The sequence below is a fragment of the Furipterus horrens genome, unplaced genomic scaffold, assembly GCF_987537825.1.
Source record: "Furipterus horrens unplaced genomic scaffold, mFurHor1.1.pri manual_scaffold_3, whole genome shotgun sequence".
NCBI classification, from domain to species: Eukaryota; Metazoa; Chordata; class Mammalia; order Chiroptera; family Furipteridae; genus Furipterus; species Furipterus horrens.
This window is the reverse complement of record NW_028327173.1, coordinates 41867640-42382425: the sequence shown is the minus strand read 5'-3', so window position 1 is coordinate 42382425 and position 514786 is coordinate 41867640. Positions and strand designations below refer to the sequence as shown.

Genomic DNA, 514786 nt, shown 5'->3' with positions numbered 1-514786 from the left:
CGCAGGCCGACGCTCAATCCACTGAGCCAAACCAGCCAGGGTTGTATGGAGTAATAATAGGTGATATGCACTATCTGGGCTAATTCATGTATCCTCAACAATCAGACAAGGTAGGTAATATTGTACTTTCAATCTTTATTTTACAAATAAGGAAACTGATGCATAAGAGGTATTTAAATTCATATAATGGGTAAATTACATATTTCAGAAAATTTCTTTCCAGATGTGAAGAGGAGAATCCTCTAGGGACGATTAGAAAAAATTTTTGAGTGCTATTGAAGTATAATTGATATGTAAAATGTTACATACATTTAATATATACATATTGATGAGTTTGGACATGTGAATATATCCATGACATCATCACCACAGTCAAGGTTCTAATCATACCCATCACCTCCAAAAATTTCCTTCTAGTTTTTTTTTTTTTTTTTTGTGTGTGTGTGTGTGTGTGTGTGTGTGTGTTTTGGTAAGAACTGATTTTTAAAGATAATCATTGTGAAATAAAATATAGCATGTACAATTCTTCAGACATTATTTTTTCTATATTTTCCCTTGTTTGTTGGACTTCCATGCAGTTCAATTCTTCAGGTAAGATTCTTTATGTTCAACACTGTAAAGCAAGGCATCATGTCTAGATGAATGAAATTAATCGTCACCTGCTAGAGAATCTGCTGGCTGAAGGTTAATGACTACAATAAATGATTCAACAGATGATTCAGAGACGTTGAATGTATTAAGCTTTTGACACTTTTTACTTGAAGATGAGTTTGTACTGTTATTTCAAATACAATTTTCTTATAAATGTCAGATGATTTTTCTGAAGAATAATTAAGCTGGCTATTTGGATTAAATAACTGGCTTACTCTTGCAGTGTATTATTTTTTATGTTTGAAGTTCTTTTAAGGTTATAGTTTCCCCATATTCTCATTCTCATTCTCATTTTCTCTCTCTCTCTCTCTCTTTCTCTCTCTCTCAGAGAGTGAGACTAGCAACAATAAAAAATTACCCATTGCCCTTAAATACTTCAGCATATATATAAGAATAAGAATATTCGCTTACATAACCACATATAATTATCAGACTTGGGAAATTTAACATTGATACAATAGTATTATTTAATACAGGATTCAAAAATCAAGGAATCTAAGGGGACTAAATTGGTAATGGATAAAAATACAATAAAGATTAAATTTAAAAAATAAATCAAGAAATCAAAGATTATGCATTATGGTTATTGTCATATAGCTTCAGTCTCCTCTAATCTAGGTCAGTTTCTCAGCCTCTGTGTGTGTGTGTGTGTGTGTATTTGATGACAGCACCATTTTTTAAAAATATATTTTATTGATTATGCTATTACAGTTGTCCCAATATTTTCCTATTCATCCCCCTCTGCCCAGTACCTCCCTTCCCTCCAGCAACCCCACACCCCTTAGTTCATGTCTATGGGTCATGTGTGTAAGTTCTCTGACTTTTCCATTACCTATATTATTCCTAACATCCCCCTATTTTGTACCTGTCAATTATGCTTCTTAATCCCTGCATCATTTCCCCCTCCCCCCTTCCCTCTCCCAGCTGATAACGTCCCAAATGATCCCCATACCTATGATTCTGTTCTTATTCTGGTTGTTTGCTTAGTTTGTTTTTGTTTTTATTTTTTAGATTCAGTTATTGATAGTTGTGAGTTTGTTGTCATTTGATCTTCTTTTTCTTAAAGAAGTCCCTTTAACATTTCATATAATAATGGCTTGGTGATGATGAACTCCTTTAGTTTTACCTTGTCTGGGAAGCACATCATCTGCCCTTCCATTCCAAATGACAGCTTTGCTGGATAGGATAATCTTAGTTGTAGGTCCTTGCTTTTTAACATTTTGAATATTTCTTGCCAGCAAAGTTTCTTTTCAGAAATCAGCTGATAGCCTTATAGGAACCCCTTTGAAGGTAACTCTCTTCTTTTCTCTTGCTGCTTTTAAGATTCTCTCTTTATCTTGAACCTTTGGCATTTTAATTATGATATGTCTTGGTGTGGTCCTCTTTGGATCTAGATTGTTTGGGACTCTCTGTGCTTCCTGAACTTGTATGTCTATTTCCTTCACCAAATTAAGGAAGTTTTCTTTTATTATTTTTTCAAATAAGTTTTCAATTTCTTGGTCTTCCTCTTCTCTTTATAGCACCCCTAAGATTCAGATGTTGTTATGTTTAAAATTGTCCCAGAGGTTCCTAAGCCTGTCCTCATTTTTTTTCAATGCTTGTTTCCTCGTTCTCTACTGGTCGACTGTTTATTTCTTCCTTATGTTCTGAATCATTGATTTGAACCCCAGATTTCTTCCCTTCCCTATTAGTTTCATGTGGATTTTCCTTCATTTCACTTAGCATACCCTTCACTTTTCCCTTATGCATTTGCCATACTCAAACATGCCTATCAAGTCTGTGAGCATCATTATCACCAGTGTGTTGAACTCTTCCTCTGTTAGGTTGGCTATCTCCTCATCATTTAGTTCTCCCACTGGAACCTTGATCTACTTTTGGGCCATACTTCTCTGTCTCCTCAACTTGATAGCCTCCTGTGTTTGCCTCTGTGTCTTAGATAGAGCTGTCGCACCTGTTACATTGTAAGGAGCGGAGACTTAGGTATTTGTCAGTGTAGGACGACCCATTTCACCACTTTGTGGTGCTGTCTGGATGAGTATTACTTCTTTATATCTTTGTTTTTTGGACTTCCATGCAGTTCAATAATCTGGTAGTTCTGGTTGTTTTTAGTTTTGAGGTTGATATAATTCTTCTTACAGTTGTGGAAGGAGACAAAGCATGTCTACCTGTGCCTCCATCTTGGCTAGAAGCCCAAAAGCACCATTTTTGAATAGTTTAGTCCAGGAAAATATGTCAGATTGTTTCTTTGTGATCATTTTTAGTTTAATCATTTTTAGCAGAGATTATATTGTGAACTCAATACATCACAGTGGCAGGAATATGATACTAGATTGGTCAACTATGGGATATCTTAAATTTTATTATTTTGTTAGAATGGGTGTCCACCAGATTTTCCCATTGTAAAGATTTTTTCTCTTTGTAATTACTAAGTTAATTTGAGACTGTGTGAATATATGATTCCTCCAAAAGTTTGTCACCCAGTGCTTTTACCATTCATTGTTAATTATTGCCTGAATTAATTATTACTGTGGTGGTCATAAAGTGGTGGATTTTTATTTCCATTATTCATTTTATATCTATTAGTTGGCATTATTCTGTTTTAAAATGATGTTTCTCTTCTTATCTCCACACCAATCTTAACATTTTTAACAATAAATATGAACTCAAATTTATTTTTATTCAATGTGATATAATCTATTTTTGTTCTATTCATTTTAATCATTAAACTCTCCCAAATTCATCCAGTGAGAACCCCTTCAAGTTGGCTCTTGTATTCTTTCTGCATACCACTACAATTGTTTAAAGCACTTCCACATTTCCTGGCACAAGATTTTCCAGGTTCACTTTGTACTTTCATGTCCTTATCCTGGAGTCAGTCATTTCTCCAAGAAGCCCTTGTTCCATTTTGTGGGGAGTGGTGTTTATTAAGGCTGAATTTCTTTGACTAAAGCCGGTTCCATTTTATAATTACAATTTCATATTTCGGACATTAGATTTTAGTCCTTGTTAAAGTAAAGACCTCCCAGTAAAAATGAATATATTGAGCATAATGGTCACATTCTAGGGTGAAAGTAATTATCAGCCCATTTATTTTACAAGGGATTGGAGGCTAAGAGAATGAGGACACTGGAGATGTGAGTGGGAGGGGCAACAGAGAAGTAGGAGGGGCCCATGGATAAGAAAAGAAAGATAACATTAACTTCTCCTATTCCAGGCACCATCATATACATACTTGATTTATAATGATCTTCACAACAAGCTTTATGTTGCACATGAGGAAGTAACTTGTTCAAAGTTGCAATGTGTATGGCAGATAGGCAGACCCAAAAAACCTTTTTTTGTTTGACCTAAAAAGCCTCGTCTGTGCTTTTTACTACACCATGCCATTCCCTAAGCATTGGGCTGAGAAGACAAGATACACCCACTTCAAGCTTTGAGAAGGGCAAATTATGGCCATGCTGCCTTCCCTGTTTCACCTGAACTTGTTTGTTGTGACTTGCACACACAGCCACCCTCACAAACATTGGCCTTTAGTTGAGAATAAGGTTCAAATGTTTCTCTCTATTGCTCAGGAAATCTGTGTGAAACAATTCTATTTTATTTGCTTTCAGTGTTTATTCGAAAAGAACAGATAAGCATCTCAAATTGAATGCTGTCTCAGTTGGATTACTCATTACAAGCACTGCCTGTTGCCAGAAGTTAGTGCTAGTGGTGAGAAGGCTTGTTGTCGGCTTGTAAGAGATAACCGAAGCAAGCTGCCTAAAAAACAGTGTTGGGTACAAAGCCCAGAAGAACATGTTTTTCTCTCCTTCTTATTATTACCTTGATCAAGTTCCTGAACTCTCTTGGTTCTCAGTTTTCTCATTGTAAATGGGGAGAATAATAGCTTGCCTGCCTGAAGAAAGAGGCAGAATATCTAGGACAACATCAACAACCATGTATTAAGTAACTTCTATAGACAGAACATTTCCTTTGACACTGGAAATGTGGAGAAATGTAAGTCAGAGTCTCCGCCCTTATTAGGCTTACCAACTAATTAGGGATGCTGAACTTGTTTATAAAAAAGGCAAGTAAATAACAGACATATTCATAACCCACCGTGTGAGTGTCAAAGATGAGAGAAAGAACTCGTCATCAAGAACATTATAAGTTGCCCAATTAAAAATAATAATAAAATACAACTTTCTCTTTTTTCATACCAATGTTCTAAAAGAAGAAAGTAAGAAAAAAGAAATGGCAAAATAAAGGAAAAAAGAAATGAATGAAAAGGGAAGGGAGGAAGAAAAGGAAAAATACACACGAGGACCAATAACAGTAATTACATAGGTAAGTGTAATTGAAATGGCTACATACACACAATATTTAACACCAAAGAAGGTAGTAATGCAGAAATTGAGGAAGAAGAAAAGGTATTAGACATATAGAAAACATACAGCAATAGAGAAGTCTTATCAGCAGTTACATTAAATGTAAATGAAATTAAAACTCCAATTAATGACAAAATAATTTAAAAAACATGATCCAACCATATATCATCTATAAGACACTCAGTTTAGATCCAAAGACAAACTAGGTTGAAAAATTAAAGGACATTCAAAGATATTCCATGCAATGAGAAAATATTTGGGCTGGCTATATTAACATCATACAAAATAGGCTGTAAGAAAAAAAAATTGCTACAACAGATAAAGATATTACATAATGATGAAGAGAACAATCTATCAAGAAGCTATATCAATTATATGCATATAAACAGAGCTCCCAAACATATGAAGCAGCCCTGACTGGTATGGCTCAGTGGGTTGGGTATCATCCCACAAAGCAAAAGGTTGCTGGTTCGATTCCTCATCAGGGCACATGCCCATGTTGTGGGTCAGGTCCCCAGATGGGGGTCTAAGAGAGGCAACTGATCAATGTTTCTTTCCTACATTGATGTTTCTCTCCCTCTTTCTCCCTCCCTTCCCCTGTCTCTAAAAATAAATAAATAAAATCATTTTTAAAATATGAAGCAAAAAACTGACAATTAAAGGGAAAAGTAGTTCAAGAATAATAGTAGGACATTATATACACCATTTTAATAATGGATAGAACAACCAGACAGAAGATTAACAAAGAAGAGATGACTGGAACAACTTTTCTCCAAGAGAATCTGAGAGACGTGTATAGAACACTGCAACAACAGTAGTAAACACATTCTTCTTAAGTGCACATGGACCATTCTCCAGAAATGACCACATTGTAGGTCACAAAATAAGTCTCAATACATTTTAAAAGACTGAAACCATATGAAGTATTTTCTCTGAACACAATGAAATAAAATTAGAAATCACTGTAAAATTCCTAGAAGAAAACATAGGTGAAAAGCTCCTGACATTGGGTTAGCAATGATCTCTTGCATGTGATACCAAAAGCACAAGCAACAAAAGCAAAATAACACAAGTAATCAAACTAAAAACTTCTGCATAGCAAAGGAAACAGTCATCAGAATGAAAAGACAAACTACAGAAAAAGAAAACATATTTTAAACCATAGAACTGATAAGGAATTAATATCCAAAATATACAAGGAACTCCTATGCAAAACAAACAACAGCAACAAAAACTTGGTTAAAAAATGGAAAAGTAACTTGAATTGACATCTCTCCAAGGAAGACATGCAACTGGCCAACATTCAAGTGGTACATGAAAGGAGGCTGAACATCACTAGTCAGCAGGGAAATGCAAATCAAAACGACAATGAAATACTACTCACATCTGTTAAAATGGCTCTTTCATTTTAAAAAGAAGAACAAGTGTTGGTGAAGATGTAGAGAAATTGGAACAACCTTTGTACACTGTTGGTACATGTAAAATGCAAAATGGTGCAGCCTCTATGGAAAACAATATGAGTTTCCTCAGAGAAATTAAATTTAAATTATCATATGATTTAGCAGTCCCATTTTGAGGTATATACCCAAAAGAATTGAAATCAGGCTTTCAATGAGATATATGCACCCCCATGCTCACTGCAACTTAATTGACAATAGCTAACATGTAGAAGCAACCTAAAGGTCAATCAACAGATGACTGGTAAAGAAAATGGATAAAGAAATTATGTATATAAAATATCATTCAGCCTTAAAAAAGAAGGAAATGCTCCTGCCATATGTAAGTTCTAGAGATCTGCAGTACTACCTTCATTTCATTGTGCTCATCAACAAATAAATGGATAAACAAAACGTGGTATATGCATACAATAGGATATTATTCAGTCTTAAAAAGGAATGAAGTACTGACTCTTGCTGCAACATGGGTGAAGCTGGAAAGCAATATGCTAAGTGAAAGAAGCCAGATACAAAAGACCACATATTATATGTTTGCATTCATATATGTTCAGATGGGCATGGTGATAAAAAGCAGATTAGTGTCTTTAAGGTACTCTGGGAAGAGGAGAATGACTAGTGACTGCTAATGGCAATTTCTTCGTGGGATAATGAAGGTATTCTGGAATTAGATAGCATTAATGGTTGCAAAACACGGCGAATGAGTTAAACACCACTGAATAGTACACTTTAAAATGATGCCAAGGTGAATTTTATGTTCCGTGAATTTTACCCCAACTTTTAAAATACATCAGGGGAAGCCTTTTAAAAAAAATTATTTATTTGTTTATTTATTTATTTAGTTATTTTTAGAGAGAGGGGAAAGGAGAAAGAGAGGGAGAGAAACACCACTGTGTGGTGGCCTCTCAGTTGTTCCCCCAACTGGGGACCTGACATGCATCCTAGTCATGTGTCCTGACTGGAATCGAACCAGCAACACCTGGCTCACAGGCCGACGCTCAATCCACTGAGCCACAGCAGCCAGGGCTTAGGGGAAGCCTTTAATGATTCTTTTTTTATACCCAACCTTTTCCTAGGCATTTTCCACTCGTTTCTCATTGATCTGTGGATAGTCATCCACAAAGAAACTATGGCTTAATTGAAGAGAATGTGCAAAATGGAATTAAAACTTTTACAATTTGCACCTAAAATGTAGAATTTTGCCTCTGTGAAGCATTTCCTTAACTCTCCTAAGGCAGGAAAAAATGGCTACATTTTACGTGATGCTTCTGATATTTACCCATTTTACGCTTTGGTTTTTAGTTTTACATTTGTTTTCTTTCACAATGTGACACGTTTGTTGTCTTTCTCTCTTACTAGTTTATGAGTGCCTGCAGATCAGGACTTGTCCTTTGTATTTATATTTCTTCATTCAGTACATAGTACATGCTCAATAAAGGTTTTCACTGGCCCCTGGAATTACATATTTAGTTCCTGTAAGTGTATTACATTAATGGCTCCTAAAATAGCCCTGTCTGTTTTACTTGCCTGTGCAACACTCAGCATCCATTTCCCAGAAATGGTCACATCTGGGACACATGAACAGTTTTAAGTTCCATCTGAAACACAAAACCCATAAGCATATGTCAAATATAATCATGTTGATCATGCCAAAAAATTATAAAGGATAAAACTTCATTATTACACTTTTGGTCTGTGCTATTTTACTTCATTTACTAAGATTTATAGCAACAGAATGATTTACACATGTTGAAAATCAAAACAGGATGAAAATGGCAAAAACACACACAAAAAAGAAAAATATTTTACTTTTATGAGTTTTTTTAATGAGTTCTCCCCTATGCTGCGGTTATTTTAGATAAGAGCTGTCTGTTTGATTATGGGCACAACTTATCCATAACGGATCTAAGGAAACTCTTCTCTTCTGTAAAATCATGTGTCAAAAAGGAAAAAAGAACAAAGTCTCTACCAGTAAAGACAGTCTGAGGAAGAGAGTCTCCCCTGACCACGGTAACATGTAGAATGCTTTATAAGAGAAGCATGTGGAATGGCCTGATTTTGATGGTTTCTAGGAACAACAAAGGAATTTGCTGGATGCCCACAAACCTTGAACTGTGCCTGTGGGCACAATTCACAATAATATATTTTGTGGGCACTAGTTACTCTCTCTATTGTTTAAGTCATTCATAAAGTTGATCCTTTTTTTGTGAAAAGAAGGCCAAATAATTCACTTCTGATGGCATGTATTTGGAAATTGTAAATCATTCCAAAAATGCTTAGGCAGGTGAGAACACTAGTCATTCCATTGATGATGTTACGCCCACTTACCTCCCTGCTACACCCAGGACCTAAAATGGCACAAGGGAAAAGCTCTTTGCTGCACCATTTCTCTATGAATTTTATTAAAACCTAGAACAATATTTTACATCTTCATAAATGCAAGAATTTTGTTGTTTTTCAGGCTAAATGAGTTGATTAATCCTGATGCTTCCTCTTTCTTCTGTTCATATTCCGTACTAGGGAAAGAGGGTCATCTGACGGAAAGAATTTGATCCCGTGTCCCAGATTGTTGTGAAGTCTGCTCTCCCCTATCCTGTCTCATACTCCTTTCTTCAGATTTATTGGCTTTTATTGAATAGCTACTGCAAAGAGTGCTTGGCTCTGTGGTTGGCCTGCAGTGAGGGGCTCAAAAATGGGACTCTATTCCCTGCCTTTTCCATCTTGTTATAAATAGTCGTTGTATCACTCAGGGCCCTGGTCAGAAACAGACTACATGCTCACACTGGATTCTAATGAGAATTTAATGAAGGGACTATTTACAAGAATATGAATAAGGTTGAGGAAACCAAAAAATGATCCTGAGGCACCTAGGGATAGTGACATCAAGAGGCCTTTACTCCTGTATGCCCAAAGGGGCAAGGGGAGGCAGCAGTCTTGGAGCTTGGTGAGAGCTGTAGTCATAAAAGGGACAGCTCCCCTTAACCTTTGGCACTGAGGCAGTGGAGAGAGGTTATTTCTTGTTGGCTGAACTGAGCAGGCTATTAGGAATTTCAGAATCAGAATTTAAGGCCCATTAGCTAAGGGTGCACGATTTTATGGCTTGCATTTCTCAGGAACCTTACCTTACTATTTGACCTGACTCCTTTTTCCCAGATTTCTTTACATTTTAATATTTTCTTCCATGTCTTTTTGGAAGAGGTAAAGGATAAACAAATGAATAGTGAGTAGCTAGGTAACTTTGGGCCTGTGCTTAGTCAGCCTTTTCCCTAATAGAAAGTCATGACTGTCACTGTATGTATATAGGGACTACCAATGCCTCACCTCCACCCTCAAACGTACATGTCCATGACCTTGCTTTATAGTTGGTTTTACCACCTCAACAAAGTGCCCCTAGAGGCTGCTACCAATCTATTAGCATTGGCATGGGAGTTAAATGTAGTTGCTATGCTTGGTATAATATGACCAGTAAATTAACTGGTGTACTGCCGGAGATTGTGCCTTCCATGTGTAACAGCAGACATCCTGAGAGCCTTTTACTCAAGCTCCCTGTATGTGATGAACATCATTATAGTGTGACTGTTTCCCATACTCCAAGTACTTTAGTAAAAGCAAATAAGCAATATGTAAATGCACTTCTTCTCCAAATAATTAATTTTCCTTCTCCAGACTGAAATATGTGGCATTATTCCAAGGACATCTCAATGGTTATTTTTTGTAAAGTGCTGTGCTATTTGTTTTTATTATCCTAGATAAAGGCCTCTGTGGCCTTATTAGTAGAGTTAGCTCCCTAAAGCTGTCAGGTCACAATTCCATTATCTAACATCCTGAAGCAGTTCTACAACGTCATTTAGGAGAGAGTGGAATTCACTTAAGCAATTCGGTACTTGGATTCCATTCAGACTGTTTAGTGAAAGTTCCCGGATTATTATCAAGAAGCCATGCCCATAGGTTATAATGGCATGGGATGGTATAACAATCAAAATATTGACAGTAGAAGTTTCTTAGAGTTCTGCACTTGTAGATTATAATTTTTTCACATATATTATTGTATAAGCCCAAAATAAAGCTTTAACAAGTTTCCTTTCATACATATCTATGTGTATGCAAATATATAATGAAGAAAAGAGATTGATTCTGTGGAGAACTATTCAAACTCTGTGAATACATTATTAATATGTTTTTTAATTGTTCACCTTCTATTGTCATTTGAAATTTATGTATGTTGGCTTGTGAGCTTTGATAATGAGGAATGCCTATTTCTTTACTCAGGCTAATGGCCTGAGCACTTTTTCTTTCTCCCCCAAGTCAAGTTTATGAGACTTCAATATTGACATGATGAGGTTACTTCTCCTTCAGAAACATTCTATTATTTGATATGTTTGAGAATTAAAATTAAGAACATGTTAAGGATTCTGATCCCTTTCAATAGTATCCTTGATGTTGCTCTTTTCCATGTTCTTTCCATACTTCCAATGGCCAAAGATGAACAATGAACACTTTGATGATGTTTTGACATTTAAAAAATTGCTTTCTGTATATTATTTCATTATATTTCCATATTATCCTGTAGATCTCATGATTCATGTTTTACCAATGAAGATATGAAGTTTGGCATTCAGCAGTAGACAAACTCTGGGAGGTTTTGTCAGCTGATCCAATGGTGCTTGAGTCATTGATGTTCATCATTCATTAATAATTCAAAAATTTTATCACCCATTTCTGTGTGTTCATCATAATGCCAGACATTGTAAGGAAGACATAGATATACAGAACATCTCAGAACATGTTTTCTATGTTCCAGGAGTAACTTAAAGGCAGCGAGTGACTAAGCCTTTCCTAGTGCTGTTTTCTTTGCCTAGAAGATTCTTCCTAACTTTTCTGAACTATTCCTCATTTCATTAAACTCCATGAAGGGAGAATCAGTATTGTCACTACTGAATTCCCCTCTCTAGCATAGTGGTTTTGTACATGGTGACTGGTCTATCTGTATTCGTTGCATGAATGCTTGAACTTGGCATTATCTTGTTGTCTCTTGCTTCCCCTGTGGTAATTACACTTCCTTGGTGTCCTGCTGCAATCACAATTCACACATCTCTTGCTCTTGGAGTCCTTATGACCATTTTGTCTTCTGACTTCGAAATAAACTTCTAAATAGCAGGTGCTGCAGGTGGTCTTACTCTGTGACAACTTGTATTGAAACTCTGCCTGGGTCCACTGTCAGTTCAAAAGAGGAAGAGCTGATCAGAGACAACTGGGAACTAAAATAAAGCCTGATAGAATGTACCAGTTTAATAAAAAATTAACCAGGTTTTTACTTTTTTGCTAGAAATAATAGAATCATAAATTATATCTTGTTCCTAAGTCCAGATTTTTCAGCCTCATTGTTGACATTCAGCATATAATATCTATGACAAAGTTAACATAAAATTATTGCTTCCAAAGTGAATAAAACATAAATTTAAAATATTTAATAGGAAATATTGTAACTCCATTAAAATACTCTGATGTTACCTAAATATAAGAAATAATATGTAAATATTTAACCCTATGCAATTTTGTCATCATCATCATAATCTTCTATTCAAACATCTTTACATTTCTGGCATGAACATAGGGCCTGGCAGACAGTGTGTATTCAGCAAATGTTTCTGAAATGAATGAATACATATACTATGACTGATAATTGACAAGAACTTTATGGTATACAAAGTGAACATTTTTCCAGCCATTATTCTATTAGAACCTCATAACAACACAGTGAGTTGGGCAAAGGAACGATTACTAACTCTATCTTAAAAATGAAAAAAAAAGAAAAGAAAAAAAGAGCAACCCAGAGAGATTAACTGTTTTGTACAAGTTCACACATAACTTGTGTGATAGAGTTCCCATTCAAACCCAAGTCTTGTGACTCCCAGTCTTGATGTTATTCTGCCTTGACTTTCAAACTTAAATTTATATATAGACTAAGGACTGAGAATCCTTAGCATGTTAAGTGACGCTCATATATTTTCAAATATCAGAATGAAATTGTTCTAATGTTTTTAAAATAGAGGATCATTAACCTAAATAAACATAGACATCATTAAAACAAATTCAGGACCTGAAAATAAATGAACACATTGTCTTAGGACTAAAATGAGATGAAATTGCAGGGTGTGTGGGATATAAATAACCATGCCATTAGTGAACTGTCAGCATCTCTTAGTCTGAAGGAGCGAATAATTATCACAAGAGGAAAGGGAAAATAAACCATAATTAAGCCATGGTGGTAATAGTGTTCCTCTAGGGATAATTATTTGTCTTTATTGCATTCTAACAGTACTACTGTATAGAGGATATAGAAGCTTCTATTTTTATTTTTATAGTTAAATTTGATCCATGAATTTTTAAACCTATGCTTTTAATGAACAAATTATTTTCTTAATCTGCTTTAAACTTACTAAACCTTTAGCTTTTACATCAGACACTATAAACATTTTTAAACAACCACAGACTCATTATTCAACAAAAAAACAACAGACCATTGTTAATCCATTTGGCCCAACAATCAATAAGCATCTAATAACTCTGCAGTAATTAGAGCTGTGTAGAGAAACAGAACCACCTCAGGAGCTACATGTTACTGGAATCCTCTAGCTGAGGCTGGTAGTCGTGCCAAAGAGAAAATTCTGGTATCAATTTGCAGGATGGGCTTCATTATCTCTTTGTTAATTTGTAAAAAAATTATAGCTGTCCTAATTTCAGGGAAAAAAAAGGTTCAATTTGCTTACAATAAAAGTACAGGTATAATAAAATAAACAATCCTAGCATTCACTAAGTGCAACCAATCAGTGAAAGGGAAATATTTTATCAAGAATTCACAGCTGAGGAAAATACAATTGAGTATAAAATGTAGTCCCGAGCTTCTTAGAAACTGAAGAAAAGAGAGGAAGCATTATTCTTAATATTTTGTACAGCCTGGAGTTCTGTGAGACATTGGATAGATGCCTGGTCCTAGAAAAGACTTTGACTGAAATAAATAATACATATGAGAGTATAGGTCACAACAGAAGTGTCTAAGTGTCCCTCTTATGAATTCATTTTATAGGCATGGCCTTGGAGACATCCCAAAACTAGAACGATAAGACTGTGAACCAAGTGTAAAGCTTCCTGGAGATCACTCCCAACAGAGGAAAGCTTATGTAGGAGGTGGGGTGGGAGAGCTGAGAAGCTGGAAACGCTCCCACTTCACATGCCCTACGCTTCTATGTCAAGGAGGATGCCCCTCCTCTCCCTATTTAAAACTCTTCAGTGGCAAACCATTACATTCATGACAAAATTTGAAATCCTTACCATGGCTTCAGGGCCCTTTTTTATCCAGCCTCTGCCCATCTGCATCCCACATATCCCCTGGAGTACTCTGCTCCTGCCATGATGGACCTCCTCCAGTTCTTCAAAAGCTTTGAACTCTTTACTTGGTGCTTCTTCTGATGCTGCTTCTTCTACCTGAAATGCTGTCTCCCGTCCCTTCACCTGGCTAATTCTTATTCATTCAATAGATTTTGGCTTACGTATTCTTGCTGCAGAGAAGACCACCCTGACCTCCATCTCACATCATTTGTATTAAGTCACACCTGTAATCATTTACATAGAATACCACACTTTTCTTCATGGCACTTATAACAAGCTATTTGTACTCTTATTTACTTAAAGTCTTCTTATGCTATATATGTGAGTTAGTATGAGACATACATGGATTTTCTGGTATTGAGCACTGAGAGGGCCTAGAAGCTCATCTAGCACCCAGATCTTGGTTTCTAATACCTTCTCCCATAAAGGAACCAAGTTTCCTTGGTGAATGAATAATTCTAAAACTGAGGCAGGAAATACATATGATGAGCCTGAAGCATCTTGCAGTGATGGAAAACAAAGAAATGCTTTTAAACATGGTTATATGTGGAGAGGACACAATATGTCAAACTGAAATAGGTCCCAGTAGTCAAAACTGGAACAGTTTGAGAAACAAAATAAATAATGATAGCACTGGATTATAACCTAAAGAATAAAATAAATATCTACGAGTCCATACTGATATAAATAATTAAGTAAATTAGTAGGTAATTAGAAGGGAAGGGACAAATGTTTCCAAACAGAAGAATTACAAATAATAAATAATAAATATAGCTGCTCTCTGCTCCAGGAAGTAGAGCTTATTTCCTCTCCCCTTGAGTGTGGGTGAGACTTAGTCACTCACTTCTAAGTAGTAGAATGTGAAAACATAAAAACTAGTAACTTTACAGTAAAGAAATCTGACATAAACTACCTTAACTAAATGATTAAGGTTAATATCACCAGTGATAAATGGTGTTTATATTCCAGCATGTGTTCTTGACATGATGCGATGAGAAGGGCATTTGACCTTTATATTATTCATCCCCCAAATCCATAACTCCGGCCTATTCTGAGAAAACACCAGGCAATTCCAGATTGAGGGTATCCTACAAAACACCTGACCAGTAACCTTCAAGAGTGTCAAGGACATAAAAAACAAAGGGGGACAGATGACAGCTAATGGCAGGCGGTGAGGGGGTGGAGGGATTGAGCAAAAAGGAAAAAGGGCTCACGGATGGGACAACAGTGTGGTGATTGCTGAGGGGAGGGGTGTATCAGGGAACTAAATGGTAATGAAAAAAGTACAGTAAAGATTAAAGTTTAATAGCCCTGGCTGGTGTAGCTCAGTGGATTGAGCGTCGGCCTGCAAGCCAAGTGTCGCTGGTTCAATTCCCAGTCAGGGCACATGACTAGGTTGCACGTCAGGTCCCCAGTTGGGGGCGCAAGTGAGAGGCCACCACACAGAGATGTTTCTCTCCCTCTCTTTCTCCTATCCCCTCTCTCTAAAAATAAATAAACAAACAAATAAATAAATTATTTTAAAAAAAGGATTAAAGTTTAAAATAAAACAAAAACGAATTCTGAGAAGTTGTCACAGATAGAAGGAGACTAAGGCGACATGACAACTAAATGCAACATCCTGAATGGAACCCTGGAACAAAACCATTCGTGGAAAAACCTGGCGAAGTCTACTAAAGTCTGTAGTTTGGTTAACAGTACTGTACCAATGTTAATTGCTTAGAGACGAGAACATGCTAAGGCTGTGGAAGGTAACATTAGAGGAAAACAAGAGGAAGTGCATGTGGACATTCTCCATACTGTTCCCAACTGTTCTGTAAATTCTGTAAAACTGCGATTATTTCAAAATGAGAAGTTAAAAATATTTTCTCCCCCTAAACTACACCTCCATTAGCAGGGATCGTCTCTGTAGTGATCACTACTGCATGTCCAATTCTAACAGGAACATAAGCTGGACAAGACTTTGGGCTCTAGAGCCTGGCTGCACGTTTGGTTCCTGGCCCTGCCACTTAGGAAATATGTTACTAGCAAGTTTCTTAAGCGCCATATGTCTCAGTTTTCTCATCCACAAAAAGGAATATAAGGTGTCTGTGACACAGTTTAATATATGTAAAACACACACAGTGCAAGCTTAGTTACTATCCATAGAATTCCCATTTAATATATCGCTGTCGAATGAGAGAATGAATGACACAAGGTTTTTTGCTAAATGTGAATTATGATTCAATTAAAGTCCGAAAAAGAGTGTTTGGCGGAGAGGTTCAGGGTACAGAGTAGCATGAACGGAATGGGTGCTCCCTAAGGCACAGTGAACGGATTGGCACAAGGAGAGCAAAGTATACGGCTGAATTCTGGGGAGGAAGCAGGGCAGTACTGATATGAAGTATGTCTAAGACCATGCATTCTGATTAGCGGTGAAGGTGACGAAGAAGAGCGCTCACCTTCTCCAGGGTCATTTGCTCTCAGGTGGGTTTTCCATTCTCCCCTCCCCTGCTCTGTATTTGCAGTGGCTGACCCCTGCAGGCTGCTTTTCTCAGCCCCCCAACTTCAGCTGGTTTCCAGCCGAATGTGGCTAATGGGAGATGAGAGGGTGGGAGGAGGGAGGAGCCAGAGTTTTTCATCCCTTTCTTCTCTGGCGTGGGCAGTGACTCCAGCAGCAGCTCCATCTCTCCGTGAACATTCCCGCCAGGCTCTTCATTTTTGCCCAGGGGCCAGTACCACCACCTCCTCCTCTGTCCCTCTAGCCTAGGGTCTTTGTGGCCTCCTTCTGTAATTATTCTCTGGGTTGCCTCACTGTCCTCTATTTGACTCTCCATTCCTCCATTGCCTGTGTAACTTCTTCCCGACTTTGAAATGCCCGTTAAGGATGCCCAGTTGGCCTCTATTTCCTGGTTAGATTCTGACACAGACAAAAGGCATGGTAAGGTTCCTTGTTTTCCAGACTGACTAAAACTCTGGGGACAGGTTTTCCAGTGCTACCGTAGGCAGAGACTCTGGTTGTCTTCCTATTTATTATACAGCCGTGTGCTGTGAACACTCCTGGGCTTCGGGGTACTGTACTGGGGAATTTAGAAGGCGCTGGTGAGAGCCTGTTTAGGATTACTCACTACCGCCCCCTTTGGGAAAGATCTGAAAAGTCTGATGGGAGAAGGACGTTTTGGAATCACAGTGATACAATAGCCAGTCCCAGTGACGAATCCACTAGGGGTTATCTGGGCTAAAAAGCACCCCCTCCTCATAAGTATGCCAGAGTATTAGAGCCAGAGCAGTGGTATCAAACCATTCCAGCCCTTTAGATATTCCGGCTTACTCATCCTGGGACTTCATACAAAAAACATGTATTGTCACCAGCATTTTGTCTCCAACATTCATTTAGACCACTTCTCCCCTGAGTCTTTGCTCTCTGTCTTCTTCATTTGGGCTCCATACCTCACAGCCTTTGTGAATAACAACTACCTTGTCCGGCTATCCTACCTTTGACCTTGGTAACTCTTCCAGAACATCATTTCGGCATTTGTCTTCCAGCTTCTCCCACAGTGATGGACTCTACTTTCATACCCCCACTTAAGACCTCATCATGGCCGTTCTTTTACTTGATTTTACCCTTCAGAATAGGAAACCAAAATGAAAGGCAGGGTGGGAGAGTTGGCGATGAGATTGGCAGCACAGTCAGGCTAGTTTAAAGAAAGAGGGGTATAGGCAAAAAGTTAGCTAGCATGCTGTTAGATGTAATTAGAACCTAGACTCTGAGAGAGGAAGAGGTGATAATGTATGGATGTATGGGAACTCCAACAGGGTCCTTTTAAATGGGATAGTAATACTAATAAAGTTTCATTATAAAGACACTTTCACTTACAGAGTACCTAATTCATTCCCTTTAACCTTAATCAGATGGTTACATAAACATCCTTGTCTACCTGAAGGACAGCACCATGACAAGTATGTTTTCTCTAGTGAGGGGGCTTTTGCTTTTCCATAATTTCCACCAGCTTTTCCCCTCAATTCTTTGATCTGAGCAGTTGATATTTTCTCATTCTTATAGAAAGGACTTGAAAAAGCAGTTTTATGACAAATCTATTTCATCCTTTCTACCATATTCAGTCCCCTAAGTAATTCCTACACAGAAATTCTAGATAATCTACTGAAAGTAGTTTATGCCTATCAAGTATTGATCACCGCACTTAAAATGTGTACTCCATTTTAAAATCCTACCATTAGCTAATGACTCCAACCAAGCAGTAGTCTCATGCTGCATTCATGTAAGATACAATCCTATACACCTTCTTGACCTCTCTTGTAAAAATAATCCTGGCAATGGTCATGTCTCCAGAGGTGATTCTTTGATGAAGAATAACAAACATGTTTGTCATCACGGATTGATACAAAGAGGTTATTTGCTCAGCTTAAATAGCAGACTACTTTTAGCTAAAAATCAAGAAGAAAATGTATCTAACGTGTGATACTGTGGAGAGTATGCATTTTGCATACATGCAAGTTTAGTTTGAGTCCTGGCTTCACTATTTACTGGCCCCATGACGATTGCTAATTTACCTAACTTCTTTGTGCTTCAGTTTATTCATCTATAAAAATGAGGATAATAATCTGTCTATTACAGTGTTTTCTAAAGACTAAATAAGAAATGAAATCGGATCTGGCATGTTTGCATTTAGCAACTTGTCATTGTTGGTGATGGTGTTAAGTGTATTTCCTGAAGGGTATTCTCTCTCCTTGTTCCACAGAGCTCCATCCCTGACACAGCAGGAGGTTGTAGCCATAGTTGGATTGCAATGGTTCTTAATGCCACCTGCACTTTAGAATTAATTACTCGGGGAGGTTTTCAAACATACTGATGTCAGCCCACATCCCAGAACAGAACCTCTGGAGACAGAACCCAAGCTCGCCGGGTAATTCTAATACACAGCTGGGAGTGAGAATCACTGGGTTAGAGGAGCCATGGATCTGAGTTGGATGGTATGATGGTTCTAGTGCTATTTTAATATGACCCAAAAGTCTTTGATAGTATTTATCCAATGTAAGCTACTATTTATTATTAACTATTATTATTGGTACATGGAATGTCATTCTTGAAAATGAGAATTGTGATTAAAGTGTAGTACGAGAAATTACGTTTTAACACAGTTAATTTTTTATACAAATGCAAAAAGGTGAGGAGAGTAAAGTAATAAGGAAAGGTTTAAAAGGGTAACACATCGTTATCTCATTCTACATCTACACTCATAAAAGTTTTTTTAACCACTTCCTTACCAACTCAATCACCATTTTAACGAAGTCAACATTGTATTTCTTTCCTGTAGATTTTATAAGCTCCCAGAAGTTTCCTGGTGAGTCCCTGTACTAAAAAGAGCAGGTGATATCAAGGCCAAATACATGTTCCTGATATAAATAACAGGAAGTCTATGAAGTATTTGTTGTGAGAAGAGCAGGATAGAAGCATATGGTTGAATACATATAAGTACAATATGTTCTCCAGCACTATGCAACACCTGTGTAGAACAGCTAAGCCATATGTTTTGTAATTTATACTTTAAAAATTACTATGTAGATGTTAAAAAGGAAAATGCACATTTGCACAAAAAAATAAGCACATGTTTGCTATTAACATAATTCAACTGTATGGTTTCTTTGAATCCTTCTTAATTGTAACAAGTTTTTATCTTCTAGTGCATGCCAAAACTTCTTTTAAAACCATTACAGTCTACTAAAACAAAAATCTTAGAAGCATATCGTCAAAAGGATGATATTAAATTTTCTATATGAGAGTGGAATTTAAATCTGCTCCACTTTAATGCAACACATGAAATTTAGTATTAGTAACTTCATGTGTCACAAAATGGCTAATGATAAATACATTTTCTTTCAGTATTTGCTTGGTATCAAGGAAAGAGGTTTTACTCTTCTGTAGCCCAAGTCTCAACAATATGGTAAGGTTGTCCGTGTTGTGTGTGTGTGTGTGTGGTTTAGGGTTAGAGTGTGCACTGGGAGGGAAGGTGAGAGTGGGGTGTCCTCAGGTCGCCGTGTGAGATGAGGGAGTTTTCCATCTGGCATGTATAACATAGAGGAGGAAGACTTCGAAGTTAGAATAAATGGAAATGCTCAATTAAAAATAATCACAAGGAAATGAAGGATTGTACTATTAGTTAGAATTTGACACTGAGTATCCCAATGGCTTGATCACTAAGGTGTTTCTAAAACTCCAAGTTAATTTAACTGAAAGGACAATTTAAAGACATTTTATAATGTATTTCTAAGTAGAGATCTTCTTAGAGCCTATTTTTAAAGTCTTGTTGAGACATGGATAATTAGTAACATTCATTTGTAAGACAATATTTAATATAGTAAAGTTATGATATAGTAACTTGTTATAGTGAACAGAATTTTGTTTCTATAATTAGGCAAAACAACCATATTTCATTTAGTTGTCATTAATTTGCTGAATAAACCTCCTATTCACAGACAACATGAAAGAGACATTCATACAACTCAGATCAAAACGTTACAAACTCTTGGTTAGTTAGGATACAAATAAAATGAATGCAGTAAAATGCTCGGTACAAAAACTTCTCAGATGGGTCAAGTCTTGGAGGTACAGTACTTCACAACTTCTCTCTCAGGGAGATTCACAGTGCCTATTAAGACTATCCTAAGATATTCTACAGTAATGAAGACTCTTTAACTCAAGTGTTACCCAAACTTAATGGACTATTGCTCTTATTTCCCCAAGTAAAACCTATTATTATTCTGGAAAACTCTTTGGGCTTTCTATACAACAGTTCTTCCTTCCTTTCCCTTTCTAACAGGAGCATGATGTCATTAGGAGCAATGTGCCCAGGCCCAGGGCACCATGTGTTCCCCAAGCCAGTCTTGACAATCCCACGTAGCAGGCTGCAATGCAGAATCTGGCCAATGAGACCTCAGAAGCAGTCTGCTCGGAGGCTCTTCCTTGATTAAAAAAACAAGCAAGCAAACAAACAAACAAACAAAAAAAGGATGGCACAGAGAGAAGGTGCTCTTATGCTTTGGAAGCTGTTACCTGAAAAATAAGATGCCTCTACAGGGGCCAGCATCTTGTAATCAGGAAGTAACAAACCTGAGGTCAAAAGCCAGCTGGCTGAAGCCAGGGGAATAGAAGGATAAAAAGGACTTGGGTCTCTGACAGAATTCTTGAATCCGGAAGTCAACTTGATGATTGCTTGTCTCTGTGTTTCTTAATAAGGAAATAAATATCATAGAAGCCACTGTCAAATGGGTATTATCACTTGCAGCTAAACACCATCCCAACTCATATTCTCTTAGAAAACTCTGGAACAGAATAAAAGTGCTCTTCTAACTCTTGTGAGATTAAGTGCTCAACACGTGCTAGTGGAAAAAGCATGATGGGTTATTCAGGGATGGGACCTAGGGTATTAATTTAGTTACAAGTCTTACTCCAAGAAAGACTGAGCATGCTGCTGTGATCATGGCAAACTTAGCCTCATATGGGTCAATGTGGCCCATATATCAGCTATAAGTTATACCAATAAGGATGGCAAAGATTATGCTAAGGGAAGAAACAACCTTTAAAACCTCAGTTTTTTCCACAATAAAGGTTTATGTCTCAATGTACATGTCTGCTGTGGGCTGGTTGGGGGCTCCGCTCTGAGTCTTCACTCGGGAACCTCGGCTGAGGGAGAATCCCCATCTGGGATGCTGCTGGTTGTGCAGGAGAAAAGAAAGCTCTGGGGATTCTCACACTGACGATCAAAGACTTGGTCCAGGAATAACACCCATCATTTCTCACAGCTCATTAAACAGAACTGGTCACAAGAGCCCACTCAACCACAAGGGACCCAGGAACAGAAAGCACTTGGAGAAAACCCTCAATGGCTAACTTACATCAGTGTAATTGGCATAGCAATAGAAATTTCTAGTCAGAAAGTACGCTTGAGTCCCTTGGATTCTCTCTGGGAGGTCTGTCTGGGCAAAAGTCCTGCCCAGGGGGCTGAGGGATTACAGAGAACTGGATTTGGCCCTGGGGGAGAGCTGGTAAGCACTAGGTAAGTATCAGGGTTCCATTCAATCAGCCTAAAATTCAAGGTAGGATTCGGGCCCTCAGAGGGAAACTGAAAGACAAAACACATACCTCCAGCTGCTATTTGCCAAGTGAAGGTAAAGAAGCCCTCCATACAGTTTAATTTGAGGTAGGGCTTTCTGGGGTCTGGTGGGATGGGAGAGATGATTTATAAGTCAGAGTAGCAGGAAAGAGAATTGAACCAACCCATGGCTGGAGAAGAGCCAAGGTTCTACCCAGGGAGACAGTTTCAAAAGTCAAATTTGAAGGGAGTAGTGAGCTCATAAATAAGAGAATAAGTAAACAAAGCCTGAGCTCAGGAGGATTATAGGTAGCATGAAATGTAACGCAAGGCATGGACTTTGACAAATGGCTTAGGAATAATGCAGTGAACCATGTGAGAAGACTCAACATTTCTCTTTATGCCTAGCATAAGGATAATTGTGCAATTTCAAGATGTCATGCCAGATTGGACAAATATGTTTGTGTTTTGGGGGAGAAGCCTGTGATTTGGTCAGGTTTCAGGCACCTAAAGGCTAACGACAGGAGGAGGAATTCCAGACGCACTGGCTGGGGAAGAGTTGGGGCTGGTTTGAACTGGGTGTATACGGCCTGGCTTACCTCAGGGATGGAGCTTCAGTCGAAAGCCTTCAGTACCTGCAGTTTAGCAATGCTGAGAAAGGCAGGCCTAGATGTGTTTCGGCTTTCATTACTTCCAGATGAGTCTTTCCAGACAGACCTATGTTACTGGCATCCCCAGGCCTCTTGTAGAATCTATCAGCTGAGTGCAGGTATGTTAGCCTTCCATCTGGCTTATTATCATATTGGGCACCTAACACGAGATTTCTGTGGTTGTTAATTCTCTTTCTATGTATGCCCCCCTCTCCTCACACAGATGCTGGCCTCTTCATGCATCAACAGGAACTGTTGCAGCGCACTTGAAAGAGTTAAGAGCCCAATAATGGTTGGTTGTCATTGATGGAACACAGAAGTTTTACCTACAGACACTGGATATGAAGTTGTCCAACTTGACTAGAAGCAACGCTCCTAGAAATTCTGTAATGTAAAAATGGACTGGCTGAGAAGAAAAACTGATATTTGTCGCACCTCTCTTTCACATCAGGCACTGTGCTAGGCACTTTGAAATATCATCCCATTTGTTTCTCACATCAGCCGTGAGGCAGATTTTCTTTTGTCCCCTTTATAGATAAGGAGCAGATACTCATAGGTTAACTAACTTGTCTGGATTCATGCACTGTGTCCATTAGTAGACAGGGAAGCTGTGATCTGAAGGCAGGGACCAGGGACTCCATGGCTGGAGGCTTTCTCACCTTGCTATGCTCAGTGCTTGCAGAGAGAAATAACACACTACTCTGATGAACCAATGAGCATCAGAAGGAGCCTCCCAGATACTTATGCATCTGCTAAAGAGGAGAACCATGAAGTAGAGAGCAATTAGCAAATTAATGAATCATCCTCTGTTACACAAATTAGCTAATTGAATTTATTTAGGCAGAAGCAGCAAAGTGATCCTGCCTCCATGTTCTAGCTACTGATTGTGGGACAATTAACTTAAACCCTTGGAGCCATGGTTTTTGTATTTGTAAAATGGGATCACTACCTTTGTCAGGTCAACCTCATTCATTTATTATGAGGAGCAGCTGAGATAATGTATTTACAATCATTATGGAAACTGTAAAGAAATATTCAAATGGGAGTCATTATTATTGACTTTGTCTAATACCAGAGATTAATAAATAAAACATTTTTCTGTTTCATATGTATTAAAATTATACAGCAAGGAGTCAGGCTCACCCCAGATTTTAATAAGAAAATACTTCTAATCAAGACTTCAGGCTTAAGTTAAGCAAATAAAAATTAAGTCTTTAGAAGCATTTATTCTAATATGTAATTTTAAATGATTTTTTTGTGAAGGTGGAAATTAACCATAAGATAAAAAAATGTGAGCTATTAGCTGTCGTCTTTGTTTTTATTTAAGTTACTTTTGTTTTACAAATTTTAGGTAATTGTCGAATGTTCAGAAGGACTGGGAGGAACATCCTTTCTAAAAATGTACTTTTTCTTTTTAAGTTCTCCCTCTAGAAATTGGAAAAGAAAAAAAGCTTTTACATTCAGGGCTCCCTCCTATTCCTGTCAATAGCAGTTAAGTGCAGTTACAGAGACATGAGACAGCACAAAGATTCTTCTGTAATTCATCAGAAGGCCTGTCTTAAATGTAATTACATTACACAGCTCCGCTCAGTCATTAGTTTCTTGTTTAGCGACAATGTCCTTCATTTTAAATCCTTTGATGGTAATTATCTGTAACTATGCCCTTGAATTCTGAAAGCACATGCACGGCAGCCCTAGTGAACAGTGGGTATTTCTGGACTATGAAGCAACTGGTTTCTCATAAGAGATCATGCAGGAAACGTTTTGTAACAACACTGAAAATTCACAGGCTTCTGAGCTTGTGTGGTTACGCATTTGTGTGTGTGTGTGCGCACATGTGCACAATAAATAGAAAACCTAAAAATAAGTCATACTGTTATAAGGCATAACTTTTTAAACTTGTAATGACCATGTCACATTTTAAAGTTTTATATGTTGCTTAAATTAAGGCACATTAATTCCTACCATAGACTGACCTGGACATGAGATATTTTGGAGATATTTTAGTTCTACCAGTCTTCTTTGTGTGTAAAAATGTCTTGTGTTTGTGTATTTATCTGAGCACCCATTCAGGCCAGGAACCGTTTAGGTGCAGAGAACACAGGCCCTGTGAGGGTCAGTGCTAGTGGCAAAGGGTAAATAAGTCCACCCGAGGAACATGCTTATCTTCAGGCCTGTCAGAGACGGGACCACATTAACATCAAGACCTTAATGTTCCAACTGGTTACCCTCACCTGCTGATTTGGTACCTTCTCTCAAAGCTAGGACTTCCCAGGACTGTCCTACAACATTTTTTACTGCTCCCCTTGGAACTTTCACTCCTTTGTCTGTCCATCCTCAATGAAACTGGCAACAACATACACTGCGCTGCATGTAAAGACCAACCCAAGTCTGGGTGTCCCACAAGAGGGGGTCCCCCCCAGATGCCTCATTTGGAGTCCGGCACACTCTGGCTTTGGGTCCTGTGGTCTACAGCGACTCTGCAACATGTCACACCACTCTGTCATCCTTGTCTTTTCTCCCCCACTGCGCTCCCCCAGCTTTTGTTCTCAGTCTCTTTTGAAAATCACATTTATGCTCTTCACATATGGGAAGTATTTTTGACCAAAACTAAAAACCCTAATGTGTTCCTTGGCAAAGTGATTGGCTGAGCAAGCCTGGCTTCAACTTGAAAGGAAAGCTTTCAGTAGGCAACTAAGCAAAACGAAAACCCCACAAACCACTCTGGCCACACTAATCCTTATTCATAAAAGCTAAATTTACTTACGCTTTACACGTGTGCCTTAAATAAAGCACCCTTCCCAGTGCAAGAAGGTGAGTTTTGGAGTCATTAAAATTTTTATTATTGAGCTACACATGGTTATAGAAATCCATAGAGATGTTTACATTTTCCTAAAACACTGGTTTTATAGTAGGAACCAGAATTATTTTTTTTTAGGGATTAACCCTCTAGCCAGGTGGCACAAAGAAGACACTGTAGAAACAACATCTGGGGAGTGACTATTATCTGCAAGGCACTGTGCTAGGGGCTTTGCATTCTTTCCCTGAATCCTTACCACCAACCCCAGGAGGCAGGTAGCAAGATCACCCCCACTGACAGAGGGGGAGACTGAGGGCCAGAGGTTTAGTGTCTTGCCCGAAGTCTTTCAGCCCTTCTTCCAGGCTGCTCCTCACCACTGAGAGGCCAGCAGATTTCTAGGGTGCCCATGTTCCTTGTCTTATCTGTGTGTGTTTTCCTTCTTCGGTAAAACAGTGGGAACCCTAAGTTATGTTTGTTTGGATATGAGTTGCCTGAGAGAATGACCAGCACCCAGGGTTGTAACTAAAGAGTGGTTGGTGGGGCACAATTCCTCTCCAGCTGATACAAGGCGGCAACCCCCAAAGCTCTGAACCCAGGCAGATCTGTCTCTATTATCACCTGAGAGATTCCAGGTTAGTTGTTTACCTTCTCTGAGCCTCAACTTTCTTAACTGGATTGGGAGGTTAATGGTACCTACCTCTCAGTGCTGTCGTAAGGGCTGGAGAAAAAGAACATACTGGAAAGACTTGGGCAATGGTTGGTAATAATTCGCTGTCATTCCTCTGTGTTCTTAACCATGCACAGCTACTGCATTCACCACTGCTTTGCATGAGCAGGCCCAGGCCTGCCCTAGGTTCTGAGTCAGTGCACATCAACTTCAGCAGCGTAAGCCTGTCTGACCATCCTGACATTTTACCTAGATCTTGCTGTACTTTGCTTCTCCTCTGAGGTGCTGAATCCAGTTCACGATCCTTCTGATCCCCAGTCCATGCTCTGACTGGCACCTGCATGAATGAACTGGGCTTCCTCCTATGGCTGGATTGAATACACACACCCACCTTCATCCTAGACCACACCCAACCCAAGAGCTTTGTATCCTTTCAATAGTGGCAAATGCATCATAGAGCTGCCCTTTGCAACTGGGCATGATCGTTCCATCCTGTCCATCCTATTCAGTTATTATTCTGAGCATCTTGAGATGTCAGGCCCTGCAAAAAGATAAGCATGGTCCACAAAACTGAGCTAAGTGCTTTATAGGAATTATCTCACTTAATCCTTATTATGACCCTGTGAAGTAGGCACTGTTAATGCTTTCATTTTCAAAATAAGGAAATGGAGGCTTAGGAGGATGAAGGATTTTTCTATGAGCCATATAGCCAGTAAGAGGTAAAGTTAGGTCTAGAAAGCCAAACCAGCGCTCACAGCCATTATGCCATATTGCTTTTCATCCCACCTGTCAACCTTCACTGCTCCTTCCTGACTGCTTGCTGTGCCCCATGGCAGCAGCTGCCCTCTCTTATTGCAGCACCTCTCTCGATGTGCTGCCATCCATTTGCTTGCTTCCATCTCTCATTAGACTGGGAGCTCCCTGTTTTATTTGTCCCCGTACCCCAGTGCTCACCTCAATACCTGGCACAGAATCAGCACTTTTGTTGACTGAGTTGTACTGGTTTTATTTCTTTTCTACTTGCTGACTTGTGTTGCTGATGTCCCATATATCCTCTACCCCAAATTATCTGAGCTATGGCAGCTTTAAAATTGACATTAGCATTTACTCTTGGGTTTGAAATGATGTATACCTATATATGCACATATGCGTATGTCTGTGTGTGTTATGGTATTAGCTAAGGCAACTGTGCTTCTACATCAAATGCTTTTAACCATCCTGTTTCTTTAGTTTCCTTTAATCTGGAAACTGTCCATAGCCTTTCTTTGTCTTTATGGCACAGACATTGCTGAAGAACATAGTTCATTAAACAAATAGAAAGCTGCCCATTTTGGGTTTGTCTGATGTTTCCTTATGATTAGATTCAGGCTACGCACTCCCAGCCAGCATGATGCTGTGTCCCACTCAGGCCATCACATCTGGAGGCACATGATGTCCATCTGCCCAGCTGAAGTTAATTTTGATCACCCAATCAAGATGTTGTCCTGTTTCTTCCCTGTATAGTTAACATTCTTTTTCCTCTTGTAGCTAATAAACAATCTGTGAGGAGACATTTTAAGAACATGCATACATCCTGTTACTCATCAAAATTCCCTCCTGGATCCATTGACGGACGATTCCTGCCTGTACCTATCTTCAACATGATGATTGCAAGATGACGATTTTGCAACTCAATGCAATATCTGATTCTAGACTGGGTCCTGTACAGGAAGGAAAAAAAATGCCAGAAAGGACATTACTGAATTACTAACAAAACTGGAATATGAATGGCAGATTAAATAAAAAGTGAAATCTACTGAACTTTACTATCAAATGACTCATAAAAAATGTGTGTATATACACACATGTATGCATACATATGTATATGTACACACACGTGTGTGTGTGTGTGTAGAGAGGGAACATACAAATAATAAAACAAATGAGGTAAATGTTAAAATGTAAATGTTAGGTAATTAGGTATCCCTTGTGTAATTCCTACCTTTGCAACTTTTCTGTAAGTTTGAAATTATTCCCCAAAAAAGTTAACAGCAACTTTTAGCCACCTATGGAATAAACATTAGATGTTCCACTTAAAGCAATGTAAGTCTTTCATCTAATGGCTGACATTGAATCAATTAACAAGCACCCATTTCCTCTGGACTGGATGGTCCCTGTGACGGTGCCCATGGAAACTGCCGACTACATAATGGAAGTATTCTGAAATGGAAGCCTCTACTTCTGGTTGCACATGTCCTGGTTTTCTTTATTAAAAGACAATACAGAATGATAAAATGATACCTAAAGGGTCTGAATATAAGATGGAATGCAGAGGTCTCTGAGGCAATGCCACAGAACCTTCTGCCACTGGCACTGGCAAGCTCTGTTCAGTCCTCTTTCATGATTGCTGCATACTCCTTCTGGTGTTCAACCAGCTTCAGGAATACTTGATATTTCTTGTCATAATATCTGTGGGAGACAAATGAATATGTTACTGACCTCAGACAAACTGTTATGTAGCTTCCCCTTACATTTAGAATGTGACTATATCTGTTATGGTTTTGCAAACACTCCCCATTTTTTCAATGCTTACAGCTTCCTGAGCCATGAATATTATTATCTCTATTATCTCTAACCTACATGAAGTGTTCAGAGAAGGAAAACTCTGACTCCAAAAAACCTCCGCTGCCTTGCGGCATACCTCTTCAGGGGAAAGGCTAAGGGAGTAAACCCCGACAGAAAATCCGGAGCCGGAGTCCCTAAGGCGGTTCGACGTTGTAGTCAACACCGGCAACTCCTGCAGCGCACCTGAAGCCAAGCTGTATTGACTCCGTCTTTCCCTTGGATCCTTCAGCTGCGAAGAGAGGGGGGGTCTGCTGCATGGGCAACAGCAGACCCTCCATATCACCCTGCCCAGGCTCTGTAGCTTCAGCTCCACTGGAGAGGACACTCCAGCGTCATCGTAAGATGTCGATTCAACACGGGAGGAGACAGATACCGTGTCACTCCCGAGTCGGACTGCACAGCCATTCTCGGCGGTGCAGATAGACTCTTAAGAAGCTACACCATCATCTCTCGAGACGGACGGCTGCTGACGACGACGACATGAAGTGTTATCTTTATTTAACAGGTAAAGACATTTGCTCAGAAAGGCATATCTAAAGTAGTATAAATAAAAATTGGCAGGGGTAGGATTCAAACTCAGGTCTATTTGACTTCACAGCCTCCTCTGTAATGTATAGGACCTTCCATATACCTAGCTTTTATATTTTATATATGACTAGCCCCAGGTTTGAGAACTGGTTTAAAACCACAGCCTTACCAGGGATGAGATTAAACATTTTAATCACCCTTTGCAGATTCCACACCTCCATTTCCTTTGCAGACTGCTTTATGTGGGGATAAAACCCATGAAAACATGACTAATGCCTTTCCTGTAACAGCTGCACCCTATCTTCCAGGCGTCCCATAATAGACTTTGCCCTCCCTGTACTCTTCAGCTGATTCTTCAGGGGAAACCTCTCAGAACTTGGTGTTGGGCATGAGTTAGGTGGTCTTACTCCTGCTTGGGAGGAACTGACTTGAGGTGAGGGGTTGATGAAGCGAGGGTAGCAGGTCCTGGTAGATTCTGGGGTGCTCTGAAAGAAAGTCTTCCTGAAGGAACTTCGGTGCAAACTTATGCACTGGGGGAGAGGGACTGTAAGAACAGCTCTGAAACCTCTGCTTGAAAACATGCGGAACAGATTAACAGGAGTCCCCTCCCCCCAAGCATTTCTGCCTTAAGCTGTGATATGGTCAAACTCAGCTTTAAGAAGTGGATCACAGCTTGCTCTATTACTAGTTGTGTGACCTTAGATATGCTACTTAATCTGTTCGTGCCTAAATTTCTCCATTTGTGAGAGTAATTGTAGGATCTATCTGAAGAGCTGTAGTGTGAATTCAATGCGGTAATCTATGAAAAGTACTTAGAATGCTGCCTGGTTCACAGTAAGTGATATCAGTGCTAGTTATGGCAACTACTTTTTAAAAAGTTAATATTCTGATTATTAATCTAGCTATATGTAGATTCTACTAAAACCCACTCTGTGAGCTTCCAAATTTATTAATTATAGAATGATTTTGGGAATAGCAATTTTCTCCTTTGAATGATACGCTGTGACAACTGAACGCTAAGCCATTCTTTCACTCTATGAGATGGACGTCCTAACTTGGGAATCTTGAAACTGCTAGAAGGGAGCTTGGCTGAGGAACCCTTCTCATATACTTGAAGACTTTCAATTTTAATACAACTTTGCAGCAACTTTGTACAGTGGAAAAAACATCAGCTCTGCAGGCAGAGAAATCTGGATGACTTTGGGCAACTTTTTAATATTGTCTGAGCCTCAGTTTCCCTGATGTAAGAGGGTGATAACAGTTTTGAACAAGAGAATGAATATGATACACTCCATGAGTTGTCAAGTGCTAGCAAATGTGAACTAACGTTCTCACATACTTGTGGAACCCTAGGGTGCCAAGAGATGGGCATTTTTTCTTTTCCACACAGAGGAAGCTGAGGTCCAAACCACTTTTTTTCCCCTGTGCTTTTTATTCTTCGTTTTTTAAATTTTGGTAAAATACACAGAGCATGAAATTTGCCACCTTAACCATTTTTAAGTGTACAGTTTAGTGGCATTAAGAACATTCACATTATTTATTGTGCAACAATCACCATTATCCATCCACAGAACTCTTTCATCTTCAAAACTGAAACTCTATATCCATTAAACAGCAGCTCCCCATTTCCCGCTCTCCCCAGCCCCTGGCAACCACATTCTACTTTCTGTCTCTATAATTTTGACTACTCTAATTATCTCATATAAGTGGAATCACACAGTATTTGTCTTTTTGTGACCGGCTTATTTCATTTAAAATAATGGCCTCTTTTTACTTATTTACTGATTTACTTACTTATTTATATTGTTTTCCTATTACAGCTGTTTCACTTTTTCCCCCATTGCTTCCCCTGACCCCATACACCCCCTCTCCCACAGCCAATCCCCGCACAGCTGTCCATGTCCATGGGTCATTTATACTAGTTCCTTGACTAGACCTTCCCCTTCTTACTGCTCCTTCTCCCCACCCCACCCCGTAACTGTTAGTCTGTTCCTTGTTTACATGCCTCTGGTTCAGTTTTGCTTGTTTGTGTTGTACATTAGTTTCCTGTATTTGTCTTTCGTTGCCTGGCTTGTTTCACTATGTGTAATTCCTCAAGGTTCATCCATGTTGTAGCATACATCAGACTATCCTTCCTTTTTTAGAATGAATGCCATACTTTGTTTATCCATTCATCCATTGAGGGATACTTGGTTTGCTTTTCTATTCTGGCTACTGTGAACGATGCTGCTATGAACATGGCTATACAAGTATGTCTTTGAACCCCTGCTTTCAGCTCTTCTGGGTACATACCCAGAAGTTGAATTTCTGGACTACATTTTTATTTTTCCCCTTTTTATTGAATTTATTGGGGTGACACTAGTTAATAAAATTATCCAGGTTTCAGGTGCACAATTCTACACACATCATCTGTACACTGTACCATGTGTTCACCATCTCAAGTCAAGTAGTAATTCTATTTTTATTTTTTGAGGAGCACCATACTATTTACTACAATGGCTGCACCATTTTCATTTCTACCAACATTTGTGCAGTTCCAGTTTCCCCAGATCCTTGTCAACAGTTGGTATATATACATATATTTTGATAGTTCCCATAATAATGGGTGTGAGGTGATATCTCATTATAGTTTTGATTTGCATTTCCATGACTAGAGATATTGAGCATCTTTTCATATATTCATAGGCCATTTGCATTTCTTGGAAATCGTAAATATGTCTATTGCAGTCCTTTACCCATTTTTAATTTGGGTTGTTTGTTTTGTTGTTGAGTTTTAAAAGTTCTCTACATATTCTGGATATTAATCCCTTATCAGATATATGATATACAAATATTTTCTCTCATCATGGGAATGCTTTTTTATTCTGTTGATAATGACTTTTTATGAACAAAATTTCTAGGGCACTTTTAATAAACTGTTCTAAGGTCACAGATTTGGGGTCCTTTTAAAAGGTGTATTGAACCATAGTCAATAGATTATGCTTTCTGGGATCCTGACTTTTAAAATCAAATGAGTCTCCTCTCTTCCAAATTCTCCCCACACCCAGTCAGTTGATTTTATGTGGTACAGACCTAAGTTCATGTCCCGTGCAGATAATAATGTGGTTCCAGTCACGGGGGAGATGTGAGAGTCACTCACAGGAAAACGGGCTCACTTTCTACTTGCAAATCTTCAGGCAGCCTGCAGATGGTGCTAGAGCACTGTGTGAGCCTCCTCCACAAAGGTGGTTTCCCAGCGGACAGCAAGAAGCTAAGGATTCTTTGCAAAACTAGCACATGGATTCATTGCAAGAACTTAAAAACAGACTTCCGTCAAAAGTCTTGAGAGGGTCAGTGAAGTGACAAGGAAGAATACTCTGCTTGTAATGTCAACAAAGAGGGATGCGGCTAGCCCATTGCTCCCCCTATAGCGGAACTCTGATCTTCACTGTTTCTGAGTTCCTTAGGTCCTCTCCGCCCGGTATTGAGAGAGGGGTTTATATTTGGAGGGTTAACAGCCCAACTTCATCTGGAGACCTTCTTTAAGAAAATAAAAATAAACCAGATTACTTGGTCTGTGGATACTTCCAACTGTGTTAAATACTGGCTGTGCTTTGGCAGAGTCAGCACCTTTGCCTGTCCATGACACAAGGTGAAATCTGTTCTGATGTCTCAACCTCAAATACTGTCCAAAAATTCTAAAAGGCCCTTGCACAACTGTATCTTCATCTTTAAACTGACTACCTATGACTTATTACATCTTTTTCATCTCTCACCTGGATTTCTGATCTCTCTGCTTCTACCCTTGCGTCCTTCAATTCATCCTCTAAGAGGGATCTTTCTAAAATCCGCATCTGACCAGGTCCCACCACTGTTGAAAATTCAGTATCTCCATTCTGACTGCAGGATGAAGTCTGAGGTCTTCATCATGGCCTCAAATCCCCTATGAGGTGGGCCCACCTACTCCCTCACATCCAATTTTACATCCCACCATTCCCGCTCTCATACTTTGCATTTCATGATTATGAGCTGTTTATGGTTACCTGACGTACTGTGCTGTGCTCACCTTTATAACTCTGGCATGTTCCTTCTACCTGTCTTGTCCTGTCTGGCAATTTCTTTTAAGCATTTAAAGTCAGCTAGACTTAACTTCCTCTCACCTTCACAGGGTCACATTCCTTAATTCCTTGGACTACTGTGTAGAATTAATCCCTTTGTTCTGAAATGATCTTTGTGCATAAATAAAATTGTGTCTTATTCTTCTCCAAATCTAAGGCTAATAAGCAGGATGCCTTGGATATAGTAGGAGCTCAATTAATTAGTGGTTTGTGAGTGACTTGGGGTTAAAATGCCGATCAAGGTCATGAAGTAGCCCTCAATGCCACGTGATGTAGAGGGTAAAAGAATGGACACATGCTACTGTGTCCTTTGATGAAAGACACAAAAGGTTCACGTTTTAGAACAGAAGAGGCCAAATATGCTGCTAATGACCTAGGCAAAAGAACATTGGTCTGAGCGTTCAGAAATCTGTATTTGACTCGCAGGTGTGGCCCTAACCAACTTTGTGATCAAAGGCAACTGAAAGTGCTTTACCTCACTGGGACTTAGTTTTATCAACTATTAAATGAAAGGACTGGATTAGCTGACCTCTAAGGTTTATTCCAGCTCTTAGAACTGCATGTGTTTATAAGCTTTCATTCTTTAGCATTGTGAGTATAAAAAATATAAACTTACCTTTTATCCTCAAGTCTGGGAAACACAATTTTCCCAACTTTGCTCATTCTTGCCATTGCCTCCTGTAAAAAACAACAAAAATAACAACACAGAGTTGAAAGCTAAAACAAAAGTGAGGCTTGTTCCAGTCATGAGATCCTAATTAGAATTCATTTCCCCTTGAGATATTCAGTTAGTCCATTTTTTTCAACTTATTTTCTCAGGTTATGGGAATAAAACCCCAATACTCACTGGAAGTTACATCTATGAGCACAAAGACTGTGCTTAATAAATGATTGTGCCTCCAGGGCACAAACAGCCCAGAAGGTGAAGGTTTTGTGATCAATCGTAAGGAATGATGGGAGAGAATTATTTCCCCTTCTCATTGCCTGGGCACCTGTGCTTAAGAAGGCAACATAATCAGCCACTGAGCACAGTGTCTACTTAACCCGAGAAAACAATAACTGAATGGAACCTACTTTGCATCTGTACTATAGGATAAAGTATTTAGGACTTTTCATTTTACCTTTGTTTTTTTTTTTTTTCCCCAGAAGTCTTTGAAATTGTGAGTACAGATATGGGACCTCTGGGTAAGTCTAGTTGACTTAAGCTCTGGAATGTGACTTTAGGACATCCTTGTCTTTACAGCGGAGCCATCAGGCAGGCATACAGTAAGTTGCAGCATCTGGTGGACATGGTCTGGCGTCTGCAGCATTAAGAGCCACCATAGATTGTGTTGGTGCCATTATGTTAGATTTCCTTGGGCAGTCTCCCAATGCTGTTAAAGCTATGGAAAATTTAGGGAGAATGGAATGAACACACACTTCGGAGTCTAGCAGACTCAACTAAGGAGATTGCAAGTAATCACATGACAAAGGTCCTCAGAACAAGCCCTGTCTTAGGAACAGCTACTGAAGTCTTACTGTTAAGAATGTAGTCATTCTGAGGTCACATATGCACAACTTTTTTTTTTTCATATATTTATTAATTACTCACTATGTACTAGACACTGTGCTAGGGACACAGACTTGCATAAGACATATTGTCTTGGAGAAACTTACACGTCAGCAGGGGGCTGAGGGTTGTAAAAAGCTGACTACCACACAGAATGTGAGGGACCCTGGGCATCTTCAAAACATATCCAAGTGGCCCCTGCCCATCCTTGCCACCTTACTGTGATTTTTACACACACACTCCCATATTTATTATTTATCATTAATTCCCTTCTGACATGACATGTATTTACTGATTCATGTGTTCCTTATCTGTCTTCTCCAGTCCTTGCCCTAAACAGAATATAAGCTACATGAGGCCAGGGGCTTTTCTATCTGCTTCTTAATCTCAGCACCTAGAATATTCATAAAGCATATTGAGCCCTTTCCATGGGCCAAGCACAGCACTCAACATGCATATACAGAATACAGAGATGGGTCCTTTCATCAAGAAGCTCACCATAGACTAGAAAAGACATAGACCATGATCAAAAGAGAGTGTGATAAACCTATGCTGAAAGCAGATAAACTTCTTTTTAATAGATATTCAAGAATTAGGAAATGTGAAAGCTTTTCATCTGCTAATCACTTACACATATTTCCACTCGAGCAAGGATGCTCTACCAACTCTTCCCCAAGGATGGCAAGAACATTCTGAACTAGTTATGTGCCCTCAACAGATTTAAGTGTTGAGTCAGGGAATCAGGGATGCTCAGAGTAGCAAGCACATGGACGGCAGAAAAGAAATGGAAGCCCTGAGTAAGGAGGAGATTTTTTAAATTATTAAGAAATTATTGAAAACAAAATCATGGAGAAAGGATAAAACTAAAAAAGGGTCATCTGGGGCCATTTGGTGAAGGGGCAAACATGTCTTAGTAAGGCCACTGGCATTCTACTTACCAAGGATATTTTAAGGGCTCTGCTCACCCCAACATGTGTCAGAACATTGTCCTTCATAGACTAAATCCTGACATCCTGAAAGTAAAGCCTGTGTCTTGCTAAAATGCCTCAGCGTTGCCCATGGCCAACGTCTCCCATTTATGCTCCTAGCTTGCCCTTGCTTCTTCCTTTAGAGTCCTGCTCTGCTGTGATCTTGGGAGGATCTCCCCTCTTCTCCCTTCCCTGACTCTTGAAAATGCCCTCAGGTAATATTCCTCTTGGTCAAGCTTGTGTCTCAGGCTTGAGACAGCATTCCAGGACTGCTCTCATGGTGGGACCCACAAGACTTGTATTATAGAATATGCTCTGTAAACGTCACTTCCTGTTCCACTGTAACTGATGTGTGGACAAAAGGCAGACCTGGGAGTCTTTATTCCTTTCTTCACATCATCTCTGCTTGTTTTGGGGAGACACCAGCAATAGAGATGTCAAAGGTTTAAAAAGAGGTGATTTTGTTCAGTTTTAAGCATTGAACTTAAGTCAGGTATGGATTTCATGGAGAAGATTTTTTTCTGACTCATCCCGCTGCCTGCCTCCCTCCTAGATTGAGGTTTTTGCTCCCACAGCAATGTGTGCTTCCAGCCATCAGAGCATTTATGACATGGCACATGTTGGTTAGCACATCAGTCTCCCCAACTAGACTGTGAGCTCCTATGCGACAGGAACTATTATAAGTATTTTCACTGCCAAACTCAGCATCTGGAATAGTGTACACATTTGGGGAATGTACGTGATGAATGAACTTAAGGATCATACATGTGACAGCACGCTCAAATGGAAGTTTTGGCTCAGATCTAAGAATGACAGATATAAGATACCAAAGTGAACGGGAAAGAGACCACCCTGGAGAATTTGGAAAAGGAGTGGTTGAGGACCCATGAATCAACTCTTAAACCTTTCATCTACATGGAAGGTCAGTAAAAGAGCTGGATTTTTAGGAGAGTGCTGTTGCTTTATTGCACATCGGCCTCCTTCTAGGGGAGGGCTAAGAGGAGTCTCCCCCCTCACAAGTCAAGAGAGCAGGGCTCCCCTGAGACCAACAGGGAACTCGGTGTATCCCTAATGTGGGACACAGAGGACTGAGTGTGACTGCTGTCTGGAAGAGAAGGGCTAGTTGGTGCTTTGGTGCAGAAGCGAAGGGCTGGCTGCACTGGGATCACCCAGCACTGCCAGAGCCTGTCAGACTCCCAACGGCATGACTGTTTCCCACAGATCCTACTCTGCCTCACATGTGAGAGAGCTGTCATGGGTTGTCTTGAATACTGTCCAATACGGACACCTAGTGAGGCAGAGAGAGTTTGCACAAAGAAGCTTGAAAGAACCTCCTGGATTCCAAATTAATTCAGAGGAGGGTAAACAATCTACTAGAATAGAGAGGCATTACCAAGGAGAAGATTTTGGTTTCCAGAAGTGGAGGTCCTCCCAGGAAATCTAAGAGAGCATGCAGCCCATTTATGACAATGCTGGTTGAAGAAGAATCTTTCTACACTCCCGACCTCTCTTCCCGGACACCATTCAACCACCCCAGAGGACTAAGAAAAGCTAAGATGCTGAAGAGAAAGTGAATGAGGAGGAAAGGAGACTCTGATCACAGCCACCTCTTCCCATCCGCAGCAGACTCAGGCAAGGGAGTGAAGAGATGTCTTATCTCTACATGAACACCGAAGTGAGGATTATTATATGTTCCTTGATATTCTAATTTTTGGCTATGCCGTACAACTTAAGGAATCATGAAACTTGTATTATCTAAGTGACTTTGTACATATCTAAGAAAGTAGTGGAACCACCAGAACTTTTAACCAAGGCAGAGAAAAAATAGCTGCAAAAATGTAAAGCAGCAATGGGAGTAAAAATTACGGCTTTCTCTCAATTTTATCTCAAGAGCTGTGTTTGTTCTAAATGCAAGTTACATATGCATGCACAATAAACATTGGATCAATATATATTAAAATACTAACAGGTTCAAAAGCATGGGGATTTTTTTTTTTCTTTTTGTGTGTGTTCTCTAAATTTTTCTACAGTGGTATATATTGATTTGATAGTTGTAAGAAAAATAAAAATATACTACATTCTAAAAAAAGAAGTTAGGCTTACAGGCAGTCAAAATGACTCGTGCTCACTCTCCTCTCTCCTGGGAGGCAGGACTCATCATGGGTATTTGACACAATAAGGAGAATGCCCAGAGAATCAGTACTGTCATCAGAAATAGCACTGCTGAGTGTTCTAATTTCTCCAAATAATTAACATAAAACTGAAACCTCATGAACCCACTGGCTGCAATAAATCTGGAAATTACCACAGCATAACAATACGAATTTATTATGGAAATGCTAACACGTGCTAAATATAGTCATCCCTCCCCCCACCCAATTTATTTCTGTTCAAAAGGGTCTATTTGAAGTTGGCCTCAAATTTCATACTTTCTGTCAGCAGGCAGGAGCCGGACCATCTTAATTTGCAGCACGCTACCCTCTTTGTTTGCGAGTCTAGACAGCACAATGAATGCAGTGACTTTTCTCTTTCCTTTTTGCCCACACAATGAAAGCTTTTTAAAAACAAAATATTTTGTAAAATCGCATTTTAATCACTTCTTTTCTTTCTCTCTCTAAGGCAGAGCTATAAATAAACCATGAAAGTTCACATTTGATCCTTTCTTCTGAAAGCAAGTGAAGGGTTTATGTAGGAAAAAATAGAGGCCCTGTGCCATGGCCCTGAAAGCAGCCATTGATGGGGCCTGACCCTCCCCTGCCGGGTCAAGGCCGAGCTACCAGTCTGCACACACTGCTCACCACTTCTCTGGGAGCAGTGTTGGTGATAACCAGGCCTGTGTGGGCGCAGGAAACACCCAGTTCTCATGCAGATGGCCTGGTTTGGGAGCCACAGAAGGGCCTTAGGCTACCCTGGGGTGAGTTACCCAGGGAAATTAGGTTAAAGAAAGGAAGGGGCTCTTTGGGACTCTGTAGGTGGCAGTCACACTAACCTGAGGATTGGAGAACCTGGCAATTTCCCTCCTCCCCAGGGCAAGGGGAACAGTGGCCTGAAGACTTTAAGAAGACCATCAGGAAGTCTAGACCTAGGCACCAAAGGGCAATCACAAGCTTGGCAGTGTCCGGAGACGCGATCTGCAGGGAATGGCCAGGGCCTGACATTGTGGGAGGTATCCTGTGAGCTCCCCGAAGGTAGGAACTGGGTCACCGTAGGTCTCACGCCTGACCCGTCCTCACACTACAGGTGCTTGGGCTATGATGGCTCGGTGGCCACGTGAGAGGGTGGTGACTTTCATAACAGGGCCTGTGTAGGATCATCCAAGCCAGTGTTTCTAAAGCAGCACATGTGCACTCCATCGAGTGCTCAAGATATTGCATTAGGATTCCAGAAGAAAATATTGGAGGTGCCACTTCTATGACTTAGTCTAAGGAAACCGATTAAGCCTGACCAGCCCTTAATATGAAGGTTATCACCAGATCCATTAGTTGGTCTCCATGTCACTTTTTCACAAGTCATGTAAGATGTGTGAAGTTTCCTAAGATCTTCTCTTAGGAGCTCTATATCCCCGAGGGGACCACGGTATGGCATACACTTCTGTGTCCACAGCTGGCATGGATTTGCTGCGTGTTGTCATTTGCAAGGTCTAGGGATTCACAGGCATTATCTAATTTATTAAACTAACTTGCACAAAGTGGGCAATCAGCTGAAAAAGATTCAGTCAAGGGATTAAAGGTAATGATGATAATTCAGATTCAAGTAAATAAGAAAAGAGTGACACTTTTATTTGTTATTAGCTCTTCATATTATAAGGTAAAGACAACGAAGACCTAGTCAGGTAAGAATTGGAAAAAATCAAAATTATCAAGATTATTTTTGAGATATAAATACACAGGCACAAATACAAGCATTTAGAAATCATTAAAAGTAATTAAAAAAATCATTAAAAACATACCAAGGCATAGGCCACAGATGAACAGTGTACCTTTAGCTACTGCATAACGTTAGTGTGAAGACAGCTATGTTTCACCTGTTTTATAATGTATGTAATCTACAAGAACAGAACATGTCTACGCCTTTTCTTAAATAAGTTTCCATGTATTGAGGATGCAAGCTCAAATTTTTTTCACTGACAGGGTGTATGATCAAAGAAACATGGCATCTACAGACTTAGCAGACAAGTTCCATGACCCCTGCTATGTTACTGGCTTAACCAACACTTCCCAGGTGCTAACTCTGGGCTGCTCACTGTGCTAATTGCTTTACGTACATGAACTCTTTAATCTTCAAAATGACTTTATGACGCAGATGTCATCATTTAGCCCCATGTTATGAACCAAGGAAGTAAACAGAGTATAAGGAACTTGCCCATGGTCATTAAGCAATACGTAGTACAGGCAGAATTCAAGCCCATTTCTGACTCCAGGACTTTGCTTAGCCCTCCACACAGGCACAAGGGACCGGTACCTCACTGTCATGCAAAGCCTCATCCTTGAGTCCCCTAAGCTTAGTTTAAATCCCATCTGTGCTGTTTATTAGCTGTGTGAGCTCTTGGGTGAGAATGAGTGAGTGTGTGTACGTGTGTGAGACATGCCAGTACAGTACATTGTACCTTTTTAAAAGAGAGGCTGACACACAGATCTGCAATACATGAATCTGTCTTCTTGAGGAACTCTGACTCATTTTACTGGAACAACAAGTTCACATGCTGGTGTGTGGGTTGAGGCACATGACCCCTCCACAGAAAAACAGAAAGTATAGCAATGTGATTTTCCTCCAACAAACAGTAAGAAATGGCTAGTTGTTCTTTTGTATACTTGCTTTGTTTTTATTTTTGACCCACATCTGCTATTCTGTATAACCTCCGTGGATTGGAGACAACAATGTCAATTTAGAAGCAGGAAGGGAGGAGAGAAAGGAAAGAGTGTAAGTCTTCATCATTAATCATGATATGAAGACTCACATCTCAGTTATAATTTTAAATTCTATCTATCCACCCACCTCCCTACCTACGTACTTATGTACAGACACACATATTTTGTTTAGGGTCTTCATTACACAAGGGTGCACATTTATCAAACTTCATCAAACTATATATTTAATATCTGTATATTTCACTTTATGCATACTATATTTCAATTAAAAAATTATTTTTAAAATCCCATATGTATCAAAGTATATATGTTCGTATACTTGTATTTTATTTAATTTTCAATTATATTCCTACTAAAGAGAAATAAAAATTTAAATGCCCAGTTCCCTAATCTTGACTCTAAAATATATACCTCAAATTAGTCTTGATCATAAAGGTGGGGTGGAGGTGTGGAAGCTCTCTAATTCTGCAGGAAACGGAAATGCTAATGGAAAGATATTGAATTTCAGAAATAAAAAGGGTTAGGCTAGTGTCTAGGCTCTGCACTTACTGGATGTGTGAAGTAAGCCATAGTTTTTCCATCTATAAAATGGGAATAATAATATCTACTCACAGCATTGTGGAAAATTCCACTGTCTGACTCCCTGACTAGTGCCACCTAAGTGGTCTCCTAATGTCCACTCTGGCATTGCGACAGCAGTCAGGGCCACTCAGGGGGGTTTTCAGAAAGAGAGAAAGTAGAATGGGGTGATGAGAGTGACAGACTCTGACCGAAACAGACTCGAGTGGCACACTGGGCTTGACCACTTACTGGCTAGTTGTATTGTCATGGACAGACTATATAACTTCTTTAGGCCTGTTTCCTTTTCTGAAAATGAAGATAATAATTGTGTGCTTCTTGTAGGACTGTTGCTAGGATCCCATGAGTTATTTCAGGTAAAGCACTTAGAACAGTCCCAACCCAAAGTAACTACTCCAAAAGCTTTACATACTTATTATCCCATTAGCATGCAAGCTCCATGTGGCCAGGGGTTTTCTTTGATTCATTCACTGCACTAAGAACTGTGTCTGGTCAGAATGGGAAATCCATAAATATGTGTTGAATGAATCAATGAATGAGGTAAATTAAATTTTATCTCTCTGAGCTGTTTTACCCACAATACTTCCGACACCAAAAGTGTGGGTTTTTTTTTTCCTTCAAACCAAACTAATTCTCCAAATCTCCAGACAACAACTGGGTATTCTACGATTCAACTTAATTTTGAAACTAACTACCCAGAGTTAGCATCAGATTCCATAGGTTAAGGGCTCAGCTATCATAAGATTTTAGATATCAGTCATAATCCCAGGCCTCCCATACTTCTGACTGAGCAGCTATAAACTGGAGGTTCCCATGACCAGCCCTCCCATCTCAGATTTGGTAACTTGCTAGAATGGCTCATGGAATGCAAGAAAACAGTTGGCTTACTATTACCTATTTACTTTCAAGGACACAACTCTAGAACAGTCCAATAAAAGAGATGCATAGGGCAAGATATGGGGGTGTGGGAGGTGTGTGGAGCTTCCATGCCTTCTCTGGGGCGCACCACCCTAGGCTCTCCACACCCTGTAGTTTCAGGGTTTTCGTGGAGGTTTGAATACATAGGCATGATTGATTAAATTATTGGCCATCAATGACTGACTCAACCTCCAGTCCCTATCCCCTCCCTGGTGGTCAGAGGGTGAGGCTGAAAGTTCCAACCCTCTCTTTAACCACTAGGCCTTTCTGGCAACCCACCCCCATGCTGAAACTATCTGAGGGTCCCTGGCCAGCAGCCATCTCATCAGTATATAAAAGACACTCTCTTCCCTCTAGAGATTCCACAGGTCTTAGGAGCTATGTGCCAGGAATCAAAGACAAAAATCAAATATTTACACTTTGTTATATAAGAGTCTCTCATCCCTAGAAACTACAATGCACTTCCATTGGTTTTTGAATGAAGTTCAGATTTTGCAGGATAGCCTAGAACTTCAAGATCATGTTTGGGACATTGTCTCCAACCTCATTTCATGTCCTGTTCACTGCACTCACCATGCTAGAGACATACTGGCTGTTTTGCTGTTGCTTGACATGTCAAGATTGCTCCTGATCAGGGCCTTTCTGCTTCTCTCAGGAATGCTCCTGTCTTGGATCTTTGACTGTCTAGCTTTTTCATATGATTTAGGTCCTTTTTAATTATAATGTCTATGAGGCCACCATTGGCCACTCTTAGCCAAAACGGTCCACTTCTCCCCAATACTATCATAACATTTCACTTTCTTGTCTTTATAACCCTTCATAGCACTTAGCGCGACATGAAATTATATTGTTAGTTTAGTTCCATCCTTGTTTGTTATCTACTTCTTCCTCTGTGGCCCTCACCTCCACTTCTCCTTCCATGAGGGCAAGGTCCTTGGCTTTCTTATTTCTTGATGTAGCCCTAGCTTTTAGCAGGGTATTAGTTAAACACCAGCTCAAAGTGTAAACTCACTGAATGCCTACGGGAGGGGTACTGTGTATCTGTATCTTGCTTCATTTGATGCTCACAAACATTCCATGACAGAGGTCTTATTAGCTAAATTTACAATGAGAAAACAGAGGCTCAGAGAGGTTCAGTGACTTGCCTGAGCTAGTAAGTGGCTTAGGCAGGATTTGAAACGTGCTTTAACTCATGAATAAGACCAGGCCCGTTCCTTGAGCTCACAACCAACAGACCAATCTCTAGTTCATGACAATTTATCTTGCTCTGATGACTTTGGGGCTTTGTAAAACGCTAAAAGCTTGCTTTTTCCACTGTCAAAGACAAATTCAATTATAGTCATGACACTGTTCTTACAGAGGTAGGAAGGTGCATTCATTGACATATAAAAAATCATTCATATTAAAATTTTGAAACAAAATTACTGCCAGCTGTATGATCCTGAGTGAGACCTTTCCCCTCCCTGGGACTCGCTTTCCTTATCAGTAAAATAAGGGGTTGGATTAAATGATTTCTAAAGTCTTTGCCAGCTCTGCAATCTGTTGGTTCCATACACATGTCTTTTTTTGATTAACTCTCAGGTGACAAATGAACCTGTGACTCAATTGTTTGTTTTATTAGGGTTTTACTAGGCCCACTCTGAGAGGGAATATGCCCCCCCCCCCATGCTTCTTCAGCAAGGAACAGTTCCATTATAATTTAGTCACAGCAAACATGGCACTGGGCGTGGCAAAAATATCAAGCTTCTTGTTAAAAGCATCAGACAGATTACAGACTCCCAAACAGCAAGCCATTACCCATCTAATAATCTATTGTTGACAAAAAAGAAACGGCCTTGCTCATATGTCTGGCTGAAAAGACATAAAGTATGGCAGTGAGTTGTAACAGAAATAATAATATCAATAACTCAATAATAATAATAATGGTAGCTAACATTTATTGAGTATTTTCTATGGCCCAGCACTAAACTAAATACTTTACTTACTTTATGCCCCCAACTGAAAGATGAGGAAATCACACATCTTTGGAACCTGGACTCATTTTTTATTTCCTAGTTTGGAACCTGTACTCTTAACCATGCACTACAGAACAAAGGCTTTGGGGATGTACAGACCATTAGTCAAATCCTAGCTCTGCCATTTAACACTCTGAGACTCAATTTCTTCATTTGAAAATGCGGACTTAAACATCTATTTCATAGGCCTGTTGTATAGACTAATGCTTAAAACTAGAGTAATTATTGCTATTATTACTATTACTAATTACCCATCAATGGAAACAAACTTTATTTTCCCAGGAAGTGTACCACAAAGCTAGGACTCCCATGTGTACATCTGTGTGTGTGCGTCAGGTTGGTGGGGCGGGCGGGCGGGCGAAGGTGTTGGGTGTCAATATTCTCATGGCCATTATCACTTCCGGGCAACCATCCCTCCTTCTGCAAGCAAACACCCTACTCCTCTGAGGCTGATACCACCTAATAATAGAGGTACACTCACACCTATCTCCCCTGCTGTCACTGTCAGCCTCTTGCTTACATCCCTATGTTAAATGAGGCCAAGGCCTAGGTCACAGCTTCCCTATCCACCTGGAGTTTCTCATCATCATGGAAGATCTCAGCATCTGTTTATAAGACTCATCCAATGCTGAGTGCTATTGTTTCCAAAATGTTTCCAACTCCAGGAACTTTCATCTCCACTTTTCTTAAGTACTCACTCTCACAGCCATACACTAAAACTTATCATCCATCTTTCAATCCATATACTCCTTCTGGCTCATATTTCTTCCATAGATGGGGTAGAATGCACCACCTATTTCATAAAACACACTGATCAACAAGAAACACCATTAATACTCTATTGGTGGCTAAAATTCAATGGTATCTCTAATTGACAAAAACCATTTAGCCAAGATACGCTTTATAAGGGAGATACTTTGTTTAAGATGTGGCAAACCAATGGGAGAAAGGGCAACATACTGAAAACTCTGAGTCTGAACATCTTGGATATTTACACCACCTGCTTCCACGTAAATTCCATACTGACAAGGTTCTTTGGCCAATAGATCTGGAACTATAATTGGCAGCATAGGATCAAAGTGTGATGGTATTAACATAGTGCACAATGATAGAGCTGCAAGAGATGCTGGGTAGTCACTAGGGTCAGTTTTGTGTGTGTGTGTTTAGGCTGGTAAATAACCAAATTATATAAGACACAGGGCATCCATCCATCCCACCGTCCATACTCCTTAACTCTCCCTGTTTTGGATTTCCAACTCTCTTAGGCCAGAGCCATATTAGAGGAAGGAGGTGGATACCTTGATCTTGCATTTAGGGCTGGTCTTAGATTGACTCACAGAACAGAAGTCCTTCTGGCTAAGCCAGAATTTATTTCCAACCAACTTCAGGAGGGAAAAGACAAGCAAAGAGGTTGAATCTGAAGCCAATAGTTGAGGAGGCCAAGGAGAGCACCAAAGCACCAAAACAAGAGAAGGGCTATAAGGTGACTGCAAAGCCAGCAGGTAGAAAGGAAGCAGAGGCCAGAAAGAGAGAAGGAAAGGCATGGAATGCAAGTGCAGGATAGATCACTGTGTTGTCTTTTTAAATTGATTTATAATCTTTTCTATATTCTCAAAGCCGCATGGTGTCCCTCTGTCTTAGTCCCTAGCACACAGTAAGATAAATGTGTCATTTCTATGTCTCCCCAACTAGACTATGAGACCAAGGATATAGAGGCCATTGATTGTTATTAGTGTTTCCAGCAATTAATATAATGTGACTCTTCAATACATGCTGAGAGAATGAAAGAATGAATGAGTAGATGGATGGATGGATGGGTACATGAATGAATGAATCAGCGTTGTGATATCTATATAAAACAAGGTTGGGATCTCCCTCAGATGTACATTTTGGTATTTCCTAATTGTCGGGGCAACATATTCTTCATTTCAAGTGTCACACAGTCAAGATCATGAACTCTGGACTACCTAGACTGAAACTTTGGCTCTTCTAACTGAATAGCTTGAGCTATTTGTAGCTTTGGGCTAATCCCATTTTGTTTCAGTTTACTCACCTGTAAAATAGAAATCATAGAAATAATTACTCAGAGTTCTTGAGAAAAATGCCTGCAAACCATCAAATTAGTGCCTGGCACAAGTAATAGCTTCAAAAAATTAGTTATTTTTATTCTTATAATTATTATATCCAATTCCACCCCAGTACTATACTGGATCTTGTACTGTTTTCTTGAGTGCTACTATTTAAAGATAGCACTTCCTAATCTTGTGCTACATGTGGCATGCTGCCTGGGCAGGGGAGTGATAAGGAGCATGGAATGAAGGAACCATTCAATGCTGAATGCCAGCTGATGCCTCTGTTTAACAAGGGGAAGGAAGATGAACAATGAGCAGAATGGGGGCTGCAGGGAATAAACATGGTAGGAGGTTCTAGGTTTAGAAATGCAGAGTTTATTTCTGAGTTGGACTTCCAGGCCTTTTACATAAAACAAACGAAGAAAACAACAACTGTGTCAGCTGTGTTTATGAATATGAGCTTGCTCTGGAGTTCACAAGACATAGGGAATTCAGTCTGCTTCCCTCTGGTTACTGAATTACAGACAAGCACATGATGTACTGGAAAAGAGAACTGACCTGGAAATCAGGAGGCTCTGGTCTTTGTATTAGTTTTAGTCGGGGAGCTCTGTGACTTTCAATAAGTTGCTTCCTTTCTTTTGATTGCAGTTTCCTCTTTTCCAAAATGGGAAGTTTGAGCCAGATTATGTTAGTTTTATCATTAAAAAGAGTTAGTTATCGAACACCTACTGTGTGCCAGGCATTGAGTGAGGATCTGTGCTATATCAGTGAACCTGACAGCTTTGATCCCTGACTTCATGGAACTTAAGAGTCTACTGAGGAAATACAGTTGTTACTGGGGAGTATGAGAGGGAGGCCAAACTAGTCTGGGGGCTTAGGAAACTGTCCAAGGCAGTGGGAGATAGAGGAGCCTCTGCTAATAGGTCAGGCATTTCTTCTGTTTTAACAAATGTGAGGGAGAAAAAGTTTGTCTAGATAGGAGCAGTGGTGTGTTTAACAACTGGCTCTGCTCAGAAAACAAGAAAAAGAAAAAAAAAGAAAAAACTTGAATCATAACATTTGCCAATTTCTGTGGTGTAGAGACTTCCACTGTGGCCAGTTTCAGGCTGCTTCCATGATGTCACTGAACATGGAGCTGGAAAGAGATGCACACAGTCAGCTCTTGGGAGCAGGTATGTGCCAGCTCCAGCACACCACTGGATACAAGAGCGTTGGAAGACTTGATGGCAGGTGTCTTTCTAATGGCCTTTATTTTTCCTTTGAGGGAGCTGCTGGTTGAGAATAAATAGGAGATCATCTATCTGAATGTGAGGAAAAAGATGGCGCTGGGGAAAAACGGAGGTTTGATATCATTGCGGGAAATGAAAAATGGAACTGACATACTAGGTTTCCGTCAGGAAACAGATGGACACTCATGTTGAGTAACTGAAGTAAAACTTAACAATAGGATCATTTAAAAGAAGGTTTAGAACCATGGATGGACCTGGAGAGTATTATACTAAGTGAAATAAGCCAATCAGAGAAAGACAAATACCATATGATTTCACTTATATGAGGAATCTAATGAACAAAATAAACTAACAAACCAACACAAAAAGAAAAGGAGGTTTAGGAAAAGAGACAAGTACCTCATGACTAGCAACAGTGGGGAGCCATTATCAGCTCCTGGCCAGAAGGAGCAAGGGAGAGCATGTCCCCATCACCCGGACAGAGTGCTGTGGGGAGAGGACTACTTGCAGGAATTGTGGTCTATGGCAGGTGGATCAGCTCAGCAGTGGTACCTCAGCAAGGAGGGAGCTGGAGGAACCAATGTCTTCCTTCTCTCCTCCAGGCTCCTGCAGATGCCTCTCACTGGCCAAGCCCAGCTAGAAGCCGGAGGAAAAGGGAGGTTGTCTGGTGAAAATATGTAATGATAGAAGCCTGCCTAATGGTTGTAGTGTTTTCTTACAATGTTCAATGGCCTGTAGGCAGGCATAAGGCAGAAAGCTGGACTCGTCCTGGATTGGGGTAAGATAAGAACAATGGGAAAGAATTAAAAAATAAAAGTCATGTGCAGACGGGCCATGTGGCTAGAGGAAAGGGGTGTAAGGAGAGTAAAAGAAGTCGCACAACTTCCCTTCAAAGTGCACATTACCTCTGTTTCAGAGACGACGAAACTGAAACTCAAAGCAGTTATGAGGCTTGCCCAGGACAGCAAGGTTAGTTAGTGGTAGCGTTAGGACACGGGTTTGTGTAGCGTGAAAGCATTTTCTAGCCACTGTTCCACATGCAAGTAAAAGAGTGGTTTGATTGAACTGGGAGGAGGGGTCATCTTTTAATGTTCATTTTAGCATTATTGGAATTTTCTACTCCCAAACATAAACTCATAAAAACTCACAAATGCTGAAAAGTAAGGATGCCCATGGGTATTTTCATTATAGATGTCCCTCCCACACTGGGCAAGCTAAACAGTGGATGAGGAACATGGGAGGGGGTCTTCTGTGAAATAAAAGTGAAGTCAACTTCGTAAGCACACTCCATTCCCTACTCCACATGTGCTCTGCTCTTCCCTCTAGGCGGCACCTGGCCAGGCCACCTTCTTCCTTATGCCTAGTGGGGTGAGCAGAAGGGGGCAAGGGGGCCACGTGACTTCCCTGTGTGTCTGATAGACACATATAACCCCTGGGTATTCCCAGGGGCTTGGCTCAGGGCAAATGCTCAGTGATCATGGGCTGAGCAGGACCATGTTTTCTGTGTCAAATATTCCATGGTCTGACAGCAGGATAAAAGATTAGAAATCAGAGTTGCAAATCTGGGAACAGTGCGCAGGGAGTGTAGGAAATAGCTAGGTTGGAATTCCTGTGTTGTGGCTCTGGAGTCTAATCTCTCTTGGGCTACTGATGACATTTCCTCTTTTATAAAATTGGCCAATACCTACTGGGTAGCTGTGAGCGTGAAATGAGTCCAAGGATGCGAAGGTCCTGGCCGGTGTAAATGCTCTGCATAAGTTGATTCCTTCCACTTTCCCGTCCCTCTCTGGTCCGTCTATGATTGAAGCACTGCTTCCGTTTCCCAGAATTATCCCTTTCTTCTGACACTGTGTTCCAGTCACAGAAGATAGAAGTGGTTTTTCTACAGCTGCCCAGCCATGATTATTCCAGGGTTTTTTGGTTGTTATGTTTTGGTCACTTTTGGTCATTGGTGACCCTAGGTGACCATTCTGTGGAAACCGTGACATTTTGGATCATGGATTTCCCCCCCAGTTTTGAATAAACACTGAAAGACTTTTTTACCTTTTATTCCAACTCTCGTTTGCCATCTGGTGCCTGGTTTGGCTGCATCTGTGTTTGCTTAATGACTTTAAGCGAAGGCCGAGTTTACATATGGGAAGAAGGAGAGGGCTTTGCTGATTTCTTCCATATGTTCATTTATTCATATATATGATTTTTTGTAATCTCACCAGCATAGATCCCTTCAGACAATCCTTACACTGTTCCTTGGAGGCTGACTGCTTTGTGTGTTCAGCTGGGAGTTTCCGTGAGAAAGTTCTTGCAATGCCCATTACTTTTAGCATAGCTCAATATGGCTTTTAGATGGGTACAAAATTAAGGTTATTGAAGGTTCTTCTTTTTGAATAGAGGAGGCTCGCTTGATTTGGGTAATTTTACAGAAGAGACCTGGGTTCTGGGCCCTTCTCTCCATTTGTAAATGGTGTGAATTCAGACAAGTTCCATGTCCACTCTCATCCTCAGTTTACTCATTACAAACCAAAAGGCTGGGGTTAGGTTTGCTCTGACACCTGAGAGCCTCACAGCACCTGCTTTCTCATCTCCTCCTCTGCCTCTGATGCAGGGTTTCTGGCTCTTACAGCTTATTACACGAGGTCCCAGCATTTGTCTTCCCTCTTCTCAGCTCCTGAGCAGACACGTGCACAGGGAGAAATCCAAGAAAGGCATCCCACCTTCTCCACAATGTGTCAATGAAAGAGGATGCGACCTTCTTCTTGTTTTGTAAACGATCATCTTGATTTCTTCTCTATAGTGCACTTGGGAGTCAGTTTAGTGTGAAGGCTCGTGAGCTCTGAAGACTGAAGGACCTGGGCCTGGAACTTGCCTGTTCTCTGAGCAGCCTGTGGTCTTCAGCAGCTTTCTTAATTTTCCTAAGTCTTATCTTCCTTCTCTGTAACACAGGAGTAGTATCTGCCTTGTTGGGATGTTGAGTACATACGTAGTCATTAATTTCTAACAGTGTGTCTTGCATAAAGCAAGTGCTCTTCAATTGGTTACCTCTGTGTACAGTGGGTTCGGTGGTGAAATGGGACAGCACTGAGAATGCCTCAGAGAAAAATTAAAATACTCAAGAGACGATCACAAAATCAATTGATATCAAAGCTGGGACTAGTATTTGGGACTCGGGACTCCTAGGCTGCAGCTCTTTCTCATGAGCTTACGAGGTGCAGGGAAAAATGGAGCAGGGCTGGTCAGTAGAAGATGTTCAAGGGGCCAGGAATATGGTCGGGGTGGGGGAGAGTGAGGGGAGCACTTTTTGTGAATGTCCTCAAATCACTCTGAGGGGTTCTCTCCTTCCTTCCCTCCTTTCCTCCCACTTCCCCTCCACCTGCATCATCTGTTCCTGGGAGAATAAAACCCAAAAGAACAAAAATTCTTTGAAAGACTGTTTTTGGATATGCTCAAACAGGTGAGGCTGTGTTTGGTAGCTTGGGCAGGAAAGCTTTGCTAGTTTATTTGCATCAGGCAAATTAATCTCTGCCAGATAATCAAGAAATAATATGTGAGGTTAGAAACAAGGACAGAATAAGAAATCATCAATTATCTTGTCCGTAGCCTCATCCTAGGCCCTCGCTGCTCGGAAGGTTGAGAAGAGAAGCGTGACCACCATGGCTGCAGACGGCTGTCTCCTTAGAGCCTTCCTCTCTGTGGGAGCGCAGTCAGAATCTGAGAGATGAGGGTTCTCTCCTCCCCCAGACTGTTTCAGGGCAAGGGAGGGCCTCGGCATTCCTGAGGCTGCACTGCCTCATGTTATTTATGGTATGTGTGACACATATGTATGTATGGGTGGATGCATACATGTACGTATGTATGCACCCTGTGTGTTATGCTATGGCTCAGCGGACATTCAAAGGGTGTGCAGGCATTAACTAGGTGAAGGACAGAGCAGACACATGCAGCAGAAGAGAGAACCTCTTGGAAAAAGGGAAAGTGATGCATTTGGGGATTGGGAAGGCCAGTGTGGTTGGAGCAGGGAGAGTGAGGGCAGGAGTGGAGAGACAGAGTCGAGAGGCAGGCAGGGGGCGCAGCACTCAGACCTTACTGTCTCCTCTCCCAGAACACTGGGTTGCCAGAGGGGCCACCGCCTGGCTGCTCTGCCCCCTCCAGCATGGCAGGGGCCAGAAGCAGGGGTCTAGGGAGGACTCGGATGTTACTGGTGGACAAGGGAGGTGCACAGGCCTGAAGGGGTTCAGGAGGCTTTGGTGATGCTGGACGGGGGTGTCAGGGAGAAAGCTGCCGAAACACTAAGGGACGTTTAGATGCCGTGGCTCAGGCATGCAACCCACTTGGGTAGAGGCAGAGTGTGAACCGGTACTTGGAGCTGTTTGCCTAGAGCTTGCTTCCTTAGACCTGAAAGTGCTTATTCGGGGTCAGCGGGTAACAGGAGAGGCAGAGACTCAGCCTGGCCTCCTCCTGTTCAGAGGACAATAGCTACCAGAAAACAGTATCAAGAGAAACATGCAGAGATTCCTCACAGACCCGGCCAAAGCTTACATCAGCCAGTCACATGGGTTTGAAGCTCCATTATTCAGTAAGAAATGGATTTGTCCTTGTAACTGCTACAAGATCTGGCACTTACACCTGAGATGTGAAGGCACTTCCTTTTCCCTTTTTAAAGCAGCAGAATCTCTGACAACCTGAGAGTTTAAATGCAGCCTCTGGGCCCCCAACACAGGGGCATCTCCATTTCCTTAAGGTGGTGAGGAGGAGATGGAAGGACATGAAAATGTGTCAAGAAAGAAGCACACACTGTGCACAGACATCTTGGAGCAAGAAACTATGGCACCTGGAACCACATAAGCTTTTACATGGGGCTCCACTGAGGAATGTATGCAGGATGTGGACAGGTAATTCAAGGGGTGCTTAGCAGCTTTTCAAGTCTGGAATGGAGCTGGGGAGGCCTATTTAAATAAAAAACTGGAAGGAAATTTCCTCTACTTCCCACTCTCACTCATCCCCACCATATTCCTACTCCAGGACCAGGTCTTTCTTCCGCCCTTGTGGAAGAGATGGGAATGGAAATTAGAATCCTCCACCCATTAAGCACACATCAGTGACAACAGCTAACATTTTTGGTGCCCTATATGTCTGGCACAATAGTAAAAGTATACATGCCACCTTAATAATATTCTCAGCAACTGCAAAAGATGGACATTATCATTATTATCCCTATTTTCTAGGGGAAAAAAAGAGGTGAATAGAAATTAAGGAGCTTGCCCAAGGTCACTCAGAATTCAGGGTGGTAGATCCAGGATGCAAAGCCAGGCAGTAAAATCCATTTACTTAAACTGAGTGGTATACCGAAGGGCAGGATGGTGGGAGCTATTCACGCAAGGTGTGGGCAACGGGAGCAAAGGAACTCTCTGTAGAGAATTAAAATCTAATCATTAGACCAGCTAAAAGGTCAATCTGCTTTTTATTATCACATGCATTGGCAATATGTTGGTGGCAAAATCTCCCCTCCAGGGCAAACCTCTCCCACCACTATATCTCCCACACCTCCTAAGCCACTGACTTCACCACTCCGGAAGGTGGGATTACTATTCACATTTTACAGATCTCAAACCCCATCCAAACTCTTCCATCACACCCTGCACCACCTCCCCGTTAAGCCCTGATAGCAAGTATTGGTTATATGTGCGATTATTTTTCTATTGTCTGTTTTTTCCATTGGAACATCAACTCTATGAGGTTAGGGGCTGTGTCTACAGGTCACGGTGAAGTGCAGGACTTAGCAGGTTGATGGTGCTCACCTAATACATGTTTGGTGAATGAACAGATGAGTAAATGGTCAACCTAAAATGTTACCTCCGAGAAGTTTTCCTTGAGTGAGGAAGGGCGCAGGCTCTGCAGGGAGGAACTGTGATAATGAGCCCCCTTCTGCCCCTCAGGGCAGCCCAGTAAGTTCTCTCCCAGGTGTGAGAATATGGGTCTTCATGCAGCTGTGAGCTTTAGGGCACCCCAACCTTCCTCCTTATAGAACCACTATTCTCAGGAAGAGAAGACACCCCTCTTAGGACTGATATTTTGAGAAGTGATAGTACTGAACTTGCCTAGGGCCAGAAACTACTTACACTTTGGCACAGACTCTGGATTATCTTTAGGATGGTGCAATTCTAGATAGAGATCTAGGTGCAAAAGATCTCAGCGTGTTCCTTAGAGAGGGAAATCTGTGTTGGTTTTGGCATGATTCTAAGCTGCTAGATAGATGTATCTCTGCAAACATCTCTATGACCTGGAATGTTGTTTTTATTTTGAAATGGGAGCATGTTGGTTTACAGGTTCATTAAAACTAAGCACTAGAATTGGTATCCCCACAGCAGGCCACTTCAAACCCATTTGTTAACCAACACTGTAATCCTTAGTAAAACATTCTTGATATTGTACTGTCTCATGTCCTCCTCTTTTATCCTTCAAAATATAGTTTTGTGTTTTTTCTCTAAAAATAAAAATGATGTTTCAGGCAACCTTTCTGGGTAGTCCAACCCATGAGAGACAAGTTCCCAGGTCTCCTGAGAGGGGGGTGGCAGTGATATCAGTCTTCATGCCTGAAGCTGACATCCAGGAGAGAGGCTGCATGAAGTGGACATGGAGGGGACATACCAGCGGCACAGGTGATCTCTGTCCACAGGCAGGGATCATCTGAATGACTTAGAATTTAATATGGAGGCAGGCAGAGAGCTGGCAAAGATGAGGTCAGGTGGAGTCTCTTGACTCCCACTTCTGTCATGATAGATTTGAGAAGTTCTGTGGTGTTAGGTGAAGGGCCTTAAAGATGAAGATCCCCAGTGAATGGGTGACACCAAAAAGCTTGCTCATCTCTGTGTCTCACTAAGGAATTTCCATTGTACAAGACAGCTTAATTAAGAGAGTAGCTCTGGAAGGCAAATGTTTACACGTTTATTATACTTAACAGGAAGGGATTCGGGGATAGTCAATATACTCGAAAGCACCTTCTTCATATCAACTAGCTACAAGATGGGGAAGTCTAGGGCAGGGTCCCAAAGGGGTGGGAAGGGTGTGGAAAAGGTAAGTGTGGATAGAGGGAGCAAGAAGCAAAAAAGTACTAGGTAGCCCTTGATATCTGAAGGAATGGGAGAGAACAGATTCCAAAGAGGGTGGGCTTTGGAAGTATTTTTCTTTGCTCCCAATGATAGAGGAATTCAAGAGTTAAAGATTTTAGCTTCAGTCATAGTTGATAGGCTTAAGTGATTAATGCATGTGGAAAGCTGTTATTCCAGGAACTGGAATGCATGACCAGCAGACAAAGAAATACTAGGAAAACTGCCACAGGACTGCAACTCTTATCTGATTAACCTTTTTCCAACCCCCTTAAGTACCCTTTCCTTCTCCCTATCAAAAAGGTCAGCTTGACATGAGATGTGAAGATGGTGTTTGAGGGTACATACCTGCCGTCTTCTCAGATTGCTGGCTTCTGAATAAAGCACCTGAAAAGATTCAATCCCTGTCTTTCTTTACTTGTTGGTTCTAGTGAGCAGGCAGCATAAACACTGACTTTTCTGGTTTCACTAATAATCTCTCCTTTCTTTTCCCCTCGTCCCTCTCTTCCTACTTCAGTCTTTTCTTCCTTCCTTTCTTCTTTCTCCCCCCCTTCATATACATTTACTGAACATCTACCATACGCTGGTTCTAACAGTCACTGGTGAACAAAATCAGCATGGTTCCCACCCTTGGGAAATTTAGAGTCAGAATAGGGAAGACAGTAAACAAATATTCACAGAAACATCTATGTTGATGCATTAAACTAAGGACGGTGGAATGGGAGTACAAAGGGCTATAACATATTATGTGAGGAACACTAGCTTAGATTGAAGGCATCAGGGAATACCTCTTCCAGGGAGTGACATTTAAGCTCATGGATGAAGGAAGAGGAGAACTTAGGTCAATAAAAAGTTGGTGCGTGGGGTGGAGGGGCAGCTTTAGAGCTAAGGGAATAACAGAAACACTGTCATAACAATTCTAACAGTGATCACAGTAACAATAGATAAAACTTACTGAGCATTTAGTTACTATGTGCCAGTCACTATTCTAAAGACCTAAAAACTACTTATTTATTAAACCCTCACATTAATTCTGTGAATTAATTACTGTTAGTGCTCCCAGTTTTCAGATGAAAAGGAGGCACAGAGAAGTGAAGTAACTTGCCCAAGGTCACACAGTTGGAAGGTACAGAAACCCAGATAAAACTCAGGTTAATCTGGCTCCAGGAAAGAAAAACTGGTGAAGGAAATGAACAAAAGGGCACATTCAGGCCCTCAGGGGCCCTGTGTTGGGTTCTAGGACTTTTCCTAAATTCAGGGGTAGAAATTCATCGCAGGAGTTTTAGAGGGTGGAACTGGCATTTCCCCCACGCCGTTTCTGGTTCCAGTGGGAGAGCAAGCAGGCCTGGAACGTGAGGCCAGCTGGGAGAATACTGTAGCGGTCCAGGTGGGAGTAAGTTTGTATGAAATAACCAATGAAATAACTAACCAACCAGCTAAACTTCTTCAAGTCCTCCTTCCTGTCACTGCTCTTCCCCTCTGTCTCCATCGCTCTCTCTGTCCTCCCACCCTGCCCCCTGCAGCAGAAGGTGAAGGACACAGCGATAGGTCCCCAACCCCGTTCCCTTTGCCAAACCGCAGACAGACTCTGCACCCCTTCTTCTTCCCCGAGGCTCCCTTCCTGCTTCCCCAGCTGGACTGGGGACCGTCCTTCTCCAGGCCTGCGCGCTGAGAGAGAGCAGCAGCTGGTACCCAGGACAACGCCCAGCTGCTCTCTCCGCTTTTCTCCAGTGTTTCTTCGTGTCAATGCCTCTAATTAGTTAAAATAGGAAGGGGGGTGGTAAACAGAGGAGCCAAAGAGAGGCCTAATTTTAGCTGTAGCTCAAAGGACTTTCCCCTAAATACACTGGGATCTCAAAATACTTAGCTAAGCGCATATGGATGCTGCAGGGACAGGGTTTAAAAAAGCTAGAGGAACATTCAAAGGCCAGAAGGGGCAGCCCCTGCCTTCCTGTATGGCGGGATCGAAGGGGAAGGGAATGAAAACAGACTGAATCCTTCCACTGGGCCAGGCACTGTGCCAGGCATGTTGTATGTGCCAACTGACCAATTCATCCCCTTCTCACAGGCCCAGATAACCTCATTTTACAGATGAGGAAACTGAGGGTCGGTCAAGTCAAAGTTACTCTGTTCAAGATGACACAGCTGACTAGAGGGCCAGGGGTTAAACCTGGGTCTCTCTGACTTCCCCGTGTCTAGCAAGAAGAAGATGGGGTCTCAAATCCAGGATGGATGGGGCACTGGACAGACAGCTTAAGCAGAAATTCAGGGCAGAGCTTCAGAGTAAAAATGCAGAGGATGCTGGTTCTCAGAACACTTAGCAGCATGACTGTAGGAAGTGGCAAGAATCACTCAGAGCCTTGACTTTTTCCAATCCTGAAACCCACCCCCAGTTTCAAGCCCTCACAAGAAGTGCTGGAGGAAGGGCCAGGGTGTCACTAACAATTTACAGGTAGATAAATCATCTTGTGAATGCCCCCACCTCCACCCCTCACTCCAGCAACAAAGACCCCTGCTTTCTGCAATCAAAGAAGATGCAGTACTGGGCAAAGGAATCTTAACTGGCTAATCCGTGCCCCCCTACCACCCCTGCCCCCCACCCCCTCCGCCTTCTTAAGGTTATAGTGGAATCTGGGCTCCTTCAGAAAACAGGCCACCTGGTAGGATTCATCACGTCAACTTCCCTCATCTCAGTTCAAGCTTAAAAGGCCTCTTCACTGGGAAGCTCCCCCGTGAGGTTTTCCACGCACATCTGGAGACTTTCCACAATGGGCCTTTGAAGAGGCCTGAAGCGTTCCGGGAAGTCCGCCTCACTGGGCTGAAGTTTAAAGAGCAGAAGCCCACATTTATTTTTCTTTCCCGCCTTCTTTGACAAAACTCCCCCCCGGTGGTTTGTGGGCATTTGCAAAGCAGTCCTGAATTTCAGCTCATGACTTCTAGGGCTTCAGTCTTAAAGAGAAGCAACAATGAAGCAAATTCAAAGGCAGCACTGGTACCATAAAGATCTGTTTATGGGTTTGGCTCCACCACCAGACTCTGAGTGGTGCTTTAGTCATCTTTGCAGCAGAAAGAAAAAGGGCTTTGGACTCAAACGGCATTGTTCCATCACTCAGCATTGGTGACATTTTGTCAAGTCACTTAAACGTTCTGATCTTCGAAATGAGTTCCCAGTGCCTGCCTTGTACGGAGTATAAACGATACTTGAGGTGGGTGAGAAAAATCACATTGCATGTTGTCCAACAAGGACTTTACAGGGCTATGCTGTGCCCTTTGCCAGGACCATCCTCCCTCCTATAGGCCAGCAGCCTCTCATTCTTTACAACTCAGCTCAGTGATGGTTCCCTCCTCTGGCAATGTCTGACCTCCCTTCTGCATAGGTAGGTACATGTCTTCTACACTTCAACACCCCCATCCTCTAATCCAGTTCACTGCTATTTCCATTTAAAGCATATGTCTACCATGCCCTCTGCCACCTCTGTGACGACTATAGACATACGATTCTTTCAGTTTCACTCACTTTCCATACCAAGGACAATGCCTAGTATATCGGTGTGCTCAGTGAATATCAACTGATTGATTAATTTGACAAATACTTATTAAGCACCTACTCTGAGTTAAACACTATTTTAGTTACTTAAGAGATAGCAGTAAATAAAACAGATACATCTTGCTTTCACAAGTTTATATCCTTGCAAGAAACTCAGGGAATACATTAAGGAATATAGAGAGACTCCCAGTTACCACTCCAACATGTAAGGAGTTTAAAAGTCAATACTCCCATTCTTACAACAAGAAAACAGCCAACTAACGGAAAGTCACTGATCGTCTCCTGGATTTTTCGCAGAACTGAGGCTATAGGGTAAACCACCACCCTGAGACCTGGAGAGGCAACAGAATCCATACAGTCACAGCTGAGATCTCCTTATCTAGAGCAGAAGCTACTTAAGTGGTAATTTTGAAGAAGTGCTGAGGGCTTAGTGTGGACTATTATTGTTTAAGACTGAGATACCTCTGGGGCTGTAGTCTTAGCTGGGGGGCGGAGGCACTTTCATGAGTGTTACTTCCAGGAACCTTACCAGGTTCTCACTGTGAAGGGACAAGAATCATACCCTTTTGGCTCTAGTGGGTGGTGGGGAAAGGGGGGGCATTGTGAAATATGCCAGAGAGTTCTCTCTAAAAAAGGCCTGCCCTTAAGGGGAAAAGATTTTACCAGAGCCTATCCCACCCAGGGAGAGGATATCTCTCCCACTCTGGCCCCCTCTAGCCTTCCTGTTTCACCACAGAGGGAAGGAAAAAGATAAGAAACATTTGTGAAGGTCACAGCCAAGGATCCAGGCCCACTAAAAGCTAAGATTTAATCAAAAGATGATAGAGTGCTTTCCCTTCTCTACACCTTAAAACCACACTAACAGGGCTCCAATATAATAATAGTGGATGGCAGGTGAAAGAGCCATAAAAGGCAGACTCTTTCTAAGGAGGAGTTCGTAGGGAAGACCAAAGACAGGAGCAATTTAAGCCTAAAGCAAGTAGAAGAAAGCAAGAAGGAGGAGACATAAGAAGAAGAAAAAAAAAAAAGGAAATAGAAATCAATGAAATTGAACACAGGAAAACAATAGAGAAAATCTATGAAACCAAAAGTAGTTCTTTGAAAAGATCAATACAATTGATAAACCTTTAGCCAGGCTAACCAAGATAAAAAGAGAGAAGATACAGATTACTAATATCAGAAATTAGAGAGGGATCATCATTACTGATTTCATGGACATTAGTTAGATAATAAAAGAATCCTATGTGCAATTCTATGCCCACACACTTGATAACTTAGACAAAATGAATTATTTCTTCAAAAGATGCAAATTACCATAATTCACATAGGAGAAATAGATCATCTGAATAGAGCTACATCTAGTATAGAAATTGAATCAATAATTAATAACCTTCCAAAAAAACACAGCACCAGGCCCAGATGGTTTTAGTAAATTCTACAAAAAACATTTAAGAAAGATATTACACTAATTTACTATTTTCTCTAGAAAAACAAAAGTAGAAGACATCCTACCTCATTGTGAAGCTAGTACTCTCTAATACCTAAACCAGATGAAAAGGAAATCCAAAAACTAATATATCTCATGAATATCAATGAAAAATCCTCAATATTAAATTAGCAAATCAAATCAAATGAAACATACATTTAATGAAACATACATTTCATTAAAGAAGATATACAGATGTTAAATAGCATGTGGAAAAATGCTAAACATCATTTGCCATTAGGAATTGTGAATTAAAACAACAATGCCATACCATTATGCACCTATTAGAATAGACGGAATAAAAAAACTGTCAACTCCAAGTGCTGATGAGGATATGAAGCAAAAGAAACTCTCATACTGGTGGCAGTGCAAAATAGTACAGCCACTTTGAAAGAGTTTGGCAGTTTATAACGACTTAAACATAGTCTTACCATATGGCCCAACTATTGTGTTCCTAGGTGTTTAACCAACTGGTTTGAAAACATATGTCTATACAAAAACCTGCACGTAAATGTTTATTCATAATCACCAAAAACTGGAAGGAATCAACAAACTGGTACATCTATGCAATGAAACACTGATGACTACATAAAGAAATATTTACAGATATGCATATATATACAGTTATATTTGCTTGGACTGTCAGCTGGAAGGGCGTAGAAGCTATAGCAGCTCAGTAGCAATAAGCACACTTAGTGTCTAGATCTTGGTTTCTAATACTGTTCTCTAACAAAAAGAATCGGGGCTCTTGGAGGAGTGGTTGATTCGAGGACTGGGGCAGGAAATACATAAGATGAGCCTGAAACATCTTGTAATGCCAGGAAGTAAATAATTTTTAAAAAGACACACAAAATTATGGGGCTAGGTCAGAGAGATAAAGGAGTCATCTGAGGAGCTCCCAATGGCCAAAATTGCAACAAATGAGCGACAAAATTAATTATTGGATTATAACCCAAAATATAAGATAAACATCTATGAGTCCACACTGGTACAAAGAAATGATTGAATGACTAAATAAATAAATGAATAAAAAGAGATGAATCTATCATGGAGAAGAATTCCAAATTGATTTAGACATTCTGCCCTCAAGGAAGTAAAGCATAACTCTGGCTTCTTAAGAGTGGACTGTGCATATTATGGAAAGTGGGAAAACACAGAGTATTGTTAAAATGAGAAACTTAACACTACCTCAGCCAGGCGATCAAGGTCATGTCGATAATGAACCTTTGATATCCTGTGATGAGAACGGTACTTTATCTCTGTGGTCTTGCTCCCCCAGAGCTTTAACTCCAGTCTAATCATGAGACAAACATCAGAAAAGTTCCAATTGAGGAATGTTCTACAAAATCTCTAACCAGTACTCCTCAAAACTGTCAAGGTCAACGAAAATAGAGGAGCCTAAAGAGACAGGATGACTAAATATAATCTAATGTCCTGGATGGGATCCTGGAACACATGAATGACATTAAGTAAAAACTAAAGAAATCTGAATAAAATACTAACTTTAGTTAATAAGAATGCATCAATATTGGTTCACCAATGATAACAAATGTACCACACTAATGTAAGAAAATAATAAGAAAAACTGGATATGGGTTTTATGAAAACTCTGTATATCTTCCCAAATTTTCTATAAATAAAATACCATTCTAAAAATTTATTAAACAATATATGTACATGTACATATACACAAATACACATATATTATGTCAGGTGGTGATAACTACTAGGGAAAAAGAATCAAGTAAGATAAGGAGGGGGTGAAGAATGATGGAAGTGAAATAGGCAGTTGGTATAGGGTGGCCAGGAATGGCATTTCTCTGACAAAATGACATTTGAGCAGGGATCTGAAGGGAAAGAGGATGTAAACCATGTAAATATTGTATTTAGGGGAAGGGGATTCCATGCAGAGGGGACTGTACGTGTGGAAGCCCTGAGGTGGGAGTGTGCTTAGCATGTGGAAAGAGAGAGGAGAGGCCAGGGCGGATGGAGCAGCCTGGGCGAGGGGCAGAGGACTAGGAGACGAAGTCAGAAAGGGCGTGGGCACCAGGCCAGGCAGGCCTTGCTGGCCATAGTAAGGACTAAATAAGTGAATCAGTCGATGAGATGGATGGAAACTCTTCATCTTCAAATTTGTTCTAGGTACTGCAGCCTTTTTAAAAATTTAAAAGAAATACATAAGACACCATCCTCCCCTGAGCACACACAAATATTCTATCATAATAACACCACATCTCTAGCCTGCAATTGTTCCAATGAGACCTGCTAGTCCCCTAAAAGCAGTCTAAGACATGTCATCTCCTTTCTGAAACAAAATTTGAGACTGTTTCTAGACGGGCAAAGTGAAATGAAGGCTTGAGGCCAACTTTTCACATAACTTAATTAAAAAAAAAAAGACTTACACATGCCTGAAATCTTTAGATAATGGAAAGAAAAGTGGATTTTCCTCTCTTCGTTATTAAAGTAATCAACTCAAACTCTCATTTCATTTTGTACATGTAGGCATAACCCAGCGTCTGTAATTAGTTTCAAACCACCAAAGTAGAAACTGAATTAAAACCTCAACTAACTGAAGGACCTTTCTTTCTTTGACATATTTGGCTTTCTATGCCTGGAGGCAGAAGGCACCAATCCAAAAAGCAAGCTCACGACAAGGACTTGTTTCAAAAACAAAACAAAATAGCTTGCAAAGTATGCTTGGGGTGGGTCCAGTATGAGCTCCTTACCTGCCGCTTTCTCCATCTCTTTCCATTTCTACATAATGAAAGGATAATGGTGAAATCCCTCCGTCCTCAGAGGACAGCCCACCAGTCTCATCGACTGAATAGGAAGAGAGACACAAGAACATTCACCTCTTTCCGAGATGTGGACCAGTAAGGATGAAATCAACAACACTTTTTGATGAACTTCCCTTTAACCAGAAAGTCACCTGAACAAAAGCATGCTATTGAGTGAGCATGGCAGTAAAATGTGGAACTCTGAATAGTGGGGACTTGATCTCAGAATATCTTGGTTTATTTATGGGTAGTTGGTGCCACACTCAATCACTGGCCACTTCTTTGAGGACCTAACCTCTCTGAATCCCAGTTTCTTCATCTGTAAAATGATAATTATAATGCCTTCCTGCAAAGCCCTTATTAATATTAAATGAAATAATGTCTCTAAAATACCTGGAACTGTGTCTGACCTATAATAAATCATTAACATACACTGTTTTCTTCTATAAACATACTTTTACATCCCATGTTTTGCACCCAGCATGGATCTGGCAAATAGTAGCCTCTTGATAAATGTTTGTTGACTAACTGTCTGAATGAAATATCTCCAGGGAGTCTTGAATGATACTTTATGTAATGATACTTGATATAAGGCTGATAATAACCACCATTTACTGAGCACTTACAGATGGTCAGGTGTTATGACATGTGCTCGCATACATTTCACTGAGTTCTCAGAATTATCTAATAAGGTAAGCTTTCTTTTAGCTCCTCTTTGCAAACCAAGAACTGAGACTAAGCAGTTTTCCTAGGATGGCACAGCTGACAAGTGGCAGAACTAATTCTGAACCCACATCCTTCTGATTTCAGAGACCATGCCCTTAATTGCTATGGCATCCCATGCAGTATTTTAGAGCACATTTTTTAAAGGCACTTTTAACTTTGCTTATTAAGAAAGACTTAACTAGGGTGAAGAAGTCTTGCAGCTCCCCAGAATAGCCTTATCTGGTTGGATTGGCAGCTGCCAGGAACAGGTGGGATGGGTACGTTTGCCAGAGACCAGCCCTTGAGAAAGTGGCTGAACAAGCTGTCCAGTCCTGTTCTGAAGAGCTGGTAGAAATCTGGTGGGGATGCCACTTATGTGCACGGGTGGGAGGGGAGGACTGAGTGCTGAGCTGGAGTGTCACCTTGAATCAAAGAGGTAAAAGTGCCCCAAGGGTAAAAGCAAATTATTCAGAGAAGGGGAGCTGGAGGAGTGGTTCTGGAGCAGAAAGCTAGAACCAAGGGCTCAGGGAGTAGCCAATAGCCAGGAGGCCAGGGTGAGGTTCTGGAGGTTGGGGAGGGAGCAGAGGAAGGTTCCAGAAAGGCCTTGAGCAATACCAACCAGGCTGTGGCAAGGAGCCTTCTCAGTGAGAGGTCCCTGGCCCATGGTGTTGAGGTGGGAGTGTAACGGTGCATGAAAGGCCTGGGGTGAAGTAACTTTAACCCCAGAATGAACTTCTGGGTACACTTCCCTCAAAGGAAGTGTGAAAGTGACTAAGGGTACAGTCTCAGGACCAAACTGCCTGGGTTCAAAGCTTAATTTCTCTACTTACCAGTGTGGGACCCACAGCCATGTTACTTAACCTCTCTGTGCCTCAGTCTCCCCATCTACACTATGAGGATAACAATGTACATTGTATCATGGGGTTTCTACGAAGATTAAATAAGTTAATGCATAGAAAATGGCTGGAAGGGAATACAGAAAGTGCTGGCACACAAAAGTATTTACATATCATCTGTAATTGTTATTACTGCTTTCCAGAGCTAATAGGAAGACTCACTGAGATGCTGTACGACCGAGCCAGCATATTATTCTTCCATTTTCCCTCCTTCTTTATACAGCACGTTTTTAGTAGTGGAACCATGACTTGGACTTAAATCTTCAGACTCCCAGTCCTATGTTGTTCCGGCATGGCTGTCTGAACAGTGCTGGTCATGGCCCTCTGACTCCGCACATGTGTCCATTTCTCTTTGCCATGTCCTCTTCAGTCAGTCACCCCTAACTCAGGGTCCTGTGCCCCAATCCAAGGTTGCCTCACAACCTATGTATCCCACCTCTGGGTTCATATTACCTCCTCCTTCCTGTCTTTTCCAGCTCCCATCCAGCCTGACTCTGTTCACAGAATAGTTTCTTTCCTTATGGCATTCTCTGCTCAAAAGCATTCCACAGTTCCCCTTTGCCGGTGGCGGGAGGAATCAGACTGATCCGGGTGGTGTAGAGCTCTAATTTCTTGTACTCCGGCTGAGTCCATGAATAATTGATAAGAGATCAGAACAAGCAGGAACAATTTTACAGGAAGAACTTGAATTATACTGCACGGGCACGCTATAAAACCCCAACCACAAGCACCCATGTCCACAGAAGAAAGTAACAACATGAAAGCCAGGCACTGTTGAAGTAAGCATGGGAAATATTTCTAGCTTTTCCATTAATACTTGATGGCTACAACCTAAGCTTCAATGTTCTCCTTGGCATTAACACGTGTGTCATGGAATGGGTTGGCAGGGTTAAAGGCGAGGATATACACATAGGGCGAAGGCAGCAATCCTGCACACAAGTGTTATGCTACTATTATTCTATACCCCAGACCTCTCTCTGCCTTGCAAGCCCTATAGCACATGTCCCCCACTCTATGCACATTCTGATTTCCACAGTTCTCAGGGATTTGCTGGCCTGTCCCTTTGAAACATTGCCATTTCTGTCTTCTCTCTGTGGTCCCTTTCCTCACTCCATCATGTCCAAATCGGAGCTTCTCCTTTCTAAATCCTGTCCCAAGTTCAAGGCCCAGCTTACACTGAACCATCTCCAGGTAATTCTCCACACACCCTGCACCCTGGGCCATTCTCTTATCTAAATTCACAGCCACTTATGATACGTACTAAATAACTTTTAAAGTGTTGTTTCAATATTTTGGCTTTCTCTTCCAATCAGATGGTAGCCCTTCCTCAAGTAACCACTGATATGCTTTTCTTTAATGTTAATTTTCAGCACAAAACAAATGTTCCCAAAGTCCTTGGCAACATTTCCTCTGAGGGTTCCCAAATGGAGATTCCTAGGAACTCAGAGGTCAGGAGTAGTTTCTTATTTTTCAGATGAAGATAATGATGCCACCTTCATAGAACTGTTTGGTGGATTGAGATAATAGCTACAAAACTTCCCAGGAGTCTGCTGGACTGAAAATATAATCTGACAGAGAAAAAGAAGGCTGCTGGAATTGATAGGATCCTGGGAAGGGAGATGGAAGGAAAGGAAGCACCATGGGGCATTGCAAAGGATTGCTCATCAAACAGATGTGGTAAGCATCTCCTGCATATCAGGCACTGTGCTAGGCACTTCATATATATTCTATACAGGATACTGGTGAAGAGCACATGTTTTGGAGTCAGGCTATTGTAATCCTACTTCTACCTGTTACCAGCCGTATGACCTCACTTAAGTTGCTTAAAATGCCTGACTTATCTTCTTCATCATTACATTGGAGTTGGCAAATTTTTTCTGTATAGGGCCATAGAGTAAATATTTTAGGGTTTGTGAGACACACAGTTTCTGTTACAACTATTCAACATTGTGGCCACAGAGTGAGTGTATGTGAATACATGCTCATGACTGTGTTCCAATGAGGCATTATTTGCAAAAATGGGCAGTGGGCAAGACCTGGCCCACAGGGAGTAGTTTGCCAACCTCTAATATAGAACATACCTCATAGAGGCCAAAGAGGATTAAGTTCATGCTCTCAGAATAGCGCCCTGCACAGAGTAACTGCTCAACAAATGTTAGCTGCCGTTGTTATAATAAACCCATGGAACAGGTGTTAGAATGCCCTTTTAATAGGGAAGAAAACCCAAGCTCAGACATAACCAAGTAACTTCCCCAAGGTTTGACATCTTCTAACAGTAGCAGTCTGACTCAGAGCACTTGGACTTGTAGGGCTCTAAAGTCTGCTACTTATTCACTGCAATTTTTGTCAACTTTGAAGATCTTATCAGATCTAAGGCTTAATTTCACAGACCCAAAGGGAACCTCGCTCTAGTCCTCTGTCTCTAAGTGTCTTGGGACTTGACTGAAACACAGGCAATACACCGAAGGATGCAGCCGGGCCTGGGATCCAAACAGGCCTTGTAGGAAAGCTCCAAACTTTGTTACTGTTGACTGCGGATTCCCGTCCTTAGGGGACAGGTGTGGAGTCCATGCTCACGGCCCCCGTGGCGCTCACATGGTCTCAGCCTTCCCTGGCCTCGGCGCTGGTTTCCTGTGACACGGATGGGTCAGCTGCCTTTGGGGAGCCCTAATTAAGCGCACAAATGGGGCAGCCTTCCCAGATCCCACATTAGTTCTGCTTTGGAATGCCAGAACTTCTCTACCATGGAAAAATGCTTCATGCCCTGACTCTGAACAAGCCCAGCAAATTCAGATGCATTTCAGGGGGGAAGGGACATGAATTCCAAGCTGTTGTGTGAGAAAGCAAGGAAATAAAGGGCTTTTCTTGAAAAGGGGGAACAAAGGGCATCCAGAAATGTCACCGTGATGCCCTGCAAACTTGCCAGCTTGTCCCAAGTTGTTCTTTGTCTGAAGGCCTTGAAAGTGTGATTTATGTAGCGCTTCCTTGGCTCAATGGCTGGCTTGTTAAATCTGAGGTTCCAAAGCTGGTACAGCAAAGATTTCTTCCCCTGTGTCCAGTACATGGAATAAGAAGTAAAAATAATCTCCATCAAGTGGCATAGATTTCGTGCATTTCGAAACTGTCCACCTATTGACTTGTTTTCTCCTCCTCCTCCTCCTCCTCCTCCCTTTCCTCCCTGTTTTCTCTCACCCCAAAGCTCAGGTGTGCTAACCTAGGGAAAGCCATTTTATTCTTGGCTTGGCCTGGGTAGCTAATTGTCATCCTTATCACCCTTCACTGGTGGGTGGCATTTCACAGGTTAGAAAGCACTCTCCCAGTGTGCGGCTGTGCGTGCGTGTGTGTGTGTGTGTGTGTGTGTGTGTGTGTACACACTGATCTCACTTTCTCTAGCCTGATGAACCTGAAAAAGTTTATACTTTAGATTTTCTGACAAATCTAGGTTGAGGTCCCAACTTGCACTTTTCAGCTGTGTGAATTGGAACAAGTGATTTGTCTTTCTAAACATCAAATTCCTCATTTGTAAATGGAGGTGCTGATATACCTACCTACCTCCTATAACCTAATTTAAAGGTTTAATATGGTTATAATACAACCCAGCATGTTCTCTGGTGATCATTGAACATCCCTCCCTTTCTAATTCCTCACCTGCACCAGAGAGATGAGAAAGGAAATGCCTGGGGCTGTCTCACCTGGGAAAGCCCACCCAGTAGGTGCTGAGCCAGGCATCCTCCTGGTCCAGGGGCCTTTCCATTGTTCTAGAGGCAGCACTGACTAGTAGGAAAAGTCCCAGACAGGTGAGCAGCAATAACTGGAAATCCAAGGACCTGCTTCTCATGAAACAAGATTTGAGCACACAGGACTAGTTTTGATAGATGAGAAGAAATACTGAAATGGGGGAAAGATGTTGTGGGGAAGATAAAAAGCATCAAGTACAAACATGACCCCCTTCCCACCTCTCCCACATTCCAGTCCTGCTTTTGGAGAGGCTGGCACACCGTTTGTTACTGCAGCGCAGAAGTTCAGGAGGGTAGCATTAGGTATGTTGTGTTTTGAGCTAAGAATCAAGAGGCCTGGATTCTAGTCTCAGGTTTTCTCTCTATAACCTTGGGGATATCACTCGCCACTCTGGAACTAAGTGTCCCCATCTTTTAAGTGCATTAGACTAGATGATGTGTTAAAGTCTCTTCTAGTTTTGATACTTATTTTAACACAATTTTTTAATACGCTTATTGATTTTAGAGAGACAGGAGGTGGGGAGGGAGGGAGGGAGAGACACAGAGAGATAAGGACAGAGAGAAAGACAGAGAGAGAAACATCAACATTGATTGGTTGCCTCCCTATGCGCCCTGGCCAGGAAAGGAACCACCAACCTTTTGATGTGCAGGACAACATTTTAACCAACTGACCCACATGTGCCAGGGGGCTACTTAATTTTTTTTAACTTAGAGAAAGGATAGCTATAAAAACATACTCTGTAACAAGCTCGGGCACGCCCACTGAACTCGAATGGGCACCTTCGAAGCAGTGACTTTAGAAAGGCCTATCCCTGGTCCTGGGAGGCTGATTCCTCAGGCAAGTCCATCTGTGGAGACTCCACAATGGCTGACCATCTGATAATTCTTGCATTCCTACTCACACCCGAGGCACCTCACTCAAATGGGCTATGACTGACTTCATGAAGAGTGAGAGACTCAGCCACGTTCATGTGCAGTGTCTCAACAGTCATCACCAAACAGAAGGAGCACAGTGGGCTGCTGTGGTGAGAATTCTGGGGAGTACTATTTATGGCTGCATTTTGGTTTACCCTTGGCCTAGTACACAGGGTACAGTTGAAACTGGCCTCAGCTGAAAACAGTCTCTTGTTTCTCGGGGCAAAATTTCCAAACTTTTATATGCAGCCTCTCAGCTCCAGGCCTAATGCCCCTGCCTCTGCCTCCTCTGGTCTCCCAGAAAAACAGCATCACCCCTCCCTTCTCCTCTCCACATTCCCTGCCCCGCCCCCTCCTGCCTGGTCTCTGAGTCATTCCCAACAGAGCAGGGCACATAGTAACAGCAAAGCATTAGGGATATGGAGCTGGACACACCTGGGCTCAAATTCCAGATCCTCTATTTTATAGTTGTGTGACCTTGGGCCAGTCACTTAACCTCTCAAACCCTCAGTTTCATGAGCTGAAAACTGAAAATAATAGTATCTACCCAACAACACTGCCTTAAGAATTAAAATGACATACCTTCATATGTTGCTAAAGATAAATCCTGATGGACATTCTTAATTTTGTCTTTCTCTCTGCCCCACTCATTTTAGACCAATCCAGAGAAACTAGGATTCTGCCTCAGTTTCCCTTCCTGAGTTTTGATTGTGTTTCCTATTTTGTGCTCCAGAGCCACCAGAGTGGATGAGGCTGGGGCTCTGCCTGTGCTGCCATTCCTTCTGCCCAGGGCCCCTGATTGAAGGCAGGGGTCTTCCCAGGGATAGACGGGACATATGAGTATCAATAACAGTTAATTTTATTAAGCACTTCCTATAGGCCCAATTTATTATTGTTTCCTCATCATAAGAAGCCTAGATGTATGCACCATTATCAACCTAATTTTATAGATCAGGAAACTATTGGAAAGGTTAGGTCGAAGGTCAGAAGGCCAAGAGCAGTGGAGGCTGAATTTTAACCCAGTATCTTACTCCAGAGCCTTCTCTTTTAATCACCAGCCTCTATGCTTTTGAGCGTTGGGTATTCACTACATATTCATTCCTATCCTTTTTGAGAATCAGCACCATAGTGACTACCACTTACTGAATACCTAGAATTATTATATACGTTATCCCATTTGACCTTCCCAGCAATCCCAAGTAGTAGATATTTTCATACCTGTTTTACAAACAGGAGACCTGAGGTTGGCATAAGTATGTTATACAAAGTCAACTGGCTGTGAAAGGAGGAGCCAGGATTCAGATACTGTACACAATTTCTCTGTAGCTCCTTGCACACTGGACTGTGTGACAGGTGCTTCATAAATAGTACTGAGTCGTGTAACAGCTCTATGAGGTAAGTAATACTGGAATTCCCCTTTTACAGACTGGAAAACTGAGGCAGAGAGAAATAAGAAACTTGTTCCAGGCCTCACAAGTAAGAGTGACAGAGATGATTTTGAACCCACAGTTCAGCTCAAGTGTGTGGGCTCCAAGCCTTGAGCACTGTGTTGCTATAGGAGGTGAAGGGTGCCAGCTGAGGCGAGGCGGAGAGATGATGTGAAAGTAAGAGAAATTATCCTCATACAGGCAGGAGGCTCGGTGAGTCCAGAAACTACAAAAGCTTGGAAGAAGAAACTCTCCACCCCCATGGATGGGAGCAGTTCCCCAGAGTCCTGGCTCCCCCCACCCCCCGCCACCCCCCACCCCGAAGAGGTTGGCCACCCTGGAGAATTTTCCAGCATTGAGCAATGGCGTAGGTGTTTTGATTTCTTTAGACCCACTAAGATGTATCATGAGGAAATTGCCTCAGACTCTTGAGCAAGCTGTGATCCCACTATCCAGCTACAAAGTCCTCAGAAGAGACAGAAGTCAACATTTTTGAATGACCAATTACATTTAAATGTCCAAGGCAGGGGGGAAAAGCCTTTTATCAGGAAGGACAAAAATGAACATGATTGAGTCCCTACCATGTGCTGAAACGTGGGAGTTGTTAACCATCATAATAACCTTTTGAAATTGTGATTCACCCCTTTTACAGAGAAATAAAGCAAAGGTCAGAGCAAAGTGATGTCCCAAAATCTGGTGGCAAATAAAGAAGCCTGGTATGGTCCAAGGCCCATATTTATGACTTAGGTTGCATGCTCTCAGCCAGCTCCCTGCTGCCTCTCATTGGCCTGTGACTGATCCGTATGGTTTTAGAATTTTCCCATAATGAATGGTGAAATTACCAAGAGTGTCTGCCCAAACACGGAGACCATTCTGCCAACCTGGTGTGTTTTGGTTTAAAATGTTATTATTCTGAAAAACAGTTTCAGTAGAAGAAACAGTTTATAGGAAAAGTTTCCAAGAAATCTTGAAGTCATAAAGAAAGAGATTCACAGATGTGAGATACGAAAATTTAAAACCCCTGTACAAGACATCATAAGCAAAGGTAGGTGACAAGAGGCATATTATAAGAAGTCTTCAATATACATGATGGACAAAGGATTGATTTAAAGAGTATATAAAGAATTCCTCCAAATTGATGAGAAAAAAAACAACTCCATAGGAGAATGAAGAAAGGATGTTAATAGGTCATTAACAAAAAACAGAAATCAAGTGATTGTAGATTATTTTTTAAAGTTCATTCTTCTAGTAACAGGGCAAAAGCAAAAGAAGAGAACAATGAACAGTCATTTTCTGCTCAAGAAATTGGCAAAAATATTAAATGATTGACAATATCCAGTGTTGGCAAAGGCACAGAGGAGCCGTTGGCAGGAACACAAATTGAGACAGCCTTTGTGGAGTACATTTTGGCCACAGCTAATAAAATTTTAAATGCACAAATTCTTCCAGTAGAAATTCCACTTTTTTGTACCTCTCCAAGAGAAATCTTCATACTTGTATGAAAAGTATCATAGCAAGAATGATCCTTGTATCATCCTTTGTAAAATAGCTAGTTACTAGAAACTACCTAAATGTCTATCAATAGGATATTGGTTAAATAATTTTTTATATATGCAGACTCTGAAATTACTACCAATATGTAATAGACCTGGGGAAGCTCTATATTCATTAACATACCCCCAAATTTCTTGTAAGGGAAAAAAAGAGTTGCAGAACAATTTTTACTATATAATCCTATATATACATGTATATGTCTGTGATTGCGTTAAAAGGGTTACAAAGACATACAAAATGTATAATTGTGATTATCTTTGGGATCAGGAGAGGTTTGTGCCTTTTGCCTTTTACTCTGTATTCCTATATTGTTTGAGTTTTTCAGTGTAAGTGTATTCCTATCATTTTTCAATTATCTACAGAAGAGCAAGTTGGCCACAGTGACACAGCTACCTGCCTCCTGCTCTGGGTTATGGACTGTTCTCCTAGGATTGAGAAATACTGACCCAAAGCTGAGGCTCCCTCCTATGCTGATAGGAATGGAAAGCAGCTCATGGGTAAGCTGCTTTTTCCTCATTTTCTCTCTCGCATTTCCAAAGGTGCTCACACATCTGAACATATGTCCACATATATACATATTCACTCAGAATAACTACCGCGTTGGCTAGTTCATGACCCAAGGATTTTTGAATCCTGGACCAAAGCGACTCTTTTCATCTTGATAGAACTCATACACAGTCATACCCCAATCCAACTACAACAAAAATAACAAATTGTCAAGCCCCATCAACACAAGCCTTGATTTAAACCATAGGGTCCAATGGGCACACACTGGATATGAAGCTCCTTAAATAATGGCTCTGCTAGCCTAAAACATATCAGATGTTCCTTTCGCCTTAGCTCGCCCAAGACATAAACTATGTATTCAGGGGAAAGCAAAGTCAAATGACTCATGACAGAGTTTGTTTTTAGTATGAATTATTTTTTCTGGCTCCTTGCTTTTAAAGACAGATCCTTTTCAGATGGGCTGAAGCAAGCATTGCTGGGAGCTGGGCTCATAAGCCTTCCCACCTCTTCCGAAAGCCTGAAGTGGATGCCCGGGGCAGGAGAGTTTATTTCCCATTATGATCACTCCCATCATGCATTGCTTCTTTTTCCTTTCAAAACAAACCACGTGATGGCAGCCCATGGTGGCCGGGTTAGGAGGTGGAAAGAACAGCGGATTTGGTGTCTGAGAGACCTGAGCTCCAATTCCAACTTTGCTATTTACTCATTGCATGATGCTGGGGATGTTGTGTGGCTTTCTCGGAGCTGCAGTTTTCTCAAGTGTGAAATGGGAAGAATAAGCATGGTGCAGCACTGTGGGCAGGGGCTTCAACAAGGTAAGCTAGGCAAAGTGTCTGCCTCATGGGTGGCACTGGGGAAACTTACTGGACTGGACGCCTCAGGGCAGAGATGGTGTCCCAAGTACCTCAGTACCTCTACTGCTTGCTTGAGAATGGGGCAGAAAATATCTGAAGAAGGAAGGCAGCAATGTACTTAGAACTGATGATGTGCCAGGCACTGGTCTCATGGCTTGATGTGTGGATAATCTCAATCCTCACAGAGAACCTTTGAGGCAGAAACAAATGTCCCCATGTCATGGTTCAAGAAAATGAGGCAGAGAGAGATTAAGAAACCAGCAGGCCACACTGGTGGTTGGTGGAGGGGCTGGGACCTGAATGCCTATGGTACAGATGGCTCCAGAGCAGGAGGGAAAGAGGAAAAATGGACAGACCAGAGACTCCCTATATGAAATCTAAGGAAAGGCTTCATCAGGAATAGCCTACCTCTTGGATCACTTTCGAAGAACAGACACCAGGGGAAGGAGAAGAACACAGGAATGTGGTCATTCATGGCCGTGAGAGAACAAATGGCAGAAACCAGAACCCGCCTGTGAGTGTGGCTGATTAGGACAGCTTCTTAGGGTGTTCAGGGCCCAGAGACGTCATGCCTCTGGGGAAGTGAGCACTTCCGGCCACGGCTGCCGGCCACAAGAATAGGGAAATGACCAGCCGCTGCCCACACACATTCACTACCTCCTCCTCCTCCTCCTAGCAGACAGAACTAAAATGAACACGGAATTCCAGAACTGGAGGGGACCTTTGGCCCTACCTGGCACCATTTCACTGTACACACTAGAGAACTCTTACAGAATGTTATACTGCAAGTTAGTGGTAGAGCAAAGACTAGATGCAGGTCCATACTTTCCAAGCCAGCACTCTGCCTCTGGCTTCTAGAATACACTAACAGCCACTGCCCTTTCTCTGAGGTTATGACTTCTTTTTTCAACCATTCATCTATCCCATAGTTCTCATACAGCAATGTTTAGGAAAGAGGAATGTTTGCCATAGGGCTTTGGATATGTCCAGTCCCATTGATAAGGCTATCCCCAGAGCAAGACGCATACTCAGCTTGCATTCCCAATAAAACTGAATAATCAACAGGAAAGCAACCTTTTGATATGAACACACGAAGAACCACATAAAAAGTGTGACAAACTAAAAAAAAAAAAAAAAAAAATGAAAACATTAGTGGAGAGAATAAATAGGCTAAAAGGCTGAAGTAAAACTTTATAAAGACTAATACAGAGAGCACTAAAGAAAGAAAAGAGGAGAACACTGGGAGATGTGAGAAGCAATAAATTACCACGTGGCAGTAAATCGAAGCACCACATACAATAATTATTTTGCTGCAATCACTATGGGACATGCCTGTTACAATGATGAAAACAGCAAGCAAACTGTTGAAAACAAGGGCAAGAGTTAAATAAGTACAATGGTACTTCATTAATAATTTAAACAAATCTGCTAGAATAGACTATGCCAAGTTTGGCTAGTTCTCCATAAAAAGACTTTTTAGTTACAACTCCTTTTGGTTTGTCGCCAGGTTGGAAGCCTGATGGATGGAACTAGCAACCTATTTTATCAGGCTGCCACTGCCTTATCTCTTCTTCAGCCCCAAGACCCACAAGCTTTTTTCACTGCATCTCAAAGAGCAGGGGATTCCTTTTTTTAAAAGATACTGAAAACATTATAGCTGCACATGCAATGTTCCAGAGAGCCTCTAGGTGTCGCTATTGCAAAACTAACAAACCCTGAACCTCAAAAAAAAAAAAAAGAAATTAAGGAAAAAAATAACAGTACATTTAGCACAAGACACTAAAAGCAGTAACAGCTCAAAAGGCAGACACAGTTTATTACAGAAGCTACAAACAAATTAGTATCTCTAAGACAATTATTAATTTCCTTTTTAATTCAAGGTCACAATCCCAAAGAGAAGAGACATCTCAATTTTTTGGCCAGAAAAAGAAAACCTCAGTGTTGTTCTCTTTCTCTAAGACATGTATATTTAAGAACTCCGTGGAAATCCATATGATGCTAAAAGTTTGTGGTATAAAATGTTTTATAATTAAGATTGGCTTGATAGCACAAAAGAACTAGCATTAAGAGTAAAAATATAAGATAGTGAACAAAAGTTGGCTGAAAAAAGTAGTTACGTTATTTGATATTCAACCAAAGCTGTAATCTTATTAAATATATTTAAACATGGTTTTCATTTAGATTTGGCACCTTGATTAATGGGGAAGTATTAAATAATACCTGGCTGCTAAGAGTATATTTAGGAATCAGTGCCACATAAAACACACAACGTGTACAGTTCGGTTTCATTGTTATTTAAGGCTTTTCTGATCTCTTGGCTGTGAGCACACACATATTAAAAATTAAGTACACACATTCAATGTATGCTCAATCCTTTTAAAAGGATTTTTTTTTTTCAACTGAAACATGCAGTGAAAAAATGAACTCTATTCTGGCAAAAGGTAATGGATTCATCCCTTTGGGGACAGCTGTCCTGTTTATCAAAAGAAAGGAGAGAGAAGGGTCAGAAACAGAAAGAAATTCCCACGTGGTTGGCAGAGAGGGATGCCCAACTTCAGAGAGGAGCTGACATGGGTCAGAGGTCGAATGAATGGTACCTTTAACCAGGAGGTATTAGAATGGGAAGACAGTATTTTAAGTTACGGGGAAATGTGCAAGTAGCTAAATGAATGCAGCAAGATGTTGACTGATTCCCAATGCATTAAATAAACACTTTCTTTTTTTTTTTTTAATGGAGGGGCACCTGTAGTTTTCTGGGCATTATATGTGCTAATCAAGGGATGTGAACTGGGGGCAGGAGGGGTTAAGACAAGCTGGGAGACAAAAAATGTTAATGATGCAAACAGCGAAGTGCTACAGTAGAGTTCTAATCAGTGTTTCTACGGGAAGTATAACATATCTGATGTGCAGAAGCCACACAATAAATGAGCACTCTTTCTTTTCCAGTATTATGAGGTTCCCTAAAATCCTGAGGCTGGATCAAGACACCTCGGAGTGTCCAAACTCTCAGATAATATCACATTACATCTCCATACAACCGAGAAGAGGTCATGGTATTATTAGTTTTTTAATTTGATAACTAAGTTTAAATCTGGAAAAGTACAGAATATAATACCTTATACCTCAAAAGGAAAAAAAAAAGAAAAGAAATGGCTCTTTTGATACAGATATTATTCTGTCCGTTTACAGGCGACAGAACGGAGGCTCTGAGAAGTTCACCACATTATTCAAGATCATACACTTATTAAGTTACAGAGGAAGCACTGAAGCTCAAGCTTCTTTTACCTGAAAGTTCACTATGTTAACCTCTAACCCCTACAGCCCCACTCCTGTTCAGTGGCTGACTGAAGACTTGGGGCAGGAGCAATAAAGGAAATTGGGACTGAGGATGGGGGACAGAGCATGCAATCTCATTTATCTTGTTTGTCACCTACCTGCAAAAGATGGGAGCAAGAAGGGCTGAGTTCTTTTCAGATAACACTTCCCAGTGCCACTATCACCCACAACCGGGCTATTTCCCCCACTGGCCACAAGTCACTAAAATGTTACTTAAGCGGGCCCAGGTCTTCATAGCAATGCTGGGTACCATCAGGGACCACAGGGAGCAGACTGTGTTGCATTAAGAACACAACCTGGAAGGAAGGGAACTTTGACACATGCTACCACATGGATGAACCTTGAGGACATTATGCTAAGTGAAATAAGCCAGTTGCAAGAGGACAAATACTATGTGAGTCCACTTACATGAGGTACTTAGTCAAGTTCATACAGACAGAGAGTAGAATGGTGGTTGCCAGGGACTGGAGGGAGGTGGGGATGGGAAATTGTTTAATGGGTATAGAATTTCAATTTTGCAAGATGAAAAGAGTTCTGGATATTGGTTGCACAATAATGTGAATAATGCTTAATACTACTGAACTACCTTACTTAAAAATGGTACATTTTATGTTATGTGTTTTTTGCACAAGTAAAACAAATTAACAACAACGAATACAACCAGGAACACCTGGTCCAGTGGTCATTAACAACACTCTTGCCTGGCACAGTATGAAGCGTGACCTTCCAAATTTTTAGACTTGTGGAAGTGAAAGTTGTTTTGTGTTACATCCTGGCTACTAACCTGGAAAGCAGGAAGTCTGGAGGAAATCGTTTTTTAAAAATGTAAAATTCTACATCTGCACGTCTTATATGAATTCTTATTCTGGTTTGACCAGCAAAGAGTTCTCTGGCCATGAAGAAAGCACTTCCCCTTGCTGCATCCCAACTTCCTCATTTGTAAAAAGGAGGGACTGAAAGGGATGATCTCTGAAGGCCCTTTCAATTCTTAGATTTCAATTCCAGTTCTTCCATGTGCTAACACTGTCTCCTCCACTAGGTATACTGCACTTATATATACTTCTGTCGCTTATGCAGTGCCTCTCACTGCATTTTTCCTGAGAAATGAATGGAGGGAGGAAGGGTGCAGGGTAAAGTAGGCAGACAGGAAGCACAGGCTTAAGGGTGTTCTCAAAGGAGCACTGGACTGGGGATCTGAGCTTGAGTAGTTGTGAGGTCTGCCACTTGCTGGCCAGGTGAATCTGAAAGGAAGTAAGCATTTACGGGGACTTCTATGCATGAGACACTTCCACGCACATTATCTCATTACTTCATAAATTTTAGTAATTCACATACCATTTTCACAATTGTTTCCATATACAAGTACTACCTGCAGTATTTATTATGTATGTCATATTTTTATAAATTTTGAATAAACTCCTTTTTCTTTTTTTAAAAAATTGCTTTGTTCTAAGCAATAACAGCCATCAGAACCCAGGTTTGGTGCTGATTATGTTTTTTTTAAATATGTATTTAGATAAATATCTAACTATTAGAAAAGGTGTCCACATGCCAGCTAAAACTGCGAGTGCCACTGGTGGTGTGTGCATGCTATTGGGAAATGCCACATTATCCTACTTCATCTCCACATATGATTACTGGACATTTGAGTCCGTGGGATTTAGTAACTCACCCAAGTTTGAACCAACAGACTCCAAAGCAATGGGATGGTTCATATTCCTCTCACCGGTAGAATGGGTATGTTCTATAAAGTTGCATGCAGAGTATTTCCAAGATGTTAAAATTTCATGGACACTAACCCTTCCGAAATTACTTTGGAGACTGACTAGGGTTAGCAAATTTTTATTTTGCCAAGTAAGAACTTAAAGTAAAAAAAAAAAAAAAATCTCATACAAAGTAATATTTTAAAAAGCACAGGACTTTCTATACCAACAGATTAGAAAGGGTACTTGTCAGGATAACATAAATTATTTAAGAAGGAAAACATTTACAATGTTCTGCTTACTTTTCTACATTTCTCAGTCTGGGAAGAAACTCAGTCAGAGACCAGCCACTGTCCACGCTCAGCACTGGTGGACCACAGTACAGGGGTAGACAGCTTTGGAAACATGCATACGGGAGTTCAAGTCCAGGTTTTGCATTAACTACGTGTGAGGCTTTGGGGAACCTTAACCTAGGCCTCAATTTTTCATCTGGAAACTGAGGCTACTACTCACCACTGTAAAGAATAAATGCAGTAAGTGTAAAAAAGGCCTAGTGCAGTGCCTGACCTGTAGCAGGAGCTCATTAAGTGGCAGTGGGCAAGTGTGTTACACGGCTCTAAATGTTCATTCATTTGGATCTCAACTTAAAAGTTACTTCCTCTGGGAAACTTCCCTTGACCCACCAAGTTGAATAAGAAGCTCCTGCCCCTGGTACCACGGTACCTTGTGCTCTCCATCTGTTCACTCGTCACACTGTTTTGACATTGCCAGGCAATCTCTCTCTCACCCCAGTAGGCCCACAAGAACTCAGGAGGGTGGGAAATATGTCGGTCTTACTTGTTGCCTCTCTACCATCTAGCACATATATAGTTGCTGCTAAATATAGCCCTAGTGCTCTTTTAACTTGTTAAATGAACACATGAAGTAATGGGAGGGTTTACAGAAGTTTTGAAATGTGTCTTATGGTATTACTTGTATGCTTGATAGTCTTGACCGTGGTTTATAACAGCATTCCCAATGTTTGGTACTTGAAACTTTCTCCAAGTAAGATGTTGTATAAAAGGCTAATTCTTTGGTCAAGTAAATTTGGGAAAGACTATATTCTATATGTCCCTGCAACCCAGGAAATTCACAATGCATATTTACATATTAAGTCTTATGAGAAATCTTGCTATAAAGACACTTAGTTCAATTGAACATAGCAATTTCCAAATGAATTTTTTCCAGGAATACCTTTTATTATACCAACGGGTGTTCTTTCGAAGTCCTGGCCTATTGAGAACTTGGGTTCTTAGCAAAATTTCCTCTTGGTTTCTATCCTGGTTCTCCTTCCACTACTTATAATGCATAGCCAGGAATCAGGAGACATATGCATACTGAGCTGGACAAGGAGACAACACAGACAAGAGAACCTTGGAGGAAAGTGGTAGGTATACGAAAGAGCCGACCAAAAGTACCTGGACAATGACTACAAATGCCCTCATTTGTGGCATATCCCGAAGCTTTCACAGTGCTATACGCATACATCATTGCAAATGTTCTTCCTCCTTTTCCAACTTTCCCACTAGTACCACCAGCAGCACCACCTCCACTGTTAAAATCATAGCACACTGCCTGTGCCAGGGATTGTTCTAAGATGCTTCCTGTATTAATAAGCTGGTGTCATCTCCATTTTACAGAGCAGAGAGGTTATGTATAACTCCTTTTGGAAGATGGGCAGAACATTTTACAGATTTGTACTAAGAAATTTTACTGATTAAGAAACCGAAGGTCTGAGTATTTACGTGACTTGTTCAGGTGAAACAGTAAGTCTAGAGCCATGTCGGTCTGGTTTCAATGCAAGCTCTTTCTAGCATAGTGTAGTTTGTATCTGTGAGTTATTTTTATAGTTTACTAAGCACTTCCATATCCTTAATTCTATTTATATCTCCTAACAATGCTTTAGACAGATTACATAACCATTTTATAGATCTCGAAATTGAATCTCAGAAAACTACTACTAGTAATAATAATGATAACATTAATGATAACTATCTCCCACTTATGACAAATGGATTACTCAAGGCAAAAGAGCTCAGAAAGGGTAGATCTGGAGCTCAGACACAAGTATTCTGATGCCAAGTCCAGTGTTTGCTCCACCCTCAAAAGATGGGTCTGTCCAACAAGGCCATAGCATGATTAGCCCAGCTGTGGCAGGGGAGAGAGGTTTACAGCACCATCTCGGCATTTGGTTGGTGTGGTTTTTAAAGTGACTCAACATCTTCCATTAATTAGAGTTTCTGTTACTATGGTGATGGTTTATTATTGCTAGGCTGATAAGACAGCCAATTCAAGAATACTATCTTCCTCCTTTTTCCTCTCATTCTCCAGCAAAGTTCTATTTCTTTCTCTCTCCTATCACCTAATAACTGACCTTCTGCCACATGGTGTGATGGGGTGGTTCTCAAGCAAGAACTCCTGTGGGAGCTCTGGTGATAATCTTTGGAATTTTTTTCCCTTTTGCTCAGAGCTGAGGTTCTGTTGAATCAACTTGACTCAAATTTCATCTCTGACACTTATCAGCTCTCTGATCATTAGCAAGTTAATTATCTTCCCTGGCTTGTTTTTTTTTTTTTTTTCATCTGAAATAAGGGATAAGAAAGCCTAACTGGCAAGGTTGTTTGGAAATTTTGGTGCAACAAACAGGAAGATGCTAGCACAGAGCTTGCAATGTAGCAGGAACACAAATGACAGCCGTTGGAATCATTAAAATAATAGCAATAATTATTATTTACAGAGAGATGAGAACAGACATTTAGGGTTGGAAGTTAAGGTCATTTTACTTTTATTCATCAAGTATTCTAATTTTTTTTTTTTTAATTGAAAGTGTTCTTTTTCTTTATAGCTCTTAACCCAAGATATAGTTTATATTTATTTGTATTTATTTAACTGTCTCTTCTACTCAACTGTAAATGTGATAAGAATTGGGATGGTGCTTATTTTGCTCTTCATTATACATTGGTGGATATTTGTTGAATGGACAAATATTTACCAAGCAGCCATTCTGTCTCAGTCTGTATCAGGCACTAGAAATATGGAAATAACTAAAGCAAGATTGATTCTTATCCTTGAGGCATTCACATAAAGGATCTGTAAAAATTAATAAAAGTAAAGGAAATGGGGTATTCATCCCTAATTCCGAAAGGGTTTTGTATAAATCCAGTGACATAAATAGAATTAAATCTGTAACCTTCTAGCACAAAGCACTGATGTGGGGGGTGGTATGAATATCTCAATGCTCTATGCGCCGAGAAGGACTCAAACTGGGGTTGTTAAGCCCCCAACATCATCAGAAATTCCCTTTGAAACATAAAGCTGAAAAAGAAAAAGAAAAAGAAAGGGAGGGCTTTTCAGAGAGGGCTTGCTCACTGACTCTTCCCAGAACAGTCTGATCCCCTTTGCTAGTGAAGCAAGAGGTCAGATCCCCAGATGGAAAATCAATCTCCCAGAGTCGCCGGATAGAATTTCTAATTCACCGGTGCCACGACACGCAGGCTGTTTCCAGACAAGGAGAATGGGGCCCAGAGGCTTTAGCTTCCCCACCCCACTGTACACAGTCAGGCCAAGCTGACAGGCCACCCCCAGGAGCAAACAGCACCGAACAGCCATGCAGACACGGAGCCCTCAACCCTACCTTCCTCAATGGCCTGGATCTCCCATTCTAAACTATTTTGTTATTGTGTTAAGTATTAGTATTAGTTACTTTAATGTATTTTGGGTTATTTCCTTTGAGACAATCTAGACCAATGGTTCTTCTGTTTGGCTGCCATGCTGCAGGGACAGGGAGTGGCGGGAAGCAGGAGATACAGTTCGCCTTTTACCGTTTTATATATTGGCTCCCTAAATGTTCTCCTGCTTGACATTTTTTTGAAAACCAGACCTGATTCTTTCAGTTCAAAGATGAGGAATCTGAGACCCAAAGACATATATGTCTTCCCCAGGTTATGCAGTAAGTTGTTTGTTAACTGAACCAGTACTAAGAACAGGGGAGCTTATTTTTGAAAAAATGAGAGTAATTTGAAAAATAGAGTCAGAAGAAGCAGTCTGGATCCGATGTAAACAGAGAAAGTTGTTCTCAGAGATAGAGCTAATAACTAGGTGGCCTAGGGTTGGAGTTCACCTGCTGAAGACTTGCCATCCACAGTAGCACCAATGCTATAAGTGGCTGGCTCCCTGTGTGACCATCTGCAAATGGCTGCCTACCTAACCAGCTCCAGCGAGATCACAAAGTATCTCCAGTTTGGTACAGCACACATTTATTCAGCACCTACTACTGGTGAAGGATGAGGAAGACTTGAACCCTTACCTGGAAGCTCACACCCGAGAGGGGCAAGCAGACACTGAACACCTCCAGGCAGTGCTAGAGATAAGCACAGGCCACGGGAAAATAGAGGGATCAGCCTCCCAAGGAGAGCTTCCCAAAGCCACATTACAGATGGCTTTCAGTATTACCCCAAGTGAGCAGACTACAGGGTCTGAGTATCTGGGTTCCTATCTTACTAGTTATATGACCTTGTCTGCAAAGCACAACTAATATCAGAACCCCATAAGATTGTTGTGAGGATTATGTGAGAAGTTGTACACAACTTCATATGAACAGGGGCTGGTGCATACCCCAGGAGTGCCCCCTGCTGCCATTTTTAGGAGCCCCTTGAAGAGAGGGGTCCCAGATGCCCACCACACTACAGTATGTTGGACTCACTCACTATAAGGCCCACTCTTTCCTAGTAGTCTAAGCACTTGCTTGAATCCCCACTTTAGAATCATCTAAAAATTACTCCTCCAGCATCTGGAGTGGTTAGCCAGCTTACTGAGATGAAGTCAACTGCTGTCATCCAATCATTCAAAATGGTCTGGCCTGTCAGGACCCCCCTTATCAAAGATGCTGTAGGTAAAAGTGACAGGGCTACTTGGTAGGAATTTCACTCTGAGCTACTCTATCTCACACACAGGCTCCTCTAGACCAAGGGTCAGCTGACAGGGAGGGAGGAGTGGAGGGCAGAGGGGGTAGATTATGAGCTGGTGGGAGGTGTATCTGCTTGCTTTCCATATCTCAGTGGCACTGTCTCAGAAGTTCTCAAACATGATGTTATAACATGCTAGATGCAAATACGCTCTAGTGAGACAGGACAGCTTTCTAGGGGCCTTTAAAGAGTATTCCCCTTCTATATCAGGGGCTCTCCAAACTATCACAGATAAGTAATAAACTTTGGCTATTACTCCCAGGCTAAATTAATTTACAGGCGATTTTTCTTAAGCAGGAAGCAGTATTATCATCTAAGAAGCACTTAAATGTTTTTGTTTTTTTTTTAATGAGGCTATTAGCCCAAGGCATTTTTAAAAAACAATAGACACAGTCAGGGGGTGTTGGGCAAAGGATGCTCCCCAGACTCCTGATCATGTTCCTAATTGATCTGTTTATAGTTAACAATGGCCTCCACCCCCCCAATCCACTGTAGCCCTTCCACAGCCAGCTTTCCCTTTTGCTACTCCAAACCTGGACTTGAGCGGCTTGCTTTCTGCCTGCATTTATTCCTTTGCCCTCACTAGCACCTCTATCTGAAAACCCTCTTCCTGCTGCTTCTCTGCTTGTCCTAGGTTAACGTTCCCATTTCAAGCAGCGCTTCTTATACAGAACCACACGTCTCTTTCCTGCTTGTAGTTGTCACTAGAGAGTAGATTATGTAATGGCACTCCCTGGTTTCAGGTTGCTTCGTTTTTATTTATCTAGACTGACTATCAGCTCCTTGAGGTGGGGAACCTGGTCTTGCTGGACATATTTTTTTTTTAATTTGTAAAAAACAGGTCACCCTATACACCACACAATCTAGTACTTGGATGTCACCAGTAGAAAAGAATTTGAGCTTGGGGACAGAAAAACCTGCATTTCAATTCCAGCTTGAATATTAACACCCAGGGGGACTTTGAGTAAGTGCTTTTAATTTTATGAGTCTGTTTCCTCATTTGTAAAAATAGAAGCAATAAACTAACTTTCCACATAAATTATTGTAAGAATTAGGTAAGAAAGGTTGAATATTGTTTCTGTAAGGAAATCTCTACAAGAGGGCAAGAGCAATAGGAATTATTTATGTGGCCCTCCCACTACCTGCTTTGAAACAGGAAGAGAGCTTGGAAAACTGACGAACAGGTCTAAGTCTCTAATAAACAGGCTCTGAGACAAATAGACAAATTAAACTCCTAATACCACTACGGAAAAGCTATGTGACTTTGGGTGAATCAGTTCCCCTCTCTGAGCCTACATTTCCTCATGTGGGGGATCAGAATAATCAGTGAATGATCCACAGCTCTGGCTCAAGGAAGAGCTCTGGCTCAAGAAAGAGGAGTTTCTATTCCTTTTTACTAGATACTGTCTTTAACGTGCTGGCTCTGGCTTGCGGCCAAGCCTTGTCTCCTTAGAGAGGTTGTGAGCTACATGAACCTACTGGCCTCAAGGCCTAACTCAGAGCTGGGTATTCACTGAAGATGCTTAGGCCACTTTCTTGTCATCTGGGCTTCACTTAGATAAACTCAACTGCTCTCCATGATAACTAGTTACTCCTTCTCCAGTAGGCCTAGCTAATTCCAATCGGGAGAGGGGAAGGGAGGCGAATTCACAGTGAGGACTGACGTCTCTTGTAATATGTAAAATCAACCATAATGGTCAAGAGCCCAGTCAGGAGACCAGAAACTATGCTAGGTCTTTTAACAGAAGGGACTTAATACAAGAAGTTGGTTTCATATGTGACAGAAAACAAAAAACCCAAAACCAAGAAACCAAGTAGATGATGTTGAAGCAATTCAGAGATCAGCAACAGCAGAAAGCTGCTCCTCTCTTAGGGATCCAGGGACAACGTGAGGCTGTGGTGCGACCACTGCCAGGGGCTAGAGATATCTGGCTGGAGGTGAAACCAAAGAAGGGCTAAGTGGCCAGAACTGGAACCTGAGAGAGAGAAGCTGAGAGCTGGGATTACGCAGGAGATGAAGCTGCTGCTACAGTGAACAGAGAAATCCCCTGATTTCTCCCCGCTCCCTGCTCCTCCGTCTCCCACCTGTATCTCCCATTGGCCAAACCAGAGACCAGTTACAAGGGAACCTGGGAAATGCAATACATAGCCGAGGAGGGATGAATAAGCTATCAGAGAACAACCGGGCAAAAGACTGCCCAGCCATCTTTCAATAATATATGTAAAGTGCTAGAATAGCATGTGATTGATAATCAGCTAATAATGATAGTAACATTGTTATAAATTTTATAACTCTAAGAGTTTATTTTACCAGTAAGTGTGGTAAATACTTTATACATATCTCACTGAATCATCACAATAATCTATGAGGTACCTACTCTTAATAGTCATGTTTTTTACAAATGAGGAAACCAGCTTAGAAATGTGAAGGCCTCGACTTTATACACAGCTATAACATTTGAACTCAGGACTGAAACCCAGGTTAATGTGATATCAGAGTCTATGCTCTTAACTGTGGTCCTTAAGTCAAACATAAATTTCTCATAATTACTGGCAGGATATTTTGAAGACCTAGATTTCCAGGGCTGAAAGCCTAGAACACTCTGTGAGCACTGAATTTGCTCTTAAAAAAAAAAAAAAAAAGTAGAGATTAAAAAGCAAGTACCTTACCTAGTGTAGTTTATAAGGTCCATGGCATTCCCTCTTGAAGGTAACAAGGCATTTTTGCTAAGAGGATGCCAAGTTCAGTGGCCTCTGTAGGCTTGCTGTTTACTGACATTTGATATGCTTCAACATCTGTTGCCCTTCTCAATTGATGGGTGCTTCATTTTAGCACTTCCCTAATGGCAGGCTGGTAAAAAGCGTTAGTACTGAGGTCCCCTAAGACATCACAGGCCAGTGACGCAGCTTTGTCTGTAAAGCTGGCCGAGGGGAGGAATGTTCAGGGAAGAGAGGTGGCGGGACATCCATCGACCACATTGGGTGGTCTCAGCTCTACTCCAGGGACAAGCGACATCTCCGGAAAGTTATAAACCTGGGCGATCCATAACCTGAAGTTTCAATATCATGCTCTGGTTTCTTAACAAGCTGACGTCCTCTGCTTCTGTGAAAATCCACGGAACAAGTTCTATCTTAGCTTTTAAAGGACTGGTAAATTTAGAATCTGGCACCAGAATAAATGTCTCTTCGACAACCGCTATACTGTTTTGATTCCGTGAACACACTATATGACTTGACATATTTCTCAGTTTTACCTTGACCACCCAGAAGCTCAAAGTCATCCCCTTATTTATGGGTCAGAGACCCATAGGCCAAACTTGCCCCATAAATCTCTTTGGCTTGGAACTCATCAGTCCAGGATTAAAACACTTCACATTTCAATGTCCTTAGGCAGAGCATACATTCTCCAACCCAGTACAGAACCAAACCATCCGATCCTCTGCTGGTATCTTCCTACATTATATGAACTACCTGGCATCTGAAGACATATAAATTTGAGGACTCTCTCCCCCTGTTTTAAGTGGTTATTGTGTTCTCCTCTTTCTACATAGTTTCTGACTTGAGAGTTTTATTTTGCTCAGTTTTATTCTGCTTGTTCATGTACTACAAGCTCCCTCAAATCTTTTGTAGAAGCTGAATGTAAATGACAAACAACTAAATGAATTGCTTTCTTCCCTAAGCAAAACTGCCAACGTCAGTGTAAAGCAGCTGTATTCTCACTGCATCCAAGAACTGATCATTCCTGGTGAGTCACTCTGGCCTCCTCCACCTTCTCCACCTGTTAAAGGATTAGCAAGCCTGTGGGCTCAAGCCTACCATTCCCTCAAGTGGCAGAAAGAACAAACTTCTTCCTCACCAGTGAGTGAGGGGCCAGGACACAAGTGGCGTCTGCCCTATTTCTAGTGTCTAATGTAAATCTAGCTCTAGGTGCCTCTGAGGCCCTGAGCCGCAGGGATACGCAGAGATTGAGTCTGGAGCCAGACTGCCTGAGTTTACAGCCTCATTCTACCACCAAGCCATCTGTTACCTTAGGCCAGCTAATTGATGTCCGGATGCCTCTATTTCCTGCTTTATAAAGTGGGGCAATGATACCGCCTACTTCACAGGTTTGTTGTGAGAATTAAAATAATACAGTAAATGACAACAGTACTTTCTGTGTGCCAGGCATTGTGCTAAATGAACCTCCATTCATAGAATCCTGGCAGCAACTCAGTGGGGTCAGTTAATACGGATCTGAGACTCAGAGAGATGAAGGACCTTCCCCAGCAGGTTCGTTCACACAGCTACCAAGTCAAAAAGAAGCCATCGCCTTGGACTGCAGCAAGGTGACCTAGAAAGCCACTTTCTCTCACCTGTCCCATCTGGTTTCCTCCTATTCTGCCCACAGTGGACTCACCTCACTCACCAATGCTTGGCAGAGAGCCCCCCAAGTACCACACAGTTGTTATTGTTCATATCTACTGTGTTGAGGTGAAATGGAGAGAGATTTGTGTAGGACTGAGGCACATGTTCCTTCCTCTGCTTTCAGAGAAGACACAGCAAAGGTCAAGAGCAGAACTGGGGATATAAGGTCACCCCTCAAGTTCCATCTCCATCAGCTCCATGGCTAGCTAATCTTCTATGGCCCAACTCAAATGTTGCCTTCTCAGAGAAACTTCTTCAGCTCTCAAGGCAGTGGAAGACACTTTCCTTGGTGCTCCATTACCTCATTGAATAGCAATTATAATGACCGAGTAACAGCCGATGTTAAATAAACACTATGCCACACTACACGTACCAACGTGTTTACTCCTTACAACAGGCGCTGCGAGATAACATATCTATGAGGCAGATATTGTTGTCCTATTTTGCAGATGAGGGCTTGGAGGCAAACAGAAATTAAGTAACTTATACCAGGTAAGTGGCAGAGCCATGATCTGAGCCCAAGCCCACGCCCCAAGGTCATTGCCATTACACTCAGTGTTGGCTTTTTCATAACTGTGTCTGTGTCCGCCTCTACCCCACTAGACTGGAAACTCCATGAGCACTGAGATGTGTGATTCTCCTTTGTCCTGCTACCATCTAGGACTGTTCCTGTCACACAGCAGGTTCCTGAAGATGAACCTTGGCTTAAAAAATTAAACAAGGAGCCTTATCACCCACTTGAATCAAGGCCCAGACACGTCTTTCCCAGACCTAGCCAACTGTCATCTGTCAGCCTAGCTATCACAGCCCACCCAACCTCCTGCAGGTGAGGACAGCAGAAAATGCATCCTGATATCACAGGAAGGACCCAAGGAAAAGGTGCATTAATGGGGCAAAAACAAGCCAGTGGAGTGATTAATTTGGCTTCCCCTTCCATATTATGTTTATACAGGTTGATTATATAGCACTTAATTACTAATTTGCCCTACTTAAACCAAGAGTGCTTTTAATTTTTAATGAGATAAGGGAAGAAGATGCCTTTACTTAGTGAGGAGCAGCTATTTTATTTCCTTCTCTTGTTTTGCCCAGCCAATTAATAACATTTCTAAGGAAGTGCATCCCTCTCATGAATTCTTTCTCTCCATCTTCTTCCTGACCTCCCAGGTTTAAAAGGAGATGGGAACAGGCAAGAGCCACTTAGAAACAAACTGACTTTTTCTGATCTGGATGGGCTAGGAAAGGCTTTGTAAAGTTGGATCACGTGGGATTCATAAATGGTGTGGATTTTGGGAGCTGGGCTGTACCTATTCCCAGAACTCATAACTTGGTGGTTACTGACAACAGAGAACATGGCCATGGGTCTCCTAATGAGGCATTCCCCGCTATAAGGCCACATCGTTTCCTGGGTATTAATGTCAGGTAAGTGTAAGCACTGCCCTGCGGCAGTCGGGACATAAGAAGAGCATAGACTTTGGAGTCGGATCTGGACTTGATTGCTAGCTCTGCCGCTTGCTGTTAAACCATGTGCACATTACTGAAACTTTCTAAGCCTCAGTTCCCTACTTGTAAAGGCGCGGTGGATAACCTAAGTTCCAAGAATTAGATATCACCTAAACTACCTTAGAACAGTGCCCAGCTGAGAGGAAGTGCAGAAAAGGGTTCGTTTTCTCATCTTTAGCATAAATGAAGCAGGAAAGGAAAGTGGGGATAAGGGACTCTTTTGAGGACCCCAGCATGTCTGTCATCATCTGCAGAGCTGTGGAGTCTAGATCAGTGCTACTCAAAGAGCAGGCCCATAATGATATAAGGAACTTGTCCCAGAATGTGAGCAAACACACTGAGTCCCTCATTGAGACCACCTTGCTATGAATAAAATGTAATTGATTTACATTTTGATGCAAGTACCTCATCACACTGCAAATCCGTAACACAGCATTCAGAGGGGGGCCCCTGGTGCACAGCCTGGCGGGAGCACCTCCGCCTGAACGGCTGATGGACATCTGCATGTTCTCCCGAGGACCATCCCCAGCCTGCCCTGGGCTTAGCTGGGCTCACCTGTACCCCCTACACCAGTGTGCTCCCTTTCCTTCTGACTTTGAGTCCAGCCAATGAGGAGCTGGGCAAGAGCTCACAGACTGGGAGGAGAATGGGGTCAAGAACCTAGCTCTTTCCCTCCACTGTCACTGACAAGTCAGCTGACCCCTTAGTCTCCACACAGCCCTCTGCTCTGGGGCTACAGTACCTGTGCTCTCCCCTCACCTCTTCAGATCCAGCTGTTACAAACCCCAAGGCACCACATCCTCCCTAGTGACTTCTCTATGCCCTGGGCCTCAATCTTATGAACAATCACTACTAAAATCTCTACAATTTCCTACTTTGAGGGTGCCCTCTGTGGGGACCTTGGCTAACTCGGTGACATTTTACTATGCATCCTAATTCTAGTTGTCTATTTCTGATACTAGTTTTTAAAATAATGGCAATCACACGCTGCCCCAGGTGAGTCCATGTCCACATGTGATTGAGTCAAACAGTCCCTGGCTTTGAAATCCCAGCCTAGGCCTTAGATTCTGGCTTTGTCCTTTTCTACACATGGCTTTGGTGAGTCACTTGACCTTTCTTACCTCACTTGTAAAATTACTATGATAACTAAACAGGAAATTTCCTTATACACAACTTTTAACATATTATCAAATTTTTAAATGTTTAAATTTCTTTGATGTGCTTGATTAAAGATACTCCACTCAAGTTTCTGAACCCATGGTACTTTCTTATGGTTTACTGCAGAGAATCATATACTTCTAATAAGCAATTGTAATAACAATTTCCCCCTTCCGTATAGTTCTTGATCACTTATCTCAATGCTGCAAACAAAACTCTTTAATAGACTTCACTAAGACCTCTATACATTCCATGACTCTGAATCAGACTTTGTCCAATAGTATGTGGTATGTATGTATGTATGTGTGTGTGTGTGCGCGTGTGTAGTTATTTTTCATGACTCACCCCTCCCCCCCCCCCAATCACAGAAGATTCCTGACTTAACTGAAGGTCTTGTTTTCCCTGACTTATTTGGTTCCACAGTCTAATTTACTATGTTGAATATTAAGCTTTATAGCATGGATCTGCTAACCATGAGCTATCCTAGTATAAAAAAATAAAATACCCAACTTATTCATTTCCACTAAGGAATTTTTCAATGAAACATAGAGGCATAAATGTTAATTAAAATGAAGAATTAATTACTTATAAGCATATGGTTCTATGGAAAGATCTTACACATTTTTTTTTCAGACTTGCACCAGTATGAAATGTTGTCTTAAATGAAATGAACTCCAAGAGTTAGGTAAACTTTATTTTAGAAATACAATTCTGTAACCCTTCTAAGTTTCTAATGGACTCAGTTGATGTTTCGCCATTTGTATCTTTTATAACAGCCCCATTCTTAAGTCCCTGGGTAAAAACTTCACGGGGAGAGGGATATTTTGGAAAAATGCTTGTTAGCCTAAATCTTCATGTTAATAACAATACCATAAAAAGTGTGATCTAATTAAAACTCTTAATTAGTTAAAGTACTTTTTAATATCAACTTCTATAAGGTGTAAATGGGAAGATTGTGATTAAGAGCAAATACATTAAAACAATACTGGTGAGCATATTATAAAGTATTCTCCAGGCAAAAGGAATTAGAAAATTTCCGAATCAAAGAGGGCACATTTCTGATTTTTATTTTATATCTGATACTCAACCAAACAGTGCTGACAAATGTGTGAAGCTGATATTTTTTGTAAACCACCTCACCCTGTGAAGGGCAGCTGAGTTGCCACTTTGGAATCTGTGACTTTCCTAAGCAACAGGTACACATTTACTGGGATGTGGTTTGATGGGATAAAAAGAGTATGGACTTAGTACTTAGCAAGGTTATAGGACCTCCCCATTCTTCAGAGTCTTTAACTGCACGGTGGGCACTATTAGCACCCATGGGTTGCTACAAGGATTCTACAAATGATCAGGGATAGAAAGTAACCAGAAAGTAATGGGCCCTGTTCCTAGATCACACTGAAAGGAAGAGGAGAATCAAATGTTGTGTATCTTACATACTGAAATAATTTCTGAAAAAAGAATTTTAAATTTGAGCTAATGCTTTGACTTTGACATCCATGGTTCCATTTTGCAAAGTGGATTGGAACAAAGAGATTTACAACTAATTAGAACCTAAATGTGTTGCTTTTATTAATTTATTTTGGAGAGGGAACGATTCTGGAAAAGATATGAATGTTCTGCTAGTGCTGTTAACCAGGTGTGGCAATAAGTATAATGGATGTTAGGGCCCATATCACATTCCTTTTTTTTCTTTCACATTCTTAATTTAATCCTTCTTTAAAGTATTAATTACCATTCCAGGATTTTCTGTTGACTTTCTATGAAGCATTGACATATAGGACAGGATACTCTGAAAATTCAGTCAGAAATCTGAATCTATTTAATTAGGAACCAGAATCTCATGTCTCCAGAAACACATGCTTAGGCAGCAAAGGGCAAAAGTCAGCAAAACAAAGCTGATACTATCAGGACCATATGTGAAATGAATAAGATTATAAGAGGCCTGGGGATGAAAGTAAATGGAACTAAAATTCATAGCAATAGACTCCTGTATGAAAGAAGTGTGAGCCCTGAGTCTCTATAGATTACTGGTGGGAGATAAAGTGTTAATAGGTATCAAACTTGTAAAGGTCAGGCAGATTTTGGACAATTATATATCATAATGTATTTTAACATAACTTATGGTGAGTGCAAAAATTCAGCTACAGAGATGTTAGTTCTTGCATTATTCAAAACAAAAGAGGCCACCTAAATATTTAAAATGGGACTGGCGAAAAAGTCATCATTTATTCTACAGTGTAGAAAATTATGCAGCCTACAAACACAATAAATAAAAATGTTTACTGTATGTTTTGGGGTAGGAGGAAAGGCTACAAAGCTATGCATTGTATGAACACATTTTTAAAAAGTTAACAATGATTTAAAAATATGTATAAAAAGACTAAAACAATAGCAACCAGAATCGTAAATAGTGGTTATTTTAGGATAGTAAGATTAGTGTTTTCATATTTTTCTTTCAGTTTAATTTTCTTTTTTTCTCAATGAACATGAATTATTAGTTGTAGTCCACAAAAAGGAAAAAAAGAAAATTATGATTGAATGTGCCAAGAAATAGGATAGTTTCATATTTCTGAACATCCACTATATATCAGTCTTTCCAAACCTCTAGAAACCAAAGTCACGATCATCAGCTTTACTTTGTAAATGTAAAACTGGTATTTATGATGACAGGAAGCCAAAGAGAACTAAAAATCACAGAAAGTTGACTCACAAAATAAAACAGAACAGAGATGTATTGAATTATATACAAAATCATGGGCTTTTGAAGCACTTCATAGGTGTCGGATAGAACTGGCTCTAAATGAAGGAAACTTCACGAGAAAAGATAAGAAGGAGAGGCTTCAGCTAAGCCATAAGGTCTGCAAGGACTGACCCTTGAGGGTAGACCACAGTGGGCAGCGTGGCCGTTTGTCTCGTGAGAACATGTTACAGAAAGGGTGAGTAATCACCGGCCCTAAACTGGCCACTTACACATATTGGTCTGCAAGACGCAGGAGTCTGTCTGGAATGTGACAGGGGAAGTTGATGGTGGGAGCTCATGGTGTCAAGGGTTTACGAGGCAGTGACCCTCACGCTGTGGGAGGAAGAACTGTGTGATGAATTGCTTAATTCCTGGCGTTTATTTTCTTTACACTGGTACTCGCCTTAAATTGATTGCTAAATTCATTGTGATCTTTTGTCACTGTCTCCTTCGGCTGATGTTGCTTCAGATGTTTCCTCCACTGCTTTTTGCGGGGGGGGGGGGGCGATGAGGCGGGTGTCAGGATAAGCAGTACTGTTAGAATTAAAGCTTGCTTTGTATAGTCTTGGAACAAAACTGTCTCTGAAGAAAGGAAACTACAGGGAGCACATGACATCTGTGGGGCCTGAAGGAAGCAGAGTGGAAAGCCATTTCGCGTGTCCGCCTCTTTGTCATTTGGTTGCGTTTTCTCTCAAGGTCCCTTGAAACAGGCTTCGTGTTTTACATGTCCTTTGCATGTCTTAGAACCTCTCAACTGCCCATGCTTAGAAAACATAAGCATGTTGATATTTCATTAACTTAATTTTTCCAGTTTGTTAATTTTCTAGGGCCTGGAGCCCAAAGAAGTATTATGAGATGCTCCCGACTTCTAACTGTGATTACTTGGTTTCCAGGTTATTCAGAATTAGAGAAGATCATTTTAGAGTACACTGACAGCTAGGGGAGCAGTGGGTGACTTCCTAGGAATGAGGGAGTGATCAAATGGAAAGGTTACAGAGTCAAGATTGCATGGATCCCACATGCCTACCAACAGGAAGAAGCCTGTCTTCCTTAAGTCCCCTTCCACCTAATCAATGGCTGAACTTTTACCATAGAAACAGCATCTCTATGGTTGGACTCCATACAATTGGTTAAGCTGTAGATATAAAGATAGCCATGATGTGATTCTTGTCACACTATCTACTGAGACACAGTTTTAAAACTACTAAAAGGAGAACACCCTTTCTGGAGAGGGATAGTTCTTTAAGATGTTATCATTCTATTCTTTAGTGAAAAATGGATGGCTATATTAATACCCTTTGTGAGATCCTAATGTGAAAAAAAAATAGTAGGCAGGCTTCAGATGCCTAAAGGAAGGGGGTGCAGGAAAGAGCAGGGTAAGGGAGAGACTATGAGAATGAGAACATGAGCGGATAAAAGAATAGGAGGTGGATGCTTGGAATTGTCAGGAGGTTTCAACTTGTGCAACAGCAATGGACCACCTAATTGACTGATCTTTCTCACCAGAAAATCCCATTCATGGTCCCTCTCCCTGCACATGTTAAAACTTTTTCCCAGAATCTAAATATACAGATGTTTGCAATAGCTATAAATAAAACCCACAACTCTAAGTCCTTCTACTCCATTGGTGTCACCAATATAAGGTATATACTCCTAGCTGAAGTCATCAATCGATGGGTCTTGGAAATTGGGACACCCTGTCTTCCCAGGCATGTAGGCCCTTCCCTAGGTCTGCAGCCTGAAGCCTCTGGACTCTTCTTAGCCTTTCCTTCAATGTGGAGGAGATGACCCTGGCTTTGTGTACTGAAGTCTGCACACCTAGATAAGAAGTAACAGCCTCCATCCAACCACCAGAGAGAAGACAAAACATCTGGCCTGCTGGATCATTAAGCTGCTGGAAGGAATGGCTCCATTTTCTTAAAGGAAGTAGTGGCAGGCACCCTGAAGATCAAGCTAGGATCTTTGAAATTCAAAAAACAAAACAAAACAAACATACTTAAAGTTCAGGTTGGAAAATATGCATCACAGGGAAGAAGCAGTTCTCTTTCACCTCAACTTGCCAGAATGCTGAGTTGGTCCCTAGGCCTGGGGCAGACAGGTTGCCCAGGTTGGCGTGTCAGCTTTGGAGAGGGGTGAACGAAGCCAAGTCTTTATTCATTTACATTCCCAAAGCAGTTCCAAACACAATCATTAGAACAATGTTGATAATTATACCCACGGCTTACGGAGGTCATCAGAGCTTTCAAAGGCTCTTCACATCAACAGTCTTACATGACTGGCAATTCTCCTTATTCAAATATTTTTAAAAAGGTAATGAAATAAATAAAAGAAGCACCTGGAGATGCCAGGTGACACTGTCTGAGGCTATACAACAAGCACAGTGGCCAATACTACACAGATTCTCTTAGGCATGTGACAGATATCAGGTCTCTCTCTGTCCAGGCTATCTTTACTGGATTACAGTGTCTCCTAAAACTAAAAACAGTCAGAAGAGGCACATATGTCCTGGGTGGAATAGAAGACATGAGCTTGTCTTTAAAATGTTAGGAGCCTCGCAGCTGCTATTCAGGTCACCAATGCCAATATTCGGTAGACCATATATTCGATTCTGCTCCAGAAGATTAATGGAAAACCTCATAGAGTGAAGATGTTAGTGTGGAACTGTGAGTGGAGTCCCTTAGGAGTTGTAAGCTCCATTTTGACTGAGACACCAGCGAGGTGCCACAAGTCGTGGTGTGGAGTATCTGACGGCACAGCCCCGTCCTCTCACCCTATTCTCTGTCTGGGCTGCAGACTACTACTACCTGATTTGTAACCAATGATATTTCTTTTCAGAAAATAAACCTTTAAACCTTCTAGAAGTCAAAAAATATTGTTAAGGAAAAAAAAAAAGAGAGAAAAAAATCAAACAAAGTAGAGACAGAATGAAAATCAGGATAGGCTATTGAACCAGGCAGACCTTGGTTTCCATTCTGCTCTGTCCCTTATTAACTGCAGTCTTGGGAAACTTCCTTAAAACCTTTCTGAGCCTTGTTCCCTCATACTTAACACAAGATGAAAACATCTATCCTGCAGATAGGAAGACATCAAAATTAAATGAGGTGTCTTAGTCTGCTGGGGCTGCCATAACAAAATTCCATAGAATGAGTGTTTAAATAACAAAAAATTATTTCCTCATAGTTCTAGAGGCTGGAAGAAGTTCAAGATCAAGCTGCCAGCATGATCAGGTTCTGGTGAAAACCATGCTCCTGGTTTGCAGAAGGCCATGTCCCAGCTCTCTGGTGTCTCAAAAGGGTACTAACCCTATCATAAGGACCCCACTCTCAGGATACCATCTAACCCTAATTACCTCCCAAAGATGCACCTCCAAATACCATCACATTGGGGGCTAGGGCTTCAGTATAAGAATGTTGAGAAGACACAAACGTTCAGTCCATAATATGAGGTAACACATGCAGGGCCATAGCAAGCATCTACACTGCTTTGTTTTTGAAATTATAATTTGCCCCAGGGATGGCAAGGCATCTAGTTGTGAGATCACCTTCATAAGTTGATAACGTTAAAATAATAATTGACAGGTCATTGACATTTCAACAGTACATAAATACCTCCATGTAATGTTTCTGAGTACCAGAAAATTGAGGAAAAGTTGAAGATTCAACCCTACTGTCTTCGTTTAAAAACTGCAGTTAAGGTCTGCAATCCTTCATGAGTAGACTCTGTTTTGGAAGGGATATTTCACAGGCACCCATTCATGAAGCCTGGGCAGTATGTAATGTACCACACTTCCCAAAATGTGGTGCAAAGGGCACAGATAATTGAAATAGGATTTTTGCATCTAACAATGTACCCTTAGGTTCTATCACCTTTCTGGATCTCTGTTGCCCATGTATGTTGTTATATCAGGCAGATTCTATGAAAAGCACCTGGCATAGTTCTTGGTACGTAATAGGGTCACAAGAGGTTACTGGTAGAAAACCTGGCTTTTAGTTCTGATCTTGGGACCTTGGGCAAGTCTATGATGCTCAACTGAACAAATATTTCTGGAACTCTCAACTGAAACTTGGGAGCCAGACTTCTTAGTTTGGGTATCTGTTACCTGTTTCAGCTTCAGCTAAGTTTCTTTATGCCTCAAGTTCCTCCCTCAGCCATAAAGTAGGAGTAATAGAGGAACCAGTTATGGTACTAAAAGAACATTCCTGACCCAGGGAAAGAACTCACAATGTGCTACTGATTATTATCACAGGTAAACAAATGGAGCTGGGAGCAGAATGGTCACATCCACCTAGGATTTGAGACCAGGTAGTCCGACTCTAGAGTCTGTGCTTGCCACTCTACCTGGGCTGCTTCTCCACCTTTTGTAAACCTGCTGTTAATATTATTGAGTTACCACTCAAAGTCTCCATAAAACCCCACGTGTGAAATGTCTTTTGCAATTTGGTGGTAGGAGAAGCTTTGTCTCCTACAAAAAACTGGTATGTTTCCTCTTTTTGAAAATGAGAGTTATGCAACTTATCATGTGTTCTTTTTGTCTTGGCTGCCAGGAAGCTCAGAGTCAAACTTTGTGCTCAATTACCAACACCAAATTGTTTTCTTCTTCCTATATCTTTGTTCCTTATTTTCCCTTTTAATTCCTTTTTTTTTAACTAACATTTTCATTTGTGTCTTTTGTTGATAGAAGCCTCAACAGTATTTGGACAGTGGTGGGTAGAGATGAAATAAGCAAATACAAATCTAAAATGTACATGAAAAAATTAAGTTTTGAACCTTACCTGGTCCAACTGCTGAAAGAAAATGGTCACGGGGATATTTAAAAGAAATAATTTAAGAGCTGTTTTAAAGGAGGGGAAAAAAAAATCAACAGAAAAACAGAATGACCAACACTAACAGAGGCCAAGTCAAATAAAAACTGCAATAAATATGTCTGAGGCTAGAAGTGTTTGTGCTATCCCTGCCTGGAACCTATCATTTCTTAATTATATCTTGTGTGTGTTTTGCAAGATGTGAGCTGCTGTCAAGAGGAAGGGCAGTTTCAGACAGGGGAGGGGCCACAGCCTACCCCCTGCTCCTCACATACCTGTACAGAAGTGAAATCCCCTGAGGCGCAGGCACCCAGAATAGCAGCACCCACAAGAACAGACTCCACCTCTTGGGACAGGACCACAGGCATGCCTGCACAGGACAAGACCACACCTTGGTTAGCGAGCAGGCCTGAGGCCCCGTGGGGAGCCAGCAAGCAGCCCCAGCAGTAAAAACACCTGATGTGAAGGCAGCAACAGGCGCCTCCTCCCCAACCCCTGCAGTTCCTGGTCTCTTGGGATTCCCTGGGTCTCAAGGATTTCACTGCCCCTGCCTGCTGGTGCAGTAGCCAAGAGCCCCATGGGAGCCAACACCATACAGATCAACTCATGAGACCTTTTTGCCCACGTTCCCCAGGCTTCTGCTAGCTGCTGCCTGCCATTTGGTTCAATTTCAGTTTAACAGACATTTATTAAGTGTTTTGCTATGCGCAGGGAATACAGAGCTGAATCTGATTCTGTCCTGCTGTTCAGGTCTCAAAGGGGAGATGGATGAGAAAGAGATAAAGGAGGTTAATTCTGGAACTGAGATGCACTAAGAAAACGGAAGCAGTAAGAGAGGGTGTGACTAACCCCTCCAGTGCCTTCCAATTTCCCTGAGCACAAGCCAAAGCCTTTCTGGCGGCTGCCGAGGCCCTGCAGGGCTGGTGCCACCGCGACCTTCCTCATCTCTCCTGCTGCCACACTGCCCCGGCCTCCTGGCTCTTTCTTAATTCTGCTCAGGGCCCTTACCTACGCTGTTCCTCTGTCTGGGCCGGTCACTTCCTTCTGGATGTGCACACAGCAACTCTCTCTCCCTCCAGGTCTTTGCGCAAACATATCCTTCCCACTGGCTTTCCTGACCGTCCGATTTAAGGTGACGGCTTACCTGCAGCACCCCGTACCCCCTCCCCACAATGTGTTGCTGAGTATCTTGATTATGGTCTGCCTCCCCCGCTAGAACATAAGCTCCACGAGGGCAGGGACTCTGGGTGTCCACTGCTGGATTCCGGGGTTTGAGACCAGCACACGGTACTTGGTGACAGCTTAAACGATGAAAGAAGAAATTCCTAGGAGGGGAAGGGCATCGTCAGAGTAGAGATGAGGATTAAGGGTGCATTTGAAGGATAAGTGGGGGTCTGCCAGGCAGGGAGGAACTGAACACTCCACATGTCCACTCCCAGAGGCTGAGGTTCATGGTGGGTTTAAGATTAATAGCAATCGTTTAGAAGTCTTAGGATTTATATATATATGTGTGTATGTGTTTGTGTGTATAATAAATAAAACATATATAAAATATAAATGTATTTGCTAATCAGGAGATGGCAGCAAACTCCACAGAGGTAAGCTCCATGGCCAGACTTATAAAATCTTTTCCTACTCAAGACAGTAGACTTATTTTTCCCAAAGACTGGACTCTTCTTCCTACCTTTTCTGGGAAGACCTCCCTGACATAACCTCCTTTGCACTCCCACCATCTCCTACCTCGCCCTCCCACTTTGGGCCTGGGCCAGTGGCCAGCCATCCCGGACAAAGGGGGCAGGGAACAGCATTCTCAAACACACCCGGGGAGAGTGCGCAGGACTAGCAGGCCGGTGCTGCAGGGCTGGCCAGTACTTGACACCTTGCTAATAAGTAGCAGGTGTGGGGGGCGGGAGGGGGGGGGTTCGGTGTCTGGGAAAAGCTTAGACCTGGTTCCACTAGCCCTGTGTCCTTCAGCACCTCCCTTAAACTCTTTTAGCCTTGGTTTCTCCATGTGCAAAATGGGGATGATGGTAAGACTGTCCCCACAGGTTTGCTGTGACGATTACTGAGAAAGGGCACACATGGTGCTCAGCACATCTACCTATGATGAGCCCTTGAGAATGGTGGTCGCTACTGTTAGAATTAGTATTGACAGTGAGTGAAGCCCTTCTGCATGCAGAATCCAGGGATCACACAGACAGGCTGTGACTATGACCACTCCTGCGCACTGGGACTTCTGAGAACATAGTTTCTCCAAATGTCACTCACCTCGCAAGCCCCTCTTTACCCTGCCAAAAAGCCTCACTGGTTCTGAGCAGGGAGGAGCTACTTGTTGAGTTCCTCTATCAGCCTTCCAGTTGCAGTCCGAAGTGCTCCGCAGCCAGACTGCCAGGGTTTGAATTCTGCTTCCTTTGCTGACTTAGCTGTGCAATCTGAGGCAAGTTAGCTAAACTCTCTGTGCCTCAGTTTTCCCATCTGCACAATGGGGTTAAAATTCCACCTACCTCACAGGGCTGCTATGAGGATTAAAAGTGCTATTGAGAGTAAGGCACTTAAAACAGTGCCAGGCTCACAGAAAGCACTAGTTGTTAGGACTCAAAGTTTATGGTATCTCTGCAGTCTGTGGAGCCAACTCACTGCTTCTATTTGCCCCTCAGGTCAATCCCACCTCTTGTCCCCGACCCTCACCCGCAACCTGCTCTGGGTCTGGAACACCCGCCCCTGTGAACCACATCTGTGGCCCAGCTGCGCTCTGGCTGCGCTGTTGACTAAGCTCCAGCCTGGGCCCTCGCACGGAGCCCCTTGGTCTTAGGTCGGTTACCTCCCTGGCCTGGCTCCTGTAAGCCTAGAGGTGGTAAGACTGTGAGTTGCCCTAGGGTATTGCCTGGTGGCCGGGGTTTCCCTACACCCTGCCCACACCTCTGTAAACAGACCCTTTGTTTGACTTTTCTCCTGAGTGTGTCATCTGTGCCCTGCCTGCATCTGACTCCTACTAACCCCGGCTTTCTCTGAGCCGCACTGTAGGCCCCAGAGAGAGCACCGAGAGCACGTGCTCTGTTCGTAATGGCCCTGTGAGCAGGACATCACCGCTCTTCTTTACAGCCCTGCGCCACTCTCGGTGCGGGTTCACTAGCATGTTCAGGGAAGGCTTTGGAGGAAAGTTTTGATTAAAATAATAAATAAGGCAGGAAGAGGGAAATCCTTACTAAAATTGCTAGTACTGAAAAACAAAATCTAGAAGGAGGAACATTGAGTCCCAATTCAGTGGGGAAACCTACAATTACTTAGTACGAAGTATTTCTTGAAACCACAGTTAACTAAATGCCCAGGGCACAAAGAAATTCTTCCTATGTACGTGGAAGACATTCCCCAAGTCGGTGACGCCCCACTCTCCCTGCTTGTATGGAGCAGGCTGTTCCCCAAAAGCTAGAGATTTAAGTATAAAACATTAAACTGCTTTCTCCTCAAACACACCCCCTTCTTTTTGGTGTGCAGCTGCCTAAGCAAAAAAGCGAGCTAACATTTATTAAATGCCTACTTTGAGCCTGGCACAGAGCTTGGTGTGCACAAACTCATGAGTATTTACTCCTCAGTACAATCTATAGGAGGGAAATAATATTATTTCTATCTTCCAGCAGAGAAAAATGAGGCTCAGAGAGGTAAAGCAACTTGCCCAGAGTCACAGAGCTGCCCCCACTCCCCACTCCTCCCTTTCCATTACACCACACTTTCTTCAAAGTATCTTCCAAATCCCACTGGGTTTTCCACATGCATTCCTAAGAATCATGTACCAGGTCTATGGTCCCTCGAAGTTTTTCTTTGCAGGAAAACCAGAGCAATTACAATGTTTAAAGGCACCAAAAACTCTACCTCTACACTGCTCTGTATATGCCTTTTATAGGAATGAAAGCAAATGTGTTCTTTTTGTCCCAGCGCTGGGTGCAGGAGAGGAACAAGGCAGCCTTGCCTGGAATGTGAACTATTTTATCTGATGCATTAATGAGTTTAGCAGAACCCAAAGCATTTAAAGGCAGATGCACTTTGCCATCACTTGTCAGTCACAGGCTTCCTAAGGCAGAGGAATTCCATGCCAAAGAAAAGGTCCCTTTGTCTGGGACTGTAAGTGGTCCATAGTCAGAGACAAAGGGTCCAGTTTCAGTCAGAATCCAAATAACGATTAACAGCCTTTTCATTTAACGGCCTGAAGAACAGTTTCCAAAGCAGAACTTTCTGTGGAGCTGCCGCAACTCCTGATTCTGAGTCAGCCCAGGGATGTAAGGCCTGGAAGAGGACTCACTTTCATCAATGCCGGAGCTGCAGTGCCTAGTCGGGAACTGGGGTCACTCATGCTGCCCTGCTCTAGGAGGTCTGCTTCCCATTCCCTCGGGCAGTGTGTTAGCCCAGGCTGATTTTATCTTCCAGGCAGGAAGTCTTTGTGGCTATTAAAAGGCTGGAAATTGGAAAGTCACTCACAGATCAAATTTTAAGTCTGACTCTTATTTGCACCAAGCTAGCTGAGTTTTAGATAAAATGTAGTTATGGGTTTTCTGCTGGGAAAAATCACAAGGTAATCAGGGTGCCTTTTCACATCTTTCCTCTTTCTGGCTCAGAATGGCCTGCTTCCATAAGTTTCGGACACTTCAGGAAAGGCGTCACCATCATCGAATGGTTATAAACTGTGCAGAAAAGTTAAGAACCCTGGGCCTGAACATGCCTGGGTTATAAGTGTGGTCTTGCTTCTTATTGGATATTTGAGTTTGGACATTTGACTTAATTCATCTCCATGAATCTCAGTTTCCTTGTCTGTAAGATGAGGGCACTGATTTCTACCTTTTAGTGGTGTGTGAAGACTAAATGTGTACGGAGTGATTCACACCAACACACAGTGGGAATCTGGTTAATAGTTGTAACTACTATACTTAACATCCTGATATATTTGCCCTTAGATGGTGTACTTTTTTATACTGTCCTCTGGCTTGTGCCTCAGTCTACTTATCTCTAAAATGGGGATAGCAGCTTTTGTTTGATTGCACAGTATGCTGGGGTGAATTACGCCCATCACATTTGGGAAAGCTCTCATGTGCAGGAATCTGCATGGCCTAGAGGGAGATGAGACAAATGGATGCAGCAGAGTCAGAAAATGCAAACGTGACCCACTGAGCCGTCAGAAGTAAGGAATCCAGGAGATGGGGGACAGCAAAAGATCATGATAAATGGAGGGAAGTGTAGGGTGGGCTCATATCAGGCTGGAACTATGAGCAGGGAGGGCCCAGTCCTGTCCCACTTCCCTCCCCTTGCCCTGCCCTGGTGCCTGGCCACCCTGGGATGGGTTCTGGGAGGGGAAGATTAGTCCCCAGGAGACACTGGCAGAGATAGAAGCAAGAAGGGTAAGGGCACCAGGTGCAGAGAGATGGCAGTCCAGGCCAATCTCTGGAACACCAGCAAGCCTCCTACCAATGGGGCCCTGTTCTTGGGATCCAGGGGTCTGTCCTATGGATCTTGTGCTGCTTTGTCTGCTCATATGACAGAGGGATCAGTTCATCACTCTGGATTCTCTCCATGTGTATCATGATTTTTGATTCTGATGAGGGTCTCGGTGTCCTAGGGCTCAAATTCTCGTCTGTGCCCAGACCTACAGTTTCCATAGCAGCTGAGTTCTGTGTTCCTTCTTGAAGACAATTTCCTTATCACTTTCTCCAGATCACTGCCCTGCACCATCATAGGTCCAAATTAGGGAGAGGAGTCCCACTGTGTTTTCATAATATCACGTGCTTTTCTCACTTGGAGCTCTTGCTGCACTAAATTTAACATGTCTGTTAGCTATTTGCCTTCCTCAATAGACCTTGAATTCCTTGAGGGCAGAAATTATACCTTATTCATTTCTGTTTCGTCAATATTCCCTACAATGAATAGATCAGAAGAAAGCACTCAACTCTGTTGAGCAAATGCTGGAATTAGGATCTAGCCCTGCTGACCTCTCTTGTCTCATTTCTCACCATCATCCCATAGTTGGATTCTCATACAAGTCACTTTCCCCATCATGACTACAAAAACTTCAGAGTTATCTTTCCAAAAAAAAATACATTTTAACAGAGTAAACATTCGAAATAATTTGGCATACCACCTACATCCTCCTGTGCCCAACCCTGTGTAGATCATGGACACGACCCTTTGCTGCCTTCTCTGACTTACCAGTAATGTCCGCATGCATTTGCACAAAAAGGGGGTTCTTGCTCAGGCCTCCACACAGGAAAAGAGTGCTGATTGAGTGTCCTGCTGCCTCCATGGCCTCTATAATGAGGCGGGTCCCAAACTTCAAGGGAAAAAACAGAAGAAAGCATCAGAGTGATAGCCAGAGAAAGTGATAGCAAACATTTACTAAGCGTTTACCCAGTGCCAGACACTGCCTTAAGGGCTTAACACATCATCTTAGAAAGCCGAGACTGGGCGGGAGTAGGTTGTCTCTGACCCCATGGTTCATTAAGTCACAGAGTGGGGACTCCAACCTGGGCCTGCCTGACTGAAAATCCTCTTCATTACCACACCATTTGCTTTTGTCAGTTGTTACACAATATTGATAAAAACAAATGACAATATTAACACAGTTAATACATATTGAAATAGTTCATTCAAATCAATATCTGATGAGTGTTACTGTGGCCCAGATCTTCTCTCAGGTATGGAGAATGAAGCGATGGGCAACAGTGCTCTGAAAAGTAATGGTCAGCGGTTCTTGAATCAACCTTTCTTCCCGAAATAAGATGTTTGTTCTTTGAAAAAGACACCAACAAATTAAGCAGCAGAAACATCGAAAGAGGGCTCTAATTGCACAAAGAAGATGAAACTCAGATGTGGGCATGGGAAAGGGCTAAACTGACCTTGTTATCTATCACCTGAAACCAGGTAGTGGTTGCTATAATGACGCTTCCAGAACTGGAATCCATTCCCGGCCAGTCCTAACCCTCATGGGTCAAGGAGAATCTTAATGTACGAGTCTTTAGCTTCAGAGCTCGGATTTTCAAACAGCTAAAAAGCATAATTTATTTGGAAGTTCAAAAACTAGAAGTTCACAAATCATAACTTTTTGGGGGATAGGGATCAGAAACATAAAAAGATGAAGTGTGATACAGACTTAGGCGGCAGGAAGTGGGTTTTTTTAATGGAAAAATAGCCCTTAGAAAGTTTAGAGATGGGGCCATTTTGGAGGATGACTATGTCTTAGGTGTGGACATGGGAGCGAGATGCTGAAGCAGAGGAGAAGGTCAAGGGAGAGGAGGAGGCCAAGGATCTGAGAGGCCACAGGTGGTGCAGCCACCAGGAAGAAGGCGGGTTTGAGCTGGAGAGAACACATGAGCCAGAATCATGAATGAAAGTGCCACACTGTCGGCAAGTTGGTGCCCCAGTACATGGAGAAAAGAAGGTAGCTTAGCGGGCGTTTGTGCCGTATCAGAGGCTTAACCGAAGTAAAGTACGAAGATTTGAGAAGTGGTCCATATATTCCCATGACCCCCAGGGGGTGAAATGTAGGGCAAGAGAAGCCTCCCTGACAAGGCTGTCTGGAGAGCAGCGTATACTGGGCTAGAGGTGCCTCTGGGAGAGGGAGTGAGTACAAGGTGATCAGGGGACCAGGCAGCATGAAATCCTGATTGCTATGGAATAAATGATGAAAGTGAGAAGCAGTTCAGGAGCAAAAACACAGCAGTTCCATCCCAAAGGACCATGGGGTTTGTAGAAGCTATTAGTGAATTCGGTAAGAATATGGATTAGGGAAAACTTGGGCCGCTAACGATAATCCACAGCTGTGTGTTTTTTTCAAAAAAATTAAAACACGTTGTACCACATAAGGCCAGATCCTGCTTATTGATTATGGTTGATTACCCCCAGATGTCCTTTCCTGAGCTTTTTGAAAGTCATGCTCTCTCTTGAGAATATAATAAAACTATTGACTTCCCTGGAAAAAAAAGTCATATTCAAAATAATATTATAAATAATTTTAGGAGGTCTACTGATGCCCTTATGTCCACCATTGATCATTTGGTATCCACGGATTACAGGTAACCCTTGACTACTCCAGGGACATGAATCTTCAGTAGCTAATATCATGGCTTTTTAATTGAAAAAAACCTAGGATAGTATTAAGTCATTTCACCTATTTCTTGAATCAAACCTGTACCTAACCCTTCTAAGACTTAATCCTCATTTTTAAAAAGGGAACAATAATATCATATTTGTTCATTTAAAAATTCTATGTATTTTCAGAACTAACATGAAAAAATTAAAATGCAAGCTTAGGCTTCATGAAATACAATAAGCCTTACCTTGCAAGGTTGCGGCTGTAGACAGTATAGGTAGAAAAGTGTCAAGAACATGGAAAGTGTTCAGAAATGAGAGTCCTTCTGGTCATTACGGATCTGCCACGCACTTAAATGTCATCTCTAATCTATGAGAAGTTTAAAGACTGCAGATTGTTAGCCCCATTTAGGAGTTATATGATTTGCTTCAGGTGATAGAGTCGACACGGGGGGGTGGGGTGGTAACTGCCTCCCAATATATATGGAAACGCCATGCAAAATTGATATTTCTCATGTTTCTAAAACCAGGGACCTGGGCTCATGTGCTTAGCGGACCTGAGTTGAGAGTAACACAAAGCCCATGGCCTGGGAAAAGGAAAGAAAAGACCCAACAAGAGGCACTCCCTCAAGAGGGGCTGTGACAGACAGTCTGTCCCTCCCTCTTGTGGCATTGTTGGCTGGGATTTCCCGCTCGGCCTGGCCTGTCACAGGGCCTTCCCTCCACTCTATGAACGGCTCCACCCTCCTTAAAAGGCTTTGTGCTAAAATGATTTTGTGCTCACCTTTCTGGAAAAACTGTTTTCACAGAGAAATTTAAATTAAAATTAGGCTATTCCGCGGGGAATTTACAGAACCAAATGCAAATAGAGAGACTTCGAATGCAAATAGTACTTTTTAAGGGCCTATTCTGAAAAGAAAACCATAGATGAACAGGCTGTGGATAAACTCGGTGTTTGACAGGTCTTTCAATTAAGTGTGATCAAGAGAGAATTTTACTTCATGGAGGGTTTCGCACAGACCCAAGTTAACTTCATTAGAATAGCTCTTCAATTTCATTCCATCTCTACAAAATACCAATCACAGATATTACTACAGAAGGGAATTTGTTTAACTTTAACTTATCAACTGCAGACAAGTGTTAGGGTCTTATTAAGAGTCAATGAATTAAAATTTTGTTTTCAAGGTTAATGTCGTAAGAAAATATCTGTTATCAGAATGCTTAATGAAAATGCACATTTTTGCCTGAGAGATCAGTACACCCAGATGCTTTTGCAAAACAGACTGAACTCCTCACCATTCAACTGACCCCATAATAAAGTCTTATTGAAAAATTTCTGTCTTAAATTGCTTTCCCTTCTTGGTATTATAAAGGTCATGAAGACAACAGACAAAATAAATTCGACAGTTTTAATACATGTATGGCCCATTACATACAAGATTGATTTTCCAAGTGTGTGGTATGTGGGAAAATGTAGGAGGCTCTCCCCCACCCCCACCCCCCACACTGCCTGTATTGAGTTTATCCTCATTTGCACATTCTAAGACTTCTGCTGCAGTGTTGTTAGCAGGCAGGGGACCTCTGTGAGACAATCTGGCCACACTAACAATGTTTTCTAAGATGTGGCAAGTCAAAACTGTTCTTGGGAATGCCTGGAAGCTTATTTTATCCATAAAGCTTTTCCAAATAGATCAAAGAAAAGTGCAGCATGGTGAAGTGCAAAGAGCAGAAGCGTGGGAGTGAGATAGATAGAGGTTCAAATTCCAACTCTGCTATGCAGTAGCCGTTTTGACCTTGGCAAGTGGTATTCCCTCTGCCTGTAAAATGAGGACAATCTCGTCTACTGTCTTAAGCCACAGGTGGGAAAGGCACTCTGTTTGGTGCCTGGCACCGAGAGTGGGTGTGAATGAGAGGTGACAATCATTATCATCATGTAATGGTGCCCTTTGATCCATCCTGTGTGGCCTCGTTCTTCACATCTGCCTCTTAGCAAGGACTCAGAAAGATGAGCATCACACAGCTCTGATTTTCCAGGATTATTCATTTCAGTGCAAGCAATTCATTTCAACATAATAAGACTTTTCATATAGTAACATAAATGAATCAGAAAATAAAAGTTTGTTCATGCATTATCTGTTTAGTTTTATTTTAGAAATCCCAACTCTGCCCCCTACTAGTTGTATGAAACTGAGCAATTAACCTTACTGAGACTTAAATTTCTGATCTGTGGAATAGGGATTATCACACCTAACTCATAAGGTTGTTAAATAATGTGTGTAAAATATTTAGCACGGTGTCCGACACATAATATCACCAAACTATATTATTTATTATTGTCATCATTACTATAAAACAGGATCAGTAAATAATTGTTTTTACTCCTGATGCACATTTTTCTCCATTTTCATCTTACTAGTCACTCTTTTCATTCTGATGGATGTCAGGATTGTCTGTTTTTGACCAAGTTCCCATAAATAGAGCAGACTGATTGATTTCACTGAACTGGTCACATTTTTAAATCAATAAGATAGCTGCTTCAAAAAAATAAAGTCAAACTGGTCTATAAACTAAAAGGACTGTTTAATCAAGTTGGCTGATTCCATACTCCTATATAGTTGCATTAAAGACCACACATTCCTTTAGTGGTTAGGAAGTTCTGTTCTCTTATCAGATTTGCGTGATGCCTGGACACATCTGGACATAAGAAAAACACCTTTCCTGGCTGCTGGGGCTCAGTGGATTGAGCGTCGGTCTGCAAACCAAGTGCCACTGGTTTGATTCCCAGTCAGGGCACATTACTAGGTTGCACATCAGGTTCCCAGTTGGGGGCGTGTGAAAGGCAACCACACAGTGATGTTTCTCTCCCTCTCTTTCTCCTTTCCCCTCTCTCTAAAAATAAATAAATAAATAAATAAATAAATAAACAAACAAATAAAATTGTTAAAAAAAAAAAAAAAGAAAAGCACCTTTGTTGGTGCTGTGGATATGTTAAAAAACAAATGCACATCGTTTGATTATTTGAAGCCATGAAGCCATGAAAGAGGTATGGAGAAACAGAATAACTGAATAACATATATATATATATCCATACAGCATTAACAACTTTGCTTAAATAGGTATGTTTCTGAAAATGAACTTTGAGTATGAATGAAATGAACTGATTTTTCCTTTATGTTGGTCCTTATTTTCTTTCCAGAGTGTCTAAGTCTCACTGGATCGTCTATTATTTTGGGGGTCCTACCAGCTCTGAGACCCTGAAAGCCATGACCCACTACCCCAAAAAAGGCATTTTTCAACATGTACACACATATAATTTTTTGTGCATGGTTTCAGGATTTAGAAGCCTCTTGTAGCCCAGCCCACTCATGGATCACTTCTAGAGTATAAGATTACTTAGACAATCATGTTTGAGCTTTTAGAATTTTGTTTTCATTTTTGATTGACCTTTAGTTTAAGAGCTCCTAACACTTGAGATTTGAACTGTTCCCTTTTTCTGTCTCCAACTATCAAAACTTTCATTGTAGCAGCGAATTATCTAAAAACAAATACTTCTGTGGTCTAAGAAAGCTTACTATTTAAACAAACCCTATGACTAATTTTTTTTGCAAAGTGAAGAATATCACATGTTTTATATATCTGGATATTATTAATTCCACTTTTTTCTTAATGCAAACATATGTGGCATCTGCTTGCTTGCTTCTATTTAATTGAACTTAGAAGATAAATTAGATAAATGATGTGTATGATATTCAAAGACTTGAACACCTTTCAGCTTTCAGCTATTTGAGATTATTAATAAAGCAGGTGAAGACCTTCATCAAGATTTCGTTCTGGAGAGACACCCATATCTTTTTGGCAAGATCCCTTTTAATTAAGAATCTCTGTCACAAAAGCATGTAATGTATCTTGGGGAGCATGGGATTTAAAGTTTATTGATACCATAAGTCTCTTTAAAAATGGCATTAAAATTCCCACAACCACATCAAAATTACAACTAAGCTACACAACAACCATCATTCAGAACTGCCTAAAATCTAGCTGAATGGAAGTCCTACAACCAAAGATATAAAGAAGCTACCACATTGAGACTGGTAGGAGAGGCGGAGATGTGAAATAGGCTGGTCCCATACCCACATGTGGTGAATAAAAACTGAGAGGGATATCTTAGCTGTGGAGCTTCTCTCTGAGGAGTGAGGGGTCCCATCCCTACACTAAGCCCCTAAGCCCATGGCTCCAGTGCCAGAAAGAGAAATCCCCATAACCTCTGACTGTAAAAGCCAGCCAGGACTGTGGCAGAGTGAGACAGAGGGTTTCTAGAATCCCAGGAAGTTCCTCTTAAAGGACTGGCACACAAATTTACTGAGACTTACTTGCTCAAAGCTCCATCACTGGGGCAGCAGCTTGAAAGGTACTAGGGACATACAGGGAGGAACAGAACTGTTTGGCATTACGGTAAGAGCTGGGGGGCAGCTTTCTTCAAGATAGACGTGCAGGCAGAGGCCACTGTTCCTTTTCTGAGCCCTCCACCTAGAGCTGGCAGGCAGACACCATATCTGAGTCTCTATCGACCTCGCTATCACTGTTTGCCCAACCTGGTGGTGATTCCCTGAGACCCCACCCCACCCAACCTGCAGGCTCACCCAAGTGGTTTCCAGTGGCTTTTCCATATAAATGGGCTGTCTTGGCTCATGCTTCAGACTTTTCTAAAATCTCTTGAATAAGCAGCATCTGGCCCTGGTACGCCCCGTACTTCTTGTTAAGTGGCCCCAGGACCAGCACTAGCAGAAACCGGCCCTGGTTTGCAGCTTGGCCTCTCCTGGGCACCTTCAAGCCTGGTACATGTAGCAGACATCTGCAGATTGCTTTGTAGCTCATGCCAGAGGGCCCTGAGCAGAATACAGGTGGCATCTGACCTTGGCCGGCACCTCCTGGAAGGCCCCAGAGATAGCATACCTGGTAGACAGCTTCAGACCATGTTGAAGCATCACCTAATCACATCCAAAAGCAACACACTTAGGGGTGAATTCAGTGGGAACCAGAGCCCTGCTGAAGAAACTTCTGCTTCATGGGGTGGGCTCCTGCACAGATGACCCTTCATGGTGGTTACAGCCAGTTCCTGCAGCCAATATGCCTAGATGTCAGTTCCTCCCATTAACTTGCCAATAGCAGTCAAGACTCATCTACAAGAGGAGGGTGTACTCAGCTCACACAGAGGGAGAACCTTGAGTACCCAGTCTGGGTGATAGGGGAGGCTGTGCCACTGGACCCTACAGGTCACCTACTACATTAGGTCACTCTACCAAACACAGGAGACACTGAAGCTCTATTTAATACATAGAAACAAACACAGGAGGCTGCCTAAACAAGGGAACCAAGAAACATGTTCCAAATAATAGAACAGAACAAAACTCCAGAAAAAGAACTAAACAAAATGGAGACAATCTACTAGATGCAGAGTTGAAAACAATGGTTATAAGGATGCTCACTGAACTTAGAGGAAGAGTAGATGAACTTAGAGAGAACTTCAACAGCATAAAAAAAGTACAAGAAAACCAGAAAAAAGAGCCAGTCAGAAAAGAAGGATACACTAAACTGGAATGAAGAATAATTTACATGGAATCAACAGTAGAGCAGATGAAGCTGAGAATCACCACAGTGATTTGGGATATAAGGAAGTAAAAAACACCCCATCAGAACATCAAGAAAAAAATAATTTAAAAAGTGAGGATTGTGTAAGGAGCCTTTGGGACAACTTCAAGTGTATCAACACTCACGTTTTTGGGGAACCAGAAGGAGAAAAGAGAAAACAAGAAATTGAAAATGTATTTGAAAAAATAATGGTAGAAAACTTCCTTAACCTAGTGAAGAAAATAGACATGTAAGTCCAAGAAGCACAAAGACTCCCAAACAAGATGAACCCCAAAATGCTCACATTAAGACATATCGTAATTTAAATGCAAAAAGTTAAAGACAAAGAGACAATCTTAAAAACAGCAACAGCAAAGCAATTAGTTACGTACAAGGGGCCCCCATTAGGTTGTCAGCTGATTTCTCAACTGAAAATTTGTAGGCCAGAAGGGATTGACAAGCAATATTTAAGGTGATGTAAAGCAAGGACCTACAACCAAGATTACTCTACCCAGCAAAGCTATCATTTAGAATGGAAGGACAAGAAAAAGCTAAAGAAGTTCATCACCACCAAACCAGTGCTACATGAAAAATGTTAAAAGGTCTTCTTTATGAAGAAGTAGAAAAATAAAGGATCAAAAATGTGAACAGTAAAATGACAATAAATACATATCTATCACCAATTGAATCCAAAAAACAAAATAAACAAACATGCAGAAAAGAAACAGATTCATACATACAGAGAACATTTTGACAGTGGCCAGATGGGAGGGGGCTTGGAAATGGGTGAAAAAGGTGGAAGAATTAAGAAGTACACATTGGTAGTTACAAAATAATCCTGGGGATGTAAAGTACAGCACAGGGAATATAGTCAATAATAACTATGTGTGGTGTTAGATGGGTACGAGATTTATTGGAATGATTATTTAGTAAGTTATATAATGTCTAATCACTGAGGTGTACACCTGAAACTAATACAATATTATATGTCAACTGTAATTAAAATATAAAATATTTTAAATGTCTGCTTTTATATTTATAGGGAAATACAGTTGACCATTGAGCAACACAGGTTTGAACTGTACTTGTCCACTTATATGCATATTTTTTCAATAAATACTGTACAAGTATTTTCTCTTCCTTATGATTTTCTTAGAACATCTAAATATTTTTTTAAGATGGCATTAAAGTGTCTTACAGCAATGGCTTGAACTGTGGCCAGGTAGAGAATGGCAAGATCATCGAGGTCCTGAGATAGCTTCAATCCGGTGACCTGTAGAAATGAAAACAAAAACAGAAGATGATGGTCAAAAGGAGCTGCCATGGACAGAGTTAGTTCCCATGAAACACATTCAGATGTCTTTCTTGCCAAAACAAGTCATATGCAAATCCCCTTTTTGTGAGATGAATATGAAATGACTATTAAATTGTTTAATCTCCAGACCTGGGAAAAATTATCCTTTCTTCTTTAAAGAAATTCCCTGCCTTGAATTAAAAAACAAAACAAATACTACAGAAAGATTGTGTTTGATATTTCTGAGCACAGAATAAAATTTCTTTCCTCTTCTTTAAAAAATCTCTTACTACAAACATCTTTGGCTTATAGGAATCAACATGTAGCAGTGACATTCTTACAATATTTGATCTTATTTCAAGTTCTGCTACTGTCAGGATTCAGTGTAACAGCATCCAGAGGGTATTCATGGTAAAATAATGTGTCTTCTATAAATGTTATACGTACTAGGGGATAATTTAGAATCTGTGGTTTGCAAGGGAATTCCATTAAAATCAATCGAAACCACATGCTTATATGGAGTGTGTCAATCTCTAGGAGATTCCAGAACTGAACAGGATGTTGGGTTTGGATGCCTTTGAGACTCATTCATTACCCCACTTTCATGACTCCTATTCATCAAGGTGTTATCTTGAGAACTTTCTAGAGCATTAAGACAGCTGGTTTTGTCAAACCTAGTGTTGTGAAGTTCGTGGGCGTTGATACCAGAATTCACTTTAAGTTTTCACATTATAAAAATTAATTCACCTAACATACTTTTACTCAGGGCCTATAGTGTGCATGGTCCCAAGTTCAATGAGGTGGTGAATGCATCCTGTGTTATAATAGGAGAGCCAAGAGGTCTACACAGGCCCTTTCCTTCATCTATCCAGATTCCACCCACAGCTGTGATTAAGGGGCCGATATTGGCCTGTTGGCAGAACACAGATACCATTCTGTTACTCAACCAGAAACTTGGGAGCACTCTTCGCTGACTTTTCTCTCCCTTCCCATATTTAGCCAGTCTCCAAGTCTTGCATGTTTGATTCCCCATTTTTTCCCCACTATCCCCCCTTTATCCTCACTGTCTCTCACTTCCTTAACCCAGGCCACCATTATGTCCTTCCTGATTGCTAAATTAGCCCTGAGAAAATACCCCTTTCTAATGGTGCTCTTCTCTATCATGGAGCTAGTGATTATTCTTGAATACAAACTTGATCATGTGACTCCCTGTTAAAAATTCTCCCTCTTGTCCTCATTTTTAAAAAAATTAAAAAAAAAATTTTTAATCCTCACCCAAGGACATTTTTTTTTTCCATTGCTTTCAGAGAGAAAGGGAGAGATAGAAATATCAATGTGAGAGAGAAACATCAACTGGTTGCCTCCCATATGTGCCCAAGACAGGGGATCATATGTGCCTGGACTGGGGACTGAACTCACAATCTAGGTATGTGCCCTGACCGGAAATTGAACTCATAAGCTTTTGGTCATGGAATGATGCTCCAACCAACTGAGCCACACCAGCCAGGGCCTCTTTGCCTTCATTGTAAAGCAGAAATGTCTTCAGTGTGTTATGTGCTTCTTTCTGGGCTCACCCCTGCTCACTACTCCAGTGTCTGAGCTTGCCCTTCCTTACTCAGAATCCTGTACGCCAGCTATTTTGAGTACTTGTCTAAGTCTGTTAATAAGGGGATTCCTGCAGAAATTTTTTCTTGGCAAATATTTGGGCAGTTTGATGAGAAAAATGGCTTTGATTTTAACCCATAGGAGCATGGAAGGTTTGAATGAGACAAGGGACATCTCTCATGTTTACATACAGTAAGCATGCTTGAACTAGGAGCGAACATAAATAATGCTGACAGTATAGAAACTCATTTCATAATCTTCCTCAGGAAATAATTTGCCTAAGGGAACACAGAGGATGGAACCGAAACCTAGGCATTCTGACAGACTTTACTTGTGTTCCTCACCACAGTAACGCCAATGCTTAGCACTGTGCCTGGCACATAGCAGACACTAAGTTAATACTTGTTGAATACTTACTGACAATTCTATGCTCCCTTTTCCTTTTGTATACTGCTCTCTCCTAATATCCTATCCTTCCTGTCATTATATAATTATGAGGGGACAAAGTTTACTACTTCAGCTCCTCATAAATTCACAGAGGGGGAGAGTCATTTGTTCCATTCCTGAAAGAGAACACTGGCAGATCACTTATAGCTGCTCACTCCGTGCTTCCAACAACCCCAACCTCCATATTTACCATTCTTCATCAGAGGAGTGGCTTACATAACATTGGAGTAAAAGTAGGGTCCCAGTAGCGCACATGGAAATTTTGTGTGAACTAGAAAAAAGGTATCCCATTTTGGTGGATTAAATACATAAGGCATGCTATCTGGGAAAAAGAATTGCAAAAAAGAGCAGAGTAAACAGGATTTCAGCCCTGTCACATGGCCCCCTCAACCGAAATCTTGCGTGAGTAACCAGCACCATGACATGGAATGGCCCTGGGTAAACATCACTAGTCATGAATGGTCTCTCTCTTTCTTCTATACTGGCCTGAACTCAGTAGCACCTCTGCTGTTGGTCTACTGGGAAAGCTGACTGAACCATGGCTTTGAGCTCTCTTCTAGAGCCCATCCACCTCTGGCTTCCTCTCTCTGGCCCTCAATGTGACATGAATCAAGCCATGTTCATTCACATGACTGGGTATGTATCTGCTTGGCAGACCTACATATTCCTAAAGGTCAATCCTGAACCAGATTTGGATAAATTATAATGGGGGGTAGGGGAGGAGTTTAACTTATATATTAATGCATTCTCCTATTAATCTATCAGGAATCCCAGTAACCTATATAATAACATTGATAATGTAACTAGTTCTGTTATCCTTCTCAATTAGTAAGACTCCACAAAAGAGGAGTGTGATATCACCAGATTTAGTTCTCTTAATCCCCAGCAAATATTCATAAGAAGTTCTGAAAAGTATTGGTATTTGAGCAAAAAGATATCACAGACCCTTTTCTAAATTTCTAGTGCCTCCATAGCTCAGAAATCACAGAGCAGAAGACAGAAGAGCGCTTCTTTTCTTCAGAAACCAAGAATGAGATAATAATGTAAATGAGCACTAAATTTAATTCCTGAGCTTGTAAGGAGCTGTGACAAAATGGGACACATATGGGTGACACAGCATTTCTTTTTTCGATAAGTAAAACATACCTGTCCTTTAAGGGGAACAAGTTATTCCTGGAAAGAAGATGCTCAGTACAAAAGGGAGTCAGCCCGCACACTTCTCCCCCATGGCCACTTCCAACATTTCCTCACCACTAGCACCAGGACCCAGGCACTGAAATATGACTCAGCGAAAAACATTTCTCTTTATAATGCTGAGTTACTATGTCAGGAGCAAGGAGACACTATACGGCATATGCTCATTCAGTCCACTGACTCTCTCAAGTACCCAGAACCTCAGCCCTGCTTGACAAAAGTCAGCCCTGGATGGAACTGCCTAAGGAATGGCTGCCATGTGGACCACTTGGGGGGCTACAGAGGGCCCTTAGGGAGCTGTGTTGGTAGGAAGGTGGCAGCAGTGCCCTGGGAGTGCCAGGGACATGTCCTGGAGGAGGTGTAGCTTTGTAACCAGGGAGCAAGCTGGGAGAGGACAGATGTGTGTATACCCATCTGAAGGCGGAAAGGTTACATCAGTAAGAAGAAATGGGAAGGAAGCATAAGTGGAAGAAATGTGTTTACAGATGTGCATGTGCCTGTTTTGAATGTCTGGGTGAGACAGTGAAACGTATGGGGAAGCCCCTTGGACAGCTGCCATGGTAAGCACATGTACTTATTTTGGCTACAATGTAATGAGAACTGTGAGAGAAAACAATTACAATTATTATTTAGAGACGTGTGAAAGCTGTGTATGGTGGCCAAAAAGATGCAAACTGCACCTGATCATTTCAACATCTTAGATAACAATTATTAAATGCTCATGTACATATTGGGATTTCTGAGCTTAGAAGAGAAGTGTAGGTGAATGGAAAGATGATAAACTTAGGAACAAGACATCTGGCAGTTCTCCTAGCTGGCTGCATGATGGTGTGAGTTTTGTAAGCTCTCTGAGCCTTAGTTTTTTTATTTGTAAAATAAAAATAATATCTCAAGGCACCTGTGTGAAGATGACATATCATTTTCAAAATGCCTTACTTTTTCAGCAAGCCGTACTGAGTTTACAAGAGTCAGGCACCTGCAGTGCCAACTATGGGTACATAGGTGACACTTAAAAATGCTTAATTCCTTCTTCTTTCTCTTAAGTGCACAAAGGGCTTAATCCCACATATTAACTGGAAGACAGCAACAAAGCATCTCCTTCAACACACTTTGGGTACCACCAAGGTATCAATGAGGGCTGCTGAAGACCAGTGGCTATACAGGGTGGAAAAGGCAGGGCAAAGTGATATTGACCATCAACATCAGGATCAGAATGTTAAAGGTACAGACATCTAGGAGTGTGGAGAAGCAGTGTGTCCCTGATGAGTGCCCAGAATGGGAGACTGTGGGACAGATGAGACAGTGGGGGACTCACCTGTAAAAACTCCTTTCAGACCCCTCAGTCCTTATCAACCCACATATTTTCATTCACTATGTGAATAGAAAAGACAGATGGACTTCCCCCACATTTGGGCACATCTCTGAACTCTTTCCTGGGATCCTAGTTGAATGTAGATTTCCTTATATCCAGCTCCAGACTGACTGAACCTTTAGTATGGCCTGAGAAATCTGAATTTTCAGCAAGGTCCTAATGTACAATAAGTTGTGAGAACAATTGTCCTAAATATTGGCATTGTGAAATATAGGTTCAGAAGCCCTAAAATAGTTGAGATTTTAAAATGTATTAATAATTTAGTTAGCTAAGTTTTTTCCTTCTTAGTTGTTAAAGAACTGAAGTGATTATAAAAAGGGGGGAGCTTAGAAATAGATTCTCAGGGAGTCTCTAAAAATTATAAAAAACAAGGAACAGCATTCCCAGTCCTCAGATTTATCTAAGATCATCATAACTTAATGGGGTATCCATGGCTCAGAGGAATTGGTTGAAAGCTCTTCAGTACACAAAGGAACAGAAAAAATGTTATGTTTGCTCCGTCAATAATGAGGGCAGAGCTGATGGACAGAGAACGTGGAAATGATGATGATCAGAAAAAGACTTATAGACAACCTCTGGAGAGAAGACAGAGACTGGAGAACAGGACTGAGAACATCAGCAACCTGGAAGAGAAAGGGGACAGACCTCTCCGATAACATGCATAGGTTTCAGTATCAAGAATCGAGGATGACACCTGGCATTGCCTGGAACACGCCCAGATTTGAGAAATACAGATAAATGTGTTTACACAATGTGGGGGCAGAATTCTAAAGATATTCCCCCAAGATTCTCATCCCTTGGTTACTCAAACACTAATCCAGGCACTGATGTAAAGAAACTTGCAGATGCAAATAGTTATTAACTAGTTGACCTTAAAATATAGAGATTATCCTGGATTATCCTAGATTATCCAGTTGGGCTCAACATAATCACATGAGCTGTTAAAAGCACAAGAGGAAGGCAGAAAAGTCAATCAAGAGATATGGGAGAAGATGGCAGGAGAAATGAGGCAGAAATGGAAATCGGAGTGATTCAAAGCATGAGAACCACTAGATCCGCCATTGCTGGCTTTGACGGTAGAGGAAGGGGGCAAAGAGCCAAGAAGTGCAGGCAGCCTCTGGAAGGTGAGGACCCCTGCCTGAAAGTCAGTCAGGAGACAGGGACCTCGGTCCTACGACTGCACGGAGTATAATTTGGGCAACAGTTTGAATGAGTTTGGTAACAGATTATTCCCACCTCTGCTGATAAGAGCCCTTGGTTCTAGTCTTGTGAAAAGTGGAACAGAGGAACCAGCTGAGCCAGCCTGGGCTTCTGACCTACAGAACTGGGAGAAAATAAATTCAAACCTCTAAGTTTGTGGTGATTTATTGCAGCAGCAACAGACGATGAATACACACATGATAACTGACTGATGGACCAACACTGCCCCTCACAAGCTTATTCTATTGGTGAACTCTGCACCACACAACACAAGTTTACTGGCTGTTTGCAAGATGTACCAAGCTCTTCACACCTTTGTCTGCTCTGCTTCTAAGGCTCTAAATCTAAGTTATTTCAATACGTCATGCACTAGAATCCCAAAGCTGTTCTGCTCAACTGTCCTAGCTCCTACTTGCTGTCATCCAGGCCTGCCTTGGATTCGCACACCAACTTGAGTTCCATTTTTGGTCCTCTGTCCTTAGTTCTTTTCTTTTACTCCTTTTGGGCCTTCCTGGCAGATTTCTACTTGATTATGCATTCCCTTGGGAAAAACGCTGTCCATAATCCACTCCCCTTCCAATTTTATTTGTTTAGTGTATAGAGAAAAGATAGAAAGAAAGATCTTCTTCTGTAATGTAACGTAAAAAGTCAGTAAAATGAGGGGCAAGTATGGCAGATGCACTGAAAACAGAGTAAGAGTATGAAAATACAAAGATCTGGTTTTTATTTTTAAATTATTTTTCTCCCAAAGAATGTCAATGACCTCGGTTTTAAGTATGGAAATTCTAATACCACTTCTGCTCTTTTTTCCTCTGGGTAAATAAGAGACTCTCTGAGCCTCAGTTTCTCCATTCTTTTAAATAGGGGAAAAAACACTGTCTTGCAGAGTTGTTATAAAAATTGATGGTTTGTTGATGATGGCCATTCTGATGGGTGTAAAGTGGTATCTCATTGTGGTTTTTATTTGCATCTCTCTGATGGCTAGTGATGTTGAGCAATCTTTCATGTGTCTATGGACCCTCTGTATGTCCTCTTCGGAGAAGTGTTTGTTCAGGTCCTTTGCCCATTTTTTAATTGGGTTGTCTGTTTTCTTGATGTTGAGTCGTATAAGCTCTCTATATATTTTGAAGATCAGTCCCTTGTCTGAGGTATCATTGGCAAATATGTTTTCCCAACTGGTTGGTTTCCTTTTCATCTTGCTGATGTTTTCTTTTGCTGAGCAGAAACTCTTTAGTTTGATGTAGTCCCATTTGTTTATTTTTTTCCCTTATTTCTCTTGCCTTAGGAGATGTATCCATGAAAATATTGTTATGAGGGATATCTGAAATTTTCCTGCCTATGTTTTCCTCTAGGACTTTTATGGTGTCATGGCTTACATTTAAGTCTTTGATCCACCTTGAGTTTATTCTCATGTGTGGTGTAAGTTGGTGGTCTAGTTTCATTTTTTTGCACGTCCCTGTCCAGTTCTCCCAGCACCATTTGTTGAAGAGGCTCTTCTCACTCCATTTTATATTTCTTCCTCCTTTATCAAATATTAGTTGACCGTATAGTCCATGGACATGGACAATGGGGAGGGATATGATTGTGGAAAAAGGGGTGGGCTGGGTGGGGGGGAGCAATGGGGAAAAAATGGGACAACTGTAATTGGAAAACCAAAAAATAAAATTAAAAAAAAATTGATGGTGATGCATGTAAAGTATGGATGCTTGGCACAATCATGGTCCCTGAAATATGCTACCTATTATAAATCACAATGTCAGCTGCTAAATTAATTGCTTCAACAGGAAAAAGAAACCTGCAATATCAGAAAACCAGTTAAATAATAATGAAGATATTAAGCCTTGTTATTTTTCATAGGTGAAAACAACATGTAAAAATGATTAAATAGCCCTGACCGGTGTGGCTCAGCTGGCTGGGCATCATTCTGCAAAGTGAATGGCTGCTGGTTCCATTCCTGGTCAGGGCACATGCCTGGGTTGCAGGTTCAGTTCCCAGACAGAGCACAAACAAGAGGCAACCAATCGATGTTTGTCTCTCACATGAATGTTTCTCTCCCTCTCTTTCTCCATTCCTTCCCCTCTCTCTAAAAATAAACAAATGAAATCTTTAAATTAAAAACATGACTAAAAATATTAAATCATATCAAAAACACTAACAAATTTATGTCAGAGAGCCCACATGTTGCCAAGGCTTACAAATATATTACTCAAAAGCTGCTTATCAGTTCCCCCGTCAGAGGAAGCCACAAGGATACAATCTCTGGCTTCCACTGAGCTCTTGAAAATACTCATCTGAGTTGCTTACTCCATCCACATCTGACTCTGTTTAGTGATGCCCACCTCTAGCTACGATTCAGTCCTCTGGGAACTGGCTAAGATCTCGTAACGCTTCTTTCCCGACTCTCCCAGTTTTTCACATGCACACTTGCTCCATGCTTGCTTTGAAGAGCCACATGACCGGCACTCTACCTCTCCAGCAGTTGGAGCAGCATATGGCCTACGTTAGAAATCACAGCTCTTCAAAGAACCATAAAGTAACTTTCCGTTCTGGGTAGTGCTGTACTTCCAAAATGAAGCAGAGGAAACACGTTTCAACCAGTGTTGAAAGTGGTGTATCCTCATGCCTGATAAGTCTCTGAGGTGATTTAATTCTTTGAGTGGGTCTTTCAGGAAAATAATTTTTAAAAAATCAAAATGAAGAGGTCATATTAATTTGAGAATAGAAATTGGTCATATATACAAGAAGAAAAGGACTCTTTCAGAACTCCTACAGCACTAGCTATTTTTGCATGGTACACCATATTTGAGTTTCCTGTTGTGTTAATGAGGAAGTTGAGGGCCGAGGACTTAAATACAAAGACTAATCTCTACACCTGTATGACACTTGGTTCCTGTGATGGATCAAGTGATCGTTCAGCTTCTCCAGATGACTGTTTGTGCCGATGACATCCATGGCTGGTGAGTCCAGGTGCTCCTGGAATTAAGGTGGACGGCCCATGATGGGCTGCTCAGGATTCAAGGGAGACAGTTAGAATCCAGCTAGCAACCTTGTAAACACGTAAGAGCCATTAAGAAAGAGCCCTAGACACAAAAGCATTTGTTGTTGCTGTCTGTGCACTGTGTGACAGTCTCCCATTTGATTCTTTTTTTTTTTTTTAAGATTTCAATTATTTATTTTTTAGAGAGAAGGGAAGGGAGGGAGAAAGAGGGAGAGGAACATCAATGTGTGGTTGCCTCTCATGCACTCCTCAACTGGGGACCTAACCTGCAACCCAGGCATGTGCCCTGACTGGGAATTGAACCGGCAACCTTTGGTTTGCAGGCCGGTGCTCAATCCACTGAGCCACACCAGCCAGGGACTCCCATTTGATTCTGACAATGACACTGCAAGGAAGTCTATGCCTCTCCTGCTTACTGATGAGCACACTGATCTTACAGAGCTAATCTCAAAGGTCTTGCGACCAGTACATTTTCAAGCCAGGATGCAAACACAGGTCTGACTTCAAAACCTGGGTTCTCTTTAATGTTTCACAGGGGCAAAAACTATCCAACCAACCATTCAAAATAGAAATAATCTCTCTCTCTCTCTCTCTCTCTCTCTCTCTCTCTCTCTCTCTCTCTCTCTCTCTCTGTCTCTCACACACACACACACACACACACACACACACACACGACTAAAACATACAACCTTTCCTGATGATGAGAATTGAGCTTCATCTATCTGTATGTGTGACCATGCCTTGTTTCTCTTTACTTTAAAACAGCGATTTTCAACCTTTCTCATTTCACAGCACAAACTAATTAGTAAAATTCTGTGGCATGCCAAAATATATATATTATATTTTTTCTTGATATGACAGAAAAGATAGGTATAGTTTTGATTCATTCACACAGGACAGCTATTGTTGAGCTGACTTTTGTCATTTTTATTTGAAAATCTAAGGGAAAAGAGGTCAGCGGCCCTGACTAAATAGTAAGGTATTGGATGTTTTTAAAATTCTTGTGGCACATCAGTTGAAAGCTGCCGCTTTAAAAGTAAGCATTTTTGTTTTGGTTTGGTTTTAAAGGACCTAGAATCACCAGTGTTAAATATTTTGACAGTGATTGATTGCTATTAACCAAGTTTCATCTTAAATATTGTATGCACAGCCTTCACCCTCCATGCCTCATTTATTAAGTGGGAAGGAGAACTATTTACCTAGCTGGCTACTTGGTCCAGGCATTACAAAGTTGCCCTCCCCGAACCTCTGTTTAGCCTAGTTCTGTGGGTCGATACTATAACACCAAAGGGGAAATAAAACAGCTAGTCACATGGCAGGGAACTGACTGTTAGCAGAACAAAAGAAAATGGTTCTATCAAGCGTAATGGAAAGATGCCTGGGTTATGCTCTGTTCCTGCCTTTGAGGGTAGGTCCCTAAAGTGGGAGGGTTTAGAGCCAGGTCAAACTAGGAGTGGGTGACTGCTTTTGAAATCTGAGTCACTGGGGTTGGGAAGGAAACCAGAACCATTACTGAAAGGAGACAGGGTCAGAGCTTTAATCCAAGGACTAGGGCGAGGATAAAAACGGGAGAAAGAGTGACAAGGCTGAAGTTCAGAACACGGGAGCAAGGACTTGGCTGAGGAGCATGGTTCAGAAATAAGCCATGTGTGATGTCGATGTTGGGACTCCTTTTTTAAAGTCCTCAACACATTTTGCACAGTCCAGAGTTAAGAGTTAAGGCAGGTCCTGGCTGGTGTGGCTCAGCCATTTGGAGCATTGCTCTGTGGATCGAATGGTTTGATTCCCAGTCAAGGCACAAGCCCAGGCTGTGGGTTTGATCCCCGGTCATGGTGTGTATGAGAAGGCAACCTATTGAGAGACAACCGATCGATGTTTTCGCTTCACATCGATGTTTCTCTGTCTTGCTGTCTCTCTCTCCTTCTCTCTCTAAAAACAATGAAAAATACCCTTGGGTAAGGATTAAAAAAAGATTAAAAGTTAAGGCAGATTCATGGGTGTGTTCATCCTAAAAGTCAGGATTCATGTTTGTTTGTTTGTTTGTTTTTCAAGCTGTACCATTTCTTGGTCAGAGAAGGAAAACTCTGACTCCAAAAAACCTCCGCTGCCTTGCGGCATACCTCTTCAGGGGAAAGGCTAAGGGAGTAAACCCCGACAGAAAATCCGGAGCCGGAGTCCCTAAGGCGGTTTGACGTTGTAGTCAACACCGGCAACTCCTGCGGCGCACCTGAAGCCAAGCTGTATTGAGTCCGTCTTTCCCTTGGATCCTTCAGCTGCGAAGAGAGGGGGGGTCTGCTGCATGGGCAACAGCAGACCCTCCATATCACCCTGCCCAGGCTCTGTAGCTTCAACACGGGAGGAGACAGATACCGTGTCACTCCCGGGTCGGACTGCACAGCCATTCTCGGCGGTGCAGATAGACTCTTGGGAAGCTACACCATCGTCTCTCGAGACGGACGGCTGCCGACGACGACCATTTCTTGGTATTATGACCTTGGGCAGGTCACTATTCATTCCTCATTTGGCAAATAAAGATTAAAATCATTGCTTAACCATAGGCAACAGTCAGTGCCTTCTCTGACCTAGGCACTATTGAAATTTATAAAGAAGCCACAGCCCCCACCCTCAAGCTTTTTCTAATAAATTTAAAATATATGCTACATCTTATGACAGCTCTGATCTTATTTCCTTCAGTAAAAAAACTATGATTTTCATTGCCTTCAATGCAGGCTCTAATTCTGCTATTGTATTTTTGGCTGTCTTTATCATTTCCTTTTTCTTCTCATTCCATTGACTTTTCACCTGAACTCACTTTCTTCCTAATAAGTTTCTGCCCTATATCACAGAGATATGCTTTAAAAAGGTCATATTGAATATGCCAAGGAATTCTTAATGTTTTCTTTTGGTTTTAGTAGTAAATAATTTTTAACAGGCCTTTCCTTAAATGTTTGGAATGGTATTTCGTTTTCTTTGTATGCAACATGTTTTTCCTAATGGATTCACTTTATTATTGTTTTTTATTCATTCTAACTAGAGTTATACATATTCAGTATTTCCCAGCATTCAGTCCACATGATTTACTCCCAGCCCCTTTCATTGTAACTTGGATTTGGCACAACTCATTGCCAACTCTCAGGGGTAGCAGTTTTTATTCTTTGTAGATTTGTTGGCAAGAGGGGCATCACTATTGCCTTTCTAACCCTCAAACAGACAGCGGACATGAAAACTACACCCCCTCTTCTAAATTCACAGGGTTTTCCTGTCCCTGCCCCATTAGCAGTTTTACTCAGGATCCTCAGAATTTAGAGCATCACCATTTATCCCAAATCAGACTTCCTGCCCCATGGGCTTCTTGGCAGTTTTCTAATGGACTGAACTGAAGGGGAAGATAAGATTTGGGTTGTGGAAGAGTTCTGGGAAATGAAACTCACTGCTGCTTCCAAAAAACAAAACAAAACAAAAAACCCTAACCACAGCAGCAGAGTAGAGGAATGCCTGCCCTGTTTTTAGCCTTAAAGAGGCCTTGCATTTTTAAGATAGGTGGGCAGAAGGAGGAGAGGTCCAAACTCTTGCGAGGCTGGTGGTTTATTTATTCATATGCCATATATTATCAAACAAGTTACATTTAATTTTTTAGATTCTGGAAAATCTCAGATTCTCTCTGAGAATGTCAATTCTAGTTTTCCTAGCTGAATATCATCTAATTGTCAAAGTCAGCATGAGTTTATGTTTTTTTTTTTTTTTTTTTGCATCTTCACAGGTATTTTCAAGTGAAGTAAAGGAAGGCTGCATGAGGGCTTGCTGGTCAAATGCCACTTAAAAAAAAAATCAAAGTCAGATATTTACTGAGCACCTCCCTCAGCATGCAGACATATCTGTATTACAGGCTCAAACTGTATAATGATTACCTGTAGACACACACAGGTGCACTATAATTATCTTCCCTACTTTCATGTGTACTTGGGACCCATAGAGTTTCTTTTTCCCTTTGTGTTCATAATAGGTGATCAATAAGCACTCCCTGAATGAATGAACATCATCAAGGCAAACATGAAGAACTGGGAAAGTGTGACGCAGCTGAAACAGAAGGAGCATAGGGAGTGCTCCATGCTTTTCTGAGAAAACACCTTTTTTTATTACCAAGATAAAATGCTAAATGCAACCTAACATTGGCAAGACAGTGATACAAGGAGCCCAGATCGTAGGCGTTCACATGCCATTCTCTCTCCTCTCCCCCAGAACACTGCATATACCATGGTTTCCCTGCGCCCCTACGCCCTTCTCCACTGCACTCAGTGTCAATGTCACCTCCTATCTAAAGTCTTTCTGGGCTAGGACTACTGAGACCAGGTTGGGCAATCATCTTCTACACATCTAGGGAGTCTGGGACCCTGAGCGGCGCCTGGAGCTTGACCCAGTATCCTTATTGCCTGTTTATATGTTATCTGCCCTGAAATGCAGTGGTAGTCCCAAGAGCTGGAATTACGGCCAGGTACTTTTATGTCCCGCACCAAGTATAACAGGGCCTGTGTTTGTTAAAGTAATTAATTGATAAACAAAAGTGCTCACAATTATAACAGAAATGGGAGCCTCTTCTCTTAACCTGGAAATTAACATTGGTATTAAATACCTATCATATGAATAATAAGAATAGCAAATTATTCATATGTGTATTTTTTGAAAGAAGTGAATGATCTCTTTATTATTTCTATGTTGATTATCAGTTATAAATAAGTACATATTAAGCACTTAGTATGCGCCCAGGGAAAAGTGTTAGGAGCCAAAAGAAGAAATCATGTATGGTTCTTGCCCATAGGGATTATCTTGACAATTCCAGTTTCTATGTATATATTTTATCAAGCACACCCCTTCCTTCCCTCAAAACATCCTCCATGAATGTAGGAATGGTGGTACCTTATTATATCTTCAGCAGTGCTTGGCATACAGTAGGTACCAAGTAAATATTTACTGAATGAGTGCTAGAGACAGTAGACATTGTAGGTTGTGACGAAAGGATAACATGGCACTGGATGGGTCTCAAGAGTGATTACTTTCGTGTCATCCAAAATTGGATTGAGGGACAGATTTGGGGGGGCACTTTTTAGCCCAGAATTTCCTTCTTGCTATCTCATCTAGGTCACCGTTCTGTGTTGTGATGTATACTGATGGAGTGACAGCTATTCAAATGTAAGCCTAACACGAGAGCAGTTATAAAGAAAAGCATCGCTAAGAAATATCAAGTGACATATGAAATATATTTACTAAAAAAGTCCTTTTTAAAAAGTAAACATATGAGAGGGTTTTTCTATATAACTAGGCATATTTATCCATGAAAGAAATCTCCTTCGGTAAGTAAGTACCCACTCGAATGAGGCAGGCAGTCTGCAAAATACTCCACTGACTCCTTTGGAATTACATCCTGCATTTGGGCTACCTTTATTAGAATATCCTTATGATGCTAATTCTAAAGTCTTTGGATGTCAACCTTGGTTTTAAGAAACAGACAGAAGCCACTGGAAGCCATGGCACCTGTCATGCTGAGTGTTAAAACTGGGTAGACAGATGTTGGCATGGGAAGGACCCCCAGGGAAGGACTTCGGATTCATGACCATTTTACTGTACAGCTCTGCTTTGTTTTGGGGTCATTTTATGAACTGGTCATGCCTCTTAACTTCTTTAGCATTTTAAGTGTCCAATACATTTGGTTTCAGATCTTTGTCTTTAATTAAGACACTCATCTTTGTACCCTTGCAAAATGTGTTCTTCCCCTAACCTCTGTTGGCACCCGGAGCATCAGTTATCTGAAAGCACAGCTTTCTCCCTGTGGCCTGTGTCCACTTGGCCCTCTCCGGACAGTCCTCTGCTGCTTCCACAGGCCTAACAAGGAGGCCAACCTCATTATTTGTTTTGTGGACACACTGTGTGGACTGCAGACAGACACAACTCTCGCCATCTCCAATTTTCTTTTCTTTTCACCTGGACTCCCTCTTACTCAAAGAAACTGATTATGTCAACAAGGTAATGAAAATAAAGATCAGGCCTTCCTGTTGGTATCATAAAACTAAACAATCTCAATGAAATTAGTTACAAACCACAGAGTTCTGATTCTTGAAGTTCTTCAAGCCAGTCGTCCATGAAGTACGTAACCCATGTATTGCTCATAGCCTCCACTCTGAACTCCCACCTTAATTTGCCTGGCACTCCACTTCTCAACTTTTTGACCTCTTTCTGGATTCTGAATCCATGGCTTATTTTATTATTTGTGGCCTCTCTTCACCTCTTAGAACAGAAGTTTAACTCTACTTCTCTAGCTTTCACATGCTTCACCCATCCTCAAACATAATTCTTGACAGCTATACTACTCTCAGCCACCTAATCGCACTTGGCCACAGAGATCTTACGCTTTAGCTTAGGTGGTTATGAGCTCTCCCACCAAGTTTATCCTGGCCCCTCCAGGAAGGTCCAGAATCTCTGCAATGGAAGGGGCCCTAAAAGTCAATAAGAGTCCAAAATTTGTCCACCAACCTAAGTTACTAACTGTGTTTTACTTCTGCCACAGTTTCACTTGAAATCCTAATATTAGCATGGACTCTGAACAGCCCTGACCTACAGAGCCTAGGCAGATGTGAGGCTGTGACAAGCAAGACCATAGGCGGTAATATTTCCCACTTCCCAGCAGCCTGGGGATGGGAAACATAACTCTTCATGTCTGATATAAATACAAAGATTACACAGGCAGGGGCTCATGACTTCCAGCCACTCCGCGGGACAAAGAGGCAGCAGTAGCTAAATGTAAGAAATACTGCTTTTAACGCTCTGAAGGTTGGCTCAGAAACAATGAGAACTTTCAGCAGGTCATCCCGGGGAGCAGCAAGAGCCTTCTCAACAGCAGAGCATCTGCAAGGAGCCAGTGGGCTGTTGGTTTGTTTTGTTTTTGTTTCCTCTTTTCCTTTCTCTTCACTTTGCTTCTTCCAAACTTTGTAGCCCTTTGGCCTGCCTTCTCCTTTGTGCAAGGATTGGCTGTCACTTACCATGCCCTTCAGTGTCAGATCTGCTAAGGGAGACCGGTTGCCATGGAAATCTGGCCAAACATGTAAATCAACAGTGAGGAAACCCACAGGCTGAGCCTTCTTAATCAGGTCCAGGTGACTGTTCAAATATGCATATACACTCTGGCATCTGGAAGAGAAGTGGACTTTGTTTTTAGAAGGGGGGTAGGGTCGGGCAGCAAATTGTTCTGCAGAAAGAAACCATTTGTACTCCCACGTCAGATCCAGAGAGTAAGCAGAGTCCCAAAGCTTCAGCAAAGAAACCACCCGTAACCCATGGAAACCAGCATACCGTACACTGAAATCATTGTACTATCACCAAGATATCCCATGTGTTAGCGAAAAGTACAAAGGTTTGGCATCAGAAGACCAGATCCAGGAACAGCTTTTTCCTTAGTAAATGTGTAACCATGAGAAAGTTATTCAAACTTTCTGAACCACTTTCTTTGCATCTGTAAAACCAGATACATACTCCCTGTCCAACTTACCTCATACGGTTATTGTGAAGATCAAAAGAGATTATGTATGTGAACATACAGTATTTTGTAAACTGTATAATACTGTACATATGCAAAGGATTTTAAAAAATCAGTATGCCTAATTGTAATAATGATGATGAGATGATGAATGGAGACAAACATACGTTCCCAGACTCAGGACAGGAATTTGCTGAGGGAAGTGATAGCACGGAGCTAATGCAGTTAGGATCAGGAATTAGGAGACTTGATTTCTCACCTTAACCCACCAAATGGCATTGTGTTAGTTCCTTGTCCTTTTTAAGCCTCAGTTTCTTCTGACTATCTCCCTAGCTCTTTACATGTTAGGTGAGAAGGGGACAGGGGGTGGAGATGATGGGCTTGGGAGTCCCATCCTGGTTTCAGATCTTGTTCTGTCCGTCTCAGCTGGGTGGCAGGGCCAGTGATTGAACCTCCTTGAACTTCAGGTTTTCCACACATTAAAATAGTATAACAATACCTACTTCACTAGGTTAAATTTCACTGCATGTTACCAAGATTAAAGATGGTACCTTCACCTCTTAGAAAGGTGCTTCAAAAAAAAAAAAAAAAAAAAAAAAATTGGCGCTTCCTTCTCAAAGGCTTGAACTGTCAATTCTAGAAAAAAGTAAATCTATCAGGGGTGGGTATCCATGTTACTTCCCACTGGTATCCTTGAATGATAGCTTTAATGGTGGAAAAGATGGCTGCAACAATGGTAGGAAACAATGTCCAGGCAATCAGTGTCCAAGGGAGACTGGTACTTAAGACCTAGATGATAGTTATTATTTATGTTTTAAAAATGTTTTAGGAGGATGGCTCAGAGATTTCTGAGTTCCAGTTTCATGACGTTGTGAGTGTTGCCAAGGATCCCATGAAGTTCCTAGAAGTTGTCTGGGTTAGAAGCGAGTAAAGCAGTGGTTTTCAAACGCTTTTATTAAATAAAACATTTAACTGAAACTCCAAAAGAGAAAAGACAGAAGAGCAAAGCTGCTCTATGTAAGTGCATGAGTGAGTACAAGTGGGAGAATGTTGCGCATGTGGGTGACGTATGCGGAGAGGAGGCCAGGGCGGCCCGACCTACCAGGCAGTCTGTTTGCTTCTTGCTGTGATACCTCATTCCCACCTGAAAAAATCTGCCTTAGATCACATCAGGAGGACAGCAACAGAGCTAAGGAAAGGCCCACCAAAGACCCTGTCATCAACTGTAGCTCCCAGAGTGTACACCAGGCCACCCGCCACAGTCTGGTGGGGAGGACACCGCTAACACCCTTCACAGAGGGGACACGCAAAGGCACACGACTGAGTCCAAACTTGAACCCCTCTCTGTGTGATTCTGTGATTCCTGTATTCCACACTGACAAAGCCCCACATTCAAACTCCATTCTAGCATGATTCTATGACAGTGTTAGCAAAGGAAGAACCCTTCGAGGCCTCCATGGCAGACAGCGGCTGAACCATCTATCTGGATAGAATATCGTCACAGCCTGGTTCTCTATTTCCCAGCCCTGTCTGCTCCTGGTCCAATAGAAAACACAGTGACAACAAAAGCCACCAGAACATCCTTTCTAGCCAGAAGTCAAGGGTCTGCACTAGTTCTAACAACATTCCTCTTTAGAGCAGCATCACTGCACTTAGAATAAAGAGATTTTTTAAAAAGAAGTACAGGTCTATAAATGTTTTCATTCGCCTCTCAAGGAATCTCAGAGCAGAGCATTTGGTTTCAGACATCTGGGTCAATAAGAACCTATAGGCCTAATTACTATTGATTCGTCATTGTCTCATTTACTGCAGGTCTTTGCAAATAGTGAGATTCATTTAGCCTCTACATATATGGTCACTCATGAACTAATGAGATCCCTGGGGGACCAAGCATATGCTTACCCCTTTGACTCTTAACCTCCTCACAGCTGTATGTTTATTCTTTGAATGCAGCCATTCTCCTGCACATTTTTTCAATTATACTTTACCACGTGTGCTATCAGAGTATATCATTCAAAATGAAATGCACTTGGAAAACATTAAAATAACAAATGCACATCGTTATTCACATAATTTTAACCTTGCATGATGCCTTTTTTTTTTTTTTTGGTTCTTTGATTCATTTTGTATGTTTTATCAACTTCTTCTCAAATGGCTGTCTGCCCTCTTCCACCCCGGGAATCACATACTAACTGTTCCTAGTGGATCATTCTCCCTCCTTCTCATGAACTCCAGGCTCATATATCCTGTCTCAGAGGGAGAAATTCTTGCTGTTCTAGTCTCATTGCATATGATGAAGAAAATACAGTTTGCACAATCACAAAGTGAGTTCACCATGTACCGGCTGGGTGATTAGGTACATTAAACCTTTCCAAACCTAGTTTAATTGTTTGTAATCAGAACTAATATTTTTACCTTATAGGCCCTTATGAATATTAGATTCCTGAGCACTATAAAATGATAGACTATCAATAAGCAATCCCTTCTTCTTTTTCATCACAGGAAATTAATTTCCAGCTTTAAAAAAATCCAAGAGTCAGGGAAGATTTTCTTCAGACATTACTGCTTACAATGTTAAATACAGAGAGCATCCCTGGAAGCTCTCTTCTCCTCTCCGTCCACAAAAATCATTTAATTCTGTGAATTCATAGGCTGCTCAGAAGTACGGTGACCATACTTTCAAACCCAAACAATCAGAATACATGGTCTAACAAAAGATACTGCGCCCTTTCCAGGAGTAAGAGGACGTGTTGAAAAGAAGCTTCCACACGTCTCTCTCCAAGTCCTCCCTTCTTGACTGTTGTGATATGTATTCTGCCTGCTCCATTCTTTGGAAACTTGTCCCACCACGAGGAACAGATACCATCTTTGTTGCTCACTCCAATGGACCATTTCCTGCCTTTATTTTACTTGAATTCTCTTCCACATTTTGCACCACGTGACCACTTCTTACTTGTTCTCTTTCCCTTGTTTCCGGGACACTATATTATTTTGGCGTTTTTCCTTTCCCACTGGTTTTCTTCCATTGCGTGTCCCTAAATATGTGAAGTCTCTAAGAGGTCTGTCCTTATCACTCTTCTCACTCTTTATACCCCTTTCTCCTCCCATGGTTCCAGTTATCATCTAGGGCAGAGGACTCTCAAATATATGCCCTTATTTCCTGCTCATTTCTCTCTTGAGTTCCAGGTCAAATACCCAACCACCCATCAACTGCTTCCTCTGAATGTCCAAGGGGACCTCAACAAAAACAATATGACACACGTTTTCTTTTCTGGTATACTCACTTTTCTGTGTTCCTTGGGCTAATCAAAGTCAATCTCATTTGAGCCATTGCTCAAGAAATCATTCAGGGCCAGACTCAGGTGGGCATCATTCTCTCTCCCTTAGCTCTTCATTTTAATTTCTCACCAGGACCAATTTATTATCTTAAATATTTCTCTACCTAGCATGCCTTTCTCCAGCTCAATTGCTTCTACTTTATTCAGGCCATTTTCTAATGACTGGATTACAGCTTTGGCCTCCTAACTTATCTTGAAGTCTTGCCCCCTCCCACTAGGTTTTCTGCACTCCTTCCTGGGTGATTCTTCTAAAATGCAACTTTGATTGTGACACTATCTCCATCTAAGCCCTTCAGTGTCTCCTCCCCACTGTCCTACATATAAACACAAACTCCCTCACCTGACATAAGATGGTCTTCATTACCTAGCTCTCCCTGCCCTGTACAGTGTTGTATACATGTCTTCCATTCCTCCTCCCTCCTCACCATGCACCATGCTGGACCTGTATTAACCTACATTTAATTTTCATAATATGCCTCTTAATGTTGGCCTATTCTGCTCCCTCTTGCCCAGAATTCTCTTCCTTGCCTTCTTACCTGCCTCCATCAGTCATCATTGCAGACTCACCTTTGATACCACCTTTCGGACACCGTTCTTGGACCCAGACTCCTTCCACTGCCCATGCCCGCATGGCAGCCTACACTGAATTTAACTGCCTCAGCTCCCTTCCTCCCTCTCCAATCTCAGCCTTATAAGAGAAAGGAGGAGGGATCCTGAAATATACAAGCATCCCTTGGGAGTTGTATGTCAACTGCTCTCATCACCTATGTTGGGGGTTTGAGAGTACAACTGTGCTCTCTGGTTTCGTTCAGAATGAAGCAATTTTCTGCAGGAGCACTGATCACATTATTTCCCTGTTTAAGAGTTCTGCAATGGCTAACCACTGTCCCCTGGACAAAATCAGTTTCTTACAGTGGCTAATAAGGCCTCAGTTGATCCAGACCCTGCCCTCGTCTCCAGCCTCACCTTGCACACTATGACCTGTGGCCTGATATCAACTCCCCAGCCTTCTCTCTCTCTTTTTTTCAACCTCACCTGAGTATGTTTATTGATGAGAGACAGAGAAAGAAAGAGTAAGAAACATCAATATGAGAGAGAAACATCAATCAGTTGCCTCCCGTATGTTCATATGGGCCCTGACAGGGGACCAAACCCATAACCTAGGTATGTGCTCTGACTGGGAATTGAACTAGAAACTTTTTTTTTAAATGGTGCTCTGAAGAACTAAGCAATTCAGCCAAGACTCAGCCTTCTCTTCAAGGCTTTCATGTAAGTTTATCTCTTAGCCTAGAGTAGTCTTCCCTTCTGCTCTTCACATGGTAGTTCCTTTTTATCCCTCAGAAATTAACTGTCTCTCCATCATCCAGAGCATGCATGACCACCTTACCTATATGTGGTTTCCCTGATATTCTAGCACTGCACTCTGTTAGTTTCATTCATATCACACGTGGTCACTGTAGACTTATCTACTTGTTCATTTGTGATGTGCCTATGGCCTCCTCTGGACTTTAAGCTACATGAAGGCAGAGCATCACCAGTACACTTAGGATTTAGCAAGAACTTGGCACATAATACCACTCAAGAGTAAACATCAAATTCAAATGAATGAGTGGTACTTCCTCCATCATATATGATAATTGTCTCTATCTGTATCCGTTGCTAGAATCTGAACTTTTTCTTGAAAAGAGCCACATCTTATTCATCCTACCAGATACCCAACACACAGTTATTGAAATGTAATATGAATAAATATAGACCCAAGATAGAATATTATAACTGGAATTTCAGGTTCTTGAGACCTCTATATCTTATTGCAGCATTGGGCTTCCAAAGGGTGTATCTCTGAAGTGAAATGGACACAATATTCCAGGCATGCTGGTATATACCTCAGAAGGGAACAGGAAAAGGAGCAAACATGTTATGACACCCTCTACTCTATGTACTAGGCACTGCGCTGGGCTACAGGTAAGCCCTAGAGAGATAGAGAACGGAGAATTTATTTCCTAAGTCATCACTGCCCTCAGTTTTCTTGAGAGGAGCCTGATGCCCTGAACATTTTCTTAGATCTTGCATGTAAAACAGAAACCAAAGGAAGGCATTGTAATATCTAGTTTGTTTTTGTCTAAGAAACATTTCTCATCTAAGAGCCTTCAAGAATTTACTGAATGTCCTGGCATATCCTAGGGGACAAAGGTATTCATATATTCACCCTGGTTCTATGAATATCCTAGCTCAGGGATCCTGAGCAAATATTGGGTTAGCCAAAATATCTGTTACGTTTTTTCTATATGATGTCTCTGGTAGTGCTTAGTTGTCTTTAACTTCATTCAGAACAATTTTGTTAGATTGTATTGTGAAAACTGTCATACCAGCATGCACTTAAAAAAAACTTATCAAAATTGGTGAATTTTTATACAGCCATTTAAATATCAAAGATGAAAGAAGATATGCAACATTTTTAGCATATTATGCTTTATTATTTCAAAAAAGGTAAAAATGCAACTGAAACGCAAAAAAAAAAAAAAAAGATTTGTACAGTGTATGGAAAATGTGCTGTGATTGATCAAACACGTCAAAAGTGGTTCGCGAAGTTTCTTGGTACTATTGACATTTTGACCAAATAATTCTTTGCTGTGGGGCTGTCTTATGCATTGGAAGATGTTTAGCAGCACCTCAGCCTCTACCCACTAGAAGCCAATAGCAGGAGATAGCCGACATACTTAAAATATTCAAAACAATAAAGTTATTGGTGAAAATAAAAAATGTGTCTTTTATTCTATGGAAAAAAACTAAATGAACTTTTTGGCCAACCTAACGCTGCAGCTGAAGGACCAAGGCTGAAGAAGCCATCAATGCCAGGGGAGCAATCTGAGAACACAGCGGAGTGGACAGTGAGGACAGTCTTTAAAAGTGGAGTTTGGGAGCTCCCTATAATACTCATTTCCTCAGGATTAAATGAGATGATATACACACAACTATCACTAAATACAGTGCCAGGAACAATGCAAATTCTTAATAAACGTCCTTGTCCTTTCCTTGCTCCAGGAGATTTATACAGCATTTAGTGCAGGGATTTAAATGTAGCTGAGATTTGGCATACAGGGGACCAGCACATTTTAAGAAATTGATTCTCATAGGAATTATAGGAATCACAGAAACAAGAGAGGTCTGAAAACTAAATCAGATTAAGCAAAACTGATTATCCTCAAAGGAGTAACTAGAAAATCCAGAGGAAGTGGGAGAAAAGAAAGGTTAAGAGAATGTGAATTAAGAAAACTTCATGCTGAATATCTTAAGGGATCTGAAACCAAAAGAATCACAATGAGAAATGAGTAGAATGGCAGTGACCTCAGCAAAAGTAACTCAGAACAGGCTGGGCTCTGTTTACATTCCTCCTCTCCAGTAGATGGAGAGTTCACTGAGGTCAGGGGCCATATCCTCTACTCTGTCTCTCCCTCCCCACCGATGCTTTAGTTTACCCTCCACAGAGAGCCAAATCACTCCTTTTAAAAGGTAAATCTGATCATGCCTTTCCCCTGCTCAAAAACTAAAAACTTGAATAAAATCCAGTGTCCTTACCACTGTCTACAATGACCCACATGGTTTGGCCTTTGGCTTGCTTTCTGCCCTCACCTGCCTCCCGCCCTCCCCCAGCGTGGGTCAGGCTCCAACGGCCTTCCCCACGTCCAGGAGCTGCTCAAGGCCTTGGCCTTTCTGTTCCCTCAGAAGGGAGGGCTCTTCCCCATATGACAATGGTTTGGCCCCACTCTTTGTTCGGAGTTCTCTTCAAGGGTCACCTCATCACAAATGGCTTCCCCACATAAAATGTTCCCACCCACCGCCCCAATACCTCTCATTCTGTGTCTCCTTGTTACAGAAACAGGGGAGTCCAAAAATCCCCAGAGTTTGCTGCTGGGGGATGGGGAGAAGTAAGCAGCTTTTCAAATGCTTCCACATGCCTGAGGCTGGTGGCTACTGTCTTTCTTATGCAAATGGATTTAATGCATCCAAAGCCTCAGGCAGATGGGAGGAGTCTTGAACCAGGGGACAGTATGGAGAAAGCACACAGAGCCTACGTAAGGACCTGTGAATGGTCAGAACTGTTTGCAACGCCCACTGCGTCAGATGACGCAGTCAGGGATATATAAGCAGCTGCAGACATTTTAGCTGAGAGTCTCTCAAGCTCTCGTTCGGGCTCTGGCTCTCACTGGCACTCTGGCTCTCGCTCTGGCGCTCTGACTCGGACTCTCTTTGGCTCGCGCTCTCGCTCTGGCGCTCTGACTCAGACTCTCTCAGACTCTCGCTCGGGGACTCTCTCTGGCTCTCGCTCGTGCTCTCACTCTGAGACTCTCTCGCTCTCTGACTCTCTCTGGCTCGCGCTCTCGCTCTGGCGCTCTGACTCGGGCTCTCACTCTAGCTCTCAGGCTCTCTCGCTCTCTCGTGTGCTCCCTCCACGTGGCTTGGTGACAGGGCCTTCTCCATGTGGCTTGGAGAAGGGGTCTTCAGGCTGCTTTAAGAGGCTCTCGCCATGCAGTTTTGAGAAGGAGAGAAGATCCACACGGTTTGCAGGAAGAAGGCAGTTTGCAAGGAGGCTGAGAATCCAGGTGGTTCTGCATTGAGAGCTGGAGGGCACCACAGCACAGAAAGGACCTCCCCAATCAGATTGAATGATTGGCAGCTGCTGGTAAAGCTGAACTGTGTTTGGAAAGTAGGGAAACGGTTTCTCTGACTTTCCTAAAACTAGCCTGGTTTGGAAGGGGGGAGGCAAGGATATGTGTTTGTGGGTGTTTTAAAGAGCATAAGACTTAATAACAGAAATCCGCAAATAACTAAATCTATATAACTGTTAAATAAACAATTCTTTTTTCTTTTCACCAAACTCTGGTATTGAGAGTTATAATTTTGGCGGCGGGCAATCGGGCCCCTAACTAAAGAGCCTGTGGGTTTGTTTTCAACTGGAGCAGCCCAGGGGTTCTGTAACATCCTTGCACATCTCTGTATTTCTTTGAAATGCTTATCAATTCCTGGTGTTCAGAGGTGTACTCAAGCACTCTTTGTCTACACACAGACACAGGCACACACACACACACGTATATGTGCATGTCTATGTGTGTGTGTATAATTTCTGTTAAAGTGGGGCAGTTCAGTAAGCCAGGGTAAGTGGGATAGGGAAACTGAGACAGTTAAACAGCCAAGCAGTTTACATTCATCTAATAAATCATAAAATTTTATCTTCCTTAACCAAGGACACTTAAAAGAGTAAATGAGTAAATGGTATACACTTCTCCCCAACCAGAGGATAAATAGCTTAAATTACCCTACTACTCAAGGAAACCAAGAGCAGAAATCCAATTAGTGCCATTTGTGCCAACACACCCAAAGATGGATGAACTTAAGAGAATACATCTCATTTTATCACATTAGCATAAAGCTGATGAATATTCTATTGAGATCCTCCCCTAAGACCTCCCCTAAACTTCTAGGCTTTTAAAACCCTCAAGACAAAGGACCCAGGCAGCACTTTCCCTCTGCAGAGCATGCCTGCACCTTTTCCTTCCCCTCCTCTCTTTCCCTGCAGGTGCTTTAGCTTTGCCTTTCTCTCTCATAAGCTCCAAGGGCTCCCCTTTTGGCTCTGTAACTTATTCCCTGAGCCTACACAGCCCAGCTGACTCATTTCTACTATCTCTGTAACTTTGTAAATAAACTTCCTCTTATTCCTGTCTCTGAATTCTTTCTTTGCCAAACTCAAGAACCAAGGTGCAACTTTATCGGTAACAACTGGTGCCGTTTCACTGCCTACATTGCCAGTAACAAAGCAGGAACTTTTTTGGTGTTTTGTTCACTTTTGTATCATAAATTCCCTCAAGACTTTCCTCACATAGACAGAGGAATGGACTTTGACCTTGGCTCTGCTGCCAACCTGGAATCCAGTACTTGTGAAGTATGCCAACATCTTGCCACTAAACCCTGCCATCACCGGAACGTCACTTCTGAGACATTGGTGGTCAAGGTTCCCTAAGAGAATTAAAACAATAATTAATTTAGAGGAAAAGAGCTGAAGTTACAGTCAAGGCAAGGCGATCTCTGGCTAAGCAGTGAAATATCTGGCTGTTTGGCCCCACCGAGAGACTTTGCTTGCCAGTTACATGCACAGGCACATTTATCTAGTGTTTACTTAATTTATAAACCCTGGCTGGTTTGGCTCAGTGGATTGAGCGTCGGCCTGCGAGCTAAGTGTCGCTGGTTCGATCTTCCAGTCAGGGCACATCAGAGAAGGAAAACTCTGACTCCAAAAAACCTCCGCTGCCTTGCGGCATACCTCTTCAGGGGAAAGGCTAAGGGAGTAAACCCCGACAGAAAATCCGGAGCCGGAGTCCCTAAGGCGGTTTGACGTTGTAGTCAACACCGGCAACTCCTGCGGCGCACCTGAAGCCAAGCTGTATTGACTCCGTCTTTCCCTTGGATCCTTCAGCTGCGAAGAGAGGGGGGGTCTGCTGCATGGGCAACAGCAGACCCTCCATATAACCCTGCCCAGGCTCTGTAGCTTCAGCTTCACTGGAGAGGACACTCCAGCGTCATCGCAAGATGTCGATTCAACATGGGAGGAGACAGATACCGTGTCACTCCCGAGTCGGACTGCACAACCATTCTCGGCGGTGCAGATAGACTCTTAAGAAGCTACACCATCGTCTCTCGAGACGGACGGCTGCCGACGACTTAATTTATAAGCTCACAAGACATTTCTCTTCAGGGATGTCTTGTCTAAAAGGATTATGGTAAATCAAAAGTATAAAATACTAAATCTCTTTATCAACACTTGTTTCTACAATTTCAAATAAGATTTGCTGATTCTAAGCTCTAAGACAGGGGTGGCCTACATTACTGTTTTCAGAGAGCTTGAAGTCACACCCAAAGAGACACATGGTTCCTGATACCATGGGCGTCCTTCCCAAATACCCTGCTTCACTTTAATAACAATAGCTCTGCCTATTTCTTTCTAAGACCTGAAGGACAATGGGTTCCTATAGTTTTGGAATAATCATAGATGTGATAAAATAGAAAGGAGCTTTCCTTTGGGACACAATAAAAGGAAAGAGAACCAACACTTATTAAATACATACTCAATAAACGAGCTGGAGAGAAAACTTGAGAATCTTAAAATTATAGAAAGAAATAAAGCCAAGAATGTACATGGGATCACCTTGGAAAAGAGGGTAAAGAGAGAAGAGGGCCAGGAACCTAGCCCTCTAGGCCTATAGTTAGAACATGAACTTGAAAAGGAGTTTAAGAAGAAGTCAGAGACATGGAAGAAAAACTGGGAGAGAGTAACATCCCAGAAAGAAAGCCAAGAAAAGAGTGTTATAAAGGAGAACAAGAAGTGATTATTGGTGCCATATACTGCTGAGAGCTCAAGGGGGCTGGATCACAACCCAAGGTCTTACCAGAGGTTGCTGAGGACCTTAACAATAAATGTTTTAGGGGTCAAAGGTGACAGATTCAAATTTGAGTGGGCAACGGGGAGTACAAAGTGAGGACATACTGAGCAAGAATAAAGGCAATGCTTTGGTGAAACTTAGCTCCAAAGAGAAATACAAGGAGGTATAGGAAGGGATAGGAAGTCAATTAGCAAATGGGAAGAGTTGGGATTTAAATCCAGTTCTGACCCCAAGACTGAATTCTATCAAAGGCTGTTATCCTGCTGTTTCTCTGAGTTTGCATGCTAATCCATAAATCCTTTTTTCCTATATTCAGTAAAAACTATTCATATGAGGTTCATCTACAGAAGAAAGTTCTGAGAATTTTGAGTATTTCGTTGCAATGTCTAACTATCCCTTAGGTTTGTGTTGAGCTTTAAGATCTTCAGAGATTGGCATGTCCATAATTTACTGTCATCCATATAACACCTGTAAAATGAATTAAGCAGGGCAGTATTATTGTGATTTGATGGGTGAAGAAACTGAGCTCCAAGACATTTATGGCAGAACCGACTCAAAATCCCTGATCTCTAATTTCTAGTCCAGTGTTCTTGCTACTCCACCACCATTTCCATCAGCTGCTTAACTGTAGGACAATCATGGTCAAAATTTCTTCTTCTCTTGTAAGCATTAGTAACAATAGCAGAAGTAGTAGTTGTTGTTGTTGTCATACCGAAGTTTACAAAGCCTTGCCAAATATATTACCTCACTTAATTCAAAGTGAACTCTCAGTTACCCAGGGTTGGTTCTCTCATAACTACTCTCCCATGTTCCGATGAGGACATGAAGGTTCAATCACACAACGATGCATGCTGGAGCTGGATATGAATCTAGATCTCTGGGCTCCAAATCCAGACCTCTTGTCTTTGTATTAGTGGTTTATAAATGCCTTCAAGAGTTATGGCCCCTCTTCACAGAAATATATGTGTGAGTATATCACCAAGGTCTGGTGCTAGGTGTGCATGCTGCTACTAGGGTGTCTTTGCTTCTGGGCCATCTCAGTAGAAAGAGCTAGAATATAAATGCATGCATGCTCACACATGAATATACACATCTGTATTTATTTTACTTATATCCAGAAATATACATATATATATATATATATAATTATCACAAGTTTATTCTAATACCTCTGATTTTCACCTAGTACCATTAGTGTTCATTCTAACCCCTTTTACTTGTGAGAAACCTGTTGTTCATTATTCACAATATATTTATTTATTTGCTCAATGTAGTATACACATAAAGGATTTTCAGAATAGCTACATGTACATCTATGAAAAACAAATTTTTTATTTGCATTATAATATTTATATACAGTTATTGTATATGTAGTCATATAGCCAACTGTCAAAACATTCTTTACCAAAGTTATTTAGCTTAGTGCTTTTCTTTCCCAAACCCCCTTTAGTGTGATTATGGTATACATTACTAATACCAGAGGCTCATTTTTTTTACTCTTTGTATTTCATTTTACCCATGTCTACCACACACATATATCCTAGTATCTATCTATTATCTCTCTCTCTCTATCTTCTATCTACTTATTTTCCAGAGTACATGAAGCAACATTGTATTTCCTTTTTTTTTAACATTGTAATAGCTACATATTTATTTTGATAATTACTTCAGTTCTATGGTTTTCCATTTACAGTACTGATAATAATCTTTCAAGATAAATTTAAGTGGAAACGGTGAGTCGATTCAAGAGAAGATATGTAAGTAATCACATGGGTGACAGAGACATGGCAAAAATCATGGAGATGAAACAAGCATGGATGGAGACAGGAACACCGCAGTAGCTAAAGGCCTCTGTGGACCAGCTTTCTCCGCTCTGGCTGCGACTTGCATGCTGATCTCCTGTCTGTCCACTGCGGTTCTAATATCAGCATCAGAAGGTCTCAGAACCTCAGCACAGTCATAAGACTTCACTCCGGACCCAGTCCTGCTCGGCAACATCGGTCCAATTATTCAAAATGTTTAAACGGAGCAATAAATCCTTCAAAACACAGAACACAGCTAAAAAGGGCCTCATCCACCAAGGCCAACAATTCTGTGCTCTGACAAGGAAAGTGGGGAAAAAGGGCAGCAGTTTTAAATTTAGCTGCTTAAAAATAAATCTTTAAGAAAAATCAAAATCTCACTTGACAGAGGCTGTACATTTTAGGAAGCAGAGCGACAACGGACCAGTTCTGCGTGACACACGGGCATAACATAAGCCTGCAGGTGCGGGGGGCGGGGGGCAGCGCATGGCCAGGGGACTTACTTAGCAGGGACATCCTGGCCCAAGGACCTGTGCACGGATGTCCTGAGGCTCCCTTAAAACTGTGCTGCGCCGGAGTATGGTCCAGAGGGTGTGTGTCAGCTCATTTTCGCTTTTGAAATCAGAATCCACGCTGGCTACTTTAAGCTTGGCTTAGAACTGGGGTCAGGAGGAGGGGTCCACTATGGGTCATCTGGCCTTTAAGTACTGTTTTTTGTTTGTTTGAATTTCAGAAATGAAGGAGGGTACACGATGAAGACACTGATAAAGGAAAAGGATTAGAAATCTCCGATTTCGGAGAAAGGGAGAGACTCATTAGGAGAGGGTGGAGTGTCAGAGGAAGACCAGAACCGCAGGCGTTTAGAGAAAGCCCGGTGGGCCGCTGGAGACTTGTCTTTGTCCTTGCTTTTGCTTCTCAAAAAGGGGCTCTTTTTGCGCTGGGTTGCTAAATTGTTATCCCCTTTTCCCGCCAGCCCATTGCAGGTGTCTCGCTCTTCTACACAGTTTGAACCCGATGGGGTGGTCTCAGAGGTCTCGGGCTGCGGTCTGAGAGGCTGAGAAGCCGCGGACGAGGCTGCGTCCGATGATTCCAGTGGCCAGGGAGGGTCCTCTGCGGTTGACTTCGGTCGTTCTCTGGAACCTTCTTTCTTTGGTTTGATGAATTTGACTAAGGCTTTGGCTCCAATCCAGTGGTTTTTCTTCTTTGGAGCAGGATCATAGAACTTGTACTGATCCATGATTTTTCCTTCCAGCTTTTCCTTATGTCTCCGTAAGGCATTTAATTTGTCTATGTACTGCTTTTGCTCCTTATGGTACCGCTCCTTGCTCTCCATGTTCTGCTCCAGAAGCATCTGGTTCTGCTGGCTCAACAGCTGGATCTGGCTCAGGAGGAGATGATTTTCCTCCTCCAAGTTCCCCTTGAGACGGGAGAGCAGCTCACAGTGGTTGTCCAGCTTGGTTAGTGAGATGTCCATGCTCTGGTGCTGCTCCTTCAGCTCGTCGAACCGGGCCTGCCAGCGGTTCAGCTCCAGCTGCGAGTTGTTCAGCGCCGTTTTTAGCTCCTTGGTGTGGGTGTGCAGCTCCTCATACTCCCCCTTCAGCTGCTGGTGCAGGAAGCTGACCCTGTCCAGCTCTCCCTGCAGCCTCTGGTTCTCGCTTGCGGCAATGGTGTTCGTCCTCTGCTCCTGCTGCAAAGCCTCCCGCTCGGTGTTCAAGACCTTTTCCAGCTCCTCTAGCTCTGTCTTGTGCTTCAGCATGTCCTCGTGCTTGTCCCTGAGCGCCTTGTGCTCCAGCTCCAGGCTCCGGTGCAGCGTCTTCAGGCAGCTGTGCTGGCGGATGAGGGCCTTGTACTCGTCGGACTGGCGCACGTGCAGCGCGCCCAGGTGCTCGTGGTCCTGCTGCAGGGCCTCGTAGGCAGCCGCCAGCCGCTCCTGCTGCTGCTGCTGCGTGCTCTCCAGCTCGCCCTCCTTGGCCGCCTGTTGGTTCTGCAGCAGCATGTACTGCACCGTGAGCGAGGCGCTCTGGGAGGTCAGAGTGGAATTTTCCACCTGCAGCTTGGCAATCTGCATCTGCAGCGTGGTGTTGTGCTCCTGCAGGAAGGCGCTCTGTTCCTGAAGCGTCAGGATCTGACTACTGAAGGCCACGTTCTGGGTCTCCAGGTGCTGCAGCTGGTCCTTGAGCAGCTGCTTTTCGGCCTGCAGAGCCGCGTTGTCCCGTTCCAGCTCGATGGCCCGGTCCTTCACGCGGAGCAGCTCCATTGTGGCTTCCTTGTGGGTCGGCCCCCAGCTCTCCTTGCCCTGGTGACCAGTGGCCAATGTCCCCGCAGGGTGCTTCCAAGAGTTTGGCCAGTGCTTCCCCTCCTGCTGGTTCTGGTTCTGCCTGAGGGTCTCACACTCCTTCTGCAGCACCTGGAGCTCTTTCTGCTGCTGGTGGTTCAGGCTGGTTTTCTCTTCCACCTGCACTTCTAAGGACCCAATCTTTTCCTCCCTTGTGGCCAGGGTCATTTTTAACGCCGATTCATTCCTGCCCTCCAGTATCGTGTCCTTTCTGTTACTGCTGCTGGTGTCCTCCTGCAGCAGCAGCTCCTTGGGGAGCCCAACCTTCTCCAGCTCCAGGCTCAGTTTGTCCAGCTCACTGGTCAGCTGCTGGCTCCTCAGCTTCTCCAGCACCAGGTCCTCTCTCAGGGTCGTCAGCGTCCTCGTGTGCATGCTGACTTGCTTGGTGAGGTCCCTGTTGTCCTTCTCGAGCTCCTTCAGCTTGGCGGCCGCGTCCCTGCAGCGGGCCAGCTCCTTGTCCAGGGCACGGCTCTCCTTCTCGGCGGCAGCCAGCTTGGCGGTGCTGTCGTCCAGGACAGCCTCCTTGAGCTCCACCTGCTGCCACAGCCGCTTCACCTCCTTCTCCAGCAGCTTCTTGTCTTTCTCCAGCTGGGCCAGCTCCTGCTCCAGGGCCTTCCCGTCTGTCGCGGACCACTCTAGCTGCTTGTTGGCAAGCCGCTGGGTCTCTAGGTCTCGCTGCAGGGCCTGGTTTTCTGCCTCCAGCTCCCCAAGCTCTCGCTCCAGGGCCTGTGACTTCTGGCTGCTGTTCTCCAGGCTCTGCTGCAGCCGCAGGTTCTCGGCGCTCAGGCTCTGGTAGCTGAGCTCCAGGCGCTCCGACCTCTTGCTCAGGGCCTTCAGCAGCTCCACGTTCTTCCTCAGCTCCTCCTTCTCCTGCTCAAGCTCCTGGTTCTCCCTCTCGATCTGAGCCATCTTGGCACTCGTGAAGCGCATGGTTTCCACCATCCTGCGCAGCTCCAGGTTCTCCTCGTCCAGCTGCTTATTGTCCCGCTCCAGCCCCTCGAGCTGCACCAACACATTCTGCAGGGTGTCCAGGGACTTGCCCAGCCTCCGGTTCTCCAGTGTCAGGCTCTGACTCTCATGCTCCAAGGTGTCCACCTTCTCGGTGGCTGTCGTCAGGAAGGTGACCTTGGCCAGCTTCTCATTCTCCTTCTCCAGCTGGTGTAGCTCCTTCTCCAGCTCGTGTAGCTCCTTCTCCAGCTCCTCCACCTGCTCCACCTTCTCCTTCACCTGCTCCATGTCCCGGAGCAGCTGCTGCTTCTCGAACTCCAGCTTGCTCAGTTTGCCGCTGCTCTCTGTCACCGTCTGGTGGAGGACTTTGTTCTCCTTTTCAATGTCCTTTGTGCGGGCCTTGCTGCTGACCTGTGACCTCTCCCGCAGCGACCACACCGCTTGGTTGAGGTGATCCTTTTCTTGCTCAAGATCCTTGATCTGCCTGGCTCTGTCAGCCTTTAGGGTCTCCATGTCACTCTGCAGCTGTTCTTTCTCTTTGATCAGCTCCTCGCTGAGCGTCTCCAAATGCTGGGTGCTCTGCTTTTCTCTCTCCAGCTGGGTCTGCAACTTTTCAATCTCCTTGCTGAGCTGCTGGTTCTCCTTCTCCAGCTCCCCGCACTTGAGGTTGCTCTCCTCCAGGGCCAGGGACGCGTCCCGCAGCCCCTGGATAGTGCTCTGCAGGCTCTGGTTCTCCTTCTCCAGCTTTAGGATGCGGCTGGAGGCACATTCGTTCAGCTCAAACACAAGTGACTTCCTGGAGGCATCGGACAGGTCTGCGCTCTTGGACAGCTGCTCCAGCTCCCAGCTCAGGTGCGCGGACTCGTTCATGCTCTGCTTCTGTGCGATCACAAGGACCATGTTTTCTTCCAGCAACTCCTCAATCCGCTTCTTGTCTGTGTCCCTGTCCAATTCCAGGTCGTGAAGCTTTGATTTCAGCTGCAGGTTCTCTTTCTCCAGCTCATGGACTTTATCGGCCCGCGCCCGAGCTGCTGTCAGCTGTTCCTCCAGCATTGACTTGGTTTCAATTAAAATGATATTATCTTCTCTCAGCTCCTCCATGCTGGCCTTGTAGAAGTCCACATCGTGCAGCTTCTCCCGGCAGCGCCCCAGCTCCATCTCCAGCCTCTCCACGCGGTTCGCCTTCACCCGCAGCGAGTCCAGCTCATCGCGGGAGGCCCGAGCAGACCGGGCGTCGGCCACCAGCTGGATGTTCTCCTGCTTGACTCTCTGCAGCTCCAGCAGCAGCTGGTCCACCTCATGCCTGGAGTCCACGAGCTGCTCCGTCTCGTCCTCCAGCTCCTGCCTGATGCGGCCCAGCCTGGCCTTGGTGTTGGCCAGCTCCACGGCCAGGTGCTGTTTGTCCTTGCTGGAGAGGCTGCTGGTCGGGCTGGAGGTGGACTCGGCGCTGGAGGCCTTGAGGGGGCTGGGCGGCTGCTGGGCCTGCAGGTAGTCCCGCTCCTGAGTGAGGTCCACGATCAGCTCCATGCGCTCATCACGCTCCTCGATGAGCCGCCTGAGGTGGAACACCATGTTCCTCGAGAGGGCCTCCAGCTCCTCCGGGGCCATGTCCAGCACCTCCAGCCACTGCAGGTCAAACACGTTCTCCTGGTTGTGGGTCACCTCCTGGATGTGGGCCACGATCCCAGCTTGCGTCTCAATGTCCAGCTGTTTGATTCTTTCAATAAACTCCTCTTTCCTCTCGCACTGGACTGCACAGCCGAGAACCAGCAGCAGCACCTTCTTAATTTCCTCCATACTCTTCCCAGACAGAGGGTCTTTGCCAATCATCAAAACATTGGGCAAGTTCATTACGATCAGCTGCTGGAGAACTTTCTGGTAGTAGGTCTTAATGTTTCTCACCAAGATGGTCAAGTTCTGAATGCGCAGGTTCACGTCATTGTTCACGTGCTTGTGGATGCGCTGGTTTGTAGGCGTGGGGTCTATTTGTAACATGATTTGGTTCAAAAAGATGCCGTCCACTAAATCCATGTATATAGTCAGGTTGTCTCGGCTGCCGCTTGCGAATGGGCCCAGAGTTTTCACCCAGGTCACCAATGGGCTCTGCAGAAAGAGCTCCATGAGCTCCGAGACGGTAACGTCCATGCTGAGGTTGCGCCCGCCGGCTCCGCGCTCCGCGCCCCGCCGGCTCCGCGCCGCGCCGGCTCCGCGCCCGCCGGCTCCGCGCCCCGCGTCACAAAGCGGTTCTGGCAGCGAACGGCGGGCGGGGGGCTACGGCGGCTCGCGCCTGGGAGACAAAGGCGAGGCGCGAGCCCACGTTCCGAGGCTCCAGCGGCCCCGCGCCCAGCCCAGGGCTGAGGGAACATTGTAGTTCTAATAGTTACAGTTGAATAAAAAGTTGGACTCAGAAAATGCCATTTTTCTCCTATGATCCTCTTCCTGTCCCCCCATTCTTTGCACTTTGTTTCTACCTGCCCAGGATAGGTGACCAATCTCAGTTTCTGGTTTAACCTTCCTGTATTTCTTTTATCACAAATGAATATATACACATATATTTCCTTATACTGCCTTCTTTTTACATGAAAGGGAGCAGAGTGTCAACAATCCTTTGCACTCTACTTTCTTCACTTAATTATATATCCTGGAAATCACACCATATCAGTTTATTCTCAGTTTTACAGATGAAGAGACAGTCCTAAAGAGGTTGAATAACTTGCCCAAGGTTACACACCTAGTAAGGAATAAAGCTGGATTTGACTCCAAAATCCATGTTCCTTGTACTACATCAGAGTTTCTCATCCATGGCTCCCAGCATATGTAGGGGGATCTCTAGGTTTTCTTAATTCTCTTAGATTGTTTTAAAAATTAGTACCTGTATGTTCTAGATCATCTGGCCTTAGAACCAAATACTACCAAGCATTTTCGTTGCCCGTAGGATCTGAAAATCATACATCAGCCTAAAGTTAGTACCCTCGACATGGTCAGGCATAGGAAGTGGGAACAGGAAGCAGTTACCTGGCTGTGGCCTTGGCTTGCAGCTCCGGGAAGGCAGCATGGCCCTGCACCATGTGGTCTATCTGAAAAACAGGAGAGATGCGTCAGTCTTGTAGTCTCTCCAGTCTATATTTAAGCCAGAAAAGATATATTAAAATGTCTGTTTCTTTTAACTCTTTGTCCACATAAGACCTAAGAAAGTTAAAATGCTAACTTGGTGAGTGTTTCAGCTCTTACAGAAATCTAGCTTTGCTTTAACTACTACTGTTGGCCTTTTGGATTTAGAAAATAAAGGAGTTTAAAGAGAAAAGTTGCAGGAAATGAAACTCTCCAGGCTACACCAGTAGCAGCAGGTAGTCTCAGGTCCAAGAATGAGGTGTGAGGAAGGGGGTGATCCAAGCTTTAGCCTAGGACAATGTCAGACCAGGAATTCCTCACTGCGTCTTACTAAAGGAAAGGTTGAGTGAAACAGACCATGAGGAGGAAGTCTCAGTTTGTAAAAAAAGGGGGGGGGGGGAGTTGTCCCAGAATTGTCGCGAGAATCTCCCCTGACTGAAAAGTTGTATTACATAGAAAACTGGGACATAGCTCTCCAAGGACAGAAAAGTCTGAGTTCCAGGGGACCAGCTATCTTCTTCTTACTTGAAATCCAATGTCTTGGATTTTATTCCTTAATTCATTTGGCAGCTTTAAACAAAATAATATGTAATATGCATCAGGAAGAGAAATGCTTTCCCATGCTGTTACTCTGCTTGCCAGAACACACCCAACACTGTGTTTGGGTTCCTGAACTTAATCTGTGTATTTTCTCAATGTTTACATGTGTCTCTAGGACTCCAAAACAACTATTCTGACAGATTTATTTTCATTCAAACTAGGAACCAATTGGCTATTTTGGCCTCATGGAGATAGTCTCTCTGAGCATGTTTCCTAAGAGCCAGGGCTGTGTATGGAGGAAGAGAATTTGTTCCGGGGCCACATTGACTGCGTTTGCTGCCTGGCTCTGATACTACCTAGCTCTGTGACTTCGTGCAAGTCACTTAGCTTCTCTGGGCCTCAATAACCTCCTTTCAACTTCCCCAGGCTACTTTCAAAACAGAATTGTTGGAATTTAGAGAGTATCTACCATAATGCCAAAAACAGTATAAATATAATTACCTAAAATTTATTGCCTCATTTGCCATGCATTAATACTAAGCTAACATTTTTACATACATTATCTCATTTATTCTTACCATAACTCAGTGGAAAAGACACTACTGTTTACTACGAAGAGGAGAGAATTGGAAGTAAAAGAGATAAAGTCACAAGGTCACAGGGGAATAAGTGACAGATCTTTTTGTTTTTAACTGAGGTCTCTCTGTATCAAAAGTCCTTGTTCTTAACTACTATGCCAGGTATAATATAATTTGTTGAATTCTATTTGTACAGTTCTTCAGTGTTTCAAAATTATATCAAGGCAACTGGTCATTACACTGGGAAAAAAAATGCAGATTTTTAATGCTTATTTCCTACAGGTTTCAGCTGTGGGTTACCGTGATGACGCATATTCTGGACCTTAAAGAGTTTGCATCAGTAAGGCATTACTTGATTTGATGACAATTTCAATGGGAAGTACTTGAAGAGGTCAGAGAAGGGAGATTTAAATGAGCTCCCAGGAGGAGGCACAGAATCTAGCATGTGTGGTGCATGCATAAATGCAGTTAGTTTATTCAGTATTTACGGAATGGCTAATGCGTCAGCTACTGTGCCTAGCTTCCAGGAATACAGCGAAAAATAAGAAACGCAATGCATACAATGTATAGTAGCATAAAGTAAAAGATCAATAATTCGGCAATTCTAATACAGTTGGGGGAGGTGAGGCTTCAGCTGAGAGGCCAAGAACAGGCAGTTTGGAGGAGAAAAGAGTTGAGGGCGAAGCATGCCAGAAAGGAGCGGGTGATGAGTAAAGATATGAAAATGGAGAGACGTACGTGGTTACAGACAAGAAGGAGACAAGTCAAGCTCTGTGTCTGGAATATTATAAATGCTCAAAAAAATGAATGGAATATTATAAATGTAGGAGACACGAGCCATAAGGAGGCGCACCACAGGCTCACATAGTACCATGTACTTTTTGGTAGCACTTACCACACAGTGCACTTGTGTCTATTTCTGTGAGGCACAATGTGGTCACAGGTAACTGCATGTTAAATTGGACAATAAATAAAGTGCTGGAAATAGTGAATGAATGAGGAGCATAGGGACAGACAGTAGTTCTTAAAGGTCAGATAAGTGTTGAAGTGTGTATAGTATTATTGAATTAGAGGCTTGAGGAAATTATTTTGATTTGGGGAGCAAAATTTTGAAAAGTTAAGGAAAATAAGTCTGGCAGGGTGTACAGGACAGAGAGATGCATAGGTATGGAGAGCAGGAAATGCATACATGCTCAGAGGTTAACACTGGAAACAACACAAGGCACAGGTATTCCCTGTCCTTGTTCTGTTGTGGTCTTTGTCAAGTTCTTTTACAATCATTAGTTTATCTGTCAGTCTTTTACCCTGTACTCTGAGTATTATTATTTCCTAGTCCCTTGGCACCCATCACAATGCCTGACATATTGAATAAATGAATGGGATACACTTTGAAGAAAATAAAACAAAGTTAGTGATTAACTAGTTACAGAATATAAAAATAATCTGAATCAAGGATGACTTCGAACTTCTGGGTCTAAGAAAGGAAATGTGGTTATATTAATCATATCTTTTTCTTTTCTCTATTTCTAATGCTCTGCTATCTGGGGCCTTATTGACCCTGGACTGACTGCCTCTCCCAAGGCTGGTCAATTCCTAGAGAAAGTAAAGGACTCGACTCACCTGTGAGCATGCCTTTTATGCACACTAACTAACCCAGAGTCCATCTACCCACCACCTCCTCCATGGACCACTGTTTCCTGCTCTAGTCAGCCCAGGGCCAGATTCAAGAGACAACCCTGGTGCTCCCATGTGGTGCTGCATGGTGGCATGCTCCCTGCTCTTGAGAACTGGAACAGAAACTGTCCTTTTGGTGGCAACATCTGATATGCTGACCTCATCATATCTGAATAATAAAATCTACATTTCAAAACAATGGTTTAGTGGAAAGGACATGCACTTTGGAAACAGACAGGCTTAGGTTCAAATTCATGGCCTATATTTATATACTGTGCTATAGAGAAGTTACTTGGCCTCACAGAACCTCATCTCCTGTAACTAAAATAGGGATAAAAAAAATCCACTTTTCAGGGAACGTTGTGATGAGTGTATGGTATACAGGTGACTCTCAGTTCATAACACTTACTCTTAAAAAGAAAGGGGTAGGGTTACCACCAAAATAGTTGTGAGAACAGTCTCTCAATGGTGAGCTACATTTTTTTTTTTCCATTACATTTGGTGGTAAAGGCCCACCCTGACTAGCAAAGAATAAGCCAGTTTGTCAAATAACTGAGCACTCATTTCAAAAGCTTGGACATCTTATGTTTGATTCTCTAATGCACTTAGCACAGTATAGAAGAACATAGTATTCCATTAGTGGTTACTTGTTTTCCAATGAAATAACCAGTTTAACCACAATGACTGTATTTGCCAAGTGGTTGCCTTAGAAATATATAGACAGAGCTAGTCTAACTGTGATTATTTTCTTGCTGCCTGCATCGTCTCAGGTTTCAGTGCTGAGAGCAGGCAGCTGTAAGTAAGGGTAGGCAGAAAAGTCGACACACTATTTGGGTAGGTAGGAAGCTTGAGCTGGAAGGAGTCAGATCTTCTTCAGGATGTCTTTCAGGTCTAGATCAAGAGGGAAAGGCCACCTTACAGTATATAACTTGGGTTGGATTTTTGGCCCTTCCTTATAAAGCCGGCATCTGCCTTTGGAACAGAACATGGGAGAAACAGAAATGCAATACAGAATAAAACAGTGATCAAACATGGGTAGTATGAGGTGGCATCTGGCCCACAGATGTATTTTATTTGGGAAATATAATGTTTTGAAAAAATAAGCCAGTATTTTAAAATTTGGAGATTTCACTTAAAATCCAGATTTTGGTTTCTTTTGAAGATACCAGGCCACCCATATTCCCCTGTGGCAAGAGTCAGCTGGAGTTGAGTGGTGACTGATCCCTTCAGACAGGCCTGCAGCCTTCAGTTTGTAAGAGGAACCACTACTCCCCATCATAGCCTAACAACAGGCACCAGGTTTCATCCATTTATCGTCATTATTGCACTAATGTTTTACTTGTACTAGAGATCTATTTATGCTCATCTCTCTGTCAAAGGAAGGATCGTGGAATTCAAGCCCTAGAGAAGTTTAAAGAAAAACTTCTCTGTGGGAGTAAAAAAAAAAAAAAAAAAAAAAAAACCTAATGCGCCCAGTCTGTTTATTCATTTGTGCTGTCTGACTGCTTTAAGCATTTGAGGTTTGACTCTTGTACAGAAAGCACAGACAAGAAATCCTGAGATGTGAGTTCAGTTCTGATTCAGGGCATGATTGTGGACAAGAACATGTCTAATTTTCCCTCTTACACATTTAATAAATTAACACGACAACTAAACAACTGTTTGTAAAATTACACAGAGAACTACATTGCCTGAGATATTAAAACTGTTGGCAAGAAAAACACATAATAAAGGCAAACTCAAGTTTAGGGGTTTTAGGTTCTATGAACATTTTGCTAAGACAAAGCCATCTTATTGCATGATAGATTTTTCCGATTAAAATCAGTTTTATGTATTAGTCTTTGAGGCTGTATTTTGTCTTGCTTGCAGATAGAGCAATCATTAGGGTCAGAGAAATGTTCATCACTTGTCATAGCTGCCTTTTTTTTCCCATTTGTGTTTACCTGTAATGTCACATTTTTTCATCTAAGCTATTCCAAATCTTCACTTACCTAGCCTTTTTGTCTCCAAGTGAAAACATTTTGCCTGATTTTTCCTAGCCTTAAAATTCTCACGAAAATTTAAGAAAAGAAGAAAACCCAACCTAGACAATTTCTTTTACGCTGCTGGGAAGAATTGTGGGCTTCAATACTGAACATTTCCTAAGAACAACAAACATTCCTGGAAGAAAATATATAAAAAGTTTTACAACATTTTTTCCATTTATTTTATTTTATTGTTCAATTACAGTTGTCCCAATTTCCTCTCACTGTTCTCCCCTGCCCCCCAACCATAGTCAATCTGCACCCTGTTGTCCATGTCCATGGGCCCTTTATTCTTCTTTCTTGATTACACCCTTCCCCTTCTTTCCCCCGTTATCTCCCTCCTCCCTCCCCTCTGGTCCCTGTCAGTTTGTTTCTTATTTCCATGTCACTGGTTCTATTTTGCTCATTTGTTTGCTTTTGTTCATTAAGTTCTGTTTATAGGTGAGATCATATGGTATTTGTCTTTCACTGCCTGGCTTATTTCACTTAGCGTAATAGTCTCCAGTTCCATCCAACTTTAATATTAGTTTTACATAGAACAACTTCACTTACAATTGGACAAATTATGATTTAATGTGGAATTAGTTTAGTTGGTTTTAGTCACCATCAAGTTAGTTGCTTTGTGCAATTTTTAGTTTAATTAGTTCATTTATTCTTGAAACAAATGTGATATAAGGCTACCTTGTGCAAAGCATCAATCTAATAATCAGAGTACAAAGATAAATAAAAGTAATTGCCTATGAAGGGATGATGGGCATGCTAGTATCCAAATATAACCTAGAATGATAAGGTTCTTTATAGATTCAACAAATGAATTAATCAAACACCTACTCGGTTCTAGTCATAGTAATGCAAATAATGGTTGACTTCTCATAAGAAACAATGGTGCGTAAGGAAAAAAAAACTCAATCAAGAATTCTATATTGCATAAAAATATCTTTCAAGATAGAGGGTGAAATAAATTCATTTAGAAACTAAGATAATTTTTTTTTGTCGGTAGATCTGTAAGAAAAAAAGCAATTCCAAAAGAAGTCCCTCAGGCTACAGGGAAATACTAGATAGAAACTTAAATTTTCAGAAAGAAATGAAAAACAATGGAAATGGTAAATATGTAGGTAAATGCAAAGATTGTTTCTCAGAATTTCTCTGAAATGCGTATGACTGTTTCTTAAGGACTGAATTGTGTCCTCCCAAAATTTAGATGTTGAAGCCTCAGCCCCCACTGTGCCTGTATTTGGTGATGGGGACTTCATGAAGATAGGTAACATAAGACCATAAGGGTAGGGACCTAGTCTGATAGAACTAGTGTCCCTACAATGGGAAGGGACACCAACCAGATCTTTTGCTTTACATGCATGTACCTAGGAAAGGCCATGTGAGAACACAATGAGAAGGTGGCCATTTACAAGCCAGGAAGAGAGCTCTTTCTATTGTTTAAGCCACCCAGACTGTGGTATTTTGTTGTGGTAGCCCAAAAAACATAAGATGCTATTTAAACAAACAACAACCACTGCACTTTTGGGTATATAACATATATACTGTAAATACCACACACAACAACTATAGCAAAAAGGATTGGAAGGATGGTAAATGGAACTACAGAGTTGAATGTATTATATTTTACATTAAGTTTAACAATATGTGCTCTAAGTACACCGAAAAGTTTAGAATGCTTACTATTATTCCTAAAGAAATCCTTTAAAAAGAATGCAAAAAAAAGTGATATCTATAAAGCAAATAGAGAAATGCAAATAAAATCCTGAAAGTTGAAAATATTCAATTAATCCAAAGAGGACACACAGATAACCAATAAACATATGAAAAGATGCTCAATGTCACTAATAATCAGAGAAATGCAAGTTAAAAATCACAATGAGATATCACCTCACACCTGTCAGAATGACTATCAACAATAAAACAACAAACAACAAGTGTAGACAAGGATGTGGAGGAAGGGGAACCCTTTCGCATTGTTGGTGGGAATGCAGACTGGTGCAGCCACTGTACAAAGCAGTATGGAGATGCCTAAAAAAATTAATAATGGATCTATCTTTTGACCCAGTGATCCTATTTCTGGGAATATATCTGAAAGAACCCAAAACACGAATTCAAAAGCACATGCGCATCCTTATGTTCATTGCGGTGTTCTTTACAATAACCAAGATAAGGAAGCAGCCCAAGTGTCCATCAGTAGAAGAGTGGATAAAACAACTGTGAGACATTTACACAGTGGAATACTACTCAGTCATAAAAAAGAAGAAAAATTTTACCCTTTGTGACAGTATGGATGGACCTAGAGAACATTATGTTAAGGGGAAATAAGCCAGTTAGAGAAAAACAAATACCATATGATTTTACATATATGTGGAACCTAATGAACAAACTGAACTAACAAGGAAAATGGGGACAGACTCATAGATGGAGAGCAGGATGACAGCCAGTGGAAGGGGGTTGGCGAGGGGGTGAAAGGGTTGAGCAAAAAGAAAAAAGGACTCATGGACATGGACAACAGTGTGATGATTGCTGGGGGAGGGGGATATTAGGAGACTAAATGGTAATGGAAAAACTACAATAAAGATTAAAAAAAAAATTCTATTAATCCAAAAGGAGAAACAGAAAACAAAAATAACAGGAGTGACCACAGATAATAGATAGCAAAACAGAAGACCTAAATCCTTATTCATCTTTACATTAAATGTAGGTAGTTTAAACACTCCAAAAATGCAGAGATTATAAGACTATATAGAAAAGCAAGACTAACTATATGCCATGTAAAAAAGATGCACTTAACATAAACTGGGACAGAGAAGACAGTGGTTTGCCTGGGAGAGAAGGTGAAGAACCAAAGATGGATTGGTGATATATATTTTGGAGTTAGAATCAATAGGACTTTCTGATGGATTGGATGTGGGCAGAGAGGGGAAATGAAGAGTCAAGAATTAATCCTAATTTTCTGACTTTAATAAACATATAAATGATGGTGCTCTTTACTAAGATGAAGACAAATAATGGAGGATCACCTTAGCGGGTGTATCAGTTACTACAGTCAGAACACAGGGAGTAATTCTTGGCTTCTTCCTCCCCCTGACTCCCTGACATTTAATCTATCTTCTCCATTGATAGCAATGCTATCTTCAAAAACCTGGAGATCACTCTTTCCTATACACTTCACATTCACTCCATCAGGAAATCCTGTTGGCTCTACCTTCAAAATATATCCAAAGTCTGACCACTTGTTACCAGCTCTACTGCCATCATCTTTTAGCTGGATCACTGCCTATTTCTGCGTCTATCTCCCCGACTCCCACTCCAGAGGTTATTCTCATAGCAGGCAGCAGCCAGAAAGATACCTTAAAAACTTAAGTCATATCGTATCTCTCCTGTGCTCATAATTCTCCAATGGCTTCTACTTCACTCCAGAGTAAAAGCCAAAATTCATACAGTGGCCCCCATTACCTCTTTGAACTTATTCCCTACAACTCATTTTGGTTCACTCTGCTCCATTCACATGGTCTCCTTGTTATTTCTGTAATATCCCAGACAAGTAACCCCTTCAGGACTTTTTCCCTGGTTGTTCCCTTGGCCTTGTATGTTCTTCCCCCAGGTTTCCTTTCCTTCCTTGTTTGTCTGAATGTCACGTCAATGAAGTCTACCCTGACACCTTATTTAAAATTTCAGAGTGCTTACCTGAATCACAAGCGTTCCTCCTCTATTACTTTTAACAACCTAAACCATAAAATAAAGTTAATTTACATATTGCTTTATTACTTTCTTGTGTATTATCTGTCTCTTCTTGTTAGAACGTAAGCTTGACAAGGGGACAGATTTTTGGATGTGGAACAGAAGAGACTGTTTTATTCACTATCTTTTCCACACTCAGAACAGTACCTTGAACATAGTAGCAATAAATAGTAGCTGTGTAAATAAACACCACTCTAAAAAGTTTGTACTTGACTTTACAGATAGCTAGAGAGCTTCCAAGAGTGACAGGTTCATATCTCTGTTTTAGAAAGACTGCTTTAGTTGCAATCTTGAGAGAGGATACTGTGGACTAAAAGTTCAATCTATGTCCTCCCACCATAGACATCACCAAGTGGTGGTATCGGGAGGTGGGGCCTTAGGTAAGTGATTAGGTCATAGAGTGGATGGATTCCATGAATGGGAACAGTGTCCTCAGAAGGGTCGAAAGAGTCCAGAGTCCCTCCGTCAGCCAGGTGAAGATACAAGAAGATGGCCCTCTGTAAGCTGGAAGAGGGTCCTCACTAGAATCTGGTCATGTGAACACCCTGACCTAGACTTCCCTCTTCTGTAGCTCTGAGAAATAAATTTCTGTTGTATTGAAGCCACCCAATCTATGGCACCTTGTTATATAGCAGCCCCAACTGACTAAAACACAGGAGTTAGAGGGGAAAAGAATAGAAGCAAGATGGTAATTTTCTGTGCAAGGAATCCAGGTAGGTATACAGAAAATATAGTGCACACCTGGGCAGGAGGAGAGAACAGGGAGGCACTTGTTTATGTGGAGTTGGTCTTCGTATCCATGAAGTCATTCCAATGAGCTAATGTGCAATGCTGGGGACACACCCATGTCTATACATAGAGCCTGTCAATACCAATACATGTATGTTTCTCTCATAGCCTTACAAAGCCTGCCAAGTGTATTTGCTTCTAGATACTTGAAAAAAAAAAGTCACACTAACTGACAATAATTTATTTTCAAGGGGATCTACAAGAGAACTCTAAGAAACACTTAGAAATGCAGAACACAAAAGTCAGATTCAGGTTTGGAAAGATCTGGAGCTTCTGGGAGATAACTTGGGTTTGAATCCAGGCTTTCCCACTTATAACTGAAAGACCTTACTCCAGTTACTTTACTGTTCTGTTTACTATTTATTCATTTGTAAAACTGATATCATAACAACAACCATAGAGACATGCTGTGAAGATCCAATGAAATGCTGTTTCTTAATAGGGTCTAAAAGCGCTTGGCACTTAACAGATGTTCCCAGTAGGCTGCAGGGGCAGTGCTGTCTACTATTATGTGCTATAGTAAAATATAATTATCAATTCTATATCCAACTTTCCCAAAAGATAACAAGCTACTGGAGGAATCACATGATAGTTGTCTTGCCTGGCCCAGAGTGATCACGAGTGAATGAATGAATGAAGGGATGAAGTCACTCTCTCCATAACCTGTAGAGCCCTGTATACAGCGAGCTCTTCACACACAGACTGACTGCCTTTCCGAGGCCAGCCCCAGGCTGATGGGCATAGGCACCAGGGGAGAAGGCAGATAGGCACTCACAATGCACAAACCCTAAAATTGCCAGAGCACGATGAAGCAGTTTGCTACATTGTAATCCTGTGGCTCCAGTTCACAAATTTAAATTCTGGGCTCAAACAATTCAAAGGTAACCTCCACCCCAGGCGATTATCCCAGAAAGCCAATGCCACCACAGGGTTGGCTTAGAAACTTATCTTAGCCTGCCTTCCCCAACAACTGTCCCAATAAAAGTGACTTCAAGTAAGATAAAACAGGGTGCGTGTAGGGAGGGAAGGCCAAGGTCCAGTTGGAAATAAGCTCCAGCATCTGGATGCAGTGACTGCATGGGCTGCTGTTCTGTGGAAAAAGTCTGGGCTAAAAGCAATGTGTTTTACACAACTGTTCTGGAGAGAGTATTGAGAAGCACGAGACAATCCGTGATGGGTGCTTGATCGATGCAACTGACATCAATCATCCATGGGGTGCGGGTATGCGCTTTTCTAAGAAGAAACAAATATTAGAAATATTAGTGGCACAAGCTTGAAAAGAGTGAAAAATGAGTCCACATCTCAGTCAGATGAAACAGCAAGGGTTCCAGAGCCAGAAAAGATCCTATCCTATTTTTTCTTCATCCTGAAGTTAACCAGATGGACATTTTTTTAAAAGTACTAATCTAACCACATGCTTGGAATGAAGAACTTGCTTTGTGATGGAAGATCTGTATTTAATTGTAAAAATGGGACAAAATATCTATTATTCAAGTGTAGAGTTTAGATAATTTTTGTTTTTCTGAACTCTCTTGTTTTTCCTCCTTTGCTTCTCTTTACCTCTCCTTTCTCCTCTCTTCTGCTTTAGATGGTGTATTTATGACTGAGTGTTTGGAATACACTATGGACATGTATGGAATGTAACAATGAAACACACTTTCAAACAAGCCATATGAGAGATGATGTGCATATAAAACGAAACATAAAATATGTTATTTCCTCTTACAGTGTCCTGTATGACAACAATGTACTATAAAACAAGAGATCAGAATTCACAAAAGAAGAAATGAGAATAAGGAAAGGTGAACTACCAGGGAACCATGTAAAAGGCCATTGTTAGTGCATCAGTAATCTCTCCAGGCTATGCTTACTACTCTGAGTTTCAGCTCCTTGTCTGTAAAATATGGACAGTAACATTACTATCTTATAGGGGTTTTGAGAGGACTAAATGAAATAGTACATGAAAAGCTCCTGGAACAAGGTCTGGGAAATAAGCTTTCAAAATAAATATTAGACATTGTGATTATTATGAATATCATTTGAGAATTAACAAGATCATATATACAAATCCTTCTCATAGATAAACAATACACTCAGTAAGGTACAATTGTTGTTACTATTACCATCATTACTGTAATTCATATTTTATTTCTTTGATTTATAGGTAGTTTCTGTCTCTTTGCTTGGCCTCTCTGGACTGATGTTTTAGTGGACAGTTTGTTTTGTGCTTGATCCATATTTTGCCCCATTCTGCTAGCTTGTAGATTTCCTAAGATTTCACTCTCTGCAAGCCATGAGTCAATCATGCCTTATCCATGTGTTGAAGGAAACTATGTATGCAGAACTGTCCAAAGTTGAACTCCAAATGCAGCCTGATTGGTTGATGGTGCAAATCAACTAAGTAGATAAAGGCCAACAATTCCCATGACTCCAGTGAAAAATTATCCTGGACTATTATGGAGGGCTTTTTTTTTTTAATGGTGAAAAGAGTGACCAGCTCTTCTCTACAACATCATAACTTCTGGGCAAAGATCGCTTATATACATAGCAACAGAGCAAACTTTGAGCCAAATACTGAGAAAAGCATTTCCAGACAGACACAGATGTTCAATTTGCATACGAAGTCCCTGAAAATCTATTGATGGACAGCTTCATGGACAATGCATCTGGCACAAAGATTTGCTTTACTGGATCATTATCTTTGTTTAAAAAAAGAAAGCCTCTTGGTTGTGTCATCTACGAGTTCTGGGTCTGCTAAGGGTGCTTACACCATGATGTGGGGTGAAAAGGGTTATATTTCAGCAATAGGTTTTCAGTGTGTCACAGAAAGGGAACGGATATTTAGATTGAAAGTTGTATGAATACATGGCACTAGTTTAAACAGAAGAATATAAAGCTCCAGTCTCAATGTGCTTTAGGCATATAGTGATGTCTTGCTTCCCGACATTTCTAGCATTCGTTATTAAGACCAGTCAGATGTTATTTATTTTATACCCACTGAGTTTCCTTACCAGACAGTGAACTCCTTTAAACCAGGGACTGATGGGGGTCAAATTCATTTAATTCACCTCTGTAGCCTGTCACAAGAACAAGGGCAGAGAACATGTTCTTTGAAGCTAGCCATCCACCAACACTTCCATTGACTTTGAGAGAGAATTTGAGGCAGCTAAGTATAAAACAGCAATACACTAAGAAATGGAAACTAACAGTCATTTGCATCCCCATTCAGCTTTGGATCAGATCACTTTTAATTTGATTGAACATTGAGAAGAGTTGGTTGGGAAATCATACCATAAACAGATGATTTCAATATAACATAGTAAATGTGAGGTTGAGTGACTAAAGCTAAGTATTATTTTCTCTTGCCTCCCACATCTCATCTTTCTGGGGCCAGCTGATCTCCTGACCTGAATTCTCAGTTATCATTGCCACTGTCCCCATTCAAGCCCTCACGGCTTTTTGTCTGTGGACTAACCTACTAAATCTGGTCTCCCTGTCTGTAGTTACATGCTCTCAGGCCTTCTTCCTCAGTGCTGCTAGCCACAGTTTTACGGCTGAGATCTGAACATTCCTGCCCATTTTTCCAACCTTTCACTGCTTCCCCTTGGTTTTGGTCTACTAGATAAACTTCAATTCCTTAGTATGCTTTATAGGGAATTCTTATGATGTGGTCCCTCCCCAACTCTTTTATTGTAAGCCATTTTTCTAAGACAAGTTTATGCCACCACTGAAATTCTGTACTATTTGCAATTACCTTCAAATATGCCTTGTTATTATCACTCCCATGTCCTTGTTCCTATGCCAGTTCTCTTGCCTAGAAGAGAATTCCTACCCTTCTTTGCCTCTTTTGTTCTTATTTATCTTATAAGGCTCAGTACAAATGCTTTCTTCCCTGCAAAGAGTTTCTTAACCCTGCTTTGTGCCAACTCTGTGCCTTGTATCTGTGGTACAGCGCTCCTCTCACTTTTGTGGACCTTCTGTTAGGCAACTAAAGGCATTCAACAATGTTTTAGTGAGCACCTTCTAAGAAATGAGCTGGATACAAAGAGAAGCATCCCTGCCTTTAAGGAGGTCATAGATTTCTAGAAAAGACAGATTGGTAAACCTGTAAGAATAAAAGAATGTGATAAGAAGTACAGTTGTGTCTTGAAGGACAAGTAAAATTATCAAGTTGTGTCTTAAAAGGACAAGTAAAATTATCAAGGTGGTAAAAAACTCTCCAAGCAGAGACAGAAGCATATACAAAGGCACAGAGGAATAGAATAATCAAAGGCCTGGGGAAGCTCTGAGTAAGGCAGTCCAGCCTTGGTGACAAATACCTGTGTGGAACTGGAGGGGATACACTGCAAAGAAAATGGTGCACACAGAAAACTATTTGGACTATGCCCAAGGGCTATGGTGAGCCACTGAAGAATTTGGGCTGGACAGGAGCACGGTCCTTTTTACAAACTATAACATCACTCTCGCTGCCATGAGAAAAACGAATTATTGTGTGACAGAGAGATGAGAAGGTGAGTTAGTCGTCACTGCCTGGCCCAGCACTGATTCCTTGGGCAAGCATGTGCTGCACACGCTGCTCCATATGTTGGACTGTGCACTAAGAGAAAGTTAATTCTTCTGATTTAGGATTTGGCAAACCCTCCAGATATTCAGTATATGGGTAGTGTGACTCAATGAGCTAGTCATGGGTGTAAAGACATTAAAGACCATTATGAAAAAGTGTCGGCTTACCAATTTCCCAGTAACACTCTGTCCACCTTCATTCAGCCAGAACTCAGGAACCATGGCTGAGAAGTAAGGGCCCCAGACTCCTGGTACAAAAATCGGGTCTTTGCTAATCTGGAAAGAAAGGGACAAAATATGTGAAAATATTGACCTTTAGGACTAGAAGGTACTTTCTCCTTTTCCCATCTGTTGTTTCTATGACTATGGAATTCAGCTTCTTACTAAATACCTCTTGTGCTGGGGAAGTCACTCTCTCCAAAGGAAAGGCATGGCTTCATCTTTGGAAACCTTTCTGATAAATTCATTTAAATGCCAGGATAGCAAAGGAGATCATTTTGGAAAGAAACTAATGAGACATTTCCTTGCTGGTTCCCTCTCTGTGGTAAACTGATTGCAAAAATGGTTTCTACTTTCTACCCATCCATGTATCTACCCCCTTTGCAATGTGACCTTGCAGCTTCTCTGATGGATCTTGAATCTGGGCCAGCCTGGTAATTTATTTTGGCCAACAGAATGATGTAGAGGGGACACTGTGTCAGTTCTCCAGGCCTAACCCTCAAGAGGCCTGTGTGCTTCTCTACCCCTCCACTTGTTCCTCTACCTTTGCCATGAGAACATGCCCAGGCTAGCCTGCTGGGTGGAAAGTCATGCACCAGGGCTGAGTCAGCCCAGCTGTTGCAGGTAATGCTCACATAAATGAGAGAGTAAAAATAAGATCACCAAATCCTCCTAGCTGACCAGCAGGTAACAAGTCCAGATCACCAGAATCACACAGCCATTTGATAGATTTGCGAAGAAAAACACATCTTATTGAATGTCACTAAGATTTTGTGTTTATCACCTAGCATTTTTGTGGTAATAGATAACTTTCCCTTCCTTCTACCTATACTTACTAGTCACCCTACAGGATGCCTTCTCCATCTCTCGGGTGCCAGAGACACGGAAATGAATCAGAGTTCTTTCTTGTCTTCAAGAAGCTGCCTATCTACAGGGAGCTCCACAAGTAAACAGACAGACAGAATACAATGTGGTCCATGGGATGGTAGAGACAAACATAAACTGTGGGGGACACAGAGACATAAGCTTAGAGTTACAGGATTTCACTGGATAAAGTAGAACTGGCATTTCAGGTCAAGAAAAGAGCTGTAACTAAGCTATGTTGGTGAGGTGCACTGAATAGTCAAGATGCCACCACTTTTTTTGTAGCAGACCACGGAAGTCCTTTAAGGTGTTAGCAAAATATCTACAGAGATAAGCCAGGACAGACAAGGATGGACCGTGTGTTCACTCCTCTGGATTGGTACATGCTTCTCATCCATCCAGCAGGGATGGATGCTGAAGTCGTATTTATGTTTGCAGAAAGGTGTAGTTCAAGGGTGGGGGAATCCAAGGGCATTTGGCACACAAGGTCCACTCTTGATGCTGGGCAGAGAATCAGCCATTCATTTATTCTACAAACATTTATTTAGCCCTTCTTATATGCTTGGTCCTATGCCAGGTCCTGGGGATACAGAAATGAACTAAATATGCATAATTTCTGCCATCATAAAATTTATAGTCCAGCATTTTAGCACAGGGACAAATCTTTAACTATCTTGACCCCAACTATTCCAGTTTCCTTTTCACTAAACTATGAGCCCTCGAATTGAAGAATTTCCAACTCCCAAAGAGGAAGGAAGTAAGGGAAGAAAAGGAAACTACACAACACTGTCAGCTTTAAATGTTGCCAAATAAAAAGAATTTGTGAAAATGGGACATCTTATACCTCAAAGAGAAAAAATAGTCTCAGGGGAAAAGAAAAAAGGGGGTTCTACAAGAAAAGACAGGTCCACTTACATTGATATATTCACTCCTTTTCTTACTGGTTCAAAGGATGTTTCCTGAACTCCTATTGTGATCCATGCCTGTGCCAGGCGCTGGGAATAAGTGGTAAGCAAAAGAGCAAGTCCCAGCCCTCCTGGAGCCTACATTCCTGAGAGGGTGGCAGACTAGGCGAGTACCCATTCAGGTTTGGCCAGGATTCTCCTCAGTTTAGCACTGAAAGTCCTGTGCCCTGGAAAACCCTTCAGTCCTAGGCAAACCGGGACCTTTGATTGGTCACCCTGAGACAAATATTGGTCAAATCGTCACAAATATGTGTTATTATAAACTGTGATAAGGAAATTAAAGAAAATCAAAAGCTACAATAAAAGCATGTAAGTGAGGTACGTAATCATGGGGTCAGGGAAGGCTTTTAAGAGAAGGTGATATAAAACATATATAGATATTATCCAGGTGGGTATGAGGATATGTGTGTGCCTTTGTGTATGAGTGTGTGTGATATGAAGTATTCCAGCCAGGGGGAACATATAATGGGCTCCGTTTTTATTACTTTATCTTCGCCAGTGAAAATTTTATCATATGTCAACATTAGAAACTACTCCCTAAACTGCCTTGGGGTGAGTAACAGCTGCTTTAGGGTGACTAAGACAGTGCATATTCACAACCACTTAGGACCCAGGGTTTGAAAGGATATGTAGATGGACACCCACCAAAATAAAATTGTCTCTTTTTATGCTCTGGACCATCTCCCGTCCAGAACTCTCAGCCCCATTTGATAGATCAGTCTCAGAGAAGCTGACTCACTTGTCCATGGTCACACAATTAGTACCTGGCTGAGGTGGGATTTGAACCCAGACAAATGTAGGCCTCAAACCCTGCATGTCTTTTTAATTGCGTAAATAAATTGCTTAGAAAGCTCATGCATGGATCCCCCTCCAAATCTCACAATTTAAGCATGATCCTGTGTCATCTGTGGCATAACTTCATCAGAATGTTATGGTTCTGCTGCTCAGAAATGTCAGGCGGAGGCTCTGCCTGGCTCTCTCCAGGGAGAAAGTTTTGAGTTGACTCCTGTTAGAGCTCAGACATTTGAAATGACACCTGCTTCTCATCAGACATCCTGAGTAAAGCAAGGAAACAAAGACACAGCAGTGTTTCCCAGAGCACTTCCAAACACTCCCAAACCCTGTGTTCTCAGAGAATCCGGGTAATACTTTGTTTTGAGGGAGAGAGAAAGAGAAAGCACATCTGTATATTTATGTGTGCCTTAATCCTTTGCAATAAACCTAAATATTTAAAAATATTTTTGTGAAAGCTGTTTCCATGCTGATGGCTATCTTGGCCTGGAGGCTGCTCTCTTAGCCAAAAAGAGAATTCATTTTACTCTGCTGACAACAGGTGCCCTTACAGGACACTGACTTCCCAGTAATAATGGTGCTGTTGGCAACAACAGCAGCTAAGGTTGACTGGGTACTTACTAAAGGCCTTATAAGCACATTACAGGAATTAAATCACTTAACCCTCATAAAAATCCTAAGGAAAGAGACTATCATTATTCCTATTGTACAGAAGTATAAACTGAGGCAGAGGGTTAAATAACATGTCCAAAATTATAACAATACAAAGCAGAGAGGTATCACACTCTACAGGTTCTATTTGAAGCTCTGCCAAAATATGGCCATGTTTTTAGGCTACCATTTGAATCCTTCATTTGCCCTTCAAGGGCAGAAAGCAAGAGTCATTAGAACCAATATAGACTCACTCAAACTGAACAAAACTGGTCTTGAACAGAAGTAGGTTAGAGAATCTTCATCTCCAAAAGGCTTTGATAAGTCTTCCCCAATACCAATGTGAAGAACAAAGAAGAGAACATAAATGAGGCCAAGGCCTATCGTGACTCTGTTCCCAACTGCCATTCTTGCCAGAGGATCTTGCACAAGGCAATCTTGCTGGGTCTCAGTTTCCTCAATTCCAAAATGGGAGGAATGATATGAATGCTGGAGGACTTTTGTGAAGATTAAATAAGCTGTCACATATAAAGAGTGTATCATTTGTGTTAAATATCGAATGAACCTTATTTCTCCTTGAAACGAGGTCTGTGTGACGGAGTGGTCAGGTGAGGGGTTGAATGACCACATCCAACAAAACTGCAACCACGTAAGAAGGTCTCTAGATCAATCCTTGGCCCACCGAGTCAATCTTCTTTTATTTTTTTTTAAAGATTTTATTTATTTACTTTTAGAGAGAGGGGAAGGGAGGGAGAAAGTGAGGAAGATAAACATCCATATGCGGTTGCCTCGCATGCCCACAACTGGGGACCTGGCCCCCAACCCAGGCATGTGCCCTGACTGGGAGGTCAGCACTGAATCCACTGATCCACACCGGCCAGGGCTCCATAGTCTTAATAATGAAGTAGAAGAGGATATAGAAGCAAAGCTTATCGTATTTTCAGATGATATAAACTTGGAGAATTGGTTGTTTTGGACATGTTCAAATCAAGATTCAAAATGGCTTCAAAGAGACAATTAAGCAAAATACAACAAAAATATAGTTAACATTTATAGCTAAATTTTGCACTTAAAAGGTAATGGCAATATTCCTTTTCATAGTATTCTTTTTCATGGGTGTTTGTGCATGGGTATTCAATTTAGTATTGTTTAAACTGTATGCAGACATTTGATATATTCCTTAATTATGTGTAATACAAAGAAAGCTATTGAAAGTCACCATGAAACAAAATATTTGGCTGCACACTATATGTAGGCACAAAGATCAGCAACAAGGCTGTAAAAATAATAAGGCAAAATTAACAACAACAACAACAATAATAATGATAGTAATGGTGTGACATGGTCCCTTTATGTCTGACCAGGCAGACGTAAAAATTACAACAATATATGCTACGTGTTAGGTAAGGTAGGAGAGGAGTGTGGTAAGAGCCCACACTGCCTGGGAAGAGTGTACCTTTCCAGGGGCACCCACACCAGAGCTTGTCCTTGAAGGAGGAATAAGTGCCTCCTTAGAGAGTAAAGGAGGGGCACCCTAAGCAGAAAGGGCTGTATGGGCAAGACTCAGAGTCATGAAGCTGAAGAAGCATTTTGATTTTCATGAAGGCTTAGCTTAAAGTTCTGCAATTTAAATATTAAAAAAACATGTTGACATGTTGAAGGATGGATATATTTTTGCATCAATATACCCTTCTGCTTGTCAAAAAATCAACTTTTGTAAAGCTGTGGCTGGAAAAAAGCCTCAGTGAAACCACTCTCTATGTCTGTCAATAATAATATAGAAATAAGAATAATAAGATGAAATAATTAAATAGTAATTGCCATAAGTTATTGCAGGGTTATTATTGTGCCAAAGAAGCGTCTAGGCTCTTTAGAGACACAGTCATATCTACTACTCATGACAAGCCAATGAGATAGGGCCTATCATTATACTTATTCCACAAATGAGGAAATCTAAGCTGAAGGAGATCAAATAACTAGTAAATAGTAGAGAAGGAATTTCAGGATCCAAGCTCTGAACTACCAGCTTATTTCCCTCTTTAGACCTTCTTCTCCTCATCTATAAAATAAATATAATTGGACTAGAGATCTTTAACATCTCTTTTGTCTTTGAAATCCCCCAAATTCCATGAAGTTGAGTCATTCTACCCCTGCTGGTCAACCAGAACTCTCTAGCAAGCTATTTTCACACAGACTCTGCCCGCATGTGGACTGGGGCTCATGAGGTTGCATTGGGTAGTCTCTTGGAGCTTCTGTAAGTACTCACTTTACTCTACTATCTCTCTGACCTGTAGCCAAGATTACTGCAGGATTACTTGACTATGGCCATCATTGGTTGTATTTAGTGGTTACTATCCATATCTTACATTAGCTGAGTAATACTGGGTTGGCCAAAAAGACCATTTAGGCTTTTTTCCATAAAAGACACATTTTTCATTCTCACCAATAACTTTGTTCTTTGGATATTTTGTCAGCTATCTCCCATGTAGCATAACATTGATTGTTCTCAATTAATGTCTTGATTTTATCACTATCAACTTCAACTGATCTACCCAACTGTGCATGGGGCATTGTCCAGTGAGAAATCTCCAGCACGAAACTTCGCGAACCACTTTTGACACAATCAGTCACAGCACCTTCTCCATACACTGCACAAATCCTTTTCTATCTTTGCATTTCAGATGAATTTTTACCTTTCTTGAAATAATAACGCATACTGTGCCGAAAGTGTTGCGTATTTTCTTCCATCTTCAATATTAAAATGGCTACACAAAAATTCACCAATTTTGATCATTTTTTTTAAGTGCACACTGGTATGACAGCTGACAATACGATCTAATAAAACTTTTGAATGAAGTTAAAGACAACTAAGCACTACTAGAGCCATCTTATGGAAAAACTAAAGGAACTTTTGGCCAACCAAATATTTATTGAATACCCACTAAATTCAAACTACTGTTTTAAAGATGAAAAGACAGAAAGGTGGGCCTCCAAGCCATGTAAAGGACATAATCCCTGTCCTCCTAAAGTTTACAATCTAGTAGGAGCTGGGATGCAGGGTTTGGCCAGGGAGTAAATCAGGCATCAAGTGACTTGTGTATGTACATTTGCATTCAGGCTTACAATTACCCTGACAGTGTGTGAGGTCAAGCCTCCTCTGCCCATTTCCAGCTGAAGAGACAGGCGTGAGGAGGGTCAGCAAACTGCCCAGGATCACCAGGATCAGAAGTGGTAGAGCAGGGATTAGAAACATTTCTCCATGGGCTCCTGCCTCTTTTCATGTCTGTGCCCAAGCTGGCTCCACTGCGGGATGCCACTGGCTGCATTTCACCTAAGGCTATGGCACTGTCAGCTGGCCTTCCCTGCAGCGACAAAGCCCAGGCACCTGCTCACACCACTTTGGGGGATGACTGGAGTTACTGCAGAGTGACTTCAGCACCATCAACTTCTGTCCTCCCCCTCCCCATCATCCGGAGGGTGGCCTAAGCCTCTGGCTGGGGTAGGAGGCAGGCTCCAGGCGCCAGTGGTCCTGGAAGGGAACAGGAGGTTTTGTTTTGAGTGCCTCCAGCCAGGTTGGGAATTTTAGAGGGTAGCCACAAGCATGTGTGGGACCGAGTATTTCCGTGGTGGCTCATCTCTCCTTCCGAATGGACTGTGCTATCATCTTACTAGAAAAAAAACCATTTATATGCATTCCAGCCAACTCCCAACTCACTACACAATATAAAAAAGAGCACAGAAATTCCGTTTATGAATGGGGACTCTAAGCATTCACCTCTATGTTTGCACTTCTCAGCTTCAATTATAATGAGTTATTTGCCTCTTCCGTGGAACAGTGAGGAAATATGTCTTCTTATCTTAAAGACAGTGAACATGGTTTAGTAATATGAGGAGAGAACTTGGAGTCAGACAAATCTGAGTCTCAATTCTGGTTAGGTCTTTTATTAGCCTTTGATTCTCTCTGAGACTCTTCATTTATAAATGGGGATCATCTCATCTATCATCGAATTTTTGTATGAGTCCTAAGTGGTATAATGTATATAAAAATCCTAGGACATAAATGCTCTCAAGAAATGTGATACAACAGATGGTTTAATTCTATTCCTTTTTGGGACAGTGGAAAGCTCTGGAGCCCAAAGTCTTGGGTTCAGGTCCAGCCTCTACCCCTTATTAGCTCTGTATCTTTGGCAGGTCCTTCTTCTTCTTCCCTCCTGAATTTTCTCCTCACACATCTGCTGAGGGTAGCCCATCCACTTCCATGTATGTAATAACAATTTTCATGCTGTTGAGTCTCAGATTTTTATCCCAAACTCAGGGTCTTGCTCTTGAGTTCCATGTTTGACATTTGACCTGAATGTCTATAATCAGTGTGTCTAAAATAGAATTTGCCATCCTTCCTCCCAAAGCTACTCTTATTTTGGGGTTCCTGTCTCAATGAATGGTACCCTATTTACCCATCCACCAGGATACCATTCTTGACATTTTCATCTCTCTCCTCTGCCCACCATAGGTCACATGTACTGTCACCTCTACTCTTCAAATACAAGCTATTCTGTTTCTCCCCATCGCCACTCTATCAGCCCAGTCCTTTATCACCTCTTGCTTGGATTATTGCAACAGTGATTAAGCTGGTGTCACTGCCTCAGACATTGTCCTCCACCCTCCACCCTCCATCCCCATAAGTCCGGCTCAAAGACTTCAACTTCCATACCTCCAGAACAATGATCTTTCTAATATGCAAACCTAATCATATCCTTTCCCCTACTTAAATCCTGTAGAAATCCCCATGACACATGAAACTGTTCTGATCTGGCTTTTATCCGTTTCTCTGGCTTAATCACACATGTTATCATTTCCCCATCCATTGCCCCATCATTTTTCACAGCAACAAGCCCATCACAGCCTAGAAATTCCCCAAGCGTGCCATTTTCTTTCTTATCTCTCTTTCATAAACTCTCCTCTCTCCATCTAAAAGGCTTTCTTTCCCTCTCACCTTCCCTTGACGAACCCTTACATGTCAGCTCAAAATTGCCTTCTCTGGGAGGCTTTCTCTAAACCCTGACTTGTAGCCCAGTGCTGGGTTAGTGGTCCCCCTAGTATCTTCCCTTCACTCTCTTGTACTTCCAGACTGTAGGCGGTCATAACATCTGTTTTTAAGTGTTCATACTTATATCTATAAATCTACATGTAATGTGTACTGAACAGGTAGTATATATATAATATCCTTTGTAAACTGAATCACCACACAAATGCAAGGCATGGCTAAGCTTATCATTAACATAACACTGTCCCCATCATTAAGAGCAAGCTAAATATAACACATGTCCAATCACCTGTAAGTGGCAAGTGGTAAATAAAATTCAGGCTTGCCCAATATTCCTCTCCTCTATGTGGAGGCTTCTGAAAGGTTAAGAGTCCTCCAGTAAATAGTTTGCCCTTCCTAGAAACCCACTTTATTTCAGTTTGAGCACAATAAGAACACATAAAACTTGTTCGCAGAGAACTCTTGGGGCTTTGCAGTTTGAGCAGGCATGGAGGGCAGTGAGCAGGTTTGTGACCCAACCAAATACAGTCATACCTCAGTACTCGCTGGCTCCAGAACCCGTCAAACCCCGTACTCATCGCATTTTGATGAGAAAACAATGTTTCAACACTCGACCCTTGCATGGGACTCATCTTCTTGCTAGAAATTGTATGAACTGGTTTCAGCACTCGTCATGAGTTCCGGAACGAACTAATGATGAGAATCGAGGTACCATTGCAGTCCCCAAATCTGAGATAGAGGGAGGCAGCCAAATACTGCCTACAATGTCCTTAATTATTTTCAAAGTATTTTGGATTTTTTTGAACCCTTAATTTTCATTCTTCAGCATTCTCAAACCCTTATATGATCGCAGTAGAAATGTAATTCATATGTTTCTCATTCACTTATACTTAATGCACCCAAAGTTGCTTTGCAAAAGACTGAACAGCCAAGAAAACATTGAGGCCTTCTTAAAGTTTTCCCAAGTTTTCTTTCCCTGCAGACAAGAAGCCATACTTGGCCTTCTCTCCACACATAACTGGCTGGTTCCAGTGGGTTCAGACTGGTTTTCACCTTTGAAAGCTCCAAGAACTCTGTGACTCCAAAGATACAAAATCATGTCTTGCACATTTTTCACAAGCCAAACAGTCTGTGGCAGGTAAACAATTATTGGTCCCTTCTGTGGTTTCTGTAAGGGAGGAGGGCCAGGAGGGTGGGGGAGGAGGGGTAGGTGATGAGGAGGAAGGGTGCTCTGTGCAGTACCCATCAGAATAGATTCTTAGCCCTGGTGCTCTGATGTCACATAGTGAGTTGGATCCTCAGAATCAGAACCATATCTTCTCCTTCTGTTAGATCCCCTACGAGTGAGCACAGTACCAATTATTAAGTGCTTCTCAAACATGGCCAGCCAATGCTCTGTTCTGATTCTACACTAGCTCTTAGGAAAAGCAGCCCCCTCTTACAGATTTTACGGTTCAGTTAAACAGATACCTGGGGGCAGTCTCACAGCTGAAGCTTATCAGCAGCTACAGACAAGGTTGATACAGCCTTTCCCTTTGCAACAAGCACATGGCTCCTGATTACACAGTGCCTCCGTCAGACATCTGATTTTTCCCTGCTAACTCACAGACATGTTTTCTTCCTGCCCTGCTCCTGATCAGTTTCTATGTTTCCTTTGTTATGACCTTTTGCTTTGATATCACTGTCTAGCCCCAGATATCATCTCATAAATCTGACCACGTAGAATTTCTGGTTTGACTCTCAATAGTCTGTCTTAACTTGATGTGTGACCTTGGTCCTTGGTGTGTTCATCTCAAAAATAAGACAAATAAGACTTCTTTTACAGATCTGTAAAGATTAAATGTGGCACAGTCAATTATAGACCTTGGTGCAGTGCCTGGTACATTCAGTGACCTAGAAATATATAACCTGTGTTAATATCATCTCCTCCATACTGGCCAAGGCATACTGCTTCTTTATGGATTGGAATACATGAGGAGTTTAATTTTAAAAAGTGAAATCTGACACCATCTTGACTAGAATCCTAAAGCAGGACACAGAGATTGTACTGGCTCCAGGGAAGACAGCAACGTAAGCGCCAATGCTATCACTTAGATGGGCTAATTTCTCATAGGGAGATCTTTCACTGGGAATAAAGACAATTTGGGGTTTACACTGTTAAAAGCATATTGTGTAAAGTCAAAGGGAGCCTTGGGTGATGCGCATCAGGGCATCTTTTCATGGAAGTCAGAGTTTCTGTGTATATGAATCGATCATAGCCTTTAGGCAGTGCTCCCCAAACAGAACATGCTCCTGCTTTCCAGGTGTCGTAAGGAGAGTCTGGGACATGTCCACGCAAGTCTAGACCTGATGAATCCTCATGTGCAGAACTCTATCTATCTCTGGTCTAATCAAAGATGACAAGACTAAACAGACTGGACAAAGAGAATTAAAAACTACCCATAGACACTTGGGTAGCTCCTTTACTATGTAACTGGAAAGGTGTTATATACTTAGAAGTGTGTGTCAAATGTCAGCTGAGGTGCTTGGGGAGAAGAAGTTGATCCCTTACATCGCCTCTATAACAAAGAGACTGACAAGAGAATTAAAACACAGCGATAGTTGGATGGGACAAGGTCAGGAGAAGAGAGGAGAAAAAAGACGTAAAACCCAACATTCTTCAACTACCTCATGTGTTACCAGGGACAGCACATAAAAGGCATGTGCACCAGCACCCCAGCAGACAACCGGTCAGGCCCTCCTTCCTTCCTGCCATTTCTGGACTATGTGTCCAGTGTGCCAGGGAGCCACTGCAATCAGCTGAAGTGTTATGAAGCCTTCTGTCATCTCCACACGGAGCACTTTCATATACAGTCCCCTTCCAAAGATGTTGAGCCTGTGTTATGCCCAGTTTTAATGGAGAAGGGAACTGAGCTTCAGAGATTAATAAGTTCCCAGGCTTACAAACAGGGAAAAACCAGGATTTAAATTCAAATGTAACTCAAGTCCAAACCCTTCCCAAGACACACAAGACACTTTTTTTTCTGGTGGGGTGGGGTGTAAAAAGGAGAGCCAAAAACATAGGAGGCAGACATCTCCTTCTTTAACATTGATCTGGAACCAGCGTAACTCATCCTGTGCCCTGAATGGAATATATGCCTTGCAAACTCAACAGATACAGATAGCATGGGATGAGAGAGGAGAGAGAGGAGAGGGAGAGGGAGAGAGGGAGAGAGAGAGAGAGAGAGAGAGAGAGAGAGAGAGAGAGAGAAAAGAAAAAAAGAAACTGCTTATAATTGGTTTCCCTATTTAGATAAGTTCTTATAAAAGAGAAATGGCTTGTAACACAGACGTAAGGGGACTAAAAGAATAAAGGGCACTCAGAAAGAAAGCTGATCTGGCAGGGTTTGCCCTCTGCCTGGACTCTTACAAAAGACCATGCTAATACTTAAGATATGTAAACACTGCAGAATAATCAGAAACAAATGAAACGATGGCTTCAGACTAACAGTGTTCAGCTGTGGGCTATGGCTAGGAGGCAATTTTTGTTATGAATCGATCATCTGCCTGTGAAGCAGGCCTGATTTTTAACCCTTGGCTTAGGCTACCTGGCTTATGAGAATACATCTGGGTCCATCTGGACTTCCTTAGAAAAAAGAACAGGGGTTAGGGAGAAAAAAAGCAGCAATCTGTAAAATATGTGACATGATGTAGGACAAGGTTACAGTTTTGAGAGTGGTTTAAATAGTTTCTATGTTATTAGTCAGTAATGTACTTAGCTCACAATGTAACAAATGACAATTGTAATGGCTTTTATTTTTTTTGAAAAAGGAATTACAAATGAATGCAGGGGGTAAATGCAATGGAAGGCAGCTAACATTTGCCAAGCACCTACTACATGCTGATTAGTTTATTCACATTCTTATATTTAGTCTTCATAATACTTCTGCCATTTTCTTCAGTTTACAGATAAAGAAATTGAGGTTCAGAAAGTTCAAAGTCATGCTTATGGTCACACAGGTGCCACGTGGTAGAATGGAGATTTGATTTGGGTTTGTCAGGCTCCAAAGGCCATGCTCACCCTACTGTTCCTGGCTGCCTCTTGGCTACTTGGGAACCACGAAAGCCAAACAAATGCAAGGTCAGTAGAACCAGCCCTTCCCAGATGTTTACCTTTTGTTATGGGTTTACAGAGGAGTTCCACGGGTGCCTGCAAGGGTAAGGGCACTGCCTAAGGGTGCTCTTAATGAGCCAACCAAACCTGGCTTCTGGAGATTGAGTGCTTCTCTGTGTTCCTGCTGTCCCCCATCTCCCCACGCATCACGTAGCAATCAGAGACAAGATCACATGAAACTGGCCACCAGGGCCAGCCAGTCTGGCTTCCAGGATGTGTGAATTCCGACAGGGCTCTCTGTGGGTTGATGCCCTCTGTGTGTGGTGTGGGCTTATTCGCCATTGGCCCAGCTATTTGAGAATTTGGCTCTCACCTGAGGGACAGATGTCTGAGTTAGGACTAAGAGCTGTTTTCCCACTTCACTGCTCTCGTTAGGGTGGTAACTGAATACTCAGCCATGGTGGGGGGAAATACCCTGCCACACCTGCCTCTGCAGGGCACAGAGCAGCAGGGGGCTGGTGAGGCTGCTCCCTAGAAGTGGACGGTGTCATGAAGAGAGGTATGTGGGTTCAGTCAAGTCAGAATTATGACTCCATGCAACAGGATGAGACCCTGGAGAATCTTGGTTTTCTCCTCCACGAAAGACAGAGTGTTCACCTTCCATGATGTTTGGGAGGATAAGCGGCAATGTGGAGAAAGTCCTGACATATTGCCAGCACACAGTAATCAACAAGAGAGAGATGACTGCTTAACTTTCTAGACTTTTATTTTTTTAAGCCAGGAAATGTTTAATCTACACTTTCCTGAGTTCTGAGTACAGACAGATATGGTTAAGCCTGGTAAGATGTAAATAACATACATGCCAGTAGAGGGTGGGGATGGCTGGAGATACAGCAGGTTTTAGGTGGAAAAAATTTGGATCTCACTTTTCATACCAGACCAAGAGGATTGCTTGAATCACGAATTGCGTTCCCAGTGTGTTGATGGAGGAAAAAAGTGTTTATACTTGAGGCATTTTGGTTAATTGAGGCTCTGGACTCCTTTCTTAAGACTTTACATATTAGCTTCCTTCTAGAGTTGCGAGGCTACTACTGAGATCTTGCGTGCAAGCACCTGGTGTGGTTTCTGACACAGAGTAGGTGCTTAACATGGGGAGGGAGAGGAGGCCTCATGAAGTATCTGGGCCTATTGAGAATCAAGCCTCTCCAGAACAGACGCACTTCACAATTCTCTCAGTAAACATTTAATTGAGCATCTACTATGTGTCAGGCTCTGGGGAAACAAGATGAAAAAGATCCTGTCTTTGTCCTAGTTTTCAGTGTGGTTAGATTAGAAAGTCTGACAATCCAAGAATGGCAAGATACTCTGATAAGCACCTCAATAAAGGGATCAATTCTCAGTATGAAATGGCTTAAAGAAGGTGTTATGGTCTAGCTAGGATGTAGAATATACAGTAATAGGAACAAAAATCACACAAATGTTGAATTGGCATATGCTCTAAGCAAAAGACTGTTAGTGGCTTCACTTGCCCTATTTTATGCATAATTATTATAGGTCTGTACGATAGGTAGCTTTATCCCCATTTTACAGGTGAGAGAACTGAGGTTTTAAAGGGGTTATAAAACCTGCTCAAGGACAGGCAGCTACACAGCAGGAAGTGCAAAAATAAAATATCAAACCTATGAGTGGAAGGGCAGGCAGAGGTGAGATCACAAAGGTCCTTTCACGACACGCTAAGGAGTGGCAATGGGGGAAATAATACCAATTTATGCTTTGCTTGCTTTGTAGCCCTAAGTCCACAAACCCACTGCTGCCCCCTCTCAAACACATTAGGGACTACCGGAGGCTGCACTTGCACAGTGGTCCTTTCGGTCAGTTTTGATTCACAACTGAGTGCATAATGAATGTTAATCATCTGTTACGCTGCTTGAAAGTTCTTGTGCTCACAAGCTATTTAAGTGTTCCACACAGAGCCGGGCCTTCCCTGGCCTCCGGAGCCTCCGAGTGCCAGATCAGCCTTGTGGTGTATAAATACATGTGGTTTCTTCTGTTTTGCTAAGTCAACAGTTCCAGGCAGGAGAAAAGAGGCTTTGCCTCAAATACAATTCTCCATTAAGTCCTTCCCTATCTCACCCCATTCAATCCATTTATTCTTCCCAAATTCGCCCTTTGTACCACCTTTTACTCTACCTTGCTTCAAATGTTCCAAACCTGCAACTTTGGCCCTGGATTTTTAAACCAGCTGACCAGCCCAGGAAGAAAAGCCAACACATGAATGATGATCCTAGGACATCTCAAAGAGGCATGGGGCAACTGTCACTTCCCCCAGACCTGCTTCTGCCCTGATTCAATTAACACCTGGCCCAAGACCCTTGGCTCTACTGCTCATTCATGACATGCCTGGTCTTGAGGGTCTGGCATTTGAATTTTGTCTTTTAATTCCTTGCTCTCCTTGACCACTTGGCGTAGATGCACTCCACTAGCTCTCCTTGCTCTGAAAGTCTTGGTGGGGATAGCCACCCACAGTCAGACTCAAATGAGGATACCAGCCTGACACCCAACACCCTGCAAAGGGTTTTTTGCACATGGCCAAGGGCAAAGGTGCTCTTCAGTTGAGGCCAGGCCCCACATCACCTATGTTCCTCCTCCCACCAGCTTCAACGTCCCTAAAATGTCTCCATGCTACAGAGGGTTTCCAGACAGACCTCATGATCACTAATTCAACCAATCCTTGAGATACTTCCAAAAAGTAGAAAAGACTGGGTTTTTTTTTTTAGATAAAGAGATGCAGGTTCTGAAAACTGAAATGATTACTCAAGTTCATCTAGATATTAAATGTCAATATCAAAATAAAGACCCTTCTTTTTATTTCTAACTCCTGTGAGTTTTCTGTTGGTGTAATATTGAGAAAAAAATGTGTATGATTCCGAGACATCAGGAAAGCTTTCATATTTCCCCAAAGCCATCATCCTGCTGGCCTCCTATAGGATGATATATCAGAGAGAACCTTACTCGCTTAGCTTAAAGCTTTAATTCTGGTAAGAAGAGAGAGGTTGCATAGGGACTCATCCTGCAGTCAATTATATCACGGTATAGAAGTATCTGAAAATAATTTTTTCCTTCGTGGCAGTGGACAGACACTGTAGGTGATCAGTACTGGATACAGAGACCCTCCTGCATGTGCTCTAAAAGCTTCCATGAAGAGATTTGAAGTCTAAGTGGGAGAAAGACAGGAGGCATGAAGGGAAGGGCTTTTCAGGCCCAGGGAGAGGAAGCGATAACATGATCTACAGCGGGCCAAAGGAGAAAAGTGCCATGTGGGGTTTGAAAGGTCAACACAGGACACACCCTGCAGAGGATGAGCGGACTTGCTAAAGGTTTAAAAATATTACTGTAGGAGCAATGGAAAGGAAAAGAATAACATGACTCAGACTGGTAGGAGACATACTGGCCAAGGCCTTTTCCCTCTCTAGGACTAAATTTTGCCATCTGTAAATGAGAGTACTGAACTAGATTATTATTAAAATTCCTTCCGGGATGATCACAGTTACAGAATTATTTTTTTATGTTGATATACAGTTGGTAGCTAAACATTGTAAACGGGTGCCTGAAAGATTTTTAAGCTCTAATAAAGGAGAAGGAACACAGAATTTGACTTCAAGTGACTTAAGTTCAAAGCCATTGGGTTGGCCAAAAAGTTCTTTTTTTTTCCATAAGATGGTTCTAGCAGCACTTAGTTGTCTTTAACTTCATTCAAAACAATTTTGTTTCATTGTATTGTGACAGCTGTCTTATCTGCATGCATTTTTTAAAAGTTTATTAAAATTGGTCAATTTTTGTGTAGTCATTTTAATATTGAAGATGGGAGAAAATATGAAACATTTTCAGCATATTATGCTTCATTATTTCAAGAAAGGTAAAAGCGCAACTGAAACACAAACAAATATTTGTGCAGTGTGTGGAGAAGGTGCTGTGACTGATGGAATGTGTCAAAAGTAGTTTGCAAAGTTTCGTGCTAGAGATTTCTTGCTGGCCGATGCTCCATGCATGGATGGGTAGACCAGCTGAAGTTGACAGTGATCAAATCAAGAAAGTAATTGAGAACAATCAATGTTACACCACACAGGAAATAGCTAAAATACTCAAAATATCCAAATCAATAAAGTAATTGGTGAAAATGAGAAAATGTGTCTTTTACTTTATGGAAAAAACCATACATATTTTTTGGCCAACCCAATAGATCTGCTACTTACTATGTGGGTAAATCACTTACACTTTCATCTATGATACAATGATAATCATGCCTTTTAGGGTCATTATAAGGAATAAAAAACACAAAATATTTCAAATTACCTGCCACACAGTTAGTCAATTAAATGTCCCCTGGCTCCATTAATTGGACTGGGCTCAATATATTCTTTCCACTTCTATTGTGTGTGTTACATGCCAGGCCTTGGATGTGTAGAGATAAATGAGCCACAGTCACAGTTCTTGGGATCTCAAAGTCCAGTGGCAGAGACGGATATCTAATACATTTTTCTAAAATAAAGTGTTTGCAAAAACAGACATGAACAAAATGTGGTTACAGCAACACAAAGGAAGGGGAGGTTATTTTTGCCTGGGGTCACGGACAGAGTCTCAGGCCAACTTTCAGGGAAGAGGACTATTTAAGCTGGTGAACGCAGTTTATAAATGACAAGCCATTGAAGATACTATTAAGTATATCTCAATCAACAGAAGTTTAAGACAATTTGATCCCCAGATTCCATTTTGCCTATTGCAGAGTTTCTCAACTAGGGAATCTAATGAAATTCTTCCTCATGCAAATGGTCTCAGGAAATAAAACTAGGGAGAAAGTGAAAAACAGGAGAAAATGCATTAGTTCATCTGTAAATGTTTAGCTTTTCCACATTTTTTCATAAACTATTACCATCTTCTCTGCCCCAAACCTACTGGGACCTTACTAGGGAGGCACAAAGGTACCTCATCTCTCAAACCATTTCAGGGATGACATAAAATGATTTCATGTGCTCAAGAGCCCAGTGTCACTTCCCCCAAATATAAATTAGATGAAAAGTCTCCTCAAGTCATTACTGACCACCATCACTGAGCATTATAATATAAATGGTCAGGGACATTCAACTGCTACATAGGCCACACAGGAGAAAGGATTCTCTCTTCCATTGTCACAGGGAAGGTCGCTCAATGACAGAGAGGACTTTTCCCTACCAGTAAGTGAAAGAAGCTTGAAGAAAATGACTGACATGTAACATACACTTGGCACTTTTTAGGAAGAAAAAAAGAAAGGTAAGGAGAAAAGAAAAAGAAGAAAAAGAGAAGGGAAAATACATGGAGTGGAACTGAGAGATTGAAAATTCTAGATTGAGGATTTACACTATTATATGGAGTTGAGAGACAACTCCTTTACCATTCTATAGCATGAGAAGGACTGCAGTTGCTGAGTTACCCATCTCTAAAACCTAAAAATCAAAAGGGTACACGAGTCGGAGAGGCAGTGCAATGTAGGTGGTTGAGAGCATGTAGTTGGTTGAAGTGAAATATAACCAAAGGTTCTGGGGAGAGCAGTAAAATCTGCTTAGGGCAGCAGCACAGAGAAGGTGGTATGAAAATGGAGTCCCAAAGGACGCGCAGGATTTCAGCAGGCTCAGGTGGGGCTGCGGTATGAGAAAGGAGGTAAAGGGGATGTGTCTTGCCTGAAGAAACAGCACGTATAAAGGCTAAAGCTAGTTAGGAAACATCCCTTCATTCAAGAAGTGTTTGTGAGTGACTACTATATTCAGGGTACTGTTCCAAGGGACTAGGGATACAGTCAAGAAAAGACAAAACTCCTTCTTCATGGGACATGTACTCTGGTGGAGAATGGGGTGATACAAATACATGAATATTCAGATATGTAGAATGTGGGCTGTGATAACGCTATTCAGAAATTAAAGCAGAATATAGAAGTAGTGTGGTGAGGGCAAGCGTTGTTATTTTAACACTGGGTGATCTGGTCGGACCCTAATGATGAGGTTACATTAAGCAGAGACTGTAAGACAGTGTGGGAGTAAAGCGTGCAGTTAGGAATGACAGAGGCAGAGAGTTAAAACAGCACGTGCAAACTCCCCATGGCAGGATGTGACTCCTGTCCTATAGAAACAGCAAATAATTACTGCAGTTGCAGTGCTGCGAACAAGGAGAACAGCGACAGATGAGGGCAGAAAAGTAACATTGAGCAGATAAATAGGGAATAGGAGTGGAATATGGCGTCAAAAGAGTTTTTTTCTCCCTCCATTCTTTCAGTTCTTTAGAAGAGAGTGATTAGTGCATGTTGTAGTCTTAAATGATTAAGTAAAGAGATTTCTCAATGCAGAGGGGGAGGGGATATCAGACAGAGCCTGTGCCCTAGTTTATTGATGGATCTACATAGTTAATGGATGTACAGGAAGAAAACAGCTTTATCTGATTCTCTACTCCCTGTTAAATTTGTTCTTGAACTGCTCTTTGTCTTGTGATGAAATTTCAGGTGGATCCATAGTTCCTATACATACTCTGAAATAATAAAAAGTCCTTGGTCTACCTTCAAGCATTAAATGTGTCTATTCTATTGTCATATTCAAAACTCCTATCTCATCAAACTAACATTCTCTCCTTCCTACAGCTACAGGTTATTTCAGGCTTGGAAGCATACCTGGAGAAGGGGGATGTGCTACACTGTTTCTTTCTTTCTTTGGTCCACCTTCTCCCCTGCTGGCTAGCTGGCTGCTGCTTGGGCTGCCCCTCATGAGGCAGAGTAGGGTCCTGCTGAAGGTCTTCCTTGACTGACAGGGTTGTGATCTGTCTTTGATATACCCGGGGGCCGGGTGTTAGGGGTGGTGGGAAGGAGCATGTCCAAATGGACTGTCTCATAATGTGGTAATTCATTACCACAACCCCACTCTCACTGGGGACTCCCCATCAACCTACTGTAGTTTGCTTGAATCTATTCCCCACCCCCATCTCCCTTTTTAACTCTCTCTCCATTGCCCTGCTCAGGACTCCTTTTCATTCCTGGTCTTCAGGAGTAAACCCAGTTGCTCCTCCCATCAACCCTTTAGGATGGGTTCCCATTTAAGACATAGCCAGCTGAGTCCCTGGTGCTGGACCCACACACACCTTAGCCTTTACTTTAGTGGACATATAGCCTGTTCCCAACACAGCACTCACTTTTTGCTTTACTATGTCAGGTACAATAGTCAACCTCAGCCTCTTTCCTGAGTCCTTACCTTCAACTTTTTCCACCTCTGTTTTATATCCTCGGGTGGCTTTTCACGCTAGTTTTATATAATCATTTAGCAAGCCCTCCATAGGTGGTCTGGTCTCTTCCAAAAGTTCCATTAAAGGAAGACTCCCTATTGTAAGATGGAGTTACATGCACCCAGAGCAGAAAGTGTGTAGGGTGGGAGAGAAAGTGGACAGAACTGGCCAGGACTACAAAAATGGACCTTTACTTTCTAGGCAACAGGGAGTTATCAAAGGTTTTGGGGAAGAATTCCAAGTCAGAAAAAAGTAATCAATTTCTGAACCCTGGATGTTCTAATATTGGATGTTACTTAACTAATATTAAATGAAATCTCTTTTGAACTGGGAAGTACAAATAGGATTAGAACTACCGTCGGCGGCGGCGGCGGCGGCAGCCGTCCGTCTCGAGAGACGATGGTGTAGCTTCTTAAGAGTCTATCTGCACCGCCGAGAATGGCTGTGCAGTCCGACTCGGGAGTGACACGGTATCTGTCTCCTCCCGTGTTGAATCGACATCTTGCGATGACGCTGGAGTGTCCTCTCCAGTGACGCTGAAGCTACAGAGCCTGGGCAGGGTGATATGGAGGGTCTGCTATTGCCCATGCAGCAGACCCCCCCTCTCTTCGCAGCTGAAGGATCCAAGGGAAAGACGGAGTCAATACAGCTTGGCTTCAGGTGCACCGCAGGAGTTGCCGGTGTTGACTACAACGTCAAACCGCCTTAGGGACTCCAGCTCCGGATTTTCTGTCGGGGTTTACTCCCTTAGCCTTTCCCCTGAAGAGGTATGCTGCAAGGCAGCGGAGGTTTTTTGGAAACATTCTTATATAACTGCCCATTTTATAATAACTAAGTTCCCTCAGTTACTCACCAATAAAGCTGTATATATCCTTACTCAGGCTTTCAACTGTCTTTTTTGATGTGAACTTTAAGTCTGCCAACACCTCTCCACTATAATTCCGGAATTTTGAACCCTCTAGTCACACACTGAGACAATCCTTTACGATCACTTTTGTCTTACTTCCGAATAATCACTTTCAATGCCTCGTGGACAACATACACAAACTGCAAGACAGAGGCATGAGATGAATGGCCAACTTTAAGGAGAAAATGAAATAAGCAATTGTTCCATTAAGGAGAGTTTTTTTTGTTTTTTTGTTTTTCCCTGATTAAATCATCCTTAACCACCTGGTTTCAGTTCAAATAAATGTGAATCTTTAGGAACAAAGTCTAATAGCCAGTGGCAGAATGTTCTGTGACTGACTCATTCATTTATTCCTTCATATATCAAGTGACCAGCTGACTGCATGAGGTACTCAGAGGATGTAAAAATAACAATGCCATGAACTCAACTCATTTTATTAGAGATCTGGAAAGTAGCTAGATTTTTTGGTTCAATTTAAACAATAATTTGCTAAATTTCATTCATTCAATAACGACTTATTAGGTATCACATTCATTCATTCATTCATTCAATATTCAATGCCTAAGTCCCCAGCACTGTCCCAGACACCAGGAATATAATGGCCACTGCCCTCATGAAGTTTCAGTGGCAGAGCTCTGTGGTTATGGAATGGGACTGTAAAATAAAATAATTCTTAATGGTTATTCAAATGCAGGCTACTGATCATTTGCCTGTATGCTATAGAAAACCATTTCCTTAATTTCATAAAATAAATACACGAGGTCTGTCCAAAAGGTATCCAGCCATGTAATAAGAAAAAAGAGACATTTATTGAAGATACAAGATACAAGAAACATGCTACATAGAATAATGACGCCTCAGTTCCCTTCAAAGTAGGCACCTTAGGACCGCACACAGTTCTCCCAATCACCATCAGCTACCACACTGTATTTTCCTGAATCATCGATAGTCTGAAATCTCTTTCCTTACAAAGATGATTTGGGAAAAGCCAGAAGTTGCAAGGCACCAAATCTGGGCTATATGGGGGGTGAGTCACTTGGGTGATTTGATATTTTGCCAAAACACTCTGAAAGAGACATGATGCATGAGTGGGTGCATTGTTGTGATGAAGCTGCCAATCACCACTTGTCCGTAGCTGCGGCCTTCTGAGTCATCCGAATAATTTCCATAGAGGAATGTTCAAACTTAATGCAAAATTTGAGGGAGATACATTGCTCTCCTCACTCAGTCATTTTTAATGTGACAGCCACACAATACACATGTTCACTCAATGGCATCTACTGCCCCACTGACTAGTACAGTGAAGTTGTCATTGTTCACAGATGCACATTCCAGTCCACTCTCCTTGGCTTCCAGGTTACATCAATGTTGCAAAAACCATTCTCATTACATTAATAATAGCTAGACTTTTTCTGGATAGACCTTGTATATTAAAATTTTCCAGCAAATAACATGGTTGGGGAGAGATTTTAGACACATTCCCTCTAATATCAGGAACCACATGAGGTTGCTTTTTATTATCCTAACTGTTCAACATAGTACTGAAGGTCCTGACAAACACAATTAAACAAAAATTACCACCAATCACAAAGGTATAAAGAAGCAAAAAGGACAAAATTTTGCAGGTGATATGATCTTATAGATATTGCTCATACTGATCCCTCTGCTTGGACCACTCTTTTTTCTAACCAGAATATCACAGTTCACCCTTACTGCCTTACAAAAGCCTTCCCTGACCATCCAAACAACATTAGATTAGGAGTTCCTCACTCCTGGACCACAGACCAGACTGGTACCAGCCCATGGCAAGACAGCAGGAGGTGAACACCACGTGAATTAGCAAAGCTTCAATAACATTACCGCTTGAGCCCTGCCTCCTATTCCCCCCAACCCCTGCCCCATCTGTGGAAAAATTGTCTTCCATGAAGCTGGTGCCAAAAAGGTTGGGGACTGCTGCATTAGATCACGTAGTGCTATAGTTTAAGAATCAATTTAAAAGATCATGCACCGCCCTGGCTGCTGCAGCTCAGTGAATTGAATGTCTGCCTGCGAGCCATGTGTCGCTGGTTCGATTCTCAGTCAGGGCAAATAACTAGGTTGCACGTCAGGTCCCCAGTTGGGGGAGCGAGTGAGAGGCAACCACACAGTGATGTTTCTCTCCCTCTCTTTCTCCTTAAATAACTAAATAAACAAACGAATAAATAAAATTTTTAAAAAGACCTTAAAAAAAAAGATCATGCATATGGAGAGTATGTAACATGTATACATTTTACAACTTAATAAATAAAAGTGCTTACTAAACTTAGTGGATATAAGATCATTTAAAAAATTTAATTATATTTCTCTAGTATAGAAATAACCAAAAAGGAAATATAGTAGAAAACTAGATGCAATCCATAAAAACAATAAAGTCGCTGTACAGAAATTTGAGTCCTTTGCTTTAACCTATGTTCCTTTGCTAGACATGAATTAGAGTATAGAAATAAACTTAAAATTTAATTTTTATTTACTTTACAAGAGGTATTATATGTCACTTCTGTTCACAAAGGGTGTGGTAGGCTGAGTACTGGCCCCCCAAAACATACCCATTTTCAAATTGCTGCAACCTGTGAATGTTACCTTATATGGAAAAAAAAAAGTTTTGCTGAGGTGATTATTTTAGGGATCCTGAGATGGGGAGATAATCCTGGATTACCCCTTTGGAGTCCACATGCAATCATAAGTGTCCTTGTAAGAAAGATAAAGAAGGAGATTGAGCACATATGAAGAGAAGGCAATGTGACTATGGAGGCCAAAATTGAAGTGATGTGACCACAAGCCAAGGCAGGCTGGCTGCCTTCAGAAGCTGAAAGAGGAAAGGAACAGATTTTCCCCTGGACCCTCCAGAGGGAGTAAGGCCGGGCCGACATTTGATTTCAGCTTAGTGAAACTGGTTTTGGACCTTTGGTCTCAGAACTTTGACGAAATAAATGTGTACTATTTTAAGCCATCAGGTTTGTAGTGATACGTTACAGCAGTCATAGGAAACTAAAACAAAGGGTTGAAGACCTTTTATATACCCCCTCCCAACACATATACACAGATATTATGGTAACACATAAGGAGAATCTGTTACATATGACTAATGAAAAGAAGAATGAGAATATGACAAACAAAGGCTCAGTATTTCCCTTGAGTGTTAAATTTCAACTCTGAGCTTCCTGGCTTCCAGGCTCAGAACAAATATATGATTATATAGCTTTTATTCCTGGAAAGATTATACCAGGTTCCAATTAAACTTCACTTTTCCAACTATATGAATTCTAAAACAAATTCTTCAGTGGGACTTTATATGGGGTACAATGAGCTACATATGAATTCATCAGCATGATTATAGCAAATAAAGGCATGACCTTCACATAGCTATTACTTTTTTGTATTTTTATATTTTGTATTAAAAAAAAATAGATTTACAGGAAAGTTGCAAAAATAGTACAAAAAGTTCTGAATACCCTTCACCTAGATTCTCCCAATGTTTTGCGTAAGCATTCTATCCATATATACATATGTGTATACCCTCATATATACACACGTACATACATAAAACAGATATTATTTATGTGTGTTGTATGTGTATAAGTTTCTTCCTGAACCATTTGAGAGTAAGTTGCAGATATAATGTCCATTTACTCCTAAATACGTCAGCAGGCATTATATAAAAATGATATTCTCTTCTACAACCATAGTAAAATTATATCAAAAAATAAATATCAATACAATTTTACTATTTAATTGATAGACCTTATGTTAATGTCAATGATTGTCCACAAAATGTCCTTTACATTAAAAGAAAAAAAAAGATGTTTCTTTGGTCTAGGATCCAATTCAGGATCATACAGTGCCTTTAACTGCCATGTCTCTTTAGTCTCCTTTAGTCTGGAAACCTTCTTCAGTCTTTCTTCACCTTTTATGACCTTGATACTTTGTAAGAGTAGTGACAAGTTACTTTGAAAAATACTTCTCAATTTGGGTTTCTGACATTTCCTCATGATTAGACTCAGATTAGGTATTTTCGGCAGGGCTACTACAAAAATAATATTGTGTTCACATGGCTACTTCTTGGTGAGATCTCTGATAAGATCCAAAGGCAAAACATTTAATTTTTATATAAAAACATCATTGATGGTGATAACTAAAAAGTTTCTCTCCTCTAAGTCTAGTCCGCCCAAGGAATGAGTGAGACCTGCTGCTCTCTCCAGAGGTCTCTGCTCACTGGGCAGCAGCTGATTACGGAAGATGAGGTAAGACATTTAGGAAGCTTCCACTGCATCCACTCTGCAACTTTGGCATTTTAATTGCCAAAAGTGCCACTGATGTTATCTTCCAAACATGTTTCAAATATGTCCACTTCTCTCCATCTCGCCCATGCAAGACAAGCAACCATGGTTTCATTTCTCACCGAGATTCCCCATCTCCTTCTCTCAGGTACCCTACCATCCACTCTCGTCTCTCTCCAATATGTTCTCCAAACTGCATTTATTTTGATCCTTTATAAATCCAATTATGATACCCCCTGTGCTTAAAACTATTCTGTTTAGGATAAAAGACCAAATCTTTTATAAGGCTTATAAACCTAGCATGTTCTGCCTCTTTCTGCTTCTCCAGCCTTAGCTTGCGTCCCTCCTCCGTCCTGCACCTCTCCCAATCTGCCAGTTTCCCCTCCATTATCCTGCTATACTTTCTTCCTGGACCACCTTCCTCTAAGCCACCACCTCGCAGACCCTCGTTCATCTCTGTCACACTGTTCAGTTACCTCAATGTATCTCAGCTCGAACATCATTGCTTACAGAAGCCAACCACCCAAACTCTTAATAGCTTCACTTGGCTTTATGCTCTCATATAGTTCCTCTGCTTCACAGCACCTGTATACCATACACACACAAGAGTGTATAAAACATGTATGTACATTTTAAAGACAGATAATAGTATTATTCATGCATCCTTCACCAGTCAGTGTCAGCTCCCCAAAGCTCCTCTGGAAGGCATATTTTTTCTTCAATAACCAGCACCCCCTAGCCATGTAATTAACCAGTGTCTTGATATTTGTGGCAATTATTTCCTTGCTTATCTTTCTGAGTCTAGTGCCTACATATGCATTTCTAAAGTGTATTGTCTCTTCAAAATAGAATCAGAGGCATAGAAACATGGAACAGACTGACAGCTGTTGTTGGAGGGGGGGACTGGTTGAAAGAAGGTGAAGGGATCAGCCAAAGAACATGTATATGTGACCCATGGACACGGACAACACTGCGGGGACTGCCTGAGGGAGTCAGGGTGGGGAGCTAAGTGGAAGGAGACAAAGGGGGAAAAGCTGGGACAACTGTAATAGCACAAACAATAAAACATTTAAATAAATAAATAAATAGTCTCTTTTGCTTGTTTTTGAACTTTATATGAATAAAATAACTTTATTTCTTTCATATCTTGTTTCTTTCACTTAAAATTGTTTGCTTCATTTACGCTGTTCTGTGTTGCTGTGCTTCTTTCATTTTAAGTATGCAAGCCACTGTAGAAATATAATCGTCGTCGTCGTCCGCAGCCGTCCGTCTCGAGAGACGATGGTGTAGCTTCTTAAGAGTCTATCTGCACCGCCGAGAATGGCTGTGCAGTCCGACTCGGGAGTGACACGGTATCTGTCTCCTCCCGTGTTGAATCGACATCTTGCGATGTCGCTGGAGTGTCCTCTCCAGTGAAGCTGAAGCTACAGAGCCTGGGCAGGGTGATATGGAGGGTCTGCTGTTGCCCATGCAGCAGACCCCCCCTCTCTTCGCAGCTGAAGGGCCCAAGGGAAAGACGGAGTCAATACAGCTTGGCTTCAGGTGCGCCGCAGGAGTTGCCGGTGTTGACTACAACGTCAAACCGCCTTAGAGACTCCGGCTCCGGATTTTTCTGTCGGGGTTTACTCCCTTAGCCTTTCCCCTGAAGAGGTATGCCACAAGGCAGCGGAGGTTTTTTGGAGTCAGAGTTTTCCTTCTCTGATGTGCCCTGACTGGAAGATCGAACCAGCGACACTTAGCTCGCAGGCCGACGCTCAATCCACTGAGCCAAACCAGCCAGGGCTATAGAAATATAATACAGTTTAGTTATTCATTCCATTATTGATTGAAATTTGGGTTAAAATGTGGGCTATGTAAAATAATGCAATGAAAACTCTTGTACTGTCTCTGGGTACACACAGGTACACAAGTACAATAGTTTCTCCAGGTTTTTACCTAGGAATGGAATTGATGGAGAGCAAGGTATATGAGTATTAAAATTTATCAGATAATGTTTTGCTGTTTCTCAAAGTGATTGCACCACTTTATTCTCTCAGCGACAGGATACAAATGTAAAGCCCTTACCAAGGTCTGCAGTGATCTGTATTTTGTGATTGTTTGCTTAATATCCATCTCCTCCACTAGACCTTAAGGTGTCTCCTTTGGCTCCCCATTTTTACTCCAGTGCCTGACACATAGTGCTTGCTCAAAAACAATTGGCTGAATAAAAGAATGGATTCTGGATAAGAAAGTTCAAGTATTTTGGATGTGAACACAGGTCTGACTCCACAACCCATGTCTTTTCTACCACACTATATTATCCTTATCTCAAAATGGTGATGATCATTTGCATCCTACTTATTAGTTTCCAATGTAAGGGTCTAACTGAATGAGGTCACAGATGTCAATCCAACAAACACAGAGTACATATTAAGTGTCCACCAACGTTCCACTACTATGCACCTGGACCCAAAGGTCCACAGATGGGGCATATGAGAGATAACTGTCAATGGCAAATACTCTGCAAATGTATGTGGATTAAGATTACTTTGCAGGGGCAGACGGGGGTTTCAGATATCACTGCAAGGAAAAACCAGGGAGACCAATTAATGCTTTCAAGTCCATTCTGCACCTGTGTCCCAAATTATTCACAAACAAAAGAAGCCTGCTCTGAGCCCTGATCAGAACAAACACTTTAAAATGCTTTTACCCAGGTGGCATCGTCTTTCATCTGTGCCCAGGCTCGAGGAAGGGCCGGGAGGAGCTGGATTAAACACTGCACACGGGTTCTCACTGGCATCGTGGGTTCAAAAGTAAACTCTGACTTCCTATTTACACTGAAAGATCTGAGGCCTTTGTGGTTTCCTGTTGCATCCTGGTGTGTCTGTGCTTTGGTTTCTGGGTTTGTCTGCACAGGGCTGCAAATGGCATCTCTCATGGAGCCCCTTCATCTTGCTTTTCATGAGAAAGCAAGCATTCTACAACCTCTACTTGTTGGCAAAGTCTACCAGGTACTCTGTCCAAGTCCCAACTTCTCAGTGTGTCTCTACCCAGGCCTGCAAGACAGACTTCCTTTGAAAGAACGGAGATCCAAGGGACCTCCTGGTGTGCTCCAGACTGGCAGGGCGTGACTAACTGTCCAACTTGATTTACTTCATTTTATAATAATTTTACACTCATTTATTTCACTCTTACATTCATCCAGTATAAATTTAGTGTTCCTTGTTTGTACAAGGCGCTCTGAGAGGCACTGAGGAAACAGTGATGGAAAGATATATAATTGCTACTCTGAAGGAGCTTAAAGCCTTGCTCCGAAAGTCCCTGATTAGAATCACTTGGGCACATGTTAAAATTACAGATTCATTTACACTCCTCCCTAGTAAGACTTACTAAGTCAGACCCTGTGGGAGTAAGACCTGATAAGTTACAATTTTAAGGAGTTCCCCAGGTACCTTTTATGTGCATTAACTGAGAACACTGTCTTGCATCTCAGTGGAGAACATACAACCACGGTGGAGGCTAGTGACAGAATCAGGAGCCCTTCCTGTGATGAACCAGACTTTCTCCAGCTGCGGGAGGCTTCAATTTGAGTAAGTGAAGAAGATAAACCGGCTAAGGATGCAGCTGAAATGGCTCGGGGGTTTGCTCAGATATGTATCTGAGTCTTGGTCTTATCACTTACTAGCTGTGGGACTTTGGACCAATCACTCGGTTTCTTTGAGCCTCATTTTGAAAAAGAAAACAACACCTGCTCTGTCTGCCTCACTTGGTAATTCTGAGTATTGGATTCCACAAAGCATTTTACAAACTCTAAAGCACCAAGAAAGAGTTAGTCATTTTATGATCAGAAAATCTTTCATAAACAAGGAAATAAAGCCAAACCCTAAGGCTTCTCTTAAGCAGTCAGAACTACCCCCATCTCTCTCAACCATCCCAAGCTTTGCTCATGGGGCCACTTTCTCTTAAATATCATAACTGCGTATTTTGTGGTTCCTTCCAGGTTCCAGCAGCATTTTCCAAAAGCAGAGCTCCAAGCTGAACCCAGTACTGGGTAGGATAACAGGATATTCTTCAGGTACCATATTAACGTTTTCAAGGAATGGATATAAAAGACAGAGGCCCAGCCAGACCTGGCTTCCCTGCCATTGTAATCTTTCTGACCTCAGTTCCATCATCTCTTAGGTGAGAAATATACTCTCTCAGGCCATTTTAGGCTACTACTATCTAATGGTATTTAACTTTAGTTTAATCTTAATTTATTAGTATTACCCTTTATTCTAATTTAAAACACAGCTACTACATTTTTCTCTTCCTTAACCTTACCTATTTGTTGTGAGGATTAGACATATAAACAGACTGCCTTGCACAGAAACTGGCATATGGTAAGTATTTAATAAATCCAAGCTATCATTATTATTAAGTATAACATTTCTCTTGCTTATTTCTGAAATGTTGTCCCCAAAACAAATTTCTCTTCTTTACCTACAATGCAGAAACCTAAGTAGTCTTTTCCTTTTTGAATATATATATTTTTATCCAAATTTTACATCCTTGAACTTGTGATTTGGTGTTTACTATCTACTTCACTGGCAATACAAATTATTTGCTCTCTGTTAGCATATCTCTTTGGATGAACTTGATTATAAACTATATGTTGAGTACCTACTATTCACCCTGGAGACAGAGTATGAAGGAGACTTTGCTCAGTGAGCTCAGGCTTGTGGGGAAGACAGAGAAGAATCAGTGTTGCATTAGAGCTGTGCCTAAACAGCTATGAGGGTCCAAATAAGTGAATGTAGTGGGAGAAGGGAAGAAGAGACTCAGGAAACTGACACATGAACTGGAACCTTGAGGAATACACATACTAATGACATCAGAGTAACTAAGAACACAGGCTCTGGGATCCCTGTGCTTGGTTCAACCTCAGCTCCACCTTCTTTGCTCTGTCACCTTTTTATGCCTCAGTTCCCTCATCTGAACATTAGGGATCCTAACAAAATGAGAACCATCCCAGAGCTTACAGGCAATATCAAGTAAGATGGTAAACATTCCACAAGTGCGGATTATAATAATGATGATGATTCTACTGATGATGATACTCACCAGGTAGAAGGGACATGCAATCATTCCTGGCAGAGAAAACAGATTTTCAGGAAGAGTAAATATAGGCCTATACTCCTTCAATCCAAAGCATTTCAAATATCAGAAGTTCTTTGATGATTCATTTCATGATAAAAATCTTATCTAACTAATGAAACTGTTTAGGTCTATTTAACTTACTTGGTATGAATATTCCTAAGTTTTAATAAAGAAATACTAATATGTTTGATTATGAGTGCTGCTCAAGACCTTGCTGGCAGTGTTATATAATATACTGTATACAGACACCATTAACTTTCTAAATCTGGATAGTTTCTACTCTCAAACACATTTGGTTCCACAGCATTCAAATAAAGGTGAGTGAATACAACTGCTAGAATACAGGATGAAAGATAAGGGACAGCAGATAAGGCAAGAGGCGGCCAGGGCCCAGACCACATGCGTCTATGCCCAGCTAGGGTTCAGGAGATTTGCCAAGAGATTTTAATTGGGAGAGTGAAACCATCAGACTTAATATGCAGGACCATCTTCAGTGTATTGGAATAGTCATGTCCATCCATGCAAATAAATGTATTTATTATCAATCAATAAATACATAACAAGTGTTGGGTAAGATGTGGCAAAAAGGGAGCACTCATGCAGTGCTGGTGGGAATGTAGATTGGTGCAGCCACTGTGGAAAGCAGTATGGAGATACCTCAAAAAAATTAAAAATGGACCTGCCTTTTGATCCAGCAATTCCACTTCTGGAAATATATCTGAAGGAACCTGAAATAATAATTCAAAAGACTATATGCACCCATGTAGTGCTATTCACAATAGCCAAGTGCTGGAAACAGCTTAAGTACCCATCAGTAGATGAGTGGATAAAAAAGCTGTGGTACTTTTACACAATGGAATACACTTGGCTATAAAAAAGAAAAAAAAATCTTACCTTTAATAACAACTTGTAAAGACCTGGAGAGCATTATGCTAAGTGAAATAAGCCAGTCAGAGAAAGACAAGTACCATATGATTTCACTTATCTGTGTGGAATCTAATAAACAAAATAAACTAACAAACAAAATAAAAGCAGATTCATAGATAGAGAACAGACTGGAAGGTCTTGGGGTAGAGGAAACCTTCCACCCCAAGGTGAGGCTGGGTGAAAAAGGGGAATGGATTAAGCAAAAATAAATAAATAAAAAGTAATATTATTTTATATTAAAAAACATATCACAGCATTACAGTTACTTTCACCTTCTTAAGATTTAAGATTTCCATTCTTTTTAAATTAAATACATCCCAAACCTATAAAACCACAGCCAAAATGTCCATTCATTTTTCCCATTTGAACTTGTTTTTTTTCTACTGGCAGTAGGGAGCCAATGAATGTTCATTAGGAAGGGATTTCCAATCTCAATCCTTCAGCACTGAGAGCTCAAACAATGTCTTATGAGTTCTTCTGAGATCTTTGGTCTTTTAGATGTCATGTCTCCTGGTTCTTTAACACTGGTTAAGTGGAAGACTACAAACTATCCCAAACTTCTCTGATGGCTCTGGGGGACAAAATATATAAAAAGTTAATTAACATATGAACAAAGAGGCCCTTGGAACACACAAGGAGAGTGGGAGAAGTGGATGAAAAAAATAATAGAAAAGCAACAAGGCAAAAATACTGAAACCTCTGAACTAAACGTATGTAGAACAGATAAGCTTATGCACGTTGAGGCCTTTGGCACAATACCTGATCATTAGTGAGGGTCTACAACGGCTGTCTTCAGCATCTTTTTCATCTGCACTGAACCACTAGGAAAGCACAAACACTTTCATAACTGCTAGGCTGCCCTCAGCAGCCACAGTATCAGAGTCACCCACACAGCAGATGAGTGGTAAATAGGAAAAGAAAAAAAAATTAATGTGGTTTTCATTTCATGCTCTTCCAAAAGAATACAAAAACATCTTCATGAGTTGGGAAGTCAGCTGCATGTCTTCAAATTGCCTAATTCAGTGCTTGACCACAGAGCAGCAGGGAAACAGGGAAGATTAAATAAGGAGTCTCATAAATACTCTCCTCCCAGGGGATGATGGTGACAAGTGATGTTGTTTATTTTTTATTGTTATCATTAGACTGGTGGCCTCTTGAAAGGCAGTGATTTGAAAGGCTGGGAAGAAGGGAAATAAGAGCACTGTGGTCTAGTTGCAATCCAGCCCTAACTTTGCAGTTCTCAACAGGGTTTAGGAAAGATCTGCCTTGTAATCCATTCACCCCCATTCCTGCAAAACACAGGCGCACGGGGTCAGCCCTATCCCCCAGCATTGGCCTTGTAGTTCTGCTAAGAGCTGAGAGTAGAAGCTCTGAAACCCAACAGCGTAAGTCGAAAACCTATCTCTAGGACTTACTAGCTAGGTGACCTTGGGTAAGTTCTCAAGTTTTAGTCCCTGTAAAATGGGAGGATAATTCTGATAACTGCATAAGGTTATTATGAGCATTAGATAAAATAATACATTCAAGTTTCTTAGCCCACAAGCCAGCAGTAAATATTAGTCATCACTGCTATTGCTATTAATTTTATGTTTCCCCTCTACTTATGTATTTATTTATTTATTTACCATTCTCCCAGGCAAGATGCCTTTTTTTTGTTTTTTTTTTTTTTTTGTGGAAAGCTGGGCTTGAGCCAGTTGACATATGTTTGCCAGAGGCTTTTGTTTCTGACCTCCTGAGAGGCCTTGTTTCACCCGACTTTGCTGTATTCCTGGTGGGATTCCAGAAACATTGGACCAGACAGTACTGCCCAGCTTTTATAGGAATGGAATGGCTGGATCGATCACACAGGTGTGACTTTGTAAGAAATTGCTCAACTATTTTCCAGAGTGGTTGCACCATTTCACATTCCTACCAGCAGGTGAGAGTTGCAGTTCCCCACATCCTTGCCACAACTTCAGCCATTCTCGTAAGGGTGTAGTGGATCTCGGGATAGTTTTAATTTGCATTTCCCTGACGATTATGATGTTTAGCGTGTTCTCAGGGGCTTATTTTCCATTCATATCTTTTCTTTGGTGAGATGTCTATGCCAACATTTGCCCATAGTTTAAGTGAGTCTGTTGTCCCTCTGCTCTGAGCCTTTGAGATAAGCTACTTAACTGACAGGGAAGAGCAAGGATTTGGGGGTCAGTCCCTTACAGAGCTCAAATAAGTGTCTTTGTCCTGCACATGGGGTGAGACAATTTATTACTCTTTGCCTCACTCGTGAAATGGGGACAGTAATGATGCCCGCCTCACAGGAGTGTTGAGCTGATTACATGATATAAAGGACTTAGCACAGTGCAAGCATGGTAGCAACTATTACTATCACTGTCTCCTCACGATGTCTGAGGCTGGGCCAGGGACATTGAACATCCTTGATCCAGCACAGTGCTGAGCCATCCTGACTCAAATGCCGGAAAAAACATTACCCCGAGTTTCTTTAATGCATGAACTATCTCCTATTACATACTGAACAGCATCAACCCTGTTCTCACCAAATCAATGCCTAAGATGTACTGTAGTCTGTTTTTAATTTATGTGGTTGCAGGCCCAGGGTTAGACTCAATATGGAGTCTCCTGAGAAGGCTGGTTCCTAGAGAAGTGATATCAGCAGGTCCTGGTGAACAAAGGAGGAGGGTACTTCTCGCACTGTACCCCAATTCTTTCATTGGTAGGTGTAGCAGTGGTCCTACTGCACAATGTGGACTGCCTTCCCTGTCTTCCGCTCTCAGTGATCTCTACCAAGGCCACCTGCTAAAGAACCAAGACAGAGAATCTGGTTCCATCGCCCACTTTCTTCTTAGCTGTGACATCCTACTAACAGAAAGCCATCAGTTCAGGACACACGGCTGTCCTCCCTTCCTGTGATGTCCTCCCGATGGGCCTGCATGTGCCTGCATCCTATCCAGGCTGCAGAGGAAGTCAGCTGCATGGTGGGGTGGACACAGAAGAGAAAAACCAAGTGGGGATGTAAGGACAGGGCCGAGTGCCTGAAACTGAGCTGGCGGGAACTGCATCCTGGTGGGAGTGAAGAAACCATGATCCTGCAAACATATCTTCTAGGAAAACCTCCTGTCCACTGAAGACCTGAATGGGCCCCTTCTCCATATTCCTGCAACACTGCAGGCATGTGTTTCCTTTTGGTATTACTGCTCTGTATTGCCACTGTCTCCTTCTAGTCTTTCTTGGGGAAGACACTTCGCCTTATTCACCTTAGTACCCTTGGCACTTAGCCAGGCAAATACAAGAAAATGTTTCTTAATGAGAGATTGATTTAATGAATGATTAAAAAAAAAAAACACCTTAATTTTAGAATGGTTTTAGATTACAGAAGAATTGCAAAGATAGTATAGAGTTCCCGTATAGCCCACACCCAGTTTCTCCTATAATTAATATCTTACATTATGGACATATGTCATAGTTAAAGAAAGATATTGATATATTATCACTAACTATAGGCCTTACTTTATTCAGATCTCCTTAGTTTTTATCTAATGTTCTTTTTCTGTTCCAGGATCCCATCTAGAATACTACATCCCATCTAACTGTCACATCTCTTTAGATTTGGTTGTGATGATTTCCCAGACTTCCCTTGTGTTTTGATGACCCTGACAGTGTGGAAGAGTATTGGTCAGGTATTTTGTAGAATGTCCCTCAAACAGGATTTGTCTGATACTTTTCCTATGACTAGACTGTGGGTATAGGTTTTGTGGGGGAAGATAACGAACAAAAAGTACCATTCTCATCACATCATATCAATAGTACATATTATCAACATGACTTACCGCTACTGACGTTGACCTTGATCACCTGGCTAAGGTAGTGTTTGTTAGGTTTCTCCACTGTAAAATTACTGCCTCCCTTCCATAGTGCCCTCTTTGGAAGGAAGTCACTATGTGCAGCTCACATTTAAGGAGTGGGAAACTATGCTCCACCTCCTTCAGGGGGAATAGCCACATAAATTACCTGGGATTCTTCTGCATAGGGAGATTTGTCTCTTCTGTTCATGTACTTATTTATTAAATCATTTGTTTATGACTTACTTTGGGTTATGATCCAATACTACTTTATTTTGCTGCCCAAATTTTCCCAGTTCTGGCCTCTGAGAGCTCCCTCAGTGGGCTCCTGATCCTCCATCACTATTTTAGTTGAGCACTTCATTGTTTTCTGGGCTATAAGATGCTCTAGGCTCATCTTGTCTATATCCTGCTCCAGTCCTAGAATCAACCATTTCTCCAAGGAGTCCTGGTTCTTTTTGTTAGAGAACAGTATTAGAAACCAAGATGCGGGCCCCAAGTGTGCTTATAACCATGACCTGCTGGTGTATCCTTATTTCTAGGCCCTCTCAGTTGTCAGAGCCAGGAAATATGTTTACTAACCTGTATAGCTACACAAGTCTATAAATGTTTCCATATGTATCCATCTTTATCTAAATAAAGCTAAACATGAGTTCATCCTAATGTCCCTAATTCCAATCTATTACCACATGGAACATGTTAGCCTTAATGAATCACTTCTAATAATAACACCATATTAGATATATTTTGCTAGGTACAGTGCCAAGCTATTTACAAAGATCACCTCGATAAATCCCCAACTTTTTAGGTAAATATTATTGCTCACAATAGGAAGAAACTGAGGCACAAAAAATGCCATATATTATCTAAATTCACACAGTGAGTGGTGGGGCCCAATTATGAGCCTTTATCCTTGAGATTCCATGCCCACTAAGTGATAGAGAACACTCCCTACGTTCATCTAAGACTTTGCAGTAATTTCAGTTCTGAGCAATTTAAGATGCAGATGTAATTCCTGGCTCTCACCAACTATTGTTCCGTTCAAACCTTACTTCTTCAATACTTCCCCACCCCCTTCCCAGGGTTCGCTCCCTACTGACATGCTAACTGGAAGACAAGTTGCCAAGTTACAACTTGATTTGACAGCTGAAGAGAAGGGGTGCTGGTGCCGGTGTAATGGCAAGGATCAGCTATCTGACCCCATGACTTTTCAACCTCTGGCTAACCTCAGCTGTGTATTATCTTGGGTTTTGGTGACTTGGTAGTAATTAAGTCTGAACAAGCTGCTTTGCTTTCATGGAGTTAAAAAAAAGAAGAGTATTTTTTTTTCTGTTGTTAATTAAATCATCTACAAGAAAGATAAATGTGCAGCCCACACTTCCAGCTTCTAAAATATCAAAGGCCTGATTAGTAAGTGTTATGTTCAACCTCAGGCTTGTTCTCCAGATTCCTGGAAATAATGGGGACCTGGAGGTACGGAGCTTCTAAATATTTACCAATATTTGCTTACTTGAATATTCATTCATTCATTCATTCATTCATTCTGGGTGATCTAGAAAGAGGCAACCTATATAGCACAAACTGTTCCTGTGGGTTTTGTTTCAATCAGCCTATTGAATTAGAAACATCAGCAGTGAGCAGAAAGAAGAAAGAGAATTCTTCGGACCAGGTTGAAAACCACTTTTTTCAAAAGCCCACAGTCCCCTCTGTTCCCTGTGTTCTGTTGGGTGAATTTTTCCTGACAGTTGGTGGTTTTGCTTGCCAGAACCACAACAAAGGGGGTCCTTGAGTTTCCCTGGGAGTGTTTCCTCAGACCTGCACCTCTTCTAGACCTCACAAAGGTGTTATTGTTGCTGGCTCGCTGGGCGCCCAGCACCTGAGAGAGATCAAAGGTACTTTCTGATGCCAGCATGACCACAGTCTCGCCCTCACCACATAACATTAAAGCTGATGATTAATCCCCTTGGCCCAGAAGGTCCCTTCCCACTCCTAAGTACAAAGCGGGGAGGGGGTGGGGACTTTATTTCCAGCATAACAGGACCATAATAAGCTGGCATTTTATGGCCCTCATTCATTGCAACCAACTGCAGCTGCCCATCAAACTCAGTAAAGCCCAAGCAGTTGCTTGGTGTGAGCCTTTTATATCACTAGGAAAGTGTATTAAGAATCCCATCGTTTCTGAGTGTCTATCATGTACTAGGTATGTATGTACATAATTCATGTCACCCAGCAGCCCTGTGATACTGGCACCATCACCCCCAATGTAGTGGATGGAAAATCTGAGGCTCAGAGAAGTTAAGTAACTCATTGCAGCTCACAGGGCTCCTAAAGTGCATGAGCAGATGTTCAAATCCACATCTGGGGGACTCTGAAGCTCATGCTGTCTCCACTCATCTACGGCACATTAGAATCTGGCACAACAGAGTCAGGCATCGAGGAAGGTGCACTTGGGAATCAGCTGGAGCTAGATCTGACTTCTCACCTCCAGCTTATAGCTTCATGACCTTGGGAGAATTACTAGACTTTTCTTCTTTTCTTCTTAATTTTTAAAAAATATTTTAAAATTTTTTTCAGAGACGGGAAGAGAAGAAGAAGGAGAGGGAGAGAAACATAGGTATGAGAGAGAAATATCGATTGGTCGCATCTTGCATGCACCCTACTGGGGACCAGGCCCACAATCCAGACATGTGCCCTAACCAGGAATTGGAACTGGTGACCTTTTGGTTTGCAGTACGATGCCCAACCAACTGAGCCACACCAGCCAGGGCAATTGCTAGACTTGTCTATGCCTGAGTCTCCTAATGTGTAAAATGACTAATTTAGAAAGAATATTATCCAACTAAGAGACAAGGTGACTGAGAAGCGGGTATGCCACAGAGTCACTTGCATTCATGTGGACTGGGTTCTGCTCAGAAAGCTAAACTGAGTAGTGTAAAAATGCCTGAAATTCAGACTTCTCAGGAGAAGCCAGATTAGATGTGTACCCATGAAAGCGGCGGGTGACTTAGATAAGTTTAAGTCAGTGTTCAGTGAAGACAAGATAGCAAGTGTGGATGCACAAGGAAAAGGAGGGCTGGCTGTCTCTGGTGGGCACCCCCTGCTTGAGGTGGCCTTACGTGTCTATAGACCTCTCCCTGCAATGACAACCAGGCTTTACAATAGGGCTGCTGAGGGGAAAAAAGAGGCTGGGATTTTCAAATGCAGTTAAAGAAGATCCATTTAAGACTTTGCCCAGAGAAACAAATAAAAGAAAAAAAACTTTTTTTTTTTTTTGTGGGCAGAGGTCAAGGAAATCTATGTCCTTAAAGTCCAGCACAACACAAATGTCCCTTAAGAAGATGTCCCTAACCCTGGACACTGCCCTGGCACAATCAGTCTCCTTTCTCCTTAACAACATGAGAGCTAGTGATCAAGAGCTAACCCTTGTGAAGTGCTTATTTTATGTCAGTCAGATTACCTCACCCCACTTCTCACAATACTCTGAGACACGTCCTGTAACTCCACTTTCTGCAGGTGAGGAATTGGGAGGCCCACAGAGGGTAAGTGCCTTGCCCAAAAGCCTATACTTAGGAAGTGGGATCGGAAGCCAATCAGGCTGGCTCCACCATCGCTGTGAAATGGGAATCTGGTGTGAGAACACCTTGCACAGTGCCTGGCACATAACATGCTCATATCACAAGTTCATCTGAATCTGTACCTTTTGCGGCCTTGCTTTATAATACCTGGTATAATTCTAACTCATCAATGAGAGACCCTGTATCAACCTTTGTCCCCAAGGTTTAGCGAAGTCCCAGACACAAGGGTAGAGGATCAGTAAATAAATAAATGTATCAATATGTATGCAACCAAAATATTTAACAGTGCAAAAGGCTCATTGTTCTCTACTGTTATTTAACAATTTCTCATCACCCATGATCCCTTCCATAGTTCAGCGCTTCTGCCATGGACTGTACCCCACCCTAACCCTTGCTCATCTCCCTGCTCCTGCCCCATTTGCCTTCCTCCTCCTCCCCCACTCTCCCCGCTATTTCACTCATCTGGGAAAAATCCAAGGAATCGTCCATCTAAGTTTAACAGAGTAATGACTTTTAAATAAAAATATGGTAGAAATGGGTACTTATCGAAATGGAATGCTTTCAGACTCATGCATTTAAAAAAGATATAAATTTTAGTGCAGGCACTAAATTTTAACTGCAATCTTGGAGAAAGCCTTTCCACTAATTCATGGAGAAAAATTAACAAAGTGAAAATTGCTTATCAGTGTTCTTTTGAAGTCATGATATGCAGCCTAATTCTATAGATCATCAGGCTGCTCCCAGAGAGATAGATTTATATTGATTGAGAGGGAGCTCAGCGGCCAAGGAAAACAGACACCCCTCTGCAGAGAAGACTTGGCTAGCCATTAGGGAGAGATCAGTCTGGGAGCAAGGCTTTGTCATCGTGGGATCCAATTTCACCCCTCACGCCTCCTTGCTCTCTGGCCAGAGTGGTGTTAAAGGCAGATTCAACCCTTTTCACACTTTTTAAGAATTTGGCCCTCAGAAAAAAGGATCTGGCAAGTCTAGGCAAGGCTGTTGGAAGGAGAGCTGGGCTTCCAGCTAGACAAAGTACGGGAGGCAGGAAGGGAAGGCGTAGGGGGGCAGAAGGGCCAGCAGCTCAGATCTCCGCTGGGCTGCCCTCCCCGGAGTGGGGCAGCCCCCTCCTCCGGCCTGGCAGACTCACCCCCATGTGACAAGAAGATGTTCCACAGATGACAGCCAACCGTGACGTCACTGGCTGTCCCTCACAGGCGAGGCCATACCCCCTCACATCTGTTCCAATCACTCCTGTGAGAAAGCAAAAACAAAATCCTCTTAAAAAAAAAAAAAAAAAGATAGCTAAAAACAAGCATGAAACACTCTTTTTTATAGCCAAACAACATTGAGAAAGCAAGTGTTCCATATGTACTCCAGTCTCAAATAGAAAGCAAAAGAGAATACTTGCCAGCCTTGGGAAAACCAGGAAGCCTGTTTTAATAATAGTAAGAATAACAGTAAGTGAAATTAGAATAATAAAGCAGCTGCTAACAGTGTTTTTGTGGCCAATCAATACCAGGCACTGTGCTGCATATTTATATGTACAGTCTTATTTTATATCAATCTTGTCAGGTTGATATTATAAATGCCACACACATCAGCGGAGAAACAAAGGCATGTACAAAGGTTGAATGACCTGTCCAAGGTAGCACTGCTAGTAAGGAGCAGAGCTGAATGAAATCTGGTTTAATATATCACATTGCAATCTCAAAGGCAGCTACAGCATGGTTTGATGAGTGAATCTTTTTGGCATCTCTAAGTCACCTTACTGTTACTTACTGCAGAACTAGTGCGGTAAAGAGCCGGGTGATGGACAGTGAGTTTCTGTTAAAAGAATGCCAGATGGCAGAGAGTTTCCCATAAATGGTATAAATTCAGGCTTCTTCTCCATAGATTGTATTCTGTGATTCTTGCTGGGCAAGCAAAGTTACAGATGTGACAAGAAATCTAGAGAGACTGTTATGAGCCTAGAACTGTCCGTCATTTATCCAACAGGCACCTTCTCTGCACAAAAATATAAGTAGGTGTGATGTGGGAGCCAGAAACATGCAAACGTTCCTAACTACAACACAGGCAGGAGGTGACAAGTGCTCAGGGAAGGACACAGGCTGGGGCGCAGGAGAGAACAGCTCCTGCTGACCTCATCAGCTACAGGCAGTGCCACCCTGTCTCTGTCTCCAGCACTCAATGCTCTGTCCCATTTCAACACCTTTGCATTTGCTCTCCTTTTGCCTGAAATGTCATTCTTCAACCTTTCTGCTCAGCTAATTACTATTTATTTCTAACTCAAATATTACTTCCTGGGAAGGCTCCCCTGATCCTCCAGGAAAGATGGAGTCTCCTGTTCAACATTCTTATGTACCCTTGGACTTCTCTAGCACACAAGACACCAGTAATTTTAACAAGCCAGACATCCTCTGCCTCTCCTTGTACTGTAAAAGCCTCGGGAAGCCGGCACTGCCATCCCCACGTGCCTAGCAGCCCAGCTCCCACCACAGTTGCTAGCACAGAGCAGGGAGTGGAATTAAGAATGCTTGGGGATGCACAGATAAGACAGGTCCCTGTCCTGGGAGCTCACTGTCTGGAGGGACAGGGAGAGAACACTATCTGGACCATTTCAGTGTGGGGATTAGAAGAGACACAGGGGCAGCTGAGCTCATCTGTAGGGGTTCGAGGAGGTTTCCCAAGGAGGTGGGTCTATGCTGAGTTCTATAGGCAAAAGGTGGGCTTCAGCCTGTCTCCTCCAGTCACAGGTCCCCAGATACTTCATGAAGGCACTGGTTGCTCAGCAAACAGACCTTTCCAGAAAGCAGGATCTAGGGGCCACTGAAAGGCTTCTTACAATTCTGACAACTTTCTAGGTTTCTCCAATGCTTTTTCCAAATCCTACCTTCCCGAGCACAGCCATCTGTGAGCCTTTGCTACTGTTCAGAGGCCCAGCGGCAGGGGGAAGTAGGGCTCTTTCAAACTTTCCCTGTTGGTTATCAGCGTAGTCAGGTCTGGGACTGAGCCTGTAAGAGCCCTGGGCCTCCTGGCTCCCACCAGGCCCCTGCTCGCTAAGCACTGTGGGGCCGCCCCTGCAGGCTGCTGCTCTCAGACGCCAGGTCAGCCAAGGTCGGCCAGGAGATCTGAGGGCTGCAGGAAGTGGAAGCTACAGTATGTCTCCCCCAGCCCTTCCCCTGGGTCTGGTGGCTGCTCCTCCTCCATTACTTCGGCTCTGCTGACAGGGCCCCGTGACTCCCACACCTACTGGTGTCTACCACCCTTGAACTCAGGTAACACCACCTCCTCCCTCTGTGCTTCCTGCCTAGGGGTAGTAGCAGCTTCCACTCTGCTGAGCTCTGGCTTGAGTACAGGAAATGCAGCCCTTCTTAGCTCCTCCATCATCTGGGTCATCATTTCAGGATATTAAATTCCCTCTTTTTTATATACTTAGAGCAGTTTACTTTTTCTGGGTGAACTCTAAACGATGTAGTTCCCAATCGAGGGCACAAAGGCTTTGGATGGGAAGAAACCCTAGATATGAGCTCATTTTAACTAAGCTCTTTTTGCATGTTCTCTTCCTGTACATCTCATTTTATTCTTATAACCACTGAATGTGACTAGTATTCCTATCGTCCTCATTTTACAGATGAGGAAATCGAACCTTAGAAATGAGAAGTAACTTAACCAGGGTCACACAGCTCAGGAAGAAGGGCTGGTAGTTACATTCAGGCCGTCTGATTCCAAACTGCTGGTTCTTGGGTTTTTCTCCAAAATAAAAACACAATAGCCAGGTGGCTGATGTTTATTTATCTGTATATCTCAAAATATTCGTTCTGAAATCCTCAACAGAAAAGAGGTTGGCCACTGCTGGTCCACAGTGTTATATATAAATTCAAGGAATTTCTGATGATTTCCCACCTTTATTGATTCCACATATATAAGCACAACAAAGTGTATCTTTCAGGGTCATTCAATCTGAAGTGGGTTAAAAATGGGAAAAAAATAAATAAATGTGTGGGGAGCTATTTCTCTGTTTCTTCTCCAGTTAGTAAGTTCACTGTTGATATACTGAGGCTTAGAATCTTAGAACTAGTGTGTTATAATGAGGGAAAAAAGGGAGAAGTTGAAGACAGAAAAACCTTGTATAAAATGAAGAAAATAAATAATATCATATGGTTGCTCTGATATTGAGGAAACATTTAAAAATGAAAGTGATTAGGTAGCTACGCTGCCATCACCTCTAACCACCATGACCCTCACCACCCTTATCACCTTCACCATCATCATCAACATCATCTTAACTCTTATAAGAGACAGTATCTTATCTCTTCCCTTCTAGCACACATCAGATATCTAAGATAGGCTGGGTACTATGCTAAGTGCTTTAAATATTATCTCACTTAATCTTTACAACATCCATAAAACATAAATATTCTTTCTCCCCTTCAACAGATGCAGAGGCAAAGAATCAGAGTAACTTGTCCAAGGCCACACAGATGCAAGGAGCAGGATTTGACCAGGATTTGACCTTGTCTTCTCTGACTCCAAAGCCCATGTTCTTTCTATACTCCCTCACTTTACAATGTTAGAATTGTCTTACATAAAGGAAATATATTTGGAAGTATCAGTTACCATGAAACATTAGTAGGCACCATGGGCTTCCAGTTACAAAATCTGAGTTTTTGACCCAAATCTGCCACAAACTACCTGAAAATTTGAACTGTTTCCTCACATTCACAAGAGAAATGAATAGAAATGTAGGTTCTTACTCAGTCATTTTACGTACACAATATACACAGCACTTCTTCTAAAATACCAGGTACAGTGTCTCCTTCCTGGAAATAGGAGGGCAGAGAAAACGCCTCCCATGATCTTCCATTCTTGTCTCTCTGTGGAGACTTAGATAACCTTGGGCCGGTCTCATACAGCATCAGAGAGGCGCAGGTCATGTCCAATTTTCCCCTTGAGAGAGGTTCTCTACACTCTGCCTAATGTCTCCTCGATCCAACAGCAGCACAGAGCCGATGCCCGCTGTGCGACCACACAAACCTGAGAGCTGACATATCTCATTTTTCCTTTGGCCACACAGAGCTTGGAGAGGCCATCCTGAGAAAAGAGGCCCAAAACGGGGAAAGCAACAAAGGGCAGAAGGGACTTTCCCTCCGTGAATAAACATGTTTCACAACCCAGAGAGGAATCATGGCCTGCACATGTAACATCAGGAAACAATTCACAGGAGGAGATTTTGACAAGTGTAGCTCTCGGCACTGCTGGGCCCCTTTCTAGGACAGTACATGTGTCAGTCTATTCAGCATTCTGCAGGAAGTTTAAGGGGAAAAATCAGCAGCTGAAGAAACAGGCACACGCGTGCGCGCACAAATAGTGACATATTCAAATGTGTTTTCCCTGAAACTTGCACAATGCTCAGCTGATGATAGTTGCTCAATAAATTTTCGTTCAATGAGAAAACAAACAGCAGAAAAGCCAAGCTTACTGAGTCAATGAATCAATTCAGGGCCTCTTATTTAATGACTCCTACCCCTCAACATTCACAAGAACATAGTTCATTATCAAGGAATATGTTGTAAAACAAAATTAAAAGGAAAAATTAAAACTTCATAAATTGTCTTATTTACCTTATATGCTCTCTCCCTCTCTTCCATTCACTAACCATCCATCCTTCCCTCCAAACATTTATTGACTATCTACTATATTTATGTAAAAGAAAAAAGACTTTGCAAATGTTATGATTAAGAGTAGGTTATCCTATAATTTATAAAGCCACAACTGCTTTGAAAACTTAAAAGGGTTATATAGAAGAAAAACAGCCCCAAGTTCTAGCATTTGTGTTATAATTATCTCATACTTTATAGCTATAAAAAGTATTTTATAGCTTACAAAGCATCCTTAAACACTGTACCCTTCATTTAGCTTTTAGAAAAATCCTGTGATATGTGTTATTTTATTTCCAGATCACAGTAGAAGAAACTGAATTTCACAGAGGTGAAGTAACTTAGTCAAGTTTATTTAGCTACTTAGAGGCAGAGGTAAGGCTCGCTATGATTTTCAGTCTCCTAGTCTCAAATTTTCCCCCTATGTATGAAAAATAAAAGTCTGCTATAAATATGTTGGCATCTTTAAAAATAATAACCTCAGACATCTCTGAAGAAAAAAAGGAGGAGAAGGGTTTTGAACATCATCTAAGACAGTACCAGGGAATATGGCATAAATATAAAGCCTTCTACTTGAGACTCTTGAGTGGGCCATTTGGAGGAATGAAGAACTGAAAAACTCTACTGCGTGAGCTGCTTGACTAAGCTCGCAAAGAGGTTTACAGGGTCCCTGGGGAGGAGGCTCTCTGAAGATACCAGCTCTCTGTAAGCAAAGCATGCACCAATAATTGTAAATTCCTGAAAGGGTAAGAATTATATCAAAAATATTTTCTCTGCAGGGGACCAAAGACCAGTCTATACACATGACGACAATGAATTCTATCTTTTGATTAATATGGATTTATTTTATATGAAGTATCATGTATGGGATGGCATTATCATGTTGTACTTAAAAACATGGACTCATTCATCATGTGACTTTGGTTAAGTTTCTTATTTATGCTTTGGTTTCCGTTTGTATAATCTGAATAATAGTAACCTCCTCTTAGGATTGTATAAGGATCAGATGTGTTAATGCACATAAAGTGCTTAGACCAAGGCTGCTCAATAGAACATTCTGGGATGACAGAAATGTTCTGTATCTGCACGGTCCACAACAGTAGTCACCAGGCATGTGGGGCAACTGAGCACTTGAAATATGCTTGCGCAATGGAAGGACTGTATTTTCTGTTTGATTCAACTTTAATTTAATAGTCACAAGTGGCTAGTGAATACTGTATGGAGCACTTCAGGTTAGAACAGAACTAGAACTACATGAAGCTTTGTTGTTTTTATTATTTTTGTCATTATTATTGTCCTCAGATTTAGGATGGAATCTCATTTCCATGCTCTTGAGCAAATGCCTTGATCTCTACAACCTTAATTTCTACATCTGAAGATTCTGAATAACAACACCTACCTTACAAAATTGCTGTGGGGATATTAATGTGTGGGGATATTAATGTATGTGGAACATACCAGTGCTCAGTAAATGGAAGATCTTAAATCCAAGGACCTACAGAAGTGTCTGCACAAGTATAAAGCCTTCTACTTAATTCTGAATGTGTCCGGCTCATCCATGCCATGGAGCCTTTGCTTGTGCTATTCCCTCTGCTGAGAAGAATCTTTCCACCATACACTCCATCCCCAACAATCAACCTGGGGAACACAGACTGCATTTTGAAGACTCAGTCTTTCAATCAGAAGCCTTTCGTGACCATTTCCTCCTCCACTCTCCCAGGCACCCTAGCTAGGGAAAAATCTCCAGAGCTTCTTTCCTTCGTACTTCACTGCATGACACTGTACAGATTCTATCACTACCCGTAATTTTTTGTTTACATCGCTGTCTCCTTCTGCTAGACTGTGTGCAAACTGAGACCAGGGCAGGTCTTGACAATGCTCACTAATTTTTGTTGTAGTTAAGTAAATGAATGAATGGGCAGGTCTTGACAATGCTCACTAATTTTTGTTCTTGTTTAGTAAATGAATAAATGCGTTCACCATAAGACACATACTAGTAAAGCACATGATATTTTCAACATAAAGGCAGCAGGTTTAAGCATGGACAAATGCTCTGTGTCGTAAAGATGACTAACGGTGATAGCTACTGGGAGTTTTGACTGACAGCTCATGGGTAATAGAAAAATTACTGGAGCCTCACAACACAACTTATTTGGAATTGTCAGACTCTTTGGTAAAGAGTAAAGGTCCTAAGATCCTTGTGATTATTGAAAGATTGCCTTGTGCCTGACACTTTGCAAACACTATTGTATTAAATTCTTCTAACAATTTTGAGAGGCAGTTATCACCACACTATTTTACTTATAGGGAAGATAAGACCAGAGTTTTATCCCAGGTCCCTCAGATCTAGACTGGGGAAAGAAGGTGTCCCATGAAGGTCTACCTAACTCAGAATCTCACGGTGCCTACCCAACCGAATTCCTTTCTTTTCAACTCCTTGCAATAATTCTAAGCACTCACAGACAGCATAGCTGAACTCAGATCACTGTCAGGATTTATTGTTACAATGCCACAAAAGCAAGCCCAAAAGGTTCATCTCAAGCCCAACAAATGAAGGGGAGTGAAACAGCTGAAAAGATTTCTGTGATCCTAGTGTTTGACAACGCATCAACTAGGCTTTGAAAAAAATGCGGTTTAGAATTCATCCAATCTAAACCCTAAAAAAGGTTTGCCTTAAAAAAATCCTATGTGATTAAGTCTACAAAAATTTTTTATAAACCTTGACACTGTCACTGTCCCCCGCCCCCACACGCCATCCTCCCTAGAGCCAGAAATATAGTAGGGAAGGTCTTTGTCTAAATGAGCTGTGGAAGATTTTTACTAGATATTTGAACTATCATAGTTTGTGAATAATAGTTAAGAACCAGGGCTCCAGAATTGGAATGCCTGATTTTAAGTTTGGCAGATTGGCCAAATCATTTAAACCTTCCTGTGCCTCAGTTCCCTGATCTAACTGGGATGATGAGAGTGTGTGGCTCATAGGACTACTGTGAAGATTAAGTGAGTAGAACAGAGCCTAGATCACAGTTTACTCCATAAATTTTTGCCATTGTTGTTACTACTGACAACCCCCAGTCTTGGTGTTAATAGCAGGGCTTGGCATGACAGTTCAGGCACTCCCTTTCAGCATGGTGTGTGCTATGCCAGAGTTATTTGGGTTTATTTAGACTGATTGGAATATTTGTTTTCTGTCCTTGAGTATACACTGATGGCAGAATAATGCAGGACTCAGAGGAATAAGAAAGACGATGTACAAGGCAGTAATAACAATCCAGGCTAACATTTTAAGCATTACTGAGAAGAAACTATGAGCTGTATATATCTCTAAAAGCCATGATAACATATAGCACCATTCATGCTGCAATTCAACTTGGTGATGGCATTTGTCATTTCTGTGTAAAGGCCACACTTCCATAACTTGCACCTTTCAGAAGCCAACAAAAGAGCCCTGGGAGAGCCAGAGAATGAAGAACAGACCCTTGGATAACTGGGTCTTACTTCTCTGTTCCTCCCTTCTAACTCAAAAGATCAAATCTCAGAGGTAGGCTAATATGCAATAGCTGGGAAATCTGAGACTTAGGGAACACTAGCAAAATGCACAGTAAAGACAAAGCAAAAACTTGATTTCAGAAATTCCTTTCTTCCTAACCTCAACACAGCCTTCAGATTACTTGGACAATCTCATAAAAGACAATTTTTTGCTTGCAGGCACTAGATATGTAAAGTGTCAAGTTGAAATCCAATCCAAATGACTAAGCTAACTCAAAAAATTACTTTCTAAAATAAAGAAACCAAAAGTAAAAGAACTGGCCCAAGTACCACACTTATATCAGATGAAATTGATCTTTAAAGAGATCTAAAACTATGACTCTGAATCACACAGCTGCCTTCTGATGTTTTATAAACTAATTCAACAGTTATGTATCAATCCCCAAGTATAAACCAAGCACTGTGCTTGTTAGGTGCTAGAAGGCTAACGATGAAAGTGGTCCCCTTTCATTCCACAAGATCTCAGTCCAGTCAGGGCGGGAAGAGGTACAGGCAGGCACTGTTAGGACAGTGTGGAACGGCCACTGACTCAGATCTGAATAAGTCTAACGGAAGTGCAGAGCCCTGACCCCTGGTCTACCTTGGATAGTCAGGGAGGGCCTCCTGAAGGAGGTAAGGCAGGAGTTCTGTCGGTCAGCAGCGGGGAGGGGAGAGGGAGGGAAAGGCATTTCAGTAAAACAAAGGCACAGGACAGAGAAATAATCAGATGATGCAAGGTTGCCAGGCTATGTGGTATGAAGGAGGGGGAGCCTTGTCTTTGCAGAATTTGCTTGGTGGAACACTCTAGGTCTGGGGTTGGGTGGATTTATACTTGATCCCCAGCAGCAGTACAAGTGTGCTGAGCAACCTTCCATAAGCTAACTCCCCTCTTTGCACTTCACAATCTCCTCACATGTAAGGTGAGAGGAATGGCATCTGCTTCACAGGGTCATTCGTCCTGGCTAGCACTGTATATCCATTGTCCCAGGACCCACCCCCAGTTCTGAGCAAAATGAAATGGCTGGACAACCTACATGTAAGGCAAGTAGCCTTGCACCTGAGATACAGGAAGTGCTAAATAAATGTTAGTGTCCAGCTTCTCCCGTGAGATAGTAGGACTAGGTTACCTTCAGCAATCTTTTCTTGTTCCTAGACAAATGGTCTCATTTATAAAATTATCTGAAGGCTCCTTGAGCCTGGGAGATAGGAACTAGCAGCCCTGACAAGTCCTTCAATGACAAAGAGCAGACCCGTGAGATGCTTCAGGAGTATGCCAGGAGGCAACGGTACTTGCTCAGACTCTTCAGGACACAAACTAAGGGAAAAGACCTGAAATTTCAGAGACAAAGATCTCAGTCAGCAGGCTACCTCTCCTCTCTCCCCAACATTTAATGCCAAGCTCAGCACACCTCCTCCCTTGGTATGAGTTTCGGTTCCATCAAAAAGTTCCAGAGGTTTTGTTAGGGTTAGTTGAACATTGACAGATTCTTCAAAGCCTGGAATTCACTCCAAGAGCCAAAACCAGGCCAAGTTTCTATGGAACTAGGATGTCCCCAGGGGAGGGTCACAGGCCCCCACAACACCTAGACTGATTAATCTAACCTTGCCCCAAGCTTCAGACAAGAAGACAGAAAAGAAAAATAGATCCTGAAGCTAATCCTGATTTTACTCCCCCACTTCATTCCTGGGAAAGTGGGGTAGGAGTGCAAAGTGACCCCCACCACCGGGTAAGAGTGAGGCCAGAGAGCCAGAACTAAGTGATATGTAGAGCAGCTGGAGAAAGAAACAAAAACAAAAACCTGAGCAGGATAAAGCGTCCAGGGTTTCGCCTGAATGAATGACATGTGGCTGAAATAGTTTCAAGGAGAACAAAGGCTTAGGTAAATAAATAGAGTGCAAGATGAGAGCGAAAATGAATTACAGAAAATCCCAGGTGGAATACACTGGCATTTTCAAAAACTACAGTTGAAACGACATCTCTGCTTCAGCATAGATCAAGATCGAGCCGTCTCCTTCCTCTTATGCACCTGCTCTTTGACGTCCACCTCCTCGGGACAGCAGCCCAGGCCAGGCTTTGCTCTCCTTTCTCTGTGCTTGTCCCAGCTCGAAAGTGTTTTCAGACACCACCACCTAACTCCCTGCATGACCTCGGGTGAGTGAGCGGAGTTCCTTGAACCTCTGATATTTCATCTATAAAAGGAAGTGATGATTCCAAAGGAAAAGGGTAAAAATACAATCTTGTTTTGAAAGAACAGAGTTGACACATGTTAGGCCCTGAGTAGCAATCTCTCCCTCCTCCATTCAGTAGGATTCCATTCGAGAAACATTTACTGACGTTTTCAGCTCTGCATCAGGAACTGCACTCAGCACTGCAGGGGGGAATAAAACTTGAAAAGAAACATAATGACTGTTCTCAAAATGCTTACAATTTCCTGGGAGCCAAGGACACTGGTACACAGCAGACCGAGGACAGAGGACAGTTGCCACAGAAGCACAAACATGCTTCAGGCAGGAGGAAGTAATTCCTCTCTCCGGTGTGGACCCAAGGAGGCTTCTTCACTTGGGCCCTTTCTTCCTTGGCCTGATGATCAGACCTCTCCTTCCCTTTGGCCCATCTTGAAAGGCTTAGGTCTTCTCTACATCATCACCATCACAACAGCTAACACTTCCATAGAATTTACCTGTGCCAGACACTGTTCTAAGTAGTTTATGTAAATTAACTTATTTAATCCTCACAACTACTATTATGATGCCTATCTTGGGGGTGAGAAACTGAGAACCAGTAACTGATCTACGATCACACAGAGAGTGGGTGACGGCGTGGAGAAGGAACCCAGGTAGTAGGGCTCTGGAAATCATGTTTTTCCAACCATTAGATTGTGGGAAGGGTGTTATGGGTATTCTCATACATGTTTTGGGGGTATACATAGATACACAGTTTTGTTGGTCATATGCTCTATATACATATTATTTTTTACTCTTCCTTTGCTCTCCTTCAAAATTCTGTATTTTAAAGGGAATTTTTTAGTGATTTAAAAAATAACACTCTGTCCACCATCTCAAAGCACCTCTAGGGAAACCCAGGCTGTGTCCAAGTCAGTGCTGGCTCCTCGTGAGCTTTTTGCAGCGATGACTCCCTGGGCCTCCTCCACTACCGGCCAAGGCAGCAACTGGATGAGATCATATGAAGCAGCTGCCCCTTGCCAGGCCTTCCAGCTTCCATGTCACTGGGCATGGTCCCCCAAATGTGGCCAGTCCTTCTCGTCATCCTATCCTTTCCACATACTGCCATGCGCTTGCCAACCTTCAGCCTAAATTCTGGCAGGCCCGCAGGTATTCTTTCCTTCTTCATTCTGCCCTCTTTCAAAATGTGGCTGCGTGGCCTGTCTTAGCCAGTTTGGGCTGTTACAACAGACTACCATGAACTGGGTGGCTTAATCAAGAAACATTTATTTCTCACAATTCTAGAGAATGGACATCTAAGGCTGGCCATAATACCATGGCCAGATCTGGTGAGAGCCCTCTTCTTGGTTTACAGATGACTGCCTTCTTACTGCGCCTTCCAGCAGAGAAAGAAAGAGCAAGCTCACCTGTCCTTTTTTTGAAGGAGATAAATCCCATTCATGAGGGCCACCCCCTCATGACTAAATTATCTCCCAAAAGTCCCACTTCCTAATACCATCACATTGGGGGTTACAGTTTCAGCATATGAATGGGGGTAAAGTGGGCACAAACACTCAGTACATAACATGGTCCAAGGTATAGATGGAAGGAACTCAAGAGTCTCTAGTTACAGTAGAAGAGAAATTCCCTGAATTAACACTATGGAGACAGCAATAACTGATTATCAAATTTCAGCAGAAGTGGTTGGAATTCTACTTATCATATTAAGGGACGCTTATTGTTAAAACACACATACACAAATAGGTTGCCACTTTTATCACTAACATGTAGTCTGCACTATAAAATAGGATTTTGAACATAATTCCTCCTTTTCTTCATGACTTATGGTTATCAGTATAACAAGGTGGAAGCAGGAACTAACTTTATTAAGCAACGAATACAAGCCAGCATGTATATTTGCTCCTTTCTTGTGCTGATGTATTCTAAGCTCACTCCTAAAAAAAATCACTTCTCCCATGCCTGTTCAATCACTCATCTCTCTCACCCCACTCCCAAAGGGGATGATGTCATACTCACATCTACAACCCCAGGGCCTACCCCAGAGCTGCCCAGTGCTGGTACTCAACAACTTTTATTCCCCCTGAACTTTTTAATAAATGGTATCAATGAAGTATAACATGCATTAAAGGGCCACCCATTTTAAATATATACTTTAGTGAAGTCTCACAAAGTGAACACACTTAACCAGCTCCACAAATAAATCCCTCACGCCCTTTTCCAGACACCATGTTCACCAAAGAAGACCGCTATCTGGACATCTAGATCACAGGGTTTGCCTGACTTGGAATTTTTAAACCATTCAGTATGTTTTCTCTTGTACCAGCTGCTGTACTGCATGTTTATGGGATTCAATATGTTGCTTCTGTATGAGATTCTACTTTGTGAATATATCAATGAGTTATTTATTCATTCTACTTACTGATAGCACTTGGGGGTCTGTTTCTAGTTTTTGGCTATTAACAATTAATGCTATTCTGTGTATCCTTGGACATATGGTATTTTTGGTATACATTTGTGTTGGATATATATGCTTAAGATTGCTGAATCATCAAGTATGGCGATAGTACCAAACTCTTCGCCAATGTGGTGCACTAATTCCCACTTCCATTGCAATGCTTGAGCACTACAGGTGTTTCCTATCCCCACCAACACTTGGTATTATCAATCTTTTTAATTTTAGTCAACCTGGGTGGTGTGTAGAGGCATCACAGCATGGTTTTAAATGGGAATTTTCTAATGACTAATGAGGTTGAGAAGCTTTTCATATTTCATTATCCACTTGGATATCCTCTTTTCTGCAAAGCAATCCAAATAACTGTTACCATTTTTCTGTCAGCGTGGCTGTGTTTTTCTCATTAGATTGTCTTTCCCTTGGACCCTTCAGCTGCGAAGAGAGGGGGGGTCTGCTGCATGGGCAACAGCAGACCCTCCATATCACCCTGCCCAGGCTCTGTAGCTTCAGTTCCACTGGAGAGGACACTCCAGCGTCATCGCAAGATGTCGATTCAACACGGGAGGAGACAGATACCGTGTTACTCCCGAGTCGGACTGCACAGCCATTCTCGGCGGTGCAGATAGACTCTTAAGAAGCTACACCATCGTCTCTCGAGACGGACGGCTGCCGCCGCCGCCGACGATGTAGAAAGTCTTCATAGACTCTGGATACAAGTCCTTTGTTATATGTATTGCAAATAGCTTCTCCCACTTGGTGCCTTGTGCTTCCATTTTTTAAATGGCATCTTTTGATGAAAAGAAGTTTCTAACTTCAATGTAATCCAATTTATCAATTTTTCCTTTATGATACACTTATATTTGATGTCCTATTTAAGAAATATCTGCTTATCCAAAAGTCATAAAGATCTCCTATATTGTCTGTAGGAACTTTATTTTTGACATTCATATTAGACCTACAATATATTTGGAATTTATTTATTTAGGCCCCATGGCAGGGTAGGGGATGGGGGGTAATTTGATTTAATCCAAAAGGTATGCTACTTTTCTTTTACTATTTCCAAATAACACAATAGTGAAAGCTCTGCATAGCAAAATGCTCATTACTCAAATTTCAACAATGACCAATTAAGTCATGTAATGCAACAAAATCTCATTAAAAAGGAAAAAAAATAAACTGTTTGTTGTCCTGTATTTTGTTAGGATAAAATTTAAACTACAATAAGTGGAAACAAGAAAAAAAAAAAAAAGACAGCCAGACAGCCTCTAAGGAAAGAACCGATAGAGAACTTGTAAATTTGCTTTGACTTTTACTCTGGTTGAGGGAGGAACATGAAAAAATACAAACTATTAAAGCATTGAAAATCATTTTCACAATTCATGAAAGCACTAATCCAAAGTCAATTATCAGAAGTTAGATGGGAAGCCTTGGTACCCATCCCCCATTATTTTTGTTTTTATTTTTTTACCTTTTAACCCACTTCATACATTTCTCCCACCCTCCTCCCCCGACCTCTGGCAATCACCAATCTGTTCTCTGTATCTATGACCCTGGATTTTTTTTGTTATTGTTATTTTCCACATATAAGGGATACCTTACAGAATTTGTTTTTTGCTGTCTGACTCATTTCATTTAGCATAATGCCCTCAAGGTCTATGGATGTTGTTGCAAATAGCAAGATTTATTTTTTTATTGCTCAACAAGATTCTATTGTATATAAATTGTATATAAATAAATTCCAATAAATTCCATTGGAATTTATTTTTATGTATGGTATAAGGCCAGGGCCAAAAATTTTTTTCTTATATTGATATCCAATTAATGCAGGACTATTTCTTAAAAAGATAATCCTCTTCTCATAAGTGCCCATACATGTATGAGTCTGCTTCTAAACTCTTCTTCAATCTGTTTTCCTCTGGTTTATCTGTCTACCCTTGTCCCGATACCAGTATTATTATTTTACAACAAGTCTTTGTATCTGGTAGCAGTAAGTCCTTTCATTGTGTTCTTCTTTATTATTGGCCCTTCCCATACAAGTTAAAGATTTTCAATCTGATGAAATTCCTATTTCTCTTTCCTTGTCATAGCTCAAGTATGAAATCAATACCACTTTATGGGGGCAAATCTGCTGATCCACTCAAGCAAAGTGAGTTCAGACCCCTGCAATATCCCATGCATGCGTTCATCAGACATTTCCCACACAATATTATGACGACTTCCTTGCTTGTTTCTACAATTAGACGGTGAGCTCCTTGAAGACAGGGACTTTGATTTGTTTATATTTATATTTCTAGTCTCTAGCACAGTGTGTGGTGCTTAGTGAGAACATGTTACCTGTTGGTTAAAGAAAGGAGAAAAAAAATTTTTTTCACAGTCATCTATTGTTTCTTATTGTAAAAATCTTCCACATTTTACCTATAATTCTAAGTCAATAATGCTGGCTGACAGTCTGAGAATGGTCCTTGAACTTTCCCATAGTGTGTGTACTCTGTGACAAGTGTCATTTCAGATTTTAGAGGTCTTTTGTTTTGTTTTGAATATTTAACTTCAGGATTCATAGCTCTGCTTTAAATGAATGAGTTCACTGAGTATCTCCACACAAAAAATTTAATGAATGTCCAGCTTAGAAACCAAAAGCATTACTGACTGCCATGAAGTTAACAAATTAAATATCATCTTCTGCCAAACATAAGATAAAATTTATTTTAAATTTAAAGATATTTTCCTACACTTAATTTAGTAAAAGCTAGAAGAAACATAAAGATGATTCAAAATTTTAAACAGCTCTTGCCTAATCAATGGGTTTACAAAAAAAATCAAAGAAAATCTAATTTTCTGTCTTCTTTGCAAATTCCCTGTCTTCCTTTCCAGACCCACTGCCACCACCTATTTCAGGCTATCCCTTCTCCTTCACTCTTTCCTCTCCCAAATTATTGTGTATGAAATTACCTAAAGCCGAGCTTGGAATGAGCCTCTTACTTAAAACCACCTTCAGTGGCTTGCCGGTGCCTGGGGGAAGGGAAGGAAGCAGGAGCTTTTCAACATGGCGTTCAAGAACTGCTAGTCTGTCCCCACTATTTGGTCTTTATGATCCATCTTCCAGGAATCCCTTGTAGATATTGTAAGTGTTGGCCAAGCTCAAATGTTTACCATTCCCCAATCCCATTTTAGTGCCTTCACTTATGTTATTCTGTCCATCCAGAATACCCTACATTTCACTGCTTCCAGTGGAGAATAGACCTATTTTCCTGGGTTCAGTTCAAAGGCTATCCCTCCACTTCCCTGATGTTCTGGGGTTATCACTAGTCGTGACCTTGAGCAAGCTATTGGAGTTGATGAAATTATACATGTAGGCTATCCAGCACATTACTGTCATGTTAAAGTCACACAATGAATATTAGCATCTTTGTCTTCCCCTTGCCTGTTTCAGCTGAAACTTCTCCCTTTTTCAAATTCCTATAGCACTTAGTCCACAAGTTATAGCTCTGTTTCTTTATATTACTGTCTTTACCACAGTAACGAGTATAGTGCTTAGCATATTGTTTATAAACAAAACCATTAACTAATGCACATATTTTCTGGGTTAAGTGCTGGGGTCTGAAGTTACACAGATGAATATGACCAGATTCCATTGTTGACAGAAAGCTTTCAGTCTAAGTGGAGGAGACAATAATATAATCAAATTTTTAAATGTTTAAATGTTATTATCTATGTGCACATTAAGTGATAGAGATGTGCACATGGAAAGACTTACTAGGCCGCATGCACTGGGCTGGGCAATAACGTTATACCACAGTACAGAAGGCAGTGCGCACACAAGAGCCACATTATTTGGGCATATTTAATATATTTCACAAAACTGAATTGCGTGGAATTTTCTTTACAACTTTCAGCTGTGAGAGACCTGAATATAGAATAATGTTACTGATGGGAGAGACCCCCTCAGGTTTTCACAGTGGTGAGTCACAATGCTGGTGCACTTGAACTCTGTAGGCTATGTTCAGCTCAGGAACCTGTAGCAATACAAATCAAGAGCCTAACACATTCTCTATAAACAAAATGTAAGAGCCTCAGCTCTCTCTAGCTCTGAACTTTTGATTCAAAGATTCATGTTTTATTTTTTTAAGCTTTTAAATACAATCACCTATGGCTAACTCAGTTAACATGGGCTTGGGTGAAGCTTTATAACAGTAAGAGGGAGAGACCTGGAGTCTGACAGAACAAGGTTCTCCTCTCCATTCCATTGCAATAGCTGCCTGAGTCTAGGTAAGTCTCATTCTAATCTTTAAATGGCAGTGGTAAGAAAATACATGCATAAGCTTGTTGTCCGCATCAGTACTTTCTAGGAAAACACGTAGGCAATGCCTAGCTCATGATAAGAGTACCAGACAGGTACACTTAGGGCTTCTTTGACAGTCAATCCGTATAATATTTGGTCTTGTTCTCTTTCTGTTGCTTTCTGTTTTTCCCACCATTATTGTCTTTTTCCAAGAACCTTACCTTCTCATGATGTGCCTGGAATAGAACAGCTTTCAGCGAAGTTTTAGGCTTAATTAGCTCTAGGACCCACTTTTTCAGCTTTCTGGCAGTCTGAGGTGTCTATAGAATCTCCTCCAACACCGCATTTCAAATGAATCAATTTTTTCTTATCTGCATTCTTCATCGTCCAACTTTCACCTCTTTACATAACTGGGAACACAGGGTGTGAATGATCTTAGCCTTGCTCTCTAACGACACATCTTTGCTCTTGGTGATCTTTCCTGATTTGTCTATTGCTGACCTTCTGAGTCTTAGCCTTCCCTTTGTTTCTTGGCTGCGGTCTCCATTTGAATTGGTGACCGAACCAAGGTAAGCAAAATCTTTAACAATTTCAACATCTTCATTGTCTATGTTAAAGTTGTGTATTTCTTCTGTAGTCATGATTTTTGTCTTCTTGTTTACATGCATTTTTCATACATACATGCATATACACATGCATATATACAATGTACATAGAGATATGCACATGTTTATATGAGAGTTTATGAATTCTCACAGCAGGATAGAACTCCACAAGAGGAGGAACTATCTTTTTTCACCACTATATCCAACACATTATAACAATGCTGGGTATGTAACAGGAAGACACCACACAACTGTAAAATAATGGAACAAATCTTTGAATTTCTCTTGCCTACTGCAATCATTCATAATGTAAATCTGTGGAGATCATATTAACCATAACTAAACAAACATAGCACTGTTAAACATTGTTCTAAGCACTTTACAGATATTGAGATACTAGCTTGTTTATTCTTCAAAGAACTTGGTGGAGCAGGTACTATTACTGTTCTCATTTCATCAATGGGGAAACGGAGGCACAGAGTGTCAGGTAACTCCCCAATTAGAACCAAGATTTGAATCCTTTATGTGTTCTTAACTATGTATTATGTTTCCTTAAGATTGCTCATTTTCATCATCTTCAGAAGCGAAATTCTAACATCAAAGTCAAAGTACAGAGAACGATGAGGATTAGAATTACAGAGAGCTGGAGTGAGGGTGATGCTGCTGAATGATATAACTAAAGACTAGTTCAATTTTTCTATATTTCAAGAAGTTTTTCTTCTTAGTCCAGACTACACTGGCTGCATGGTGCCATGAGGAAATCCCTAGATCCCAGTATGCTGAAATCAAAAAAGTATTTCTCTTCACTGTTTAAAATAACTTACATGAATGCACAGTAAGAGAAAAGTGGAAAACCAGGAAATTAGCCAGGCCCATGGAGAGATGATAAGGAAGCAACCAGCAGTTCAGATGTGAGGCTGCGCTGAGGGGTGATAACTGGAGATGTGCATTTTCCCACCAACAGCTGCTGACGTGCGAGCCCCAAAGTAAACATTAGTGTTCAGGGATATTAAATGGACGTGAAGCACCATGTGCTAAGTTTCTGTGCCATGAAAAACAGTGGGCTTCTGGGGTCAGCCTACTCTTGTGAGCAGTGACGTCAGTGCAATACTAGACTCTGGGCCCCCAAACAAACACTTTCCCAGCAGTCTTCTACCTTTTGAACTTGGAGTGGGAAGTCTTCCTAACAGGTGGCTGGCAGTATGGGAACCTGGGGCTGGGTCATTCTGTGTTTTTGCTTCCATTCCCAAGCTCAGCGAAGGAAAACAGCAGCTCATCTTCTCAGTCATATGTAATTACATGAGAGAATAAGAAGAATCTTCTGGTCAAAAACTCCCTCTGAATAATAGATAAGTTTTTGAAGCTGATGAGTTGGTCAGAGACTTGCCTGAAATCAGGAGCTTGGGGTACAGAACTCCCATTGGGTGAAGACATTCTGCTCCATTTTCTTGGTGGCATTTGCTTCATGGTTTGAAACAAAAGCTGCACCAAAGCCCATGTGAAGTCATGGGGAGAGACATAACAGATCAGGGTTTGAGTCTTGATCCAACCCTTCCTGATCCTGTAACTTTGGGCAAATCTCTTTACCTTCCGGATATCAGTTTACTGGACCATTACAGGAGATAAAAATACCTGGGCGATGGTTTGAAAATGGCAAGTCACCACACAGATGAGATTAATATGAACTTTATCTAACAAAATTAACATCAACTTTAATATCACTGATCTCCCTACTGTCGTCTGTCGGCAGCTGTCCGTCTCGAGAGACGATGGTGTAGCTTCTTAAGAGTCTATCTGCACCGCTGAGAATGGCTGTGCAGTCCGACTCGGGAGTGACACGGTATCTGTCTCCTCCCGTGTTGAATCGACATCTTGCGATGACGCTGGAGTGAACTCTCCAGTGAAGCTGAAGCTACAGAGCCTGGGCAGGGTGATATGGAGGGTCTGCTGTTGCCCATGCAGCAGACCCCCCCTCTCTTCGCAGCTGAAGGGTCCAAGGGAAAGACGGAGTCAATACAGCTTGGCTTCAGGTGCGCCGCAGGAGTTGCCGGTGTTGACTACAACGTCAAACCACCTTAGGGACTCCGGCTCCGGATTTTCTGTCGGGGTTTACTCCCTTAGCCTTTCCCCTGAAGAGGTATGCCGCAAGGCAGCGGAGGTTTTTTGGAGTCAGAGTTTTCCTTCTCTGATGTGCCCTGACTGGAAGATCGAACCAGCGACACTTAGCTCGCAGGCCGACGCTCAATCCACTGATCTCCCTACTACACAGTCAAAAAATAGCTAGCCTGGTTTAACAAGCCTGGTTTTATTTCCCACGACTGATGGAGCCTCAGACGCCCAGGATCATTTCCTTTTCCTAATTTGGAGATGGTGCAGCATAATGGGGGCGGGGCCCCTGGCTGATGAGTTAGGACGCCCAGTTTCTAACTTCAATTCTGATTGTGATGTGCTAGAGAAAGCTGGATGACTCACTGTTTTTCTGGGCCTCAGCTTTCCCATCTGCAAGTTGAAGACTCTGGTACAGAAAATCTTGGCGCAACCTTTTAGTTCTAAAGCCTTTGATCACTCATTATCCAAACAGAAGCACAGGTACCAAACTACAGATGTTACCATTTCAGGGCAAGAGACAATTCTATATCCTGAGGTATGTGGCACAAGATTTAGAGATGAGTAGGACTGGGTAGGACAGATGGAGCTGTCTGTAGCCCCACGGCTCCAGACTCTTCCCAACTTTCTGACCACAGAGAAAAACTGGTCTCCTGGCTAAAGCCAGTCCTTCACAGTTCAGAGAAGCTCAGATCTTCAGGGAAGCCTAGGGGCCTGGGAACAGGAAACCCAAAGCTCTCCATCCCACAAGTGTCCTCTCTGGCCCTTGCCACAGCTCCTGCAGCTGCTCAGGTCTCAGACAGTGATGGTTCTCGTTAAACTAAACCTCAACTGAAAACGATAAACTCAAAATCACATTAACAAAGTCCTCCTCCCCCATGCTGATCCACATCCAGTAACTCCCGGAATTGTCCTTGCTCTATCTGCTCCGAAACTGACACTGCTTTTCTCCTTCCAAATTCCCTGGCATGACTTTATCTGCTCTTCTAATCCCCCTCCATTGCTTACAGACCGTCTGTCTCTTTGGGTCCACCTTCTCTTTCTTGTTGGATACGCTCCCTCCTGCTCCAAGATCCTGGCCCCAAGCCTGGGCCTGGCTCCTTCTCAGCACAGTTCGGGTTTGGTCTGGTTTGTCTACTTGGCAGCTGCGCATTACTTCTGCTTCTGACCCGTGTGCCTAGTGCCAACCTGTCCCACAGGCTGTCTCATCTGGGTACTAGGTTACATCTTCCACCTTGTAACTACACTCCTCGGTAGGAGCCTAGAAATCTATATTTTTAATAGGCTCCTTCACCGAAATTTAGCAATCCTTGTGTCTGAGCTTTCGAAATCCTCTCATATTTATTATCTTAATTAACTCTCTGATTTCTTGAGGACTGAACTGGGTTGCATGCTGAATGAGGAGCACACGGTAGGAAAACTGAAATAAGTGCAAAGTTTTACAGAAACACAGAGTAGGGAGTGATTCTTTTTTTCTAAGAGTGGGCCTGAGTTTGGAGAAGCATCCACAGCAGAAGTGATATTTAGAGTGAGTGCTGACGCATGAGTGGGACTGGCTGTCTAGATGGGGAGAGGAGGGGAAGCTGCCCCAAAACAAGCGAAGTGCACGAGCAGAGGCAAGGATTGTGTGTGAGGTGTTGAAAGGACAAGTTGTGCAGTGTAGCTTGACTCTTGGGAAGACTGATGGGGTGGGACTCACCCTGTACTCCTTATTCCACAGTCTTCAGTTCTACTTTCTTATCTTTTCACTGAGGACTTAATTTCACAAAATGTATTTTGACAAAGTACTAATATATTAGCAGAATCCTTACTTTGGGCTGCTTTTTAGTTTCTAAGAAAATCAACTGAATTTATAAAGGGAAATAATATCGATGGAGATGGTTTGGTTTAAAGTAGGGTTTAGCAGCATCCCTGGCCTCTACCTCCCACAGTCAGTACCATTCCCCTTTTCCCCAGACATTGCCAAATTCCCCCGAGGGGGTTGGGAGGGAGGGTAAAATCACTCCTGGTTGAGAATCACAAGTATAGAGTAGGGAAAAGTATGATTCTGGAATCAGACTCAAGTTCGAATCTTGCCATAACACTAGTTATGTAATTATAGAAAATATTATGTATCCTGCCTTTAATTTCCTCATGTACAGAATGGGAAATAACTTGTATTCCTTGGAGGATTATTATGAGAAGCAAGAGACAAAGTATGTTAAGTGTCAGGCAGAGTATTTGCCACATAGAAGGCAAGTAAGAAAGTCATAGTAGTAACAGTACCAATATGAGTAATGGTTCTAATACTTGTTTTTATTAATGATGATGTTGTTGGTATTAGGAAAAAAGCATAATTGGTGTTTAAAAGTTATAATGAGTAAATAAATCTCAGTTTACCAAAGAGCAATAACAGGGCAAGAAATGTAATTACATCAACGGACATCACTTTCTCTAGAAATTCTTTCATAATTCTTCACATCTCAATTTTGGGCACATTCTATGGTTTTCCAAAGCTTTCCATACTTGGCACATATAATTGCAAATGTTTACTTAATGTTTATTTTCTCTACTAGACTACAAACTCCCAGAAATCCAGTTCTCTTTCATACCTACCTCACACCCCATCAACTAGTAAAATGGGCCATCGATTAATGTTTATTGAAAGACTTTCCTTTTTAAATATTTGTTACTTGTTCAAATGACAGTTTAAGGATCAAATCCAGTAGAATGGATCACAGTTTAATTAAAAAGCCATTCCATAGAGCAGAGTGATTAGAAGTGCGGGCTCTGGAATCAGACAGCATGTGTTGAAATCAAGCATCTGCCCATACCATGTGGATTTGGGCAAGACGGGTTGTCTTTGTGAGCTTCACCATCTCGTTTCACAAAGGGTACAGAATAATAGTATGTATAAAGTACTGCGTCTAGATGACTGATAACAGTGAGAAAGCAAAGTACCATACTTTATAGTTCACTGGAACAAATTATGTTTTGTTTTAGAAGGGCATGGACCTGAAGCTCTTTATGTGAGACTGGCTGAACCAATTCTTCTGCAATTAAGAAAAGGAAGATGAAACAAAGAAAGACATTCAAAATCTCCATTTTGGTTTGACTCTGCAACTCAGATGAGCAATTAAAGCCAATTCAACATCTGACAAAGAATCAGTATCTGGAATCAAAGAATGATGCTAAACCTAGGCACAGTTTGCTCTTGACCAACACTTGCTAATGTGATAAGAGGACAAAGGACACTGGTTTCTAGACATCTAGGAGTGGATCATGGAGTGCTCGAAGCAAGCTGTTTTTGCTTCACGAAGAATTGGGTCAGGTGTAGGAAATAACATTCCTTCACTCATTCACTGAATATGCATGAGTGAAAGGTCTTCCATGTGCTGGGCAGGGTTGCTGGGATATAAGGATGAAATGACACAATGCTTTCTCTCAAAGAGTTTACATACTGGTAAATGAGAAGAGTTTGCACACACAAAATTGGATAATATGTACAGTAACAGGGGCAAGTGCAAGACACAATCAGAGCAAACAGGAAAAAGTACATAAGTCAGTTTGGGGGAGCCAGGGAAGGCTCCCACAGGAGATAGTACCAGATTAAAGATTTGGTAGATAGTCAGGAGTTCATCTGATAGACAAAAACAACTGAGAGGAGAGGGGCCTGAGACAGAAATCAGGTTGTTACTGCCTTTCCGGACAGCTAGGGTGCTGGAGCCAAGAACAGACCTGGAACAAAGTTTACGCTATTTTTACAAGCTAGAAAAATATCAGCAGCAGGAGCCCTGGCCAGAACCACCCCCACAAAGAACAAATGAAGCTCATCCTATCTTCTGGCTGTCTGCTGGGGAACTTACTAACCAGCACCTTAAGAACAAAATGTTCTTTTATCTTTCGTTTTCATTTCTACAAAGCCCTTCCTCTTCTTTTTCCAGAACTGGATAAAGCATGGGTTGAGTTTTACTTGCTTCTTTGATCTTGATCCTCTAGTCCCAGGCTTCTCTTGAGAATGAGAGTCCAGGAGGATTTCTCCACAGCAGAGTGCTGGCCCCTCCTACCAGTCAGAATGTGGAGGCCAAGGGGGGGCCAGGCCAGGTCAGCATTTGATGGAACCATAACTGTCGGGCTTGTTTTTGTGAGGCCTGGATGGCATCCAATTCTGACCTCCAAAACTGGAGTCTCACCCTGACATTCAATGATCTCTTAGAACGGAATTTATCTAACCATTTCTTGAGGTTGTTTCTGATCTCTAAGTATACAGCACCTTAAAGTGGTGAACACTGCATTCTGTTACAGAGAGCCTTGGAAGAACAGCTAGTGCCTACCCAGGGACAGCAGGTGGAATCCGGAAGCCTGAGGTTCTTTTCCAACTGCCTCTCCAAAGGGAAGAGAGCTCTCCTGGTACCCTTCTTCCCAGGGTAGTAATTCAGAGAACTTCCATTTACAAAGCCCCTACTTATGCCAAGCACTGTGGTTCTGGAGTTAAGAAAACCAAAGAGATACCTCAGTATTGCGTGCCTACTATGCGCCAGATGTTATGCCAGCTGCCTTATCTACTTACATCATTAGCTCTCCTAACAGCCCTGTGAGGGGGCCCCTGCTCTCTCTTATTGCAGAAGAGGAAAAAGAAGTGTGAAGAGGTATGATATCTGGCCCAAGGTACACAAGTAGGGAGAATAGGAATTTATATCCAAATATACAGACTCTGTGTTCTGAGTCTGTATCACGGCATCTGAAACTTTTATTGTTGAGCTACAAACATGCAGACCGGGACAGAACAGCCAGGATTTTCTCTCCAGAAAGAGTGGGCCTTTGTCTGCTGGGTCCACTGCTGATAATCCCCAGTGCCCAGACCAGTAACGGCCATGTTTACAGGCATTCAATATATATTTCAATGACCATGTGGTTGGACAAGTGAATAAACTTTTTAAGACTTTCAGGGCCTCTGTTCTTCTGCATATCCTGGTGGGGGCACAGGCTGACAGGAAGTGAGAGTGAATGCTCACTCCCAGGCCTCCTCTCCTTCCCAGACATGTAATCCCAAAATGGCTGTTAGGCGAAGGGGAGAGGTGGAGGCAGAGGAGGGATAAGGCTAAAACTTAGTCACAATAGTTAAGCAGGTCTTTACTGTCCCACGGTCACTGAGAATCCCTTCCCTGTTCCCTTCCCAGCCACTGCTGGCCCCTAAACTCATCCAAAATCCTTCTATCTTTCCACTTAAATAACTTACTTTTGGAAAACATAAGGGGAACTCTAACTTAAGAGCATTTGTATTTTAAAGGAAACAAAAGGCCTCACCCAAAGCCTCCAAGGGTAAAATTTCTTGCACTGATTTAGGAAAAGAACGGGGTCATTCAATGGCCTGCGCTCCTCCCAGTGCAATGCCCCCTACACTCTGGAGTGCCTGCGGGTCCCAGGTGCGCGCAGGGAGCAGTCTCCTCCCTGGAGGGCACGGTGAGTCCTGGGCAGGAGGGAGGCCTGAGCCACTAGCACGGACATCAAGCCCTGAAGCTCCCCAAGGGGGAGCCCTCTTTCTTTCAGCCTAAGGTGGTCCCAGCCCGGTGCTTGTCCCCTAGGCGGGGATGTGGGGGTGGGGAGTGGATAATTGTGGCTGTCGCCACAGGGATAAGTGAAAAGGCATGATGGAGAGAGCTTCCCTGACCGCAAACACGATGGAATGTCAGGATGACTAGGGGACAGGAACCAATCTAGATTACAAGTTCTCTCTGCCTGTCCTTAAAAACCCAAATCATGACATTCCAATCAAAAGCACACACTGCTCATACTGGAAGGGGCGAGAAACACCCTTGCCTATAATCACTATTACCTACCATTCAACCGATTCACACATAGTATTGGCTGTTCACTATTTCTCAGGCACTATGCTTGATCCTAAATACACAGAGATGAGTAAGACAGACAGACACATTCACAGACCACTGAGAACTACCCTACGCTGCAAGTCCATGGACTATGTAGAAGAGCAATACACGGCTTAATAATCTGCCACATAAAGAAACAGATTAATTTTCGCCCTACAGGGTAAGGCCATTTCACCTTAGTCTTGCCTTCACGTGACTTGATTCACTTAATAAATTGATAAAGCACCTACAGGAATCAGACACAGGGCTCTGCACGGGTGATACGAGATGAATAATATAACTCCCTGTCCTCGTCTAGTGGAAAAGATAAGCAGATAAAACAGTAATTACAACAAAATGTGATCATTTCTTCAGCAGGGGTAGGTAAAAGTGCAGAAAGAAGAACAACCTAAGGAATTCCTAAATAAATCCGAATGCTCCATGGAAGACTATGCAAAAGAGAAAGCACCTGATAGGAGCCTTTGAGTCAGAGCAGGAGTGGAGGACCAAGCAGGCTGGGGAGAGAAATGCATGTGCAAAGACACAGAGGTGTAAAGCACCGACGGAGTTTTGGGAACACAATTCTATGTGAGTATTTAAAGATTAGGATATCTTTCAAACTTCTTCTTTTTCTGACTCTGATCCATGGTGAGAAATTCCCTTTCATCATGGCCCAGTATACGCATGCACAGAGACATACAATGGAAAAAAAGTTCATAGAACACGGCTTTTTCTGTGAGATGTATTCTGTTTTCTACTCTGGTCTACTCTGTTCTGTAAATTCAGTGGTCATGATCTACTAAATTGACTTCATGAGGTCTGAACCATAATTTAAAAAAAGAAAAAAAGGCACCATTAGAAAGAAGAAAAAAAGATATGGCTATATTTGAAGTGAGAGATGTTGAGAATCTGAGCAACCCCCATCAACACCCCTCTCCAAAGTGCAGTGAGGATAAAGAAGAGAACAGAGTTATCACACTTCTCTGTAATCCTTATCTCATTTTCTGCCTTCCCATTAAATTTTGGGGAAGAGACTTGATTTTATTTTAAATCCACTGTGCCCCAGCACCATGATTGAGACACAGTAAGTTTTCAATGGGTCTTTGAAATAATGAGTACATAATACATGAATGCCAGGTGTGAGAGTTATTTAGGAGATTAAATCAAGATTACACTCAGGTAAGTGGATATAAGATATAAGTAAATATATTATGAAATAAATCCATCTGACTTGTAAGAGTTTTGGAACACTGTTAGAAAAAACAATATAGTTTAGTATACCCTCGTCATACTTGCTAGTTGGAAGTTAAAACAGCTTTCTCAAATTTTCAGTAAACCGAAGAACCATCAACATATTGGTTCGATCATTTTTTCCTATTATTATTTATGAAGAAATTAATAAAATTATAAATAAATTCTATATTTGATTAAAAGTTCTATAATTCTATCCAAATGCCTAACTGTGGAAAGGTTTTTTTATTATTATATCTTGAATCACCAGCCCTTGATCTTTACTTTATAAACAGCATTGGGGTATCTTTGGTTCTGGGGAATAATTCATGTGAGAACAGCGTTGATAGTGGACATGCAGTAGGAGGTAATTACCTAGTCCTCCTGCATGGGCATCAATAAGTGAGGCTGCCACAGCAATTCCAGCAGGAAGGCCGAGGTCTTTCGCTGCCTCTGGTGTAAGCCCATTTCCAAGAGAAGCTCCAGGAGGTAGCACTTGGTTTCCTGGGTAGAAAGGAGAAAAAACAAACACCTGTCAGTTTGAAAAATACAAAAGCAGACCTCAGGTTTTCTTAAGAGGGCCCCTCCGCAACCTCCCCTTTCCTCTGCATTTCCTCAACTTCACAAAGATAGCAACCATGCAGCCACAAACAGTCTCTTTGCTATTTTGGTGACAGGTATATGTTCTTGACTCTTATGGATCATGTTCTGGGGTGCTTTGCAAAGTAAGGTGCTCTAAGACATCTTTCAAACTGAAGAAACACTCCATTAATAGGAAATTCCAAAAGATATGAGGGTGGGCCAAAAAAAGACAAAAAAAAAACAAAAACCACAATTACCATCTGGAGAGAGGGCCCCTTGTAGTACAGGCTTTCCCCGCTAGGTGAGTGTTCTAGGAACCTATCTGTATTAGTGTACCAGCTGGCATTGTTGTGAGAGGATGCATACGGCTTCAGCAAATTTTTTTTATGACTCTTCCAAAGTCTTTGCCCATTTCATGATGGGTGATTTATGAGTGTACCTCCCCACATCATGTTGAGTGTTCAGCAGTTTTTGACCAAAACAGCCTGACCCCCGTGACCCACCCTCCTTGGTACATCAGATGATCTTGCCCTGAGAGACTATGTTGTTGTTTCCCTGATGACAAAGTCCTCAAAGGGAAACACTTCGCTGATGTGGAAGAGGTGAAACAAACAAACAAAAAGGCAGAAGCACTAAACAGCATCAAAATCAATGAATTCTAAAACTGTTTAGAACAGTGGAAAAACCATCTCAATAGGTGTATTGCATCAAATGGAGAGTACGTTGAAGGTGACTGGAGTTTAAACATGTAAGAAAAATATACAAATTTTTATAAGTAAGTTCTGGATTTTGGGGTCCTCCCTTGTATATACTCAGTGGCCTCTTAAAGACTACATTAAAATGGTCAAACTGTTTCCTCCTAACAGAGCAGCTCTGACAGCATACCAGCATACATTTTATACACACACACACAGTTCACACATCCATACACACTTCCTGATGAACATATATCCCTAAGAAAGTTGATAAAATTTACTCATATAGTTGCTTCCCATCAGAAAATAAAGAAGAAGATAACTTTGCTCTAGTAAAGAATGCCTTAAGTTTTTCTCAGTTGGAAAAGAAAGTCCAGTCTAAACTTCACAAGGTTGCTACTTACACAACCATGGAATACAATTTGAATGGCGTTCTTTGGAGTTGTGCAATGTAATGACCCTGGTATTTCAAGTGACCTTGAATTCCTGCAGTCACTCAGGCCTTCAGTTAAGAATTTATTGATTGTCTTGCTTTGCGTGGGTGCTGTGGCACTGCAGAAGGTAGTCCTTGCCCCCAGTCTAGTTAGGGAGATGAGAGCGGGTCACAGAGAACCATGTAAGTCATAACAGAATGAAGAGGTCCATCTGTTCCCAGGTGTTTAGCAGAGGATAAGCACTCCCTCTCCCTCTTCACTGCTAAGGAATTTATAATAAGTATTTTAGCAGTACAAGGAGGGGTGGGGGTAGAGTGAGATAAATCCTAAGATTCCTCTGAGCTCCAAGATTCTATGATCTTGAATGTGCGGTCAGCAATTTGCTTGGTGCTGAGATACCTACCACTTGTTAATTGTTCCCTGGAGGTCCAGGGATGGGCAGAGGTGCTTCAGGTCTTCTGGGGGTATAGTTGAGGGTGGGGGCTAGAAGGAGGGAGAGGGTGAATAGCTCACCAACCTCCTCTAATTGGAAACAAAGCACTTCCATGACACGTTTTTATCCATTTTAGGTAATAGGTTTCTTTCTATAATTGAATTTGAAAAAAGTTGAGCTAAGAAAAGAAAAACTGAAACCACTGCAATGGCTTCTAAAGGTTCATTATCCAATAATGGCAGCCACAAGGCACAAGTGGATCAAGCATTTAAAATGTGGCTGGAGCCCTGGCCACATGGCTCATTGGTTGGAATGTTGTTCCATGGACCAAAAAGTTGCCGGTTCGTTTCCTGGTCAGGGCACATGCCTACCTGATGGGTCTCATCCCCAGTTGGGATGCGTATAAGAAGCAACAGGTTGATGTTTCTCTCTCACATCGGTGCTTCTTTCTCTCACCTTTCCTCTCTCTATATAATCAATGTATCAATAAAAAAATTTTTTAATGTGGCTAGAGTAACTATGAAGCCAAATTTCTCAATTAATTTCACTTTAAATTTAAAAACTGATACTTAATTCAGTTAGTAAAATGTTTCAAGTACATTTGGAACAAGTTGGGTGTGCAAATCTACTTTTCAATGTTAATTTTAAAAATCTAAAATCCAGTATTTACAATAGAAATTTAGTGTCTGAACTGAGATATAATCAGTAGAAAATATACACCAGAGGTAAAGTACAGAAAAATAAATGTAAAAGATTTCATTAATAATTTTATAGCAGTTACATGTTGAAATGTTTTCAATTTATTAAGTTACAGAATATGTTACAATTAATTTCACCTATTTCTTTTTACCTTAATGCAACTACTAGATAAGTTTAAGTTTCATATGTCGTTCATATTATATTTCTATTGGATTTCTAAGGCTGAGATGCTGAAATGTTGGGGGGGGCACAAGGAGAACCTCTAGTCTGCTCTGGATGCCCAAGCCAGCAAAAAACCTGGAAGACAGCAGCGCCCTGAGCTGCGGACAGTCTGGCTCTGGGCGCTGTCTTACTTGTGTCACTCTGCCTCACAGTAACAGCACATACCAGACGGCATTCCCATTTGCTGATCACTTTTGTGCCAGGACTGTGCTAAGGACACATCATGCATTTTCCCACTTTGTTGTCACAATAATCCTACGTGAAGGGTACTCTTACTGTCCCCATTGCACAGATGGATGGGGAGAGTCACGCTTATCAAGGGAAAATGAATTCCCCACGGTCACACAGGCCATGGATTCCACTCTAATACCTGTGTACTTTCTTATTCAATACATTACATTTGGGTGCAGCTGTTTTTTAAAAAAAATATTTTTAAGTGAATGAAGCTACCAAGAGAAGCATTTTGGGGACAAATATTATGTGTTTAAAAAGTAGCACCATTTGCAAACCATTCCCACTACAGGCATACCTCACTTAATTGTGCTTCACTTTATTGCACTTCACAAATGTTATGTTTTTTTAAAAAATGGAGGCAAGACCCACCACTAGCAAAAAAATTATCACTCATTTTATTACAAAACTCGACGTTCCTTATTATGATACTTGATTTATGGCAGTGGTTTGGAACCAAACCTGCAATATCTCCGAGGTTGTCTGCATATTCAGATTTTTTTAAAGGGTTAATTTTCATAGGAAGGTATAAATGGGAACTCAGTTTAACCTTCATCCCTGATCTTCACAAATATAAAAGGTGTAATTTTCACTTAAAAAAATAAAATGTTCCAGACAGGAGGAGGATAAGCAAGGTGTCTTCTGGACGGTAATTTAGGAAGAAGCCTGCTGAGGCACAGGGAGAGCCCTGGGCTTGCAGTTGGGAGTTCTGGGTTCAAGTCCTATGCTGGAGGACCCCAGGTAGATTTCTCAGCAGAGGCAGCATCTTGAGCAAAGACCAAGACAGATGGGAGACTGCCAACAGGGCCAAGTAAACTGAAACATATGCTGGGGTGAGGACCAGCAGCGGTGGAGGAGACGGACAGGGCTGGAGAGGGAGGAGAGGACAGAGCTGCATTGTTGTCCAGACTGGGGTGCTGAACTTGACCAGGAAGGCCATGCTGAGCTTCTGAAGGAGCATTAAGCCAGGGAACGAGGTGACTGGATTTGCGTATTTTTAACGATCTCTCTGGCACATGGTAGCAGAGGACAGAAGGAGGTAAAGGAAAACAACTGTGAAGCTATTTCGGTAACGAAAGAGAAGAGACAAGGGCCTTCATTAAGTTATTAGCAGGTGAGATGCAGAAATAGAGGCAGATAGGGAAGATTGTGTGGAGCAAGAAAGGACAGCTCATGGTGGTTGCTTAGATATGGGGAGTGTGGCAGACAGGAAGAGGTCACTGCCTGGTCCCCCAGTAAGGATGGACTTGCTGCCCCTGCGGGCAGTGAGGTTAGCAGACAGCTTCTCAGGCCGCCCTGACGAGGTGCTGTATTTCTCAGGGCAGCCATGCCTGGTGACTTAGCAAAGTGGGGACACAAGGGTTCTGGTGGGCACCCCTTGCTCAGAGCACTCTGCTGCATCGGCCAAGGCGCTGTGGGACTGCATCGTGGTTCCGCTTCTCCCTCTGCCCAACCCTACTCACTCCCCTTCCTTTCCCTGGCGGCAACCCCTGACAGACATCTTAAGCCCCCAAAGCCGGCACAGCCTCTGCCTCCAGAGAGCCCAACCTAGGGCAGCAAGCCAGGCCTTGTCCTCAGTCCAGTGGTCTAGGAATGAAAATAAACATGCACAAGGCTTAACATCCCTCCTTTGAACTGGAACCACTGCCTTCAGGAGTAGTCTATCTGGACCCCAAGCAGGAAGAAGCTTTGTTCTCTAGAGACCAAGAGGAAACAGTCTGGCATAACACAGCAAGATGTCAATAGTGAGCCTCTGGGAGAAATCGCCCATCAGACCACACTTGAAGTTCATCTGCCAGAGATGCACTAAGGGGACTAGAAGAGCTGTCAGAGGCAAGCTTCGGTGCATCTTGACAACTCTTCCAGAAATAATCCTCTTTCCACCATAAAATTAAATTATTCACAGCATCGGTTTTCCCAGAGTTAATCAGGGTTTCACAGCCTCTGCATTTGCAGTCTCTTCTAGTCTTCGTTCAACCACTCATATGTGCATTTTAACAAACATTTCAGTAACAATAATAATAGTAATAATGGTCCCATATATTTTCACCTACCTTATGTCAAGATGTAAGTGTGGGGTATAAATGCATGAGGTAACTCTGACCTCAAAAGACTCCCAGTGTTCTGTGCGAACTGAGGCTCTTGGGCCCATGTATATAAAATGCTTTAAAGGTGGATGTGGTGTTCCCGGAGCGCTGAGAGGGGACAGTGAGGTTGGCCCCCGGGGAGTACAGGAAATCAAGATGAAGGTGACATTTGAGCCTGGTCTGGAAAGACAGGTGGCAGCTTGCTGGTTTCAGAGCTTTAATGCTCAGGGGAAATGAATGCCATTAGAGCAAAAATCAGGTTCACTGTAGAGAGCCCCAAGGGACACGGAGTGTTCGAGGCATTCAGTATGCTGGCACAAAGGACACCAGGGAGGAGTGGGGCAGTTTGGCTGGCTAACAAGAGAGGCAGCAGGGGACCTCAGGCAGGACAAGGGGGTCCAACTAAGGCAATGAGGCCCCACCAGCTGACAGCTTTGGGCGCTCGGTTTGTTTTTTAAGAAGATAAACCTGAAGTGTGGAGAAAAGCTAGAATGGGAAACAGTTTTTATCTTTAAAACCACCAAGCCAGCTGAAAAATGCAGGCTGCAAAACATTATGTAGCGTATGACTTCATTTTAAGAACAACAAAGAAGGTGGATGGACTATTTGTAAAAATACATTCCTGGGGTAGAAATTTATAGAGGGAGACTTTCTCTGGATGGAGAAACTATGCATGATTTTTTCCTTCTTGCTTTTAACTAATCCATAATTTCTAATTGTTCTACCTTGAACATACATGTGCAATTTTTTTACAAGGTGTTTCCCTCCTTAAATATGGTCAGGGTAAATAAATTAGGCACATATATTCAGCAGAATACTACATAAACATTAAAATGAATGAGGAAGAATTAAGGCATGGTTTGGGCAAGAAGTCCAAGATAAATTAAGTGAAAAGGGCAAGATGCAGAAGAGTATTCAGAGTATGAGATCCTATCTGTGAATTTTTTTAAAGGGTACAAAAATGTAAGCAAATATACTTCCAGAAAAAATATGCAGAATATCGTTACTTTGTGGATTCTTCTCTACTCTCCCATTTGTGCTTGTTCTATAACCATGACCTTGTGTTTCTTTTGTGACCAAAGAAAACTAGTTTAAGTTAAAAGAAAAATGGAGGAGAATACTATGCACCTTCTCTAAACTCTGCTCCTCAGCCTGAAGGCAGGAGAGAGGCCCCAGAATGCTTCACTTATTTTCTAGATCTGGCTGGCTTCTGTTCCTGTGAACACACTCTCACCTCCGTGTTAAAAAAGCAATTGCTCTGAGGGCTCTTGGGCTCATGTCCACTGAATTCCCATTCAGACGGCAGATTCAGTGTGAGCGGTCAAAAGCTGGAGCCTACAATTATCTGGTGGTTGCAGTCCCTCTTCACAGGCGGGGGCTACTATTACACCAAATCTTCCCCTACCAGTTTTTCAATTATCTATGACTAATGAGCACTTTGGGAACAGTTTCAGACACACACATAATCCTCTTTCCTGATGTCAGCAGCAGAAATTAATGACTGTGTGGATTGCTGGGAGACAGAAAATGCATTATAATGGTCAACAGAACTGTTATCCTCTCCAGGAAGGGGGAAGTGGGGGCGGGGTGTTGTATTAACTGGAAGGTCCAGTGTTCCTTTGTATTCCTACAAACTTGAGATGAAACCCAGGGGGAGAGAGTTGGCTCAAAGCCCATGGAAATGTCAGAGAGAGGTTTAGGCGTGGGTGGCATGTGACCCTGGTTCCTCCCTGCTTGGCACTGGAGCACCAGTCCCTGCTTATGTTTGCCACGGTCAACAGGCCAATCAGATTGGCCAGGACAGTGCTAAGTGACACCCTGCCTTGCCAGCAGAAAGGGTCTCTGAGTACCGTCACACTGAATCCACGTTCAATTTGGTTTAGAGGTAAAAGAACAAACACAAGAATGAGCAACTCTCCAACAATAGGCTGGAGCTGTTTTAAAAGCATGCTGTGGTTTACATGAGTTTGTTGTTTCACGTTATGTATACTCTGTGCCAGGGTGCTTTCAAAGATGGTTAAGAACTGGTCCAAATATGGTGGAGATCCAAAGTTATATGAAGCATGAGCCCGCACTAAATAAGACATAATACTATCGTGTGCCTATGGCTGCCAGCAGACTGGCTATTGATACTTAGTTTTTAAAAGAACTGACAGAATTAGGGACTTGACCCACACCCAGCACCTAAATTCCTCTACAGAGATCTCAGTTCACTTGGGCAGGTTTTTTAGACCCGGAATCACAACTGATACAAGACTGACTGAAAAACATTTCAGTAATTCTTGCTCCTGGATGGGAGTTACACATGTCCAGAGCTAATCACTCAATCAGAGAAATTAACAAAAAACTTACACCTGCCATGTTCTGCCACCTGTTGAAAGACATGTTCTGAAACTAAGCTGTTCATTTCCCTTTATTTGCCTCCTTAAAATAATCTCATTTTAAGTAGGAATTAAATTCTATTTTTGAATTATTGATTAAATGTAAAACTTGCTGTGATATCTTCTTCATCATTCATTTTAAAAATGTTTACTGAGCACCTGTTATGTGCCAGGCACTGTTGTAATGTTGAAAACACATTAAGGAAAAAGCTAGATAAGGTTCCTGCCCTCTCATGGCTTACTTTCAGTAGATACCATTCCCATCCAATGCCTCTTCTGACTATGATATTTTGTAAGGGCTTTTGTGATTTGGACTGTCTTTTATATATTTTTATATCCCTGGCCTTATATTCTGACCTATAAGTAGGTGTTTAATAAATAAACACTATATATATTTTAAGTCAAATTTTGAGTGAGCCTTATGCTATGTTTTTTCCCCTTTGTTTGTCTCTTCTCTCTCTCCTACTAGACGATAACAGCTCAAAGACAATTTTCTTTATCTCTGTATTCATCACTCCCCACAGCACCCAGCAGTGTCTAGAAGAGAAATTCTCAGGAATGTTCATTTAACTAAATTTATAGATTTCTTTTAAAAGGAGAAGACCATAAGACACAGATCAATTGACTTAGACAAAAAGATCTCACACACACACACACACACACACACACACACACACACTCACACACACACACGATGATGAAATATCAAGTAAAGAGACTAGATGAAGTGTAACTCGAATGCTACTGACACAAGGAATGTTTCCTAATATAATTTTGTCAGTAATACACTCTCAGCTCTCTAACTCGGGGACAATGAAATGTATCAAAGCCTATGCATGTGTGTGTGCCTAGAAAATGATTGACCAGCAGGCCCAAACCTCTCACCAGTACAGTGGATATCATCACTTAATGAAATAAAGGTTCTCAAATTCTCCTTACCTAGTCAAATCTGATTCAAGAAGTGGAAGGTGGTTAACTTATAAATCAAAAGCCCCAGGTCTTACAGCTAAGTGAATCTGAGGAAGGCAGGATGGACACCAGACTAAGGGGTTTGGACTTGTTCTAATAAACAACCAGTAACTACTGTAGGTCAGTGAGCCAAGGAGTGGCGTACACAACTTGTATTTTAGGAAGATAAGTATCATAATAGAAATAATGCCTATTTATTAAAACCTGTGAGTTTTCAGTTACTGTTTATGAATTTTTCAGATGCTATCACCTCCAATGCTAGAAACAAACCGATGAGGCTACTATGAGAATCACTATGTTACAGTTGTAGAAATAAAAGCACAGACGATTACATAATGTGTTCAAAGGCACCTTTCTGATGAGGCACAGTCAGGTTTGCGACCCAGAATCTCAGTTTCAGAAGCCTGGGATCTTCCTACGATGCCATGTAGATTAGAAACAGAAAACATTAGAGCCAGGGAGAATGATCTAAGTGCCTGTTGACTGCCATGGGTAGAGAAGGAAGGCAGCTTCATTTGTGGAAGACTCTCACAGAGGTCCATGTCCAGGGACATAAAATTCCAGCATGCGGAATCGTCTAGCTCCTTCCTTTCCTCTCCTAGGAAGGTTCCAAAAATAGATTCTGGACTTCAAAGGGCCCTTCAAGACCATCCACTTTAATGTATGCCTTCTGCAGGACAGAAAACTATACTCAGAGAGGGCGGTGGCTTCCCTGGTGTCACTCAGCTACAGCAGCAGAAGCTGGGATTGAACCCCAGGGCTCCTGACTAGAGGCAGATTCCTCCACTTTTCTGCACCCCCTGCTGTGGCACTTCCCTCCTCTACCCACCCCCAACTAGGGAAGGAACTCATCTAAACCAGGACTCTATGTCACAGGGAGAACAAGAGAGTTGGCAAATATCCAATGGATTCCAGTGGTGCAGGTGGCCAATTCTTAACTAGTCAGAGCATAAAGTGCAGTCTTTTTAGCTTGAAGTCATCCATGTTGACACCCCCAGTGAACTAATTCTCTTGATAATTGCCAATGCCCTGTTATGTTTTCACCTAGCCTAAGGTCACCTCCAAAGAGCCTTTCCTGGGTAGATCATAATTAATCACCCTTTCCTTTACAATCCTAAAGCATGTTTATTGGAATGACATCATTCTGTTCTACATAATGGCTTTTTGCCTTGTGCCTCTTCTTCTATTTTAGATTATAACCGCCTTGAGGGCAGAGCTCTCCTGGTAGATATATTTGTAGGAGGCAGGAGGTTTAGCAGAGCATCCAGGAGTTCAGGTTAGGAGGTGGGCAGGCCTGGATGGAGATCCTGGCTTTACTAATCACAGGGTTTGTTTCCTGGGGCAAGTGATTTAATTTCCCTGCTACAGTTTCCTTACTGGTTAAAAGACAGTAATAATGCTATTTTTCTCCCAAAATGGTTATGAGAATCGAGCAAGATAATACCTATAAAGCACTTTAGGATGGTGTCTGTCACATGGCAAATGTATAAGTACATTGTTATCGTTATCATGATCGTTATTCCTGTTGTATTGCATTTCACCTGGCACATAGTGGTTGCTCAGTATATTTTGGCTGAGGTTTTTTTGTTTTAATTTTAGAGAGAGAGAGCAAGTAGAGGAGAGAGAGAGAGAACATTGATTTGTTGTTCCCCTTATTTATGCATTCACTGGTTAATTCTTCTTTGTGCCCCGACCCCAGATCAAACCCACAACCTTGGCATGTCGGACGGCACTCTAACCAACTGAGCAACCTGACCAGGGCCTGATCAAGTTTATAAAGCTTGAGGAGCAATCCCTGTTGTTACCATATGTGGAGATACGTGCTTCTGGGTCATGACAGCAAACCACAGAAACTGTGAAAGTCGTTAAAATATTCAGTGATGGAATTCAGTTTTCCAGCACATGGTCATGTCTCCGTGGAAGGTCTGCAGAGTGAAATGTTTTAAAAGTGCAGAAGGTGTCTTCTTTGGAGTTATTTTAAGGACCAAATGCTTGTTTCTAAAGGAAAAGTTACAATTTTGAAAGCAACACCCTTGACCGTTAAGATGACCAATACTTCCAAGACCCAGACAGCTAGTTCTGCCCGGGAGACGGCCGCCACTGCTCGGGGAGGCAACTTTAGGAAATACGGGAAAACATCTTAGCTGTCACTGTGGTGAAGACATTACCAGGTTTAAATCAGTGGTTTTTCACTGTTTTGTTTTGTTTTCTTCACAATTCAGTTAAAAAAAAAATCACATTAAAAAAAAAGTGGGGACTGACATAAGCTTCTCAATGTTTCATTTAGTTCTGTAGATTCATTAAAAACAAACCAGAATCAAGATCATTTGGCAGCATGTTTTGTTATCACTAAAAAGACAGGAAGGAGATGATCTCAAAATGAAGGTCATTCTTTTAAATTAAATACATTTCCTTTTACAACTTTATTTTCTCATTGTATCATACACCAGTGAATACTCTGTCAGGAGCCATGTTAGTCTCTAGTCTAGACTGTCATTTGCAAACTGCTGGTTTATGAAATGATAACAACCTCCTAACAATGGGTGAATCAAAAAGCAAGCTCTCACGTGAAAAAGTCAGTCAGAGGGTCTGGTGTTAACCACATAGCGCCAAACATCTGGTGATCTGAAGACATCTGGGGCTTTTCTATCATGTAGACCAAACATGATTCAGGTAATTGACCAAATTTTTCACTTCCCAACCAGATGTCTTACTTTCATAGAAATGAAGCCAATCTTGTACTTTCATGTGCAAATAAGCTAGACATAAATTCAACCCTCGAGGGCAGAATTAATTGCTCATTTTCAATGAATAGGAAATTACATATTATTTGTTCCCCTAACTATTTTACCTTCAGAAAAGGTTTTCCACTCTTGTTTTGAAAATCATATACTTTATCTTAGAAATGTTCTCTCTTTTACAATGTTTACTCCTCTTACGTTTTGTTTGTTTGTTTGTTTTTAAGTGAGGGTTGTGCTATATAATGAGTATGGTCTTAGGCATCAGGATGAACTGGGTTCTAATTCTGGGCACACTCCTACCCCTAAGCTTTTAAGAGCCTTGGAAACAGTTACTGAAAGCCTCTGAATTCAGTTTCATTGCAGGTATCAATCATAAGCTCTTCTATAAGAGACATTGTGAAGAAGACTTGAGATGCTACAGTGTGTGTTGGTTGATTACTCTGTGCGTCTGTTACTGAGAGACAACGGAGAACCACAGTGCTTTCCTCCTCTGGGGCTCTGTCAAGAGCATTGGCAGGTGCTATAAAAGGAGGGCTGCTATACAAATCAAGCTTATGCTGGAATGACAGCCATACTATCCAACAAAGGCAATGTTTTTACTCAGGATTTTTAATAAAAGTATGAGCAACTCAAACTGTAGCTAATTTTTAAAGGAAGTATCAAGTTTGTAAAAGAAAGGACCTGTCTGAAGCCTTGCCTCTTCTACAGATTTCAAGCACACACTGGAATTTGCTCTGGTCATGTTTGTTTAAAGAATTCATGTGGTTATCAGTGACACTTCACCTTCTAGGCTGTTGCCCTGACAACCATTTATCGGACAGAATATGGAAAGCAGACAACAATGTGTCCCTTCAAGTCAGGTTTAGTAGGCAAAACTCAACAGTACAGAGAAAATATTCAAAAGGCCAGGGTCTTTGTGTTTGAGATCCTTGAAAGGGAAATAATTCGTAGATGTCAACATACATACATACACACAAACATACATAAGGGAGAGCGAAATGCATAGAGAACTCAACTAGGCAAGGAGAGGCTGCTGTGAAGAACTCACTTGCAGTTTAATAGCTGTTGTGTTTCAATAGCTGGCTACAAATAAATAGAGCTGAAAGGCAAAAGGGCTGAGTTTGCTATTGTTTATCCTAAGATGTTAAAGTCATCTCTCACCAAAGCCCAAGAACATCTCAAATATATGAAGAAATGGAATGTGGCTATGTTTTGTAAACTTTTCCCCAAGAATCAGAGCGTTTGCTCCCAAATGCCATCTGCTTCAAGTAGAAAAAAAAAAAAATGCCCAAAGTTATGGATGCCCTAGTCCAGACACCTAAGGGCACCATTCAGGTGGGGGAGGGGGACTGAGAAACAGAGGTTCAAATCTAGAACTTAATCCATAATGAGTCTGACAATATGAAGATTAAAGAGGCGAGAGCTGTAAGACTGTAAGCCTCTTTCTTAAACTTTACCACAGTACAAAAGCTTAAGAAGCAGAAAGTGCCCACTATCTAACCACAAAGACAATGACCTCATCCTGGGTGAAGGACACTGGCACTGCAGTGCCCAAGGGGGAGTGGAATTTGCCAGCCTGGCATTTAGCCAAGATGTTGGAGTAAAATCCCTGAAGCCCTTCACTACATCGCCATGGGAATTTAACAGGGGAAGATTCCATAAATGATGCTCTACCTTAACGTCATTTAGGTCTCCGTCTAAGTCATCCAGTGTATATGGAGGGTGGAAGGCTCATGTAGCTTTGGGGGAAAATGCTCCAGTGATAAGAAGATGGGAACTTCAAGGTTTATAAATGAAACAAAATCTAATTTCTCCATTTTTAAAGCCTCATTCTTTGGACACAGGACCTGGGAGACTGAACAGACCCTAGGCAAACAAAAACGGAAGGCCCAAAGCCCAGAGTGTCACCAGCCACCTCATCCCTTCACAATGGCCACAGGGACAGTTCCCAGGGGAAGCTCTAAGAGCATGGGAAGGCAACCAACACCCAACAGGCTTCAGTGCCTTTGCTGGGAGGAGAAACAGATACATTGTGCGGGATTCCTTTGGGAGCAGTTTCCAGGCCAGATTTTTTGGGATTGTACTGTCTCTGAAAGGTGATCAAAGGTAGACATCCATGAGGCCAGTCCACCAGGCCCTAGTTTCTATGATTAGAATTGACTTTTTAAATTGTGGTACATCTACACTATGGAATACTATGCAGCAGAAGGAAAGAAGAAGAAACTCCTACCATTTGTGACAACATGGTTGGAACTCCAGACTATTATGCTAAGTGAAATAAACCAGTCGGTGAAAGACTAATACCATATGATTTCACTTATAAGAGGATTCCAATGAGCAAAATAAACTAACGAGCAAAACAGAACCAGAGGGACATGGAAACAGGGAACAGACTGACAGCTTCCAGGAGAAAGGGGGGAGAAAGGGGATGGTGAAAAGAAGGGGAAGGGAGTAGTCAAAGAACATGTATGAATGACCCATGGGACAACAGTGTGGGGATGGACTTTGGGAGTGGGGGCTGGGGCAGGACGGAGGAGGACAAAGGGGGAAAATTGGGACAATTGTAATAAAATAAACAAGAATAAAACAAAAACAAAAATTGAAACCATGAAGCTATTATGAACTGTGGTTTTTCTTCAGTTTACAAAGTAATAGAACCTCATTACAGATAATTCAAACAATACAGAAAGATAGGAAAAAATAACTTCCCCTTTTTTTCCTCTCAGATATAACTACCACTGCAATAGTGGGGTGGGCAAAAATAGGTTTACAGTTTTAATACAAATAATGCAATAATAAATAAATAATAATATAGGAATAGCTCAGTGTTTTGTGTACTCACAACTTTAAACCTACTTTTGCTCACCCATGTGTTAAAAGCTATTAGAGCATATCCTTTCAAAATATCAAGATACACATGTATTTAATTTCACGTAGAAGGGATAGCCTAAGTGTGCAATTTTAGAGTCTGTCTTTCTAATTTAATGGTGTGTCATAGACATCTTTACTCATAAATGAGTACAATTAATTTGGATGTGCCACACTATTTTGCCAACCCCTTAGTATTAGACAGTTTGTTTCTCCCAAATTAAAAACAAATCCAGACTTAGCACAGAGAGACTTGCTGAGAATTATTGTAAGGGGGTAAAAGGGCTCCGCAGTAGGGGAAGGAGATTATTGCAGTAAGGACAATATTGTGACCATACGATCTGCAAGTATCTCAAGAGTTAGACAAAAAGCCCCCCCCACCCCAAGAGGAATAAACAAATCTAGAAAGAACAGAGTGTGGGGAAATGGAATGAAAGAGTGTAACTGGATAGTAGATAAGAAAATGTCTATTTTTGAGGGAGAAACATGTAATGGTTAATTTTATGTATCACTCTGACTGGGCCACAGGGTGCCCAGACAGTTGGTCAAACAATATGCTGGATATCTCTGTAAGGGTGTTTTTGGATGAGATTAACACTTAAATCAATAAAGCAAATTGTTCTCCTTAATGTGGGCGGGCCTCATCCAATCAGCTGCAGGCCTGACTAGAACAAAAAAGCTGGCACCTCTTCTGGTCCTCCATCCCCGTGAGAGAGAATCCTTCCTGACAACCTCTGAACTGGTACTGGGCCTTTTCCTGCCTCTGGACTTGAAGTGAGACATCAGCTCTTCCTGGTTCTCAAGCTTGTGAGCCTGCAGACTGCAACTATACCATCAGCTCTCCTGGGTCTCCAGCCTGCCGATTTACCTGGCAGATCTTGGAACTTGCCAGCCTCCACAATCACATGAGCCAATTCATGATAAAGTATACGCATACCCTACTGGTCTGCTTCTTTGGAGAAGTCTGACTAATAATACAGGATTCTTACGGAGGGCTGTAAGCTGCTCAGGCTGAGGGTGTGCCAAAGTTCAGGGGCCTAGATGAAGAACAAAATCTTAACCAAACTTTGGTTAAAAGCATTTTGTTCTAATTGGTCAGTAGGGACAAGCAGTTCAACTAATCATTCATAAGGCAAAGAATGGGAATTTGGAGGGTCTGCATCTGGTCTTGTTATAAGTGAACAAGAAAGGCATCCATGAGTCTTATCAAAGTCATATGGAGAAGGATGATCCTTTGCAGTAAGCCATTTCCTGGCTGTCTTGCACAAAGCATAAGGACATTTATTAATCTTCACTATTCCAGGGGCTCAGGTAGAACTCAACATTGTCATTTTTAATGATCCTTATTACGAATAATGCTGCAGAAACCATCTTAGATCGCATCCTCACCCCCATGGCAACATGGCTCACGTGAGGAGTTGAAGAACGGCACCTGTTATCCCTCACCTGAAGGGTGGAAGCTCTAAGTACAGGTATCTGCCGTATAACATGGTACTTCTGTAACACAGTTGCATTCTTATACGATATAACTGTAGAAGATATCCAAGAATTACTGGTAGAAGAAGAAACTGATGAAGAAATTATGGTGGACATGACATCTGGAATGTGCCAAGATAACTTATGGGATGGTAGCACTGATGAAAATGAAGAAGTTCAACAGTTTACTCTAAAAAGCATAAAGAAAGGCCTAGACTTAACCGAACAGTTAGAGTCATATTTCTTAAATGACTATCCTTGCACTGAAAGGAGCACAAAGTTTAAGAGAGAACTTCCAAAGTCCTTAGCACCATATAATGAAATTTATAGATCTCTCAGCTAAAAGCAAGCAATCTAACAGATTTTTTGCAAAAAGTAGAGCATAGAAATCAAGATAATGCTGAAGAAAGTTCAGAGGATGAGGATATCTCATCAAAATGAAACTCATTCAGTTAGTGGAGCTTAGCAGTGATGACAAAGAAAACATTACTTAATTCATATTAATACATAATATTTTTATGTAAATTGCTTTAATAAAGATATTTCTGTTAATTTAAAAAAAATAATAGTATGTTTTGTTTTTAATTTTTGGAACCTAACCCCCTTTTCTGTACTAGTTGTTTCATATAACACAGATCCACATAACAAGGCATTTGTTAGGAACCTAACAACAGTGTTATACGGGGGTGGGGGGGGGGGGGTACCTGCAGGTGCCTAATACCCTCCAGCCCAGTAGTTCACATCCTCAAGGAACTAGAAAAACAGGATAAAAGTATGAACACTTTATTTAGCCAGAAAAATAACACCTGAAACCACTTCCATATTCTTCCTTAGATAAATGCTCTCTCAGCCTCCTTGGAGAAAGGGTGGAAGGAGCCCAATTGTTGAATTCAGGCACACTTGAGTTCACATCCAGTCCAACATTTACCAGCTGTGAGAATCTGAGTTATGTTAAGTGCTCTATTTCACCTGTATAAGCTGTGGGGTATAGGACACAAAAGCAAGGATGTGTAGAATGAATGAGATGCCCTGGCCAGGTAGCTCAGTTGGTCAGAGAGTTGTCCCATACACCAAAAGGTTGTGAGTTCCCAGTCAGGGCACGTACCTAGGTTGCAGGTTTGATCTCTGGTCGAGATGCATACAGGAGCCAACCGATCTGTTTCTCTCTCACATCAGTGTTTCTCTCTCTCTCTCTCTCTCTCTCTCTCTCTTTCTCCCTCTCTCTCTCCACCTCCCCCCACTCCCAAAGTCAATAAGCATATCCACAGGCAAGGATTTTTTAAAAAGAATGAAAGAGGTGATGAATGTAAAAGGGCCCAACACATTTCATGGCACTTAATCAATTTTCCATCAATATTTGATTGTTCTGTTTTCTCTCCCATATAGAGAAAGTTATATGGAAGCAAATGATGGTACAAAGAAAAAAAATATGTTGTACTAAATACCAGTTGTGATCCAAGGCTGGTACAACACACTAGACTTTATGGCTCTTACCTCATTGAAACTCTTACTAATCCCATGAGGCAGGGGAGATCATCCCCATATATAAATAAAGAAACCAAAACACAGGATGGACTTACAACTTGTCTGAGTCCCACTCCAAATAAACAGCAGGATTAGATTTGCGATCTAGTTGCTCTGCTTGTAAAGACCATTTCCATTCTGTCAGCCATGGGATGGAAACACTGATTTCCCAAAACCCAGGTGTAGCTATTAGTTCTACTCTTCTCATTCTGGGACAAGGACCACCTTCCAAATGTTGTGTCAGTAAATTCCCTCAGTAAGGAACGTCATTCTCCAATAGAAGGCTGGTATTGCTTTCCCCAGGACCAAGAACTAGCAGAGGATTGAGCCGATGCTCCAGGATTCCATTGTTTTTCCACCCATGTATCCTCCAGAGAACAAGGAGCAAAGGAAGAAAAACCAGCTATGCCAGGACTAAATAATTCACAAAGTGCATTCACACAATAGCTAGCTAGCTTCTATAGCTTGAATAACCTCCTCAACTAAAGCCAAAGTGAAAAGCTTCTAGATTGTCACAATTCTTTCCCTGAGGGAAGTGGAAAGGGAAGAGAGGAAGAGGGAAACTCCATGTTTAAGTCCCTGGAAGGCAGCTAGTAGCATTTCTATTGTTCAGCCAAATAAACTGAAGCTCAGTGCTTTCCTAAGGGGTGAAGCTGGGAATTTATACCAGCAGTCCGACTCCAAATCCCACTCCAACATCTCTCCCTTCCTCTTTCATTAAAATGTTTGGTCAGAACCAAATAAAACCTCAAGAGCTAAGAAAGAAATGAAAAGAAGAAAGTATTGGCAATTAGTCTCCTAAGGCTAATTCTCCTGTTCTTATCACTTTGCTTTTCTTCATTTTTCACCAACTGTATTACACAAGTGTGACCAAAGGGGGTTCCCCAAAGAGCGGCAGGAACAGCCCCCGGGAACTTATAAGAAATGCATGGTCTCGGGCCCCCCTCTAGGCCTACTGAGGCAGAAACTTTGGGGTGGGCCCAACAATGGCCCTCCAGGTGATTTTGATAAGAATATACCAATTCCTGGCCCCCATCCCTGACTTCTGGTCAATGACTATGATGTGGGGCCCTAGAATTTTTATTTTTAAAGCTCCCTGGTGATCCTGAGGTACAAGCAGATGTGAGCACAGAATCCCCAGAAGAAAAATGTTTGCAATTAGAGTATTTAATGGCCTTATAGATATGTGAACTTGACAACTGCACCCTAGATTTAAATGATCACCTCTTCTCTGATTAGCTAATGACCTTGGGCGAGTTCCTCTACAGCCTCCTTCTCCTCATTTATAGAGTTAATAACATACTTTAGGGTTGTGAAAATTAAACAATAATGCATAGTGTTTGGTACACAGTAAGTACTAAATAAGTGGGAACTATTTTTATTAATCACTGAATACAATAAAGAAAAAATAACCCACAGAGAGAACTTCTATTCTACGAAAAGGAAGGGACTGAGTATATGGGACAGAGACCCTCAGGCTTCTGAGAACCCTTCCAATCAATCCCGTGTGTCCAGCTGTGCATGAGACTATCTCTTGCAGGAAAATGTGACATCCTCTAATTATGCTGCCTTGCCCAAAGCAGATGCAAAAGTTAGCCTGGAAGGACGTGGAAGGGGCACAGTGTGAGAGTACCAGAAACAATGTGAAGACAGAAATAGCGGTGCCAACAGAACTGTAGGCACTGCCTGGAAATCCACACTTCCAGAAAGGCAGAGCCATCTGACACCTGACACTAGGGAGAATGGTGCACAGCGAGGGCCTGCAGTCTGGCCCCAGGCTTCTGCTGGGCCTTCCCAAGGCAGGGTGGCACAGCAGGTGCAGGGAGAGGAAGAAGAAGGTGCAAAAAGAAAACTGTTGAGGGCTGCACAGGCAGACCGTGGCATCAGAGAACTGGGGCCTAATGGACAACAGAAATCGGCAGCTTATGTTAAAACCTGGATTAGGAAAAGTGCATTCTCCTCTGTCTCCATTTGAAAACAACTATTTACATTAAGGTGCAAAATAAGCAAACGTCTTCTTCCTGCTTGAAATTTGTACATCTATTTTCCTAAGATGATGATGTGGCTGTTCTGAATTCCATGTCCATGTTCAGGCTGTTATTTCCCTAATTTTTCATGTGGACTAACCTCCACTCACCCCTCAGGAAGCAACTCAGGGGTCACCTTCTCCCGGAAGGCCACGCCTGCCCCTTCCTCACCCTGAGCTGTGCTAGATTCCCTCTCAGTCTGGTCTTCACACCTGTTGTATAACTTAATTGTCAAATTTCCTTAATTCACTGTTTCCCAGAGTGTGTTTCATACTCAGGAAGCTAAAAAAGCTATTAAAAGGCATTATTTAAAAGAAGCTCTTGGTGCAAATAAGTTTGCGGAATGCCAAGCAGAACCAAGTTAAACAGGTTTCTTTACTGAAATAATTCTCTGACTTTAATATGCTGGTGTACATTGAGAATCTCTAAGAAATATAAAATATAAATCCCCAAATAAATTTGGTCTTGGAAATTTTTGTTTCCTAAAAATCCCCTCTAATATCAGAGTGCACACTGTGGGCTATATATTTTCCTGGCGTTGTTCTTTCTTCTTTACCAGACGATAATTTCCTTGTAGGCAACAGTGTCTGCTCAATATTGCATCTCTGGTATCTATCTACCCAGCACCTGCTATACGCTAAACACTTGGTTAAAGCCAACTGCATGTTAAACGGCTAACTCTTCATCACATCATTTCCATTCTGAAAGTCATCCATTGGCTATTAGCACCTGTAGGAAAACTTTGGATGTCTTTCTTACTCCCTGGCTTTGAGGCTCCTCATTTTAAAAATCTCTTATCCCATCTCTTGCCATTCCCCTTTCTGACTACATTCTGCTAAATCGTTCTTTTAACTTCCTCAGACTTGCAAAGCTCATTCCCCTCCCTAGGCCTTTTCACATGCTGTTTCTTCTGCCAGATATGCCTCTGCCTTTATGTTCATATTACTGAAACCATCTCCGTGATGAAATCTCAAGTCAAAAGTCTCCCCCACCACATTCTGGGCAGAATTTTATTTCCACATGACACATCAATAGTTGCCATTGTCTTGTTTATGTATGAACTTCTTATTACATGGAATCCCCACTTCACAATATCATATAATGTGTATTATACATATAAGCTTAACTTTCTTATTTACTGCTACCTTCAAAAGTGCTGAAACAAAGAAATGTTTAATTCATATTTGTTTGTTACTGGAAGAATTAATTGAATTGATCTATGTATCTCAGCAGGGACGAGCCCCAGCCTTCCTCCCAGAAAAGGATAAAATCCTCACCTGCCAATGACTAGTTCTATGACCAGGGCAAAGTCATTTAACTTCAAAAAGGCTTCTTGTAAAATAGAAAATAATAGACTTCACCACCATTCAATTCCAGGACTCTTTTCCTCTTGCGAAGCCGAAACTCTATACCCATTAAACAATAACTCTCCATTCTCTCCTCTCTCCAGCCGCTGGCACCCACTAGTCTAACTTCCATCTCTCTGAATATGACTACTCTAGGTACTTTATATAAGTGGAATCATATAGAACTTGCCTTCTGTGATTGGTTTATTTTACTTAACATAGTATCTTCAAGGTTCATCACATTTTAGCATGTGTCAGAATTTCCCTCCTTTTCAAGGCTGAATAATATTCCATTGTGTATATATTCCACATTTTGTTTATCCATTCATGTGTTGTTGCACACTTGACTATTGTGAATAGTGCTGCTATGAACACAAGTGTGCACACCTCTTCAAGCCCCTGCTTTCAGTTCTTTTGGGTGCATATACCCAGAAATGTAATCATATGAAAATTCTATTTTTAATTTTTTGAGGAACTATCATATTGTTTTCCACAGTGGCTGCATGATTTTTTATTCTTACCAGCACTGCACAATTTCCCTAAATCCTCACCAACACTTGCTATTTATTTTTTTTGATAGTAGTCATCTAATGGGTGTAAAATAGAAGGGGTATTTCTTTTAAAAGATGCAAACTCATATTACCAAAAATATAAGAAAAGGTCATAGCAACAAAAAGTTTTTTTAGGTTAGTAGAATGATGAATGGTAACTGATTTAACAATCCTAAGCAACCTTAATCCTAAATTATCTGTGAAGAAAGCTAAGAAGCAATACAATTTGCCCTGCAGAATCCCATAATAAAATAAAAATTATAGAAAATAAACAGAGGTTCCTTGCAGTGTTTTATATGCTTTTATATCATAATATTTATATTCTAAAGGAAGAAAAATTATGTCCAATCTTGGTAGAAGGCTTAAAAATATAATAATTTAAAATATTACACTGTTATTAAAATTATAAAGGACACAATAAAAGAAAGGAAATATGTAATAATGTTACTTTAAAATTGCAGGCAACAAACTAATATAAAGTTAAGGTTTCAACTGTGTTAAATTGGCTAGAAAATAGGCAAAGTTAACAAATGTATTAAGGCATTAAAATGGGGAGATTGTCTTCTGCTTTCATTTCCTTTCTTTAGTCACTTTTACTTTTAGACTCTTTTCAAAAATAGAAGAAATAATTAAAGAGAAAAAGACAATGCTATTGTTACCAGATAGCCTTCTCAGAAACCAACATGGACATATGTTCAAGATCACATTTCAGTGAAGGTCACTTATGAAAGGGCCTCGGTCAAAGTAGGCTGGGGAAGAGCCTTGGGGCATGGGGTTGGCAGTGAGAATGGTGAGCAGAGCATTTACGGGGTGGGGCGGGGGGATGCTTAATGAGGTGATAATGAGCCAAGGTGGTCTAAAGCTCCTTAGGCCCTTAGATATATCAAGTGTCTCTGGATAATTATCAGTTTCAGGGGCTTCTGTAGCATTTTGTGTGGTACCAGCCCAGGCAGGTTTTATCTCCACCCAGGTCTTGATTAACTGAGTGCCTCAGCAGCTCCAGATCTCAGCACCAGAAAGAAGGTTTAGAGGATCTTAATTGAAGACAGGAGAGTGGAAAGTCACATCAATGTTTGGAATGGAATTGCTCAGAAAAACTGTGTCAGGTACTGTGTTTATGCTGGGGCCACAACAGGTCATGAGATGGACATGGCCCCTGTCCTCATGGAATGTATGATCTGGCAGGGACATTAAACCCATAATTATAAGCAATCCATGAAAAATTCACAGGTAATGTGTATTATAAAAGGAAGTGCAGTAGATTTGTGGTTTGCATAGATACGAAACAAAAACTCAACTGTATACAGGATTCAGGAACCAAATGGAAGAGGTGCAGAGAAAAATTAAACAATATAAATAATGCAAGTATTTATAATTTCAGCTCTGGAGTGAGATGTAAATCAGCTCTTCCCTGCATTGGCTTCAGTTACTGTTTTCTCACCATATGAGTATCTAATTTTGCTACATAGGAGTCTATGTTCTGTGTGCACTAAACAACTTCAGGTGGTGCCTTTCATAACATGACCTATCTACCTAACAGTCCTTGGGGTGCACAGCTTACTTGGCTGTATGTAATCTGCATTTTTTCATACAACCTAGATCCTAAAATAGGCCAGTATCTCAGAGAAAGAAAAAGGAAATAACTGAATGATTGCCTGTACTGGTTTGTCAGTTTCCACTGTGGAGCCAGCTTCCTAAGGGATTTTCAAGGATAATTCTGACTGAAAAAATTTTAATAGTACATAATGACTTTAGAACCAAGTCCTCCACTTTGACTGGTTCCACCATACCCAGAGGATATATAGTTGAGATCTGATTTACTCAGGAGAGCCTCCCTATAGGTCATTGAGTCCAGAGGGATGAGCAGAACTTATCCTTGAAGAGAGGCTGGGAAAGTGTGGCCTGCAGAGAGAAGAGAATTTGTGTAGGTACTAAAGCAGATGAACATGGAGTGCGTTCAAGGAACTAAACCTGGGACACAAACAGCCTCTCAGGAGACTGTTGAATGAGTTACATGAGTTATTACAAATAAAAGTTCTTAGAACAGTTCCTGGCACATAGAGGGTGCTCAGTAATGACAGCTAAACTTATTATGTTAATGCACTTGCTGTTTCCCCAAACTTGATGAGTCACCATTTTTATTAGTTATGATTAAATGTAGCTACAAATCCACAAAATAGTGACATTAAAAAAAAAAAGATAACAATATAATCAATAAAATATACTTAAAAAAAAATTAAAAAAAAAGAAAGAAAAGAAATTTCTCTCATGTAAAGGAAGTCCATAGAAAGAAAGTCCAAGCCACAAAAGCTCACTGTGCGGCCATCCCTGGGGTGTGGCTCTTGTCTTCCTTATCTAAAATGGCTGCAAGAACTCCAGCCAACCCACCTGATGCAGGCAGGTAGGGAAGGAAACCTGAGCACCCCCCGGACCTCCACCCCCTTTAAAGTAGACTTCTCAGGAAAGCCATGGGACATTTCTGCTTATATCTCACTGGCCAAAACCCAGGTAAGCATACAAAGCTAAAAAGGAGGCTGGGAAATGTAGTCTTTAAGGAACTGTGTTAATAAAGTCTGAGCTGTGTTCATAAAAGGGACAAGATTATGTAGATTAGGTGGGCATTTAGCATTCTTTGTACTACTGGTCAGGTACCACAAGCTAGTGATGAGGTTGAAGTTGATCCTGGCCCTGCCCTGCTTCATCTAAGCTCTGGGGTTTATAACAAATCAAAGGACATTTTCAAGCACATTTTCTCAGGACCTATAAAGCTGACTCTACTTTAATTATTTTGAAAGCATATCTCCCTTAAGGAAAATGTAACTGTATGGGTCTGATTCACTCTAAATTATTGAAAAATTGATTTTTTAAAAAGGTGTTTGCTAGCCAAGACTTTCTGAACCATCTTAATGAGCTTAAAAAATAAAACCACTCTTTCTTTTGAAAAGTGGAATAATGTCTTTGCCAATAATAAGCAAAACTGAACCCCCAGATTAATGTGTTTACCTATTCCTTAGTGATGGATAACCTATCTTATATAAGTTTCAGTTACAAAAATAAAAATAAAAATAAGTCCATATTCTCATCACTACCAAGGTGAATTTTATTTTAAACATTATTTACTTCATATTAATTATGGATTATCAATAATCTGACTGCTTTTTATTGCCAAATCTTTTAAAATAATGCATGTGATAGTAACTCTTCATGGAGGCATTACTTATAGAAGCATTTTCTCCAATAACAGGGATATAGAATGAGGCTCATAAAAGTCACATCTGTGATTGAACATCCTTTTCAAATAAACATTATAGTCCTGAACAAATGCATTTTTACTCCCTGGCAAGCTTACCAGACTTCTGTTGTATTACAGAGATGCTCCATAAGAAGCTATTCGTTTAAGGCCAATGGAAAGAAAAATTATGATGGACTAGGTGGACTGTATTTGAAAAAAGGGCAGGAAGAAAGAGGATACAAGGGAGAGTGCAGAAGATAGATTGAATCTGGCCCTCATCAGTGAGATGAGTCAGAAAACCAGTAAGTCAAGTGACTCAGCACCATCCCCATGAAAAATGCGCGCACTAAAATGACTGGGGGTGGGGGCGTGGAGGAGGGTGTAATTTACTGATAAAAAGCATGAGCTTTTGAAGTCAGACAGGCCTAGATTTGAAGTCCTGTTCTTCCACTAAATAACTGCAACTTTGTGTCAGTTATCTAATCCCTATGAGCCTTGACTTCCAAATTTGTAAAAGGGAGATAATAATCATACCTGTACCTCACTGGTTGAAAAGTTCACCTGATAGTTCATGTAAAATGCTTGGCAACAGTCCCTGGAACATAATACACACTCAACAAATGATAACCTTTATCAGTACACTCTTTATTTTCCCTCTCTTTTTATAATAGACATCCTGCCTCCAAAAACCCTGCATCCTTCATCTTTTCTTTAAAAAAAATAAAAAAAATAAATTGTGAGAGGCACAAGTTGGGGTGGAGATGACTATTTGAATTCATCTCCATAGGACTTCTAATTTCATTGAAGTTGGAATAATAGTGAGGAAATTGCTTTGGACAAGGGTTTCTGCTCTTGCTGTTGATTTAAACTGTCACTATCTGCTAAAAATAAAAATGCACATTTTGAACAAAGCCAATGTTTCATCTAAGACAGGAAGGCAACATTAAGGTTGGCAACAGTTAAATGAAAATGCCACTTACTGAGCTGGCACAATAGAAATACCACAAAAAGCAAAGAACAAAAATCAAACTTGATACAGGAAAACAGACAACTTATTAAGACTAGAGTAGAGAATAAGCCTGTTTAGGCAAAGTTTGAAGTTATAATAACAAATTTCACAGAAGAATATTTTATTCTCATAGATCCTGACACTTACTTTACAGTAGTAACAATAAATTAATAACGTTTTCTCCACAATCTATATGCACATCACAGGCAGAGGTCCCAGTGTGTCTCAATCATGCTATGTTTCCATAATCTAACACAATGCCTGGCACGTGGAATGCTCAATAAATATTTGTTGAGCAACTGAGTAAATAAATACATGAAGGAGTGGTTTTCATCAGTGTTTTCCTCCATTCATGTTGAGAATTTTCCTGGATAACCATCAAATTTGGACAAAGCTGTTGAGAAGTCACTACATAAAGTAGTAGTATTTTTGATCACCCACAAATACAGACCAATGAAGGTAGCCATGTCACTGACCTTCCAGTAAGGGACTGTTTACTCCAGTGGGTCTTAAAGTGTGGCTGGGACCATCACATGGGAACTTGCTGGAACTGCCAGTGCATGAGCCCCACTCCACATCTTCTAAATCGGAAGCTCCCTTGGAGCTCGGCAATCAGTGTTTTCAGAAGCTTCTAGGTGGTTTTATACATGCTCCAGTTTGAAAACAGCTGATAGAGTTCAATCCCTTCCATTTAGAGGATGAAATGGAGGCCCCAAAATGAAATATCGGTTATTTTTCTAGAATCAACTTTTGTAATAATTAGATAATTAAAAGGTTTCCAATTAGAGAATTAAAAGGTTCTGGTCAATGGTATGTGAGTAAGAGTAATGTAGATAATTACTTGTTCATGACCTTAAAGGAAAAAAAAATATGTTCATCTTCCTCTTCTTTTTTTCCTGAAGGCTGAAATGGATCCTTTTTCAGTCATGTGGGCAAAACCCTATAAATGGCAGAAAAGTAGCTGAAAAACCTGGATCCTTGAATCTATACAGGTGTAGTACTGGCCTTGGACCAAGAAAAATAAATTCTTCTCATGTTTGAACCACTGTCATTTGAGATTTTATTACAGCAACAGCTTGTATTTGAAGTAATAAAATTCAGGAACTCTAGTCATATGTATGTTTATTCAGAAATGCGCATAAAATTATATGGTATATATTAATTCTTTCTTGTGCCAATAAGCCATTAGAATGATCCAGAAATGGCAATATTTCAATATCCAAACTAAATCTCACAGACTAGGCAGGAGTCAAATAAATTAGAACTCTCTAATCAGGTCCTATAATTATATCTCTGTGTATATAAACACTGCTTTTACACATATATACAATATATAAACTATTTCATAGATAAAGTGTATATATATAATTTCTCCTTTATATATATAATTTTCCTTTTGGGAAGTGTAATCAATATCCCTATATCCAAAAAATTGTGTGTGTTCCTGTGTGTGTGTGTGTGTGTGTGTGTGTACCAGGCTCTGTCTTTTTAATAAATGGTCATTTCTGCAGGAGTAAGACCTTGCTCAAATATAAAAACATTTGTTCATGATTCATATAATTGAGCTTGAGGTTGATGTTTCCTACCATGAAGACTACAGACTTCACTTTAGATTTGTGTCTGGCAAGCCCACAGGAGGTTATAACATCAGGCTGGTTTTTGAAATAATTCCAGGGTGACCTAAGCCATTAAAAGAAGACTCAGCTGGTGATAAAAGGATCTTGGTAAACATGATCATCAACTTGACAAACACATTCAGCTGGAGACATCTAACCCTTGGTCTGTACCCCTATAAACTGAATTTTCTGAATACTTGAGTATACCCGGGAGAGTACAGATCTTTTTCACCATCTGGTTATCAGAGAATCCCTGTTCTTCTTATTCCTGCATAGCTGGGCTAATGAAGTATGAGGAAATAAATAAATTGCATTGGCCAAGTAGTTAACATAGACCTGAACTAGTATTCACAGAATCAGGAAATACTATTCTATAAATGAGGTATTTTCCCTATCAAGTTTTACAAGATACTCTTTGTGAAATATATCCAAACACAAACACATTCCCATGGGAACATGTGTTTCTTCAAATGCACAGAGCTGAAATGAAGTGGAGCAATGCACCATTTGGAAAGTCTCTATCTTCCCAGGTCAGAAATCTGTTCAGTTCAATCTCTTGGCCTGTAGGCTTTGCAAATACAATGTCAAAAAAAAAAAAAGTCTTTCTAATGAACTGAACTGTCCATGGTTTTTGCATCATGAAAACAGAACCTAGGGGAGTCTGTGCCACCAGACTTCCAGGTTGACAGCTAAACAGTCAAGAGAATCCTAAAGCTAAACTGGTAATTCACTCTCACAAAACTTGATATTGTTGGGGTGCATGTTTATTAGAAACCTTTACTCCCACCTTGGCTGATGAGGAGAATAATTGCTGAAGAAATAGGATGAGCATTCAGGAAGAGAAGAACAACTGTGTAGGAAAAACACACAAAACACCATTTGGAGACAGAATCTAGTTTAGAGCCCCTGCTCTGTCTCAAATTAATTCAGAGATTGTCCCTAATTATTTAACTTTCCTGGGCTTCAGTTGCCTTCCTTATAAAATGACATAGACGTTCTCTATGTTCTTTCCCAAGTACTAGCATTCCAATTTTTTTTTAATTTGAGGAACTTTGTATTCTAAAGGAAAATAACGGTCAAATTGGACCTTGTTGTTTCCTGGTTTAAAATAATCGAACAGTTCCTTGATGCCTAATATAATGGTTTCTAAACATTTTCATTGTGCATGCCACCAAAAATGTCTTTAGCATGGATTTCCAACATAAATACTTATTACTTATAAGTTACTTATAAATTAAAAGTCACATTTGTGCTATTGAATTTATAAGTGTTATGTGATTATGTGTGTATCATAAAACATACAGAGAATGGAATTAAAAAATAAAGTTAAATAGAAATTCTAAATTTTCTTCCCTTAAACAACAGATTATCTTGCTTGGCATCACTTGGGACAGAAGATCCCATTTAGAGAACATGAACATACAGGGTAAAGTTTAAGCAATTCATCATCGCATAGAAAGGCCATTATTATTTGCTCCCTGCCTATTTCTCTAGCTTCACCTCTCCCTTAAACTCAACGTTCTGGCAACTTCTTCCCTGCAAACACCACATTACTCAGTACTGAATCTTTACTTATGCTATTACTTTATCAGCAATATCACTCCTTCAATTCTTCCCTGGAAAACAGCTTTCAACTATGATAGAGACTCTAAGTTGCCTACTTAGGACAAACCCTCTCCTTCTTTCTTAATAACGCAATTCTGATTTTATTGAAGGCTTCAGTGTGACCAGTGAAAAACTTATCTTTTCCAACTTCCCTTACAGATAGTGGTATTCATGTGATATGATTCTGGCCAATGAGATGTAGGCAGAAGTGACAGGGTGAGGTGTCAGAGATGACCTCCTGAAGTGAAAGCAGACTCAGCATGCACACTTTGCCTTTTGTCCTTCTTCTGCCATTAGAACATGGACTTGTCACTAAAGCCTAGAAAATAAAACCATAAGAGCAGATCCTGTGATAAGGACAAGGGTGTTATATGCAGGGAACTGAAAGATGGGCTGCAGAGATCAAGGTGGAGAACAGTGCCAGAAGAGGAGACCATGGTGGGGCTTCTGTTTTGTGGCCCAAGAGCAATGGGAAGACTTGGAAAGTTTATGCTACACAGTCACGGTATTCTCTTTTCATTACAAAAAGTTCATGCTGGCTGCAGTGTGCAGAATAAATTAAAGAAAGCAAATTTCCATTCAGTGAGATGTGCGAGGAAGGCTGCTAAATAATAGTCCAGGTAGAAGATTATAGGAACAGAGACTTGGTAGCATCTAAGGAAGAGAGAGTAAATGGATTACAGAGATATTTGGAGCATAAAACTTGGGAACTGAATAGATATGGGGGACCAAAGAGCACGAAGTGTCAGGGGCTTGCAGAACTGGTGGTGCTACTATTCACTACCATTGACAAAACAACAAATGAGCAACCCCTTCCTCTCTGCTTGCAACCCGAATGCTGAGCACCACTGCAGAAAACTACACAAAAGGGTAGACTAATAATTTCATGACAGCCACTCAACAAGGCTCTCAATATCATTCAACAATCCTCCAAGCTTGCTCTAATCTCGCTCCCTTGTTCTCTATTATCTCTTCCACTCTTCTCAAACTTTTGACTCTCCCACACTCTCAGGTGATCGTCTCACCTACTTCGCCCAGAAAACTGATGAAGCCACTTGAAGTGCGCTGTCTCAACTTCCCATTTCTGAGCATCCATGCCTCCCAGGTCTGCATCCACCTTTTTCTTCCCATTATAATAGAGGCTATATCCACACTCCTTTCTAGAAGCTATTCCCTCCTCCCTTCTCTCTCTGGCATCATCAGCCTATCACTCACTGCTGGAACCTTCTCATCGACAATCAGACGTGCTCAAGCAAACCTCTCCCATCATCAAGCAACCAACAAAACAACAGAGAACTCCACCCACTTTCAACTATTCTTCCTCCTCTAGCCACTGCCCCCATCTCTCTTTCTCTCCCTCCCAACCAGATTTCTCAAGAGTTGTCTAAACTGGCTGGCTCTGCATTCTCAGCTAGTATCATCAGTCTGCCATTTGACTGTCTTGCCTTGAGTCCTGACTACACATCTGACCTGTAGCTTCAATCCACACTAACCAGCCGTGTGACTCAGGGGGGATAACTTCTTTTGCCTCAATTTCCCCCTTCTGTAAAAGGGGGGTAAGGGATGAGATTACCACATGCCTCATAAGGTTACTGCAAAAAGATAATCCATATTCAGTACATGACACAGTGTCTGGCATCAGTAAATGCTTGGTAAATGTTAGGTGTACTAATTATTTACTCTTCAACCCTTATCTTCTGCCCTACTTATAATTAAGTGGCTTTCATTAAAGTCTCTGTCACTTTGTCAAATGGATAGTTTTCAGTCCTCACCTCAATTTCTCTCTCAGGATCCCTGGGGATTGTTCCCTCCCATTCTCGACTCTCCTGGTCTTGTTATCTCCCTGCCCCTTACTTCTTTGGTTCCTTTGCAGGCACATCCTCCTCTACCTGGCCTTTAAGTATTGCAATTCTTTCCCCCAGATCCATTTTTCTTCTTCCTCTAGAGTCTTTCACTCACATCTACAGCTTCAAATACCATCTACACCGATGACTTCCAAATCTCTGTTCCTAGCCTTATTCCTCTTCTCGGCATAGACCCCCTTCTTACTCCATGTCTTCATCTGGAAATCTCAAGGGCACAGACTTCTGATCTCAATTCATTTTTCTTCGTTTTAACTCTCGTCGGAAACATTTGTTTGTGTGTACTTTCTAATACTATTTATTTGTTCACTTAGCTAACATCATCTATTGAGTACCAACTATGTACCCCACTTTTTTCCACATGCTATCTTGTCTTATAAAATGTTTGAGGGAGCATATAACTAGTAGGCAAAGATAACATAAGGTAAGTGGGATTAAAGATTAAATAAAACCAAAGAGGGGAACAAAATGAACTCAAATGGGGCTAAACATATATTCCAATGGCTTAAAAATCCATTGTAGAACAGTCTCAAATTTGCTTTAAATCCTCAAGCAGCCAAAAGGATGGGTATCTTTCCAGTAACTCAATATGATGCCAATAAGAGAGAAAATAAAAGCAATTACTCAGAAAAACTAGGAGAAACTAAAAATAATTTGAGTACTCAGATCAGATAAGATTTTTCTCTTGGGGCCTGCATTATGAGGTCTCTGTGTGAGGTCATCCTAATTACCAGGCATTACTCAGGTATTACTTTCTCAGTGTGGCAGGTAGGAGAACCTAGGTCCTCTCAGGTTACATAACTTGCTTGATACTAGTCACACAGCTAGTAAATGGTGGAGCCAGGATGTCATCTCATGTCCCTATGGCTCCAAAACCCATTGTCTTTCCATTATCCCAAAGCACATTTTAAAAATAAATAACCCCCACCCAGTAGTTCTAAAACAGATATTTACATTAATGTCCATAACAGGATAGCATATGACATGACAAAAACTCCGTCTCTTAAATATCCCTGGGCAGCTTCAGTAATTTGAATTTAGAGATGAATGCATAGTCCTTGGCAGAAGAGAATGGGGGAGGGAAACAGAACATGAAGTATTAATAAACATCGTAAAATCATTACCTGGTCCCTTAAGTAGCCTCTGAAGTAAAGGCAATGGGGAAAAAAATTGCAGGAGGCTTTTTCCCCCTCCTAATAGACTGTACATTTCAACAGCTAAAAGGGTATAAAAATTTAACGGAATTTTTAATGTCTTTCTAGGTTTTACAATACCACAAAGAGATCATCTTCATTCTCTTTGCCACAAGAACAGACGGGTGGCAGGGGTTTGGGGGCTGTGACTCACCACCTCCTCGTGGCCATAGAGGCTGTCTGAGAAGCAAGCAAACTTCTGGGATCAATAGGGTTCACGGCAATGCAGTATCTGCCAACACAGCTTAAAGAGGCCATTAGTCAACTGGTGACCTGCCAACATGATCAGAGCAGCCTTCTGATGTGGATTCTGAGAAAGGTTAGCCTGTGATGGGAAACTGAAAAGGTCATAGTATCTCACCATCGAAACTCCACAGAATTGGGTGAAGGGCACTGCAGAGGAGCTAGGAATACAGGAGAAAGGGCCACCTTGGAAGCCAAGGTCACCACCCATCAACTGCATGCCCAAGAGAAGCTAAGCAGAAGAGGCCCAGCTACGGCAACACTAAAAGGCAACCAATGGAAATGGCTGCCTTCTAAGAACACTGACTCAAATGACTTCTGAATAGATAGCAATAATGGCATGAGTTCCAATGCCCAATCAGATCTAGAAGCAAGTCCCAAGTTAAAAACTTTCAGAAAGAGGAAAAAAAATTCAAAACTGAATTTTGGATTAGTGTCATTAAAACACATGCAGCTTTGTAGGATGTCATATTGTACGTTCATTCTACGCCCAGAATTTCTGAAGACTTCCATGCTACACAGAGGAAACAAAGTTTTAAAATATGGACAGTCTAGTTGAAGATACAACAGTAGGCAGACAAGATAGAAGGATCAAATGCTACAGGAGCTTGTACTATGTTCCAACATTCCAGACAGGGAAAGTGTTACTGAGAAAACAATTCCAAGAAAAGGAAAACACATAAAGTTTGGTTAGCAGGACTTATTCATAGTGAACTTGGGCTAGTTCTTAATGACTTGCTCTTTCACAAATATGTGCTAAATAATCAAACCAAGATATGTTGTATCATTAACATGAAGGACATAGGTCACTAGTTTTTAGAAACCAGATTTTTGGAAAACTGGGATAATGGATGACCATTTCCTATCTCTCAGCAGCAATTCAATTATATTCTCAGTGGTCCCAAGATCACACCTGAAACTGATTTTCCTAGCTGTGGATGCCCAGCTGTCCATAAATATATAAAATTGAGTTAGATGATCAAAATACTCTCAGGTTTTTCATTTTCTCTCAGCCACATTTGGTCTTATTAAAGCTAGTTCTCTGGAATGATTTCAGCATCATTTCACATCCTGTTCCTTTCAACTTTCTCAACTCCAGCCATACTGGCCTTCTTTCACCACGATCCTTGCTGCCACAGAGTCCCTGCAAATGCTGTCCCCTCTGCCTGAAATACTGTTCTCACCCTCTTCACAGAGTTAATGCATATCAACCTAGTTTAACAATCACTGCCTCAAACATTTCCCAGTTTCCCTGACAAGGTCATATCCCCTTATTATACATTCTTGAAGCCCCCTTTACCCATTCTTTGTAGCATTTATGTCAATGGCAATCTTGTGATTGATTGATTGATTGATTGATGCTCTCTCCACTAGACTGAAAACTCTATGAAGGCAGGAATCCTGCCGGCTTTGGTTCACCATTGTTCTCCATCAAGCAGCACAATGCCTAGTATCGTTAAGTTAATGAATGAGAGCAAAGAAGGGTGATAGGAGTTGAGTGTTTCCTTTCTCTTTTTCTTCAGTTATTAATATAATCATGTCTTTGATATAATTGGCCCTACTTTCTCAGTTTTCCCTCCTTTGAATATAATTATCAAAAGTCCTCTGGGTTGTTCATAGGATTTGGCATTAGGGGAGTCCAGTGCTATTTCGATTTTCACTATGATATTTTGTACAGTGTCGACCTCTCTTGTGTTGGTTAATTTAGTTACTTTTACTTGAGTCTTACCAAAAGCTAGCCACTTCATATACATCATTACTCCATCATGAGGACCATGCAAGGTAGGTATGCCTACCTGTCTAATAGATGAAAAAAATCAAGTCTCAGAGAGGTTTAGTGATTTGCCCGAGGTTATACAGCCCATTAGTGGTCAATATGAGATTTGATCTCAGATCTTTCTGACTCAAAAGCTCATGATTTCTGGTTTCCCCAAATGCTATTTAAACCTATCTTTCAAATTTGGTGGGAAAAGTTAATGTGATGGTGCATGAAAAGAAATACTTTTCTAAAGTCATGAAGTATTGTAGGAACATTAGTTATTGAGTTAATTATTACCTATGCATCCTGTACTTTTCATTCGCCTATGGATATGTGCTCTTCTGTGCATAGAGAAAGAGCTAAAGATCTTGTTATGAGACTGAAGAATTTAGGAAAACCTTTCATTCTGATCAAGGTAACCTCTCAAGAAAGTAAGACTAGAATGTGATTATAATTAAGAAGCAGAAATTTGATTAATTGGATTATATCCTGCTTCGGAAAAAGCTATGTGAACCCAAGGGTGGAGCTCAAAAAAGGCATTCCCCCAAAACAGAAGAAGTTGGTAATAATTACATGGAATTTTTCAAGGGGTATTGGCTTTGGCAGACATGACCTACCACCTAAAGAGGAACTGGAGTTCAGGAGAAAGGACAGTAATTGACGTAGTAAGAAATAACATTTTCTGAAGAATGAGTATGCGTAGGAGCTTCACCTGCTTTATTTCCCTTGATTCTCCTAATATGCCTATTCATCCCCATAATATACCAATTAAGGCTCAAAAAAGAAAAGCAAGCACCACCCCAAGAATACATATGACAGGGCTTGCATGCCTTACAGATAACAGAGCCAGACTAAACTTATGCTTGTCTGGCTCTAGTGACCAAACTCTTAACCATTAGAATAGGCAACTGGCTAACACATTACTTAATTACTTTAATTTATCTAAATCAGTTACTTAGGAGCTTGATTAATGTGTTCCTAGATCCAACTATCCCTGGCTGTTTGGGCAAAGTCCAGTTCTTGCATTTGCAAGACTGAACACTGGGCAATGGATTGGGTGAATTTACCTATGTAAGTCTTTCCCTTGGTGATACTGTTCTGGTACTCTTAGTCCTTTTCAAACAACTATTTCCAAATTGGCTAAATAACCAAAATTTGTTTTAAAATGTCTAACAGGAAAGGTGGCATAGAGTAGTGAGTCAGAAGACTAGGTTTCCGGTCTCAGCTGTGTCACTGAAATGTTGTAAGACCAAGAAAATTCAACTTACTTTCCTGGGGCTTGGCTCTTCACCTATAAAATAAAGGCATTAGAGCAAAATTTCCACGATCCCTTTCAGGTCTGGTATTAACGCACTCTTCAGCAGTAGGAAGAGACTGGCCTTACCCTTAAGGGTCTTCCAAATATCTTCCAGATGCCATACTGAAAGTTACATGAAACCTTATATCCAACAAAACCTTTGAAAGCCTTTGTCTTACATGATATGGTCATCACTACTCCCTTGCCCTTCTGGCTCTGCAGGGCTATTCCTGAAAGGGCGAGCAGCTGAAACACTACTTCTGGGCCTCTAAGGGTGATGAGAAGGGGGGGAGCACAGTCACTTCTTTCAGACCCAAAAGGCAGGGTACAGAGTATTGTAGGAGTGAAGACTATTGTCCTCCAGGTGCCAAGGCACACTTAAAAATGATAACAGCTAACATGTCTACAGGCTTCATAACCCACACTGTCCCATGTATGATATCTGATATCTCATTTCAGATTCACAACAAATTTTATGGAAGGAAGGATAAGAAATGGATACTGTATGTGATTAAGGGAAAGAAATGGTCTTGGGACATAGACATAGAGACACACACACACATCTTTATAAAATCCATAAAACTCCTAAAACTGCCCTCAATTTTATTTATAGCATTGGCAGGAGTAGTAATTGGAACTATCTCTTGAGAGCAATGGAGCCAATCTTGTTAGGCTGAGTGTTTTATCAGTGGCCCCATCTTCAAGGCAGATAGAAGTCCCATTAGAAATTAAACCCAATACCCTTCCTATCCCACCCCAGGCTCACTATACTCCAGCCACACCCAGCACTTCAGACACCCCATACTCTTCCATGCCTCTGTGCCTTTGGTTGTGCTGTTTCTTCTGCCTCAGAGGTCATCTCCCCTGTTTGGTAAACTACCACTTGTCAATTTCTGGCACATCTCAAATGGCATCTCACGAGAAGACTGCCTTGATATCACCTCTAGTTGTTAGTGACTTCCTGTTCCACTTCCCTACAGTATTTTGGACATCTCTAGACTTAATGAAAAAAGTGAGATTATTGATTTATTCATTTATCCCCACCCCCTGATGCACAGAGATGAAATTCTCAAGGGGATCAACTAGATGAATTCATTTATGTACTTAGCCTAGCACCTGGCACAGAGGAGGCACTCAGTAGTGAGCTTGGATGGATGCATGCATGATTGGATGAGTCACTGACATGAAGACATCTAGGTCATTCTCCATCAGACAAAAGTTTTATTTTAAAAGGTAAAATAAGATAGTACAGTACTCAGAGAATATGTACTTAAGTACAGGAAAGATCTTGTTCTATCACTTGGGCAGGAATGAGAAGGGTGATAAGAGGAGATGGGATAAGACCAAAGGCTCAAGGTAAAGGGCAAAAGTGAAGCCTAGTCCACAGCACCCACAGGGATGACCTCCCTCAGGACACAGAAGAGAGTAGTGTGACAGCCCCACAGAGCCTAGAAAATGTAGATTACCAATGGCCAAAGACCTCCCAATATAAATTACTAAAAAACACTCCTATAGCTTGTGATACCAATGTGCAGCAACAGTTCAACAAAGCTCTAAATGAAAAGCAAGTTTTGCATTCTAAGAAATAAATGCATGAATCCTTGTAAACATGCCCAGTTCTATTGGGCAAATTCAGAACACTGGGTATTAACAGCGCAAAAGGAATTTTATAATACCTACAACTATAAATGACATCACTGGATTCTGGCTCCCAATACTGGTCATGATAAATATTGCTGCTGAACACCCCTTAGACGTGTTTCTGTAAGGGAATTTCTTTTTCTCTCTTCCAGGTTGAAGTAACACCAATATGAACAGGGCCATCTCCTGTTCCATACTCTTGTTCCATCTACTGAAAGAGAAATCGCTTAGCTGATCCATGAGACTTGAAAATAAATCCAACATCCATGGAACCATGTTAATCACAAAGTAGCACCACAGCCTTGAAATGGAGTCAGCACAGGCTTGTCACGTGTCTCTCTTCTTAAACTACCTACACTCAGGCCAGCAGGCTCTTTGAGTTCCTGAAGTAAGTAGATCAAGTGCTGAAGGAAGTCCAGCCATGTCTCTTGTCTTTGCCCCAGCTCCTTGGCAAGCCAAGGAGTGTATTAAACTAGTGTCAAGGTCCAGCCACGTTCAGAAGAGAAACAGGATACCCCATGCCCTTTAATTGAGTCTAACCAAAGCCAGTACTCACTTTGCTTCAGGTGGTTCTATGAACTGTTCTCAACTGGCTGGACTTGAGAGTAAAGAAGCAGTGAGTACTGGCGCATCTATATCCTCAACACATACTTTACCTACAATTTTAAGCCTAGAGGACAAAAATATTTAAAATGCAGCTTCAGTTAACTAACAGGGTTTATTTTATTCTATGCAAAAGTGATAGTCCTAATCTTCCTAAAGTAAGTTTTGTTCTTGGTTTTTTTGTTCTGTTTTGTTTTTTATTTCCTGTGAAAGGAGTCTGTAGTATCTCCTCTCACAAAAATATCTCTGAGATCTTCTACAGGAATAAAGTTGGACTACAGCTATCATTTAGGTTGAAGTATGCCTTCCACAAAAGTCCCTTCTTAAGTGTCAAATATGTTATTGATAAAAGGACTACAAACACTGAATTTACAAAATGAAATCATTGTTTATAACCTAGTAGTATCATTTAATTCAAAACAATTTATGGAGAGTCTATTAGATATTACAGAAAATTAAAGCCAAAAAGGAACTTACCAAATCCTTTATCCAAACCTATATTCATTCATTCAACAAATATTTCATCAGTATCTACTATGTGCCAGATGATTGTGCCCACAGTGTCTGATGCCTAAAATGCACTCTTATGGAGGAGAGAAAACCTATTTAAAAATGTAGCCTCCCTCCCCTTAAGGAATTGTCTTCCTTCACATATACTTTATCTTCATTTCTGCCTCTCACTTAACAGTTACTAACTCCTTCTACTTGGGCTTTAACTTTCTTCATTGCCTGGCTTCCCTGACCCCAAATAATGAATGACCTATAAGCTAACACACTGAACCCTTTTATATAACAAAGCTCTTCCTGTAATGCAAATAATCACTCTATAATTCAGCCACGTTGTACACATGAGTTTTCATAAAGAGGCCTATGGCAATAAAGCACTGAAGCACTTTTCCCAGGAAGTAAAAAGGCAACCAGGGCATGCTCAAAGCGAGCCTGGATAATCAATTAGAACAGGTGGGATGTTGCTTATCTTCTTAAGGGTCCTTTCTCCCTGCTGATCTCTTCCTTCCTGTTCGCTTTTGATAGATGTTTAGGATTAGATAGGTAACCTGGGAATGAGTCACATGGAACTGAAGGTCAAAATTTATTGATACAGATCATTTTATTGGACTTTGGGTATATAATTCCCTACAAAACACTGGGTTTATGTTTTCTCCATTAATCCTGAACATTAAATCAACTTGGATAGTTTCAACTGTATTATTTTGATTCAAAAATGTTTTTTCCTTACTTCTATAATGTTCCCAAACCACACCATCTAAATACCTCATTAAAGGAAGGCATTAAGTAGTAAAAGTTTAGTTCTGAAAACTTGCATGTAGTTACTTAAAACAATGAAAAGTTTTAAGTTCTTCCCCTGTCCTTGAACTGCACCATATAAATATTGCATTTGATACTTAACTTACACTTTATAAATAATTTATTTCAAAAATATCCCTCCATAAGACCGTCAGTTGCTGAGGTGTTCAGTTTTCGGGGAAAGCATTTATTTACTGCACGAGTCCAGGAAGGCTGGTAAAGACTTGGCTAAAAGCTCCACATGGAGCGAATTATGGTAATTGTATTAATGCTCAAATCCACGACGTTCTGCTCGAATCTGCTAAAAGGTTTTGCACTATATTGCCCACATCTTGACGGGCAGTGAGTCCACTGGAAATGTTTAACACTTCATAGGGAGGCTTCCGAGATTCATTTTTCATAGTTCCAAGAATTGCAAAAGAATGTCTGGAGGGAGCTTTCAGAGGAGTTTCTGAAAGTCACAGCTTAAGAGTTAACATCCTCCTTAGTATCTTCTATTTTTGCTTCAGACTGAAACTCCCAAGTTCAAGTCACCAAAAATGAAAGTCAAAGGAAACATCACATAATTAATTTTGATGAATGGGTAACTTTTAATTCATGTATGGCAATATGCTGGTTAATGATATGTCTCCTTAGGACATCCATTAAAATACATTAACTTAACAGACAAAATCTAATAAAGTTACTCTGAAAATTTTCTGCTAGGTTAACATTATGGTCTTTTAATGAATATTTCCTGTAGGTATTGCTCTATTAGCAGAGCTAATCAGACTAATCAAACTAAAAAGCTTCTGCAGAGCAAAGAAAACTATCAACAAAATTAAAAGGTAAATATTTGCACAGTGTAAGAGTATATCCAATAAGGAGTTAATTTCCAAAATATATAAAGAACTCAAACAACTCAATAGCAAAAAAACAAACAACGACAAAAAAAAAAACCTGATTAAAAATTGTCAAAGGATCTGAAGAGACATTTTTCCAAAGAAAACATACAGATGGCCAACGAGCACATGAAGACATGTTCAATATCACTAATCATCATGGAAATGCAAATCAAAACCACAATGAGATATCACCTCATATCTTTTACAATAACAATTATTAAAAAGACAAGGGATAACAAGTGCTGGCGAGGATGTGGAGAAAAGAGAACCCTTGTGCACTGTTGGTGGGAATGCAGACTGGTGCAGCCACTGTTGAAAACAGTATGGAGGTTCCTCAAAAAATGAAAAATAGAACTACCGCAAGATCCAGCGATTACATTTCTAGGTATTAATCCAAAAGAAAGTAAAACACTAATTCAAAAAGATATTTATCCCAATGTTCACTGCAGCATTATTAACAATAGCCAAGACATGGAAACAAGTTAAGTGCCTACCAATGAATGAATGGATAAAGATGAAGCATATTTATACATGAAATACTACTCAACCATAAAAAAAAATAAAATCTTGCCATTTGTGAGAGCATAGATGAACCTGGAGGATAGGATGCTAAATGTAAGTAAGTCATACAGAGGTAGACAAATATCATATGATCTCACTTATATGTGGAATCCAAAAAAACAAAGCAGAACTAAAAGAAAAACCAAAATGAAACTCATGGATACTGAGAACAGAGTGGTGGTTGTCAGGGGGAGTGGGGAGAGGCTAAACGGGTGAAGGGGGTGGGAAGCACAGAACGCCAATGTGAAATGAGTAGGTCATGGGAATGTTGTGTGCAACCTGTTGACTATTGTTAATGGTATTGTGATACATATTTGAAGGTTGTCAGGGTAATGATTAAAATTCTCATCACAAGAAAAAAATTGTAACTTTAAAAATTTTTTATTTATTGATTGATTTGAAAGAGACAGAGACAGACAGATAGGCAGACGACAGACACTGATTTCTTGTTCCACTTATTTAGGCATTCATCAGTTGATTCTCGCATGTGCCCTGACTCGGGACCAAACCCACAACCTTGGCACATCAGGTCAATGCTCCAACCAACTGAGCCACCTGGCCAGGGCTAATCTGTACCTTTATTTTGGTAATTATTTATTTGTTCGTTTATTTATTTTTATTTTTAGAGAGAGGGGAAAGGAGAAACAGAGAGAAACATCACTGTGTGGTTGCTTCTCACTCTCACCCCCGACTGGGGACCTGACGTGCAACCTAGTCATGTGCCCTGACTGGGAATCGAACCAGCGACACCTGGTTCGCAGGCCGACGTTCAATCCACTGAGCCACTAATTTGTACCTTTTCACAGAGACTGATGATGTAGTGATCATTTCATAATGTATACAAATGTTGAATCATTACTTTGTACACTTAAAACTAGTATGATGTTGTATATCAATTATACCTCAATAAAAAAATTTTAATAATATAAAAATTAAAATAAACATGAATCCTGTGTGAAGGGAGGGAAAGCATCAAAAAGTTAAAACACAGTTAAGGACTTCTGGCCAAGATGGAGGCCTAGCCTGACACACTCCACCTCCCTCCACAACTAAGAAGGAATACAACTACCACAAAACCAGAAATAACCAGAAGTCCCAGAAAATAAATGGAAGTCCAACGTATGAAGTGGTAGAGAGGTGAGAAGCACCTGTGGAGCACCTCTGGCTGCAGACCAGAACCATCAGCTTGCTATTTCAACACCCGGGAAGACAGACCCCCATTGCTTTGGACTGTGAGGCCCAGAGGGGATGGGGATGGAGGAGGAGGCTCCCGGTCTCTCAGCAGAGAAGGAACGGCAGGAATCCATCTTCGACCCTCACCCACACAGAAAACGCCACAGCGTGGTGAGAAGGGTCGCCTGGTTGTGACAAGTGCATGGGGCTCCACCCCCTATAGCATAGGAATTGTTACAGCCCCATCCAGGAAGAAAGGTAAGCACAAAACTGTCAGGATGTCACAGATTATGATAGAGATCCCAGTGTCGAAGCTGACCAGACAGCAAATATCTAATCTAATGAAGCAGCAGATAGGAAATCTTTCTGAGGCACAGTTCAGAGCTTTGCTTATAAAAATGCTTACATGCCTAACAGCAGATCTTAAACAAGACGGGGAAGGAATGAAGACTAGTCCTGCTGAAATGAATGAAAAAACATATGAAACTAGTGGTGAGGGAAAGAAAACCAGGGATCAAATCAACAAATCGGAACATAGGGAAGGAACAAACAATCAACCATTGCAGAAAGGGGAAACAAAGAGTGAGGAAAATGGGGAGAGGCTCAGAAACCTATGGGACAGTTATAAGCGGGCCAACATCCAAAGTATAGGGTTGCCAGAAGATGAAGAAGAACCAGAAACTGAAAAATTATGTGAAAAAATAATGAAGCAGACCTTCCCTAACTTGGGGAAGGAAATAGACTTAAGGGTCCAAGAAGCACAGAGAGTTCCAAAAGAACTGGACCCAGGGAGAACCACACCAAGACACATTAGAATCAAAATGTCAAAAATTAAGGATGAAGAGAGAATCTTAAAAGCGGCAAGAGAGAAGAAGAGAATTACATACAAAGGGGTCCCAATAAGACTGTCAGCTGATTTCTCAAAAGAAGATCTGCAGGCAAGAAGGGACTGGCAAGAAATATTCAAAGGAGTGAAAAGCAAAAACGTACAACCACGATTACTCTATCCAGCGAAGCTGTCATTCAGAATAGAAGGGCAGAGAAAGTGCTTCCAGGACAAAGTAAAACTGAAGGAGTTCATCAGATCCAAACCTCTGTTATATGAAATGTTAAAAGGACTTGTTTAGGAGAAAGAGGATCAAAACTATGAACATTAAAATGAAAACTGTATCACAACAACCAACAACAGAAGCTAGGGAACCGAAAAAAAGGCAAACTAAGTAAGCAATGAGAGTGGGAAAACAATCATAGATATGGGGAACATTATGGGGGGAGGTCATCAGGGAGGGGGAAGGGGGAAAAGGGAGGGAGATGATGCAGGAATTAAGAAGCATAGTAGGAGGGGGTGGAGTAGACAGGAAGATGCTGAGAAGAACTATATGCACAACCCATGGGCATGGACTAAGGCGGGGGACAACTGGAGGGAGGGGTGTCACTGGGTGGAGGAGAACAAAGGGAAAAGAAATTAAAACAACCGTAACAGTATAATCAATAAAGTATATTTTAAAAAAAAAACACGGTTAAGTCATTACATTGTCAATAGGGTCTTGGAAACTGCAACTTTAAGCAAAATGATGTACAATGGAACTGATTTTACCCTAGGTTAATTAATATAAACTAGAGTTAAGTTCCTAGGGCATATTTCTGGTCACAAGAACATAACCAAACTTCTAAATAAAGACCCTAAACACATTAAATATTAAACACTGAAATAAATGTGAGCTATATATACAGTTAAGAAAGATTAATAAAAACAAGATGATTATTTTCTAACGCAATTAATCCAATTCAGGATCACAGGTGGCCAGAGCCTATCCCAGCAGCTTAGAGCACACAGTGGGAACCAGAGCTGGAGAGGGTACTGCTCCATCACACGGCACACTCACACACACCCTCGCTCACTCAGACTGGGACAGTTTAGACACACCAGTGCACATCACATGCACATATTTAGCAGATGGGAGGAAACAGGAGTACCGTGTAGACATCGGGAAAAATGTACAAACTCCACATAGACAGTGGCCCAGCGGAATAGATTTTTTTTTCTCATCAATGTTATAAAGAAATGACGTCATTTGAGGACCTGCTATAATCAGAAAATTGGAGTTGAAGTTGAACCCAAGTCACCGAAGATACTGCTAAAAACAGTAAACATCATTACAGCTTTAAAAGCAAAAAGCACCAATATCCTGGTAGCAGACATCTCAGTCATTTATTTATCTACTTACTAATCAGATAGCAGTTTAGCTACTAAAATGCACCATGCTTTATGCCAGGACAGAAAATATAAAGGTAAATAAATGAAAATCCCAATGTTAAGTACACAGTCTAGTGTGGAATGAAGACATGTAAACTGGTCATCAATGTGAGCTGTAATAAGCTAGGTTCAGCATACCATGGGAATACTCAGGGAGAAGCAACTAAATTGGGGGAGAATATAAATTTTAAAAATCCTTTGAACAATTAAGTAATTGATGTTAAAATTTGTGTTCCAGTAAAATATTAGCTCCTCCGAGGCCCTCCCACAGGGAAGGTTTCAACCCTGACACCATTTACCAGCTTTGTATGTGGTTAGAGAAAGTTACTAGATTATCTCTCTAGTTCTAATCTGTGAACAAGCTAACAGCATGTACTTTTGCCACTGGTTGTAAGCATTACTTGTAAATGGTATGTGAAAGCACACAGAAATGTGCTTGAAATACAGAAAGAGAAGTAAGATTACTATTTATCTGCTACCTGCTAAATGGCACACGATCAATATTATTGGGAAGTCAGTATAGCAAAATGGCTAGAGCAGGATTTGGAATCACCCAAACATAGGTTCAAATTCTGTTCCTACCATGTGCAAACTGTGTGTCCATTTATTAGGCACATTTTCACTTTCTAAATCTTAGTTTTCAGGTATTGGACGGAATAAATAAAAATAACTCCATTAAACAGTTTTGAAATCTTAAAAACATACTGGTTCAATAGTGCCATTTCTGAAGAGCGGTAAATGACTAGTTTTAATTGGTACCATTAATTATGTCTTTCATAGGTGTGACAAGATATAGAAACATTATGAGACTTGTCAAAGTGCACACACTTAGTGCTAGAACTACAACTACCCTAGCTCCTAGCTCAGTGTTTTAGATCTAATTTGCCTGCACCCCTTAATTACAGAATAAGATCTTATCCCCTGACTGTCAGTCCTGATGGTTCTTCATCAAGGCTGGAAACTCATGTGGAGCCTCCAAAACACCAGACTGGGGACTGAGGACTTAGTGACCATGCCCTAGCTATAATGACCGTGAATTGTGTTCCCCAAAACTCATATGTTCAAGTCTTAATATGCAATGTAACTGTATTTGCACTTATTCCAATCTAGCTGCAGTTGGCTTTGGGTATTAAATATTGAACTGCTGCCTAATCCCACTGCAGGCCAACTGCAGAGCTGCATCAATTCCTCAATCCCATATATTCCAAGGGGAGCAGTCTGCTTTAGTAGAAAAGTGTTAAGTCAGAGACCCAGTTCTAATACTGAGTCTTCAATTTAAGAGTAGACACAGAAGTAAATATCAGTTTTCCTATCTGGCAAATAGGAGTAGCTATACAAATAGGTTTGTGAGGGTCAAACAAAATAATGTATAAAATAAATCATCTGCTGAAGAACTTGAAAAGTAGATGATGATTAATGACCGCTGCTTTGGTTCTTCCTTTCTCCCCCTGGTCCCAAGCTCCTCCCAGCTTCTCTACCAGCTCAGATCCTGAGATGGTTTCAATGAGCCACAGAAATTCAAAAGGGGCTCTTTCTGCTGACTACCCTGGTGTTTTTCCCCCAGATTTAGTTATTAGTAGTTTAACAGTCCACAGAAACAAAGCTATGTTGTCTAAAGCACAGCAATACAGGTGCTACATGGACCTTTCATATCTATCTTTATATTCTCAAACTTTAACAGAGTTGTCATGAGGACTCCACCACAAGAAAGGTTGAACTAAAATAATCTACTGTGTGATTCAGTTATCAAGGGTGGTTCAAACTTGCGGCAGATACTACTAGCTGATTACCAACATATAAAGCTTCAAGTTTTAGCTGGTCACATGAATAGACATATGACTGCCCAGCCAATGACTACATTTCCCAGACATCTTTGAAGCCTAGGGGAGGCTTACATGATCAGAAATGATGTGGCCCATTTCCATGTTATGCTCCCTCCAAAATAATGTGAATGGATTTCTCTGGTCCTTTTTATTCTTCCACCTCATGGGCTGTGAACTGATGAGAACTAGAGTAGCTATCCTGGACCCAAAGTTGGAGGCTGCGTTGTGAGAATAGCAGAGCTGCCGTGAAGGTCACTTATCTCTATTCTATCCCATAAAAAGGAAATAAGCTTCAATCTTGTTGAATCCACTGTACTTTAAATTTTTTTTACAACATCCTGGCAAAAACACTAAACAGTACAGAAGTATTTCTATTTAATCAGGTATAATTGCTTACCTGATGACAGCTTACTGGAACTGTAAGTAGTAACTACAGGAAATAAATATCTTTCTGTGAAATGAGCATGCAATCCTTAAGCTTTAAAATGTCAGCTATTATTACATGGACCTTGTATCTGAATTCTTTTCACCAGGTAAACCCCTACTACTCACCCACACCTTTACTATCCAGTTAGTACCACAAAAAAAAAAAAAAAAAAAAAAAAAAAAAAAAAAAACTGGAAACCTGAAACCCTATAGCCTTAGTCAGAAACCACTGGCTCATGTTCCAGTAGAAACTTGTTTCTGATTACTCTCATTTTGATCTCTTCAATTATTTTTTTCTGTTCATGACCTTGTGATTCCTTGAACCTAACTCACAAAATATTTTACTTGTAATGACTGGAAATGATCCATACACCTCTCTTCACCCTTTGATTATGCTATTCCCAGCTGCTCTATACAAATATCTTCATTAGTCTAGTCCAATGTCTAAGATTCTAAGATTCTATATTTCTTTTCTTTTTAAGTTTTAGTTATTTATTTTTAGAGAGAGGGGAAGAGAGGGAGAGAAACATCAGTGTGTGGTTGCCTCTTGTGTACCCCCAACTGGGGACCTGGCCCAAAATCCAGGCACGTGCCCTGACTGGGAATCGAATCAGCGACCCCTTGGTTCGCAGGCCAGTGCTCAATCCAATGAGCCACACCAGGCAAGGTTAAGATTCTATATTTCAGTGCAGAGTTTCATAGCCTATATCTCCCCTTAATTCCTATAAGCCCCACTATAAGGGTCTATTATTCATGGCCTACCCATCTTAACTAATTTCTCTTGTTAAAACAGGACTATGTTCCTATATTTTAATTCATACTGAAAAACAAACGAACAACAACAACAAAAAAAACCAATATCCTCATATATACATAGACATAATCACTTGCCAGATTTTTCATTTTTTACCTATTTTGCTGTAATTATCTGCAACCAAGTCTTCCAAACCAATCATCTTCCAGAAACTGTCATCCCAGCCTTTCTCTGCTGAATATGTCCATTTGCACACCAGGGAGCAGAGGGACCTAAGAAAATGGGAGAGAGGTGGAACCAATAATATCAGTGAACTAGACTTCCTTTATGTTTTACCGAATACCTGCCCTGATAGCTTCAGTAGTATTAAAGAAATAGAATAAACCAAACTAGGTAATTACACATCACTGTTTAGATCAAAATGTCCGTTGACACCTGTTAATGAGTACTTTCTCACACTTTTAAAGAATCTCAGCTCTGTATTTAGATATTGATCGAAGACTGTACATAAATATCTGTATGTTTATATTTATATTTACATGACATTTGTGAGATAACTAGAAATTACAACACTGAGTAGTTGTTTGATAATATTGAGGATTATTAAATTTTAGGTATGATATTGGTAATTATAGTTCTATTTCAAAAAAGCATTCTTATCATTTAGAGATATAGTCTAGACTATTCATGCATAAAATGATATAGAATCTGGGATTTGCTTTAAAATCATAAAAGAAGGGGAAGTGAATGGGGTAGAATTAGTGACAAGTGGGTGGTTATGGGGTTGAGTGACAGATGTTCAAAATTTTCTATAATAAAAAAGCTTTTAAAAGTTCCTGGTGTATACATGTATATGGTCATCATGCCAGTCTAAAGGAGGAAGACTTGAATGCTGGAAGGCATTTTCCTCTCCAGCTTCATTTCTCATCCACTAACCTTTAGTTTTCTACTAGCCAGCAATAAACTATCATTTGTAAGTTCTCTGGAAAATATCACGTTCTTGCACATTTCTATACCTCTACCCTACTGCTATTTGGAACAGCTTCTCCACCCTGGTAACTCAAACACTCCCTTTAGACTGGCTGAGTCCCCAGTTCTGGGTAGGTACTCCCTCTCTGAGCTCCCAGGGCATGCAGCTATCCTCTGTCACAGCCCTTATCCCACTGTTTAATTAACTGTTTTTTTTTAAATTTATATTCTCCATAGTCCTACTGACTTCCAATTTGTTCTCCATGTTGTGTTCAAACTTCATAAAATAAAATCTGATGCTATCAACCCATGATTAAAGCCCTTTGGTTGTTCCTTACTATCTTCAGGGAAAGTCCAATCTTCACGGGGCTTACAAGACCCTTTGTGATATGACCATCATGGCCTCCAACTTCCTTTTGCCATTCCTAGTGCCTTGCTTGCTCCATTCTGCACTACTGAATCACTTAAAAGTTTCCTGTAATGGTACTTGATTTCGACTTCCTTGTGCACTGTGTCCTTTGCTCCATTCTGCCCTTAATGTTCTCCCCTGTTGTGCATCTTGCTCCTGGTTAGAATTCGTGACTCAGCTCACATTGTCCCTTTGCCTGAAGCCTCAGCAGAAAGCAAGCTGAGCCCAAAGTGTCTTCTCCAGGTTCCAAGATATCCCTCAACACTCATAGGAACTGCCTTTGCCCACTCACTTCTCCATCTCTCCGACTAAACCAGCAACTCCTTCACAGCAAAATCAGCCCTAATCATCTCTGTATCACTAGCACCTCGGCCACATTCAGCCATGTATCAAGCCACAGTGAATACTGATTGAATGGAAGCAGTAAAGAATGATTTGTCCACCTTGCCACAGGTAAACAGTAAACTTAGGTTGCTCATGCATTTTTAAAGAGAAACCTATCTCATACAGCCAATTAGGTGCATCTCATTCAGCCACTGACAGATTCACACACTCATTCACTAAACATTTAGTATTCAGTTACTATGACCCTTGCACTATGCTGGACCCTGGGAAAACTATGGCATGTAAAAGACCTGATCCTCTGCTCTTGTATAAACCGACAGTTTAATTAAGGAGACAGAAACTGATCAAACAATCATAACTAAAATCACATACTAACGAATAGCTAAAATGTTCTCAAGGAAGTAGAGAGAAAAATGAGAACCTTTAGCAAGAATGTCTGATAGGATCTGCTAAGAGGAAAAGGGAAAAAGAGTTTAAAGAAGGGCTCTACAGAGGAGATGACATTTTGTTAGGTCTAAATTTTGAAAGCAAACGAATTTATAATTTATCATTAATGAATTTTTTTTTTCAGATGTCACATAGATGGCAGAACACAATGAGCTAAGCTAAATGGTATGGATATATTGATGGAGTGATAGTGCCAGTAGAAACTTAATATGCGTGTGCTAAATCCTTCCCCTGATTTAAGTAAGATAAAATTTTCAGGAGGTATAGTGAAGGTAGCCATATGTGTAGCATGTTCTGAGGAGTGCACAATAGGCTAACTCCTCTGGGAAGAATGCCTAAAATTCCAGCTCCTTGGAAGTTCTGATAGCTCATGGAAAAAAGCAACATTATGGATGAAAAGGTGATGTGAAAGGATTATTCGTAAAGATCAAACCACATAGGGCAACGCTTCACTCCCCAAATGCCCCACTCATATACAGATTTCTGTGCCTCTTCTTTGACTGCTCCTTAAGTCCCTATTGACTGTTGCTCCTTTCACTCATCCTTGTCTACCCGGCAAACTTCAAATCATCCTTATGACCCAGTTGCAACAGTTTCCTTGCTACCTCCAAACTAAACTCATGGCTCTCTCCTTGGAAGTAGTATTATATTATAACTTGGAAATATTGCACTGTCATTCTTCACAGCTAAGGTAGGTTGGGTTTATGGCCCCCAGTCTATGGCTCTCCACATATCCACACCCTTTGCCACATAGTAGTGCTGAGCCCTCTCCTCCTTTCACCTCCCTGCCACTGTGGGCAAGACTTCCTTTCCTACTCTGAGATCCTGTATTCTGTCATGTGACTGGATCTGGCCAAAAACAAATGAGGCAAAGCAACTGCATGCTGGTATCGAGTCTAGGCCTCCAGAGACATTATGTGTTTCCAGTTGTTTATGGCATCAGTATGAGAAGATCCTGCCTGGGATGGCCCATTGGTCCCAGGAGAAAAATAAGAGATGAGTGGAAAAGAACAATGACTGCCAAGCCCAGCCTGGATCAGACACCCCAGGCAGCCAAAACCCAGTAAGTAAGTCCATTTGAGACCAGAAGAACCACCCAGCAGAGCACAGCCTAAGTGAGCCATCCATGATTATTGTCTTAAACTACTGAGCATCGGTTGCAGTTTGTAACGGAGCAATAGTGAAACAACTCAACACTTTAAGGCATGACTAAGTTACTCCAAGTAGATTTTTTCCCCCAATAAGAGCCAGGCCTCACAGAAAGTCACGTGTTTGGAGTGAAGATGATTGAGCCCAGGAGGCAGGAAATTTTATAGCTGCAGATGCCTCTGGCAACTCCATTTTCCATCAGGATTAATGAGACACTATTAGGGTCCTCTACATTTGGGTTTCTTTAAACCAACTCTTAGGTAATATGAATATGTAAAAGCAACAGAATTAGCAAAACTGAGAGAGTTCTGAGGCTGCAGGTTCTCCAGAGACCTCTGGAGCATAGGACATTACGCTGTCAGTGAGTAAAGCCAAGGTACCTGTAGCAGAACAAACAGTTTGCCTGCCCCACCCCACCCTGTAGCTGGAGAGGAGTGCTGCTTCCACCCAGGGAGAAGGGGCCACTTGTAGTTTGTTCACTGCCGTCCAGAATGCCCAGCAGATGACTGCTGTACCTTGCACTGCTTTCAGATTTATCAGTGCCAAAGAGACTATAAAAACTTATATGAGCATCAAAAGAATATAATCAATGAGTAGGCAAAATGAAAACAATATCTAACTTAGGGGGACTTGTTCACCAAAGAGAAGCTCACTAGAGCATCTATAACAGGCAGGTCTCCCAGATGTAGAAGTGATGAAAATATTGGAAGAGAACATCAATAATGAAAGCAATGAGAAATGAGAAGAATGCAAAAAAATTTTTTTCTTCACTAGCAACACTGATTTTAAATTTTAAACTTTAAATTTCTCAGAAGAACTAAAAAAATCACTCACACTGTTGAAAATAAAATTAATGCTCTGTAAGACCAAGTGCATGAAATAAGTTACTACCTGGGGAGCAAAGACACAAAGAGAGAAATAACAAAGGAAGAAATAAGAGGCTTGGAGGGCAGATCCAGCAGCCTAACATGAGAATAACAGGAATTCCAGAAGGAAAATAACAGATGAAGGAGTTGTTATAATTAAATGAATACAGTATTAGAATTTTTTTTTTTTTTTTAAAATCCTGGGCTGGAGCAACATTTAAGCCTGCAGATTAAAAGACTCATTAAATCCAGGAAGTGAATCCAGGAAGTACTTGAATTTCAAGCATAAACAAAAAGTAAGTTTTCAAACAAAAAGAGTAAGTTAGAAAGGCAAGAGATTTAGACTAGCTAAGGAATTTTCATCTACAACTCTGGAATGTAGAAGACAGTGGAACTATGTACAGACTATTAAGAAAAATGATCCAAGGATCCTATACCCAGACAAAATATTACTCAGCTGTCAGGGAAAAAGGAAAACATTTTCAACATGCATCAATTCAAAAAGTAAACTTCCCATAAATGTTCTCTGAGGATAGTACTTGAGAAAGAATATAACCAAAAAATAACTGATTCAGAGCAACTATCTCAACATAGGAAAAATCAAGACCAGAGGGACCAATGGTGTGAATACACATATATATACATACATACTCACATACAGATGATGATGGTGAAACAAGAATTGTAATATCAGGTTTTCTTGAAACACAACAGGCATGCTATATTAGAACAGAAGAATCTAATAAAAGCCTGGAACTAAAAATATTAAGTTAAATACACAGAACCTCAAAGTCAGAGAATGAAAAAGAGGGACACAGGAAAAGTATTTGGGGATGTATACGTATGTTTGGGCAGAATATAAGTTTAAGGTTGGTTGTGAGGACAGAGAAGGTAATTACTAACAAATATGAAAAGCTGATAACTCTCAAAATAACAAGGAACAAAAAGAGAATAAAGAAAAATTAACAAGTCAGTGAAACCAAACTAAAAGAACTGAAATAAAAATAAAAGGGAAAATGGGTAATGTAATATAATTAGAAAACAAAAATAGGATAGAAGAAATAAACTCAATTATTTCAGTTATTATAACAAGTGCAAATAAAATTATTTTCACAGTTGATTAAAAGATAACGATAATTATATAGGGGTTAAAATTAAGCTATATTTTGTTTATAATACAAATTTCTTTGAAATGTGATAAAGAAGCTTTTTTTTAAAGATTGAAAAAGAAATAAATACAAACAAAAAATTTTAAGTGACAATATAAATATCAGATAAAGTCAAACACAAAAGCAAAAATATTAGCAAGACAAAAAGGAATATTCCATAATGGCAAATGCTCAAATCCAAGAATATTATCACTAATTAGATTTTATGTAGTGAACAACATAGGGCAAAATATTAATATATTTTTAAAAGAACTCCAAAAAATAGCATTTAAAAGGAGACACATATTTAAAGATTTTATTATACTTTCAAAATTTTAAGTGGTAAACCAAAAAAGAAAAAAAAAATTGTATCAGTGTTGAGGTTTTAAAAGACTCAAATATAATCAACAAACTCAATTCTATATACTCATATAAGGTGAGAAAGAAGGGGAATGTTTTACAATGCAAGTGCAGCTTAGATTGGTAAAGTATTTTACAGAGAAATTTGAAGTTGAAAAACTTTTATTGGAAAAGAAAAACATCTGAACATAAATACCCTAAGCAATCAACTTAGGAAATTATGAAAAACATTAGTAAATTAAACTGAAAGAGATCTGTAAGAAGTAGTAAAGATAAAAGCAGATAAAGACATAAAATAACAAGATAAAATTTAGAGAGTCAATGGAGCCAAAACATGGTTCTATGAAAATGTGTTCTATGAAACAGAAAAATTTCTGGCATAATCGAGGGAGAAAAAAAGAGAGTGAAGACAAAAACATTAAAAAAAATTTTTTTTAAATCTTGAATGAAAATGACAGACACAACTACAGATAAAGCAGACATGAACAGAAAATATAAAAGATTACATGAACATTATGCTAGTGAATTTGAAAATTCAGACAGAATAAACAATTTACTAGAAAAACAGAACTTATCAAAACTGATTCAAGAAAACATAGGAAACCTTAATAGAATTATTATCATTAAAGAAATTAGGTCAGTAGTAAAAATCATCCCTCAAATAAAACTTCAAGCCCAGAGGGCTGTACTAGAAAGCTGTAACAAATGTACAAGGAAGAGAGCACTCCAAAGTACTTTTGAGTCTTGAGGAAGGGATGCTTTTCAAATTATTTATAAAGATAATATAACTATGTTACAAAAACCAAGAGAGGACAGTATACGAAACAAATATCAGAGGCTACTCTCACATTATGAATGTGGGCACAAAAATTCTAAACAAGATATGACCAAAGTTAACATAAAAATGTGGGGGAAAATACATCTTTAACAACATTCAAGCATGTTTTAATAATAGAAGATTTATGAATATGTTTTACCACAATTTTTTATTAAAGGAGAGAAAAATGATCAATTCATACTGAAGAATAAAACATATCTGATGAAGTTTAAATACTACGTCAAGATAGAAACTCTTGTTGAAGTCTTGTCAAAGTAGAAATAATAGGACTTTCTGCCTCTAACCATGATGGAATGATAGAGAATGGATTTTATACCCCTGCCTTAAACTAGAAAAGAAGAAAAATATAAACATGCAAAACTGTTCTCAGACCTTGAACAATAGGCAGTGCAGGATGGTGGGGCCTGAGAGGAGGAAACAAATGAGGTGAGTCCCAGCATCACTCTGGCTTTCTGCCCGGAAGCACATGCCAGACCACAAGGCAGAAAGAGGGATGCCAAGGAAAACACAGCAGCTTCACAAAGTTGAGGAGACCAAGATCAGAATTTAGAGAATTCAAGGTCACTGGAAGCTGTGGTGGTACAGCCTTCCAAAGGGGGGGTCACTATGCAGAAAGAGAGCCCCCAAAATCTGCCCAAGAGTCCCACTCCACTGTTGTTGAAAAATAAGCTGCAGATGTGTACACGGACATTCCATATCTGGTCAAGAGCAACTGGAAGGCTGTGAGTTGAACAGTTCTCAGAATTTGCACAGAGCTGATGATCATTGGAGTTACTAAAATTAGAGTGGAACGTCCTCGTTGATCACTCAGGACATTCAGGAGAAACCCTAAAAGATACATACCTTTCAAGTGTGGCTGAAATGTCCTTGTGTAAAGGTTATTTTAATCCTGCTCTAACAAAGTTAAAAAAGAAAAAAAGACTTTATAGGATAAAACTAAGACAAAAGCACATTAATACCTACCAGAAAAAGTAGCTCCTTAAAGGAAGACACCAAAATCCAGACAACCAACAATATAAAATTGACAGTCAACAACCAATCATAAATATATGAAAAACCAAAAGCCACTTTTTTTCTCAATTTTGTAAAAGATATCAACCCACAAAGCCAAACTCAATGAAACCAAAGCAGGATAAACACAAACAAAAAGAAGAAGAAAAAGGAAAAAAAAAAAAAAGAAAATCAGTGAAAAAAGGAAATCTTTAAAGCAGAGAAAAATTACAGAGGAATAAAATAAAGACAAAAAGTCTACAGACTTCTCAACAAAAACAGTGCAAATTAGAACAAAATGGAATGACATATTTAAAGTGCTGAAAATATTTTAAAGGAAAAGAATTAATACTCAGCAAACAGATCTTTAAACAATTAATGCAAAATACAAATTTTTCAAACAAAAACTGAGATAAGGCATTTTCAAGAAACCTCCATTGCAAGAAATGTTAAAGAAAATTCTTCACAAAGGAGAAAAATGATACTAAATGAAAATGTAAATCTATACAAAGGAATGAAGAGTATTAGAATTAGTAAATATGTGAATATTTACATAAAGGACATATTTTTTCATTAAATTTTTTTTTATTATCACTGGAATGCTGTCAGGAAGTCCAAACCTATGAGTTATTTCTTTGAGTAGAAGTTTGCTTCCTCAGTTGCCTTCTCAGTTCTAGTGGTGTATGCCTCTACTAATCCAGAAGAAGTGTCTACAAAAACTAATAAAAATTTAAACTTTCCAACTGTCTTAATTTTTTTTTTAATTTTTAAAAGTCTAATAGTTGACTTTATAAAAAAAGCCAATGTGTTGTGGGATTTATTAACATGTACAAATAAAGCAGATGACAATCATAGCACAAATCACAGAGATATGGAAGTATATTATATGTGATGGGATATAAAATTATTTAAGGTAATCTATGATAAGTTAAATAAATACATTATAAAGAGATAACATTAATAAACCAATTTTGGAGATAAAATGGAACACTAAAAACTACTTCCACAGCCTGGAAGAAGGCTGAAAAAAGGAAAAATGGTATAAAGTACATGGAACAGTAACAAAAAAAAAAAGTGAAATGGTCAATTAAAACCCAAAAATTAAATATAATTGGCCTAAAAACCTCAAAGTAAGGGCAGAAATCATTAGGCTGGATAAAAATAAAATCCAACTATATGCTGTCTACAAGGAACATATTCCAAATATAAAGGCACAGTGAGGTTAAAGAATAAAAAGATGGAAAAAGAGATGGCATGCAAATGCTAGTAATAAAAAAGTAGATGTGTGGCTATATGAATATCAGACAAAGTGGACTTTAGGAAAGAGGTATTACCAGAGATAAATAGGTGCATTACATAATGATAAAAGTATCAACTTAACAGGAAGACTTGTGGGTTAAAGAAGAAATCATAACTTGTCAGAATGGCAACTTGAACTCAACTAAAGTTAGATTTCTTTTTTGTTATTGTTTTAACACAGAACTAACAAATAAACAGTACAAAAACTGTACAGGAAATCAAGGATTCATGATGGTATAATTGGATGTGGTCACATAAGATCACCCTTGTCTTTTATATAAGGTTGCCTATATAAATTCAGTGGCCTCAGTGGCCCACACTGATTAAAGAACTGTGGGCCTGCTCCATTTTATACTATTTTAGGCAAAAGTGTGTATCATTGGGAAAGCCAGGAGGTACCAAAGGATCTACCTCCGCATCATAAGAGAATGTTATTACATTATGTTTCATTCCCTGATGCTCCACCTGGCCTTCTGGGAATGTCAGTATATCAGGCCTGGCCATGCCCTCCCGCAACAAGGACCATATCGTCCTTACTTATCATGCCATTCCCCCGCATCAAGCAGAGCACCTGTTTGGCAAATTTGGAGAGCTCAGGGCATGTTTATTGAGTAAATGAATGAGAACCTCAGAATGCCAGTTATAGAAGAAAGCTTTCAGGTTCCTATTCACTTTTTAATTGTATTATAAGGCCCATGTTCTCTGTACAGGCCCTAGAGGAGACTGAAGTTAGATTCCAGCCAAGGGCAGCAGAATACTGAGTTCCTTGCACAAACTACTCACCTCAACAGACAAAGACAACTTTTTGAAAATGTATTTTGCCTACATCACATATCTCCCATCACCTACTTCCCCAGACACAAAAACATGCCAAATCTGTAACACATCTTCCTTCTTTTTTTTTGAAAAATGCAAAACAAAGAGAGGCTTCCAGTTAAAGATGCCAGATTGACTACACATGTTGACTTCTGCTCCCTTTACGAATTCCCCAAAAATGGCAGTATAAGAATATTTCAAAAAGGCAAAAACCCACAATGCCAAAGAAAACGGGATAGAAAATGACAGCAATAGAAATTTCAAAGCCACAAAGCACAGATGGGTGAGTAGTAACTCTCTTGGTAGACTTGGAGAGACAAAACCTAAGTAACCATGGGGGTAAACTCAGAAACACAATGATTACCCTGCAGAGACCCAGAAAAGTTCAGCAAGTGGTGGTACCAGGTATTTCTGAAAGTAGAAATAAAAGTGAGGCTAAAAACAGCAGGATGGTTGAAGTCAGTGGGAAGTAATTAAACCTGCATGTGTCCTCATTATGAGAAATCAGGGTTTCACCTCTCCCACACCCCAAAGCAGGCTAAGGTTCACCTGCAGACAGAGTAGGGTACAAGGCCCAGCTAAGGGCAGGGGCATGTTGAGAAGAACAGAGAGAGAAAGAAAGGACCTGCCTGTTTTGCAAGTCAGTCGTAAAGATCTTTTCCCCAACTGAACTCCTAGGGCTCTTTGCTGCCAGGTTTATACCCTGAAAATTTGTTTTTGGGAAATCTGACCAGACAAAAAAAAAAAAAAAAAGACCTAAGGCCAGTTAGGAGGGCAGAAAGTACAGAAAGAACAGGACAGCCAGATCATTTGGGTGATAGAAGGATTAAAATTACAGAATATAAGAAAGCTCATTTTTTGATTATCAACAGTGGCAATTGCTATAATTACTGTCATCATCATCATCTTAAAAAACATATTAATTCAGAAAATATTTACTGAGAGCCCACTATCTCAGAGTTTTTCTAGGCAGGTAAGAGCCTCCAAATTCTGGGTGAAACAGGGAATGTGTCACCAAGATTCCAGTCACACTCCTGAAATCATAAAGGAACCTTACTTAGCAAGAACAAGAACTTTTGACTTTCCTGCTTTTACCCAGAGCAAGGCACACATCAAAAGCACGGGCCTGCTGACTTCCAGAGGCCTGATCATTATCACCTATTTCTCCAGCAAGATTTTATAAAAAACCCAGTTGGCACCACTGCATTCTTTATATGCATTGACACTGTGAGGCCCCCACTTTCAAGAGAAACCTTTTGTTCTCCGCTTGGAGAAAGCAGAGCCTGGAGAGTCTCAATCGAAGGAGCTAGTGAATAACAGAATAATTAGAGCTGAGAGCAGGGATAAATTACAAGATATTCCTGGCTGCAGCCTTCAGTGCATCCAGGATTATGATGGCTCTGTTTTTCCAAGCCATAAAACAGACTGAAGATACAGCTCCTGGGGAGATATGACTTGGACTGGATGGCTAATTGTATCAACCAAGAAGGTCTTATTTCTGAAGAAATACCACTGCACCAATCAGAGTAGCTTCTGTGAAAGAGCTGTCAGATTTTAGGCTTGTTACTATTGCCTCTGTACTTCATCAAGACTTGCTGACAGGTCCATGACAGACTGAAATAATGAATGCAATGACGCAACGCAGGGCAATATTAAATTGCCATTTCAGTTAGACTTGCCAATAACATGGTTCGAACGCAGCCGTGACAATATGGGGAGCATGAAAGAACTGAATAAATAATCAAGTTCACAAAGTTTTCCCAGGCTCCCAAGAGAAAGAGATCTAAGAATCAGAAAACAAAAGATCCTGAAGTTGCTGCCAGTGCATTCCAAGATCTTGGTGAAATCCTTCTACTTGAGGATTAGGAATTATGTCCTGAAAAATAAGTATGATAATTTCAGGCCATCTGAGACCAGTGGGGGAAACAAAGGAAAAGAGAATGAAGCTAGGGATAGCAGACGGGGCCCCTGTAATACACCAGGCACTACGCCTAGTACTTTTATGCAGGTTACTACAACTGTTCCCACAATTGGTAAGTGTACTATCAGTATTCCCCCATTTGCTAGAGAAGAACACTGAGGCTCAGAAAGCTTGGGTAACTCATGTGAGGTCATACCATTAGGAAGGAGCGAGGCAGAAGTTCTAACCCTGGTCTGATCAATTAAAAGCCTATACTTGTTAACTACATACTTGTTCAAGCCCATTCATAAAAATATTTTAACAAACCACTGCAAAGGCTAATTACTGCATGTGACTGAGTGTAATAAACTTCAGATATCTGTTCTCTGTGCTTATCTTGTCTGTTATCTCCTTTGTCAAATAAAGAAAAACTGAGGAGGGGGGGGAGGAACAAAACAAAAACAGATGCAGAGCTCAAAAAAACTGAGCCCTAGGGAACCAGTTAGCAGCAGCCTTAGGTTTCCTGTGAGGAAGTTCAAGAGATATATATTATAGGCCTGGACAAAGGAACAACAATGAGATGCTTCCTCAAGGTGGGAAGATTAAGATTGCTTCTGAGAGTTCAGCTGTAAAGTCAACCCATAATGAACAAGAGTAGAAATGTGCAAAATTATCATAAAAAGACAAAATGAATTTCTGGACATTCAGAGTTCCCAGTAAGCAGACTGAAGGCATTAAGATGTCTAAAGAAAGACTCTGTCAGGTAGATGGGTGGTTAGTCTGCATGGAGCAGAGGAAGAGGCAGGCAGGAAAAGCAGCAGTAGAAGCAGAGGCAAGTGTCAATGGTGAGAGGGAAGAATTTTCCAGGTGGGAAGGGCTGAAAGAGAGAGACAGCGTGGATCAAGGCACATCTCAGTTAGAGCCTCTCCATGCCAACTTCCACAGCTGAGTGTGCTCACCAAGTGAGAAAAAGAAACAGAAGAACCATTCACTCCTTCCCTCCATCACTCAGTCACTCAACAAACATTTAGTAATTTCTTATTTTGTGCCAAGCGCAGATACTCTCTCTTCCTTTGTGGAGTTTAGAGTCTAGTAGAAGGGCGAAATTCATGCAGGGCTCACTTCAATTCCTAATAAATACTGGAAGCGTTAACTATCATATAATATAGAAGCATTACAGGTGTTCCTAGTGCTTTTGGTATCAAAGACATAAAGAAAGACAATTTATACCTTGCCTTAGATTCTTCCACTAAGGGGCGAAGGGTCCCCACTGAGCATCAGTCCATTCCCTCAGTTCTCAACAGCAGACTGTACAGCTAATAGCCTTGCCCCACACACATCCCCACCTCCAGTTTGTCTCTGCCTTGGCTCTAGCTCCTTCTCCATTCTAGTAATGTAGGATTTCTACTCAATGATTTCAGGCTTATTCTGACTTCTTGGGCATGAGGCTTAAACTCAGCCTTTTGGTTCTAGCCATGTAAAAACTCACCAGTGGCATACATCAGGGTTTCACATCCTGTTGCTGGCTTCCTCGGCAATGTCTACCCCTATGTATATAAGGTTACTGAAACCAAGACCTATTTGCAATCATATAGCTATGTCCCAATATAACGTAAAAGAGACTGAAGACGTATGCATCTATCCCAGCATAACTCAGACAGGAAGGAGAACATTCTCAAACATTTCATAAATTCCATTATTAAAATATCTCTTCCATGGTCAAACCACTTTGCTCTAACCTATTAAAAAATAACATTGTATGTCAACAAGGACAGACAGTGGTGCCTATACAATTCTTTCCTCCCAACATTCTTCAGGCCTAATAGCATCCCAAACTTGCCATTTGTTAAGCCGAGCACTGGCCTGATGCAAAGTTATATAAAGTGCACATATCAGTAAGCCTGGGATCTAATGCTACAGGCAAGAAATACTTGAAAAAGGGCAAAGCTATTCTAAATCACCTAGTTGGGGGAGAGGGGCGGAAAGGAAAGGAGGAGAATAGAATTATTTTAATACATGGTCATTCACGGCTGCTCTGCCTTAAGCAGGTAATGTAAGATTCTTGGCAGAGGATGAGAAAGGGGCAGATTGAAATAGCTCCTGCCAGCTGGCCCAGTGCATTCCAATTCTGCTTGACTATTAGGCCACTTTATGATTAATATCTAGCCTCTGATGCATCCAACAAACATCAACTTAACTTGAAAATATTCTTCAATATAAATAAATTTTTAAAAACTAATCTTTTCCTGATAAGCTAGGACTAGCGTTACAAATTATCTTACTAACAACAATGATATTATGCTATAGTTTAGCACAGCACCTAGCATACTCTACATACTCAACAAATATTCTTTGCCTTTATCTTATATGTGACATTGACAACTGTAAGAGGTATTCAAAGGAATAGTGATTCCCCTCACACTAAACATCCCAAACTGCTATGCTTGATTTTGCCCAGTGATACCAACCACAGGCACTGGATAGGTATAACTTCTGAGAACATTCAGCAGATCTTATGGTTCTAGTCCTCTTACTCTACCAATCTTGGTTTGGGCTCTAGAAGTGGCACCATTGCTCTCCCATGGTGCAAAATGCAGAAGCATTGGGACAATTCTTTCCCTTACCCTGTCCTCCCTCTGGCTGGACTCACTGTGCTTCAAGTGACCGAGGGTAACATTATGACGGTGGTCATAATGATATGTGGAAGTCACCATGATGATGTTAGTGGCCTTCTCAGTTATGATGTTAGCTCCTCCTGCACCCAAAGAGCTTACTTAGCTCTCAGAGCTGAGAGTTTTAACACAGAGCAGTATCTCTCTAGCACAAAGGAAAAAAAAAGCTAGATTAAGGCTTTTCAAACAAGGCAAAGAGAAAACATTAAAAGAGAGAGTTGGTGAACCACAAGTATAGACCTGAAGTCTTCATAACTTACAAGGTATCTTCTCTCTTAAAAAGGGAAGGAAAGAAAAGGAACAGAAAATGGAAAAAGAAAAGGAGACAAATAAAAACAGTCTCAAAACTAGGTTCTCACGGGATGAACCGGCAGAGCACAGAGGACTTTCAAGGAAGTGAAACTGCTCTGCATGATACTATAATGGTGGATACATGTCATACATTTGTCCACGCCCACGGAATTCCCATTAAGAGTGACCCACAGTGTACATTATGGACTTTGGGTGACAGTGATGTGTCTGTCAGTGCAGGCTCATTCATTTCCACAAACGCACCGCTCTGATGGGGGATGTTGATCACAGGGAAGGCTATGCATGTGTGAGAGAAGGGACTACATAGGAAATCTCTGTACCTTGCCCTCAATTCTGCTATGAACCTAAAACCACTCTAAAAAATTATCTACTGAAAGCAACAACAACAGCAGCAACAAACAAACAAACTTGGTCCTCAATGTCCTGCAAAAATTAAGATCCAGAAACTAACCGGTAGAAATGGTACATCAGCCCTTCTGAAGGAAGATATAGTCAGACTTGCTATTAATGTCAAGAACATAGGAATTTTAAAAATTCTGTTGATGGTACCAATGTAGATTTTCTGGTTTTGTTATTGCATTGTAAGTAATGCAAGATGTGAACAAACAATAGGAGTCACAAAAATGGGGAGACAGAGAAACAACCCCCCATCAAAAGGAAAGGTAGAATCCCCAGAAAGAGTGCTAAATGAAATAGAGGGGAGCCAACTATCAGATATGGAATTGAAAGCATGGATTATGGAGAAGCTCAATGAGCTCAGCGGAAACTACAAAGAACTCCAGAAAAACTACAGTGAACTCCAGAAGAACTATAAGGAACTTACTGAGAATTATACCAGCATCAAAAAGGACATGGAAGCTATCAATAAGAGCCAGGAGGAAATGAAGAATACGATCTCTGAATTGAAGAACACAGTAGAAGGAATTAAAAGCAGGCTAGAGGAAGCAGAAGATCGGATCAGCGAGCTGGAGGACAATGTAGACAAAAACTCACAGACAGTGCAACAAAGTAAAAAAAAAGACTGAACAAGAGTGAAGAGGTTCTAAGACAGCTGCAGGACAACATGAAACGTAATAATATCCGTATCATAGGAATTCCAGAAGGAGAAGAAGAAGAGCAAGGGACAGAAAACCTCTTTGAAAAACTAATGACAGAAAACTTCCCTAACACGAGGAGAGAAAGAGTCATGCAAGTCCAGGAAGCACAGACGGTCCCAATGAAGATGAACCCCAACAGGCCCACCTCAAGACACATCATAATTAAAATGGCAACATTCAAAGACAAAGAGAGAATCCTAAAAGCAGCAAGAGAGAAACAACTAATAACATACAAGGGAGCTCCAATAAGGCTATCATCAGATTTCTCAGCAGAAACACTACAAGCCAGAAGGGAATGGCAAAAAATATTCCAAGCAATGAAAAACAAAGGCCTACAACCAAGAATACTCTACCCAGCAAGGCTCTCATTCAAAATGGAAGGTTAAATAAGGAGTTTCCAAGACAAAAGAAGGCTAAAAGAATACATCTCCACCAAACCAGCATTGCAAGAGATGCTAAAGGGTCTGCTTTAAGAAGATGAAGAAACAGAGAGAGACAGAGAGGAACACGAGTACAAAGGGGGAAAATGACAATGAATAAGTACTGAAAGAAAGAAGGAACTTCTACCATTTGCAACAACATGATTGGAACTAGAGAGAATTATGCTTAGCGAAATAAGCCAGGCAACAAAAGAAAATTACCTTATGCTATCACCTGTTACAGGAAACTAATGAACAACACAAACAAATGAGCAAAACTGAACCAGAGGTATGTAAACAAGGAATAAACTAACAGTAACAAAGGGGGAGATGGGAGGGAGAGAAGGGGTAAGAAGGGGAAGGGTCTAGTCAAAGAACATGTATAAATGACCCATGGACATGGACAGCTGGGTGGAGACTGAATGTGGAAGAAGGGGGGCAGGGTGCAGGGAAGCAAGAGGAGGAAAAAAGTGAGACAACTGTAATGGAAAAACAAACAAACAGAAAAATTTTTAGTGGGGGGAAAAAATAAAAATATAAAGAATAGAAATGCAAGTTCAGTGAATATTAGAAAGACAAGGATTTTCCTTCACACTGTATATTTTTCTCCCTATCTGATCCCTCCAGAATTTGGCATTCTAAAGAAGTAAGTAATGACCTAAGTTTCTTTGCATAAAACTAATAAGACCAGTTGTTAATAGAGGTTTTTTTTTTTTTTTTTTTTTTTTTTAACTAAGACTTTGAATGGAATGTCATGCCTAAAGGAGACATGCTTGGGCTTTGGTTGTTACCAAAAAGCCCTGAGCAACTGTGACTGACTTTCAAAGGTAATAAAAGTCCACGAGATAAAAGGCCTGGTACCTTGGATGGATGAGCGGTCCATAGCAATCTTTCCAGGGAAGGAATGAAGGTTGTTTTCCTGAAAGATGGCTAGAAGGGACCTTAAGGCACAATGGAAAACCAGGAGGACCTGGAAAAGACAGGTGTTTACAGGCAAGGCTGAATGCCAGGTATGTGGCTCAGCTTCTGTGCCCTGAAGGGCAGACTGAAGGTCACCCTAAATGTTCCTTGCGTAAATTCCAGCAAAGCAGAACTAAAGATCATAAGTGATCATTTGCTGCTCTTGTTGTGTTTATGCAAATGAACAGGATAAATTAAAAATGGACTTAATGCAGTCCCTTTAATGACAAGGAGGGTAATCTTAGGGAGAAAAATCATGATTCAAAGATCACAATGCCCAGTGGTAGACTATAAAGTAGTGGCAACTAACCGTCTTTAAAGTTTCTTTTCATTTAAAATTTGTTTTCATTTGAAAGTTAAACTATGTCCGTGGCATTATCAAAGATGTTTAATTTACAGGCAAGAAGAATGTCAAATGCCTTGCAACTGGATGTCTTTCCGATAAGACAGTCCTACATATTTAGAGACTTGTATGGGGGTTATGTTACATAAATTAACATGTGTTTTCTGTTTTCAAAGGGCATAAGCTTACGATCTCATTACCTGAGTGATTGTCTGTACGTATAGGCCTCACTTAATCCTGTCTGCATCGCTGCCTCCTGAGACTCAATGGTTTGGCTGAACTAAGTGGCTGGGTTGGTGAAGAACGGGGTGGTCTGTGGGCTTCACTTTAAAACTGGTTTCTCTTTTCTATCCTAATGGCTTGGACAGAAAGAGCCCAGAGGCCTGAGAGGGGGGAAACCTAAAATATTTCCCTCAGTCCAAACTAAGTATAATGGGCAAAAGGGTTTTGGACAGGTGAGATGTACCTGGCATACCTTCCTCCAAAGAAGCCCTTATTTTCCCTAATATGGGACATTGAAAAATTAATACCTGTCTTTTGTCATCTAGTGGTTACGGATTGAATGATGTCCTTTAACCCTGTTGCCCCCAGAATACAACAAGGATGCCAGCCTGTTAAACCAAGCATGCCATTGTCCAGAGACAGCCAACCAACCTGGAGTCTGCATGATCCTTCCCCTTGTGGGAAGGCCACCCTCCCCCCCACACCTCCACTCTTATTAGGGATTTCTTGACCCACGGGTAGGTAGGACGACGACCATGTCCAGCTTGAAGCAGCTAGAGGAGCTCGAGACCTTCGTCCATTGTCCTTTATAAGATTGTAAAGGGTCTTAAGTCTGAGAGGGAGGGATTGTTATTTTTTATTGTTAAAATATTTAATTAATTATTTTTAAAAAAAAGAAGAAGAAGAATATATGAAAGGGTGAGGCAGGAGAGCTTGTATGTACGACCCATGGGCATGGACTTGGAGAGGGGATTGTTGGGGAAGGGGGGTGCTGAGCGGAGGGGAGCAAAGGGGAAAAAATTGGAACTATTGTAACAATATAATCAATAAAATATACTTAAAAAAATAAAAAGAAAAGAAAAAAGAAAAAAGAAAAAAAAATAAGTAATGCAAGATGTCAACACTCAGAGAGGGTAAAGGTGCAGTTACTTCTCTGTCATTTCTTTGGAACTTCCTGTGAATATATAATTATTTCAAAAGTAAACATTTTTTAAAGTAAAAAAGAAAAACAACAGCAATTTTATGACTTATCCATTTAAGCCATTCATAGTAAGTATCATCTCTCTAGCCTCAAAAAATTATTAGCTTCTCAGAGGAATGGAGTATCCTAAGATCACCTTGCAAATATGGGGAGACTCAGCGTTTGAACCTAAATAGCTTCAGAACTCATGCCCTTAACTACTATAAACACTGGCTCTAGAAGCATACCCTCTGCATGGTGTAGGGAATTCACCCGTGAAATTTAAGGTACTTAAGGGGAACAACAGAGTAAGAGGTCACCTCTACCTGGGAATATTAAGGAATCTTCCTTAAGAGTAGTTTGAGCTATGAGTCCTGAACTATGAGTTGGAGTTCACCAGGTGGGCAGAGGTAGTCTAGGAGATATTTCAGGCAAAGTGCATGTTCCAAGGTATGATCCTGCCTATAGGTGGGAGGTGGAATAGCTGACCTCTTAAGGACTCCTCCAGTCTTGTGATTTCACCACTGCTATGAGGAAGGCATTGCTGAACATTTACAGAGTAAAGGTTTTGAATCAGACATGGCCATGCCGTCATTCACTAGCGAGTGAGTTAATCTCCCTGCACTTCACTTTCTTCATCTGTTAAGGAGAGTAATAGTAGTACTTACTTCATAAATTCAGTGAGTTAACTCACATAAAGCATGTAGCACATTGCCTGGTATACAGTACATGCCCAATAAAAATGACTATTTTTGCTCTCGTTTTCACTAGCAGCATCACCACTACCATCACAACACCATCACCATCATCTCATATCTCTCTCTGATAAAGAAAATACTGATGAAAGAGAATTACTCAAATGAAAACTTGCTTTGAGACAGCGCAAAAAACACTCCAGAGAAGACAGATGGGCTTCAGCTCTAACTGGATGGCCATAATCTGAACTAAATGAAATAATGGCAGAAGCGACCCAGCTCAGCATTGCTCAACTCAAAACAGAAAATTGAGTGAAAGGACAAATTTCAGGTTCATATCTGAAACTTGCACATCAATCCTGGGCCCAAACTGTGCACCCTTTGCAATCTTTGGGGCAAAACCACTCAGAACACTCTATCCATTCATGGAGTGACTCATTATTTCCCATACTTATTTTGCCAGCACCGAGCACAGCACTGCAGCGATACACAGGTAAGTACTGCATCTCCTTCCTTGAGTAAAGCCAACCTCTTCAATCTCAACAAAAGAACAACACTGGAGAATAACATTGCTGAGAATTTCAAATTCATGAAGACAGTTGTGCCTAATTTATGGTCTTATTTAAATAAAAGCACACAAGTTTCCTTTTTAAATTTCAATTTAATAAAATATATTGAGTGGCTCTGAAGTGCAAATTCTGTGCAAGGTGTCAGGAGCATGGAAATAAAACATGACTCCCAGTCCTCCCAGTCCACTGGAGGAGAGAAAATGACTCCATCAGTTACTGTGATGTGAGAGATAGTAAGTAGCGCTGAAGAAATAAAACTATGGAGTAACAAATAATAGACAATATGTAGTTGGACTGTCAAGTGCTAGAAAAACATTTAAGGAAAAAGTAAGGTAGGTATTAAAAATTCATAAGATGGTATATGTGACAAACATTCTAAACATAGACAAAGAGTATGAATATTTGAATCATGCCTGGGAATAGGAAATGGCCTTGTTTAATCTGAGCAAAGGCAGGTGTTGGGAGGTACTGAGAAAAATCTTGAAAGTTGGCTGGGATCATGTAAGTGACCCAGTATGTAAATCACTAAATGTGAACCAAAAGAGACTTATTCTCCTTGAGTCAAAGTAAATTCGTTTCCTAATTATTTCCCCCCTCAACTGGAATAAATTAGACCAAATTTATTATGGTATTATTTTCTAACAGAATTCCTAATATTGAAAAGTTACAATTTAGTCAATTATCTGATAGCTGCCAACCAAATGCAAAACCTTTGGCTTCCCATCCACAGAAATGTATCCAGAGGGGACAGCATGAATTTGATTGCCTAATGGAAGAATAGCTAATGAGATGGACCTGGCACTTTAATGAAGGGTTTTAAAAAGTTGTCACAATAGATATCTGACTCTGAAAAATCCTTCCAAACCAGAAGAGGAGAAAACACCAACGTCAGCCATTAAAAAAGAAATCTATGATATGCCTAAACCTTAGAGATAGCTACTTCTGCAGAATTTGTAAAGCATTCTGGGTTATAAATATAACAAAGGAGGAAGTGAATAAGTTCCCAACTGGTACTTATCTCTCAAGTAAACAAAAAGGATGTTTTAGGATGCTGTCTGGTATTAAAGAAGGGGCAACGGCTTTGGACATAGGCAGGCCTAGATTTTAATCGCAGCTTTGCCAGTTGATATGTGATTAAGTTTGGGCGATTCGCTGGTCCTCTCCATTTTCTCACATCTAAGGTGGGGGCAATGACATTGAACTTAAAACTTTGTTGTAAGAACAGATATACTGTAAAGGACCTCCTGGCACTGCAATGGACCCATGCAGATCCTCAATAAATAATACTTACTATTAGGAACACTCATGTTTCCTCAACTTAATTTGCCATATTTAAACATTCACACACAGAGGTACTTCAAACTCCCCCTGAAATCTGACCATCAGACTATGTAGAAAATATCCATATTAAATAGTCTATTCTGAAACCTCAAGATCTCTCCGTGGCTGGTGCAGAGAACATGTGGGAAGGGTATATTTTGTATCATTAAACAATTCTCTTGTCAGCCTATAAATTGGCTCAGATTCCCTCCAAGCAGTCAGAGTTAGTTCCCTTGAGTCTTATACCACTCTAGATTGAGAATGGGTCTGAAATATTTATGTCTTCCATGACATTTATGTAGAAACTCCAAACCAGAACATTTTTAAATTAAGTGTCTACCTTCATAGCAGTCCACTCATGACCCAGGCACATGTATACATAGACATCATCTCCACAGTGGGCCACATATTGACACGCATATAACACCAGTGTTGACATACTCACATATTAAGTATTTCTCTAACATTTCCCCCCAAATAGTCACTAGATTGATCACTTCAGAAGCAAACATAGGGCAGATATGTTCTCAGGCATCACATGTAATGGGTACATGAAATGCAATTATACTCTTCTCTTTACTGTTGTATTACTTTTGAAATTTTCCAAAATAAAAACTGAAAACAAATAGAGGATTGAATGATATGGAGGTCACTAATATGTTGACTTTAATGACAGTCAATGTGAATGCCTGTTTTGTGCCAGTCACAGTAGGAAATACAGATATGCTAACTACCTTCCTGAACTCAGGAGGGAGGAAGAGAGGCCAGTATTTACCCTTAACTACATAAATGCAATTGTCTTAAGTGGAAAAAGTGTGGGATATCATGAAATCAAATAATAAGAGGGGCTGAATCTACTCTGATGAGGTCTGGGACAGATTGCTTAGGAAAGTGACATCTAAGTGGAAATCAGCAGGATAAACAAGCATTGTCCAGTGATGAGGGAGGAAGGGAGAAGGCATGATCCAACCAAGAGGACAGTCACAGTGATCAAAGGAAGAAATGGAGTCAGCTCTGAGCCCAGCATTCTTGACACAGCTGATTTTTGCCTCCAACAGCCTTGGTAAGAAGAAATGGAATTAAATTGAGTAATTGAGGCAAAGTTGCACAGTCAGAATTATTCCTGAATATTAGCAACTGCGATTTTTCTTCTACATCCTCTTCAACAAATATCAGTTACATAACTTTTCGTAAGTCCCTATAAATGTATATATAGCAAGAGGTGTACACAGGAGGTAGTTCTGTTGGTAAGATTAGAAACCATGGTATCAAATACTTTTATTGGCTAAAAAAGTGAGGGTTTATGTGCCTTCCTTAGGTTTTAATAAGGCAGGGATGACCTAAAGATAAGCTTAGTACAGTATTCCCTTACTTATCGCGGGTATTAGTTCTAGACCCCCCGTGAAGTAGGAACCTTACATTTATTCTACACTCTTAAACCTATGTAACTTTAACGACATACATATACAATATTGCAAAATCCTGCGATATAGCGAAATATCTGTGATAAATAATTAAATATAATATTTTTTTAAATCCCGTGATACAATGAGGCCACAATAAGTGAACCGTGATATAGAGAGGGACTACTGTAAACTATCTCTGGGTCTTACCATGACAGGGAATGGGCCAATCTAGAGGGGTGCAGACTGTGCACTTAGCTAGTGTCTGGCCTTTAGAGAGAGCTCCACAATGGGGTGGGTGGTGTTACATTACTAGGACAAGAGTGGGTTCACCTCTGCCCCCACACCTTTCCCTTCTTGGCTTCTAACCACTGGTGGTCATGGCAGGTATCTTCACACATAACAAATTAAAACACAGGGCTTTTATTTCTTTGAAACAGAACTCTGAACCCCACTCCTCCTTCCACACCCCCAAGAGCTGTGAAGTAGAGAAGCTACCTAGGAGAAGGAATCACAGGGACTTGGGGAGAGACGGGGCGTGGAGGATGAGGGAGAACAAGGCCTCCAGAATGACATCCTGGGTTCTGGATCCCACTTCAAAGACAGAAACCAATGTCTGAAGTTCCTCATGCAGCCTCCTCCACTCTAATTAACAAGGGGTGAGGGAAATGAGAGCCTGTGGTGTGGTATCATGGATAGTTTGGACAGAATTTGTAAACACCCACCTCCTGTCCGGTTTCTCTTGACCTTTCTCCAAGGACAGTGGCCTTAGGCAGCAGTAAACAGAGATCACCCCCAGAGTGCTAATTTTAGTCCCCGTTGTAAGAGTAAAAGCCAAAGTTCTTGCTTTCCTAGATTGTGACAAGACAAGCTCATGGCTCCTCACCCCCGTCATTCAGCTCCTCTCAGTTACCAGCTACCAAGAGCAAGTGCCTGCCTGTGCAGGGAAATCCTATCCTGGTGAGACTCTCCAGACAAGGGAGGTAGGATAAAGCACTCAGGAGCTCTTCAGTCATCCAGTAACTTATTTCCTTGACAGACGTTTATTCAGCACTTGTTGCCAAACAAGCCCAGCAGTAGATCGTGGGTACGCAGAGATGAGTAAGATGGATAGGCTGCCACTCTCGGGGGCAGGAACAGAAGAGCCAGAAATTAGATGGTAAATCATGGACATAACTATAGAACGGCAACTGTGATAAATGCAATGAAGGGCACTTGAAGGGGACTTAATCTAGTCCAAGGGCTTGGGGAAAGATTCCTGGGGGAAGGAGTGTTTAAGTGAAAACCTGAAAGAAAATGAGGGGTTGTGGGAAGAGAACATAAGAAAAGCCTGGGATGAGACAGACTACAGCCTGACCGAGAGACGGTCAAGTCAGTGTGGCTAAGTCTTCAGGCGAGGGTGTGCAGAAGACGGTGGAAGACGAGGCCAGAGGAGCCGCAGGGGCCAGGCATCAAGTTCTGTAGCCCAGTCAAGCACCAGGGTCTCTGAGGGCAATGGGGAGGCAATGACAGGTTTCAAACAAGGTCTGCCAGGATCAGTTCAAATGCCGACTGTGCCCCTTGTTACCTATGTGGCGTTAGGTGAGTCATCATCACTCTGACTGTGAACCTACCTGGTAATACACTCTCCTCCCAAGGGATGCCTCAGTTAGTTAACAAATAACTCTTTATCATGCATCTACATGGTTCTGGCCACTGTATCAGATTATGGGATGCAGCAGGGAACAAGACAAGTCCTTGTACACTGGGAGCTTACTTTCTAGTGAGGGTGTCAGACACGTGCTATGGAGCAAAGAGCGTGACCAGGAGACCACCTTTGGGCAGGGTAGACAGGGAGGCCTCTGAGGAGATGACATTGGAGCTGAGGCCTGAGAAACAAGAAAGGTCCTTCATAATATGAAGAGACATGGGCAAAAGAAAGAGTGGCTGTACAGACCTCGGGGTGGCAATACGCTTGCCCACATCAGCAAGAGCTGGGCAGAGCATGAGGAGGAGGGCTCAGCTGGCCAGGGAGGCAGAACCAGACGGCATGGGGTTCCTTGGAATGGGACGTTGGTGGTACATTAGTGAGTGATATGATCTCAGATACATTTTAGGATCACTTGGGCTGCTGTGTGATGGAGGGACAGGAAGGGGGCAGAGTGGAAGGAGTGAGATCTAATGAGGGGTTTCTGGATACAGCACATAACATTTTATTGTTAGCCTTGTGTGAATTACACTCCCTCCTTGTTCTTAACTTTCCTCATCCATGAAACAGGGGCAAACCCCCAACCTCATCCTTGGCTGCTGTTGGGATTAAACACAAGGTCTCATTTGTAAGGGATGTACAACAGGGCTTGGCTGAGCTCTCAATACATCTTAGCTTTTCTCATGTTCTCATTCATTTCCCATCCATCTCTGCTTCTGGACTCCGAGCTCCTCATTTTCACCTGCCCGGCACCTCTCCCAGTGTTTATTCCAGGTACTCTTGTAAATGAGGAGTTGCAAATTGTTGCCTGCAGACCTACTGGCTCAAAGACATATTTTGTTTGGCTGATGTGGAGACTTGAAATACATAACTGTGGTATCTTAGGCTGGGCATGCCTTTCCTAGTTCCCTGGGTTGCTCTCCACCCCTGTCTTGCCTCCTACCTGCAGAAGTCCTACAGGTATACTACCCCTGCAGGCATTCAAGTTTGGAAGCCCTAATAAACACTGGGTGAACTCTTAAAACTGTAATTGCTTGAAATGTCTGTCACAAATATAAGGAACACAAAAATCCCCACTAGCCCTCCACTCTCTTCTCTAGCCCCACTGGGGCAATGGTCTGACTTTCCAACTTGTCTTCAGTCATCCACCACATAGTTACTGAATACCTTTAGGTCCTGGGAACTGGGAGAAAAAGACACAGCTTCTGCCTTAACTGAACTTATAACCCCAGTGCCCATGAACAAGGATGCTGCAGTCCTTTCAGGCACAAAGGTGCACTAATAGTAGATCAGACTAGAGAGTCTAGAGACTTTTGAACAGGTTATCTTAATCTGCTCTTATAATAGCTCTGTGAGGGTAGTTTGGACAAGTAGTTGCTGTATTTTGCAGACAAACAAATGCAGGGTCAAAGAAGCGAAGTATATTCCTCAAAGTCACATAGCTAATAATTGGTGGATCTTGAATTCCAGTCTCTTTTCATCAAAGACGGCAATACAAGCAAAAATAACATTTAACCCCACTTGCAGAATAACCTATAGTTTTCTCCTTGCAACATGCCACAGGCTCGAGAATAGTAAAGGCGACAATGATATCCCACACTGACCACCATGTGGGTAACATAATTTACACTGGATGGCAGGAAAATCATGATAAAGGGGGCTGGTGAAAAATAAGAGACTTGGGTTTCCAACAGAGTTCCCGCTGGGCCCCATGTGTCATCAGTGACACAGCTGGAAACAGAAAAAAGAAACGGGAACAGAAGATGGCCCTCTTTGCCAGGAGATTTATAAAAGCATATTTTTGGTTAAGGCAATGAGATTTTGCCATGCAGTGGCATGAAAGACAGCAGGCCTGCATGGCCCAGCAAGATGTGCCTCCAGAGGGACCCTCTCTGGTATTCCCCAGGAAGGCCTGGCACACTCAGGGAGATAATCACAGCCACCTGTCCGGATAACCTGTGTGTGCAGCAAGCCTCTTCTCTGTGCTCCAGACACTCAGAGGCCTGGAAAATACATCGTCACCCTTGAGAAATCCAGTGCCTGACCAATCCTGAGGATGGCCTTTCTCATTGTGAGCACTACTCCAGGCTCCTTGGCTAGCTACCATTTAACTTAAATAAGTAGTTCATTTTTTTTTTTTTTAATTTAGTCTTTATTGTATCTTTCTATTACCTTTTAGTCCCTTTATACACCCCACCCGCAGCAATCCCCACACAGCTGTCCAGGTCCATGAGTCCTTTTTCCTTTTTGTTTAATCCCTCCACTCCCTCACTGCCCCCCACTATCAGTCAACCTGCTCTCCATCTATGAGTCTGTCCCCATTTTCCTGTTAGTTCAGTTTGTTCATTAGATTCCACATGTGAATGAAATCATATGGTATTGGTCTTTCTCTGACTGGCTTATTTCACTTAGCATAATGTTCTCCAGATCCATCCATACTGTTGCAAAGAGTAAAATTTCCTTCTTCTTCACCGCCGAGTAATATTCCAGTGTGTAAATGCTCCACACTTGTTTTACCCACTCATCTATCAATGGACACTTGGGCTGCTTCCATATGTTGGCGGTTGTGAATAACGCTGCAATGAACACAGAGATGCCTATTTCTTTTGATTTAGTGTTTTGGGTTCCTTCGGATATATTCCCAGAAGTGGGATCACTGGGTCAAAAGAAAGGTCCATTTTTAATTTTTTGAGCTATCACCATACTGCTTTCCACAGTGGCTGCACCAGTCTGAATTCCCACCAAGAGTGCAAAAGGATTCCCTTTTCTCCACAACCTCACCACCATTTCTTGTTGATTTATTGATGATAGCCATTCTGACAGGTGTGAGATGATATCTCGTTGTGGTTTTAATTTGCATTTCTCTGATGATTAGTGACACTGAGCATCTTTTCATATGTCTATCTGTATGTCCTCTTTGGAGAAGTGTCTATTCAAGTCCTTTGCCCATTTCCTAATTGGGCTCTTTGTTTTTTGGTGTTGAATTTTCTCAGTACTTTGTAAAGTTTGGATAGTAACCCCTTTTCAGATGTATCGGCAGATATGTTCTTCCATTCTGTGGATTGTCTTTTTATTTTGCTGATGATTTCCTTTGCTGTGAAAAAAAAAATTAGTTTGATGTAGTCCCATTTGTTTATTTTTTCTTGTTTCCCTTGCCTGGGGAAATATATCCAATAAAAAATTGTTATGAGCGATGTCCGAGATTTTGCTGCCTACGTTTTCTTCTAGGATTTTTATGGTTTCAGGTCTAACATTTAAGTTTTTGATCCATTTTGAATTTATTCTTGCTTGTGGTGGACAAATACATGCAGAAAAATGAAACTAGACCACCTTCTTACACCACACACAAGTAGTTCTTAACCAAGGGGATTCTGCTCCCAGGGGAAAGCTGGCCATGTCTAGAGACATTTGTGGTTGCCCTGACAGGTTGGGTGGCAGGGGTGGGAGGAGTGTGCTACTGGCATCTAGTGTGTAGATGCCGAGGATGCTATTAATTGCTCTATAATGCACAACAGGACAGCCCCACAACAAAGAATTATCTGGTCCAAAATGTCAAGAATGCCAAGGTTTACAAACCGAGATTTAGATGTCTAAAATACATACTGATTACTTACTATATGTCTGACCTATAAATACAAAGGTGGACAAGGTAAGCCCTTTTTCTCAAGGAGTTCAGAATCTAGTGGGAAAAATAATCATGTCAAGAAACAATTGTCAGTCAGCGTGACTGGACTAAAGATGTTCTGCAGCCTAGTGGTGGGACCTGAGGTAAGAGAGCTCTGGGTTCAATTGCTGGCTTTGTCATTTACTTATTAGCTGTGTGACTGTGGTCAGGTCACTTAACCTTTCAATTTCTTCTGAAACTGTGAATGAAATTATGACACTACTTCCACTCCTACTGCAATTACTACTTTTCCTACTACTATTACAACTTTTCCTAGAGATCTACCACTACCACTACCACTACTGCTGCTGCTACTACAAGAGGCAGAGTACTAGACAGCCAGCAGGCTCAAAAGATTGGCAAGGAGGGACATGTACAGCTTCTACAACGTGCCCTTAAAGAAAGAATTGATGTTTCTCCTTCATCCATGATCCACCTGCTGCCTGGAAGGAGGCTGCAGCAGAAAGTCAGCTTGGCCTGTGGAAACACGGGCATCACATTAAGGTTGCTTCAACACAGAAGCCACCTGGGTTCCTGGAGGACCTGAAGGAAAGCATCGATCTCTGGACTATCATGTGAAAGAGACATACGTTATCTTATTTAAGCCACAGATAATACTACAACCTAATAACATAGAAGAGTAGGAGCTGACTGGGTAGGCCAGTTAAGGGCATTACTAGCCAAGGGAATAGCATATGCAAAAATATAAACAGCTGAGGAGGAATAAGGATGAAAGGATAAAGGGGCCCATGCTTTTTGATACTTTAGCAGGCAAGTGGCAGAGGGGGAGATGGGCGTGTCAGGGAGTAGCTCGATCACAGTGGGCCTTATATGCCACACTAGCGAGCTAATACTTAAATCCAGTAGGCACAAGATGCTACTGAAGGGTTTCAAATAGACAAGTAGTAGCAGATCCACACTTAAAAATATGACTAGATAGAGTATAGGCTTGGAGGGAGCCAGCAAGTACAGATTTCTAATGATAAGTTTGCTCTTCAAGCTGCAGCTCAGGACAGAAGTGCAGGACAGACAGTCAGACTGTGAAGGCAGCAGTGGAGAGCGGGTGTTTAAATCACGGGAAAGCAGGGCACTGTGTCGGATTCTGATGCGACTGAGGTATCTGACCAACTGCATTCAGGTCACCTCCAATAACAAGTGGACGAGTCCACCATCTCCTTTCCAATGTATATTGTGGGTCAGGACATACACACATGCACAAAGTCCACACACTGGAGAATTAGGGGCAGTGGGTTAAGTTTCAAAACAAAAAAAGGTTTAAAAGACACAGGACCTTATCAGAAACCATTCTCAGACCACAGCCTGTTTCTGAAGGAACCCTGATGGGGCCCAAACTCATGTTTGCATGTAGAGCCCATGAATATAACCGACACCTGCAAAAGCCATTCATGTCTTCAAACGTGATATGGGAGTAAAATGGCTCACTGCCCAGGGTCTTTGCACCAAAAAGACGGGAAACAAATCCCCCTTTAACGCCAGCCTCCAGGGTGGCTCACACAGAAATGTGTCACAGACAACCTTCAGCTCCGGCTTTCAAGGCCCCTGGAGCAACACTTAGTTTTAAATAGAAGTGGGCGGGGACACTGCTAAGGAAGATCCGCCTGTGGCTACAGTTACCACAGGGCAGAAAACGCCAAGTAATTATTTTCTCCCCAATTATGGCTAATTCTCTGAGAGATAATTCTTGGATTTTCTAAAACGGGACCAGCAAATTAGTTATTCACGTGAGTCAAGACTGAAGATCCCAGACCCAGCAGCTCCAGGACTGGGGTTATTTATGCCTTATTACTTCTTAAGGAGAGGAGGGGGCAGGAAGTGGGGTTTTAACTTACGCACCATTTAGCTAAGTGGAGAGAAAAATCTCCCTTCAGCTCTGAAACAAGATCATGCAGCTATAAAATTTATTGGACACAACTCAGGAAAGGGTGTTGGGCGAAAAGAATCAAAGAAAGAACTGTGGGCTGAGATCAGAAGGGGGTAATGAAATCGGCACCTGTTGTCACTCACTTATTACCCCCGATCGCCCAGGCAGCTTAGATTTAAACCAGACCGACCTGCAGCTCAGCCCATTTTACCTATAAACATGGGAGTCAAAAGTGTGTGTGTGTGTGCGCGTGGGCACAGGTGTGTGTGCATGCGTGTATGTGCACATCTGCTGGAAATGAACCAGGAGGGGAGACAGGAGGAGAATGAGACAATTGTGGGGTAGAGGCAACTCAGCAAACCCTAATAGCCTAGAAGAGGCAAATCCCAGATTCTCTCCTCCTTGCAATTTGAGGGTTATAGTTTCAAATCTATTTTGAGCACACCCCTGGAATGAATAGTTTTCATAAAAGGAAAGCAATAGCATCGAATGAATTGAGTTTATGGAAAAGACAGAAACTTACCCAAGGAAAAAATCAAGAGGAAAACTGTTGAACTATAAAGTAATACTCCACTTGTCTTCTAAAGATCCCTATTTTCACATGGATTTTAAATCTTAAGTTTCTAAGTTAGTAAAATATATATATATGTATATATATATGATATAAATTATTTAAATAAATACCAGAATTATTTAAATTAACTTTATCAGGGCCACCAGGGAATTTACTTTCCTAAAAGTCTACTCCCGCTCACCTGTTCAGCATGCCACATCTCTTTAATCTCTAGCATTCGGTGCAGCCATACTTTCGGCGGTGTAGTGTGTTTTCATGAAAAGAAAGAGATGTCCACTGCCTGAGCCAGTCGCATGATGGCCTGCCCTCAGCACACTTCCAGAATACCACTAGACCAGGGAAGCGCTCTCAGCCTCAGCAACAGAAAGGTGCACAGGAGGGACTTCCGGCCAAGATGGAGGCTTAGACGGACACGCTAGGTCTCCCTCTACAACTAAAGAGGAATACAACTACGTCAAAACAAAAGATAACTAGAAACTCCAGAAAATAAAGCTATACGGAAGCCCAACGTATGAAGTTATAAACCAGCGGCGCCTTTTGGGCAGGTAAGAGCGAAAGGGGGCGGTGTTGTTTGCGGGAGCACCTGGGACAGCGGCGGGGAGAACAATCCCAGCGGCAGGGAGAACAATCCCGGCTGCAGTCGAACCCCGGCAGCTCGCGACCCCAATGCTGGGGAAAGCAGCCACCACATCGCCTTGAACAGTGAGGCCCAGGGGGGCGGGAGGACGGATCCCGGTCTCCTAGCGGAATAACTGTGTGAATCCATCTTGGACCCCCGCCCCCACACAAAGCACCACAGGGCTGCGAAATAGGTTGCGGATAGCCGCCGGTCGCTGGGTCGTGACGAGTACACAGGCACCGCCCCCTACAGCCGGCCCAAGAAAACAAAACGCATCTGTCAAAATGAGGCAGACAACTATAGAAATCCCGGTGGCACAACTCACCAGGCAACAGATGAGGAATCTGACAGATGAACAAATAAGAAACCTGTCAGAGGCTCAGTTCAGGGCCATTGTTATCAGGTGGCTTACAGAATTAACAAAAGATCTGGAAAAAGATGAGAAAGAAGCGAAAAACACTCATAACGAAAGGAACAAAACCACATACGAGACAGATGGTGAGGAAAAAAAATCCAGAGTTCATTTCAACAAACCAGAATATAGAGAAGGAACGGGAAGCAACGATGAGAGGATCAGAAACCTCTGGGACAGCTATAAAAGGCCCAACATAAGAATCATTGGCTTGCCAGAGAACGAAGAAGACGAACTAGAACTTGAAAAATTGAGTGAAAATATAATAAAGAAGAACTTCCCAAACTTGGGGAAGGAAATAGACTTACAGGTCCAGGAAGCACAGAGAGTTCCAAAACAACTGGACCCAGGGAGAACCACTCCAAGACACATTATAATCAAAATGTCAAAAGTTAAAGCTAAAGAGAGAATCTTAAAAGCAGCAAGAGAGAAGAAAAGAATCATGTACAAAGGGGTCCCAATTAGACTATCAGCTGACTTCTCAAGGGAGACCCTGCAGGCAAGAAGGGACTGGCAAGAAATATTCAAAGTAATGAAAATCCAAAACCTACAACCACGAATACTCTATCCAGCGAAATTGTCATTCAGAATAGAAGGGCAGAGAAAGTGTTTCCAGAACAAAATAAAACTGAAAGAGTTCATTAGATCCAAACCGCTGTTATATGAGATGTTAAAGGGACTGGTTTAGAAAAAGGAGGATCAAAACTATGAAATCTAAAATGAAAACTGCATCACAAGAAACAACAGAAGCTAGGGAATTGAAACAAAGGCGAATTAAACAGGCAACGAGAGTGGAAAAAGAACTATAGGTACGGGGAACATATTGGGGGGAGGTCAACAGGGAGGGGGAATGGGGAGAGGGAGGGAGATGATATAGGAATTAAGGATCATGGTAGGAGGGAATGGAATAGACAGAGAGAGGTTGAGAAGAACTATATGCACAACTAATGGACATGGTCTAAAAGGGGGGGACAACTGGAAGGAGGGGAACCACAAGGTGGAGGGGAGCAGAGGGAAGGGAAATTGGGACAAATGTAATATTATAATCAATAAAACACATTAAAAAACAAACAAACAAACAAACCCAAAACCAACAACTAAACAAAAAAACCTGTCATGTACAGGAAGGCAGTACCCAATGATTAGAGACGAGTTAGCAAAGCAGATGCTACAACCTAGACCCTGCCACCTACCACTTTAATACTGTACCGGGTTTAGTGGAACCCTCTACAATGTAGTGATCCACTTTATATTACTAATTTACATTATATAATCTTAATGAAAAGAAGCTTCGGCCACTTGTTTGTACTGAACTAGGGCTAGAGTCTAACTTGTAATTTTTCTTTCTGAAAAATGAAATAAAATCACAGATACAGACAACAGAACGCTGGTTACCACAGGGGAAGCAGGGTAGGGGGAGGACAGGGCAAAAGGGCAAATATAAGATGATGGAAAGGGACTAGAATGTGGGTGGTAAACACATGATATACAAGTGTTGATTACAAAGCAGTGTATCTGAAGTTTGTGTTATTAGCCAATGTTCCCTCAATAAATTTTAAAAACTTTAAAAAAAAAAAAAAGAAAGAAAGGTGCACAGGAGCAGAGGTGGGAGTTCTTCCTTTCTTTCACTGCTACGTAAAGGCCAAGATGTTCACCAAGTTGTGGAGAACAGGCTAGATGTAAGTGTCGGGGGTCTCCACCCCACCTTTCATATTCAAAAATGTCACTAATGCTGCCCAGTTGCCCAGTCAGGACTCGCCAGTAACAAAAGGTGCCATCCTAGAGTCCAGAGTTGGGTGGGCCTCAGCACAAGTCCTACCCACATGACCCTGGGGCAAGATGTGTTACTCCCTGAGCCTCAGTTACCTCATCTGCAAAACGAGTGACAGCTTTTAGAGTTTAAATGAGAGACTCCAGGTAAAGCATTCTGTACCGTGTCCGTGCCCTGTGTCTCTAGAACTCAGTATACATTCACATTATTTTGAAAGTACTTTTTAAGCTCAAATGAGCTGGACAAACAGCAGTTAATGAATCACTCAAGCACCTTTCTGATCTCTGTGCACTAACAGACAATGCTATACACACTAGCATTTAACCATAATCTGTATTGGGAAGCAGTCCAGGGAGGCAGGTGGTAGGGCACAAGGATTCTGAAGGCAGACACATCTGGGTTTGCAGTCTAGCACTATCACTTATTAGTTAAATGACTTTGAGCAAATCATTTAATCCTTATAAGACTCCGTTTCCCTGTCCATAAGGTTGGGGGTTAAATGACAGAATCTCAAATTCTCACTAAAAGTCAGGTTTTATCAGTGTTCCTCACCATCATTTATAAAGCCCTGGGCAATTAGTAAGATGGGACACATGAAATCATAAAATAACAGAGGTAGAAATTAGCATCAAGTCAGATAATACCTCACATAGGAGCCACCATCCCCCTGTCCATACACTTGGCAAACGTCAATAATTGGTGGCACTTTCTCACTTAGCTGAGACTGGCTTCCCCGTCATCCCCAGCTGCCACTGTGCTCCACACAGCAACTTCCAGCCGGTAACTGCCATGAGAGCTCATCTATCTGCTGTTTCCAGTTTGTCCCCATCATCCCAAGTGAGAAGGCCATCAAGTTTAAGTGACTTGCCAAGGGTGCCACATCTCATAAGTGACAGTCCTGACCCCAAAACATGGACAACCTAACTCCTGAAGCTGTGTGACTTCCACCTCCTACTCTGCCTCTGGAAGTTGCCAATTTATCTTCAAGGAGATGATGAAGGCACATGCTCCTCATCTTCCGCCTCAGCGCTGCACTTAGCAAATGACTTGTAACCTAATCCGCACAAGCCCCTTTCTGTATCAGGTGAAGAAGGGAGGAAAACCAAAGTATCTCTTTCAAATGCTCTGATGGCAGGTGTGGCAATTCACAAGTATTCCTGGCCAAGCCTGATTTTTAGGAGCATGAGCAGTTTTCCCAGCCTCAGCCCAGAGAACCTGAAGTGAAACTTACGCTACAGCAACAGGAGTCACTTCAACTGAGGAGGGGAATGCAAAGTCATTGCCCATCACCTCGCCATCTCCTGGCTCACTCGCCCATGAGTAAAGCAGTAGCTATGCAGTCCATGCCACCAACAGATCAGCAGTGGCGTGAGGCCATCTGTTTCTGTCGGGCAGGCAGAATCCCAGCATGCACTGATTCCAACTGGATTTTTGTGGGGAGGAAAGCAGAGGGCCCCCAGCTGCTGTCAGCAGACAAGGAGGCGCCTTCTCCTTACCTCCGTCCTGGGCGCCCTCCATGGACCTGAGCTCCCAGCTGTCCTGTGGCTGGAGACTTTACTTGCCTGACTCAGAATACTAAATGTGCCCCCTCTCCATGGGGAGAATTAAAAACTTTTTTTTTAATTCTTATCTGTGATAGGCAGAGGAGGGTGGGGTCAAAAATCAGATTTATTCTTTTTTTGCAAGTGGTACCATCTGTTGCAAGATTTTTACTTGCCTCAATTCTACAACATGTCTGGCATCCTAAAAAGGTTTTGCAACTAATATCTGCAACAAAGTAACAATTATGATCATAATAACCAATCCTGTATAAGCATTGCCTGACCTGGCTTATTGAACTACAAGCAACTGTACCCCGTTTTTCAATGCTAATTTCACCCAAAGCAACTTGACTTGCCATTATCGTCCCCATCCCTTCATCCAACAAATATTTTTTGGAACAAACTGTGTTCTAGACACAGCTCTAGGCACTGGGGAGCAAGTAGGCACTTTATGGAGCTTAGACTATGTCTGGGAAGTCAGGCAAAAAAATAAACAATATAGTTCCAGAGAGAAGATAGTGCTGTGGGGACATAAACATGGATCATAGGGGAAGCTCACCTGAGACAGGGGTCAGAGAGAGTCTCTCTGAGGAGGTAACCTCTGAGGTGACACCTGCTAGATGAGAATTATGAATATTCTACCACTTTTTTGGTATTAAAGCATATTGTGCTGTTTTTGCTGATGTAATCCTATTTCAGACATCAGTCAGCAACTTTGTTCATCCTTCTTGACTCTTCCCAGTCTAATTCCCCCACCCCCACCCCTCCTCTGCCCCCTCACCTATCCTGGGTACCCTAGTGACAAGCCCTCCAGGCTCCCCTAGGCCGCTCAGCTCCGGCCATCTCCTGCTGGGTAAGGGGAGCAATTAGGTCCCCAGCAGGGCCATCCCTCCAGGATTAGCAGGGAGAGGAACTGGGAGCTGCTAAGACAGAGGAAATGCCCAGAGATCAGTGGTCCTAAAAGTTCAAGTAGGGTAGGGGCTGGAATGTTCAACAACACCCTCAATGGGAGAGACAGCAGGTCTACAGGCAGCCCAGACAGAGGGACTGACACCAGGAAAAGGACCACTACTAGCACCCGGAGGAAAGCTTCCTAATATGTGCCATTATTTTTGTATTTAAAATGAATTAAATTTCACTGGTTAAAAATTAAGAATTGCAAACACTCCTTAAAAATTATCTCTTGGTATTAAATAAAATAAGCACTTTAAAACTAATTCTGTAAATTTGCTCAATACCGCTATAGGAGAAGGAACCTAATGATTTTCCGAAAAATGAAAAGAGACAGAGGAAAAGAATTTCAGTCAAAAGTGATAGTACATACAAGGAGCCTGAAAAGAACTAGGCATGCTCAGGGAACCCTAACCCAGCAGATGAGGCTGCAGAACAGGGCGAGAGAGACAAGTGACATAAGGGGAAGTGGAAGAATTCGGTGGAAGCCAAAACCAGGACATGGGGGAAAGTCTACCACTAAGGTCTGCAGCGAAACACACACACAGAGACGGAAAGCCAGGTGTATATGGTTTGCCACTGGAAGAGTGGCTTATTTTCTACCTAAGGACGAAGCTCATTCCCACTCCTCCTCTACTCATGATGTCCCTCTTGCCTTCAAACAGGTCCCTGGAGTTAGGAAAGAGGAGCTATGGAGCTATGTACCAGGTGAGCAGGCTGGAGCACACACCCACACACACTTTTCCAAAGTTAAAAAAAAAAAGTACAGAAATGTGAGCAAAATCTCCAAAGCACAGGAAAACACACACACACACACACACACGCAACCTATGAAATCTATTATAACTCTGATTGTTTTGTGCCAGCATAACATAATTGTGGCATTTCAATCAAATTTAACTATCTCATCTAACTAATCCATTTTCTAGGCACTTTAGTCACATTATACCCATATAAGCTTTTACTTACCATTGATTGAGAGCCTAATATATGCTAGACACTATGCCACATGCTTTAATATGATACTGCTTTTATTCCTCACAAAAATACTCTAAGGAAAGTAATATCAATCTCATTTTATGGGCAAAGAAACTAAAAACTTAGAGATCTTAAAGTCATATAGTTGTTAAGTGAAAGAGTCTAAATTTGAATATAGATCCTGTTGGTTCTAAAATCCGTATTTTTCCTATTACAGAAGAGCCTTTCTAAATCTTTGACCCTCTTAACACTGAAATTCACAACCAATTCTGCTGATTCCTCAGTCTATAAATCCTTCACAACTGGCTTGTGTGCAGCCCTGCTGGACCACTCCAGCCCACACTGATCATGCCTTCCTTTGGCTGTTAATATCACCGAATGCTCACTACCATTCATTTATTCACTGACCATCATGTAAATGAGCACTTGCTATGCACTGGGTACTGCTCTGTGTGTGACAACACAACAGTGAGAAGACGGAGCCCTTGCCCTCAGGGAGCTTAGAAGACAGTGGAGATGCAAAACAAACAGCTGTCAAGTGCAAGGACTCTGGTCCTTAGGTGCAAGGGACAGGAAATTCAGCGGGTGCCACATGCCCAGACCAGGATGGGTCCTACATGCTATGTTGAGAGGCACAGACATTTTCCTCAAAGAATTGGGAGTCACTACAGGGATTTCACAGGCAGGAACATAATGAGACCTGCATTTTTAAGAGTATCCCCTCTGAGAAAAGTGATCTGTAAAGCAGACAGGCTGCAGGAAGGAAGACCAGTACTAGGCTATTGTGATATATCAGGTGAGCAAGAGTAAGTGCCTGGAATCCGCGGGGGGTATTATTTCTTTCCATCTGACATTTTGATCTTCACACTGTCAAAGAAAGCCAACATACTGGGTGGTGTTCAGCACGGAACTACCACGTTCTCAAGCTGGTATACAAGGAGCTGGAAAAATTAAAAATCAGACATGGTCGAACCATCTAGAATTGGCGTCTGTCAGCTGCCACATTCCTTTGCCAAACAGTTCCCAGTGATGACACCCTGGTGTTCTGAGCGGCGACAAAGGCTTTCACGTGGACCTTTGCTCAGTGTGGGACTGAGGAAAACAAACATGCCGGTAGCACCCATTAAAGGAAGCTCTGGCAGCGTGCCCTGGTGGGCGGGTTTTCTGACCTCGAAACAGATTTCCCCTCCTGTTACACAATCCCGTGGGGACAAAAATGACAGAGAAACAGACCTCTGAAAGGTCTGCATGGCACAACAAAAAGACAAATCTGGGTTCAAACACTCCTTCTTTCATAGGTTTACTGTGTGATTTTGGGTAAAATACTGAACTTCTCTGAGCTTTAATTTCACCAAATGTAAAACTGGGTAATAATAATTGCTCATCAGGGATGGGGCAAAAATTAAAGGAGAAAATATTAATGATGAGTCAAGGCTACTAATAATAGGCACTCAAACAGCTGCTTTTTCCTTCTTGATTTTCCTTTTTGTATTCACCATGTTTTTACCTAGTGCTTAACCAGACTCAGGGCCTTATTCAGAGGCAAGTTATCTTAAATTAAAGCTATTAAATACAGTAACACCAATGGAAAAACTTGCCACACCCATTGTAATAAGGCAAAACAATTGCAATCTGCTCCTTGAGCAACTAGAATCCCTTCAATCTATTAAAAATAGGAGATCTCCATCCTAATGATCATGAGAAGCACATGAAACACTGACAAAATTATATATTTTTATATTCTGTTTCATCCCAGACCCACTGAATCAGAATTCCTATGGGGTTACCCAAGATCCTTACTTAAAAAAATTTTTTTACAGAGATCTCTTCAGGAGATACTGGCCATCATGACCGACTTTCTGAGGCTAGTTTGGGATCCAATGATCCAATCTCTTTGTCTACTCAGGCAGTGATTAAGTCAGACCAACCTCACAGCAAAATTTAAAAGCCAGAACCTCATTCCATATGACAGTAACGAATTCAGAGTGGGATCCCAACATCTTCTTTGCAAATCCAGACTAATGATAAGAATTAACTTCAACCCAAATCCTTCATATTCTAATCATGGCAAAGTTAAAAAAAAAAAAAAAAGTTGTAGAGACTGGCTGCGGGGTGTGTGATACAGTCAAGTTTTGACCTCAGCCCGTAAGACTCCTCAGAGGTCAAGGCAGGCCCAAGCAGTCTGCAACGCTCCTCTGAGTCTCCAGATAGCGCCTGGCCCTTTTGTTGCCATGACCATGTATCCCAAATACATTTGTAACTTGATATGAACCATGTGTCTTCTTTTCTTGTCAGCCCAAATGAAGGTTAAGGAAGAAAAGAGAAGAAAGAAAAGAAGGGAGAAAGAAAAACAGACAGAAAGGGAGGGAGGCAGGAAGAGAGGAGACAGAAAGAAGACAGAAAATAGGCAGACATGGAGGGAAGGAGAAATATCCCTGCACTAGGGAAAAGAAGGTGTGAAATAAAAGTTAAAGCACAAAAAGAAGTACGTTTAAGAACCCAAAACTTTCAGATTCCAAACTATTAGTTTTTTAAAAGTTCAATATATTAAGTTTCAAATTTACTCAAAATTAGAAAGAATCACTTCATGAACCCTCATGTACCTATCACCCAGCTTCAGGTAATTTCAGCTCATCGCCACCCTGTTTCATCTATACCCGAGACTCCAGTTCTTTCTAAACAAATTCCAGACTTTGTGTTATTTTCCTGCAAATATTTCAGCCTGTAACTATAAAATGTGAGGTAGCTTTTGAAAATTAGTTGCTGTGTGATTACTGTAATTACAAATAATCCCTTAATATCACCAAATGTCTATTCTGTGTTCCTATTTCCCCTAATATTTTATTTTTCTCCTTCTAACAGTTGCTTTTTGAAAGAAGGTTCAAATGAGGGCCATACATCACAAGTGGTCCATATGTTTCCTAGGTCTCTCTTTATTATAGTTCTCCCTCCATCTCCCTTTTATCCTCCTTGCAATTTGTTGTGGTGGTTGAAGAAACTAGGTCACCTAACTAGATTTTTTATGCTAGAGTTTTATTCTTTGTCACAAAGAGATTTCCCTGCTCTAAGACAAGACTTGAGAAGCTTCATTAAAAAAAAAAAAAAAAAAAAAAAGTTAAATGATTTCTGGACAACAGTTTTTGAATAACAAATTTTCTGACCAGGTATATGTTAAACAAATCATAAACATGCTCTAGAGCAGCAGTCCCCAACCTTTCTGGCCCCAGGGGCCAGTTTCGTGGAAAACAACTTTTCCATGGGGGTTGGGGGGACAGGAGGTGGAACTCAGGTGATAATGTGATAATGCTGGCAAAGCTTCCCTGCTCACTTGCCCACCTCTGCCTCCAGTTCCAAACAGGACAGGGACCAGTACCAGTCTGAGGCCCAGGGGTTGGGGACCACTGCTCTAGAATAGCCGTTGGTACAAATGCCCTAGAAAAATACTTATGCCCATAGCATCTTGGTAGCCAGAAATGGAGCAGGGGTGATTTTGGGCCTCTTTGTAATTTACTGGGATCACCCACTTCTGTTAGTTTTGTTAAAGAGCAAAAAAAAAAAAAAAAAAAAAAATCCAAAGACCTTTTAGGACTTCAGAAATCTCAGAAATACAATATTTTGACCATTTCAGGGTAGATGAATCAGAAGCATACAGAGTGCAGTGCCCTTAACAGCCATCAGTGCACAAGTACTTGGCAAACCACATTTAGGGAGGTCCTGAACCCATCAAGCTTGAAAAATAATTTGACAAATTCAGTAAACTCCAAATGCCCTGTATCCAGTCAGTCCCTTCTGTTCAAGGGTGTTGGATTCAGAAAATGAATATGGTATCCTCACTCCTCTCATCACATCTCCACAAAATAATGTCAAAGACTGATATCTGAGGCAAGCCACAGTCCCTGCCCTGGAGTGTTACTGGGGAGGAGGTGGAGCCTCCTGGCACAGCGGCCCACACATGTACCCACCTACCATGAGAAAAATGACTCCAAGAAGCAGGCCTTGTCCAAAGGTCAGTCTCCTTTGATGTTATCACCTCTGTCTGCCCCACCCTCAGAAATACTCATTATCCCCACTGGATATAAGTCTGGCCACTCAAAATCAGAATCAGGAGATATTTTCTGGTGTTCCCAGCATTTGAAGTCAAGGTGCTTAGAGGGGAAAAAGCTATGCATGTAAGATATCTGTTCATTTTCATTCCTGGGGGGAGGTACAATTGTGCCTTGTGAAGGGCCCAAAGCTGTTTCTTATAATACATTTATAGTTCATAATTTCAGGAATCAATGAGGATTTAACTAGCGAACAAGCCAAGCTGCTTTCTTGTAGAGTATGGTCACAGAATTAAGACTGTCAGAAATCACAATGGGTTATGCCCCTTCAAATTAAACTTCAGAAGATTCTGTACTAATATCCTAACAAATAGAAAAATCAACTTATTAATATCTTGACATATTTATTGTGGAGGTCTTATTACTCAATCTGCACAAATGGCTTTGAAAATATGTCACGTTACTCACAGGCTGGAATTACCATGTTGAAAAAAGATCTAGTAACACGTAATTTGCATTTGTGATTTTCTAAGCCCACGTGAATAATTTATCTTTACTGATGGCAGACACTCCCAGGCAAACCTCCACCTTGTGCTTAACTCTGGACCTAACTTCATAAATTAGGAGTTCATCAAGGTTTCCTTTTCCCTACCAGGGGCCTTTCAGAACCAAGCCCTAGAGGTTGAGCTCCCTTCCCCATTTAGATGTCAGCTCTTTCAAGGCCACAAAGTCTCCCCCTTCTACAGCTTTCCAAGGGGCAACGCTGTTCTCAGCGTTCCAGGTGACACTCCTAGGGTATGAAAATATCATGCCCATGCCCCACTCTCTGCACTTCATTTAAATCAACAATGCTCCTTGCCCAGTCCTCAGGGAAGAGGTTAGTCAGGACAAGAGTTGCCAGCTTGGTTGTCTACATCTATACTGATACAATTAGTATGATAATTACCAGGTCTTTCTTTGTGTGTATTCAAGACACACAGACTTAGCCTGAGTCACAGTCAGTGGTATACTGTAAACAGTCTATTATCTGGCATGATTAGAAGACATGTATACTTAGTAACAGAATTGCTCAGTTTATAATGTCACTGCTTTTGTTCAAGCTCTTTAACAGCTTCTTAACTGGTCTTCTTTACCTCTAGCTTCACTTTCTCCAATCCACTTTTCACAATGCTGCCAGAGAGTTGTCTAAAAAGCCAATATTATTGTAAAATTTTCAACTTACAGACCTTTGATGGCTTCTTGTCACTTAATGATATTTAAAAAACAAACAAAAATACCAGAACAAAACAACATTGATGGGCACTGAGGACCTTTATAATCTCGTCTCTCTTCCTAGTCTTCTCTCCATCATTAACCCTAAAGCCTATTTTCCAGCCACAGCAAACAGCATACCATTCCCTTTATTGCAGCATGTTAGGCCCCTGTAGCGTCCATACATTTCCACATAATGTTACCTGCAATATATGGCCTGTGGGCTGAATCTAGCCCACTACCAGTTTTTGTAAATCAAGTGTGATTAGAACACAGTCGTGGCCATTCCTTTGCATATCGCCTCAGACTGCTTTTTCACTGCAATGGTTACATTCAATAGTTGTGACAGATCCCCTATAGAGGCAAAGCGAGAATATTTACTATCTGACTCCTTACATAAAATATGTGCCAATCCCTGGTCTAGGACTTTGGCCTCTCTCTCACTCAACCCCTGCCCCAGCTATTCCCTTGGGAAACTTCTATGCATCTATGCTAAATACACATACCCATCTCTTTGGAAACGAGGACATCTTACTAGTTTTAAAGAATGTTCTACAATTATATTCCATTTCCCCATCCTTCCTTAGCTTAACAAAATCTTGATTTTGTTTAGAGTTCCATGTGTCCAGCTCCAAGTGACATACTTGATGCTCCAAGCCATTGCTATTCCATCAAACTCTGCAATGGTAGAAATCTGCTATATATGCAACTGTCCACTAAGGTAGCCACTTGCCACACAGGCAAATGAGTACGTAAAATGTGGCTATTACGACTGAGAAATTTAATTAATTTTATTTAATTTTAATTGATCTAAATTCAAGTAGCATTAAAACTCAACAATAAAATGACATATAACCCAATTTAAAATGAGCAAAAGAGCTTAAGAGACATGACTCTGAAGAAATTATACAAATAGCTAATAAGCATATGAAAAGATGTTCAACATCAGTAGTCATTATGTAAATGCAAACTAAAATCACAATAAGATAGTACTTCAAATCCATGAGGATGGTTAAATCAACAAAAGGGAAATAGAAGTATTGAAAAGAATGTGGAGAAATCAGAACACTTACATTCCCAACAGGATGTATAAAATGCTACAGCTGCTTTAGGAATAATGTGGCATTTCCTCCAAGGGTTAAACAGTGACCATACAATCCAGTAATTCCACTCCTAGGAATATGTCCAAATACTGAAAGAGTAATGAAAATATATTCACCCAAAAACATGTACATGAATGTTCACAACAACATTAAAAAGTGGACTCAACCTAAATATCTATCAACAAATAAATGAAATGGATAAACAAAATGTGGTACATCCATGTGATGAACTACTATTAAGTCATACAAAGGAACTAATTTTTTAAAAGTACTGATACATGCTACAACATAAGTGAATTTTGAAAAAATGACTCTAACAGAAAGAAACCAGATACAAATAGCCACATATTGTATGATTCTATTCATATAAAAAGTCCAGAACAGACAAATCCATAGAGACAGAGAGTGTGTGAGTGTTGCCAGGTAGTAGGGGAATGGAAGGTGACTACTGAGTCTCTTTTGGAAGTGATGAAAATGTTCAGGAATTAGAGAGTGGTGATGGTTGCATAATTCAATGAATGTATTACTAACCATTAAAGTGTATATTTAAAATAGCAAATATTATGATATATGAATTATATCTCAATTACAAACTTCGAAGTAGTCATATGTGGCTACCATATTAAATTATGTACATCCACGTCAACAATGAAAATCTGTTCTCAACTTTCCCTGCCTCCCTGTGGGCCATGCAACTTTTAATTCCAGCCAATGAGACCTAACCCGAGACCAGAAGAAGGGACCCTAGGAGAGTTTTCACTCTTTTCATTAAAGAGAGAGATAGAGATTCTACTTGCTATAGTTCTTCCCCATTCTTCCAGCATTAAAAAGTGGATATATATTTTTTTAAAAAAGTGACTATTATGTCTACAGCCACGACAGCTGTCTTGCAATCATCAAGTCATTAACATCAAGGAAAAGTCTACAGAATTAAAGATATGGTGGCTTTGACACGATCAAACAACCTTTGTGCTTTTATTTTCAAGTAAAAGGAAATCGGGCACATTTGTTGAAGCTACTGTACAAGGGGTATATTGTGAAATGAATTAATAATATATGTTTAACAGTCAATACATTTCCTGACATTTGGTAAGTACCATGTGTTAGATATTATTGCCATTATAACAGTATTTCTCAACCTTTTCTCACCATCAACCCCACTACAGATGCTTTTTAGACATTCTTTTTCTTATCCCCACGCCATGAAAGAATGAGCTTTAGAAGGCCACAAACCATTGGAATAGCTAAGATTCTTTCACCTTCCAAGAACTAATTTTTTTCTCTTGTACATGTATTACTGATACATGTTTCCTCCTCACTGCAACCAATGGTTTTAAATAAGAGCTTCTGAGTATTGCCACTGCAACGAAATGATTTCCTATTAGATTCATTCTCCTTTACCACTGCAATCAATTGATTTAAATAGGAGATGTCAAGACTATATAGACCCAACCCTATTGGCCACAATAGATCCTCCTGGGAATGGACACTTGAATAAAGCTAAGATCATTATAACATACCACTCCCATGGGTATAGTTGATTCAATAAGGGATGTGGACTTGACTCATGTTAAAATAATCAAACTTCTTCCCTAGAATTTTGATTGAGAAGAGAAAGCATAGGTCATTGGTCTCTGTTGTAGAAGCTATGGTGTGTGAACCTGAGAACTCCTGTAGCCATGCAGGGGAACCTAGCCAATGAGAATGAAGGCAGCATTTATGAATAAGACACATGACAACACTAGTGATGTGGAGATGAATAAAGCATAGTCTTAGACCTAAAGAAGTCACACTCTAGAAAAGCAAGTAATTGTAATACAGGGTGAGAAGTGCTGGGAATAATCCCAGAGCTATACAGGAACGGATGCTCAGAGGAAAGGGAGCTCAGAGGAGAGGGAGCTCAGAGGAGAGGCACTTAATGCGCCAGCAGCAGCTTTCTGGGCACTAAAACTAAATCTATGTTCTATCACAGGAAATAACAATGCAACTACAGTCTACCCACAGTTAAGTCAGCGCTGCTGTGGCTGCTAATTCACACATCTTAGTAACCCAGAAAGCACAATATTAGCCAAGAATAATCATTTGAAGAGCAGTACTAACATATTTTTTAATAATATTAACGGTTGTCTTTATTTTTCTGATGGTAGTAAATATGTAATACAAAAAAAAATGTAATGAAGGAAAAAACTCAACCATTATCTCACAACACAGTTATATCAATTTTATACAAAACAAAAACAACTTTAATGACTTATATTGCTCACATTTTACTACAGCTTCAGGCAGCTCTTTTCAAGTCTATCAATAGCATGGGAATACTTTCTCTTTTGAGCCTCCCCTGAGCATTTTGATGTAGGCATTACCCTTACTCCCATGATACGATGAGGAAATAAGGGCTTAGTGAATTTAAAAGAGCTTAGAATCACTCCCTTAGCAAGAGGAGCAGACGTGATTCTGTCCTAGACTCTCTGACTCCAGAGCCCAAGCCCCACCACCACCTGACTGACCCACAAATGCCTGACCACAAAACCAATCAGAAAGAATGCCCAGATGTCCCAGTCATCTTCCATCTGCCTGTCCAGAGTCTCTTTCTAACCCTCACCACCTGCTTTCTGACCCAGGGTGCTGACCCAGTGTGGAGCACACCGACTGAAAGTCTCTCCACTCTCTGGCCTTGGTCTGGGTTTGGCCAATGAGGGACACAGATGAAAATGAGCAGTCAGGAAGAAAACATGGCCTGGCTGTGACTCTCTACCAACAGTCATACTGGAGAGTCTCTCCAGACAACAGTCTCTCCAACACCTAATACACACACCCAGCCTTGTCCTTAAGGCCCAGAGATGATGCCAACTCCACTTGGGTAGCCCAGGGGTCTTGCACTATCCCTGTGGTTTTCCCTACACTTGTCCACTTCTCAAATTACCCTGTTTGAGTTTGCCACCTGTTTCTTGCAGGACTCTGGCTGACACACTGCCACATGGAATGGACACAGGCATTCCAATGGGCACTGAATGAATGGCCGGAGGCCCTCTCCCACCTTCTCACTCTTCTCATAAGGGCAGTTTCCGGAGCAGAAGACAAAGGACAGCTATTATGATATGGAAGTGGAAGTTCAAAGTGCTTGCCATCCCATTCTTCAGTATCCTGCCTGATCTATGTACCCTGAAGGGACACAAGGTGTTTCCAGCTAACAAGAATTTGGATAAATCAGTATTTGTGGTGAAGATCTGGGGGCTTTAAAAGCCTTTTTTCTAAATTGCATAGTTATTCCAGGTCACTATTAATCAATATTTACTTTCCATCATCCACCCTCAGTCCTCTTCCTGGGCCTTCAAAAGCTGAGTTTCCTGCCCCAACAGAATAGATCCAATTAATTTCAGCACAAGGAAGGTACGAGCTATCAAACCTAACTTCCATTTTCCCTTAACTATGAAGCATAAGTGTCAAAATAATCATGCTAGGAGAAGAAAATTAAACATATTTTGATAGAGTTAACTTCTCAGAACTTCCCATTTTCCAAAGGATTTTTGTAAAGGACCAAGGAATTTCTGGAGAGAAAAACACATCAAGAAGGTGTCCTGGGAAAGCACTTACACTAACCTTGGCCCATGTCTTTATCTCAAAACTTGGAAGTAAAAATCTTTCCAAACTAAAGCACCAAAGTATAAAGGAAAGACTTTCTATATGTTTTCCCAAATAGGCTAAGTTTGCTAGATAACATTACAAATCCAAGTTTTTTGTTTTGTTTTGTTTTTAAGGTTTTATTTATTTTCAAAGAGAAGGAAAGGGAGAGAGGAAGAGAGGGAGAGAAACATCGAGGTGCAAAAGAAACAAACTCTTGCACACCCCCAACCAGGGACCTGACCCACAACTCAGGCATGTGTCTTGACCAGTTTGCAGGCTGGTGCTCAATCCACTGAGCCACATCAGCCAGGGCCCCAGTTTGTTCTTAAAAATAAAAAATAAAAACAAAAATAATTTTTAAAAGGCTGAAGAAGTGCTTGTTTGTGCTGTTTAATCATAGAAATCAATGATGGAGTTGATAACTTAGAGCTTTAAGTTATCTTTAAAGGCTGGTTTCTTCCTGATTTGCTAAATAAATATTGCTCTGCTTTGTCTCCCTGTTTTGCTTGTCCCCCTTCTCTTCTCTCCTCTAACACAAATGACCTGTGGCTTTGGCCTGCTGATCCTACCTCCCTAAAGTCACTCTGACTCCATTCCTTTCTAAGAATACCCATTGCCACTACAGAGTTCATGCCTCAGTTGGACTAGAGCAGAGTTTCTCAACTTCATCACTATTGGCATTTTGGGCTAGATAATCTTTGTTGTGGGGTCTGTCCTGTTCATTGCGGGATGTGTAGCAGCATCTCTGCACTACTCACAGGATGGCAGTAACCTGTCTCCTTCTCACAATCAAAAATGTCTCTGGACTTGACAAGTGTCCCACGAAAAAGTGCCCACAGTAAACGCAGCCTGCCCCCCACTGGCCCCTCCCACCAAGTACACTGTTCCGTGTAGGAAAATGAGCCCGGTATTGCCAAATCTAGAAAGCTCTTAGAGGTCTGGATTTTTATGCTTGCCATCTGAATGATTTATGTAAATAAACATAAAATAGCTGAAACAAACATGTCTACTTGCAAAACCTGCAAGTTGGCACTTGCTATTTATGCTCAAAGATCTCTAAGCATTTATCACAGTACCCTGAGAGTGTTTACATTCCTGTCTTCCCTATAAGTGAGACAGCATATCAAGGTCAGGTCTCTATGTCATTCATTGGTCCTTTCACTTATTTATTTTAATCCACATATTATTTCTCTTCTTTCTCACAAGTATCCAACCACTCATCCATCCAATTTACCCATAAATAGAATTAAATCCCTACAAGCGTTTTGTTAAGGATACAAAAGGAAACAGACACAGTCCCTGCCCTCAAAGTGCCCCTATTCCAGTGAAGAGAGAGACACAGGCAGACAGTTATAATACACACACTCATGAGACGATGATAAATGAGTAATGCACTCAAAGCACAGCATACAGGACAGCAAAAAAAGCACTTAAATCTCCCTGGGGGATTTGAGCTGGCTTCGGATGAGATTTGAGCTAAGGGTAGAAATCTGCCAACCTGATAAGTGAGAGAGAGGATTCCAGGCCATAGGAACAATCTGTGCAAAAGCAAGGAGGTGGGAAGAAAGGTGGCACATTTGAAAAACCAGAATCATGCATTTTTATTAAAAACAGAGAATGGAAAGGGGTGAAATTTCACAATACACCATTCTCAAATGTGCAGTGTTTAATACAGTTCCTGGCACACAGAAGATACCTAAAAAGTGTTTGTTTAATTAATCAATTCAAAATTGGGCAGGAAGGAATGCTGACCAATCATGGCTTAGCAATAGTTAAGTAGTTCCTTCAACGTGAGAGCTATGCTGGGAGAATACATAATAGGAACTGACTAAAGAACTGTTACATGAGATAATACAATAATTAAATAGTTACTTTAATAACAACATAATAACTAACATTTCCTGAGTACTTATTATGTGTCAACTAAGGGTTTCAAAGGCATTATTTCATTAAATTCACTAATGATCCTACACAGTAAGTATTATTATTTCCAATTTACAGATTAGAAATAGGCTCAGAAATGCGCTCAAGCTCGACCCCAGCAATGTTTGAATCCAAAGTCAGTCTCTTAACCATAATAGTTACATCTCTTGGAGGAAAAATCTCCGAGAGCTTCTTGCAAAGCTGGTTGGTTGTGTGTGAACCCAGAGCATCACCGTACCAAGAAATAAGTCTGCTCTCTTGGGGTGACTAAAATTTGTCTTTCCAAAATAAAAGTTATCCTCTTCAGTAAGCAGAAAACCACAAAGTGGGGACTGCCACACAGTCTGAGAGAAGCTGCCAGTGGCTCTCCATTGAAACAACAACAGATGCTCTGGAGAATACCATGCAGGCAGATCCTCCGTCCCTGAGCCAGCCCAGGCCAGGCCTGTCTGCTGGGGAGAGATGGGTGAAGGTTACCAGAAGGAGCAGATGAACCTACAGCAAGACCATCCACAAACAGGACCCAGACGCAACAGGCAACAGGAGCCCTGTCATGAACGGTCAATTTTGTTTACTTTCAGGCATGTGGACTCCTTTACATGGCCATATTTGTAAATGATATTAAAATGTCTTCAATGGAAACACCGAATGTTCACAATTTGTACTGAGCTTCTCTGTGAGTCAGAGGATGGCATGGATGAAACAAATGTATTCAAAATAAAGAAGAGTGAAAAATTTGTAAGGGAAAGATGAGTTTTCAATACTCTCTGAGTACTTAGCAAGCACCATTTTATATCTAGATGATACTGTAACTGAAAATATATAATTTTATCAATTTACTAGAAGAGGTTGGCTATAAGCAATTCAAGGTAATTCTAGTTGATTACTTCTTTCACTTCTTATGGGTTTATCTATTCATGCCACTGAATTGTTAATTTTAATTTTTTCCAATTCTATTGATAAACAGTTGACAAATATAATTATATATAAAGTGTACAACATGAGAATTTGTTATACATAGTGAAATGATTACTGAGATCACACGCATGTCATATAACCTCCTATAATACAGATGAGCAATTTATTATTTTGTACTGATGACAAGTACACATCATGCAATAACATTGCCTGCTTCAAATTGCCACTCTGCCACCTGCTTCTGAGTTATTTGGACAGATTACAAGCTTTCTCCAAGTCTCAGTTTCATCGTCTATAAAAGTGGGTGTAATAATGGCGACTTGGCTGCACTGCTTCCAAAGCTAGCCAAACGACCGAATTAAGGTTGTAATAAAGAAAGGAAAAGAAGAAGGTGCACTGAAAAACGTTTAGAAAGTAAACAAACAAGACACAGAGTTGGACCACTGAATATGCAGTTTGTGAGCAAGGCAGTCATCAAGAATGAAGCCATGTTTCAGCCTGGATCTCTGAAAAGAGATGGTCAATCACTAAGATGGACCACACAGGACAGGGGCAAGGTGCTAGGGAATCTGAATCTAGGACATGCTGGCAGGAGACAGCTGTGGAAGGCTATGTCACAATATCCAGTGGCTAGTTATATTTAGAAGAAAACTGCTGGAAATACAGATTTGGAAGTCACTGGCCCATAAATTAAATCAATAAAACTAAGCCATGTACACTGAGTTATCCCAGAAAGAATATTTCGGCAGAAGTTGCAAACCAGTGCCCCAAGGACCACATCTGGAACACAGACTTGTTTTGTTTGCTCCCCACTCCCAGAGTTTTAAAAAAGTTTCAGCCAACATATAAAAATGTTAAGATGGTGAATATTTTTTAAATCTGGATTTCTAACTTGTCTTGAGAAATCAGAAGCCTTTGTAATACCAGGCCAGCATTCCCTTGCTTGGTGACACACTCAGCTGGAGCTCATTTCAGGAAGCCGTCTTTAGACCAGGTTCATGGTCACAGTTTGCCATGGCTGCCCCATTTACACAGTGTCTGCCTGTGTGGTTATCTCAGCCCATGCCTCCCATTTGCTACCTTCTGAGATCCTTTAGGAATGTGAGTTTATGGCTCCTGTTGTACAATTCTGGCAGAATGAGAAGAGCAGAGAACTAAGTTCTGAAGCCTCTGAAAACTCACATAAAAAGATTCTACAAGAGGAATCTATGAATAAAACCCAGACAGAAGTGTCAGGAAGATGCAAGCATCCGTAGTATCATCAAAGTCAAGGGCATAAAAGAGATCATGGATTCCTCCTTAATTACTCTTTGCCTGACACCTCCCCTCCCCCACATCAGCAAGTCTTTTCAGCATCAACTTCAAAACATATCCCAAATCTAAACACTTCTCATCATCTTTAAGGCTGGGATTCAAACCAACATCATTTCTTACCTGGATTGGTACAACGGCCTCTTACCTGTTTCTACTCTTATCTCCCAAAAATCCATTCTCCAAACTGCAGCAAGAAACTGCTCATTAAAATGTAAATCATATTATGTCACTCTTCTGCCAAAACTATCCAGTGTCCTCCCATTACATTTTTAAAAAATCCAAACTCTGAAACACACAGGTCTTACAAAGCGCAGCCCCTTCTACCTCTCTTGGCCACATCAACAACTAGCTCCTTCCTTACTGTGTTTGGTCACACTGGCCTCCTTGCTGTTCTTCAAACAGATCAAGCAGACACACCTGCTTGCAGGCCCTTATACTACATACTTCTTCCTCCTTATGAGTGAATCACTCCGTCCTCAGTTCATTTCTCCCCATTGGTCCCTCCTCAGTTCACATGTCACCTCCTCAGAGAGTATGTACTAATCATCTCCACGCAGTTCCTCGTTTGACCCACTTTCTACCCCTCTCCCTGTAGCATTTTCTACAGAGCATTATCCATTCATCTGAATTATTCTGTTTTATTTGGTTATTTCTGTCTCCCCCACTATAATAAGTTCTATGCAACTGAGGTCTTTGTCTTCCTATATACGATGCCTCACACAGATAAAACTCTCATTAAGTTTTAAACAAAGAAATGAGTTGACAAAAATGCATGAATGAACATGATATTACAGGAGTTAAGGGATTAGAGAGAATAAATATTAAACACAGTGTGTCTTCACCTGGATTCTTGAAAAAGCAGAACCTGAGCAAGAGGGTTTATGTGCCAGGACCACATCAGGCAGTGCCATCTCAGGGGTTGAGAGAGGACTGATGGCAAGGTAGAAGAGAAGATGAAACTGTATTATCAAGCTGGCCCCACTAAATATAATTAATTCTCCATCCTATAGGATCATCCACAACCTCCCCACTCCAATCCCCTGAACTATATAAACTATTTCAGAACCATACAAATGGGGGTGGGGGTTAATTTCCCCCACACGTCCAAGTTATGCACATGTGGGCACAGACTGAGATCCAGAGGTGGCACTGACAGAGAAATCTCATGATACACAATGGCCAGCATGCAGCATGAAGGGAGGCACTATCAGTTTATACCTGCAGGGTGCCTCTCAGAGCCCATGCAAACCTCGATGCCCCAAGGGTAGCTGGACCAACAAATGATGCGGCTTTTCTTTACCATCCTCCTGAGAGGATCATATATGGCGCATACAAAGTGTCTGATACACTGCAATATAAGACCCCCAAACACCCACCGCTTGAACAGTGACCTTAACAATAGCAATGTCAGTGCACTAGGGAGAGCGGAAGTCATAAGATACTGGATGAAGGAGTGACTGGGAGGGAAGGAATCAGAATAGCAGGGGCAGAACAAGCAGATTCCAGGGCTGAAGCAGGAAAGAACTGAGTGACCCACTATGGTGCCAGAAAGTAAAGATGGGGACAAGTCAAAAGGGCACAGAAGCCAACTTGAAGGGCCTCCTAATGGTTAAATCTGTGATTATTTGAGCAACAAAATGATAATAATAATGATTATAACCAATAGAATAAAATAAGAACTCATAGTACCCTGAGTTATCAATAAATAATTAAAAGAATAAATAAAAGGGAGACAAAAAGGAAACCACTGATAGCAGAGTTCCAGTTAGTAAATATAGAAGGAATTAGAAACAGAAAAATACCATCTGGAAAAACCACCAAATAATGATTACAGACAAGAATTAATAACAGATGCTAAAATTAGTGGGCAAAGTCATGATAGGAAGCATGATATTTGTATGGTCTCAAAGTATCTCCCCAGAAAGTAATTACTAATTACAAAAGGGAAAACAGTAACTTTATATTGGGGAAAGTGTGGGGCACTGTCTTAACCAAGTGACATCACCAGTTGAGCTGTGATGGGCCAAACCGGCAACCCATGCCTCCTGATATGATGTGCTGGGAAAAAGCACAACATCCTTACTGTGGTTTTCCTGCCGAAAGTGCAGAACCTGAATTTAATCCTGAGGAAACATCAATCAAATTGAAGCACATGATACAAAATAACCATCCAGACATTTCATAATGTCATGGCCATAAAAGAAAAAACCGAGGAACTGTTCCAAATTACAAGAGACAAAGAAAAGAAGATATGATAACTAAAAGCATTGTGTGATCCTAGATTGATTCTGGTCCACAAAAAGAGACATTAGTAAGACGACTGGTAAAACTAAAATAACGTCTTTAGATTAGGCAACAGTATGGTTTGAATGTTAATTGCCTGACTGTGGCAATCATACAGGGATCATGTAAAATATTGGTGGGAGGGAGAAGAATAAGACATGATGAGATGAGATCCACAAAGTTCCAATAGTAACTGAAATAAGTCTAATTTTTCAGCAGGTGATAGGTACAGAGACAATTCTATATATATGAACATGGTATACTTTTTTTTAATTAGAGAAAACTTAAAAATTCAACATAAGCACAATGAATGTCATTATGTTCTTCTAGATTCTGTTGCCTAAGCCTCAAAGTCCCGTTCTCTCTTGCAAAAAAGAAAAAAAGTAAGAATTAGAAAGTTGTAAAAGACATGCTAGCACCTAAGACTTTCTCCTTCATGTAAACAGATGGTCTAGAAGACTGAAAAGGGAAGAATCACTTCTAAACTACATGGATCAATGTTCTTTAATGACCTCTCCCAATAGCACGACTATAAATCATCTCATGTACCACCTGAGGTCCCCACATGCTCCCAGAGATATAGGTCCCATTTGCTGGGTGAAAGAAGTATAGTTTTGCTGTAAGAAGTTTTATTCAAATCCCCACTCCTCCACTTACTAGTAGTGTGAGGTTGGGGAGGCAAGTGACTCAATGTCCCTTAGTGTTTCCACATCCGTAAATTAAGGAAAACTTTGGCATGGATATAAGAATGACCAGAAATATTGTACATAATGATCAAGTAACTGTGCCTGGTACATACAAATACTCACATGTGGTAGCAACATCTCTCATCACTGTTGTTGCTACCTTTGTTTCAGAGAAAATGCAGACTAAGAAACTGCTGCTTTAAGTCCCTATAATAATAAAAATGAAATGACACTGCAATAGTGCATGAAACACAACACCTCTGCATTGATGGCCACATATCTGCCACTTCTATTCTGAGTGGCGCCACACCAGTGCGTCCTCTCCTAATGCGGAAAGCTGGGTTACTGGAGTTGGCAAAAGTTCTGGGATCGCACTTGTGCTCAAATCCTGGAGTCACCTCCTAGGTCCTATGCCACCTTGAGCGAAGTACCTATCCCTCAAAGTCTCAGGGATTTCCTCTTACATATGGGAATATTCCACCCTCTTGCAGGGTTACTATTAGAACACACACTGCAGAGATGTATTATATATTGCATAAAACAGTGCCTGACACATAATAGATACCCCACAGACCTTAGTCCTCCCTTCCTCTCAGATAATACAAGAAGGAAGTTCCAGAGAAGGGACACCATAAACTAAAAAGGAAAGAAGCACTTGGTGAATGAGAAAGACAATCTACAAACTGGTTAATCCATATTCACTGTAATCCTGGTTATACCTTAAATTTCCTTCACCTCCCAGAGTTTTGATGTCCTCACCTGTAAAAAAAAAAATAGTGCCATGTCTTTCAGGGTTGTTGTGAGGGTTCACCAAGGTAGGAACATATTCTCCATAGCACTGGGGACACACTGTAGACCGAAACACACAAGCTGGAGCTAAGGGACGTTGTGTGGAAACCCTCAGCCTCCTCATGCCTTCTGCTACTTTTCTTGAGAGCCAGAATGATGGCTGAGTATTCAAGGCTCAGGGTCTGGAAGCATTTATCCCTTCAATCCTCTCCTGTCTAAACCATCCACGGCCCTGGCTCTTGGGCCCCTCACAGAGGAAATAAAAATCCACACTGTTATTTCCACGTGAAGGCCAAGCAGCAGTGTCCTGATGCTTTCTAAAATCCACACTTCTCCCAATGGTTTCTGAATTCCACATTCTAAAACCTGTGTTTCATCTTCTGAAGTGACTTAAAAAAAAAAAAAAAGTCCGTGTGTACGTTAGATTTTTTGACACATCCAAAAGGATGGATTTCAATGTCATACTCTAGGCTTTGGAGGTGAATCTGTGGACAAAAGAGGGATTAGGAATTGTGGGATGGGGAAGATGGAGATTTGAAAAAGAAATAAGGTTAAGGTTATAAGGATAAAAGTTAAATTAGGAAACAAAAGCCCAGTTAAGGCTGCCTTGGTTAAAGTTACAAATAAAACCCAACACTTCATAGATCTCCGGAGTCCGCGAACCCGAGAAAGCTCCGTGGCTGGCGGCTCTCATGAGTCTGAACAACAGGCTAATTTTCAAGCAGGAATCAAAGCGGTGGGGCGCCAGGACAAAGAGGTTAAAAGCTCAGGCATGAGCCTGGTCTCAGAGAGTTAAAAGGAATGCAGACCGCCTCCACACACACCAGCCGTTTGTTTTTCCTGCCACCTTTCCAACGGTCATGTCTGGAGTGAGGATAAACAGTTCTGGGGGAAAATAATGATGTGAAGTACAGACTTTAAGAAAATAAAACATTAAAAGAACATTTCTTAAAGAGTTATATATGTGCCTGCATATATAAACATACATACACACATACATACACACACAGAGTACATACACACACAAACACACACAGATATGCATGTGTGTAAGTCAAAGTTATCTAAACTGTATGTTTTCGGGTATAAATCACAAGGGCTAAAACAAGCTTTTGAGATGCTGTAGTTTTTTTAGCAAGATCAAAAGTTGCTAAAAAGCCATTCCATTAACAGTGCCTGAACTGAGTGCTTTCAGTGTTTATTAACAGCCTACTTTATTCTAGGTCGCTTAGAAATGTACTTGGAAAGCCCCAGATAGAAGACCTGAGAACACGAGGAGAGTGGAGGGAGAAACCCCTTTCGTGGCGGTCCCACCCAGTGCTAGGGATGACATTCAGTGCAGGCCACACGCTGTCCCACTTTACCTGCACAATGAACATAAGAAGTAAATATCAGATCCCCAGCCCACACAGCCTGCAAGTGGCAGCGCCCATTCTGCTTGCCCCAGAATCTGAGGGGAGTTTTCCCATCATGAATACATTGCCTCTCAATGAAATGCTGAAAGTCAGAAGAAATCATTCCAGTATTGCTAGGAGGACAGAGAAATGGCCCATATTCTCAGGACACAGCAAGGTAGAACACAGCTTTTCTATGATCTCCACTGTAGCGTAAAAAAGACAAGAAACCTTTTGGTCCAAAAGTTAAAGCTAGAAGATAAGCAATTTACATGTGGCAGGTGATAAATATTTAATGCCCCTTGCTACAGAGGTTCTTCAAAAATGTCTTTCAGCTCTAAAGGCCTTTCTGTTAATCCACACTTCAGGCGGTGCAGCCAAGGCTGCGAGAAAATACATTTTTAATAAGGACTATGTCAAAACAAGAGGGTCAGAATGAAGTATAAGACCCATGGGGGATATCACCCTCTTGGGAGAAAGGGGCCTAATGCGAAGAAGGGAATAAAAAGTATATAATCTCAGGAATGAGGCCCTGCAAGAGCCCTGTTGGAAAAATAATCAGAATAAATTTTTGCCTCCCTCAATGGTTGAGCTAGTCAGGTTTAGGGGAACCATATTCTAGACAAAGAAGCTCAGAATGAGAGGCATGGCTGCTTTCCCGCTGTCTGCCTATGGCACCTTGGCTGCTTCACTGGTGCACGCAGAGCTCAGCATCACACACTCAACCCCTAGGGCCCCAGCGCCACCCCTCTCTCCACCCCATCCTCAGTTTATCTCATATAGCGCCAAACCCTTGCTACCATTCTCTCGGGTTTGTTTGTTTGTTTGTTTTGTCTTGCCTTGTCTTCTGAATATGATGCTTTACCCAAGGGGCAGGTAAGAAAGAGATCAGCAATAGCAGGAAGTCGCTCCCACTGGTCAGCGGAAAGCACAAAGGGAGAAGGCACAGGTGCTGGAACCTAAGAGCCAGGGTCACCCAGCAGAAGCTGAAGAAGCAGTGGCGGGGAGAGCCCCAGAGTGAATGTGGCCACTGTCGGTGATGTTGCCCAACGTAGAAACAGGAAAGAAAAACTCTCTGGCTTCCTTCTTCCTCCTGCTCTCCCACCCCCCACCCATGTCAAAATGTCAGAAGTCAGGGGTCAACCCCCTGGAACATAACATAGAGAAGGGCAAGGGCAACAAACGGATCCAAGTGCAAGTGGGCCAAAGGCCAACACAATTGGTACAAGTTAAAAGATGTGCCCCAGAACAGTCTGTAGTGTGACACCATAACTGCTGAATATAGGCATATGCAATTGAAGCGAAATATATATGTACTATATACAATACAGAGATTAAGGTATTGAAGTGGAAATATCAAAAAAGAGCAAGAAGAGTAGAAAAATGCACAATGCATTCTCATTATTTAGTTATGCTTTATAGTCTGAGCAAATGCTGAATTCGCAAATACTGAAACACTGTTGCTAAGGGAAGCACAGGGTTAGGTTCCTGAGAGCCTCCAGTTACAACTTTATCACCTGATCAATACAAAACCTTGTTTTATGTGTGCTGATTCATTAACATTGAACTCAGGGCCAACAGCGCTTAACTCATACCTAAATGAAGCTTATCTAACAAATGCATTTTCTCCATAAGGCACAGTGCAGCCTTCTTACACTTAAGAAACTCTTTGCTTGAATGCCATTTTAAACAGTGAAATCACCAACAAAAAGCATAAAAAATGAGGAAAAATGTGGCATCCAGAGACCACAAAAGACACTTATTCACAGTAGGAGAGGGGAAAGACAAATACAAAGGGCCATCTTGCTTGACCTCCGCTGGGCATGTGCACACTGAACAACTCAGAAATTTTTCACCACTCTGCTCATGTCAGAGACTGTCTGTGGAAGTACCGTAAATATTGATTTGGGGGTTACAAATAAATTTTAACGAGTAGGTGACTTTGCAAATACAGAATCTACAGATAATTAGAATTGACTATACATCAACAAGTTCAAAGAAAAGAAAGTTTTTCCTGGATGGTAGGAGATGAAATTCTTTTTGTTTCATTATATATTTGTCCTTCTTTGTTACTTTCAACTGTTGCCTGCCTACTCTACATTAAAATTCTAATTAAATGGCAGTAGGATTCTAAATTTAAGATCCACGCCCCCCCACAAAAAAAAAAACATAAAGAAAAAAGAAAAACTAGAAGCAAAAGTATTAAGTAGTAGAATCATTAGCCTAGCAAGAGATCATCCAAAATAAAATCCCTGGGAATACAGCAGGTCACCTCCACTGTGAGGAGCAGTCCCAAATATTCCCACTCCAAATCTCTACTCCTCCTCCAGCCAAGGACCCAGGGTGGGCAAAACGGTAAAGCAGACTGTGGGGCTGGTTAAAGGCAGGGGAGGAAGAGAGCTAGCTCCTGCATAGATATCAAACCTTCCCAGGGAACAACTGAGACTGGATCCGCGGACTCACTCCTTCCCCATCCATCTCTCTCTTAAGCTCATTTGATGTTTACCTCTGAGATGATGTAAGCCTCGTTCAGTTCAATTCAGAAAATATGACTTGAACTGCTATTATTATATACAAACTACTATTCAAGGGGCCAAGAATAAAAGATGATTTTGTCATACATGTCATTTTTTACCTGTTCTGTGCGTAATCAGAGTATCTGGATCCCTAATTACACCAACTTATATTCATAAATGGCTTATATTTATAAGACACTTTATAAAATTCTTAGATACACATTATCTCCTGGCTAACTGTATGTGTTAATAATTAGTTTCCCTCTGGCACTTCATGCATACCTCTGTTATCGCATATTACATTATTTTGATTTATTTATTGGGTTATTTTCCCTCTGCTCTTTGAGCTAGCTTTTTGAGGACAGGCACTATCCTAGTAGGTCCTCCATGATCCTTGTGGAAGTACTGAATTCTGATTAAGTCCTTACAACAACACTGAAATAGGAATTCTTTAATAATTTTTACATATAGGAAAAGAGGATCAGAGAGGTGATTTGTCTCAGATCACGGTTACAAAGGAGCCCTGGTTCCAGGCACAGCATTCCTTCTATCCTCCCAGATCTGCCAACACTGAAGCATCTCCAGGATGCACATTACAAAATATGACATGAATCTAGCCAAGTTTGGAAGCACAATTGTGTAAAAAAAAAAATTTATACACACACACACACACTCACATATATATGTGTGTGTGTGTGTGTGTGTGTATTTTTTCAACCCATACATTGAGGGAAGCGGAGGAGTAAAGACTGTACCCTGGTTTTGCTTTCTATGTTTGTATTCAGAATATTTAGTAACAGTAAGGGATCCTTCTGGGTTTAAAATGAAGATTCAAATAAAACATGTCCACTGAGTTTATTTCAGATGTGCAAACCTCTAGGGACTGAAAGAAAACAAAAACAAAATACCTGATTTATGAGATTCTTCAGCTTCAAACCAGGAATAACTAAGCTGCAATATTGAAAAAGCATCAGAATAGCACAAAAGCATAGTAATTTAGCTCTCTGTTCATTCCTTATGCCATTAATGAGCAACTTTTAATCTTTAATCCTCATTCAGTAAACTGCTTTTACTGTCCCATCTGCTCCTCTTACTCCTCATGCCTTCAGGATCTTATAATTAAATTCTAATTAAAGTTTAAGGCACATAATAAAGAAAACACTTGAGGAATGTCTTTGATTCAAGAGGCCAAACTAACATTTCAGCAGTCTAAAAAAATGAATTATATTCTTTTGCTTAACAAGCACCTTTAAAATGGAATTAAAAATGGGACAGTCTAATCTTCTGTGATTTCACCAGCCACATGTTATGTAAATATGTTCATCACCGTGTGTTACACTGAAATCAGCTGAAAACATCAGGAAGCAAGCCATTCCCACATGCACGGTGTGGAGGTGAGCTCAGTGGCAGTGCACGAAGCAGAACTGTCACAAATATCTCTGTGGCACCATGACGTATTGATGTCAGCATGTACGTAGTATGACTCCTGAATACCAACAGAAGAGGGTTCCCACTCTTGTCTAATCTCTCACCACACTTGATCAAGCCTACCTTTCCTGCATCTCCCAGGTCTATCTCCACTTCAGCTACGTTAGTTCAGTCCTTCTGCATCCCTGGGAATACTGCAATGTTTCTCCGATGCCCTCCTCAGTCCTCTGCCCCAGTTCACACACCACTCTGCCTGGCTGACAGTTATCTTTCTTAAGCATTATTCTCAATGGGTTGCCCCACCCTGACTACAGGTTAAAATTTGAGTAATAATAATTATTGTTAATTAGCTAATTATATGTATTATAGAATTAATAAAAATAACTGATGCACCAGACAACTGTTCTAAGTACTTTATGCTATTATTCAAATGCTCAGAATCACCCTGTGAGGCATGTTCTATTATTATTTCAGATGAGGAAACTGAGGGGCAGTAAAATTCTGGTGTTCGCCCAAGATTACAGAGGCATGTGGCAGTGGGGTCAGTGGCCATGACATAAACTCTCAAAAACCCGAAGGCTGAGTAAAGCCCATGAGGATGTCCCGACCTTCTCTCCAAATGCCCCCTGACATATGATCTATGTTTTGGTTATGCCAACATGTTCACAACACACCATGGTCCTGCATGCTTATACCTTTGTACAGGTTGCCTTTTTTGCCAGATGGCACTCCTCATCCACTGGCAGATTCTTGCTCAGCCCTCATTTCCTATCTTGTGAGGCCTTTTCTGATTCCCTGGACAGAGCTCATCACCACCACCATCACCTCCCCCCACCCCCCACGTTGTTCATGCAGAGTCTAAAAACTACTAGATTTCAGTTATAGTGCTAATTGCGCTGCAATGTGACTGAAGAGCCTGCCTTTTATCTCAATGTCCCCTAAAGGCAAGGAACATCACAGTGTTTTAACAAATTCATGAGAAATAAAGAAATGGATGATTCTCTAAGTTTCTACATTGGACATATACAGAACATGGTCTAGTCTTATTGAAGTCAATACAGAGAAAAATGTTACCCTCTGGTATGATTTACAGAGAGAAAAGAAAGAAAAAAAAGTACCTTACTTTATACCCCCCCCCCAAAAAAAACTCATAAAACTCTTCCAGAAGCATGTAACTCACTGGTAACTCATATCTTGTGTTACTTTCTGACTGTCAAAATGCATTAGTTCCTTTCTTCCAAGATCCTACAAACTTTATGATGAGCCCCATTCAGACCACAGCAAGGGGGCAAAACACTAGACTTAGATTCAGCCACACAAGGCAGTCTGGACTGAACAGTGCTTCCTGTACCCTAGCTTTGAGTGTCGGGCCCCTAAGAGCCCAGGGCCACTACCCCTGGCTTCCCTGACCCCTGCCCTCTCTGCCAGGTGAGGTCTAAACAACTGAGTGTCTTACCTGCTATTTGATTTGCACTACAGGGTGGGGTCCACTGAGACTGAAGCCTTTTTCCTAAGACTGGGAGCTCCTGTGACCTTGCTCCCTTTGGCCAATAATCCCTGTTCCAGGGGATTTGACCCCCCACCCCCAGCCTGCCCCTATCTTGATTCCCTTCCAAGTGGACCAGCCATTCTGAACCATGGAACTGCTGCCCTCTCTAAACATTCAGTGACCCTCTTGCCTGCAGGGCCCTAAACCTTGTCTCCCACTCAATGAATAAGTACCAGGCATGATACTAGGTCCTTTATGTAGCTGTATCTCAAATACTTCAAGGCCTTCTTGCAAAAAAGCTATAATTATATTAATTAATCCAATTAACAAATCTTTATCAAATGCCCACTATGTGAGAAGTAGGACAATGAAGCTAGGTGACATGCCCAATGTCACACAGCTGATGAGAGTAGCAGAAGTGGGATGTGAAAACAGATCTTTTTCACTCTATGATATGTCCTAGCTCTTGGTCCTTTGTCTTCATCCTTAAAGAGGTGAACATGTATTATAAAGGAAAAGTCATGCACTCAGAAACCTAATATCACTATCATGGCATATAAGCATGCATGGCTAACCCAACCCTTCCCGAGACTGCAGTCTACGTTCCCATGCTCTGGCCACTCCACACTCTGTTTCCTCAACATGCAGTGAGTTTTCACACCTCCATTTATGTTCATGTCTTTTGCTGTAATGTCCTGTCTTCACCTGTCCACTGTATTCACCCCTGCAGATATAGCTCATTCACTCATCATTCTGTATTTATTAAATAACTGGTAGGTAACAGATCCTGCCCTAAATGACGAAGAAATGAGATTTAGCCCCTGCCCTTAGAGAGCTTACGGTCTAGTGACAAGTAAAGATGAGCAAATAAATCAAAACCTGGGGCAGTGTGCTCTATGGCAGGGGTAAAGACATGCTGCACGGCAGTTCAAAGGAAAGGCCTGGAGCCCAGTCTCAGGGCCTCCTCTCCCATTCCCTCCCTCGAGTTGTCCCCAATCTCACCACAATTTATTGCTACTCTCATTTCTTATTGTACTGTTCATTCTGCAGTCATAACATTTTTTCAAATTGAATTATAGTTTATTATAATTATTTATCTTCATCACTAGAATCAATCCCTTGAAGGAATTGATTTGCTTAATAGATAAATACTGAGTGACTTGCAGGACTATAATGGTTAAAAGCATGAGTTTTATCATTTAAATCCTGGGAAGTAGTTACTAGCCATGTGGCCATAACAGGTTACTTAACATACAGCCTCTCAACATTGTCCACATATCTAAGATGGAAATGGGTCAGGAACAGAGCACGGCAACAGTATTTACCGAAAGTCACTATCGGTATTGTCTTTAGCCTTGGTCTTTGACATTGCTTATTTCAATGTCAGTTCTGGAGTTGATTAATGACAATGATCATAACCAGTCTCTACTATTACAAAGCAGTATGGGATCTGTTGTTAATATCACAATGTTCACTTCTACACATAGATTAGAAATTTAAATCCAACTTGGGGTGCAAAAAGTCTCTTTATGAGCTTCATATGTTGAAGATGTTAGTTGAAATATAAATATGTATTTATTATTATGAAAGCAAAATTGCAATTAATGATGACTTTGAAAACTTCTTATGTACAAAATCAATTATTAAGAAATGGAAAATAATTAATACGATAATAGATTGATATCAAGAGAGAGAACAGTAGCTAGGTGACTTGACCAAAAATTCTATCATATTTGAGATTATAAATCCATATAACAAGTTAAATAGTATAAGCAAGGTATTATTAAAAATGAGATTAAAATCTTTATGACACTGGGCTAGCACTCATAATATAAAACAAAACTATAATAAAGAATTACTGATAATACTGGTTAGTTAGTTCCACTTACATCAAAAGCCTTCCAAAGAAAAGTTCTACTTAGGAATCCCTCATAGCTTATAAAGATGAATTAAAAGCAAAATGTCAACCTTACAATCTCATATTTCATAAGGAAAACTCAAAAACTGTGTATATGAGCATTGATGAACACTGATAAATCATCTCTGATACAAAGGCTTTAAAAATTTAGAATACATAAAATGGAAGTGTTAGAGAAAAATGAGGTTCCCAAAACATATTCCTGCTAACTTTATACTATAAAGGATAGATAATTCCTTAAATAAAACTGTGTGTCTCTGAAGGTTGTGGGACTGATATTCAGGTGATCAGATATGTCTGGGATTCATATTTATGACATAAGGTATAATAAGGAAATTACTGATGGATGGTAATCCATCTCAGGTGGATGGCAGGGGTCAAGTAATGTTGTAGAGATTTAAGGAGTAAATGGGTAACTGAATAAACAAAGGAAGTGGGTGTCAATCCTTCATACAGAAGATCTGACTACAGAAGGAGAAAAATAAGGCAGAGGCCTACCGTTCAACTTGTCAGTGTTTTTACTAAGGCAGGAAATACAGGCTAAAATATAATGGAATATATTACAACTGAACGTACTAGTCTAAAGGGTCATTGTTGTTTCTGAGTGCCAAAACTGTATGTAGACTGCTGGCTCCACCCTACCCATCCAAACGTATTTGATTCCCAAAGGCTTGGCTTTAGCTGAGCCAGTTTCCTTAACAACTTTCAGAATAAACAGAAAAGCAAAACACTGGGCTGAGACACTTCCAGGTTTGGGTCCATGGTTTTAAAGACTTTGATTTCCCTTACATAGTACCCAGATATAGTATCCATCCACTCGTAGGCTGGATAAAAAGTACGCATACACACAGATTCTGAAATTCTCAGAAATACAAGAACCCATTAAACGTTCTTTCAATCCCTACAGATATACACATGGCATGCGGAACAGAAAATGGGAAATTTTATTGCACAGAAAGCTCTAATTGGAGGTAATAATATCCCAGTGCACAATGTCAAGAGTGCCCAATAAATGCCAAGTACTCTATGCACAATATCAAATACTTACAAAGAGCTATTGCTATTCCTATTACAAGTGTTGAAATTATGTCTTGGGAATCTATGTAGGTAAGCAAGAACAAGAACTTTAGAGAGCCAGCTTTGCCACTAATTCAGCTCTGTTATTATACTTTGGGTAAGTTTCACAATTTCGCTAAACATAACCTTACTCATCTATAAAATGGGTATAATCATACCTACCTCAGAAAGTTAAAGTAAGGACTAAGAAAAAAATAAAATACTTGTATAATGTACCTAATATAATGCTTGACATTATAAGTTAATATTTAATAAATGGCAGCCATGCTGATTGATAATGTTATTTCCCAAGACTACACAACTAGTAAGTGACAGACGGAGAATTTAAACGCATATTTGACTGATTCTAAAACCAATATAAACAATACCATTTATTGAGAATTTACCACATGCCAGTATTACTATGTAATTGTTTTACATGTAATAATATAATCCATAGTCATAATAAGCCTATGAAATACATACTATTATTATCCCTACAATATAGATGAAGGAATTGAAATACAAAAACGCATCATAGATAATAGCTATCGAAAGCTTACTGGCTTCCTCACCCCCAGTTTTAGGTACTGTCAATAAGATATGATTTCTATACTACGACCACATTCATTTATCCTTCATGATAATGCACTTGCATTTCGAAACCACATACAGCACCTCAGCTATATTTTGGGAATAGAAGACATACAGTAAGGAGCACTGCTTTAAGTTCTTTAAGATGCAAGCTGTATAAACATATATAATAAAATAAAAGTAATATTATCATTACTATTTTGCAAAGACATGAACAACTTGCAACAGGAAATGTACTGTTCTAACTAACCAATCAGATTTTGGTTGAATCAAATCAGATTTCTCTCTAGGCTTTCTTTTTAATTCTACAAAATTTGTAGACATCTGCACTGCTTGAAACACACCAAAGAGCGATCCCGGAGCCACATGTAAACCAACCCTCTTGGCCAAATGCCCCCAGAAAGACATAAGTGGAAAGGTCAACATGTCCTATTTTCCCATGGCAAATGAACTTTGGAAATACTTCTTTTTTCCTTTTTATACTTTTATAGTCAAATGATCATGATCAACAAGAACTGGATAAAATTGACTGCAGCTGGAGAGAAATGCTGACGTGAGTGGCTAAAAACATCATGTGCAACTTGTAATAAAAGGGTACAGGATCACCGTGTAAGTTGAGGTCCCACTGCCTCAGCCTTCTATAGTCACATCTCATTAAGACTAGAAGCAGCAGCTGGTTTCCCCCTAAAACGAGTCCTAGAGGAATAAAATTAGAAGGGCCCCCTCCTTTTGCTCTGCTCTTGAAAACAGGGAGTCCTTGATCTGGATGGATTTTTACAGAGTTGACAGGTCAGACCTGAGTGCATGTTATTCTAAAGGTCAAAGAGTTGGCAAAAATGGATATGACTGCTGTCAAACAAGAATGAGCTCCCTTTGAAGCCTGAGGATTAGATGAGCTGATTCCAAAGTGCTCTCTCTGAATGCAGCAAAGGCAAGGGTTAAAACTAAAAGTGCTGCCCTGTGTAAGCTGATATTTCTTTTAAGTAATGCAGGGTATACTTCGCTGCCCTTGTAGGCTGGCATGGATCACCATTAAAATCTGGGTAAAAAGGAAACAATCCATCAAGTGGGGTGGTGTTAGCAGTCCCCTGCCTATGGCCTGCAATTATCCACAAAAAACCTCCCTCAGAGTCCTCCTGCTCCCAGTTTAATCTGTTCACTATTTGTCATGCCCTCTATTTATTTACACTTACCTATTTTTCCCCCATGGCTACTATTTTGTTCTGTGGATAACTTCTGGCCAAACTTGTTGCTGTGCCACCAAATACTTGAGCTGTTTCTGTGGCTGTTATCACTCGGGCAGTTTCACCGTGCTGTTATCTGAACCTTCTCTGACTTTCAGTTTAATAAATCAGACTAATATTCCACCTCATAATTCAGAAACACAACCCTGTGTCCCTCATCCCCACAGCCCCAGTAGCTGTGGAATGGAATACCAGTGGAATTAAGGGAAGTTCTTGCAGACTCAAATACCACCGAAATGCAATAATTTGTCTTTATTAACAGAAGGTCAAATACCATGTACCTCTGACAGTTGCATCAATATTTTTACAGTCCTTAGTTCTTGACTTGCAGCAATGGCCTCTTTAAAACACACACACACACACACACACACACACACACACACGAAAGACTTAAGTCTAAATCCTGACATTGTTAAATCACTTTTATATACCTTTTTGAAAACAAGGAGATTTAAGACATGAAGACATTCAAACTGGTGCCTGGTTTTCTCTGGAATTGGACCTCCCGGAAATCTGGTCCTTGGAAGCGCACATATTTTGGAGGACTCTCGAGTCCTTGTTGCTCTGCAAAACCTATGATCCATTTCTTAGAACACTCTAGTAAACAGCAAGTGACTAAATTTAACACTTATAGCTTTCCTTCAACATAGATACAATCTTATGACTTAAATGCTCAACCTACGCCTCAATAAATCTCACATCATCACCATGACGTAGGTAATAGTATCCCCATTTTACAGATGAAGGAGTTGCCAGCATCTCAGCAAGCTTACTTTCATAAAATCACATCTTTAAAGAGGCTGGACCAGGATTCCAGGTCCAATTCAAAGTCCGTGCCCTTCTACCATGTGTAACCCAAGAACTGTATGGGGGCAAGAATATTTCTGGGAAGTAAAAAGACATGAAACGCTGATTCCCCATTTGCTGCTCTGCTACCTCCCCTTTCTCTGTTATCCCTGAACTTCTGGGCTCTTTCTTCACCCTTCAGTTAGAGGAAACTGAGAGAGCAGAGCTAGATGGAGAGGATATTGTATTCTTTACATTCCTGGATCCTGAAATCCATCAGCACTGAAAAAAAATTATCAAGCTATAGACCTACCCAAAATTTTGAAATCTCTCAGGAATCTTAGCAAAACATTCACTGAGGCTAAAGCTTAGTTCCCCATATACACAAAAATCAGAAATACAGAGAAGTAAAATATCCAAAATGTATGACTCATTTTAAGAAAAGCCAAAAATCATCACTGAAAAGACATAGTAAACGCTGGTAAGAATGTGTAGAAAAGGAACACTTGTGCATTGTCGGTGGAAATGTAAATCTGGTGTAACCATTTTGGAAAACAGTATGAAGGTTCCTTCAAAAATCAAGTGTAGACCAACCATATGATCTAGCAATTCCACTTTTGAGTATAGATTCAAAGAAAATGAAAATGGAATCTCATAGAGATGCCTGCACTCCCATGTTCATTGCAGCATTACTCACCATAGCAAGATATGGAAACTAAGTGTCCGTCAGTAGATGGATGGATACAGAAGATGTGTATAGAATATATAACACAATAAAATATTCATCCACGAGAGAGAAGGAAATCTTGCCATTTGTGACAACATGGATGGACCTCAAGAGCATTATGTTAAGAGAAATACATCAGAGAAAGACAAATATTGTATGGTCTCACTTATATGTGGAATTTAGAAAGGCTGAACTCATACAAAGAGTAGAATAGTGATTGCCAAGGGCTGGGTATGGGGTAAATGGTGAGATGATGGCCAAAGGGTACAGACTTCCAGGTATAAGGTGAATAAGTTATGGGAATCCAATGTATAACATGGTGATTATAGTTAACACTACTATATTATATACTTGAAAATTGCTAAGAGAGTAAATCTTAAATGTTCTCAACAGGGGAAAAAACAGTAATTATGTGACACGATGAAGGTGTTAGCTTACAATGGTAGTAGTCATTTTGCAATATACGAAGTCTGTCCAGAAAAAGTCCAGCCATTGTTAATATAACAAGAACGATTTGCACGTCATCAATGTAACCTGGCAGCCAAGGAGAACGGACTGGAATGAGCATCAGTGAATGATGATGACTTCACTGTACTAGTCAGTGGGGGTGGTAGAAGCTGCTGAGTGAGCATGTGTACTGTGTGGCTGTCACATTCAAAACGACTGAGCAAGTAGAGGAACACATCAGCATCAAATTTTGCAATAAGCTTGAGCATGCCTCTGTGGAAACTATTCAGATGATTCAGAAGGCTGCAGCTAAGGGCAACTGGTGATTGGCAGCTTCATCATGACAATATGCCCACTCATGCATCACGTCTTGTGCAGCTTTTTTTTGTGAAACATCAAATCACTCACATGACTCAGACCCACTACAGCCCAGATTTGGTGCCCTGTGACTTCTGGCTTTTCCCAAAACTAAAATCACTTTTGAAAAGGAATAGATTTCAGACCCTTGATGAGATTCAGGAAAATATGATGGGGCAGCTGATGGTGACTGGGAGAACTGTGTCAGGTCCTAAGGTGCCTACTTTGAAGGGGACTGAGGCATCACTATCTTATGTACAATGTTTCTTGTATCTTGTATCTTCTCCAATAGATGTCTCTATTTTTCATATTGCATATCTGGATGCTTTCTAGACAGTCCTCATATACACGTGTCAAATCCCTAGAAGAAGAAGAAAGAAAAAAAAAAAAAAAAGCCAACAGAAGGGGTAAAGTTCCATAGAAAATAATTTAGTCTTGGGAAGTGGTTCTCAAATGTCAGCATAAAGGATCCTTATAAAGGATTTGTTAAGAAACAGATTATTGGGTCGCACTCCCTGAGTTTCTAATTCAGTAAGTGGGGGTGAGGCCAGAAAACTTGCATTTCTAATACATTTCCAGGTGATGTTCATGCTTCTGGCCTGGGGACTACATTTTGAGAAGCACTGGTTTGGGTTGAACAATCACTTAACAAATGAACTCTGTATTTTACAGTAATAGCCTTCTGTTGGATCCCTTTAACAATCAGTTAACAAACAAGTGTTGAGCTAATCAGTACTAATCAGAGGCAGTATACCACTGGGGTAAAAAGCCTGGATTCTACAGTCAACTGCCTGGTTTCAAATCCCAATTCTGTAGCTAGACTCTGTGATCTTGGATGAGTTCCTTGGCCTCTTTGAAGCTCAATTTCTCTTATCTGTAAACTGTGCATGGTAATTACAGAACATATAACAGGGATATAATGAGCATAGAAGGGGCTAGTATATCGCAAGTGCTCACAGTGGAGCCAGCACATGTTAAGTACCCTCTTATTAGTATAGACTACGAATGTTATTATTACCATACTTTCTTCTACCTCTAGAAATATTACTCTATGCCAATCCCTGTGTCTGGAATTTGGGATAGAGTTGTGGACAAAAATACAAGGTCCTGAACTCATGAAGTTACAGTCAAGCAAGGAAGACACAACTTAAGTAGTTGTTTCCAAAGAGGTCTCTGCTTAAATCAGCGTGTTAAAAGCAGGGAAACAAAGAGAAGAGGCTACAAAGTCATTTCAAATTGGAGATCAATCAGGCATTAAGAAGCATTTCTTAAACTGGAGTATAAACCAATGAAAAACATGATTCTGGAACAAACTATAATGGCTTTTTAAATGTAATGGTATGAAAAAAAAAGACTCCAATAAACCCTCCAAATTTCTCAGCAGTTATTATATGCCATGCACCCTGCACTAGAGACTGCAAAGGTGAATAAAATGGTGGTTTCTTCATCCAAAGGGTTTCTAAGCTAGTAGAAGAAAAACGTGTGCTGAGAAATAATTACAGTACAAGGAGAGAAGTTCTAGAAGAATCACAGGAACTATGAAGAGGAAGTATCTAACTGCTCCGAGGGGTCTGAAGCGCTTCACAATCTACCTGATGTTTAAGATGGCCCTTGAAGAATGATCAACAAGCCAGCAGGTAGAAAAGAGATCATGAATGATATTCTAGAGAGGGGGAACAGTATGTGCAAAGGCAAGAAGATATAAGAAGGCCCAGGGATTGAGGAGACTTCTGGCCAAGATGGAGGCCTAGACAGACACACTCCACCTCCCTCCACAATTAAGAAGGAATACAACTACCGCAAAACCAGAAATAACCAGAAATTCCAGAAAATAAAGCTACACAGAAGTCCAACATATGAAGTTATAAAGAAGTGGTGCTCGTCCAGACAGGTAGGAGAGACAAAGCCAGGGCAGAGAGGTCAAGCTGTGCTTGTGGCGGCAGCAGCAGCAATGGTGATGGCGGCGGGACGGCAATAAGCACGGACACCCGTATTTAAGGGGAGGCGAGAAGCACCTGGGGAGCACCCCTGGCTTCAGACCAGACCCATCAGTTTGCGATTCCAACGCCAGAAAAGGCAGACCCCCATTGCCTCAGACTGTAAGGACTGGAGGATGTGGGGACAGAGGAGGAGGCTCCCAGCCTCTCAGCAGAGAGTGAATGGCAGGAATCCATCTTGGACCCCAGCCCCCACACAAAACGCCGCAGTGTGGTGAGAAGGGTCACCGGTAGCGACGAGTGCACAGAAATCCATCCCCAATAGCGTAGGAGGTATGACAGCCCCACCCAGGAAGCAAAGGTAAATGCAAAACTGTCAGGATGGCACAGATCATGACAGAGATCCCAGTGATGCAGCTGACTAGACAGCAAATATCTAATCTAATGAAGCAGCAGATAGGAAATTTTTCTGAGGCACAGTTCAGAGCTTTGCTTATAAAAGTGCTTACAGACCTAACAGCAGATCTTAAACAAGACAGGGAAGAAATGAAGGCTAGTCCTGCTGAAATGAATGAAAACACATACAAAACTAGTGGTGAGGGAAAGAAAACCAGGGATCAAATCAGCAAATCAGAACATAGGGAAGAAACAAACAGTCAACCAGTGCAGAAAGATGAAATGAAAAGTGAGGGAAATGGGGAGAGGCTCAGAAACCTATGGGACAGCTATAAGCGGGCCAACATCCGAATCATAGAGTTGCCAGAAGGTAAAGAAGAACAACTAGAAATTGAAAAATTATGTGAAAAAAATAATGAAGCAGAACTTCCCTAACTTGGGGAAGGAAATAGACTTACAGGTCCAGAAAGCACAGAGAGTTCCAAAAAAACTGGACCCAGGGAGAACCACGGGAAGACACATTAGAATCAAAATGTCAAAAATTAAGGATGAAGAGAGAATCTTAAAAGCAGCAAGAGAGAAGAAGAGAACTACGTTCAAAGGGGTCCCAATAAGACTGTCAGCTGATTTCTCAAAAGAAAATCTGCAGGCAAGAAGAGACTGGCAAGAAATATGCAAAGAAATGAAAAGCAAAAACGTACAACCACGATTACTCTATCCAGTGAAGTCGTCATTTAGAATAGAAGGGCAGAGAAAGTGCTTCCAGGGCAAAGTAAAACTGAAGTTCATCAGATCCAAACCACTGTTATATGAAATGTTAAAGGGACTTGTTTAGGAGAAAGAGGATCAAAACTGTGAACATTAAAATGAAAACTGTATCACAACCACCAACAGAAGCTAGTGAATCGAAACAAAGACAAACTAAGTAGGCAACAAGAGTGGGAAAAGAATTATAGGTATGGGGAACATTATGGGGGGGAGGTCAGCAGGAAGAGAGAAAGGGAGGGAGATGGTACAGGAATTAAGAAGCATAGTAGGAGGGAGCGGAGTAGACAGGAAGATGTTGAGAAGAACTATATGCACAACCCATGGGCATGGACTAAGGGTGGGGGGACAGCTGGAGGGAGGGGGGCCACTGGGTGGAGGAGAGCAAAGGAAAAGGAAATTGGGACAACTGTAACAGCATAATCAATAAAGCATATTAAAAAATGAAAAAATAAAAAAGAAGGCTCAGGGATTGAGAAGCCTGATGTGCTGGAATGTTGGTGTGTGATGAAGAATGGTAGATGAAGACATCTCTTTGTCACAGTCTTTAAAAATATCACCAGTTTACCAGATAATAAAATTCACTTGAAGCCATTTGGATGATGGGCCAAGATGGTAAGGAAATAAATGCATAAAGTGATAGTCTGGGTTTTTCTAATGTAAGTCTAAAGTTGTCCTTGCATTATACCTTCCGGAAGGTCAATGATTTAATGGCAGACACTGGTATTAAGCTCCATCTCATATTAGTAACAACTAATAACCCTATTTATTGAATACTCAGCATACTGTACTACAAGTTTCATACACGTGAACTCTTTCAACCCCCCACAACAAGCCCATGAGGTACCAATGAGGAAAATGAAGTGCAGAAAAGGAAGTCACTTGTTCAAGGTCTCACAATAAATCCCAGTGCTTGCACATTACCCTGGAGGCTGTTATCACATCAGGGAAAATCCAGGATTTGAAGCTGTTCTATGGGGGACTTTTTAAGAAAAGGAATACAAAATTATGAATGCAAAATCAGGTGCAATAGGGTACATTTATAGTAAGAAAAAAGTTTAAACAAATAATTGGAGCTTTGGAGATTTAGGTCCCTTTTTTTCCTGAGATCAGAAATACCTCCATAGAAATGCTTTCTGAGTGCAACCCCTTCCCATCTGGAACATTCTATAGCTCTCAACAACTGCCAGCACATACAGGACCCATGCATATGAGGGGCCCTGAAGCTGCAAGCTTCACTGTGTTCACTTCATGGGGAAGCCCGCCTCGGCCGCTGCCTGGAAGTCTCTTAAACTTTTCCAGATTATTTCAAAAATGCCAGACCTTAGGGCCAAAGGGAGATAGACAGTTCACCTACAGGACAAAAAAGGAGGTGCAGTGTGAGAGAAACTAGTATTTTCATCCATTCTTCCTTGTTAGAAAGATGGACCACAACAAACCCAGGTTCAGATCCAACCTCTGCTTCTAAGTAGCTGTGTGATCTTGAACATGTTCCTGACCGCTCTGAGTCTCAGTTTCCTCATCTGTAAAAAAGACACACTATAAGGATCAAATAGGATAACATACAGTCTGCCCAGGAATGTCAGCTCCCTTCCCTCTGGATGTGTCTCTCCTGTGCTTTCTCCTTTTCCTTTCCCTTTACTTCACCCCAATTCTGACGGTAGGTAGGTAGGTCCCTTCTCTCTATCCCCAGCATATCAGTGCACATCATTCTCTTAAGAATTCAGCAAGCACTCCCTGGATCTAAAGATGAAAACAGACATGCTACTTTCTTCAAGATGCTCCTGTCTAGTGGAGCCTTTCTGTACCATATGAGTGAGATGCTCCCCTAGGCTGGAGCCACACTTCCTCATTCCACCACAGACCCGCAGACATGGGGCAGGTCAGACCCAAATGAAAATGCTGAGTCCACCTACTGCCTACCCAGCTCTCAGCCAATCTCACCCTGGCCCACGCCTGACCCACAAGTAGCCCTTCTCTCAACCGGCCACAGTAACGCTGGCCTACACATCCTTTGCTTGGCTGGATCAATGAAGTTTGGTTTACAGGGCACTGGGCCCACTGCTGGTGCACACCTCCAAAACAAAAAGGAATACTGGCCTTTTCAAGACAAAACAAAGGCAGACTTCAACCCAGGGATGGCTTTTCTATAAAGTAAAACAGTATGCAGACCCCTGGTCCTCCACTGAACTACATTTAAAATAGCTTTTGTGAAGGATGAACACAGTGGCCATTTTTATATGTATGTGTGCCAGCAGCAATGAATTGATTGTAATGGGAACAATGTGCACTTCTTCCCACTTCTGACAGAATAGATGACATTGTGTCATGGGCCAGGGAGGGGGTAGATGACCCAACTAAAGAAACTCAGTCTTAAGGTTTATTACATGAAATTCTGATAAAAAGCACTTCGAAGCCTCTTTCCCATCATCAAAAAACCACACTGGGCAAGATCAGAGCTTAACAGCCAACAAGAACAAAAAAAAAAAAAAAAAAATCAATTCCTGAGATCATTTTCCTGAAATAGAAAACTACATATGTTTCTCAAATTTCACATCAAGCCACTGCAGAGGCCAGACTACAGGGCTGTATTGGGCCAAAGTAAGTAAGAGAGAGAGAGAAAGAGGAGAGGAGAGGGGGATGGGCTGGGAAACGGAGTAAACAGAAGAAAATGAGCCCATTCCCACATCACCACATTTCTCTGGCACAATCTAAACTTACAAACACCCCCAGTTTCACAGAACTTGTAGTTAGGGTTGCTTATCGGGCAGCCTTTACTTTGTCAAATTAAGACACATTGCCTTGGATTAGCAAGACTCCTTTAATATAAAATGACTTCATGGCTGGCGCAGAGTTCAGTGTCTCTAGGGCCAGCCGCCAGGAACATATCCACTGCACAGCCTCCCTCCCCTCTGCATACTGACCTGCCTGACTTTTCCATAGAGACGGCAGAGCAAAATCCCAAGCAGACAGGCTGTCAGTGTTAATTAAAAGTCCAAACACTTCTTTAGAAACTATCTCCAGCTCAATATTTATACAGAACATAAGACTCTTAACAGGCAGGGCTGGAGAGGGGATGGGGGAGGTTGAAGGCGGAAATAAGTTTGAATGGCATTTGGAACTCATTAATTTTTAAAAGACAGCCTGCCACCCTATATAGACCCAGAGAGGTTCAAAATGTAACGAAACCAGGAAGATGAATGAGCTGAAGACTGTTTGGAAAGGCTGGGGAGAGTGCTCTGCTTTTGAAAAGAATAATATCTCGGCAATAATGAGAGCTGACATTTTTTATTGGTGAATGTGGTTTTGGGCACATTTTAATGACACAGGTTGACAATATTTTGTATTTAACAAAAGGAAAAGCAATCTTCTAAATGACTTGGGAACAAAGGGCTCCCTGACTGCAATTTCTTAATAACATTTAAGAATTCTCTTCAAAGGCCCTTGACAATGGTTTAGAAAGAGGAAGAAAGAAAAATGAACAAAAAAAAATAAATAAATAAGGTATGTTTTTTAAAAAGTAAATAGAAGAAGAGAAAAAAGAAGAAAAGGGTATAGCATTTCAACAGTAAATTATATGCCAAAGGGTTGAATTTTTATGTTAGACGTTAGCAATACTGTTTTAAAGGAATGAGTTTTAAGAAAGAATCCAACTGGAGACTTTGGTCAGCACAATTACAGCTGACAGACTCAAAACTAATCCTGGGAGGGGCTTAACAGATCACCTAATCCAGCCACAAATTCTACAGATGAAGAAGCTGAGCACCCAGGGCCTAAGAGTTACCTGGTTGAACCAGACACATCTTCCAAGTTTCAAATCACACCACCTCACACATCTGAACCCCAAGTCCTCCTAACCTTTACAGTATCATGGGTTCCAAGACTGATTACTGATAACTTTATTCAGATTGGCTGACACTTAAGAGGCTACCCAGAATCACACAGGCATAACATATTCAAAAAGCCCACCAAGTTCACCATGACTTCACCAACAGAGTCAACCACCCTGGATGGGAAACTGATTTGAGAGTCCACAAAGACTGAAGGAGGCCTTCTCAGGTCAGAAAGAACCTCTAAAGAGTGGATGATGTGGAGATGCCCTCCTTAAAATCTAACTCCTACTCCACCCATTAGTTTCACCCTTAGAGTGAAACCCTTCTGAGATTCAGTTATGGTACTAGAAGATGAGATTTTCCTAATTTTCTTTTAGTAGTTTTAAAATTTCAAAATATTTTCAGCAGACAATATACCATCATACTATCTGTAAATCAGGAATCGTATTCAGAGATCATTCCACTCCCTCATATTGAAAGAGCAAATGGGATTGAATTTCAGAAGTGATTCAAGGTCTCAGAGAAAATTAGTAAGTAAAGGAAAAGCTATATTGCTGCTCAGCTGGAAAATTACAGTCATACCGACTATCATCTTTCAAGCATACAAAACTCATGTCTAGATGGACACAGCAGAGATTTAAAAAATTACAGAAACTGAGCAAATTCGGGCTAGTGATTCTTAATGAAGGGTATACACCATAACCACCCGAGGGCACATATTTTTACCCACTTTGTCCCAAAGGACAAATGTGGGGGTTCTTCTTAACCTTTTCTCTCCAGATTTGCTTTACCATTGAAAAATGAAAGAAGAAACTTCATCCTTCTCCAGAGTTTGCCTCAGTGTAGCAGGTAGAGGGAGAATCCGTGATCTGATAGTTAAGCTTTAGTGCAAGGCAACAAGAGGACAGGTCAATCATGGAGTATCTGTGCCTTGATTCTGTTGCTTCTGATAGGCATGGATGAGAAACCAGGGCATTAATGACTCATTCCCCTCCTGCCCCCTGACAGGCCCAGCATATTCCATTTTCTCCTGCCCTCCCCAGTCTTTTAGTCTCTGAACACTGACGGGTCTGTGCTCTCCTGGCACCTGCTCATTTCTACACACCCACAACAGCTCTAAGACCTTTGGTGACACCTCACTCCACGATTCACTGAACCCTGACCACATCCCCACGAAGCAAAGACAAAACCCCCTAACAAGGGAGAATGGTTTTCCATCAGGTTATTTGGTTTTTGAATGGCCTGTCCTCCATGCCCCACTCACAAGCTGTTTAATGAAATGTAGATTCACCTTAAAATTTAAAAACTAAAAAAAATAAATAAATAATAATACTGAAGGGAATAATCAATGGAAGTAGAGCTTCTTGTGCGCTACTATGTAGCAAACACCAGTCAGAGATTTTGGCCATGGTACTTCATTTTCTCCATAAGGCAAACCCACAGTTTTTGCCTACCTTTAACCACAACAGGAACTTGGGATTAAGAGGAAAAGAATGACTTACCCAAATTCACTCAGGTAATAACTGGGAGAACTAAACTTTGGGCTAAAAACGGGCAATAGCCCTTATACGAATTTGAATAGTTAAATAAATGTGTAGCTAACTACTGCTAGATTAGACAGAGGATACCTCGTAGGTGCTCTATCAATACACATATACATGAGAGAAATAAGTGAATGAGTGAGTGAATGAATGATGGAAATTGTGAGCTACAGTTGTTTCAAACTATATACTACCTCCTCTATGACCTCCCCCTCTTCCTTGTCACTATCACAGAGGGATAATAGATTAGTTTCTGGGATACTGTGAATGTAATTTACTGAGAAATTTTTTTACCTGCCCAATATTAATGTTCCCTTTGTTCTTTAGCAGTAAGAGCAACCCATTTGTATTCAGGTGGCAACATAACCAGCTAAAAGCATATTCTACCCAGTTTCCACTCCAGCGAGGCAGGATCATAAACCTAAGTGCTGGCCAATGATATGCAAGCAGAAGTATTATATAAGTCCCCTAAGAACGCTGTTTAAAGACAGCTGCCTCACATACATGGTACATCCTTTTCTTTTGTACTTTCCACCTTCCTTCCTCCTGCAACATGAAATGTGGACTTGATAATAGAATCCAGCAACCATCCTCGACCATGAAGTAACCTTGAGAATGGAAATAAGGGCTGCAGATGGTGAAATAAAAAATGTCAAAACAACTAGCGTCCTTGATGGCTTCATGGGACCATCAGAGTAGCCTCAGACTCCATATATCTCGTCGTCGTCGTCGGCAGCCGTCCGTCTCGAGAGACGATGGTGTAGCTTCTTAAGAGTCTATCTGCACCGCCGAGAATGGCTGTGCAGTCCGACTTGGGAGTGACACGGTATCTGTCTCCTCCCGTGTTGAATCGACATCTTGCGATGACGCTGGAGTGTCCTCTCCAGTGAAGCTGAAGCTACAGAGCCTGGGCAGGGTGATATGGAGGGTCTGCTGTTGCCCATGCAGCAGACCCCCCTCTCTTCGCAGCTGAAGGGTCCAAGGGAAAGATGGAGTCAATACAGCTTGGCTTCAGGTGCGCCGCAGGAGTTGCCGGTGTTGACTACAACGTCAAACCGCCTTAGGGACTCCGGCTCCGGATTTTCTGTCGGGGTTTACTCCCTTAGCCTTTCCCCTGAAGAGGTATGCCGCAAGGCAGCGGAGGTTTTTTGGAGTCAGAGTTTTCCTTCTCTGATGTGCCCTGACTGGAAGATCGAACCAGCGACACTTAGCTCGCAGGCCGACGCTCAATCCACTGAGCCAAACCAGCCAGGGAATCCATATATCTAGTATTTACAAAAGAGAGTGAACCCTTATGTGATTAAGCTTCTATTATTCTGCATTTTCTATTATTTCTATTATTCATCAGTGAAGGGACAAGGAACACATTTCTTCCACAGAGAGTGAAAGTACTCTTTTTTTTCCAAAAAATAAGGGGAAGAAAATCTAGTATTTACAAGCTACTTCTCAGCACTATTAAATATACTAAAAAATAAGCAGATGTGAGAGGATAACTATATCATTCTTCCTAGAACCTAGAACTATTTTATATCATTGTTCTGAGAAGTTATCCTTCAGTACAACTATAAAACAATACAAATCAATTAACTTACACATAAATTACATTGGGGATAACTGATCCCCCCCACCCCATAGAACTCTTTGATTCTCACTAGTGGGGAATCCTTACCAAGTTTCAACCAAGGGCTGGCCAAAAAGTGTTACCTTTATGATGATCTAAATCTAATCAGCTTTAATTTCATTCAATAGATTTCTAACATTAAAATATTAAGTCTTAACACTGACAGTCTACAACTACAAGGATGAATATATATATGGGTTTTTGTTTTTTTTTTTTTTAAGGGAAAATAAGCACTGATGAGGATGTGGAGGAAATGGAACCTTCTTATATTGCTGGTGGGAATGTAAAATTACGCAGCCACTGTGGAAAAGTTTAGTGGTTCCTCAGAAAGCTAAACATAGATCTGCCATATGACCAAGCAATTCTACTCCTAGACATAGACCTAAAAGAACTAAAAGCAGAGCCGATACAAACAAATACCATTAAATCAATGTTCACTGCAGCATCATTCTCAAGAGCCAAAAGGAAGAAACCGAAGTATCTACCATGAGTCCATCGACAGAAGAATGGAAAAGTAAAATGCAGTATGTGAATACAATGGAATATTACACAGCCAGAAAAAAGGAAGGCAATACTGACACATGCAAAAACATGGATGTATCTTGAAAACATTATCGCTAAGTCAACTAAGCCAGACATCAAAGAACAAATACTATATGACTTTATTTATATGAGATATCTACAATAGGCAAATTCATATACTATATAATTCATGATAGTAGAAAGAAGATTAGAAGTTTGCAGGGGCTGGGGGAAGGGAGGAATGGGGAAGTATTAATGGTTATAGAGTTTCTGTTTGGGGTGAAAAATAAGTTTTGGATACAATGGTAATGGTTGATCAACACCATGAGTGTACTGGGTTGGCCAAAAAGTCTGTAAAATAAAAGACACATATTTTCACTAATAACTTTATTGATTTGGATATTTTGAGTATGTTGGCTATCATCTCAATTTGATCACTATCAACTTCAACTGGTCTACCCAACCGCTGATCATCATCCAGCAAGAAATCTCCAGCATGAAACTTTGCCAACCACCTTTGACACGTTCAGTCAGTCACAGTACCTTCTCCATAGACTGCACAAATCTTTTTTGGTGTTTCAGTTGTCTTTACCTTTCTTGAAATAATAAAGCATAATATGCAAAAATAGTTGTTTATTTTCTTCCATCTTCAATATTAAAATGCTACACAAAAATCCACCAATTTTGATGTATTTTTTTATAATGCACACTGATATGACACCTGTCACAATACAATGTAACGAAATTGTGTCAAATGACGTTAAAGACAACTAAGTGCTACTAGAGCCATTGTACGGGAAAAATAAATGAACTTTTTGGCCAACCCAATAATTAATGTCATTGAATTTTATATTTACAATAGTTAAAATGATAAATTTTACGCTATATATATCTATATATTTTTTACTACAATTCATAAAAATTAATAATGCAATATATCAAAACCATTAAATTCTACTTTAAAGGAGTAAATTATATAATATGTGAATTACATCTCAATAAAGCTGTTTTAAAAAAAAAATCAAGTCTTATCTCAGATACGCACCTGAGAAAGGCAATCAGGAGGCCAAGTACTGAGGAAGGGTGTGGACTACAGGCATGTCGCCAGAGGCTGGGATTAGAATGGAAGTAGGTATCTTCGTTTTCTCCCCATGCTAATAACTCAGCCCATGGAGGATCAGACTGCCACCCACTCGCTATCTCCACTCAGAGGAAGCATAGCTGGCTTTGCACTCCTTCCCCTTACTTGATTTTCCCCAAGGAGGTAAGGGGCAGTCATCTGATCATTGAGAGACTGGAATATATTAAGCCACATTTTAATGATCACTGTGTTAAAGATAACAATACTTTTAACAACATCAAGCCCACTCCTTCACATTCTATGCCCAGGTGCAACCAACATAACATGCCTTGGCTTCAGATAGGCACACCTGAACTGGGTCTGCATTCACATGGCTGACTCAGCTACTACTCTTTTGAGACCTGGTTGACATACCTGGACTTCTTTCCCCTATATATGTACACACATACCTAAACATGCTGGTTTAGCCTCACTTTGAGCTATATTATCCATCCACTATACCAAAAATCCTATATATTAGAGGTCAAAGAACATTTTCTAAAATAATGAGGTAGTTTTTTATTCTTCATTTAGCTAATATTCTTTGTATGTAGTCTCTATCAGTCAGGACCCCAATAGCTAGGAAAAGTGAGTGGTGGCACTTTAAACCCTTAACAATAGCGATATCTGCTGGGAGTTTAAATAATGAGTATTAATATTAATTGTCCTAAGTATGATAATAGCATTGTCACTACATAGAAGAATGTCATACTCTTGGGTGATTGATCATACTGCAGAATTTAATAAGGAAGTATACGATGTCTGCAACTGATTTACAAATGGTTCAGCAAAATAAACACATATATGCATGTCAGGGATAGAGAGAGCACTTGCGAGCACAAATATAACATAATGTTATAACATAATTGATTAATAAATGTGAAAGACATGGTGTTTAATATACCATACTCTCAACTTTTCTGTAGATTTAAATTTTTTTCAAAACACCTGGGGAAAATACTAAAACAACAACAAAAAATGAGATCTCATCAATATTTAAGCAAACCAATATAAGTATTAGTAATTAACATAAATAGATAATTGACATGTAATACTAATTGACATTAACTGACATAATAAGTGGTTGATGAATACAAGAAAAATTGCATTTAATAATCAAAAAATGGAAATTAAAATAAGATTCCACTTTAAAACTAAAAACTTGGAAAAATTGATACATATACTGACATAAGATAGAATATTATACATGTATCAAAAATATATTTTCAGATAATATTTATTGGTATGGAAAACAATCATATATTAACTAAAAAATAAGTTTTACAAATTTACAATTAAAAATGAAAAACAGTAGAATAAGAGTCTAAATAATTATATTTATTTTTGAAATCCTGGAGATTATATTTGGAAAATGACTACAGACCTGGATTAATAATCCCACCATAGTCTCCTGGCAGGTTAGCAAATAACCATGAGAAAAATAATAATAATAAAATAATATCCCTTATAAACCCAAAACATAGAGAACCACACAAATAAGGAAAATAACTGCTATTTTAGAAGGGAGTACAGTCTCTAAAACCAATAAATTCATCTCTTTAACACAGAAGACAGAATACTGACAACTTACACAGAATTGTATACTGTAGTGGAGGAAAGGAGAAAGGGAAAATAAATAGATGGTAAAACTGAGATTCTAGAAATTCAGTCCTGTTTTCCCATATGCCATAGAAAAGTCTCAGAAATTCTAATATGTAATTTTGAAAGAAAACTTACCAAAGTGTCTCTTGTACATAAGGAAACTGGTCATCAATTTATTTTAGTCCAAAGCAATAAAAAGAAATTATTTGAAAACAGACAAATCTCCCAAACAGAATAATTCAAAATAATGTACATAGATACTCTGTCCCCAAGTAGGTGAAGTATAACTCCCTACTACTTAAGTGTGGGTTGTGTAGAGTAACTTCTTTCCCAAGAGTAGGATATAAAAGGGGAAGAAGGGTAACTTTACAGTGTCAGCCAGGTGATAAAGGTCAACATCAACAACTTATACTAATAATAAAGACCTTTGATGTGATATAGTAAGAATGATACTCATCAGAGAAAGGCCTTCCTCTCAAAGAACATACTACCTATGTCTTATCATGAGAAAAACATCAGACAAATTCCCACAGAGGAACATGCTACAACATACATGACCAATACTCTTCAAAAGTCAAGGACACGAAAAACAAAGGAAGTTGAGAAATTGCCACAACTAAGTAGACCTGACTAAATGTATATGGTATCCTGAACAGACTCCTGAAGCAGAAAAAAGCATTAGGAAAAAACTAAAGAAATGTGAATAAAATATGGAATTTAGTTAATGATAATATGTCAATATTTGTTTATCAATGTGATAAATGTACCACACTAAATTAAGATGTTAATAACGGGATATTGGGTATTAGGTATATCGAAACTCTCTTGTACTGTCTTCATACTTTATCTGTAAATCTAGAACTGTTTTAAAATAAAAAGTCTATTTGAAATTATAATTGAATTTAAGAGGACACACTTTTAAATAATTTATAGAATGTCATCAACCCTTGATAATCTATGTGAAATTTCTCTCAGGCCCCTGTGTTAGAAACTAAATTCTCTTCTGAACAGCAGTCAGGTTCTTATCTGTTCACTCGATTCATCCTGATTTTGTTGTAATCCTTGCTTTGGCCACTAAGAAGCCTGGAAACAAACCTATTAGTAATTATGAATAACTTAAAGAGTTTCTGTGAAGCTCTTGGCATGATCTTAGTTATTCTTTTAGTATTTTCACTCCACTGTGATTTTTTTTTAATGTTATCATTGTTTTTATCTTATTTTATTACCAAGGCACTTCAAATTTCCTTAGAGTGGGACTTAATATGTTTTTGTCTGATTATACAAACTTATATTATTTAAATTTCTGACTTCCCACTTCTCATGTTACCAAAATTCTGGACAGTTTCCAGAATTTTAGAATATGGGTAATTACTAAAACATTCAACTTCAGTTCTTGAACTGCAAAATGGTAGCACCACCACTTGCTTTAACCGATGGTTTTCAGAGCAAATGGTGTTCACATTTCTTAATATTCCTATTATAAAGAAAATGCACATGATAAATGCCAATTACCATTACTATTAACAAAAATAGCAATAATTATTTTCCTTAATATAATAAAAAGAATAGAGCTAAATTACAAATTAATAATAAGCCAGGAGGTGATTTTCTCAGTAGCTCAGATAAACAAGACTGGATGACATATTTTGAAGGATGAGAATAATAACTAAAGGGAGGTGAGGGAAAAACACAGGAAGGGGAGGGGAGAAGAACAGATAAGAAGAGGAGGGGGACTTCTTACCTACTGTCACTGCCAGAAACAAGTCTGAAAGCTTTAAGACAAGGTGAAACCCAATTACTTTTCAGCTTTAACTCCACTAAAATAATAAAAAACACCCTCTAGCCTTTTTGGCACTCATTTTCCCAAAGCCTCCCAAAACAATCATAATAAGAGCCAAATAAACACCAAATCTGAATCTTTCCTTGGCCCAGAGGATGCCAAGTTCATGTTTTACTGCCCAAAGTTTTGTTGTTGTTTTATTTGGGAGCGCTTGTTCTCTTTTTGTTTTGTTTTTCTGCATTGGTACATTCAATTTTAGACCCTCCTTCATCTTCCTTATTCCTAAAGAAAGGATAATGGGAATTTTCATTAAAAGATTCATGCATTCTTTAAATATTATGTGCTAAAGCTTTTATTTACAGTATCTCTAAAACCCTCAATAACCCTGAACGGACGTCCAGATGAGGACCTGGCTGGTTTAGCTCAGTGGATTGAGCGTCGGCCTGCGAGCTAAGTGTCGCTGGTTCGATCTTCCAGTCAGGGTACATCAGAGAAGGAAAACTCTGACTCCAAAAAACCTCCGCTGCCTTGCGGCATACCTCTTCAGGGGAAAGGCTAAGGGAGTAAACCCCGACAGAAAATCCGGAGCCGGAGTCCCTAAGGCGGTTTGACGTTGTAGTCAACACCGGCAACTCCTGCGGCGCACCTGAACCCAAGCTGTATCGACTCCGTCTTTCCCTTGGACCCTTCAGCTGCGAAGAGAGGGGGGGTCTGCTGCATGGGCAACAGCAGACCCTCCATATTACCCTGCCCAGGCTCTGTAGCTTCAGCGTCATCGCAAGATGTCGATTCAACACGGGAGGAGACAGATACCATGTCACTCCCGAGTCGGACTGCACAGCCATTCTCGGCGATGCAGATGGACACTTAAGAAGCTACACCATCGTCTCTCGAGACGGACGGCTGCCGACGACGATGTGCTAAAGCTTTTATTTACAGTATCTCTAAAACCCTCAATAACCCTGAACGGACGTCCAGATGAGGACCTGAGGCTCAGGGAAGGGGCAGGGAGTAGGGAGTGAGTAATTTGCTCCAGGTTCCTGCAAACAGCACACAGCAAAGACTAAACCCAGGTCAGTCGGACTACAAGGATTTCCCTCTTTTCACTATGCCAGAAACTTAATGCAAAGACTCCTGCCAAAATTGATAGAAAAAGGGGACAAAATAAAATAACTAATTCCTTCCAAAAATTTCTCAGCACTGCATTGAAAGTTTCCCTGCTACCTTGTTCAGTCTGTACACTAAACCCATGGAGTGGGTGCTGCCGTTAACCAATTATACAATTGAGAAAGTTCAGAGGGGTTACTGGTTTCACCCTGATCACGCAGGTTGAAATTGAGAAGGGAGAAAGAATTGGAGACTGAGAAAACAGGGGCGAGAGACAGATATAAGAGATGGGTGCACCAGGGAGAGGGTAACCACCTTTGCAAGAAGAACTCAGTGTCTGGCGTCCAAGGTCTGCAGAAAACAAGGAACCCGGAGGGGAGGCCTTTGAAGGTACTCGCAAGTACGCAAGTACAGGGCACAGGGTGCAAAGAGGAGGACTTCAAATATGTACTAATAAAAATAGAATGAGTCATAGTGTCAAAGCCAATTTTAAAAAATGGCAGGGATGACTGAACAGCCAATAAATCATTTCTGCACATTAAACTTTATGCTTCCTTGGGGTTTGATATTGTCGTGAGCAGGGCTGGAAGCTCCCCAGCATGTTCTGATAGGGCAACAGAAGCTCTCCATTTTTTAAATTCACCAAATTCATTAAACCTTTTTAAATGCTTCCAATCCCTGAAAGGGACTGGAAATCCCATATTACTTTCACGTATATTCTGTTAGGCAACGTTGTCCAAAATTACATTATCATATAACCACCTGGGGCACTTATTAATCATAAAATTCCCAGGTACCCCATGGAGATTCTGATTCCATAGTCTCAAAACTGGAAGCCTTATGCTTTGAATAAATGATTCAGCTCATTCCTATAATCAGGATAGTTTAGAAAAATTGGTTTAATAAGATTCTCTGAATAAGCTTAAAAGATAGGCACTTTGATCCCAATTTATAGATAAGGAAAGTGAGATTCAAACAAGGAAATGACATATCCAAAATCACACAATTCTTGTGTATCAGAATCAAGGACAAGAAGTCACATTGTGACTGCACAGTGGGTATGCATGCTACCACATTTAAATCTACCTGAGCCAGAGCTAGCTTCAAAAAGCCTGCTCCCTGATGTCCTCATATGGCATGAGACACCAGGAAATGGAGGTTTAGACTATCCAGCACCATCAGAGAGAACCAGGGAGTCAGTCAATCCCCTGGGTTGAACAACTCTCCCCACCACCACCCCCAATAAAAAATAAGAAAACACTAAAACAGAAGGAAAGCAAGGTCTTCCTCCATCTGCAGTTCTATTTTTGAGTCTTCAAGGTTTGCAGGCCAGTGAAGTATAGCCAATACCCTCACTATTACTGAGGATTTGACTAAATCGGTCCATTTGGCTAAAAATAATGAAAACATTTCTTTCACTACTACATAAAGGTTTAAAAAAAGAAAAAACCTATAGAAAGGTTCTTCCAGAAATAACTTCAAACAATTAATTTCACACCAAGAAAGGAATGCCCAAGATGGGATTTTCACCCACACCTTGGCCTCTTCTTTAGTGATAACAGTGTAATGGTGACTAATTGTACCTTCTGGGGTCAAGTTCAGACCACTCCTCCGGAGCTTTGACATTTGCTGAAGCCATCTGTATATGCATGTGGCTCCTCACTACCCTGAGACCCTAGACTAATAATCATTTCATTGGTGGCAGGGGAGGATAACCCACATGAAAAATGACGTGATTGTGAAACATGTCCTCCTCTATCTCCTTTCTGAAAGCCCCTGCTGCTGAACTACCACGTTCTTATCAACTCTACAAGAAAAAATCCAAACCACACAAAATGAGATAGATATAAAGAGCACAGGGAAAATGGTGTTCCTATTCCCAGCCTCCCTTGAGTTTAAATAAAAAGAAAAATGGGGAAGATTTAGTCTTTTCTGAATGAGCTGACTTTAAGATGCAACACCTACCTCTGCAAATATATGTATTTATACAGGTTTATCTGTCCTCCGGGGACTGATTCTCTTTCTCACAGATTTGTTCAATACAGATTCTAAGTCATTTTCAAAATGAGAAGACCCCTCCCCAACCTGCTGCTACCCCCTTGTACATCCCCTGAAATCTGAGATCAGAATGACAACAGATGTGCATACTTTGAGATTTCATGTCAAGCCTGCAGGTATATGTGTGTGTGTGTGTGTGTGTGTGTGTATCCACATGCATACATCCACTCTTAATTACAGCACCCACAATTTCACACTCACTGAGTATTTTTTAAATTGTCTCTGTCATGTAGCACATACTTATTTATTACATTCATAATTTATATAAAAACACTGTTGAGTTCCAACATATATACCTCTACATTCTGCAATAATTCAGGTACATTAATATAAAAGGCAAAATAGGTTCATAACACACCCATCCAGCTTCCTTAAAAAACATGTGATCTCTCACGGGTGAAAAAGGTGAAGGGATTAAGAAGTACAAATTGGCAGTTATAAAAACAGCCGCAGGGATGTAAAGTACAGTATAGGGAATATAATCAACAATATTATAATAACTATGCATGGTGTCAGATGGGTATTAGACTTATCAGGATAATCACTTCATAGGTTATATAAATATCTAATCACTATGTTATACACATAAAACTAATACAATATTGTATGCCAACAGTAATTGAAAAATAAAATTCTTTGTAAAAAAGCATATCTCTTGCCTTAATTTTAGGGGCCAAAAAATATATTTTCCTTTTATTCACTATATAAAAAGTGCCTTTGGAAAAACAGTCACATTTCATGATGTACTGTCCAGGCCTCTTTCAAATGTGTCCAATTTCAATGAATGGTCTTCACCCTGGATACCACATTCTGAGCCTCACAGGGACAATGGCGCTTGGGCATGTGCAATGAAGGTGGAAGATGGATTCAAGATGTTTCAAGTATGCAAAATCGCATGCAGATGTACAAACAGTGCATCCAGTCAAAGCGAGTTAAGAAAGCAATATATATACAGATACCAAAGAATGGATGAGCACAAATAAAATCTAACTTGTAATTAACATACCGTGCTGTGACACCTGTTGCCTTCCATGATAAGAAGTCTGGGAGATCAAAGAAATGTCCCGCCTTATCCCAGCAAGTCTCTCTCAAGTTCTGCCAAATTAAATATATATTAGAATCAATTATGGGCTGTTTTCTCTACCCCGCTCCTCTTTTAACAATGTCTCAAAATTTTTAAAACAAAAGCATAACGAACAATGCCCAATAAAACCCCTGTTCAGAGGCTGAGAGAGAGGATGATGTAAAAGCAGTAGGTATCTATATAGGGAAGAAATATTGGTAATTATTGATCCTTGCAAAAATGACCATAATTTCCCTTTTTTCCCCTTTGCCAACCAGGAGGAGTAGGAAGCACACTCTGTGAAGGCATGCAATCCATCTTCCCAGTGAAGGGCCAGAGGATAATCTTCAAGGCATATAAGATTTCAAAGCTGAACAGCTGTAAGCTGGGGTGGAAAACCATGCTAAGAAATTAATGCTTAAAACAGAACGTGTCCTGCCCATGTAAAATGCTCCCCACACCAACTGGTTCCAAAAGCAATAGGAAATATGATTCTTGCCCTCAAAGAACTTCTAATCTAAGCCAAAGAGAATGGCACGTAGTCAAGTTATTACTGTAAGTTTTTAAAACATTTGTTTCTTCCACACTGACTGCTGATGTGGTCAGAGATTTTCTTGCCACTGGGCTTTTTCTTTCCTCTGTGGACCCTACCTGGAACATTCATTCCTCACCTACCGCCTTGCTCCCTTTGGTTAACCCAAGCCATCCTTCCCTCAGCTGGCCTTCCAGGATCCCTTACTCAGGTTAGGTCTGGCTGTCACATAACCCATACCACCACACAATTATGTGTGAATGTCTTTCTTTCCTGCTGGATTATTAGCTCTATGAGGTCAAGGACTTCGTCAGTTTATGCACCATGATATCCCATGACTGTCACTCTCCTCCCCCTACACAAGGCTGGACCCTCCTTAGTTGTGAGGTAGAAACTACATGACTCCATTCCCTTCATTGGACCAGGATGGACATGTGACCTGAGCCAATCAGATCTCTTCTCCCAGGAATTTAGAATCAGAATCCAAATGGAGTCATTTAACTTTTGCCTCTGAATGAAACTGGAGGTGAGATAAAGTTGGAGACTGTGAAGTGGCCATTGGCTGTGTGTACCTGGAGATGTAGAACTTCATAAAGAGGAAAAAGGGTTAAAGCAGACGAGAAGCGATGGCAGAAAAGGTTTCCTACCACACAGGCAACTGTTCGTGTCTTGGTTTCAATTATCCCCACCCCACGGGGCTGCAATGACAAGGAATATATCATAAGCTTGAGGGTATCTTTGGGACCCTAAGGGTAACAACTGAGAAGTTCAGAGAGACATAGTCCAGTATCTGCCAGATGGTGGCACACAGCAGGCACTTGATAAACCGTTGTCGACCAATCAAGCTGCTCAGTTTCACCTTCCTGTCTCTCATGTGAGTTTCAGAGTTCATGAAGGGCTTCCGCATGTGTTACGTCCTTAGAACAATACAGAAGTCCTGAATGTTATTACATCAAATTTACAGACCTACAACTGGACTTTATCAACATGTGCCCTCAAATTCTACGAGTTCTTCCTATTTCCTCCTTCCCTAACACAACTATATGAGCACAGACGTCTACACGTAGCAGAGAAACTGAGTATTACATCAAAGAGGGTTCTGATGGAAACAGTTCATTTTCTATCTTGTTGTTTGTGTAAATTCCTAAGCACTTGGATGAGAACTTATATCTAAAAATGGCTAATCTTCTCTTTGAACACCCACGCATGTTAATGTTAAACAAAACAAAACTTAAAGTTGATTAAATATGCTTTACATAGCTATGAACCAGTAGCATCTTGACAATACTAATAGGTCACAATCAAAAAAACGGTAGCCTTTGAAACTAGTATATGAGTCAAACTAGTGAAACTAATAGTATGCCTTCTGGGTAATGATAAAGATCTCTTTCCTTGTGCTTTGTGATTTCAGTGATTGGTTCTCAGGGAGAAAAAGAAAAGGGTGCCTCCTCCTAAGGGCTCCAGAAATCCAAGGCCAGTCACCAGAAATGAACCACTAAAACCACTGCAGCAACAACCAGTGCTTCAAGCCAGAGCTGAACAAGCTTCCTAAACTCACTCAGAAAACAACTGCTTCTGTTAGATCTTGCATAGAGTCATTAAAGACCTTACAGAATGAGAGCTTTCAGCCTGTGGCCACGCAGACAGCCACTGTGAACCATGGCACCCAAACAGAATACCTTAAAGAGAACTTCAAAACTCTTGCCAAAAAGACACACACTGGGGGTAGGAGGCACAAGGCAGCCAGGAGTGTCATTTCTTCTTGAGACCAAGTCAGTTTCATTTATCAAATCCAGGGATGCCAGTTCAACCTCACTACAGGATGAGAAACCAGAAACAACATCATATTAGAAGTATGAAGCATCCTTCAGGATGCATGTTGTCTAGGAGAAGAAGACAATAATAGTCCCTGCTTTCTCTACAAAAGCAGCCTGGAGGTTAGCCAGCAAATGGAAGGGAGAAAAAGTTTGCCTGGATGAGAGGGAATATCTCCAGAAGCTTGATCCTCTTACTTCAAGAGGCTGACAGACTGCCTGTGAGGATCCCATGCTGTTACGTTGTTGGGCTACCTAATTCACAAGTGCTTTGTCATCAAATGGCAGACAACTGGACAAGAGCACATTAGCCCTCATGGGTAAATTTTTAATCTAGGTCTGTGGGAAAAATCTCTCCTGTCTCTCCCCTTCCCCAGCCAGTTCGGTCCCAGCCAAGAGCCTCACTCTTACTGAATTAATTCTATCCTTGTAACCTTTGAGCCTACATCAAGACACAGTGACTTCCCTCTTATATTGCTCCATAGTTTACAATAGTGCTCCCACATGCCTCCTCGCATCTGATTCTCAGAGCAGTTCAGAGGTCTGCAGGCAATATACAGTAGTCAAATACAAAGGATATAGAACTGTGGTTTGGATAAGAACTTAGTCCAATGTTGCATGGGGCTGCCAGCTCTAAAGTGAGTGTTCCTTCCTCCCCCTATGCCACAGACATTACCACCTTGAGGCCCCCAGATCTGTCAGAGTGGAGGGTTTGGGCCTTTTGAAAGGGTCATGAAAGAAGCTTTTGCCATTCTTTACAGAAGAAACACAAACACACACACACACACACACACAGAAGAAAAATAAATTAAAAAATAAAATACCCTTCCCAGATACATTTTTTATTTATTTATTTATTTTTTATTTATTTATTTTTTTATTTCAGAGAGTTCACTTTCAATACTGGGAAAGTCACTCAACTTCTCTGTACCTGATAACAGCCTCCCTGCAAAAATGGCAGATGGGTTAGAAGAGCACAGAGCAAGTCCTCACACACACAACTTTAGCGGCGCCTCATTATACAGAGCTAAACCCAGTAGTTCTCTGTGCTGAATGGGTTAAGTCTACCCTCCAGTTACTAAGCAACTAACAAAAACGAGTCTTTTGAAGAAAAGAGGCATCAGCCATGATTTGGGGTGTGTGACTTGGCAGTAAGATTTCTGCATTCCAACAAAAATCCTTTGAGCAAGCAATCCCCCAGGCTTGAAAGCAACCAAAGGAACTCTTTCCTTTTTAAAAAAAAATCATGTATTACTCCATAAAACTACAGCATTTCTTGGGAGGAGGCACTACTCAAAGTGCACACAGCTGCAGGTCTCAGCAGAGGGTGGAGGCAGAACAGTATATCCAAGACTAAAGGCCAGGCAGCAGCCACCCCAGCCTCAGGGCAGAGGGGTGCCGCTTTCTCCCCTCCCCTCTCACTGTGTGTCCAAGGAAGCGGGAAGGTCTCCACTGGCTTCTAGACACTAAGGGACTTTGTGTGAAAAATGGAGCAGATACTGCAATGCATGTCGGGAGATGCCAGGGTCAAGGAGCACTACAAGAGAAAGCAGAGATGACCAGTTCCAAAGGGTCATCCAAGTATTTCGTTATTAATTGTAAAAAGATTCTATCTGGGATATCTGCTGTGGGCAGTGAATACAAGGGAGGGAAGAGAGTTCTCTAATTCCCCACCCAATAAATATTCCCGCCTGAACATTCCAAATACTCACCATGTTGTTTTCCAGCACAACAACCCATAAAAAAGCCAAACATTATCCTCACTTTACATTCGACTCCAAATTAGGGCACAGGCTGATGGTCCAAAGAGGAAAGATGCATCAGGAAGAAACTTAATCCTCAAATGTCATTCTTAAAAGAAAAATGATGCTGAAAACATGACGTGGGTCATAATCCCACCAACCAGCAACTTCCTGGAATTAATGAAGCAATCGTGTATTTCAAATCCCAATCCACAAAGAAAAAGATCTAACACTGAACATACTGCAAGTCAGACAGACAGATACGCTGAGAGGTATCTTTCTAAAACTTAAAACTTACCATTATGGTTCCTTTGTTGAAAATGGTTCAACAGTTCCCCATGGGCTAAAATCACATTTTATCTCCTTGGCATGGTTCTCAGGACACTTAACAACCTGGCTCCAACTTGGCCATTATTTTTAGGAATTCTGCTGGATTCATCGCCCATCACCACCCCCCTAGATCTGTCTGTCCTGCTCTCACCTAATTTTTCTCACATCCCCAAATGCATTATGCATGTTTATATTTCCATGCCTCTACTTGGATTGACTTTCCCATCTTCTCCCATGATCAAAGTTCTCTACCTCTGATTCAGATCCAGCTCAAATATCACCTTTTCAGTGAATCCCTCCATCCTTTGCTATATCCTAACTATATATTCATGTGCCTGAATCCACCTCAAAATGACAAACTCCTGGAGGGTGAAAGCCAACTGACTCACAGGGAAAAATAAAGTGCAAAAAGTTTCAAGAAGTATAAAGAAATATAGAGTCAGACCCTTTAAAGTTCAAATGGAGCTGGAAAAGGATGCGCACAAAGGAAAGCGTAATTAATTTAAGATGATGTATGACAATAATGTAATGAGCCCAATACCAAGGTTTGGTGAGTCAGCCTCATAACTTTATCACAATATTTTCAGTGTGTTCATATAGCTTCCTCTAATGACTAATCACAGACAGGGTTCAGAGGAGAGAAAGGGCTTTGGGGTCGAGTGGCTAGTGAAGGCTTCATAGGGAAGAGACTTGAGCTGTAGCCAAAAGGTCAAGTAAAATAAATATCTAAGCTACTATGGGAAATGGCACCCAAGAAACAAAACCCTGAAATGATGAGGAGGAGTTAACTGTAACTCCTCCCATTAGAGGAGGAGTTAACTGTAACTTCATAAGATTTATTTGTAAAATAAAATAATTCCACTGTATGATTTAAATTTTTAATTTTCAAGAAGTGCATTTATATATGCATCCTCCCTCCCACCACCACCTCTCCTAGAGCCCTACTGTTGCGCAGAAAGGCAAATTTATAATCCACACTGGAACTGATTTCCCAACCATAAAAATGTTATCATTTACATGAAAACTGATCACATTCGGCAAAGCTGACTTTGCCCAGGAATGTGATACCACCACATGCATGAGGAAAACAAGGCTTTGGTATGTGGGCTCTAAGAACTTTGGAGTCAGGCAGACCTGAGTTTGATTATTGTCCTCACCACTTCACAGCTGTGTCGCTTTAAGCAAATTAATTTCTTAAGGTCCAGTTTCCTCGCATGCCATTATTACTAGCATCTACCTCAAAGGGATATTGTGAGAATTAAATGAAATAATGTAGAGGGCCTGATAAGTCAATGAGTTTCACTCTAATTACTGCTACAGAGCTTCATGTTTTTCAAAGCCGTTTAACATTCATGATTTCATCTGATCTGTATAATTCCTTAAGGCAGGGAGGGCAAGAAATTATAAACCTCATCTTGCATGTTAAGAAACTAAAATCCAGAAAGGAACCACACCGACTATCCCAAGGTTACACACAGATAAGTGGAAAGACAAACTAAAATGTAGATCTCTGTGAATCAGCCCAGGCCTAGTTCAGATGTCCACCTCCCTGAAGCATAATAAAATGCAGAAGCGCCAGGAGAAAATGAGGATGTCATGGTGACCTAGGTAACCCAATTTCTTGTGGGTGGTTCTATCTATGGGAGAGAAAAAAGGAGAGAAAGAGAGAGGAAGGGAGGGAATCCTAAAATGAAGAGGAGGCTTTGGGATGTAAGGTCTTGGAACACACAGGAAAAAAGAAGAAGAGTTGGAGAAGTAGAAAGCTGAGGAGGTCTCTCTTAATAGCGCAGTCTTCTGGATCCCTTCACACCGTTCTCACTGTTTGTCTGTCTCCTGCTTGAGGTCCTTTCTTTAGTCACCCTTTAAATGCGGATGCCACCAGAGTTCTTGCCTTACCCACTCTTCTCACTGTTCACATGCTGGGCAATCTCAATTACTCCCATGACTCCAACCAGCTACAAGTTGAATAAGATGCCAAATCTCAAACTCTCGTTCACACTCTACTCTGATACATGTCTCCTGGATGTCTCACCACATGTCTAACTCAACATACCCAAGATAAAATACATTCCCCAGAATGTTTTCCAGCTCCTAGATTTTCTATGCCAATAGATTCAGTTACCTAAGGAGTCATGTATACTTCTCTCTCATTCCTTATATCCAATCATCCTAATTTATACCCCCAATTCATGAAGAGGTTCCCATCTCCTGATCCCCATGTATCGGTCAGGGTTCTCCCAGAAACAGAGCCAACAATCCATCACACCCTCATCTTCACTACCCCATTTCCAGTCCATCATATTCTATCACCTGGGTTACTGCTATCTCATCTATGATACACTACGAACATGGTCATAATTCTTCCCTTCCCTGTATTCAATGCCCTTTGCAATAAGACTTTGTAGCTCTTCCTACAGAGAGATGAATCTATGTATCCACCACTTGAATTGGGGCTGCCCTTATTGTGGTCAATGGAATGAAGAAGTAGCACTGTGCTACTTCTCAGTTGAGGCCTCAAAAGACCTTGCTTTTGTCTTCTTGGAATGTAATGCTCTGTGTGAGGCAGTTCAAGTTGGCCTGCTGGAAAATGAGAGGACACGTGGAGCAAAAAGGACCATCCCAGCCAAGGCTCAAAGACATGCAAGAGAGCTGAACAAAGCCAAGGTCATCAAACCATACCCAGCAGGCCACCATAGACTCCTGAATGAATTCAGTGGATACCAGAAAGAGCATATTTCTGAGCAAGCTGTATAATTAGGAGGTTAGAAAATTATGTGATCTGTTACACAACAAAGTTAACTGATACAACCCCTAACTTCTATATCTTACCCCCTTCAAGTCCCACCCTATACACAGCCAATTAGAATACAATGACCTGTGTAAAATTTAAATTTGACTATATAAATAATTCACTAATTCAATAAGTATTTATTTCATATCCTCTACATATCAAGTACTATGCTTAATGCTAAGGAAATGAGCAAACAACATACACAGTCCCCACCTACAGGGAGCTTTCAATCTAGTATACTTTGCACCCTTCAGTTTTCTACTACCTTTGAAGTGAAAGTAAAATTCATTAACATGACATATACAATCCATGTTTTTCTCTCTAGCGTCACCTCTGATCACTATGAGATACTACACTATATCACCCACATTCACTGTGCATTTTCTCACCATTGTATTTTTATTCACAGTGCACCCTATCTGAAACACTCTCCCTGGTCAACATGTACTCAGCTCAAATGTTACCCACACCATAAAATCTCCCCTGATTCCCCTGAGTTAGGTGACTCTATGCAATGTCTCCATGATACCCTGAATATCCCAACCATGACACTTTTAATCACCTATTCATGTGCCTGTCTCCCTCACTAGACCAAAAGCTCCTGAGAGGAAGGGATTGTGCGTTTTTTTCTCTCTTTATTCCTAGGGCCTAGCATTGTAACTGATATAAAGATGATCAATAACATTAGCTGAATGAATATATAAATGAATGAGCAGAGATGTACAAGTTAAATAGAAGTTTGTGGAAATGGAAATAAGGAATGAATGGATAAATAAATGAGGTTATGAATAAGAACTGTCCCAGTTTCTCTTTTCTCATTCAAGTAATGGCTTTTTACAGTCTATCTTAGGAGCAGAGACATATTCTAGCCAAGCCAGACTGCCAGGAAGATAAATTTCCCTTCTTGGGGTGAGCAGGTCCTTTGGAGAAGTTTCATTTTAATTGGGAAATGGATTCATTCACTTCCTGGCTTGGACTGCTGGGTCAGTGCAGCACCATGCTGAACAGCTGCCAAGCGCCACTGGGGAGGGGGCTGCCGCAGGGAAGGCGCTCCATCAAATGTTGAACGCTCTGGGACATCTGAGGACAACCTGGTGTCAAGTTCAGGCTGGCTCGCATGGATTGTTACATCCTCTTTCTTCCCCAAATGACCTTCAACCCAAACTTTACTAATCCCCAACCCATAAAGAATGGGTACACATTATAGTTCCACTATAGCATTTCTTTGGCGCTTATTTGGGTATATATATCTTTCCTTGTTCTTTTATACTACTGTTCATTTCCTGCGGGGCAGAGACAGGACCACAACCGAGAAATCTCTTCCCCGCTCAAACTGTAGGATATCAAAACTTCATATACTCTTCCTTATGGTGGATATCTAACAATCCAACATCACAGAAAACGTCCCTTCTAGAAACGCTACTGGAATAATCTATGAAGGGTCCTTGTGTAGGACACTGAACACTATACGATTATTGTGACCTGGCTCCAGGCTTCCTCTTTATCCTCACGTGTCAAGCCTTCACCCATAAACACCCCCACAGTCCCTGACTGTCCAAATGGATTTACACAATGGCAGTTCTAGCAACGCAATATACTACACTATGCCAAGGTGACTTTGGACATCCTGCTGCCTCTTCTCCAGAGCCACACTCCAAGGGTGAACATCCTGGCTCTAATACCTCATAGGTGCATGGCCTTGGGAGAGCTACTTAACTACTTTTCACTTCAATTTCCTTACAGAGAATAATACCACTACCTTCACCACAGAGCTATTGAAGGGGAAAAATGAGAAAACATATAAAGTGTTTAGAACAACATTTGGTATATAGTAAGCACTACTTAAACAACTGTTCCAGTTATTAGTTAGAATGTCAATTTCACCTCCTTTTTCCATCTTCAGGAAGGAGCAGGGGCTTTGGAGACTGATACACCTTAGTTCAAACCTTGGTTCTCCTACTTGTTAGTTGTGTTGGCCAGTAGTCATCTAATATCTATAGGTCTCACTTTGCTCATTTACAGCAATATTTAACTAATCACACTGTTAGCAGGATTCCGTTGAATGAGGTTGTACACGTTAACGTGCCCATCCTGGCACATCTCCAGTAAATGTCAGTTTCCTGCATACCCTTACTCTCCTCAAATTATATGGGAGTCTATCTGTCTCCCCTACTAGACTCTTAGCTTCTTTTAGGGAAGGACAATAACTTATTAATCTGTATTCCTAGACTTAACATGAAATAACTATTTCTTAAATGAAATATGTATTGACTGTGCAACAATCTATCAGTCCTGGCTCGCAGCCAAATGTGTGCTAGGTATGAAGGTGAGCTATGAAAGGCAGGAATGCACTGGTCCGGATTCTCAGGTTGTGTACTGGATTGACAAAGCAAAGAGTCTGTGCATATGAAGCACTCGGCAGGAATGTATAAATAGCACAGGATAATTCAAGTTCTAAATTATATGATTTATAAACTAAGAATGCTGCCTGGTCATGAAGGAAAGACACGGCTGTGGGCAGGAGGTAGAGGACAGGTATGACTGAGGAGGTAGTGTCTGACTTTGGTGTGCAGGGAACACACAGACTAAGAAAGATGGAATGGAGAGCAGTCCAAGCTGGGCCAAGTGCCTGAGCAGAAGTGTAGGAAGAAGCATCAATGCATCCCTGGCCCTGGAAAAGGACCCCTGAGGAGGACAGCCTGAGAAACATGTGCTGAAGTGCAAGAAGAGGTAAATATGGATTCGGATTAGACACTCAAGTCAGAAAAGAAGGCAGTCACCATCAGTCCTGAGCAGGGGGTGATTTGTGAAGCCAATTTTAGGAAGGTTAGGACAGCAACATGGGAAGAAAGAAAAATGGAAGCAAAAGGGAAGGTGAGCAAAAATGAAAATCTAACAAGGCAGATTAAGAAGAGGAAGAGGAAGGAGACGAAATTAAAGACAAATGCAAAAGATGGACAATAAGAGAAAGGGAAGGGGATGAAAAAAATAGGTTTAACAGAAGAAATCAATAAAATGAGAAAGAAAAAGGAAAAAATACAGAAATGATTTAAAATAAAGAAGGTGTGTGGAAAACAACAGCAGGACCAGGACAATGTCCCCACTGAGACAAAACATGGAGAAGGAAGGGCAGGAGCCAGAGCTCCACTCTGTCAGAAACTGTCTCTCCTCTGGGTGAATGAAGTCATGGCTGATGTCATCGCCTCTGAGTCACACACCCACCAAAGGAGAGGTGGAAAGAGCCCTGCCTGGTGTTCAGTCCCACCCTCCTGGGCAACAGGGGTTAATTCACTGCTTTACTCTCTGGGGCACTGTCTAGCCTGGCCCTGAGATGACTGAAATGAGGGGAGCTTCTCCTTCTGCCCAGGCAGGACACTGCAGCTCCATGAGCACTGGGAGCTCGTCTTCAGTCAGGCTTCAGGTCCAGGTCCTTGAGATAGAGTCAGAAACGGTGTGGCAAGTAGCTTCTGTCTTTGCTCTGCCTACAGCTAACATAAACGGGCTCTATCCCAAGACGTCCAGAAAGAAAATTCCTGGTATGCATAGTATTGAAAACACAACAGGGACTCAAAAAGTGGTTTCTGACTGACTCATTGAGCTGCTCTTTCCCATTCTAGGCTCTCACCATACTGCGCTTGCAGACCCTCCGAGTTCTTGTTTCCTCTGATTGCCAGACCTTTCCCAGGCTCTTCCATTCACTCGGCCTGCCTTTTGCAAACAGCCACCCCACCCGTGGGCTTAGCTAACTCGATTCCACCCTCCAGCCCCCCGCCTACACATCACCTCCTCCAGACTCCTCTCCCCAGAATGACCTAAATTTCCATCCCACTAACAATACATTGTGACTTTATTTCTGTCCCTCTTCTAGAATATGAGCAGCTTGAGGACAGGCCTGTTTTATTTACTGCTCTATTCTCAGCAGTTAACAAAGTACCTAGAATAAAATAAATTTCCAATAACTGTTTGCTGAATGAATGAATGTCCCTTATCAACTCCAACAGGAACTCATTAGCACCACACTATTTTTAGACCATTTCTAAAACATATACCCATTCTTAAAGCCATCGTCCTGAGAATGTTTGTTGCTAAAGACAATGCCCCATTACTTAGTAATAATAGTGTGAGTGAAACCTCTCTGGAAACATTTGCTTGGAAACTCTGCAGAGGGATTTATTCTCTCCTTGATTCCTCCACTGCCCCAACACTTGGCCTGTGAGCTGTTGTGGAAAGAGCACAGGCTCTAGTCATGTGTGAGTTAGAACCCCAGCTCTCCCACTCACTAGCTGCACGAAGAGAACCTCCCCTAGTCTTTTCCCACCTGCTCCAACAGAAATAATACCTGTTCCCCAAGTGGTTTGTAAAGAACAATGTGAATTTTATTTCCCTTCACTGTTGGCTTTCTTAACTGCATCTAGAGTTAAGTATATGAAAAACAGACCTCGCTAATTTTCTTTCCAAAAGTCATCTCTGCCCTCATCATCATCTGAACATACATCACTCCCACCAGCACTCTATAAGTTACCAAATGTCTTCTGATACAGAATATTCATTGACACCATTCTATAGACAGGAAACTAAGGCCCGTGAGTGAAGTGAATTGCCCAATATCATGCAGATAGTAAGTGAAAAGCCTGGGGTAAAACCCTGACCACTGGAACTCCAAACCGAGTCAATACTCCTTCACCACTGTCCAGTTGCTGCTTCCCAGGACATGGGAGGTGCTCAATAAATGCCTGCATTGTGATTCACTTTCTTTCTCAGGTCCATGGGCTTGTCTCTGACCCCCAGCCAAAGCCAGACCACAAGGCCTCAGGCCAAGACAACTGCAGTAGGTTCACTCTGGTCTGGTTGTCTTCACAGAATGCCAGCATTGAAGGAAAACTTCAGGGTCATGTAGACCACTTGTTCCCAAACGCCAGGCCAATCATTTTCACTAACCAGTGATGAAGTCATAATAATAAAAATAGTATTGGGGAAAATGAAATTCTTATTATTAATAATATTAAGCATAATTAATTGATAAAAAGATTTCATTCCCTAATTGTTTGCTTTGCTTTACTTAGGCAAGCTCCAAAACTCACTACATGTACCATTCCTGGGAAAAAACGTCTGTGCCACAGTTCAGACCCTTCAGCAAAGCTCTAATGAGAGGCCAGGGGGAGCAGCACCTCTCACTCAGGCAACTCTCTAATTCCCTCAGAACAGTCCCAAGTCTTGCCTCTCTCAGCCAGAAGATTAGGATTACAAAGCCTGGAGGTCAAACCAAAGAAGCTTTTTGAGAGGGTGTAGGTATAAGTATGGATGGGGCTATAGAGTTGAGATCATACTTTCTTTTATTATAGTATTCCCTCACTTATCGCAGGTATCACATTCTAGACGCCCCCGCGATAGGTGAAAATCTGCGAAGTAGGGACATTACATTTATTTAGTATTTATATATATATTTTAAGGCTTTACGAACCCTTCCCACACACTTATAAACCATTCCCAGTCCCTTATTAACCTTTCCCATTCCCTTATTAACCTGTTCCACACTTTTATAAACACTACTTATGTTCTTAAACATATTATACACTCTTAAACCTACACAACTTTAACAACATATGTATATAGTACCGCAAAATCCCGCAATATAGCAAAAAATCCACGATAAATAATTAAATATGATACTTTAAAAAATCCCGCAATACAGTGAGGCTGCGATAAGTGAACCGCGATATAGAGAAGGACTACTGTACTAAGGTTGCACACCATTTTTACCTAACCAATAGCCTCTTCATACAGGAAGGGTTCAGAGAGACATGGGCTTTTATTGGGGTTCTCTGAATCATTTTTATCATTCAAGTAGCAGACTGACCACAGCTTGATGTGCACAGACAAGTCCTGAGTGAGGTCTTAGTTGCCGAAGAAGTTCCAGGAGCTCTGGGTTCAGGAGAGGTACGGAACTAATTCAATAATTCATTCATTTTTTTCAAACTACAGACATTTGAAGTGAATGCAAAGGGGAGGAAGAGGCCAGCTTTTTAAAGGGTAACTCTGAAGTGCTGGATAGCAGGCCGGGCCAGGTAGCTCAGTTGGTCAGTGTTGTCCCGATACTCCAAGGTTGCAGGTTCTGTCCCCAGTCAGGCACATACAAGAATCAACCAATGAATGCATACATGTGGGACAACAAATCAATGTTTCTCTCTTTCTCACATCCACCCTCTCTCTTCCTCTCTTTAAAACCAATAAAAATAAAGTGTTAGATCATAGACCAAAGAGGAATGGACTGGAATACAAGTTCCACAGATATACAAATCTTAGATCTCACATGGTCTCAAGCATGAATCTTTATGGTGAGTCTAACTTAAGATAACTTTGACAACTTTTTATTCTAGAGTTCATATCTTTAAAAGCTATGTCAGACAAATATGTTATCTGGGGTTTGAAACCTAAACTGTGAGAACTAGCTCTCTCTGCCAAGATGTCTCCTCTATAAAGTAGACAGGGGGATCCTACCTGAGAAAGGCTGAAGTTTGACTAGCTAACCTTTACACGTTCTTTTCAAATCCATTTCTTAGAATTAGAAAACCTGAGTTTCTGTTCCAGCATTGCCAGAAGTAATAGAGTTGGGAAGTGGTAATCTATTGAGTTGACCAAAAAGCTTGTTTAGTTTCTCCCATATGATGACTCTTAGTAGTGCTTAGTTGTCTTTAACATCATTTGAAACAAATTTGTTAGATTGTATTGTGACAATGGTCATATCAGCCTGCCTTTTTTAAAAAATTTATCGAAATTGGTGAATATCTGTCCAGCCATTTTAAGACTGGTAATGGAAGAAAATAGGCAACATTTTCAGTGTATTATGCTTTATTATTTCAGGAAAAGTAAAAACACAACTGAAACACAAAAAGAGATTTGTGCAGTGTATGGAGAAGGTGCTGTGACTAACCAAACGTGTCGAAAGTGGTTTGTGAAGTTTCGTGGTACTATTGACATTTTGGCCAAATGAGTCTTTGCTGTGGGGCTGTCTTATGCATTAGAAGATGTTTAGCAGCACCCCTGGCCTCTACCCACTAGAAGCCAATAGCGGGAGATAGCCAACATACTCAAAATATCCAAATCAAAAAAGTTATTGGTGACCATGAAAAATGTGTCTTTTACAGAAAAGACTAAATGGACTTTTTGGCCAACCCAATAATTAACTTTCATTAAGTGATACCATCTAACTCACAGGATTTTGTGAAGAATTAAATGTGATAGCAGACTTAAAAGCACATAGTAGATATTTAATAAATGCTAGTGCAGGTGTTGATGATGTTTGTAGAAAGCAATCAAGCAGGGTCAATATTTTAAATATTGGTAGAACCTATGAAGTATCTCAGAATGGTGAAGGGTCTTTAAGATTTCAAACTGTGCTCACAGTGTAATGATTTCTCACCTTACTCCAAAAACCTAAGGTAGGCTGACAGATGGAAAGCAAGTACAATAAAATGTTAATGGAAATATCTAGGTGATAGTTCTGAGCATTCCCTATAAAAGTCTTTCAAGTTTTCTGTATTCTTGAAAACTTTAATAATTAACTATGGGAGAATATGGCTTTCACAGCCTCTTGCATCCGGTCCTAGACTTGGAAGCTCCTTGAAGTAAAGGACACTCCTACCTTCTGCCTTGTCTGCCCGTACCAGGCACTGTGCCTTCTACAGAGTAGGTACTAGACAAGCTTGCTTCACTGACTAAATGAACATATCCCTACAGCAGCAGAACAGTTCTTCTCATTTGGAAGATAACAGTACAACAACAGAAAGAGTAAAACCAACCCACATGTCCAGAAAAATGAGATTTACTTACCTTTCCAGAAGAATGCCCTGACTTGGAACTTTTCTGACTTACGGCCTGCCTCTCCCCTTGCCTCAGTCAACACCTATCCCAAGCGTCCAGATATCCAAAGTGACAGTTCACCTCAACAAGGTGGATTGTGCTAATGAGTTCCTATATCATGGCACACATTAAATGCATTGCCTTTTTTAGTGTCTTTTCTAAAAACGATATTTTCCTCCAGTAAGTGTGACCTCCATTTTAGCCACTGTGAGAGGTGAATTTTATTCAATTTTTGTTTTACATCAAATGATATCATGCAGGCATAAAGCCAGCTGAACTTAGCAATCTTTCTCTCACCACTCTGGTTACACTAGAATCACCTACATGGAGCTGACAGCCTGCACAGTGGTCAGGAAGGCTGGCAACAGAAGGCCGGGCACAAGGCTTCGCTACTACAGCCATTAAGTCTGGCTCTGACCAGGAAACATGAATTCATTTAGCAAATACTTACTGAATATGTGTTCAATGCCAAGCACTGTGTTTGGCCCTGGGGACACAACAGCCAAGTGTGAATAAACAGATTTGGTCCTTGCTCATGTGGAGCTGAGTAACAAGCCACCAACCCGAATGCAGAAGGAGCGTGGACCATGCAGCAGAAAGAAACCAAGACAGGATTTAGAGCCAAAAGGCCTTCAGGAAGACCAATCCTGTTGATAAGTCATTTCGTCTCTTTGACACTTGTTATATTCATCTGTAAAATGTGGCAAATAGTAATATTTATCTCACAAGACGATGCCATAGATCAAATAAAGAAAACAGATGTCAAAGTCTGCCATAAGCCACCACGTTAAATATAAAAATACAGTATTATAATAATAGTTGACATTTATTAAATGTTACTATGTATCAGGCCAAATCCTTCTTTTCTTTTGTCTGCTTTTTAAAATTACTTTGTTGGACTATAAAACTAAAAGAGTGCACACCTATTTGGCATAAATCAAATAAGTAAGTGCAAGGATGACAAGGAAAGAATTCAATGTCCAGGTCAGTGAAGGCAGGCCCTCGGCCTCAACTCTCCGTATACTCAGTTACACGGCCCGTTTATGGGCAGACCACCCTGGAGGGAAAATGCACAACAGATGCTCTAACAGCAGCTGACAATACTGTCCTCACTGCTCAAAGGCTGGGAGGAATCTGGTCCGAACATAACAGGGCTCAGGTATAAATATTCTAAAGAGAGCCTGTTTGATTCAGTATCCAAGTCTTGGGTCTATTCTCTTGGAGGATGAAGGGGCAACATAAAGGGGTTATCCACCACAAGGAGAGGCACAGAGGAGTTACTGCTTCAATCTAGAGGGTTCACTTCACATACAAAATAAGCTGTGACTCATGGTAACAGGAGTGCGGCCAAGGGGTGGCTCTGGGGTGGAAAGGAATGGTAATGCGCTGAACTTCCTTTTCCACAGCGGGGTAGAGAAAATCAACTCACGCTCGGTGTGCAGTGGATCTTTACTTTGGAATGGAAATACTGGACAGACACACTCGACAATCAAAAATGTCATGAAAAATGATTTGATATGTCTGTCCACTCATGCATTAAAATACTTATGGAGTTATCAATGTTAAATGCTAAGCAGTGTCCTACACACAACAGAGTGTAATAAATTCAAGGACAGAGGTAAGGGGGGATGCCATTGGGAACAGAGGGCAGGACCGTAATCAACACTCAAGGGAGAAAGTCAAGGAAAGCTCTCTGGAGTCCTGAAGAATTGGTATAAGTTTCCCCAAGTGAAGGAAGAAAGTATAAGTTTTCCAGGCACAAGGAAAAATCTGAGCAAAGACCCAGACATGTATGGGTATGGTATTCTTTGAGCCACTGATCAAGAAATTCACCATCTGGAAAGTCTTTCCATTTGCTAAGCATTTTATTATAGGAAAAGTAATGATGGACTCTTTTTAAAAAATTCCCACAGCCTGGGTTTCAAATCCAAATGCCTGGGGGGTAGTGCTGAAAAGGAAAGGAGTGAAGCAGGACGAGTGGGCATTGCTGTGAAATGAAGGACACTTGCCCCTTCTAAAGGAGGCAGGCCCTACTCAGCTTGGGACAATTCCTTCTGCATGGAATGTAGGCCCAGGATTGCCAAGTCCTTTTGTTATTTTTTGTAGAGAAGTAAAAAATCTGGATTTTTATGTAAAATTTCTTAGTTTTTAAATGTTGAAAACTAATTTTTCTTAAACTTTTTTTCAAGCACAGGGTGGGTCAAACAAAACCCATCTGGGGACCAGATTCAGCTTATGGTCTGCCAGCCTGCGACCATGGCACGTGAGAAGAAACGAGTGCCCTGTGAGAACAGGCAGGGAGGGCCAATGGAGAGAGCCCAGGAGCTGGAGGCAGCTGGCCTTGGTGAGAAGCTTGGACCCACCACTTACTTGTTGTGTAGCTTGGGGGAAGCTATGTAAGCCCACTGGGCCTTAGTTTCCTCATCTGTATAATGGGATAATACCATGTCACTGAAGGGCTGGGAGGAAATACTGCATATGAAGCCCCCCATATATAGTGTTTTTTAGGAAAACAAGACCAAGAAAAAAAATCCCATAATAAATAATGAAGGACTGTCAACCAGAAAAGTTAGCTATGATTATAAGACTATTTTTCAATGAAAAATTACTATGAAGCAATAAAAGCATGAGCATCGTGCTATAGCAGTAGCAAACTATTCCAACCATAGATGGTATACTATAGATAATGTCTTTTACTCTATATTGATAATTTCTTAAAACAAATGTATTTATAACACTGCACATACATCCTGTAATTTTTTTCTTTAGCATTATAGTGTAAACTTTGTTGTTGCTATATAGATATTTATTATCTACCCAGTGCAAAGCCAGAGTGATTCTTTTTAAGTCATAAAACAGATATTGTCACAACCATGCTTAAAATCCATCAACTACATCCCACTGCTCTTAGAATAGAATCCAAATTCCTGCCCATGGCCTCAAGACTGTGTAGGACCTGGCATCTGCCCACTTCTCTCAACCACTCCTTCTACTTTCTGCCTTGCTCATGCCCTCCCAGCCCTGCTGACCTCCTTTGCTGATCTCACAGGTGCTTTCCTCCCCTTGGAGAATTTGCTGCTCCCTCTTCCTGAAAATCTCATCATTCAGGTCAAACAAAAGCTCCCGAGAGAGAACACACAAGTCATGCCAAGTCTGCTCATCTGTATTTTTCCTTCATCGCAATTTTCCAGAAAATATATTTTCTGCCTCTTTACCCTAGAATCTAAGTTCCCAAAATCCTACTCAGGGCTCTCAACTGTCCTGCTCACCTTGGTATCCCCAATGCCCAGCACAGTGCCTATCACATAGGAGACACAGTATTTGCTTAATGAAGAAAATGAACCAACAGCCCATTGTTCCTGACCTCAGATCTTCCTAATGCCATCACCTAAAAGTTTCTTCTCTGAACTAGTTTATTCAAACCATGCAAGGAAAGCACTCAAAGAAGCAGTGAGTAAAATAGTGATGTCTGTACTCTGGATCTGAAATGCCAAGGTTCAAATCCAAGCCTTGCCACATATTAGCTGAGTGACCTTGGGCAAGTTGCTTAACATCTCTGAGCCGATTTTATAATCTATAAAAGGTGTTACTTAATTCCCAGGGTGGTTGTAAGAATTTGATAACATGAATAAAATACTTAGAAAAGTGCTAGATATATTATAATAAGTATTATATACATCTTAGCTACTGTTTTCATCTATTTCCTTGTTGTGTTCTTATTGCTTAGTTAATCTATATCTTAGTACATCCAATCAGACTGTAATTTCTTGGATGCAGAAACCAATCCTGGATTTCCAAAGCGAACAGCACAGGCCCCCATGTGAGGGGGATGAGGCAGAGATGGATTGTGGCTCTTGATGTAGGTCTGCTTACATGATATGAAACTATGAGTAAGTCATATAACTTTTTTGAGCTTCAGTTTCCTCATCTGTAAGAAAGATAGTATCTACCCCCACAAGATGGGTGTAATGATTAAATAAAATAATCCTCGTGAAGTAAAATAATTCTGAGGCTGGAAGCAATGAGAAATGTTAGGGGAAACAAGTAGAAAGTATTCAGTAAATCAATCTGCTTTGCAGTTCAAAGCTGGCTGACTTCTGGTGTCGGTATTACACATAGGATGTGCATGATTCAAATAAATGAATGACTCTGAAAATATGTTCTCTGCTCTTCTCCTGTCTATTTTCTATGATTGCCTCTGACAACTCTGTGGTCGTTTTAGATGCTTTCCTTAGCTATTAGTCAAACAGGAAAAACATACCACTCATTACAACCAGCTCCATGAATAAGATATTCTGTTTTTTAAAATTCTCTCACTTGGTGATAGGATGTTACTGACATGCCCATTAGCAGAGGGAAAAAAAAATTCTTTTTAACACAATGGAAATAAAAATTAAGCTACTATATGAATGTCTACTGTATAAGGCACTAGATAACATCTCACTAATTATAATAACCCCAAAAGCTCAGAGCATCCTCATTTTATAGCTAAGTGCACTGAGACTCAGAGAAGTTGATTTAGCTTGTCTAAGGTCCCAAAACTGTAGAGAATGGAAGAAAATTTAAAAGCAAGGGTGTCTGGCTTCAAACCCTGTACTTGTTTTTGTGACAGAACCATGTTGTATCTCCTACGGTTCCTCACACCATGGATTGGCTCTGCTGCTAAGATCTGATGAATGTACGTGAATCATATTAGACCTATAGATGAAATTTAAAGCCAGAGTAACTAACAGAGGAAGACTATAGTTTCTACCATACTGCCATTTTCAAAATGGGTGTACTTCATAGAAAGGAAATTATATTGTTTATCTTTCATAAAGCTTCAGATTAGAAGAAACCAAAGGATAAGAGAACAGATGTTACTATGGCATCAATAAGAATGAAAAATTAAGGCAAAACAAGACTCTAGAAATGGGCAGAGGCAACCTCTCATCTTACAGAAGGGACTCAGACCAGGCTTTCCAGACCCACAGCTTTCATCTATTTCCTTTTTGTTTTCTTTTCAGTGGGTCTTACTGCCAAGCACTCAACCGACACCTTCCACAGCCAGCAGAAGTTATCAAACCACCTCTCTAGGCAACCAGGCTCCCAAGGCCCTCCAAAGAATCTGCATATACAGGAAAAGGCACATTAGAACCGTTCAGAGAATCATTTACTCATTTTTCCTACATGTTGTGAAGAACAGAAGCAGAAGCATGGACTGGGGAGATGGGAGGGACAGATATACTTCTAAACCCATCAACAAAATCCTCTGACATTCCAGCCAGTTGGTTCCAGACCTTTGGAATAAACAATGAAAATCTCAAACTATATAATGCTCAGTTTTCTGCTCTGCTGACAATGGCAAAAAGAGGAAATGAGTCAAAAGACCATTGGAATATCTCCATGCAGCCTCTACAAGCCGGTTAATTATCTTCCATTAACACTGAGCTGTCAGGATTGGCATCAGCCCGTTAACTTTCTTGACCTTCCTCAGTCTGCACCTTGTTACCTCACGATGTTTCATGTTTGTAAAGATGGGAGACTCCAGCCACTCCAGCCTGACAGAACTTAATTTGCATTTGGCCTTCATTAAGATGGGAGTCAGAATCATTGAGACCAAATGGAAAAACCAGACTGCTGGGGGTTATGAAAAATTCAAATGGCATTTTTCCTTTTATCTGACACTTCCTATTAAGGAGACATACATCAACCTGGAGCACATAAACCTTAAATATAAAGGGCATGATTAAAATTCCATATTGCAAGACTAGGACCCCAGTGACTTTTCCCAAGAGCTATGGTGGTCCTAGTACGTCACTTCTGTCTTCTGGTTAAGTCTGAACTCCTAACTCTGCCCCACTCCCTCTGACACCTGATTCCAGGCTAAGGACAAAGAGCACGTGAAAGACAGCAATACTGATGTGAGTGTTCAGCTCTGACTCCCCCATCCAGCTGACCCCTTACAGCCAATCAGTCTCAATGTCCCACTGATATTATCCCCTAAGGATTTCTGGAACCCATCTCCTCTCCATCCCCCAGTGCCTAATCCAGGTCTTATTACTTATCATCTGGAATTATTGCAATAGCCCCTTATTGGGCCACTCTATTTTTTTTTTTAAATAGGCATTGAGTACCTCTAAGTGCCAGGTATTTTTTTAGGGGTAGGAACACAGCAAAGAACAAAACAGATATGATACTCTTCCTGCTGTGGATTACAATGGTTGGAGGGGGGAAGCATTATATAAATCACGATTTGTATATGATTTGTAATTACAATTTATGAACGATACAATGAAGTAAAATTAAGAGTGCAAAGACAGGAGACTTCTAATTTATTTGAGGGTTACAAAAGGCTTTTTTAAGGAAGTGACAATAGAGCTGAGGTCTAAATGATGAGTTAGAATCCGTAGTGAGTAGAGGGAATAATATTCAAGGGCAGAAGGCACAACACCACATCATCAAGGCCAGAGGTCAGCACACTTTTTCTCTAATGGTCCAGAGAGTAAATATTCTCAGCTTTACAGGCCATATAGTCTCTGTCTCAACTACTTAGCCCTGTCACCATAATGCAAGGTGGCCATAGACAATGCATCAACGAATGAGGGTGGCTGTGTTCCAATAAAATGTTACTTATGGCCACTAAACATTTAATTTCATGTTAACTATCATAAGTCACAAAATGATATTCTTCTTTTGATTCTTGTTCAACCATTTGATAATGTGACAGCCATTCTTAGCTCCCAGGACATCCAAAAACAGGCAGTAGGACAGATTGGGCCTATGGGGCCAAGCCCTACTCAAGACTCTGAAGTACTAAGAACTGGGTGTGTCTGAGGCACCCTGAGGGGAATCCCTGTGGATGGACGAGTGGGAGCAAGGTGAGGAACACACAGTAAGCACAGAGACGGAGGCAAAAATGACATCACATACCATCTTCTGGACCATGTTACAAATTTTGGAACTTATGCTAAAAACAAAGGCAACAAAGTGCTATAATGAGAAGAAAACAAGTTCTTCCTCCCACACACATATATTCTCATCCCTAATCCAATCTCCTCAGCCCTACCAAAGGGATCAAAAACATTCCTTCCCTTGGCTAAAAACCATCAACCAATCTCTATCACCAAATAAGTCCATAACAAACTGAGCCCTGGCCTCATTTCCTGCTACACTTAGGGAAGCATCCTAGGCTTCTGTCCTGGGACCCACTTACTTACCATAAATGAACCATAGTGTGTGCATGTATGTGTGTGTGTGTGTGTGTGTGTGTGTGTGTCTAGAAAGTCCTTCTTTTCTTCTCTTTTAGGCAAAACCTCCATTCGTATCTTGAGGTTCATCTCAACTCCTCCCAGAATCAAATTATTTTCTCAGAAAGCACTTTGCATATTCCTGCATCATGGTGCTCAGCACTCCTTCCCATGCTTCTTCCCTCCACCTACTCCCTCCTATGCACCCCCAACATTGTCCCCAGTGGCCTCTGAGTCCTCTTTGTACCCATGTCCCCAATGCCTATCACATTACCGGTTCATAGCAGGATCTCACTTAAAATTTGGCAAATTAATGAATGAATCAAGAGTAAACAAATGACAGCACAATGAACCCAGCACGGAGTCTCATGTTCTGACATTGAATGTGCAGCTGAATAGCTCTATAGAAGCTAGCTAACTTCCCTATGCCTCAGTCTCCCATAATCATAATGCCATTACAGACTGCTTACTAATTCTCCAGAACCTTTAGCATTGAAAGTGGTTTCATAAGTCTGCAGGAGAGCAACATCAGCAACACCCTGGAGCTTGTTAGAAATGAACATTTTCACTCCCTATCCCAGGGCAACTAAATCAGAATCCGCAATTTAACAAGATCTCCATGTGATTCATTTACACATTAAAGTTTGAGAAGCACTATAAGCCAGCTCTGTCAGGCCTTTAAGGAGACACTAAAACTGATTTTAGAAAGAGCTTTGTACCCTGGTTGGTGTGTCTCAGTGGATGGAGCACTGGCCTGAGAACCAAAGGGTTCCCAGTCTGATTCCCTGTCAGGATACACACCTGGGTGTCAGGCCAGGTCACCAGTTGGGCGCATGCAAGCAGCAACCACACACTGATGTTTCTCTACCTCTCATTCTCCCTCCCTTCCCCTCTCTTTAAAAATAATAATAATAATTTTAATAAATAAATGTTTTTAAAACCAAAGCAATTCTCAGCAAGGACTCCTGGGCATGCTTACCAAGTAAATAAAAATAAATTAAAAATTTTTTCAAACGGATTTAAGGCTCAATCTTCAGGTAGTTAAATACAGAATAAAGCAGTATTTAGAGCCTTACTCAGAAAATTCTGAAATGGAATTGGTTAGATGGGTGGATGAATGGACGGATGGATAAGTGCCATGCAATCTTGAACTTTATTTTCTATGGGCTTTATTGAGTGCATTTTGATTTCAAGTGCACTATGGGAAGTATCCTGAGAGGTTCGTGTTGAATTTAGATCTGGATATATAGCCCAGAGCTGGCCATGAAGTAGGTGTTCAGTAAGGCCCTGATGGTGCACCAATGACCACCTGCCTGATCCTCCTCACTTAATTCAGTACAACTCCTCCTTACCTGTGGCCAAGAAGGGTGATATATCCAGCCTCTTTGTTCTCTTGCACCATGTTTAGGCTGACTTGAAGAAATCACTGCCTTCGTTCCTGGCCTACCTTCAGTAGCACCCATACAGAGGGATTTTAGCACTGTGTAACATGACTGAATGAGTTGGGTTTGGAGCCCAGTAGACAGGGGTTTAAATTCTGACTCTCCCACCTGTTTGGGAAAGGCATGTGACCCTCCCTCTCAGCCTCAGTCACCCACGCTCTCTAGCAGGCACGGCTTATTAGGAGATCAAATCAATTAATGCCAATGGATCACACGGCAGACTGTGGGGCAGTGAAGAACAGCTCTATATCCCGATTTGATTTCCAGCATATGTTTGGATCAGGTTTTCGAACATTATAGATGGAAAAAATGATGTCTGGGATGAGAATTGCTCTGCCCAAAGTCACACAATGTGCTGTTAGCAGAGACAAATCAGAATCTTGAAAACCCCAACTCTGAAGACACCCTGTGTTTTTGAACTATAGTAACTGTAAGAGCCTTTCTAAAAATTAAAACTCACAAAATAGCTATATACACAAAACAAGTAACAAGCCAAGCCTACTCAGATTAGTGATATCCTTTTTGCTTATGCCCCTTCTGCCCCATGGGGGCAATCCAGGGACACCTTCTTGGCACCTTAAAATCCCCCCATCCCCTATACATTTTTGGGTGAGCCACTAAATAAATCACACTAGGTCTTACTCGTTAGATGGTTTCTCTCCTCATCAGACCACCCAGGGGTTTTCTAGTCCCTGAGGTTCCCAGAGGACTTGAACTTTCTCACACATCCATCTCTAACGGGAACCATTAAGCTGACATCACCACTCTCCACACTTCATAAAGGACCCTAACATCTGGAAATGGGAACCACCTGCAAGTGCTTTGACCAGAGATCACCATATCACTCAAGGACATGGAAACTCAAGTTCAGGTAAGAAAGGAATACCCTGAAATGCCACCAAGGCCAGAAATTAAACACCTGGGGCTAAAGGTGTATAGAGAAAGAAGGTTCTGGTCAGGAGACCTGGATTAAAATCCCAGCTCTGCCACTTTCTAATTGGAATGGTAATTAACCTCTTTAAGCTTCAGTAGAGTGTGGATAGTAAGAGAACCAGTTTCAGAATCAGCCATTATTGGGTTCAAATCCTGGCTCTGTCACCTATTTACCCTGTCACTTTGGGTGAGTTGGTTAATCTGTATTAGCTTTATTGCTCTTCTCTATAAAACACACACCAAAAAAGTAAAATAAAACCTTCTTCATCGGATTGCTGTTAAGATTCAAAGTGATCATCTGGGTTAAATACTTAACACAGTGCCTTGCATGAGTTAAACATATGGAAAACAGGAGTGATTTAACTGCAACCTAATCAATAAAATGGGATCAACCTTCCTTAGAGAGTTGCTGGGAAAAATCAAACATAATAGACTTTAGCAGGGTGCCTGGTACAGACAAATCCACAACGAATGGAACCCTCTGCTATTAGAGCTGACCCTTGAACAACACAGGTTCAAACTATACTTATATGCACTTATATGCATATTTTTTCAATAAATACGAACAGTACTGTAAATGTATTTTCTCTTCCTTGTGATTTTCTTCATAACATTTCCTTTTAACTAGCTTACCTTTCTATAAGACTACAGTATATAATACGTATAACATGCAATATATGTGCTAACCAACTGTTTGTTATCAGTAAGGCTTCCAGTCAACAGTAGGCTGTTAGTATTTACATTTTGGGAGAGTTGAAAGTTACACACTTACATGGGGTGTTGGCACCGTTGTTCAGGGCTCAACTGTACTAGAACCCTTTCCTTAACTCTATGCACTTACCTCTTTTAGCCACAGAAGCTTCGGGGCCTGCATCTCCACAGACATCACACCCCCAACGTACTGCAGGACGCTGTGATGGGTTTTGTTGATCCTGTGGACCTGACTGACGGCTCGGTGGTCCAGCCACATGATGATGTTTCGATGGGAATCCCCTAGCAGAAACAAGGCGATGAAGACACAGGTGCATGGTGCTCTCCCTCCTGGTAGGATGCCAGCACTTTTGCCCTTCCCTTCCCCTTCCCCTACCCCTTCCCCTCTTCCTGAGGACAGTTACCCTTTCCTCTCCTAAGCTCCGAGGGCCCTTCTGTTGCCTCTGTAACTTGTTTCCTGAGCCCATTTCTTCTAGCACTTACTTCTCCTACCTCTGTGACTTTCTAAATAAATCTTCTCTTATAGTTTGAGGAAATAAAAAGACATATGGGCATTATTACCCTTCTAATTCAAGGACAATTACGGATTCCCAAGGGCAAAGAGCTACCCAATTTTTATAATTTCACCCATCAACAAGGAACAAGTGAACACTCTATCCCAACCTTGGACTTTCCTTCAAGAGATGTGTTCTTTGATCATAGCCCCCAGGGTTAAGCCTCTACACTAAAACCAGTCAAGATCTCCCAACAAATTACATCATCATTCATTCTCTCTCAACTTCTTCCCTTCCTTTCCTATCCCTTGTGTTCTCAAAAACTTTTCTGGGCATATATTCAGGAACACAGCCTATTAAATAAGCCTAAAACAATACTTTGATTGTTTAAGATCTGTCTCCTTTAAATATGGGCAAATATTTCAACCGTATTAATACATCTATATAACGGATTTGATCTGCTTATATTCCCCTTCTTCTGGTCACTTTAATTAAAATCAGTTAATTTAAGATTTTTTTCCTCTCTCAGTTGGTTTATTTGGTGGAGTAGAAGCCACACAAGTTTGGGAATCAAGCAGACCCAATGGGGGATACTCACTCGGTTATAAGCAGAGATATACTGAGAAACTTTTAAAACTTTTCTTAGCTTCAGTATCCTCCTCTATAAAATGGGGATAACAAGATCTAATAGCATATAAGGATTAATAATGCACATAAAGAATATGGCAAATACCTATCACATCGCAGGGCTTCAGGAGGAGTAAATTACAAGGAACAGAAGCACAGGTACTGCCCCTCACATCCTACATTTACGATCTTGCACCACACAGTAGCTGACTGTCCCTTTCTCCAGCCCCCAGCCTCTGTTAACTCATCATCACTGATGGACAAGCCAGTCAGTACTCCTGACAGCCCTCTATTTCCTCAAATGACAAAATGCAAAGAACAGCAACGAAAGTGACTGGGGAATTATAAAAAGGAAAGATAAAAGGGAACCCAACAGTAACTGAGCCAGGCACTTTCACACATGATTTTAGGTAATGATAAAATAATTGTAGCAACTACACCTGTAACTCTGCTAATAGCAAATATTTATAAAGCTCTGTGTGCGAGAGAGTGTGTGTGTGAATGCCAAGCACTGCTAAACATTTTACACACACCATCTCATTTAATTCCCAAAACAATCTTCTGGTTTAGGTCGCTTTCAATGGCAAACTGACTTTGAAGCCGAACACATGCCTAGTCTCTTACAGCTGGGAAAAACATGAAGAGTGCTTTGAAAACAGATCTGTACAGAGAAAAGATAAATAAATTGCTAAAATGAATAAACTAGAGTTACACATATCAACATGAGTAATGATACCAGCTGGGACATTTTTAAACATGATATACATATATTATTTGTTGCTGTGGGTATATACATATGTGGTAAAGGCATAGAACAACCTGTTTGTGAACACCAACCACAGCAGAGTGGTCACCTGCTGGGCAGAGGCGTGCGGGAGGGAGAAGGCATGGACTACAGCTTCTAGTAGTTCTTCAAAAAAAAAAAAAAAAAGATGATGGGGGATTTGAGGCAAATATGGCAAAATTTCATCTGTCTATACTTAGTAGTGCATACATAGGAGGCTGTTATTTATGTTTCATATATTTGAAAAAGATTTTTTTAAACTTTAAAATAAAAGTCAATCTAACAAAATATGTTAAATTAGATCATCACCACCATGAGGATACCAGGATTCAGTCACTGAGTTGCCTGCCTGGAAAGATTTCAGGTCCCACAAAAGCTCCTTAAGAAACAAGAATACTTTGAAAATAAGAGAAAGGACATATCACCTTCCGATTTGGTTTTAACAGCTGTGTTATTCTACCGCATACTAGAATTTTTTAAAGGTCTGGTTCTCAGTCCTGGTTGCACATTAGAATCCCTAAATAGTTATAGAAATACTGGCATCCACGTCCCCTCCCAGATCTTCCAGCGAGTCAGAATGTTGGAGTGTGGACACACACGTGTGCACACACACACACAGACAAACATATGGGTGTGGGTGTGTGGATTTTGAGGAGAACAATATCGGTATTGTTTCTTAAATATTGTACAGGACTTATCTGCAGCTGCTTGAAGACAAAAACACCTATCACTAAACTGTCAACTATAAAGAACCAATCAGGTAGCACTGTCTCTACATGAAAGGCTGTCAACACACGATCAGAATGACACAATGAGAACTTTGCAGACCCGAGTATTTTATTATAACTATTATGATTATTAATTTTTAATTTTAGACAGAACTGGCAAGTTAATCTTTTTTCGGTTCTTGTAGAAAACCACAAATACATGACTCCACTGAAATTCATTTAGTCTTTTATTGAACATCTACTACATGCCATCACCCTGGCTGGTTTAGCTCAGTGGATTGAGCGTCGGCCTGCGAGCTAAGTGTCGCTGGTTCGATCTTCCAGTCAGGGTACATCAGAGAAGGAAAACTCTGACTCCAAAAAACCTCCGCTGCCTTGCAGCATACCTCTTCAGGGGAAAGGCTAAGGGAGTAAACCCCGACAGAAAATCCGGAGCCGGAGTCCCTAAGGCGGTTTGACGTTGTAGTCAACACCGGCAACTCCTGCGGCGCACCTGAAGCCAAGCTGTATCGACTCCGTCTTTCCCTTGGACCCTTCAGCTGCGAAGAGAGGGGGGGTCTGCTGCATGGGCAACAGCAGACCCTCCATATCACCCTGCCCAGGCTCTGTAGCTTCAGCGTCATCGCATGATGTCGATTCAACACGGGAGGAGACAGATACCGTGTCACTCCCGAGTCGGACTGCACAGCCATTCTCGGCGGTGCAGATAGACTCTTAAGAAGCTACACCATCGTCTCTCGAGACGGACGGCTGCCGACTACATGCCAGGCACAGTGCTGGGATACCAAGAAGAATGTGCCACAGTCCCTGACTTTATAAAGTATGTGGCTGAATGAAGAAAAAGGGAGCCAACTGCCAGAATTCCCAGACACGAGAACACAGAGGAGACAGAGCACAGGGAAGGAATAGTTAGCTGAGCCTGAGGATGAGCTTCCAAGAAGCAGAAAAGCTTTCGTTTCATTCTAAAAATGTCCACTGTTAGTCACATACAAGAGTGAGGAAGGAGGCTCTATACAAACTGAACACAGACCCAAGAAGATATCATAGTTTAAGAGAATTGGAGGCAGTTTTGTAGAGCAGACTTTGGGTTACATCAGGCATACTTCATGTTACTGCACCTTGACTTAATACACCTTGCAGATTTTGTGGGTTTTTTTGTTTTGTTTTATAAATTAAAGATAAGACCCTTCAGCAAAAAAATTACAACTCACTGAAGGTTAGGATAATGGTTAGCATTTTTTTAGGAATAAAGTATTTTTAATTACAGTATATACACTGTTTTTTTTGACATTTATGCCATTGCACACTTAACAGAATACAGTACAGAGTAAATGTAACTTTTACATGCACCAGAAAATTCATGTGGCTCACTTTATTACGATATTCACTTTATTGCAATGATCTAGAACCAAACCTTCAATAGCTCCAAGATAAGCCTATAGTCAATTTACCTATGGGCATATTATTTATCTACATATGCATTAAATTAATGTTTTGAATGCCTCCTAGGAGGTGTTTCGGGTATACTTGAGGAGGAAAAACTTACTACTATGAATCAGCAAAAACATCTAAGTATTAGGTGTCTATTGCAGAGTAGCCTATGTAGTTAACTCCTTCCCTGGCCCCTTGGTTGCCCTCCCTCCCAAGAGCTCTCACATCTGGGCTGACCCACCCACTGTTCTGCTCTCAGCTAGATGCTGCCGAGAGAGGAAGCAAGCAGCAGGGTGCCGCTGTCCAACCCATGGGCTGTTCTGGTCTTCAGAGGAAGAAAGATCAAACAAGAACAGCCTCACACTGAGGCTATTTCATCATATAGCAATGATCAGTGCTCTTAAACTATTGTATTTAATATATATTTGGGCTTGGGGTACTGGGGGTTTTGGGGGGGTTAATATCTGAAGATGGTAACAGTTATGCCCATTTGGTAGGTTTGGTTTTAATGACAATGGTTCATTTCCTTACTCCACTCCCTGCTCCTCTCGATTACTCCAGTTAAACAGTCAAGAGTTGGTCACTGCCATGTGGGTAGCAGCAGTCTTTAAAGAACCTTTAAACCACCTTTAAAATTCTAATTTTATTTTCTAACACAGGATAATCTATTTCAGATAAAATCTAACCTTAATAGAACCTGTTGAAAGGCAACAAACGGGTGAGGGGCACCTGCAGCTGAATGCATTTGATGAATGGACCCATCTTAACCTTTTAGGTGAAATAAAGTTATTTCAACACTTATAATTAGGGTTCCAAACTAGTTACCCATTTAATAGAAGGCCTGTTAACAGGAGGCAATTCTGAAAAAAGATGGCATCCAGAGAGGGCACCTATCTAAGCAGATATAACAAGGAACTCTCAGCTGCTACTTCAGTGTTCTTGTTCCTGATGGTTTAACTGTCCGTTCGCCTGTGCCCAGTGATTCTCCAATACTAGAATTACTGAGCAAACTTCAAAAATGCTGATGCCCTACCCTCACCCTAAGCCAACTGAATACAAATTTGGGAAGTAAGGCTCATGAATTGATTTAAAGCCAGGGTTTAAAAACAAACAAACATGTATTTTTAGCAGATTAGAAGGTATAGAGTCCTTGAAACTTAGGGCTTTTAACATCTAAAATCCCACCCCAAATGAGAATTCCTCCCTCAGCATCCTCAATAGACTATCACCTGAACTCTACTTAAAGAAAGCCAACCCTGACTGGTATGGCTCAGTGGGTTGAACCAAAAACTCGTTGGTTCAATTCCCAGTCAGGGCACATGCCTGGATTGTGGCCCAGGTGGCCAGTTGGGTTCGTGTGAGAGTCAAATGATCAATGTCTCTCTTACACATTGAAGTTTCTCTCCGTGTTTCTCCCTCCCTTCCCCTTTCTCTATAAATAAACAAAATCTTTAAAAAAATAAATAAAGCAAGCCAATAAGGGAAGTGCTGACAGCCTCCCGACATGGCCAGCTCCACGGCTGGACACATCTCATAACTGAAGAGTGCCTGCTGCTGCTGAGCTGAGGTCTGCTGGTTCGGCCCCATCCTTTGGTCTCTGCTTTCAGAATAATGCCAACTGAACCCGTAAAAGTCAGTGAGAACAAGGACCATTCATAATCATCTTTGAAGGACTAGCACTTAATAACAGGGCTTGGCACAAAGTAGATGCTAATAAATATAGCAGAAAGGAGAAAAATGTGTGTGTGTGTGTGTGTGTGTGTGTGTGTGTGTGTGTGTGTGTGTGTATAAAAAGGTCATCATTATTCCTGTGCTCTAGTCATGCGTCCATTTGCATACTTTTTTTGGCACATGTAATTTATAAAAATCACTGGTCTATACATTAGATTAGGCCCATAGAACTAAGTAGGACACATTCTCTCACCTTGAGAAATTCATAATTAGATAGAATAAACTTTTCTGAGTCTTCAGGTGTCAGGCTCTCAATTCTCACAGCAAAGCTACTGTTTCATTATTCCAACTCTTTCAGCGGTAAAAACGGAGACATACAGAGGTTCAGTGTCACGGCTCAGCAGTAGTGGAGCTGAGATCCGGGATCTGCCTGACGCCAATTCCCGGGTGTCACGGTGAGGCTGAGCTGCCTCCAACGCCCTGGCTTGGTTGGAAACTTCTCTGTCCAGCCGAGGTTTCATGATCCCAGCAGAACAAACTTATCCAAGACACTGTATTTTCTCTGGGGAAAAAGGGAAGTGGCTGTTCCCTCTAGTGGAAAAAGTGCAAGACCTCTGTTCCTCGTGGTTTTTATTGAGAAGGGTACACATGGGAGATACAAGATCAAAATTCATAAATCATCAATAGCTTTTAGGCGCCTGAATTACAGTTGACAGTTACAGATTACAAATATCAATATAGAGGGCATAGTAACCAGTCTATGTTAGGATCTATTAAACATCCTGACACCAAACTGGCATTAGGTGCAAGGTTTCATATATTCCTTGCTAGAGACTGTTTATAGTTAACTAAAAGATAAGAAAAGGAGAGCAACCTCCAAAGCATAATAAGCATTCTTTAAATCCAATTCCCATGGAAACCCTCTGAGTGGCCTTCGGTCATGTCTCCCGCACAGCCTTCCAGTGTTCCGTTGAAACTTAAAGACAACCCGGGGCGGGGGGAGAGGGGGGCAAGTATGGCTCACAGCCAGGGTTACAATTCCCCAAACCACAAGGAGCAGTTCCCCACATCGTGGTGTGCCCTGGTATCCATAGCCACCAGTTAAGAAAGATGCTGCTACAGCAATGGCCACTACTTAAATATAATCTAGCCCAAAACATGTTTGTAATGGCTGTCTTGGCAGCAACTGACTGACAACACCTAGAGCCACACTCCTTTAGATTCAACCTAGGCATTTTTTTTTATTGATTGATTTATGCATTCATTAGCTGATTCTTATATGTGCCCTGACCTGTATTGAACCTGCAACCTAGATGTATGGGGACAATGCTCTAACCAACTGAGCTACCAGGCCAGGACTCCACACTCCTTTAGATTCAATTGCCAGTACACCATAAACCTCACCAATCCCAAATGTTTCTGCTCATTAAAGAGTTAAGTATCAGTTGAAGTTTATCATCACGTATCACCTACCTGATCAGTGTAGACTTCTGTGTTTCAATATCAGGACTAGCGCTACTGACTGAAATTCCCCAAAAGGAACAGATCCTTACCCACTGAAAAATTTCTGATGGTGAACCCAAGTGGCACTTTACATTTGTGCGGTCACAAGAACTGCAGTCACAAGTGTCTAGGAGAACAACCTCATCAAATGGAAATGTCCTTTGGTCTGCCTATTGAAAATAGAGAGGTCATCTGTTCCCACATACTGTGTGATACCTGGTCGTGTCTGCCTTGTTCAATTTCCGTTAAATGGACTTGGCTCACCCACTCAAATGAATGTGATATAGTAGCTTCACAGGCAAAGCAACTGCAGACACCGATGCTCCCTTCCTAGAAGAAAAACCCAGACCACTTGTCTGTTTCAAGCCTACCCACTCGGAGCTAATGATCCCCAGTCTTTCCTTCATCAAGCTCTCTACTGTGGCTCTTGTGCTTTATGGAGTCACATCTCTCCCTAATCTAAGCACCTGATACCACTCCACTCCTACCAACTGCTCTCCACGCTTTTAACCTCCAGGAGATTTCTGTCCTCTATGCTCTATTTCTAAATCTCACTTTCAGTGGTAAGAGACCTGTGACCTCATCTCTCACTCCGCCCTTTGGCTTGATCAGCCAAGTCTGCACCGGCCAGACTCCCACCACCAGGGAAAAAGAGAGGAATGGCCGTACCTTCATGGTTTACTGGTAAAGGACGAAACTGCTTATCCAAAACCACCAGAGAACACGTGGCATCAAACCCAAGCCCTCGGATTTGGTTTAAATCGATCCCTTGTACGACTTTCTGTTAAAAAAAAAAAAAAAAAAAAAAAAAAATTAGAGTGCAAGGCTTTTAAAAGAATGCAAACAAGTTATGACTAGGAGGAAATGAATGACCAAATAGAAAAGATATTTACAACATAAAGCAGATAAAAGTTCAACGTCAGAAGATTCTATAAATTAATAAGAAAAAAAATCTAATTGAAAATTAAGCAAGGACATACATGTCACTTCATAAAATAAAGGGTCAAAGAGCATATAGAAAGATTCCTAACTCGACTACAACTCAATAAAACATCAGCTATACCAAATAAAAATATGCCAGTTTTTTGCTCTTCATATTAGCAAAAAGTAAAAGATTAATAGTATATCACAGTAGCAAAATATGGAGAAGCGTACCTTCCAATTTAGTATAAATTTGGAAAAACAATTTTATAGTATTTTATTTGTTAAAATGTAAGTGGTATGTTACTTTTGGTCTAGCAATCCCACTTCTAGGAATCTATCTTAGCAAATTATTAGCATAAGCAAAGCAAGTTATCTGTAGACAAAGGTTAACTGCAGCATTGCTTAAGAATATATTTAAAAATTAGAAAAACACTTTTCTATTAAATAATGGAACATTTATAAAATGGAATACCCTATAACTATTAAAAAGAAAGAAGTAGAGAAGTAATTTCTGGGTGTGGTGGTATAAATAGAACAGCAAATCCTGGTAGCAGAATATAAATAGAAAACCGGCAAAAATCATCAAAAAACAACCATTTGGGGGCTACAGAAATTGACCAAAGCCACAGGACAAATTGAGAAGCATTTATTCTTGAAAAATCAAAACTGTGCTTAAAACACTCCCACTAAAAAAATAAAAATACTCTAGGACCAGATGTCTCCACAGAGTTATTATAAAAAATTAAATAAATAAAATAAAGAAAAAACTTGTTCAGGATGCAGTTAAAGAGTAAACATTTTCCAACACATTTTATATGGCCAGTATTATTATCCTGATATCCAAGCCAAAAAAAAAAAAACACCAAAAGAAAAAGGATGAGACCAACAACCCTCATGAACATAGCTGTAAAAATCCTTAACAAAATATTAAGAAACCAATCTTGCAACATATTAAACAACATTATACACTATGACCATGTGTTACCCCAGGAATACAAGGGTAGTTTAATATCCATAAATCAATTAATGTATTACACATATTAACAGAATAAAGCACAAGTAAATACAAGATGATCATCTCAACAGAGGCAGAAAAAGAAAAAAAAAAAAAGAAAAACACTCAATAAACCAGGAAAGAAGGAATCTTCCAAAACCTGATAAAGAGCATCTATAGGAACCTGCAACTAATATCATACTTCACGGCATGGCAAAATGATTGCCCCCTAATCTAAACAAAGCAACAATATTCTTTCATCACTTCTATTTAATGCTGTAGTAGAGGTTCTAGCCAATGCAGAGAGGCAAAAAAAAAAAAAAAAAGAAAAAGAAATTTAAAGCATATAGATTGAAAAAAAAGTTTTTTGATATTTTCGTTTGTTTTGTGCAGATGACATGATCTCATATGCAGAAAATCTTAAGAAATCTACAAAAATAAATTTAAAAGCTATTAGAACTATTAAGCAAGCTTAGTAAGATCATAGGACACAAGACTAACATATAAAATCAATGGTAGTTCAATATAATAGCAACTAAATTATCGAAATTAAGATGAAGAAAACAATTCCATTCACAATAGCACCAAAAAATAAAATACTTAGGATTAAATTTATTAAAAGAAGTTCAAGACCTATACCCTATAAAACATTGTTTAAAAAAAAAAGCCTAAAAATTGGAGAAATATGGGAGACATTCATGAAATGGAAAATTCAACATTGCTTAAACAGTCGTCGGCAGCCGTCCGTCTCGAGAGACGATGGCGTAGCTTCTTGAGAGTCTATCTGCACCGCCGAGAATGGCTGTGCAGTCCGACTCGGGAGTGACAATCCCTGCCACACTTGTTACAGGTGAAGGCAGATGGCTGTTGTTGCTGCTGTGGACGCTGCTTCCGTCTCGATCTTTTCTGGGCCGCCTCCTCGTTGCGCGCAGCCTCTGCACGTGACGTACCACTTACCGATATCTGTCTCCATCTTGCGATGACGCTGGAGTGTCCTCTCCAGTGAAACTGAAGCTACAGAGCCTGGGCAGGGTGATATGGAGGGTCTGCTGTTGCCCATGCAGCAGACCCCCCCTCTCTTCGCAGCTGAAGGGTCCAAGGGAAAGACAAAATCAATACAGCTTGGCTTCAGGTGCGCCGCAGGAGTTGCCGGTGTTGACTACAATGTCAAACCGCCTTAGGGACTCCGGCTCCGGATTTTCTGTCGGGGTTTACTCCCTTAGCCTTTCCCTGAAGAGGTATGCCGCAAGGCAGCGGAGGTTTTTTGGAGTCAGAGTTTTCCTTCTCTGATTTTAGAGATGTCCTTCCTCTTTCCTCCTTTACAGGAGTAGAGATGGCCCACTTGGTGTCTGAGCCACCTGCCCCCTCCAGGACCTGATTCCCTGATTCTGATCAGAGGGGGATGGGTGGAAGGCTTGGGCTTGATCAGCTCTCAGGAGTCAAGGTGGTGGTTGTATGAGGTCTCCTGGCCCCAGAGGGCATAGGTGATTCCAAAGTGCACAGAGTTCAGCAATGAATGAGGCAGGCAGTCGTTGGGGAGGGGGGCAGAAAGTAACAGGGAGTTATATAGTACTTTATATATATTAAATATTAACACAGTGGTAAGTATAGGCAGTGCCAGGACCCCGGCGGCCGACCGGCGGGGACGGAGGTCCGCGCCTTTTGTTCGGATTTTTCAGGCAGGGCGCCTGCCGCCGTTTCCTCTGCCCGAGTTTTCGTTTTCCGTCCAAGATTATACCTTTTCTCACACCACCTTCATGCACAGCAGTAGGTCCTGGTCTCTCTCCGCCTAGCAGTTCCTGCCGCTTCTGCCGCCTCCCTGGACCGTTAGCCGCCGCCCGTTAGACTCTGATAGACTTTGCCCTCCTTCTCTTCCTCCGACACAGTCTCAAACCCGAAGTGCGTTTCCGTTGTCTTGGGACAAGAGCCGCGCACCCAGTGGGCTCCCAGGCCAGGAGTTACGAAGCCCGGGGAGCCCGCAGCCCCTGCATCACCCGCGACCACCCACAGCCGCGGTTCGCCCATAGAGCGCAACTCCCGGGGGCCGCCAACTTACACCATATACCAGAATAAACTCAAGATGGATCAAAGACTTAAATGTAAGCCGTGGCATTATAAAAGTCCTCACACCAGTCAGAATGGCCATCATCAACAAATCAACAAACAACGTGTGCCGGCGAGGATGTGGAGAGAAGGAAACCCTGGTGCACTGCTAGTGGGAATGCAGACTAGTGCCGCTTAAACAGTAATCTCAAATTATTCTACAGATTCTACACAACCCCTATTAAAATCACAGCAAATTATTTTTTATTTATTGTACTTTTTTCCATTACTATTTATCCCCCTTGTACCCTCCTTCTCCCCCATAATCATCACATACTGTCCATGTCCATGAGTCCTTTTGCCTTTGTGATAGATCCTCCCACCCCCATAGCTGCCATTCCGCTATCTTTGAGTCTGTCTCTCTTTTGCTTGTTAGTTCAGTTTGTTCATTAGATTCCACATATGAGTGAAGTCATATGGTATTTGCTTTTCTCTGGCTGGCTTATTTCACTCAGCATAATGTTCTCCAGGTCCATCCATGCTGTCACAAAGGATAATTATGGGACATTTACACAAGGGAATACTACTAGATTATAAAAAAATAACAGATTATTTTAGAAATTAACAAACTACTCCTAACACTTACATAAAAATATAAAAATATAAATGAGCCTAAACATTTTTGAAAAGAAGAAACAAAGTTGGAGAACTTATGTTACTCGATTTCAAAACTTACTAGAAAACTACCACCTCCTCTAAGTCAGTGTGGTATTGGCATAAGAATAAATTTATAGTTTATAGCAATAGAAGAAATAAACCCAAAACTTTATGGTCAATTGTTACTGGATAAAGGAGTCAAGACAATTCAATGGGGGAAAAGATAGCCTGTGGCAAGAAAACAACTAAATGCCCATACACAAAAATAAATAAAACATTACTTCATTCCATATACAAAAATTAACTCAAAATGTATCATATCCTTAAATGTAAGAACTGAAACTATAAAACCTGTAGAAGAAAGCATAGGAGAAAATCTTTTTTGACCATGGGTTTTCCTTTAAAAGCAAAACTCATTAAAAAATTGATAAATTAGACTTCACTAAAATTTTAAAATTTTGCTCTTCAGTAGAAACCTTAAGAAAATGAGAAGATAAGCTTCAGACTGGGAGAATACAAGGAGAGGGACCAAAAAAAAAAAAAAAAAAACAGAATTATCATCTGGAGGGAAGGCCCCTTGTAGTACAGGCTTTCCCTGCTAGGTGAGAGTTCTAGGAACACATTGGTATCAGTGTACCAGCTAGTGTTGTTGTGAGAGGCTATGTTAGGTTTCGGTGAATTTTTTCTGAGGACCCTTTCAACGCATTTGCCCATTTCATGATGGGTGATTTATGAGTGCACCTGCCCACATCAGGCTGATTATTCAGTAGTTTTTTACCAAAAATGGCATGAGCTCATGCCCTACCCTCCCTATTCACCTGATCTTACCCCAAATGACTATTTTTTTTGTTTGTTTCCCTGATGAAAAAAGTCCTTAAAGAGAAACATTTTGCCAATGTGGAAGAGGTGAAACAAAAAAATGGCTGAAGCACTAAACGGTATCAGAATCGACACATTCAGAAACTGTTTTGAGCAATGGAAAAATCATTTTGATAGGTGTATTGCATCAAATGGAGAGTACTTTGAAGGTGACTGAAGTTTAAACATGTTAAAATACACAATTTTTTATAAATAAATTCTGGTTTTGGGGGGGGTCCCCCCCTTATATATTTGTAAATCATATATCTGATGGTAGACTTGTATATAGAACACTTATAACTCAATCATAAGAGGACAAACAAATCAATTAGGAAATGGGTAGAAGATATGAATACAAACTTCACCAAATGGCCAATAAGCACAAGAAAATATGCTAACATCATTAGTGATTAAAGAAATGCAACTTAAAATTACAGTGAGGTACTACTACATACCTACTAGAATAGCTATAATTTAAAAAGTTGACAATATGAAATGTTAGAAAATTGTGGAGAGAGTGAAACCCTCATACACTGCTGGTGGAAATGTAAAATGCAGCCACTTTGAAAAAAAAAGTTTTGCAGTTCTTTTAAACATAACTTACTGCACAAGCCAACAATTTCACACCCAGATATCTACCTGGGAAAAATTAAAACATATGCCATCACAAAGACTTGTATGTGTTTATTCATAGCAGTATTACTCATAATACCACAAAAATGTTAACAAATCAAATATCCATCACAGTTTAACCAAATGGTTAGACAAGGTGTGGTATATCCATACAATGAAATAGTATTCAGCAAGAAAAAAAAGCACAAACGACTCATATGTGCAACAACATAAAATGAGCCTTGAAAACATGCTAAATGAAAGAAGTCAGACACAAAAGAATGCACTTTGTATGAATCCATTTATATACAATTTCTTAAAAAAGGGTAACTATTAATACAGACAGTAAGTAGATAAGGAGTTATCTACAGGCTAAGGTTTGACAGGCACAAGGAACTTTTCAGGATAACAGAAATGTTCTAAAATTGGATTATGGTGATGATTACACAACTGCGCAAATTTAATTTAAAAAATATCACTGAATTATACATTTAAAATAGATTTTATGGTATATAAATTATATCTCAAGCTCTTACATAATTTTTTTAAGTTGAGCTATAAAAAATGAAACGGAAAGATATTCATGATATATTAATACAGTAAAAATAAAAATACAATAAATGGTTAATAGTTGCCTCTGAGAGCAGAAATGCCAGCTGGAGGATATAGAAGATTTTCCAATTCATTATGTAGTTTTTAAAGTTGTAGAATAATATAGGTTTATTAATTAGTTCTAGTTTTTATTTTTGTTTCTATGGTTTTCTTTTTTGAAAAAGACCCGTAACCATAATCATTAACGTTACCCATTTCCCATTAACTTCAAACATGACAATAACCTTTTAAATCCCACAAAAGTCAACCCGAAGATTCCATCCCCATATAAAATGCATAATTCTTCTTTCTTCCTGTTTGGGAATGTCAGACTTGTAACCTATATAACGTTTTCCTCACATAAGACCTATACACAATTATAGATTTTCAACAAAGAAAAGCATCGAGTTTTTCAAATAATAATACAATAATAAAATGCTACCATATAATGAGCACCTACCATGTGCCAGGTGCTTTACATACATTATCTTATTTAATCCTTACAAAGTCCTCTGGAGATACATTTAATATTTCCATTTCATAAAAAGTAAGCGGGGGATTGAGGAGGGAAGTGGGGAGCAAGTAAACTCTAGAGACTGAGTCACTCAAACTTGCTCCCATCACACAGCCCGTAGGTGGCAGAGCCAGAACTCAAACTCAGAGCCCATGTTCTTTCAATTCCACCACAATGCCCGCCTCTGTCATACTGCCTGCCTCTGTCATCAGAGATTTTCTTGTTGCCAAGAGATTCACTCTGTGGGGAGGGCATGTGCTCTGGAGAACATTTGATAGTGACCCATCTGTGACTGCTGGCAGTACCTTTGCCCCACAGCACCAGGTGAATGCCCTGTATGCCTTTACTACATTGATCTTGACTTACAAGAGCATGAGAACCAAGCCCAATCCCCTGTCAGGCAGCATGGCCTCATGACAACAAGTCACAAACACCTGGTTTCAAAACCTTGCTCTGCCACTTTGCATATGTGTGACTGAGGGCAGGTTACACAGTTCTGATCACACTCCTGCCTCGCTGGAGCATGTCTCTATAGCATTCATAGGCACGCCTTCCTCTGTCAGGAATGTCCTTCCATCTCAGCTTGAAATCTCTGGGTAGTGGTTAAGATCAATGGTGTTAGGTACAGTTTGAGCTTGAAACCTGGCTCTGCCGTTTACTAGGCCTATGAGTTTGGGAAGCCAGAAAAACAGTTTCCTTGGTTGCACAAAGCTATTACTTACACCTATGTGTCCTAATGATATTATGGAAATGCAGCAAAATAAGGTGTGATTAGCCCAACATCTCGCATTCAGAACACAATACATAGCAGCCATTATTAGGAGAAATTCGCTGCCTCATATCTTCTTTGAATTTGTGGGACAGAAATCAATGAACCAACAAGTCAGCCTTAACTTCTACTTGCCATGTGGCCCTGTTGGCCTCTGTTCCCAGAGAGTGCAGGCCTGACCTGGACAAGCCCATCTCTCACAGGCCTGCAGTCTGTCAAAGGTGGAACTGGGCGAGAAAACATAGAAGACTCAGTAAGCTCAATACTGCAAGGCAGCTTTGGAATAGAAATGAACATAGAATATGGTGTCAAAAGAGCCGCCTTCTGGTTCCAACTCCAACACTTGTGTCCATTTATTCCTGCACGAATCTCATCACCATTCTGAGCCTCAGTTTCCTGAGAGCAAGACATCTCCCAGGTGAGGCTCAAAGGAGTCAATTGGTTTTAAAGTGCTTTGGAACCAGTAAACCTTAACAGGAAATAAATGTAAAGGATGGAAAACCCACTCAATGCCTTATTAACTGGCTGTTCAATAAATTTTTTTTTTTTTAATGTATAAAGCATAGCATGCTCTCTGTATCATGTAAGCACATAAAAATGATAGGCAAAGGAATAGTGATCAAAGAGATTGGATCTATACAAATCTTCCTAAGCATTTTGGTAGGAGTAACCCTACAGTAGGAGCAAAGATAATACTCTCTTCAATCTATTTTATGAATCCCCTCTGAAGAGTTCCACATTCTAATCATGGCCTTTCAGTCACAAAGGTTCAGTGTCTCCATCTCTAAAATAGAAACCTATCACAAGGAACTGAAAGAATAATCATGACATACATTTAAACTTTATTTGTTTGGGAGCCACTGTATTTCCCCAGTCCTATATGAAAATGCCTTATGATCATGCTTATCCATGAGTAGCACCACCCCACTCCACCATCCCCACCTCCATTGACACTATCCCAGAACCAGGGCTGTTGGGTTCACACTACCCAGAGCGCTCCTGGGACTTGACCTGCTGACCCAAGGATTCTTTTTTATATTCTTATTATTGAAAGAAGAAAGCAGTCTAGTAAACTCACCCCGAATACCTGGCATTAAGGGAATTTCCATGGCTAGAGAGAAACCACAGTGCTCTTCTAAAGAATTTCCAGAGAAGGAGATTTCTGAAACTTCGTTTGGCAACCTGGTCCATGTCTAGCAACTGTCAAGTCGTAGCTATGGGGCAGCAAACAAATATTTGGGGAAGAGGTTGCGCATCGCTTTGTTCTGACTGTGGGAACCAGTTCAATCCTGCATATGTTTTAAATCAGCAGGCTCTATCATATTAGGTGGGGAGATGGGGGTTTCAGAACTAAGAATTGGAAGGTCAGAGGCATACCTGGTTTTATCTTTAGCTCTATTTGGAGATAGGGTTGAAGCCTGGGGCCTCACAGACAGAATCCAGCTTGCAACGGATTTCTGTGTGGCTGGTCCTGTATTCTTTTAAACCTTGATGTGAATGCCTTTGTCAGCTCTGGGGCATGTGCGGGGGTTGGGGGTTGGGGGTGGGGTTACACAATCCCTGGTTTCCTCAGACCCATCCCTCCCTGTTGCCTACACAATTCAATTACTCATTCAATCAGTCAGCAAATATAATCAAGCCCCTTCTAGGGTCAAGCTGTGAACTCTTCTGGGTATTTGGGAAACAATAGAAAGCAAATGTTTTTTTTTAATTCCTTGCTCTTTTGGAGATATTTTAGTAGAGATAGATAACAACTATTAACCAAATAAACATCATAGTGTATGCAGAGCAAACAAGCAAGTGGTAAGTCAGAGAATCAGGAACACTGGAGAAGGAAGAGGCAGTTGCTGAAAAGGAGAAATTGGAGGAAACACTTGAAGGACCGGAGGAGCTGACCTTGTAAAAGTCTGCAAAAAGTGTTCCAGGAAGGAAAACAGCCAATACAAAGGCCCAGGGGTAGGAACAGCAACGAGGCTCATACAGCTTGTGTGTGGTGTCTGCTACCTGTGTGGCCCCTGGGAGGCACTCAGTTTTACAAAATCTCCTCTAGTGACTGGTGAAATGAATAAAGCCAATCCTGGACCATTTCCTATACAGCATCCCCGCTTCGGTGTGACATTGTCCCTTAAAGACAAAGTGGAGAAATGTAGGCCAAATACTTCCTTTTATGTCAGTGACACAAACATTCTTCCAAGAACAGAAACTCTGAAACTGCCTCTACCTCGTACGTCTCCACTGTCACCACATCTCAATCTTGTCCCTCCTATTTATTCCTCTGCCAAAATGCTAATCCAGCCATTCATAACTGAACAGATATTATTAAATGTCCATATATGCCAGCATGAAAGACAAGGCTGAACAAGACAGACACAGTCCCAGGCCTCAGAGCTGACAGTTCAGAGGAATCTCAGCCTCCAGAACTTCATTAAAAGAATCATGCAGCCTCTAACAGTCATCTTTGAATTTAGTTTCCGTTCCCTGCAAGCCATTTGGAATCTGTTGCTGGTCACTCTGAAACTCGGGATCATTCTAGAAAAGTTCCCTATTGGCCTCAGAACCAGCTACCCAGGAGTGCTGCCACCATGAATTCCAGTCTCCCTCTTCCTCCTATGGGGAACCATCTGCTCCAGCCAGGCTGGCCCCTTAATATTACCATCTCAGCACTTCTGTCCACGGAGAACCCCTAAGAGTTCTCCAGAGTCACTTGTAACCCTACCTCCTTCCTCAGACTTTCTACATTGATTGGGAGTAGGGAGGTCCCAATTTCTTTAATCACTCATTCTTTTTCCACTTCCTGAGTCTAATGCAGAGATTTGCCCTATCTGATTTCAGGCTTATCTCCTGTTTTCTGGATGACTTAGGGAAAGCCACTTAAGTCTCTGGGTATCAGTTTTTTTTCTGAAAGGTAAAGTGGGAGTAACAGCCCCTTCCCTACCGACCTTGCATGACAATCAAATGGCTATGGATATGGGTTAGGGGGCTGGGTGAAAAAAGGTGAAAGTGATTTAGAAGTACAAATTGCCAGTTATAAAATAGTCACAGGGATATAAGTAAAGCATAGGGAATCTCGTCGGCAGCCGTCCGTCTCGAGAGACGATGGTGTAGCTTCTTAAGAGTCTATCTGCGCCGCCGAAAATGGCTGTGCAGTCCGACTCGGGAGTGACACGGTATCTGTCTCCTCCCGCGTTGAATCGACATCTTGCAATGACGCTGGAGTGAACTCTCCAGTGAAGCTGAAGCTACAGAGCCTGGGCAGGGTGATATGGAGGGTCTGCTGTTGCCCATGCAGCAGACCCCCCCCCCCCTCTTCGCAGCTGAAGGGTCCAAGGGAAAGACGGAGTCAATACAGCTTGGCTTCAGGTGCGCCGCAGGAGTTGCCGGTGTTGACTACAACGTCAAACCGCCTTAGGGACTCCGGCTCCGGATTTTCTGTTGGGGTTTACTCCCTTAGCCTTTCCCCTGAAGAGGTATGCCGCAAGGCAGCGGAGGTTTTTTGGAGTCAGAGTTTTCCTTCTCTGATGTGCCCTGACTGGAAGATCGAACCAGCGACACTTAGCTCGCAGGCCGACGCTCAATCCACTGAGCCAAACCAGCCAGGGGAAAAAGCATAGGGAATACTGTCAGTAATATTGTAATAACTATATATGATCAGGTGGGTACAAGATTTATAGGGGTGAGCACTTTGTAAGGTATATGATTGTCTAATAACTATGTTGTATGCCTGAAACTAATATAATATTGCACATCAAGTGTTAACTGAAAAACAAAATTTAAATAAATGGTTTAACGTTTTTAAATATTGGATACATGCATTGTAAACCACACAGGTTCTATGAACATAAGAGGGTTAACGTTGTTCAATCCCACATGAGCTACTCCCTGTACAGCTCTCTCTCCCTTCAGCCACTACTCGTGTAGCCACTGCAATTTATAACAAAATCATATTTCATTAGCTTTGTAATTGTTGGTTTTTCCATGTAACTGAACTACTTCATCTTTAGGGGTAGAGAACTTGTATGCCTCTCCTATAAACACTCCATTGCTTAGCAAAGAGCACAGCATATATAACACCTCCAGCTTATCTTCTTCCTAATGAAAGTTGGTACTAATCACACACAGACGTGCGATGTTCTCACCTTGTTGGTGATTAAGATTTGTGACTCCAAAAAATGTTATAAGCCCATAAAATCAGGAACAGTGTATATATATCATTACAACTTATATGTTGCCATAGAACTTTTTAGATGTGTGGGTACTGACCCCATATAAACTTGCTAATTTTAGGGGCAGTGGAGAAGAGAACAGCAAAGAGGATTTGGAGCCAACTCACCACAGGTCTGTTTCTGTCTCTAACACTAGTTAGTTTGAAAGCCTCAGTACCTTCACGTGTCAAATGAGAAAAATGGCAGTCTATCTCACAGAGTTTCTGAGACCCCTAAATAAGATGAGGAATGCCAGAACCTTTAATTGTCTGTTTTAAACTCTAAGTAACATTAATTCAACAACCATGTATTGAGCACCAAATCTATGCCAGGCAATATGTTAGATGCTAGGGATACAAGGACAATTCTCTCCAAGAGCTCAGCTCATGGTTTAAAAGGAACCCAACAAGTCACCAATTTAAATGCACTCCAATAAGGGCCAGATAATGATACACATGAAGATGTTGGGCTCTGGGGCAACGGAGAGGGGCTTCTCATCCTCCCCTTCCTCTGCGGTGGACAAGGGGGGCAGAGACTCTCAGGAGTCATCAAGGAAGGCTCCCAGCAGGAACTAATACCTAAGCTTACCTTACAAGTTACCAAGGAGTTGTGCAGGGTAAGAGAAGAACATTGCACAAAATGAAAACAACAGAGACACTCCATTCATTGATAAACTCAACAGATATGAACTGAGTATATTACAAGTGAGGAACTCTGGGAAAACAGAGGTAAACAAGACTCCTGCTCAGAGGGACACATTTTCCACATGAGTAGACAGCCAGGTAAAGGCATTTGTAATTCAATATAGTTAGTACAACAATCACAGGAAGCTCAAGGTTCCCTACACAGTGAGTGGCAAAGTCAAAAAACTTCAAGTAGCTTAATATGATTTCCAAGCAGGATGAGAGGAAGCTGAAAAGAAGGGCAAAAGACAGAGCAAGGAGATGGAGAGGGGGAGGGGTACATTAGTCATGTGACCCTGGGATGTTTACTTAACCTCATCAAAGCTCATCTCTTCCAGCTCCAAAACAAAGAATAATAAAAACTACATCAAGAAGTTGTCATACACATAAAATGAAGTGATGGCTATAATGTGTTCAGCATAATACCTGGAACATAATTAGTGCCCAAGCAATGTTAGCTGCCATTATCATCATCATCATCATCATCATCATCTTATTGTTTTTATAGTTCTTGTTTTTATTAACCTGACTACAGAGAAAACCAAGTGAATGACTTAGGGAAAAGTACAACTGCTCTCAAGCTCTTAACTTTCTAAAGGACTTGAGGAAGAAGAGACAGGTCAAAATGTATTTTGTTGCATTTTGCCCTAGCCCTGTGCTTCTCAAAATCTTACACAGAAAGAACCATAACCAGAAAGAAAGTGAGCGAATATTCCTATGAGGTGCCTCCCTAATTGACCTTGACTTTTCAATATGTTCTGTCTTAGAAATTCATTCCCTTAGTTTCTGTTATCACCATCATCATCATCATCATCATCATCATCATCATCACCACCATAGGAAACAAAGTACTTACTCATTTCCAGGCAGTTATGACATTTTAAATGCATTAACTCATTACATCCTCACAACAACCCTATGGAGACAGATACAATGATCGTTCTCATTTGACAGATCAAGAAACTCAGGCAAGAAACCTTAAGTAATTTGTCCAAGATGACAAGCTAATAAATGTTGGAACTGGGATGACACGCAGGCAGTCTGGCTCCAGAACCGATGCTCTATGGTATGCTTACCTCTCTGATACAAAAATGTCTCCCTCCTTAAGGAGGGGAACAGCCTAAGACCCAATAGCTTTATTCAGGTTTGCTATAGTGAGATAGCCTCGCTAAGGACAAATGCCCAAAGCACTCACGTAGCTAAGGGGCTCAAGGAGATGATAAGTTGGCCACCACTGGGAGATGATTAAAAATCTACCATTAAAGCAAACTGTACTTAGAGAAGACCTCTTTTAAAGTAGCTTTTCATCAGGGAATTATACTTTCTTCTTCACAATTTCCTTAATAGCAAGAAAGGCTATATGTTAGAAGAACAAAGGAGACCCAAGGGCAATGAATAGAAGATTCTCACCAAGGTGGGGCAGAGAGGAGGGTGGGAGGAGGAAAATTAAACAAGCAGAAGAAAAGATGCACCCCTTCTTTTATTCCTATATAATGCTCCGGTGCTGCCCACCCCCACCTTCTCTCTGTGCCTTCTTCTCTGGGGGCACTAACAGTAGCTCAGAGCTCATTAAAGTTTAAACAGTCCGATCAATACGGACAGAATGTTGAATTGTCCATCTGCAAATTACTAAGCCCTTCATGAATATTTAAGAAACTAAACTAGGAAAAGAAGAGAGAACCCAGGATTTCATTTCTCCCTCTGAAAAAAAAAAAAAGAGAAAAGAATCTGTTGTTTCTGATCACCAGGATATAAAACTGAATAGTCAAGTGAAACTAAAAATGAACAAGTCTTGGCTAGCATCACTTCCCTCCCCAAGCCAGCAAGCTGAGTCCAATCCAAAGCCACTCAAGATGAACATCTGCCTGGCACAATTCAGAGATGCTCTAAGCTAGCCCAACTTCCTTGCTTTCTCAAAACACATCATGTTCTCATGCCACAGTACCTTTGCACATGCTGTTCCCTCTGAACAAAAGAAGGTTCCCTCACTTGTCTACTTAGAAGGCAGGGCAATCCAGTGACTAAGGGTGCGGAGCTGAAATCAAGACTGCTTAGGTTCCAGTCCTGCCTCTGCTATTATTGGGTTGGGCAAAAAGTCCATTTAGTTTTTTCCATCAAATAAAAGACACATTTTTCATTTTCACCAGTAACTTTACTAATTTGGATATTTTGAGTTGTTGGCTATGTCCTGCTATTGGCTTCTAGTGGGTAGATGCCAGGGGTGCTGCTAAATATCTTCCAATACATAAGACAGTCCTACAGCAAGGAATTATTAGGCCAAAACGTCAATAGCACCAAGAAACTCCACAAACTGCTTTGACATTCAATCAGTCACAGCACCTTCTTCATATACTACACAAATCTTTATTTGTATTTCAGTTGGGTTTTTACTTTTCTTGAAATAATAAAGCATAATACACCGAAAAGGTTGCATATTTTCTTCCATCTTCGATATTAAAACGGCTGCAGAAAAATTTACCAATTTTGATGTGCTTTTTTTTAATGCACACTGATATGACAGCTGTCACAATACAATCTAACAAAACTGTTTCAAATGAAGTTAAAGACAACTAAGTACTACTAGAGCCATCATACAGAAAAAATGTAATGGGCTTTTTGCCCAACCCAATACTAACTACATGAACTTGGTAAGTTATCTAAATTTTCTGTGCCTATTTCTTCCTCAACAAAATAAGGGTAGTAATAGTACTACATTTATAGGGCCATTGTGAAGATTCAACTATATGATACATGTCAACATGTTTTATTCCGCATTAGGCACACATAACAGATGTTAGCTATAACTATCAGTGATTTCTCCCACACTGGGTCACACCTGACCATCCTATATCTGCATCTTCTGCATCCTCTGACCCATCTACCCTGAGCCCCTCAGAGTTAACCCTTTCCTCAGTTCCAGTCATGGTCACTTCACTCCTACCACCTATTATGCCATAGTTGAGCTGTCTATTGGTCTCTGTCACTATTAGACTGTCAGCTCCTGAAAGGCCAGGCCCGTGTGGCACCAGGTGGACACATGACACATATTCAGCAGGTAGAATCAAGGAAGTGTGTATAAGAAGGGAGCACCACAGTGGTGGCCTTACCTTCGTGACAACACAGCACGCGGTCCAGATGTCCTCAGAGGACTGCTCATGGTGGTTGAACTGAGGCTCCCACTTGTTAATTGGCTGGTCTGCAAAAGCCAAAAGGATGCCCCTCTGGTCCACCAGAGCCGCACGGACGCTGCCTGTCCCTACATCCACACCCACATAGTAGCGCCCTGGTTCCTGATCTCCAACAGGCATGGCGTTCCCTTCACCTGCAGTGATCAAAGGCAAAAACCACATGGAGACCAAGCGGGTCAGCAAAGTCAGGCACAAGACCTCTTGAAAGTGGAAATAAAAAGGGTGCAGCTAACTGGTGACCTTCTATTATTTATTCATCCAACAAAACTGTTGAGTGCTAACAGGATGCTAACAGGCATGGGCAAGGTGGTGGTTGAACAAGACAGGCATGGCCTCAGACACAAAATTTCTATTCTGGGAAGGGAATCAGACATTAAGTATTTATGAACTGTATAATTATTTAAGCAAGGTCATAATATCAGGTGAAAAGCTCTATAAAGGTAAAGGATTATAGGACAACTGAGAGTCTGGGGGGTATAGATATGCATTTATTTTTATTAAATTTGTCAAAACAAGGACAGTGGCCATGATACTAAAAAGGAACTTCATCTAATCAGTCAATCATTCACATAATTATTTACTGAGCACCTATTATGTGCCAAGCACTGTGAAAAGCACAAACCTCCCCTCTACTCCTCACTAGGACTCTCGAAGGTGAGTATATTTAAATCTCTATGTTACAGGTGATCAAGGTGAGACGCCAAGAGATACATAACTTTTCTCTTAATGTTAGGTTCACATGCTTAAGAACAGTAATGCACACTATTATGACAATGATGGGGAAACAGGTCTCGGAAAAGTCGAGGGATCCAGCCACATCTGTGAAATCCCTGGCTGTACAGGTTTGGAGAGGCAAATATACTGCAGCCCCATAATGAAGAGACTGGGAATTGGGAAGGAGCTTCAAGGGAGGCAGGATCAGGAACTTGTTAGATAATCTGTTTTCCTTACAGACCCCTTGTGAGTTACAAGGAAATCTGACTGAAGAACACTTAGGAATTCCTTGGCCTTCATTGCCACTCTTAAGTCCCTTTGGTCAGATCAGCCCACAGGAGAGAAATTTCATAGAGGGGTTCATTTTCCAGATTGGGCTTTCAAAGAATAAGAACAAGCCCCCAAGACAACCACACTAGTTAATGTGTACAACTCCCCAGGTGAGCCTGGGGCCCTCATAGTGCCCAGAGTCCAGTTTCAACAAATGGCAGCAGCATCCTGCACCTTTCCCCTTCAGAAAGGTAATGTTTCCTAGGCAAAGTCTCACTGGGGGACGCTAAAACGAAGTCAGCCAGTAGATGTTCAGTCACTGCTTCCTGGATGTTTATTCCAGACAAAAACAGCTTCACTAAAAGCAACTGCTTCTGACGTCATCACAATGATTTCCCCGCGGTGCCTGCCCGGTCTGGCCTGCTGGCTCACTGGCAGGTGGAGAGGAAAACGGGGACGCTGTAGTAAGAACATTGGCTACCTTCCTCTGAGCCTCAGAGAACAGCTCTCCAGGGTCCAGGCTACTGCTTTCTCATTCTCTCTCCCCGCTGACAGCCCTCTGGGAGCCCCACAGGACCAGTAGCACCAGTTTTCACACCATGCATTCCTTCATTCATTCAACAGTGATACCTTTTCTTCAAGCCATTACTCAGAAAATTGAAATGAACAGATCAAAGCAGACTTCCCTTGGAAGTCAAGATCACCCTGGGCGCACCCTCCTCTCTTCCCCCCTGCAGTCGCTCTGCTGGGCCCTTTCCTGGGGACTCAGGAAGGCCAAAAACCTTAGGCTTAGGGCTGACATACAGCCTGAGGCCCTCAGCATGCCATCTCAGGCCTCCACAGCTTCTCTCTGCCCTCTGTCAGGCATGTCCAACCGTGTTCTGGCCATTCTCATACCCAGCTCCAGCCATCCCCAGATTCCTCATAGCTTCCCAAGTGGGTCCCACTGCTGCCCAAGTCTATCACTTTGGACTTGCTTTTCCCTAATTCTTTCCTCTCTTCTCTGTCTTTGAACAACAGACTCACACTTTAAGGTCCAGATCAACCATCACCTCCTCAGGGAAGACTCCCTTACCTTTCTCTGTCCCTTGGTGCCACCAGGGTACCATGTCCCTACTTTCTGTGAAAACTTTCCACTCACAATTGTGCTTTGTTTTTGTTTCTATGTCTGTCTCCCTCATTGGCTTGAATCTGAAAAAAAGAACTATTGATTTCTGCATCTCCAGCTCCTAGCACATTGTCTGGTACATAATCAGTTTCCAATAAATATATTGTGAATAAACAACTAAATCGGTGAATCAACAGAAAACAAGGATTAACAGGTTCATGTTTTAATATAGTTTACATTCCTAAATTGTATTTAAATGTATTAGTGTTTTGTCTTGATTCTAACCTCTGTATGCTTCATGCATCCACTTAAAACTATTTGTTAGATGCTTATAACCACATTTTATCAATTCTAAGACACTCATTTTTTCACATTTAACTTCTCCAAAATCAGAGTGAATCTGACTAACAATGGTATCATACAATTAATTGGTAGCCTTTTCTTTCTCCCTTAGTGGCATAAGAAATAATGATGCATCTTGCAATGAATGACATCTGAGATAAGAAGAAATGCAAACTGTGCCAGGCACCCTGTTCAGAGTTCAGGATACAATGATGGACGAGATAGAACAGTGCCTTGGTTCAGAGCTTCCTCAGTTTCTTTATCTTCAAATAGGATGACTCCTGGTCAAGTTGGTTGTTTCACCTCCCTACTGACCACGCACACACACCTTCTTGCTTTACTTGGGCTTCCTTCTCTTAGCTTCCCCCTGCCAACATTGTGAAGGGCCGCAGAGGTGCTGCTCCTTAACACTGACCTTAGCATATCAACGACTCTCTGCCCTCAGCTAGAAGGCTCCAAGACTACTCTCAGTACCCCAGGGAGAAACAAGACAATAAATAGAAAATAAAGAATCTAGCCCTGGCCAGTGTGGCTCAGTGGACTGAGTGCCAGGCTGTGAACCAAAGGGTCGCAGGTCTGATTCCCAGTCAGGGCACATGCCTGGGTTGCAGGCCAGGTCCCTGGTTGGGGGCATTTAAGAGGCAACCACACATTGATGTTTCTCTCCTTCTCTTTCTCCCTCTCTTCCCCTCTCTCTAAAAATATAAAATATTAAAAAAAAAATTTTTTTTAAGAATCTATATAAACATTCTGGCTTACACAGACCTGATTAGCCACCATCCAGACTTCTCTCCACTATTGCCAGCCCCAGTGACAAGAGAAATTCCCCCCAGGGCAATGGCCCACCTCCTCAGGCCTAGGTTCCTCCCTTTTGACCCTCTTCCTCTGAGGGGAGCACACCATCTTAGCATCCACCATCCGGACATCCTGATTTATTTCCAGTAAAACCCAAACAGGCGGATTTTCTGCAGTTGATCCAGGGCTTACCCCAGTTCTGGTGTTTGGATCCATCTCCTTGCTAAACAGGAAAGAGTTCCCCCCCCACCCTTGAGGAGAGACCCCACCTTGTGTGGAGAACAGAGCTTCACCATTAAACAGTTAACTCCACTGCTGCCGGGATCGCTGCTGTATCCCTCAGCAGCCCAGTGCCTGGGACAAAGCAGAAACTGGACAAATGAGATTTGGTCCTGAGAGGGGAAAAAACAAACAAACCAAAGGTACCATGTTTACTGTGGATATGATGCACTGCTAGGCAGCTCACTTAAGATTACCACTTTTAACTCCGACATTAACCCTTGAGGATAATCTAATGGGGAAAATGAGTCATAGACAAGGAAAGGACCTTACTCCCATATGTTATGTAACTAGTAAGTACAGAGTTGAGACAGACCCAATTCCCTCTGGCTCCATAGTCCCTAATGGTTTACTCAGGAGTCTACCCTGCCTGGTACCCCTCCATTTATTAAATGTCTATTGGCCAAGGACTCTGCTGGGTGACCCTGCATACTTTGTCTAAGACAGGCTAACTCAGAACCTGAGCTGTCCACCTTCAGCGACGGACCCTTCCCCAACACCACGCTGCCTCTCACTGGCAGACCACCCGTTTCTAGACCGTATTACCAAGGCATCCGTCAGGAAGTCAAACCCACAGGAACAAAGGTGTCATGCCTTCCCAGCATGCCTCGCACACACCTCCCAGTTCATGTTTTTCTAAGAAATAGATCCTAATTAAATATTTCAGGTTCACCACACTTTCCATTATCATAGTTTTAAGTGATCTCTTTTGATTGTTTCCAGACCTGGTCCCTGAAACCAGGGAAGCAGAGAAGTTCAAGCCCTTGGGCAGCTTCCCTGAAACTCAGCCCTGTGAGTCACAAAAACTCTGCCAGAGGGTTTTCCTTGCCTTCCTGCTTGGTGCCCTTTGTCCCTGGGTCTTAAGTACTATCTGCTGCACCCTGGTCCAAACTATATTGCAGTGTCTCTTGGGCTCAAAAAATAAAGTCACTGCAAGATGGAAAGCATTCCCTTTTCTAAATTGTTTTTAAAAAAAGAATTAGGATCCTGCTGTGTGTCTGGCATTTTCACTGTGTTAATCTCTTCTGACTAAAACCTAATCGAGATGGTAAATCTTTCCCCATTTTACTCCTCAGTGGGATGGGGAAATTTGCCCCAAGTCACACAAACAGTAAACAGCAGCACCCATATTTGAACCCCAGCCACTTACAGCAAGTCTTAGGGCTCTTCCCACAACGCCAACCCAAAATTGAAAACCAAATCCTTTGGTCATTTCTTCAGTAACAGTATCAGCAACAAATACAGCAACAACTGGCATTTATTAAGCTCTGTTATGCAAATCACCCACATGATTTCACCGAATTCTTCTAACAACCATACGAGGTAAGCAGCACGAGCCCATTTTCCAGTAAAGGAGACCGATGCTCTGAGCGGTGAAGCTGCTGAAGGCCACAGAGCACAGAAGCAGAGGAGCTGGGATCTGGGGCTGAGTCGGTGAGACTCCAAAGCATGACTTATGAGTGGTTCCATTTCACTCCTTTTAGGCAAAGATGAATACTCTAAAAAGAAGAACTGACAGGGATATGGGGAGAGTGGCTAGGCAGAGGGAAAACAGGACATGGACAGTGGATGCCGGGAGAAAGAAAAATGCTGCAAAGAAACTCAGGCTGCGCTGCACAAGAGTCCTGAGCCATTCCTAACTTCTCAGCCCACAGACGCTTCAAAGGGCAGAAAAGCCTCCTGTTCAAGTCCCCAGCATGGACTGGTCTGATTTTTAGCCCCTATTTATCATCAAAAGATGGCTCTTATGATAAATATTTATACAGTTCATTAAGTAAGAGCCTGTATAAATATTATTAGAAATGTGCCACGGGAAACCCCAAACTTCATGGCTGATTCTTCAACAAATGTGCAAGCTGTTTGAATGTGGTGTGAAAAAAGGAAAGAGAGACCCGGTCATGGAGGCTATTCTTTACAAAACTGTCACAGCAGTTCTAAGAAGGGGGTCAATGCTACAAATACTGTGTTGAAACCAATCATTCAGGGGTGGTTTTCTTGGTTTTTTCCTCCTTCTTTTCCCCTAAATAACTTAATAGTAATAATATTGTTTCCTAAGACTACAAACCTCCAGGGATGATGAGCTTACCTTCGGTCCTATTTCTTAAAGAGCTACTCCTCCAGGATAAATCTGGTGGCTGTGTCCACAGACACAGTGTCCCAGGGATCTGGGAGGGAGCTCAATATCCTCTTACAACTTTGATCTTTGGACTTTTCTCGGAGCTCCCGTACATGAGCCCTACACAACTTATTTAGTTAGTTATATTACAATCGAGGTTAGTAAGTTTGGGAAGAAAAAGGTAAGCAATGTATACCCTTGTCCACTTCAGTCTTCTTGACAGAAAAGAACTAAATACCACTTTAAACAAATATCACATGCTTTAAGATTGTGAGAAAGTTCACGATGGACGGAAAGGGCTCATCATTTGGCTCTCTTATTGGCTTTATCAACAATACACATGGGAGAAAAAGTACAGCTTGCTGACGGGTGCTTTTCCTCTTAAAGTGAAAGGCTACCATCTCATAGTATTCCCTGAAAAGAGTAACTGAGGCTAAATGACTGAAATCCCTAGCACAGTGCCTGATGTATGGTATATGCTCAGTAAATAGTAGCAATTATTAGGACTATTATTATGTGCCAACCTTCCCTTCCAACACCAAATCACTTCTGGATACCTGAAATCTTTTAACATGCATTCTCTATACATAAGAGTTCTCTCCATATCTAACAGCTCAAATTTCAGCAAACAAAGCAAATATTAAGTGCTTTCTCTGTGCCAGGGCACTAGGAGGAGTTAAAAATATATATAGTCTCTGATTTTAAAAAATTAATCACTAAATGTAAGGATTTGACTTTTGAAAATCAAATGGTGATGCCTTGAGTTATTTTTAGTTTATGAATTTCAAGCTAAACCTTGTACTCCTAGTAAAATTGCAATGATGGCTTCATGTTGCCACCAGGATCCCAGCCATAATCTTGGGGCTAAGCATCCTTTGCCAACCCTACCTCCCTCCACAAAATGCATGCACAGGCTAGTAGGTAAACGATGTAGCAACTTACTGTTTTCATCACCTTTCCAACTGCTCCATCAGAAACTCAATATTTTCCAGAATGTTGAAGATCTTCGTGCTCTCACTGAGCCCGTTTTTAAAGATAAACACAAGGTGACTGAAGAAGGGGTGTGGTGTGAAACCAGACAGTAGAAAGACTGGCTGTCCTTTTGAATTCAAAGTTGGGTTCCAAAAGGCAAAAAAGCCAGCACTCACCAAATCCCCATGCCTGCCTCACAATAATCAAAACAGAGCCAGTCCTGGATGGTGGCCAAACAGCATCCCCCTCACCCTCCAAAAGTCACGCAGGCAACAGCACAGCAGCTGATACCAAGGAAATACAAAATTCCACCATGCTAAGGCCAAATGCACAGTACAGGCCCTAAAGAAGCCATGGGTAGACAAGCTGACTTCTCAAATAACATCCGCACTCTCCAGCAGCAAACATCACCTGAAAGCAAAGTAAACTCTGAACCTCCTGTGTCCTCTTCTAGAAAAACCTGCTTCCTCTCTCCTCTTCTTTTGCACCCCTAGCCCCCCCACCAAAGAAATCCTCCTTACTGGTTATACTACTGTCTCCCAAGCCCTTTATGATGCCATGTTAAGGTATCCTCTTTGCAAAGAAAGGCAGAAGGGAACCCACATTACAAGGTATGTGCTATGTGCTGTTTCTCCCATGGACAGGTGAGGACACTGAAATCCCAAGAGGAGCGACACCAGTTGATGGTCACAAAGCCTCAAGGGGAAGGAGGCCATATTCAAATTCAGGTCTGAGTTAGAGCAGGACTCTTGCTACTAACCCTCAAATGACTTGGATTTTCACACTAACCAAGCTGCCTTCATCCTGGACGCACTCAGAATACCCTTCCAAGTGTGTTTATCCTGTGAAAACTTCTCAGTCACTCCATCACTGGAAATGCCTTCTCCATGCTCTGATTAATAACGACAACCTGTGTCACTACAAACGCTACAGGAAGAAACACTGGTATGAACTGAGAATGTTCTGCCCTGCTTCATTGTCCCTACAGAGCAGCACAGTGTAGTGTAATGTAGTAATAGCAGAATTACTGGGTTGTGAGGGAGGGGAAGATTATTAATGTACAAAATAGCCAAATACCTTTACAAATAAAAGGCCTCTAAGGACTCTGTGGAGAGGAGACTTCCAGAAGCAGTATCAGCAAACCTCTCTTCTGTGTAAAGCACCACACTCCTCCCCTAAGACAACCTCCCTCCTTGACGGAGGTCCCCCCTCCCATGGGCTCATGAGTGAAGGCCAGAAAGAAGACGGAGAGAGCCCAAGATCCCCTTGTGTGAGTCAGTCTATCTCTTACAAACCCTGAGTTCATGAACAGCCAAAGCTGGAACGTGATGGTCACATTCTCATGCCAGGACCCTGGAAGCAGAAAAATGGCCAAACAGACACAAAGAGAGCAAGGGCTGCTGGCTTGGTTCTAAATGCAGAGTTATTATATTTTAACCCCAATATGCTAATTACAAAGCTAAGCCCCTAACAGGGAAAATTATAAGCAAACAGGGACTCATTATTACATGGACTCTCCTTTAAGAAACATGAATCCCTTACCTCTCTTTGAATTCTGAATCATGTAAATATACAGCGTGGGACAAAAGTAGGTTTCTAGTTGTGATTATGTGAAAGTTTATTCTTGTATTATGATTTATTAATTAGTGTATTATTTTCCATATGAACAACTGTAAACCTACTTTTGCCCCACCCTGTATATGTATTTTCTTTCTCTCTGTCATTTTCTTCTCCAAAGGGCTGCTGTTGATTTGCTGATACAGTTAACTATGCAATGATTTTCTACAGAACTAACCAAACCTTCAAAGCAGTGTCGCAATCATTAGCATATTGGCCAAAATCCACAGCTTTTCCCAGAAAGCCACTCAAATTAAAAGAACAGAAAAACCCACCAACCTTAATGACTGCTGTCAGGAAGGGCTCAGGGCAATATTAGAAAGAGCAACAAATCCATTCCTCACACAGTCCTGCGAAACTCCATCCTCAGATACAAGGGCCCTCCGGAGGCCAGCTAAGGTTGTGCCTATTCTTGTATTTACCTGTTTATGGAGCTCGGCCAAATGGCTTTGAGGCCCTAGGTGAAAGGCCTAAAGAATGAGTTATTGGAAGATTAAACATTAGACTTGGAGAACTGGACAGTCTGCTGTGCCACAAGAACACCCTGTCAGAATTACCAAGTGCTACAGTTTAAGCTGAACCAGCGCCAATACTGCTTCTGCCCAAAATAAAGCCCATGCTCTTCATTTGGCCCATAAGGACCTCAAGGCTCTGACTCTGCCTGCCTGCCTCCCTAACCCTACCTCCCTACCTCCCTACCTCTCTACGTCCCTACCTCTCTACCTCCCTACCTCCCTCCTTCCTTCCCTCCACAGTTGAAACCCCTGATACTGCAACCCTACAAAACTATTACTAACCCCTTGAATAAAGGTTTGGCACCTTTATTCACACTGTTCCCTTTCCCTATGATGCAAAGAATAAAAACTTGCAGTCCACAGGAAAAGAAATGTGATGAATACAGATGAACCTTTCCCTTCACAAACAATGTAGGAAATACAAATCAAAACGATACTGAGATACAATTTACAACAAACGGCAAAAATTAAAAATTTTGACAGCACTTTTAGCAAGAGTGTGAGGAAATAGTTGTATACACTTTTAGTGGGACAGTAATTGGTTGAATCTGCTTTAGAACAAATTTATCAGTATGTCCTCATTTTCAAAATCTACATTTTTACTCAACAGTTTAACTTCTAAGAATGTATAAATGATCTCACCTAAAATACATATATATACACACACACACACACACACAACGTCCATTACAACATTTTTTTTTAATAAAGGCAAGAGCACACTCACAAAACCCTGAAAGCAATTTAAATGTTTATTAATAGCAGACATAAGCAGCTGTTACAATGAAAAGGAGCTAAAAAAATGCTAATTATATTAGGTAAAAGCAAGTTCTTATGTATTATTTTTTAAAAGAGGACAGAGTATCAGTGGTTCTAAAAGTGTGGTCTCCAGGAAGAACAGCATCAGGACCACAAGGGAACTAACATGTCAGAAATGCAAATTCTCAGGCTCCAGCTCAGATCTATTGATTCAGAAACTCTGAGAGTACAGCCCAGGGCCCTGTAAAAAGCTGCCCAGTGGGTCCTAATAAATGCTAAAGTTTGAGAACCGCTGCACTGTATGAGGACCCACCATACCAGATTTCAGAAAGAATACACAAACACCTGCTAAGAAAAGTAATGCAGTGGAAGCAGGGAGGGCAATTTTTAACTTCCCTTCTCTATGCTGTTTGAATTTTCACAATGAGCAGCTATTACTATACACAGCTCTTCCCTGTGAGGAGTTACGACTCTGCTTTGCAAGGCTCCCACCCTCTAGTCCTCATTTTCATTTCATGGGATGATCCGAACCACCAATCCCTTTTAGGTGAGCTATCCCTTTAAATGTTTGGAGATGACTCTCACAACCTCCTACTAAGTCTTCTTTTCTCTATGCTATATATTTTCAGTTCCTAAAACTGTTGTTCCTCCATGCCATGTTTTTTTCTAAAATAACAAGATAGGAAGAGGGATGAGGGGTGGGGTGCACTTGATATGTTTAACCAAAAGGATCTTGAGACACCCATGTTTCCACATGATACTGTGTGGAGATGAGGCAAATTGGGGTAACAGCACAGGGCAAGCACACAGTAGGTCTTCTCTACCTTCTTGAAGGCCCTCTGGATACAATATGTGCTGGGACAAATCAGTGGCCCACCCAGACCAATATTTAATTTATACACTAACATCAGAATAATCTGTTCAGAAGAAATGGTAACGGGTGCTAGGGTGTCTTCACAAACTGTCTTTTTTTTTTTTTTTTAAGTATATTTTAGTGATTATGTTGTTACAGTAGTTCCAATTTTATCCCCTTTGCTCCCCTCTGCCCAGTATCCCCCTTCCCTCCAGCAATCCCACCTCCATGGTATATAAGATCTTTGGTTTCACCCTTTCCTCTATTATTCTTAACTTCCCCCTGTCTATTTTGTACCAACCAATTATGCTTCTTAATCCCTACAGCGTTCCTCCATTTCTCCCCCTTCCCCCACCCAGCTGAAAACCCTCCAAATGATTCCCCTACCTATGGTTCTGTTTCTATTCTAGTTTCCTTAGTTGGATTTTGTTTTTATTTTTTAGATGCAGTTGTTGATAGTCATGAGTTTGTTGTCATTTTAGTGTTCATAGTTCTGGTCTTCTTTTTCTTAACTAAGTCCCTTTAACATTTCATATAATAATAGCTTGGTGATGATGAACTCTTTTAGTTTTACTTTGTCTGGGAAGCACTTTACCTGCCCTTTCATTCTAAATGATAGCTTTGCTGGATAGAGTAGTCTTGGTTGTAGTTCCTTGCTTTTCATCACATTGAATACTTCTTGCCAATCCCTTCCTGCCTGCAAAGTTTCTTTTGAGAAATCAGCTGAGAGTCTTATAGGCACCCCTTTGTAAGTAACTCCCTGCTTTTCTCTTGCTGCTTTTAAGGTTCTCTCTTTATCTTTTACCTTTGGCATTTTAATATGATGTGTCTTGGTGTGTTCCTCTTTGGGTCTAGCTTGTTTGGGACTCTCTGTGCTTCCTGGACTTGCATGTCTATTTCCTTCACCAAATTTAGGAAGCTTTCCTCCATTATTTTTTCACATAAGCTTTCAATTTCTTGCTCTTCCTCGTCTCCTTCAGGCATCCTATGGTTCGGATGTTGGCACATTTAAAGTTGTCCCAGAGGTTCCTAAGCCTCTCCCCATTTTTTACAATTCTTGTTTCCTCGTTTTGTAATGGTTGACTGGTTTTTTCTTCCTTATGTTCCAAACATTGATCTGAACCCTAGTTTCCTTCCTTTCACCATTGGTTTTATGTGGATTTTCCTTCACTTCATTTAGCATAGACTTCACTTCTTCACTTATGTGTTTGCCATACTCAAGCATACCTGTCAAGCCGCCTGTGAGCACCTTTATCACCAGTGTTTTGAACTCTGCGTCTGTTAGGTTGGCTATCTCCTTGTCACTTAGTTCTCCCACTGGGACCTTGATCTGTTTCCTCTTTTGGGCCATACTTCTCTGTCTCTTCATCTTGACAGGCTCCTGTGTTTGTCTCTGTGTCTTAGGTAGAGCTGTCGCTCCTGTTACATAGTAAGAGGTGGAAACTTAGGTATTCATCAGTACAGGTGACCTGTTTCGCCATGTTGTGGCACTGTATGTGGGGAAGGGGTCTGAGAGGGAATAATGCCACTTGCTCAGCACTGCCCCTTTTCCAGGCACCTCTCCCACTTCCATATGGGACTGGTGCCTCTCTAGCTGTTACCCTGGTCATCATTCCCAGAGTGGGTGGGTCTGCAAATGTTCTAGGACCACAGGGATCCTTTAAACAAGTGGACTCTGTTGAGAGACCAGCACAGTTTTTTCCTCTGCCCCAACCCCCACTTGTTTTCATAGCCAGAAGCAATGAGGCTTTATTTTCCCCAGCACTGGAGCCGTGAGTTGTGCAGTCTTGTCTGGTGCTGCGAGTGCTCCCCAGGTGTCCCTCCCAACTTTTTAAAATGTGTGACTACGCTTTCCACTGCCACCATTGCCGCCACTGCTGCCACCACGCCACATCCTCTCTGCCCTGGCTCTGCCACTCCTACCTGTCTGGATGAGTATTTCTTCTTTATATCTTTGTTTGTTGGACTTCCATGAAGCTCGATTTTCTGGAACTACTGGTTGTCTCTAGTTTTGAGGTAGTTATATTCTTTCTTAGTTGTGGAGGGAGATTCAGCGTGTCTGTCTATGCCTCCATCTTGGCCGGAAGTCCCACAAACTGTCTTTGAAGGGAGGCTTTAGTGTTAGCCCCCTCCAATACCCTACTCTTCCCTTTTTAGATCATTAGAAATTCAGTGTTACCTGTATTTTCTCAATATGTATTTTCACATGAATCCAAATGAGTCTAAATGTACTTCTATTTTGAACCACCCCACATCTTGGATCAACGAATTTCTCATGAACATTTACTCTGTGTCAGGCATGGTACTAATGACTTAGTTGATGGCCTCTCTAATCCTCCCAACAACCATGGAGGGGCCCACCACTTACAGATGCAGCAACTAAGTTCTGTGTAACTTGCCCAACCTCACAGAGCCAGTGAAAAGCACAGGGGGACTGCAATCCTATGCTCCTTCCACGAGGTCACATGATGACTGGTAAACATCTTAACAGTAGCCTCATTTGGACACATAATTCTATAATCGAAGAATGTGGTAAGCTATACTGAACTTATTCTGCCTAAATCATTCTTGATTTTACAGACTTTGTCTTCTTTTCAACTTTCATTCCCCATATCCAATCAGTTACTGAGTCCTTTCTTAACCTCTCCATGCCACAGCTAGTTTAGCAGAATTCAAGCTATTCTGCTCTCAGCCCTGTCTGCAACAGATTTCATTGTTGCTCAGCCCCAAATCCATATGGCCAAGGGACTGGTAATACATTAAGTCTGAATGATTTCTACTTGATTTCCCCACTCTCCCTAAACGCACCCCATACATAAATCATTTTATATGTACCTCCGGAATGAACTCTGCTTCATTTGTCATCCTGGTTGATAAAAATGTCCTAAACAATTTAAGATGATGAAGAGGGGTTACAGGAGCCTCCAGGGGAAAACATGCATAGTTTGAGAAGGAAATCTCATCATGTATCCTTCACATGTCAAATCTTCTTTTTCCCAAATGTACTATTTATTACTCCTTCTCTTCTAGCTCAGTAATTGGCACCACCAGCCACAATGACACTGTAGCCGGAAATCTAAACGTTATCACTGATTCCTTGTGCAGGTTATTCTCTGTTTCCCCCCTCTCTATCATATATCCTCTCTCAGTCTTTCTCTGGTGCTCTGTGGCCAGTGGACAATAGTCTGGATCTCCAAGGCTCGCTAATCCTCTGTCTTCTAATTGAGTTTGGTCAATGGCAAGCTTTAGCAGAAGCCTCAAAGAAGGAAAGAGAGTAAGGTTGGGACTCGCTTCCTTTGCAGTGGCCTTGAACTAGCTGTACTTCTCAAACTAAGGTTAACAGATGCTCTCAAGGCAGCCTTCTTCACATGATTTCTCCTTTTCAGTTGGTAACCATTCCTCCCCTTGCCACATTAAGTAGAGGAATAAAGCAAACCTGCTGTTATTAGCCACAGGGATTCAGGCTGTCTTCATCTTTCTAAATAGTTCCTTTACTGAAAATTATCCTAATATGAAGGTATCTTATATTTCTTTCTGAAACACCTCCTTCACTGTGTCCTTTCCAGGCCTAAGTGGCAAAAGAAGTACCATTATTACTGGTACCTAGTTACCTCAAAACCCCTTCCTCACATCCTCAGGTGGTTCTTTCTTTACATTTTCTTTTAAAAATCCAGTTGAAGACCCCCCACACACTTTTAGCCAAAATGCAGTAACAGGAACCATATTTATTCCCCATCACCACCACCACCACCACCACCACCACCACCACCACCTAAAACAACTTAAAAAACAAACCCAAAATAGAAAACAAAGGTTCTTAGGCCACTGGAAGTGAGGCAACAAAGCACAGTGATCACAGAGTGATTGGGAGCTGGGGGCAGGGAGGTAAGAGAGGTATTCTGATACTGTTCAAGCTTAATGCCTGGGACCCAAGCCAAGACCCGTAGTATCCCTGGGTTGAGAGGACTGCATTAGCAATCTGTGGAGAACAAGGAAGCTAGATTACTTGAGGCAGTGTACAACAGAAGAGTGAGGTGCACAACGGGAGAATTCTGAAAATCTGCAAAGGGTACTCCTCAAATTTTACAGATAGTACCAATCACCGTATGCATGTGAGGAAATTATCTGAGCCAGAAACACCCAAAAGGATTAGAATGAACAATCAGAGGACTTCACACAGGACCATGAATAGTGCCTATTCACAAGAATACTGAAAAGCCTCATAATTCCCAGGGCATTGGGTAGAGTATGCAAGGGTTTTACCTCAGTAATAAAGAAGAATTAGCTCTGGTCCCACCTAACAAAGCTTAAAGCAAGAATTAAAAGCACCAAATTGTTTCCAAATAACTTACACATGCTCAAGTGTACTTATAGAAATACAAAATATCTAGCACCAAAAAAGATAAAATGCACAATGTCTAGTCTTCAATCAAAAATTACCAGGCATGCAAAGAAGCAAAAAAATACTACCCAAAATGAGAAAAATCAATAGACACTGGCTTAGAATTGACACATTTGTTAGAATTAGTAGACACTGTTAATAAAAACAGCTATCACAACTGAATTTCCTAGTTCAAAAAGCTAAAGAAAAGACTGAACTAAGTTCAGACATAGAATAATTTAGAAAGACTCAAGTTGAAATTCTAGAAATGAAAGGTAGAATATCTGATGTGAAAAACTGACAACAGGATTAGACAATACAAAAGAAAACATTAGTGACATTCAAGATGTAATAACAGAAACTATCCAAAGTATAAGAGAAAAAAATATTAAAAAATAACAATAAACAGAGAGAGCAACAGTGAGCTACACAAAAACTTCAAGTGACCTAATATATGTGAAATGAGAATCTCTAAAGGAGAGAAAGAAGGTGTCAGGAGAAATATTTGAAGACATAATAGGCACAAATTTCCCAGATCTGGTGAAACTACAAACCCACAGATTCAAGAGTATCTAGGAATATAAAGAAAACTAAACCAAGAAACATCATAATCAAATTGTTCAAAAGCAATAATAAACAGAAAACCTTAAAAGCAGCTGGGGGAGATACAGGGGGAGAGACAGTATTTACAAGAGAAAAAAATGAAAATAATGCAAGCTAGGAAGACAGAGGAGTAAGATCTTCGAAGTATTGGGAAAAAAAAACAACTTCATATCTAGAATTCTTTACCATATGGAAAAAATCTTTCAAAGTTGAAGCTAAAATAAAGATTTTTCCAGACAAAAAATTTAAAAGTTCATCAGGAGCAGAACTGCACTATAAGAAAAAGAGAGGAAAATATTGCATGGAAATTGGATCTATAAAATGTAATGAAGGGCAAAAGGGTAACATTGTGAGCACATAAAAGAATTTTTTTAATTACCTGATGTCTTAAAAAGATAACTGACTGCTTAAAACTAAAATAAGCATGTATCACAAAGTTTAAACATACGTAGAAATAAAACGTACAACATATAACAACAGTAGCACAAATGATAGGAGGTAAGAATTATAAATCTACTGTTGTATGATTCTTAAATGAAACATATATGTGAAGTGGTGTAATTCCACTTGAGGACAGACTCTGATAAATTAAAGATGTATACTATAAACCATAAAGCAACACTAAAATAATACCAAAAATAGTTATACCTAATTAACCAATAAGAAAGAAAAAGTGAAATTATTTTTTAAAAAATTAATCCAAAAGAAGACAGAAAAAGGAAGAGACCAAAGAATAGATGGGACAAATAGGGAAAAAAAAGAAAAAAAGGAAAAAAGCAAGACGGTATAGTCAACCAAATCATATAAGTAATTACTGTATTTTTCGCTCCATAAGATGCACTTTCCGCCCCCCCACAAAAGTGAGGAGAAAATGTCTGTGCATCTTATGGAGCAAATATTGCATCACAGACAGTGATGTGATGTGTATTACCTGACCCGTTAGCGGTGGTGACAGCTGTTAGAAGAGGAAGCGGTGGGACCACGCAAAACCCCTGGGGATGCTTAAATGTCCCACTTTACTGCTGAATCTCAGGGAATCTGGTCAGTATGAAGACAGCAAAGAAAGTGATATCAGTGATTGTGAACAACTGAGCTTCATAAATTCTGACACTAGCGATGATGGGTTCTTGGGGTTCCCAGAAAACTAGAAGAGTGCTTGAACCTTAAAGTCTCTCCTCATTTGTCAATGACAGTGAGGATGGTTCTTAATACCGCTGTTGACTGCTGTTCACTTTACATGGTTGAAATATTATTCTGTTATATTTTATTAAATATTTTAGTACACCATTTGGTTCAGAATATTTTTTTTCTTGTTTTCCTCCTCTAAACCTAGGTGCATCTTATGGTCAAGTGCGTCTTAAGGGGCAAAAAATATGGTACATTAAATATAGTCTAAACACCCCAAAGAAAATGCAGAAATTGTCAGGCCTTGCTTTGTTATCCAATCTAACTATATGCTGCCTGCAAGAAACCCAATTTAAATATAAGGATACAACTAGGCTAAAAAGTAAAAGGAGGAAAAAGATGTAACATAAAACAACAATCAAAAAAAAAGGTAGATAAGCTACATTATTATCATACTAAGTAAATTTTACAGCACAAATATCACCAGGAAAAATGACTAAGTAGGTTTCAGAGCAAATAATATTATCAGAAATTTTGAAATAATAAAGGGGATGGTTCACCAAGAAAACCTAACAATCCTATATATTAAAATGCACCTAATAACAGTGCATCAGAATACATAAAACAAAATCTGATAGAACTTCAAGGAGGAATGTATATTGCTACAATTGTCATTAGAGATTTCAATTATTGATAGAATAAGCAGACAGAAAATCAGCAAGGTTATAATACACAGTAGCAGTCAAATAAGTGGACCTTATAGGCATGTATTTATAAAAAGCACTCTATGTAACAAGAGAAGAATACACATTCTTTGCAAGTGCACGTGGAACATTTATTGAGACAGACCACATTCTGGGCCATAAAACAGTCTCAAAAAGTTAAGAGGATTCAAGTCATACCAAGTACATTCTGTGACCACATGGAATTATATTATAAATCAATTAACAGAAAGATATGTGGGAAGTCCTCAAACATTTGGAAACTGAATAACAAACTTCCATATAACTCATGGATCAAAAATAGAAAATAAAAAAACTAAAAAGATTTTTACTAAATGAAAAATAGTAAAAGTAGTAGGATTAAGCTAGAGCAGTACTTAGGAATTTGTAATATCAAATACCTATATTTGGAAAGAAGTCTCAAAGACATGGCTTCATCTTCCACCATAAGAAATTAGAAAGAGTAAAAGAAACCCAAAGTAAGCAGAAGAAAAGAAATAATAAAGTTCAGAGCAGAAACAAATAAATTAAAAAACAAAAAAACAATAGAGAAAATAAATGCAACCAAAAGCTGGCTCTTTGAGAAGATCAATAAAGTTGATACATGTCTGGCCAGAATTATCAGGAAAATAAAGGAAAAAATCATAAATTACCAACATCAGAAATGAAGTAGATGAAATCACAATAGATTTGATATTAAAATGATAATAATAATACTCTGAGCAACTTAGATGATATGTACAAATACCTTAAAATACACAAACTATGAAACCTCATTCAAAGAGAAACGTAATCTGAATAGTCTTATATTATTAAAATAACTGACTTTCCCATCCCCTGGAACAAAAACAATTCCAGGCTCAGATAGCTTCACTAGTAGATTCTACCAAACATTTAAAGAAGAAATAATATTAATTCTTCACAAATGCTTTCAAAAAATTACAGAGGAGGAAATGTTTCCCAACTTATTCTATGAGATCAAAATTATCATAATAATCAAAACTTAGGAAGACAATACAAGGAAAACTGTAAATCAAGATCCATTATTAACATAGATGCAAAAATTCTTAAAATTTTACCAAATAGAATCAAACAAAATGTAAAAAGGATAATAGGTCCTGGCCTAGTGGGATTTATCTCAGAAAAACAAGGTCAGTTTAATATACAAAAAAAAAAAAAAAAATCAATGAGTGTATTGGGTTAGAAAAAAGTTTGTTTAGTTTTTCCCATAGATGGCTCTAGTAGTGCTTAGTTGTCTTTAACTTCATTCGAAACACTTTGTTAGACTGTATTATGACATCTGTCATATCAGCATGCATTTTCTAAAAAATCTTATCAAAATTGGTGCATTTTTGTGCAGCCATTTTAATACTGAAGACCAAATAAAATATGCCAAAAATATTGTATATTTGGGACATATTATGCTTTATAATTTCAAGAGAGGTAAAAAGGCAATTGAAACACAAAGAAAGACTTGTGCAGTGTATGCTGAAGGTGCTATGATTGATCAAATGTGTCAAAAGTGGTTTGCAAAGTCTGACATTTTGATCAAATAATTCTTTGCTGTAGGGCTGTCTTATGCATGGAAGATGTTCAGCAGCGCCCCTGGCCTCTACCCACAAGAAGCCAATAGTGGGAGATAGCTGACATACTCAAAATATCCAAATCAATAGTTATTAGTGAAAATGAAAAACGTGTCTTTTATTTTGTGGAAAAAACTAAATGGACTTTTTGGGCAACCCAATAATTCATCATATTAAAAATTTAAAAATGATTTTAAAGTTATAGAAAAAACTAAAAAATTGACAAAATACAACATCCATTGTTCATTTAAAAACAAATATCAAAAAAACAACACCTCTCAGGAAAGTAGGAACAGAATGAAACTTCCTGCATCTGATAAAAGGCTTCTACAAAGAATATACAACTAACATCAAGCATCATAGTTAATGATTTTAAAAAATGCCTCTAGCCAGTGCACTATACCAAGAAAAAGAAATAGAAGTCATCCTCATTGAAAGCAAGAAGTAAAACTGTCTTTATTTACTGATAACATGATTACCTACATAGAAAATCTGATAGCATCTACAAAAAAGCTAAAAGTAGTTTAGCAAGATTGTAGGATACACAATCAACATACGACTAGCTACAAACAACTGAAAAGTGGAATTTTAAGAGGTATCATTTACATGAAAAAAATACAAAATACCTGCTTATAATCTGACAGACATGCAAGACCCGTCTACTGAAAGCTATAAAACAGCTGAAATTAAAGAGGACCTAAATGAATCAAGAGATATACTGTGTCCATATGTCAGAAGACTCAATACTTAAGATGCCAATTTTCCCCAAAATTAATGTATAGATTTAATAAAAGTCCTATTAAAATCTAAGCAGACCTTTATTTTGAAATTGACAAAATGACTGTAAAATTAATGTGGAAATGTAACAGACTTATGATAATCAAAACAACTTTTAAAAAGAACAAAGTTAAAGGACTTATATTACTTGACTTTAATACTTATTACAAAACTATAGTCATCAAGACCATGTGGTAATGGCATTAAAATAGACAAAAAGCTCCATAGAACACAATTAAAAAAACAGAAATAGGCCACATATATACATGGTAAATTGATCTATCTTCATCCCAGTCAATAGTGATTGATTCCTAACCATTCTATTCTCTAAATCTCTCTCCATTTCATAACTATTACCCTAACCCATTTCTCACCTATATCATCATAATAGCCTTTCTCTAGCCTTCACCCTACAGTGAGAATGAAGTTTCTGAAACAGGAGAGACATATTTCAAATTCTCTTAACATGACTCACCTGATCCTGCCTGTTCTGGCTCTTTGGCCCACCCTAACCTCCTTTCTGGTGATTTCCACCTCATCCTTTCCTGATGAGCCATACTAATCAGTGTGCCAGTTTCACATAGTTTTGCAAATGCTCTTCCCAAATCAAATAAATCCAAATCCTTTCCCCTGTCTTTCTCCAGCCTACTCATATTGAAGCTTTGTAACTCAGCTTGGTTATTATTTCCTCTGGGAAGTTTTCCCCAAAGCCCCATATTGGGCCATTTGCCCTTCTCTCACCCTCTGAACATCTTCTGCATACCTTGCCACAGCACTAATTTCACTATCATATAATCTCCCTCATCAGATTAGACAGAAGCAGACTGGATGAAAGCTTTAAAGCAAAGATTAAGTCTTGTTGTCTTTCCCGGAGCCTACCACAGTTCCAGGCCCACATATGCCACAAGATAAGTGAAAAAATTAACTGAAGCACTGATTTGGATGACCTCCTCTTACACCACCTGGGTTGATTGTATATCCCACCTTATAAAAAGATAGGCAGGTGAGGGGTTAAATAATCTCTATAGGACATTCAGATAAAATAATTATATCAAATTCCCTAGGAAGAGAGGTGGTTCCCCGACTCTGGCTGGGAGTTTAAGGGCAAGATTCGTGACCTCAAATTGTTTTCAAAACCACCTGGTAATTGACTGTGATTTGAACTAAGTGAAAGGTTAGGGAAAGGGAACCAGATTATAGGAAAAGACAAGGCCCACAGTGAAGATTAATATTGCGTGTAAGAAAGCCCAGTCTCCTCCCAGTAAATTTAACTTAATCTAGGAAGACACAAATCTCCACCCTCTGGGTTATTCCCTTCTCCCAAAATACATGTTTTGACATCCAAGTCCAGCCACGGAGGCTAACGACCTTTCTACCCCTCAAATCAGACTCCAGGTCCTTCCCCTCTCCGATCTGTTTCCCCCAATCGTCCTTAATAACAGTCCTCTGGGACGCCACTCAGAGAAGGTCCTCCTCAGATGGTCCCTCCCAGAGCCAGGCCAGTGGCCATCAGGTCAAGAGCCAAGCAAAGGACCTATTAACAGGAGACTCCGAGAAGACTAGGAGGCAAGTCATAAGGCTGGAAAAACCCAGGTGGCAACTTCAAAAGTAAAAAATCAGGATATACACATGGTGGCTTATGGGAATGTAAGGAAAAACAAGCAAAACAAAGCAAAACTCCACCATCTAAATAACAGCCACATACTAAGAGAAGATTTGCAATTCAAAAGTACAATCGCTTCTTCCCTCCTGAACTCGGATTTTAAAAACGAACCAAATGATGGCTCTCCCATTTCTTGGTAATGACTGACCCTTTAATTTAGGGACGAAATTAGTTAAGACAGAAGTGCTTTAGTGGAAAACAGCCAATGATTAAGGAAATTCATTGTTTTGCATCTTGCCGATACCTTAAAAGAAGGGAAATTAATAAAAATGGAAAGATTCCCCCAGGATAACTGTAACCAAACAGCATTATACTATCTTTAACAAAACTACACCCCAAACATTATCACAAGCTGCTGAAAGCGTTTAAAGTTACAATCAGCACAGGCCTTAAAATATCTTAGATAGCCAGGTGTGAATTCAAAGGCTTAAAAATGCCTGGGAAAATGTCCTAACATGCGGGAAGGTGGAAGGGGCGAGAGGAAATAAACATAGTTCACTGGACAGTGATGGCAGAGGACCTCGGATTCCAGACATCTCATAGGCAGCCTTGGGGATGCAGTAAAGACCGACCCTCGCGTAGAGGGGCCGGACGCCTCACCCAGCTCAACACTCTCTCGGGGACCAAGGCCCGGATGGAATAAGACTTCATCAGAACAGGAAGAGGAGGGGGGAAACCGCAGAAAAACGGAGGCAGGCTTCGGGCGGTGCGCTCTCCGATTGGCTAACATGCGCGCTGCGCGTCTGCAAAAGCCCCTGTTGCACACGTGGGAACGAGAGGAGGGTCACTTACTTGTCCAATCTGATATTACATTTCAGCTAGCGGGCTCTGCAGGTTGCCGCGGGGAGCCGCACGGCGACGGGACTGGGCGGTCCCAGCCAACGACTGACGCCCCGCCCCTCCCCGTTCCAGACCCCACCCCGGCCGGCCGCGGCCCCTGTAAGGTGCGCCCGGATTGGTCCTTTGAACCCGGCTCGGGATTGGCCAGTGCTAGTCCGCAGTCCAACTTGTAAGTGGCGCGGAACACGACCTTGCTTGGGCAACTCCAGACCCACTGTACTTTTAAAGGCACCGATGGGGCTTTCTCTGCTCCAGCTGGGAATTTCCCTCTCTGGGGTATCATTTCACAGTAGTCACCTACGCAAACGCAAACTCTCTGCCGCCTCTCATGGGTGTGCGTTGTCAAATGCGTACCTTAAAACCACTTCACCATTTACTGAACACCAGGACTGCTGTGGGCAGATATTTAAAAAACAATAAAAATGTTTGTCGAATGCTTACTTTGTGCCAGGTCTTGTTCCTGATACTTCACATGGATTTTTTCATCCTGCGGCCAACTCGCTTAAGTGGTATTACAGTCTTTAAACCTACGAAGCAGATGGGTCCCTGCCATTGAAGAAGTTACAATCTGTGGGCCCTGGACACACCTACCTAATTTTATCCTCACGATCCTTGCTTTTCCAATAAACTAGATACTATATGTCACTTTCTTACAGATGCAGTCAGAAACGTGTTTAGCCTGTCCCGAGACACAAGCTAGCCAGTAACAAGAGGGAGAATTCCAACCTGAGCTCCTATCTGAGCTGTTTCCTTTTAAAAGGCAGGTTCCCAGGTTGATGAGAGTCAAGATAGGAAAGATAGTTTCACAAATCGCTGAGTCTAAGCCCTTTGTTTTTCGAGAAAAGTTAACTGGTGCCCATTAAAGGGAAATGCCTTTCCAAGGACACATGAGATATGAGAAATAAGTCTAGTTAATAATAGGGATTTCAATGACCTGGCCTATGTGCCGTGTGTATTATAGTGACTGTCTGCTATCCTCACAACAAAACCAGAAGTCAACAGATGCTCTTATCTTTGTCTTACAGGTGAGGTTACTGGCTCAGTGAAGTGGAGCCAGATGATTAGCTGCATTTGCTAGGGGTCCTGATTTGGGATCATTTTCTTTCATATACATAATGATTGTTTGCCTTTCATTTCCAGCAAATATCCAAATATCTAACTGTCTTTGGGAAGATAGGAGGTACTGGAATCTGGCTGCTTAGCATCTGTGTGAATCATTGTGTACAGTAGAAATAATAATAGTCAGACCTCTTCATCTTTCCTTTCCAGAGTATTGTGAAGAGCAAAGGAACTAATAAATATGGAAATGCTTTGTAAAGTGTTAGACGATGAATACAGGTAAAATATGGTTTCCCCGTCTTCCTTAGTGTACCCAAGGAATGGAATAAGTGAACTATGCTGTTTGCCTCATGAACTATGGCAGGAGGTCTCATCTTGGCTAGATTTGAATTAATGCCAATTTGCCGCCTGCTCTCTATGGATATCTCTGTTTCTAGGCTTTTTATATTTGATTTTTGGTGTGTGCCTCTAATTATAATACTATCATTAGTAGAAATAGCAACAACAGCACAGTGGCCCGAATGCCAGCAGCCATATTGGACCATGAGTGGACCTCAAAAATAAAAAGCACACCCAGTAAAGCAGAGGTGGAAGGGTTTGGGTTTCTCACACCAACATCAGATCAACACCCACCAGTGATTTCCACATGAACGAAATAGTCTGCTGCATTGTGCAAGACACTTTTTATTTTGTGTTTTCTGTCACATGAGGTCAAACAATATCATAATACATATACCTTGCCTCATTGAAATCCTACAGCAACTCTATAAGGTGGTAGATGCAGAAACAAGACCAGAGAATATAAACTGGTTCAAGGCCGTTCAGCTAAGTGACAAAGGTGAGATTCAGAGGCCAGTTCTCATTCCCTTCTTTGATTACGATCCACTGTGTATTATTAATGAACCATTCTATTTATTTATTCTATGGGTAGCAAACTATTTTTTGTATGTGTGAAGGACCAAAGAGTAAATGTGTATAATTTTTCGAGTCATACAACTTCTGTTGCAGCTACTCAACTCTGCTTTTGTAATGCGAAAACAACCATAGATAAGAGAAAGTGAATGGGTCTGATTATGTTTCAATAAAACTTTATTTACAAAAGCATGCAATGGCCGATGTGGCCCATAGGCTTTAGCTTGCCTACCCTTGATGTATTGAATTATGATATTCCATCACAAAACTGCATTGGAAATACCATACATTATAGAAGACAGAGGGATTGTGACAAGGCAGGTGACTCACACTGTTGACCGATATAAAGGCGAGTGCATGATAGTGCGGTCTAAAAGAAAGATCCCTAAACTGATAGTCATGAGATCTGGGGAGTGAGTTCATATCTGCAGTTGAAACCTCCTCTATATCCTGGACCATCTCCAGTTGCCTCACTTTCCTTGTATATTAGAAACAAATAACAATGCAAATATTATCCATACTTTCTCATTTTTTATGGCTGCAGGGAGACTCAGATAAGATTAGGTATGTAATCATATTTCTGAAAGCTGTAAATGTTATCTAAATGTATTTACATTGCCTCACTTAGGGACTGTATAGCCTGCACTGTACCCTTCCATTCTTTCTGCTTACCTCTGTCATGGAACTCACAGAATGCATGTATCAAATGCCTAGTAATTATTAATGTACCTATTTTTCCCCTACTCTACTCCCCACTCTGCAAAAAAAGGTTATTGTGTTGCACTATATTAAAAGACTTTATCATTGGAAAGTCTAGACATTCACTAGGGGTTACTGCCAGGCAGCCTGGGATTATGCAGAGTCATTTTCCTCTTGGCACATCACAGGTCACACTAGTGAAGCAGCACATCAGATTTAAGCAAACTGAAGAGCTGGGTTGTGAAACCCTGGAACCAGCTGAACTGCAAGTTTGTGTAATTTTCTTCTTGCTCAGAGACAGTTACGTGCAACAACAGGAGGCAGACAGGAGACCTGATACTCTCTCTCTGATGACCTGTGGAGGCCCTGTGATTCTCTAACTACATTCTCTGAAGGTTTTTCCTGCATTAGCAGCCTGCCCTCTCATCAGAGAGAAGACATAACTTCCCTGAGATTCTTGGAGTCATGGCACAGTAGGTATAGTTACTCATTTATTCATGAGTTCATCTATTCATTTGTACATTTGTGTGTCCATTCATTTAACAAAGACTTGTTGAGTGTTCTAGACACTAAAGAAGTTGTGTTCAGAAGAACAAGATTATTCCTGTTCTCATGGAATTTACAGTCATGAAATAGACATTCAATAAATAAGCACACAGATATAAAATTGATTCAATTGCAAGCAGGAAGGGAAATAGGATACTATAAGAGAGGAAATGGGATACTACATGATTTAGATTGAGGTCTAACTTAGATTGGTGATGTTGGGGAAACAGTTGCTTTGTATACATTGTCTCAGGTCTTCAACAACCCTGTAATATGGCTATTATCACAATCATTGTACAGATAGGAAACTGAAGCTTAGGGAGCCTGGGTGGCTGGCCTATGGCTGCCCTGTTAGTAAGTTCAGAGCAGGCTGTGCTCTCTCCAATAATCCATTCTGCATAACAAACCCAGAAGGTGAGAATTGTCTCAGTTCCCACCTTTGCTCATAATTTGACTCTTTCCACCTGAAAAGCCCTTCCCTCCATTTTTCTCTTATTGGATTTGTATTCTGCCTTCAATATCTATTTGAAGACCTACTCCTTCTGGAAAGCTCACTCTTCTATCTGAGGCTTCCATACATCTCTTTTCTCCTAGACTCCTGCAACAATCATTGTCTGTTACTCGTATGGCACCAAACCTGGGAAACCTCGTAAAGTTAATTCTCTTTGACGTGCTTGCCCTGATGCCTTTGCTCATAGTCGTGTGCGCAGCAGAAGGGCATGAGAGCCGGATAAACCTGTCTTCTTCTCCCAGTTCTACGTGTTTGCTGGGTGATCTGGAGAAACTTTCTGACCCTCTTGCACTTCAGTCTCCTTGGAGAATAAGATTTCTTTCTTGAGGTATATCTTAAAACATCTGTGCCAGTGCTAAACAGATAGTTAGTGCTCTATCCTTCATAGTCTTCTACCCAATTCCATTCCCTAGACTGGATGCTTCTAGGGGTAGGGGCAAGAAATGGGCCTTCTACTTTACAATCTCAGCAACTAACACAGTGGTCTTGTAATAGCAGGTACATAATTGATAGTTATACAGTCATGGCGGTGACAGCCCTTACCTGCCGACTGGGTCCCTCACTATTAATCAAACTTTTCTCCTGTCTCTGTTTCTTTCTTTCTTTCTCAACTCTGACTCCTTTAAGCCTCCGTAAACTTAATCTTCTGGCAGGAACAGGTGCCGCTGCATGTACACTCTAAGTCTTCCTAATCCATGCTGTCATCTCAGGAGGAAAGTAGCTAAACTAGTTCACTGGACACCCAACAGATGGTCAGTAAGGGGAAATGCTGCCTAGAAGGGCCCTCTGAGTTCCCTGACCATAACCAGCACCTAGAGCCATATTTATACACAAAATAATTTATTTGCTCAACCCTCATCTCTAAAGGATGCCAGTAGCTCGTTTCCAAAGATGGGAATGTGTTCCAACTTACTTTATTACTTATCTGCTACTTCCTACTTGCCCTTTATATACAAACCTGCCTACCTGCCTTCATCTCTTTGCTCAGCTGAATACTGAGTATTTCCTAAGTGCTAAGTCAGAGCTAGATGCTATACCAAAAGCACAGATGAAAGTTCTATGGGCACCCCAAGGCTGGTGAGAAGAAGAGGGGGGTGGAGTATAGAGGGAAAGAAAAGCCTGTGCTGACATTTGGCACTGCACTCGGCACCTCATGTGCAGTGTGTCGGTGATTCCTCCCAACCACCCATGTCAGGGGGCAGGAATTATTGCTGAAGACACAGAAGCTCACAGCGGTGGAGCAACATGCCCTAGGTCGTCTATCACAAGACACCACATGTCAAACTGCCGAGGACGGGATTTCTGCTGAGAAGAAAAAGTGGGCAGAGATGCTCACGCTGGATATAAAGACTTCAGATAACTGCCTCTCCTAATCATCTTACTAGTTTGCAGCTGGAGCACCAGTTTTCTCTTCCAGGATTAAGCTGCTCGCCCACCCCTCAGTTCCAAGACCTCACTCACCATCCAACCTAGTTTGACACCATCTATATCTTTCTTCTCTAACGCCACCAATCATAATTCCACAGCCTTTTGGCCATGAGTCATTTTAATAAAAGTGCAAACTATGTGATGAGCCATGACAACAATGTGCAACCCTAAACCCCTACAAGCATTCTTCTCTAATGAGGCAACAGGTGGAAGAAGAGAGTCCAGGGCCATGAGATGACATGGCCAAAGGAAGGGGGAGACAGATGGCCTGCTGGAAATGCTTGTTCAACCCCCTGGAGCCTGTGCCGTGTCTGGCCTTCAGTTGGAGAAACTGTGTCATGAACTTCTCTAGAAAAATGTCATTTAGAAACCATTAGAGAACATTGGTTTAGGTAGTTTTCGGACTAGATCCTACGGGAAAGTGCCTGCACAGCAAAAGAGAGGCTGAATGGACTTCCAGGCCTTCCAAGTTGCCCACCACCCCTGCCAAGTTGTTCTGTTCTCCAGGTGAGGGGGCTAACAAGGTCTAAAATCCAATCCCTACTTTGCTGGCCAAACTGTACCTCTGAGATTGTTCCTGTTCCACCAGGGCACTTTTCCTAATTTACACAAAGTATAGAGTAGCATAGGGGTAGCTTTATCCTTTCCCTAAATACACACACACATAGAGTCATACAAACATACCCACAGATTCATATATACTAGCTCACATACATATGCATAATGATACACACATGTAGACACACACACAACACAGACACATACATACACATACATACACACACAAACTCATATACCACACATAAACGGACACACAGATGCACAAACTAAACCACAATATGATGCACAGAAATATACATGCAGCACAAATATAGTCACACAGAGATATAGACACACACTCAAACTACACAAATAGATGCACACTCAAACACACTCACACACATGGACATACATATGCATGCAGTCTCATAGTCACTTATACATCACACATATAAATAGACAAACACTCACAGATAGATGCACAGACACATAGACACACAGACATATAGACCATGTAGATATATAGACACACACACACTAACATACTTATACACAGACACATACAGACAAATATATACACAGATAGGGACACATAATACATCTTTTTTTCAATTGGAGTCATTTTTAATATTTAAATACAAAAATAAGCATGGCTTTTTTCTCTTAGATACACAAGGTCTAACAGTCAAAATGTGCAGAGGAAGTAAGCTCCTGCTCTGCCCTCCACAGTGCCCATCCTGTGGTTTAAGCTGCTGCCAGCCCTCCCTCTTTTCCAACATACATAGAAATTCACAGTGGCTACTTTTACACTACAGCTATAATGCATTTTGCATTTAATACAGTGTGCACGTCAAAACAAAACAGTTGTTAATGGTCAGGGCTACATTTTTCCCCATGGCATCAGTTCCTACCCAACAATGAGATACTGAAGAGATCTTCTAGTCAGGAGTAATTCAGTGAGAGATGTGGGATGGCCAGAGCTGGAGTGACCATCTGCATTGCTGCACTCTGGTATTGAAGTGAGGACAGAAGTATTAAGTCAGGAGAGCTTGGAGGGCACAGCTGCAAGTAGGGATTCTCTCCATGAGATAACATAGGGAACATTCTCCCAACCAGGTTTAGATAGGTCAATGTGCCAAAGTTAAAAACAAAAACAAAAAACTAGCAGTTCAAACACTATTGAATTTTCAAACTTCTCCTACTAAGACAGGTCCAGTATAGCAGTAACAATTTAGATCTTCCTAGGAAGTGAAGGTAGAGCCCCTGGCATTTCTCCAGATAGCCCCTGTGTTAGGCCCTAGAAGTAACTGCTGCTACTGCGGTTGCTGCTATTGCTCTATTTGCAACTTCTCAGTCTCCAAGACAACAAGAATCAGGATCATGAAGGAAGTTGCCCCAATCCACAAGGATACCCTGGAAAACCTATACATTTTTTTGAGCCAAAAAGAGGGAGAAATCAAAAGTGGCTCTGGTCGCAGATTGGACCTTCTCTGGAAACATCTCCATCAGACCCCAGACTCTCTCTGGCAGAGTTTTGTCTAGCTCCTCACTGTCTTCCTCTTCCAACTTCTCCTCAATCTTCTTGGCATCACCTTTCAGAAATAATTTGTTTGGGGATGGGGAGCCCAGGACCAGCAGCAGCAACAGTGGCCTCCGTGATGGTAGAGGGACCGATATGTACATCTTTAACCAGAACGACTCTATCTTATCAGTTTTACATTACAAATTCTATTAAAACATTTTTATTTAACAAATGGTTCACTACTGAAAAAAATTATTATTTTTGTTTTTGGAGATTCTTTTTTTTTTTTTCTTAATCCCTGTATCGGCTTCATACTCAAGTAGGATCAATCCATTCAGTAGCAAAGATGGCCAGCAATTGCTTTAGCCTTACAATGTCCTTATAATGTCTTGGTGAGATGAGGTTAGGAGTATCTCCATGCTCTTATTTCTTATAGAAATGCTGGAAAAAAACTTTGATTGACTCAGTTTTGGTCAAGTGCCCATCCCTAAGTCTGAGTTAGAAAGAGGTGAGCCTCACCTGAACCAAAACATTGAATAGTGAGGGTCAGAGATGATTCTCCAAAGAGGTATCAGACAGACAGGGAAATATGTATTTCCTCCTGCCTTCTTGCAGAAAATGTAGTGCTATACTTATAAGACAGGCTCTGTGCTGGAGTCTGAGAGCATAAAATTAAAAAAAAAAAATAATTCCATACTCTTCCTCTAGAAACCACTGGGGGCCTAGTGACAAAGATGGCATGTAAAATAAAAGTTTGACAAAATAAACTTTATCAAAGAACACTGTTAAGCAAAGAAAGAGCCAAGCCACAGAGTAGAGAGAAATATTGATAAAACATATCTGAAAAAATTATGTATATAAAGAATGACTACAAGGCAATAATAAATAAACATACCGATTTTTTTAAATGGGCAAAAACCTTGAATAGACACCTCATAAAAGATACCCAAATGGCCAATAAACCCATGAAATGGTGTTCAACATCACTATTTATCAGTGAAATGCACACTTAAACCACAATGAGATACCCCATATAGTGTCTGGAATGACTAAAATTAAAAAGAGAGACAATAAACATTGAAAATAATGTGGAGCAGCCAAACTATGTCAATATTCCTAGTAGTAGGAATGTAAAATGGTACAGCCACTTTACAAAAGCACATATCTACACTATAACCCAGTAATTCACTCCTCCTTATTAAAGCAAGACAAATGAAAATATATATTCACAAAAATTAGATTTCAAAATGAATGTTAATAGAAGTTTTATTATTAAAGCCCCCAAATGGAAACAACCCAAATGTCTATTAACAAGAGAATGGATAAACAAACTGTATTATAACTATACAGTAGAATATTAGTCATAAAAAAGGATAAAGTACTGATACATACATGACGTAAATGGATTTTATAAAAGTGTGTCAAGTGAAAGGAACTGGATATGAAAGAGCACGCACAGTATTTATGTGAAGTCCTAAACTAACCCATTGCAAAATAATTCATGATGAAAAAAATTGCCTGAATTTGCCTGGAGGGTAGAGGGGTAGAAGTTAAGAGGAAGCCTGACTCTGAAAGGCCATGAGAAAACTTTCTGGAATGATGGAAATGTACAAAACCTTGATAAATGTGTGGGCTACATGAACTTATTCATTTGTTATTGTGCATTGCATTACATATACATTTTACATCAAATGATATAAATTATTAAAAAATAGCCCTGGCCAGGTATCCAGGTATCACACTTGGTTAAAGCATTGGCCTTATATGTCAAGGTTGCAGATTTAATCTCCAGTTAGGGCACATACAAGAAGCAACCATAAATAAGTAGAACAACAAACTGATGTTTCTCTCTCTCTCTCTCTCCCTCCCTCCTTCCCCCTTTCTTCCTCACATTCTCTAAAATAAATAAATAAATAAAATTTTAAATAAAAAATTATTGAGTTGGGGTTGAAAGTAATGGGAGGTGATGAGAAGAATCAGGAATGAGAGGATGTTGATAATTGTTGAAGCCAAAGATGGATACATGGAAGTTCATAGGAGGTTCATTAAACTGTTCTGTTCACTTTGTATCTGTTTGGAATTTTCCATAATAAAAAGGTTTTTTTAAGCAAATAAATTCATATCTAACAATATAATGAGCTCCATGAGAGGAACAGGACTAAGTGTTGCGATACCCAAACCTGGAGCGACTAGCTGCCTGAGGAGGCAGAGGTGGGGGCAGAGATGAGAATGGCTCTTGAAAAAGACATTCAGTAGGAGAGAACATCTGATTTGGGACAAAGGCCAAGAAAAACGAAAGCAATTTGAAATATCCAGAATAGATAATGTGTAATTAGAGAACACTGTGGAGCTTTTAGTGACAGGACAACATAAAATTGCCAATGATATGTACTCTTTTGAAATAATGGACAAGAGTGCTTAGGGCAAAGGGATTGAAGTCAGGTTATTGTAGTCAGAACTTCGTAGGAAGATGCAAGTCACAACTCTTCTCTGAACTTCAGTTTTCTTACCTGTTGAGTTAGAGAATTCAATAAGCATATAAGGTGTCTTCAAATGCTTGAAAGTTTTTCTACAGTGACAAGCTAATTGTGATAAGGCAAGGAATAAAGCAAAAGGTCTGAGACAATCTAATTCCCTGAACTTTCCTATGGCCTTATTTTATGTATTCTAAGAAGATCATTTTATTTAACATTTAACATTACAGAAAACAAGGCATGCTTCACACTCTCTGGTGTCAGATGGCTGGACTCCAGCAATGCTGTAGTTGCATTGCCTGCCTGGAGGTATTGAGTTATTATTTCTAGGCAAAATGACTAGACAACCTCAGTCATTGATGTTTTAGTTAACAAACCACCTATGTACCTTTGGTGGAACAAATATAAGTTCTAGTTATGGCCTGGAAAACTTCTACTTGTACCTTCTAATAGGATTAAAGAAATAGCACCAGCATCAAAATTTGCAAATTGGTACCAGTGGCTTGACAAAAATTTTCCAAGACAAGAGTGTAGCACTCTTTTAAGAAATGCTGCATTCCCCAACTATCTTGATGGCTCAGTTGATAATATTTTTTTAAAAAACACATTAACATTTGACTCAAAAAGTGCTTGAAAAGGGATGAAGCCTTAAGCAATGTAGTATATCCCAAGGAGATAGTCTGCTTTGGTAGAAAAGTGTGGAGTCAGAGACCCAGTTATAATACTGAGTCTACAACTTAACAGTGGACAAGGAACTAAATCTCAGTTTTTCCATCTGAAAAACAGAAATAACTATACAAACAGGTCTTGTGAAGGCCAAACAAGATAATGTATAAAGTAAATTGCATGCTAAAGGAGTTGGGAAGTAGAAAATGACTAATAACTGCTAATTTTCTTCTTTCTCTTTCCCTCTGGTCCCAAGATCCTCCCAGCTTCTCTACCAGCTCAGATACTGAAATGGTTTCACCTGAGCCACAGAAATTCAAGAGGCTCTTTCTGCAAACTACGTTGGCTTTATTCTTTCCCCAGACTTATCTATTAGTAATTGAACAGACCACATAATCTGTGTTTTGCATACATTTTCCTTTTTACACATACAAAAGAGCAATTTCTGATTAAAAATATATATACAAGATCTGTCCAGAACATATCTAGTCATGTAATATGAAAAATAGAGATATTTATTGAAGAAAATGTAAGATACAAGAAACACTGTACATAGGACAATGATGCCTCAGTCCCCTTCAAAGTAGGTACCTTGGGACCTCACACAGTTCTCCCAATTGCCATCAGTTGCTCTACCATATTTTCCTGAATCTTATCTATGGTCTGAAATCTGTCCCCTTTTAAAGGTGATTTTAGTTTTGGGAAAAGCAAGAAGTCACAGGGTGCCAAATCTGGGTTGTAAGGGGGCTGAGTCACCTGGGTGATTTGATGTTTCACCAAAAAACTCTGCAGATGTGATGCATTAGCAAGTGCATTGTCTAGATCAGTGGTTCTCAACCTGTGGGTCATGACCCCTTTGGGGGTTGAATGACCATTTCACAGGGGTTGCCTAAGACCATTGGAAAACACATATATAATTACATGTTGTTTTTGTGATTAATCACTATGCTTTAATTATGTTCAATTTGTAACAATGAAAATACATCCTGCATATCAGATATTTACATTATGATTCATAACAGTAGCAAGATTACAGTTATGAAGTAGCAACAAAAATAATTTTATGGTTGGGGGTCACCACAACATGAGGAACTGTATTAAAGGGTTGTGGCATTAGGAAGGTTGAGAACCACTGGTCTAGATGAAGCTGCCGATCAACACGTGCCCATAGCTGTGAGCTTCTGAATCATCCCAATAGTTTCCATGGAGGAATGTTCAAGCTCAACACAAAATTTGATGCCAATTCACTGCTCTACTTGCTCATTTTTAATGTGATTGGTCACACAGCTCACTCAATGGCGTCTACCACCCTCACTGACTAGTACAGTGAAGTCGTCACTGTTCATGCATGCACACTCCGGTGCACTCTCCTTGGCTGCCAGGTTACATTGATGTCATGCAAACCATTCTCATTATATTAACAATGGCTGGATTTTTTCTGTACAGTCCTCATTTATCTGTGTAAGTCTAAAAGAGATTTTGATTTTAAATATATCTAAATCATGTGTAATTATGCCTAAAAATTTTTTTGTATTCATAAAATGTTTAAAAACTTGAAATAATGAGAAAACATTGTGTCCTAGCTTAACTGGTAATGCTTTTTCTAAGAAGTATGTAAATAAAGAGGTCAGCTAGTGAAGTCCTAACTTTGGTGAAATATGGTAGTGAAACCTGATGCCCCACCCTCACCCCCGCACTTTCTTCCTCTTTCCTTTTCCTTTTTTTGAGATTACAAATAAGGTGTCATTTCTGTGTGTAAGAACAGTGCTGAAGCCTTTACAAACATCCTCTCAACTAATCTCACAATAAACTAACAGGAGATAACATTATCACGCCCTTTTAGTATTGAAGAGACAGAGAAATCTTACTTATTCAAGGTCACATGGTTCGCATCACTTCCTTTCTAAAACTAAAGGAAAATCACAAAACAAACATCTCTCAGCACAAATGAACTTTCTAGAATCTACCAGTGAACAATAATGCATCATGACCTGTGACTTGGGGAGACACTGCAGAACATATTGAGATTTAGAACAATGTCTCACATACACTTCAAGGAAGGATGGCAGCTTGCAGCAGCACAAAATTAAGCTTTGGAATCAGAGAGAACCAGGTTTTAATCTCAACTCTACCAGGTACTGGTTGTATGATTTTGAGCGAACTATTTAGGTTCTCAGATCCTTACTTTCTTCCTCTGTAAAATGGAGCAAATATTACCTACCTCCAAGAGTTGTGTGAAAGTTAAATAAGTTTACTCAATTACTCGTTTATTTTGCAAATACCTACAGAGTGCTACACATCCTACAAACGCTTCCAGCATAGTGCCAGGTACCTAGCAGACACTCTGTAGAAGATTTGTTGTTTTGTTTTTATTCTTCTGGACTTATTTTCCCTTTCTTTCAGCACCTCAATTACCTTTTGGAGAATCCACTCCACCCCAAATCTATGGTACTATAATCAAATGCCCTGCCCTGCCCTGCCCTGGTCTGGCGATGAGCGTGTGAACCAAGCTAGGTCATGGACACACACTCGCTGGAATTTTAATCTTCAGCAGAGTGACGGAGACTGAAATGGTAGGAGTTCATGTATTCTATCCTTGCCAGAACTCTTCTGCCTGGGATTGAATATGCCCTGGTTCCATTTCTAAGCTTGATTCTCCAACCATACTATCATTTTTGTTTGTTTTGAGGTCATGTTATCATTCTATATTTCTTTTGGAATTTAAATTAAGTTAACCAGAAACAATGTTTGTCACATATAACCAAAGAAATCAGATTCCTGATAAAGAAAAAATTTAAAAAGTTAACTCCTCTTTTTCATGTATGCATTATTGAGTTAGGAGACTAGAACAGGCACAGAAAGGGGTAATTAATGGCATATGGAAGAAGTACCAAGTACTTACATTGGTTGCAAGGGAGGTGCTTGCTATGGGATAGGCATGATATACACATGTCTCATCTAAAGCTCACAGGAACCTATGGAGTAGGTATCACCTTCAACCCCATGTCTTAGATGATGACATGAAAGCTCAGTAAAGTTAAATAACTTGCTTACAGGACCAGCTACATGATTTATAGGGCCTAGTGTGAAATAAAATACAGGGATCCATGTTGAGAAATTATTAAGAATTTCCAGATGGTGACAGCAGAGTATTAAAGCAAACTCAGAGTCCTTCTGAGTAAGGGTTTCCCCCCCTTTCCTGCATCCATCCCCCTCCTCCCATCGCTGCCGAGGTCACATGTTCATAAAGATGGCCCAGCTTGCTTGAGTTAGTAAGACCTAAACCCATATTTCTTTGATCCCTAAGTCCATGATCTCAGTTCATAAGTAACCCTACAATGTGAGTACCCCAGATCAGAATGAAACTGATACTCATTTCAGATCATTCAGATTGTCAAGGCACTGCCCTCATCCCTTACCCCAAAGCGCAGTTGGAGGCTCAAATGAAAGGCTGATAGTGATGAGGACTTCAGAGACTCATAAGGAAAAGTAATTAATCTAGGACTTCAGAGACAAGCCTTGCTCACCCATGCCTCTTTTCTGGTTTTCAGGTCAGGTCTCACCCTTTGAAAGAGCCCTAGACCAATTAGAGCAAATTCAGAGGAGGCTGAGCAGAATGGAAAAGGACCTGCACATAAGAGTTTGCAAAATTGTGAGTGGTTAGCCTGCAGACCAAAAGAATCACACTTGTCATCAAAGTCTCCTGTGTTGAGGTATAAGTTCCATGAGAACTGGGACCTTACCTGTGCAGCACAATACCCCAGTGTCTGGCACAGTGCCTAGGATATAGTTAATGCTCAAGAAATAGTAAATAAAGCAATCAATTAAACAGTTTATTGAATGTCAAGTAGAAGAAGGGATGTACCTGTTTTTTCCCCCCAAGGATGAAAATTCATTCCAGTGGGATAGATGGATTTTGACTCTTGGATAGATAATAGTTTTACAGCCCTAAGGTGGAACAAGTCCCATTCACAAGAACTCAAGTGTAGAGATGGTGACAAGGATACTACTCAAATGCATTCCCCAGAATACCAGAAATAGCAAAGGGGTTTCTCTTCCTAAGGCATTTCCAATTGGTTGATAGTAGCTACCCAGGCCTCTGTTGAGAAGCTGCTCACAAGGAAGCTCCGGAAGAGACAGTGCTGTCCTTTGGGCACCCTTCTAAGCCTTAATGTTTGTGATTCTGTGAATTCGCACATTTGATCCAACCCAGAAATGTTGGTTAAGACTATCTTCAATGCTCCATTTCTCCAATTTTAATGCCTCCAATTAAGGTAAATTACTTGAACTAAGTTCACCAAAGCTCATCTCTATGTGTAGCCAGTAATCCTACTTTAGAAGAATTTCCTAACCTAGTGGGGCATTTATTTGAAACATATTCTCATTCAACTCTAATTAAATGTAAAGTTGTGGGGTTTTTCAGAGTTCTTTATTTTTTAGTTTTGGGCTTAGACACTATAAATATGATATCCAATCCCACTGGGCAATATTAGATGTCAGATTCACCATGCTTACAGACATCTGTGGGGAAAGAACTCTGAATAAATCTGTCTAAATAGTAATGATTAATTTACATTACTTCATAGCAACGTTAACCTTTGGAGGCAAAAGTCCAGACAGGTTGAAGAATGGAAAATGAGGACATAAGGGGGAGGACAATTCCATTAGCTTCAATCAAAAGAAAAGGCCAAAAGGGGATTAGAAGCTATAGCATGTTCAAAGAGGGCAGAGACTAAACCACTCCAACTTTGAAGAGGAAAGATGAAATAGTTGCTATTGTTTCCTGCTTCTTCTACCAAAAAGAGTTAGTTAATTTCCACTTATTACTTCCTGCCTCATTTAACAAGAGTTTTTTAAATGAATAATAGATTCACTCATTTAAGACCAAGAAAAAAAAATCTACCAGTAATTCTTATTTCCTCTAGCCCATATTTTATACCTTTATTTAGATCAGGGATTTTAAACCTGGGGATCAAATACTACCTTTTAAAAAATAGAATTCAGAGGGTCATCATTATAATTTTATTAGAATTTTAAAGTGTGTACATATATACTTTTTTTTTCCTGGTGAAGTGATTTATAGCTGTTCAAGAATGTTAAAGAAGATCTCTGACTACACTGTGGAAAATATATTACGCAATCTTAGATTAACGTCCACATTTTTAAAAAGATTTTATTTATTTATTTTTAGAGAGAGGGGAAAGGAGGGAGAAAGAGAGAGAGAGAGAGACATCAATGTGTGGTTGCCTCTCGTGTGTTCCCTAACTGGGGACCTGGCCCATAACCCAGGCATGTGACCTGACAAGGAACCGAACCTGTGGTTTGGTTTGCAGGCCAGCGGTCAATCCACTGAGCCACACGAGCCAGGTCAGCTTTCACATTTTTCAGGTCTCTTCTTTGTGAAACACTGCTCTAAATATTTTTACTAAATGTTTCTTTATTTAACGCTCCTGAAAGATAAATAACATTTCCCAAACCTTCCCCTGACTTTTCTTGCAGAAAATAGTTTAAGTAATAGTAATTACTACCATTTATTGAATACTTCTGATGTGCTGAATGTTTTTATATCTCATTTAATCTTACAATAATCCTATGAGCTAAATGTTATTTTCTGCCCATGTCATCTGTGATGAACTAAATGAACAAGAAAGTTAAGTAACTTGTTCAAGGATATTTGGTTAGGTATGTGAAACACGGGTTTGAGCTCAGGTCTAATTCCCAGTTCAGTTCTTTAGTCACTACACCATACTACCTTTTCTTGCTTGTCCACACTACTTGCACACATATATGCTTAGCCCTGAGTAATAGAACATCTCACTTAACAGGGGGTCTGATGGTGTTCCCTGTCCAACTGACCTAACTTAGATTGTAATAATTTGAGTTCATTTATGCAGACTTTCCTTCCATCAACTTTCAGAAGAAGAAATATATTGCAGCAAATAGGAGAAACATATAAATATATTAAACTTTCCCCCACTGGACAATGTTCCCAGGCCACCCAAAGTTGTGTCTACAACTGTTTGTATGTTTCCTGTGAAACTCTCTCATGAGAGAGCAATCTTCCTCTTTCTTAGTGGGAGTTATGGGAGCTCTGTCACTAGAATGGGGATGGGTTTTCTGGGTGCAGATCAAGGAAGATAACTAGGGACTGATGGAGTCAGCAAAGAACATACCCTCTTTAACATATTTCTGACCTATCAGGCTCCACAGAAAACCTGCTTCTCCAAGAAACCCCACTGACAGGACATTTGATCTCTAGTACTCCCAGCCAGTGCAACATCAGAATCAAAGAATTGGCAGTGAGAAGAGGAGGTAGGAAAGAACAATCTCTCACTCTATCATTCATACAAGTGTTCATTTGCCTGTCTATAATGTTCCAGACACTGCTGAGGGGAAGTAGGTCTACTCCCTTCTCATGAGTGTCAGGAAACCACGTGCAAAGAAGTCATCACAATAATTATCTGTTAACAGCTGAAATAGTGGTATTTTTCAAATAATACAGGAGGGTACAAGAGGTGGCAACAGCTCTGGTGGGCATGTTCAAAAATATTTCGCAGAGGAAATGACATTTAAGTGTGGTTCTGAAAGAAGAGCAGGAGTTTTTTTGAGAGAAAAAATAAAAAAGGTTAGGGGTAAAGGTATTCCAGAAGGGTACGGCATAGAGGTGTATACAGTTATATAGTGTTTGGGGAAAAGCAAGACTTTTGGTTTGACTGAAATGGAAGTACCTTGAGGGACGAATTTGATTTTGGTGTAAGACTATGAAAGGTCTATGTATAGGCTCTGAGGTCTTGATTTTGTTTATCTGCAGTAGAGCATTTTTTCAAATGGTTGAATATTGTATTGCATTGCCCCCTCATTATATTACAAATGTGAGTGGGAAATAGAAGTTAGAAAGGACTGATCATAGAAAAGAGAATTAAACTACTGTGTAAGTAACATAGCTCCCAAAGATGGAAACTATTAAGCATAGCTATACTAATAATTTTATCTTTAATTAAAGATATGTGGAACAAAGCACCATGTGTAGTATTAAGAAAACATTTCAAGAAAAACATTTCCGGAAAAAGAACCTCAGGAAGAAGACAAGACAAGCAGGTGTAAATATTGTTCATGATATATCTTATCATTTAATAGTGAGTCAACTCTCATCATTATTGACAGTAAAATAAAATATTGTTGAAGTTGACACCACACATTAGAACCAGAAAACTAGCACTTACATACGTGTTCCTCTTCTTTCCTTCTCCCTCTAACCCCATCTAAATGAACCACTTTCCCAAATCTCCTAACTCTTGTGATGTTTACTCCCTTCTTTTAATATACAGTATGCACATGCACACATATGTGTGTACACACACATTTGTATTCATTATATTACAAAGAGTTAGCCACTCTGGTACATATAGCTGTAGTTTGTTTCTTGCACTACTGAGCATATTCTATGATATGAATATACCACCATGTATTATCCATTCTACTATCAATGGGGATTTGGGCTTTCCTTGATTACCCACCTATTCTATGAAAAACTCTAATTTTTATTCCATCACCAGTTTCAGATCTCCCAACTCTGAACTGAGTATTATTGTCTTTACTTTAGGGATGAAGAGACTGAAAGTCAGAGAGAATAAGGGCCTTCCCTGCCTTCAGATGCCCATGCAGTGGCAGAGCCAGGATTTAATCCAATTTTGATGAATCCAAAACCTGTATTAGACCTTCATCTCTTCTGTGTAGGCCCAGTTTCTCTATAGGACCAGTATGTTAAAGGCTCAGGAGACTCCCCCAGATCACTTTTGGTTTCTCTGAGTGCCTTTTATGAGTCACTGCTGAAGTGAAGTGGGGATTTCCTGAGCTGCTCCTGTCAATAGATGTCAAAACAGCCTGTTCACTTGAGCAACTCCATGGATAGTAGTCAGATGCACTAAAAACTTCTGGTCCAGCCAGTTAGGTGGGGCTGCATTTTACACAGCAGTCGGCTGGAATGAATGTCTTCCTTTTCCACCATTTGTATCCTCAAATAGGTAATCATCATCATCATCATCATCATCATCATCATCATCTTTCACTCTGAACAGAGCTGTACCATTTCTAAAGCTCACTCTGAGTTGGGAAAGTATGCATTACTAGCCTCATTTTGCAGATCAGAAAACTGGGTATCAGAAAGACTGTAATTCAGCTAGAAAGTGATGGTTTGAGAAAAGTCCAAGGCATATCCTGTTTCTCCACACAAATATCTGCTACTTAAATGAAATATATTCACACTATGATAGAGGTTTTAACAGAGCCTGGAAACTGATACTCAGGACATTCCCCCAACATAATCTTCATTATTAAGAGTCCCATTATTTCCAAAGGAAAATTACCCAATGAACTCTTCAACCCATGTTATATCTGAAAACCACAGGTTTTGCTAAATGACAGCCGCAAGAAGGAGGTAAGTGACAACATGATTGTGGTGTGAAGGTGCTAAAAGAAAACCCTCTCTTAATGTCTCTTTCTCACTGTCACAGAGACCAAAGCTCCAATGCTTCTCCATTTGTGCCTCGGTTGTTTGCAACTGTAAAAAGATCTTTATGAAAAAATGAAATCTACTGTAGGTCTTAATAAGAAAAATTACCAACAACTTAGACAAAGCATCTGTATGTTCTTTCCATATGGTGCTAGAGTATTGTCTAATAGGCCTACCTTGGGATTATTTAATTTTTCATTGTTTGACACATTATTTACTATTGTTCAAGGCCCAGATTTTGTAAAGAATCATCAAAATTGATAGATTTGTTTTCAAGCAGAGACAAATGATTTTTGTTTAGAGGAAAAATAATCCCAAAGATTATGGTTTCGTTGCTCTGTAGGCCATTAACCAGTTTTTATTTAGCCTAGCAGTTTTATTCTAACACTCCTTCTTTAGTGCATATAAATATTTGCTATCTCACATGGTTTTTTAACTTTGTTTTTATTGTTTACACTATTACAGATGTCCTCATTTCCTCCCCTTTGCCTACCTCCACCAAGACCCTGCCCCCTTCCTTCTGGCCATCACCTCACTGCTTTCTGTGTCTATGGGTTATGCATATATGATATTTGGCTAATCTCATGCCTTTGAATGATATTTACTAAACTGCTGGTTCCTTCATTAATGAGTTAGATTAATCTTGTAGATATGCTCACTTTACAATTATTTGTAATTTCTTTAAAATTATACTTTGATACTCCTTATGGCAGATATAAAATTTTTCCAGTTATTATTGCTACATAACAAATTACTCTAAATTAGTGATATAAAGCAGCAACTGTTTAATTTCCTCACAATGCTGTAGGTTGGACTTTGGAAAGGGCTTCCTGGGAGGTTTTTGCTAGGAAAGTTCTCTCATATGATTACAGTCAGATATCTACTGAGGCTGTAGGCATCTAAAGGCTGAATTGGGTTGGATGGCCAAGAGGGCTCATTCACATGGGTGCAGTCGACGCTGGCTGGAAACTCAGCTGGGGCTATCAACAGGAGCCCTTGTGTCCACTCTCCAAAGCACGGTAGTCTCAGGGAGTCGGGCTTCTTACATGGTGGCTGGCTTCCCCCAGGGCAAGCATTCCAGAAAAACCAGGAAGAACTGCATGGCCTTTACTGACTTAGTTTGGGAAGTCAATAACATCACTTCCGTCGTACCTCACTAGCTAAAAACAGAGTCAACGGGAGGGTACATAGATCCCCATATCTTTTTGAGAAGTGTCAAAGAATTTTTGGACTATTTTAAAAACTATTCTATTTATTTACTTGTAGAGAGAGGGGAGGAGGGAGAAAGAGAGGGAGAGAAGCATCAATGTGTGAGAGTCTCACTTTCCCCCAACTGGGAACCTGGCTCACAACCCAGGCATGTGCCCTGACTGGGAATCAAACCAGCAACCTCTTGGTTCGCAGGCTGGCACTCGATCCACTGAGCCATGCTGGCTAGGGCTGGACTATGTTTTTAAAAGTCACACGAGGACCCACTTTGAACCTCACAGTTAGAAGGAAAACTCACATTTGAGTTACAGTATTGCACTAGCAAAATGATGGTTGGGGACAGAGAGGGCAAGATGAGGTAGAATGAATAGGGGCAGAGAAGTGAAAAAAGGTTTTGTGCTACCTGAAGTTAAAAAGTGATTGACATCTTCATTCATTCAGTGTCATGAGAAAAAGAAGGAAGACACATATTAGAGAGAATTCAAAATCAATTAGAGGATGTGAGGGTGATCCGGCTGCCACCTCTGTCCCCCTTTGATTTGGCTGATCTGACCAGCTAGGCGGGTGTTTCCTTCCTCCCTCAGCGATCCATGTATGTCCCTCCCAAAGCTGCACTCTTGGTTGAAGAGGATGACCTTCCCAACTAGAGGAGAGATCCAGTCTTCAGTCAAGCATATACAAATAGTTGCACTCCCCTGTTAGAACCTCCAAATTCAATTGGAAATATTTGGTAGTTGGTTGACTGAGCTTCACCTTATTAGCTCTGCAATAAAGGATCCACACAACCCTCCTTTTCACATTTGGCAGCTGACAGCTTTTAAGCCTCATTCTTTCTGTATTCCTTCTTCCCTATATCTGGAAAAGCTAATAAGAAAACCCAGTACTCCTTTCTTTGGCACCAGTGGGAAGTTCAAACCTTGCACAGGCATCTCATCCCAGCCTCACCCACAAGCACCATAAATACCCCAAACAAGTTTCTTGTCCCTGTTGTCACAAGCCATTTTGGATGTACTTGAAAGGCACCCTGATTCCCTCAGAAAATCTCATTGTTAAGTAATAAACCTTTTATCATAACCCTCTTCATGCGTGTTATAGTGTCATTATTTTTGACAACAGAACCACAGTTTGGTTGGGGGTCCATCCTGCATCTTCAGAGTGACTATCATAAGTTCCCAGTCACACCGTATGTGGTACTTTTTGATTTCTGAGTATAAAAACAATAATGGTTAGCATTTATTGTCATCTATATGCTAGGCATTCTTCTGGCACTTTTCGCATTTTAACTCATTTAATTCTCACAAGAGTCCTATGAGGTAAGTACTCTTATTATCCCCATTTGACAGATGGAGAAACTGGTCGGAGTAGAGCAACAGATGGAGGGGAGAAACAGGCCAAGATAACTCCTCAGACTTGAAGTTTGTTTGAGAAGCTGGTAACGCCACTGACTAAGAGAAGGTGACTTGGAGAAGGTCAATCTCTCTAAGGAGAAAAGCTGTTTCAGACAAGTACAGGTTCAAATAAAGGAGGGTATACAAGTGAAGGCATCTTTTGACATTTAGATATAAGAAATTTATTCAATAAAAGTATATGGGGCACCATTTCAGTGCCAGCCTCTAGGTAGGTACTGAACCGAACAGAGATCTGGTAATGAGACTTATAAAGACAACATAGTGAGTGTTAGAGTTAGGATTTTTTTAAATTTATTTTTAATTATAGTTGACATACAATATTATGTTGCAGGTGTTCAATATACTGATTCAACATTTATATACCTTGCAAAGCGTTCACCATAATAAGTCTAATAACCATCTGTTATCATACATAGTTATTGCAATATTATCGACTCTATTCCCTATGCTCACCCTGGCTGGTTTGGCTCAGTGGATTGAGCGTCGGCCTGCGAGCTAAGTGTCGCTGGTTCGATCTTCCAGTCAGGGCACATCAGAGAAGGAAAACTCTGATTCCAAAAAACCTCCGCTGCCTTGCGGCATACCTCTTCAGGGGAAAGGCTAAGGGAGTAAACCCCGACAGAAAATCCGGAGCCGGAGTCCCTAAGGCGGTTTGACGTTGTAGTCAACACCGGCAACTCCTGCGGCGCACCTGAAGCCAAGCTGTATTGACTCCGTCTTTCCCTTGGATCCTTCAGCTGCGAAGAGGGGGGGGGGTCTGCTGCATGGGCAACAGCAGACCCTCCATATCACCCTGCCCAGGCTCTGTAGCTTCAGCTTCACTGGAGAGGACACTCCAGCGTCATCGCAAGATGTCGATTCAACACGGGAGGAGACAGATACCGTGTCACTCCCGAGTCGGACTGCACAACCATTCTCGGCGGTGCAGATAGACTCTTAAGAAGCTACACCATCGTCTCTCGAGACGGACGGCTGCCGCCGCCGCCGCCGCCGCCGACGATTCCCTATGCTATACCTTACATTCCCGTGACTTATTTTATAACTGGAAGTTTGTACTTCTTAATCACCTTCCCCCATTACATCCCTCCCCTTGTTTCCACCCCTCGGGCAACCATCAGTTTATATCTGTTTTGTTTTGTTTTGTTTATGTGTTTTTTTGTTGTTTTTTAGAGTCCACATGTAAAGTAAAATTATATGGTATTTTTCTTTCTCCATCTGACTTCTTTCACTTAACATAATATTCACTAGGTCCATTTATGTTGTTGCCAATGGCAAGATTTCATTCTTTTTTATGGCTGAGTGATATTCCATTGTATATACGTACCACTTCTTCTTTATCCAAACATCTATTGATAGACATTTCGGTTGCTTTCATATCTTTGCTTTTACAAACAATGCTGCAGTGAACATAGGGATGCATATATCTTTTTGAATTATAATTTTCACTTTCTTCAGATTAATACCCAGAAGTGGAATTGCTGGGTTGTATATTAATTATATTTTAAATTTTTTGAGGAAATTCTATGTTGTTTTCCACAGTAACCATACCAATTTACAATCCCACCAACAGTCCACAAGTATTCTCTTTTCTTGTTATTTGTCATCTTTTTAAAAAAATATTTTTTAAATTTATTTTTAAAGAGAGGGGAAGGGAAGGAGAAAGGGAGTGCATCCATGTGTGGTTGGTTGTCTCTCACACACCCCAAACTGGAGACCTGGCCTGCAACCCAGGCATGTGCCCTGACTGGGAATTTAACCAGTGACCCTTTGGTTCACAGGCTGGCGCTCAATCCACTGAGACAGACCAGCCAGGCCTATTTGTCATCTTTTTTATAATAACCATTCTGACAGGTGTAAAGTAATACATCGTTGTGATTTTGATTCACATTTTCCTGATAACAATTTATGATTTGAGCATCTTTTCACATATCTGTTGGCTATCTGTATGTTCTCTTTGGAGAAAAGTCTACTAGTGTCCTCTGCCCATTTTAAAATTGGATTAATTGCTTTTTTCTCTATGAGTTCTATGAGTTTTTTTATGTTTTGCATATTAACCCCTTATCGGATATATCATTTGCAAATGTCTTTTCCTTGGAGCTAGAATTTAGAAGTCAAGAGAAAGAAAGAGAACATGATTTCAAAGATTATGAAATCACATTTATCACATATATGAAACAGGAAGAGCCATTAAATCAGACAAAGAAAGGTCAATGGTCTAACTGTAGTATAAAAAAATTTTTTTTAATAAGCTGACACTTAAAAATTGCTTTTCTGTCTAGAACAAAGCCTGGAAGCCAGTGGAATTATCTTTCTTTTATCAGGGCAGAGTTTCTTCACTGGATGGTTCTTTTTAGTTATGCCAACAGAAGGCAAGTAGGCATCCACTGCCAGAGAGAATTCAATTCGGTAACAAAGCCTTTTATTTTTGGCTTTGGGAGGGGTGTTCTCCCTTGATATGCAAAGGGAATCACTTGAGTGAAAGTAGGAAAATGTGCAGGGTCCCAGGAGACATTGAGATCTGGGCTTTTCTTTAGATGTTCTACTGTATTACACCCTTTCTAATGACTGGAAATGGTCCCAACTGGAGTCTACTGGCAAAAAAAAAAAAAAAAAAAAATTAAAGACAAAAAGTGTTACTCAAAAAGAACACCCTCTGAGGAAACTTTTGGACTGATTATTCAGGTTCAGCGTCAGTGCTTAGGTGGTGCAAAGGAAGGTCATTTCAGTCAAATGTGTGGCCTGTACTCTGCTGTTGGGTACATGCTTTGAGGATAATTGGGAGCACAGACATGGAACAACCTTGGCCAAGAGTAACACTGGAAATGTAGTATTGTTTTTACTTTAAAAAAAAAAAACCTCTGTAACTTTGAAAGGGTCTAAGACAGCAAGAATATCACTGAGACAAGAGATGAGGATGAAGGTAACTAGGCAGGGCCAGACTGTGACGATGACCCCATGCAGCAGTGTTGGAAGCTAGAGCTACTAAAGTAGTGGCACTCACGCTTAGACCAGACACTCCTGTCCTCACTCTGAGAGGTGTTAGAAATACTGGGGTTTGGGATTAAGAAGACTTCTGGCCAAGATGGAGGCTTAGACGGACACGCTCGGTCTCCCTCTACAACTAAAGAGGATTACAACTACTTCAAAACAAAAGATAACTAGAAATTCCAGAAAATAAAGCTACACGGAAGCCCAACGCATGAAGTTATAAACCAGCGGCGCCCTTTGGGCAGGTAGGATGAGTGAAAGTGGGTGGTGCTGTTTGCGGTTGCACCAGGGACAGCGGCGGGGAGAACAATCCCAGCGGCAGGGAGAACGATCCTGGCTGCAGTTGAACGCTGGCAGCTCGCGACCCCAACGCTGGGGAAAGCAGCCACCACATCGCCTTGAACAGTGAGGCCCAGGGGGGCGGGAGGACAGATCCCGGTCTCCTAGCAGAATAACTGTGTGAATCCATCTTGGACCCCCGCCCCCAAAGAAAGCGCCACAGGGCTGCGAAATAGGTCGCGGACAGGCGCCTGTCGCTGGGTTGTGATGACAAAGCACCACGGCGCAGCGAGAAAGGTTGCGGATCGCCGCCGGTCGCTGGGTCGTGACGCGTACACAGGCACTGCCCCCGACAGCCGGCCCAAGAAAACAAAACGCATCTGTCAAAATGAGGCAGACAACTATAGAAATCCCGGTGGCACAACTCACCAGGCAACAGATGAGGAATCTGACAGATGAACAAATAAGAAACCTGTCAGAGGCTCAGTTCAGGGCCATTGTTATCAGGTGGCTTACAGAATTAACAAAAGATCTGGAAAAAGATGAGAAAGAAGCGAAAAACACTCATAACGAAAGGAACAAAACCACATACGAGACAGATTGTGAGGAAAAAAAATCCAGAGTTCATCTCAACAAACCAGAATATAGAGAAGGAACGGGAAGCAATGATGAGAGGATCAGAAACCTCTGGGACAGCTATAAAAGGCCCAACATAAGAATCATTGGCTTGCCAGAGAACGAAGAAGACAAACTAGAACTTGAAAAATTGAGTGAAAATATAATAAAGGAGAACTTCCCAAACTTGGGGAAGGAAATAGACTTACAGGTCCAGGAAGCACAGAGAATTCCAAAAAAACTGGGCCCAGGGAGAACCACTCCAAGACACATTATAATCAAAATGTCAAAAATTAAAGATAAAGAGAGAATCTTAAAAGCAGCAAGAGAGAAGAAAAGAATCATGTACAAAGGGGTCCCAATTAGACTATCAGCTGGCTTCTCAAGGGAGACCCTGCGGACAAGAAGGGACTGGCAAGAAATATTCAAAGTAATGAAAATCCAAAACCTACAACCACAAATACTCTATCCAGCGAAATTGTCATTCAGAATAGAAGGGCAGAGAAAGTGTTTCCAGGACAAAATAAAACTGAAAGAGTTCATTAGATCCAAACCACTGTTATATGAGATGTTAAAGGGACTGGTTTAGAAAAAGGAGGATCAAGACAATGAAATCTAAAATGAAAACTGCATCACAAGAAACAACAGAAGCTAGGGAATTGAAACAAAGGCGAACTAAACAGGCAACGAGAGTGGAAAAAGAACTATAGGTATGGGGAACATATTGGGGGGAGGTCAACAGGGAGGGGGAAAGGGGAGAGGGAGGGAGATGATATAGGAATTAAGGAGCATGGTAGGAGGGAATGGAATAGACAGAGAGAGGTTGAGAAGAACTATATGCACAACTAATGGATATGGTCTAAAAGGGGGGGACAACTGGAAGGAGGGGGACCACAAGGTGGAGGGGAGCAGAGGGAAGGGAAATTGGGACAAATGTAATATTATAATCAATAAAACACATTAAAAAAAATAAATAAAAGACACATTTTTCCTTTTCACCAAAAAGAAAAAAAAAGAAAGCAATTCAAAGGAAGGAATGAAAAAGAGAGAGAGGAGCCAGAGCCATGCTAATCTTAATTTTAAATAATGAAAATGTGACCTTAATTGCACTCTAAGTTGGTGAAGCAGGTCATGCAGTTATGAGGACAAAAACAGGCAAGGTAGTAGTCTTGCTACCATTCTTTGAGCACTCATTATGCACATTGCTTTACACTGTTCTTGATACACAAAAGGTGCTTCGATGTGGTAACTATGATTAATAACATTGTTATTAATATATTAATATAAATTCATTGTTGGTTCTAGTAGTTAAATGACTAATTTTGAATTGGTGTCCAAAACAATCCTGGTAGAATAATCAAGTAATGATGCCAACAGCCACCCGCCTGCCTTTTGCATTTCATTCCTTAAGTGAACTCTCAGAACAGTGCAGAAGAGCTATTGTTTAAGGTAAGGAAGGAAAAGCCACTGAAGAAGGCATCCTCACAGCCCAAGGGCAAGAGCAGACCAACAATCCATTCTGTAGCTGGGACCTCCCTCCACCGGAAAGGAGAGGCACACTTCTCACCCCCTAGGGACTGCTATTCACCAGGTCCCCGATTAAACAGCAGGAGGTGGCTTTGTTTGATTATTTTTACCCTCCACACACAGCCTGGCTCTGGGGGACTCAGCCAGGCGGGGAAAAATAGTTACTTGTAGGTAGGGACACTGGCATCTCTCTGGATTTTGGAGGAAAGCCTTCACTATTGTAGAGTGCTCTCCTCTTCCTCCCTTTTCTCCTCTGCCTTCTTTTCTCCCTCTTCTTTCACTACTTTTCCCCATCTAAACACAAATTTCACATTTCCTCATATTCCCACCTATCTGACCTTTGGAACATTTTCTTATCCCACAGTTGTACCACGGACAATGGCTCTGTGTTTTAAATAGTTTTGGGAAATCCAGGATACCAAATAGTTATCCATTCTAGAGATTCACAGCACAGCTCACCATGCCCAGAGCTCTGCAAAATCTTGTGGAGAAGGCACCTTTTAACTCCGTCCAACCCAGGGCTTTCTAATCTCCTTTGCTTACAAATACAATCATATTTAATTACTTTTCACAATATTTATTAATATCCCTCTGCACCTGGGCTCCAAAGTTTTGGATAAGGGCATTCCAGGAAGAGGGAGGAAATACAAAGGCACAGAAATATAGAACAATTTTCTTTGATGGGGCATTGTGGGAGAAGTGCTGGAGGGAAAATATTTAAAAAATTTGTTATGGCTTGTGTGCAAAAAAAAAAAAAAAAAAAAAAAAAAGAAGAAGAAGAAGATGCAGAGAAAGGCCTATAGCACAAGGGATCATCAAGGCTCCCAAAAATGCTACTCTGAAAGCAAGTAGGGAGGGAAAGCAAATTACATTGTCCCAGCTCACCATTAAGCCTAGGGGTGAATTGGAAGATGGTGAAGGATGTGACAGGCAGTGAAATTAGAGAGGACACCTGAGTTGTAAGCTAGGCATTTTCATTTTATTCTCTTCATTGCCTCCCAGCTGTTGTCTCATCATGGCACAGAAAATTAGTGTATTTCTGGTTTTGTATGGCGCACTGGAGTAAATGGAGGAGGGTGCTTGGTCCAGGGGCGGAGGGAGAGATCAACTTTTGAAGAACCTTGTCAGCCACTGTAATGCAGCAGTGTGCCCTAATGTAGTCGGGAGGTGCTGCTGCAGGCAACTTGATGAAGTGAACGTCAAGGGCTCTCATGGGCTTTCACTGAGACCCAGAGAAAGATCAGAAGTTGCTGGTCCTTCCAGTTTCACAAACCTGCTGTGCTCCTCCCCACACAGGACCCCCAGCATGTGGTTTGCTTCTGCCTAGCCTTCTTTCCTCCAGCACCCTGTCTTCACTTTGTTACTGCCTGTTCATCCTTCTGGTCACAGCTCAAATATCACTTATTCAAGAAAGTGCTCCCTCATTCCTCAATGTCAAGTATTCTTTCTCATACCTTCATACCTATTTTCTTCCATGCCACTAGTTTTATTTTACAGTTATGTATTTGCATTATTATATGGCTTGCTCCTAACTGGATTACATGTTTGTCATACTGCTTCCCCATCTGGAAAGCCCTCCACTCACCCACACATGCACAAATGATAGCCCTCCCTCAAAGTCCATCTTGAATTTTATTTCCCACCAACCTCCCCAGCTAGACATACTTTTGTCTTTCTTCTCTGATAGTCTATAAATATGGTATCTGCACATTTCTGGTGCCTTTCTAGGACACACATTTAGAGCTTTTTGCCTACTAATGCTGTATTCTAGGACCTGCCCACTTCCCCTGCAATTCCAATCACAAAGTTTGTTCGGTGTGACTCCAACTGAAGCCCCAGTTCCAGGGAAGAGAAGGATAGGTAGTTGAACCAATGAGTCCATTCTTTGGGATTTTAAGGTCTGGGTTAGAGAGAGCTGTATCATCTTGTCTCATATATCTGAAGTTCTAAGATGTAATGCTCTGAAGATGTCATGGGTCATGGTTTTGCTTTGGGAAAAGCATGGGTCTTTAGTAAAAGAGAAGAATGAAGCTGTGTTCAGAGAGAAGCAAAGACAGGATACTATGAGAAGTGGAGTCCTTGGTTCTAATGGTTCCTGAACCCCCATATATTCAACTTTCACTTAGTCTTGGAGTGTGAGATTTCCATGAATGCTTCCAATAAATTCCATGTTAGTTTAATTTGGTTTGGGGTGGATTTTTGTGATTCTGTTTCCAAGAATACAAACTAATTCGTATGCACTGAGCACTTATTTGAGTTCTTTGGGATGGCATTCATTGTTTAAATTGAGGACAACTAGGGTACAGAAAGTTAAAACTATAGCGAAGCATCCCAGATTTTAACAAAAGGTTTCTAAAATATGTTTAACTGACGTCTCCACTGGGGAACAGCACAGTATAATGGGAAGATTATAGGCTTTGGAATCATACTTGAGTTTGAAGCCAACTCTATTTTTTTCAAGCAGAAATTGTGGCCCTAAGCAATTGGTTGCACTACTCTGAGCCTTATCTCTCAAATGGAGGTAATAATACCTTCCTTAAAGAGTTATTATCACATGGTATAATGAATAATGCATTAGAGGACTTGACATAGGATCTGGCTTACCATGAGCACTCAATTTCCACATTTCATGGAATCTAAGACACCATCAATTATAATAGGCATTATGATTTTATGTACCACTGAGGAAGGAAAAGCCAATTCATCTATGACATGTCATTGATTATATAAAGCATTCTGATTTCAGAGTTGTTAAACCATGAAAAGAAGTATGTCTGAGAATCAGTGAAATACAGTATATTAGGCACAGATGATCTAGACAATAATGTTAGGTACAGGTGACATAGGAGTGAACAAGATTGACGGTGCCCCTCAAGGTGCTGGGAGCTAATAATGAATACAATTTAGACTTTCTAAAGAACACAGAATAACCTTACATGGCAAGTTCCTTACTCAAAAAGTTCCCTAAGATCAAGAAAGAAAACAGCAGAGAAATACAAGACTTTAATCCTCTTATATGTTGTTAGATCCTTATAGCAGTTTTATTTTCATGCTCTGCATACAATCCAAAACAAATTGTCTGCTTACAATTAAAATCCTGCTGAGTTTCCAAGAGTCTAGCCCCCAGGGAGCTATTTGAACACCATGTCTTATCCACAATGACGCAATTCTACTTTTAAGTGACAATTAAGGGGTTTCCTTATAAGTCAAGCCAAACTTTCTCCAAAATAAATGAAGGAAGTGCCTGAAAATGAAAACGTTTGAGGCTTGCTTTCATACTGTCACTTAAGAAGAACAATTTCCAAAAAGGACTAAATTTTTTATTTTATCAAATTTGGAAGGCTTGTATTTTATAGGCCTTTGTAGCCTTTTAGGAGAACAGAACAAAGTCTCTTAGGAAACTTAATGTAACAGTAACCAAATGTCCTTGTTAAGCAGCCATTTACTGGTCTATTAAATCTGATCTGAACTGCGATATTTTGCGGTAAATCTTTTCTCCAACATAAATTGCTCAATATGGGCTTCTTAAGGGATCTCACCCACTGGAGGCAGCTTCAAAAACCATCCCAGAAAAGGCAAATGTGTTTGCATCTTCCTGGGCAACTCTTCCTAGAGGGCAGATCTAAAAATAACATTTTCTTTGCCTCACTAGCTTAGGAAGACTTAAAAATTATTTTAGAAATAGTTCAGTCCCATTGCTTCATTTTATAGATGAGGTGGGGGCAAACAATTAGTTAGCAGGTATTTAGTATAGGTCAGGCATTTTTTCTAAATCTTGGGGATGCAGAGATAAAGAAACTGTTTTCTCTGCCCTCAAGTTGTGCACCATCCAGTGGGGAAGAGTGATCAGTATGTAGAATGAATGGTAAGTATGAAGCCAGTGAAAGTATACCCTCCCCAAACTAGTGCCTGCAGCTGGGAGAAGGGAGAAAAATTATCTGCATTTTGCAAGTGCATTGTCAGGGTCCCTGCAAGAACCAGGATCATTCAGATAGTTTAAATGAAGAGATTGTAATGGAGGGACCACTTCCAGAGTATGGGCAAAGCAAAGAGCAAACAAGGGATTTAGGGGCACTCTGAAAATGGTAACATTGAGAAACCATTATCTCCCCAATGGGCAAAGGGAAGAAATTGTGCATTAGAGTCCAGTAAGAACTGGAGCCCTGAAGAAGCAGTCTCTCAGTAGAAGCTGCAGTCATAGAGAGTCACAGCTGTAGCCAGAGTAACAGAGCAAGGATGGAACAGGGAGGGAATGCCATAGCCCTTCTCTGCTTGGCTTTCTAACGTTCCATTGGTTCTTCCCATTGGCTGAATCCAACTGGAAGGCAGATTGCAGATGTGATGCAATTTGAGAGAATCAGCCTTCCCAAGCATAGAGCAAGGCAAAGAAGGGAGAAAATGGGTCTGAGAGAGAGGGAAAATAGAGATTAAACAGCACATCTGACATTTATAATTTTTCAAGTTGCCTAGTTGAGTGCACACACACACATCATTTATTCATTTAGTAAATACTTACCAAGTACCTACCGTATAAAAATAATGAAGATAAAAGCTGCTGGAGACAGTGTATTTGGCTTTGGAGGTGAAAGGGTAAACAAAATGAATACAACTTTAACCCTCATGGGCCTTCTAATAGTGGGAAAAAGATGAATAAAGTAAATAATCCATAAAGCATAATGAGTATTATGTTAAAGAGATGTTAGGAGGCTGTGGGAGGGACACTAGATGGGGTAGCAGCTAATCAAACCTAGGGCTCACAGAATATTCCCCTGAGAAAGTGACATTTGAGACAGAGTGAAAAGACCACCTAGAGGAGTGGCAGGAGTGTTCCTGGTGGAGAGAACACATGTGTAAAGGACCAGAGGCAACAGTAGGTGTCAAGTTCAAGGGTCTGAAAGAAGTTCAGTGTTAGAAGTTAGAGCATAGATGGGAAGTACTAAGAAATGAGGCTGGAGTGGCAATCAGGGTCTGACAGTTTTGAATCTAAAGGCAATGTTGAATCATCCAAAAGCTTTAATTAAGTTTTCCCCAGGTTTGAAAGGTCACTCAGGATGCATTTTTCTCTCCATCATTCTGATTTAAGGGGATATGGACATGGTAATACTCAAGATGAATTCTAAGGACAGTAGGAACCAGTAAACTGATAACACTTGATGTTCTGGGAAGAGAGACAGAAGAGCATGTGCAAAAGTTCAGAGACAAAGGGAAGCAGAGAAGGACTCAGAAACATTAAGTAATTTACACTGGCTGGAACATGGAAAATGAGTGGGGATGTGATGAAGTACTGGGACAGGTGAGAGATGACTCTGAGGTATTACACTCTCCCCCACCATGTACCCCAAATTTCAGGGCCATCAACCCTCTTACTCTCACTAGAGCATATGCTTTCATTTCTTTTAGGTAAATACCTGTATTGGAATTGCTAGGCCCAGGAGTAAGCATATGTTCCAGCTTTAATAAAAATTCTCCCCTGTGCCTTTGTGTTAAATTTCTCTGCCCAGAATTTCCTCTTCCACCATCTATTTAGGACAGATGCTTGACAGCAGCTGTGGAAACTTCATATGAAGAGTTTCAGGGCAAGATAAGAGCATGACCAGCACACAGTAGCCAAAAAGGGATTGGGGAGGAAAGTTAACAGGATTGGTGCTCAGAATGAAGGACAAGTACCAAAGTGGTGACAGTAATTTCAGTATGGAATCTGCTTCTACTTATTTGTACCTCTTCAATTTCTTTTTCAAATGTCTTATAATTTTCCAAGTACCAACTTTTTATGTCCTTGGTTAAATTTGTTCTTAGGTTGTTTTTTTTTTTTTTTTTTTTTTTTTTATGCAATTGTGAATGGGATTGTTTTCTTATTTTCTCTTTCTGATAATTCCTTATTGGTATATATATGCAACTGATTTCTGAATATTTTGTATCAGTTCTAGCAGTTTTTTTGTGGAATCTTTAGGGTTCTTTATATATGGTATTATGTCATCTGCTAATAATAGTTTTACTTCTTCCTTTACAATTTGGATGCCTTTTATTTTTTCTTCTTGTCTAATTGCTGTGGCTAGGACTTCTAGTACTATGTTGAATAAGAGTGGTGAAAGCAGACATGCCTGTCTTGTTTCCAATCATAAGGGAAATGCTTATAGTTTTTACCCATTGAGTTTGATGTTGGCTGAATGTTTGTTGTATATGGCCTTTATTAGCTTGATGTATGTTCCCTCTGTTCCCACTTTGCTGAGAGTTTTTATTCTTTTTTTTCTTTTTTATGTGGTGCATCACATTTATTGACTTATTACTATTGTGCCAACTTCGCATCCTGGAGTAAATCCTACTTGATCACAGTGTGATATTTTAATGTATCCCTGAGCCCAGTTTGCTAATATTTTGTTGAGGATTTTAGCATCTATGTTCAGCAGGGATATTGACCTATAGCCTTCTTTCTTTGTAGTATCCTTATCTGGTTTTGGCATTATAATAATGTTGGCCACATAAAATGAGACTAATAGTCTTCCCTCCTCTTGAATTTTTAAAAAAATCACCATGTGTGGCCTCCTTCGGGGTTGTTTTGGGTTTGCTCTAAAGCTGCAAGCCTTGGTGCTTGTTGCCTGACCAAAATGATTTGCTCTTTGCCATTAACCTTCAGTAACACCTGAACATAGTTTACTTCATTAAATTGTATGCCAGCTCCTTTCATAGACTGGTGACTGAAATGTAAACTGGTACAAACATTTTAAAGAAATTTTGTGATATGTATGAACAACCTTCAAAACATCACTATTCTTTAGTCCAGAAAATTCACTAATAATAATAGTTTATACAACCATGGCAGTTATTTTTTTATTTTTTTATTTTTTGTCCACTTTACTGGGCCACAGGATGCTCAAATATTTTCTCAACATTACTCTGGCATTTCTATAGTGGTGTTTTTAGATGAGATTAACATGTAAATGGACAGAATAAGTAAAGTAGATTTTCCTTCCTAATATGGCGGGCCTCATCCAATCAGTTGAGGTCCCAAATAAAGCAAAAAGTTGATCCTCCCCTGACTAACAGGGAGCGCCTTCTTCCTGACTGCCTTTAAGCTTGGGCTTCAGTTTTTTCTTTTTTTTTTTTCTTTCTTCCCTTCTTTCCTTCTTTCTTTCTTTCATTGTTTGTTTGTTTGTTTCTTTCTTTCTTTCATTCTTTCTTTCGACTTGAATGGAAACGTATGCCTTCCCTGGGTCTCAAGCCTATTGGTATTTGGGCTGTAACTACACCATTGGCTCTCTTGGGACTCCAACTTGCTGACCACAGATCTCAGGATTTGTCAGCATTCATAATTACATGCATGTCTTTTGTGATTGATTCTTTCATTATGCTTAACATTTGTGAAAAATTAGAAAATAACCTATATCAATAGTTGTTTTCTTATTAATATGATCTATTTCACTGAATAAACTTTTCACAATTTGCTAATCCATTCTTCTGTGATGAAAATATGTGTTGTTTCTAATTTGGGGCTATTAGGAATCAAGCTGCTATATGTATCTTTGTACATGTCTTCAGTAGACATATATTTTCATTTCTCCTAAGTAAATACCAGGATTAGAATTTCTACATCACACTTATAACTGACACCAAAAAACAATCTTCTATAGTGCTGGAAATAAGTTTACAATGATATTACTAATACATAAAAGTTCCAGGTGCTTCACATTCTTGATAACACGTGATAGAACCAGTATGATTAATTTTAGCAATTCTGGCAAGTTTACTGTGGTATCTCATCATTTCATGATGAATTTCTCCTACAGCTGATGGAGTCAGGTGGGGCCTCTGTATTCTCTTGCTATACATCTTTGGAATCACCTCTGGACTCAGCTTCTTTCTTTCAAAAGCAGTTACTCTCAGAGATGGCATGGTGATGTCTTAAGAACTTGGAATTTGGATTTGGGATACAGTGCTCCCTCACCTATTGCGGGTATTACATTCTAGACCCCCCGCGATAGGTGAAAATCTGGGAAGTAGGAACCTTACATTTATTTTAGTATTTACTGTACAGTACCACAAAATCCCGCGATATAGAGAAAAATCCGCGATAAATAATTAAATACAATATATTTTTTTTAATCCTGAGATGCAGTGAGGCCGCGATAAGTGAACCACGATATAGAGAGGGACTACTGTACCTGAGTACCTTGAGGAGAGCCATAGTCCTTGATATGACATGAAGTCTTCCTCTGATGCCTTATGTTTCATTCTCCTTTCATACCACTCTCCTCTGAGTCTTCTGTGACTCACCCAAGGACTTGCACATTCCTCAGGGTTTTTTCACAGCCCTAATTCCTTTACACAAATAATTCTCTGCTCAAGCAAAGTCCCTTTCTACGTGACCTGGATAGCAAACTTTTCTTACTGGAAAACTCAACTCTTACTTCCTCGGTGAAGCCTTCCCTTGTTCTATAGGTTTAATTAATTGCTCCCTTTTTGTTAATCCATTTTATCTGTGTAATCCTTCAACATAGTCACTATAACTGTTTATATATCTGTCTTCCCTCTAGAATTAAGAGTTCCTGTAGCATAAATTTTTCTGTTCTCAGTGAGTAAACCACAAATTATCTCATAGCAAATGATGAGTAAATAAAAACAATTTCAAGAGTTTGGAGGTAAAACATTTTTATGAAGTGTCGCAGAGCAGCAGAAAAGCTAAAACTGAGGAGAGAGAGATTCTGACGTGGTCATCTCAACAAGTGACCCCACCTGTCTGGGCCTTCATTTTTCTCCTCTTAAAGCCTGAATCTGGAACCAGATGGCCCTTAAAATGCCCCTCAGCTCAAGTATCTTCTGACCCGCCTTCCTTTGTTAAACACAGCAGAGACTGTAGCTCTTTGACTAAAGGGCCCCAACATCTAAAGACAGTTAAAGTAAAAAGCAAGACAGATAGACCTAGCTTTAAATCTTGTTTCTACTACTTCTTAACAAACATGTGATTTTGTTTAGAAGTTATATTTTTTTCTGGAACTTTATTTTTCTTATTTGTAATTTGGGAGAGAATAAAGCCTGAGAAAAATCCATGTCAGGATTAAATTGGTGGTAATACATTTAAAAATTCTAACTCTCTCTACCAAAAACAGAGCAAAGTATTGTTATTTGGGTTACTCTCTTTCTCACCAATTTTGGACCTTAAGAGAACTACCTTGAAAACATTTTGAACCTTAAGAGATTGACCTTGAAAACCAGAAGAACTTTTATGAGATGATTTCTTAAAGGAAATCACTGATGTTAAATTAGTGGCCAGAAATTTGCATTCTAAATTTTGTAGTCATAGTCTTTACAACTTTCACTCTGCCAATTGCTTGATTGCTTAACTGCAGCCCTCAACCACTTCAGTCTTGAAGTTAGACATGAACTAAACTGTCTCTAGCATCTACATTTGGATGGAAATTATTCAGTGGTGAATCGTCTCATAAACTGTGGTCAAATGTACCATACAACAAACACAATGGAACATGTAAGCTACATAATAATGTTTCAATGACACTGGGATGAGGCAGTGAGAGATCTCCAAATGCAGAGAAGTTGATACATATCTCCTCAAATAAAGCAGTCTTTTCTTCTTGACTATTATGCTAAGATGTCAATTGTGTATATCTACCAATATATATTTTTATGTGTATACATGTTAGTTCATGACCCATATGATCCAGGCACCAAAAAATATAAAGTATTTCATAATGTTTTCATAAAAAACATGATTGAGAAGTAGGTGGTTTTCTTGCTTCTTGTTCCCCCAAGTTTTTTTCAGAATCCATTTATTGACCTATGGCTGAACTTTCTGCTGTTCTATGGTGGCAATCTGTCCCTTTTCTCTAGTAGCTTTGACAGTTTTCTTGGTATTTATGATGTTCTATCCCTTTTATTTAAGTACAGTTGTATATTTATTTATTTTTTGGCCCTCCTGGGGCTTTGAATCTGAGTTCCAATCATCTGTCTTCCACGCTGAAAAATTTTTGTTTTTACCTTTTCAAATGCTGCTTTTTCACCCTTGTCTATAAAAGGGCAAGTAGCAGATAGCTTGGCCCAAATCCTAGTTGCCCAGCTGTTCTACTCCCTCCTGGAGCTTTATACAAACCATAGCCCTAGGCAACAAGTAGTGTGATTTTAAGCCCACCTTTGTGGATTGGGGAGTCCTGCCCCAGACTCAGTTTTAGTTCATGAAAGCCCCTCTAGTTCCCTCCCACATTTGGTTCTCCTTGCCCTGAAATTCAACTGCCCACTGTATTGGCCAGCTAGGTGAAGAGACTAGGGGGCCACACTTTTAGTCCATGATTATTGCTGAGTTTGGGTTCTATTTATGGGCTGCGAAGATGCTTATCTTTCTTTTTATTTTAACCATGGTTAGTTTTTTAACTTACATTTTAAAATAATTTTGGACTGACAGAAGAGTTTCAGAGATAGTGCAGAAAGTTCCCATATACTTTCCACCCATCTCCTTCCCTTAATGTTAACATTTTATGTAGCACAGTTAGGCTTTTAATATTTTTCTTTTGGTAGTTATCTCTTATTTCTGGGTATTTGGCAGTCAAGTACAATAGAAGCATGAACTCATCAAGCCATATTGACCAAAAGTTCTGAGCCAGGAATCTTCCCATTGACTAACCATCCATCTATTCATTTAATGAATATTTATTAAGCACTTACTATGTTCCAAACAAAGAACATAGCAGTGATTAATACAGGCAGAAAGCCCTGCTATTTTGTTGTTAGAATTTGGTGTTGGAGATAGAAAATAAAGAAGATAAAATTGGTAAAATATATAGTGTATTTATTATATACTGATAAGTACTGAGGAAAAAAAGCATGGAAAGAGGATAAGAAGTCAGGGTATTAAATACTGAGATTTGGGAAGGCTAACCTGAGAAGGACAATTGAATGAAGACCCAAATAGATGTGGTTGCGAGTCATACATATATTTGGGGGTAAAACAGCCCTCAAAATAACCTTGAGAACTAGGCATTATAGCCACAAGGAAAGTGAGGTTCAGAGGAATTAAATCACTTGCCTCTGTACTCAGCCAGTAAACGGAAAAACTGTGATTTGTACCCAGGTCTTCCTGACCCCAGAGCTTGTGTGCTTATCTGGGTAGTTAAGCACAGATTTGCCAAGAGACACACACCCCCTCACATGGTGCATTCTGGCCCTTTTACTCACATAACTCAGTGCTAAGCCATGATGTTCTCATAAACCTTTCAAGAAAACCCTAGAAATCTATTTACAGAGTACTTGAGGTTTTTCAACAAGATGTTTTTGTTGAACTAGCTGAGCTTCATGAATTATGACTTTGACCTTCCCAACCAGTGGTCTGGGAGCTTGAGTGGTCATGGCTAACCTAGAAGGTGGCTTGGTGCCTCTTTGCAAGGCCGCTTGTTTGTCAACTACCACACTAATAAGGAAGCTAATAATTCTTCCCAAGAGTGTTTGTTCTTATTTGCTACCTTGGACACTGATATCATCTACTTCCATCAAAATATGTCATGGAAAATAAGCCCTTATGAGCAAACCCTTCCAATTCTTACAACACAGTTTATATTATAAAAGGTTTGGATTACAGGGGATCTTAAAGGACAGCGTATACAATTCATTCTTTAAAAGAAATGTAAAAATAACAACCTGTGTCCAAACCGAGGTCTCACTGAGTCATGTTAGTGTTTGGAAGACTCCAGAAGCATTTAAATGCAGATTCCTAAGCCTGACCTTTAGGAATTGGATTTAAATCTTGGATAATAACAAGGAATCTGCCTATTCAACACTTACTCCTCCCACAAGTGACCATTCTTTGGTCCAAAAGGTCAAATGAAGATTCCTCCTGAGGGAACTAATATCCTCTCCAGGATCAGTCACAACCTATTATCTTGGCAGTCCTACTGCTCCTACCCTGGTTCCTTACCCCTTACTCCTTACTCTCATCATCTCATATCCACATGCTCTGACCATTCGCACTATCTCTCATTTTCTTCAACTTTCCCTCCAGAATAGTTTTGTTCAAGTGAGTCCGTTGCCGGAAAAGCTTTTTCTCTCATCCTTGCATATTAAAGTCTGTCTCTTGCTCAAGATCCTTCCTAGGGCTTTATACTCCATAAGTCTTCCTAAATCTTTCAGTTAAAATTAATTCCTCTCTTTATTATGTTTCCACAGTTTAAAAGAATAAGAAGGAGGAGAAGGAGACAAAGAAGGAGAAGGGGAGGAGAAGGAGAAGGAGAAGAAGGAGGAGGAGGAGGAGAAGGAGGAAGAGAAGAAAGAGCAGGAGACAAAGAGGAGGAGGAAGAGGAGGAAGAAAATGAGAAGGAAAAGGAAGAGGAATATTGTTATGATGGATCTTAATATAGCTTGCAACAGGTCCAAATAGGTGACTTTCATCTTTTCATCCCTCCAAGGCCTGGTACTGTTTTTTTGTTTTTTTGTTTTTTGCACATGAAGATGGTCATTAACTTTTTGTTGACTCAAAAGAACAGATGAGTATTATTAGCAATTAGCCCATTAATGATTAGTATGAAGTAAGTAAAGTTTTACCTGAGAAATCATTTGTCTTCTAAGAAGATTAGATGGCCCTACAGCAATCTTCCCTATATGTTTGCATACTTGGCTGAGAAATTGCTTGTTTTTGTTTTTGTTTTTTTTCCATTTTCACATTTTAACTATTTCCCTAAGCTATGGATCAAATCTAGCTGGACTTTTTAAAAGTTACTGATAGGTGGGCTCTGCACTTCTGTGAGGCCTCGTGGTGTACGTTAGACTATGGAGTTAGCACTTTCATCCACTGTCAAGTTGCTAAATCTCTTTTTAGCAAAACAAGTCTGTTTTAGAAAACAAGCATGTTTTCTCTCCATTTCTTAAAATGTGGACAATATCTCTCTCACTAGCTTTTATACATATTAAACAAGATAACATATTAAGGACATTACAACAAAGGCTAACTCAGTAAGTGCAAAATAAAGGGTATAATTGTTGATAATGGCTCTCTCCCTTAAGGCACTGTAAGGAAAGAGCTGTTCTTGGAGGGCAAGTTTGTAGCCCTTGATCAAAGAGTCAGATACCATCACAGGGTAGAGTAGTTCAGTCAGAGCTGTTCAGTCGTTGCTCATGCCTGTGATGGTATTTGACCCTTTCTGATGAACTTGGTCAAAATGATCACTTTTTCTGCTGCTGGTTCTTTCCTTTCTCAATTGAGTAAGGACATACTGGCTTTGGTGATGGCTCTTCCCACCTCTGAGGAGAAGAGCTCCTGGAAGAAAGGAGCTAGATGTAGGTCTTCAGAGAAAGTATAATAATGACATTCTATATATTACATTTAAAAATTTTTTTAACTTTTAATTTTGGAATAATTTCATATTTTAAAAAAGTTTAAAAAATAGAGAAAAGAATGTCTGCCTTTTACCCTAATTACCCCAATATTAACAATCTTTCCACATAATCATTGTAATGTTATCAAATACATGAAAGGAACATTGATATACTATTAGTATCTAATCTACAGCCCTAACACAGAATTCTCCAGTTGTGGTCCAGCATGCAAACCAACATAACATGTGTGTTTCACTGTCATGTCTCCTCCATCTACCTGAAAATTTTCCTGAGCCATTCTTTCACTTGATACTTGATACACAACCTTGATACTTTTCAAGAGAACTGACTAGTTATTTTTTAGAATGCTCCTCAATTTGTTTGATATTTCTTCCTAATTAAATTCTGCTTATACCTTTTTATCAAGAATGCCACAAAAGTAATGTGTCCTTCTCAGCTCATTTTATCAGGAGGCACATGATATACATATGTCCCACTGATGTTGATGTTAACCATGATCCTTTGGACAAGGTATCCTCAAAGAGGAGGTAGCATGGAACAGATAAGGATTTTACTTCTTATCTTCTTTTTTCCTCACTAATTTTAGTACCTATTGAAGATTCTTGCCTGAAAAGAAATTATTACTTTGTTGTTTGCCTTATGATGGTTTTCTATTTTCCTCATTTCTTTCACACTTATTAATTGGAATTCTACTCTAGCAAAGAGATTCCATTCACTAATTAATTAATTCATTTATATATTTTTTTATGTATTTGTATAACTCATTGATTCTTATTTTAGTCTTTGGTTCCAGGTTATTACATTTACTATTTTGTGGCTAACATTATCCTAGACTTGACCATCAGGAGCCCTTTCAAGTTGATTCTTGAATTCTTAAATATTCTTTCTTCTACGTTGTTTTTCCTTCTGAGAGTTGTGCTGAGATTGTATTGATGCAGATCAAGAATATGAGCCTCTCTGATTTATTTGAGTGGATCTAAGCAAGTCTTTTGGAACCCTGCCCTTCTAATGACTGTGATTTAGACATGCTGCTCTATATAACCTGTATGTAGGTGTTATCCAGATGGGGTTTGTGTGTTTGTTTGATTTTTTCAATGACTCATAAATGGTCTACCATCACTACCTTTCCGTTGGTAGTTTCCTTGAAACATTTTGTAGGAAACACAGCAGCAAAATTCCCGATGGCCTCTTGAGCTCTGAACCACACTCTTTCTTCATTGTTCCTGCACTGGATCCTATTTAATTAGCATTTGATTTTGCATCGCAAGACCCTGATATACATTAGGAGGTCATCACCCAGTCATTTATCTTTTAAAGTAACTGGGCTGGTTATTTTTTTAAAGTTCCATCAGGTTAAAAGAGTTAGCGATTTTTCTCCTTGCTGTGTCCCTTCAGCCTGGACCAGACGGATAATAGATCAGTGTAGGTTCAGATGCATTACAACATTAGTCATCAATTATGTTTAAACCAGTACTGTAATATACCATTTATCTTGCCTGCCACGGCTCTTTTGAACATTTAATTTTTTAAGGCCTCTTAGGGTTTTTTTTTTTTTTCTTTTTAACTGGCCTCCTGCCTCCCTCCTTTGTCTCCGACACAGCCATCTCCTTAAAGAACAATAAAAATTAGATTTGTTTGACCTGCTCTCAGGGTTCATTTCAGCAAGATGGATTTTAATAGCTTTGACTGGTTAGGCAGACAGCTTTTATGTAATATTCCAGACATTTACGCAGTGTCTTTGGCTGAGCCCTGAGCAGGTGTGTATGGGAGAAAATGTGTCTGGGTGCCACTAAAGAGCTCCTTACTATTCCTTTCACATCGAATAATCTTTTGGGAGATTGCTTACTCTTAGATATGGTAGGCATCTCATTCAGAGCACAAGTCATTGGCATGCCTTTCTCCTCCTAATGACTTTTTTCCTAATTTCCTGCATTCAGCATTTATTGCATTGTTAATGTTAAAAGGATGATCTTTATTCAATGGGGTCTTTCTAAGTTGACTTTAGGTGTGCGACAACACCTTCCCCATGGATATTCTGATTCCTGTATGGGTCATTTTCTCATTGCAAGGTGGATTGAGGTCATGGGAAGAGCAAGAATTTTGGGGCCACACAACCCAAGGTTTGATTGTGACCCAGCTCTTTATTAGGTGAACTGCTCTCTGACTTGAGTTGGTGACCTCATCTTCCTGAGTCTCAGTGCTCACCTTGGTAGAGTAATGAAAACACCTACCTCATAATATAGTTACCACTTTTCAGTGAAAGTATGAAAACCTTGGAGTATAAGACACAAGATCAGTGATTTTTTTAGCACCTCTAAATTGAGCTTTTTCTTTGCAAGGTAGGGATAATAATATTTATTCAATATTTATGCCACAGATATTTAATGAATTCTTCTAGGCATTCCTGAAGGTTAAATTCTTGTGGAGGAGACTAATAGTTGACAAGGTAAATGTGTAAAATATATGGTATATTAGATAGTGCTAAGCACAAAGGAGAAAAACATAAAGTAGTATTGTTGAAAGAATGAAGTAAAGTAATAGTCAAAATATTGCTTTTCAGTGTCTGGCACATAATTAGTAATCCATTAATAACAGTTATTCAGGAGACTTCCGGTCAAGATGGAGGCCTAGACAGACATGCTACATTTCCTTCCACAACTAAGAAGGAATACAACTACTTCAAAACTAGAGACACCCAGAAGTTCCAGAACACTGAGCTGCATGGAAGTCCAACAAACAAAGATATAAAGAAGAAATACTCATCCAGACAGGTAGGAGGGGTGGAGCCAGGGCAGAGAGGACGTGGTGTGGTGGCATCAGCAGTGGCAGCAGTGGCAGGCCGGTGGAAATTTCAGTCACATGTTTTAAAAAGTTGGAAGGGACACCTGGGGAGCATTCCCAGCAACAGACCAGACCACGCAGCCCACAGTCCCAGCGCCAGGGAAAATAAAGCCTCATTGCTTTTGACTGTGAAAACCAGTAGGGGTTGGGGCAGAGGAAGAAACTGCCAGTCTCTCAGCAGAGTCTGCTTGTTTAAAGGGCCCCCATGGTCCTAGAATGTCTACAAACCCACCCACTTTGGGTAGGTTTGGGCAACAGCTAGAGAGGTGCTAGTCCCATACGAAAGTGGGAGAAGTGCCTGGAAAAGGGGCAAGTGCTGAGCAAGCAGCATTGTTCCCTCTCAGACCCCTCCTCACACCCAGCGCCACAATGTGGTGAAACAGGTAGCCCTCTGCTGACGCATGTCTAAGGCTCCATCCCTTAAACATAACAGGAGCGATAGCTCTACCTAAGACACAGAGGCAAACAAACACAGGAGCCTGTCAAGATGAGGAGACAGAGAAGTATGGCCCAAAAGAAAGAATGGATAAAGGTTCCAGTGGGAGAACTAAGCAATGAGGAGATAGCAAACCTAACAGACACAGAGTTTCAAACACTGATGATAAAGGTGCTCACAGGCTTGACAGTTATGCAAACACATAGGGGAAGAAGTAAAGGCTATGCTAACTGAAACTAAAGAAAATCCACACAAAACCAATGGTGAAGGGGAGGAAACCGGGGTTCAAATCAATCATTTGGAACATAAGGAACATAAGAAATAAAAAAAGAGAGTCAACAAGTACAGAATGAGGAAACAAGAATTGAAAAAATGAGGAGCAGCTTAGGAACCTCTGGGACAACTTTAAATGTGCCAACATCCGAACCATAGCAGTGCCAGAGGAGAAGAGGAAGAGCAAGAAATTTAAAACTTACATGAGAAAATAATGAAGGAAAACTTCCTAAATTTGGCAAAGGAAATAGATATACAAGTCCAGGAAGCACAGAGAGTCCCAAACAAGTTAGACCCAAAGAGGAACACACCAAGACACATCATAATTAAAATGCCAAAGGTGAAAGATAAAGAGAGAATCTTAAAAACAGCAAGAGGAAAGCAGAGAGTTACCTACAATGGGGTGCCTATAAGACTATCAGCTAATTTCTCAAAAGAAACTTTGCAGGCAAGAAGGAAATGGCAAGAAAAATTCAAGGTGATGAAAAGCAAGGACTTATAACCAAGACTACTCTATCCAACAAAGCTATCATTTAGAATGAAAGGGCAGATAAAGTGCTTCCCAGAGAAGGTAAAGCTAAAGGAGTTCATCATCACCAAGCTATTATTATATGAAATGTCAAAGGGACTTACTTAAGAAAAAGAGGATCAAAATTATGAACATTAAAATGGCAACAAACTCACAACTATCAACAACTGAATCTAAAAAATAAAAACAAAATCCAACTAAGCGTACAAGAATAGGAGCAGAATTATAGGTGTGGGGATCATTTGGAGGGTTATCAGCTGGGAGTGGGAAGAGGGATAAATGGGGAAATGGTGGAGGGATTAAGAAGCATAATTGGTTGTTACAAAATAGACAGGGGGAAGTTAAGAATAACATAGGAAAGGGTGAAGCCAAAGAACTTATATGCATGACTCATGGACATGAACTAAGGGGGTGGGATTACTGGAGGGAATGGAGGTACTGGGCAGAGTGGAGCAAAAAATTTGGGACTACTGTAACAACATCATCAATAAAATACACTTAAAAAAAGAACAAAAATAATAGTTGTTCATATCAATCATTCATATTCTTTAACTCATTCAAACTTCATTGAAACCACATTTTAAACTAAGCACAGATGCTGTAATTTGGGGCTCTTGGGGAATTTCTGGCATAAAATAAAATTAATTGATTAATCTTACATCTGTTGATCTCCTACTCTTCACAAGAAACTTCATTAAGTGTTGGGATCTAGAGATAAATAAGTAGGTTCTGATCCTCAAGTCACCCACAGTCTAATGGGATCTCAACTATGACAAAAGCCAAAGAGACAAGAGGAGAGATTTGACTGGGGCCTAGAAGGAGATGAAAATTGGAAAGACTGAATAGAAGAGAAGAAAAAAGCAGGTTGAGAGTTCTACGTTGCTTTGGTTAGGCTGCAGGTACAACAAAACTTGCACTTTCCTGAAGCTTAGGGTAGTGTTTTTTGGTGACCTAGGCTACTGGACAATCCCGTCTAGCTTCTCAAGTCTTTTTCTGAAGCCACCTCCAAAGATCACCAATAACTAGGTAAGAGCAGAGACCAGGTATGTAATGAGACTCAAACCGAAAAGCTCTTCTGTTGGAAGAAGACCTGTAAACTACGGCCTGAATTAAAGTTTCTTGTGCTAGAAAAAGTCAATGGAGAAAATGAGTAAAATTAGTGGAGTAAACAGTGTCCTTGTAAAACATCCTGAGGTCTAGGAAGGGAGGTCCAGGTGACCATCATCACTCCATGATGAGATTATTTTTTTTTTATCAATAAATAACCTTGGCCCCGGTACTAAATCAAGTATTACAAATTGCTTACCTTTCTGAATTTCAGTTTTCTTATTTAAAAATTGGGGGATTACAATTCTATAACAAAGTGTCATTGTAGGGTTTAATGTTGAGTAAAGTCCCCAACACAGCACCCGATCCTGGGTAAAATAAATACCATGCTAAGCATAGTATTTGACCCAAAAGATGTTTAGGCTGTGACTATATGAAACAACTATTTTAATCAAAATTATGCTCATATTGATGGATCAAAAATGTTTTCTGGAGAAATTTTTATTAAACCAGTTTATATTGTTGCTTGAATGTCTATACAACACAGTTCACTATTTTTTATTTTCCAATTTAATTTTATTAGAATAAAATATTTATTTGTAGATCATAAAATGAATATTTTATTAATCATTGTTTACTTCCCCATGTTAAATTGAATTAATTATAGCTTCTGCCACTGCCAATTTTCTTTTGTGAACATTAATTATACAAAATTCAGTTGGAAATCTATTCATATTTAAGAAGAGTTGATATTTCCATTAATTTGTGGTTAGTAACACATTTTATTACTCTGTGTGGTTTTATCCATTATCAACTTTGTTTTTTTGCCAAATATTTCTACCAGTAGTGGCCATTAAGACTTGAATAGCCATTAAATATAAAAGACTGAGAAGATAAATGTTACCTGAATTTTCTTTTTTAAAACAAAGGAGAAAGAGCATTAGTATAGCAAGAAAGTAGTGCAGCACAAGTCAGGGTCAAAACAGTGGGATCAAAGCATCTGCTTTCTCTTTCATCCTATCCTTCCCCCTCCTTAACCCTGGACTGGGCTCCTGGCATAGCATTTGCCTGAGCCACACCTGAAATGCCCTATTCTATGGATATGAAGTATTGGAGCTAAGGGCTGCATCGAAGGGCTTTGTAGCCCTGTCTGTTTCCCTATTCACTCCCTGTTCATTGCCAGCATCCTCTTCCCTCTTGCAAACTCATTCTTGTACTTGAGTTTGCAAAAAACTTGTTTTAGCAAAACTGTTGTTTTAAATATAATATTTTAATTTATATTTTAGTGATTATGTTTACAGTTGTCCCAATTTTTCCCCTTTGCCCCCCTCTACCCAACACCCCCCACTCCCTCAGGCAAACCCCACACCATTGTTCATGTCCATGGGTCATGCATGTAAGTTCTTTGGCTTCTCCATTTTCTATACTGTACTTTACATCCCCAGGGCTATTCTGTAACTGCCTGTTTGTACTTCTTAATCCCCTCACCTCTTCACCCATTCCCCCACAGCCCCTACCATCTGGCAACCATCAAAACATTCTTCCTATTTATGATTCTGTCTCTATTCTTGTTGTTTACTTAGTTTGTTTTTTAGAATCAATTGTTGATAAGTACGTATTTATTGCCATTTTATTGTTCATAGTTTTGATCTTTTTCTTAAATAAGTCCTTTTAATATTTCATTTACTAATGGTTTGGTGATGATGACTCCTGCTTTTTTCTTTCCTGGGAAACTCTTTATCTGCTCTTTGATTCTAAATGATAGCTTTTCTGGGTAGAGTAATCTTGGCTATAGGACCCTGCTTTCCATGACTTTGAACATTTCTTGCCAATCCCTTGTAGCCTACAGTTTCTTTTGAGAGATCAGCTGACATTCTTATAGGAACTCCCCTGTAAGCAACTAACTTCTTTTCTTTTGCCCCTTTTAAGATTCTCTCTTTATCTTTAAACTTTGGCATTTTAATTATGATGTGTCTTGGAGTGGGCCTCTTTGCATCCATTCGTTTGGGACTCACTGTGCTTCCTGGTCTTACATGTCTATTTCTTTCACCAAATTAGGGAATTTTCTTTCATTATTTTATCAGATAGATTTCCAATTTCTTGCTCTTTCTTTTCTTCTTCTGGCACCCCTATTATGTCAATGTTGGAACACTTGAAGTTGTCACAAAAGCCGCTTACACTCTTCTCGTTTTTTTAAAATTATTTTTTCTTCTTATTGTTCTGATTGGTTGTATTTTGCTTTGTTATGTAACAAATCATTGATTTGATTCTCAGCTTAATCCATTCTACTGTTGTTTTCCTGTAAATTGTTCTTTATTTCAATTAGTGTATATTTTGTTTCTGACTGGGTCTTTTTTATGCTGTTGAGGTCCTCATTAAGCTCCTTAAGCATTCTTATAACCAGCGTTTTGAACTCTGCATCAGATAAATTGCTTATCTCCATTTTGTTTAGTTCCTTTTCTGGAGTTTTGATCTGTTCTTTCATTTGGGTCATGTTTATTTGCTCATTTTGTCAGCCTCCCTGTGTTTGTTTCTATGTATTAAGTAGGGCTGCTATGATTCCCTGTCTTGGTAGCATGGCCTAATGTAGTAGGTGTCCTCTAGGGTCTGGTGGCACAGTCTCCCATATCATCCAAGCTAGGTACTCAAGGTGAACCCTTAATGTGGGCTGAGTACAACCTCCTCTTGTAGTTGAGACTTCATTGTTATTGGCAGGTCAATGGGAGGGATTTACCCAGGCCAGTCAGCTGCAAGGATTGGCTGTGACTCCTGACTACCAACCTCTTCCCTCCACGGAGGATTCACTGTGTGGGGGCAAGGTGGTGGTGCTCTGACATGGTCTGTAGCTGTCCACTGGGTGCACAGGCTCTGGGGTTTCTCAGGTGGTGCAGGCCAAGGTCAGCCGCCACCTGTGTTCTGCCTAGGGCCACCTTGCATGAGTTATAAAGACATCTGAGATGGCTAATACTTGTGCTGGGCTTGGAGATTCCCAGGTGAAGCCAAGCTGTGAATCTATGCTGGCTGCTGCTAACACTATACCTGGGGTCAGCCACTTAGCAAGAGGTATAGGGGCTGGGGGCTCACTGAGGCTGGCTGTTGCTTATTTTGAGAGTATTTGGGAAGTTGTGAAGCATGAGCCAAGACCAGGCATTCATATGGAAAAGTCACTGTTAACAGCTTGGGTGGGCCTGTCATTTTGGTGGGATTGAGTCTCTAGGGACCTCCAGGGCAGGGCAAATAGTGTTAACCAGGTTGATGGTGTCTCAGATATGGCACCCTCCTGCCCGCTCTGTGGCTCTGTCCAAGAAGGATTCAGAAAAGGGGGAATGGCCTTGGCCCACCTTTCTGTCTGGGAGAAAACTGTCCCCCAGCTCCTGCCTTGATATCAGATACCCCAGTTCCTCTTCATATGCCACTGGGGCTTTTCATGCTGCTACCCTGGGTCTGGAGCTCAGAGGGAATGAGTCTAAGTAAGTCCAGTGAGTTCTTTAAGGAAAACTATTTGGAACTCCAGAAGTTTCTTCCACTGACTCAATCCCCACTGGTTTTTGCAGCCAGAAGTTATGGGGCTTATCTTCCTGGCACTGGAACCCTGGACTGGGGTGCCTGGTATGGGGCTGGGACTCCTCGCTCCTGAGCTATCCCTCCTGAATTTTTATCAGTTACACATGAATGTGGGACCAGCCCGCCCCATGTCTTTGCCATTCCTACACATACACATACACATGAAAATGTGGCATAATTGTTCTGTGTACTGTAAGTAGATGAATACACTGGACCTGGCAAAGGCAGTCATATTTTAGAGCCAGTGGATGGGATTAAGGACCCACATCCCTCCCTAGTACCTTCAGAAAGGCTTTCAACACCCTTGATTGCTATGTGCTCTGACAAATGCATAAAATATGGTCCCGTCCCCTTCCAGCTGCTTGCTTGGTCCATTTCTGGAGAGGTGCCAGTTGCTTATTTGATCAGCCTCCGGCAGCAGTGAGGTAGTTAAGACTGAGCAGCCTGCAGTCGGCTGAGAAATGGGTAAATATTTTATAGACTATATGGTAAATAATGTATATATTCAGAGAAACAAGGTGAATCTTTTATAGGCTCGAGCCCCTATTAAATCTGCAATTAAATGCTAATGCTGGAAGAAATTAAAAGCAATTCCTATTCTCCCTACCTTACAGAGAGTCAGAGGCCTGCCCTTAAGCTCTGGGTTACAAGTTCAGTCTGTTTCCCATTGCTGAATTGCTCAAATTGCAGTATCTTTCTGCAAAGTAAAGAGGACGTTTTCCTTACTCTTTGGCCACTTACAGACATATATTCACAAACATTACTTACATTTATATGGTTTTATTATTTATTAGTATTGTGTCTAGTGTGAGCTAACTTTCTTTACATGAAGTTATTTTAGTTCTCACAGTAATTCTAGTGAGGTGCACATAGTAGGTACATAAATATTTGATGTTTCACTTATGTTTGCTAGGGACCTATCTTGTGCTAGTCCCTCTTCTAGGTGATGGAATACCACAAGTCTGGAGTATACAAGTCTGATGGTAGGAGATAGATAATAACAAGAGTTTCTGGTGGGGATAAGTGCTAGGAAGTACAAGGAAGTAGAGTAAGGGGAATAGAGAGTGCTAAGGAGAGGCCTTACTGGTAAAATGACATTTAAGCAGACACTTGCAGTGTGGACTGTGGGGGTAAGAGTATTCCTTTAATTTCAAGATATTATAGAGAATGTTGTTTTGGGTGCCCCATATCAGAACAATGGTATTTATTCTCCCAGCTTCTGGATGCTGCCCACAGCTCATACCTGCATCCCTGCCCTGGAGTGAACCTCAATGGAAGGAGCTACTTCTTTGATCATACTTTGCAGCCCGCTTCAATAACTGGTTGAGGCAGGGGTACAAAGACCCCTTGTCTCAGTAGGACATAATTCTGAATGGGCATCCTGGAGGGCAATAAGTATCTTATTACTGGTGATATGTGGAGTCCCAATAGCTACTGGCATGCTCCAGCTGTACAACTCTTAACACTTCAATTAGTGGTGAATGGGGTGACTGGAAGACCAGTGGAAAGAAATGCACTAGCTATTGCTACATTTCAGGCATTTAAGAGGTTTGGGGGAAAGAGTAATTATATGGACAATGGAATTGGATGGTTGAGTACAATTAATGCATTGGAAAAAGATATGAAAGACTGAGATGATTAGTCACCAATTTATGGCAAAATCTGAAAGTCAGAAGTCCTACTTGGCAGCACTTAGAGAGACTCTCATTTACTGCAGCCAGAGGGCAGAAAAAAAAAAAATCCCAGAACTTAATTTTAAAGGTACCAGAGCTCTAGAGAAGCCTGCATTCTCAACCACAGTGAGCCAACAAAACTAGGGTCAAGAGCTTGATTGGGAAGAAAAAGGATCCTGAGATTTGAGGTGGGAACACCTAGGTTGATTGCATACGAAAATCTTAAGATGCCCACATTTTTGAACCCTCTTGACCTGTGGAAATGATGTACTCTTTGTTATAGGATAGTTCTCGGTCTCTGCTTAAAGATGATTCAGAAGCCTGTGGCTTGAGAGGCGAGCTTTCCCTGCCAAGGCTCCACCTCCAGCTCTCCTCATGGCCATGGCCAGCAATTATGTCATGTCTTAACAAAACAAAGCTGAGAAAGTGCTGGTCTAATAAAGAAGACGAGGAACCCTCAAGGAGCTGAGGAACCTACAGACCACAAACCATCAGGAGCTGGGAGGGTACATTTGGATTTAGATCCAAAGAGTGATGGATCAAGGAAAGCAGGACATAAAGTGGAAAATGACAGTTTATCAGTATGAGAACACTATCCTGTAATATAGGATTTAACACCCTTGGAAGGACCTTAGGAGATGATACAATGGATCATAGAAGCTTCCAAAAAAAAATGTTAGCCAGCACTGGGTAAAGTAGACTTGATAAAATGACCATGGCAGATGATGAAGAGGGGTCAAAATGAAGTGGGCATATTAAAGTGAACATACAGGTAAGTTTAGGAAACACACCAATGAATTATATTTTATAGAAAGACACTCTACTTACCAACACAATAGAGAATAATCTGGACAGAGGAGAACAAGCGTTGTTCAGAAGCTCAGTTACCTGTCCTGTCTGGGTCTGAGCTGATGGTAGGAAAAGATAATATCACAGAACTGGGCTCCCTGATAGCAATGGGAATGATTGAATTCCTAAATAGGGGTCATTTAGTGGCACATAGTCTGGATATAAGTTTGCCATTTCTGCTTGCAAGCCTTTGGCTCAAAACACTTTCCAAAGACTTACAGAGTATTTAATCCATCAGTTAAAGATTCTACACATTATATTACACTAAGGAACCCATTTTAAAGCAAAGGAGGCAAAGTAGTGGCACATGATGTAATCCATTGGTCCTATAATATACTGTATGATCCAGAAGCCACCATGCTGATAGGGTGATAAAATGACCTTTTGAAGAATCATTTAAAGAACCAGACTTGAAGAAATGTTACCTTGCAAAGATGGGCATTATCTCCCAGGAGGCAGAAAACATGCTACATCAATGATCATTATATGATGTTGTGTTTCCAACAGGTAGAATTTAGGGGTCCAGGAATCCAAGAGTGGAAATACAAGTGTCTTGCTTACTATTTCTTTTGACAATCCACTTGGAGAATTTGTGTTTTTATTCCCAGAACTGAACTCTCTAGATTTAGAGGTCCTGGCTCCCAAAAGAAGAAAACTTCTACCAGGGTACCTTTTAAGAATCCCATTAAAATTTAAGACATAACTACCTCCTGGTCACCTTGGCTGCTTATGCCAAAAGACCAGCAGACAAGGAAAGGAATAATCATCTCAGTCAGGGTTTATTAATTCTGATAGTCAGTGGGAGGAGGGGCTATTGTTATACAGTGGGGGCAGCGGTGGCTAGGTTTGACACCCAAGAGATTCACTGGGGAATATTTTGGTGTTCCCAATTGAGACTTGCCCAATTTTGATAGTAAACAGATAAGAAAAACATAACAACCAGGGGCTCAGGTCCTTCATGGATGAGAGTCTGGCTTACCCTTGTCCTTCCACATGAACCACCCAGATCAGAAGAAGTGTTAGAAGGTGAGAGGAATATAGAACAGGTAAAGGGAGTGACATGATGCACAACTATTGCCCCCAGGAAGCCAAGGCAGGCACTAGTAGCAGGGACTAGTGGCAGGGACTAGTTTATCCCACTATTTTTCCTTTTTGACTTTCCCTGGGAAAAGAAAACAACCTGAATCCAAGAGGTGCTGGTCCAAGTTGAGTTGAAGTTATTACATAAAGCAAGTGTATCTGAGTAGTACAACATTAATGCTGTATCCCCAGATTTCCTTTTAGGACTCAGACTCTCATTCTCCCAGCTTTCAGGTACCTAATGAGCTTCCACGCTGTGGGATTTGGGGAGTGGGAAGGAGCAGTGGGTTGGATGCAAGAAGAACACCTAATCCACCTTCAGTCCTAGTCCCAGTGACTCAAGGATGTGGGAGAGGAAACAGCCACCTGAGAGACTTGTTCAATGTTGGTCTAAATCAGTTCTTTCTGTTTAACAAAGCAACCAAAAATATGGGAGAGGTGGGTGTAGGAAGCTGAATCACCAAAAGTCACAGAGTAGATTTGCAGGAAATGTGGGATTTGAGCTCAAGATTTTAATTCAAGGCCCCAGGTCATTCTGTGATCCCAGAAGGGTCTTTTCAGCTTCTAGACCTAACTTCTGGTTTTGCAATGGAGGACCCTGAGGCTCCAGCAGGCTAAACAACTTTTTTGAGGCCTGCAGCCAGGTCTTCTGACTCAAAGACCCAGATTGAGTCTTCTCAACTCAACATGCTGAACATGTTAGCTAGGTGTCCTTCAAGGAACTGGGCTGTCAAAAACTACCCAGTGTCACCTCATTCACCACCCATGTCTGTCTGGCTTCCAAGGCAAGGCTCTTTTAGTTGTGCCATCTTCCTCTCTATGATAGTAAGTGTGACTGAGGACTCCAGCCCAGGTCCACCCATGGCAAACAGCGGCTGCAGGTGGATGTTTAATAGATGTCTGTCATTTGAATGAAGGTAAAGGTTTTGGTTCTGAGACCAACTTTCAAGGCATGGAGGAGGATTTTCCCCCATACCAGTAAGAAATTCTTGGACATCAGCTGGATGTCTGAGAATTCAACTCAATTCTGACACTCTCCCCAGAAGTGTAGTCAGATTCCACAGGTTAAAGGTTCAGTGCTACAAAGCTGCCCCCACCCTCCAAACTGCAAACACTAGGAGGTAAGCCTAGATTGTTGCCAGGCCTCCTGACTTACTTGCTATATACTGGAGGTTGCCAGGACCCCATCCTTGAGTTTGATTAATTTGCTAGAGCAGCTCACAGAGCCTAGAGAAGCATTTTATTTGCTAGATCACCAGTTTATTATAAGATAATATCCCTTGGGAACAGCCAGATGGAAGAGAGGTACAGGGCAAGGCAGGGGGAAACAGTGCAGAGCTCCCATGCTTTGACATGCCACTGTCCCAGAACTTCCATGTGTTTACCAACACGGAAAGTCTCTAAACCCTGTCCTTCTGTGCTTTTATGGAGGCTTCATTACATAGGTATGATTGGTTAACTCATTGGCTGCTACTGATCAATTCAACCTCTAGTCTCTCTCCCCTTCCAGGAAATCGGGGGTATGGGATTCAAAGTTCCACCACTCTATTCATGGTTAGTTCCCCTGGCAAACAGCGCTCATCCTTAGATGCTTCCCAAGTCATCTCATTAACATATACCCAGTTGTGGTGGAAAGGGGCTTGTCTTGAATAACAAGACACCTATTTCACCTTTATGTCACTGAAGGATTTCAAGTACTGAGGACCACTGACCAAATATTATATAACAAAATATGTTCCCATTGCTCTTATCACCCAGGAAATTCTAAGGTTTTTGGGAGCTGTGAACAAGGAACCCCGGACAAAGATGAAATATATGAGAAAGATATTTTGGTTACCCAAGTGACCAAATACATATTTCTTATAAATCACAACATCACAGAAGATAACGAACTTGATTAAAGGAGGTTAAATAGGAATGGGCATTAATAGAATCACTTTATGACTGAGAAAATGGGCTTTGCCATTAGAAATATCTGGATTCAAATTCAGGTTCAAAATCATTTGCTGGCTCATTGACTTTAGGTAAACAATCTCTTTGAGTCTTAGTTTCTTCATTTGTAAAACAAAAAATAATACTGAGAACTGTTGTATTATTAAATGGCATCATGCCTGTCAAACCTTTATATAGGGCTTCACTCACAGAAGTGTTCAGTCCAGATGAGCTATTACTAGTGTGGGAGAGGAAGAAACTTTCCTCTACTCCTCTAGGTTCTTCCTGCTGCTCTAGTAATTAAATCAGCATGAGATAGATTAACAAGAGTAAATAACTAAATTAAATTGCATAGGTACGTATGGGAACCCCATACAATGAGAGAGTCAGAGACCCCCACATACATTAGAGTTTCAGCAACAGAAAGCTAAAATGAGGTATGTGTGACATTCTGAGTTGAGGATGAGATAAAGTATTAGGGGGCTTCAGAGGAGAGAGAGGAAGGTCATACATAGGATGATAAGAAGAAAGGTTCTGTAATTAGAGGTTTACCCTGCCCTACAGATAAGTCATAAAAAGTCATTTCTAGTGATAACTCTTATTATGGGGCAAGACCACTCATTTAAATTCTTTAAATTCTTTAAGGTAAGAGTTTCTGATGAGCCTGCAGGGTCTCAATTGCCTTCAGCTCAAAATAATTCACATGCCAAAGTAGCACATCTTGGGGCATGGGGGGAGCCTGTTCTGAACACAAGATACTCTTTGGTTTGAACCTTCACTCTCACTTTGTACCCCAGGTTGCTGCCATACATGCCCAGGTTTCCCACTTGGTACTGATCACTGGAATTCTGTTTTTCTTCCTTCTTCACATCTACTCCAAGTGCCCTCTTGCCTCTGCCTTCCCTCACTCATCTCTGGATCCAGGGCTTGGCTTCTGCCCTAGACATGGAATCCTTGTCATGCACACAGTCATTCTATTCTTGGGACCTCAGTCCAAATGAACCTGCACATTCTGGCCATAGTTATTAATAGAATAATAATATAATGAATGGTTACCTTTTATTGAGCATTTACTCTGAGCTTGAGGCTTTGTCAAGAGCTTGTATCTATTATTTTATTTAACCGTCACAGCAACTCCAGAGGTAAATTATGTTTTAATCTCTTTTACAGAGCAGGAGATTAAATCTCCAAGAGGTTAAATTATGTGGCCAAGGCTCCTGGTTCGTGACTGGTGGAGGGAGTTTTCATCCTTGGACTCTATGGCTTCAGGAGCTGTGTTTCCAACCCCCATAACTATGAATGGCTCCTGCTGCCAGCCCCACTACCCACCCAGGGACAGAGGCTGCTGCCAACCTGCGGCCCCCTGCCAGGCCCTCTGCCTCTCTTCAGAAACCTGAGGTTGACTTGTCTGAGTCATTGAGATATATGTACCTGAAAAATGTTATTTATTTTTGTGAAATTGTTGTTCCTCCACTAGAAGGTCAGTTCCAAGAAGGCAAAGACAATGAAGTGTCTTTTACTGTATCCTTAGTTTCCAAAACCAGTGGCTGACACATAGTAGGTGCTCAGTAGAGAGTTGCTGAATGATTACTGAATGAATCCCACAGAGCTTACCACACCCTTCAGACCCCTCCCTCCCAGTGCTGGCCCAGCCACAGGTTCACATTCAGGCCCAGTAGCCAGGCCTTCTCTTCTGGCTACTTCCCTCTTGGTAGTTCTTTCTCCTGTTCTGTTGCTGGAAGAAGTCTCTAATTCCCCTCCCTGTACTGTAGAGACCTCTAGATCTGTGATTAGAAACCAAAGCTATCCTCATAATTTGTGTCTATCCACTGAGACCCATGGTGATTCAGAGAGGGCCTGAGCCATGCACACAGCATGCAGACACTCCTCCCAGCTGCCCTCTCCCAAAAGGTTAGCTGCCATTGATAGAGCCCTTCCTAAGATGCTAGGCTAAAGGCTTTATTACATCATTTCACTGACTCCTTCAAAAAAATCTTGAGAAACAGATGCTTATATTCCTGTTTTGTGGGTGAAGAAATTGAAGAGCAAGATTTCTGGCCAAGACGGAGGCCTAGACAGACATGCTGCATTGCCCACCACAACTAAGAAGGAATACAGTTACCTCAAAACTAGAGACAACCAGAAGTTCCAGAAAATCGAGCTGCATGCAAGTCCAACAAACAAAGATATAAAGAAGACATACTCATCTAGACAGGTAGGAGGGGCAGAGGCAGGATGGAAAGAAAGTGGTATGGTGATGGCAGCAGTGGTGGCAGTGGCAACAGCAGCAGGCCGGCAGAAAGCACCACCAAATGTTTTAAAAAGTCGAGAGGGATACCTGGGGAGCACTCCCAGCACCAGACCAGACTACACAGCTCACAGTTCCAACACCGAGGACAGTAAAGTCTCATTGCTTCTGACTGTGCAAACCAGCGTGGGTTAGGGCAGAGGCAGAAACTGCCAGTCTCTTAGCAGAGTCCACTTGTTTCAAGGACCCCCATGGTGCTAGAACATCTGCAGACCCAACCACTCTGGGAACAACGACCAGAGCAACTGCTAGAGAGGTGCCAGTCCCATAAGGAAGTGGGAGAAGTGACTGGAAAAGGGGCGAGCGCTGAACAAGTGGCATTGTTCCCTCTCAGACCCCTCCTTCACACATAGCGCCACAATGAGGTGAAACTAGTCACCCTGTACTGACGAATACCTAAGGCTCTTCCTCTTACAATGTAACAAGAGCAACAGCTCTACCTAAGACACAGAGGCAAACAAACATAGGAGCCTGTCAAGATGAGGAGACAGAGAAGTAAGGGTCAAAAGAGGGAAAGGATCAAGGTTCCAATGGGAGAAAGAAACAATGAGATGACAGACAACCTAATAAATGAGGAGATAGCCAACCTAACAGATGCAGAGTTCAAAACGCTGGTGATAAAGATGCTCACACTCTTGACAGATATGCTTAAGTATGACAAACGCATAAGGGAAGAAGTGAAGGCAATGATAAATGAAACTAAGGAAAACCCACACAAAACCAGTGGTGAAGGGAAGGTAACTGGAGTTCAAATCAATGATTTGGAATATAAGGAAGAAAAAAAAGCAGTCAACCAGTACAAAATGAGGAAACAAGAATTTAAAAAAATGAGGACAGGCTCAGGAACTTCTGGGACAACTTTAAACATGCCAAGATCTGAACCATAGGGGTGTCAGAAGGAGAAGAGGAAGAGCAAGAAATCGAAAGCTTATGTAAAAATATAGTGAAAAAAAACTTTATAAATTTGGTGAAGGAAATACACATACAAGTCCAAGAAGCCCAGAGAGTCCCAAACAAGCTAGACCCAAAGATGAACACACTAAGACACCTTATAATTAAAATGCCAAAGGTGAAAGATAAAGAGAGAATCTTAAAAACAGCAAGAGAAAAGCAGAAAGTTGCCTAAATGGGTGTCTATAAAAGACTTTCAGCTGATTTCTTAAAAGAAACTTTTCAGGCAAGAAGAGACTGGCAAGAAGGGTTCAATGTGATGAAAAACAAGGACCTGCAACCAAGACTACTCTATCCAGCAAAGCTATCATTTAGAATGGAAGGGCAGATAAAGTGTTTCCCAGACAAAGTAAAGCTAAAGGAGTTCATCATCACCAAGCTATTATTATATGAAATGTTAAAGGGAATTACCTAAGAAAAAGATCAAATTATGAACATTAAAATGACAACAAACTCACAACTGTCAACAACCAAATCTAAAAAATAAAAACAGAAACAAGCTATGCAAACAACCAGAACAGGAACAGAATCATAGATGTGGGGATCATTTGGAGGGTTATCAGCTGGGAGGGGGAAGGGGAAGAAATGGGGAAATGGTGCAGGGACAAAGAAGCATAATTGATTGGTACAAAATAGACAGGGGGAAGTTAAGAATAACATAGGAAAGGGTGAAGTCAAAGAACTTGTTTGCACAACCCATGGACATGAACTAAGGGGGGGTGGGATTGCTGGAGGGAAGGGGGGGTACTTGGAAGAAGGGAGCAAAGGGAAAAGAAACTGGGACTACTGTAACAACATAATCAATAAAATATACTTTAAAAATTGGAAAACAGAGACTAGTGGAGAGAAAAGAATATTTGGCCTCATTAACCAAACAAAGACAACTATTGTTAGCATTAAAAAAAGAAAAAGATGAAATTGAAGCTCACACAGATGAATTCACTTGTAAGTGGAAGAATTGGGTTTTGAATCCAGCTGTTTGATTCCAGAGGGAGTTTTCTTATCTCTTAAGCAGGAGGTGGTGACAGTGTCACCGAGTTGGTTCTGGAAAAGGACTCCTGTGTTCAGGAGACAGGGAGAGAAACAAGGGGAAAGCAGTCCCACCCTGCCATTGCACCATCTTAACCTCTTTGGAATCTGGACTGGAGATAGCACTAGGCTCAGCATGTGGCAGCTACAGCTGCTCCCCAATCTCACTCCCCTTGGGGGTCCCCTGCAGTATGTCATATTTCTCTTTGACATTTTCTGAATATTTTATGATTCATTCTTGGAGCATCAACTTTTTAACTCTTTTTCCCATGTAAGAATTCCTTCTTCCTTAGCTACAGGCCTGTGTGGAAACTCAGAGAACTTATGTGAATAGAAAATTGGGCCACACTGATGCTTCATCTCCTGTTCCCCCATGAGCATGACCTACTGGAGTTCAATAGTTTATTAGCTTGTTCTAGAGACCATCAAGACTGGAAGAAACCTGCCTTAGCTGGTGTGGCTCAGAGGATTGAGTGCCAGCCTACGAACCAAAGGGTTGCTAGTTAGATTCCCAGTCAGGGCACATGCCTGAGTTGCAGGCTAGGTCCCCAGTTGTGCATGCACAAAAGGAAACCGCACATTAATGTTTCTCCCCCTCTCTTTCTCCATCTCTTCCCCTCTCTGTAAAAATAAATAAATAAATAAATAAAAACTTTAAAAAAGACTAGAAGGAACCTTATTTTTCAGAGGAAGGACTTGGCCAAGGACAGAGCCCAGGTCTTGCTACTTTGAGTTCTGGATTCTTTGCATTCTACCCTCTGAAATCCATGGACCATGACTTAGTGTGGTTTATGAACATAAACTTAAGCCAATTTTTTTAGTTTGGTCAGTGGTACTCTTGTTTTCAAATAATATTTCCCCGATTTTCTTATTAGGGTAGAAAAGCTGAACTGAGTGGGCCCTGGATACCAAATAAGAGAGTAAAACTTCACAGGAAAACTCTCTGGGGTCAGAACCAATATATTCTGCCAAATATTTATAAATAATTTCTTCTTTAATGCTCCTAATAACCCTGTAAGAGAGACGTTATTTTTTCCATCTTATAGATAAAGAAATAAGGCTCAGAGAAAGTAATTAACTTGCTTAAGTTCTCACAACTTGTAACAGGGCCAGGATCTAAACCTAGATCAACTGGAGGTCTTTTCACGACCCTACAGTCTCCAGGAGTAATTTAGGTTTTATGAAAGTTTGACTCTCTGCAGAAGTGTGGGGGCTCCTTGATCAGCAGCCTGGGGAGTGACTTGTAATTTCTTAGGAGGGAGGAGAGGGTCTGCAATAGCAGCTGTTACACCTCACTCCATTCCCTTGTTCCACCCCTCTGACATCATGGGTGTGCTGCTGTTGTCTGAAAGGCCCCACCTAGAGAGGCTCCACCCAGTGGCCCAACACCATGAACATGAGTCCATCCTCTGGGCCAAGGGTGTCAGTCCCTGTTCCCAAGGTAGAGGATGAAGCCAAGGGCTGCATGAGTGTCAGGCCAAACATCAGAGCCTAGGACCCAGAGGTAGGCTGTTGGAGGCATCCAAGAAATTCCAGCAGTTCCATCCCAGTGACTTAAGATTACAGTTCTGTGGAATATTCTTTGAATGGCTCCCCATAGCATTTAGAATAAAGTTTAAACTCTTGTCCTGGCATACAAGGTCCTTCTTGATCTAGTTCTTGCCCTAGCATCTGTCTCTCCTTCCCTCACATATCTTAGCTCTAACCCAGCAATTTTCAACCAGTGTGCCGCAAGAATATTTCACACATGCAATACTTGACTATTTAGTCAGGAACACTGACCTTTTTTCCCTTAGATTGACAAATAAAAAACAGCCAACACAACAATAGCTATTCAGTATGAATGAATCAAAATTATATCTATTTTCTGTCAGATCAAACAAAAAAAATTTTTTTGGTGTGCCATAGAATTTTAGTAATTAGTCTATGTGTGCCATAAGATGAAAAAGGATGAAAATCGCTGCTCTAACCATATGAACTACCACCAACATGTCAGGCCCCTGACTCTTTTCACAAGCTGAGCCTACTGCCTGGAACCCTTGTTAATTCTTTATCTGGATAACACAAACCCATCTTATAAAATCAGTGTCTTGGCCATCATACATCTTCTGGGAAGTCTTCCTGAAAGTCCAGCTCTGGATGAGGCACCCATCTTACCAACACAACTACTCTCCATTACACTTCTCTCTCTGCTTGGCTGTCATCTCCCTTCAAATGTGGCACCAAAGCAAAGACTATGTTTTAATCCATGTTGGTTTAAACTAGGAAAGATTGGTCCTAGTTTGAACAAAATATCTGGAGGAGCTTACGGATATTTTCATTATCAAAGTGAAAATCCTATTTATAGCTGGGTATACCTAAAGATGATGTAGAACATTTATTTTCCCATGTTGCCATCTCCTATGCCAGAGTCTAATTCACACAGTCATTTAGCATCTGGGGACTTTCTTTTTTCCCATTTTCTCCCTGTACTTCCTCTTCCCTTGCCTGGGATTTCAGCTTCAACCCAAAGGAGCAGCAGTAAACTGTAGAGCTCTAAGCCCTTTTGATTCTTCTTCAGAGTGGAGCATCAACAAGCTAAATCAGCATCTCTTTCTAACACTGACCAACTTGCTTAGTAAACCTTCACTGCATTTTTGTGCTGACACAACCTTTATGTCTTTACTCTGTCTTGCTAATAATCTCTTCTCTGCAAAAGGGTTTGTTCCGACTCAGTGTCAAATGTTTATTAAGCTTCCATTATTTTTTGTGTTAGGAAAGCAGAGTGAGTAATCTTCCTACCCCACGAATCTGATTAGGACCTCCAAGCCTTCAACGATATCCAATCACTTACTGTAAAAAGTGCAGGCTCCCTCCCATGGCATGCCCTGCCCTTTATGCACTAGTTCAGGCCTAGCCATGGCTTTATGGCTTCTCCTCACTCTCTCCGCACCTTACGCAGCCTCCTCTGTTCCCCGACCCCTCATTGCGTTCACTGTCCCAGCCGTACTGATGTGTAAGTTCCTACTGAAGGTGGACCTTTTCAGGATTTTGGGCCTTGGCTGCTATTTACTCTGCCTTGATCTTTCTTTCTTTTTTTGAAATATGTTTGGCCAAATCCTACCTTCCCTTCACCTCCATGCTGAAATAAAATGTTTCTCTGTGAAGATTGTCTTGCTCCCCTACACAGATTCTTTTCCTATATGCCTTATTTTGTGGAAGAGAAATATGAATTCTTTTCTAGTAGATAATAAACCCTTTGAAGGGGGGATCTTTGACTCCTCCTTTTGTCCCCCAAGTGCTCAGTGCCTGGCCTATAGTAGAGCTCAATCAATGTTAGTTAAATGAAATGAATAATTAAAGAAACAAGTGAGTGAATGGAAGGCCATTCTTACACCAAGGAGAGGTAAGTAAACAAGCAGTCCCATTGCAAGGTGCAGAGTACTTTCATAGTTAAATTCTGACTAAGCGCAGAGAGTAGAATACATCTGATTTGCCAGGAAAAGTGGAGAAAAACCAGAGAAAATTTCCTGGAGAAGGGGACACTGCAGCTGTGTCTTAAAGGAAGGTCATGTCTTCATCACGCGGATGGGAGAAAGGCACTCGCAGTGAGGGAATGGTGTGTAGACACAGGCAGGAGAGCGCTTGCTCCCCAGGAAAGACGCATCCCACAGCACAGTGGAGCTGAGCACAGTCAGGTCACAGGCGCCTGCAAAACATGAAGGGCCTGGAATACCATCCTAAGGATGGAGATGACTCCAGCGCTGCACACTGAACACCATTGCTTAAGAAGTTACAAGAGAATGAGAAACAGGGGTGGATTTAACAGAGGGTGCACCGACATGCGCCCTGGACCCCGACTTCTGAAGAGCTCCACAAAACCTCAGCTTTACACTTTTTTCTAATGACATCAGCTTTGGTTTCACTACTATGCTGCATAAAATATGGTTAACATGTATTTTTATTTTCCTTGTCTATCTCTTTTTTAAGGGGCCCAATATTTTCTTCTACACCCAGGGCCTCAACTGACCTTAATCCACCTCTGGACCGTGGCTGTTCTCACAGCTACCTCAAACTGCTTTATCCTGGGCCCCCAATGCCTTTTTCATGATTAATGACTTATATTCTATTTAATTTGAAAAAACATTTCATTATGCTTACCTACTTTTCCCCCTAAGGTTAAAATAACACAAGCACATTAAAAAAAAAAAAAAAAAAAGGCCCTGATTACTGTGGCTCAATTGTTGTCCTGCAAAGCAAAATGTCGCTGGTTCGATTCCCAGTCAGGGCACATGCCTGGTTTGGTCCCCGCTCCGAGGGGCCTCTGTAGGAGAGGCAATCATTGGATGTTTCTCTCTCGCATTGATGTTTTTCACCTTCTCTTTCTCCCTCCATTCCCCTCGCTCTAAAAATAAGTGAATAAAGTTTTTTAAAAAATTGGAAATTATCTTTAAAAAAAAAGTCTTGCATCACCACGCATAAAAACAATTCCTTTTTTATAGATTGGCATATTTCATCTTATTTATTTTTCTAAGCACAGTACCCTACAGTTTTGTGTAATAATATATCATGCATCTTTTTGCATGTAATTTCTTTTGGAAGGGATCAATTATTAAGACCCCTTTCTTAAGAGATGTAGGGCACAAGAGACAGGTGCAGAGCAAAGAGCCACCTTTATTACTGAAAGAACGTGGCTTCAGATGTGTAGGCAGAGGCCCTAATGTTGCCCTCAAAGTAAGATGTACCCACACAGCAACCAGGGTCAGCGGCTGGCCCAGCTAGAGGAGCCCGGTGCATTCTTATCATACGCGCCAGCAGAGAAATGGCAGTGCTGGGGGTGGGGGTGGGGGTCTGGGGACAGGCTGCTTCCAAAAAAACAGGGCTCAGAAAGACCAGGCTGGACATGCTCCATTCCTGTTTCCAGACTTGACAGTAAGGAAAGAAGCTAGAATTCTTCCCCGCATACTTTCCCTTCTGAAAGAAGGCAGCGTTTTCTCTCCTCTCATCGTCCGCTGCCTCTTCCTGGGCCTGGTGACACAGATCCAGAATAACAGGTTAAGCAGAGCACCTCTCAGTGTATCTGCTGCGGCAGCCTCCTCGGACAGACCTCCATGCAGCCCCGGGGTTCCGTCTCTTCCGTGCCCTCCGATGCACCCTCAACTTAACTGCCTCACTGGCACTTGTCCTTCAGCTTTGAAATGACCTGTTGTCTCTTCCTCCATCACGCTGTGGGATGAGTTCCTGGAGAGCAGCAACTTACGATTGTGCTCCCTCTTGGACTCCCAGACTGTAGCATAAACCCGGTACAGCTCCTGCACCAATGCCTGAGGGAGCACAAAAGAACACACCTGACTTCCCTTGTTTCGTAATCTTGGATCCCAACCCTGGCTCTGGGAAAGTTCCTTTTTCTTGCTTATTTTGTCTCTCAGTGTCACCTGTCTGGTGAGGTCAGACACTCAGGACAAGTCAGTCCACAGACTGCGGGAGGTGGGGTGATGGGGGGAGACTGTGTAGCCAGGTCAAGCCCAGTGACAGAGTCCCAGGGGACCAGCTGGACTGAGTGTGATGCAACCACACCTCCAGGCCTGGTATTAGACCCCTCTAATTTGGTTTTGAAAACATGTGGTTTTGTCCTTGTTCAAATATTGATTTTAAGTAACCTGAGCCTGGCAGAAAGGCCTCTGCCAAGGCCAGTGAAGCTGTTTGTTGCCTTAATGACATTTCTGTGTGTTTGTGTAACACGGGCTGGCGGTCAAGTTGTCGCTCCCAGGGAAGATTTATGGGACTTTACACTTTGGAAGATATTGAGGCAAACTGTTGATGAAGGCTCAGGGCATAAATCAGACCCACTCAGGCTAACAAAGGACACTTTGGAAAATTTGCCAACTGCTTCTCTCCTCCTGTGAGTGAGGGGTTTGGATTAGGTCAGTCAGTTTTAGAGTGTGCTCCCTATGGCCCTTAGATTTCAAGGAGCTGTTACAGGGTGGCAGAGAAAAGAAGTGCTTTTGGGTGGGATGTTGAGCAGGCAGGGTTCTTTTTAGAAACTTACTAGTTGTATAATCATGCTTATTACTAGATCTCAGTAGGTAAAAATACAAATTTGAAAACCGTAGAAGACTTTTGACATGCTTTCCAGACTTAAAATTCTGGTCCCGAATTACCCTGGTCCCTAACAGGAAACAGATGGCTTACTCGAATGGGGTTATTGAGAAGATTTTAATGAAAGAACTATTAACAGAGGTATGAATGGAATTAAGGGAAACAAACAAGCGATGGTGAAGTACTGGGGGCTGGTAACAGTGCCCTTGGACAGCCAGAGCTGTGCTGCGGCCTAAGCAGAGAGGTAGTTGATGCGAGTTGAGGTCTTTGGTATAGGAACACAGCCATTGTCAACCTGTGGCCCTACGGAAGGGAGCGGGGAATAGATACCCTGACCTCTCTTTCTTGTCCTCAGATCTTCTGCGGGTCCCTCCTATTGGCTGAACCCAAGTGGAAGCCAGAGGGTTGATGCGGTCCATGAAGGACAGGTTCCCAGAGAGACTGAGATGGAAAGTGGATTTGCAGGGGTGAATGGCAACTACTGGGTCTGTGTCAGGAACTCTGTGGACTACTGCAAGATGACAGGAGGCAGAAAGCACTGCTTCTACTCCACTCCATCTTTCACCAGCCTTCAGCTGGCATCTCATGTCTTCAGCTACATTATTTCTGTTTTTAATCAAATGGGGGTTTGGTGATTTCTTGAAATCTTTTCCTGTGCTATGAAAAGTGATTCCATATCTGTCTGAATAGAAAACTGCTTGTTAGTAGAGTTTCAAGGGAAACAGTAAAGGATACTGACTAAGAACATGGACATTGAGGTTGTACATAACTGGGTGTTGATATTGACTCTGTCTCTTAAAAGCTGGGTGATTTTGGGCAAGTTACATTACCTCTTAGGGCCTCAGTTTCTCACCTGTGAAATGGATATGATCATATTACCTTATGGCACTGGGGCAATGACTAAATGTATTTAATCATGTAATGCACTTCGTGTTCATCATGTGCTAGGACTCAATTGAGAGCACACTGGGAAACACTTGATGCACAATATTAAAGTCCTCATTCTCTATTTATGTTTGCATTTCATCTCCTTTCTATCCTCAGGTTTTCTGGACGTCATGCAGCAATTTGGAGGGAGAGCTCCTGGATTCATGCCAAAAGACGTTCAATGAGACAGCTGGTAACCCCTGAGCTGACCAGGTTGCCTCACCTGTTAGTGTCTGCCCTTGGGAAAGTCATCCTGCCTATCTGAGATTCAGGTCCTCCAGCTCTGCCATTCTCAGTTATCACAGCAAACTGTGGCATCCTGAGGGCATGCCAAGGTGTCCTGGAGCCCCAGCTGAGTGCCACAGGTTCTTGCGTTTCCTCTTTAGACATGTGAGTTTCAGCCAGTGCAGGCTGGCCCCAGCTGGCTCTTGGCACCTAAAATCCCAGTTCCTACCAAAGCCAAAATAGAGAGAGTCATGGGCACTGCTGGACCGCAGGCAAGAGCTTCCTCCTCGTTCTACCAAATGCTACTCCTGTGGACCCTAGGGAGGCAAATAACCAGTTCACATCTCAGCAGTTGGCCTGGCTGTAAGTCTACACAATTTACCTTGGCTCTCACTGGCACTGAGAATGAGGTCATAGAGGGAGGGAGACAATGGAGAAGACCTCTGGAAGGACGGCAATAAAACACACTGTCAGGAGGCGGGAGAGGACCCTGGAATCATGGGGTCTCAGCAGCTGTCTTTGAGAGGTAAATAACTTCCGAAGTCCTTGACTGGAAGATAAAATGTGTGCTTTATGTGCACCAAAGGCTATCTCTAGATCCTTCTCTCATCGGGTTATTTTTTGAATCAATTTTCTTAAGGTGCAGGAGTATAGTGTAGTAAAATGAGCAAGAACTGGGATAGTGAGGGGAAAGATAATGAATTTCCAGAGCCAGAGAGGGCCTATGGTGGGCTGGGTGGTTCAGTTCTTGCCCGCCTCTCCAGTACTCTCCTCCTCATTCCCCATGTGCCAGCTTCACTGAACTTCTCCCAGTTCCTCCACCCACCCAGCTTTCAGACCTGAGTCCAGCACACTCTGAGTTCTTCCGGAAAGCTCTTAAGTTATCATTTTCTCTCCACCACCATTTCCTGTGTTTCTTTAGGCCTTGGCAACTATCTAAAACAGGGATAAACAGGCCCTTGAAAACAGAAGTCTAAACCAGATAATCTCTCGAGCTCTCTTGGAGTCTTCAAAGCATATTTTGAAAGGGCTGAGGATTACAGGAAACAGCATGAAACCCATTGAAATGTCACTTTCTTTGGAACACTTTCCTTAATTCATCCCTTCCTTTGTCCTTCGGCACATTTTTTGCTTTTGTCTTCCTGCCATGTAGCACCTCTAAAAGTGTGTTTTCCCTAGTCCATCTTAAATTTATTGTGTACATATCTGTTATCTTGGTAGAGCATACAATCCTGGAAAATAAGTCCTTTAAATGAAGCCCATTGTTTTAAACAAAGCAAGTACATAAAAGTCAACCACAACAATATATATTCTTGGTGTTTCTTCTCACCGAATTCATTTTCATTTCAAGGCCCTCTGCTCCCTTGGGTGGTGGTATCTATGTTTTAGCACCTCTTCTAGATCTCCTTGAGGGAATATTATTCTTTCAGTTGCCAACCTTGTCTCTATCCAAGTCCATCTAATCACTGGGGCCACAGCTATGGCTTAGAGTCCATGCCATACAATAGCCTTGGACCCATGACTCTCCATGGCTGGTCAGTCCTGGTCTCACTCCTCCATCCCCAGTGCTCAGGAGTTCAGGAGGATTCTACATCATAGGTTCTCAGAAGATATTTATTGAAGTAATTCCTAAAAGACACAAAGACCTTAGTTGATCGAGTTTTAGTTGCTGTTGTTGTTGTTGTTTAACCAAGGAATAAAACCTAGAGACAAAGCTTCATCCTGCTCCTTGTGGGAATCTGGGTAGAAGATGTAGAGAAAACAATCAGAATTCTTTAGTCTAAGTCTGAAAATATGTTTCTAGTTCCCTTATTTCTCCGTAAATTAACATTCTCTTCCTTCCCCTGTAAATTAATAAATTCTTGGTATACATAAGGGATATGTTAAGCGAATTGAACCTGACAATTTTTAAAAGTTAATAATGGCTAATTCATAAGTTATACAAGTGTTTATCACTATGAAAATTTATTTACATGCATCATCTCATTATTCTCTGCAAAATAATTATAGATACTATAATTAGAGTATTCCCTCACTTATCATTCTAGACCCCCGCCCCGCAACAGATGAAAATCTGTGAAGTAGGAATCTTACATTTATTTTACTATTTATATATATTTTAAGGCTTTATAAACCCTTCCCACACACTTATAAACCATTCCCAGTCCCTTATTAACCTTTCCCACTCCCTTATTAACCTTTTCCACACTTTTATAAACACTAATTATGTTCTCAAACATATTCTACACTCTTAAACCTACATAACTTTAACAACATATGTATACAGTACCACAAAATCCCGCAATATAGTGAAAAATCCGCAATAAGTAATTAAATATACTTTTAAAAATCCTGCGACACAGTGAGGCTGTGATAAGTGAACTGTGATATAGAGAGGGACTACTGTGTTTTCACTTTACATATGAGAACAGTGAAGTCTCTCAGGTGAGCTAAGTAACTTGCCCAAAATCTCATAGTTAATAAGTGAGAGGACAATTTCACTTAGGTCATCTGATTTTCATCTACATGCATGACCACGCTGCTATACCCAAAATGAAATTCAAATTTATGCAAATATTTCCATACCTCCATTCACCCATTCGTCAAGCTTGTACAGAGTGTCTCTGCTGGGTTACTCACTTGGGATAAAGAGATAACTAAATGAAGTTTTATGCAGGATAATATGAAGAATTTTGACATTATTTTTTTCTGGCACACTTACTGAAGCTAAATCCTAGCTAAATTACATAATTTTTTTAATGGTGGGATCTTTTTGAGACTTTACATCTCTTTAATAGTGAAGAAGAAGTTAATACGTGTAGTAGCAGTGTTACTATTTAAGTATCCCAAAGTGTAGCTGACTAGTAGAACTCAAAGACATCCAGTTCTAATCCTTAAAACTTGTAAATATTACTTTATATAGTAAAAATTTTGTAGATGGTAATTAACTTAAAGGTCTTGAGATGAAGAGATTATCATGAATTATCCAGGTGGGCCCTAAATGCAATCACCAATGGCATTATAAGAGGGAATTAGAGGGAGACGACTATACAGAGAAGAGAAAGCAATGTTACCACAGAGGCAGAGATTAGAGTGATGCAGCCGTAAGCCAAGGAATGCTGGCAGTCACCAGAAGCTGGAAAAGACAAGGAATTAGTTCTCCCCTAGAACCTTGGTTTCAGACTTCTGGTCTCCAGAACAGTGAGAGAATAGATTTCTGTTGTTTTAAGCCACCAGGTTTGTGTTAACTTGTTATAGAAGCTGCAGGAAATGAATACACAAATTATCCTACTTTGCTGCTTTGATGGCCCCGGGAATCTTTAGAACCCAGGGCAGAAGTAAAACACACAGTAGGAAACTGAGTTTCAGAAAAATAACACTTGACATGCCCAGGATCACATGGCTAGCAGGCAGTGGAGATGAGATCAAAACCTGGCTCTGACTAACTCCTGAGTTTTGAAAATTACTGTATAGTTTATAAATACTTTGACTTGATTACCTTAAAAATTTTTTTACGGGAACTGAGAGCAGATTTTCCTTTCCTTTCCTTTCCTTTCCTTCCCTTTCCTTCCCTTTCCTTTCCCCTTTTCCTTTCCTCTTTTCCTTTGTTTTCTTTCTTCCTTCCTTCCTTTCTAAATAAATAAATAAATAAATAGAAAATCTGAGATTCAGTGAGGTGAGGGGACATGACTTAGGTCACAGAAGAGGAGCTGGAATTGGAAGTCAGGCTGGAACTCCGGATTCCCTACCCCTGTACACACACCTTATGGCCTGTATTGAGTTCAAATGATGGATGAGGAGGGCCTGACATGAGCTTCCTGCCAGCCTGACAGCGAGCTCCCCCAGCTTATCAGTCTGACCTTTGGTTTTCTACAGCCACCCTATGTGGAGGAAGCTGCTAGCAGGCGGCCAAGGCTTGTATTGTCCTTATTTAGAGTTGCTTTCACTTAAACTTGCCTTGTTCTTGCAAAACATGTTTATTCTGGTTTCCTCTCCCTCCTGGCTGCCTGACCAGTGTGAACCCAGAGCTCAGCAGCTCCAGCTCCCAGCCATAGGCCAGGCAAGACAGGACAGGACAAGGAGAAAAACATGAGACTCCAGAGAAAACACACAGGAGGGCATGATTTCCCTTCCCAATTGTGCACTAAACAGAATAGGCAGCCTCTCTTTGAGGATATTGCTGTGGGTCTTGGGGAGAAGATAGTAGTCTTAGCTATACCTTAACTAACTAAGATTGACCTTAACTTAAAATCCAAACAGTTTTAATCACAATAATGGTGATGATATATTTAATAATATAGCAACTTATTGTTTTTAAATATAAACAAAGCATGCTATTAAATCTCTTATGTATTCACTTTACATAATCCTCAGAATAGTTGTATTTGATAGGTTTTTTTTTTTTTTTTAAACCTTGCTGTATAGATGAGGAAAGTGAGATTTAGAAAGGTCAAGGCCATATCACTAGTAAGGTCCAGGAACTGGGATTTGAAGACAGGTCTGTTCAGGTCCAGAGCATGTTCTCTTAATACAATGTTTTTCTTTAGGGACTCCCTGGACTAGCCCCTTTGTTAGAAGAGTGAGGTTTAGAGAGCAGAGTGACTTGCCCAAGGTCACACAATAAATTTTTACTAGAACTTTTTTTCCATGATTCCAGAACAATGTTTTTTTCTAGTAGTTTACCCCAATGTAAACTGTAATTTTAAAAAGAAAGAAAAGCAGTACAAGATTTCTCACTTCTTGTAATTTGAAAGGCTTGTTCTCTCCTCTTATCTCTTCAAATCCTTTTTCGAGATGTTATTGTCTTTAGAACCAATACATTTCTTCCACGGGCATATCCAAGCACACGCTGGCAGTGAGAGGAGAGAGAAAGCCCTGAAGCTGAAGCAGGGTGTGCTTGTCAAGTTCCTTATAATAACTTGTCATGAATGTATGTTCTTGATATAGTCTTTCCCATAAGTCAGCTGGGCAGTTGTTTGGCTAGCTGCCTGCTGAGCAGCCCGGCACCAAGGAATAGACAAGAGTCACACACAGTAATTATGCTATTCACTCAGCTTTTATTGAATGCAGGTTCACTCAAAGTAGAACATCAATGTGCATTAATATCCTAAGAGAATTATAACACACACATACAAAAATCAGTTGGTGATAATGAACCTAAGTCCTATAGTCTCAGTCTGCAGGTCCAAGAGATGGCATGGTGGGCAAGGGAGTTGTCAGCATCTTGCAAGGAAGGATCTCCAGAGCCAAGTGGGCAGCAGGGCAGATCAGTAGGGCATAGAACAGCACCCTGATGTGTGGAGCTCAGCTGTCCCAGCAGTGGTCTGGAGCCTGCCTCAGTTATGCCTTGAAAGTGGTGTACTCCACTCTTTTGATAAATGTCTTGGTACCCCTAATGGCAAATGTAGAATTTCCCCAGGAGCCTATCTGTGGGTAGTCCCACTCTGCAGACATGGCTATTTTGATCACATGTGCAGATATCTTAGGTGTGTCTTTTTGCCAGATGTGTCTTCTTTGACTTAGGTAGTTTTCCTCTTGAACCAAAGTGTCATGGCTCCTGGCAGCCATCTTGGTTGACATGAGTGACTCCAGTTTGTTTTAAGTACTTATGATATCTTAATTGGACTAATGCCATTTTATTGGTCCTGCTCTCCACATAAATTTACACAAAGAGAATTTTATGAAGCATGTCTCCTGGAGTCATCTCACGGAATCTCCCCAAACTTTTGGGGAGTATCCCCATTTTACAGGTGGGTAAAGTGACGATCAGAGGCAACCTTCTATTTGTCCACAGCAAACAGCTGGTATAGGAGTGGAGCTGGTCCTGCAACCCAAGTTTTCTGACTGCTGGGTGACGCTGCACAGAAGCACCACAAACAAGGTAGGTCTCTCCCACGCCACAGAGCTCCCTGCAGGGATACCATTCTGGGTTTTTATCATTTGGAAATAAGAATGTGCTGAAAATTCTGATTTTGCTCCGTAGATGGAAGAAGAAGGGAAAAGAAGACTCTCAAAGAATTTTTCTATGTAATAGGGGAGGGGGGGTGATAGCTGAGGAGGAAAGCAACCCAAGAAACAACAAAATATATACTTTTCTTCTCAGGTTACTCTCTCATGGAATCTAGAGCATGTATTTCCAAATAACCTTTCTAAAATGTGTGCCATGCACAGATAAGTGTAGCCTTCTTCCCAATGTCTAGTCCATGTTGAGTTTTGATGCAGATGTCAACATCTGTGCGGAGAGCGAGATCAACAATGAAAAGGGGTGAGTGAGTGGATGGGTGGGGAGGTAGGGGTTTATTCCTTCCCTGTCCAGTGGATCTGGAAGGGAAGATTACCTTGGGGGACAGCCAGGGTCTGCCCACTGGATATCTGGTTCCCCTTCCCTTCTCATATGGTTTCTGTCTCACTTTTGTTCTAATACTCCTCTGTTTATGATGCCCTTCCAGAGGTACCACAATTTTTTATGAGTTTCATCATTGGCCTTACAAAAGGCAATTATGACACCAGTTTAAAGAGGAGGACAGAACTATACTCATATCTTCTGGACTCCCTCAGATTTTTCTTTTTATGTCTACCTAGTGGCAAATAGTATGGGCATACTCCCTCCAGTGTATGAAGGGAAGTCGTGGTCATTTTGCTGAAAGTAAGCCTTGATTTTCTCATCTATATAATAGGCATGATAGTCTTTGCCTTACCTAGCTCATGTGTTATTAAAGAAAAAAAGAAACATGGAAATTTTTAAAACTCTAAAATTCTAGACAAAGTGCTTAATTATTGGGCAGACTATAATATAGAGATTTCCCTCTCCCTAATGGAAAAGGAAACCCTAGGTAGTCATTAATTCAGCAAATGGTTGATACTCAGGATCTCTTCTCTGCGTTTCCAAGTAGACCACAAAGGATGGATATGCAGCAGTGATGGGTAGGGAGGTGCTTCCCTGGTTGAATCAAAGCTGATTTTCAAGTCTCAGATCTGCCATTTGTTAGCTGATTATTGCTAAGCAAAGCACTTACTCTTTTCAAGGCCCAGTTTCCTAATCTATAAAGTGGGACCACAGTGCTTACCTCACAGGATTTTTGTGAAACATAACTAGGAAACAAAGTCAAAGCGAGCAGCCAAGTACTGAACTCCCGGTTTGTATCAACTAGTTGACATTAATGACCTCAGCACTTTACAGTGTCTTGGAAACCAATGCTTTATTAAACTGTTTTTAGAGTTAAGAGGATTGAAGCTCAGAGAAGTTAAGCAATTTACCTAAAATCATAAAGTGGAAGAGCTAGAATTCTAACGCATCTATTTATTCCAAAATCTGATAACTTCCCGCTGTCTCACTTTACCTTTCAGTATATATGTGGAAATACCTTAAAAGCAGTGAAGTGGTGTAGAGAGGCATTTGTTTTTATGAGCAAACATTTAGTAAGAACCTATTTTGTTGAGGCCTTGGGATGCAGTCTAGTGACAGAGACCATGGGTTCAGTATTTCCTCGCTTTGGGGCCTCAGTGTTCCTGTCTGTTGAATAAGAAAGGAATCTCTTTGATCGTGTTTAGAATGCCATTTTGCTCATCTCTCACTTTCCAGTAGGGTATATTAAAAGGATTTTGAAAAAGTAATGAGTCAAAGTGAGAATGGGGAGGAGAGAACTGATGTTCATCAAAGCCTAGATGATGTGCCATATGCTGTGTGTTTGATAGTCTCCAAAGCTGGCTGCCTCAATTGCTTCTGTCTCTGGACATGCACACTGTCCCTCACATCAAGAGGTGAAGTCCACTTGAATCTTGCCCTTGTACCTGAGCTGGTTTTGGTGACTTACTTGACCAACAGAACACAATAGATCTGGAACTGCCAGGACAAGTTCACGAAAAGGTTTACAGCTCATGCCTTGGGTCTTTCATAATGTTGGCTCTCAGGGTGCTCCCTCTGGGAACCTAGCTCTGGTGCCATGAGGACTCCATGCCACAGGGATAGGCCATGTGTACATGTTCCAATCGACAGGCCTACCTGCACTCCCATCCAGCATTAATGGCCAGTGATGGGAATGTGCCATCTTGGACATTCAGTCCAGTTGAACCTTCAAATGACTCCAGTCCCATTAACATCTGACTGCAGCTACACAAGCGCCTCCCGACAAGAACTGCTTGGCTGAGCTCAGCCAACTCATAGACGTGTGAGAGATCAGTCAGTGTTTGAAGCTACTAAATTTTGGAGTGGTTTGATAGGCAGCAGTAGATAGCTAAAACACACATTATTTAATTGCCACAAAAGTACTTGTCATTTTAGCCTCGTTGTATAGAAAGGGCACCTGAAGTTCAGAAAAGTTAGAATAATTGTCTGAGATTGCACAGAATGTGGCAGAGCTATGTTTAGAAATGAAATCTAGTTGATTTCAAATCCTTCATTTTAACCTTCCTTATCAAAGGATCCTTTTTTCTCATTTAGTTCATTTATTAGCAAAACATTAAGTTGAGGTAGTCAGCTGAACCTAGATATAATAAGATTTGCTATATAATAAGATTTGGGGGACATTACAAAATATAACTCTCACATTTGTTTATCAGGTATTAATTATCTACCAACTTTTAATGATATTTGGTTATAGGTTATAACATATAAAACTAGAATTATGTGTCCCACATTTCAATGTTATTTTGGCCAGATTGCGGGTCCACCAGTCAAAGTACAGACTGCCTTTGTCTCTCCCCATTTTGCTCAGTCCTGCTACCAACTTTGCAGATATCTCTGCCACCTGCCACCTCGATCGCACCTGTACGCTGAGCCCTGAGGCCTACCCTTTATTCAAAGTTCATTCAATAAATGATAACTGAATGCTGATTCTGGGAAGCCATGCCTTGGTACTGGGGGTTTGGTATCTTGGATTCAGAAGACAGACAAGTAGACAGACCCACAGACAGACAAATAAGCACACAGCCATAGCCCAAAGTCAGGATGGGGATGGAGAGGCCCTCAAGGTACATGGGAATCTTCTTACTTCCCTCCACTCACGTTCAGTCTACGCTGGGCTCCTTTTAAGTCCTTGAACATGCCAACCTGTTTCTCAGCCCTGTCTTTACACATGCTGCTTTTGGGGCCCTTCTTCACCTAGCAAGCCTCTGTGTCTTATATTAACTCTATCAGCAAACTCAGAAAATGGCCCTGCCATTGTCTGCTACTTTGTGTCTCTCTCCCTTTAATTGAGCTCCTTCAGAACAGGGACTTTTTCCATTTTGTTTTCACTGCCTTTCTTAAAGCAACAAATCAAATTAATAATATGTAATGACCACCAATAAAAACAGTAAAACTAGGTTAATGACTACAGGCGTTACCCTCAGCACTCAATTTACTTCTACACTTCCTTTTGGTTGTTCAGTTTGAAAAGGTTGAATTGCCCAGCTGAGCAGTTTCAATACATACTTTTTGAAGAGTGATCATTGAAATCTCAGGCGAGTGGGGTTCACAAAGGGGGTGGGCAAGTTCACATTCAGAGCATTGCACAAAGATTTGGCACCTGAAGTCATTGGATAACAATCATGCAATCAAAGAAACAAACAAGGTAAGTCTAGGTTGTGTTTCAAGCTGAAGAAGATGAAAAGAGGGTTAAAAGAGAGGAAAGAGGAGAACTCCAGAGAGTTGCTGGGGAAGGCTTCTTTGAAGAGGCCACGTTTTAGGAGGTAACTGAGACGGAGAATCACCTAGGTGTGTGCACAGGGCTGAAGGAAGAACATTCTGGGCAGATAAGAGTAAGTGCAAAGCCCAGAGCAGGAAGAAGTCTGGGGTTCACTCTACACCTTCCTTTTTGGAAACCACACCAAGGGCTCCAGAGAAACCTAGACAACCCACAATGGCCCTTCGTAGATGCCTGACCTCTTTGCTCACACATGGTGTCACCTGAACACACTTGGGAGTTACTTGGCCAATGTCACATTGACGAGTAGAATGGGAACATGACGGTCACACACAGCTGCTTATTGACAGGCCATAATGAGGTCCCAGCAACACTCTAGCTTCGAGTCCAAGAGTCCTAACCACAACATCACACCACTCCACAGCCAGAAGGTAGAGTCGTTCCTAAAACCAAACCTTCCACCAGAAACCGGGGACTTGGTGCCAAGGCAGGATTTATGACCCAGTAACTGAGGACAGAAATAATTGGTCACATTAGTGCCTGGCAAACCCAGGCCAGGCTCCACTGGGGAGGGGCAGCCCAGATCGAAATAGCTGAAGCAAGTTTACTTTTCTCAGCCCAGGTGCTCTACTGTGGCCAACACAGCTTTAATGAGCTCTGCATATTCAGGACACAAATAATTGATGGTCCAATTTAAAGTGTGCAGAGGCCACATTTCTTTCCAGGCTCTGAAGGAAAAACACCAGCTAAGAAAGAATGAAGAACTGCCTGTTCTAAGTTATTTTCCTTCTGTGGTCATTCGATCCTCAGGAAGACCATGTCTACCCTATCAAGTGCCTGGAGAAAAGAGGCAATTACCTAGAGAAGTCAAGCAAAAAGAAAAGGACAAAAGGGAAATCATGCACCAAGGCAGAGGTTGCAGGTTCCAGGCTGGAAGGGTCCCAGCATTCTGCCTCCCACAGAAGCTGTGCTAAGGCCTTGGACTTTGGGTCCAGACAGATCTGGATTTGAAATGAACTCAACTATATTACATGTGTGACCTAGTCAAGATTTCACGTCTCTGTGCCTCAGTTCATTCATTTGCTAAATGGGAATTAAGACCACAGACTTTAGGGGCAATCAGACTTAGATTTCAGTCCAAACTTTGCCACTGACTGTCTGAGAAGGCACGTTACCAAACCTCCAATGTTGGTTTCTTCATCTCTTCTTTCAAGAGGAAGTGATTATACAGTTACCTCAGAGGAGTGTTGGGAGGACTGATTGAGGTAAGATATACAAGGCATGTGCTTAGTGCCCAGGAAAATTATTCTTAACTTGACACGTATCACCATTTAAACTCTAGGACAGTGATTCTCAAAGTGTGGCCCCTGGACCTGCTTCACCTGTGGACTTACTAGAAATGCAGATTTTCAAGTCCCACATAAGACCCACTGAACTAGAAACTCGGCCTTTTAACAAGCCCTCCAGAAGATTCTGGTGCACACTGAACTTTGAGAAACTCCGCTTTATGTGGTCATTCTGAAGCTTCCTGAAACATTTCAGCTCGCCTGTAGTTGTCCCAGGTTCCTAAGTGCCTTGGTGCCATAACCCTTCAAAATGAGCTCTTTGCTCATTTCTTTCTGCCCTTAAACAAGGAAGCAATACTTTATCCCTTAGAATTTCCGAGGGGTCCTCTCACACTAGGTAAGATGGTCAATATGCTTACTATCTTCCAGGCATTTGATAATAGTTTCACATGGATTGCTGAAATTCATCTCTACAATAACCCACTAGGGTTTTTGCATATAAAGAAACCTCAGCTGAGTGAGGTGAAATAAATTGCCCAGAGATTTATAATTAGTGATTGGTGAAGCCAGGATTCAAACCTCTGTAGTCTATTTCTAGAACCAGTGCACTTTCTACCTATTACACTACCTCTTTGTGCCAGTGTGCAGCACCAAGGATGCCTCGTTTGGTGAAGGGTCACACTGGGGACTAAGTGAAAAGCATCTTTATGCATCTGTAGGGCCATTGTGGTCATGGGAGTCAACCAGTTTAATGCTGCTTCAAACTGCAGAATATGGAACCAGTGGGTGGAAACCACAGTGTGACTTGACAGAAAGACTAAATTTCAGCAGTAGGCAGAAGTATTTTACCTTACTTATGAGGTAGTGAGCTTCCTGTCACTGAGGATGGGTGAGCACAAGCTGGGTGAACACCTGTCAAAGTGTCATAGAAGGAGGATTGCTTCCTTCCCTCCGCACAACGCTGTGATGCTCAGTGCAAGTTAGTGGGCCGTCGTCTCCCAGGTGGAAGAAACTGGAGAGGTTTCCCTTACACAGAAAGGAAACTGAGGTGAGTTTCTTGGAGAAGAGAGAATCTACCCCAAAGAGCTATGTTAGGATCTTCTTTGATCCTCTTGGCTGGAAGGGATCTCTTTCTTCTATACTCCCATATCATGTTACGCTGATACCTCTCTTGTAGAACTGGTCCCTGTCCGCACTGCACTGTAGCTATATTTCTTCTGTTAGGGAAACAGGAAGATATGTGTGCATGGCGGCTGATAGATTTGTGAGATGGTGGCTAATAATCTTAATCTCACTGGGTCTCAGTTTCCTCATTTATATAAAGAGATCAATAAGGATTCTTCACTGAGGCTTGAAGGATTGAAGAGGCCTGAAATACAGTGCATTGGATCCCAAACTTCTCTCCAATAGCCTACAAATTTCAAAATGGCTTTGACTTTCTGCCTTCCCACCTGAAGGATAGATATTCAATATGTGGGGGTTGGGGGGAAGGAAGGAAGGAAGGAAGGAAGGAAGGAAGGAAGGAAGGAAGGAAGGAAGGAAGGAAGGAAGGGGAGGGAAAGAAGCAATTTAACAAATGAATGCTGTTCTTCATTTGCTGTTTATCTGATAGACACTGACTGGGAGAACACTTTTCTTGAGCACATTATGCTTCCTGTGTGTGTGTGTGTGTGTGTGTGTATGCTTAACAGAACAATCCACAACATTCCATAATACAAAGAGAGGAGAAGAGAGGGAACAGAAAAGAAAGACTTGAATTAATGTCTCTATCAGCAACTAACTGCAGTTTTGTGGTTATTTGGGGCAGTTGTTTACTGTGGGAAGAACCTGGCCTCTTCACTAACAAGTCTCGTGCATAATAATCGCCTTTTGAACTCCTTTGATAGGAGTAGAATTTTTCAGGTGTAGATTCCTGAAGACTTAAAAGCACGTCTGTTTTTAAACACACCACATATTGAACTTTCTCCACTGTGGGAGGCAGGCCAAGTAGTGGTTTTTGAAGCTTTTAAAGGCTCACTGGCCCTTCAAAAAAAAAATGGACGTTGTGGACATATGGTTTTAGAAACTTTTTAAAACAGCCTTGTGGGCTTATTTTTAGAGCAAACCTTCACCTTGTAAAACTTCTTAAAGGAGCCATGGAGGGCCCAGTCACTTGAGCCCCCTCAGAGCCCCAGGCGGCTGCTCCCAGAGATTTCCAACACAGCCTTCCCAGTGCTTGATGTGAGCATCGGGCTGCCAGCTGAGCCTGGGAAGGGCTGCCACTAAGAGGGTGTGTCCTAGGAGCCAGAAGACCTGACACCTGGGCCACGGGTGGGTCAACCAAAGAGGCAGAGCTTGCTTGCCACTGAGTGCAGACCCTCGAATCACAGACTCACAGAATCTCAAAGCCTCTCCTGAGGGAAAAGAACCTGAAAAATCATTCAGTCAACCCTGATCTGAAACACACATACCAAGAGGTGGTTCCACCTTTGCTTGCACACCTCCAGCTTGGAGAAGGTCATTGTCTGGGCATTCATTCATTCAACACACTTCTAATTGACTGCACATTATGTGCTCAGCACTGTGCAAAGTGCTGGGGAGGCACCAGTGGATAAAAAAATAGATGCAGTCTCAATACAGACTGAAGACTAGTGGGAAAGACAGACATGGATCAAATAATCACCTTCTTACATAACTGCAAGTGTAAAAGCATCATTAAAAACAATTCAAGGTTTCATAAAAGCTTCTGACTGGACCCAATCTGGTCCGAGAGATCAGGGAAGGTTTGCTGAAGAGGTAACCTTTAAGTCAGGATCTGAAGGATAGGCAAACCCTAAGGTTAAGAAGTCAAGAGCAGGTTGGGGAAGGGCAGAAAGGGCTGAGTGACCATCACTGCAGAGGCCCTCAGGCAAGAGTGTTGCATTTCAGAGGAAATGAAAACAGCCCAGGTATGTAGTATAAAGGAGGAAAGTCTGGTCTGAGGGTGAAGCATGCAGTGTGTACGGCCTGCGTGGCCTTGCTGTCCTGGTGCAGATATTGATCTTTAACCTGAGAGGTATGAGAAGCCTCTGACTCATTTTTAGCAGAGGCTAGGAAACCTCACATCACAGCTGCAAATTCTTTCTCATGTTGCTAAGTGTGCTGGTCTTAAAATATGGCCATAATTCTTTTCTTTTCCCTTCAAAAGGCAAAGCCTACTTTTTCTCCCTTGAAGGTAGTCAAGTTTTAATTTATTAATTTTCTAATTAATAAAATGTGGTGAAAGTGATTCCATGTGACTTCTGAGGCTAGGTCCCTTCTTGGTCCCTTCTGAGGCTCGAATATCTCCCCTGGCTCTCTCTCTCTCTCGTTCTCTCCTCTCCTCTCCCTCACCTTCTCTCTGTCCCTCTCTCCCGCCCTTCCTTCTTGCCTCCCCCTTCCCCCTAGGATTCCTTGCTTTGGGGGATATCAGCCACCATGCTGTGTGTCCACTCAATCAACCTACGGAGAGGCCTACAGGGAGAGCAATTGAATGAAGTCTCCCTTCCTACATCCAGTGTCAGCTTGCCAGCATGGCAATGGGAAGGGGATCCTCTAGCCCCAGTCACACTTGTAGATAACCGTAGCCCCAGCTGATAGCTTGACTGTAACCTCCTGAGAAAACCCAAGCCAGAAACATCCAGCTAAGCTGATCTTGAGTTTCTGACCCACAGCAGATGTGAGATAATAAATGCTTGCTGCTTTTTCAAATTATTGACTTTATTAAGCAGTAATAAATATCTAATTCACTAAAGCATCTCAAGGTATGGGAAGGCAAGCAGAGAATTTAGGGTCAGAGAGACTTGTATTTGAAATCTAGCTCTCTAATTCCCTGATTGTTGAACTGAGGGCTTATTACTTTAGTTCCTTTAGCTTCCATTTTCCATCTGTAACATGACATGATGCCCATAGAACCCCCAAGATATAGTACTGTGTAGTCATTCTAAGGTTCCTTGCTTCCTCCTACTTCATATCCAATTAAAACACACCATTCTCAAACATGAGAAGATTTTTAAAAAGGGGGGAAGTTGTATTGTCAACAGATGCTGTAGAGTGTGATATCTTGAGTACCCCAGAGAGAGAGGTTTCTCTGAGGCTGCCTTAGGCCACATTTTATTAAAGTACTAATGATTTTCAAGTCTCTTCCCCACTTAGGTTAATGAATTTCTTGATTCCATCTTCTGCTGGGTAAACAAAATTGCTTTTTATTTATTTGAAATTTACCTCTTTATAGTTGCATGTCTTATTTTCTTCATTTACAATGCAATAAGAAATAGATTCATAATGAGTATTCTTGTGAAAGAGACTATTGAATCAGTTCTTACTTTGTGTCATATGCACCGTGAAGATAATTTTTGGTTAAGACACAACCCTGGGGAATCTATTATGTGTGCCACTTCACAGATGAGTAAATAGATATAAAAGCCAAGAATATTACTTTGCCACCTAGTATTATATGACCTTGGCTACTTATTAAACTTCTTTTATATCTTAGTTTCCTCACCTGCAAAGTAGGAGTAAGAATAGAACCTA

General features: G+C 41.1%; 1 protein-coding gene, 1 non-coding gene and 2 pseudogenes across 9 annotated transcripts; 1 reads left to right on the top strand and 3 right to left on the bottom strand.

Annotated features, from left to right (window-relative positions):
• Nucleotides 1–28286: 28286 nt before the first annotated feature.
• Nucleotides 28287–433409, bottom strand: FGGY (FGGY carbohydrate kinase domain containing). Of its 8 annotated transcripts, none has more exons than XM_090271656.1 (16): nucleotides 433330–433409; nucleotides 411263–411477; nucleotides 395978–396089; nucleotides 388201–388352; nucleotides 362630–362718; nucleotides 275020–275135; nucleotides 228730–228858; nucleotides 201612–201715; nucleotides 162030–162137; nucleotides 147857–147918; nucleotides 128489–128636; nucleotides 112546–112620; nucleotides 103842–103962; nucleotides 97925–98019; nucleotides 33914–33975; nucleotides 28287–28516 (listed from the first exon to the last, which is right to left on the bottom strand). In XM_090271656.1, exons 2-16 carry the CDS (start codon nucleotides 411461–411463, stop codon nucleotides 28435–28437), a joined length of 1656 nt encoding a protein of 551 aa, XP_090127782.1. In that variant the 5' UTR covers nucleotides 411464–411477; nucleotides 433330–433409; the 3' UTR covers nucleotides 28287–28434. The 8 variants fall into 8 exon arrangements, with proteins under 8 accessions (XP_090127782.1, XP_090127777.1, XP_090127781.1 ...); XM_090271651.1 differs by lacking the exon at nucleotides 433330–433409 and adding an exon at nucleotides 433138–433242; XM_090271655.1 differs by lacking the exon at nucleotides 433330–433409 and adding an exon at nucleotides 433058–433126.
• LOC150014991 (protein Daple pseudogene) lies at nucleotides 142175–146986 on the bottom strand (annotated as a pseudogene).
• LOC150014990 (small nucleolar RNA SNORD36) lies at nucleotides 380326–380397 on the top strand. Its single transcript, XR_016510104.1, has one exon. It is a non-coding gene; the product is annotated as a small nucleolar RNA SNORD36 (small nucleolar RNA).
• A 6894-nt stretch (nucleotides 433410–440303) lies between the features above and the next one.
• On the bottom strand, nucleotides 440304–447265 carry LOC150014988 (mitochondrial import receptor subunit TOM22 homolog pseudogene; annotated as a pseudogene).
• Between the last annotated feature and the right edge of the window lie 67521 nt (nucleotides 447266–514786).

Excerpts from the sequence above, each read along its gene's own strand:
- FGGY (XM_090271655.1), bottom strand. Across the intron at positions 362,719-388,200 it reads AGCTTCTGTGGCTAAAAGAG|AACTTGAGAGAGACTTGCTG; the intron begins GTAAGTGCATAG and ends TTAATTTGGCAG. Across the intron at positions 28,517-33,913 it reads CCCAGACTTGAGGATAAAAG|ATATTATGACAAGAAATATC; the intron begins GTAAGTTTATAT and ends TGTCTCCCACAG.